The sequence below is a fragment of the Dermacentor andersoni genome, chromosome 4 (genome assembly GCF_023375885.2).
Source record: "Dermacentor andersoni chromosome 4, qqDerAnde1_hic_scaffold, whole genome shotgun sequence".
Lineage (NCBI taxonomy): Eukaryota > Metazoa > Arthropoda > Arachnida > Ixodida > Ixodidae > Dermacentor > Dermacentor andersoni.
The window spans coordinates 202,716,088-203,292,803 of NC_092817.1; the positions used below are offsets into that span (position 1 = coordinate 202,716,088).

Below are 576,716 nucleotides of genomic sequence, written 5' to 3' on the forward strand. Positions count from 1 at the left end.
GCAGATAAAACTACTATCCTTACTTCGTATAGCTGTCGGCACATTTGCTATCGGGCGAAATTCTGACTTTCTCTATTAATGAATTTATTATATTAGCCTTTTAATTCATTTAGACCTACTGCAGGTTCATTTCATAGCCCTGGCAGGAGAGACACATAGATATTAAGAAAACTATACAGTCTCAAACAAATGAGCATAAGTGGGAAAAGGTCAACTGAAATGTAAAAAAAAGTCCAACTGAAATCTCATGTGACAGCAACGAAATAATTTATATAAATTAAAAATTAAAAGTGTTTGGTAATAATGATGCTGCTCTAATTATGTAATAAAAATTGTATACCCCGCAAATGCCGTCTAAAAATATAGAAACAGTTGGTAAATTAAAAGTACAATTACTCTATATGGAAGTACATGCTTAGTGAACATAGCAGGGAAATCGAAATAGATGTGGGAATTCTTTGGTTGACAGAGCCTGGCTCCCCACGCTTGAGAACTTGTGGCCTAATAACTTATCAGCACTTTGACAAGCGTATTTACATATAATACATGCGGAAATTAGCAGAAAAGGCGAAGAAAAGTCTGAGCTTCTTCGTCTACCACGCATGGTCTGGTTGATTTCGCTGTCCCTATTTTTGATCTTGTGTTCACATTTGTCTTCTGCGACCAGAATCTATTTCGTGGCCTTATCATCAAATCAGAGTAACGATGCTCGTCGTGCGCGCGCACATTGTGCCGTTCGTATAGTAGACCCCGCTTATTACGTACGTGCGACCCTGCCTATATGAATCGCTGGGGGATTGACATGCTTCGGTAGCATGACTGCAACTTTCAGAATGGCTTGTGCACATTTTTACAAAGGTCATGGAACATCTTTTGAACATGGTGTAGCAGGGTGCATAAATGTCCCCATTCACTAGAACTACTTCTGCGAACAAACTGCCAATTATTGCTTCACTATATTGACAGCACTGAATTTAGAACCCCAACTTTCCTGGCGATTTAAATTATCCCCACTCTCCTGAAGGACCTTTAAAAAAGTTTATCCAATCCAATCCTTGATGTGCTCCTGTGACATCACGCGACCAGACAGCGGCTGAAAACCACGTGATACGTATTCTCTCAGCAACCGCCGCAGTCGCCCAGTGGTTACAGCGTTGTGCTACTCAGGTCGGGGCCGTCTTCAGATCGATCGGCGGCCGTGGTTCGATGGGGGAGAAATGCAAAATGCCTGTGTACTTCGATTAAGGTGCACGTTAAAGAACCTCGGGTGGTCAAAATTATTCCGGAATGGCTCCACTTGGGCGTACCTCATGATATGATATCGTGTTTTTGGCTTGTAAGGCCCGGGGACTTATTTTAAGTGCGTAATCATTTCTATGCCTATTCAGTGAGGAAACACGTCCGTCCTTCCGTCCATCACGTAAGACGAGATCGCATTCAAGATAGAGCCCGCAGCAGCGAGAGAATTCACCTTCGTGCTGCCTTTCGCTTCAGTGCGAACTCAGCGGCGGGAACACAGCACACACGAAGCTATTATCACTCGGCGCACTCTGTCCCCATCGCAGATCGCTTTCGAGAAAGGGCGCTCTCGGCCGTGCCATACGCAGCCGATGCCGGAGTACGGTTCATCACGGTTAATTCTTTACTGTAGTTTTGTCGAATCATGTGTCATATTATATTTCAGTTTATGGACTTACGTATCCTACATTACAGTCTACTAAGGCAGCTCAACATACAGTTCTGTGAATAATCCGTTTCGTGCAATGTACTGAGTCTATATCATTTGCTTATCCTCTATTAAATATTTTAACGTTGCATTATCACGTTCTTTTCCGCATTGCAGTTCTTACGTACAAATTTCCCCAAAAATATATTTTATAAAGTCCGTCAGTTCAATTTCATCAACACGTAACACAGCACCCAACACAATCCTCATTATTAACGTTGTTAAAAGTTTCACGTTCACGCAAAAATTATGAAACAGTCTTATTCGCAAATACTGCAGCCAGTCTTTGGAATACCCTTCCTCAAGACATAACTTCGTCAAGATTCATTCAGTGTTTCTCAAACTCACTGCGCCAGTACTTCATGTAGAATTCCTAAATTCACAAAATGCTTGTGTCCTTTTTGTGTATTGTATAAGGTATAGCATTTTTTACCGTTTACACCCGTATGTATGATCTTGTTAGTGGGATATAAAAATAGCACTTCTTGTTCTGAAAAATTTTTAGAGAGCACCAACATTTTGGGAAAATATTAAGTTTCAAATGATCCTAATACGCTACACGAGTAACATAAATGTTGTTCTTGGTTCAAAATTAATGTATGCGGTGATCGCAACTTTTACGCAATATGTATAGTTCTGTTCTGTACTTGCAGTGTATTACATGTGTTGTCTGTTTTGGTTGTTAAAAATATCTGACTTTATATGTGCATACGTGTACTGAACTCACGCACAAAACTTTGCGATTCATGTACTGTTGGACTGCATATTTTTTATTCATCCAGTGTTCTACTGAGTGTCATGTTTTGTGCCGCTATTCTACCTTTCCTTCGCAAATGTTTTTCCGTTGCCAAGTGGCAAGGAGTAGCCGGCGCTTAGCGGCGGGAACATATACATATATATGTATATATATACATACATATATATATATATATATATATATATATATATATATATATATATATATATATATAAGAAATATTCCTACTACAACTCACTTCGACTTCTGGGGTCCCAACTGTATAAATACGATGCACTGTATTCTATTTTGTTGTAAATAACAAACTGACCGACCGACCGACCGATTGATTGATTGATTGATTGATTGATTGATTGATTGATTGATAACGTATCCCATGGCGAGGAGGCAGCGTCATCGACCACGTCTATGTACGAGGTCTACAAAACGTTCCAGTGTTCAATTACGTCACGTCATACAGCACGCATCGGCGAGTGCTCACCTTCCACGAGGTAGCGGCATCATCCAAACGAACCATGCTATAACATGAGGGAACATTGCTACTAGTCACCTCTTCTTCGTCATCTCATGCTGCTCTCAGTTGACATTTCAGTGTTGCAACCACGCTTCTTCATTTCACGATTATTTCTCGCAATTTCTCGCAAATACACCAAACACAGCAGCACACGATGACGAAACAGCACGTGATTAGTAGCGAGTACTTGCGCATCAGTAAGATAAGTTGCACAGGAGATTCTGCGCGTAATTTTTTATTATTTATTATTTCAGTGGAGCGCCATGACAAATCAGCGTATGTATTCTAGCTCTAGAGTGGCGTAACACTTGCAGCGAGCAAAATATGCGCACTGAAGATGACGCCAAAGTATGTGTGTTTCAGGAAGAAGCAAGAAAACAATAAAAACGACGATAAAAACGTGGTATATTTATTGCTATGAATCAGACGGTGCAACTTGAAAAGAAAGTCATGCGACTTACGCACGATATTTAGCAGCGCACGACCACTAATTAGGAAATACACTGATTGTCATTGAAGGGGGGGGGGAATCTGTTATACGCTTCTTACCTATTTCATTTATTATTTGGGACAATATCATCGCGGGATCGCTTCTGGAAAAAATACAGTCAGAATGTGGGCAAAAGCACAGTCATAGCTCAATCAGAATGCGTGCAAGAAAGTAGTAAGGATGCATAAAGAGCGAATGGAAGACATTAGGTTAGTAAAACACAACCTATGTATCCCCGGTGTTCAAGCTGAAGGGAAACGATGCTAGTAGTATGTGCAAACGCGCTGTACTGCGGATAAACGTAAGCGACCGCGATCTAGGCGCAGTTCTGTTACAGGAGCTCGAAGGCGCCCTTTGTCCCGTGCAAGTCATGCAAGCTTAGTCCTGCATAGAGCGCATTACTTTGTCAGACAGCGAGAGTGCCTTGCAATTAATTTCGCGTTAAAAAATCATGTTTATCTTAACGGCAATTCTTTCCAGATCCAGACAGATCACATGGCTTCAACATTGCTCCCGCACTAGCAGAACCCTGAAGGTCATCTGGCCCGGTGGGTAGTCACGCTTCACAGCTACCATTTTACAATTTAGCGCAGGAGTGGTTCGCCGAACAAGGTCGCTGATGAGCTGTGTAGTCCATCGTTGCTGGCTTCTCCAGCAGATGGCATGCACACCTTTATATGCGTATGTGTGTGTGTGCGTGTGCGTGTGCGTGTGCGTGCGTGTGCGTGTGCGTGTGCGTGTGCGTGTGTGTGTGTGTGTGTGTGTGTGTGTGTGTGTGTGTGTGTGTGTGTGTGTGTGTGTGTGTGTACTATCGGTGTACTAACGCTCGTAAGCCGGGACGACCTTAAGTAGGCGCAACGTGAGAATGGACTGCGCCAGCGTGTGATTTGAGTGCCTAAGTGAATCAAGCACAGCCGAAGCCGGAAGCTGCGGTGAGTTCGATTCTTCGCCTAGGACGCTTTATTGGTGCGATGTATGTATGAAGCAGATTAAAACAATGAAATAGGTGCTTCAGTGTTCCGTGTCATTGGGCCAAGCATACTCACAAAAAATATTCATCTACAACTTCTACGGCTCGGCACTGGCTGGACTGGTTGCATAATAACCTCTCTTGCAGTCGCGCTAGACTCTACAAATGAATTGAAACTGTATTCAAGGCACCTCAACGGCGTGCTAAAGCATATAAACCGAGTGATTGCCTGCCACTCGGTTGTTGCTCTGTGTTTTACACGGCCCGAAGGTCAATTCCGTAGGTTCAATAACGCCATGCCAAGTATGGTTCCTCCAGGCATCAGTGACCCTGACATCGGTGCGCGAGTGCGTTCATGCAAGAATTCGAGGGACTGTGGCGTCCTGACCTCTCTGTGGCTGACCGCTGGCACGCAGCTCCTCACGCCATCGGTCCCGGAGGGTCCGAGTGGTCGTTCGCTCGAGATCCTCGCCGACCACCGGAGGGGCGAGCCGCGATGCGAAAAAGAAATTTTCTCATTAACCAGCCGTCACCGCCTTAGTGCGGCATATGCGGACGAGCAGGCGCCGAATGACCGCTCTCCTGATTAACGCTTCCCTTCTTTGAACCCAGGGGGAAAAAAGGGGGGGAGGGAATGGGGAGGTGAATGGGGGTTGAGAGGAAGTCACTGAATTTCCTTCCCGCCCTCGAAGCGGAACTAGAGTTCTTGAGCGCTTAGCGAATGCTTCATTAACGGAGCACTGCATGCATAACCAGAATGACGTCCGCAAGCAAAACAGGTTATAGATTACAGGTTACACCTCGTATACTGCCAAAAGCAATGTGAAAAGGCGCGTGCTATAGTCACTGCATCTATGCGCATTCGGTATGAGGTCCGAGGCGAATGTACTCGAGATTAGAGGGACGCTTTCCTCCCGATCTAATTTACCAGCCGCAATGCGGACTGTCGAAGGACGACGAGCGCAGACCCCTCTAGTGCGCTGAAAACGCTCTCAGTACGGAACTCGTGCTTTTATGCTGCTCGTAATTGTTGACAAGCCGCACTCAGCCTCACTTTTATCTCGCGGCAAGAACACAGTCTCTCATGCTTCCGGCATGCCCGGCAGTATTCACTCGCACGTAGATCACGGGCATATCAGTAAGAAGTTTAAAGAAACTCTTCTATCTGATTTCTCAATAAGAATAGTGTATACCCTACGCACTGTGGAAATTTATGTCATACGAAACATTTTACTGGTACCTGGCTTTCGAGCATTTTTTGAGGTTCCGCAAAACACTGCCAGAAGTGTTCGTGTGAATTGAGCAGAAGCGTGTGAGGGTAGCGAGTGCTCGTGTATGAGACTATAACAGCATGGAGACGACAAAGTTGACGACAATCATCATCAGCAGCGGCAGCACCAGAAGCAGCAGTCAACTCTTATGTTAGCTGCAGGACCCTTCCTCTCTCTTAACTTTACGCTTAACATTTTTCGTTTCATTTATTTTTCGGGCTCCTATACTTGTTCTCGAGCTTCATTGTTAACCTCCAAGTTTCTGCCCCATTTCTTAGCACCAGTAGAATACAATGATTGTAGACGTACTTTCCCTTTCAACGATAGTGGTAAGCTCCCAGACAAGCTTTCATAATGCCTGCTGTATGCACTCCACCCAATTTTTATTCTTCTGTAAATTTCCTTCTCAACATCAGAGCCCATTGTGAGTCATTGACCTAGGTACACTTACTCCTGTACAGGCTGACTGGTGATCATGAATTTTGCTCCCTTGCCAACCTACTGATCAATATCTTTGTCTTCTGCATATTAATTTTCAACACATCTCTTATACTTTCTCCGTTAAGGTCCACGGTCATTTGTTACCATTCATCCCTAGCGCTGCTGAACAGGACAATGTCATTTGCAAACCTAAGTTTGTTGAGATATTCCACATTGATCCTCACTCCTAAGCCTCCCCACTCTAATAGCTTGAATACTTCTAAGCATGCAGTGAATAGCATTCGAGAGGTTATGTCTCCTTGCTGGACCTATTTATTGATATGTAATTTTTCTATATTTCTTGTGGAGAACCACGGTAGCTCTAGAATCTTTGTAGATTTTCGAAAAATACTGACATGTGCCTACGATACACCTTGATTATGCAATGCATCCATGACTGCTGGTATCTCTACTTAATCAAATGCATTTTTGTAATCTATGAAAGCCATATAGAGAGGTTGATTGTACTCTGAGGATTCCTCAATTAGCTGTTTGATGGCGTGGACGTCATTTACTGTAGAATATCTCTTCCTGGAGCCAGCCTGTTCTCTTGGTTGTGAAGTAGAGTGTTGTCCTGATTCTATTAGAAATTATCTTGGTGAATATTTTATACAATATTGGAAGCAAGCTGATCGGCCTGTAATTATTCAATTATTTATTGTCTCCCTTCTTATGGATCAGTATAATCTTGGCATTCTTCCAGCTCTCTCGTACACTTGAAGTCGTAAGACATTGCGTATATGTGGCCGCAAGCTTTTCAAGCACGAAATTGCCGCCATCTTTGAATAAATCAGCTGTTATTTCATCTTCTCCTGCCGCTTTTCCCCGGCACATGTCTTGCAAACCTCTTCTATTTTCATCACTAGGTACAGAAGGAGTCTCCGTATCCTGTTCATCAGTACTTCTAGTGAAAATTGCGGGGCAGCTCTGGGTACTGTACTGGTCATTATAGAATTATTTTGCTGCTTTTACTATATAATCGAAATTGTGGATGACATTACTCTGCTTATCTTTGGCTGCATACATCTTGCCCTGGCCTAGGCGAAGTTTTCTTCTCACTGATTTCATGCTGCGGTCATTTTTGCTGCTTCGTCACTTTTTCCGACGTTCAAACTTTGAACATCGCTTGCTTTCTTCTTGTTTAACAGCTCTGACAGTTCAACGAATTCTACCCAAATCTCTTATGTTAGACACTTTCATGTATTGTCGCTTCTTTATAAGGCACTATGTTACTTGAGGGCGCCTACCTAGTCCTTGCCTTGGTGCTTCCCCTCGCACTTCAATTCCTGCCTCTAAAATCAGTATAGAATGGTTTCATTTATTATCTCTATGTTATCTTCATCTTCCTCTTCTAAAGCTATATCATAAGAAGCCAACAAACACTGACGCCAAGGACATCTAAAGCTGCGTATTTGTTTACGAGTACCAGCCTGAATACGTCTCCTTTTACCCTTATTCCGTCTAGGTTGGCCTGTTTCTTTTGTAGGCTTTGAATAGAACTAATTGCTTGTCGTATGGTTTACATTCTCCTTCTGTCGTCATCATCACCCATCATTCTCCTCTTTCTTCCCTATTTCCTAACTAGAGGAGCGCACCTCCCGCTGACCTCTCCGTCTTTTGTATCATTAAAGGGGCACCCGCTGTGGTTGCTGAGTGGCTAAGGTGTTGGGATGCTAAGCACGAGGTCGAGGGATCGAATCCCGTCCACGGTGGCCGCATTTCGATGGGGGCAAAATGCCAAAGCACCCGTGTACTTAGATTTAGGTGCACGTTAAAGAACCACAGGTGGTCCAAATTTCCGGAGTCCCCCACTACGGTGTACCGCATGATCCGATCATGGTTTTGGCGCGTGAAACGCCATAACTTTTTTTTTAATCGTTAAAGTGGCCTTGAACCACGTCTATCGAAGTGGAGACATGCATTTCACCGTATCGTTACGAAATACCGGCCCAGAAAAAAAGTGAGAAACAGGTTTCTGTCGAAGAGAAGATGTTTGTGGGGAAAACTGACTTCGCGCTGCGCTTGCGAGGTCCACGAGCTGCGTACGATTGCAAAACTTGCCTGAGATGTTCGTGGCAGCGTATGCTCGGCGCAGACTATGTCTCTTCACTAAGCCCGAGGTGTGTTTCAGGACCCCTTTAAGCAATTCTCTCTCTCTCTCTCTCTCTCTTTCTGTTTCTTCTTGGCTGTTCTTTGTCTATTCTAGTTGGGAGCAATCCTGTACCTCACTAACTTATCATCACTACCCTTTACCCTATCTAACAATTCTACATCCTGCACACTGCTGGGATCGGCAGATAGCATGAAAACTATTTCATTTCGTGTTTCTCTATTAGGGGTTTTCCAGGTCCACTTTTTGTTGCAACGCTTCCTGAAGAAGGTGTTCATTATTCGCAGCTTTTTCCTTTCCATGAATTCTACTAACATCTCTCCTGAAGTTTTCCTAGAATGCACGTTCTATTTGCCAACTGCTTGTTAACCAGCCTGCCCTTTCCCCACTTTCTCATTGAAGTCGCCCATGACTATAGTATACTGAGTTTGCACTTTTCGCATCGCTAATTCAGCACCTTCATCAAACTGATCTGCTTCATCATCATCGTGACAGGATGTCGGAGCTCAGGCTTGTGTCCGCGATTTCTATGAACACCTCGCCTCTACTATTCCTTTAATTGAGGCAGTAGTTGTCAATCGCTTGTTCCCTAGCCTGCTTTTCCCCATTTTTGCATTTAAGTGTCCCAAGGCTACACTACACTGAGTTTGCACCTATCTCATTGATAATTCAACATCTTTATGAAAGTAGTATATTACTTTACCATCAGGACTTGAGGTTGGAGCAGAGGCTTGTATTAGTTTTAATCTATATCACCTATATTTAGCGTTATTACGATGACTGCTACCCTCTAATTAATAGTGTAGAATTTATCAGTGTTGCCCGGTATGTCCTTGTGAATTAGAAATCCTACCCCGTATTCTAGCTTATCTGAAGCCCTCTGTAGCACAAGGCGTCGCCGTTATGAAGCACTATATAAGCCTCACAAGTTCTAACTTCACTAAGGCCAATAATATCCCAGGAATGCCTGATAGTTGCTTAAAGAGCCCTGCTAAGCTAGCCTCATTCGAGGAGGTTCGCATATGGTATACATTGCAAGGTTGTTTCCAGTGGCGACCTTTCCATATTCAAAAGCTCTTAGCACCCTCTGCCATGCTGCCGGTTTGATCTCCGCCTTCGTCAAGTGCTCCGCAGCTGCTGGGGAATGAGGGCCTAGGGTTAATTGCAAGAGCCATGAGCTAGGCAGTTGCCAAATACTCCATCAGAGGGGCCGATTCCTTCTCTTCTGAGGGAGCATCTTTGTTGAAGCTCAGTGGGCCTTCCTAATTTGGTAGCACCTGAACTAGTATAGCCCCACTGGCTCTCGGCATTTTTTTTTTTGCCGGTGTCAGGTGCCACTTCTAGAAGGCACCAGCTTACAATGTGACGATTGTTGGGCTCTGCATGGGTTGTTGACGACCGTTAGCAAGAGAAATACGCATTGTGACATCATCAGTTACTACGTGTTATACAATCGCAGGGACCTATACGGGGCCAGGTCCCGTATATTAAACAGACAATGGAATTTGTACTCCAGTGAAGAAGTCTTCAAACATAATTAGCTTGGGCGATCACGAAGCCGGTACAACGTCCCACAATTTCTTCCTTGCGTGTTGCGGGGAAAGCTGTCGCAACGAAAGAAGACGAGAAAGTGGTACGTGGCTCACGCGCCCAGTGTTTCAAAGAGCTTGCTGGGTTTGATATGGGAGAGCTATGCGTACATGAGGTCTGGCGTAGTGTGTTGGCATACAGACACTGTGATGTTAAAGGCCGATTTGTGCATGAATACTTTGTGTAAATGATAGGGAAAGTACGTGATGTGTATAAGACATTTGACTGCCATGAAGATGTGGTGCCAATGTTGGATGTTTCAACACGTATAAAACCAGTGTGACCTGTGGTCACAAACACCTATTTAGGCTTGTATCCGAGCTGGAAATAAAGGAAGAAAATGATCGTGGCCTAGTGGTGAGAGCACCGGGCTGCTGTGCTCCACGCAGAGGTTCCATTACAACATAGGTCATCCATTATTTCCTTTTCATAAAGAGAGACAAGAACATAATTAGCTATCTACCTACCGCGAAGTGCCAAGAATGAGGCAACCCCTTCTTCACATTGAAAACTTGTTGGTGGAATTGGTTTATAATGCTTAAAAAAAGATGTCTCGCCAAACACGGACACTCACGGAAGAGTATCCACACGCATACATGGTGCCGATACACTTTCGTGATTGTTTGTTTTTGGTGTGTTATCCTTTCTCAAGTATCAGATTTCGCCTGCTATTGAATGGATTAAGATTGCGGCAGTAACAGACGTCTAGGTGCATCCGCGCAGTAAGGTACTAAACTCTGGTGGTCTCAAGAAAACTGTGGTTATGCCTCGCTAATATGAACAATTTGGTTGCCGACTGATACCTTCCATGAAATAAGTCGTACATAACATAAGGAAAATTGGTGAAACACTAAGGACATTTATTGAGATAAAAAAACTTCTATAAAGATTATTTCTGATCAGGGAACTGCGCACTGGAATTTAAGTTTGACAAACTATGAGCGAGTTAGAATTTCTTGTACTGAACGCCGCTATATTAAAAAAATGCACGCTTCTCTTTGATGGAATTCCCGAAAAACGGGATTTTCACTCAAAGAAAGTGCATCCAGGAGAGACGAAGTGCAGTAGAAATAGGATAGTACAGAGCTACATTCTTGTTTTATGTCCTTTGCACGTGACATCACGGACTCAGCTTTTGATGGTGCTGCGCCTCCAACATGACAGCTAGGATGAAGTATCATATTCCCCGTCCCGGGTAAGCTGCACAATGTCTTCGAAACGCAGTGGGAACGCTGCTTGTGTTTGTGCCACAGCTACGGCAGAACCGGCAGAACCACGGCTCAAGAGGCCAACAGAAAGCCGCTTTTCACCATGCTAGTCCTTCAACATGGCGGATAGGATTATGTCAGCGCAAGCCATCTATACAGCTTGCTGACGAAACTGGCGTGTCAAAGAAAACGCCGGAAGACGTAGAAGGCCAGACCTTCGTGTCACTGAGCACATACGTGCGGAAGTTACCACGTGAGTGTCGACGAGCACTGGCTATAAACTCGCAGACAACTTTCTGGGCGCGATGAACGGAAAGCTGGAGGGTCGGAGGTTCTGCACTGTATTAATACGCTAAGGAGTGAGACAGCAGCTGACAGCGGTTTTGGTTTCTTGGAGCACGGTTCTGAATCAATGTAGCTTTCACGTGCGTCGCTTTCGCATTAGCTAAAATGCGCGAAGCAAAAGCAGCAAAATAAGTTAAATTTAACAGGTAGGAGTGTGCTATGTCTTATTTTGCTGATACAGTCGCTGTGAATGAGACTGTGGCCATTTTTCAAGAGCGTTCTTATTTGCGCAAACTTTGCCTGCGTAGCTTTTTATTCAATGCCATAGAAAGTTCTCCGCAAGTATATAATGCCCATGTGCTAATAGCCGCGTGTATCGCTGCCGAAGATATGAAGCACCCGTTTCACCCTTTTCGCCCACTTTCATTACGAGGAGGTCCACGCCGCACGCATAAACCTACACTGTTTGTATTGTTACGTAGGAAGACGTAGACGAAAAGCTATGTACAAGTATATTTACAAGAAAATACGCTGCGCTTGGCCAAGAGGCAACAGCCCGCGCTAGCTTCTCATCGTCGTCGTCGTCTTCGCACTGCTCGCCTTTTCGTGATCGGACATATTGTTCCGTAGCATTACCCCCGGCTGCAAAAGCGCCGTCCCGGAGCGACTAAAGATCGGACTCGGAAGCAGTGTAGTAGACCTTGAGCCTACTGACATGCACGACATCACTTGATGCCAGAAGAGAGGACGAGGTTGAACCCACAGGAGCAATTTCGTAAGTCACAGGCGTCACCTGGCGCAGCGCGCGGTAGGGCCCTGTGTATCGCGAAAGGAGCTTCTCTGAAAGTCCGACGTGACGGGAGGGCGACCACAGGAGCACGAGCGCACCAGGCGAAAACTGTACGTCATGATGGCGGGCGTTGTAATGACACTGCTGAGTGGCTTGTGAGGCCGTCAGTCGAGCACGGGCAAGCTGGCGTGCATGGTCGGCGAGGGCGATGGCGTCGCGCGCATACTCGCTTGTTGAGATCGCAGCAGGAGGAAGTGCCGTGTCTAGGGGCAAGGTAGGTTCGCGACCGTACAGTAGATAAAATGGAGAAAATCCGGCGGTGTCGTGCCGGGAAGAATTGTACTCAAATGTTACGTAAGGAAGGGCAATGTCCCAGTCGTGGTGGTCTTTGGAAACGTACTTGGACAGCATATCGGTAAGAGTACGGTTTAACCGCTCTGTCAGGCCATTGGTTTGAGGATGGTATGAGGTAGTCAGTTTGTGTTGAGTGGAGCAGGAACGCACAATGTCAGCGATAACTTTCGAGAGAAAGTTTCGACCACGGTCAGTAAGCAGCTGTCGCGGGGCGCCATGAAGCAAGATAATGTCACGCAAGAGAAAGTCCGCGACGTCAGTGGCGCAACTGGTAGGGAGAGCCCGAGTGATAGCGTATCGGGTGGCGTAATCGGTCGCGACGGCTACCCATTTGTTCCCAGAGAATGACGTGGGAAAGGGACCGAGAAAGTCTAATCCAACACGAAAGAACGGTTTACAGGGACGATGATCGGCTGGAGATGACCGGCAGGTAGCACCTGAGGTGTTTTCCGACGCTGGCAGGGATCACAGGCAGCAACATAGCGTCGAACGGAGCGAGCGAGACCAGGCCAATAGAAGCGGCGGCGGACGCGGTCGTACGTGCGGGTTACCCCAAGATGTCCTGCAGTGGGTGCGTCATGCATCTCAAAGAGCACAGTCTGTCATAGCTGTTTTGGCACGACAAGAAGAAGATCAGAGCCGTCAGGGAGGAAATTCCTTCTATACAGAATGCCGCCCTGGAGTACATATCGGAGAACGGATGCGTCGGTAGGTGTTGAGCGCAGACGCTCGATAAGTGCTCGCAGCGATAGGTCTCGGTACTGCTCATCGGCGATGTTAGCGAAGGCAGACACAGAGAAAATGCCGTTGGCGCTACTACTGTCGGCGTCGTCAGGCTCGTCGACCGGGTAGCGAGGCAGGCAGTCAGCGTCCTTGTGTAGACGGCCAGATTTATAGGTGGCAGTATACGAATATTCTTGGAGGCGTAAGGCCCAGCGACCAAGTCTTCCTGTAGGATCTTTCAGTGAGCATAACCAGCAAAGCGCGTGATGGTCTGTGACAACGGATAAGGGTCGGCCATATAAGTACGGGCGGAATTTCGCAACCGCCCAAACTAGAGCCAGACACTCACGCTCAGTGATGGAATAGTTGCGCTCCGCGGGTGAGAGGAGCCTGCTGGCGTAAGCGATAACACGGTCGTGGCCATGCTGGCGTTGTGCCAGTACTGCGCCAATTCCGTGACCGCTGGCATCAGTACGGACTTCGGTAGGCGCAGAAGGATCGAAATTGGCCAGAACGGGAGGCGTTGTGAGAATGTCGATTAGATGTGAGAATGCAGAGGCCTCGTTATCGCCCCACTGGAAAGGGGCGTCTTTTTTCAAAATCTCGGTTAGTGGTCGTGCTATGGCGGCGAAATTTCTCACGAAACGGCGGAAGTACGAACAAAGGCCGATGAAGCTGCGCACATCCTTGACACACTTCGGAACAGGGAAGTGCGCAACAGCATGAATCTTGCATGGGTCCGGTTGCACTCCGTTCGCGTCAACGAGATGTCCAAGGACGGTAATCTGGCGACGGCCGAATTGACACTTCGATGCGTTGAGTTGCAGACCGGCTCGACGAAAAACGTCCAGGACTGCTGAGAGGCGCTCGAGGTGCGTAGCGAACGTTGGGGAGAATATGATAACGTCATCCAAGTAGCACAGTCACGTGGACCATTTGAAACCGTGAAGAAGGGAGTCCATCATGCGTTCAAAAGTGGCAGGGGCGTTACATAGACCGAACGGCATCACTTCGAATTGATAAAGACCTTCGGGTGTTACAAAAGCAGTCTTCTCGCGGTTGAGATCGTCCACGGCAATCTGGCAGCAGCCCGAGCGAAGGTCAATAGAGGAGAAATAGCGAGCACCGTGGAGGCAGTCAAGGGCGTCATCAATCCGAGGTAGGGGATACACGTCCTTTTTGGTAACCCTGTTAAGGTGCCGATAGGCCACGCAAAAGCGCCGTGAGCCATCCTTCTTTTTGACCAGTACAACAGGTGACGCCCATGGACTATATGATGGTTCAATAATGTTCTTGGCAAGCATTTTGCGAACTTCTGCGTGAATAACTTGACGCTCAGCTGGTGACACTCGATACGGGCGGCGATGAATAGGAGGGGCATCGCCGGTATTAATGCGATGTTTGACAGCTGTAGTTTGGGCCAAAGGACGATCGTTAAAGCCAAAATATCGTGGTAGGAAAAGAGAACGCGGTAGAGTTCACGAGCGTGCTCGGACGGCAAGTCGGGCGCAATCATTTTCTGTAAGTCAGCGATGGTACAATTTGCCGACTGCGATGGTAGAGGAGCATCGGATGAAGTGTCGTCTACTGCAATGGATGCTACTGAGTGATCGGTGAATGAGCAAAGCTGAGCCAGAGACATCCCGCGTTGCAGCATTTGTGTCGTCAAGCCAAAGTTGACCACTGGCAGGCAGACGCAATTCGCCGTAATAGATAAAACTGTATGAGGTACTGTGATCCCGTGTGTAAGGAGGACGTCTTGCATAGGAGCCGCGATGTAGTGACCGTCGGGGACTGGTGGGGAAGACACTAGGTCAACGTAGGTCAGTGCCGAAGGTGGCAAGCGAACGAAGTCGACGGAACTGAGGCGACTGGGGTGTGATTGAGCAGGATCCAGAACAGGCAGGTCAAGGCGGAGAGTACTGGCGGAACAATCGATGAGAGCAGAATGTGCGGAGAGGAAGTCTAAGCCGAGGATGATGTCGTGGGGACAGTGGGCGATGACTGCTAATAGCACGATAGTGGAGCAATCAGCGAAGGAGACGCGGGCGGCACACATACCAATTACGGGGGCTGTTCCGCCATCGGCGACACGGACAACAGGCGTCGTGGCGGGCGTGATAATTTTCTTGAGCCGGTTACGAAGGTCAGCGCTCATTACGGACAAATGCGCCCTAGCGTCTATGAGTGCAGACACAGAAACACCGTCGACTGGCACGTCAAGAAGGTTCAGATGAGTGGGCAACGTCAGTAGAGGATTTGGCGGCGTAGGAAGCAATGCAGCGTCACCTCGAGGCGCTGCATCGTCTAGTTTTCCGGCTAGGGAGTCGGCGAATAGGAGCGACGGGGCTGGGGAGAGCGAGATTGTCGTTGTTGGGGCGAAGGTGAACGAGAATAGGAGCGGTTCGGTGCATGAGAATCAGCGGCGGCGTTATCGGAGCGTGCGGCATAGGGACGAGAAGGGCCACCTGGGGGGCGAGAGTAGGCGGTATAAGTAGACCGGGTCGGGGAACTTCAGCGACTGCGACAGTGCCGAGAAATGTGCCCGATTCGATGGCAGTGGAAACAAATTGGCTTGTCGTCAGCAGTGCGCCATTCAGATGGGTTGCGGAAACGTGGTTGGTAAGAAGGTGCGGGACGGGGCGGAATCGAAGAAGCCGGGCGGGTATCAGGACGATGGGCTGAGCAGATGGTATGAAGACCCATGTTTTCGAACTCTTGGCGGACAACTGCCTGGATAAGTGAGACCGTGACTGCAGATGTGTTGGTGGGACTGGAGTCGAAGGCAGCCGGACAGGTGGCCTCGATCTCACGCCGGACGATCCTGGTAACATCGGCAGTGTTGTTGGGACGAGGAGTGTCGGCACAGGAAGATGTCGCTGGGGTGTTGGGCAGACGGGCAAACTGCTGGTCAATACGTCAGCTTTTAGCGAGTTCCAGGCGGCGGCACTCTTTTATAACAGCATCCACCATCGCTACGTTGTTGCAGACGAGCAAGTTGAAGGCGTCATCGGCAACGCCTTTGAGGATGTGGGCAACCTTGTCTGACTCAGTCATGTGGGTGTCAACTTTGCGGCACAGAGCCAAGACGTCCTGAATGTACGTGACGTAGGGCTCTGTTGACGTCTGCACACGGCCGGAAAGCGCCTTCTGCGCGGCAAGTTGGTGACCGTAGGGGCTGTCGAACAAGTCCCGAAGCTGTGTCTTAAGTGAATCCCATCTGGTGAGCTCATCTTCGTGCGTGCGATACCAAACTCTAGGTGTGCCACCGAGGTAAAAGACTACGTTGGCGAGCATAATAGTAGGGTCCCACCGGTTATTGCGGCTGACGTGTTCATACAGGCTGATCCAGTCATCGACGTCTTCCCCATCTTTGCCCGAGAATACGCCAGGATCACGGGGAGCGGGGAGAGTGATGTAGGTCGTCGAAGTGGCAGCCGGTGTCGGAGCCGGGGGAGTCCGGTTGTCGTCGCCGGGAGCCATGAAGGAAGGCTCGACGTACCGTCCACTGCGAAGCTCCGTGACGAGGTACAGGGAACGTCCACCTCCGCCAGATATGTTACGTAGGAAGACGCAGACGAAAAGCTATGTACAAGTATATTTACAAGAAAATACGCTGCGCTTGGCCAAGAGGCAACAGCCCGCGCTAGCTTCTCATCGTCGTCGTCGTCTTCGCACTGCTCGCCTTTTCGTGATCGGACATATTGTTCCGTATCAGTATTAATGTGACAGAGCTACACAATCTTCCACGCAGGATGTGTTTTTCTGTCCGGTGCGGAAAGCGAGTTTCCACATTAACGCCGCTCAAATGCATTTGGAGATCGCAAAGGTTGCCCGTGCATATCCATAATATCGAGGATCATCTTAACGAGGTACGACTGTATCCCCAAAACAAGATACACTCGCATCACAAAATTAGAACGATGCAAGCTAACTGCTTTGTATCAGGTATTCGCCTAGTAACAGAAATGAGAACCACTGTAATATTCTAGAAGTTTCCTTTTCTTACACAAAGAAAAAGTGCACATTAACCAAAACTAGTGTCACCCGCCACGGTAGCTTAGTGCATATGGCGTTGCGCTGATAAGCCTGAGGCTGCGATTTCGATCCCTGTCGCAGCCGCCGCATTTCGATATGGGCGAAATGCAAAAACTCTGCTGTGCCTAGTGTTGAATATACGCTCAACCACCCCAGGCGAACAAAATTTATTCGTAGACCCACTCCTCCCACTCATGGCGTCCCACATATTCAGATCGCGGTTTCAGTAAGTAAAACACCAGCCTTTCATTGATTATTTTAAAACTATTGGCGATGCTCCTGTTCGAACTCATAGCAGCCAACGTGAGCCACCTAAGTGTACCATGTCGGCATCGCTTCTGCAGGCCACACGGCGGCTAAAGCGGACCGGATGACAAAAACAAAATTATCGGCGAGTTTTGCAAATCTAGTTTCTTTCATCGTCCTTTCGTATGCTTTCTTTTCATCCTCGTCCTCAGCGCTGTTTTGTGAATACTGTCGAAATTAAGCAACTTCTGCAAATCAAGGTATTGTTGTTATCTGCTCCAAAGTCATCCACTCATCGTCACCTTTATCCACCTTTCTGATTACTTCTGAACAGTAATGATATTTTAGTTTCCCCGAAATCGCAGCTGTCTATAAGCTCGGCCTCGCTCAGCGATCAGCTAAGCCTACTGGTAACATTGGGTGGTACAGCGACCGCCGCGAAAAGGTGCTGGTTACAGATTCGATCCCAAATCGGGTCAAATTTTCTCCAGACGTGAAGCTTTCTTTTCGAAAAGCTCGCATGGATTTCATTTGTAGCTTCGTCCTACTCTAGGCTTGATGACTACTTATTTCATTCATGAAACTTGAATTCTTGCGTTTTACGTGCGAAAACCACCTCTTGACTATGAGGCACGCTGTAGTGGTGCACTCCAGATTGATCTTGACCAGCAGGGGATCTTTAACGTGCCCCCAATGCACGGAACACGGGCGTTTTCTCATTTCGCCCTCATCGAAATGCGGCCGCTGCGGTCGGCATTTGACACCGCGATCTCGTGCTTAGCAGCGTGGCTTCCAGAAAGTTCTACACAATTCGCATGGCGCATACAATCAGGCTACAAAAAAATCGCAAACCATGACAATCGATACAAGTGCGAACGAGACCAAACCAAGCTAACCAAACAAGCGCGAGCGAGTGCTGACGCGACTAGACGACGTACTAAACGAGCGGTCCGGCGTAGACCACATGACACGAGTTTCACGCGCGCACGCACTGAACGGGCTGCTCTCATTGGTCTCCGCCGTTCGCGGCTCGCGTCTTTCTCCCGCTCCGCGTTTGCCCTTTCATTGTGCTCGTTCACTCGGTTACGCCGCCGACGCCGCGAGCGTCGACGCCGACGCTCGTCGCAGGAACAGGCGCCTAAGAGCTGCGCTCTAAAAGGGAAAGAAAGGCGACAACGCTGAGGGCGGCGCTTCATCCGAAGCTGCGCATCGACACCACATGCGTCACTCAGCTTGAGGCGCTGGTGCTTGATATGGGGAAATCCTGTGAAGTGAGTGCCGATATGCATGAACACTTTGCTGTGCTCGCCACACGTTGAAGGGTTGACGAATTGGCAGCCAGATAGCATAACCGAACTTGATGAGTTAGGTTAGAGGCAGATTCGTGAAAACATATCGATGTAAGGATGAAATACGAGACATCCCTGTGAACCAAGGACGTCTCTTCAACGTCTATTATTGATCCAAACGTCAACGTCTTGAAGTCACGTACATGTTACGTCTCGCGTACGCGCCGTTTTTATAAGAAGCTTAGTTGTGTATAGGATGTATTATCGACATGATTGTTAGGCTACCAAACAACGTATTTTACCTGACAACGTATATATTGGTGCACACTGTTTCAACAGAGAGAGAGAGAGAGCAACAGAACTGCTTGTTGGCCTAGTTGGTGCTTGCTAAAGGACATGTTTTTTTGCCGCAATTGAACACTCCCAAAAAGAAGACACATAAAGACCACACGGGCGGCACTTCCAACAGATTTATTTTGGGCTGTGACCCAAGATTATATATATACATACACGCATGCGCTGGCTGTTCATCGATCTACGTAACCCAGCGGTCAAACAATCTAGTTTCCGATTTATTGAGCACGATAGATGTATCACTAAAGCAATTTGCACCTTTCTTGTTTATATAGTAGGGTTCCATCAGCTCACGTGCTGTTTGAAATCTACTTCTGCCAAGAATCCCATTGTCAGAGAACCGTGGTTTGCACATGCCGGCCTTGCAGTGCGCAGACAAATGTGCCACGCCATCTTTCATTAGATTTAGTTCGTGTTCCCTGGCTCGTTCATTTATGCACCGTCCAGTCTGTCCTATTTCAGTCTGTCCTAAATTCCCCTTGAGTGCGGCAAGTCCTATATAGGACAGACTGGACGCTGCATAAATGAACGAGCCAGGGAACACGAATTAAATCTACTGAAAGATGGCGTGGCACATTTGCCTACGCACTGCAAGGCCTGCATGTGCAAACCACGGTTTTCTGAGATTAGGATTCTTGGCAGAAGTAGATTTCAAACAGCACTTGAGCTGATGGAAGCCTATTATATAAAAAGGAAAGGTACAAATTGCATTAGTGATACATCTATCGTGCTCTACAAATCGGAAACTAGATTGTTTGACCACTGGGTTACGTAGATCGGTGAACAGCCAGCGCATGCGCGTATGTATATATATATTGTTGGGTCACAGCCCAAAATAAATCGGTTGGAAGTGCCGCCCGTATTTTCGTTATCTGTCTTCCTTTTGTGAGTGTTCAATTGCGGCAAAAAACATGTCTTTTAGAGAGAGAGAGAGAGAGAGAGAGAGGGAGGGAGATAAAAAATAAGTATTTATTGCAACTGGTAAAGTGGAAGAAATTTACTTTTGGTAAAGGCCGGTCTTCGGCCGACCATAACATCTAACACAAATTTGTATTTAATTATTAACGATTAATTACTGTATTTATCTGTATAGTGCAAAGATTTACTCATATATATATATATATACATATATATATATATATATATATATATATATATATATATATATATAAAGTCACATATGACATCCTTGTAAGGACCTGACAAAGCTTTTTCGACCACACATGAAGAGCTGTCCTCCCAGAGGCGTTTCTTTTTTCAGTTTCCTTATGACAAACATATTTTTTCCATTTGTTCAAATTATAGTTCATGACTATCCCGTGTGCATGTCGTATGTTTGCATCTACCCTCCTATTTCCGTGTTCAGTTCGCTCTTAAAATGTGAGCTAATGTTTTGATATACTTGTACCAGGTGTGAAGTCCTGAAGAATAGGGACTCTGCATGCCCGCATGGCTGGCGCGTGTGAACACTTATGCGCGCAAGTGAAGTATCTGATCTTGCTGTGTGGCCCTCTCCCCCTTGTACCTGTCACCTAGTACCTACTGAGGACATAGCATGGCGCAATATAAATTCATTAAAAATCAATACAACCAAAACTAAAGCAATCCTTCTTACTCCTAAACAGCCGCCGGTAGTTCTCACAGAAAATCTTATGCTTGACCAAATACCTTTAGATGTTGTTGACTCCTTTAAAACACTCCGTGTATACTGCCACAGGCATATGTCGTGGAACACGCATATTAAACACATTATTACAAAACTTTCGAGGAATGTCGGCATTTTGGATAGATAACGTTTTTTTCTACCACCTAATATTAAATTACTGATTTACAACGCGTTATTTTTGCCGAACTTAAACTAATGCTTTCCTGTATGGGGCAAAACTACGCCATCCAATTTACAACATTTGTGTGTACTTCAGAAAAAAAGCCCTTTGGCACATAGCTGGCGTGCCCTTCAATGCACATACAGAGCAATTTTTCAGGCGGTTTAATGTACTACCTGTTCGTAATCCTTATTCATATACTATGGCCATACAATGTAAACATAGCATGAATAATAGGGAAGACATCATAACATCGTTATCGCACTTGAAGATTAGGACACCTATATACAACACACGTATTAAAGAGCATTGGAAAGTCCGGCTTTGTTGAACGAAATAGGGAGAACAAATGCTTCAACACCGCGTACCTGTACTTCTAAATTTTTTTTTATTGAACGAGAGATCGATATCACAACTGCCATCAAAAACACACTGCGCTTGATCTTTGTGACACATTCATGATACCAGCTGTTCTACGTGGATGTGCTTGTTTGAAAACTAATATGCATGCTATTATATATATTACATGTATATAACCCTAAATCAAGAAAGGGGCTGGCAGATGGAATAGCACACTGTGGTATAAAGTTTGAAAACAGGGATAAGGTGCCTCAGAAAGGCTAGCGAACGTTTCGATAGGAGGACCTATCTTCGTCAAAGATGGCCTCGTCATCCTCGGCATGTTAGTTTTAAAGGGTTAGTGCAGTGACGTCACATGCAGTTGTTTTCGGTGGTGGTTGGTTATTTCATTTATTTCATTTATTTTACCCTCAAGGTACACAGTACATTATAGAGGGGGAGGGCTAAGAGAATACAAAATAAACATCAGTAAAAGTAACTCAAACAAAATAAATAACAACAGTAATTATTCCAAATTTCGAGTTGACGTCCGGTGATAACAAACAGGGGTACAAAAGATACAAATACAAATGCGATGTACACGATGGTAAAGAGGTTTGAAAAACATATTATGTACAGTAGACTTACAAAATGCATTCTTAACTTTTTTAATCATGATGCTGATGAAAATGCTGCAATAGAGAAAGGTACATACACATAGGCAAGACAAATGGTAAGTATATTACAAAAGTTCGTTTTCAAGTGCGTTTCTAAGCATAAGTGGATTAATTATACCTGTTAATGAAGGGGTAAGCTGTTGCAGTCTTTGCTAGTCATTGGTAAGAATGAATTGGCGCCTATGATAGTGTTGAAATGTGATATGCTAACTTTCTGATTATGATCACGGTGAGAACTGAAAGGTGCTGGCCTGATCCAAAGAGTTTGTAAAAAGGTGTTATGATAATAGATTTTGTGAAAAAGAGAAATACGTGAGTGTTTTCGGCGGTCGGATAAGAGAGGCAGGTTTAATAAACATTTAATGTGTGTTACGCTTGCTGTCCGATTAAAGTTATTTAATATGAAACGGGCTGAGCGGTTTTGCATAGCCTCCAGCGTGTGTATTAGTGTTGAATGCCAGGCATCCCATATTGATGAAGCATACTCAAGTTGCGAGCGAATGTGAGTGGTATACAGTATTTGTTTTAATGATGATGGTGCATGAGAAAAATTTCGGCCCAGGTACCCTAAAGTGCGGTTAGCTTTGGACACTATAATATCAATATGCGATTTCCAAGACAAATTGTTGGTTATGGTCACTCCTAAATAACGATACGAGGTCACACATTCGAGTGATATGTTAGTGAGAGAATAATTAGGAGAACTAGAGTTAGTACGAGAAACCCTCATAGTTTTGCACTTCTTAATCTTAAGTAGCGTTTTCCACGTGCTGCACCAATCATTTACTTTATTGAAGTCAGTTTACGTAGCTGTTACATCACAGTCATTGGAAATGTTGCGGTATATCACACAATCATCTGCAAATAAACATCTTTTATGAAATATTAGTAGGTAAGTCATTAATGTATATAAGAAACAAAAGTGGGCCCAGGACAGATCCTTGAGGGACGCCTGAGCTGCCAGGGGCTAAAGAGGAATTAGATTCATTAGCGGAAACAAACTGAACGCGCGATGTAAGAAAGCTACAGATCCACTTAAGTAGTGTAGGGTCCATGTTTAAAATGCTTAGTTTGTGTAAGAGTAGAGCATGACACACCTTGTCAAATGCCTTAGCGAAGTCCAAAAAAATACAGTCCGTCGTGAAGCCTGCGTCAAGGTTAGATTGTAAATCGTTTGTAAATGTGAGAAGCGGTGTTTCGCAAGAGAAGTTTTTTCTAAACCCATGCTGGTGAGGAGTAAAGAAATTATTGTCGTCAAGGAAGTTAATGAGATGCGTGTAGATTACATGTTCCATAATTTTACAAGGTACTGAGGTAAGAGAAATTGGTCTATAATTAAAGGGATTATGAGTGTCACCTGATTTGTGTATGGGAATGATTTTTCCTGTTTTCCAATCTAGCGGAAGCATGCCAGAGTTATATGATTGCGAGAATAGATATTGCAATATGATAGACGAATATGCAACTGTGCTAATTAAAAATTTGGTGGTGATTTCATCGACACCGCAGGAGGAAGTAATTTTCAAATTTTCGATTATTTTTTAAATTCCTGTTGCATCAAATATAATAGGGTCCATAGGAGGAAAGTTACAGCCCTGTAGGATGGGACGTTCGTTGTTAGGTGCGGGAGACAAAAATGATTGCACAAGCGCGCTGTTCAACACGTCTGCGCAAAGATAGCTGGAAACCTCACTACCAGACTGTGATAATGGAATCTTATTTTCACGTTTGCATTTTACTACGCTCCAAAAGCGCTTCGGATTGGTTTTTAGTAGTAATGGAAGAGTTTTGCTAAAAAATGTGGTCTTAGTATTTTTAGCCGTAATTGAATAGTTAGTGGCAGTGTTATTATATTCAAGCCAATGTGTAGGCTTGAACCTGTTATACCAAGAGGCTTGATTATGAGAATAAGCGCGCTGGAGTGGAACATGCTGACGGATTAATTCCAAAATTTTATTCTTGAACATACACCAATTTCTTTCAACTGATCTTTCAAAATACTGCGGTAAGAAGTCGTCAAGAAATTAACATAGGCTTGTGTTTATGGTAAAAAAATTGGCCCTTCTGAAGTTTCGGATTGTCTTTAGTTATTTGCATTGATACTGCTGGGGGAATGTAAGCGTGAAGTGCAAAATGTCATGGTCACTGAGACCAGGTAAGTGAGTTATCAATGAGAATATGTGAGCGCCAGATCAAAAAGTGAGGTTGAGTGCCGAGTTATTCGCGTTGGTGGCATGACCATTTGTGAGAAACCGAACTCAGAACAAAGTGTAATGAACTCCTTACATTCAGTAGATCAGTGGTCAGAAAACGGACTGATGTGGGACCATACGATGTTTGGAAAATTAAAGTCACCCATTAGATATATTGCCACTCCAGGATAACGTATTGTTATCTGGTTCAAATTGACATACAGGTCATTGCAAAAAGACGAAGGACTTGAGGGCGATCGATAACAAACTCGTATTAGTTTTTTATACTTTATTGTAAGGCAGCACCGGATGATTTCTAAATCTGAAACAACCGGCACACAAAAGCCCTCAAATCGGTCACTGATTGCAAGAAGCATACCACCGCCTACTTTCCCGGTGCGATCGCTCCGAAAAACAGCCAATCTTTTTTCCAAGAAAACAAGTCAGAGTTGGCTATTTTAGATTACAGACAAGTTTCAGTTAACGCAATAATGTCAGTGTCACAGTCATCAATAATGGCACACACTTCGTCCTTTTTTGGCAGAAGACTACGCATGTTCGAGAAAAGCACCGAGCAAGAACACAGCTGAGAACCGCCTGCCCGTTCGTTCCCCTATATTCTTTCAATGGGAATTCGCGTCCAGAGCGAAGAGTACGAGGGCTGAGGTCGTTTTGTGTGCTATCGAAAGCTTCTATTTCAGTTACAGTATTATGAACTTTGTTGTCAGCATAAGTTTTTCCACCGATGATCAATTTTTTGTAATGCAACTTGAATGACTTCTTCGTGCTTTTTCCAAATTCGATCAACTTTTTGCGGCAGTGTCTTGTTGACGGGCAGTAATCTTCGCTTACGGATACTTTTCTTTTTTCATCCTTTAGCACTTGGCGCTTGGAAAGGACTAAGTGCTTACATTTTTATGTCTCAAATTTTACTATTAGTGTCCGTGCTTCCCTGTGCAGGGCTTATCGCTCGATTCTGAGCGCTCTGGCTATGTTGTTACTTGAAATATCCATTTTTAGAGTATCAGCGAAAATTTCCAGCATATTTTTTCTTACTTGGAATACGTTCCATCAGCGGAGTCGGGCACATCGTAAAACTTATTCCGGCGTCGGCGTCGTTTGGTCTTGAGCGGAGTGTGCGCGTGTGCTCTTCGACGCAGACTACGGAATCCCGCTCGTCGTCGAGATCTGTCTGATTTTGCTCAAGTGCAGAAGTTTGCTGTTCAACTTTTTCTAATCTGGCTTTTATATCTGATATCCCCTGACAAACTGATTCCTGTTCTTTTAGGTCTGATATTGATGTAGCCATACATTTCTGTAAGGTTTTCATTTTTACAGATCACTCGTCTAGATCTTTAACGGTTTTCAAAATTTCGTCCACAGCATTGATTACTGCTCGTAATCATGAACCAACCAGCCCAAATGCGTACTTTTCAGCATTCGAAGATTGCGCTTTTTTGCGAACCTGTACGGGGACCGGGATTGCTCTCAACGTCACCACATAACAACAAAAGCGAAGAATAGAAATGATCAACCAAGGCTTTTGGGCATGTAAGCACGATAAGGAACAGGTCATCAGATTTAAAAGGAGCGTGAGGTAATTCTGGGAACCTACTAACCTGCACAATTAAGGAAAGCGTGCGTAAGCCCATCGTTGTTTTCCCGAGACGCAAGCGCAGCGAAGGTGCTTATGATGCGCCAGAAGTAAGAAGCAAGTCCGAGAAAACTGCGTAAGTCCTTTTGACTAAGCGGATGGCGAAGTTCGAGGACGGCGGCAACTTTTTCAGGGTCTGATCGAATACCTTCTTTGCTGACTAAGTGACTAACTGCATTTATTGGGTTGAGCTGTAGGCCAGCGTTTTCAAGACACGCAAGGTTTTCATGAAAACGTTGAAATGTCTTGTAAACATGGTTGGAAACACTACAATGTCGTAGAGACAGCGCAGTCGACGGGTTTTTCCTTTGAAACCACGCAGGACATTATCGATCATGAGGCAGGCGCCTCGCACAGTCGAAAAGGCATCACAATAAACTCATAGAGCCCATCTGGTGTGGCCAACGCCGATTTTTTTTGTCGGTATCGGACATCGGTATTTGCCCGTAGTCTGATCTAAGGTCAAGGCTACGAAAATATTCAGCGCCGGGTAGGGAAATCTAGCGCATCGTCGATCTGTGGCAGGGGGTAAACATCTTCGCGTGTGATTGTGTTCAGCGCACGGTAATCGATGCAAAAATGCACTGAACCAACTTTCTTCAGCACTAGAACAACTGGGGAGGACCAGAGACTCGAGGAAGGACGTATGATATTTCGTCGAAGCATGCCTGATAAGTTTCCCTCGAGGATTTTACGCTCTGCAAGAGACACGCTATACGGGCGCCGGTGAAAAATGCGGGAGCCGTCAGTCTGTATGCAGTGAGTAGCAGCGGTTGTCATACTAAGGACATGCGAATCGACGTCGAACAAGGAACGGTGTTTGTTAAATAGGGCGAGAAGATCTTGACTCTGGGCAAGCGCCAGGTTCAGGGCTTATGGTGGGCGACAGTAGTGTGGAACAGGAATTAATTGGCGGCGATCTTTACTTTGGTAGCACTGTTGAAACGGCGACAATTTCAACGGGATGAGTGTCGACAGCGCAAGTGGCAGTTGATCCACGAGGTAACAGTTGGGGTTCAATGAGGTAAGCAATGCAGTCCCCTCAGAGAAGTGAATAGAGCCAAGAGTAATCAGAACCTCTCGAAATAGGGTTTAGCCGTAGGGTAGAATGAGTACGACGCCATCCACAATGTTGTTGGAGGGGGCAACAGAAGTCGGTTCGAATAATCAAAATTACGGCGCACTTTCTGCAAACAATGACAAGTTCGACGGTCGTTGTGGAGGAATTGTAGATGTTCCAGTGGATATAGTTTCCGCTCCTAAAACTGCATCGGGGAGTTTTCCCGAGTTGGAGTTTGTGACATGAGAAGCGGGCCGGAGAGGCGACACTGAACTACGACGTGGAGAAGGTGACCTGCAGCAACATTCACGAGAATTCATAGGCATATCGGTAGCGTAGGGAGGAGCAGGTGACCGGTGATAGGAAAAGCGGTAGGATGTGCGCGGATAGCCCATTGCTCGACGCACGCCTGTGCGTTCCCCCGTAGCATAGTCCCGTTGCACAACCTGTTGACGCCTTTGACAACATTCGGACGTGTGCCCTCGATAGCCCCAGTAATAGCAAATCGATCTGGCATGACGCGGAACGGAGTACTAACGCTGTACATGCACTGACTGTGACAACGAAGTCACTGGAGCATGAGTCTGCTGTTGTAGGCAGAGGAGTGGCAATTGCTGCAGAGAGCGCCGCAACGTCACCATACGTTGGTACTTGACTAGTGAAAGGTCCGTCGGAACACGGTAGACGCGAAGCGGACGTGATCTCTTGCCAAATGATGTCGCGCAAGCCGGTCGGTGAAGAAGGGAAAGTATTTTCCGGAGCGCAAGAGGAGCATCGCGCATGAAGCTCTTCACGAACGATGTCGCGGATCAGCGTGCGCAAGTTCAAGGCCGAAGGGTGACGAATGTGCGAGTTATCGGTGCATAGTCGAAGAGACTGGAGTTCCTCAAGTTGCTGGCGCGCCGTGATCACTTCCTGGATGGTGGCGAGATTTCGCGTAGCAAGGACATTGAAGGCGGCGATGTGTATGCTTTTAATAATGTGACGGAGCTGCGTTGCTCTGGGACATGATGGCGTTTACACGCTTGCACAATGCAAGCACATCCTCATTATATGAGGTGTATAATTCCCAGGGGCATTGGATGCGCTCTTCGAGCTTCTTCGCTACTTCAGCAGGAACAGCGGGAGCGCCCAAAATCAGCCGAAGCCGTTGCGTGAACGTCGCCCAGTCAGCCAGATGTCGCTCATGGTTGCAAAAGCAGGCTTTCGCGACAGCGGACAGGTAGAACGGGACGTTCCGCGGCTTGTGTCAACTGTCCCGCTTGTTGACGTTACATGTAAGGTCGTTGTTTTGGAGCCAATTCTCGACGTCATCGCCTCGTAGATCAGCGAATGCTGATCGCGCTGGCAGCTATTGATGGTCACGATCGATGTTGAAGGCTGCAGCAGAGCGGTGGCGTTGGACGTGCCTGCATTCACTGGAGCGAGCATGGCAGGTGGTATGATGTGGCAGCCTGAGCGGAGCTCCAGTGAGAACGTGCGAGAAGTCTTTGGGAACAAAAAGCACCTCCACCACTTATAGAGAACCGCCTTATTTCAGCCTAGCTCGCGTTGCCTCAATAAACATCAAGCTGTGCAGCTAATTATGACATATAAAGATGAGGAAGATGTAAAATTGAAGCTGATACGTAGAGATGATGAAAACGAAAGTCAGGTATGTGTTGCGCTCACAGTATATGTATCGCCGGCTAGTTTTCTCGCAAGCTATTTCAGATGTATAACTTGCTAAACAAGTATTCCAACTCGAGCTTTTTTCATCTCTCCAATTTTCGTGATAAGAATGTATCTTGTTTCAAAATAGTATGCTGTTTTCCGCAGCAGTCATTTAATTTTAGTTCAATATTATGTTGATCTTTACACATCAAAGCGGCGTTAACAGCACTGCTCACATAGATGACACTTGTGGCTGTTAATGCACGTAAGTGTTTTGCCGCGTAATACTTCTTTATGAAGGCGTAAGATTTATTCCGTTATTTCTTTTTGTATTGCTGAGAATGCATCAAGGCTGCTTAAATAGCTTCAAGCCTACCTAGGCATATTTAGTGACTGATCGATATAACAGTAGGTATGCTATGTGGGGGCTCAAATGTGCTCTTGGGACAAAGGAACGACAACACATTAGTGAAAACAAAGGGGCGTTTATTACGCCTCTTATAGAATGAGGCCAGCTAGCCAAATTACTACAAATAGAACATACCGATGGGCGCTCACAAATCAAGGAAGTCCAACTCACCACGACATGATATCCAGCAAATATGTTTGGCCCCATGCTGGACACCAACACTTAATCTTTCGCGTGTACGCTCACACGAACGGTGGCGTGTTCGAACGGCCGCGTTCGTCAGTCGCGATGCCCCGCTCCGAAGCGTTTCTCAAGACGGTGCCCCGAAGAATGCCGGCGGGCACGCTAAACGTCCGCGCACCCAGCCCTCCCCAAGCCGCAGAGGAAGAGGCTACTTCTTTGTTCGCCTGAATAACCCCGCCTTGAGGCGGCGTTCGCAGTGCAGCATTCGCGTCACCTCTCGTAATATTCAGTAACCACACCAACCGCTGGCGGCTCTTAGCTACTTGTTGAAGGCTGAGTACAGGAGGTGCGAAAGGGGGCGTAAGGGAGTTGAGCGTGCCCACAGCTAACAGCTTTCGATGTGGAAGCATGAACGCAGGGGGCGCGAACCAATTGACGAAGAATGCTTACTTATTTTCACGTTGCACAACAGAGCAGCAACCTTAGTATGTCACTGGGCACTATCTAACTAACGGCACTATTGAAATTTCTACGCTCAAGTGACCTGCTTGTGAGAATGTAGTTCTAAAGGACGTTTACCACCTTCCCTATACCTTTTCTTGTTTCTTTGCTTTTTCTCTCCGCTTTTCTTTCCGTCTTTCGTTTCCCCTTCACCCAGTGCAGGGTAGCAAGCCAGATTCTTATCCGGTTAACCTCACTGCCTTTCGCACCTCCTTTCGCTCTCTGTCTGTCTCTCTCTCTCTAATTCATGGCACACCTCGCTTAATGCCAAGACACGCGAACTATTCGCAAACTTTTGGAAAAGCAGCGTACTCTGTTGATATAATTCGCAAAGCCATGATCCTTGTTCAATGAACCAAAGAGTTAAATGAACCCTTTGGTTGGCAACACAAGCCTTCAACCAACTACGTCAGCCATTTCAGCGTGGCTACCTAGAAACCACAGACAATGTCTGTAATGAGTGCTGCGGGTTTCAAAGTTAGTTGTGCTTAGGAATGTGTGTGACGCAAACAGATGGGAAAGCCCTGCCGGGAGCTTTGTCCTTGAACGAGTGACACCCCGCGTGGATGTGAACCAAAGAAAGATAAAGGCACGCGTTGAAACACCGCGCAACAAATCAAGGCTGCGCCGCTCCTCGGCGCAGTTCAACTGCACATCTTCTGGCAGAGAGCCGCGTGCGAAGACGCGCGAGCGGCGGCCTGTTGACGCTCCGAGTGTAGCCGCAGCGACTGGCTGGAGAGGCACCGCCCGCCCTGGACGCGTGCCAGGGTCCCGCAGGCCCCGAGCACGCAACTCGCCGACTCGGTGGCGCGCTCGGGCCCTCCGACGGCACGGCAGTTGTGAGCGTCAGAGCGCCGCGGTGTACGCGGCATCGATTGGCCTCGTCGGCAGCGCTCTCTCGGGGCGGCCGGCGTTTTCTCGGTCGTATCGATCGGGCCTTTGCATGCGCGCGCGTGTCGTGCCCCTTGCCATCCATTCCCGCCAGCGGGCTAGCTGGTCTCGGGAATTCGGCGCCAGAGGTGCCAGTGAGTCCTGCGTGCGGCAGAGGACCTAAGCACGTACGCGCCCACTGCCACGTACTGGCAGCCTGCCTGCCGGTACGGGCCGTTTCTTCGAGTCGCACGTGCACGTCTTGGCGCCTGTCAGTTCACGCGCGGCTCTCGGTGAGCGGCAGCGAGACGTGCACCTGAGAGGCGTTCTTCGCTAGCACCGCTCAGGTTCTGCTCCGCATGGTGGTGCCGGCGCCGCTCAGCTGACGGCATGGCAGCGGCGGCAAAGAAGGCCTGCGACGGCAATGGGACAGGCGGCCGGCTGTCCCGGCCGCTGCTCAAGCGCACCGACACCGAGCTCAGCATCGACCAGAGCGGCCTGCAGCGACTGCTTCCCCGCCGCCTACGGTTCCTGTTTGCGGACGCGCAGGCTGAGAGCCTCTACCTGGACTACTACCGCCACCAGAAGTGGCTCGACTTCAAGGCCTGGATGGCCACCGCGTTCCTCTGCTGTATGGTCCTCGTCGTGGTAGCCGTGGGCCAGTGGTACGTGAGCATCGACGGTCCCGCGGCCGGCCCGCCCTGGTGGTTCTCGCCGTTGCTGGTTGGCCTCCAGTCCCTGTCCTTGATTATACTGCTGGCGCTGTTCGTGTGGCCGCGTTCTTCGTATGCCGGCGCATGGGCCGCTCTGCCCGCGGTTCTAGTGCAGCTGCTGCAAGTCGTCTGCGCCGCATTCATTGAATCCGACTCCACGGTGAGTGTATCTATCGCCCTGAATGTTAACGTGGCCGGCCAGAAGTCTGTGTCGAGTGCTAAGAGACAGTCAAGCCCGCTTTTTACCGCTGCTGCAAGCTTGGAGAATAAAAGTGAATGCAGCAAGTGCCTACGACGCAGAGTTTCGGGGCCGGGAATACAAGTTGCTATTCATGCTAGGAGCGGGTCCAGAGCTTTGAATATCGTGTTTCCCATGGTGCGCCCCTTCATACTCAGCGTTCTTGCGTGCGTATGGCTTTGTGACTCCAGCCTTATTCTCGTACTAAGCCCGCGCTTAGTTTTCAACTGCGCAAGCTTGCTCAATACCAAAGTTGGCAGGAGTCAGTTTTTCTCGCATGTTTGTCTGGGACAATAAATGAGAAACACAACATACGAGCCAATTAGGCGACAGAAGCTCTTTTCGTGTAGGTAAAAGGCATAGGCAGCTCTTCTCTGCCAAGAAAATGCGAATTTAGGCAAGTATGTTTGGGAGTGTTGCCAAACAGAAGCTTAACGGGACGGAGCGGGATGCGTCACAAAGCAGAAGCAAATATTAGGTTGATTACCTTTTCTAAACTGCTGGGTTTATGCAATACTTTTAAACTGCGGTGCCTAAAAATGAAAAGGCGAAGAACCGGAGGAGACTTTAGTGTGGCTATGCATTATCTCACACTAATAGTGGCGAAAAATTCCCGCTGATAACACACAAGCACAACGAGCTCAAGAGTACCATGCGAAATAACATTTCTGCATCTTTCGAAGCTATTTACTTGAAATTCATGATCCGATTTGGTTTTGCTCTGGCGAAGGGCTGCTTACATGATATTCTGTCTGCATTAAGGCACGAGAATAGTCTGGCAAACAAACAGAACCTGCAAACTATGACACGCGAAGCAACCGCTCGGGAGCGAGCAGAAATTGATGCGTCTGAAACAAAGGCATGAGTACTCTGCTGTGAGACCTATTTTCGAGCGATCTCGTGCGGCCTGTCGAATTTCTCCTTTCATGTTTAGCGGTGTCTTCAGTTTTGTTTTGCCTGTTGACTGCAGGGTTCGCACTAATTTCGCATTTGGCGTGCGCATTGACGTTCTGTTAAAGTAAGGCGCGTCAAAGCAATGGAAGAATTACAATATCGCCGCAGCTTCCCTTATGCTAACTGCACCTATATGTCTAGAGCGAAACCTACAAGTTGAAAAATCTAGCCTCACATTGCAAGCGCAGCCAGGTAAGTGACCATCGTCAACACAGCTGCTACTCAACGAAATCAACGAGATGGAATAGAGCTAGAAATACGTACACATGTGCGCGTATGTGTAGCGTTAATTCACCTCAGCTATTCCCTGTGTTAGGCGCATGGCCAGTCACGAAAGCGTAACTACTTTCTCTTAGACCAGATGGGGTGACTCAGTGTTGATGACGTTCTGTAATGAGCGAAAGGTGACGGGTTTGACTCCCGGCCACGGCGGTCGCACTTCGAGGGGGAGGGGGGGCGAAGTACCAAAAGAAAGTACGATCGTTTGCCTAGATTTAGGTGCACGTTACAAAGTCTGATGTCGTCAAAGTTATTCGGGCTGTGTTTTCTGAAAACCAACTGAGCAGCCTTGGTACGTTAAAGCCTGCAATGTAAACATCTGTCTGCTGGGAAACCCTGAATGCAAACTTGCGCTCTGCCATTTTATCGTCGGCTAAGCTCGTTTTCAAAGCAGCCCCGCTCAACCTATTAGGCCCTAAGCGCCGCGGCTGTCGTATTTCATCCACCTTCGCTGCTATGTGCCGCAAAAGACAGCCTTGAGAAATCTGTGAGTTAATAATCTCAAAATAAGTACCTGGTCAGGCCCCCGATTTTTCAAAAGAGCTCATTAACGGATTAAAATACGTGACAGACTATAGTACCATCAAACTGCGACAGGAAATTCCGGGTTCTAGTGCCAGTCTTTAGATAAAGCTAGCACCGCTGCACGCAGTTTAAGAAAGACCCGGAAATTGATGAGGAAACGCAGGAATGTTAGCGCATTACCGGCGCACATACCTTGATGTTTTCTTTCATGCTACGGCAGCAAGTGAGTTATCTCCAATACAATAATGATGCACTGAGCACTACGCTGAAATCGAGAACTGCAGTTTCTTTTATACAGCTCTTACATCCATTATCTTCGCACATTGAAGTGTAGCATGAATTACAGCTTTATTGTTATATGAATAAAAGTAGACATCATAATTATAGGGTGACTCAATTTCTTTCTTTTATTTTCATTTCAATAAAACAAGATAAGCTTACTACCTTGGACGAGTGAGATGATGAAATACCATTCAAACCATAACAAATTCGGGGCCGAGCGCAAACGGCGTTCTTATAACCGATTATGCAGTTCCGCGGCGTTACACTCCTCAATTTAGTTCAATTGAACCAGTTCAAATTGAACTGGTTCAATTCAGTTCAATTGAACCGGTTTCAACCGGCATCAGGTGATAACGTTACCTTCAGGGTCCGCGCACATTTTTATTCAGTGGAGCGTAATACCTCCCAAGTGGATGCAGTCCACCTATAGTGCTTCTACGTTAAAAGGAGAGAAAGAGGACGGGCACCCCGTATCACAGCCATCTACGGAAGGTAACGCCCCTAAGTACTGCTGCACATGTCTCCTAACAATGGCATTGCGGAAACAGTTGGCGACATTGGCATTCTTAAGTTGTCCTTTCCGAAGGTTGTCTCTCATCAACGCTATAGAAGGCCCGGTCACGAGCGATCATCTATGTTAAATGTGTAAATGACAGATAAAGAAACGCGTTCAATTGTCTATTTGATACGTCAGTCATCGGACGTATCATTGTCGGCCAATACAGATGGAATCTGTATTGGAATACAATTCCAATACAGATGGAATATGACTTCGCAACGGCTATTTCTAGCCATAGTCGACATATCAGGACTGTCTTGCTTCAAGAGAGCGCAGATAGGATTCGAAGGGGGGGGGGGGGGGGGGGGGCAGCAATAGAAGAAGTGCAGTGTGTTGGGTCGTAAGCCTTGCATGTCGCAAACGGACCAAGTAATGTGTCATGCAAACACGAAGTTTTTCAGCTTTATCTGATCTAGACAAGGGAATGAATTCCTGCGTGTAATATTCATCACCTGGCCGAGCAACACCATGCACATGCTCACTACCTATGAAGCCGCAGGGGAATAGAAGCCACGCAAAAAGCAGCGTCGTGTCGTTCATCGGTCAAACTATGAATAAGCTTTCTAATCTCTAACACCGGTTGTTCGGGGGATGATCGCTGCAGCGCTGTAGTAATTTCGAAAAGGACCATTTCCGATGTTATTCTTGGCTGCTGAAGCAAACACCTTGCCAGAGTCAGTTCTCACCATCTGGCATCGCTAATTGCACCGCAGACTGGCAACAGGCTTCCCCCCCCCCCCCTCCCCCGCATAGAAACTGTCGCTTACTCCTTGGTGTCTGGTTTGACAGGAAGTACCATACCAGGAATTGGAAGAAAATCCTGAACCATCATCTGCTGCTCCGAAACAGTTATCGCTATTCTTTTTGTACCGGAGACACGCTGACCATGCTAATATTTAGGCCGATGGCTCATATATTCTCAGCAACTCTGACAGCGCGGTCGTTTTTCCGGCGACTGCCACTACCGTCCGTTTCAAGACGCCCCAGCGGACCACATCGAAAACTGCGGGTCTTGGAGCTTGTGGTTTTAGAGTTTTAACTGCTTTTGTGAAGCCATGAAGGTATGTTCATCGAAATGCTGCTGATGAACACAGCTTCATACAATACGTGTGATAGAAATGCGGCTGGTGGTGGGAGTAACTAGTTCTATAACTTTTAAGGCATATCGAGAACAATTCTGGGCACTTTCTTGACCTTCACTTGGTCAAGCTGCTTCAATACTTGGAGAGCCTGCTTTTTGTTGACACACGTGTTTGAGAATGCATTTATTGCCAGGATGCTCTCATATCACCGAAATTTATCACCATTTATTCAATAAACCACTGTGTTTAGTTTTGATAAATAAAGAACAAAAGGAACACATCATTCACCGTGTAACATTCACTGAACCATAATAAAAAGGAGCAGAAAAACAGAAAAAAACATTTAGGCTCGGCTTCAATTGAACTAGGATTCGCTTGCGATGGTCAGTAACAATCGATAGAAGAAAGCAAATTGGGAGCGTGAAACTTAAATCATCAATAAATGATCAATAAAATCATCAAAGGAACGTGACTAGTAAGTTAGCTTGAAAGAGACAGGAAGTATTTGCATTTTCGCGCTAAACATTATCTTTGCCTTTCTTCATAATATTTACAGATTAAAATCAGAGCGAACAGCTACGTCACTTGTAGTTACAACCAACAACATATATGCCTTTTTTTACCAAAGACGGAGCCAAATAACGGCACACGCTTCAAACACTCTATGAGGTGCACCTTGAGGGCAGCAGTATCTGGTTTGGTTGCGGAGCCTTGGTCTTGCAAACTTCTTGTTCGGTTTGTTGCTGAATACACGAAAGCTTTGCGAATCTTCAACAGGTCTGTAAGGGCCTAAACAATTTTAATACCACTAAACACTAGAATTTTGTGGTTTGCAAATACCTTAAATTTTATTCGAATGGTTTTCTTGGAGATAAATTCTGTGTTTTATGCATGTGCTAATTATGTACGAGGGTTTGGGCGATCAGAAGGACGAGAAGTTGGGAGGAGACTGTGACCGGTGAATCTTCCGGTTATGTCTTGTTTAAAGCTAGCATAAATATTTTGGAATACTGAACACACGCAGTCTATGACGGGAAGACATTAAGATATTAACCCATCAGGTTTCGAAGACACATGTTTTCAGTAGAACAGGACCCACGCTGTGACAATACGGTGACTTTTTCTACTTGTTTCGGTTGCGCCAAAACACTGGCAGCTGTGGGCATATAACGGACGAAATTCTTTTGGCCGGTCAACCAACAAGTGCTACTTCACGAGCTCAATACTACAGTATGTTTTCCCATCTTTGCCTTGAGCTTTTACCGACCAAGGGAAGGCTTTGGTCAACGCTTTGCTCTGTGCGTAGCGATGGCGTTCATGCAGTCGCTCTCCTACCGTAATCATAAATGCTGGACTGCGCCGGTTATTCGCATTGCTAATGTTGTTGCTAGCTGACACTGATGTGTGAAGAAGTACAAGCATATATACATAGATATATAGTCATATCATAAGAAGCCAATGAACAACGACACCAAGGACCGCATAGGAGGGTCACAGGAAGGTCATGACAGGAGGGTCATCCCACGCTAAATCAAACAGCGTTTTTTTTAACATCACATGCAGAGATGAAAAAAAATTGATGTGTTTTAGAAGTTCCAAACTCGTTCTCAAGGTTTGCTTTTCTGCCAAAAATTTTCGTGCATGTTGGCGGCAATTTATTTTTCCTGCCCAGCTGAGCTAAAGGCATCAATCAACGAATCAAAAGCTTTGCGAGGCTCATTCAGTCGTTCAAATGGTGCGCATGGCAAGACAATGAGGTAATGGGGCTGCCAAAATACAAAATACCCAATTTTCTAATATTTCAACATTTCCAGTGCTTTTTAATCCATCAAAAGCGAGTAAAGTTGCAGGGAGACCTGTTCAGTTGGAAGGTACGCTTCATGCACTTTACGAATCAAAATATTTGCACTTATGTAGCCAGAAAATCCTCAAAGAGCGCTGATATCATTCACGCAAAGCATCTTAAAAGATAAATGGCAAGTAATGTCCGTCTGTTTGAGAAATCCAGCTCATAGATTAGAAGTGTGCTATCTGCCACAGGTAGTTTTCCAAAATTAGTGAATGTCTTCGCAGAGAAAGCCACTATATTTATGCTGTCTGCTCGAGCCATGAACGAACATTTCAAAAAATAATTTTTCGCGTTTATAAATTAACAGCTTCTTGTAACTTTTCACATTCATAGCAGAGACGTAGGACTATGTAATAATGCATAAGGTATCTTTAGGCTGACCACCAAAACATTTTTTTGACATTGATCAAGATTTTTTTGTTTGAAAAATGTCAACTATACCGTTCACGGCGATCTGCTAAACCTTCAAAGCTTCAAGTATTCTTCAATTATACTATGTGTACGGGGCTACCATTCTATATTCAATTCGTGCCTTCGGAAGTTTCCTGCTTCTTGAGAAAAAAAATTCAAGCTGCAATTTCACTCGCTTTTTCCATGGTCAAAAACACTCGAAGTATTCACATATATGAAAAAGTGGCAACACGACTTCACTTTGTTGCCATACACACCATCTGCATATGTAGATCGCACAACACGCCTTTGAAAAAAGGATTGTTGATTGATGCCTCCTAGGTCAGTGGGGCGATAACACTACATTTTCGCCAAGACGCAATAAATTTTTTGGTAAAAAAAAAAAAACATGGAGAATGAGACGAACTCCAACAGGCAAGTGGAAATTTTTTTCAACTATAACAGTCACGATCGAAAAAAGAAACACGGGCTGATTTGGCGTCGAATGACCCAGTAATTAAGGTAGCATTGGCAGGACCTGATACATCTACCCAAGTCACGTGGATGCTCACAGGTGTCGGTAGCTACCAATCCCGCAAAGAAGTCATATGCTATGGGCCCTTATCGTGGTCAGTCCTTTAGATAAGGGACGCTAATATTGACATTATCACTGTGGTTTTTTTTTCGGTTTATTGGTGACGCTGAGCGAAGTCAGTTTTTATACGTAACTACTCATGACAATTTGAATAGCGTTGATGCCTTATCGATAAACGGTACTTAAGATGGTTTAAGCGCAGTGACCGCGCTAGGATAGCGCTTGTGCGTGTCCACTTGTTTCTTTCTGTTTTTCACGAGTTGCGTTCAAACAATCCTTAGCCCTCAAACAACGCCCACACAAAAATGCGATAACGTGCTCCTTTAAGGTGCCATTTTCACGGGCCTCGTTTTCATATTTTAAAGCAGCTTGTAATGAAAAGTTGCATGTCAAAACTTACTTCGCTTGATTGTTAAACTAAAGAAAAACAGTGATAGCGTAAAAAAGAAAAGGTCACTAAGTCAGCGCACGAAAATGTGAAACTCCACGCGTTCGTGTTGGTTACCGTGTACAGTTTCATCCTTGTGTCATTCTCCGTTCTTTGATCGAGGTGCAGAAAAGTGCAGAAGCATTCGCTCTGCACATAGATTCTACCTGCCTTGACGAAAAGACTCGCGAGATATCCATGTTGGTCTTATTGGTAGTAAGGCTGAAAGTTAGGCAAGTTAGTTTACGTTCATAGCGAAAAGCAGCATAAATTGAACAAGAACGGACAGAATAAACATACGGATAAGTGCTCGTCCGTCAGTTCGTCTATTTGCACTGCTTTTCCCCATGCTCTTTGGTAATATATTGCTATCGTGAGAGTATTAAGTAAAAAAGAAGGAAGGAAAACGAAAAGAGCAAAACACACACCATGTAGTGTTGTTTGTTTGTGTCTTTCGATATTGTCCTTGTTAGTTTTCTCATTGCGACCACGAAGGAAAGGTGCATATGCTTGAGGTCTAAAAAAATTGGTTTTTGCCCACCGCAGCGGCAGTAACAAAACGTGGCTTAGTTTTCCTACTCAAATCAGGAAAGGTAGGCAGGCCCGACCTGGGGGACCAGCCAGTGGGAACAGAGAGCTCTGTGATGGAGTTCTGGTATTGCATTAAGAAAATACAGCCTCTTATTGCTTACAATGAGGTACTAGATAGCTGTGAAGATGTAATTTCCTCGAAGCAAACAGAGAGGTGTCAATCTGGGCACGATGTTTGCTCTAGATAAGATAGTGTTTTTCAGCATTCATCACCGCTATTCGATCGATGGCACTAGACGGTGGCTAGACGTGGATCAGAGGCTCTCACAAGCTGAATCCAGTTGTCTGACAAGCAGTTCAGCTTCTCTTAGCCTCCATTACTGTAGATCGCAAAGAACATTTCGTAAAATACTCACCGGGGACAGTAAGAAAAGCAGCAATCTGTAGGCGAACAGAACCGCGGCGTTTAACTGCTTCACTGAAACCGCATAAAACTGCCGGTTATGAGACAGTATTACTCAAAGCAATCACCTATACTCCGGTTACCAAGGATTTGATGCTTTTCTTTTATTAATTCATTCATATGTTCGTTCCTGCACTTACTTTCAGCTCAAATTCCTTAAACTCGCCACGGTAGCCTATCAGCTGTGGTACTGCGCTGCTGATTTCGTGGTCGCGGGTTCGATTCGAAATCACAGCGGCCACATTTCGATGCGGGTGAAATGCAAAAACGCTTGATCGTTCGGATTTAGAAGCGCGTTAAAGAACCTCCGGTGGTCAGAGTTCTTTCGGGGTCTTCTAGTACGGCGTGCCTCGTAATCAGATCATGGCATCGGCACGTAAAACGCCAGGATTTAATTTTTTTTAAATGCCTTAAATGAACGTCTTACTAAAAGGTGGGCATCATCACCTTCTAGAACTATAGATGCTTCGGTATAAGCAATATCGAAGTAGCCCACGGCATCTGTCAGAATATCCTTCCAGTGTGTCTTATCTGAATAAAATGGGAGGTCTACGTTTGGCCTCTTGTATAAGGTCGATGACATCACTGCACGGTTGAGCGCTTGCTAAACAAACATAATGCACAACCGTTGTGCTTCAGCACCGCTTCTTTGTACTCTAAAGCAGTATCACTAAAATTCCTCAAATGGCAAAGAATTCCATGCCTATTTGTGATAACACAATTTCCGCAAAACCGATGAGCACCTCGTGGAACAAAGGCTTAACAAGACTGAAAAAAGGGGCTTTTATAACCTTGTGGCTTCTGCGACATAGTAATATTAGAGCGCAGCTCTTAGCCTGTTCTTGTGGCCAGCGTTGGCGTCCCTCGTAACCGAGTGAACGAGGACAGCGAAGGGTGAAACAGCGAACGCGAAGCCCAGCGGAGGGATGACAGAAGGCGATAGAGAACAGATTGCGAGGTGTAAAGAGGAGGAACCTTGCGGCGGAAATCGGAGGAGGATGGAGGGTATGGCAAAAGCGTGAGAAGAAAAGCGTAGTGACGGGGAAGACGGCTTCTGCGGCGACGACCGCGACGAGATAGCGGCAGAAAAACGTACGTAGCGATTTCTACAGAGGAATCTTGGGAGCTTGAAAATAGTTGATCCTTTCCGGATAGCCAATTCGGATAATGTGTGCAAGTACCTGGAAGACAGTTCGATGAACACTCGGTGTGCCTTCAGCGTAGACGTGGAAAATCTATATTACTCCATTCCACATAACCAGGTTATGAAATGTCTTAAAGACTGCATAGTGCGTGACCATGACGAACAAGTCTTCATCAATGGTTGCGGTATCTCAGTAGAAGCCTTTCTTGAACTCCTTTCCTTTTACTTGAGGTCTACCTCTGTTTCATGGAAAGCGGGGCTGTATATACAAAAATCGGAGGTATGCATTGGCTCGTGCGTAGCTCCTATCATTAGTGACATTTTTCTAGGTTATATTGATAGGCAATTAGAGGGCCACCTTGCTAAACTTTCCAGTAGGGTTTTTCGCTATGTTGATGATTTCGTTATATTTTTTACCAGTGACATTCACGCCGACGGTGTTCACGAAATGTTAACGTTATTCAGGCAGCACGGCATGGGCCTTCATTTTACTTCCGAAGTCCCTAAGTACCATGAACTGCAGTTTCTTGACCTGAGAATAATCTTTGGTAAAAGTCATGGTTTGCGGCGTCAAGAGCATACATGACCAAGTAATCAAACCAAATTAGAAGAAAAAAGAAAAAAAACGCAGTTGTACCATATGTACACAAGATAGCGCACGGGCTTAAGAACGTTGGTTCAAGGTACAACATTGATGTTCGTTTTTCTGCGAAACATAAGATAGGGCGCATATGCCCGTTACTTGATAATTTGCTGAAGGAAAAGCAAGTGAAGGGAAAATGCACTGTCAAACATGTGAACAGGTACATCACTTGTGCTAAGCAGGTTGTGTGTGCCATTCCATTATCTTGTGGTCGAGAGAACGTGGGATAAACGAAGCGATGTGTGAATGTTCGACTTCGGGAGCATGAGCTATCTTTTCAAGGGGTTGCGCCACTTCATCTCCCGGAGCATTGCAAGTCGTGCGGTTGTCGCCCTGAATTGAAAAAAAAAGACTAGTGTCATTTTTAAACACGTAAGCCAATTGACAAGGGGTATCGCCGAAGCTCACAATATAAAGATTAGGGACAAAGCGTGTATCAGTGAACCATCTATCACTCTTCATGATAAGGAACTGCGTTACCTACCTCAATTTTGATTAGGTGTCAGTTGGTCACAGTTACCTCGAGGCATATCTGTATCTTGTGCATGTCATGGTTATCAAATGGCACCTATGTATTTGTTAGACATATCTTCAACAAAATATCAGTTGAGAGTCAGCGCCGTGTCGTCGTTTTATTCCTTCTGTTGTCCTCGTCTTGGCTGCGCTGCTACAAACCTTGCCATGAATCCCAAGCAACTGGCCCAACTTGCCGTTCTGATGTAGATGTTCACGGCAGCGTATGCTATCCGCGGAATGTGTTTTTTCACCAAGCCCTCTGCGCCTCTCTCTGCGCCTCTCTCTGCGGGCAACTTTACGCCGACTGGACTCGAGACCGTTCCCCGAGTCAAAGATACTCGGACCGTGGCCAAACCCGTCGCTGGCTCGAAAAGCGATTCGTGCACTAGTGCAGTACTTCAAGTGCACGGGCTTAAAAGACCGTTTATAGAGTCCTTGTGTATGGTGCCCCTCCCACACGTACTCAGTGCTTACTCTTTCCCTTTCTTCCTCTTTCTATTCCCCTTTCCCCCACCCCCAGTGTAGGGTAGCAAACCGGATGCTGTTCAGGTTGACCTCCCTGCCTTTCCTATCCTTGTTTTCTCTCTCTCTCTCACCAAGCCCGAAGGGTGGTTCAGTTTATCTTTAACGATTGTTAACGTGCTTTACACGAGCAACTAAATAGAGTACGATAGGCGACTTCAGTATTTGCTTTGTGTGCTCTCTGGAGTAACAAATTATCATAGGGGCGTAGCACCAGCGCAAAAATTTAATCGGAGATATGGCATGATTAAACTGGACAGTTCACCAAAAGATTCTGCGATGATTCCAGAGCGGTACGAATGTCCTGCTAGAGTGGTAGTTGTGATGACCTTAAGCACGCAAACTCTGTGGTGCACTCTGCAGCTTAAAATGCACCATAGCTTGGTAAGAACGCCACAAAGTGGGCACCTGCAGGCGAAAGATTGGAATCGGACGGGTGGCGACAGTCGCAACAAAGGAATCCTGCTTAAATCGTTTCGACTGTTTTCGCACCCGTCGACTTTGTGCCCATGGATCAATATCTCGTGAAACCGTCTGCACAGCAGAAATGTTTTTGTGTCTAGGGTAAAAACAAAGGAAATAGACAAGATTTGTTACTATAGCACGCTCAGGAACGGCGCCGGAGAAGTGCAATTTTGTGAAGGAGATCTCAGTAGCGTCGCTTATCGTTCAGCAACGACAGAAATCAAGTTCATACACGTCCTTTCTTTTTCTTCCTTTCACCGTGTGAAGCGAGTGGATGCCTCCTTCGTTCTAGAGACCTCGCGTCTAGTTTCTGTGATGTTGTATTTATTTTCTTGCCTGTATGCAGAAAAAAATACAGAACAGTCGAAGAGAAGAACAAAAACGCTCGAATATATGCGAGTGCAGGGAATGGCGCGTGCCAAGCGAGTCTAAAAAGATAGCGGCGAGTCAAAAGCTCTTTCGCCGAGTGTCGGCCAAGCCGACGAAGAGGCGGGGGAAAGGAAACACTGACCGGCCGTTGGCAGTAGGCTTAGCCCCGAGGAGATGTTCTTCTTCGAGGTGGAATGTGACAGGTGAACAATGCGAAGGCTGTGCGTGGGTGAGCGAGAAAGAGGGAGAGAGAGAGGTTTCGAGTCCTCCTGCCTTTCAAGCGCGCACTCCAGCTACGCGCACTCCAGCTACAGAGCGAGGAGACGCGACGGCCGGAGGTCGTTGCGAGATGCGGGCTCGAGTTAAAGCGTACGCGTCGCAGTTCTATGGTGTGCCCTTGGGAAGACGGAGACAAGAGTTGGGAAATTGCGAGAACAAGAAAACTGGGGGTTTGTACCGAGTTAACAAAACGAAAGAAATGCCGTAAGGCACGCAAACTCATATGCGCATATACGCCGAGAGGTGAAGAGTTACCCGAACACTGATGAGTAGAACAAATTGTGAGTTCTTTCTTGCTATGCGTGAAGCTGTGCACCAGTGCAGGGAGCAACCCAGGTAGCAACCCAGCCAATGCTATTGCTGGACAAAGCGGCCATCCAATCTGAAAAAGCGCTTACGGAAAAGAAGCTTTGTGAGTTCTGCCTTTAAAGCTTTACATGCCAAAACCACGATCTGATTACGAGGCATGCCGTAGTGGGGGACTGCAGAATTATTTTAACCAACTGGGGCTCCCTGACATGCTCCCAAGTTCAAGTACTCGAGCGTTTTTGCATGTCGCCGTGGCGAGATTGAGCCAGCGACCGTTAGGGCTTGACGACACACAATTGCTGAAGTTCGTGGGGCAGAAACAAAAGGACGGAGAACAAAAAACTTTAAGCGCTAATTATAGTTCTTTATGGCATATCGACTACGCGACAAGTGGGAATGCAGAGACGTGTTGAGGAAAACTAAATATTCTTTTTTTTTCCACCTAGGATAATTGTTTAGCTAATAAGGTGGCCACGGCGGCAGCCGAAGAAAATGCGCTCGATGAAAGATGGTTCACAGCAGCATGATTTGCAGGAGAAACCAGTTTCACCCGATGGAAGAACCTTTGCACCAAAGCACGTCTAATAACCGTACATATGCAAGGCTGGTCAGTCTACATGATGTCCGAGTACTCTTAAGCTGTTGCTGCTAGCTCATAATATCGCCTCATGTTACGCTGTCCGTGAAGACACGAGAACACGAAGCGCGAAGTTGCCACAAAAAGCGTGCCATTCCTCAGAGCTATCAAACTTGCCCTATCGTATCCCTGTCGCCTGCTCCAAGCAGCACTTAATACAAATTGTGCCTTTAATTATCGACCGATAAAAGCAACAGTGCAGGCACGAGAGAGATGCACACCACGTTCAGTTATCACCTAATTGGAAACGTGTGGTGGGTGCACTTTATCAGTAGAACCTCGCTAGAGATGTAATAAAAGCAGAGACGGGTCTCAGTTCTTGTTGCGTCACCATCTCTATTCCAATAAAGACTCTGGATTAGCACATGTTGCGCATTCTGTAACTACGATGTGTAAATACGGTGATTTGTTTTATTTATTGATTTATTAATACTGTCAACCCTAATAGAGGGCGATAACAAATTTAGTTTTGTCATTGCTTAGCAGCTGTTAGCAGTCGTCCTTTCTGCCTGTCCGTATGTTTACGTAGTCGGGATCCTTGAAAGCAAGCATCGGCCTTTCCTCGAATTCGGAACTAGATGACGCAACTTGTGCTTTATTTGTCGCTGACCTATACTTCCGTAACATTTTTTTTTTCATTATCAAGTGACACTTAATTCATTGACCTCATTTGCACAGTCATAGTCTGTGCTGTTCATCACGTTGGCAATCAACCACTGGTCCAGAGAGTAGCACGGACTATTTGTTTTGAACACATATACACATATATACAGTTAAGAGGAAAGGGAAAGCGAGGAGCAGGCTGGCGACTGCCCCCGGAAGGGGCACAACGCCTGCCTACTCGTCTGAAGGGAGGTGATAGCAACACAGAAATGGAAGATAGGAAGAAGGGGAGGAAAGAGGAAAGGAAGAGGAACAGGACAAATCTGAAGATTAAAATAGAACACAGTACACTACACACGTTGTTCTGCCGAGTTTCGACTCTGCAGCCGAAATTAAAGTGACGCCGCGTCGAACAGCCTCCACAATTATCAACCACATCCATGGCCAGTTCGCTATGCGGCTAATTGTGCTCTCCATGATGAGACTCCAAATACAGCTGCACGCAATCACCGTTTCACCGGTAGCCTGTTCACAATATACACTACAAGGTGTTTGAACCCCCCACCTCCCATCTTCGAAGGAAGAAGCGTTAGGACACAGTACAGATCACACACAGTAGGGCCGGTCACTGAAGGTAACGCTACTACAGAATATTGAATGTTCACGCTACAAACGTGAACCTACGTTAGTTAACTCTAGAAAGGTTAGTAGGGCGCGATGGGCTTGATCACGTTTAGATACACAACCACTGGGGTATAAACATTCCTCGAGTGTCGCACACCGCAGGCCAAGGAGATGATAGTTTCTCACTAGCGACATGCGCTGCGCACTGAAAGCGGGACACTCAAATATAAGGTGCTGAAGTGTATCGTAGCAGCCACAAGACGTACACAATGGACTTGCCACACGCCCTTGTCTGTATAAACGTTCGTGCACGTTCACGTAACCAACCCTCAGCTTCAGCAGTTGTGCTCTAGCGCGACGAGGCAAGCCTCGACCACGAACACGGGGCGGGAACGTTCCATTTGCGACGCACTGATCTGGATGCTGCGTGAGTAGGTGGCGACGAATCAGCAGACGAGCGTCATCAAGCTTGCACAAAATTTCTGGGCAGTCACAGTTGTTATGAGCGCAACTTGAAGCGAGCCGATCAGCCTCTTCGTTTCCGGTAATTCCTACGTGTGAAGGTATCCATTGAGCAAGGAGAGACACCCCACGTGATGTAATTTTGCTCGCAAAGTCAGTAATGCTGCGCACAAGTGGACAATCAAGCTCACTGCGTTGTAACCTGCTAAGGGCAGCACGGGAGTCCGTAAAGATGACAACCTTCGATGTAGTTAACTCCTCTTGCACGTATTTCAGTGCAACATTAATCGCTGCTAGCTCCGCAGTTGTTGACGAAGTTGGATGAGGTATTTGAAAGATACGTCGTACTTGAGTTGAAGGGCAGAAAAAAAGCTGCAGAGGCGCCTTGACCGTCGTTGTGTACAGATGCATCTGTGAAAACTTGAAGATAATCTGGAAACTTTTCGAACATGTGAGACTGAGCCAATTGGAATATTTCCTAAACAGCCATATCAGACTTTTTGTGCATGTCAGTGATTGTGAGGTAAATGGGGAATACGTGTTTCGTGATACCTTTTGGAGGCGGAGACGTATCTGAAACTGCATGTTCATGCATGTGAAATGGTAGCGATATCCATTAATAATGCCGCCATTTTTCCCATGCGAGATGATGGGCGGTGATTGAGACGATCAAGGAGCGATTGACCATTCGATGCGTGGTGCAGACGCTCCATGTGATACAGAGCTCTCTGATCTGCTTGCAGCCTCAGGGGTAACTGATGCGCTCGATTGCGCCTCACGAGGTAATCCAAGCATTAGTCGAAGGGCAAACGCGATGATCTCGCTCCAGTTCGGCCATCAAACTAGGTGGTATGTTCAAAATTGGTAATGCGTACAGCATGCCTGAGAGTACAGATGACTGGTACACCTGAAGAGCCGTTGTTTGATCGCAGCCAGCACCTCGTGCAGTCAGGGCGGCCACATACTTAAGGAGGGAGTGCGCTTTGCGGCGTGCAGATTTAACGGCAGGACGCTAAGAGATGCACGGACTCTTGAACAGACTTTAGACGCATTCGCAAAAGGGTGACCTTGCATTGCAGCGAATCTGACCGAAAGCTTTAACAAAAGAACTCGCACTCCCCATAGTCGTCCTAATAATCTTGTTACATTTGTCTTCTGTTATCACTCTGCCTACACAAATGGCGAGGAGTTGCCAAGTAATTTATGATTCAGGCCTGCCTCTCAGCGTTTTCATCATAATGAACCTATCTCGTTCTTTCTCAGTTGAATATAAATCGTAATAGCCCCTAGTACACAATTCTGCAAATCAGGTACGTAGCTTCTCGAAGTATGACTATTTACACCATAGATGGTGAGCCCGTAGCCGAAACGTGTCTGAACAGTGAAAAAAGTCCACAACAACGTATTCCCGCTTACTACTTATGGCGACACCAACGTACTAGGTCGCGAACATGTTCAAGACGCAGACATAATATCAACGTGAAGACTGTTCACTGTCATCAGCGGCGAAATGCACTTTATTGTTTATCATAAGTGGGTGCGCAATTGCAAGTGTGTTTTTTCGTTGTACGTCAGCGGGTCGATAGTGCGTCGCTTACAGTCGATACGAATGTCTACAAGAACGTATTTACGTCGAAATATCTTAATGTGAATTAGGTATTCTACTTCGTTTGCAATGTTTTGTTCGTTTTGAACTAAGTGGGTGAGTCATTGCCTGCTTCGTGCCATGGAAAGGAAGCATTGCGCATGCTTGTGAAAGGGTTGTCTAAACGCGCTCTTTGTGAGATGGCATGCCTTCGCAGGGGCGGTGGAAAACAACGCCATCTAGATCCATCACAACGATACCGACTCACCAGTTGTTTCATGCTGAAGGTGTTCAGGAAATAATGATCTGCAGGTGATAGACTGCTCTCCTGAAGCTCATTAGGAGCTTTCAGATGTGTTGTAGTGCGTGGTTACATGCACAAACCCGCCGTGGTTGCTCAGTGGCTATGGTGTTAGGCTGCTGAGCACAAGGTCGCGGGATCGAATCCCGGCCACGGCGGCCGCATTTCGATGGAAGCGAAATGCGAAAACACCCATGTACTTAGATTTAGGTGCACGTTAAAGAACACCAGGTTGTGTAAATTTCCGCAGTCCTCCACTACGGCGTGCCTCATAATCAGAAAGTGGTTTTGGCACGTAAAACCCAATAATTTGGTTACGTGCACATTCGGCGATACTTAGCGACGTAAATCAGTTTGTCGACAGTCTAGCCTCCTTGTTAGATTCCCACCCTTAGGGAAGGGTGTTTAGCCCAACTAAGATCACAATGTAAGAAAAATCATGTCCTTAATCGTGTATTTTCCACTGCTAGTGACTTCTTTATAAACATATTACTGTACGAACGGAATCAAACGACAAGCAATTTTTCCGTAAATAGGCTTTGAAATAAATGCACGAAGTGGATTTGAACCCAGGAACTTCAAATAGCCGCAATATATTCTGTTCACGGTGCCAGATGGCAGCCCCGTTGCAGTTCTTCAAATATATAGCTATAATTCGTTTGTTCTGAACCCTGAAGTCTTCTACTCTGCTGGGAGATCCTCCCCGCGGAGCTTGCCATGGAAGATATGGTCTTGGACGCGTCTGGCGGTCAGCATAGATCGCCCGCGGCTCGGAAGCGGCTCAGTTCGGCAGTAGGATCCGACGCTACTGATTCCGAGCTTTGTGACTCTAGATTGGAAGACTCGGATGCTTTCATACCTGTCAAGCACCGCCGCCCACGACGGACGTCTCCGGCATCGTCCTCAAGTGAGGGGACTATCATATACAGCACCATCAAGACTACGACAGTAGCTTTCATTCTCGTCGACGCGATGGTAAACTATCTCTCGACATGCTATCTCTCGACAGAAACTTAATGATTTCTTCTTCAAACTTGCCCCTGGACTAATCCAAGAGGTTCGCGTGAACCCCTGGAAAAATGTCACTGCTGTTGACACAACTGATGACAAGATGGCGCAAACTCTACTTGGTTTGTCTGAAATCTGTGGCGTCCACAGGCGTCCCTACATACCACAGGGTACAAATATAGCAGCTGGTGTCGCGAATCTGATGTGGACTTGGATCTCAAAGACGACGTTTTAAGAACATGATCGTTTGCACGCCACCATGCAAAATAATTAGCGTTGCAAGGCTGGGCTCGTCAAAAGTGTATGAATATACTTTTCGCATATGGAAAGCTGCCTAGTGATATAAAGGCTGGACTTGTGTGCTATCCTGTTCGACCTTTCGTACCAGGGCCTTTGCAATGCCATAAATGTTTTAAGATTGGTCATGTTCAGGGCTTTTGCACCAGAGACCTGGTCTGTGCCAAATGCGGCGGGAATCACCATGTAGATTCCTGTGAAAGTCAGGCATATAGGTGTCCTAACTGTAATGGTGAACATTTGGCAACGGATAAAGGATGTTCCTCATTGAAGAATGAACAAAACGCACTAAAGAGAAAGCCAAAAAGAAGGCAGCAGGAGATGAAAGCTCCCGTGCCGTAGTGCTGCCCCAGCGACTGGAAAAGGAGCGCGTTCAAAGAGTGACAAAGACAACGCGTCGGAAAGTAGGGGGGCGGGCCTTCTGCCTCTCAGACACATCGTGGCCAGCGCTTTCATTGAAACCGTCGGAACAAGTATCTACAAAGACTTCGACCACAGTGGAAAGCACTGCAAACACAGTACCTAAAACGGCATCAGCCAACGACGATGTGCAACTTGTCAATCTTCTAAAGATGCTTGTCAACGTCATCAGATCTCTAATCGCCGGTCGACAGACACCAGCAGCGTCAGCAGCAGAGAAAGTTTTGGAGGCACTCGTTCCTGTCCTCGACGGCCTTCGATAGACGTTTTACCGGAAAGAATTCTAACAGTTGTCAGCAGCCTCGCCCCTTTGTGCTGCAATGGAATGTCAGGTCATGCGACCGCGGCACGCTGATCTAGTCCTTCGACTCATCGCTATGAAGACTCCACCAGACGTTATAGCGCTTCAGGAAACTAGCGTAAGGAAAGACGAATATCGATTACCATGCTTCGTGGGGGTCCACAGTAACACTCGATGCGCGGAACCAGCTTGTGGCTCTTTCCAGTGTGCGGAGGTGGCGCATACGCGCAATGCTTCAAAAGCATCAGTGTACGTTCGTGCTGACTTGGACTTCTCGGTTATTGACACAGACGGCATCTGTGACGGTGAGTTTGAGTGTGCAGCTGTTACTGTGAGCCTCAGAGGTGTGTGTACGACGGTGGCAAGTATATACAACAGGCCTACACGTTCTTCCGATACCGCGCTACTTGAGTGCTTAGTGTCTCGGTGTGGTGCACCGTTTGTGTTATGCGGAGATTTTAATGCCCACCATCCACGATGGTGTAGCCGTCCCCAAGACAATCTTGGGGCAGAGATTAACGAGATCATTATCAAGAACGATCTCCGGATACTGAATGATGGTTCACCTACATTTATAGGTAGAGGAAAGGAGCATTCCACTATAGACCTCGCAATATCCACGAGAGATGTGTGCTTAGCCTGGTCATGTGAACCCGACCCGTGGGGCTCAGATCACCTACCCATTTGGTTAAAACCAACACATACTGCGGGCTTCCAGGATGTCGTTTATACAGTGTCTAACTGGGACAAGTTCCGACAGCTGATCTCGGAGGCACCATCTCAAGACAGCCTATTTAAACTTATGAGTGAGTGCTTACGAAAAGCTACAGTACAACGACGACGGAGTATCGGCAAACCAAATCCCGATCTAAAACTTTTGCAGCTCCGCGCATGTCGACGGCGCGCTTATAGACGGGCACAGCGCTCTAAACGACGCACCGACTGGACTATATACAATCGCATTGATGCGGCCATACGGCGGCATACAAAACAGCTTCGTCGCAAGAGTTGGGAAGCTTTGCTTAGTTCGTTGCATACTGAAAGTGGTTTTGGAAATGAATGGCGCATACTGAAGGCTCTCCGCACTCCTGAAATCTGCAAGAATCCTACGGCTGCATTGAGCATAGTGACTGGCCAGTCACGAAAAGTAATAACGGCAGCATTTGCAGACATTTTCGTCTCTCCTGCATCCAGTGACACCACAATTAGCGACCTTACTTCTCTGACAAGTCACAGCACCATAACCGCTTCCTACGGTCCAGCCTGCGAGATGGACGAGGCAGATTTCACTTGAGGAGCTGCGACACGCGCTGAGCCTCTCCAAACGCCGCACTGCTCCAGGCGCAGAAGGCGTGACGTACCAAGCATTGCGGAACGTTGATAAGAGTTTCAATGATCGTATATTGGACGAGTATAATGAAGTATGGAGAACAGGTGTAATCCCTGCTAAGTGGAAATCGTCCGTGGTAATACCAATTTTAAAGCCCGGGCGTGTTGCAAGGCACCTCAAGTCCTACCGACCAATATCCCTAACTTCAAATGCCATCAAGTTAAAGGAGCGAATGGTCTTTTTTCTGCCCTTCAACTCAAGTACGACGTGTCTTTCAAATACCTCATCCAACTTCGTCAACAACTGCGGAGCTAGCAGCGATTAATCTTGCACTGAAATACGTGCAAGAGGAGTTAACTACATCGAAGGTTGTCATCGTTACGGACTCCCGTGCTGCCCTTAGCAGGTTACAACGCAGTGAGCTTGATTGTCCACTTGTGCGCAGCATTACTGACTCTGCGAGCAAAATTACATCACGTGGGGTGTCTCTCCTTGCTCAATGGATACCTTCACACGTAGGAATTGCCGGAAACGAAGAGGCTGATTGGCTCGCTTCAAGTTGCGCTCATAATAACTTTGACTGCCCAGAAATTTTGTGCAAGCTTGATGACGCTCGTCTGCTGATTCGTTGCCACCTACTCAAGCAGCATCCAGATCAGCGCGTCGCAAATGGAACGTTCCCGCCCCGTGTTCGTGGTCGAGGCTCGCCTCGTAGCGCTAGACCACAACTGCTCAAGCTGAGGGTGGGTTGCGTGAACGTGCACGAACGGTTATACAGACAAGGGCGTGTGGCAAGTCCATTGTCTACGTCTTGTGGCTGCTACGAGACACTTCAGCACCTTATATTTGAGTGTCCCGCTTTCAGTGCGCAGCGCATGTCGCTAGTGAGAAACTATCATCTCCTTGGCCTGCGGTGTGCGACACTCGCGGAATGTTTATACGCCAGTGGTTGTGTATCTAAACGTGATCAGGCCCATCGCGCCGTACTAACCTTTCTAGAGTTAACTAACGTAGGTTCACGTTTGTAGCGTGAACATTCAATATTCTGTAGTAGCGTTACCTTCAGTGACCGGCCCTACTGTGTGTGATCTGTACTGTGTCCTAACGCTTCTTCCTTCGAAGATGGGAGGTGGGGGGTTCAAACACCTTGTAGTGTATATTGTGAACCGACTACCGGTGAAACGGTGATTGCGTGCAGCTGTATTTGGCGTCTCATCATGGAGAGCACAATTAGCCGCATAGCGAACTGGCCATGGATGTGGTTGATAATTGTGGAGGCTGTTCGACGCGGCGTCACTTTAATTCCGGCTGCAGAGTCGAAACTCGGCAGAACAACGTGCGTAGTGTACTGTGTTCTACTTTAATCTTCAGATTTGTCCTGCTCCTCTTCCTTTCCTCTTTCCTCCCCTCCTTCCTATCTTCCATTTCCGTGTTGCTGTCACCTCCTCCAGAAGAGTAGGCAGGCGTTGTTCCCCTTCCGGTGGCAGTTGCCAGCCTGCTCCTCGCTTTCCCGTTCCTGTTAACTGTGTATATGTGTATATGTGTTCAAAACAAATAATAATAATAATAAACCCATGGCACCATACCCTGTTTTTCACAATGATCAGGCTATCACATACCAGAAGTCTCACCGCTTCTTAGGCATGATTATTGACAGAGGCCTTTCATGGAGCCCCCACTGCATCTACCCGAAGCGGAGACTAACTTCGATTGTACATATAATGACATTCCTACGCGGAAAAGCCTGGGGCATGTCAGTACGGTTCATGTTGCAGCTGTACAGAGCACTGTTCCTGGGCATTTTACGGTACATTTTGCCCGTTCTGGTGAACACATGTAAAATAAATATACGTACTCTCGAAAGGTTGCAAGGCCAGGCTCTACGGACATGTCTTGGACTACCAAGATGCGCCTCGGCTCATGCAACAATCATGATTGCTGGAGACTACTTGGTTCCGACATGTATAACAATTGAGAACCTTAAAGCACACATTCGACTTCGGTGTCGCGTCACTATGTTGCTGATTTGTCTGCACGAATACTTCAAGCCACATTTTCCAAACCTGTTGCAACATATGAAGGCTGCCTTCCGTCGAGTTGTTCACCAGCCGCAAGACGACTGTTACCGCTGTGGTGCCTGCGACAACCACAAGTACGCCTCACAATTCCGGGAATTACGAAGTCCCGTCATTCAGCAGTTGCTCTACGTCTGTTCACGCTATCGTTACTGAACGAGGCACATGAACAAAGAACGCACATTTAGACTGATGGGTCTGCCTTAGAGACTAGTTCCACAGACGCCGTTAACATCCCGGCCTTTCAAGTCACAATTAGATTCAAAGTGTCCCATATAATGACCTCTACGGCAGCAGAACTTGCCGCTCTACGTGCTGCTGGTAACTTTACCGCACAGGCAAAACATCGAAAATGGGTCGTTTTTTGTGTCTTCGAGCCAGCCCTTCATAGTCTGCAGTCAGCCTTACGGCACAAGGCCCATGAACAACTGGTGTTTGAGACCAGAGAGGTTCCCCATCAAGACCTCATAAACGGGCATGACATCATGTTCCAATGGCTTCCGTGGCACTGTGACGTCGTCGCAAATGACCTTGCTGATGATCCCACCAAGTAAACCCATAAAGAAACGCGAACACTTCCCATACCCTTATCAAGGACAGACACCGCGAGGCGCCTTCATTTGCTTGCTCAAGAAAAGACTGAAACTTCATGGAACACCCCTATTTTCTCCAACTGCCGTCTCCACTGCATGGATATAACATAGAAGCTGCAGATTGCAAAGAACTTCTCCCGCCGTGATGCAACTATACTAAGCCGCCTCTGGTTAGAGTTGGCTTTTACGAAAGCTTACTCTTTCCTTACTGGAATGTCCGACTCATTGATCTGTGACCCATGCAACTGTGAATAGACGTCGAGCACGTGTGGTATTTTTCTAATCTCTGTGACATCGTACGCGACGTTGTTCGAAGGGTGTTAAACCAGTTACACAACAGACCATTTTCAGAGACAAGATTCTCGGACCATGGTCTTACGCATCGCAGGATTATAAGGCGACGCGGGCACTGCTACAATTCATAAATCGACGGGCCTCGGTGACCGATTGCAGGCATGAAGTGATGGAGAACCGATCGTGTTCACACTGAGAGTACTTTCGCCCTTCCCTCTCCTTTTTTTTCTTTTCATCTCTTGAACCCCTTCCCCGTGTAGGGCAGCAAACCGAACGCGTGTCTTGTTTATTTCCCTACTTTTCCTTCCTTCTTTTGCTCTTTCACGTTTACTTAATGACTACAATAAAAAAAAACAAATCGATATTCGTGAAGTAAAACTATGTGACTTGTTCGCGTTTTCTTGCCTAAGATTGAAATCTAGAACTCTCCTTGATTTGTATTCAATTATATTCTTAAATGCCACTATTATATTACCTAAGTTACAACGAAGAGTTGTGCTGATGTGAAGTGATGTATGGTAATGCATGACGCTCCGTGTAGGGCAGCAACTAGTGATGTGTTTAATTTGATGGTTTCGTCAAAGTGTATGACAATGTTGTGTTTAATTTGATGGGTTTAAAAAGTATACGAAAAGTCGCAGTTTCGCTCGAAAGGCGAAGCATCGATTGTGTTAGCAAAATTAGTATACAGCTATACAAAGTAGTATAGTAGTTTTATCCGCCTCATAAACTTGGAAACATTCGCTTACTAACTCAATTAACAAGCGAGGTGTCAGCGCAAACAAACAAACACGAACACATCACACTCGATGACCACGGATACTCGCTGCAAATAGATGAACGCTGGTGTGAGCAACCGTGGCAGCAGCAGCGAGCGAACTGAGCTTCGCGCGGTCTATTGCTCCAACGCACGAGGCAACACTCTAGGCGCGTTTCTGCTATCGGCGTCGCCGTCGCCGTCGCCGTGAGGTTCCGTTTGAAGTCCAAGGGTGATAAAATCGTTGCCGTGTTCTGCATGCTGTATGTGCGAGTGAAAGCTTGTGAGCGTGAGCTGGCTAACGCGGCGCAATCCGCATGCGCAAGCGAGGAAGGCGGGCCAGACTGGGCCGGACGGGCGCCCTCTCCTTTCGCGCGCGCGAGGCACGGGGGTGAGGCTAGGGAGGGGGAGGGAAGGGGCGTTCTTCTCCGGCGGCTGCTCTCTACGGTGTGGCCGTGCGGGTGCCGTATCTTGAAAACGATCTGCGACGTGGCCAAAGTGCGCGTCCACGCGGGCCTTATCTTTAAAGCGATCTGAGATGTTTCCAGGGTGCGCGCAGTGCCGGTAGCTTCGCATGCGCTGTGATTTCGACGTTTCGTTCGCGCTCAAGCGAGAAATAGACGCAGGTCGATTCGCGCGCTGCTTCCGCGATTCCTCACTCTAAGCGTTTTAACAGCGAGTTTCTTCTGTCTTGGGGCAAGATGTGTTCATTTTTACTTGTGCGCGCGTGACACCATGCTTGTTAATTTAGTAAGCGAATGTTTACAAGCTTCTATAAAACTTATATAAACTTATGTAAAAGTTTATAAAATTACTATCTTTACTTCTTAATCTATCTACTAATATGCTATTGCAATCGGTGCTCCGCCCTTCGGGCGAAAGTGCGACTTTTTTCTTTTCACCCCTCCATTATCAGTGACACATGAATTATTTTATTTATTTATTTATTTATTTAATATATGCTAGACAACATCTTGAGACCCTCAATAGATTTAGCAATAGCAATAAAATAATTGTCATTACAGCCATTTACGTATGTGAATGCGAGAAATATTGCGATGAAGTGTTGTCGCACAACGAACATTACCATGAAAAAAAGAAACTGTTTCAAGAGGGTTCAATATTGTGCGAGATCTTTATAGGCTGTCGATATTTTGATTTTTTTAGATGAAGTCTACAAGTAAATCAACCCATGTACTGATTATCTTCGCATAGTATATCAGCTGTGATATACAAGCCAGACGGTGGACAAAGGCACTAGAGGCATATTTCCTCTTAGTTGCCTAAGTAGGGAATATTACAGATTATTAGACGAAATCGCCCGCTTCTAACATCAAACATAACGTACGACGCATAACTTTCCAATTGATACGCTTATCGCAGTTAGCGCAGTTCAGTGTTTAGCATAGAGGAGTGGACAACGGTGTCATTCATGAAGCGCAGCTCACACAAACGTGTGCAGTTGCAAGAAAATATCTAATCAGACTGCAAAAGCACTCTCGCCACATGGAGGTAAAAACAGATGAGTTGCTTTAAAAATTATTGTGCACTCACCATATGCTGCCCATGCAACAGATTGGACAGGAGTCTGGTGAACACCAGCGAACAAAAAATCGCGAATACGCTGGTCCACAGTATCCGAGACAGAAAGGGGTTATCTCTGACGCAGAATTTTCGCTGTCGGCACTTTTGGTGAGAAGTAATAAGTTCGAATTAAAACAATTTTTTCAGCATTTTTAGATGGCCAATAAGATATTTCCACTCCGCGAAATGATTGCTCTTTCTTTCTCGTACGCCTGGGGAGTAGACTTTGGCATCTCAGTCGATGCGGGTGACTCCTTATATTGTGTTTTTTAGAGGTCATTGATTAGTAATGAAAGAAGCAAATAACAATAAGAGATATTTTGAGGATGAGCACACGTATGGACGCACGCACGAACATGCACACACCATTTTTCTACGTAAAAGAAAAGAAAGACATGCTACTGACAAAGAGGCTGTGGTAGATCATGTACCCCGAATGCGATTCTGATTGCTGTGTGTTTAGAAAATGTGACTGACAGCCAGGAAACGATGAGTTAATTTCGTGGGATGTATGTATAACATAAATTCGCTCTCCATGTCCTAATATAGATTGCAGAACTGACACTAAAATGATGGCTACGCCTGCATCGCGGCGTTGACCACTTACCGCATGACTGGGCATGTTTGTGATCGAGAGCAGAAGCGCGAACAGTGACCTCGAGGTTGGTCAAGCTCGCTGCGTCACACCCAGACGAGCGACGGAGCCAGGGTAGCCGTCCTGTCGCCTGGAATGTCGTCTCATTTTCTTCGCATCCTTAGTGTCGCGACGCTGGGGTGACAAATGACAGTCTCTGGGCGTCCTCGGGCCGCTGCGCGTTGCCCCTCGCTGCACCCAATTTCTGCCCACAAACTGGCTGCCACGGTGAACGAGTTGCGCTGTGGTGGAGCAGAGAAACGGGAGGAATGCCACCCGGCGGACGCCGGTGGAGGCGACCGGAGGAAATTCCTGTTGTGGGGAGACTTGCTCGAAGCATAGCAGCGCATGATTTGGCTTGCCTATTCCTCCGTTATTACTAGCGTCATTTAGTAGACAGATCAATTTTCTGGTTATAGCCTTACGGCTGTCGACGCGGTCTCACACAAAACTGTTAAAACCCAGCTATACGCAGGTCATGAAAGAGGCTTTCAGCGTTGTGCACCGCCACTGCATGGTCAATGACAAATCCTGTAGTGCCATCCTATGGCCAGAAGTGTCGCGCCAGGCCGCGTCTTTTGGTAGGCCGAAGAGCTTCAGAACTGTTATTACCAAAACATATTTGGGCGCACGTTAAGATTAAGCGAAAGCACGATGCGAACACTACACAGAGCGAGCGGTGAGGGCGAACTGAAATCGAAGCGAGTGACCTAAGCACTGCCACGTCGTCACGTATTCCAATATGTGCCACGGCCGGCGAAGTTGTTCATCCCGTTCTGCGCATGCGCAGTGCTGAGCCGGTTATTATTAGCGGAACCTGAGCCGTGCCTTGCGGCTTGATTTGACAAATAGCGCTGACACAATAATAATAATAATAATAATAATAATAATAATAATAATAATAATAATAATAATAATAAGCCTATTTTATGTGTTCTGCAATCGCCTCTGTCCTGCGCCAAACGATTCCATTAGCGCCCGCGAATTTCCTCATTTCGTCGCCCCACCTAGTCTTCTGCAGTCCTCGACTACGCTTCCCTTCTTTTGGTACCCATTCTGTTATCCTAATAGTCCAACAGTTATCTAACAAGTCCATTACATGACCTGCCCAGCTCCATTTTTTCTCTTGATGTCAATTAGAATATCGGCTATACTCTTTTGCTCTCTGGTCCAAACCGCTTTCTGTCTCTTAACGTTACGCCTAACATCCTTCGCTCTTTGCGCGGTCCTTAATTTGTTCTCAAGCTTCTTTGTCAGTCTCCAAGTCTCTGCCCCATATGTCAGCGCCTGTAAAATGCACTGATTGTACACTTTCCTTTTCGATGATAGTGATAAGCTTCCAGTTAGGAGCTGACAACGTCTGCCGTATGCGATCCAACCCACATTCTTTCTTCTGGGAATTTTCTTTTCATGATAAGAGTGCCCTCTCATTAATTGACCTAGGTCTCCTAGATAAGAAGCAATACGGAGTAGGATTCCCAATCTATAAGTACATATCGGGCAACATTGACGGTTTCTAGAGCATTAATGAGAGGGTAGCAGTAGTCATAATCAAACTTAATAAGAGGTATAGATTAAAGGTATTACAAGCCTACGCTCCAACATCCAGTCACGATAACGATGAAGTAGATCAGTTTTCTGAAGATGTTGCATTAGCGATGAGAAAAGTACAAACTCAGTATACTGTAGTAATGGGTGACTTCCACGCAAAAGGGGAGAAAAAGCAGGCTGGTGAACAAGCAATTGGCAACCACGGTGTCGATTCTAGGAACGCCATAGAAGATGGATGCTGGTAGAATTCGCAGAAAGGAATAAGCATGCAAATAATGAACACCTTTTCAGGAAGCGTAGCAACAGAAAGTGGACCTGGAAAGACCCTAATGGTGTAACAAGAAATGAAATTGATTTCGTACTTTCTGCCGATCCCAGCATAGCGCAGAATGTAAAAGTGATAGGGAGGGTAAAGTGCAGGGATCATAGGTTAGTGAGGGCTAGGATTCACCTCATTTTGAAGAGAGAAAGAGTAAAATTGGTCAAGAAGGAACAGGTCAACCTAGAGGCAGTAAGGGTAAAAGCAGACAAATTCAGGCTGGAACTTGCAAACAAATATGCAGCCTTAGGACAGAGAGATGAAGATTACATAGAGGTAATGAATGAATCCGTAACTAGGCTGGTTTAAGAGGCAGCAATTTAAGTGGGAGGCCAGGCACCAAAGCAACCAGTAGGCAAGCTCTCTCAAGTAACAAAGAACTTAATAAAGAAACGACAAAGAATAAAAGTGCCCAACTCAAGAGATAAGATCAACAAGGCGAAAATAAGTGATATTCGAAATTATAACGTGAGAAAGACTGAAGAAGCCGTCAGAAATGGACGCATCCTGAAATCAGTGAGAAGGAAACTCGGCATAGGAGAAACCAAGATGTATGCACTGAAAAAAGAGCAGGGTAATATCAGCAATCTCAAAGGTATAGAAAAATCAGCGGAAGAATTTTATACTGGCCTCTACAGTACCCAGAGTAGTCAGGATACCTCCATTACACACAGTAATGAACAGGATACAGAAACTCCTTCTGTAACTAGCTGTGGGGTCAGAAGGGCCTTGCAAGACATCAAACGAGGAAGAGCGGCAGGAGAAGATGGAACAACAGTCGATTTAATCAAAGATGGAGGAGACATAATGCTAGAAAAACTCGCGGCTTTCTATATGAAGTGTCTATCGACTGCAAGGGTCCAAGATAACTGGAAGAATGCAAACATTATACTAATCCACAAAAAGGGAGACGTTAAAGAATTGAAAAATTATTGGCCCATTATCTTATATTATATAAAATATATACCGCATAAAATATATATTAAAATATATTATATATTAAATTATATAAAATATATACCAAAATAATCTCCAATAGAATAAGGGCAACACTGCACTTAAGTCAACCAAGGGAACAGGCCGGCTTCAGGAAGGGATACTCTACAATGGATCACATCCATGTCATCAATCAGGTTATCGAGATATCCGCAGAGTACAATAATCCTCTCTATGTGGTTTTCATAGATTACGAAAAGGCATGTCATTCAGTAGGGATACCAGTAGTCATAGAGGCATTACGTAATCAAGGAGTAGAGAACGCTTAAGTAAATACCTTGGAAAATATCTTCAGAGGTTCTATAGCTACCGTAATTCTTTACAATCAAAGCAGGAAGATACCTATAGAGAAAGGAGTCAAACAGGCAGACACAATCTCTCCAATGCTATTCACTGCGTGCTTCGAAGAAGCATTCAAGCTAATAAACTGGAAAGGCTTAGGAGTAAGGATCGACGGCGAATATCTCGGCAACCTTCGGTTTGCCGATGACATTGTTCTATTGAGCAACAATGCAGATGCGTTACAACAAATGATTGAGGACCTTAACAGAGAGAGTGTAAGAGTGGGGTTGAAGGTTAATATGCAGAAGACAAAGATAACGATGAATAGCCGGGCAAACGAACAAGAGTTCAGTATCGCCAGTCAGCATCTAGGTTCTGTGAAGGAGTACGTTTACCTAGGTCAATTAATCACAGGGAACCCTGATCATGAGAAGAAAATTCATAGAAGAATAAAAATGGGTTGGATCGCATACGGCAGACATTGTCAGATCCTGACTGGAAGCTTACCATTATCACTGAAAAGGAAGGTATAATCAGTGCATTTTACCAGTGCCGACATATGGGACAGAGACTTGGAGACTGACAAAGAAGCTTCAGAACAAGTGAAGGACCGCGCAAAGAGCGATGGAACGATGATTTCTAGGCGTAACGTTATGGGACATAAAGAGCGCGGTTTGCATCTGAGAGCAAACGGGTATCGACGGTATTCTAATTGACATCGAGAGGAAAAAAGGAGTTGGGCATGTTATGTAATGCGCCTGTTAGATAACCGTTGGACCATTAGGGTTACAGAGTGGGTACCAAGAGAAGGGAAACGCAATCGAGGACGGCAGAAGACTAGTTGGAACGATGAAATTAGGAAATTCGCGGGCGCTAGTTGGAATCGGTTGACGCAGGACAGGGGTAATCGGAGATCACAGGGAGAGGCCTTCGTCCTGCAGTGGACATAAAACCGGCTGATGATGATGATGATGATGATGATGGTGGTGGTGGTGGTGGTGGTTGTGCTGATGATGGTATGATGATGATGATGATGACGACGACGACGACGATGATGATGATCATGATGATGGCGGTTAGTCAGCACTGTATAAGCTTTCAGTTCTTCTAATCTCGCTAAGGCCAATGATATCCCAAACAATATCTGATAGTTCCTCAAAGAGTCCTGCTAAGCTAGCCTCACTCGACAGAGTTCGACTGTTAAAGGTTGCCAGGGTCACTTTCCATTGGCAGCCTATCCGGGTCTAGAGATTCTTAGCACCCTCCGCTGCGTTACAGGTCTGAGCGCCGCCTTAGTCAGGTGCTCCGCAGCTGCTGGGGACTGAGTGCCATGGGTTAATTGTAGGAATCATTATGTAGGGAGCTACCGAATATTGCACCAGGGAGGCCAATTCCTGTTCTGGCGAGGGAGTGTCTGTGTTGAAGCTTAGTGGATCTTCCTAATTTGGTTGTATCTGGATTAGTTAGCCCCACTTGCTCTCGGCAATTTTGCCGTTGTCAGGCGTCACTCCCAAACCTGCAGATGTAGTGCACTGGAGGAGGTCGCAGCCTGCGGCACCATCGTTAGATGTTAAAAAAAGGGGGATTCGAACTTTTGACTGTCGCAATCGAGCATTCGACATAGCTCAGTCGGATAATCCCGCAGGCGGCGAGGCTACCTTTTCGCCGAAATGTGCAGCCCAGAGAGCCCTACATGCCTAAGAGATCCGTTGATTTATCCGCCCTCTGCTGGTTTTGTAGATCGTCATAGGTTGCACGATATTCAACCTATGACGCATGCAATCACAAAGGAACGAGGACGAGACACAAGCGCTTGTGTCTCGTCCTTGTTCCTTTGTGGTTGCATGTGTTAGTGCTGTTATATTTGTCAAATCAAGTATGCACCAACTCACCCAGAAGGAAGTTTTAATGAAGTGCCTTGCGGCTACCAGTGTGCACTTCGGCTACACCAGGCCCTCTTTAAAGCATGACGCACACGCGAGGAAATTCAAAATGAGAATCAATGTAAGATCAGACAGCGTGAGGAGGGCAATGGCGTGCCGTGGAAGAAATGAACAGAGTGTATTAAGAAGCTTTCAGTAGTGTCACGCTAGGGAAGTTTCAAATCGAAACTATATTTTTTTTAGTGCGAGTTTAAGCTCTTGCATGAGGGGAATATTGAGAACAAAATTAAAAAAAAGAATTCGTGCCGCTGCATTGGATTAGAAAAGACAGAAATGGTATATCGAAATATTTTAAAGGTTGTTAGCTGTTTTATTTTACTTGTGTGCTTGTTTGGAGGGCTTCGAAAAGGAATCGAAAGGACGGCGATTCCGAAGAACAGTCTCACGAACAGACTAGCCGCTGAGATTATTTAGCTTTGTAATCATCTCGCGCGAGATAATAAAAGTCCAGAAATGTGCTTTTTAGAAAGTTCCTTGCAAGATCACTGCAAGATCATTGAAGGCGAAGCCCTCTAGAAAAGTGAACCCGCGAAAAAGAGAAAAAAAAAAGGAATACAGCGTGGCTTAAATGACGCATCATCTCACTGGAATACATTAAGGAGGATCAAGCTTGCCATTCGGTCTTTTACTGTGGATACGATAAAACGAGGCCTGGCGGCTAAAAACCAAGGAAACTACAAGCACGGCAATACCAAGAAAAATGTACTTGTAAAGCGAGGCAGTACGAAAAAAAAATTTATATATGAGCATTGCTCGGCATAAGGGAAGAATGACAAGTGTGTTCTGTGCCAGAGGGCGGAGTGAGCTTGTTAGCGAAAACTAACTTACAGAAAACGAAAAACATGACATTGTTCTAACGCAACTAAGCAAAAAAAGGAAAACAAAGATAATGCTAAGAAACACCGGTCATTACTCCGGATAAAAAAGAACACGCACCGATATTCAATAGTGTCTGCAAAAGATAGCGCTTGCGCCGACGACGCGGAAAGAAAACCCGGGTGGAAACGGAGCCGTAGCTCCCGCACCTGATGACCTTCGTATATTCGCCTTGGCCCTCGTCGCGGTCATTAGGGACGCAAGAATAATCAGCTCTTCCCCAACATTGCCTGCTTTCCACTTTTTTTTTCGTTTACGCTTCCTTTTTTTGTTCGCAGGCCGTCTCCTGCCAGCCCCACTGGCAGCAGAGCACTTCCCCCCTTTCCCTCTCCCCTCCCGCTTAACCAGCACACGGCGGCCTTGTTTGGTTATACACCTCTATGTGGGCCCGTGCGCTTGTTCGTCCTTCGGCGGAGCTTTGTTCGCTTTCGTCGCTCGCTTCTTTTTCTCTTATCGGACTCGCCACGCGCTCCGGTAATTTGTTTCTCGCTGGACCGGCCCAGCCATGTGTATCTGGAAGTGCAGCCGTTACCCGACGTTTTCCGGCTCAACGGCCGCCTCTTCTGCCTTCGCTCAGAGGGAAAGACGCGAGGGTCGTCGCTCGCAAAAAAGTGCGCCTGCCGGCCTGCGCCCCCTTCCGTCCTACGCACGTTTTCCGATAACATCAACACGATAATAAGGTTAAGCGGGCACTCTGCGTGGCCCGCTGAAGAAACTAAAAGTCACCGACGAGCCCGTCCGCACTTCTCGAGCGCTATGGTGCCGATAACTGGACGAGCGCTTCTGAACGCTTTCACGTCGTGGAGAATTTCCTGTTGGACATTCGTGTACTATGATTACCCTATCGCCATAATGAAGCTGCGTAGAGGGTAGGTACTAGCGACACCTGATGAATGTTCTCTGAACGGAGCTTACGAAAGACTCAAGACTATGCATGTACCGCTGTGCGCTAGTAATTTCTGACAAAATAAGCCACAAACCTTTGCCAGCTAAATAATTGTCACATGACGAAAGCAAATGAGATCAGCAACGAGTGGAATGGGTGTGCGCAACAGCTCACGCAGTCAATGAATATACAAACGTTTTATTCGTACGTTCAGCAATAACAAAGGCAACATTAAAATACGTCCTGCAGTAATTTAAAATAGTACTGCCTGTTCGCCTTCCACCTGTCGTGGTACAATTTGCTGCAGAATTCCTTTTTGCCTACGGAGGCCGAGGAAGTGGGCAACCAATTATTGGATTATTATTATTATTATTGTTATTATTATTATTATTATTATTATTATTATTATTATTATTATTATTTGATAGCATAGTTTAACGTAAAATACAGTTCAAGCACTGTGCAAACGCTTTCTGCTCGAGTTGCTCCATCTCCTAAGATCTTCACAACTGCGATATATTTGCTGCATACAAGTATTCTGCGAGGGTTGTGGGCCTGCTGTTTTTGTGGAACGGTCTTGATGTGCAGCGAAGTTTGTCGTGAACAAATTAATTATCTCTAGCGCATTATACGACTAACACTTCACCGCCTGGTGACATCCATGACTCCAGAGGTTTTCTAGGATACGTTGAAACGAGTTTACGTGAATGACCGAGACTTCCGCGATGATAGTGTAACTGAATTAGGTGTGTTTTTGACCAAAACGTCGGAGCCAACAGACGCCCCGGAAAAGTCTGTTCACTGGTACACGCCGCGGAATATGGCGCACGTAGATCTTCTCTTTGTTCGCAGCGATTCTTCAGAAAACTACGAATTCCCGAAAAGCTTCTCTATTTATTGGTACGAGGAAATACCGGACGTGGCCTCGGGCTCTGTATGTAGCTCTCCCAAAATTTCTTTTTTGTGTGTATGTATCTGTTATCAGAAAACGTTAACTAAAATAATTACCGCAAGGTTATTGAGTCCTAATGACTGAATGAAACGAGAAGTCATTTGGAAAAGTGTGAAAGCATCAAAGAGCATCATGATCCCACAAGCACTAATATCGGCACTGCGCGAAGATCCAAGAAGATACGCCGTGCTCTCGCCTGTTCGCGCTGTCCACTCTTTCTCTGAAAAGCAGCAATTTGTCTGTCTTACGACGTAGCGCGCTCTATTGTCTTTAGCGAAAATATTGATTCTGAGTTACGCGTACATAAGCCATATTGTTTCCCGCCAGTATTTTTTTAACCTAGGCAACCACGAACACGCTTAACGGTCCAGGGCACATGGCAACAGCTTGCAGTTCTTAAATAAATAGTTGAAACCTCCCCCCTGGCGACCGAACATTTCGCGCCGTCCACTAAGTTGCCTGTAGAGGACAGAAATAAATACAGTGGACCACTGCTCGGTAAGGTGTCTCCGCAGTTGACGCGCGTGAGCGAAGATGGCACTAAATTGTTTATGTAGCATGCTTACATACACGACAGCACAATCAAGTCATGCTTACGAAACGATACAGAAAGCAATACTTCACGGTAAAGAGGTTGAGGGCCAGTCGTGGGCTATCAGAACACAAAACTAAACTGTATTTGAATGAAAGTGTCACTGAAAACAATGGCGATTGCAAGTGCAGGCTTTCCTTTGCGCAGGTTGCCGCTCATGACTATACGTGCGCTTGCATATCAATCGCCGCTTCCGGCCGACTCCGACGAACCGGCTGCCCAGATGCAGTTTATGTTACGCGCTCCCTAGAGAAGGCTCCGAGATTGATAGGGCGTGATATCGGAACTCTATCGCCCGGCCAATAATGGTTGTTGTCTCTGAGACGACGGCGCATGCCTTTCGCGTCTTTTCCTGCCTTCTGTTCTTCTTTTTACGTCATTGAACACCCGACACACCAGAAACGTACCTAAGGCAAAATGACCCGAACCAATGCAAGGGCTACGCATAATTTGATGGCAGATACAGAATGCTGCGTAATTGCATGCCTTGGAGGCTCATATGACAAAAAATAGACTTCAGGCACGAGAGTTCCGGAACCAATGCAAATATAAGCGTTCACTAACTAACGCGAACAAACATACTGTCCACAAGGCTTACGACAACAGTTGGTTCCGTGACGTGCATGTATAGTGGGCCTACATTTTACAGAGGCCTCTCATCCGTAGTGGTTGCTATGGTGTTAAGCTGCTAAGCACGAGGTCGTGGGATCGAATACCGGCCACGGCGGTCCCATTTCGATGGGGGCGAAATGCGAGAAGACCTGTGTAGTTAGACTTAGGCGTACCTGGTGGTCCAAAATATTCCGTGGTCCCTCACTACGGCGTGCCTCATAATCAAATCGTGGTTTTGGCACGTGAAAGCCCATTATTTATAGTCAGTTTTTAACAGCGGGATCTCGAAAAGGATGGAGAGCGAGGAACAATCTCCTTCGCTCCCATCGCGCTGTCGAACATATACTCACGCTCATAGGAGGCCTACGAGATTTGTACCTGATAGGGATAGCCTAATAAATAGCGTAGGCGTGGATATACCAAATGGAAAGAGCGAAGATGCTTTTGAGGCCACTATACACAAGCACACCGTTTACATGTAAAAAATGACGCTTGTTGGTACAATGCAGGGAAGACCCATTGATGGCAGTCGCAATTAACTCTCTCTCTCTCTATTGGTGGATGCAAATAATTATTCTGTACCCTGCATGTTATTAAATAGTTTAATCGTTAAACGAGAAGGCAATCAAGTCAGCATGAGGAGTAACAACAGCGCTATTTATTGTAGACATTGTTGACTTCGTAATTTTCGTTATTGCAATCAAGAGTTTGAAGAAAACTAGTCTGGTCAGCATTGCTCTCACTGCCCTATTATTGTTTTAGTCCGTTGTTTTCGTATAGCCGGAAGTCTGGTTAATGTGTGTGCGACACTATGCTTACCTGAGAAATAGCTTAACGAAGCTGTAGTTACGCTTAGGTCACTGCAGCGACATCTACGCTAGGCTAATTACGCGATCTGGCGACACTCTCGATGAACGTACATCCACCAGGGGTCCTTAATGACGCACTTCTCCGAACTGTTTAAGGACATGGTAGCAGTAATAATCTCTGCACAAAACTTTTGCAAGAACCCTGCAGGGCACCAAACAGCGCCTGCAATAGCTTCTATACGTGCGCGCTTTCTGGTCGTGCTTGCATCTTCATTCTTTTCTTGCCGTGCGAAATACTAAAAAAAAAAAATATGGGGTTTTACGTGCCAAAAGCGCTTTCTGATTATGAGGCACGCTGTAGTGGAGGACTCCGGAAATTTCGAGGACCTCGGGTTCTTTAACGTGCACCTAAAGCTAAGTACACGGGTGTTTTCGCCCCCATCTAAATGCGCCCGCCGTGGCCGGGATTCGTTCCCGCGACCCCGTGCTCAGCAGGCCAACAACAAAGCCACTGAGCAACCACGGCGGGTTCGTGCAAAATATTGTGACGAACATTATTTCATCTACAAACCTAGTTATTAACCCTTTCGCTACCCAGCGTCCTCTGCGAAACGGCCCAAATATACTGATTGTTTCTTTTCGTTTAAAGGGACACTAAAGGTTAATATTAAGTCAGCGTGGACTGTTGAAATACCATCCCAGAAACTTCGAAACGTTTTGTGCGAAGAGACTTATTTTAAGAGCAAATGCGTTCTGAAGCGTCCGCGTACCTCTAGCGCCGTTCAAATCACCCACCCTCCGATCGAGGAGTGTTGACGTCATGGTCTCAAAGTGACGTTGCGCCATCGATGAGTAAAAGGGCTCCCGCATACGGCACTACGGCTTTTCTGCACAAAACGCAAACGCGCGGCCAGAAACAGAGCCAAGACAGAGCCGACAGCAGCGTGAAAGCGCAACTATGGTGGCTAGCGGAAGGGAAAGCGCGCGACGATAAGCTGGTTCTTTATTTTATGACACCAACTTCGACGCTCGTTGCAATGGACGACCCTGACAACGACATATTGGCTCACGATGCTAGGCTCGATTTCAGCGATTTAAGCACTGATGAACGTGAGCTGCTGCTGAGGGCTCGCGCTGCCGGCGTCGTTGCGTACTGCTACGACAGCGGCCTGCTTTGAAAGGCACACCACACGACTTCAGTAAGTCGGCGTTGAACTCGTAACCCTCTGGACGAAAGTGCAGCGAGCACGCTACGTGATTTTTCGGCTCTTTGCCAACGCGCTTTGGTAGAGGTACGGCACTTAACCACTTCGAACGGAGAGGTTCACTCGTTGGCACACAGTGATTAAGTAACGTTGAATTCGCCGCTGCAACTGCCCTTCGCCAAGTTCCGCGGACCGTTCGCGCATCCCACGACATCACATGCACGTGGCATTCTCGCTGCTTGTTCCAAATGCAAGTTTCGCGAGCCAGCAGGACCACCGTAGCACGACGCGATAAAGAACAGCTGAAACTCCAAAGCGCGCGCGGCGCAAAGTCGAGCGCGCAGAGTCGAGCGAAAACAAAACCTTTCGATCACCCATACTTAAGGGTAACGTCAAAATGTTATTTTTGTCTTACAATCGAATAGAGGTAGAAAAGTAGCATTTTCTTCCGTTTTATAATCTAATGAAATTATCTTTTTAATACGGGTAGTTGAGTACTAGTGACATAAATTATGATGAGGAGTGCCTTCGTCATCGGGCTAGTACCGGAACGTCACTGGGGAGTCTCAAATCGTGGCGTGCACTTACCTCAATTTCTCGGTTACTAAAGCTCTGTTCGCGATTATATTGACGCCTTAGACGTTCTAGAGCATTGCTTTATCACTTTAACTTCACTTTATGGTAACCTTTAATGTCCCTTTAAAGAAACATACACTTAAAAATAGCCAGAAATTCTTTCCGAATATCTCCGTTTCAGAGCAGAACCTTAAAAACACATTTCGAAAAGAAAAAATGAACTGAGGGGTTATTTAACCCCAGTACCAATAAAAACTTCACTGCCAAGCTTCAAAATTATTTGGATACCTGAGAAAGGGGTATTATTTGCACTAATATAAAGGGGTACTATCATTTTGATTAACGCCTGGATAACTAATGGTCGAACTATGCTGCTTATGCCCGGTTTCACCGCACATAAGGCACAAGCACAAAAGCTGTGCTTGTGTATTTTCCCATGGACGAGCCCAGCTTGTCGTTGTTAGGAGCGGTGTAAATTTAAACCACTATAGCTTGCCGCGTCCTCGATAGGGAAAGGGTTAACGCTCTTGGCGAACTAAACCCATCGCTGCAAACCCTACATATGCGCTGTTGATTCCTGTCATACTAAAGAATTTTTTTTTAAAAGGACAGAAACATGCCACATTGTACACCCGGCCGCAAAAGTTTACGGACGACGGGATCTCATAAAACCTTCAATTACCGACCAGCCTGTAGCAGTAGCCAGTAAAACTGTATACAATAATGTTGTTAGGGTATTCTAGTCTAGACCCGAAATGCAAATACCAGGCTTTGTTGTGAGGTTGCGGATATATTCATCTTTTTCTCGGATTTCATGGTTCGTAATATTTTGTGGCCGGGTGTACATAGGTCCAGAATTGGTTACGAAAATACTTCCTTAAATACATTTTACAAGAAAAGGCAAGAAACCTCAATGGACGCGCAGTGGGTCATTGCCGTATGCTTGAAACAAAGAAAAAAAAGTATCTGTGTCGCCCGAAAGGCGAAGCATCGATTGCAATAGCGCCAAGAGAGAGAAAGGCAAAGGAAAGACAGGGAGGTTAACCAGAGATTATCTCCGGTTGGCTACCCTGTACTGGGGGAGGGGAAAGGGGATGCAATAGGTGAGAAAGAAAGAAGGATAAAAAAACGGAAAAAAAAACCTAAGCACACACACAATTGCAATAGCGAATGACTAGACAGCTATACGAAGTAAGGATAGCAGTTTTATTGACCCTATAACCTCGTAAACATTCGCTTACTAACTAAATTAACAGGCATGATGTCACACGTGCACGATCAAACATGAACACATCTCATTCGATGACCGCGCAACCTCGCTGTCCAAGCGAGCGAATTCGTGCTGCCTCTCACTTCAACGCGAACTGAACGGCGAGAACACAGCGCACACGAAGCTATCAGCAGTGCTCTGTCTCCATCGCAGATCGCTTTTAAGATGGAGCCCACGTGGCCGCGCCATACGCGGGAGCCGCCATCGTCTGCTCACCGTCGCACGCTTTCACTCGCACATACAGCGCACGGCGACGATGTTATCGCCCATGGACTTTATACGGAACATCGCGGCGACGCCGAGGGTGATGGCAGAAATGTGCCTGGAGTGTCAATATAATTGTTATCGCAATAATATGATGCTAGAAGATTTATCTGCACTGTAACAAAAGCCCATGTTTTATAGCTCGTTTCTTTGCGTGGTTTTTGTTCTTACATACCTGTATACGTTTCGCGCAATTGAACGTGAATCGCAGCCATGCTCTTTATCGCAACATTGTATAAGCTAGCGTACTACTTAGTTCGTGTCGTAATAATTAAGTGACGGCTTTTTATTTCTGTGGGCCTCCTCATTACTTCTTACTTGTTTGTGGGCTGTTAAAATTTGTCGCTCAAACGTACAGAGGTGAGTACTCGTCCAGCTGCCTAATCAGTAGATTTCTTTCACCGCTCCATGTACTGTGACACACTAATTGTTTCAATCATTGATTGATTGATTGATTGATTGATTGATTGATTGATTGATTGATTGATTATACGCTAGGCGATGTCTTGCGAGCCTAAATAAATAGAGCAACAGCAATAAAATAATTGGCCATCCCAGCCAGTTACGTATGTGAATGCGAGAAATATTGCTATCTGGTGTTGCCAAACGACGAACATTTCAATGAAAACAAAAAGTCGTGCCTTCAAAAGGGGAAAACAATCCGCAAGGTTTTTCGAGGCTACATAGGATGAAGTCGTTAAGCAAACCGATGTACGGCTGATCATGCGCAGCACATCATTCCATCTACAGAAATAAAAAAAAAAGAAAGGAAAGGAAATGAAGCGATACAAATGGCGCAACGCTGCTCTCTTTGTACAGCTAAATTTGAGCTTCACTACCTAGATTTTTGGCATATAAAGTCCCTCTCTGCACTGGCCAGCGTCGCATTAAAGCGTATGTGCTGCCCCTTTCTGGAGGGCTTATGAGCGGGCGGTCACGTCGACTCACAATGTTATTTAAATATTAAGCCATAGTATAGATATTTGGACCAAGGTGAATTATACAATTGCTGTATCATTATTTCGAATAAAGGAACGTAAATTGTAAAAAAAAATAAACGAGAAACGAAACGCGTAATGCGGAGGTCGTGGGGTTTGCTTCGACTGTGACAATGTCGTTTTTTATGTTTGGTTGAGTTCACCAGCACCAATTATAGCAGTTTGATTTGAATGGGCTATGTGCTTGTTAATAAGAAGTTCTACGCCTCCCTCGCAATAGACGTAGTAAAATCTTGTCTCATTTCTGAGGTGTTGACCAGTAGCCGTCATTATGCAAGATCACCATTACGCAATATGTGGCGAATTAAGGTCTGCACTCATTCGCTGCAACGTAGTGTTGAGTCTGCCGCAATAGCGCAGGGGCGTTGCTCTGCTGAGCATGAGGTCGCGGGTTCGATCTTCATTCCGATGTGGGTGTAGGGCAAATGCGCTCGTTTACCGTGCTTTGGGTGTACGCTAAAGAACCCTAACATAGCACAAATGTATGCCTCTCCGCGGGGTCCCTCAACCCCTGAATACAATATAGTGTTCTAGAACCTATGGATTTATTTTTCAATACTGTTAAGCCCAAGCAAGAGCGGAACGTCAAGGAAAACATTAGGGCAAATTCGCGTTCAGAAAAAGGAGTTCGAATATAGTTCAAACTTGGGGAAAAAAATTCAACAAACAAAGAAACTAAAGCAACAAGATCTGATCCTGCGCATTTTGAAAATCGGTGCCTTCAAAAATGTATTTAGGAAGAGTGCTCCAGTCAGAAGCGGTCTGTGGAAAAAAATTGTGTAAATGCCTTTGCTTTGGCAAATATTGGTTTTTATGATCGCAAGTTTGTAGCCTTTCGGGTATTTAGGTGTTGAACATATGAAAGTATGGACGTGTCTAATTTATCTTTCAATATTTTATGCGAGAACACTATACGAGCATATTTCCAAGCAAACGCCATTTTCTATCAAAAGCTTAGTAGGGGAGTTGCACTTTTTGTATACACCAAAAAATGAGTCCAACAGCTTTCCTTTGTATCATCTCTAGCTTATGTATATCCTGCTTAGTCTGGGAATGCTAAATCATGGAAGCCTGTTCTATTTTGGGCCTTATGCATTATAAGCAAATAACCCGAGATTTACTGGAGCCTTGCTTAATTTCCTCGTTAAGAAACACAACTTTTGAAAGACACAAATGTCCGGAACATGACCCAACCTGGACAAGATTGAAGTAAGTGTAACACCTAAATATTTGTGATCGGCAACATGTACTATTTCTTGATTGTAAAGTATGTGAGAACGAAACTAGGCTGCACTTTTTGTGGGCTTCTTAGTAAGAGTATTTTCTCGACATTAACTTCCTTTTTCCATGTGCAAAACCACTGATCTGTCTTCAACAACTAGTCCCGTAAAACAACTCACACCCGCAAGTCAGTTGCTAAGCTCCTCTTCTTTTGAGTCGTTTCATCCATCGCGTGGGGAAACCACCGAGATTTTGTCGGAAGCACGGCACAAAAATATTCGGCTCTAAAGTTTCACTTCCCTGAGCTATTTAGGCGTTGATAAATGAACAAAATATAATAAAAGAGTTTCAAATCGATAACACACAAAAGGTAAGGTGATGTGAGACCGAGTAGCATTTTTACCAGGAAAAAAAGTCGCACTTATGAAGTCGGTTGCTCGCTGAACGCTGGCCCTTATCGCACACTTCACCTAACGTGAAACGGCGCCTGCTTCTGACGCCGGGGGAGGATTATGGGCCTGCTGGGTTAGTGTAAGCTGGGCACAATGTGGGATCGCTGGCCGCCACGCGGATGGGACACCGTCGATCGCCGATGCAGCCCGACAAGAACAACAGACGCGCTCGAAAGGGAACGAAGAAACTGCAGCCACGCGTACATCGACACAGCGGCCTTCTTTCGTGAGTCAGGTTGGCTCGGCAACGATCGAGCCTTGTCGCCGCCGATGAGGACGGGCCACTCGCTCGCAATCGCGCCGTCGTCTACGCACGCCTGGGCGGGCATAACAGGTGCGAGCATTTGCGTATGGCTACGGCGAAGCTATAGCGCGCACGTGCGATACAGAGTCCTGCTGCGGAGCTGCGCCTTGTGCGACGATCGGGCTGCGCAGGAAATGCTGTGCCCGGCTCCAGCTTGACCTCACGAAGTCGCGAGGAAATGCTACCACGATGTTGCAGGCTCGCGACCCACCAAGTTGCATAGGAAAAATGAAATTTGACGATGCCGCTCTCCAACCTTTAAATTCTTTTAATGTTCTCGGGGAAAATGTAACTATACGTATCGGTTCTCACAAAAAAAAAAAAAAAAAATGCGGCTTAGCGTGATTGGTCTGACAGCAAGTTTGTCAGTTGGGAGTAAATATAAGAAATGAATCCGCTGAGATTTCCTGCGTAAGTAGGGTGCATCGATAGCATCATCTTTCATTAATCGGAGGCGATACCTTGCCAGGTGTATACTCTGAATAATTTATTAAACGACTTTTCTCTGCATCTCTAAATCATTGTGAATGCTGTGGTCAGACAACTACCCTAGCTGATGCGCAAGGCAACTGTGTTCCTGTGTTACTCGTGTGTCGGTCTTCGCGCTGACAGCTATCGCGATGTTAGTGCACGGATTCGCGCCACCTCTGAACTGCAACTTGGCGGCTGATGGCATCTATGCTACACCTCACGGATATCTTCGTGGGTAAAAACAGGCGAAATCTCGGGAAGCATAATACAAAGCCGGATTGAGCGATCCCCTGGGCAGGTGGATTCGTTGTGACTGAAGCAGATTTACAAAATATTCAAGTATATTCCGCATCCGACGATCATTTTTCTGAAGCCAGAATGCATTGTGGCTTGAAAATGGCAGATGCGTAAGGTTGAAATGACAAGAAGATAGTTGACAGTTGACAGACTTTTCACAAACTCAGCTGTAACCGTAATCTTAGCGCCACTTATTTCTTTCTTGTTGTCATTCTGGAGCCGAAAATGTTCGACGCGCCAATTGAAAGCCGCATCAGACGTGGGAGGCAGACCCGCACACGCCAGCACGGGTTGCGCACCTGCTCGGTCCGTTTACGACAATGCGGACGTCCACTTCGTCCTCCGAGGCTTTGATATCAGCACGCGCATCGCGTCAGAGGTGCGCGTCCGCTTGGCCGAGCCGTACCGAAGACGCTGCACGAGGCTCGTAACGCGCGTGCGTCCCATTCGTTGCTGTGGTCGATGTCGTAGTTCGTGGCGTTATTGTTGCCAAGGCCTCAAATGCCTCTTTGAGCGAAAAATCCGGCGTACCGTGACGCATTGTCTGCAGCATCACCTAAATTCCCATTGGCTGCGACGCCACGCAACGAGCGCACCTCGGCGGAGGGCGGGCGAAAGCGCGCTAGCTTTGGTGTGACGGGAGAGGGCATCGCCGCGACGCCACGTCACTCTCGCTCTCCGAGGCGCGCGTTGTCCGCGCGTTCCTCGTCCACGCAGTCGTGCACCTCGTGAATGCGCCGCCTGCCTATCGCCGACAGCGGGGGCCTCGACCTTCCCTGCCTTCTTTATATCCCCCTCCCCTTCTCCCCCAAAGCGTTGAGTCGCCCTCGCTAAAGGGCTGCGGACAATAGCGCTTCTTCCTGTACACAATCACTTCTCTCTTGTCCGCGCAAATGCTCGCCTGCATTGTAAGTTCGCCTCGTTAAGGCGACATCGTTGTCGTTGTGTGAAATGTTTTCTAATCGGATTACTTCCCTTCATTTCCTGATGTTTCTCAGTGGTGATATTCAAACTAATCCGGAGCCGACGGTCGACGAGCTAACAAAGCAATTAAAATCAATCGTAGAAGACACAGGGGAAATTAAGAGGGAAAGCTTATCACCAACCAAAGACTATCTGCAAGCGATAAGAAACTTGAAAAGAATTACTTGACTTGAAAAGCAGGTTTCCGATAGCGTAAAGCGAATAGGAGGACTGGAAAATAGCGTGAAAGATATGAACAAAAAATTGACGATCTAGAAAACAGAAGTCGGAGGTCGAATCTCATCGTTTATGGAGTCCAAGATCAGCAGAACGAGTCAATTGAAAGACTTTATGATACAGTGTGAAAGGCAATTCTTAAGGATACTCTGGAGGTAGAAATATCGGGAATTGAGCCTATTCACCGCCCTGATAGAACCAAAGAAGGCGCACCTAGAATCAGGCCAATGATCCTGAAGTTACTTGACTACCGCGGCAAAGTGAAAATACTCGAGTCTTGCTCGAAACTGAAAGGCTGCGGACACTTCATAGGCGAAGATTACTCGTTCGTGAAATAAGAAAAGAAATCTGGAATATAACCAAGCAACCTAGAGGGGAAAAGGATAGAGTGATTTACGACAAAGTTCAGATAAATGGTTGCCTAAAATTATGTTTGCCCTCAGAATATTGTCGCATTTAAAAAAGCAACAACGAACTGCCAACTGTCCGCCATTCCCGGTGGCAACGTCCGTAATGCTGCTCAGTGCGCGAAGTGTTGAGGCGGATCAGCTGTTTCGTTGGCCTTAAAACCTGTCACCGAAACGTGGTTGAATGCAGCTGTATACGCACTCGTTGTCAAAGATACCAGATGGGGGCGGCGTTGCGATGCTCTTGCGTAAGGGAGTTGATTGTTTCGTCATGTCGGACGTACCTGGTGTTGAGGCAATCTGGTGTAAGCTTTATCTTAATGACGCTGTCATACACGTAGGCGCCGCTTATAGGCCGACGAACGCTGTAGCTATGTACCCGCGCCCTCTTTTTGGCTACCTGAATTCGCACGTGCTCGGTGACAGCATAATTGTGGCGGGTGACTTTAACCTACCCGACGTGAAGTGGCTCTCGCTGAGTCAGGGGCACGTGTACAGCGATATTGTAATAGAACATGTTTACATTTAATCTCACCCAACTTGTTGTTCAACCTACACGGATGCAAGGAGCATCCTGTTCTTTGTCAGACCTAGTATTTGTGAGGGATTACTTGTCAGCTGACAGCGCACGTGCTCAAACAGTAGATGGAATATCAGATAAAAAAATTGTTTTGTGCACCTTGCCTTTATCAGCTCCCCTTCGTCAACGAGGCTCCGTTTAAGTTCGTACCATCTTTCAATGAAAAGCAGATGATGCCGCAATAACGACCTACCTTTCACATGCATATTCGTATTTCTCAGATCTTTGTTCAGATAGCAACGCAACGCATTTTATATCTAACTTTATTCCAACACGAAAAAGACTACCAGAAAGCACAATCTATGGATTAGTCGCGAAATATTTCACTTAACCCGCAAAATCAAACGAGTAAGAGAGTCCAGAAAAGTACAAGGAAGCATTAGCTCTCAGATAGCTTCGCTCACGTCGGTCTTCAAAGGCAAGATATGGAACGCGAAACACCACTGTTTTTCGGACACACCATCACACAACTTTATCAGAAACTCGCCTGATAAATTTTGGCGCTACATGCGCACTAATCGCGCCACCCGAACCATTTCACCGACGGCGGAAGATAAGGGCAAATCCTTTCAATTCTTGCTTCCGCTCAGTCTTTAGCGCTGACAAGAGCGTGATGACTGAGGCGGGCTCTGATTACAGACACTAATTTATAACACTGCCGTCTTTAGAAATCGGTACATCTGGCATTCATTCACTGCTTTTAAATCTTGAAAAGAAAAGCAATGGCCCGGGCGAAGTATCGAACAGTTTCTTAAAACGCTATTCTGAACCGGTTAGCAGATAGCTCCATCCCATATTTATGAAATTAATGCACGATCACCGCCTACCCGAGGACTGGAAAGTAATATCGGTGCACAAGTCCGGCGACATGTCAGTCCCGTCCAACTACTGACCAATTTCTCTCACTTGTACTAATTGTAAATTCATGAGCACGTTTGTCTTAATATTGATAACGAAATATATGGAAGAAAATAACGTGATCTCCCTTTCTCAGCATGGTTTCAGAAGCGGGTTATATACACTCACCCAACATGTCGAGGCAACACGTGGCTTTGCGCTGGCCATTATTAACTACCCACAAATTGATATCACCTTTTTAGACTTCTCAGAGGCATAACCGTGTGTCAGATGCTAAACTTATCTCTAAACTTGCAGGTAATCTTGGAAATGGCCCGACAGTGAACTGGATTAGAAATTACCTTTCAGATCGCTACCGGTTCGTGCTACACAATGATAGATGCTATTGATGCTATTACAGAAACTGTCGATGTTAAAATTAGGTAATTCATGGACACGCACTACAGTGAAGGGACCGTAACGATCAAGTGTCCCTCAATAATGCTCTGAACAAAATTAGCTCAGAGGTGTAGAGACTGGCAGATGGTAGCTAACACTCGAAAACGATCACAATGACTATAACAAATAATAAACGTAAACTTTTATTCCTATACACAGATAACGGCCTAACCCTTCGAGCGGTAACTCAGTACAAATACTTAGGGGTTGCAATAACATGTGACCTTGACCAGACAGCGCAAGTGCAAAACACGTCAAAAAAAAAAAAAAGAAAGCAATCAATGAGTTATTTTTGCTCAAACGAACTCTCCGCAATGCAACACGACAAACGAAGCCTTTTTCATACTTCACGTTTATCAGACTAATCCTAGAGTATGCGAACATTAGGTGGGTTAAAAGTACAAACGATGCTGCACTTGAGAGCGTACAGCGCAAGGGGGTAAGACTCACCTACTGAGCTTCTGCAGTGTGCAGGGGAAATATACATCACCTGAAGTCTTTTTTTTTTTTTTGGTCAATTGCTCAATTGTCACTCCAAAACTGACGTCGTAACTTCCGTTAACATAAAGTAAAAAGGCAAGGTGCGCCAAAGGCATGACTCAATGTACAAAGAATATTTCTGTAGTAACAATGCGTTTCGTTCCTTTTTTTCTCCCTCAAGTAATCAGGGAATGGAACGCACTTGAGCAATCTCCCGTAGAGCAGCCATCACTAGAAAGGCTTGCAGTGCAAATTGAGAAGTGTGTACTGTCTGTGCTCCCGACAAAGTGACAAACTGTTAGTGTGCCGTTGATTTTCGCATGCTTCTTTTTAATTTTTTCTTGCTATATCGAGCACGATGCTTGTGCCTGTATATTATCTGTATTGTACACCCACTCCCGTAATAATCCCGCCCATGGGAATGACGGTATTCCGAAATAAAAACGCGCCAAGCGTCTCAACGTGCTCGCTTGCCCCCGACGATTTCATAACTCGAAGGACTGCTCAGCGGCGTTCAATTGGACAATAATAATTTCGCATTCACAACTCGTAAGAAATGGTTAAGTGTTCTGGGACGTTTGTTTAGGATAAGTGAAGTTCAACAACGTTCTCTTGGATAGGGCGCCAAGGAACGGCGTCGAATTAAGGTAAATTAAGACAAGAAACGCAAATAAGCATCCCGTGCATTTCCCCACCTATCACGCAGCCTGCGTATCATGCAGTTGTTTACCCTAAACCTTGCTTATCAGACATTTCTTCGGCCACACTTTCATATGTGCATCCTGCACCTGCTTCCTTCACAGACACTGCGTAGTTCAATATTTTGAATCAGTTCTGTCGCTTAGAACCCGCCTTGGCTTGTTTCATACAATAATTTCCAGCCCACGTATTCCCCATATCGTCTGACCTCCCCGCACCACGCGTCGTAAAAGTAGAACGCTTTTCTGGCCACAAATCTTGAATTTATTTCCTGCCACTATAACGGAATTGTCTTCTCGATGACGTCTTTATATGCGACGCCGAAAAAGTTACTGTGTTATTACCTGATCCATATTCCTAGCTGCGCTTTGGCATTAGGGAACATGCATTTGTGCTCGAGCGATTTCTCAATAGCAGGCGTATAAAATTAATCGTTAGTTTCGAAGTTTGCAAACGCTACGAAAGGTAATTATTCTTCACAAGGGCAAATGATTTTGCTTGCTCCCTCTAAACGCGCAAGGTGCTGTAAAACCACGGTGACCCTCGGGAGTGAGTATAAAGCAGAAAGGAAAAGCACGTTCACTTCTGCAAACGAAACTACAGCATCGCAAAAACACAGGACACAGTATAAGAGACACACTCGCTTTGTCCCGTGTGATGGGATCCTTTCTTTGCTTTCTTTTCCCGTCAGCCCAAGTCCCAAGTTTATTTCATGCGCGCTCGTTCCGAGCAACCATGTTTGAGCGATACTCGCGTGGAACATCACCCCTTCCCAGAGAAAATTATTCCCTGCGTCAGTGCGACGTCAGGCGGCGTGACGTCAGAGCCCGAGTTTGCAAACATGCGCACCGTCTGTGTATGCAAGCGCATGGGAAATGTTGCCGAGGGAAGCGTTGTCGCAATGCTCGCGCCTGAATGGCGGCAAGTCGTGTCGCTTTGAGAGGTTTTCTTTTCGTTGTTGTTGTTTTAATGCGGAGCTCGTGCACAGGGCTTTCAATTAGCGGCTTCCAAGCGCGAATCCTAAGGCGAGTATTTTTACCTCATGAAGAGCAAGTGTGCGTTTTGAGTGAGTAACCCTCACACTCGGCAACTTTGCGCTGTGTTCCGGCTGGGAGCTGCAAAGGGCGCTAACCCAAAGTTTCGCCGCATGGGGCTTTCCTGTTTACAGAAGACCAGTGAACGGCAGAAGTGACCCGAAAAGAAAAAAAACGACAACAAAGCAATATGCATGTTCGCATGCAGTCGCAGAGGCGCCCCGTCGTGACATCCTTTCGCAGCAGCTGCTGCGCGTGATGCACGGGCGTGTGCCAGCCGCAGTGGCGAGATGCGCGAGTGCTTTGTTTCGTCAACATCCGAGAACTTCTGTCACCAGCCCATTGTCTGCCACTACTTTTTTGTTTTGTTCTCTTTTGGCTTGGATGCGAGGAGCAGCATCCCGAAGACGTAGGTGAGACCGATCATATTGACGTGCTGAAGTTGTCCGCGTGAAAAGCAAGGTCTTCGCATCGCGGATTACTGAGGCACGTTATGTCGCGGGCGCAGACTGTGAGCACGTGTGTAACACTCGCAGAATACGCAGTGCGCGTAACAGCAGAGAAGACGAAATAACAAGATCACCAGGAAACAAGTTCCTGTTACTTTTCCAGGCACACCTGAACTGAATGAAATCAAAGGGTGATAATTCATGTAGCGGGTTTAGTCGCTAGCCGCAACACGTTGTCTCCGCAATGGCTACGAGCTTGCTGAGTATAGTAACAGCCCTACAAAGCCACAAGTGTTACAAATTTCAGAGGTTACTGAGCAAACGAGCAGCTCACGACGCGAAGCTCGTGGTGCGGTTGCAAAATGATCTCGCGGGTCTCTGCTGGTGCATCAATTGGCCAGTTTTATACTAGTCCGCTTCTTATGTAATAGCTGCAACAGTAGAAGGGGCAATGAAAAAGGCTATAGAAAACCTCTCGTGGAGCCTCCGGAAGTCGTTTGCACAAACACTGCATAGACGGATGACTAAAATCCATGAGGTCGTGGTCCGTACGACTGCGGCTTCTACGTTTTTATTGCCTGTACATGCAACTGATGCGGGCACGTTGAAAACTGGCACTTCTCACACTCGGCTAATGGACACTCTTCCTGCGTGTGGGGGCGAACAAGAATCGTATGGGAGCTCTGACAGCGCTTAACAAGTCGCACACATGGCGCTTGACTCCCGTGTCCACAAAGCACCTTCTGTAGAGAACAGGGATGTCGCACGCTACGCGGGATAAGAAGTGCCAGCTGCTACTGACGGTCTTTCCTCTACATAGTAATGCTAAAAACATTACAGTATGATTTACGCTCCTTCTTTTTCCCACTGCGATTGATGTTTCTTACCTGTTTTCTCGACACTTCCCCAATGGTAATGTACTCCAGCTAACTTTAACGGCAATAAAGTCATTTCATATTAAAAATTGCCGCACATTTCTCTTCCGCCCCACTTGTGATGGAGACCTAGATGTTTTTATTTCTTCAAGAACTGCTCATCGGCCTGAATTCTCCCACCAACTTTTGTCATCAGGCAGCCAGATTCTAGCTTGGGGCATTCCTCATCCAACTACCTTCCACTCTTAATAGCCAACGTTGATTTTCCTAAATGTATTCAGAATACTAGTGCGATTCACTCGGTATGCGTCTTGCAGGAAAGAATTAATATCTGCTGGGGGTGGAAGTGGAGGGGGAGATTTAACTTATCATAATTCATCGGGCTTCAGTATTCACCAGAGTGGTGAACGTCTGCTGGAATGGGCATGGGATATTCATTTAAGGACGTGACTCCCGATGGGGACGCTGTTATTGCGTCCTCAAACATTCGAACGAGACGTTTGCCGCGCACAATGTCCTGCATAATTATTTTTATAGAGCATTCTTCGCCGTACCTCCATCTTCCTACCCTATCTTAGTCGTGCCCCTAAACCCCTCCCCCAGCGTGCAGCAGCAGGCTATACAGCCACATCACTCAGTATAACCTCTCCACCATTCTCTCCTTACAGTTTCCCTCTTTGTTCTCCGCTCATCACTCGTAGCGCGCGAAATGTGTCGTGAGATTAGGTGCACCGTGACGCCGATGTTCTCAAGCGCGATTCGACGCACGAAACTCCGCCGATGCTGCAACCGTCCGGCCATGGCGTAGGCTGCGGTCGTTGCGCGCAACACGCCCGTCGCGATGTGGGAAAGCCAACGCTGACAGCTTGCCACTCCCAGACGGTCGCCCAGTCAGCGGATTTGCTGGCGTCAAATCGCGCTTGGCAACACCGGTTTCACCGAGCGTGGGCGCATAATCTCGCGACACTTTTTGTATTTTGCACGCGAAGAGTAAAACGCAGAAAAAAATATAATTACGCGAGGTATAGCGTGCTGAGAACGTTTTAATGGGATGTCTTCACACGCAGAACCAGCTTTGCTATCCAAAGTCACGCCCTTAATTGCGAAATTATTAACTCGTTTCCTTATTGGTTTTTAATCATCCAGGTAATTACCACAGACACGATCCTGGCGGCTGAATAGGACTGATGGCCGTGTAAATGAATAGAAGTGCTTATTTCTGTACGGTCATCAGCCGTCTTCCACAGCTTACAAGTTTATTTCCTGCTGCTTCCTATCTGAATATATTTGGCAACCTCGCAGATCCTTTTCTGATTAAAATTTATTCCGTGCCGTTCTGTGGCTTTCTCATCTCATGTGGAGAACATTGTGTTCATTATCTGCTTGACTGTGTTCAGCGTTTCCCTGTACATCTTGTGATTTCATCTTCGTTGCCAAGCAAAGAGAAGTAGCCAGTGCCACCCAAACGCGCCAACGTCTCTAAAGCGGTGTCAAAAAAAGTAAAAAAAAAACTGATGACAGAGAATCATACCTATATTTGTATAACCGTATATTCTATCAGTTTTTGAGGTAGATTTTACTTTTTTCATAATAGTTTCGCTAAGTTTAGCTGTGACGCCGTGTATACCGTGTCCCCCAGCTAACGATAGCCAAGCTTCTCACCGAAAAAATAAAAATAACAACACACGGTGCAAGTTACAATTATAAAGCCTATGATGTTTGGTTGCCACAAGTCTGATGACCAAAGGCTGTAAGTCTTAAAACTGCATATTGCACCGTGTTCTTAAATATCTTTTTTTTTTCGTTCAAGAGCACGGTTTACGTTAGCTGGGACACCCTATATGCGGGGTGTCCCAGCTAATTTTAGCCAGAGTTTAAAAATATGCGAACGCCATTACGGGATAGCGAATGCCATTTTAGGCGGGAGCTATTCGGCGAGATAAGAGTAGCAGGACCCCGTAGCGACCGCGGTAGCAAAGTTCTGGAGGGTGCAACTACAAAGCTTCGCTTCAGAATAGTTCCTTTCTACACGCCTAGGAAAAAAGCGTCGTAACACCCGCTGCTTGTTTCGCGGCGCACCGCAGGGGCGCTTCAGCCAGATTCACTTATGCGGAACGACGGAAGGCGTGAAGCATCTTTGAAACCACGGACTCCGTTACCAATAACAGTGACAACAAGCGGACGCACTGAGACACCAGCCTCTAAAGATTCATGATTTGGCTCGCTCTACGTCATCGATGGTGCACAGAGCGCTCGTCTCGTCCTATTGCACCCCGCCTGACCAAACACTTATGTGTTTGTATGTGTGCTCCTAGCCGTGTGAGTCTAATGCATACGCGCGTGAAGCACAGCTCAGGCAGGCAAGCTCCTAACCACGACGCCGTTCGTCCTCGGGACTCCAGCCCCCGCGAGCAGGAAGCGCGGCCTCGCTAAGTGCTCTCCCGTGTCGACACGGTCGTTAACGCCGGCACCGCCGTCCGAGGCGCTCTTTTGCGCGCTTTCCTGTAGGCGCTGGCGCAGACCGTGGTCGCTGCGAGTCACAATGGTGTGGCCTGATTGAGCGTGGCCCGAGACCTCGAGCCGCTGCGCTCGCCGTGTTCCTTCGGCGGTAGAGAGGTAATCACAAAGCGAGAGGCCTGAATCTCTCTACGCGTGACACCGTCATCCGGGTGTGTATACACGAGAGTCTCGCGCCGGCGTGGCAGCAGGCCTTCGAATTACCCGCTTCGTATGACTCGCCACTCACGCTGATTACATGCGAAGGAGTTCCGCGAACACAATCCGCCGCTCGGTCCTTCCGAATCCACGCCAGACAACGCGCGGCATTTGACACGCTGCTCCAGGCGTGCACGCAAGTGGTCGCGAACAGCGTAGAAAGTTTCGCGCGGTGCCCGTGACGCTATCCTGCTCGCATTGAAGAGTGAAACGCCTCTGAAATGCGCGACGCCAACTGAGCAGCGGTTTCGTTGAGTCGGTGTACGTGGTTGGAGGCAAGCACGAAGACGCTGTGCGCAATGTGACCACACACCTGCACAGGTTCGAACCCTCGATTGTAACATTTTAATATAGCCGTCGACACAGGCAAAATCTTCCCTTCGGTGAGCAGTTATTAAACAACAGCAAAAGTCAGACGCCGAACGGTACGGAAATTCGGTTTGTTTTCGTGAAGAGCAAGCGATGTTGCCCTCCGTCCAACCATTTTTATTCCCAGTCTCCTCGTATACTTCCTTACTCCCACAGAGTTATGCACAAGAAAATATGGCACTCAGCTTGTTCGGAAGTGGTGATCATCATTATCAGCACATGTATTTTCGATTTGTCGTGAATACCTTGAGAAAGTGCGCTTGGAAACGTTTCATTCTGGTTGCATCATATAGCCTCACAAGGCTTGTTGAACGAGTCAAATAGTTCGCAATAGAATTAATTAATTTTATTGCGTTATTGATATATCAATAATCGATATCAAAACTAAATTTGGAGGCACTCATATTGATAGTCGCCATGATTTATGCACACAATATATTGCGTACATAAATCATGGCAACTATCAATACGAGTGCTTCGAAATTTTGATGATGTTTCGCAAGTACCCAATTGTGCGTAATTATTTTTGTCTGCATTGATCTGGAAAACATTTTACACTAGTATATTAGTGGATACATGAGGCCGACTTACGAAATACAGCAAATCTAAAACAAAAATCCAGCTGTACCAACTTAAAATCCACAAAGTCGCTCGAAGCCAGTAGGGTAATATTGAATTAGTGCTACTTGAAGAAGATGATGTTAACCTTTAGAGTTAGTGGCCGCTGTCTGATCGGCCGCTGCCTGATCTGATGACGACGACGTGCCTTGCTTAATGTTGGCTGTCTCCCATCCCCCAGAGTGGCTACGTGCCAGTAGATCACAATTATCTACATCTACACATATGTAGATGCACGTATTTATATCTACATCTACACATATCACATCTACTTTTGCAAATTCACCCTGTAGATACTTTGACTACTGAATGTGCTTTCCCATAACATTTATTTGGTGGAGGTGCGAGGTACTTTTTCCGACGGCGGAGCTTTGCAATGGACGCCAACTCCAATCTACTTCCATGCCGCCAGGCGGTGACACATCGTCGCCAGCTACGCCTACGACCGCTACCCAGTTCATCATCCTCGCACAAGTACCCGCGATCACGGGACCTTTTCTGGGGTATACAGCGTTCACATGGATGAGTGGCGGGTCAGGAAACACAATGGCTGGGATCCAACAATAATGCTGGCCAACGGCACATTTTACCTCTGCAGGCGGAACCCCTCGCGTCTGGTTTCGGGCCTGTGAGGATGATCTCACCAGCTGGGACACGTTCAAAGAGCAGCTCCGCGACCTTTTCGGCAACCTGTTTTCAACCGCCGAGAAACAACTCGCGGTACTCACCCAGATATCAACTGAGCCTTGCTTGTTGTACAGTTGCGATCAAAAGTTTGGGGACCATGGCGCCCGCAAAAAAATTGAAATATATTGAAGCGCTGCTCCGGGGCCTGGAATTGGTTTAATACCTTGTAACGGTCAAACACGCGTGCGTACGCGTTCGCTCTTGATTTCATCCGGAATGCTCAGGCTGCATCAAAAAAAAAAAAAAAAAAAAAAAAAAAGAAAAGAAAAAGAAAGAAATCTCGGCACCTTTGGTCTCCAAACTTTTGGTTGCGACTGTACATACAGGATGTGCTGGCTTTATGTCTGCAAGCTGACCAGAAGATGTCCGAGGCTGACGAGCTCGCCCACATTTTTGAAGGGCAGCACAGACGACGCGTTCTTCAACTGTCATTTGTGTTGGAGAACAGCACTACGTTCAGGGAAGCGGAGTGCGCATCTGCTCACGAGTCGCACCGTACTTGTGCGGCCTTTTCCTCGCAGCAGAATAATTGAGGATGCCTTAAAAGACAACCAGCTTCTAGCAATATTTCGCTGCGTGGATGATTTTCTCGTGTTTTGCAATACAGCGGACGAGCTAGACCTGAAGAAACGTAGGGAACGTATCCTGACCACTTTCCATGAACCATGTCCGAATTTAAACTTCAGCTTTGAAATGCCAGAAAGAAAAAGAATTAAGTTTCTCGATTTGGTAATTACCTTCAAACAGCAGCAATCATGCTGGAACTACGAAACCAGCTCTTGCAACGGGTTGCTACCATACGTTTCCGACCATTCCAAGAATGTAAAACGAGCCATCGTGACCACAGTGCTACAGGTCGCCCTAAAAAAGTCGTGTCACCACGTAATGGAAGAAAGCTTCATGCACCAGGTAACCAGGATCAACAACGCTGGCTATCCCAAAGGCCTGCTTACAGCGGTCGCCGAAGTGTTGCTAAAGAATACGAGACTATTCAACAGCAAGGTTCAACAACAAGCATACATTCTACAGAAAAGGAAGAGGGTCGCCGCTGTGCCTTATGTACACGGCCTAACCCGCAAGCTAAAGAAGCTTGCCGGAGAGGAAGGAATCACGGTTGTATGTTCCGCACCAAACAAGGCGTATTCAATGTGCGCACGAATTAATAATGGCCAGAAAAATAAGCAGTGTACAATAAACGACAAGAAGCACACTACCTGCAAAACAGGGGTGATGTATGATATACCCTTATCATGTGGCCGACGATATATAGGACAAAGAGGCAGATGTATCAATGACAGCACAAGAGAGCATGCAGCATCCTTGGAAGGAATCTGCGCTTTTCATGATACCCAGCGTCATTGCACCGTTCAACTTCACGACATCAAAGTTTTAGGAAAAACTAGAGACAAGCTGACGCACGAAATTTCAGAAGCCACGGCAATTGACCGAAGCGGGAAATCTTGCATCAGTACACCATCAATACTACTAACAGACAAACAAAAGGACTACTTGCGTAAAGACGATATTTGAACCAAGGAGTCGGATAATTGGCATGACAAAAAAAAAAGAAGCATTGGCTACATTTTGCTAAAAGAAGAGTGTAGGAAATCAATACTAAACATTCAGTTGCTAGTCCAGCGTGTGTCGTCGTCTCTTCCTGTCCGCGTCGGAACGTTTTGCTGGAAACCAATTGTGCTATGCTGCGTTCAGTCTGCGCGTCTTCACCAACGTGACCACCGAGAACAGTGGGATCAGAGAGTGCCGTCGTCAAAATCAAGCCAGATGCCGGCGAATGTCGCCTCAGTTGGAGCGTCCGCTGAATACCGCTGCGGCGGCGTCCCGCGAGGCAGCGCCTTGTCAGTCTTCCACGACATGACGCACATCGAGCCCTGAAAACTCAACGCCGCATATCCAGCTTCCCCCGGTATCTGGCACGTCGACACCGGAGGTTTCATTGATCCAGGCCGTTGTTCGCCAGGAATTTTCGAACCTTGGCCTCTTCTCTACTATTTACGCCATGAACACTCCCGACGTCGCCCTAGCCTCCGCGGATAGGCCTCGTCGGGAACCGTACGCCCTTCATCCTTCTATAAACTCATCGGAATCAACAGCCGATGGTACACCTATCTGTTTCCGTTTTGGCCGTCACGGAATTACGATCCTTGGCCACATTGTGGACGCGGCCATCGTACAACGTGACCCAGAGAAAACTCGAGCCGTGAAACAGTTCCCTGTGCCCAAGTCTGCCGAAGGTGTTCGCAGTTTTGTCGTGCTCTGCTCCTACACTCGCCGGTTCGTGAAGAACATTGCAGTGATTGCGAAACCACTGACAGATCTTCAACGAGACGCCCCTTTTTCCGGGGGCCTGCACAAGCAGCGGCTTTCATAGATAAATTCACGCACTCGAAATAGTCCCGAGGATGGCTCAAGAGGCAGCCTGCGCGGCATACGTGGGCTTCTGATTTCCTAATAGTATTATCGGCACGAAACTACACCTATGCCAAATTATTTGCTTCCAGATGATGATATATGTGAGATACACTGATATGTTCAAGTATTTTGTCGCAAATACTTGTCAATGATATTCGACGATTGTTTTCTGGGAAATTCTTGCTGCCACTTTTGTGTACTGGTATAACTTTTGCAATTTTCCAGTCTAAGTGAAGCTGGCCCGATGATAACGACTGGAGTAAAATAAGACATAAAAGTTTGCTAGGTAGTGTGACTGTCTTCTTTAAAATTTTTGAGTTAAAATTATCGACACCTGAAGAACTAGCCAACTTAACGGTACTTATGAGACCTGAGATATCGTTCTCTGTTACATCAACGAATTGCACGTACTGGTAATCTAGATCAGTGACTGGCGGCAAATTCGAATGGTCTTCTATTGTGAACATGGGAAAAAAATGCATTAAAGACGACTGGGCATTCCTTGTCACTTAATGGAGCTTGATTACCATCACTTAGTGAAATGGGGTGCGAGCCACTATTAGGTCAAATCGCCTGCCAGAATTTTCGGGGTTTGTTTTTGACTAGTGAAGGTCAATCTTGCGAGTAGTATTTTTCTTTAGCCTCTCTTAAGGACGAGCAGTAATCTTTCAAAATAAGCTATCTTGATCCCATACCGCGGGCGAGTTTGAACGCTTTGCATTTGGGTATAGCCTTTTCTTCTTGTTTCTTAGCCTTCGAAGGTACTTGGTCAACCAAGGGTTCTCTCTATCGCCTGTTATTCTGACTAGAGCAATATACGTTTCCACTAAAGCACATGGCTTTTCTTTAAAGAGAAGCCAGTTTTCGTTGACTGACCGAGCAGAACACGAATCTAAAAAGGTGTCAGAAAGAAATGTCTCAAGTTCTTTGTTAATTTTGTCATAGTCTGCTCTGTCATAATCACGGTTGGTTTTGATTGAGACGCCTGCAAATTGCAAGGGGATCTTAAGAGTAAGTTGTAGTAGCTTGTGATCGCTGAAACCTTCTAAGAAAACGACTTCACCAACTGTTTCAGGGGCATTGCTGAAAACTAAATCTAAAGTGTTAGTGCCACGGGCGGACTCGGTAATCATTCGGAATAAATTGCAGCCTAACATTAAATAAATGAACTCAATTGATGCATGACAAGAGGTTGATGGGTTATTGCATTCGTTCTAAGAAAAATTAATCACCAAAAAGATAGACGGTATCAGCTTGTCAGAGCTCAAGAGCTTTAGAAACACTGTTGCGCAGTTCGACAAGAAAGTACTGGTTTGTATCGGGAGGATGATAACAACATCCTATCAGTAGCTTGTTCCTGTAAGTTTGACATTCAGCCCATACTATCTCAATACTGGAATATACATCGATAAATTGGGGGGTAACTGTTCTTTTGAAAGCAAGGAGCACGCCGCCACCTCTCTTTTCAGTGCGATCACACCTTAACATGTGAAATGTGCTTTCATGTGGAAATAATTTGCTATCGGTTATTTCAGGGTGTAGCTATGTTTCAGTAAGAACAAGAATATATGAACTGCAGTCATCAAGAAATGAGGCAATAGCGTCGCGTTTAGGTAACAGACCTCGGATATTTGTGAAAGATATCGATAATGATGGTACGATTACAGGTGGCTTTGACTTTCTACGGTTCACATCATGCAGTGTAGTTTGCTGCTATTTCCCCCAAGGAACAACAATTTTGCGAGCGCTATCAAAAATATACATGGCGTCCCCAATGTGTAGTCGATCGGTTGATAACGCAAAAGTCTTAGCTTCTGTTTTCTTTCCTGCCGGGTATAGCTGGTGAAAAACATTCACGAATTGAAAAACGAGACTTCTTTAGTTTACGTGCAGAAGACAAGATACGGCTTTTGTCTTTGAAAAATGTCATTTTTGCAATAATAGGCCTCACCCTGCCTTCCGTAAGCTTCCCTAATCGGTGTACCCTTTCAAACTGCGCAGTCGTGAATTCTGTGTCCAATCTTTCGGAGAAAAATTGCATCAATTTTCTTTCTGCAGCAGCAGCCCAGTTTTCTTTAGTCTCATCTGCTATTCCAAAGGAGAGCAGGTTGGATCGCCGCATACGGTTTTCCGCATTTTCAAATCTAGAAAATATTTTATACAGCTGATTGGAAACATTGCGTGACGTTTCCAAACATGTTCCAGAATCCCCAGCAATTAAGATGAAGGTATATAGCCGTATGTAATTAAAATAGAGTTATGCAATGCCTCAATGATGGTTCGGATGCTTGTTCTCATTGTTTTTTATTGAAACGTATGCTGTTCTGTGCGTTGTATGGCTAGTTTCAATGAATGCATTCACTGTTCGCTTCACCTTGCTGAGCGCTTGTAGCCTCTGTCTTACGTGGGTATTAGCCATTGCATTTCTTTCTCGCTTAGGAGGGTACATGCTGTGGGCATGTACCGGTAGCCAGCAGCAGGAGTCCCCGACTAACGGGATAGAAATGGCAGTCTCGAACCGAGGGGCGCGTTGGGAGGCGGCCCTGCTCAGCCACGACCTCGCCGATCAACTGTGGGCCGTCCGGCACGCCGAGGAAGCCGCCCGAGTCCAAGGACTCGAGGCCGTCACCTAGGCTGGGGTGCTTATGGCCCCACCCCGCCCACATCGCCGGACATTTGCAATAAGGAAGGAAGGAAAAAGTGGAGAAGGAAAGGTAGGGAGGTTAACCAGTTTAGCTTAACCGGTTTGCTACCCTACACATGGGAGAAGGATGGGGGAGATTAAAGATGGGGAAGGGGGAGAGGGAGAGAGAGCACATAGCATAGCAGACACACATCGTCCGTTGGAGTCCATCAATACGTGACATCACTCTCACAGCCGCTTGTCCAATCCAGTCTCTTTCAAAAACCGAAGTAGTCCCTTTGTCGCCTTCACCTGTGATGTCTTCTGTCGGCGGCATGTGAAAATCGTGTCGACGGACAATGGTCTGCTGTCAAGGTGCGCTAGAACAGATGCCAGGGACTGTCGCTGAACATTATATTCAGGACAGTCGCACAGAATATGTTCCAGCGTCTCCTCGCAAAGACAGGCATTACAGAGAGCGTTGTCAGCCATTCCAATGCGGAAGGAGTAAGATTTCGTGAAAGCCACCCCTAGCCATAAGCGATAAAGCATAGTCGCCTCTCTTCGGCGGAGTCCAGTTGGCATATAGAGATGCATCAACGAGGGCAGATGGTATTGACGGTTGCTCTGGTTGGTCTGGCTGTTTGGTGTGCACCATAGAGATAGCGTGATCTCCTGTGCAAGAACTCGAAGTCTGCTAGCTGCGTCGGATCGTGAAAGCGGTATGGCCTCTTCTTGTGCGTCTTCAAGAGCTGCCCGAGCGGCATTATCGGCATCTTCGTTTCCAGTGACGCCGCAGTGACTTGGCAGCCACTGAAACGTCACGTGGTGTCCTTTCTCCTGTGATGTATGGAGTAGGCATCTAATATCGAATACGAGCTGTTCGAATGGCCCGCGACGCAGAGCTGATAGTACAGATTGTAGGGCTGCCCTTGAGTCGCTGAAGATTGACCATTGTCGAGGTGGCTCCCGATTGACGAAACGAAGTGCAGCGCGAAGAGCAGCTAGTTCAGCAGATGTCGATGATGTTGGGTGGTCAGTCCTAAAGCTGATGGTAATAGCTTTTGCTGGGACAACCACAGCACCGGACGAACACTGCATGTTTGTGGAACCATCAGTATAAATGTGTTCACTGTCCGCGTACCTCTCGTGCAGAAGAAGCAGAGACAGTTGTTTCAGCACAGGCGACGACAGTTCAGACTTTTTCCCGATTCCTGGTACACTGAGATGGACTGTGGGGCTGATAAGACACCAAGGGGGTATCGATGGTTTAGATGCAGCGGTGAAGCCCGATGGAAGTTTGTCGTTGTATTTGATGATAGTTTTAGAGAATGATGATTGGTGCCTGTCTGAAGGTAGTGCTGCAAGGTGGTGATAGGTGGCACGTGCAAAATGTCTGATGTGCGTTCTCAGGGCTTCCACCGTAATGTGAGTTCGCATTGGGTGGTCCCGAGCAATCGCAAGCGTTGCCTCTGTTGACGTGCATCTGGGCAAACCAAGGCAGACTCTGAGTGCTTGAGCTTGTGTTGCCTACAGAACACGAATATTTGTCTTGTAGGTGTTGGTCAGTACAGGTAGACTATATCTTAGAAAATCGAGAAAGAGAGCTCTGTAGAGTTTAAGCATTGCGTCTACTGACATCCCCCACGTCTTTCCTGTCAAGTATTTAAACACCTGGGAAGTTGCTGTCAGGCGCCGTTTCATGTAGGCCACGTGCGGGCTCCAACAGAGGTCTCGGTCAATAATTACGCCAAGGAATCTGTGGGTTCGGACATAGGAAATGGTCCGCCCATTGATTGAGATGATATAAGGCGTCATCGGTTTGCGAGTAAATGCTACTAGTGCGCATTTTTCTGGTGATATGCTGAGACCCTGTTTACACAAGTAGTTCGCTGTCACTCCTCCTCCTTAGGAGGGTGTATGAGCCATTCCTTGAGGGGGTATGGGCCATTCGTTGTCTTACGTGACGATCAAATTTCTCATTGGGCAGGCATTGAAATGCTTACGCATTTAAAAAGGCATGACGGCAGTCGTCCGCGAGCCTCGGGACCCTCGTCAAGCTGTGTATGACTGCGCAACCCATGGGTGTTTAGCTCTCCTTCTTCTGCAATATTCGCCACCAGGTCGTGACAACAGAAGCGGGGCGCAGCTCGAGAGTAGTAGGGAATACAGCATGCGATGGTCGATGGAGCTAGCTGGTGACGCCACCCACAGTTAAGCAACATTCGAACCGCTGATGTGGCTACCAGCTTGCAAAGCTGTGTAGGCTACAGGAACGGCTTGTCTGTGTGGTTGTAAGATATACGCTGCTCGACTGATTCATTAAGTCATTGCAGCACTATCAAAACAGGCAGCCACTGGGCTGACCAACGTAACCGTTTTCAGAAGAAATAACAATGTAACAGTAGCTTCTTGCATTCTAGAAAGGGCCATCGATTGTGATATTGCCGCTAGATGAACTGGGGCCTAATTCACAAAGCTTTTTGTTTGCAAGTGCTCTTCGCGATTAGTTCATTGCTTTCGCTAATAACGCGTACAGTGCCAGGATTGGCTCCAATTTTCTTTATGAAGAACCGTTCTAGCGCGAGTACAAGGCTTTCTTCGATTAAGCCATATCTTTCAGGCAACCGTTATTCGTTCTTTTCGCTTCGTGTACGTGTTTTCGCGCTAAGGTATTTCTTCGTCAATGCGGAGCAGTGATAGATAAAGCGCACACTTGACGCGTGTCTTACTGTCTATAGCGCTGCATGGAATTGCAGCAACCAAGAGACGGTGTCGCAAGATTGCTGCCCCTCGTTTCTGCCCCAAGAGTGTCAGCCGCAGGCCGACATCAGGCACCTTCCCTCGGGCAATTCCTTTCACTCGGAACGGGACAAACAAGTCACGACCTTTGCGCTCTCACTGTGAGCAGCTGGATAGCTTCCCGGTTCAGCATTGCTTGCACGTATTTATTCTTCTTGCCAGAAAAGTTCCAGCACGATACTACGAGAAACAAGATGTACAACTCACCAACTAAGCACGAGGTCGCGGGATCGAATCCCGGCAACGACGGCGGCATTTCAATGGGGACGAAATGCAAAGACACCCGTATACTTAGATTTAGGTGCATGTTAAAGAAGTTCAGGTGGTCCAAATTTCCGGAGTCCTCCACTACGGCTTGCCTCATAATCAGAAAGCGGTTTTGGCACGTAAAGCACCATGATTATTTTTAACTCGCCAATTAACTAAACGCGCCGTCCCTGAATTCTCCCTCCCCTGATATGGTGCTCCTAGAGGTCCTTAAGGTAAGCTTAGTGAAGTCTTTTCAGGAATATGGTTCTGTTTCACCTAAGTAGGTATGCCACAAGCAGAAGGTTCCTCGGCTTTCGATCAAACCGTTTTCTTGTTCTCAATTTTTTTTTTCGTTCGAGCAAGGCACTTTTCATGCCGGAAGGTCATGGTTTGTTTGTCGTATCAAGTTCATACAGGCAGATAATGTCCAGCCCCAGAAAATTCTGTCCGGCCACCGGCAAGTTAGCCCATCAAGTGAATGAAAAAATAAAGAAGAAAAAGAGATTGCGAGAACTGGTCTCACGATGAACGTCGAAACCCTTGTGCGCCTGTCCGTGTTCTTTATTCTGCTCTCCGGGTCCTATTTCATTTTTGCGCCGAAAAACATTTCTAAAAGCCATGTACCAACTAGACCGGCAGCAGACATTACTAAACGTTCATTCACTTGGCATTGAATCAATGAAACGACACACCGTACCGCGCGAGTTTTTACTTCTATGCAGCCGACTTCTTCAATTTGCGTTACCGACATACTCGGTTTTTGTGTAGCTCAATGCATCTTGTTCAGTGTAAACGCATATGTACAGTACATCCTACCTTACCGGAGGGCCGCGCCGAGTGTCATTAAAATTATTTATTTAGAACAATTACACGAGATAATAGCAAGACTAACCATGCCGCAAAAGTCTTCTGGGTCACATTGCAGACAGCCGTTTTTTTTTTTAATTTGGCATACCCCGACTTTGCGCACGCGACTATGAACCAACAAGAGCTTGTATTTAACGTAAGCGTACGTAGTCAATACGTAGAATTTTACTCGTAGCAGCTTATTTTTACACCATCATGGGCATAATGGAGCAGCAGTCCTTTAGCGCAAAAAAATAGATAATGCCGAGCAGTGTACCATCACTTAGGGACCGCCACGCCCTGTTGAGTTGAGCTTGCCAAGACTAGACGGCGCTCTGGTCTCGGAAGCACGAAGCCGACGCCCATTGGCTGTGTGGTTGTAGCTGTGCGGCGTGTCGTCATAACGAGCATCTCGCGTGACTACGCGGCCGGTGATGGCGAAAGCATTTTAGGCACAGACCTTTTTGAGGGGCAGCCGAAGAGAAGACAACTGCACTGGCTGTTACGGGAAGAGCGACCCTTTGAACACGGCGCGACCTTAGAAAGCTTCTAGGGGACCTTCTCCACTTCTCCGGGGGGCCAGGACAGACGATTGTATTCCGGGGGCCCCGGATTGCGAGTCGTAAAGAGTGGTGTGGCTACCGAGCTTCGTTGCCCCGCTCTCGCAAGCGAGAGGCCACGCGGTTCAGTCACAAATAGGAAGTTTCAGTTTAGGGGACGCAAGCGGCTTGCGTACGCAAGAACTAGGGGCGACGGTACTGCGCATGCGCAGACATCAGACGTAGAGGTCTGCGCATGCGCAGTACCGTGGCCCCTAGCTCCTGCGTACGCAAGCCGCTTGCGTCCCCTAAACTAAAACTCTCTAATATCGAAATCCGAAGCGACGCGGCAACTCTGAGAAGCAACGCAGTTGCTCTCTCGCTTACTGGCCTCTAGGCAGCATGTTGTCGTCCTTCGTGACTGCACGTCGTGCACGCATAATTCTTTTGTCGCTGAATTATTTTTTTTTTCTGCAAGAAAAGGAAACATTGCGTGCACATGCGACGAGGCACACAGTTTGCACGTATTTAGGTCCTGAGAACCGAGAGAGCCCGGCGCTTTCGCTCAAAGCGGGGCGGAAGAAGAGCAAACTTCGGCGCTCGGCGAGCGAAAGCTGCGGATGGCACGATGACGTCACCCTTCCCAGGCCTCTCCGGGCGCGAGCGCTTTCCGTCCCCTTAGGGACACTTTCGTATAGCGAGCACGCACTACGTGACCTCGGAGAAAACTTGCTCGCGTTGTTTCGTCGGATCCTCCGACAACGCTCGCACAAACGGACCAAATTGCGAGGTAAGTGGCCATCCGCGTCGGCTGAAGGTCGAAGGATTTCGAGGCCACCTTGGAAGTTAGGGGTAGCCTCGCTGGCATGTCGCTGTTTAGCTGTACCAGTAGATGAGTCGTAGTAGGAGCTGAGCCATAAAACACAACCAATGCAGAAGTACTCGAAAGGGCACACGCGACGCTGGAGGCGTGGGAGGAATGACAACGCAAGGAGCTTCGCCGTGAAGCAGGGACAGTGCGCCGAAGCAAAGGCGCAAGAAATTTGTGTTTAACCTAGCGGGTGTTCAAACTATTTGGGTCTGTCTTTGTTTCACCAAGAAAGTGGAATGTCATGCGTTTCTCACGGGTAAACGGCGTCGCAATAGTGACGTCTGCACAACCGCGATGCTCGCACCGCACGTGCCGTCGCTGCACTGCGTCGCGTACGATGAACAGGAAGGACCGCACACGCAGCAGCTTTGCGGGTGCGAGTTGGCCCAACATAAACTGGGCCACGAAAGCCTGTTAGGCTAGAATTGTTCAAAAAAGAAAATTATAGCCAACCCCGATGCTGCACGTATCATAAACGAAGGCGGATCAACAAATGCAGGGATCGCTTAAAATGGAGATCCTTGTTAACATGGGGTCCCGTATTTCTTTTAAATATTCATTAGACTCTGTGTTACAATATTTTGTCTCTTTCCTGAAGTTATAGTGCTGTACGTCTCACACTTCTCTGTACTGATCTTCAAGCGAAGCTTACCGTCTTTCTTACCCGTCATTTGGAGTGGGTCCTCGTTCTGTCGCCGGATGTAATTGTGGATGGAATCACGTAGCTTGTATGTATGTGCCTCGAGTGCAAGTACCAGCAAACGGGGCTCATATAAGCGTTGTATGCGAAGCGCCAAAGTAGTACAAGCGCACCTCTTTTCTGGGTAATAAAAAAAATTATTCATAAAACCAGAACGCATATCATAGGCATCGGAAAGGCATAACGCGTCCTTCGTCATAATCGAATTAGTATAGGCAAGGCGCAGAAGACCAGGACTCAAGAAGAACACAATCCACAGTAATTCTTTCGATAACTATATATTTATACGATCATTCAAAAATCAAAAATATAATCATCAGCAGTGGCTCACACCCCCGTAAGGCAGAAGCTACAAGCGCTCAGCAAAGTGAAGCGAACAGTGCATATATTCATTGAAATCACCCATGCGAAACACAGAACAGCATCCGTTTCAATAAAAAACAAGCCCAAAACAAGCATCCTCACCACAAGTAAAGCATCGCATATGCTCCTCGGAAGTACGCTACGGCCGAGCATGCTCGACGGGCGGTAAACGAGGTGTGACGCGCGATGCGGCAGGAGCAAGGCGTTCGACCGCGAGCGCTGCTTTCACCTGCTGAGAGGATGCGACGTGCGGTCGAAGCGAAACGCCGCTGATGCGAGTCTGACCCCGCTGTACGAGTGCACGAAGCCGCAGCTAAGCATCGAAAACGAGCCGAAGTCGAGCGGCGAAGGCAGCAACGCGACGATGCGAGACATTGCGCCACACGTCATTTTGCCGCGAGACATTTTGCCATACTGCGGCTCGTTGTGTCTTGCAAGCAGCGTGACTCCTCCGATCGTGTATCGTAATGCATTGCCAAGTGTGCAGCAGGCTTTCGCCTTCATGTGTTACAGGAGTGCAACATGCTGCCCAACTTATTTGATAATTAGTCGATTATACATTTCAATATGTTGTGTAAGTAATCTCCGCATGTTCGATTAGACCAGCTCCTAAACTAGAATTGTGCTATTTACCATAGGCGATTTGAAAAACAAAATTGAAAGTGTTCGCTGAAACACCCGGCATATACAAGGTGTCACCGCTAACTTTAGCCAAACTATAAAAATATGCAAATACCACATAGTTGGAAAAAACACAGGTAATGTTGTTTCCCGTCGCTTAGAGATACTCAATGAGAAAATTGTAGAGCGACATGAAGAATTCTCGATACAGCTTTCTGCTGCTCAATAAGTGCTACATAAGTGTTTTTCCGAGCCTGAAAGAAGTCTGCTAATGCAAGCAAAATTGCCGCGCGACTGGCCGCTCGAGGCAGTTTGCGTGTATTCGCGGGGCTTCTTTCACGCTCAGAAAAACTTTCATGTAGCCCGTATTGAGTAGCAGAAAGCTGTATCGGGAGTATTTCATGTCGCTCTACAATTTTCTCATTGACACTTTTGAGAAAGTGTCAATGAGAAGTGTCAATATTTGAGAAAGTGAATAATTTGTTAATTAACACTAATTGGCCAATAATGCGGAATGAAAAAAATAATTTGAGCATTTACAAGCGACGGCAAACAACGTTACCTTTTGTCTGTCGAGCTACGTGGCGTTTGCATATCTTTAATGTCTGGCTAAAGTTGGCTGGGGCGCCTTGTATGCCGCGGCCACATAAAGGCGACTGATTCATTGTCTGTAGGATTTATGCGGTTATGATAAAAAAAGAAGATCGAGCCCCTCGGTTTCCCTTCTTTTGTATATGTGTATGCGTATGTATGCACAAGAAATTCGAAGACGCATCTCCTCTCCCCTTGCTCCGCACCCTCCTCTGCACGGTCTAATACCAGCGTCCAATCCTGTCGTAAGCCAAAAGAAAGCATCGAACATCTGCAGTAACGCAGTCCTACCATCGACTGCAGCACCTAAGTCCACCCGACTTCACAAAGAAAGCTTTGCTATAAATATAACCCTCGATATAGTTAGAAAGAAAGGAACAAATTCGGCATGAAATGCTCGACCTTTCTAGAAGCAAATTTCTTAGCCTCTACCTCGAATGCGTTTAACTTGTCTTGGAACACGTTTTGTTGCTCCAATCAATACCGCCAGTGATCTGAAGTGCGTGAAAATTCGGGAAGAAGTTGTCCACGATGACTGTCCAAGTACGGGAATGGCATTTCTTCATACGAAAATAAATTCGGATAAATTTTAGAGGCTTTTTTTTTTCTTTTACCTTTCTTCTATTGAGCATTTCATTCAGCAATGTCAAGCAGTTTGTTCCCTGTGTGGCAGGCGTCGTTTACAAATGACCCTTGCCGTGCGATAAAGTTTACATCGGACAGACTGGCAGATGCATTAACACGAGATTAAGGGAACATTTGGCATTGTTGCGACTCGGGGTTCGAAGACGTGCGATCTTCTTTCCTCGTGTAGGAGTGAGGTGAACATGAGGCTGGGTCCGGTGTTCAGAACATTGGACAATCACGTATATATTTACATAAGTACAAGAAAATGCAAAGAAATACAGAAAAGCTGATAAAGTAGTAGTCGCTCAGCACTCCCGCTGTCCGTAGCTCCTTTTGTGCCATGTGTGATCTTTGTTTAGTCACTTCTCCTAATCTGGTGCCAGGGGGTCGATGACATCAGCTCCCACCAATCTGGAGGTAGGTCGCCCTTTTGGCCGACGCTGATCATACACTGAGAGGGTCATACTGAGCGCATCTCTGGCTTGGACGCACCAGTTTGTGCTGCTTACAGGTGACAGCCGTATCATTGCTAATCGCTGAAGCCTCTCATGAACGAGGCACTCGCGCGCTGGCCGTAACTCATCCGTGTCGAGAACCATTCCGACGAAGCCGTCGGTCCTTTCACCCCAATCGTGCGAGCCGTGAGTGAGGGGTGTCGCGGGGCGAACGGCCGATCACAACAGTATCTTTAAAAAGCACTTCTAATTTCCCTGTCGCTTCGCATTGCAACAAATGCAGATGCACACCAAAATTCAGCAGCTGCTTGAGAGAGAGAGAGAGAAAACAAGGATAGGAAAGGCAGGGATTTCGTATAAAAGCAAGGACCAGACAACACGTGAACTAATACAGGCGTTTTTCATTAGGAAACACAAATATACATGCGTCTGCCAGGAATCACTAATCTTACGTGACATGGAATATTGCAACATCTATAAGTAGTTTTAGGCTGCTCGTGCCGATCGAGAGTGCGTCATGCCTGCTGTTTCTGCAACTTCGTAGGATGCTGCGTAGTGGTCTCGTATTGCCTTTCTTTTTTTTTTTTTTTGCGGCCTTTGGCTTGTTTTCTTTACTTCCTTTTATGTGTGTTTATATTCAGGGTAGATCCGAATAAAAATTCAATTCCGAGACAGCGCTCGTGTCGTGCTTTTCCTTGTTTGTCCCTTGTGTTAGCGATGAATTTTCGTAATCGTGAATGATAAATGCATAACACCAACATAGTACTCCAAACAAACACTAAAGGAAGGATTTAAAAAAACAATGCACGTTAGAGAAACAACACTTTCTTCCAAACCCCCCACGCGCGCGCACACACACACGCGCGCGCACGCACGCGCACACGCACGCACACGCACACAAAATAATATCAGCAACAACCACAATATTTCTCTATTCGTGGGACGAATCGAACCCGCGTTAACCCCAACCAGACGATCTCGTCTCAATTTACGTTCCCACAGCCGCCACGCGCAGTCTTCGCGGCAGCGCCAGAGCTAATAAAATCACTGAGTCCATCAAAGTACTGCAGCCTTTTTCTCTTCGCCGCCGCGCCGCCGATTGGTCAGTTGCTGTCAGGTGATCACTTGCCGCCATTGATTTTTCATGCCGCGCCGGTGCGGACAAGCCATGGAGGAATGAAACCCAGGAGAGGCCCTGACGTCACTCTTTGTGAAGCTAAAGTGAAGCCGGAAGTTGGCGTTGCTCATGGCGTTGCTCCGCCTCTCGGGCCAGCTCTCCTCTCTTGTTTACATTTCTCGCGAAAGCACGCCGCGCTGCGCGCAACCGGGCTGCACGGGCGCGCGCGCCCCGCAGCAATACTAAATCGCGATTTCTCATTGCCGTTGCCGTAGTCATGTTTAAAAAATTTCATAAGGAACTTCGCAAATTTAGCCGTGAGCTCGAATCGGCTGGTTTTACCAGCTTTTATGAAAATAAGCATGCCTTATAAGGCCAGCAAACTGAACTGTTCTTATCAGCTGCAGGTACCGGCCGCTGCCCAGTTCTTGCGCAATTTTTAAAAAAGTCACCTTTATCGCTGCCTTCTACTTCCTTTTCTCTGCTTGGACTTCCTGGGGCTGTCAGATGGTCTTGCGAGCTAGACGTCTGGCGATACGAAAAAAATGTACGCATTCTCACTGCACTGCAAGAACGCACTGGAGACACGTACGACACACCGACCCATTTGCGATCCACTTGGAGTTTATGAGCACAAACACATTCTCGCTTGAGGAATCCTCGTGCTTTATTGAACAAAATTCGGGTGGCCGCGCATCACTACGATAGCGCGCCGGCGAGGAGGCAGAATGTCATTTTTGACTCCGCGTTTAGATTCATTGACTGCGGCCGGAGGTGCCTTCTTACCACGGTAAGGGAAGCATCACGGAACCAGTTTTGCGATAGCCGGCGCAAGCTGCAGCACAATACGCGCGTAGAACTGGCCGACGTGCGACCAGGGAACAGCCGTTTGATATGTTCGCAGGCGTACGTTCTGTGGAGCCTTGCAGACTCTTGCAGCGCATCCGCTAACCTTAACTTCCTTGCGCTTCTCGCGCGCACAGATAACATACGCCTGCGGTAGGGATGATTCGTTCCTTAAGTCAAAGCAGCCGCTTCTTTCCCTTCTTCAAGGATGACGCGTCGGCTGGCAGGCGAACGTTGCCGAGGGCAGCAAAATGCACATATTCTATGTTACGCTCTATCAGCACGTGTACAGGTACACCTGTGCCGGTGTGCATGAACCTCGAACGCGCTCTGCTGAAAACACTTCGTGCTGTCGCGAGTACTGCGAGGAACAAGCAACAGTTAAGCAACATGTCTTCTAATATGCACAAAAGCAAGTTGTTACTGAACACGAAGTATACATTCATAACTTACGTTCTATGTGCGGCAAATGCACCATATGCGCTGTCAAAAGCAGGAATCACGGACCTGGAAGACGTTCATTGTACAGATTCTGAAACGCATCGGTTTCGGCCTGCGATGGCACGTTAGCATGATTCCGCCAAAGAGGGCAAAATTTCCCACGGATATTCCTTCGTCCGTTGCCATTGCCGTGGCGCGGTACATTGCGTACAGCGTTGCATGCGCGTTCATTTCACGCATTTTAGTTCCTCCTGTCCCACCTGGCCACAGCAACATCCGGGAGAGCACGGTACAGATAACTCAGCGCAATAAAACACGGAGACCAACGCAAACCTGCCCGCACGGCGCCTTTGCCACGTTACGAAACCTACGGAGCAACACGTGTGAGCGCACAGAACCATAACAAAGCAACCATTGTGGCCCGAAAGGCATGGCCGCGAGAGCAAAGAAATAAAAAAACAGCAAAAAAAGGCAGAACCTACTACGTCATTTCCTGCACACTTTTCTCCTAGCACGCGAAGGGGGTAGGGCCTCTCCTGCGTTTCCTTGCTCCATGGGACGAGCAGACGAAAGCATGGCTTGCGCATGCGCCGCGCGCTGTATGAGCCATCGATGAGGTCGGATTTTGCATTTTGCGCAATTTGGTACGTATGTAACTTTCGCAGAGTTAAAACAAAACGAAAGGAAATGTCCTGATACTGCGCTTTCGGGTGCAGCAACCGCCGATAGTCCCGGAAAGCGTATTTCGCGATACCAAGCCGAAAGAGCGACAACAAGCGCCGTGCTATCTGGCTGCACCGGACAGCGCGCCAGGGGTTCGCTCCACGAGGTGAATTTGATAATATGGGAAAACTGACGAGCTTTGCGGTATCAACGAACTGGCTAAGGGCCATAATGTGATCGAGAAGCTTCTTCGCGAGTTTTGCTTTGGAGGCTGCGGTTCGCCTCGCGCAAGGAAAAGGATGAGGTGTTCAGAGATAAGCAGAACCGAGCGTAATGTGGCTCGAAGAGCGTCGGAATGCGGGCGGCCGAGTAAAGAAAGAAAGTCGAGAGGCACTTTATCATGCGCTAACTAGGATCAAGCCCTGCGCACTCACGAGAGGTTAATAAAATTACCTTGACATTCGACTGCGCTGTTACTTCCTATTACTTACTTTCTTCTTAGTTGTTTCATTTTCATTTCATTTATTTACTCTCAAGGCCGTACAGGCATTACAGAGAGGAGTGGCAATAGAAAAAAAAATGGCTAATGAGGCAGCACATAGTCACAGATAGCCGACTTGAACACATCATGATCTGTGATAGTGACGATGAATGCGGGAAGGCGATTCCAGTCTTTGCTTGTTTTCGGGATGAAGGCTTCGAGGTATACATTGCTTTTACACTGAGGCACCCCAACCTTCATTCCATGATCATTACGGAATGACAAATGTCTCACACGCCATTCTCCTGTTCTCTTTTTCGGCCGTTTAGACATCAACACTGGTTGTGCGTGCTTAATGGCATGTTAGAACAGTCGTGGAATGTCTAGAAGACCGTTAAGATACATGCGCATGTTCAATGAATGAAATTTTTTAAATCTTAATTTAATGGACAAGGGTAGCTACATGAGCTTGTACTTCATGTGCATTCTACTTTCTTGCCGCGCAGGCAGAATGAGAGGGACATGGGAAGGCAAATTAGACAAACACAGAGCGATAACTTTCAACAAAAGATTTATTTCCAGTTCCCGCAGCAGTACTTTATACTCCTCAAAACGTCATAACACACTTGTACATGGTTCAGCAAGTATGATCAAAACCTGCAAAACCACACGCTGACACTATTGGGACCACATAGATTATATAGAAGGGTATCCATTCAACGCAAACCGACATAACCGAGCTTTTTCATTGATAAAGAAATTGATGGCTTACTGGCGCAAGCTTTTGAATTTTGGTGCCATTACGCCGGATGGTCTTTTTGACCCATTTGCCATCTAAGGCTTTCGCCTCAACAACATAATGTAGTGAGAAAACCACTGCAGTAAATATCTATCAAACTGTCAATATGTCCAATTATAAAGTGCACATTTTCTCTTGTGTTTGTTACTGCGTAAAGAAGGCGAACGTAGCCTGGATAACTCTGTTTCAGAATCCATGTTCTTGTACTGTGTACTCAGAGACCGTCTATATTCGTCGAAAGTCGATCGGTAACACCCGTTTTGAGCATGGGTATAAATCAGTAGCCAAGTTAGAAAGCGATCAGATCCACGCTTATAAACCGTGCGTGTCACCGCTTGATATTTAGTCAACCTACGGTCAGTCAGCGGGTGATGCAGAGTTGAATGCTTCCATTTCCGAGTAGAAGTAATTTAGATCGCATCTAGCTAAGCGAAATGCGGTTCCATTTTTGCATTTAACAGCACCCACTGCGAACAAACATCGTGCCGTTCTTTGCTACTGCAAGCCTATAAAAACGGAGGAAGAGCTGCTGGCGTTTCTTTCGCAACGCATCGAATAGTTATACTTCAACGTGCGTCGAATAGATACGAGCTATCTACGAGAGTAAAACAATCAACGTAAACAAAACCGAGATTCACTTACGCCTGCGACATATGAAATGCTTAAAACACGAGTAGCGTTGCTTAATTATGCACGTTGCTGAGCAACTAAGTAAACTTCTTGGAGAGCTTCCCAACAAGCTCAACATTCATCCCGAATGAGAAAGGACGGGCGCTCGAACGGCCGTCGTTTCGTTTCTGTCGCTGAAGCTGGCATCGTGCAATTTGGCGCCCGTAAATATCTTCCGATCGTGCTTACCTGTACTGCTTTGCACGCATAGTAGATTGACCATCTGATCTTTTATCTAAAGGACGATGAAATCTGTCCATGTGGGGTAGTATAAATCGCTGAAAGGGCGAAGCTGGACAGCTGATCTGCTGCCACCCGAGAGACGCGTTGGACCAAATCTGTCAGCAGCACAGTGTTCACTACACGCGCTCCAGCGGTTGCGGTACTTTCGACGTTTACGAAGGAAGAGCGAGATGGGAGCCTGGCAGCGTACCCGCCTCACAGATGAGGCGTTCCGGCGTGTCGCCACATTGCTTCAGTGATAATCGCACTAAGGTGGACATGGCGCGAGCAGATATGCCCGAAGCATTCCTTTCTATCCTTGCGGCAGCGATAGGAATTCGTGTCGATGGCCCTATACATTGCACGTTGATTCGTTTCGGTTTCGTCAGCGACCCGTAATAATCAGCGGCTCTTTCACTGAACCTTTCCTCACGGGGTCATTTATTGCGGCTAGATGCAAGCGACCAACTTTAGAAATGTTGAACTGGGGCGTTCACCGAGCGAGAAAGCGATGCACGGTGGACGTTACGAGCGAAAGCGCGCTTCCGCCGCCCTATCGAGCCTCGCCCGTGGCGGGAATCTGCATATTGACAGAATCGATCAAGAAAATCGACCAACCTGGACGCGTTCCGCTGGAGAGTTAGAAATGTACTCTCCGCCCTTGCCCCCCCCCCCCCCCCCCCCCCTACCGCCACCGTGCCAGTTTTAGGGCCGAAAGACCACGTCTTTGCTATAACGCCGGCTAATTTTGGCTCGCCTCCGGCTTGCCACCCCGCCTCCCCCCCCCCGCCCCCCTTTTCCCAATAACGGCGTCCCATCCGCCGCGCGAATTATACGACGGGTCCCTGTAAATTTGCCTCGTCGGACGCCCGACGTATATGTGCCGCGCCAATTTCAACAAAGCAATACCTGGCGTGGCTACACAAGATCCACTTGGGAAGAAAAAGTAAATAAAAAAGAACAGTAGGTATTGAAAGACCGCAGCGAAGCATTAGCTCGAAGCCAATATCGATTTCACTTTACGAGTAGACGTGAAATACAGAAATCCTCTCATTAGGGAATCTGAACCGATTTGAATAGAACAATTTGTTTCAATAGAATAGCCTAAAGTAAACCGACTTTCGCAAGTAGAATTTCGATTTACACATCAAGGTTTTTTGTTTAGTGGCGGAAATCAGTAAATAAAAAAATGCGAGCACAATGTTTGGTAACTCTCCGTCAAAATCCCAAGTCGGAATTCCGTTAACTGTATCTCTTAGACATTTCGCAGCCGAGAAATATGATGCAGCAGCTTACAGCTTACTCCAGAACATTACATTTTTGCACGTGTTCTGCAGATAAACGCCATATCTAGCAGTATACTCAGCTAAGAGCGCAGTTTAATATATTGTTATCTTTCGATATCTTAATTAAGGAGCTCGACTAATGTTATATTGTATTTATTGCTGAGTTAAAAATTTGCAAAGATGGCAATTAATTTTTTTTTTACTTTAAAATTTATTCTATTTCCGGCACTTTCCGAAAAAAGGCTGGCAGAAGGAAGAAATCAGTGCCAAACCAGTCAGCAGACCTTAACTGCTTCTTTTCTATGCAGCAAACCTCATCAAATTATATTCAATTCCAGGTGCTGAAACAGTTATTTACCGTATATTTAAACAGGAACTGCCGAGGGAACGCTTTTCCTTAAAGAAATCATGGAAGTTTCGCATAGCAGTTTGGCAAAACGTTCGTAGTAACCTCTTCAGGTAATTAATGAAATGTCGAACAGCTTTTGCTAGAATTTACTTTGATAGTGTCATTTCGCCAAGGTCGCAGCACTTTCTTCTGAGCTGCATACGGTAATTGGCTGCGACATCATCCTAACGCTGAGATTTTCGCCAAAATGTAAGACCCAAGTCAATCGAAACACCAATGGATGGATGGATGGATGCAAAACTTTAATGAAGGTCCTGAGGTACGCGACTCAGCGCGCTGCGGGCCGCTCCCACGTTGGGACAGTCAGGCCATGCCCGACCGCCGCATCGTGGGCCCTCTAGACAGCCCATAGTTGCGCCCCGGCATCGGAGTCTTGATAGCGGCCATCCACTTGTCCTCATTGATTTGTTCCGTGCCTCGCAACGAGGGGCAACGCCAGAGCATATGGTCTAGGCTAGCGATGTCATTGCAGTGCCTGCAAGAACTAGTGGCATAGATGTCGGGATAGAGCTTGTGGAAGAAAGCCGGGCTGGGATACGAGCCTGTTTGCAATAATCTGAGGGTCAATGCCTGCGCTCTATTTAACTTCTTGTGTGGAAGGGGAAAGTCTCTCCTGCCGAGATAAAAGTGCTGCACAATTTCACTGTATGTGGTCGGTTGATCTCTGTTCTCCACCACTGCGGGCCGGCGTTGGAGTTCTCCATGGTCGCGGAAAGCGAGACCTCGCGCCTTGGAGTGGGCCAGCTCGTTGAGGTTTGTGGGGCCTCCCATGATAGATCCCATGTGAGCGGGGAACCACGTGAGAGTGTGGGTGGCGATGCTTTTGCCGTCGAGGATGCGACAGGCTTCCTTACACACAGCGCCAACGCTGAAGGCGCGGATGGCTGCCGTGGAGTCGCTGAAGATATTGGCATGTTTGTCGTCCAGGAGGGCCAAGGCAATGGCCACTTGCTCGGCCGCACGCGACGACATGCTTCGTACCGAAGCGACGTTAACGGTCGAACGCCTGTGGTTGATCGACACTACCGTGAAATTGTTGCTGTTGCCATACTTGGCCGCGTCAACGAAGCAGCTGCCGCCAGGGAGTTCTGTCGCGCGACGTGGGAGCGCCACCGCCCTGGCCTTCCTTCTGTCTACGTTGCGCTGGGGATGCATATTGCGCGGGGCGGGCGATATATTTTGATGATGCTATCTTTCTGCTCTTTCGGAAGGCTTTGGTAGGCGTCTTCGACAGTGGCCGGTGGGACGCCCATCTCTGTTAGGAGTCGTCTGCCTGCCCTGGTGCCGGAGAGCCTGAGAATCTGTGCCCTTTCTTGTGCTTCTAGAATTTCTTCCAGGGTATTATGAATACCCAACTGCAGGAGTCGGTCGGTGCGTGTGTAGTTTGGTAGTCCGAGCGCGCTCTTGATCCCCCTCCTTATCATGGCATTTAGCTTGTCTCGCTCGGCCCTCTTCTAGACGTGCATGGCCGCTACGTACGTGAAATGGCATAACAAGAAAGCGTGGACTAGCCTTATCAGATTCTCTTCGCTCAGGCCTCTCCTTCTGTTAGCTACCCGCCTGATTAGACCGATAGCGCTATCCGTCTTCTTTGCTAGTTTGTGAATGATGATGCTATTCGTACCCGCCCCTTCGAGTGTCATTCCCAAGATTCGAATGGACGCGACTTCGGGAATGGGATCTCCGCACTTGGTGTAGAGATTAATGTCGATTTCAGTGGGGGGTTTCCAGTTCTGTGGCTTGCGGCCCTTTCTAGTTGGGCTGTAGAGAAAGAGCTCCGATTTCTTTGGGGAGCACCGGAGTCCCGTGTCGGTTGGAAAGCGCTCTGTAGTGTCGACAGCTTCCTGGAGAGCGGCTTCGACTTGTCCGTCACTGCCACCCGCGCACCAGACAGTGATGTCGTCCGCGTAGATCGTGTGACCGATGCCCTGGACCTTGCCTAGGTATCTTGAGAGGTCGACCATTGCGATGTTAAAGAGCAGCGGTGAGATGACTGACCCCTGAGGGATGTCTCTTCTGCTCAGCTCCATTTTCTCCGATTCCAAATCTCCAGCCTTGAGGATGGCGCATCGTTTGCTCAAGAAAGATCTGACGAAGGTATGGAAGGACGAACCTAGGCCGAGTTTGGAGATGGCGTCGAGAACGAACTCTTGACGGATGTTATCAAAGGCCTTCTCCAGGTCCAAACCAAGGATGGCTCTCGTGTCCCGAGTGCAGCGTTGCAGGATTTGGATCTTGATAAGCTTCATGGCGTCCTGGGTGGAGAGGCCTGGGCTGAAACCTATCATGTTGTGAGGGAAAAGGTCGTTGGTCTCGATATACTCGGCAATTCTGTTATGGATGGCGTGCTCGGCCACCTTCCCTACACATGACGTCAGTGAGATGGGGTGGAGGTTGTCCAAGCTCGGTGGTTTACCGGGCTTTGGGATTAGTATGACCTTCGCCAACTTCCATTCTTCCGGTACAATTCCCTCCTCCCAAATCCGATGTTTTTTCACAAATATGCTTTTTTATATAGGAGTACTTTCTTAGTCTTATTGCTTTGTCTAACACTTATTTAATTGTTTTCTTTTTGCTTCATAATTATTTACTCCAGGTTGCGTTTGTGTCATTGCATGTTCGCACTGTTTGTGTATGCTGCTGTGACATCATTACCTGTGCAACGATATCAGGAGGTCCCCCTGATAGTTGTTGGTTTGCGGCTCCCTGATGCGTCGTAAAATATGTACGCCCGTTTATGTACGCGCGATGAATAACTGTAAAATGTACCTCGAACCTGCTTGCTGTGAGACGCAGTGTGGTCACGAGAAGGAAGACGCTGTTTGACACTTGTCGGGTAAATATCGCCGAGGAGAAGTGCACGAAGATATTCAAACACACTTATGAGCATTCTATAAATCACGGTAATAAACGCCCGTTCCCGAGGATAGGGCCAAATATGAGAAACCCAAATATGAGAAAGGTAAACAAATCAAAGAAGCCTCTTGAATATCGTCCGCTGTTCCATTTAGAGATGCGCGTGCTTGAGCGGTTCACGTGAGCCGACATTGTATGACGGCGGTTATGTTGCGATTTATGGGTTTGTTAAGAAGAGCACAGATCCACTCAATGGTTCTACGAATGAGTCAAACGTGCGCTACATAAGCCTGTTTTTGGCAGTTAAAGTTTCGATTTATGAACGAAGATGTATTCGTGAACTATAACCGAGTGATTTTTAATAATTATCTGTAGTGCCGCTTTATCTAAAGCAAAATGCTTCTTCCTTTTTTTAGTTATCGTGGTTAGCAGTCGGCTAGGCTTTCCCAGTGTCCACACGAACCAAGTGTGGCGCCGCGCACCGACTCGTTGCGTCACTCGGGGCGCATCCGTGACGAGCACTGGTGGCAGCCTCGGCGAGCTCGAGGCGTTTGCACGCAACGCGAATCTCGGGCCGCTCGGTGCTTTCCGGCTTCGAGCGGACGCCGCTGCTGCCGCCCGTTTCCTGACGACGGGCTCCGAACTCGGGATATTTCCGCGTTCAAGTCCTCAGACCGGCAAGAGAGCTTCTTAGAAAAAAAGAAGCAAAAGAAAGAGAGAAAAGACGTGGCGCGCGCGCTGTTCCCTGTATGCTTCTCGTACAACGCGCTGCGCCAGAGAGCAAGTGAGGAAAACAGAGCTACGAAACGAGCCAAAGCAATTGCGCGCATTTTATGCCACACTGGCGCGGTGAATTTGATTTTGCATCCTTTCTTTATTTCGCCTCAACTCGTATACAAAACCGATTTCCTCGCCGCTTCAAAGGCTAGCGTCTTTCTTTTTCTCTTTTTTTTTCCCGTCTTGTAGTGTTTTTTTTCCGCTTGTTCCGAGCAATTCCCGACACCTTCCTCGATTCGCTGTTCCATTCGAAGGGATTCTGGGTGATGATTCACTCGGAATCGACGCCCCTCTGCTATACGCGCCTCGCCGTTTCTTCGACGCCGACGTGAAAACAACAACGTCCGCGCCGACGACGAAAACAAAGAGCGAGAAAGATGGGATGGACATCGGGGCAGAACAGAAAACGGGAGGAGGGGGGGGGGGGGGGTCACCATCGTCCCAATGCTCGCAGTCATCTGTCACTGTCACAGCGCGACCCAAACACAGCGGGGACCTCCTTAAAGGCGCGCTCCATCCACCGACTGCGGGGCCCTGGTTCTGTTGGGGCCGAGTTCTCTCTGTGAACGCTTCGGTGCCGAGAAAACGGATTTGAGCGCAGCGCTCCGCCGGCCCAATTACTTGTTCTCTCACACTCTGATGGTCTTTAACGCTGTAGAGAACGCCCTTCGAGAGTTGTGACGGCAAAACATGCGCATCTTGAGATTCTAAACGATGCTTGTCGACATTCTAGGGCACTCCAAGACTCTTGGAACTAGTTCCGGGACTCCTAAAAGAAAACATTCTGCCACACACCATCTCGGGGTGACTGTCGACGTCAGTGCGATTAGCATTCAAGTGGTGGTGCTTATGTAATTTCTTAATCGGAAATCCATTATATTAGGGGATATCTTCCTTATTATGTTTATGTTATGTAATTACGCCGTATTCTCTACGGCCACACACCCAGTGACTTAAGTTGCCTATATACTAGGCCAGACAGCAGCCTGCGGCAGGTCGTCTGTTCGGGGAACGCATTGCCAGCGGCCCTTGTCTGCTCGGCGAGACGATGCATACCGTGGCCAGCGCATACACGGCGGGGCCAGCTAGAGGACCACTTGCGCCGCTGGAAAGAGCGGCGTGGAGAGATGGACACAAAGTTGCTGAAGTAGGCTGACGATGTAAATAGCAATAAAAAAATCTGGGCCCGTATTCACAAAATGTTCTCACTTTAAAATCGTTCGTGCCAGCCAATAGTGATGTAAGACATATTGTTAGTGAAGACGATCAGCCAATGTAAAACGGCACTTACGATCGAAAAGGTTTGTGAATTCGTCCCCTGGGGCCGAATCCCCTGGAGGCTCGCGCAACCATCGTCTGCGGGAGGGCAGTCTACGCATCGTGGACCCACCTTGCAATTTCTCGCTTCCTTCTATGGCAGTGTGGCTAGCTGCCTTGCATTGAGCTTTTCTTTATTTCAGTAAAAATTTTCTTCGTTTTGATATTGAGTAGAATTAGCATATATATATATATATATATATATATATATATATATATATATATATATATATATATATCTATATTGAAAATGTCAAAAAGAAGGTTTACTTATGCGTTTATTAGACCTTAGAAATTATGCAATGATCACTCATCGATTACATTGATAAACTTATTCCTACGGATAGATTTTCCGGCAGGACAATCTTTGATGGAACTTTCAGTTGACAGAATGTTGTTTCGAGTACATGACCAAAATGGCCATTTGCAAATCCCAAGGGAAGGGAAGCGTAGCAGGGGGCGGCAGAAAGTTAGGTGGGCGGATGAGATTAAGAAGTTTGCAGGGACGGCATGGCCACAATTAGTGCATGACCGGGGTTGTTGGAGAAGTATGGGAGAGGCCTTTGCCCTGCAGTGGGCGTAACCAGGCTGATGATGATGATGCACACTCATAGCTGTGTGACGTTTCGGCAACGTCATCTTAAAGTACATACTTGATCAATGCCCTCGAATGCATTATTTGGGCTGGTCAGCGTGCGCTTGCCGCTGGTGACGTCAGCATGGGAGCAGAAGCACCGCTGCCGATATGTTCCTCAGCTGTTTTTGTACAACATATGAAGGACTTATGCCATGAGCGACTGCATCGACATATTTAACGGCAGAGTTGTTTCAGAGGCCCCGTGCATTGAGCCCGAAATTATAGCACATGTACGCTGTTTTTTTTTGGCGCTCTAATAAACAATTCAGTTCAAGCACTGTCAATTGTAAACAAGCTGCTTGATTAGTCAGGAATCAGCACAACAGCGCTTAGAATTCAATGTAGTTGAACGCACGACACGTTACTGCTGTGGCCCCTGCTCAGGGTGCGTGCTTGCTCAACGTTATATCAGCCTCCTGCTGGTCGAGAAGGCTGCTCGAGCCAAGAAGCCACGTGGCTATCTGGAATATAAGCACCCGCCGCGCATATTAAACTGCTCAACAATATATCTTGTTTGTGCCTCAACATCGCATCTGCTGTATGCACCAGTGCCATCTCTGATGTTTACCGTGACAGATTTTTCGAGTGAATGCCTCAAACTGGAGGCATCTTGAGGATGGCTGCTTAGTAGGCTCACTTAGAGCAGTGACCCGCTTCTATATCATAATTCTAACTTGTAAGTGACTGCAAGTTTAACCACTGCATTGTGGCAAGGATTTATTCTAGGGCCACCACGCAGTTTTCATTTTCTTTTTTTTTTTAAGACTGTTGGTGTGAAAAACGTTCCGTCCATAAAATTGTTTACTTATGTCTACTGGTCCGTTCTTCTTATTTACTTATTCATCGTTGTAACACTTCACATAGTTGCGCCTAAGATATAGAGGATGCCTGAGGTAAAATTCGTTGCCTGAATGGTTTGTAATAGGACCAATGCATTCAGGTTTGTTTTTGCTACGATATGCAAACATGCGGAGCCGTAGCGGAGATACGAAGCTGTCGATTTTTATGAAATTTGCGCGAACTGCCTGAATTGCTTACAAACATATTCACAGAGACAGACTGTCGAAGATAGGTCTTCAACCTGTGCTTACCGTCACAGTTGTTAATCGAAAGCGACGCCAAGAAATTTGAGTCCAGGCTGGTATAACACTGCCAGTAAGGATTTGAACGTGTTGTTCCTTCAGTTCTCATGTTTCAAATAAAAGCATATATATTTTGCCTTATATGAATATCCCTACTAATTTATTCGCATCCATTTATATTACGCATTCTTTTATTCACGAACAAAAATATTCAATAATAATTTTGCATTGCATCCATTAAGAAACATTTGCGCATGATACGCTGACAAAATGAATATACAAGTTACAGAGAGTGTTAAGTTTGTTCTAATATACGGCAGACTCAACAATTTGAGGAATAATTGTGCAGTGATCCCGATTCCCGCGCATCTACGCGTATATGCGAACTCGTTGCGGAAAAACGCTTAGCGCTCGTGTTGTCTTGCGTCCTCTGTATCAAATTTGATACAGATATGGAGCTCCAGATATGGAGCTCCATATCCAGATCCAGAAATCCAGATATGGAGCTCGTGAATAGAACGTCACTTAGAGTAATAAACTGCAGTCGGTGATGTGTTGTTTATGCATGTCTTTTTAAGATACTCGCATTAGCGTGCTATCCCGAGACGCCCAGGCGAAGCACCGAATAGTGTCAGGTACAATCATTTGAGATGCGCGTTGTAGCGGCACGGAATTAATGGTGCACCCGTGTACACGTGGCCTAAAAATCGCAGGTACGCACAAGGACGTATTCAAGACGAACTCGATAGTTCTCGCGCCAGACACTGCGACCTTCGAGCTATATTTATGCTCGGAAACACTCTGCGAAACACTTGCTGCCAAGGAACACTCTGGATGCAGAACGTGCAGCTGAGAAATCCGTACAATGAAGCATTGAACTTGCGTAATCTTAATAAAAATACGCGTAAGCATTATTTTTCATTGCAGTCATCGGGCAAACCTCAGAGTACCCTTCCTATTAAAACTGTTCGAACTGATCTGTTCGCCATTACTAACCTGATCGCATTTTTTTTACGGCATCGGCTGGCGTACGGCATCATCACCGCGCTCGTAATCTTTAGCGCGATCAGATTTCTGCGCTCTGCTTTATCAGGACCGCCCGCCGGCGTTATTTATTTTCTCCCCTTTCTTTCAGCGCACGAAGCAAAAGCTTTTACAGCCGATAGCGCTGGTCGCGTATTTTTATTTATCTTTATTCTCTTTTTTTTTTCAGTCTTTACTGCGTCGCCTCCCACAGTACACCTATCGGCGGGAGCGACTCGCTCGTAAAATCCGCCCCAACCGGCAGGCTTCCGCGATGAAGCCTTGCGCGTTGCTCTCCTCGGCAGCCGTGCTCTGCAGAGGAAGTGCGCCTACGTCGTCGGTACGGGGCGGCAGGTGCGTCGAAAGGAGACGAGCGGGATGGAGGGACAGGAAATAGGGATGGAAGAAGACGGGAGGGCCGGGGCTGTAGCGATGTCAAACGCTGCAGTCTGGGCGCGCGGATGCCATTAGAAGCCGGCGGGAATTCCCTCCGCGCACACCACGATGTCTCTAGGAGCTCCGGTGGGTGCGGACAAGGAGACTTAGGCGATCACATCATCCAACGCTGGCTCGAAGAACGGCAAAGTGAGAACGTAAACTAATAGAAAAAAAGGAGGGGGGAGTGGGCACAGGGAGTAACGAGAAAAGTGAATAGCTAGAAAGAGAGCACCCGACGTGCGTTATCTATTTTTTTTTTCTCTTCACGCCGGTTTTTCCTTTCTTTCTTTTTTTTTTAGCACCGCGGTGTCAACACGCCGGCGCCCCCGACTCTTCCGTTAAGGCGAAGGAACAACGGACTGTCGGGAAAATGAGAAAACGAAAATGGCGGCAGCACACTTCGACCGTGTCCGCGAGCGAAGGAAAATGGAGACAGAGATTAGACGTAAAGACGTAAATGAAGCGGCTTTAGACGAAACAAAGGAACGTGCGAACACTTGCGATGCACAAAGAAACAAGAAAACCGCGGAGCAAAAGAAAAAAAGGAGAGAGTTTGTCGTACCCTGCATACACTCCCAATGCAGGAAAGCGCGGGGGCAAATCTGCAATCTTTGCTAAACGAAGGGCCATTAAGCGCGGCGAGCGCATTGAAGAGCACGGCAGACGGGCTTGGGGAAAATGAAGTTTGCAGGGCAGGCCAACCGCGGATAAAAGCGAGAAATAACCTTCCAAATTAGGGTCTCAAAAGAGATAAACAAATCTGTGCACTCAAAGGACGGAGCTGTGCCAATACCACTGGATGCACCAGCCGTTTTATTGAGCACTTTATTCCTATCCGATGCCGAAACGAATTAGAGCCGCACATATAAAGGCTGCTGCCTATCTCAAATAGCTATTAAAATCACTAGGAAAGCTAAAGAAGCGATCAAAAGAGGCACAGGACAGGCGAGTGAAGCCGAAAAAGAAGTTATGCAGATCCAACGCGCACTATGAAATTTATTTTAAGCGAAGCTTCCCTCACAGGGTTAATTAAATATTATACGACTAACTGCAATGCGCACACCTGTATTTACTTTCATCCCATGCAACGTGGGTAGGAAAAGAAAGCTTCGCTTTAAAAGAATGGCATTGAATGTTGTTTTTCTTTGGTGAATTTAATTTGATGGGCACAGACGAAAATTGCGACATTCGTGGCTACAAACGTGCGTTATGCCAAATTATTATTATGTGTTTTGAACACATATGCACACATACACAGGTATCAGGAAAGGGAAAGCGAGGAGCAGGCTGGCAACTGCCACCGGAAGGGGCACAACGCCTGCCTACTCTTCTGAAGGGAGGTGACAGCAACACAAACCCAGTGCAATGTAAATACCCCAACAACAGGACTATTTCAGACGCACTAATAGTCTGAACTAAGATGCAGACAGCAATGCCGGACACAAAGGAAGCACACGGAAGAAGAAGATCGTGTCGGGCACCGTAGATGTTTTCTTAAGTATATCTCTTCGGGATATCCAACGTAGCCGTCGGTTTTTCCAATTGCAGTTTTCATGTCCATTGCACGACATTAGTAATGCTTGCGTCACGCCAATGTAAAGTACCTTCCGCATGTCAAGCGTTGAACTCCTTTGGCAATAAAGAGCGTATGTGACCTAAGTCCTGCTAAGCACGGGATTAACTTTGCAGTAACTACTACGTCATAAAAACATGTTTGTGTATTTCAAGCAGATATGAAAGTGATGTTGGATAAAAATGTTCCCGTTGAGATTTCTAACTCGATTGAAAGATGGTGCTCTAAAGATGGCACACACGTACAGCACTGTTCTTGAAACGAAATTCACAGAAAATAACAAATTTAGCGATTTTCCCATAAACTGCCGCACCTAGTGGCCAAGCTTTGGTTCGCAGAACGTGGCGCTTGCCGCGGCTCCAGCGATGCTTGCGTGCCGCCCGCGACAGCGGCACGCATGGCGACGAACGACGCTCCACGCGCGTTCGTGCCTCGGGAGAGGCGTGCGAGCGCGTACTCTCGCACCCCGGCGGCTACCGATCGCGCCATTGGTTTGCAGGACGGGCACAATTACTGCGCGACTTTATTCTGTCGGTTACTGTTTCGTGTCAGAAACAATGCGTAGCCGATTTTCGCGCCGCTGCGAGCGGAATTAGGTGCGAACGGGGCCTCGGCATCGGATTGGCGAGGGGCAGGTCCGCCGAAGGCGCCTCGATCCTACGGGGCAAGAAGAGCTTCGGCCGATGCGCGACCGGCTACTGGGGCCGCTGTGTTATGAGGACAGAAAAAGTGCCACATTACTAGACCGAAAACCGACGCTAGTGTCTAGGGAGGTTGGAAATGTGGCAGTTTAGCCAGCATAGGTGAATGACTAACACGCCTAAAGTTCGTCCTTTTGCTTTTGAACCGTTTTCTCCGTGTATTGCCGAATTGATGATTTCACGGAAGAATTTAATCTGTGAATACATCCACCCTTCTTCCTTCCCGTGACAGCAATGCATTATAAAGGAAACAATTTGCAGTGATATTTCGTATCTGTAGACACTTATTGCATATAGATGTTCAGCAAAATATGATTGCTTGGAATTTAAGCAATGAAACACATTGTGTAATAATAACGCCACAAGCATTTCTGAAGCCATAACCACGAAGGTTAGGCAAATCTATACGGTAGCTGAAGGATCATAGCGGAAGACTTCCGCCTTCTAATTTTAGCAGGAAACTTTCGCGTGAGAAAATAGCTCCAAGATCTGAAGGCGCACGTCGCATAATCCCGGAGTACATGGCAAGAACCACGTTTCACAGCGGACACTCAGCAGCGGTTGTAAAAAGCGTAACAAGCGAACTACTCTTTTCTGTTGCGTTCGGAGACGGGGGCGACGAGGGTCAAGGGTAATAATAGCACCGCGAACACTCGAAACTGAAGCACGGAAGCTAGCGGAGCAGAACTCTCCTGTTCGAGGGCGGAGTCTCTGCCGGAAGGAGTGATGGACGCTATGGGACACACTCGACAGGCATCGCGCGCCACTCGACCAAGGGTGAGAGCTCGAGTGCCGCAGCTCCAAGTGAAGACAGGAGCTCGGAACAAAAAAAAAAACAAAGGAGTGATATGCTTGCAACATAAAAAAAGAAAAAAGAACGATGCAGAGCACATTGACTTCACTATACTCTGTGACAATACTGCTAACGACACAGCTGTCTTGACAGACACATTGGCTAGTGCAGCACAGAAACTATTGAGTAAAAATAGACTGAAGGCCAAATGCAGGTTAAGGTATGTTACTTATACAAATTCTTTAAAATAAATTATGTGCATTCAAGGAAACCGTACACGCAAAAGTAATTTAAAATTAACCATGATTGACGGATAGCTTTTTTTCACATTTCACACAGGAACATTCAAAAGAGTTGCATCGCACAATATTTCTTAACCTGAAATTTCAAGTTTCGTTTCGTTAATGTGTAAAGATGATAAATTCCTTGCGTCAAGATAGCCGCGCCCGTCTGATTTTCTAAGGACTTTAAATGTTCACTTTTTATGAAATGTTGCATATGTATGCTTATGAGCTGCTGAGGATTATGCTTTACTCCCTTGTGACTTCCCTTGAAGTAGCGTCACGAATTACTCCCTTTAGCGGCATCACTCAATCAAAGAGGTCGCAGCTGTAGGCGGCCGTTACCACAGGTGACCGCATTCGTTTGCTCCCTGCCAGGTATTATTCGCATTCCCTTCAGGCCTAATAATGGAGGGGACACACTTTCATGAGCTGAGTGTGGGGCCATTAGTTTTTTCCAGATTTTCAAGGTCTACGAACCTTGTTGAGGTGACTTTCGTGCGAAATGTTCGTGGTTTCGCTTACTGTTCGTCTGCAATCGCAGCCTGCGAGTGTTATTTATGCCATCATGTTTTAATGCAGTGCAGTGATGAATAATAGCTTCGAAACTGTTTAACGTAAGGGCATGGCTGGTGGTCAGCCACCGTATATAGAATCAGTAACGGAATTACACAGCGCCCGTCGTAGCCTCAAATCCAGTACCATACTCACGTTGCAAAGACTCAAAAGAAAAAAAAATGCTGCTAACAAACCCAAAACAGAACTTCCAATCTGCAACAGGCTGCTTTAATAATTGCATGAACACAACAAGCCAAAACGTTAACTGACGTTCGTGCCGTTGAAATCGTGCTACATGATTTCCAGCAAAATAGGAACCCCGCAATCACATCACAAGATCACCTGCAGAACCGAAATGAGGCGGTGTTGTTGCTTCTATTTTTGCAAACACGAGCCGAAGTTCTAAGCTTGAAAACTCATACATGTTCGAGCAAGCGAACAGCACGAACAAAACGCGGCCACCGCTGCTCAAAGTTTCAAATTCGGCAAAATGTAAGCTCGCCACGAGGCGCTGCTGCATGTGGCGCCACTACCGGCACTGCGGTGGAATAGTGCTACTTATAATCTTTTTTCACACGACAGGTTTTCCATTTTTTTTAATTATAATGTACAGCATATACGTCATTATTACTTGTTCTTTCTGTACGCTTCCTAATTGCACGTCCCAGTTGCGGGCTGCAAGTCTCAGCGTACCATCAGTGTGACGTCATCAGGTTGGAACCACTGCACGTGCACGCTTCAGAACATGCCTAGGAAATCTATGAAGAATCGGTTTCCGGGCGCTACAAGGGAGAGCTGTATGCCCTATCATATGCCCATCAACGGAACTATGTATGCTCTAACATTTTCCGAAGCATGCCGACAACTTCCGCGTTTACAGAATCTATATATCTCTCTACCTGCCAGTTCATTCAGGCTGCTTTTGATCCTCCCTGGCAGTGCCTCCGAAATGTTGACATTTTTTTCCAATTTACTAGCAGTAATCGAAACATTCAAGAGACTGGTGACATCTCCTCCAATGACAGTTGCTTCTTGCATTACAATCCTGTCGTATGATTCCTAGGTGCCATTTTCTTTAGATTTTTCTGTCATTTCAAGAGGTGGGGTCTACGTCTGGTTCATCAATCTGGGTTGCCCTATACTTTTATTGCATAACTCATCTCGATTGGCATAGGAATATACATGGTCTTTGTTGTCTTCTGTTCCCTCCCACTCATTTTCCAATTTGTAATAAACAATGCACGAATTATCTTTCTTTTTAGGTATTCTTCGTATAATATTTAACTGGTTTCCATTTGTCTAAGTTTAACACGGCTTGCTATATTATTGACTAAGACAAGAGCATCATCATCTTCGTGAGCAGCAATAAAGGAAACAGAAGGAATAATAGGAATGTTCATGTAATTGTAAATACATTCCTTTCCAGCAACAGTCTCTGAAGTTCTTGTAGCCAGAAAAAAATGCATCGTGTGTGCTTCGAAATCAAGCACACCCCTGTAGCATACATATAAGCCCAGCGCACTTTACAAAGTACACCGGCATTCATTTTATTGCGATGGTATAAATATGTATTGTATATGGAATGCCATGAGTTCATCGTTTACATCCTTCATTTCTAAAACTTACCCAAAAACTTCAGCTTCGTGAAGTGTATGCTATATTTGACAAAAAATAATGAAGCTGCGTGTAGAGCAGCACCTACTGTGTTCAGCACTTTTCCAAGTTTGGCGATGAATAGACCAAACACAACATGCAGCTGACAAAAAACTACAATGCGGTCGCCTTCGCAGGACCCTTCTTTAGCAAAACGGCGTGCCAAGGAACACTGTCTGTTTTGTCTTTAATTACTTACGATTGAAAATGGTACTGTACTTTTAAAGCACTCTGGGCGCTATAGGGCTAAAACCCAGAAACAAAATAATAATAACAATAATAACAATAATAATAATAATAATAATAATAAAGTAGCATTGTAATTAATTATATGAAAGTCCTCAGAAATCCGGGTCGTGCAAGAGGGCGTACCTTTAACGCGTACTGCCATGTTCGCAGTCCACTTAGTGAAACGGTAACGTTACGTCAGTTTAAGAAGTTCGTTCCATTTGCCATTCATTTACGTTTTGCGGACCCCGAGGCTTAATGCAGTGCTTTCCGCGCATTTAATTAGACTCGCTTACCGAAAGGACGACAACCGGAAAGCGGCGTAAGTTCAGGGTTCGCTTCATACGCCTACCGATAGGTACGCGAGCGAATTTGCGCGTCAGCCCTCGTTTGGTTTTCATAGACGTGCTTTCGGAAAGACGAACCATCTATGGCCGCGAGTTGGGATACGTCCGTACGAGGCGTTCTGCGTTCGGAGTCGACGGCCGGGGGTGAGACACCGCGGTTTAGAACGGTGGGCGCTCTCCGCGGGGCTTCCGGATCGAGACGGGATGGGTGGCCACCTTCTGTGGATTCTCCGCGTACTTTGAGAGGACTGCAGCCATCCGGCTCGCTGAGATCGACCGGCGCGCCGGATACTTTAAATCCGGTGCGTGAGTCGTCCGGAGGGAGTTAAGTTCTATTGAAATTGATATAAAATGCAGTGGGAAAGATAAAGCCAAGGAAGCGAGGGTGTTTCAGTGAGAGAAAGCGAGAGCAACGGGGACGTGAAATGCCGGGTCTTTCCATTACAATACAGGCTACTGTGAGGTAGTGATTCAGAAGTATTTCTGGCGGGAGTCAAGTCATTGGAACAGGGGGCGCTGATTGACGCGCGAGCAGTACCGACGAGACTTCTCGCTTGTCCTTTTCTGTGGGTGCGTGACAATGTGCGATCTCTTCTGAGAGCTATAGTCGAGAAGCATTACTTTTCTCGCACGGTACGAACACTCTTCTATCAAACGAAGACCGCACCATTCAAATTTTGTAAGGGCGAGCTTCGAGCCTCCCGTAGACTCCGGAGAAGAACTGTCGTGCCATCTACCTTGTCCCGGCGTATCTGCAGCTGTTGAGAACAGAGCGAGCGAGAACGAAAAGAGCGATAAATGCCAAGCCGCGCGACACGCTTCGTCTCTGTCCCGTCGGGCTCCTTTCTGTCGTCGCCCAGCACGTCGCTCGGCGAAGGTGTGGCGGCGGGTGCGCGCGCGTGACATTCCGGCGACCCGGGTTTCCGAGACTCAAAGACCCTGGGCGCCATTGAGTGCCCCTCCCAGTCTTGATATAAATATCCGCCGCCGCTGGTCGATATGGTGGCCCTTGCTGGTTTTTCTTTTCCCCTTTTTGGTTCGGGCAGGGCAGCCTCGACGTGTCCCGAAGGCACATCCCGCGGTGACTGCCTCTCTCTCTCTCTCTTTTTTATTCTCTCTCTGAGATTTCCTTCTGCCGCATGGTTTCACCGCGTGCACGCACAGGAACCACAAAGGGGGGGGGGGGCGGCAGCGATGCCCTCTTTTATGTCGGCCACTGCTGGCCACCTCCTGGCCAAGTTACGACCTGTGCACTGCGTCCCCAATTTCGCGCCTCCTTGGCGGTCGCGAGACCTTCCCGCCCTCCTTTTTCTTCCCCTTTCTTGCACCTTGTGGAGCGCTATCTGTTCCCGATATTTTTTTTTTATTTCAGTGTATTAGCGCGTCACTATCACGCGAGTAGACGATAAATATGTCGAGACAGCGAAGGACTTCCCTTTTTTAGTCACACTTTGATTTGTCAAGGTTGACGACTGGGCGTGTTGGTATAGCGTATTAGAGGTTGGACTGCGCAACATTTCGACGAGACACACAGAAGAGAAACACACCACAGAGCGCTCTGCGGTGTGTGTTTCTCTTCTGTGTGTCTCGTCAAAATGTTGCGCAATCCAACCTCTAATTTGATTTGTCGATATTATATGCCCCCTGAAAACTATTATCTTTAGCACGCTATCGATTTGATGAAGATATAACAAAGCAAAGGCCTATGTCTCCTAAATGACCCGCCCCTATGTGCAGAAAAAATTTCCTTTTTCACAAATGCCGGCGGCCAGCTTCCTTTTTTTTTTTCCTATGAGGTGCGTCGAGAGATCTCTAACAATGCTTAGTCATTTGTTCGGTGTTCAGCTACTATTTGCGCTTCTTACCACCACGCAGGCAATTTGCGGCAAATTGACCGGCGTAAAACTCACGTTCCAACCGTTCATTTATCATTTGTTTGGCCAGTCTCCTCGTGGTAAAGGAATCGTGCACAAAGCAACGCTTCCACGTGTCGCAAAAACGGCACGTGATTATTCTCAGTGCGTACGCGTGAATTTCGCATAAGACAGGACGTACTTCCAAGTACGATGATTTGCTAGTTTTCTAAGGGAGGGGAGAAGGTGGCGTAAGGCCCGCTACATTCCATTTTTCGTTCGAAGTCCTGACCAATCTAATGGGCGTATGGGGATCAGCAATATTCCTTTCTGTTCGACCGGCTCACCAAAATCACCGCTGTGCTTCCCACGCTTCTTTAACACGCTACCGACCACAGCATGTGCGGGGGATATCCAATAAGCATAAAAAGCTGTGACAAGCTTTTTTTTTTCTGTTTTCTATTTTGCGATTGTACAAACATTCTTGTTATTCTATGTACTACGCCCACCCTGCTTGGAGTTCGAGTTCACAGTGTTTTATAAATAAATAGGAAATAAATAAGGAGCGAAGCCTGGCTTTCAATGTTGCTCTCGACAGCATGAGAACGAAATTTCACAGGGGCGCTTTTTCTTCTAAACACGGGCTCTTGATGCCTCCTGTCACTGGTTCAAAATGAGATTCGCCTTTCGCTGAGAAGAACGACATCACGGACTCAAATCCCGGCCGCGGCAACCACATTTTTCAAAGGGATGAACTGCAATAACGCCCGTGTACCATGCATAGCGTGCACGTTAAGCAATCTCAGGGGGTCAAAATTAATCCGGAGACACCTCCGCACCCCATGGTAGACCTCATATCCAGATCGTGATTTTGGCATGCCAAACACCAAAATTAAAAAAAAAATCCTCACTACGTGCATGAGGCGGGATTGGGGAAAAACGGGCTTTTTTCTCTTGACTCGTAACAGCAGCGCATGCATCTGTTCTAAAGTTCAAGGAACATCATGAGTGAGCGTCCCATATCTTCTTTCTCCCAAAAGTACATCAATAAGGTATGTTTTTTCAGGCATTTTTTTTTCGCCATACTGGCCTTGAATAACTATAGAATATTGGCCGTGCTTGCGGAGTGCTGCTATTCATGCACAGCATTAATTGCCGTTTTTGTTGTGGCATCCTATGTACATCGTATACGAGCAATAAACCATGAATCGTTAGAAACGCGATTTTTTTTATATATAACTTAATTATTGCCATTTTGCGTACATGTCTTTGCACCATACAGCGCATAATGCATTATCAGCTAGCCCGTTCGTTTAATTATATGCCTGCAACACAAACCTTTCGTTCCTTCGTGCAGCGTGTATTTGCATCCGTATCTGCCGTAGCATTGACGATGTGGTCGGACTTCGCCGCACTGGGCAGCTGGTTATAATGACAAGTCTACAATGAGCAAGGAACATCGCAAAGACTGAGAACGATACCCGCCCGTCTGTTTATTTCCTTCACTCTCTTCTTTCTGTTCTGTCCTTTAAAAGGGCACGCGCACTTTGAGACATCTGCTGCGCTTCTTTTATTCATGCACTAATAAGCGGCTGCTCGAAGGAAATTCAAACAGCGGTAAAATTGAAGCATATTTGAGCAGTGTTTACTCTCTTTATTTTTAGTCGTGCGTTTGCAGGTTCGAGGAAAATCATTTTCCCTCAGCGCACAGTCATCAGTATGGAGTCTGTAGGGGTAACTAATGTTAAGAGGACGCTTTAGCTCGAGCCCAACAGTGGTGCCGCCTATTTATATAGACGTTAGGCGCAGAAATGCTCTTCTGGGATAAACCGTGGACTAATTTTACTGAGATATGTTGCATTTGTGAGAGAAAGTTTAATTGTAGGGACTGTTGGGAACGGAATTTTGATTTAGGGCCTCAAGTATTTAAAAGGAATTTTCAAAAATAGGTAGGTCTGAAAAAATCGATCCACGAAGTTTACGAATTTGTAGCTCTGCATCAAGAACGGATATCGCAGTTGCATAAACTGGATCTGTTAGAGCATCCAAAGCGGATAAATTTGATATGTCAGTTTATGTCTTACGTCAATTTCTTACATCGTTTATAATGATTTTTCAAAAGTTCTGCTCTCATAACAGTGGCTTTCTTGAGAACCATCTATAATATATCAATTTCGTCCGCTCTAGATGTACTATTAGATGAAAGTTAGAGTATTGTGAAAGCACTTGTTATTGTTGAGTTACAGTGTTGTAAACCTGATAATTTCGTTTTCTAGAAAACTGCAATTTTGGCCAATTTATATTTTAACATCGGGGACATAAACCGAAAATTCGCAACCAACAATCACTATATTTAACATTTCTTTTTAAATGTAACAAAACTCACGAAACTTGGTTGCCGAAAAAAAGAAACGATTTCTCTTTTCCCGTGTATTTAGATAGGAGCCTCCGAGCTAAAGCTTCCTCTTAAGGCAATGATTATAGACTCAATATTTGCATCATTTTAACATTTATACCACCCAGGGTCTACACAGGGATTGATTGATTGGTTCATTCATTCATACGGTTTAATGTCCCAATTACAGCAACACGGGGGCGACGCCGTAATTGAAGGCAGAATAATTTTGACGACCTGGGCATGCGTTGCATTTCGCCCGCGTCTAAAGGCGGCCCGGATTCGAACCCACGACCTCATGCTCAGCAACACTGCGCCCTCCCGGCGTGTGGCTCGATGTGGAAGTAGAGCAAACCTGCAGAATGCGCGCCAGGCCCTTGATGCATAGACAGGGAGTGGGCGGTCGTGAACACTTTGCGCCACATTTGGTTACAAGTTTTGTGATATCTTTCTCGACGACGTGATGATGAGTAGCCTAAAGGTGCCGACCTCTCCTAATAGAGATAATAAAGAAAACTCACTTAATCAGGAATGCGATGCAGCTTACGTTCAAGCTTTATTCTATTCACGCCTGCCAGCATGAGCAGATGTTCAGAAGATGTAAAAACAGCACCTGCCACAAGCTACGGCTAAAGCACTGCAGCGCCTTCTTATTTCTGTTATCAACTTCTTTTGTTTACGTGTACGTTCACGCAAGTAATGGAAAACTTGTCGAGAGAATCAATTCTGTGCTCTTGGTCACGCACCGCATCGCATCGATATTTTGGACATTTCTGCCAAATTTTTACATTTTTGAAACGTTTGTGAAAGCACAACTTGCAATATAAACTACCGCACTAAGTGGAACGTAGATCGATACGGTATTTCGTGCATAGGCACCGAGTTTCCATTCTGCCAGGGAGTGGGGCTGAGGCCCGTTTTGCACCCTCTCTTTTTTCATTCGCTCCCCCTCCCACCCCCCCGTCCCCCGCGCGTGCTTCTTGGCAAGACACAGGCGGAGAGGCGATATATGTAAAAATCTCTTTATTTTGCTTCTAAAGACGTGCTAATATGCTTAAAACAATGATCGCATGCCTCTTAAGATGCTAAATAAAAGAAAAGGAAACTGAAAGACACTATAACTCTTCGTAGGCATTCATAACGCGCTTAGTCAAAGCGCGGGAAAACAGTGGGCAGCACGAACATTTCCTCAACAAGCTAACAATTCAAATATTACAAACTCATTACAAGCCCTTCTTCGTTTGTAAGAACCACTGGACAACACAAACGTTCCCGCTATAAGCAAACAATTGAAAAATTAAGATGTTGAACTCTTCGTGTCTAAGAAACTTTTGACAGTAAAAGCCTTCCCTCAATAAGCTAACAATATAATATACAATGACCGATCATAAACTGTTGGCCTTTCGAAAATTTTAACGAACTACCAAACTCGATACAAAGCAAAAGGCAAGGACAGTACTCAAAGGGTAGAGGTTGTAATAACGAAGCGGAAAAATGCAGATTTTATGAAAGGGGATAAATTAAAGGGACATTGCACAAGCGCGTAAAGAAGGACATGGAAAGGAACACGAAAAAGACACACCGAACGCTAGTTCATGTAGCACGCGTCTTTTTGCCTATATATTTGTGTCCACCTGAGAATAAAGCCAGTTGATGCTAGCGTTCGGTGTTTCTTTTTCATGTTCCTGTCTGTGTTCTTTTTTTACGCGCTAGTCCAATGTCCCCTTATACGAATAACCACCAACTAGCCCAGTTTTCTGCCTTAAAAGATAATTAAGGCCAGAGGCTGTGACAACATGAATAAAACTTGTGCATTATATTGCGATGAAGTTCACTGTCTTTTATACAAAGGCTACCGCACAATCGAGAATGTGTTTCTTCGCAGAGTTGATATCTGAACAAACTCGTCCGCGACGCCACTGACATTTACTTTGCGGGCGAGCTCTTTGTGCCCATCGAGAAGAGCTATGTAATTTAAGCACGCTTGTCCCATTGTTGACCTCAGGTACGTCTTGACGGGACGGAGGCATGGAAGCGATATCTCAGATGTGCACGACCAGACTGGGATAGTCAAAGGAATTTTCACAAGCTTAGCCACCTCGGGAAAAATAACCCGCAGCTGGTCACAGTTATCGGCCAAAAGCATCTCCACAACATCCTGAAACCTTTTCAAGGGTGTATTGCACTGCCTTTCTATATCTATGAGCATACTATGGTGAACGTTGAGCCGTTCAGGCTCAAGACCTTGCCCGTAGAACTTCAAGAGGTATGTGCTGACACCCTTCCCACTCAAAAACTACTTAATCTGTGTCACATGCTGCCACATTTTAGGTAGATACCTGTCGTCCAGCGAGGAGCCTAGTGCGTCCAATAACTCGTAGAACCGTTCCCAGTATCTGGCACTCCGTCATTTGCTCGAGATGGGTTTTATGCTGTGGAGTTTATTATGCAGCTTATAGTCCCATTCATTTTGTAATACAAATTTTATTTATATTTGCAATGATGATCTGTAGTCTCTGCCAAGCTTATTTTCCAAGGTAAGTTCATAGTACATGTTTGGAGTAAAGAGTTTGTTTGGGTGCTTGGGAAGGGATCAAGTGGCCGTTCATTTGATTCCTCAGGAAGGCTTGTTACAGTAGACGTTCGGAGAGCCGCCGTTGCCAGTCGGAATCCCTGATGGTGAACTAGTTCTAAAACACTCGGTGTTGCCATTCTTCTCCTTTGTTGGTACGAGACAAATCTATGTGGCCGCGGCAATTTAAGGCTGTGCTGTTCTTTAAACTTTTAGGCAACTGTAGTTCTTCTGTGGATTTGTCCAAAACCGTGTAAAAGAAGACACGACGCTCCTTTACCCTATCGCTAATCTTTGGTGGGGGGCGGAGGAAGGGGCATAGCCCCGCGGATAAATTCCGGTGGGGAGGGGGGGGGTGCGAGGCTCGAGCCCTCCAGCCTCCTCCGTAGTCAGCATCTATGGTTTTGTGTACCTGCTTTAATTTACTTATAACCGATCGTCACTAAAGGACATATACTTGGATTTTCAGAACTAGAGTTTTTCAGACACACTCAGCAACCGTAGTGGACGAATGCATGCAGACGGACCTGGGCACGCCGCTTGTGCTAGTGGTAAGCGCTACTATATTTCGTATTTACCTCCGATCTATCATGGACCGCGGAAGAAAATCAACTCAGCAGCTCGTCGCGACATTCGTGGCTCTGGTGAAAAAGTCCACCCGGTTCGTTTGTTTGCCTCCCACACTGTGTTTTAATGACACTGCAAACGAACCCTAGGCTTTCAAGTGAATTTAGCGAAGAGGAATCGAGTTTGCTTGTCGGAGTCAAAGTTCCTGTCGGGCTCACGTAAGGAATAACGGTATGGTAAGGATGAAGAAAAAAAATACGTGAGCTCGGACTGAATACCGGTTGAGTTGGTGGTGCTCAACCGACAATCACCTTTAGAATAACGCTGAGCTCGCACATTGTTTTGTCTCGTTTCGAAGCCACGTACAATCTGGATCAACCAAAATAAAGCATCAAGTAAGCACTCGCTACCTAAATGTTTACGTTTACGTGGCCTTGCTACTGACAAGTCTGACAACGACGGCACACAGCGTCGAGCCGAGACAACAACGCGTTAGAACTGGGCTTCCCGCAGCCGTCTGCAATCGCTCTATTTCATGGGTCGATAAGGTTGCATTGTATCCTTGTCCATTGCCGCTGCCGGCGCATAATTGACGACGACACAGTGGTCCCGCGCAACTCTCAGCAACGGCTGGCCCGACTTGTCCGCGTTCTCACGCATTCTGCACACCGGTCGGGCATGGTGCAGTCGGGCCCGACTCGACACTCGTTCAGCTCGACCGGCTAGCGTTTACATGAACTAACAGCCCGACAGGACGGCCCGACGCGCTTCTGCCGCCTTTATACGAATCGCTTAACTGCCCCGTCGGGATTTCCCAGCTAGACTTCTAGCCTCAACGAAGTCGCATCCATGTAAGTGAGCCACCTGTCGCGTGGTCACATGATTGACGCGACGAGCGCTGTCGAGCAGCGGCGAACAACAGAAGTCTGCCTACCAAAGTACACTTGCCTTTGATGATTATGATCATTATGATCATGCTTTAAAGAAAAAATGATACGCGCCCACAATGGGGGATAGGGCCGGCATCGCTTGGATGGGGACACTGGCTAGAAAAAAGAAACTAAAAAGACAAACTGCGAGTAAAGGAGAAGCAGAGAAGTAAGACCAGATGAATGTACGAATATATTTTAAAACAAACAAAGAAACACTAGGTGAACAACTTATAGTGGAATGAATTTAGAAAAGGAATATATTACGAATAGTAAGAAAAGTAAGAATTAGCATAATATATGTTTTGTTTCTTGAATAAAATCACACGTGCACAGCGTAAAACACGTGGCTCCGGCTAAAACCAAGTACCGAGGCCTTGAAACACAGTAATACTCAAGCACTCATATTGAAGTCATGTTAACATAGCAGTGCTTCAAGATGTGCTTTTATATGTATTATAAGCCAGCCAACAGCTGAAAAAGTAATGATCAATAGATTCTCATTCCCTGCAGAACTGGCATAGGGGTGGTTTCGCCAGATAAAACGTGCGCGAAAATATGTTTAGCCGGGATTACGGCAACGTAGTTTAGTAACTATGAGCCAGATAACGTTAAACTATTCCAATATTTTTATATTCCAATCCCCTAACGTCAACTTTACGTAATCGCCGACGCAATCATCGGGGGGTGACCCGCAGCGGTGTTTGAACAGGCCAGTGAAACGCTCGCCTCATATATAGTAGGTCACTTATGTTTGGTTTCAAAGCGCATAACATTGCCTACCTTTTCAGTTTGTCCTTACGTAATAGGTTGACCTCAGGCGAGGAGCACGGAGAAGTGGTGAGGGTGTCGGTAGGGCCGAGCCCGCGCAGTGAACGTATAGTTAACTGGATGAGGAGGGCGGTGCCCATGTCTGCGATTGGTCTGCTTTTCCTCGCTAAGCTTGCGGTGGCTGCTGGAAAATCGCGGCGGCGAGCAACGGAAGGCTCAGTATGCCGCTCAAACGGATCCTCAGTGAAGATTAGTTAGCAGAGCGACGTCGTATACGTGGCCGAAAGGATCGACACATTATACTGCCAAGCAATTTTATTTATTATACGACAATAAATTACTTATTCCTGCAGCTCTCAGTAGCCAGTGACAGAACGATCGGCGGGCAGCCTCTTCTATTAATCTCAGAACGATGAAGCCTTCGACTATCAAAAAAACAAATCTATTTTGTTCGGCACATTCTTCTATCAGTAATGCGTACGCGTTACATTGACGCGGTCAGTTTTCGCTGTCTTGTGGCGTCGCGTCACAGACAGGCGAGGTGGGCGCCGCGCGAAAACGTTTCACCCATAGCGGATGAGTGATGGCGAAAAAGGCGCAGAATCATAAGTAATTAGTTATGCATTGTTCGGTCTAATCATGCATAATCAGTGTGGTCACGCCATATCAGATGAGGAGCAATCGCGGTTTTCCTGACGTCGCATGACAGACAAAGGAAAAGTACTGACCCAAAAAATGTTTGCACAATCATGGAGGGCTTATTGCAAAAATGGAATAGAAGGTTTGAAATAGTTTTCCGTTATAGCGCCCTATAATTCAATTTGTATTGGGGGGCACAAATTATTTTTCCAGGGAAACTTGAAATGTTGGAATCTGGTCAAGGAGTTTATTCAAGATTCGATGAAATTCTACGCGTTGAAAATTTCCGGTGTCTGTGCTGTGTGCACGCCGATGTTGAGAGAATAGAGATCATTTGTCTATTCTGGGATGCTCGCGCTAGCAAACCGGCCATTTCGTTCAAATGAAATCCAAGCTGACTCTTTACCCATTGATAACAGTCTAATATGATTTAGCTGTGTGGGATTTAACGACAGGAACGCTTTTGAGTCTGGTGAATTTCTTGAAGCTTTAAGTGAAGAACCAAAGGAAAGACAGTTGGCGATAATCCCAAGTGTGAATGCTTTCACAAGGAGTTTGCGCAGCGCGAGAATCATCGCCGGAAGCGCAGTTTCCAAAACGGGAGTGAAATCCGGAAGTCTTCCAGAAAGCGACCAGACGAAAGAAGGGGAGAAGGCGCACACCCCAGTTGTCTGCTCGCACACTCAAGCATCATGTAGGTATTAAATTGTTAGTATGTGCATCCGCAAGGTAATCTTGCAACCAGCTGTTTCAAGACTCCTTATCAGGCTCCATCGCAAACTTTGTAAACAGGAACTTGTAAAACGCCGTCTAGGAAGCGTTCTGTCCAAATATTTTTACAGCGAAGCTGTATACTTCTACCGTCCGAGGAAATTTTCGCGTCGTTGGCACGTGGTAAGCAAAAAACTCCCCATACGTAGGCCGATCCCGGAGATACTGCAATACCGGCCCGACCCGAGGAGGTAAAGCAGGCGTTAAGCACTCCCCATACGTGGGCCAATGCCGAAGATAGTGCAATACCGGGCCGAACCGCGGCGGAGGTGCAGTTCGCCACTAAGGGGCCCACACACAAACAGCTTCGCTGGTCATCCTCCATCACAGAGCGGAAGGGCACTGAGTTTTTTTTTTATATCGGTTCGTGATTGGAGGAAACACAAGAAATTCAATTGTACCGTTTCCGTACCGTGAGGAGGCAAGCGCAACTGCCAAAAGAGACAGTCTCCCGCTTTTCCTCGACTGGCATCCGCAAGCGGCGTTCCTTTCCTGCTTTCGCCAATACCAGAGCCAAAGGACTGCGTCCCGTTCACGTGTTAAGCCTCGCCTCCTCACTTTTTCTTCTCTTCCCTTCTTCCTGCGCGCCGCACTTCCAGTGGCGACATTGCGCGTCCCGCATTGGATGATTAATCAAATTCCCATGCCATGGTCGGTGATGTTTCAAGCAGTGCGTCTGACGTAGAGGCGTTTGTGGGTGAGACCTTGACTCGAAACTCGGCTCCCTAGAAAAAAAGGACGGGTTGTTGCCTTCTTCATTCTCCCCGGGTGGTAACTACCAAGAGTGGTACAGTGTAAAGGAATTAAACCATCACTTCGAAAGGATGGCTGCGCGGCCTTGTGTGCGAAATTTCAACAATTTACGCGCCACGCAGCCGATAGAGTTTCACGCAATAATTACTAGAGGGAACTCCGGCGGTAGTGTGTACCGGAGCTGCTATGGGAAAATGGGAGGGGTTAATGGGAAATGTGGGAAGCACGTTAATTTGCCTAAACTTCGTCCTTCTAACTTCAAATGGCTTGGTGACTTCTCAAACTCATAATCTTCAACAACGTACTGTGTAGTAAACAATAAAGAAGCATTGTTAAAATTTCCCAACGGCAGGATGGGAACACAGGGCCTCCAGCACAAAGGCCCGATATTGAATCCATTACGCCACGGATGCATGCACCAACGAGAGCCATAGAACGGCCTCATGAATTCCTCGCGGGAGAGTCAGCACGTTGAGACACTTGGTGCGTTTCGATTTGACCACCTCGACAGGCTGAACCACTGCAATTAGTAGCGATAGTGTGTGTTCGCAGAGCCTTCAGCACTAAAATATCGTTGATCTTTCTGAAATTTAGGACAATGAAGGCAGACTAAGCGTAATAAACCAAGTCGCAAGAACGTTTGAAGCCACAAGCACGAAGATCAGACAAATCCATGTACTTCCCATCTACCCATGGCGGCTGAACAATCGCAGCGCCAGAGTTCCGTTTAGTTTTACTGTAGAAAACTCTACGACGCAGCCGTTCCATACTTTACAGGCACGATCGCCACGGCGTGATCTACGCACCACGCTTGTTCATTTGCAATGGGCTCTCGTACAGTGCACTCTCGTTAAACGGAACCAGAGGCGACCAGGCAAAATAGTTTTGTTTATCAGGCGTTCCATTTACCGATATATTGAGCTCAAGGGCCCACAAGGTTACCTTTTGAAAGGGTCGGATACTTTATGGATAACATAGATAATCGGTGTACCACATATGAACACAGCGTTCCTATTTAAAAAGAGTATGCTTCCACGCAGTGGCTGACTAGAGCTAGCAGCACAATACCTAACTGTACAAAGGAAAAAAAAACAGTCATTAAGTAAAAGAAAATAGCCGTTTTAGGGAAGCAATCACTATCGACGTTATCGATTACTTTCATCATCGTCTCCGGCGTCAGCGCATTGTGTGAGCGTTTCTGTGGCGCCATAGGAAACGAAATGCCAACTCACAGCTTACCAACATTGCCAACACAAAGGAGCCACAACAAGCCACAACCACAGTAGCGCCACACTAAGCATGGTACGGTGCCTAACCACGGCACCAACAAAAGCTGGCAAAAGTCGCCTTGGCAGTAATGGGGTCAACTGGCGAGAAAATCCGAAGAGGAAAAGTCAAAGGCGCGAAGAGTGATGCCTGTGGCGATGCCGCTGAGATTGGCTACGCAGCTTCATTGTCCTTATATTAACGCGATAGCATTAAGGGCCCCGTATCGCAGAAAATCCCGCGTCGTCGTCGGACGTCGTTTCGGCAAAAATATTTTCGCGGGCTCTCATGTGGCGCAAGGAAGCTAAGGAATTAATTGAATTTATCAAGCTGGTAAAATACGTAGAAAAATCGTAGATTACGACTTGCACACAACCTACAGACATGATAGCGTCGGATTATAATTTGCTATATGAGAAAACATAGTTCTGTTACGCGCGGACTATGAGAAACCGTTACGAGAAAGCCTTTGATTCTGTCGAAACCTCAGCAGTCATGGAGGCATTACGGAACCAGGGTGTAGACGAGCCTTATGTAAAAATACTGAAAGATATCTATAGCGGCTCCACAGCCACCATAGTCCTCCATAAAGAAAGCAACAAAATCCGAATAAAGAAAGGCGTCAGGCAGGGAGATACGATCTCTCCAATACTATTCACAGCGTGTTTACAGGAGGTATTCAGACCTGATTGGGAAGAATTGGGGATAAAAGTTAATGGAGAATACCTTAGTAACTTGCGATTCGCTGATGATATTGCCTTGCTTAGTAACTCAGGGGACCAATTGCAATGCATGCTCACTGACCTGGAGAGGCAAAGCAGAAGAGTGGGTCTAAAGATTAATCTGCAGAAAAATAAAGTAATGTTTAACAGTCTCGGAAGAGAACAGCAATTTACAATAGGTAGCGAGGCACTGGAAGTGGTAAGGGAATACATCTACTTAGGGCAGGTAGTGACTGCGGATCCGGATCATGAGACGGAAATAATCAGAAGAATAAGAATGGGCTTGGGTGCGTTTGGCAGGCATTCTCAGATCATGAACAGCAGGTTGCCATTATCCCTCAAGAGAAAAGTGTATGACTGCTGTGTCTTACTAGTACTCATGTACGGTGCAGAAACCTGGAGGCTTGCGAAAACGGTTCTACTTATATTGAGGACGACGCAACGAGCTATGGAAAGAAGAATGATAGGTGTAACGTTAAGGGATAAGAAAAGAGCAGATTGGGTGAGGGAACAAACGCCAGTTAATGACATCTTAGTTGAAATCAAGAAAAAGAAATGGGCATGGGCAGGACATGTAATGAGGAGGGAAGATAACCGATGGTCATTAAGGGTTACGTACTAGATTCCAAGGGAAGGGAAGCGTAGCAGGGGGCGGCAGAAAGTTAGGTGGGCGGATGAGATTAAGAAGTTTGCAGGGACGACATGGCCACAATTAGTACATGACCGGGGTTGTTGGAGAAGTATGGGAGATGCCTTTGCCCTGCAGTGGGCGTAACCAGGCTGACGGTGATAATGATGATGAGAAACCCCTTTTTTAACGTTTCTACCATACATACACCGGCCAAGGCGTCCGCCATTCGCACGCGCCAGCGCGTGAGTATATTGAAGGCCACGTAGCGGCGCGCCCAGTTTCTTGCAACAACGTCATCAAGATGATGCTCCCCTCCACCACATCGCGGCCCACGCAAGAGGCCGCGTTTCCAGCAGAAATCCCGCCTTCGTGCATAGTGTTCCCGGCCAGCGTTTCCCGGTAAACATTACGGTTACATACGCTCCAGTTGCTGGGAAGCGTGAGAAGCAGTCAGGGATCTTTGAATGCTAGGGCGTTCCACTCTTAAAGGCGAAGCTTCAGCTTCCTCCATCTTTCTTTAGTTCCATTTACGTGGAGTGGTTCCGTACAGCGAACTTCTTTTCATGCGGCTGAATCAAATGGTCAATTGAGCGAAAAAGCCGGCGTTTGTAGTAGCGAAACGGCGCCTATATTCACATGGGCTGCGACGCCACGTCACGAACGCGCCTCTACGGAGCACGGTGGGGCGAAGCGGAACAGCTACAGCTTCGCGCTAGTTCTCCCCTAGCGCATTATCGCGCTAGGGGAGAGGGCATCATCGCGCGCGCCTCTCTCTCACCCCCACTGGGCTTAGCTGCTGCTCGCGCCTGCCGTCCCTGCTGCTTTCTCGGCCTCTCCGCGCGCAGGGCGTCGGTGCCATGCGGCGTCGCCACCGCAGGCCACCTGCTGCTTGCTGGCTCAGGGAACACGTACGTGCCGCTATGGGGTCTGAAGCATCTGCGTAGTCGGTGGCCGCAACCTCGGCAGTGGTGAAACGCAGCCATCCGCGCCGGTACACCGCAGACGAAGTAAGGGAGCGAAGAGGCAGGGACACATCGCGGCGATGCCCTCGAGGAACTGTAATGCCCTCGCGCAACTTCTGGCGGGCAATCGCAGTAGCAGGGAGTGTGTTTCGCTCGGTCGGCTCCGTCTAGGCTTGCGCATGCGAGCCGAGTTCTTCATCATGCGCCGCATTCGGCCACAGCAGGACGTGTGCTTGAGCACTGAGTTGGAATTCAATGCGCTCAAAGTATTCGACCACGTAGTACGGTGGGAACGTAGAAACTAAATTATACATAAAGAAAATAACCCGCACCGATTTAATCGCAAAACTCGAAAACATTACTCGCACTGCAAGACTCGAAGGAAGGCTCAGCGACGTTCAGTTGGACATTTATGCTTTCGCATTCACAAATCATAAAGAAGTGCTAAGGATTCCTAGGACTTCTTTATATTACCAATGCATAACGAACCAACCATAAAGCTGTTGTTACGTTTAAGCTCTAATGGCGTTCAAGCAATTTCCGTTGAGATTCTAGTCTACTCGAATAAGTAAAATTTCGGGTTTCAGTAGTGAAATGCGACTTGCCCCAAAAGTCGTTCCCCACAAAAGGTTCGTTCGAGAATGCAGTCTCGGTTAAAGGGCAACTCCGGCGATTTTTCGAGGTCAATGGAGCTGAATGAAATTTGCCGAGTGCGTTCTTCTGCACGTTTCCGTAATTTCTTGAAAACATCAGGCTTGAGAGTTGCGCAGGTTTCTCAAAAATGAATTTCGTTCATTCCCTCGAAACACCTGCCTTGTCTGCTCCTCAGCTACTAGCCACATTGCGTTATGACGGAGAAGGACGAATACACACAGAGTATGCGGGGAGCAAATGACAGACGACAGAGTAGAGGAGTAAGCTAGCGATCGACAGTCGGTTAGTATTTGGCGCGAAATGTTGCTGTCGTGGAAAGTTATGTTCTGTGTGAACGACACGTGGCGTTGCGCTGTTGGCTGTGCGAAACTGCAGCCGTCGCCAGACGCGCACACAGTTTGAGACGATGTCGGTTGCGTTCAGCCGAGTTTAAGCTTGTCGGAGTCTCCGCGAGTTCGTGTATCTGCTGCTGGCGGAGCTGAACGACTGACCTGAAGCTGATCAAGCCATTACGACGAGAAAAAAAAAACAGCATCTATAATTCAGGTTTCACCATACGGCTTTGAAATAAACCCTTCCTCGTTTGGTACAGTGCACACACAAAAAGCTAGAAGCGACGGCGCGGCGCACAATCAACATTGGTGCGCTGCCGTTCTCGAAGGAGGTGACTCCCATTCGCCGGCATGCACTTCCCTAAATTAAATGTGACTACGTACATGGGTGAATTTTTACGGATTGCTACGCTGACTCGTTATTTAGTTTCTGAGGTGCGCTGTTTGCCTCGTATCCCAAATGTGCAGCAAGCGGAGGCCCTTTCGATACAGCAGCGTAAACGACCACCTCGTTCAGCTGCCAACGGTGTGAATAAGGGCGTCGGCGTTTTCGCGAGGAAACTGCGCGTTCTCTAAATGAACGATCATACCTGAAATGTACTAATCTGTGTCTTCTTTTACGGAACACATTGATTGTGTGCATGAAAAGAACACGAAGAATGATAAGTGTGCAGCATAACAACGCTCCCGTACTACGGTCTCCCGCTCGCCTCTTTTCGAAAGTGTGTGGTCGCTCATATCACAGCAACTCAGAGTGCTTCAAAGATGCTTACCTGCACGAAACCTGCTTGTTTGGAGATGTCCTGACATTAATTGGTGCTAGTGATGGGCGGCTAGTATAGTATCTCAAGCGGACGACGAGCGGTCGTTGTGTAGCTGTAAGCAAGTGCACCGGACTGTCACGCGGCGACGCTCTTGCGGGATGCAAATGCGGAAAGTCTCGCGCCACATCTTACATTCAGCATGCGAAGCGCTTCCTCGAGAAGGGGTAAAACACCTAAAATAGCAAGCAGGTCATATCACATCAGTGCTTAGGGCCACCTTCCTGTTGCAGCGCGCGATATGTTGCGCATGGGCGCGAACTCCCGTGGTGGCGGGTAGAATGGAAACGGCGATTCGTGGATATTCACTTTGTTGGAGTCGTAGCTGTCACTACTGAACAAGGCCGAAGAGTTGGCGAAGCTTACGTCGTCACCCAGAGATCCGGCGCGGTCACGAATCAGCTGAGCGTCTGATCGCAGGTTTCGTTCGCTCCGCGGGCGAGACCGGCATGCCTTGCGCGCGTTGCCCGCTTGCGCCTTTTGTGACGTCACACGAAGAGGTTTTCCCGGCTCCTCAGTCAGGTTCCGATTTCGTTCTTGCGCTTTTCTGCTTATATAAAATTATTTTCTAATTTGCGGGACAATTCTACTACCGGACGCGCGACAGGGAGAACCTAAATATTCCACTATCTTGACATGGTCGAAAGATCGCCGGAGTTGCCCATTAATGGTCGCGAGCTGCACCTGCGCAGAACAGGTGGAATCAATGCCACCTAAATATTCAAAATGCGGATAAAGCCCACAATACCACCGTAAATCAGACATGAGGACACGAACATTAGTATATTGTAAATTGTGATTTGTCAGTGATTATTGACTCTTCTTTTAGTTTTGTCGTATCTTCGCTGTTTTATTTGAAAAGCTGCCTTCTTTGCACACACGTGATCACATCACGAAGCCACGTAAACTGGTCTGCAATATCTGAAGCAAAATTTGGAGGACGCTTAAGCTCCGCCTTTAAGAGTGGAACGCGATAGCAATCGAAGATCCCCGAGCGCTTCTCACGCTTCCCACCAACAGCAGCTTATGTAACCGTATTGTTTACCGGTAAACGATGGCGCCGAACACTGTGCATGAAGGCGAGCTTTCTGCTTCTTTTTGCAGTAGAGCTGTTAGAAGCGCGCTGGGTTTCTCTTGACGTTCACAGAGTATAAAAAGTAGCATCGCGCGCATGAAAAAACAAAAAAAGAAACAAAGCCGACCTGGGGAGAGAAAGCTGAGAGAGAGTGAACGCAGAATATAACAATAGCATCGCCCAGCATAGCGAGGCGGCGAGGATGGGTGGAGCCTAGCGGGGGAGTAGGACCGGCGCGGCGGGGACACAGGTGGTGTGACGTCATTACTCTCCGATGATGATGATGATGACAAGATGCATTTATTAAGGGATGGCTCGAAGGCCTATAATCGGCAGTAGGAAGAGAAGGGGGGAGGCGTATTCAGAGCCGTCCTAGGAGCTGCGCGTCCTTGGCGAAAGTCAAGAGCGAGTCCAGAATGACCCTGTCGAAATCCATCCAGCCAGTTCCGGTCTAATCCACTCCTCGTAGGACGACACTCGCACCGCCCTTAGATGGTGGTCCCGCTGCTGAGCGTGTCGCTGGCACTCTAAAAACAGATTGGCTGCGGATGGCCGCGTGGCCTTGTCACAGTCAGGGCACCTGTGTTGCACCTGTGGTGCTTCTTGGTCCGCGGAGGCTGCGAGAGGGCCGGGTTCCTGCGATGGAAGGGAGTTGGGAGATGGAGATGGAGGGTGTCTTTCCCGGCGTGGCCGGTACTGCCGCCACCGCTCCAGCACATCCAGTGTAAGGACAAAGCCGGAACGGAGCCTATGCAGCAGCACCTGCCCCGACCTGGGAAGACCCGCTGGAAGTGCGTCTGGGTCTGAGGGCACACTCGCACGGAGTTCCCCCTTGCGCCGGTTGGCTGCTGCTCTCAGAGCTCTGTCTGGGTCATACGGGGCTCCATTTGTCGTGCTGGTTGTGACGGTTTCTAAAGGATCCCGGGAGACGACGCGGTTGGAAAGAAGGGCACGTGCTGCCTCGTGGGCTCTCTCATTTCCCTCGATGCCCTGGTGACCAGGGGTCCAATGAAGTGTTGCAGTGACCCCATGGGCCTCCGCACGCCTGAAGGCTTGCTTGACTAGGAGTACTTCCGATGATGCTGTGTGGCGCGACTTGCAGGCATGCAGCGCATACTGAGAGTCGGTGTATATATCGATGTATTTGGTTGCGTGCTGCTTGAAACTCTATCTAATGCCCAGACTATTGCGCGGAGTTCAAGTTCCGTTGGGTCATCGGCATCAGCAGTTGTAAAGGTAGAATGTGTCGCACACGAACCCACTCCGTGGTAGGCGACTGCTCCCTCGCTGGTGCGTGGGTCGAAAGCTGCGTCAGTTTACATTTGTTCATAGCTTGGCGGTGCGTCTGCCACTGTCTGCGCATGACGCGCAGCGAATGCTGCCCGGCGGTGAGCACATTGGGTGCCCATGTTTCGGGGCGTTCGTGTAGTGTTGATGACAGCGATGTCATCCCATGGTGAAATGTCGGATGGCAGTTGTGGCAAAGTTGATATATCCTTTCCCATGTAGGCCAGTAGAGCCCTGCCTTGTCTGGTGTGCTTCAGGCATTCCTCGTGTCCTGCCTTTGATTCTTCGATGGTTGCACGGAGGGTAGGCAACTTCGCATAGCGATGTAGCTCCTCGACACGTGTATGTTTCGGAAGCCCTGTGATAACACGGAGAGCTGATCTGTGGAGTACCTCTAGCTGTGTCCAGTGCCGAGCAAGCATGTCATAACAGCGGGCTCCGTATATCGCTCGGGATGTCAGCAAAGCACTAACAAGCTTTCGGCGTACATCGGTACCAGCACCGCCCATGCGGAAACAGATTCGTTTTATGAGGTGCATAGTGTTGTGCCATGTCCGAGGAAGGTCTGCGAGCCACGCATCCACTGTACCTGTGCGGTCAATAGGTATCCCGAGAACGCGCACTGATTTTTCCGCGCGCTGCAGCGTTTCGCCTGCGAGAGTGAGCGTGAGGGCTGCTTCGTCCTGTGTTGAACCTCGGATCACCACATTGGTTGTCTTCTTTGGAGATGGCCGCATGCCAGTTTGTGGCAGGTAGTGGCCAATGACGTCAAGTGCCGCCTGCAGGGTCTCCTGCTGCTCGCCAATTGGTCGTGATGCAATCCATAACGTGATGTCAGCTACGTAAATTGTGAAGCCCAGTTCGGAAATAGCCTCCAGTCGCTCAGCCAGGCCTATCATAGTCAACTTAAAGAGGAGGGGTGAGAATACGGAGTCTTGTGGGACTCCCACTATGTTTGAGTAAACCTTCCCGATGTCTCCGTCTACCCGTATGGAAAAAGTGCGATCTTGAAGGAAGGAACGCACGAGGTTGAGGGGGCGGCCCGTGATTCCGTGCCTCTCAGCTGCCTCGATGATTGCCTCGTGCGTCACAGTGTCAAAAGCTTTACGGAGGTCCACCGCCACGAAGATGCTCGGGTGTCGCTTTGCGCGACCGACTGTCTTGCGACGCAGTACACCTTCCCTCACAAGTAGGAGGCTGTCATGAGTGCGAAGGTTTGGTTTAAACCCTGTCTGTGCTGGATGAAAGTGACCCTCTGTTTCTAGAAAATGAGATATGCGTGTCAGGGCTATTCGCTCCGCCAGCTTACACGTAGTAAGTGTGAGAGATACAGAGCACATGTTCGACAGTACATCTGGCTGTCCGATAAAAACCCGCGCGCTCGCTTCGCAGATTTCAAGAAGCTACCAGGTACTACACGGCGTCGGAGCTAGCATGCATCAGAGCTAAGGCTCGGCGACGGCCGCCGCGTCGCGTCGGTGCAGCGTCTGGCACACAAGACCGACGCATATGGCGTCTCAACAAATCGCTTCTGTTGAAGCGAGGGCCTCAAATGGCACTTCGTCCCAACCGACCCCCCCCCCCTCCATTCCCCCCTTAGAGGAAGACGGCATGGCTTTTTCTGAAGCCTTAACTTCTCGTAACTCCACTGGTCTCTGGTGCTTGCAATAGCAGAGCCGCGCATACATTTTTTGATGGTGTGCAAGGAACCAAGGGAGCCGCGCTGCTTCTACTAACGCAGACCTCAAATGGCAGCTCTAAAGGGGGCTTGCGTTTGAGTTTCCGCGTAACAGATTATGCTTTCTTGTATATTAAAATTACAATCCGACGCTATTATGTCTGTATAGTTGTGTGTAAGTCCTACCTTACAAATTTTCTGACGCATTTTACTTTGAGAAAATCAGTTAGTTCATTAACCTATTTGCGCTACACGGAGGGCTCGCGTGGTTGAGTATACGTGGTTGGGTTAGCTTGGTTTGGAGCATGGTTTAGAGTCACTATTGCCGACACTACGGTCGACGCTGGACACGGGACGCCAACGCAGAATTTTCTGCGACACGCTCCCGCCCCCCCTCCCTAACGCTATTGCTTTAAAATACCAAATTGGCAGTCAACAGTTACTAGCGACATAACATCTACACGAAATATGACTCCAATTCGGACTAGTTAAAACATACATCTCTGGTCTTTTTAATGCTGAGAGAGAGAGAATTTGGTCTAAGCAGACAAACAACAACCGTCCTTTTTTTCTTGTTCTGCGTTGGGCACGTGATCTCTATTTTCTGCCTTTGAAAAGAGGAAGACGAAGAAGTGGCTCTTGTGTGGAACCCCGTTTTCTACTGCTCTCATTTTGCGAGTATTCTTGCGTGTTTTCGGGAGGCGCCGCTTCCGAGACCTTCGGCGATGGAAGCGGAGTCAGCTAGACGTCCGGAGGAGACCGACGTCACAGCGTCGAGCGCTCCAAGGAAGCGCAATCACCTGATGAGCGACACAGGCAGCGAGGACACCTTGCTGTACTACTCTGCTTCAGAAGAAGATCTGTCGGATGACGGTGACTACTTGACAGTTGTGAGGCAGAAAGGAAAGAGGAGAATCGTCACTGCATCCTCGTCTTCAACAAGGACGACGGCGGCAGCAAAGGCCCATGACACGGCTCATACCATCCTCTTCTTGTCCGAGACGCCGACCGACAACCTGAATCGGTTAAACAGGCAAGCCATATCTGTAACACCAGAGGCTCTGGTTCCAAATGAGATCACGAATATGAGAATTAACACCCGTAAGAACATTCTCGCAGTTGATGTCAAGAACAGAGCAGCATTGGATATCTTGAGAACAGTGAAAATGCTGGGCAAGATAAATGTTCGCACCATAATACCACAGGATAGCAATACTATATCAGGTGTGATTTATGATGTCGATGAGTCAATCGACGACAACGATCTGCCTATTTTGGTCAAACCCGCCACTGCACGTGTAACTATTATTGAAATCCGTCGCCTAGGAGATTCACGCTGCGTGAGGATAACTTTCAAGGGAGGTAGCTTGCCGTCCCACGTGAAAGTTGGATTTTTTCGTCATCCAGTGCGACCGTTCGTTCCAAGACCGCTTCAGTGCCGTAATTGTTTGAAGATCGGGCATGTCAGCGGCATATGCACAAATTCGACCTTGTGCGCAAGATGTTCTGAGCAGCACAGCGCTGATGCCTGCCGTGCGACTCATTTCAAGCGTGCCAATTGCTCCGGTCCCCATGAAGCATCGTCGAGAGACTGCCCGAGACACAAGACAGAGCGGAAAGTCCTAAAACAAATGGTGAGGGACAACTCAACTCACAGAGAGGCCGCCGCCAAAGTGCGACGGCGTAGTGTCCGCCGTCACCGTAGACGATCGTCATTTACTAGAAATACTGATACCGTCGCAAGACAGACGATACTTCCTGAGGCTGGTGCTCCCAAGGCGCTCACCCACACTAACAACACGGTGTCTGATGACGCAGTGAATACCTCTACTGCAAACGACTGGCCTGCACTTCCGACATTAAGTCCTCCAGCCCAACAAAGGTCGACGGTGGACTACCGACGAACCAATGAGGGCACAGATCGCGTGCGAGGTCAAGACAAGCAAGTAATCGCCATAATAAGATCTCTAATGAAAGTCATTCGCGTATTGATAAATGACATGCAGACGCCATCTGCTCGAGGTGCACTACAAGTGCTGGACGGCCTGGATCCGGTTCTTGCGAGCCTCGAGTAGCAAGCGCAATGGCTCTACCGCGTCAGCCGTTCTTCAGACAAGCCAAGGAAGCATCTCTTATGCAATGGAATGCCCGTGGCCTGAAATCCCGCAGTGATTTTCGCCATTACGTTTTCACCAATCGATTCCCCATTGTTGTAGTCTGTGAACCGAAGCTACAGAAACCCGTCCGGATCCCAGGCTATGAACCTCATGTGTCATCGACTTGTACTGACATTAGCAAAGTGATCATCTACATACGGTGTGAACTGACCTACGTTGTTCATCCAGTGCCGCCACATGACACTAATCAGTACGTGTGTTTGACCGTGAAAAAACAAAAACTTGCGTTTACTTTAGTGGGCGCTTACCTTTCTCCATCAAGTCGTTTCGATAGGCAGAGACTGAGTGACATTATAGATGCGACACCTGGTCCATGGATTGTTGTTGGGGACTTCAACGCGCATCATTCACTTTGGGGAAGCAACAAGATAAATTCCAAAGGAAGAAACCTCGTGTCCTTTGCTTGCGATCATGAACTTTCTTGCCTAAATGATGGCAGTCCCACGTTTCTGCGCGGCCGGACGTACAGTAGTTCTTTAGACTTAGCATTTGTTTCGCGATGCCTCACTCGCTCCGTCCATTGGTTCGCAGATATAGAAACCCACGGAAGCGACCACATTCCTACCTACCTCAAGATAAAAGGCCTCACCAAATCCGTTCCATCAAATTTTAAACAAACAATAGATTGGCCCGTGTTTAAATCACTTATGGAAGACGCATGCCACGAAGGCATTTCGTCCACACTAGACTTTGAGATCGCCAAGGCTATGCAGGATGCTATGCGCTCATTTCGGCCATTAGAGAAATACACAGATTTTGATTCGGAAATACAGAGCCTCCGCGCAATCCGGCGGCGAGCGGAGCGAGGGTACAGAAGGACTAAATCATTCTACTACCTTAGAGAGGCCAGACGCATTCAAAAGAAAATTCAGCGTCGCCTTGCTGTACTGCAAAATCAACGCTGGAAATCGTTTTGTGAGTCTCTCGACCCGCGTAAACCTCTGTCCGTTGTCTGGAGTACAATCCGTGGACTTCGAACAGCTCCTCAACAGCGTCGTCCATTGAAGTCTCTAGCCCTACAGCAAGGACGCCGGGAAGTCGAGGTAGCCGAAGATTACTGCGCAAGGATCGCGGGTCCGGCGCTCACGTATTCACCTTGCGCACCTACTCCCATTGTGCCCCCTTGCTCCCGAGATCCTCGTATGGACGCTGCTTTCTCCATCGAAGAACTGGAGGCCGCTCTTGCTGGGTGCAGGCGATCTTCGTCACCAGGACACGATGGCATCACGTACTCTGCGCTTGCAAACCTTGGTCAAGAGGCCAGAGATGCCCTTCTTGGCCTATACAACGCATCATAGCGTGACGGCCTGGTCCCTACAACGTGGAAATCCAGTCGGCTTGTTCCACTCCTCAAGGCTGGCAAATCTCCGTTGGAATTGTCATCTTACCGTCCAATAGCACTGGCCAGCTGTGTCGGCAAGGTAATGGAGCGAATGATCCTTACACGGTTAGAATGGTACTTGGAATTTTACAACGTCTATCCAGAGGTAATGGCTGGTTTTCGACGTGGCCGCTCGTCAATAGATAGCGTTATCGACCTGGTAACATACGTACAACACCAGAAACATCTGAAACGAATCACTGCGGCCCTATTCCTTGATGTTAAAGGTGCCTACGACAATGTAGATCATCATGCAATTCTGGACGCCTTAGAAGCTGTAGGGATTGGTGGACGCACCTTTCGCTGGATATGGAACTATTTGAATGGAAGATCTTTCTTTATTTTGACTGAAGACGGACCAACGCCACCTAGGTATACCAGTCGTAGTGTACCGCAAGGCGGAGTTCTCAGCCCTACCCTTTTCAACCTGGTGCTCGTTGGTCTCGCTGATTCGTTGCCGCAAACCGTTCAGCTCTCCGTATATGCAGACGACATTTGCATATGGGCTTCAGGCGTGACACGTGTACAAGTCCGCGCACGACTTCAGAAAGCCTTAACGGCTGTGGCAACATACCTAAGAAGACAAGGCCTGGAGCTTTCCGCTGAGAAATGTGCAGTCGTTGCTTTTACTCGCAAATCGATGGCCCCGTATGCTTTGCGGATAAATGACCAAATTATACCATATAGACGAACGCACCGATTTCTTGGCGTCATCATTGATAGAGACTTGTCTTGGAGCCCTCACATCTCGTACATGACGAAGCGTTTGGCCGCCATTGTGGACCTTCTTGCATTTCTCGGCGGGAAGTCCTGGGGCGCAACAGTACCGTCAATGTTGCAACTACATAAAGCACTGTTTTTGGGCTCCCTGCGGTACAGCTTACCTGTACTAGGAAATACTTGCACTACGAATATTCGCAAACCCCAGAGCGTGCAAGCCCAAGCACTCAGGACTTGTCTCGGTCTTCCCAAAACTTCGTAATCGATTGCGACAGTAGCCATAGCCAGAGACGCTCCTTTGACAGTCTACATTGATACAGATGTCCTGAGAGCGCACATCCGACACCTGACTCGGATTCCCTCACACCATCTTGCTTGCTTGCCAGCAAAAAGGCCACTTTCAACTTTTGCCAAAACTATTGTAAGACATCAGTCCTACTTGCCATCAGAATTTACGCCCGCTACACTATTATCAGATCTATTGTGCGGTCTGCACCGGCCAGAAGTGCAACTGACAATTACAGGAATCAGAAAGAAAGCTGGAGCGCCATTGCAAGCTTTGAAACAAGCAACCTTGGAGCACATCCACAACGTGCACAGTTTGCGGCAACATGTATACACAGATGGTTCTGTAAAACTCAACAGCTCTGCTGCTGCAGTCATCATCCCGGGAAAATCTGAGGAGATCAAATTAAGAACTTCATGTGTGACCACATCGACGGGTGCAGAACTCGCGGCGCTCCGTGCTGCACTTGATTTCATTAAGCAGAAGCCACCGCAACAATGGACAGTCTTTAGTGACTCCAAGGCAGCCCTTCAGTGCATACGAAGCCCAATGCGCCACGGACCCAATGACCAACTGGCCTCAGAAATTCGGCACATATATCATCAAAGCTATGACAAGGGACATAACATAATCTTTCAGTGGCTTCCAGGACATTGTAACATCAGCGGGAATGACCACGCCGACGAAGCCACCCGATCTGCACACGAAAGTGGTCAATGAGTCTTCATTCCGCTTTCGCGAACAGACACTGCGGCTGAGCTGCGATTGATGTCCCATGAGTGTACTTTGCCACTGTGGGACTCAAATGTTTTCACCATGTGTCGGTTGCGTTCGTTGTCTCCGGACATACGGATGCACCTCCCACCTGGATTACCACGACGTGAACAAACCATGCTCTACCGTCTGTGGCTAGGCGTTGCCTTTACAAACTCATATGCTTTCCTCATAGGAATGGCCAACAGCCCCACGTGCGACACATGTAACATCGACGAGACGCTCGCACACATTATCTGTGTCTGCCCGCGATACAGTGCTGAGAGACAAGTGATGTGCAGAGTACTGGACCAGTTGGACAATCGCCCACTTTCAGAACTGAAAGCTTTAGGCCAATGCTACCAAAGAACATCCGCGTTGAAGGCCTTACTCGCGCTATTAAGGTTCTTGCGGCCTACGGGGCTTCGCGACAGACTCTAAGAATGCCGCCCCCTACCCCTCTGTAGTGTACGCGCTTTGTTCGTGCTTGTCTCCCTTTCTTTCTATCTCCCCTTTCCACTCTGTTTCTCTTTTTATCCCCCTTAACCCTTCCCCCTGCGCAGGGTAGCCAACCGGAACTACCTCTGGTTAACCTCCCTGCCTTTGTCTGCATTATTCTCTCTCTCTCTCTGCCTTTGAAAGTACGAGAATATCAACTTTAGCCGCTTGGTCCGCCTGCCATATTCAAATTCAGACACGAGGAATTGGTCTTTGAAAACGAGTATCATGTTTCGTTTTATATCGGTCACTAGCATGCTACTAAACCTTTTTCCTTCCATTTTTTTTTCTCGTATGAAAGGCTGGCAGGAGCGCGCTGTACCGCAGAGCCAAAGCAGCGAACGATACGCAAGAGCTGCCAACGGCGTCGTCTCAGCCTTTGGAAAGCCGGTATCTCGACTGTCATCCTCCCGGCCAATTCGACTCTGAGACCGGCGGGAGGGGGGGGGGGGGGGGGGTCTGGCCATTCGAGACAGCCGCCCTCGACGGTCGATCGAGGGACCTTCTAGATGCCCAATTTTGCTGCACAAGGAACACCGCTCACCAGCAAAAGTGAAAGCGAGCAAATACCGCTGGAAAGGAGACACTGGCTGACGTAACAAAAGGGAGAGAACAAAAAAAGAGGAACTAAAGTGGTCGTGGAAGTGGCTACACAGGTTGGCATTCGAGACCGCACGACCTTCCAGTGGCTCGATGAGACCGGTGCCTTCTTTCCGTTGCAGTCTGAGAGAAGCGAGAGGCTCGCTCATAGCTTTCTCGTCCTCTATTTTGGGTTGTTCGCGCACGGAAAAACGTCGCGCAGAGAGGAACCCGGGTTCATTCTGCGACAAAAAGGAAGGAAAGATAAAAAGAAAAAAAGAGCAAGTGCTCTGCTTCGCGTGCCTCGTCTTTTGGGGTTCCTGCTTCGTTACACTCATCGGCTGCTGCTCCGTTCGCCTTTGTCTCCGGGTCCTGTTTGTTGTCTCTCGGCAGCGCAGCCGCCAACGTTTATTATTCTTTGTTTCCCCCGCCAACGGGGACACCCATTTCGTTCGGTTTCTTCTTGATCGAGTTCTTTTTCATCCGCTTTCTAATTGCAATCTTATTGGCTTCCTACTTCTCCTGTCTTCCGCGTTATCTGGCCTTCGTTTTGCTGGCCTTTCTCCGGTTTTGCTGCCTATCTCCGGTTCTTTCGGCATCTTCTCCGATTCTATTGGCCCGCGCCCCCTCGTATGTCTCCCATTTCGTGGCATTCCCGCCGCGTGCTCCTGTCACCTGCTCATGTGTAGGTTGATCTTGTATTTTGTTCAATTTGTTGACTGTACGTTCTGTTTTATTTTGGCGGCTCCCTTGCTTTGTTTCTATAGGGAGCGTCAACTTATCCCCTGTTTAAATTTGTTTGCCTCTTTTTCTACTAAGTTCTACTTCCTGCAGCTGATCATGATTTTCCCGCAACCTGATGATATTTCGTTGCAAAGAACTTTGTTGTGAAGCCAAACTTTGTACACCTATATTAATTCGAATGATTGATTTACTAGTAGGAGCTGCACTCTAAGCCTTCACTTGTTACTGTCCTTTACGAAGAGTTGAGTCGATGCGGAAATAATTGAAGGGCGCTCCATCTACTATTCTAAGATATAAAGGTGCTTCGCTCGCCCCTTTCCTCCCTCCCCCCTCTTTTCTTTTCAAGCACTAAATATAATCGTTATTCATTCCGCCCCTTCTCAAAATACTCCGGGGCCAAAGTAGACGGGTGCATAAAACCTCTCTCCATTATTGCCATCATGTATTTATAGAGCGGTGCTTTAAAACAGAAGCGGCCACGTCGGAGATTTCGTGGGCTATGATGTTACTGGATTTTATTTTGTAAGAGCTATAATTAGTTCAACCTACTTCTTGCTGTGGGAGTTAGCCTACAAGCTCTTGTGTGTAAATGCGTCTTCAGGGGAGGCATTCGCTGCTCCCAATCGTGTGATTAAGAAAGCGCAGCAGGCGGCCGTTGATGCGTTCCCAATATCGGCGTAGGCCCTTACCATATCCAATCATGACGTAGACGTGAAAGAAGGCGGCTTATAGGAGGCTGCAGGGATGTAATAAGCGAACACTTGAATGAATTCTATTACCGAAAGGATAGTACTTCGGCCTAAATACACCGATGAGGACTGTAGTACGGCGAAGTAAAATAAAATGAAAGAAAGGAAAATAGCTTCGGCCATTCGCGATTGCCCTGCCAGGCCGGCTTCTATGGGGCGAAGACCAACAGAGATTGTAGGACTCGTCTGACGTCGGTCTGCCGTGGAATCGCCCACTCCTCGAGAGAAGATGCTTGTCCGCGGCAGTCCCAGTCTCCTGCAGTTCCGTTCTTTTCTTCGCCAAGACTTTTCAGGACGACTCATAGTGCCGCCACGCCGAAGTCCGCGGGGAGGGGCTCGCGTGCCCTGTTGTTGACAACGCGACCGACGAGATCCTCACTGTTCGTAAATGCAATCAAAAGCTTCGCCTAGGCCTCACTCATGCCTCTTTCCACGCCTCATTCCGTACTCCCTGCTGCGACACAAAGCCTTCTAAATGTCACCCCTCTTCCGCGACGCATGCATCCCAACAGGTCGTTTTGCCCCTTGCAGGCCGCGTTTTATATTGCAGCGCTATCTGTGCATTCATTCTTCGCATCCCTGTTTCTTCACCGACGCCAAGACATATCTCTACGCAGTTCAGCGGTCGTCGTACTTTCACAGACCCTAGCTATAGCTCAGCGCGAATTGCTTCCTGATACTGATCCTATTGGATAGCAGCGTTGCATGGCCTGGCTGCCGCTTCACGTCATCTACCTCCGAAATTTTTTTTTTCAACCTCCAATCATATTTACTGATTCTTTGGATACTTGTCGCAAACTTCTGCAAGGAACGCTCCCCCCCCCCCCCCCCCCCCATTTGCCTCTCTCATAACACATTCTTTTCGAGCACCGGCCGAGGTTGTGTGGATTCCTGGGCATGCGGGATTTTTGGAGAATGAATGAGCTAACCAGCGCGCCTGTGAAATTTTACGCAAGGCTCCCCAACATCCCCGAACAAACTCCGCGCACTTCACGCTTCACATCGTACGGCCTAGAACCCTAGCGTCTCCTGCGGCTTGTATTTCCCATTCCCCACCGAGCGCTCCCGCGTGCTCATGGCGTTCTACTAGGGCTGGCGTAGTCGAACTCTTTGCTCTCTCCAATCTGCATACACCTCCTCCGTGCTTTCGCAGATGAACCTCCATCGGTTCGCCCTTCTTGTGGAGGTTGCCCCAACTTCGAACATTTTCTGTGCAGTGTACCCCACCTCTATCTCTCCCCTAGCCTTAATTGTCCCTCCACTCCTCTACCTCATCGGCTACATGACTGATGTAGGCCACCTCCTTATCGGCGTACCTGGTGAAATTCATCAGCGCTGCACTGAAAGATTGCACCAGTGAGGCCTTGGACTGAGGGCCTTCACCAGCCCCATTACTGATTTTAATTAAAATGTTACCTCTCTCTCTCTCGAGTAATGTCTCTCGTCGTTCTCTGTTTTACCTATTTCTTGAGTTGTTCCAGCTGTCCTTCATGATCCTCGTTCGGGGTCGCTCGAACACAGTGTGAGGGGACGTTCTTGAGCAGTTGTAAAGCACTATACCATTCGACAGCGCATGGGCCGCCAAGGCTGCCTGCGTGTCCCAAGGTTTAATCCCCACTGCGAGCTCCGAGATGGGCTCAAATGAGCGCTGTTAACAAGACTTTAGTTTGTCCCCCGATATGCTTGATGCATCAAACCTTAAACGGGAGGGCCGTTTCACAATGAACGCGACTCCTTAAGGTGCAGATGTATGGTGTTTGATGTGCACAGATCAAGTTACCTCCCAAGCTAAAGTACAATGCGAGCGAAGCAAGTAACCTTGAGTGGGGGCCAGTCGTTGCACAGGTTACATGGGCGCTCGCCTTATGACACAACATCTCCTTGCAAGAACAAGACGTCTCAGTACCTTTATGCGCAAAAATCCATTCGAAAATTGCGTCGTATTATACGTCAGGGCATATTTTAACATATATAGCAGCATTTAAACACAGTAAGGCATTTATAACAGCGTAATTTATTGTATTTGAAATGCATTTATTTCTCATCTCACAAGCCCCAACTGACGTAGTCACTTTCTTTAAATATTTTTACCTGCGCTTACGTATACAATGAACAGTTCGTTAAGCAAACTCACCTCCGAAGGTAACCAAGTACAACTACAGGAGAACCTTCGTTTGCCAGCCAGGTGTCCTGCATCTCGGCAATACCGCACAAGTGGCAGATTATGTAGTTGATCCTGGGAGGGAGTTCCAGCGGCCGAACTACAGGCTTTCACTAAGGAACGATGGTGGCATGCTCCAAAAATCGCAACGTAAAATTCGAGATTAGAAAGTCCTCGGAGCGCTATAGAGATCAGCGGAGGGCGTCGGGCATGTATTAGCTAGTCGCACAGTTAATACCCTTGCAGCGTCATCTGTTAACATTCGACGATATTTCGCGCTACCTAATTGTGCAACCGGACTTGAGGATTTCGTCAGATATTGTCAGGCATCGCGTCCTTCTCGAAACCGTTTGAGTGAATAGTTGGTGTGCAACATGCCGCTTTCTCGTGTCAGAACATTACGTATCATGGCACCGCATCAGCACCGAGTGGCACGGTCACTAAAACTCGTTCATGATGGTGTGCATAAGGAGTCGCGCTCTCCGTTTCCCACAAGATTTTTTCGTCTCCTATTTTTCCATGAAAGTTACCGCGGCCACGAAAGACTGGGCGTTCGCACGTGGACGACGTCAATGCACGTTCGTGTTTCGACGCGCAGAAAGAAAGCCACTTTCTACGAGGTCAAGTTCGACCTAACTGCTTGCTAGAAAGAATCGAATCACAACCAGTTCAAGAACAGTTGGCTTTTCGGTCCTTCTTCCTCGTGGTCACTTAGTTACTCACTTTTCGGCAGCCGTTTATATTGCGAAGTGCATTAAGAGGCATGCGCCTTATTATTTTTGATTCGCATTTTTCTCTCGATACTGTAATATTTATTAATATTTCGTCTGATTAAATGTTTAATTTAGAGTTTATGATTTCATATCTTGAATAGTACTTAAGAATGAGCTGATTCTAAACCACTGAGCATGTTTGCGTGTCTTGGTTTTATTTTTTCAATTTTTTTGTTTTCATTACTTAATTTTTATTATTATCTGAAGTATGGAGTTCGGCACATAGCAGGGCTCACATTGACAGCTTTTAACAATTTCTCTCTTCCTCCTACTGTCTCTATATGGATTCTTAAATATTAATTTATCGCACTGAACCGAGCTCTTCGTGTTGTTAGATCACAAGGAAGCTTTATAATAGGAAAACCTAAAGCTGGTACAATAACTTGCAGGTTCGCAACCGCATACTCTGCTACTTTTCTGCGTATTGATTTCTTAATTGCATGAATGATTTATTAAGCACATTTTCACGAGAAGTTGAATTTATACCGATGATATTTTTGCCTCTATCTCGCAGCTACGCATCCGAGAAAATTGGTGCAGAAACGGTAATCTAGTATAAAATATAAAAGGGCGGTAACGTACGTAAACAATCCTCGCACTAAAACTAGCACTGGAAAGAGACGTATGTGGTCAGGAACGCGCACGACAAATGCCCAATGCTTTTTATTAGAGTGCACTGTTGCCCCTTTAGAATTTTCGCATATGAGGACCAAGTGGAAACGCACAAATACTTTGAAATTAAGAAAAACAAAATGAGAAGGTAACAGTGCACAAGCGCCATTCTTTGGTTGGTGTGCGAGGCAAAGACACAGCGGAAATTGAGTCTGGAAGGAGCCACTGCGCCTCTCTTTGCCTTCCGCTTCCTGTAGGAAATGCATCCGGAATACCGCTCGCATTCCGTTCGTCACCGGATGCTCGCCGCGTCGGTCTGAGAATAAAAGGCCACAGTGAAATGGAATGCCTCCTTACGGCGTTACACTTGGCTGCGTCATACGGGCTCTGTTTGGTACCCATTGAACTATGGGGACCTGCGTTTTCATTCCAACAACTTTAAAAGAAGGTTTTTGCGCATAGCTCTGCAATGTTCTTGCTAAAAAATCTGCTGCAAGGGTGGCGATGTTCAGAAGACTGGGTCTCTCAACGAAACATCCGACATCCTTGCTCTTGTAGTTTGCTTGTTTTTGTTTTTTTTTAGAGAAAGAGAGAGAGAGTGGAGTGGTAAATATACATGCCGCGTCATTGGAGAAGCGAGATACTTCCAAGGCGTGGGCTGGTTTCGCTGTTTGGACAAGCCACACGCACAATGAATACCAGTTGTTGTATTAAACGACGCAGACCAAACATGGTTGTCTTGCAAAGAAATATGAGCGAAAGGGATTTAGTAGTAAGTACAAAATGTTGCTTTACCGATGCTACAGAGTGGCACTTAGTAGTAGCCGCAGTGCGGCACATTCATTCAGCTGGCATCGTCGACCGTCGTATGTGCTACGCAGCGTTCACAGGCATCTGGAGGTTCTCGTTCGGCGGCACGACCTGCAGTGTGCTGCTCCAGCGCTAAGTCAAACTAAACTTGCTTGCGCACCTGTGCTTGCATCTTCAAGCGTCTATCTATCTATATCTGTCTATCGTCACCTGGCCCGCATGCCAGAAGTACACATGCACTTGATTAGCGCGGAAACAAGGTACTCGGCTTCCCTGCAACAATTTCCCGCTGTTCAATCTCCATGTATAACAGGTCAACTAGCCCGAACTGCTGGTCAAATTTTTGCAGTGCGTTTTTTTTTCAGTTCGCGTGCGAGCTCTTTGGCCTATTGAGCTGAAGCATCTCTTGGCGATGTCTACAGGAGAAGACCACACACACACAATAAAAAAGGGAGAAAAGAAATCTTTTCATGGCAATGGAAGGGCGGCGCGTGGAGCCAATCCGACAAAGTTACGTGAGGTAACACTGGATCACTTGAGCGGCTAAAGTGGTGAGAAGCTAATAGTCATTTTTTTGTGGAAATCCGGTAATGGCCACCGAATTCCACTAAAAGCACGTGGATGCACCCTTAATTGAAGGGTAGTAAACCGGAAGTGCATGGTCGTTAACCTCCCTGGCTTTCCTTTCTCGCTCTCTCTTTCTCATAAGACAAGGTAGATAATTGTGGAATATGTATAAAGAAAGCACAATGTCTGGATAAGACAGAAAGGTGTTGAAGCAAGTCAAAAGATATGAAAAGCGAGTCGAAAGCTATGTTATAAATCATGTCGCAGCAATCAAAAGTAGCGCATGGCCGCAAGGTTCTGAAAGGTGCACGATGTAGCAAAGTACACAGAATCAGTTGACTGACGGTCCTAGAATCTCCGCATTTCAGGCCACGTGATTTACTTTCGCCATGAATTTTCTACCTCTTTATTCTGAGCTGTCGACAATGTTTGCATGGAAAGCGAACGCAAATGTATATCATCCACAGAGACATCCATAAACAAAGAAACACAAATTGCTGTAGAGGCATTCTGGGTAGACCACTTTCGGGACTATCGCATTCACTGGACACTGATTGGCTGACGCAGCGAATAGAACACCCGTGGCTCCACTTAGTAACCGCGCCAGACGTCAAGTCACGCAAAAGCGACAGTATCCCCGAAATGGTGTCGATGCATGCTTCGCTTTTACGCTAGCATATCGACGTTTCGGAAGAGTTTCGTTCATTCATCACAGCAGCGAATGCGAATGCCATGTGCCCCGTCTACTGACCTCTTTTGATCATGGATTCCACCGCTTCTTTTGTGCCTTACTGCAATCTCCTCTTTCGTGCACAGATTTCTCAGCGGAAATACCCGAGTAGTCGATAACGAGCAAGGTTAGCGGAGCCAATGTTCCCAGTAGTACCAACTTTCCCGCCGCGCCAGCCGGCCGGAGCAGATGCATGTCACGAACGTCTGCTAGTCAACGAGTACAAATGATGAACGACAAACAAGTAGGAGACGGAATCGAACCCACAGAGCAGTCCTTCAGTTTAAAGCTAGCGCCGACAGGCGTCGGAGGCACAGATGATGAACCGTGGGTGTGCGTGGGCGACGTGGAATTCAATATTTTGCATCACAGGGTATTTCTCGGAAACAAATACGATGCGCGCCTTCGTCGCGCACAATGCGTGGCACCACGTCTGTACGCTCCTATCCCTTCTGGACGCCTCGTTGTCAGCATGGGTGAGAAGAAGTGACGCCTGCTTGCACTGCCCGGTTCCGCTTCTTCCCGACCGCCTCTGTGCGCCGATAATTCAACGAGACACTGTGCAGGCACTCCGGAATCTGTTTCATGCGTTTTAGTTTTCTTCTTTCCTGTCCTTGCCCTTCTTCAGCATATGCCGCGCACTCGATCTTTCCTTGAGCGACATGCTGGGACAGCAGCAACCGAGATGCGCACCCCGCGGAGCCGGCTTTTGCGGTTGCCGTGAAACTTGGCGTCTATCGGGCCACTCAGCTGTCGTTTTGCCCTTGCCGTGGCTGCTGTTGTTTTTGCGGTTCTATTTGGCGCAAGGGAAAACACTCGTGCAGCTCGGTGCGTCGCCACCTCTCCTTCGGTGCTCGTTTCTCGTGCGCTTTGTGCGCCGAGTCATCGATTACCTTCTCGCCCAAACCGCTACGCTTGTTCTGTTGCTTTTGCGACAGAACAAGCTGCTCTCCGTTCGCGTAAGTTCTAGCGCTGCTATACATATGTGGTGGGCCTTTATCATATTTGTGTTTTCTTTTTCGTTTGGTGTCGTCTCCAATGTATGGCAACACGGTTACCCCTAAACGAATCGACAGCTTCAGCGTCCGTTATAATACGGCGAATGCCGCCCTCGCGTCGGCGCTGTTCCAGACACCTTTTGCCCACCCCGTGGTCTTCGGGGGCTTCAGAGTGCAGCGAAAGGTTATCGCAATAAATAAGGGAAGAAAATGTGAAGCCGCACTTCAGTGTCTGCGAAATGAGAAGCGCAGCTAATGCTTCCAGAAAAATGAGATTGTAATAGTGCCTAGAGCGTGCAAATAACTAACGCAGCTATAACTTGAGCGTTAGACAACCGGTACTCGCTGTGACTAGTATACAGCTACAACCTGCACTGAAATAGAGTTTCATGTCGCGCAGTACAACTGCAAACGGAGCGATCGGGCTTGACAATGGAAAGAAGAGGACCGCGGTGGCCGGGAAACCTACGCGTAGAGATTTAAAGAAAACGTTACTTAAGTGCAGCCGCGTGCACAGCAAACGAAAAAAAAAAACTGACTTTTGTAATGTCAGATCATCGAGTTCGAACTAAGCTGTTCCATCTCGCTTCTATGGTATGACGGTCGGCCAATCTCGCCAGCCAGCGCCATTCTATCTCGTCTCAGCTTCGTGAAAGCCATTGCGTCATAGGCGAAGCGCTTGCATCAACGGGTGCAAACTGCATCGGCCACGTCGTCCACGCCAGCGCTATTTACTTACCACGGATATGGTCACCCTGCTCTTGAAGAAAAATTTGCCTGCACGAGAAGAGAGGAGCAGCGAATCTATTAGCTTCAAAATAACATGATGCAAGTTTGGCAGCTCCCATAGCTCTAGTTCAACTTTCGATGTACCCTCTTCTGAGAACAGCACGCAAGCTGTGCGTGTATTTAGGGCTCAATAGGCATGGCTCTCGCCTTTACGTAGAACGAACGGTCAAAAAGACTGCAGGCTTATTGAGTTCATCAAAGAACAGAGTGTTTGTTGCTAAGACAAGACGACACAAAGGTTTGCTGTGTCTGGTTTCACGTTCCTTTTCTTTATTTGAAATCTAACTTTAGGGAAGACTTTAAAGGCGTCCTGAGCCTCTGCCTTCACGAATCTGTGTATATTTAAAGGAAATATTTCTGCTTATTTTAGGTACTGACACTAAGAAAAAAATCACACAGAAAAGCGCTGCTTATGTGCGTCGTCGTTTGCTTACGAGAACCAATACCACAGGGCATATAATTGCGGGGAATGGTAAGAATAAGCAGCATTGCTTCAAAAGAGACTTTACCACGTTTAATAGGAAATTCCTCGCGCTGCTTTGTATTAGCGCTGCGAACAAGTGATTATGCCATAAGGTTCCCAACACATCACAAACTGGCGCCACCTACATGTAGGTGTGACGAACATTCCAGTCTTGTTTTCGTGAAACAGTGAGTTATTTTTTCGTTGCGCAATCATTGTTTTTTTTTTATTGGCATGATAGAAGAAGATGTTGGAGCAAAATAATAGCACCGGCTACTCTAACTGTTTAATAGGTGGGACAGCTATATATATATATATATATATATATATATATATATATATATATATATCGTCATGAGCATTATCTAAAGGTGATAATTAGCTATAGCAGCGGCGAACAGCCCGAGCTCTTTTGAAATCACAGCCCAGACTTCGAGTTGGTACCGAAAACACAAGGCAAGGCTTCTTCACGGGTGTGGAACAGAGCCATCCTGGCGACTCGGGGGGCACACAAGATGAGGGGGTAGTAATATGCCTCGAGGCGGCTAACATGCACTGTCTCGCGACCCTGACAACGAAGGTCCGGCGTTGGTGTGGAGGGCTCAACGATATAGTTCGCAGGTGAGGTGGCGTCGATGACACGGTACGGACCATGGTACCGCGCAAGTAGTTGAGAAGAAAAGCCAAGGGTGCAAGGTGGTATCCATAGGCAAACAAGCAAACCGACAGGGAAGGCGGGCGTGACTCGACGACTGTCACGTCTTGTCTCCTGATGGCCCGAACCTCGCCTGTCAGCGAACGAGCCAGCCGGCGGAAAATTTCCAGCGTATCGGGCGACTTCGGAAATTGGCTGCATATAAATATACAAATACCTTTCTGTACATTTTTCCATAGTTTCATTAAAGCAAAGACAATCAAATTACACCAGAGTTCAACGCATTCGCACCGAGGCCGACCATTCGGTCTTTCGGAAGCTTACCCATCAACATAACGTCGCCGCGTCATCTTCTCATATTTTTCCATTGACAAACTAAAACGATTTTCAGATAATCCCATTGTACAAGCAATACATCTTAACGCACGAAGCCTTATAAAATTATCATGACTATAACGCTTTCCTACTCTTTCTGAATAATTCAATTTTTCTGGTCTGCATGCCAGAAACACGGCTTTCGGCAGACGATAAAACATATTCGGCCTTCCCGGATACGTGCCAGTATACTGTTATCGTTCAATAAGGAGTCACGGTGGCGCCGTCATCTTCACTTCGCCCACCATATCTTACAAACACAGATCTAACCTTAATATTACTCTAGACTACTGCAATATGTAATCTAGTTATAGCTAGAGGAGCCATCATCGCCTCCTAATGTTAACGAACTTATTCTTGGTTGTGTCTACCATTCGCCATCATCGCCAATTCGCGAGTTAGAGTTTCAAGCCACTTCTCGAGAACTTGTCATTAGAGCACGAGAATGTAATTACAATGATTGAACTGAATATTAAGATGCTTGACGATACCCATTCTAGTTGCACTGAGAATGCCAATTGTTTTTCGGGTTTTGGTCATGAAACTTTAACCACGCTCCCTACTGGATTTATTCCTGGGCGCAGTATCACACTCATTGATAGTGTCCTTTCGAATTTCCTGTTGCCTGACCCCTGTGGCATACTTGAAGAGAATATCACTCATCATTATCCCGTTTACTTATAGAAATTTTACGCATAATCGTGCTGTAAGGTTTACAAAATCCTTCCTAAAGAAGGATGACGTATAACTGACATTCACTAGCCTTTTGTTCAAGCGTACACCGACGCTAACGTAGCATCTCATGAATTTTCTTCGCTTATTAGAAAATGCCTTTCGATTCTTCTAAAATTGTGAAATGTCAGAAAAGTCATCCAGCTTCCCACAACCCGTGATTAACAAGCAGCCTTTTACAGTGCTTGAACAAAACCTTTATAACAAAGTCAAGCAGCGTCCTCATAACATTATACTTAAATCCCGTTACATTCTTTACTCTAACACAAGTAATAGACTATTGAAAGGAGCTAAAAGGAATTATTGTGAAGTGAAGATAACTTGTGTCGATAATAACTTAGAAATGGAAAATAATTAACTCCTTTTGAAACAATAATGCGTCCGAAGTCACTGTCACTGAAATCTAATCCTTAGGCCGAATTTTCTCTCGGCCTTTTGCCGCTGCAAACGAGTTCAATTCATCCTCTTGCAGTCAGACCCCTAGTCCTCCCGTGATGTTGAACAATCTCTCGAGCGTTCTTCACAGTCCTTCCACCTCTTTTCCACAGGCCCTAGTGAAATTATAGATATTATAAATAAACTAAAAGTCACTAGTGCTAGGCTTGATCAAATTCATTAGAGCAACATTAAATTAATTGCTTACCGCATTGTTGTCCCCCCTTCGTGCATTGTCAATTTAGATTTAAGGCTGGGTCATTTCAAATACAACCAAAGAAGGCTAAAGTTATAGCTGTGTTTAAGAAACGCGAAAGAACAATAATGTTAAATTATCGTTCAATTGCTATTTTCTCATTTTTAGGTAAAATAATTGAAAAGTGTATCGAGAAACGCCTAATTGAATACTTCTATTTTTGACTCCCCATCAGTTTGGGTTTCGACCAACTTTTTCTACTGATCTTGCTTTGCTCACTTTTACCGATAAGATTAAAAAAGTTATTGATGCTGCTAAATTTGCTGGAGCCTTATCCATTGATCTAACAAAAACTTTTGATTGTATTAATCACAACGTTATCAGTGCCAAACTTCAACATATGGAAGTTGTTCGACAAGCTTTAAGACTAATTAATTAGCTACCTTTCTAATTGGCAACCCGCTATATACTTTCGTCGCGCAATTTCAAATTTTTTGACTACTCATAAAGGCTTTCCTCAAGAAAGCCCACCTTTATTTTTGATTTAGATAAACGACCTTCCTGAGACTGTTAATAACTCTGAACTTTTTCTCTGTGCAGATGATATATCTATACTTGCTTCAGACGAATCCATCCACTCTTTGACTCTAAAACTAAACAAATACCTAAATAACATTTTAACCTGGTGCCGATGTAACTCTCTCCGCATTATACCTTCAAAGACTAAGTACACAATTTTCCATACAAACCACAAGGTTTCTTTACAATACCCTACGATCAAACTTGATGAAATGTTCTTTGCTCCCGTTAGCTAATGATCCTTCCTGGGTGTTATTCCTGATGTCACTTTAAAATGCGCTAACCACGTTGCGCACTTACGAGGAAAACTAGCTCATGGCATCAGAATCTGAATGAGAGCACGTCATCATTTTAACACTCCGTCCTTAATTACACTATACAACGCCTTTGTTCACAGTCACATTAACTATTGCATCGCGACATGGGGCAATACTTCCCTAACTCATTTATTCCCTAAACAGCACGTACAAAACGGAGCCATTAGAATAACAACGTTCAGTTTATACCTCAGAAGTGCCTTTTCGTTGTTTTCAATTTTCTTATACTCTTAATTTCTAGTCTATTTAAATGTCACCTCGCTATTTCCTGTTTAGGTCATTGAATCATCTTATACTAACAAGCATTTCGATAGGGGCGAAATGCGAAAACACCCGTGTGCTTAGATTTAGGTGCACATTAAAGAACCCCAGGTGGTCGAAATTTCTGGAGTCCTCCACTACCGTGTGCCTCATAATCAGAAAGTGGTTTTGGCACGTAAAACCCCATAATTTAATTAAATGCTAACAAGCGCATTTCGTACTCCTGATCTTAACACTAATGCTAGTAGATTTCCGTCAGACGGAAATTTTCGCTACCTGAAATACGGACTAATTGTGTTAGACATACCGCACATTTTTCTGCTTGATCCATTTGGAACGTTCTACCAGCCTATCTCAAACATTGTTCATCACTTGGTACTCTTAAAACTAGAATTGTTTTCTCACTTATTGAATCGCTAGGTTTATTTTCATCTCTTCAGAATAGCCTTGTTTTGATTTACTGTTTTAATTTAATTATGGGGTTTAACGTGCCAAAACCACTTTCTGATTATGAGGCACGCCGTAGGGGAGGACTCCGGAAATTTCGACTAGCTGGGGTTCTTTAACGTGCACCTAAATCTAAGTACACGGTTGTTTTCGCATTTCGCCCCCATCGAAATGCGGCTGCCATGGCCGGGATTCGATCCCGCGACCTCGTGCTCAGCAGCCTAACACCATAGCCACTGAGCAACCACGGCGGGTGAGTTATTATTTCGTATTTGTTATATTCATCTGCGTTTGTTTTCCTGTTCTAATTCAACTACGTTTACTACTGTTATAATGCTGTTTTACTTCCGCCACTACAATTGTTCGTAACCTTGGACAGGAGGTCTCCCTACAGCCTAGTGCTCTCTGACCTGCGTCTGTATCTGTGCGTTGTCTTTTGCTATGAACTTTATGAACTTGATTCTGATTCTGAGAGTGCAGAAGGGCAGCTTGAACATCCACAATAGCGTATATAATCACATACAAATTCACAGTAGATGAGATTTTTCGTTGTGAAGCTTCCGCCGGAATCGCAGGATAAAATTCGACGTGTACAACAGGCAGTTATAATTCGTGACTGAGAGGATATAACTCAGTAAAATTCCGAGAAAATTCTTCGGATTTCCGTGCAACGCAGACGTTAATGCATCACCTATGATTTTTCTCCACTGCCCATGGTTGCCATGGTAAGTCATTAGCCAATGTCTGCGCGTCTACTTTTGACGAGGATGTGGGGTGTCCTGAGCAACTGCATCGGTGTCCTTCCTCAGCGGCCTACGGAAGGCTGACAACTAAACACAGCACTACGGCTGCCGAACGCGCGAAAATTAGACTTCAAAAAGGGCCAAATTCGCTACTAAGCTCTTTTCTCGAGCAGAGCGGCCTTATGCATTTAATAGTTGGCGGCAACTTGTCGCGGTGAGCTGGTGTGCTTCGATTATTTGATGTCGTCGCCTTAAAGCCACACCTGCGCTGTATTAAACTCCGAAGTCTGGCAGGCTTCGAACGAACTTTCTGTGAAAGAAAGTTAGATCGAAGGGCGTTATTAAGCACGCGTCTACAGCTTCGCAAAGGGACATTTATTCACAGACTTCCTTTAATATACTTGCAAAGAATTCTATAAACTCGCAAAAAAGAAATTATGAGCTGCCGACCCTACAAGATGTGCCCCTGTTACTGCTAAGGAGGCCAAAGTTTTATAGGCCAAGCATTACAGCGCGGTTAAATGAAAGAAAAATAAATGGATATTTTAACACAACGAATGCCTCTACAAAACGTGCGATTCCTTCATCTGATCAAACATTTTCCTTTCACTGTAGCGTATTTCATTGCAGTATATCCGTCGAGTGAATTTGCGGCTACGATGAAAACCATCGTGGCGTAACAGTTATTAGCATTCGGCTGCTGTGCAGGGGACAGACGCTCGATCCTACCATCGGTCACGGTTTACTTGTTTATTGAAGAGGGCTGAAACAAGGCGAGACAGGAACCTAGCTACCCAGCTGCCTGGAATGAGGCAAAAAATGCTTAGCACTAAATGAACATAAGGACTGCACTGGATAATGTGATCTGCCGCGTTAGAGGGCTTCGGAACAGTGTTGATTGTCACGCGCACCGAAGTGAGAGTACACGGGCGCCTTTTTGCATTCCTCCTCAACGAGAAAGCGAACGCGACTTCCTGCAAATTTCCCAACATCGTGATACCAACAAATCCTCTGCCGCCTATGGCTGTCTCTCGATACCTTTTCTTGCAATCCTCTCCATTACGCTAATAGACCACATGTTATCTGGTCTACGTGGCCTGCCCGACTGCACTTCTGCCACGTAATCCCATCTATTGTATCAGCTCCGGCCCGGTCACTCTGCATCTCCGCGCCGCGTTTTTGTCTCCGAACGATACGCTTGTCGTCTTCCCTTCCATTGCTCGATGCGCAATCCTTAGCTTCCTCTCAAGCTTCTGTGACATCGTACAGTTTTTTGTCAATTGGTTTGGCACTGGAGCAATGCGTTAATTGTATAGCTCTGTTTTCGAGGATAACGATAAATTGCCGGTCATGACACGTGGGTATGACATGCGCTACACCCCGCCGACCCCTTCCTTGTTTGTTTTTGTTTATTAGTTTAGCAGCTCATTTCTCAGAATTAGGTTCACGTGCCGCTATTCGCCGTAGATAACACGAATCCTACGCTGCTTCGTGAGGCTGAGTTTCAGGATTCGTCCTCATGCTTCCAGCAGTCCCAGTAGCTAGGCCCTCCACCGGTGGCGCAGTCTTCCCCTGTGACGCCCGAGATGTCGCCTTCCGAAAGAGAGCTGACAGGCGCGCTGAATATTAAAGGAACCAAGCGGTGCCGATACTCAGAAGCACGCTGGCCTCTGATTCAGCGTGACGGTTTCGTGCATTCTCATGTCGAGCGGGCCACTTCTGGGGACAGACGGTTGCGCGCGCGGACCCGGCTGCCGCATCGCGATGCAGCCGCCACCCGGCGGCGCTCGTCGCCTGCAGGGAGTCGAGACTTTCCTGTGGGCTGCACCTTCCCGACTCTGGTGTGGTGACGCAGATTGCGAATGCGTGTGTTCTACGTGTGTCTTTTCGCCTCCTTCGGCGAAGCCCCGCCGGGTTCATGCGCGAGGACGTTGCGAATGTCGTTAGCACAGCGTCTGCCTGCGGCGGCGCAAAAATGTATGCATGGCCGCATGTCGCTGTGACGACCGGCTGCTTTTGGAGACAAGAGAGGCTTCCGCATATCAAACTGTGTGTCGGAGAAGTTGTGTGCGACTACTTGGAGTGCCTTGCGTCTTTTTCGTTCTGTTCTTTTCTTCCGTTGCCCATAAAGCGCGACTTCTTGCTTTCGCTCTTTGTTTTATAATTTCGTCGTACTGCCTCGTGAATACATGCATGCGATGACGGCGTTTGCTGCTCTAAGGAATGTCATTTGCAGACGTTGAGGACGTGATGCGCTGAGATCCGAGCTTGCAACACGCGTTCGTATGTCGTGAACACTTTCTTTTTTACCTCCTTTGTGCCTAGTGAGCTGTTCTGCGCACATTAGAAGGTCATTTCATATTATTCCAGAGAAGAAATTGGACTTATAGTTATTTTTATTTTGTTTCGAAATGAGTCTTGCTACAAGTACGCGTAGTCAAAATAAATGAGGGTGGATGAATAGGCAGAGATTGAAGGCAGGCAGCTGGACGCATGCAGACACGCAAGGAACAAGAGAATGACAGCTGCAGCGCCAAATGCATGTGTAGCACAGCCATGCGTCTTCACGAAATGCAGAACAAGATTTTACGTTACGTTCTCTTACGTTTCGCATCGACTGGCGCGGCTGGTACTCCAGGATCATCTACTCCGATAGCGGCCGATCGGCGGGGTGATTCAGTGCTGTCGCGAGTGATCGGCTCCTTGCGCTACCGGGAAGGTACTACAACAAAAGCGGCCAAGACAACGCGCCCATCAGCTTGATACGATCGACGCCCGTCAAGTGCCATCGGATGCAACCAGTCGCAGTGGGTTCTAAGCGCCCTCGGCGCCGGGACAGGGTGCGCGAATAAACGTTGTCCCTCTGTCCCCGCACTTATTTTTACTTTTTCTTATTTCCTCGATGTTACCGCTGGACGAGTTCCAACAGCATGCACTGTGACAAGGTGTTTCAGCTATAGGCCTTCTTCCGAGTAGCCTCACTCAACCGATCTTCTTTTCCGCGCGGCGACTGTGGGAACATCTGCTACTCGCATAGAAATCGGAAGCTTTTCATGCGCTTGACCTCCCTCTATTGTGGCTACTAGGGAGAGACAGTAAACAAAACGCTATTGTCACGTATATCTTGTGAATAAATATGCACTGAAACGCACTGCTGGAACCTGGGTATATGTCACTGGATGCAAACCCGATGTGTTATTGCTTCAGACAAAATCATGACTACGTAGAACGTCGCAAAAGCTTTGGGAGCATGGAATGCTGGAGCAACCTATCCAGCTGCATGCCATCGTCACTCTGGCGTCCTCGCACAAATGAGTTCTTTACTGCTGCTCGTGACATCGCTGAATAAAGCAGCTCAGTCTATTCAACAAAATGATCGCCAGCATGACAAGAAAAATTGTTGCGCTTCGCCCAGCTGCTATGTATGTGCTCCGTCTTTCTTGTCACGCGAAGCTTGATTGTCGCACTCGTGTCGGTGTTGGCGCACGAAAAAACTTAAGCGGCGTGAAAATAAAGATTTCTTGTCGGGCTGCGCATTCGAACCACCGACCAACGAGTTGCGGAACCACCACGCTGACCGATTCAACCACTCTTGGTTCATCTTACGCGACCTTTAAAGCGGGGTTTTCTATGCGTGTACGAGTAGACGCAGCGCAAGGCGCGAGCCAGTCACAGGCGTCCCCTCCCTTCGGAGGAGGGAAAGGGTGAGATAGCGTGTTCGCTCACCTCGCGCCCGCCGTTTCCCGCCAGTGCAGGCCCGGCAGACAGATGGGGAGGCCGCGTTCGGCTCGTTCTGCCGAAGAGCAGGCTGCGTTGACGGAACGGCAGTGGGAGAGGGTCGTACCTTTGACCGAAGAACAGGCGGCGTTTGATGAACGCTGCCGGGAAATCACTCGATAGAGGGTTCATCGTCGACGTGCCGTGAGAGAGCGTGAAGCCGAGGCGTTACGACAACGAAGATTCGCGGATCCCGAGCTTCGCTTGCACCCCTCTTCACAGTAGTGGAAGGGCGGTCGTTTATTTTTCGTCCTTTTGACTTATTGACGGCGTAGGGTAGCAAACCAGACCTTTTGTTTCCTTTCTTTCTGACCTCTCTCTCTCCCATCAGGCATTTTGTTCTGTTTCTTTTTTACCACAGAATCATCACACACGGTAGACATTACCGATGGTTTACAGGGCTGCGATTTCGTGGCGATGCCTTGCGCTCGATTCTACGGCACTTTTATCATCCATCGTTAATGGCCGGCTCATCCCGCGAGTACCGCTGGCGACTGACGAAGCGCGAAAAGGCATCGCTACAAAATTGTCGTCCAGAGGACGTAGACCGTCTACCAATAATTGACCGCTGTTCGCGGTTACACGGCGGCGGGAAATTCATCGTGACGCGGAAAGAGTCAATGCCTCTCGGCAGCTTGTGTACCATGCCAACGTATTTGCTGTAGGTGACGCCGATAATGGTGCCACACGTGCATTCTCGTATAGTGACATGGCAGTTCTCTTTCGGCTTGACTCCGCCGAAGAGTGCGCCGCACCGCCCTTCGAGTTAGGTGATCGCCACCCTTAATTAAGGCTCCTCGGTAGTTCCTAGGCTATAATTTTGCAATGACGCGCATTCAGCGTCTATGTGAAGGCAGGGCAGCAGAGGCGTGTTTCAGAGGACCAGCGGAGAAGCTTTTAGTGCGATAGCGCCGAAGATCTCGAAACAGGGTTGGCTCTGTCCGTCTACCCGCGCCTATATACGCTGCAGCGTGTGCTCTCCTGCCATAATACACGCATGGCCTAATCAGTACAGGATACGGATACCACGTGAAGCATTGCACGGCAACCGCACTTACAAAACAGCGCTTTCTCTGTCCGTTCTATAATGCCGCGGAGTCTGGCGTCGTGCCGAAGTCGTTGCTTACGGTTTCGGAAGTTCGCGCAAGACGGCAGCAGTCTTTCAGCGAACTGCATCATAATGGAAAACTGGGCGAGTTTAATGCATGGCGGCAGTGCTGCTAAGACAAAGAGAAAAGGAAGGTGAAGGAGGACATGCGCCCTAACGTTTCTGCTTCCTTCTATCTTTGTCCCAAGAGCGCAGCCGCCATGCAGTGTAGTGAGTGTTGCTCAGTGTTGGAGGCCGCTTGCTGGAATAACGGCGGTAACTGTAAGTGAGTTCGAAGCCGGAATCACCGCTCAAGTCGGTTATATTTCTTTTTTTCCGTCTCAGTGACTGCGTCAGTCCAGTCCCGGCGTTGCTTTCTCTGCGTGGTCGAGCGCTTGTGAACAAAAGGGTGGGAGGGGAGGACGAAACACACTCTCTCTCGTTTTTACCGGCAAGCTGTCATTTGGGAGACCCTGTCTTTCTTTGTTTTTCAACTTCACGGTTCGATGAGCTAGCGCGTATTTCCTACCTACAATAGATAGAAGGAAATGTGACCATCCGTGACACTTCTTTCTCTTTTTTTTTCTTTACGGGCTCTATGCCACAATGGAAATGCCGTGTAATATGGAGGGACGTCAATGGTGGTTCGGTATGATTTGAATGTAGCTTGGCATAAAACGTGGCTATGACTGCAGAAATTAAGCTTTTTTTGCAGAGTGAGCGCTGAGACTTTCGTCTTTACGCCAACTGTATTTATTTATTCACTTATTTACCCTCACGGCCTTTCGACATTAGAGAGGGGAGTGGGTTGTACAACAAATAAGAAGGAAATAAATCATGAGCTTATACACAATAATTGCTAATTATACAATGTTAGCTGAAAGTATGATAAATGCAGTAATAGAACATGACATATAAAAGTAACATTAAACAAGAAAAAGGAAAACACCAAGAGCAGTTCGTACAAATGTTTGCTATTGTACATTGTTAGCTAGTGCTTTTCGAAAATGATCATTGTTATTAATGGAAACAATGTCAGAAGGAAGTTCATTCCAATCTTTCGACGTACGTGGCAGAAACGAGTGTAAAAAATGCGTCGTGTTTCATGCACCAATTCTAACTTTATGATGATGATCAGTACGGTGAGATAAGTAATATGGTAGCGACATGAATTTCAGATGATTTGTAGGGTGGTGATACAGCTTATGAAAAAATGAAAGGCGGGAAATCTTTCGACGTGTTGCTAGCGGTTGAAGACCCAGATTCGATTTCATTGAAGAAACGCTCGCACCACGGTAGTAATTCCAAAGAATAAAACGAGTGGCGTTGTTTCGGATTAGTTATAGCAGTCCTCCGGTATGCATACGACGTTTGACATGGGTGTAGAACACCGCATGAGTGCATATGTTTTGGTAAAAACCCTTCTTACATAATATTTCGCAAAGCTTGCATTTGACGCTTTGTTTTAGTAGACACTGAAGCGTTGTCACATAAGGAATGCCGTTGAATAGACGCGGCTTTGACGGCTCTCCAAGAAACATGCCAGTCCCAAGCGCCCACATCCCAGCATTCCCACGAATAAGAAAGCGTTAAAGCGCAGCGTTTTTTTTTTATGTCTGGGTAACTGTAAGAAACTCTACTCTTCCATACGTCTCCTTCTTCACGTCACCATTATTCTTCGCAGGAAGCGGGAAGGCGAGAGTCGTTGCAGTTTGCGATAAAACGCTCTTCATCTTTAGCATTACATTTTTGACAGATAACGTTCTCAACGCGCTGGCTATCTGCATACATCGCAGAATCACATGCTCCAAGTAACATTTTATCACGATCATTTCGTGTACTAACGATATGTGAAAGCGAAGAGTCCGAATAATGAACAGGTATTGGAATCGTACTGTCCAGGTACGTATTCACTTAAGAACAGCGCCACGCATCACCTTCCGTCGTCGGCTAGGCTGGGAATTTTGCGAGGTGAAAAGTATTACCGCTCGTTTTCATATCTTTCCTAAGCTTTAGCTGGCGAGCGACACAGAGCGACCAGTCTTTTCCACAGCTTCAGTGGCACATTTGCCACGCTCGCTAACAATGCAGCGGTCTAACACCAACTGCGCGCGCGCGCGCACGCATCAATACTGTACATACGTGAAAGTTTGGTTGTTTTATTGCAGTACATGCAAGATTAACCTTTCGCTGAAACCTCAACGTATTTCATTACTAACACATATAAATACTAGCACTTGATTCTAGCGAGCCTCACTTGTGTGCGCGTGTGCATGTAGTGTGTGTGTGTGTCTGTGTCTGTGTGTGCGTGCGTGTGTTCGTTTTTTTTTTTTCTTTTTTCATTGCGCGCGCTTGAGAATTGAGATCGGGTTCTTTGGCCAAATCCCTCTGTGTAAGTAGTGCTTTTATTTTTCTCACAGCTCTTAGTGACCAGTGTACACAGTACCGACGACACAGTGCTGCATTACGTGTGGGCAAAGCACGGCGCCAGCACAGTAACGACTCGACAGCGTCCCGCCGTTAATCAAAGTTATCTTCGCCAACACGTTCCCAGATGCCGGCGGCGGCGCCAGTATTGAGCTGCTGCCTTAATCAAGCCTCGTTCATTCGCCCGGTCGGCACCCGTATCCCCACCGCGTCCCACAGGAGCACCGTGTATCAGAGCTCTTCCCGCTGCTTTTCGCGTTTCGTCTGCTGCCGACGGCACGAAGCAGACGAGCCGCTCTCGCCCCGAAATTCGCCCAAACTTCCGTCGATTTCCGCCACGGCGCCTCTGCTCAATTAAAAAGACTGCACCGACACACTGCTTCGCTTCGCACGCCGTTCGTTCTCACGCACATGAGAGAAAGCGGCGAATGCCTTCATCTCTTCGCGTTTGTTGAAAATCTAATCGAACGATTTCTTTAGCGGTAAGTACGCGCATTGAAAAGGTCCTTCAGCCGGGATTGCCTGGATGCGCTCAAGCGCGTGAGGGAGGCACATGTCTTTCGTGCATTTATTCTTCTTTCTTGATTTGATCTGGTTGCTCTTCCTTTCCTCTTTCCTCCCCTCCTTCCTATCTTCCATTTCTGGGTTGCTGTGACCTCCCTTCAGAAGAGTAGGCAGGCGTCGTGCCCCTTCCGGTGGCAGTTGCCAGCCTGCTCCTCGCTTTCCCTTTCCTGTTAACTGTGTATATGTGTTCAAAACAAGTAACAATAATAATAATAATAATAATAATAATAATAATAACAATTTTATCGGAGTGGGAACTTCACTCGTATATAATACCAAGTACGCGTGCCAACTTTGCTGAGTTTTATGCGTTCGCGAGTTCTCATTGTTGCTACTACAACAGTCATCCGCAATATTTTTGTTTTTTTTGGCAAAGCAGCTTTCCTCTCGTATGCCCTGCTGTGCGTCCAAGATTCGCACATGCACTTGCGGATGCTCTGCACGTGGATTCTTTCCACGGTGCGAAATTTCGCAATATTTCCCTTTCTGACGAGCGTACGTAGGTCAAGTAAGCTGTATCATCACGCTGTGCTGTGCTCCCTTGGTACTGCGCTTTCATCGATATTACCATAATGTTTAGAAGTGCTTACTCTTGAATTTGTCTTTTTGCATTTCCAGAAAAGAAAGAAACTCGCCGTAATACAGGCAAATACATACACAATAAACATGACGGGACGTCGGCTAGACCTAGTGCACTTCCTTAATTGTGTATGTAGTCAAAAGCTGACGATGGTGTGAAATGATTGGTCGTACTAAAAGTTGCGCCTGATATTGGGTTGTGATCAAGTGCGCATAGCTATGCTTTTCATTCTCTTGTTTTTAAACTTCACAACCCCGTTTGTGTGCCGAGCTTCTTTCACCAGCGCGCATTCCTACGGTCAAAGGTAAACACTCGGCAGATATCCGTTTCGTTGGGGTCAATTGAATGAAAGAGCAAAAAAATAAATAAAATACGCTCGAACCAAAATTTATTTTAATTTCGAAACCTGACTTTTCATAGCCCAACCGGCTCCTTCTTCAGGAGTGAGATGGTGCGAGGCGTATGCCAGTGCTTATCTATATATATATTAACGCTTTGACAGGCGCGCGGGCTTGAGAGTAAATGGCGGTAAGTGTTCCTGACGAACGATTGACGTTAGCTGACGTCTTTTGGATATGCCAGGATTTGCAAAGGAGTCGCCACCGGGGGTAGTTTTCTCTCTTCAAGACGGCGATGCCGTCAGGGCTAATCTGGTGATCAATAAGCTCGCAGTGTTCTGCCGCCGCACTGCATTCTCTGCTTAGGTGGCGAAGGTTATTCTTGCGCTGACTAATTATTTCCGGGAAGTTTTTAGTCACACCAATATACGGCGTGGGGCATTCTGTGTATAGCTAATCTCGTGCACAGTGCTCTGCGCCTTTTCGACAGGACAGTGGTCTTTTGGACGAGGAGGCTACCGACCGACGAAAGAAGCTCGTGAGCGACGTCAATGCCTGCCCGCCCCGCAGCAAACAGGCTAATGTCCCGCTGACGACTCCAACGTATGGTACGGAGACAGGACGCCGTTGCCCGAGTGGGCAGCCACCGTCTTCCTTTCATTCTCGTTCCGTCAGTAGAGGGCGCAGTGAACGAATGCCTTTGTCGGTGTTCAATGAAAACAGTGAACAGACAGTGGAGATACAGGGCCAGCAAATACCTCGGGTAACAGAATATAAATACCTTGGTATATGGATAAACGAAGGCAATTAATATATGGAAACACAGGAAGAAACCATAACAGTCAAGGGGAAGAGAAATGCAGCCATAATGAAGCACAGAGCGCTATGGGGATACAATAGGTACGAGGTCCTCCGAGGTATGTGGAAAGGTGTAATGGTTCCAGGACTTACTTTTGGAAATGCGGTTGTTTGCTATAAATCAGGGGTACAATTAGAACTCGACGGGAACCAAAGGTCAGTGGGTCGTCTTCCATTGGGCGCTCACGGGACGACTACAAATGAAGCTGTGCAGGGTGATATGGGCTGGGCTAGTTTTGAAGTGAGGGAAGCTCGCAGTAAAATTTAGTATCAAGAACGACTGAGGAATAGGGAAGAAAGTGAATGGGCTGGGAGAGTGTTGAGGTATTTTTACAGAAAAAATATTAATTCACATTGTAGGAAAAGAACTAGGAAGCTTACAAGCAAGTATGCTGCCTGTAGAGGGACCAGCCCAGCAACAAAGAACGTCAAGCGGAAAGTTAGAGAGGTTCAAATAATCTCGTGGGTGGCGGCAATGGAAAAGAAACCTACGTAGGAGGAAAAAACGAAATCAGGAAAAGAACAATTTATGATAACTCAAAGGGAAACTCATTACTTCTCGAAGCGAGATCGGGATGCCCTAGAACACGCACCTATAAAGCAAGATATAAGAAGGTAGAAGAAGCATGTGATTGCTGCGGTAAAGCTAGGGAAACGATGGAGTATGTTTTATTAGAATATGAAGATACCTGCCCAGCGGTCGATTTAGGCACCACTGGCCTCCTTGAAGCCTTTGGGTTCAGCGAGAGCTGGGGAAAAGTGAACATGTACGCAGTAGAGATTAGTAAGAGGCGATTGGAAGATTGGTGGATGAAAAGTAGGGAAACGACAAAAGACGGGGGCATACAAAAGCAAAGTTCACAATAGGGGGTCCGGAAATTTGGTTGTGGGAGTTCATCGTGTTTTTCTTTTCTTTTTCTTTTTTTAACCTAGATAGGGCATTACGCAGTATAATAACAAGAGCTTGGTGGCGCAACCGACGGTCCCGTTCCAAAAGGGACGCTTATAACATCCATCCATCCATCCATCCATCCATCCATCCATCCATCCATCCATCCATCCATCCATCCATCCATCCATCCATCCATCCGTCCATCCATCCATCCATCCATCCATCCGTCCATCCATCCATCCATCCATCCATCCATCCATCCATCCATCCATCCATCCATCCATCCATCCATCCATCCATCCATCCATCCATCCATTGTACAACCACGCTTCCAAAGTTCGCAGATTACTGTGTTCTTTTTTTCCTTCTGAAGGTGCGGGGACGAGCAAATTATTTTAGCTCCCTTGAAGAGGCCTCGGACTGCGGAAAACTTTTGGCATGTGGGATGATAGGAATTTCAATGAAGATATCGTCCCAAATGGGTCGGTTTTCTGAATACGGAAAAGGGCAGATTCGGTTGCTCGCTTTTCGTGAGGACATCTAAGAAAGCGAGAGAAATATAATTTTCGTGTTCGAATGTAAACTGTATAGCAGGCTCAATGCAGTTCAAGTGCACGAGTAAATTGTCCACCTCGGATGCCTTCACCACGCAAGAACAATTGTCCACGTAGCGCGCAAACATTTTTGGCTTGTGGGTGAACGTGCAAAGCGCCCGCTTTTCGATGTCCTTCATGGCGAGTGCGGATACTGTGACGGAGGTTGCGGCACCCGTAGCAGTTCCAGTAGTACGTCTGTAGAATTGGTTGTTCAAAGAAAAGTAATTGGTCACTCAATAAATACTTCAACTAATTTGCACTACACTGTAAATCGCATGCGGTCAAGCCTCCTTGTCCACGGGCCTTATACGTTAGTCATTTGTAGCTTTTCGGCGAATAAGGTGTGAATTTAGGACTGCTTACAGAAGTTCGCTTGCCCGTACAGTTCAGTATAGTAGGTTATGTTGTCAATCCAGCTTTTCTTGCTTTAAGTCCAAGGAATGCCCAGAGCAAAGTCTTATGTTGGGGCTCCGCGGTACAGGAACATATCGTAGACACACTTCTCGGGGATAAAATAGTGGTATTTAGCTTCGAACGGAGGACGTGCACACGTTTTCTCTTTTATGCTTGCCCCAAGCGACGTGCAGCTCTAACTGATGTGCCGACATCAGCGGCTATGTTAGCCGACCGGAAAAGTTTGAAGAACACGGAAGTAAAAAAATAAAAGAAAATAACGCTACTGCGTGACTTCGCGACTCAGGCCTTAATATATATGTGTGTGACGGAGAAGTAGACACCAATTAACATTTTTGGGAACTTCCTCCAGTTTGCAGCATGTCTGTCTGTCCTCTTTAAGGCCAACGTTGGTGACTGGGCAGTTAATTCATAGTCTAGAGTATTGGGCTGCTGTGGAGAGGGACCAGAGTTTGAAAGCACCCCTTCAAAAAAATTGGGTCACCGGGAATATGCCATTCTTTAACGAAAAAAAATCTTTATTTTTTAAATTCTTTAACAAATAGACATTTCCTTTCGATGTGTGTGTTCATGTTTGTGTATACATGTAATCTATATATAGAAATGTATCTGCAACGAAAATGTATATAGAGAAAATGTATACGCAGAGCTCTCTTGGTTGCACATATGGCAACTGTCTCTCTCTCGATACTATAGTAAGAAAGAAAGCATATAATCGCCAATAGCACATTCATCATATAAAAGAGTGCTAATCGCATTGACGTCGGCAATAATCTTGAATGGACAAATGCATCGGCGATTTTTTTTATTATTATATACCGAACTTTGCTTCTGGAGAATTCACTTTTTTCTTGTATCCCCTCATGCATACACAGGCCACACGAACAGTCGACAAGACGATTGAAACAAACGCATTTGGATAGACGCGCACTTCCGTTCCGTAGCTCAGCAATGGTCTGGCGAAACCGGTCGCCACCTAATTGAATTATATGAGCTACCTTGACGTTGCCACCCGAGGCAATAACTGGAACAGCACCGCTGCTTGACGCAGCCGAGCAGTTGCGCGATTCCCGAGCCTGCCGCAGTGTGGCCACGTGAGATTGCCGGGTGACGCAAGCAGCACCGCACAGCGGCGTTTCTGTTTCGATCCTATCTCGTGCCGTCACGTAAGATCAGCGCCCCACTTCGGGCCGAGGCGAGAATACGGGCGCTGCTTACGCCGAAGCTCATTCGTTTAATTGTGGTTCCGCTCCGTGACGCCACCCGATCACTCTAGGTCCGCTCAGGGTCAGGCGGTTCAGCAGCGGGAAACGGAAAAAAACGGAGAAGTGCAAAAAAGGCGAAAGGAGCGAGAGAAGGGTGGAAGGGAAGGAGAAACGAGTCATCACGGCGGCAATGAACGGTGTTTCTTTCCTGCGCCCGCTTCTTGCTCGCGCGAGGCTGCGGAGCTCTTTCGCCTCGCAAGCCCGTTCGTACGCGGCTTTCAGAAACGCTGCCGCAAATGCGCGCAGCGCCATCTGCCGTCTTCCCAAGAGGAGAGCATTGATGGCGCAGGCATTAGGCATGCGAACGTCCGCGTGGCTGGGAGCGGTGCACGAAGGCAGAACCAACACTAGCAAAGCAGAGAGAGAGAGAAACAAAGTTTAGTGAAAGTAGGCGCAACATCGATGGTTTAGTGGCGCGGACGTCACGATCTCTTCCATCGCGATTCCCTCCTTTCGGAACCCGGGATCTGCCGCGCCGCGCCGTATTCTATGCGCATCCAGGGCTTCAACTCCCATTATGGAAATGCTGCTTTCTTTCTGGCGTAGCTGCAGCGAGTTTGAGTGCGTTCGCTGATGTACGAGAACTGCGCCCGGGTAGGCTAGAAGCGCTCAGTTCTGAGGAAGATGGTAAATCTCCCGACGCACGAGGGCAGCAAGAAATCAAGGTACATTCTGTGGTAGCCTAGGTCGATTTCGTTTTTATTGCGAAAGCAATACTGCTCGCACTTTCGGCCCATCGGTGGTCGTGGCGCCTCCTTACACAGCTGCGCGTCACGTGACCATGTGACTTCACGCCAGACCGAGAGACGGGGCCCCAGCTCGCGGCATCGATGGTGGAAGCGAAGCCTTGCGCGCCGCTGCTGCGGCGCTACCGAGAGAGGGCGCACACTGGTGTGACGTCACGCTAGGAGGATAAATGGGGCTACAGCTCTGCTCCTCGCAGTGGTCGGCGCGCTGCCTTGCGCTATGTCGGATGATGTATAGCCATAAGTTTAACAAAGGGCAACCATGTCCACACCATCAGCCGAACCAAGGCGCAGCCAAGGGTATTGCTTTCGCAATCTTCCAGGCTTAACCAAGCTAAGCCTTCAGCCAATTTTTTTGTCTACGTGTCCACCTTGTTTTGTAATCCTCTCTACTACCTGTATTGATATATATGTCCCATGTGACAGCCTATCCGCATATCGTGCTTATTGCCCCTTACGGCTTCGTATTGATGAATTAATTGCAGATTACGGCTTCATATGTCACCTTGAGGCTACCCTTGACACCTGTCTTGGAGCGAATATATATTGAATGTCTTTTCAGATTTTTTGTTACATTTCCTTTCCATTTCTACAATTCTGGTCCATGACAATCAGTCCATTTACGTTTGCATTTTACAATTCTAGTCCATGAGCTGGTCTACTTGAAAAGGCGGACATCACTTGCACAAAGAATTACAATGCATAATCGACCAAATAAGAAAAATTCTCTAATTAAGCTTGTAGCTAATTACCTCATGGTAGATATTGCAATTCACAAATTCTAGTCGGGGAGTTAGCAAAGCAGATTCGCTTGGAGTGAATTTTCAGCATGACATCATTTCGCAGACATCATTTCCCGAACTTTGCGGAGAATGCACTTGGCTGGTGTTTTTTTCTTTACCTTCATATTGTTAGTAGATCGTATGTGCTTACTTGATTCTATGCCCCCCTTACTCAATGCCCCATGTAGGGGCCTTGTAAGGTATTATAGAAATAATAAAAAAAAGAAAATGCGTTGACGTTCCAGTTAGTTAGTTTAAAACGACCTTTTCTTAAAGGCCAACTGCAACGAAATTTCACTTGGGTTAAAATTGCTATAAATGCCTAGCGTATTCTCTCAAAGCAATCGTGGCAAAGCCGCTGGACTGACATCTGCCTAATTTTGTTATTAGCAGCTATTAAACAGCGCCTATGCAAACGACGCGTGCAACTGGCGGCAGAGCGGCAGCGATGCGGATATGGCGAATATTGAAGAACCGTACGCAAGGGGTTATAACTCAGTTGCACCCAGGCAGCCAGCAACAATGCTCGCTCATCATTCGCGACTAGACGGGTGTCCCTGTCGGCGTCCGCTCTCCTTGTTGTGCTCCTGGAGCACCTCCTCTGGGCCTGCCCATCCTTGGCGCAGGAACGCTCCACAGTGATCAACACCTACAGACGCCACGGCCTTCCAGCGGCCACAGATACTGACCTGCTGTTCCCGGTGTGTCCCCAGCTCCCTGCGCTGCGAAGCCTGCTCGAGTTTATAAGTTCCACGGGAATAGACACCCTATAAGCACCCGCTACAACGCTGGCAACTTTACTAAGGACTGCCACTTGTGGCGCATAGTGGAGTCTATTAGGCCACCATCCTCCCTCTTTCTCCATCATCTTTCACTTCCCACTCCCTCTCCCCTGACGACGCTTCAGCGTGCTCCCTCATGGGTTGCAGAATCAAGCGTCCTTCCTTTCTTTAGATCACTATCAGATCACTATCATCATTTGAGCAAGAATTCCAGTGCGTTGCGTGGGCGCCGGGCGCTCGAATACGTACTCGAACGCGAGCGATGGCCGTGCAGTGCACAACGCTGAGTAGACGAAGGCCGCACACATCTTTCTCCGCCCAGCTTTCAGAGCGCAAGCGTGCACCGCGGCGCAGCCGGCAAGTGCCACGCGGACCAGCCAACGCGCACAAAGCATGTAAACTGCAGTTGACGAAACTGCAAGCTACGTTTCAACCACACGGTCACTTGCCCATCAAGATCTGCTTAGCAAAAGCTTTTTCGCGGTTACTATAAGTACTCTAAGCCACGATTGCGGCCGAAAACCAAAGGTAAGTAGAATTCAGGAGCCATATTCTCGAGCGATCATTTCCGTTAGTGCATTATCTTCAGGACATTTCGCGCGTGTCTACATCGGACGCCTTGGAGTAGATGAACGAAAGCCTTTCTGACGAAGCGCCAGAAACGAGCAGGAACCGCATGCTGCATTTGCAACGAAGCCATGCAAAAATGCAACGTCGCCAGAGTGAAATCGACGAGGCGCTATCACGGGCGTAGCATCTCTTGCCAGGAGTTTACGCGTCCCTGAGCCCATCTAGCCGGGCCGTCCCGAACCTCAGCTACTGATCGTCGTTTACTACAGATGGCGGTAGTTGTCTGATCGGTCGACGAGTCCAGCGTTTCCAGCGTGGCAGGCAGTGGTCTGCTTAATCAGAGACGTTATGCCGGAGGTTCTAAGACAGGTAAAATTTTACCCTGGGCTTGAAGCGTGACCTACAGCAGCGCGGCGATCAGTTGTTGCCGTAGCACTAGCGGACAAGTACGTGGTGAGCGAGCGCTTCTTTGTTTGTCGAAGGCGCAAACGCCACACGCACGCTTCAGTGAATTTGAACTGTATTGGGGGCCAGGAATTTGGAGTCGCCATATGTCAGAAGTGCCTCCCTTGCGTAGTATGAGGGATCACGCGGCGAGCTCCTCATAGGTTTGGCTTACGACGCTCAATAAGAACACCACGCGGCAGCCCTCCTGTACATTTCTGTAAGCACTCTCAAAACGGAGAAACTTTATTACTGCCGAAATAATAATCTTGGGCAGAGTGAAAGCACAGAATCGTTTACAGACGCTATCTGTTTACCGAATACGTACAGTGAAAGCCAGTGCGCGCGGTCGCCGCGATGGAGTCTACCGAACCGGCTTCTTGCGTGAAAGGTCGGCAATCGCTGAGCGCAAACTATGCGAAGTATGTTCTTATAGTGGGCGGTCTGTATAACCAAATGGCGCATAAACGAACGAAGCCTCACTGCATGCAGCGATCGCACGAGTTCGCGGCGACCAACGGTCGCCGCAAAGCCCCGCGGATGTGTACGCGTCTGCATGCATGTCCGCGCACCGTGCTGTGAGCTTTAGGCCGCAGCATATGAGCATTTGACAGTCTACAAGCAACCACTGTTGCGGCGACGTTATCAGAGCTGTTCAAAGACAATTTTGTTTTAACAAGGGCCTTCGACGCCTACGGCGACTGTGATGTGCCATCGTGATGATTCAATATTTCTTTAATTCTAAATTGTTGGACATTTCAATATTATTTCTAAACACTGCGTCACATGCACTGTATGCAGTCAGCAGGTGATTTCGCGCTGCTTCTTTTTCGTAATCTAGTGCGTTAATTCATAACACAAACATGGCCATATGCCATGCCTTTATTTAATGTGCTTCTTACCACTCCCTTTTCATTCCAGTGAACTTGCCTGTGTCTAGCATCAACAAGTTCATAGACCAAACCGTTGTGACATTAGCCGGGCACCGAGCGCGGCCGAACGTCTCAGTGCGCGTTTTCTGCTACTCACCGGACATCACAGTCCCGGCGCCGTAGCAGAAATATCCCTCGCGTCTGTGCTTGCTCCATACCGGAGTTGTAGCCGATGGCCGTTTGCCAGTCCTAAGTTTCGCGAGCCAAGCTTCACGCAGCTTCTTGTCCTGCGTCTACGTGTGAATAACGCTCACACCGGGATCCGTTGCGTACGTCCACCACTGCGGCACCGAGCAGTAGCCTACCATACTGCACGCCTCCAAAGGCAGCCACCACCTATTATAGTGATTTCAAATGTTGTCAAGCAGACACCCAAGGCGGGAAAGCTTCACCACTTAATCAGAACCGCAGCGCAGGTGGGACTTTAAATTTTCGTTTTCAGCCCACTTCGGCGCTTCCGAAGCAGCCGACGCGGCTGCTGTGTCCAAGTGATCCCTCATGCCACATCACGCCGACGGTGGCGCCAGCTTTTCCAGTGGTCGAGCTCGCCCCCAATATAGGCCAGCATGCTGCTGGTTAGTCATGGAGGAAGAACAAAGTTAGGAAAGAACATTACGTCAAGCCAGTGTTGCTATGGGTCGGACAAGGCGACGTAACCCAAAGCTAGCGAAATTGTAGCCCAAATGTAGCCAAACGCAAAAAAGAGCAGAAAAAATTTATAGCCAATATAGTCCTTTTTATTACAGCGTAGCTGTATACCTCAACCGTCCAAGGAAATTGTGGTAAGCAAAAAAAAAAAAAAAACTCCCCATACGTGGGCCGATCCCGGAGATAGCGCAATGCCCGGCCGACCCGCGGCGGGTGAAGCAGGCGTTAAGCACTCCCCATAGCTGGGCCTATCCCGAAGATATTGCGATGCCGGGCTTACCCACGGCGGAGGGGAAGCAGGCGTTAAGCTTTCCCCATAGCTGGGCCGATCCCGGAGATAGTGAAATGCCCGGCCGACCCGCGGCGGAGGTGAAGCAAGCGTTAAGCACTCCCCATAGCTGGTCCTATCCCGAAGATATTGCAATGCCGGGCCGACCCGTGGCGGAGGGGATGCAGGCGTCAAGCACTGCCCATAGCTGGGTCGATCCCGGAGATATTGCAATGCGGACTGTGTTAGTCCGCGTCTTCCTAGCGCTCTTTTCTTCAAGTATGCAAAACCAACTCGCCTAACATCAAGCTTCTGCTGCCTTTAAGAGTGGAACGCGATAGCATTAAAAGGTCCCTGACTGCTTCTCACACTTCCCGGAAACTGCAGCTTTGTAACCGTTATGTTTACCGGCAAACGCTGGCGGCGAAAGTTATGCACGAAGGCGAGATTTCTGGCTCTTCTTTTTTTTCGTTCCCCCCACACGGCTGGCGCCGCCGCGTATGCGAGTGCCGTCTGGATGGTGTTGCAAGGAACCGAGCGGGGCGCGCCGCTCCCGCTAAGACAGAGCTCAAACGGCAGCATGCTAAAGGGGTTTGAGTTTCGCGTAACAGAATTATGTTTTCTCGTATATACAAACTACAGTCCGACGCTATCATGTCTATAAGTTGTGTTGTACTTTACCAATTTTCTGAAGCATTCTACTTCGAGAAATTCCATTACTTCGGTAACGCCTATGCGCCAGCCGAACACCTGCGTGGTTCGGGATCGTTTTTCTCATACGGAAAACGGCACCGAGACCGGATTTTGTGCGACACGGGACCCTTAACGAATGCATCTCGCACGCAAAAGAAAATGCCGGTGAAGCTTACCGTGAGAAAGGCGGAGTAGGTCGAAATCTGTGCACGGCGCGATACTTCAACCAGAAGCCTTGGTCATGAACACACTGGAGCGTGTCATCTATCCGTGCTTCCCTTCTTTCATGCCGGCGCCACGATCGCCCGACCCTATTTTATTGCTCTCCGTTTCTGAGCATAACCATGTTAGTACAGTGTACTGTGAAATATCCTCTACTCCCGGGCTCGTTGATGCCCGGTGATCGGGTGTCGAGATAAGACCAAGATGAGACGACGTTGCTGATGCAAACGTAAGCACGGTGAAGTGCGCTGTAAGTTTAAGTGCATGAAAGATCAAAGCCATCGGCTCAGAATGGCGCACTGAGGGAAGGGAAGGGGGCGATTTCGCGCAGGCACACATGCACAGCCGCGCTGCCGAATCAGCCAGCTAAAACATAGCCTTCGAGATTTGTTTCTACTCGATGAGAGCCACCTCTGGAGCGGGGATAAGGGCGCCCCTTATAGCCCAAACATAGCCAAGTCGCAGATTTTCGGTAGCCCAAACATAGCCACATAGCCAACTCGTCCAAGTCGACGCTAAAATTTTATTTCTGTAACCCAATTTGGCTATATATAGCCAAACCTGGCAACACTGCGTCACGCAGCCAGCCTTGACAAGCGAACGCTCCGTGAAACCCATACATTTGCTCAGTGACGGCCCAAAACGTGACCGCTTGCGTCCAGATCACGGAGCAGGAATCGCGATTTGCCGAAACGTTTAGTTCCCAGTAGCTATGCCAGCAGTTGTTATTCAGTGCGTCCTTGTTCGGCTGGCCTAACGTGGCACTGCCTGCAGAGCGTGAACACTAAAACGAACGGCGCACTTTGACGTGCGATCACCAGGCCACCAGGGTTGACTTCAATCGCGGTGCGCGATGTCCCTCCTAAAGGTTTCCTTCCTCCGTGTGGTCAGCCAAGCTAGCGCGCGGCGTGCAATAGGAACTGTTCTGAACCCGCGCCAGCCACAGTAGAGCATCCAATTTTCGCCAATGTAGCGTAACTGCGCCACGCGTGAATCGCGTCCGCGTTAAGCCGGACCACGCCTTTAGCTCGGCCACCCCAACGCGCTCTTCTTCGAGCGGAGGCAGAGCGCGTCGAGGCTCTGCTCTTGAAGGTAGATAAGCGCCTCGACGGTAGATAGAGCAAAGCGGCTGCACTGGGAGAATTAAAAGAACATGGCGGGCGAGAAACGGCGTTGGCAGAGCGCACGAAGTATGCTAACCCTGGGGCTGGCAGACATGCGGGACATGTTCGCTGATACTCGGAAACGACGTACAAGCAAAGGAAGCAGACCACCCGGGCGCTGGTTCTCTACAGTCTTCATTGCAAGTCACTTAGGGCAATTGGTAATGGCAGGGTTTTAGAGCAAAAGCTCTGCTCTATCTCTTCTCATCGTAGTACAACTCCCAAGGTGAATCTGGGTGCGCGTTTGACCTTCAGCTGCCGGCGCACAAGTGTGAAGGTGTGACGACACATCACGTAATCCACTGCGCAGAGGCGTCGCAGTTGCGCTCGCCGCTGTGTACCACCTGACTAGGCGAGGGTTTAACAGCTGCTTTGGCCATAGAGAAACATATTGGTAAAGAGCAGACGCTCACGTAGGGCACTGCGGCCGAGCTACAGCACTGCCGCCAGCGCCCCCATCGGCTGGTCAGATCGCTCATTTTGTCTTCCCAAGATTTTAGACGTGTGGTTGAGCTCTGCTTCGGTTTCGATAGCAATGCTTTCGATTCTGGTTTACCTTTGGCTACAAAAATGTTCAATACGTCGTCTCTAGCAGAGCGCAAGAGCTTTAATGTTTCGTTTAAAGCATGCCATACAAATGGACGTAATGAAATCCCTGATCGCAAATATTTTACTGTAAAAGCCGCCAAGCTTCCCGAAGAACCAACAAGGCTGGATCAGCTCATGCAGATTCGAAATAGAATGCGATCAGGGCTCTCTTTATTGTGCTTCTTTTGTCGTTTCTGGGGCGCGTTTCTCAAGAAATATCACAAATAGCGAGACCATCGACAACCAGCGCGGGAAGATCAATCCTAGACAACATCACGATCAACCCCATTACGGATCCAGAGCAGTACACTAAAGTTCAAGAATTTGCAGACAACATAGCTGTTGCACTATCCGATGGTTGGTTTCGAACCCGACTCCTCCAGCCCAGAAGCTATGTACTCTAACCATCAGGACATGGTGGCACGCCGGCGGGAACAACAAAAAAAAAAAAAGCATTAAGAATTTCCCCCGTGCACTCCGGTGTTTTGAGAGACTTTGCATGTTCGCAGCAGTGCGCAGCAAATCTGCTCCTAAAGAGTGAGCGCGCGCGTCTTCTGGCTGACGACGAGGGCCAGGATACGCGTTCGTCGCCGAAATTTCCCTCTCCTCTCTCATCGTACTGTAGCACCTTTCTACAAGGTCAAGCGCGTCGCGTCTTGTGATTCAACAAGTTTTAATGATGAGTAAGCTTGCTGTGGAAGGTCCACCAGGGTGACTGAGGGACGTGTCCGTCACGGAAATCTGTAGCGAGTTTCTTCTAATGCTCAAGCTATCGCTTACAAAAGCTATAAACCAAAATTAGTTTTGCTAAGATTTAAAAAAAGAACAGAGAGTAATAATAATAATAATAATAATGTTTATTACCACCAAAAATGCAAAGCAATACAAACAGTCCGCTCTAAGTCTCAGTTGGCTTGTAGGACCGTGCCTATGAATATGATACTACTACTACTACTACTACTACTACTACTACTACTACTACTACTGCTACTACTACTGCTACTACTACTACTACTACTACTACTACTACTACTACTACTAATAATAATAATAATAATTATTATTATTATTATTATCACGTTTATTTCCTATCAATACAAAAATAATTATTACTTAAGGGGTGGGAATAAAAGCGGCGTTACTCTTGATGGAGTTCCCACGCCCATTACAACACGAAGCACCAGTGCGGCATACAGTGCGGAAGCAATTGGGTGCACATACGTACTAATGTTGTTTCTGCAGTTGAACCAACAAAGAAAAGGAGGAAAGGAAAAAAGAACAGACGCATTTGTTCATGATGGCAACAACAAAAAGAAATAGGAAAGAAAATATATGTATTTGCATATGTTTACCTTGCCTATTAGGCTGTTTTTTTTACTTATTATTTTTACTTATTTTTTTTTATCCCCTTGATGAAAAAGTTTGAAATCACGTGATGTTTGTACCACTCCTGCCTGGGCTTCCAAATGGAAGCCGGCAGTATTCTGAAATAAATAAATAAATATGCATATATATATCTACATGAACGCGCATATACATTCACACACACACACACCGACATATATATATATATATATATATATATATATATATATATATATATATATATATATATATATATATATATATATATATATATAAGAGAGAAGAAAGGGAACAAAGGTACCCAATTTTTATTATTCATATCATGCGAAGCTAATTACCAAAAAAACTAAGGACAACATAGCAACATAGGGGAAATAATTTGTACTTTCTAAATCAGTTCAAGAAATGACAAATTATTCGAAATGAAAGTGGATGAAAAAACAACTGACGGCAAGTCGGCTGCGGACTCACGTCTTCGCATTACGCGTGCGATGCTCTTACCAAGTGAGCTACCGCGACGCTGTTTTCACATCCTCTTTCTGGGGCATTTATCTTTCACTAATAGAACTAACCCTGGGAGTGGCAGCCAGCGGCTTGGCGCGTCGTCCTTTTTTGGCTTCTTGTGATATGACTATATATATATATATATATATATATATATATATATATATATATATATATATATATATATATATATATATATATAATGAGAAATCTTTACAGAAAGCCCACTGACCGACAGCGATATCTGCATTTCAAAAGCAGCCATGCCAAACATTGCAAAACGAGCATTCCCCACAGCCAAGTTGTCCGGTTCAAAAGAATTCGTTCGGACGACAGTGAATTCACTCGCAACTGTAACCAGCTTCGTAACGCACTAATCGTACAGAAATACCTTTCCCAAATAATTGGCGATGCCCTTAAACGGGCCGACTGTCTCGACCGGAAAGAACTGATCTGCACGGACAAGCGATCGGCGCCTATTTCACGAACTAATCTTATCCTAACACACTCTGCATCTATTCCTAACGTGTCGCACATTCTTAGGAAGCGCTATAACTTACTGACACAGAGCGACCGTCTTAAAAATATTTTCACGGAATCACCAAGAGTGGTCTATCGTCGCTCTAGGAACCTGCGTGACCTAGTAACCTCTTCCAAGACTAAAGCGATTGCTCCTGCTGGTTGTCATCCCTGTAATAAGCCCCGTTGTAAAGTTTGTGCACATATGACCACGTCAAAGACTGCTAGAAGCACAGCATCCAATATTTCTATTAAAATCAACGGCGACTTCACTTGCGACAATACTAACATCATCTACCTTCTTGAATGTTCAGTATGTCAGATGCAGTATATCGGTCAGACCGAAACATCTTTTCGTATCAGATTCAATAACCAGAAAGCACACGTTAACAGCTTTGCGCACCTTCCATTATCTAAACATGTTCGACTGCAAGGCCATACGTTTGAAAACATCAAAGTAACAGTAATACAATCAGGTTTCAAATCGCACCATAAATCGAGAAGTACGGGAATCCTTTCTCATTCATAAATTTAACACTGTTTCATCTGGTATCAACGAAAGCGTAGGAAAAGCGTCGTGCCTTTCTGCCATATCTTGATGTGTTTGTTCGAGTACAGCATTGACAAATCATGCCAAATCAATTTGTTGCTAGTTTTGCCATGTCGCACTTGATGTCATTCTGTAACTTCATGTATAATCATCGCGATATCATAATGATATTTCATACATATCATCTGTCGTGCTTGAGTTATACATACTGCTGCACTTTTTCTGTTATTTGAAAGTGTACACGTGCATGCACTGCTGATTATGCCCACGTGCGCATGCCCATAAAAGCGGGTGCGTACTTGTATCTGTGTTTATTCTGACGAAGGCCGTGCCCCGGCCGAAACGTTAAACCACTAAACATGCAATTTTCGTAAGTGTGCTCCGTTTCTTCAACTATATAACTATATATATATATATATATATATATATATATATATATATATATATCCTGATTTCCTTGCCCTTAAGGACCTTTTACAGGGCATTACATAAGAGGGGGGTGGACAGTATCGAAATTACATGTAATGGGGCGAATGCTTTTTTAACAAGGAACCAATTCAGTTACAAGTTCAGAGCTCGCAAGGGACAACGAAATTTCTGTTATTATGTTCACCAATAAATGTGTACCGTAATTGATGTAGTGGGAAACACAAGGAAGAAAAGGTCGAACACGAGGATTTGACGGAGCGAATAATTGGGAAAGATATAACAAACGAAGAGATACCTTATAATAAGAGGTTTACACTTAACTGGACATTGAAACACAATGAAAATTGGTGCACACAGCATAATTTAAGACAATATTTTCAACTGTACAACGCCAAAATCATCAAAAAGGTGCAAGAAAACCAAAAACGTGTTGTTCAAGTTATTTAACAAAGAGCGTAGTTAAAGACTGCCTGAATTTATCTGGATCTCTCTCACGAGTAACTGGTTTGGGAAGGCAATTCCACTCTTCAATGGCAGCGGAAATAAATGCTTTATTAAATGCAAGAGTAGAACCATGAAGGTGTTGGAGTTGAACAGGCGGCGAGAAGTTCGAGTGGGTGGCAGTAACAGTGTGTGATGTAATTCATGCAACAGACCGAGTCATGAGATTCTGCGTCTAACTGCTAAAGGTGGCAGTTCAAGAGATGATTTAATGTGTTTTACGCTGGCTCCTGTATTGTAGCTGGATGAAATAAATCGGGCAGCACGATTGTGGACCGACTTCACTGAGGTAATTAAATTTTCTTCGTTGGGAAGCACATTGGAGTTGGGTTACGAAGGTTTCGTATGCTATTTTCCTCATTTTCGGATGGGACAGACGTAGTGTTCTTATTGAGTATCCTAGCGTCCTTGAGGTATTAGTTACAATATTCGAGATATGCTCCGACTATGTCAGTTTACTGTTAATGAGGACGCCTAGGTATCAGTAAGAACTAGCATGTGATAAAGCTGTAGAATTAAGCGAATACTGAAAGCTCAGATTAGTTTTTTCACACGAAACAACCATGCTTTTGCACTTTGAGGCATAGGCTCCATCAACCGGCGTGTGCCCCACGTGTTGTTAGGGTTGGCGTCTGATACCACGTGTTGAAAGGAATTTCAACCGACCATCTCACCCTGCCTCGTCGAAATGAGGCGTGACTTCGCCTGCTAGTGTGGGCGTCCCGCTCCACGTGAAGGAAGAACTTTCTCTCACCGGACCTTTTACCAGGCCTCGTCGAAATGAAGCGTGACTTTCTAATTCGCCATGACCGTTTCGAGTGTGCCTGTCTGCCGGAAGCCCCGCAGTGTACAGCCTCTTTTGTGTGTGTGTGTGTGTGTGTGTGTGTGGGTGTGCCAGTTTAGAGAGGCCCTTTCATCGAATTGGACCTAGAAGATAACTTCCACGAACCGGCAAAGCGCAGAGGAGGCGGACAGCTGTCTACAATTCCGGGAGGCGGGACGACTTCCTTTCAGCAGGCTCGGTATAACCAGAACAGGAGGGGCCCTCTTTCCGTGCCGGTCACGTGACATCGACGGAAGCAAGATCCCGCCCACGATTGTAGAGAGCCTATTTAAGGGGCTCCGAAATGTACTTTTATTCACTTCATGCTCTTCTCATTTTCTTTCATCTACCTTTGAATAAACCGTGCAAGTTTCGCACTAGGAAATTGTCTCGCCCTTGCTTGGTCGCCATGGTCTACCGGATGCCTGGAGCCCGCCGACAACGCCACGCTACCCAATGAGTAACGTCGGCCGAGCTTCGATAGGCAGGCGCCGCTACTTCTCGGCAGCAATACGATACGCTACCCTGGAGTACGCAACAGTGTCGACTAGGTTCAACTGTAGTGATGATTGATCACTGCTGTTGGAGATTCGACGGCAGAAAACGCAGTCGTCTGCAAACAGGTGGATAGATGACGTTACTGAAGATGGCAAGTTGTTTATGAAGATAACGAACAGAAGCGGGCCTAGAACTGATCCCTGAGGGACATCGGATATTACTTGCGTTGCGGTTGAAAGCTTACCGCCGATGACTGTGAACCGAGATCGTGCAGTTAAAAAGCTTTCTATCCTTGATAAAGTAAGCGAGTCAAGATTAGGACAACTGAGTTTAGCCGGGAGGCGACGATGAGCTACACGATCGAATGCCTTTGAAAATTCAATGTAAATGACATCGGTCTGAAAAATAAAAGTATTCAAGTTCAAGTTAAGGTCGGTAGTCAATACGAATAATTGTTTCGCATGATAAACCGGAGCGAAAGCCGTGCTGCTTGTGGAAAAAGAAATAATTATAATCGAGATGACTAGCGACGTGGGAATACATGTTATTACTATTTGTTCGCATGAAAAGCATGTCAGTGAAATAGGCCTGTAATCTGACGGGTCAGAACGGTTACCTTTTCTGAAAACCGGGTTTACTTTCGCAGCCTTCCAGTCATGCGGCAATGCTCCTTCAGAAAGGGAGCGCGCAAAAATTACTTGCACGTCCTTAGTATTTTAAGGAACTTTGCAGGAATATTGTCAGGGCCTGGAGCACTCAAAATTTTTAATTTGTTAAGGCGGCACAAGATGCCTTCAGCTGTGATGACGATGGGTGGCATTACACTAGAAATTTGTCTAAACAATGTCGGTACACTGTGAACAAGGCGAAGGCAGACGAGAAGGAGGAATTCATGACATTAGCCCTCTGATCAAATGGAACGTCAACACAGACACACACACCCGCATTATATATATATATATATATATATATATATATATATACATATACGGTAATAGAGTACATATCTTCTCTCTTAAAAAGAAACGACATAATCAGCTGCATTAGGAGAAAGTGGATAAAAGGAAGCTGTTCACGTTGCTGATTTCTTTTTAACGCGAAATGTGCGTGTGCCTGAATTATTGATGCGCGGAAAACTAACTTGTGCGCCGGTTAATTAATATGAAGGGCAAGTGGTAGTGCAGCACTTGCCACCCGTAGTCAGTCCGTGAAGTCGTTAAAACCCAGTGAATTTTGTGACGGTGTGAATACGGGGATTGGAATAAGCTTAACAACAAAAGACCAGAAAAGCTGTCTGGACGCTTTTTTTTTACTCTGTTAAAAAATCAACAGTGCATAGGCTAATTATTTTTGAATTTTTGAACAGTGACTAGGCCAATGATGGTACATGAGAGTGCGCTGCTTCCACTGCCGCCGTCATCGTCGTGTTTGTTGTTGCTAAATATTACGTTATTTATTTATTTATTTATTTATTTATTTATTTATTTATTTATTTATTTATTCATTTATCCAGTTCCAGAGTTTGTTTGTTTGTTGATAGCTAGTTTCTGGTTACTCTATCTTGCATGCGGAACTAGTGCTTTTGAAGTAGTGGTCCATCTGTTGTGGTGTCAGTGCCGAAGTACTTGAATTCAAATTATGCATACGTACGGGAGCGTGCGAAGTACCTTTGCCGTGCTGTAATTGGGGCAGTTAGAGCGGTGCTTGCCGTCCTCGCGCTTTCGCATTCCAATCCATCAACAAGGTGTGACCATAACAGCGCTTACGCTCTGCTCTGCATGGTCAAGATCGGGCAACTCATTTCACTGTTGTGGAGCAAGTGCGAACGCGCCGCTGGCAGCAAGGACTTTGCTTGGTGCACGTGGGCGAATGTGGGCCCGTCGTTTATTTGGGGCTGCGGCGGACGTTCGAATGGCGACCTCGGGATCATTTCCGGCACCGTTCCCGAGCTAAACTGGAAGCGTCCCACCATAGCCTGCAGTCCCGATAAATCCAATCTTGCAATCAAGCCTTACCCAAGCGGTGTTTCGACCATTCGCAGCAGTTACGAATACTGTTGAGAGATGTTCTGGTCTGCGTGAACTGTGCACGACAATGGTGTACGAATTTTTTTCTGCGAACCTCGCCGTTGTCACTGCTGACTGCAGGTAATAACGAGAAGGTTAACCATCAATCCACTGAAAAATCTGCGAGAATTAATTACAGCAGTGAACACAAGTTAGGCAAATGCAATGGCAACAAGAGCAACGACTACGGAATTGACCCCCGAGGCTTTGGCATCCACAACGTCTTGATCAGGATTCCGGCACCCTTGACGTCACGGTAATGATGGGAGAAGCAGGACGCTGCTCCAAGTCGATCCGGCGATGATCGAGGCAGCAGACGTGGAGTTCGTAACTCAACGCCGCTGCTCGCCGACCAACCGTACGTGACGTCGTAACTTTAGGCTTGCGGCTTCGAAGCACGGTAGCCGCCACTCTGGCATTCGATGGCACTCGCTCGTCGCAGACCGGCGGCGTCTCATGCGTGCGGAACACACATCGGGAACGCCGTTTCGCAATCTGCTCTCGGAAGGGCGGTGCGGGGAGCAGTTTGATTCCGCGGGGGAACGGCTTCTCTCTCGAATGCGTGCGGAGCCTGCATTATCGCAGAAACAAGATAAGGCGCTGTATCGCGTTCGCTGTGAAGCAGGAATGAGGCGGGGCATCGTTCGCAATGGTTTAGCCACTTCTCGTATCACATGAAATCTTCCATGTTGAACCAGTCGTGCATGCAAGCAGCCGAGCGCTTACAGCGACTGATCCATTTACCTGCCCCTTGAAAGAATGGGAGAGTCGGGGTGGTTCGAGGACTATGTGGGAAAGTAGACAAGAAAAAGTAGGAGTCGCGATAAGTATGGCTCTCTATGGAAGTTTCACATGCGAAGTTCCGTGGTAAACCAAATGACTCTATAATGTTATACTGTGAGCAGACCACGTCTTCGAATGACGCATCCACCTTAAGCCGGTATTTGTCCGGGAATGTTTTCAGCCCTTCGCATTGCCACAGGGTGCACATATGGAGTATAAGACACCTTGTTGAGGATTAACGCACTGGTTGATTCCGTGGGACACCTATCTATGTGGCGATGACAAATAAAATGATAGCCGGATGAATGAATGTGAAAGTCTGGTACAGTTGCTGTTATATTGGTTTATGTCGTCTTTTGCCAAAGGGACTGGGGGGCAAAGGCAAACGCTGGTCTAGACGCTGTGGCAGGAGAAAACAACAAACCGATCCCCCCTATACCTGAAAATTTTCGTATTATACATACAAATAGAAACATATTCATTTGCAAGAAGAATAAAACATTTCATTGCGGGAGGCAATAACTAGAGGCAGCATCTAAATGCCCCCCCTATCCTCCAAGCAATTTCTTTCCTTTGGCGCACAGCTTGTATCCGACTATTGGCTCCACACATCGCATACAAACTGAAATTGCATATCTTCTTAATCTTGACAAAATAAGCATTTTATCTGCATACCGTTTTTGTAGCGAAACATGGATCTCACTGTCAAAAGGGCTGAAAATCAATATCGTTGTATATGTCACCTAATTTATTTATTTATTTAGTTATTTATTTATTTATTTATTTATTTATTTATTTATTTATTTATAAGGTCGTTTTCTGATGACAGACAGCGTTTTCAGCTGCACATAAATACTTCCGAAGGAAAGTCAAGGATTAGATGATGATTGCAATGGGAAGCGCTCTTCTCCGCATTAACAACCGTACTGCAGAAAAACCAGCTTCGAGGAAGGCGATTCAATAATTTGCGACTGCAGGTACGCATGGAAAGCTAGATCTTCGGTGACACCGCTATTTCCGTACGCAGGCTACCACGACTAAAATGTTCGTAGTTTCGTCAGGAGTGTGAAGTAAGGATGTGCTATTGCCTCATTTACCTGGGCTACTAGGCGTAATAATGTTCCGGCGCCGCCTTCGTCCAACTTGCTGCTGGTTCCTTGCTGTCTCGTACGCGCACCGTAGTGCAAGTTACATTCTTCGTGACGGGGCTTGTCGTGCATCTCATCTTACTGACGACATGACGATGGCCATTATCGTGGAGCCACGACTTACGGTGACGCTCCTTATACAATAGGAACGTCTGCGGAAGAGCTGTCACTGTAAGTGCGCTACTTACGTGTTAAAGCGAAGTTACAAAGAAACAGAGTGCGAGGGCCTGCCTCCGCGGTCACTTGTCCAGCGACTGTTTCTGATGGACTATAGTTGTGTCCTCCTAAATACGTCCCGTTAAATTTTTTCTCTTCTTGTTCTTATGCGAATTTGCGTGCTTGCGGTTACGGACGGCGGAAACTGTATTTGTATTATTATTCCTAGGCTTCGCGAGCCGTACAAATTAAGTTACCACTACACGCACGGATCCAGAAGTATGTATTCGCTACTTTCTTACACTTTGTACTAAATCTCACTCGAGTGCTTCTCCAGTCGCGCTAATTGCGCATGACTACCTCCTCCCGCGTTGCTAGGCGAGGTTGCACACGCTGGTCCATTGCAGCACCGTGAACGCGTGAAAGCGAGCACTCGTTCCCCTCTCGGTTCGTGTAGAGAAGTGTGCTAGGACTAACGGACGGCGGCGGCGGAAAGCAGCCGCCATCGGTTTGAAGCGATACACAACCATGCGGAAATGCCCCCCCCCCCCCCCCTTTCCCATCGGGCGGCGGCTTCGCGCGCGCGATTGGCTTCCAATGAGGCGCGAGAGAGGCGGCTCGCTCTTCCGTCGCGCACATCCTGCAATTCGGGGGTCGTGGACGAAGCTCTAGCGCGGCACCCGCCCGGAGGAACCCACCGGCGGCCCGCGACCTAAAACGGCGACTGTTGGTTGCGGTATTGTGGTGAGAAAGGAGCCGCGTAATTAGCGCCGGCGCTCCTCATCTCGGGAGGACAACAAATACGTCCCGTTGAAGGAAAGCAATCGTGATAAACGCTCACCAAAAAGGATGGGATTAAGTGATTCGCCGTCCGTGTTCACAGACGCCCCGAGCTACGCTGCAAACGGGGCCACCGCCTCGAGAAGGCTCGTCTCGAGGATTTGCGCGACAGGGAGCAACGAGCGACGGCAGGCTGCACGGCAGTACGCGTCGCGCACACCCGCGCCGCACCCGCGTGCGCACACTGCGCGTCGACCATCGCGGCCGACGGGCTTTTCTCGGAGGAAGGCGAGCGCGACGCAATCATCAGCAACAAAGAACGCGCCCACTCGGCCTCCATTCGTGCGGGATTCGGCGAAAAGCGTAGAATAAGCGCCTGGGCAGCTGTAGCGTGCTTGTCAAAGCGCCGTAATGGCGGCAAAGGGAAGTCCCCGCGCTCGCCCAAAGCGCGGTCGCCCGCTCTGTCTGCCGCCACGCGGCCGCGGTCGGCAGCTGTGGGCGCCCGAAGCGCAGCGGGTCAAGCTTTGTTTTCTTCTCGCATTCAGATTCATCGGTTGCAATCAGTAGTTACAACATCACAAATACACAGACGATGGTCAAAGTGGAAATACTGTAGTGGGACCATCGCTTAATAATAACAACATTAATGATGATACCTATAGACAGAAAATGAGTTATTATCAAGAAACATCGACAGATCAAACACATTGTTATACATTTCATTTAAAATCAAACAAACGCGAAAAAACACGGTATAGAAGAAAGTCGGGATGACACACAAGAAATGACACGTGAGACAGAACTGAAATATACACCGCCAGCTCGTAGTACATTTATCGCAGGAAATGATGCTTTAGGTAATTTTTAAAGGTTTCTATAGAAGTACAGAGTTTTATGGTTGATGGTAATTCATTCCAAAGAGAAATTGCAGCGAACACAAATGTTTCTTTTTTGCCGTAATTGGTATGAGCCACAGGTAACAAGAAACTGTTGTTAGCCGCAAATCTCGTTATATTATTATTCTGCAGAAGGTCAACTGCAATGAACGGAAACTTAAGGTTATTATGAAGCAACTTGTGCAATAAGACGAGTATGTTAAAGGGACACTAAAGGTTACCAGAAACTCAAGTTAAAGTGGTAGAGCAATGTTCTAGAACGTCTAAGGCGTCAATTTAATCGCGAACAGAGCTTTAGTAACCGAGAAATTGAGGTAAATGCATGACACGATTTGAGACCCCCCAGCGACATTCCGGTACTAAGCCGATGACGAAAGGACTCCTCATAATTTGTGTTACTAATACTCAACTACTCGTATTAAAGATATCATTTCATTCGATTATAAGACGGAAAAAAATGCTACTTGTCTACGTCTATTCGACTCTACGAAAAAATAACATTTTGACGTTACCCTTCAGTAATATGGGTGTTCGAAAGGTTTCGTTTTCGCTCGACTCTGCGCCGCGCACGCTTTGGAGTTTCAGTACTTTCGTTATCGCGTCGTGCTGTGAGGGTTCTGCTGGTTCGCGACACTTTCATTTGGAACAAGCAGCGAGAATTCCACGTCCATGTGATGTCGTGGGAAGCCCTCGTTGCTTTCCCGCTCCGGAGAGCCGGTGTCGAGGCCGCCGTCGTAGTACGCAACGACGCCGGCAGTGCGAGCCCTCAGCAGTAGGTCGCGCTCGCCGGTGCTCAAATCGCTGAAATTGAGCCCACCATCGCGAGCCAATCTGTCGGTGTCAGGGTCCATTGCGACGAGCGTCGAAGTTTGCGCCATAGAATGAAGTACCAGCTTATGGGCGTCTTGCGCTGGAGTTTGAGGTATAGTAGCGGCGCCTGGTGGCGGTGCGGGAAACGACATCTGGGTCGCGCCAGCTTGGGTCGTATTGAGCCCTGGCTGTGGCGAAGCACGTTTCTAGGCCGAGTTTTGCGTCGATTCGCACTTTTTTATGCGCTGTTGCGAGTGCGAAAAGGCTCGTCACTTCTCACAGATCACGCCGACCAAGCTGCGAGCTCGCCGCAGCCTATAGTTTAACGAAAACGGACTCTCCGTGTGCCGTGGGACGTTATGTGGGACGTAATTCGTTTCTCCTTCCGCTAGCTACCATACTCCCGCTTTCGCTCTGCTGTCGGCTCTGTCTTGGCTCTGTTTCTGGCCGCGCGTTTGCGTTTTGCGCAGAAAAGCCGTAGCGCCGTCTGCGGACGCCGTTCTACTCACCGTTGGCGCAACGTCACTATGAGACCATGATGTCAGTACTCCTCGATCGGAGGGCGGGCGATTTGAACTGCGCTAGCGGTACGCGGACGCTTCAGAACGCATTTTCTCTTAAAATAAGTCTCTCCTTGGCACGAAACAAGCGTTTCGAGGTTTCTGTGATGGTATTTCAACAGTCCACGTTGACTTAATAGTAACCTTTAGTGTCCCTTTAAACTGGAACAAATTATTAACAGGCAACATATTGTACGCGCGAAGTAACACAGAGGCATTGGATTGCATGGAGCTAGAACTGATAATGCGTACTGACTGATTTCGGTTATGTTGAATTGATGATAAGTGACAAGCGTACTTGTTATCCCATGAAACAATGCCGTAATGAACGTGGCTATGAATGAAAGCATAATACAACGCTAGCAGAGCCTCGCGAGAGAAAAAAAAGGCGAGCTCTGTTTATTGCATGGATACCAAACACAGTCTTCACCTTGAGATGTTGAAAGTGACAGCGAAAATTAAGGTTAGGGTCAAGATGTATGCCAAGAAAGGTAACATCGTTGTAAGTAGGAACTGAATGAATTCCAAGCTTCAGTTCAGGAATAGAAGTCAAGGGCCTCTGATATCACCGTAGAAATCCGAGCGCAAGGATGGCGTTCCGCGTTATGTGTTTGTTATGTACTTCAAAAGCTTTTTGGCAATGTAAAGGCCAAGATAATTTCATCGCAGCTAACTCAGGCGCCATCAAAAAAAAAAAAAAAACGATAAGGTGTGTTAGAAATGTATCTGTTATTTAAGGCTGCGATTAAGTTTGGCTAATTGGATTGAATCACCTTTCCCTGAACTCCACATGGGTGCAGAATTTTTGCTTTCTGTACCATGAAGTCTACACGACGATACGTACCCAGAGTTTTTAAATTGTTGGTGTTGAATTTCATGCGCCACTGATAGCGTCTGGTGAGAATAGTTTCATTTTTTTCCCTAAAGTGCTCAAGAACAGCTTTACGCCTTAATATTGGTGCACTTGTGTCACATAAAGTACATAAACCGAAAAACAAAACAGAACATCTTAAACAACAGTAATACAAAGTGCAACAAAAAAAAAATTTAATTATTCAGAGGCAGAAGTCAGATAATGGGCAAATAGTAGAACTGAATATATAAACATCATCGCACAAGTAGTTTGTAGGTTATTTTGTAGTTTATGCGTATAATGAGGACCAGTGAGATCACGATAGGATAGGCAATTGCCGGTAAATATTGTGATAAAAGAAAAGCCAACTCTATTAGCTAAGCTATAATTATAAGTATAAGCACAAATAGGAAAAAATAACACAGGCCCCTGAACGAACGCCTGTAGTGCCCCAGATGTTGCAGGCGCAGAAGCAGAAGAATTGTTAGCTCCGATATTTTTGTACGGTCGTGAACAATGGGGTTAATTGACGATTTAATATGTGGTCAAGATCTGGTAAGTTGGAGTCACTTTTCTACGCTTTACTTTTTCTTTTTGTGGAGTGGGAGGAGCGCTTCTTGGGTGCACATAGAACAGAAGGAGGTGTTCTGATAGCGGTGGCCGACCATCTGCAGTCTTCACGCGTGCCACTTGTCTCATCTCTTGAAATCGTATGCGCACGTACGCGCATATATATAAATCATCGAGACACTATTTTATGCGCACGTTATCACCCTCCGAATGCCCCATCGTCATTTTGTAGCGATTTTCATGACGTGATAAACTAAATTTTGGGTAGAGTTCCTTCTTCGCCATTGTTTTTAGTTGGCGACTTCAACTTGCCAAAAATAAATTGGTCCGGTGCATTGTCCTCCACTCTGAATTCGTCATCTGACACGATTGGCTTCATAAATCTGTGCGCAGACTTCAGCTTCTCTCAGCTAATTACCCAGCCGACCCGTACCACACCTACATTCGCTAGTATCCTCGATCTTGTTCTAACTACGTCTCCCGATCTAGTTATTTCACTGACATTTCCGCCGGGCCTTAGTGACCACTTATTCATCGAGTTCGAGCTTAAAAGCATTAATAGGCGCATGCGATCTGATCCCAAATATATAAGAAATTACTCGAAAGCGGATTTTTCTTCGATAAATGCAGAACTAGGGACTTTTTTAGTTCAGCACGTGCCAAACTTTGCTAACCGTACTGTGGAAGTGAAGTGGCGGATTTTTAAGGAGAAATTTCACCATCTTGTGCATAAATACATACCTTTACGCGTCATATCAAACAAGCATCGTTCCCCATGGCCCACGATGCGGCCAGGGAGTGAAACCTCCCGGTCCCAACGTGGGACCATCCATCCATCCATCCATCCATCCATCCATCCATCCATCCATCCATCCGTCCGTCCATCCATCCATCCATCCATCCATCCATCCATCCATCCATCCATCCATCCATCCGTCCATCCATCCATCCATCCATCCGTCCGTCCGTCCGTCCGTCCGTCCGTCCATCCATCCATCCATCCATCCATCCATCCATCCATCCATCCATCCATCCATCCATCCACCCACTGCGGCATTAAAACGTCTTTTAAATAAAAAGAAACGAATTTCTCGCAGAGCCAAAACAAGCAGTTGTCTTTATCACTGGAATGCATATCGAGCCATCGATTCATAATATAAGAAAACATTGACAGACGCCAAGCATGTATTTTGCCATAGCACGCTTCCGTCTTTGTTGATTGACAACTCCGAAAAAATTTGGAACATCATTGCTGGTCCCAAGCATAAAACATTAGCTCTTAACGACAGCAGTGGCGCTGCCATTCCTTCATCGCAGTGCCCTCGAGTGCTTAATGACGCAAGACTCTTCTTCAGCAATCATATCTGTTCCCATCCCCTGTTTTCGCCCTGCGCAGAATCCTCTAATGGACCCAATTGTATTTGATAGTCTTGGTGCACAAAGCTTAATTAGTAATCTAAAGGTTTCCTCATCTTCAAGAATTGACATCAATTTCAAATTAAAAAGAATACAAGTGTTTATTCTTCCATTTACTTGTGTGAACTGTTTACGCAGTCGTTGGACTGGGGACAGTTGACCAGGGACTGGTAGGTAGGCAAGGTTGTACCAATATTGAAGTCTGGTGATACTCAATGAGAGCTGCATTCCGGGCAAGTTGGTAATCCATTACTTAAATGATATTGCGCGACAAAAAAAAACTACACGGACGTGAGAGAAGACGACACACCAAGCGCAGAGCCAAATTACTTGGTGTGTCGTCTTGGTGTGTCGCTTGGTATGTCTTGGTGTGTCGTCTTCTCTCACGTCCGTGCCGTTTTTTTTTTTTTTTTTTTTTGTCGCGCAATATCATTTAAGTAATGGTGATACTCATCGCGCCACCAACTACAGACCGATATCGTTAACAAGTATGCCATGCAAAATGCTTGAACGTATCATATATTGTAATTTGGTTAAATTTCTCGAAAATCAGTCTTTTTTCTCCTTCTCATCAGCATGGTTTCCGTAAATCATTTTCGTGTGATACGCCGCTCATCTCGTTCACCCATGACGTATTTGACGCATTAGACAAGCGATTACTCATTGATTGCATATTCCTAGATTTCCGGAAAGCATTTGACCTTGTTAACCACCAACTACTTTGTTTAAAGCTCAGCAAACCGAACATTGACCCTAAGGTTCTTTCATCGATCGAGAGTTTTTCGCTTAACAGAACTCAATTATTCACTGCTAATAACACTGATTCTTCACCATGTTCTGTAACCTCAGGAGTGCCTCAAGGTGCGATGCTGGGGCCGTTATTGTTCCTAATATATATTAATGATCTACCAAAACCTATTAACAATCAGACTTTTTGCAGATGACTGCGTTATTTACCGAGTAAACTCTTCCGTTTCAGACCTGTCCATACTACAATGTGACTTATATAAAGTGTGTAATTGGTGTAACACTTTGCCGATGAAACTGAATTCTAACAAATGTAAACTTATGCGCGTTTCACACAGGTCTGCTAACGTGAATCCTAGTGTGTACCACATTTGAGGCTTTATACTTGAACAAGTAACGACGTATAAATATTTAAGGGTTCAAATAACTGATAATCTTTCATGGCAACTTCACGTCGATCATATTGTTAACAATGCTAACCGCATGCTTGGTTACTTGCGCCGTAACTTTTCTATGGCTCTATCTTCGTTAAAGATACTACTTTACGAAACCCTAGTGCGATTAAATTAGAATGCGCAAGCTCGGTATGGGACCCGGGCCTCGAAATCCTTACTAATCAATTAGAATCGGTACAGAATCGCAGCGCCCGTTTGATATTGTCTAACTTCACTCGCACTGCTAGCGTAACTACCATGAAAAGTTCCTTGAACCTTCCTAGTCTTTCCCTTCTTCGAAAACAGTCCCGAGTGCTACTTTTTCGCAATATTTATCACTATAATTACCAACTAAAATGCTATCTTCTTTCTGAGCCATAATTCACATCACCTCGCACAGATCACCGCCTAAGTTACGCTATCCATACGGCCGGACGAATGCGTCCTTTATGTCGAAGACGGTCTGCGGATGGAACCACCTGCCCACCTGTGTTGTCGATATTTCTGACACTTGCTTGTTTAAAACCACCATTAAAAACTATGTATTTGAATAAACTGCCTGGTTACCTGTTGTGTTGTTGCGTTTCGCGTAAACTTATGTTTTTTTTTTTGCTGTTTTTCATAATGTCTTCTTTTTGCTGCATTATGACTAAAACGCTTTTTTCCCACTCCCTTCTGTAACGTCGCGCTGGGGCCTTGATATGTATAGAAATAAATAAATAAGTATGAATGTTTAATTGACATTTTTTAATAGTTCGCAACAGCCAGCCCAGTCAGGAGTGTTTGGCTTCATTGTTTCGAAAACTTAATCAAGCACAGGTAACGCAAAGCTTTGTTTTCTGAAGAAAAAGAAAAAAGAACTGTCAACACAACATCTAGAACTCTGCAATGCTATTTAGGAGAAATACAAGCGACGCCTGACGTGTGGCACACTCGTCATTTATTGCACGATGAAAGTAAATGGTGAGTATCGCGTAGCCACGGTGCAGAGCTCGGCGGAGCGGGGCCCGGAGAGAGGGATGCGCGGTCGAAGTGGCCAACTAAGACCGTCTGCCCGAGACTGCGCGGCGCCGCTGTGCATTGCTCGGGCCTTTTTCAACCACGGGCACCGTGTTGTAAGTTACATTCAACGCGACCGTATGCGTAAACCGCTCCACTGCCTGGTTTTCGGCGCATCTTGAACAACTGAGACTCATACACTAGCTGTGTGCGAGGCTCCAACTAAAAACTGATGTTAAGCGATTGTTAGGAGTCATTTGGCAATCCTCTAATTTAACCTTATAATATGCGACGCAAGCGTGAGACAAAAAAAAAAAAAAATAGAATGGCACTTTACCGGAGAGTCAAATTTCGAGCCATAAAAAAAGACAAAGCAGGGAACCGGGTTACCTGCTCGGTCCTCGTCGCTGTTGCCAAGCGTCTTCTCGCTTCTGCCCTTCGTCGTGAAAATGCGCCGTGAGCGTGTCGGAGGAAGAAAGCGCGCCGGTGCATTGTACGCGCGAAAATGCGGAAGCACTCGAGCTCGCGTGCCACCTCTCACGGTGTGCGCGTGCTGTAGTCGCAGACTTGATTTATCTCCGCAATTAGCGACAGCGCTGTGCGTTAATGCCAGCACTGCTTCGTAGTACGCCTATAGATGCAGATGAGGAACAAATGACGCGTGTTCGATTGGACTCATTTGCTCGCCGATTACTGCGGGCCTGCGTATAGCAGTCAGTGCGGGAGCCAAGTGCTCGCCTGTTGCAGGAGATCGACGTGGCGCACAGCAGGTGCCTATAGGGCCAGGGACACCCGCAAACGCTGCCGCCATTTTACGCGTCTCTGAAAACATATTGGTTTAAGGAAAGCGCCTTTTCTCATAGCACGTAATGTTCAACCACTTGTTTCGGCCGTACGCTTTATGTTGCGCGTAGCCAGCGTCAATACTGAGAGATCACTACTCCTGATTACCTGCTCCAGAAATATTTTTCTCATGTGCGGCACAACGGAAAAAGAAAAAAAAAATAAGGTAGAGCTCCGCGACTCTTCCTAAGAAATTGCAATCACTTTATCAACGTCTGCTGCTTCGTTTGAGAGACGAGGCCGGTAGGGCTCTGATCCAAACTCCATTAACTCGTCTGTATAATATAGCTTAAAACACAACTCCTCGGTGAGGATCCTGCCATCTATAGCAAATTGATTGTTTGGCTAGCGTTCTTTCCGCAATGTGTTGCGCACTGCCGAATCTCTACTAGGGCGGTTTCTACAGGAAACCGCCGTTTTTCACGAGTAAGTAATCACATAGGCCATCACACAGGGACGTCCGCAGAAAATAGAGTTTTCCGAGCAAACCACATTTTTGGTACTGGGAAAATAGTAAAAGAGAAAGATGTTTATTGAAAAGCAGGTTGGTTATCCGGCGTATGTTCGCCTGCATGGCTCCATCAATATTGGCTACCTGCTTCGCCATCGCCGGCATTACCTCAGCAGGGTACAATTCAAGAAAGAAAACATACGCAAAATTACTTTCCTAATGCATGGGAAAAATCATCATTAAGAATGATACGTACAATACGGGGTGGCAGAACGTTCCACTCTCTTATGGATGGTACATATGAAACATATCGAAAGGCGTCAGCCCTAAAAGGAACTTCCCTTGCTTTCAACTCTCGATCCCGTCATTGAGAGACAGAAGTTGGCGGATTAAGATAAAGCTGCATTTCGGTGCCTCTTTTAGAATAACATACTGTATGAAAAGAAATTTAGTCGAAGACCTTTATTAATTGAAAGTAGGAATGCAAAACAAGTCGAAATATTTTACGCAGACAATTATATACTGCCATCTCGAGAACGACGTCTACGCGATGCACTGAATGTCCTCCTCGTCCGCAAAATAGTGCCTCTCGTAGCCTCGCATGCAAATGTGCCACAGCTTTTAAAGTGCGCGCTGCGAAAGCGCGCAGGTACTACTATCGACTAGTATTATTTATTCACCGTTTCAGAGCGCAGCTCTTAGGCGCCCATTCCCGCGGCGAGCGTCGGCCCTCGTCACAGAGCGAATGAACACAGCGAAGGATGAAAGCGAACGCGGAGCGCCGCGGCACTTGGGAAACGCAATAGCGAAGAGAGCGCGAGGAGGAAAGCGTAGGGCCGCGCCACACGACTTTGTGGCGACAGCGGCTGCGAGATGCCGCCAGAATAGCGCGCGTCGTCTGTATGAGAACAAAGCGCTGCGTGAGCGTAGGTCTGTCTGCGGCGGCTGCTGTGAATCGCGCCCACGCGTCACCCACGCGCCACGCATCGCTCCGTTTGCAATGTGCCGCACGAGACAGATTGTGCGCACCAGCCAATATATTGCGAAATGAAAACACGTACACAGCTGCACTCAAATTTTACACTAGGGGGTATCGTAATTGACGGAGATTTCTCTTTGTGTGTATTTCACTTTTTGTGCCTGTGCTGCCTAAATTGGCGTGCAACAACGCCTTAAGGACGAGACTGGAGCAAAAAATTACGCGGATTCCTGGCACTGTAGGAATCGACCTTATGCGAAGCATTGGCAGGTAGCTAGCTACAGAGCATCGCATGGGTTTCCGAATTGCATAACAAGGGGTACCAATGGGCTAGTGTAAATCGAGCAGTTGCCTCTGTGTGACCACAGCAGCAAAACGGCTACGGTGGTGACGACGATCCTTTGACGGCATGATTTCTACTCCGGCTGTCGACGCGAGTTCACGACATGCCGATTGTTGGGTTCTACGTACTTGTAGGTACTGGACGGGCGTACGCGATAGAAACACGGATTGTGACGTCATCTGAGACTAAATGTTATGCGGTAACTTTGTTATCTTTGCACGTTTGTTCATATTTGTGAGTGGAAGGGACTAGCGCATAAATACGAGCACAATTAAGAACACGACAGGACTTGTATGCAATGGCAGACTGGTTTTCTGGGTTTCTTTCTTTCTTTCTGAGTTTTTTGCTTTATTTCCGGGTCACATGGCGGGAGTTGACGTGTGCCCTGCTGGTTCGATGTCGGGGGCTACCATTTCAATAAATTTCAGTTGTAAGTCCAGCGCTTGTCCTGTCCAGGTCTTCCACTTGTGCTCACGTTATTTGATGGTCTTTCAAACCACCCAAGTCCTGTACAATCGTACGTATCTTATGTCATGTGGCCTATGCCAAAAGGACAATGGCATTTGTACTGCGTCGTAGAAACTCTAAAGCCTACCTGGACCGTCCACGAAGGCGGCGCACTGCATGCCGCTTCTACGTAGCGTTAACTGCTACGACGAAAAGACGGGGGAAACGATCACGAAGTTGGGGTGCAGTCTAACACGGTGCATCGAAACGCTAGCTGCCATGCGGCAATAATGTGAGAAACTGACACTGACGCACCTGCCAAACGTCTAACGGAATTTCACACCGAAAGCGGAGCGTCTAAGCGGACAAGCAGATTTTCAAAGCGGCGAGGCGGCAAGCGCCCGCGCCTGTTCACACCAGCCGGGTTGGCTGGCTGCTCGCGCCGCCGGGAAGGCGGAGCATCTCGCAATTTCTTTAGTAATTTCTAGTGTTCCTGTATATGCTCCCGCAGGGAGCAAAGTTGCGCATAGGTCCGCCGCCGTGATCCAGCTCTGCAGCGAAGCCACTCCTCGCGCGCGCAGGAGCCAAATGCCGCGCGGTGTTCCGCCTTTTTCTCTAGTGGTCGCGAGCTACAAGCGCCAGTTGTTCGCAAGCGCTTAGCAAAGGGCACTTCTTAATACAGGCTACGCTCGAACGAGTCATTCGTGCAGCCGGAGGGGGTGGGCTTCCAACCAACCAAAACTTTGTATGTACCTATGTAAACACGCATATACAAACACACACACGAACGTACAAATAGGGGGTAGGACCGCCTTCGATTCCCCAAAATAAAGTATTCCCGTGGCTCGAACAGCTCCAAAGTTCGCTCGCAAACGCGCAGTACGTTGCCACAAAAAGCGGTGCAATGATTTTCAGCATGCATATGAAGTTGTCTTATCATGGTCAGAAAGCAAGAAATGTTTTAAAGAGTGTTTAGAACTTCACACACGTAAGGTGGACACTTAGCGCATTCTGGCTGCCGAAACCAGCCGATTAATGACCGTCGCCAAGAGAGCTATCGTGCCTGCAGTTATGTCAGTGACCGTTAACAGAGCGCCATTTATCACTAACCATCGTTCACAACAGCTGCACGTTTTCGATACATGCGGTGCAGACACAGATTTAAGCGCATTTCAAATGTTGACATGCGCACATTTTAAGCAAAGCTTACTTTTATTTACTATTACTATTTAGTAATACTTACTATTTAGTAGTGCTTACTATTTAGTAGCAGCACATCTGCAAGTAGAAAGAGATTCAAGATGCAAGAGCTTCTAGCTGCTCCTCTGAACGCACGATCGACGGTCCACTGATTGCAATGGCGATGGTACTGACGGAAACGACGAGTTCGCATGAGTTGGCGATGCGCCCGTAAAGTTGGCTTCGCAGCGGCGCGGATCATTTGACGTCATTTTTCGCGCTCGGCCAATAGCGGTGCGAGCGGCGCCGGAAAAGTCATGCGCAACTCTGCTCCCTGCGGGAGCATATACAGGAACACTAGTAATTTCAGGAACGTGCCGCCATCTCGCGGCACTTTGGGTTTGTACGCGCACTTTCTATATTTTTTTCGTCGTGTGTTGGCGCGCTCCCGTCCGCGATCTACTTCTGCAAAATGATGAGCTCAGACGAAGAAGACGAGATCGTTGGCATTTTATTCGCCACGCAGTCGCGACGTTATATGCCCAGAAAGAAAGACTTTGTTCTTCAACTCAGGGCAGGGAAGTATTGGCGAGGTTAGGCTTTCCCCTGAGACCCCAGTATTGCGGAGAGGAAACGGCACAGATAGACCGCAATGTTCGATCGCACATCGCGGTGGCCCCAATTCCCAAAAACATGCACCCCAAGTACCATCCCGGACGACGCAGAGCAAGGGCAAAGACCCTTCACAAACGTTTCGGCATGGGACCGGGGGTGTATTATACGGATGCCAGTCGAGCCAGCTCAGACACTTTCAGCATAGTCTCTACATGCAACAACAACATAACAACGGCATCCTTCAAAACCTCCTCGGCATGCGTGGCAGAGGCTGCAGCCATCGCCTTGGCCATTCAGGACGCCGAACGCCAAACCAATTCGGCTGTCATATTAACCGATTCACAAGCGGCCTGCCGCCTGTTTTTACAAGGAACGGCACCCAAATCAATAATCAAAATTTTAGGCACTCAACTAGAGGGGCACCACACTATCGTCTGGTGTCCGGCACACGAGCGACTGGCAGGAAACGCTAGGGCAGACCGTATTGCTCGAGGTTTGAACGTCCGAGCAACGGCATGGCCTAGCGACGTCCTTCCACCGAATTCTCGTGACATCCTCCTACAGCAAAGGCAGGAGCGGAGACGTTTTGGACATCCTCACTCCGATTTAAACAGCGAACAGGAGAGGGACTGGCGTCGTATTCAGACGAATACATACCCCAACCTGCACCACCTACACAGAATACACCCCACGAGGTTCACTGACGAGTGCCCGTGGTGCACAGACACACCCACACTAAAACACATCACATGGGAGTGCCCCAGGAGGCCTCCGCACATAGACAGTCCCATATTACACCAACATCCACTAATGAGGAATAGGCAGCGGGAGGCATGGCTTGCGGACGAGGGTCGGGAGAGCCAGTTGGCTCTTCTGGACCAAGCCCAGCGAGCCGCTCGTGCCAGTGGGGCCCTGGAATAGGGGCTCCAACCATCGTGCCTTATTTTATTTACACTGAATAAAGTTTTACTCTCTCTCTCTGTCTAGTCGCTTTGCAAGATTTTTTACACGCAACACAAGACAAGGACAAAAGAAGGTATACAGCTTGTCTTGTCCTTGTCTTGTGTTGCGTTGTAACAAACCTTACTATGAATCCCAACCAACTCGCTCAACTTGCCGTTTTGATGCTTTTCAAGAACAGAAGTGAAAAGCCCAGAGAAACACATTCGTTTACATTCGTTCACCAGCGCTTCCGCAGTATCGGGTTCTGATTGGCTGCGGCCAAAGCGGCCAACTTGTCCGCGCGGAAAAAATCGGTCCGGGCGCGATCCGGCCGAGCGGCCGCGTATTTTCCGCAAAGCGGAAAATCCGCGGCCGCTTGGCCGGATCCGCTTGTCTGCTTGTCCGCTCCGCCTTCGGTGTGAACGTGCCTTTAGTTGGCATTGGTGCGAGAGAAGTGCACGACAGAGTAGCCTCATACGAAAGGCCTCGGATGTGTCTGCGTCGATGTTCAAGGAGGCTTATTAGCTTGCCTGCCCGTCTGATTCTCGCAAGAATCACTTGTGCGCTGAAATAAATACCGCGAAAGAAAGAAATGGTTAGAACATCGGGCTGCGGCATTGGGACACATAGGTGGGATCTCACCTTCGGACACTTGAATTTTTTTTTATTGTAGAGGCCCGAAGCAAGGCGAGAAATTAACCTACCTATGGCAAAGTGCCTGGTATGAGCCGAGAATGATTCACATGAATACACAAACACAGGACAAGTAGAGCACAGTATCAGCTGTTTATTTTTTAAAATTGGGAATACAAGTACACCCACATCACATGCGTGAAGACGCCCTCCGGCGTCTACCGACGCCGCCGATTGGCACCGATCAGGCCAATCTTTTTTCTGTTATTGTATGTCGGGATGAATACAGAGAAGGTGAAAAAAAAATGCAAGGACAAGAATGACAAGAGAAGGGACCGTCACTCACAGTTGAATTTATTAAGAACGTCGTGTCATACATACACACGTGCCAGAATAAATACAGAATGGAACAACAACCACATCATGGCTAGTTAGATGCCCTTCATGTTGAACCGCGTCCAAGAAAATGTCGCACGTAGAACGCAGCGATCGCCTTTTGCTGCCGGCGCTTCTCTATAGCAGCTGTTCCATCGCCATGGGCACGGGGTCTGTTTCTTTCAAAATTGGAAGTGACAGTCCTGTCATTGCAGTGAAGGTTGCGCGGGGACGGCATTGTACAATACGTACGTATGCTGCGACACGGAGCATCGTCAGTCACTTCTTCGCATAATACGTGCCTTGCACTTCGTTGATTTATGCGCAGTGGGCCAAATGCGACGGCTGGAAGGAACACGTGCATCATATCGACATAGCAGTTGCATTCGTAAGTTTGTTTCAGTGAATGAAAGAAAATAATTATGGGGTTTTATGCACGAAAACAATGCCCTGATTATGAGGCACGCCGTAATGGAGGACTCCGGAAATTTGGACCACCTGGGGTTCTTTAACGGGCACCTGAATCTAAGTACACCGGTGCTTTTCGTCCCCATCGAAATGCGGCCGCCGGGGCCGGGATTCGATTCCGTGACCTCGTGCTTAGCAGCCCAACACCATAGGCACTAAACAACCGCGCTGGGTGTTTCCGTGAATATTCAAAAGAGAAAACGTGACTAAAAGGAATATGCAAACAACGAACGTATTTGCTCAATGAGAGAGTGCTTTGAAAACTGTCTTCAGACGCTGTCTTGCAAACGGCTAATAAAAATTGAGCGGCAGCAATGGCGCTTCAATCTTGGTTGCCGGGCAGCTGTCGGAAATCAGTTTGCATTAGCCTTCTTTAACGCGCCATCGGAATTTTTCTTTTTCACATTGCTCGCTTTCTGTTGGTAAGGAAAACTGTGCAGCGCATTGAGATTAGCAATAATTGATTGCTTTATTGATTGATTGATCACTTGATTGATTGATTTGTTTTCGGACGCCACATGAGCGTCACGTGAGACTCTGTAGTTCCCGTATTCTGCATGAACGGGATGCCGCGGTGGGGAGTCTAACTCGCGACCTCACTCTCAACAGCAGAACGCAACGACGACCAGAGGCGGAGGGGGTTTACCGGGCACCTGTTCCCTCTAGATAGATCCCACACGTTTCAAAGGAAAACTCCAGGATGGCCGCCGATTATTATTTCTATGGCGGGCCGGTGCCGTACCTGGCCAGTGCTGTCGGCCAGCGCGTCACCGAATAGGGAGCTCGGCGAGCGCAGCCGCGCTCACATCGCGGCGGGATGGAAACCGGCGATGGCGGGGCGCGTTCTAATTACAGCCGTGTTGGCGCAGCCACAGCCAGCGCGTATATACAGGACGGGTTATTTTCGGTGCCCACCCATGGCCGCGTAATTGCGGCCGACAGCGCGGCTGTTTGCTCCGCCGAGACCCCAGGTGGCGCGCACGGGGCGTCGCCCACGCAACTAACCACGATCAAAGACCAAATCCCGCCTCTCGTGCGCACGGAAATTCGTGTGTCCCTCTCTGGTAGCGGCGCCAAACAGAGCGACGCAGCAGTTCTTCCCGTCAGCCCGCGCACGTACTATTCACGAATTAGCACGGTCAAAGATTAATATTTAACTAGGGCTGAGACGCCTGCGGCAAGCCACGGAACTGGAACGCAGAAAAAAATTGAGCAGAGCTGTCGCGAGGCTCGGCGGGCGAACGTCACGAACTGCGTCAGCTGCATACCGCGAAGCGCTGAACGCCTGCAACTGTTTCAAAAAGCTATTTGGGGTTGAGTAAGGCGGCGAGTTAGTATTATATATATGAATAAATTCCGCACTTCAAGAAAACGTAGAATAGGAAACAAGATGCACAGAAAGCAGTGACGCTGATGGTGAACTGTTTACAGGAGATCACTGAAATGTGTAGGTGCTTTAAATGAAGACCATTACAATAGGAAACTACCAGGCCACCCACCCCCGCTTCTGAAGTTGATAGCAACTTTAATTAGTTATGAAGAGTTTCGACATTTTAGCACACGCCCTTCAGGCATTTCACAAGCACCTAAGCATCGCCCATTGAGATTCTGCAGAATTGCGTTGATGCATCTGCTTTTCACGCGTGCAGAGAATGGTGGAAGGAGTCCGCGCGCACACGATCTTAGGCAAACCCATGCTGACATCCACATGCCTTCATTCGCTCTTAGCAGCTCACGTTGCCACGTGCACGTGTCACGTGGCAGCGTGCCCCGCGACGACTTGTCACGACCACGTGTGCGTTGTTTTTATTCTTAAGATAAGGTTATAAATTCAGTAGATATCATTTGCGCTTTCTTGCAAGAGTGTGACCAACGTAAGTATACCTGGTAGAGAAGCTTCGATAGAAGCCCATACGTTCAAAACATGGCAGTTCATCGGTGGTTCATGGGGCTTAGCGCCATCTGTGTGAAGAGGGAACACTTCCGGCGGAAGAAAAAAACATTGTGACGCCATATCCGTTAAAAACAGAAGTGGCGTCATTTTGTTCTCAAATGCGCGAAGTGTGCTTTAGTGGCCTGCCATTAGGGCTGTATATTCAGATTCCGCACCATTCGACTTCATGGGCGTCCCGAGCTTTCAGCGTGGAAAGCGATGTAGTAATACCCCCCGAGCCTTGCGCGCGACCTAAGACGGCGCGCTTCCTCACCGCTGTCCTGTGTTGCTTGCGTGAGATTGAGCCGCGATCGCGAGTTCACCCAATAAGCTTTCACTCGCACATACAGCATATGGTGCGCAACGACGGCAGAAATGTGCCTGGAGTGCCCATGTAATTGCTATCGCAATAAAACGCAATTCAGCAATCCTCTCTCCTATCAACCAGCTAAAGCAGAAAAAGAGAAATAGCGCTATTTTAAGGGTTTACAAAAATAAATTTTACGGTAAAGATATTTTATATTTCAAGTAAGTTAGCCAATTTGTTGACGTTTAAAATATTTGTGACATCTCGAATAAACCTTTTTATGTAGTGCGTGTAAGCTTAAGGCCTGCCTTTCTTCCCTTCATCTTTCCTTCGAGAGATTTCTCTAAAATACGGAGCGTTTTAAAACAAAGCAGGCAGTTTAAGCAAATTTCATCTGGTTGGCTAGCTGGCACAGGAACATGGACATGGTAAAAGGAAAAGTGATAGAAGCCCATAAGTGCGCCTGCACTCAATCGCTGCTCGTTCAGGAGTGATGCCACAGTCCAGTTTTCTTTTAACAGCACAGCAAGGCTCTTGGGGCTTTCTGGACCAATACCCATATAAAGCAGACGCTAAAGCCAAGGAAAGCTTAAGGAAATTAAAATACTTTTCATTATATCGAGCAATAAGCTTGCGATTTAATAGACATTACACATCCGCCACCACGACCTTGAATGGTGCTGGCTAACACTCTTGCTGCTAGGCTATAAATTCCTATGCGTAAATAAAAAAAAACAATAAAAAATAAAACCGAATGGAGGTACATCCATCGCCGTAAGTCTTTGCCAGAGTGCTGCACACTTAATGTGGAATTATGGGTGCAGCTTCCACTGGGCAGCAACGCTTTATTTTATTTTATTTTATTTTATTTTGTATTATTGCGAACATGAAGTTTGCCTAAAGCTTAACCCACATATTTAATGAATTCTACACCTTGGTTTCAGTTAATTTGCTCTTCACTTTTCAGTTGTGCAATATCAAAAAAGAAAGAGCAGAAAGTGCTAGACCAATGTTCCCAAAGTAACTCTGCGAAAAGGTGATACTGGCGCTGCTTTAGCTGCGGGGCTCTACAGTCCTAAACAACACAACTGAAAGTTAGGCCACTTGTTGATGATTTATTGTTGAACTGAAGCGCCCACAAAAAACAAAGGAGACGGGATAAGCTAACGCGCTTTTTTGCTAGCTCTGCCTGTGTCATTCGTCTTTTGTGCGCTCTGCAGTTCAACAGTGAACTTAAATGTTACATTTTGTGAATGCTGCCTGCTACCCCCAAGATACTGCACACGTCCTTGTTACTTTGTGGATGCGTGTGTTTGCGCTGTTACACTTTTTAAGTCAAGTATGCACCAACTCGCCCAGAAAGAAGTTTTAATAAAATACTGTACACGCTTTGCTGTGCTGCTTAGTGCTCCTCTGTCTTACTCATTCTATCCTTTTACCCCTTCCGCGTGCAAGGTAGCCAATCAGAGCTATACCTCTGGATAACCTCCCTGTCTTTCTACGCACCCTTTCTCTCTCATGGATTAATTATCTGTAACATTGGTTTTATATGCCTAATACTAATAACGTTGCCAGTTGGAACCTTCGGTGCAATATAAACATATTCTATCAATAAATAATTGATGACCTGTTTATTTATTCATAAATATCTAAAACAATTTATTAATATTTACTCTGCATGCAGTGAATCTTCTTGGCTATCGAAAGTAGGGGAGTGACAGCTACAAGTAGTGCATTCGATGGACTAGTTGTAACTGCAAAAGTTGCATTGCTCATCGTGGTAACACAGTGGACGTTTGAAAGCGTGACACTAAGCCAGAAACGACATGTATAGGGAAGATGTCTCGCAACACGGACAGACCAGGCGGCTTTCAAAAGCGCGAACGAAGGGACCAAGGAGGGCTGATTGGAATTCGTAAAATTCGCTGAATTCCAACTTTCTAATGCAGTGTGATGAGCAAGCAGCCCAAGATGCTGCGCTGCATGGTCTTGACGAATGCATGCACACATGCTGGATTTGTCGGAAGGCAGAGCCTGGCTGTTAGCCTTAACTGTCATTGCCTATTATGCCACAATAACTTGGTGGCCAATTGTAGAAAGTTTCACGCATGGTGTGCACATTTTCAACAGTGTGGTGGTAAGACCGTATGATTAGCTCTTTCGGATACCATTTGTTCGGGAGGACCGTCATGAATCCCTGTTTGTTATATTTGGAGGGTCGCCTTGGAATCCCAAAATATTGTCTGCTAGTTCCGTGGATGTTTATGGATGAAATGAACAGGGCCTCTTAGACAACAACTGTGCGGAGAGAAAAGTTGATTGTTGATAAAGAATTAAGAGAACAAGAAACGAACACTGTGCAGGTCTCGTCCGCAACCGAAGCAAAGTTCATAATCGGAATGGTAAAAGCGTCGCGGACGCAGGGGCAGCGAGAAGGACCATTCTTGTATCTTTCTCGGTCCCCCTGTCTGCGCCTGTCTTCACGCTGTTTTTAACAGTCCTGCCACGAATAGGCACCACGGAAACACTGTTTTAAAGTAAGCACATTGATGGTCTTAAAAATGCGCATCCATATACAGCATGCGAAGGATAATTGAAGCACTCGCGTTCAGAACGCAAGAAGCACTCAGGCGGGACAACTGCCTGCTAAGCACGCCGGCTAACCCACCTGGTGCAATGCCGTCATGACACACCCACCATCTAATACGAATATTTACCTCGTAAGTTGCTTCTGGTGGAGCTTTTCCGTTCGCAGACTGCATACGTATCGCTAAAAATACGTTGTTTGGCTGCCTGAAATGTTCGTGAGGAAGAGAGCAGTTGTTGCCCCCAGAGTTGTTCAGCCCACCCGCAATCGTCTTCCCATCTGCGCAACGTTTCTTTAGACAAATACGACAGCTGCTGTTTACATGGCAGAGAAGTAGAGCGTACCTCTTTTGTTTCATTCACCTCGCGTCTGTCGTTATGCGCGCACAAGACACTTCAGTCGACGAACGCGCGCAGGTGCAGGGGGACAGGTCGGGAGCGGATATTCCGGAGAGGTTCGACAGAACGCGCCGGGGTCCCGAGCCTGCATCGAGAGCGCCGGGCACGAGAGTGCTCGGCTATCATACATCTTGCCGGCATGTCCGTCTGGCTGTCCGCGGCGCCTAATGGTGCGTCTCACGAACCGTCATCGATCTCCGCCAACCGGCCAGCGAACGCATCGATAACGCTCTTGTCCATGTATCGGAACAGCAACAGCACAGATAATCGGGCATCGTGTTGGTGGGAAACCAGCGAAGAATTGTTGCCCAGCCTTCTCGTCGAGGCCGTCTTGGGGCATCTTCCGTTTTCTCCTTTCGGAGCCTTAAATAAATGTAGGTTGCTTCATTGGCGGTATACTGAAGAGTCCGCCATTAAGAGAAACAGCCCCCCTCTACATTCAATTTGAACGAGAGTAACTTTATTATTATTATTATTATTATTATTATTATTATTATTATTATTATTATTATTATTATTACTACGAGACTTATGAACCCTTCGGTTTTTTTTTACGCGTTCAGCTTATCGGCTAAAGCTTCGTTGCCTAGGATTGAGCACAGGTGATGTGATTCATCGTTAGGATACTGTGTGTTGGAGCGACTGATAAAAAAAGAAAAACGTTCTGTTCGGCGATCGCAAGAAATGTTCGGGGCACTGAAGGTGTCATTGGTTGATGGGTGCAGCGTTAGACTGCAAGGGAAAACTCAGCGCATTTTTCGGTCCAAGAGTCCTTGCAGCACATTTGGTAGACTGGGCTGCGCTGATGTGCGCGAACTCGCCATGGTCCAATCATTGAGGGCAGTTGCGAGTTTACAGCGCCGCGCGAGCTTTGACTGCAATGAAGGCGACGAAGTAACGCGCGGGTTTGGTGCGAGCGCGCCGAGCGTCGCAAGAAGAACAAAACGGGAAGAAAATCTCCTATCGAAGAATTGGACGGTCGACTAGAAAAAGGAGGCAGAGAAGGACACGGCGGTGGTTCGCAGCAGGAGCACAGCTAGGGCGCAGAGGTGGGAGCTCGTCGGGTGCTTGGATGGCGAGGCATCTGCCGGTTCTGCTCGTCTCAATGGCCTGTCGCCTACCGACAACGACGCAACGCTATCCGTGCGAAGAAGGTGGCTGGTGCACGGGGGCCGCGGGCTTGACGCGCTCCTGGACCCGGACTCACACAGGCCTTCACCCAGAGCAACGTGTCTTCCCGACGGCCTTCGGCATCTGTTCCACTGTGAAAAGATGCGGGAGGCCTTTCGATATCGGCACAGCTGCGGTACTTAGCCATCCTTGAGAGCCTTCGAACTTCGCTGCTCTCTCTACATCGTCCGAATCTGTTACAGAAGAAAGTAACACCCGGTAGACATTTTTTTTCTTCCAATGTTTTTGTTCACAACGATTCTGGCATTTGTCATTGACACTTTAAATTAATCGCAGCTGCGTTGATCCCTACTGATTTACGCCCGTATAATTTGTTGCATGCTCCATCTTCCTGCTTCAAGTCTGTTACCCCTTCAGTGAACTGAGGTTGAGGTTTTGTCTCAGCACTGTTTGATGGCTGTTAACATAAAGTGTGGTTTTTGTGTTTTTTAATTTGCAGCTGGCTTCGTTCACTCCTGGCACCGAGGCAAGATCTCGGGTGTAAAATGATACACGAACCACTTCATTGCATGGTCACAGTGTTGCCCTCTGGAATTATTTACATGGTCGGCCCTGTCATGAACACTTTTCTGCGGTGGTATTTTCTTATCTAAAGGTGTGCCCAATGCGCACGTCATTGAACACGTCATGTGGCAGCAACACGATATATACATTTATTGTGATAGCAATTCTGTGGAGACCCCAAGCGAATTCTTGCCGTCGTCGTTGGCGTTTGCGTCGCCGTGAGGTTCCGTATATATTTAGGTAGATGCACATTGTATGCCATATGCTATGTTTTGCTGTATGAAATGCGGTACATGCTTATTATAGTGCCACACCATTCTATCACTAACGTCGCTCCTACCAGGTCTTACATTCTTGACAACATTATTCCTCGGAATTTTGAGAATGGCAGCCCACAAACAAATGTCATGAAAGAAAACACCGACAGCGCATGCATTATATCCTAAACCTTCTCAGACTTAAATATTTATTAGAAGTGCGAAAGAATAATAGGCTTAAAAGCTTAAAACGTTGTAAATTGATTGGTGTGGCTTTGCCTTACCTCCGAAATTGGCCCAGGAAAGATGTTTCAAGCATACCCGATTCGGAAAAGTGGTGGTAAAGTGGCTAAGAAAGACGTTGGTTTTAATAAACATAAATGAAATTGTCCTATGGCAGTATTCAAACAGAGAACCCCTAGCACTGCAGCTCATTCTTAATTAGTCAGCTAACGTTTACTTCAGTTAATACTGCCGATACAGCTACGAGTCTTGCACTTCATGTACTATTCTGGCATGTTGCTATGGCACTCAGTGCATCGCCCTAATGGCAAAACTGTTATATTTTTTTTCACACACCTTGATGTTGCTAGAACAATTTTTGTATTTCCACTGACGTTCCACTGTACGAACCGACTGTACTAGTGGATTGCACCATTTAACAGAGGAACAACTAACCAAGCAATCAGCGGCGTTAGCCCTGCATCACAAGCAACGCTGACGCAAACGCAACTGTTTCTCTTTAAAGAGAATAGCTTTCTTTAGCTCTTTCTCGCGCTTTACTGGTGGTCGTCGGTCCTCTGACTTCCTTAGGTTTCGGAAAACGGTGCCTTAAAATACAACACATGGTATGTACAATGCGCAGGTTTCTCTGATGCTAGTTCTTTTCCTAATGTTTCGAACTGGTTCCTGAGGATTCTGGGACCCCGGAGAAACCAATCAAGGTCAATGCCGGTCGTTCCAGGAAAGCACACGAGACGTTTACTATAATAATATAATATATAATATAATATAATATAATATAATATAATATAATATAATATAATATAATATTATAAGCCAGATACAATTACAATTCTAGTTCGAATGTCACCAGCACACTATGTTATGACATGACACGAGTGCACGCTTGCGGTAAATTCAGCGCAATAACAGTTGGACGTTCACAAGCGGCGGGCTAGGCGATGAGACAAGCGGCGCTGTCCTTGTCAAGCCGGTGGACGAGTTGATGATTGAAACACGGCGGTTCCAGCTGGCCAAAAGGGCACAGGCCCCTCAGCGGAACTTTCGGGTGGAAGGAGACTGGGACATTGTACGCCAACTCGGGCTCGTAGCACAAGCGTTCACATTCCGCCTGCGGGCAAAGACGCCTCGGATGGAAGTCGGCGGTCTGGCTAAGTTCTGAAGCACAGGAGCAGGTCGGTAGGATGCCCCGGGTGGGTGAAGTCCTGGTGGCTTGGGTCCGGAACCCGGCGGCCCGTCTACACCTCCCGGTCTGGTGGCCGACCCCCTTACTGGGTCACTTCCTGGAATTCCACCGCGTTCTGCCAACGCGCCTCGCTCTTCTTCTTCTCTGGCCCTTGTGTCCCTTTAGGATTGGTGGATTTCGGAGCTCCGCGTTTGCGAAGGATTGGTTCTTCGGAGCTCTGTGGGTTATTCCAGATCGGATCATTTCCCCTCTGTTTTCTTTGCTCGCGCCGCGTGTCCTCGCACTTGCCGCTGTTCGACGTCTTTTAAAAGACATTGGGCTGACGCCTGTGCTCGCCCTGTTTGTCTTCACCTTTGTATCTCACAGTCTCACGCGCCACGCTAGTCATAGATACTTTATTTCTAGATTACGACGTGTCCGTGGATTCAGGTAGTTTATGTTCCACACCTGTATAGATCATCCTAGTGGGCGCCATTCACAAACGGGAGAAAAGGCCTTCTGCACTCTCTCTTTCCTGTATGTCTGTTGATGTCAGTTGCATCTTTCCGATTGGTTCGACGTTCAGAATTAGCTTTTCCTGTTATTTACGAAACGCTATTGCTTTTGATGCTACCGAAGAAACCCTACGCTGATGATTTCCGCGCTTTTAAATCGCTCGCTACAGGGAACATGCATCATAAGTCATGCGAGTGAACTAAGAACACATGTAGCACACAATCTTTAGTCAGATGACTGGTGGACTTGGTGAACATCAAAATTTGCGCCGAATTTGGACGTAGGTATCTCTCCGGCTAACACGGGCGAGCAGCTGCAAAACTCAGCTCCTTTGGCCGAACGACACCGTGCTGACGATTTCCGCGCCCGCATGACTCTTGCTACTGCACTCGTGCGTCACACATCATGCGAGGGAAGTAACAACACAGGTAGCACACAACCTTTTGTTAGAGGCCCCAGTCGACGGGGGCTGATTACGTATTCGTGAAAGAAAATGGTGCGGAAAGGGTGTGTGGCCCGCGCGGAATGCGCTCGACGCGTGGAAGAATATAAAGAAATTACCCGAATGCAACGCGTTATTCCGCTTCTATTCTATCCACGGGAAGTTCTAGCATACGTAGACCGCTACTGAGAGACCCAGCTACTGCTCGGCGTGTTATCCCCAGCAGCTATTTATTGCACTATTACGCCGACGCGATACTTCGAATCGAATTCTTCGTGCGTAGAAAATGCTACCTGGTACTTTTGTGGAGAAACTAAAAATACTATAGTGGGTGACAACCAAGAAGGTTTGTGACAACCTATGAATTCAAAGCATGCGGTAATGTTCTCACACACACGTTTCGAGTAAAATAAGTGCTTAATGGGTGTAATAAAGAGTTCAAAGTGGAAAACACACCATTGAAACCTTTAATTTGAGCAAGCGCTATAGGCTGGCGCGGGTATATACACAATTTACCTTCCCGTCGGAAAGCGGTGAATTTCGAATGATTACGTTGTCATCGACTGTTTTTCAATCTATTCATACTGCGAATTAAAAGCCGCAGATACGATGCAGAGTGACCGTGATTGTGTGCTTCTAACTTTCTCGCTCTGTGTGTGTGTGTGTGCGTGCGTGCGGCCCACGTGTGTTGTGACTTATTTGCTCGGTTGCAGGTAGCGCATGCATCAGTGGGTAAGCAGCAACAAAGCACGAAGCACGGGTGCCGCATTAAAGCTTCTTTCTAGGCGAGTTCGTGCATACTTGACATAAAAATTGTAACAGCGCGAACACATGCAACCACAAAGTAACAAGGACGAGACACAAGCGCTGACTGTCAACTAAATTTTCAATAAATCAAGTGTTCCACAGGAGTGGTATACGCCAGTCCCTGAAGTGTGGAAAGGCTTATGTCGGCCAAACCGGTCGCTCCATTAATGAACGCTTGGGGGAACATGCCCGAAATTTAGGTACCTTAAAGGACAAGTACGCACATTTGGTCGCGCACGTAATTGAATGCACAGGTTGCAAGGCTCGATTGGGAGAGACGAAGATTCTCGGTAAGAGTGTCGACACGACGGCGCGCGTTATTTTGGAAGCGTTCCACATACAGAAATATGGCAGCAAGTGCATAAGTGCCCCCTCTGTATCGCTTTTTGCTGCACAGCTTCAATTTTTGGAAGCGACCGCTTACTGATTTGATTGTATGTTAGTATCCCTCGCCCTTTTTTCTTTTTCGTTTTTCTAGTTTTTTTCTAGTTCTTTCTAGTTTTCTTGTTTTTCTGCGCCTGATTCCGTTGACTGCCGGCACATTCGTTCATCGATGCGCAATGTCATTTTCCCCGATTGTATCACTCCCTTCCACCTTCACTTCTGCCTTTCCCCTTACATAAGGTATCCGCCTTCCGTCAATAAAATTTAGTTGACAGTCAGCGCTTGTGTCTCGCCCTTGTTACTTTGTGGTTGCATGTGTTTGCGCTGTTACAATCTTTATGTAAAAAAAAAAACGGGTGCCGCCATGGATTCGTAGCGACTATAGCCCGATCATGTTGCCTGTCATTTGCGCGTTTGATGTTTTCTTTCCTTTTTTTTATGTTGGCTCCCATAAGAACGCCTAGTCAAGCTTCTGGCGACAATAAACCTCGCTCGCGCTTCGTTGGGGAGCAGTCGATGACAGCCGAAAGACGAATGACGAAGGCGTGCCACGGCTCGGCGCGTTGCTGGAAGTCGCCGCTGTGGCCGGAGTTAATGGATGCACGAGACCGTTGCTTATGTGGCCCGTGTGCCAACGACGCAGATGCCTGCTCATGGGCTGCTAGTGGTGTGCGTGATGACCTCAATCCGGCGCACTCGGCCGCAGCCCTACCTTCTTGTGCGAGAACGCGAACATCGAACGCTGTGTTGCGTTCTACTTACCGATTCGCGTTTCTCCCCGGCAATAACGTGAAACATATCCTGTCTTCTTTTTATATTCATTTCCGGCGATGAGGGGCTCACTCTATGATACAATCCCACTTATTCTAAGCAAATCCTGTCATGTGACTGCCTGGCGCCCGTGTCCACTGTATTCCGCTCTATTCGTATTGATGAATCGCCTTCAGGTTTAGTCAACGAGCGTAACCTCGTTCTTTGTACGCAGCAGCCTCGATGCACTCTCTCGAAACTTGGAGTACCCTTAGCTCTAACCCATCGACTACGCATTTGTAATGCAAATCCACTGTATTCCCTTCGTCGTCCTTCTGCGCGCCAGTCTAGCGCACTGGTACTTCAGCGAGGCTTGATGGTGCTCAAATAAGATGAACTTTCAAATTTTGTACAAGCAGTAAAGTTTCATAAACATAAGAGGAGCACGAACAGAAAAGGAAGATAGCCGTAAATGTATGTTAAAGACCGCAGTCTGCTGCGCAGTCTTGAATATAACATCCGGATGCTACGGCTGAAAGACGCTTATTCGGAACCCACCATTCCAGACGTAGTCTTATTATGTTACCAAAAATACTCTCAAAAGACAAGTGAAAGGACATAGACTTGGGATTGTTTCCATTTCGTCTCCCTTGTCATGTCTCTCGCGCTTTTCTTTTTTTTTTCGTGATGATCGGTCCCCAACTGGCCCACCTTCGTATGCTCCTTTTTTATTGTTACTGAGGTTATCCTTAAGATTACTCTGTTGGGTGCACGAAGAAAATCATGCAATCGATCCTAATAATGCTTCGCATAAAAACTGCAGCTTCGTGCTTCGGATCCGTTAAGAGGTGTGTGTCCTCAGCAAATTACCCTGGCACTATGTCCGACACAGTGCTGGGAGGCTAGCGCTGCCTTGTATCTAGTGCGCTCAGTTAAATGCAGACCAAGCTGGGCAGGATTTAACCTGTCTTAATTACGGGGTCTTAGATTAGATAGTAATGGTAATGATAATTAATTTCTTTACCATCACAGTTAATGGGCGAGAAAGAAAAAGCTAGGCTATCCTGGTAAAGTCTTTTTGGTCGTTATCCGCCCTCAGAAATACCTTCTTTTTTTCACTAGCACGTGACATTCTAAGCATGCAGCACACTAGTGTAGAACTAAATATAATCATTATCATTAAAAAGTTAGATATAGAATAAAAATAAAAGCTTAGAAAAATAAATTAAGCGAGTGGAACAGCTGTATAAAAATATGATGACATAGTACGATAATGCACCATCATCGGAGGCTAACAACTGTTCAATACAGAGAGCCTATATGCAGTGTGCAAAGTATGCGCCATAGAATTTAGTACATTTTCAATGCAGATGAAAATATTCATGACTGCAAACAAGGTAACTGGCAAATCGGCGGGTAATTCTCACTCCTTGCATGAATAACATGATTACTCGTCTACAATATAAAAATAAAAAGTTCCAAGCTGCCTGGAACAATAACTCAAGTTACATGGTTCAAACAGCAAACTGAGACGTCATTTCTTTATCGAGTTTTTCTCTGATGCAAAGATAGTCGGACCGTTGCCACATCCGTCACAGGCACAAAAAGCTATTCGTGTAGCAGTACAGTACTTGAAGCGCACCGGTTTGAGAGACCGCTTTTCGTACTCCTGTGCCCCCTCCCACGAGCACTCAGTGCACACTTTCGTCCTCTTTCTACTCCCCCTTTCCCTTAGCCCAAGTGTAGGATAGCAAACAGGACGCTCGTCTAGTTGACCTCCCTGCTTTTCTCCTCCTTGTATTCTTTCTCTCTCTCTCCAAATCCTACTCTACGACTTTCTAAACGTAAAGATTTAGCAAAAATTGGATACACTTCTACTCCTCGTTTCTTATTTATGTATATTTTGCAAGGCGTTTGAAAGAGACTACTTTCAGCTGCCTCTACTGTGACACCTGAGACACTCTTGTTCAGCTCTTCCACATGAGCTCGCCACAATATTATCCCCCAAAAGTCCACTAGCGCGATAAGCTAGAGGACTTAAATAAACGCGTTTTTTCTGTAACCAAAATCCTTGGTCCATGGTCATGCTTACTGAAACAGAGATGTGCCTTCATAGTCCGGATGAATTTGTTTTTGGATAGCAACCTAATGAATTTGTTTTAATTTCTAGATTCCTGTAAACTGTTCTTGCATTCTATGTTTCTCTTCATGGCTACTAGAACAATATGACATTCGCGTGTGCGCGTATAGTAGTGTTTTTATGGCGCAGTGTGCATGAATAGGCATTAATTAGCGCGAACCACCTAGGACACTTCTGGTCAGGAATTTCTTGTTGACCTCGCTACTTTTGTCTTCTACTTGTGTTGTTTGGTCTTTGAGATAAATCCTAACTTTTCTAAGAAATGTATTGGTGGTGAAGTTACTTGTATGTTTTATTGCATAAAACAGCGTTTTGTGGAAAAGGTAACTGGAACAACATTGCATTCTCACCGCAAAATTGACGGCACACATTTCGAAAACGGTGTCATCCGCAGAATTATATTCGAAAGAATGAGCCTCGTGAACTTCCCGACTACAATTAGCAAATTGCATTATCTGCCGTGACGTAATCGGTTAACAACTGTATTACAAAATTTTCGTTGATTAGTCGATTATGCATTTCGATTTCCCGTGCGACCAGTGTCCACCCCATCGAGTAGGCAAGCTCAACGAGTCAAAATTGGTGCCATTTGCCACAGTCGAATTCCCAAAAAATTTCTTTGAAGTCTTCGCAGAAGCGCCTCGCGGTGCAGTCTTGGATAGCGTTGTCTGAAGCACACCTTGCCTTGCGCGCAGCTGTGGGAGGACGCCCTGCCGTGGATGGTGGTGTACTCGTTCGCGGCGCACGTGCTGCTCCCGTGGCGTGTGGTGTCGGCGCTGGCCGCCTCGGGCACCCTGGTGGCCGCGCAGGTGGCGCTGAGCAGGGGGCGCCCCCCGGCGGCGGCGCTGCTCCTGCTGGCGTGCGCCAACCTGCTTGGGCTGATGGCCTTCCTCTGGGTGGAGCGCATGCAGCGCAGGGCTTTCCTCGAAACGAGGCAGTCACTCGAGGCCAAGCTGGTCGTCGAGGAGGAGTCACAAGTGAGCCACTGCTGTTTTTTTTTTTTTTTGCATGCAACAACGTCTTTGTAAAGCAAAGCTTTCTTCCTCCCGTTGTGCGGGAGCTGGCTGCTGTCTTGCCGAATATACGACACAATGTGACACTGAGTGTGATTAAGAGAAGACAAAATCCATTGTTGATGTCGCCGACGTAGTGAAAGTTATCCGCTTTATATCATATACAGTCACTCAGTCTGGTACGTTTCAGCAATCACATCAGCGCTTTTGTGGCCTTTTGCTGCTGTGACATTCGAGGCCATGGCCCCAAGATCTTGTCCAACTAGAAACGTCTTCCGTCTAGCTGGTTGAGAGCTGTACAGAGGTCAAGCCTTTCATTTTCAAAGTACGGGCAGTAGCACTGGATGTGTTTTATAGTCTCGTAGACAACACAAGCATTGCACACGTTGCTATCTGTCATTCCAATCGAGAATGAATAGGCATTGGTAAATGCAACGCAAAAGCGTAAGCAACCCAGCGCTGGTTCTTCACACCGGGGAAATGCGTGGGGGAAGACGGGGAAGCACTGTTCTTTCACTTCGAATGGACTTAATAAAACTTCGAAGGGCAATGTAACGGGGGGAGAAATGTGATCTCGCTTCTTCACCCGCAGGCGAGTAGATACCTCATTCCAAAAGCTCAGCGGCAGCCACTGCTCATCGCCCTCACCCCTCCAGCCATAGCTGGCCTTGCTAGCACAAGCTGTACAGTGCTGCTTCTCCATCGTCTAAAGTAGGATTAGGAAGGAGTGATAGGTTGGGAGCATTGTGGCATGTCCACATCATGCGGGATAATGAGGCGCATTCACTGCAGTGTGGGCATTCGCATGCGTAGGTATGTATTGCGTGTGGCACACATTAAGGTGTGGATAGCTGTTTGTCTGAAGGCGACGCCAAGTTACCGCCTCATCGCGAGAGTTTTTCTACGACATTTTCTAGCAGCCCTCCCCCCCCCCCCCCTTTATCCCTATGCAACTAGGCTTGTGGCGTAGGGTAATACCCTTGGTCAATCCCTCAGAATGTATCAGTGCCACTTAGTAGGTCCCCGAATAGACAAGCAGAACGTGAGTAAAAAATTAAGAAGCCGGCAACAGGAAATTTAATGTCAACTAACAAGAATTGACGAAGTAGACAACAAAAGTAACCGAGTGGGGAGAAATAATTACTGCGTACATAATCAAACCAAAGAGTGCATTTAGCGAAGAGCATTAAGCTGCGGAAAAATGAAGACGTAATGAAGTAACGAAAACTTGAAAAAGTCCGCTGCAGTGAAGTGAGAAAGTCGGCAACGGTGGAAGTGGAAGTCGGCAACAGAAGGAGCCAAATGTGGTGAAAAGATTTCAACCAAGTGGACCAGAGCATGCACTGAGCGAAAAACGTTAAAGAAGTAAAAAAGGTCAAATGAATATATTTACTCAAACTTCAAGAAAGCATCGCTTATCAACGATTCTTACGCATGTGCGCTGTCCGATTATTTCGTGAACTGCCATTTGCTCTGCTATTCCATTATTTGTTTCGTTTAACTTCCCAGTGCATCACTACAGCTATGAGGCATACTGTAGTCGAGGGCTCCGGGGCTATTTTGACTGCCAGGGGTTTCTTAACGGCCACCTGAACGTTTTTTTTCTTTCTTTACATTCCTGCAAAACAATATATCTGCTTTTCCCTCACAAGCTTCTACCTCTCGGAGCCGCACCTTTCTTTTTTATGAACTGTTCGTGGAAAGCAACGCATTTCCGCCTTTTTCAACATCGTCACTTGAACAAGCAGCGTTCTCTAGTTTTAGAAATAGCATTGCCCAGATAACTAGTTGAGAAAATATCAGCAGTGCTTTAATAATTGCTCTAGGGAAAAATACGCAACTGTGAAACCAAATCGAGCCATTGTTCTGACCATGGCCATTCTTTTCATTTTATTCATATTGCTGCGCTGTAATCGGGCTATGGCAGGAATGGCAAAAAGTTTGGGAATAACGGTAAGATTAGCAAAAAAAGGAAAACAAGCAAAGTGTAATATGGGTACAGAAACACACATAGTTGAAAATTAGTTACTTATTGCGACTAAAAGCCCATAGAATTTCAAAATATCAATAGTACCAAGACTCTATCGTATCTTGAAAGAACGTATTCGAATGCGCTAGTACGAAGCACTAAGAAAAGGTCAGTCTGTTGAAACCGTGAAAACTTAGACTACAACTTTCGTTAGCAAGTGTGGTATGGCTACGGTCGTTCGAACCAGGGACGGATTTAATTTATTCCAAATTACTACAGCAGTCCCTAAACCTGCCCTATTGTTCCAAATGTTCACTTTCGTATTTGCGGTAAAATAATTTTATCTTAAGTAGATGCGGTTTAATGATCAGTGGGAAGGGGGGGGGGGAGTAGAAGGCTTCAATGAGGACGTTGAATTAGCAATGCTAAAGGTTCCAATTCAACACGAAAGTAAGGAAAACGCACGCTAATGAGCAGGCAGCAGGTGACTATGCAGCAGAGGGCATATGTAAGTTGAGTTCGCGAAAAGGTACAGGTTACGAATAATGAGTGTCTTCGTTTGGAAGCACAACTGAAACCAGAACAGGGGGATAAGAAATTGATCATATATTTCGTACTTTGTGCCTACCCTAGCATTGAGGCGGAGGAGGTGGAAGAGGAGGAGCAAGAGGGAGGAAAGGTATATGGAGGTCAACCAGACGTGCGTCCGGTTTGCTACCCTACGCAAGGGGAACGGGATTAAGTGACGAAAAGAACGGAAGAAGGAGGGAATAAGAAGGGAGGAAGCACTACGAAAACACGGGGCTGCCCATCACGTCTGTGATGGTCACTGAGGTCACTCGGTTTGCTCAAGTGAAGCAACGTTCGCGTTGCTTTGGAAACCTGCGAAGCATGGCGCCGTGGTCCAGGAATCTTTGTCTCGGAAAGTTGCATGCGATCAGGCCCCTCTAACACTGTCCAAGGACTGTTCGTCGTTTTAATGATGACAAAAGCACAGGGATTGCGCGGGATATGCAAATGTTGGGTAGGGCAAAGAGCAGCGATGATCGCTTAGTGATGATGTGGAACATTGCCTTCAGCTTGAATAGAGAAAGAAAAAAATAGTCTGAAAAAAAAACAAGCCAGGCCAGAAGAACTCAGCAAGAAATCCAAGGAATCCAGGCTAGTGCTTACAAAAATTTCCTAGTTTTGTTAAACACAAAATTGAAAACACTCTTTTGTTGCAATGATTCTGACTTAGCGTGTAATATATTATTGCGCTAGCAATTGTATGGACACACCAGAAAGATTCGTGCCGTTAGCGCGGGCCTCATCGTGATGTTCAGTACAAAGTTCAAGGGCGACAGCATCGTCACCGCGCGCCGTATGCTGTATTTGCGAGGTAAAGCGTGCCAGGGTGAGCCGACGATGGTGGTTCAATCTTGCACGCGCAAGGAAGGAAAGCGGTGAGGAAGCGCGTCGTCTTCCGTCAAGGGTGGGGAGGGTTGGGGGGGGGGGAGGCGTTCTATTCCTGCGGCGGCTGCGTATGACGTGGCTGCGTGGACCCTACTTGAAAGCGATCTCGTGTGCGCTGTGTTCTCGCCGCTTAGTTCGAGCTGAAGTGAGAGCACGCACGGAGGTCAATTCGCTTCCCGCTGCTGCCGACCTTTCTCACTCCAGCGTTCTGACAGCGAGTGTGCGCGGCCATCGAGTGAGATGTGTTCAGGTTCGCTTGTGCAGACGTTGCACAATGCTTGGTAATTTAGTTAGTAAGCGAATGTTTACAAGTTTAAAGGCCGATAAATCTAATATCTTTACTTCATACAGCTGTCTAGTAATTTGCTATCGCAATCGATGCTTCACCTTTCGGCATAACTGCGACTTATTTATGGGCACATTCCGAGCCGCGGGGGACGAATCGTTTCCATATAAAGCTATAGAACACTCGCGCAAAGCTCCCAAGCCATGGATCACTACTGAATGTTCAAAAGCCGTGTGAAGGAAACACGTTACAAACAATTATAAAAAAATTTGGCCGCAACCATGTCAGCTCGACTGTTGATGATAATGCGATTAGCATTGAAGTAATGTAGTGATACACTGTATTTGCCCCGCTGAAACACATCATGGAAGAGGCATGCACTGCAGACGGGCTCCTCACTCGCGCTTATCTCTGGACACGCTGCGTCATTTACAGGCGCCGCCGTGAAGTCAGTGCGTGGCGCGTGTCTTAATATATATTGCTACGAAGAGGAAACCCGACGCACAAGCGTGTGTATAACTATTTACACAGAAAAAAGTTAGCTTTAAACGCTCAGGCTAGTACAATGATGGCAGTTCCAGCAGACAGTCTACAACTTCTTCTTCGTCCCCCTCTTGCGTGCATGGTCCTGTCCAAATGCACCGTAACATAACCCTAGGAGGATGAAGCGCTGTCCCGGCACTTGTTAGAATTATAGCGAACTAGTTGAACAGTATGGCTTTAAGCGACACAGCTGGACGACGTCAGTTCGTAGCTGGGATGACGATGGCGTGTCTTGAATAGGCGCGATTTCGCAATTTATGTCACTTAATCGTCGTGATACTGGTACGACTCGGTATAGCGTGACAGCAATTTTTCGGACAGGCCTTCGCGGCGAATCGGAGTCCACAGAAGAGCTAAATTTCAGGGGAAAAGGTTAAAACTCCGGTGGCGACTGTTGTAGTGAGTCCTTTGTGACGCATGAGCCGCTGTAAGTCGATCATAGGCAATCCGGCGAGTCATGCGAGCCACGGCGTCATGAGCATATTCCGTGGTGTGTTGTGCCACCGAAGGTGGCAAGGTGTCAGCAGGCAGGGCTGCTGAAACGTGCATAGACATAATCTCTGTATAGGTGCGATTTAGTCGTTCAATCAGTCCGTTCCTTCGTGGGTGAAATGCAGTTGAGAGCTTGTGTTCGGTGGAGCAGGAACGGAGTATGTCTTTGACAACTTCGCACAGGAAGTAGCGGTCACGATCTGTCAGCAGCTGCCTTGGCGTGCGATGGTGAAGAATCACGTCCTAAAGTAAAAAGTCTCCTACATCTGTAGCACAGCTAGCGGGCACGTGCAATAGCAAAGCGGGTCGCATAGTCTGTTTAACGGCTATCCATTTGTTCCCGTTTATCGATGGGGGGAAGGTGCCAAGAAAGTATATGCCAATATGGCAGAAAACCTTCTTGGGAATATCGATTGGATGAAGGTGGCCAGCAGGTAGCACACATAGCCTCTTTCGCTGCTGGCAGAGGTCACAAGCCAGAGTGGTCGCACAGAGCGGTACAGGCCTGGCCAGAAAAAGCGACGTCGGCCACTGTCGTAAGTGCGGGCGGTGCCAAGGTGTCCTACAGTAGGTGCGTCGTGGAGCTCAGCAAGAACAGTAGAACAGTTATGACGAAGGAGAACAAGTAGTAAATCTGGTCTATCGGAGCTGATGTTACGTCGATAAATTTCCTGTTATTGTGACTATGTATTTTTATTCTTGCCACCCCCTATGTAACGCTCCATTTATTGGGGCCTTTAAGGTAACAAGAACAAGTGATCGGAAATAAAGAATGGTGCCATGGAGCACAAGCATTCTTATTGACCGATCTGATTGCCTAAATGTAAGGCGCCCGATTATCGACCATAAAGAACCATCCCTTCGCTGCTCAGTAACTATGTCGCGAAAGTCAGAAATGTCCAGAAAGGAAGTCGGAATCCAGTTAATCGTTGCCGGGAGGATCGACGGGGGGACGAGAGAAGCAGTCGGCGTCCAGATGTAAGCGGCCGGACTTGCACATCGCAACGAAATTGGATTGGATTGGCAAAACGTTTCTTTGAGGCTGCAGTAAAACGTGCGCTAGCGTGCGCGCTCCGCCGGGGCCTACGTCGTCTTCTGGGTGCCGGCCGCGCGGCCTGGGTCCCCGCTCGCCGTTGTCGGCTCACTGGGTCCGTGCCGGGCCAGTGCCTCGATGACCTGCTGGACTGCCCATAGTCCAACGACAACGAAAGAACACTCCTGAAGTCTGAGTGTCCACTGACTAAGGCAGCCAGTCAGGTTTTCCAGTGACGGAAAGCCAGCACAGGGCATGGTCGTCCGTGATGACAGAAAATGGCCTGCCAAACGAGTAAGGGCGAAATTTAGTCACTGCTCCCACTAGAGCGAGGCACTCGCGCACAGTGATAGAAAAATTGCTCTCTGAAGGGGACAGGAGGCGACTGGTGTAGGAAAAGACGCGCTGGTATCGGTTTTGCTGTTAGGCGGAGACAGCACCTATACCATGGCCACTGACGTCTATCTAGTGTGCAGATGGATCAAGGTGGCCTAATATCCGAGGCATTGTCAATAAGCGCCTGAGGGTGTTGAAAACGTCGGCTTGTTCGCGGTCACAAAAGAACGCAGTGTCCTTGTTTAGAAGGTCGGTCAGTGGCCGGGTGATATCCGCAAAATTGTCAACGGAATGCCGAAAATAGGAGCATAAGCTCACCAAGCCCTGCACATCTGTTGCTGAGCAGGGTAGAAGAAAGTTCTTGACTGCGTGAATCTTATCAGGATCAGGATGTCGATGGATCAGATACATTGCTACCCGGTTTATTGATGGTTAGAGAGTTAGTAGGTCCAGTGCAGAGAGCAGCCGAGCATTCCCGGTCAAACGACAGCGCGAGACAAAGCAGTGACATCGACCCTTTGGTCTTTATCTTCCTCACTTCAGGAGCCATGCGGCCGCAATAACGTTTGTACGATCTTCGTCATTACAATGGCCCCACGAAAGAAGAGTAGCCACCCTGGCGACTAACGGTGACGACACGATAAGGGAATCGTAGTAGGGTTTAAGCCGGCTGACGTGCACTGTCTCACGACCGCGGCGCCACAGGTCGTCAGATGGAGTCAGAGGTTCGACCACATAGTTGACAGCAGATGTACAGGCGACAATTTGATATGGTCCATGGTATTGAGCCAGAAGCTTAGACAAAGGAGCGGGAACGTGAGGCGTAATCCATAGCCAAACGAGGGAGCCGACAGGGAAAGTGGTAGTGCTCAGGCCGTTGTCATGCTGATTCCGATGGTGAGCTTGACCCTCCGTCGTGAAGGTGCGGGCAAGTTGGCGGCATTCTTCAGCGTACTTGGCTACATCTGACATGGGCCTAAATTCGGAGGCGTCGGATAGGTATCGCAATACTGTATCGAGCGTGCACAAGTATTCTGGGCCATACAACAAAAATAACAGCAAAGACCTGTGGCCCCTTGAGTCGCGGTATTGCAGCGTAGGGTACAAACGGGAGAACCATGTCCCAGTTGGAGTGGTCCGACGTGACGTATTTAGTGAGCATGTCGTCAAGAGTGCGATTGAAGCGCGCAGGTAATCCATTGGTATGAGGATGGTAAGCAGTATATGTGAGGTGGATGACGTCGCACTCAGCAAGCAGAGCTTCAACCACTTGGGAAAGAAGAGCACGCCCTCTGTCAGTGAGGAGTTCACGAGGAGCGCCATGTCGAAGCACGAAATTGCGCAAGAGGAAGAAAGCGCCCTCGCGTGCTGTAGGGGCAGGAAGGGCGGCTGTGTCAGCATATCTCGTGAGCTGATCAACAATAACGATTATTCATCGGTTTCCAGACGTAGGCAAAATATGTAGAAAAAAACCTAGCAACCAACGAGAACACGGTATACACGGACGCCGCGGTATATCCTCGAGAACGAAGGGAAACAGAACAAAGAGTCGTCACAGCAGTAATAGACTCGGACCATAGGGAAATCGCTTGCGCGTCGGCACGGGATTGTACGGTAACCGAGGGAGAGGAAATGGCTGTTGGTCTAGCAGCTGTGGAGGGCTACCGGACAAATAGATCCCTTATAATCCTAACAGATTCCAAGGAAGCATGCCGAAACTACATTAACGGCAGAATCGGTCAAAAAGCGCTCCAAATCTTCCTCTGCGCTAGCCACAGAATAAACGCATTAGACATACCATCTTTGGGTACCGGGGCACACTGAGATGGAGGGCAACCAAAGGGTTGATAGGGTCGCTCGCGAGCATACAAACCAAGCGGACCTAAACAGAGATCCTGAGGATTTTATGACAGTGATGCCAACGTACTCCGACATACTAAATTACCATAGAGGGACGAGGATCAGGTATCCCCCGCCCCACAATACAGTCACTCAACAACAGGCAGTTTACTGGCGAAAGCTGCAGACAGGAACTTTCCCAAATCTATATACACTAAGCAAAATGTTTCTAAGTCAATACAGGGACACATACCCGTGGTGTGGTGCAATACCCACACTTTATCACATCACATGGGAGTGCAAAACGAATAAGGCATTCCACAAAATAGAAAATCCGAGTGCGGAGCAGTGGGAGAGCATGCTCTCCAGCGACAACCCTAGCCTCAAACAGAGGCTGGTGGATCATGTCCGACGAGCAGCCACGCTCAGTGGTGCCCTGGAATAGGGGCGCCCACCATGCATGCCGGAGATTGTCATCCACCAATAGAAGACGAAGACATCCGGCCTGATCACTGAATTACTCTTTGTAGAGCAATAAAGTTTACTTCCTCCTCCTCCTCCTCCAGACGTAGTGCTCGGGTGTGGACCGTAAAGGTCAATGCCGACGCGAGCGAAAGGCCGCGCAGGGCCAGGCAGGGGCTGAACAGCGCCGTCGAGCGTTGCGGAGCAACCTTGCGTTGTTGGCAGGCTTCGCAAGCACGGATATAATTCAGGACAAAGCTGTACATACCGCACCAGTAGAAGCGTCGGCGCAACTAGCGTAAGCTTTCAGCTCGCCTGCGGGAGTACACGGGGAGTCGGCATGAAAAGGAGCGCAGATGTCGGAGCGCATGTCACGTGGTATTACGAAAAGCCACTTGCGACCCTCCGGCATATAGTTGCGTCGATAGAGCAAGTTGTCTCGCACGGTTAAATGAGAGACTTGACGGCGGAGCACCCGGGAGGGCGTGATGGTGGTAGAATCCGACAGAAGGTCAAGCACGGTACTAATCCTCGGGTTCATTCATCGCTCAGAATGCATGGACTCGACGTTGAGCGCCGAGAGAGCCGCGTACTGCGCCGGGAGAGACGCTGTATTATGGGGTAGAGGAGAGTGAGAAAGAGCATCCGCGTCGGAGTGCTTGTGGCCAGACCTGTACACCACTTGTATATCATACTCTTGTAGCGTTGGGCTATCATGTTGGGCTATCACAGATTCACAGATCACAGAAGCCTACGGGGCGGCCCCCCTCCTCCCTCCACTCCCCCCTATGTATCGCGCGTGGCGGAAGGCGGCGCGCTTCCTCCCCGCTTTTCTCCCTTGCGCACAGAAGACTTTTCTCTTTTCGAGCGTTAAAAATGCATTCTAGACAAAATCCAGAATGATTTCCGGCGCCGGGGTTTGTTTTGGTCGGCGGTGCAGGACAGCACGAAAAAGGTTCGGGGAGGGGGGTGGGGGCTAGCCACTACGGCCACAATTGATTAGCCAGATGATGGCAAAAAAAAAACAATTGAAATTTTGTTGCTCGCCCCCTTTGCGGGCAACACGTCGGCGTCTTTCATTGAAAAGAAATCTGGGAGGGCTGCACTCCAACGATGCAGGAGAGTATGGACGTCTTTTTTTTTTTCATATTTCCCGGTCAACATCAGGGCCCGCGTAAATAAGTCAGGGGTGCTCCTGAGCTGCATGGAAAGACCGAAATAAAAAATCAGGTAGAACCAATGACACATTAATGCTGTTAGCATTAAACAATCTAGCGACCCACCGTATTGCTGAAGACACTTTTAAGAATTTGCAGCGGCTATTCTACGATATCCATTGCGTCGACTATACCCGCCGTGGTGGTGTATGGGCGTTGGCGTTGCACTGCTAAGCACGCTGGTGCGGTATCAAAGCCCTGCCCCGGCAGCCGCATTTCGATGGGGGCGAAATGAAAAAAAAAAACGTAACGCATGCATTGGGGGCACGTTTAGGATACCCAGGTGGTCGAAAGTAGTCCGCTACTACAACGTGCCTCAGAGCATATCGTGGTTTTGAAACCACCATATTGAATCGTTTAAATTGCTCCGGCTTTTTGCGACGTACACTCCCTGCAGCATCGGCCCACATTGTATGACGCTCGCTCGCCAGGGTCGACCATGGCCATGGCGGCTGACGACGACGCAATAAAGAGAAGGGAATGGCGCAAAAGCAATGACGTCGACGAAATGACGAAGGTGGTACGACGATGATGGCATGACGACAAGAGGACAATGATTCTAATCAGATGAAGATGGTGTAAAGATGACAACTTGACGATGACGACATGATTACAATGAGATGACGACGGTGGCGCGACGACGACGGTATGGCATACTTAGCGGCACATACCTAATGACTCAAGTTTGTGCAATGGTTGGTTTCAAACACGTTTCCCTCAGCGCAGCAGCCCGATGTTCTGCCATGAGCTACCCAGTTGACGTGAAAGAGCTGAGGATATAGATATACACCAGAAAAGTTAGGAAGTATACTTAGATTGCTTTACTCACAATAAAAATAATGCCGACGAGCACGAAAGTTTTGATAATCAATTGTAACACTGCACAGAACCGGACCAAGGATCCACACCAGTTCATACTTATGAAGGGGGAGGGGTCCAAGTGCCCGCCCGCTGATATTCCCGATCCCCACCAACGATCGGCGAGCACGGAGCCACGGAGCGTAAGACGCTTTGTTCCACCACTGAGCTCGATTAGCGTCGTCACTCGTTTGCTCTCCTCTGATCCACGCTGCATTGCCGGTGATTCGCTGCATAAAACAGCCTCTTCGTGCAGGCCCGCTTTTTTACCGGGATCTCGCTGAATGATTGAGGCGTCGAACAAAGGCGATCCCCTCCGGAAATCCGGCCGGATCAGCGGCGCTTCCTCTCTCTGCGTGTGTGCGTGCGTGAGGCGCTTCATTCTTATGCAGTGGCCAAGATTAGCGGCAAAGTGCGCTGCCTGTGGATCGCTTTCCCGCTCGTTTAGGCCTAGACTGACGGGAGCAATGGATCATCCGCGATAACCACAATGTTTGTTTGCGGGTCGCTACTGTCGACAAATTAGCAGCGCTCTTGGTTCTTGGAAGTCGTCTTTAGCAGTGAGAAACAGAGCTTCTTTTTTATCGAGGTCGATGACAAAGGGAACTAGGATATTATTGTTTCTTACTTGGTTGCATTTAAACGTGTCTTGCTCCTTCAGCAAGACTAAAAGCTGGGCATGTTGGTATGGATAGGATAGGAATAAACTTTATTTGTCCAACGGTTATTGATGTTGGTGCCCGGGGCTAGGCTGCCAGGGGTCCATCGCCCGAGGAAAATCTTTCGAGATCCTCGGCAACGGCCCTGGTACGAATTCATGCTTAAGAATGAAACAGAACAGAAAACACGGGGACATAGTAAGTACATAAGAATCAAGCGGTTTTTCTCGGCAGCTGATGCAATGACCTTGATTATATTTGCCGTGCTCAAAAGGATCAGTTAAATCTAGTAGCTGCGAGATGTGTATTTTTCAAGTCATGCCAACAACGTTTTCATAAAGTTTCTTAAAAATTGTAAAACCTATAAAAAATATCAAGTCTACAACTCGGTATTCAGCACTAAAGAAACAATACCGCAGTTCTGTAAAGTACACTTGTTAGTATGTCTAAAGCGGAGAAGAGCGATGTGATGTATTATACGCCGTCCTGAAGTACACCGTGCGCCAATTTGTCAGTAGGACTGCTGTAAAACCCTCGTAAATATTGAAATAGTTTCACGTAATCTGCAAATTCATACATCACATCTGTCTGCTTGAGAAGCTCTAACAGGCACATTTTACAAAACTGCGACATCGTTTTCTTTATTTTTCTACGGAGTTGCAGAATTATTAGTTCCGTAATTAATTATCAAGTTACCATAATTACTGAAATTACTGAGTGACGGTTATTTTTGTCCACCACTCGAGGCTCTAAACCAAATCTCGCTTTAATTCATAGAATTTTACTTTCTCTCTCAATTGCAACAAAGTTTATTCAAATCGGTTCAGTGGTTGTCTGTAATGAGAACCTTTTTCTTCGTTTTACGCGTATTTGAGAACCGAAATCGCAAATGACCTCAACTAAAGCTTCCCCTTGACCCTGCTTGTCCCCAGGTTAATCCTTATCCGCCGTGGTTGCTCAGTGGCTATGGTGTTAGGCTGCTGAGCACGAGGTCGCGGGATCGAATCCCGGCCACTGCGGCCGCATTTCAATGGGAGCGAAATGCGGAAACACCCGTGTGCTTAGATTTTAAGTGCACTTTAAAAAAATCCAGGTGGTCGAAATTTCCGGAGCCCTCGACTACAGCGTGCCTCATAATCAGAAAGGGTGTTTTGCACGTACAACTCCATATTTTTTTTAAGGTTAATGCTTCTTATGTTTCATTGGTGAAACATTTCCCGATTGAGAATAAACTAGAGCCCCGTGATTGAAGTCGGACTACTGCGGTTTTAAATGCCCCGCTTCATCGGACCGAAAGAACAGTCTCTAAATTGACGCTTTCTGAAACGACACCGGCGTTGCTACGCGCAGTGCTCCTAGAAAAGAAATATTGTGATACAAACGCTGTAGGGCACGATACCACACAATACGATTGGCCATATTGCTGGCCATTGGCCAGCAATGTGGCCAATTTACACATTGCTGACAATTGGCCAGCAATGTGTAAATTGTGCCAGTGCAAAAAAAAAGTGCATAAAGGCTATGATGGTCTATGTTGGACATACATATTACAGGAAGGATCGACGTTGGAGTAGTTGGCGTTCCATATGGAAGGGCGAATTCCGCGTAAGGCAAAGACAAAAGAAAATCTACAACACGTGCGCTGGCTTGTCGTTGTCTTTATTGCAACAGGGCAATATATAGAACAAGAATCGACCCCACATGCGTCGAGCACATCGTCAAAGATAAAAAACATTGAGGAAGCTTTATGCAAAAGAACGGCGAATCATCAATATTTAAAAAGGTGGTTTTCCCTTAGGAACGGTCTATGGTGCACTGTCTGAGAATCAGCTTATTTTTTATTTTTTTATTTTGTTTTGCTTAGAGCTATCGAAGCATGGCTCATACGTGAATTGCCTCCTTTATGTTTCGGCTATTAAAGGCGCGTTCGGTGTCTGCCCATCACCCGACATGCGCGAAAGTGCGGTGTGCATCCACAATTGCCACAAAGTAGTGCCAAGTTGTTCCCTTGCTTCTGGCGAAGATTGTTTTCGTGTTCTACGAGGTGAACGTTGAGGCATCGTCCGGTTTGGCCTACGTATATACATTTTCTTGCAGGACAGTGCGATTTCGTACACGACTCCGTCGGTACAGTTTACGCACAGTCTTGTGTGCTTGATATGCATTCATTTTTTAGGGTCCTTCATGGTTCCCGCGTCTGCACAGCCGATCTAACTTGTTCGGGGCTGAAAAAAGTGACAGGAATTCCTAGTCGCTGAGCGACGTTTTTGATCTCGTGAGATACGAGATTGATGTAAGGAATTAGGCACGCGTTTTGACCAGTCGCGGTCATCCCTCCCCGATGCGTGCTCTTGCGGAATGATTTCAGAATCATTTACACTAGCTCTTGTAGTAGCGGGAACGGAAATCCCGTGTTGGTTAATCTTCTTATTTGAGTTTTGAAGTTGGAATCAACCGTGTGGAAGCACGACCTTGAAAGGACACTTATAAGTATGACGGTCCCTATTGCTCGCTTGATAAGTTTCGAGTGGGCACAGTTGATGGCAAGTAGGACTTTTTCTGAGCGTTCTGCATATTGCCGAAATACATGGTCATTGAGGGAAGCTAAGCTTGTGTCCAGAAACCTCAGGTGTCGATGCTTCAGAAGCCCAATTGTGAGGGTAAAATCGCACAGCACTCGGGCAAAGAGGGAGAAACTGGCCTTGACAAGGGAAGCATGGCCACAAGCTGTCTTATTGAACAGTATTAAAGAGTCGTCTATATATCGGAAAGCAACACGCACCTTGACAGCGGATAGTTTAGCTATGGGTTGTTAGACAAGAAAAGATGCAAATTTTCTTTTTCCGCGCAAGCACTTTACTGTGGAAAGCGATCACAGTGAACTGCAGGTAGCAGACCAACAACTCTATGAAGTTGCCGATGACCCAGAATGAATCCTGGAAGTTCACCGTTATTGCGTAGCATGTTAGCCAGCACGTATGCTGCGTATCTTTCTACCTACCTGAAGATAAAAGGCCTCACCAAATGCGTTCCATCAAATTTTAAACAAACAATAGATTGGCCCGTGTTCAAATCACTTATGGAAGACACATGCCACGAAGGCATTTCGTCCACACTAGAATTTCAGATCGCCAAGGCTATGCGGGATGCTATGCGTTCATTTCGGCCATTAGAGAAATACACAGATTTTGATTCGGAAATACAGAGCCTCCGTGCAATCCGCCGGCGAGCTAAGCGACGGTACAGACGGACTAAATTAGTCTACGACCTTAGAGAGGCCAGACGCATTCAAAAGAAAATTCAGCGTCACCTTGCTGTACTGCAAAATCAACGCTGGAAATCGTTATGTGATTCTCTCGACCCACGCAAACCTCTGTCGCTTGTCGGGAGAACAATCCGTGGACTTCGAACAGCTCCTCAACAGCGTCGCCCATTTAAGTCTCTAGCCCTACATCAAGGACGCCGAGAAGTCGAGGTAGCCGAAGATTACTGCGCGAGGATCGCGGGTCCGGTGCTCGCGTATTCACCTTGCGCACCTATTCCCGTTGTCCCCCTTGCTCCAGAGATCCTCGTATGGACGCTCCTTTCTTCATCGAAGAACTGGAGGCCGTACTTGCTGGGTGCAGGCGATCTTTGTCACCAGGACACGATGGCATCACATACTCTGCGCTTGCAAACCTTGGTCAAGAGGCCAGTGATGCCCTTCTTGGCCTATACAACGCATCATGGCGTGACGGCCTGGTCCCTACAACGTGGAAATCCAGTCGGCTTGTTCCACTCCTCAAAGGCTGGCAAATCTCCGTTGGAATTGTCATCTTACCGTTCAATAGCACTGGCCAGCTGTATCGGCAAGGTAATGGAGTGAATGATTCTTACAAGGTTAGAATGGTACTTGGAATTTTACAACGTCTATCCAGAGATAATGGCTGGTTTTCGACGCGGCCGCTCGTCTATAGATAGCGTTATCGACCTGGTAACATACGTACAACACCAGAAACATCTAAAACGAATCACCGCGGCCCTATTCCTTGATGTTAAAGGTGCGTACGACAATGTAGACCATCATGCCATTCTGGGCGCCTCAGAAGCTGTAGGGATTGCTGGACACACCTTTCGCTTTATTTTGATTGAAGACGGACCAATGCCGCCTAGCTATACCAGTCGTGGTGTACCGCAAGGCGGGATACTCAGCCCTACCCTTTTCAACCTGGTACTCGATGGTCTCGCTGATTCGTTACCGCAAACCGTTCAGCTCTCCGTATATGCAGACGACATTTGCATATGGGCTTCAGGCGTGACACGTGTACAAGTCCGCGCACGACTTCAGAAAGCCTCAACAGCTGTGTCAACATACCTAAGAAGACAAGGCCTGGAGCTTTCCGCTGAGAAATGTGCACTCGTTGCTTTTACTCGCAAAGCGATGGCGCCGTATGCTTTGCGGATTAATGACCAAATTATACGATATAGACGAATGCACCGATTTCTTGGCGTCATCATTGATAGAGACTTGTCTTGGAGCCCTGACATCTCGTACATTACAAAGCGTTTGGCCGCCATTTTGGACCTTCTTGCGTTTCTCGGCGGGAAGTCCTGGGGCGCAACAGTACCGTCAATGTCGCAACTATATCAAGCACTGTTTTTGGGCTTCCTGCGGTACAGCTTACCTGTACTAGGAAATACTTGCACTACGAATATCCGCCAGCTCCAGAACGTGCAAGCCCAAGCACTCAGGACTTGTCTCGGTCTCCCCAAAACTACGTCATCGATTGCGACAGTGGCCATAGCCAGAGACGCTCCTTTGAGAGTCTACATTGATACAGATGTCCTGAGAGCACACATCCAGCACCTGACTCGGATTTCCTCCCACCATCTTGCTTGCTTGCCAGCGAAAAGGCCACTTTCAACTTTTGCCAAAACTATTGTAAGACATCAGTCCTACTTGCCATCAGAATTTACGCCCGCTACACTATTATCAGATCTATTGTGCTGTCTGCACCGGCCAGAAGTGCAACTGACAATTCCAGGAATCAGAAAGAAAGCTGGAGCGCCATTGCAAGCTTTGAAGCAAGCAACTTTGGAGCACATCCACAACGTGCACAGATTCCGGAAACATGTATACACAGATGGTTCAGTAAAACTCAACAGCTCTGCTGCTGCAGTCATCATCCCGGGAAAATCTGAGGAGATCAAATTAAGAACTTTATGTGTGACCACATCGACGGGTGCAGAACTCGCGGCGCTCCGTGCTGCACTTCATTTCATTAAGCAGAAGCCACCGCAACAATGGACAGTCTTTAGTGACTCCAAGGCAGCCCTTCAGTGCATACGAAGCCCAATGCACCACGGACCCAATGACCAACTGGCCTGAGAAATTCGGCGCATATTTCATCAAAGTCATGAGAAGGGACACAACATAATCTTTCAGTGGCTTCCAGGACATTGTAGCATCAGCTGGAATGACCACGCCGACGAAGCCGCCCGATCTGCGCATGAAAGTGGTCAACGAGTCCATCCCGCTTTCGCGAACAGACGCTGCGGCTGGGCTGCGATTGATCTCCCGTGATTGTACTTTGCTCCTGTGGGACTCAAATGTCTTCACCATGTGTCGGCTGCGTTCGTTGTCTCCAGACATACGGATGCACCTCCCACCTGGGTTACCACGACGTGAACAGACCATGCTCTACCGTCTGTGGCTAGGTGTTGCCTTTACGAACTCGTATGCTTTCCTCATCGGAATGGTCAACAGCCCCACGTGCGACACATGTAACATCGACGAGACGCTCGCACACATTATCTGTGTCTGCCCGCGATACAGTGCTGAGAGACAAGTGATGTGCAGAGTATTGGACCAGTTGGACAACCGTCCACTATCAGGACTTAAAGCTTTAGGACAATGCTCCGAAAGAACATCCACGTTGAAGGCCTTACTCGCGTTATTAAAGTTCCTGCTGTCTACGGGGCTTCACGACAGACTCTAAGAATGCCGCCCCCTACCGCAATGTAGTGTACGCGCTCTGTTCGTGCTTGTCTCTTTCTTTCTATCTCCCCCTTCCACTCTGTTTCTCTTTCTATCCCCCTTAACCCTTCCCCCTGCGCAGGGTAGCCAACCGGAACTACCTCTGGTTAACCTCCCTGCCTTTCTCTGCATTATCTTATCTCTCTTAGTCATCGTCTTACGTATTGTTCCCCTTTCCAAATACACATTGCGCTGGTGCTTTAGTTCATCGAAATTGTTTGCCTCCTGGAGGAACGTATTCTGTCAAGAATGAACACGGGAGCGATGTATATTGCGCTTCCGTGACAGTTTGTTGCAACTTCCTTTAAAACTTCATCAGTCGCCACGCATTACTATATTTGCGCCACCGTGTAGTACATTGCTGTGCGAGCCGTTCACTGCTTTATTGCCGCGACGTCGTTGTCAACTATAGGTCGATCGCGCAGCGAATTGCAGACTGATGATAGGGTTGGCTATGTGTCTAATTCAAAGATATATAACTGAACTGCACAAAATATGTACAAAAAGAATAAGTTATACACACCAACAATGGCACACCGACGGGGTGGTTGGGAAGGGAGGATGTTTTGGGATGTAACTACGGCGTACGATGTAACGGCAGTTTCCGATTCGCCGACTAAAAACTGCCCTCTATAGTTTTTACCAGAAAGCTATTTAGTGAAAATTTGTTACTCTATCAGTGTGCTGATTACCGTTGCAGAAATTCTGACGCTAGTCACTACTGTGAGCATTTGCCGGAAATGAAAAATAATCACTTTGTCGTGAATACGTACCTCTGCTTCGCCCCCTGATAAAGCCACACAATTGTCAATGCTGTACTTATGGGCAACTCCAGGAATTTGATTCTGAGCATATGCGTAGGAGCAAGAGCGCCTGTTGCTGTCCGTGCTCCCGAAGCACGTGGCGGCCGAGCTGAAGCAGGACCTGGACGCCGTGGTGCAGGGACCCTTCAAGAAGATCTACATGAGCCGCCACGAAAACGTGAGCATCCTGTTCGCCGACATCGTGGGATTCACCGCTTTCTCGTCCACCTGTCCGGCGGCGCAGCTGGTGCGCACGCTCAACGAGCTCTTCGCGCGCTTCGACAAGCTGTCCGACGTGAGTGCCGCGCTGCTCTCTTTCTCTCTTTCTCTCGGCCATGCGGCGCCCTCCTCTGGGCAGGGAACTGCTTGAGTGAGAACGCTCCTGCATCTGCACACCATTACGTCGAAAATTCCGACAGCTTCCACTCGGGTCCAGTTAACCGTTAAAAGTGGTACAACAATGCATTCGAAAAAAAAAACCGAGCACTCAAACTTCTTGCCTTCATTTTCTACACTAGTAATCAATCTTGTTTCGCCAACACAATAATGCTTTAACTGCGATAAGTTCAGAATCCGGCTCATAACTTACGTAACATCGCACTCCAACCGCATCTACAACGTAGAAAAAAAAAGAATAATCTCGTCATTTGCCAGGTTTCTGAAAATAGAACTGTAGGACTCCGATACTGGCCTTCCCGCGTTAGTCAGTAACTCACTCCCGATTTAACTCACTCATGCTCAGACTGCCTTGTTAATCTCAGTCAGAATGACCTTGAGCTAATTCTACAGGGTATAAGACGGTAGTTGAAGTGAGCCTAAGTGGGCGTGAGCCTGAGCGAGTGCCAGTGAACTGCAGCTTGCGTGAGTCTGAGCGCGTTTAAATGCGGCTGAGTGACACGTAATGAAGCGTGTTTTTCGAGCGCACGAAATTACAAGCGAGGAAGACTGCGAACTATACGAGTGAATCTATGTATTTACGAGCGGCGTCCGTGCAACCTGAGGGGATACCAACAATGAACGCTGGACCAATAAATCAAACTGTACAAGTGTAAGTGTCACTGGACATACAGCGTACACTGTAAACGTAATTTTGTGAAATATGAGATTTAGCTTGTGCGTACAGCTTCTAACCTAGTTGCAATTCAGTGCGCTCACTACACCTTCCGCGTTCACATTTGTGGCTTCAACCGAGCCCCTGGTCGGCCGTGCGCAGAAGTTCCACCAGCTGCGCATCAAGATCCTGGGCGACTGCTACTACTGCGTGAGCGGGGCGCCCGAGGAACGGCCGGACCACGCGGTGCTGTGCGTCCACATGGGGCTCAGCATGGTGGAGGCGATCCGGTCGGTGCGCGACCAGACCCGCAGCGGCGTGGACATGCGCGTCGGCATACACACCGGGGCCGTGCTCGCGGGAGTGCTGGGCCAGAGGCAGTGGCAGTACGACGTCTACAGCAAGGACGTCGTGCTCGCCAACAAGATGGAGAGCGGCGGGATGCCCGGGTACGTGCCCGCAGCTTTCGGACGGGCCACCAGGTTTCTTAACTTCTATGAATGCATGTAGAGAGGCGCCTCGTAGACGCGCCGGCTACTCCTCCGATGTTCATTAAAAAGGTGAGCACGCACTCTCGTAATAACAAAGGAATGACAACGCGAAATCACTCGAAAACGAGTTCCCGCGAGTAGTTCACAAGTATTGACACAAGGAATACTAGTTCGCCATCCAGATTCATCAGCTTGAACACGAGTGTAAAGCTATCTGCGATAAAGAAAATCGTGGAAATTATGTGAATATGCCATGCGCCAAATTATAAGAACGTACAAGGAACAATGTGTACGTACAAGGTGACATATCTGAGATCTATGTTGTCACAAGTCTCGCAAACTTCGATGCATATGTCTGAATTAATGTTCGTATATACAAGCCTCTGAAGAGGTGCTACATCTTCCAAACTGTTTTAAAAATCTAATAATTTACCACCATTCCCGTTTTATCAGGAAACTCTACAAATGCACGTACTGCCTTTATTTGGGATGTTTCTTTTTACCACGCACCAGAAGTGTTCTACAATGATAGTGGTCTCCTATCAATAAGACGTAATTTTCTTGACTTTTAGCGTAGGTTGAGTATTTGGTACAGTGTAAACGAAGGTGCTCCACATTCTCATAGGAATCTTCACAGGAACAAATTGGGCTAACGCTTTTCCGATCCTGTTTAAGAAGCACGTCTTGTACGTTGCCCCTACTACTAATGTATGTATTATTGTTTCTATAGCGCGATTGACATTTATCGGTATGAAGAACTTTATAAATGGGTCTATCCTGTTTAGTACTGAACACTGTGCCCAAGTCTTTCTTGTAATTCGGGCGCCGATATTGTTAATAACACAAGAGGCGTCCCGTTTCGCAAATGATGAAACTGAATTTCATCTGATTTCTAAGCCTTGCGAAAAAAGAAAGGACCTGTACCATAATTCTTTACAATGCCACAATGGCTAAGAACCCACCGGAGTACTATATCATGCTCTGGCTCTATCCAAAAATCGTAAGCCTCTTGTACCACATTTACTAAAGCATCAGTTGCTAAGCAAAAGCTTATATGTTTACGGAGAGTAGTGATGCTTGAGGATCCCTTAAAGGTACACATTGCCGTGGTTGTCCTTGTACATATATAAATTTCAATGCAGAGAGAATTAAGTAAGGTTAGGCAGTGGTTGATGGAGTATACTGTAAAACAATTTGCAAGCTGCTTGTTCACCATAAACTGGAATCAAGAGCGTTGAAGTAAAGCTTTGATCAATTTACATTCCTTCTGTATATACCGAAAATGCGGTCTGCGTAAATATGTGACAAGGTTAAATATTTCAATTCTATAATCTGCAGCTTAGATTTACACGCAATTCGTAGTATTTAAGGGGAAATATTTGCAACGTGGAGACACCAAGCAGGACGGGAGAGGTCTACTTTGGAGAGGGAGAGACATAGATAACATACTTCAAAGAAGGCACAGAGATTGGCCTGAGCTAACACGCTTTTGCCTGCTACTCTGAGCCCGGTAGGCTACCCTTCACTGGGGAAGCGGGAAAGGGGATTGAAAGAGGTGAAGGAGGAAAGGAGGTCACAGGCCCCGCTGTTACGCACACAAACGTGCACCACTGAGTCAGTCACAGGCGGTCATACAGGCAGGTGTTGGTCTACTTGCGAATACTGCTGTAAGAATAGGAGGTTTCTGCATTGTTCTATAATTTCGTGCACCTCCGCCCCGTTTCGGCTGCTAAGCGCTTGGTAAAGGGGCTGCTTGGCCTTTTGAGTGGTTATACGGAAATAGTGACGGCACGGTCTCCGTAAATCGCAGTGCCTGGAAAGAGGGCTGGCGAGACTCGAGAATAACTACGGAACTAGCGGATGCCACGGGAACGCCTAAGCACATACGTAGGCTTCTGGCTAAGAGTCGCTGAATGTTTTTTTTGAACTGTATGACAGGCCATGTAGGGCTGAAGCGGAGTATACAACCCTTGGCCTAAAGAGTGCGCAGTGTACACGCATTAATGATGATATCGGGTCTCCCCATTTAATGCTCGCGATTCTACGGGGGGTGTTAATGAGAGAATTGACTTGTTCTTCAATCGCTTTGATTTGCGGACTCCCTGACAACCGTGAGTCAAGCACCGCACCTAAAGATGGGTGCTGTGGAATCAGTTGTACACACTTAGGATGTAATAAAACTCGAAGCGTTTCACGCATTTCATGGTAAATGGGAGGACAGCAGATTTTTCCGGGGACAGGTGCTATACCTTTGGTTTTCGATAACGTATTGATGGCGTTTAGTCCTTATTGAAGGCTTTGCTGAATCCCTTGTACGCTATTTCGTGATGACCACGCGCACAAGTAATCTGCGTTTAAGTGAACAGCAGAGAGAGTCAGATAAAATACGGGGCAGCTGAGCCGTTGCACTATTAAACAGGAATGAACTAAGCCCGCTCCCATGTGGAACGCCTTGATTAACTTGGCGTTCTGCGCTTCTGCCATCAGCAGTGTTTATAAATATTCTATACTTCGTCGAGAACTCCGCAATCCATCTCAAGTTATAACACACATGCCTAATTGAAGCAACCCAGTGATTATAGACTGGTTCTGTGGAACGGCCACTCAATGATCAGGAATACATTAATGGTTATTCTACCGCAGCTACGTTCATCTTCCACTTACGTTCCGAGATGAATAATCGCATCCATAGTATACACTTGCGCTTGTGGAAGCAAGCCATTTTGGGGAAACTGACTGTATTCCGATCACCATTGCAGTCTAACATCGGTCATCTTTTCTATTAGTTTGCAAAGGCCTCTCGTAAGGCTCACAGCGCGAAACGGGTCTAAAGAAAGTGATGTCCCGTTCTACAAGCCACTGGGCAGGACACATGGCTTTAGGGATACCACAACGTTGTGAACTTGTATATACGCACCTCCTCCTCACATCACCACCATCATCATTAATCAGCCCTTTTCCTCCCCGTCCCTTTTCCCCAGTGTAGAATAACGGGTCAGAACAAGTTAAAGCTGAGACCAACTTCCCTGCCTTTCTCCAAATAAATTTCGTTCTCTCGTGCCAGATTTAAGCACGGTAACTACTCTTGCGAATTCCCAGAATGTCGGGAGACATTCTGATATCTATACATCATTAAGTACTTACAACAAAGCGTTAGTCTCTGCAGCGCCGAGGTTTCTCAAAGCCCAATAAGTTATTCTGCTTGTCCTGTATTTATCTTTAGGCGGTACAAAGCGAAGGCATTCTTTAGTTCCATGAGAGAAAATGGTGGATCAGGATGCGGATGGTTCTGAGTGATAGCGGAGTATATTATTATTTTAATTTCTTGAAGAGAGTTTTGGAACTCTTAGGTGATCAATGCCGTACCAGGTCGTCTAATCGAAATGCAAAACTCGTGTGCAAAGGTTATCTCCGACACATTCTGTGGCAGCACTAGAGCCTTGAATGGCTGCTGCTGAGCCACCTGTCCACTTAAAGAGCGCATAATGGTCCGAAATGTGGGCTGTGGCGAAAGGGGCGATAGTGAGGATCAAAACTCACGCTAGTGCTTTCTGCCTAGTTTTTCTAGTTACTCAGTCTCAATTTTTTGTATGTGTCTCGGGAGCCGGCTATAATGAAGCGAAAAATCTTGTCTTCCCATTCTTCCACAGTTATTAAACTGTTGTTAGCGGGTGTGATCAAATGATCAATGCTTTTGTTTGGCTTCTTCGCTTTAGCGTGATCTACTCGAATGGACGCGCAATGTGCAAAAGCGCTACTGAATTCGCTGCACACTGCCAGTAAATGTTCCTTTCTGGTGCATTGTATAATATTCTACACCCCTCCGAGCGTCTTTGGTTCACGATTCACGTACCTATTGGTTTTGATGCTGTGCCCGAGGCTCGTCTTGATATCTACCACAACTTCTAGACTCGCCCTCTACACTCCGTACCGTGCCTACGATACGGCTCATTAGACCCACGCCGACATCGGAAGCTGCGCCAAGCGTCATTAGGCGCTTTATCGTGTGTGAGTAGCCGACGTCGTGACGGAACGATTGTGCGAGCTGAGATTCGTGAATGTCCAGACTCGATGCTGGCTCATGTGCCTTTCGAAATGCTGATAACAACGACGCTTGATATGGTCATGCAAATATACTCGATTCGAAGTACAAAAATATTTCCGGTGCACAAGTAAGCCTGCAATACCATAAAAGCAGTCTTGGGCTCACCAGACACCAATTAGCGGGGAGAGTCACGCTTAAGCTTGCTACCGAGCTCCACCGGTGCGGACAGCGTTTGATATGTGCAGTTATACCATATGCACACACGGGCTCCCAGACTTGTAAATGTCTGACCGAAGTTCAGTAACATGTAGCATTGGACACATTTTTGACAATACCTGATTCACACTTCAAAGATTATTCCCAGTTTATCACTCGGAATGGGAAGTGGTTTCGCTAAGGTAATGAATGATGCGGTTCCATTTGTCCGTGCTTCTATGTGCATGATTTTAACAGTAGACTTTATGCCGCCTGTGCAGACACGGTCGCACGCGTTTCCATCTTTATTTCTGTCTTTTTTGCGTTCCTTTAATTTTACTAGTGAACACACGAAACAATCTTTCCGGCTCCGCATATAAGTGAAGCTTCTTTTGCGGGCAGGCATGGGTTAAAGGAGAGATGACAGACGGGTAGGCTGATCAGAGTACAATCAAACCAGTCAATCAAATCAGTCTTATTGCCACCAGTGAGGATACTTTGTTAAAAATGGCGACTAGAGAAATAAAATTGTTTTTATGTGTATTGATGAGGTCCCGGACGCCTCAGACAAGAGTGAAAATCAGGTGCTACTAAGCAGAAAAAGAAGGCAGTACATTGCATGCAGCAATGCAATACTTTTGTGGCTGGTTGCCCTGTACTTGACGAAGTCGAAAGGATAGAAAAAACAACGAGAAGGGTCACGAAGACGCGTAGCAATGAAATATACTTGCACACATGTTGAGGCTACTCACACTGTTCACACTCAGTGTGACCGCTTAAAAATAACCAAATATCAACATTAAATTAGCTTAAGCAGGTAGACCATGCTTTCAAAACCATGTTGTCGTGTATGTTGCAGAAAGTGGTTCCATTACTAGAAGAGAACATTATTGCCAAAGTTTCCCTTCTTGAATTTCACGCGCTAACTGCGCAACCAGTACCACGGGGTCCCGCAATAGATTTCAAAGCATCTACGTGTGTTTTGACTGTTTCTGCTCTGAGAAAATGTCGCTATTGTGTGAAGATAACTATGTTGTTGTTGTTGTTGTTTATTATTATATGGTATTTAAGAGATGTCGCCTTTAATTGGCGCCGGCTACTCCTTTTTACATAGGGATTAGAAAAAGAATAAATCATAGCAAGAACAGTGAAATCATAACAACAAATATTCCGGTAGCATAAGTGCACTAATGTCGCACTATACCTGAAATACAACTCCAAATCATAAAAACACAACGTCCAGCCACGTAAGTAGACTAATGCCACACTAAAACTGAAAGTCAGCTCAGTAACACAGCAACACAAACTCCAGTCACATATGTGCACTAAAGTAAACACAAAGGCCGGTCACTTAGCTAGACTAAAATAAGGGCACATAAGAAATCACGAATTAACTTCTTATGAAGTTACAAAAAGCCAGGCATTGGATTGGCCAAAGTCGGGTAAAAAAAGACCATACAAAGCGCTATCACATTTAAACACTCTACTCAATACTTTCCGGGAATATTGCTTCCTTCTAGAAATATTTGAAGGGCCAGTAACGCTCGTCTTTGCAATGAGTATGTTGACCAAGGACCGAAGATTTTCCCGAGGCTGAAGGGCCTGCGATCTACTGTCACTAAATCAAGTGCTAAGCGTTGTCTGTGTGTGTTGTGTCGCGGAGATTCTAGCAGAAGATGATGTACATCATCAGCGTGGCCACAAGTGCGTTAAGCATTATCAGCTCTTGAAATTTTATGTAGAAAGTGTTTTGTGTACGTGGTACCGAGCCGCAGATGGTGAATCAGCGTTTCAAAGGCTCCGGCAGTATTTAATGTGGATGGGATTTTAAATTTAAGTGATGGGTCAATGTGAAATAAATGTGAAGATTTCGAGTTCTGATCAAACCACATGACTTTCCAACCCCGGGCTGATATCTGTCTTAGTATGCAGCGCAATCCGCCTTCTGTTAGGAGACCATGTGTGGCGTTATTAACATGCGGTTATCCAGCTGCCTTATCTGCTGCAACATTCGCCAGTGGCCAGGTATCTATTCCAACGTTAGTGCGCGATTTTCTTCACTTGCTTTTGTGAGTTCCTCAAGTATCTCGTTATATAATACAATTTATTACGAATTGTTGATGTCACCATGAAGTGAAGACAAAGCCGCCTGCGAGTCACGAAGGATGACCCATTGTGCCCCTATTTGCATTGAATTTACGTAGCGTACCAAGTACAATATTGCATAAAGCTCTGCTGTTGTTGATGACGTCGTGTGAGGTAGTTTTAACGTTTGTATTTGGTTCCATTCTAGAATGACAAAGGCAGCTGTAGAAGGATTTGTGTGGCAAGAACCATCTGTACACGCTTGAATATAACCAGGGTATCAAAAATGTATTTGGTATAACACGAGTTTATGTGCTGCTGGCACAAACATATTTCGTTTGCGAGTAATTCCCTCAACCGAAAGTTGACTTTTTGGAGCTATGAGTCGCCATGAAGTCGCATGTTGCTTTACCGGCACCACGTGATCCCCTGCCATTCCCGACTGCTTTTCTTCCATTGGCACCCATTTTCATGAATCATTAATGAATATTGAAACGAACCAGCTGAATATAATCATTCAGTTCAGAACACGTCATAGCAGGATCCCAAAACTTTACCATCGTCCACGTGTTCCTATGCACTGACCATGGCACGCGTCCCTTCAGCGCGTTGAATGATAGCATCAAGCAACACACAGACGCACAGCATCATCTATATCACAGAAAAGATGTAATCGGCTCACGTATGAATGAAATATTACAATCGTGATGTAGTGTATGCAGTGCATTCCCGGTCACGCTACTTAAATCAGAAATTATTGAGCAATTTTAATTACTTTCGTTATGAATTGTAGCAGCAGGCGTAACTTGCGGTCTTGCAATGGTGTGGTGTTAGTGAGTGGGAATACGTTTTTCTGGGGTTATAAAACGAAGACAATCATCTCTTTCTTTAAACTTATTTCTGGGTTATTCTTTGTCTCACGTCGGTCTCTGTGCGCGTGCTTTTGTGTATGCGCGTCGTTGTGTCCGTAGTGTGCAGTGCGCATAAATATGTGTAGTACGCATGTGCGTGTGGAGTGCGTGTGTGTGCATGGGTGTGTGTTTGTGTGTTTGCGTTTGTGCGTTTGTGCATGTGTGTGTGTGTGTGCGCGCGCGCGTGTGTGTGTGTGTGTGCATAAGCGCATGTGTATGTTTATGTGTGCGTCTAGTGTGTGTATGTGTATATATGAGCACACACTACACGCATCTATGTTTGTACGTGTAGTGTGTGTGTGTGTGTGGGTTTGTGCTTGTATGTGAGTGTAGTGTCTATGCCTGCACATGGGTGTGTGTTTGTGTGTGGTTTTGCGTGTGTATGTAATTGTACGTGCGTGTATTGTGTGTGCCTGTGTGTTTGTGCGTGCGTACGGGTATATGTGCTCGTGTTCATGTGTACGTATAGTATGTTTACGTCTGTATTTGCGCGTGTTTGTTTGTGCATTTGCGTTTGTATGTATTGTGGGTGCGTCCGCATGTGTGTATGTTTGTGTATGCGTGTAGTGTGCGTGCGTGTGTATGTACGTGTGTGCGTACGCGTGTGTGTGCACGCGCGCGTGTGTATTTCTTTGTGCGGGCGTATGCTTTTCTGTGTAGGTGTGTGTGTGTGCACTCGTTCGTCCGTGAGCCCTTTGGATAGATTTTGCTTGGCGTGAATACATGTATGAACATACATCGTGGCGTTGCGACTGTCATCTCTATACAGCTGTAGTTACTTATTCATGTTGACGGCATAGTAATGCAATGGAATTAGGAGAGGTTTGATGTTCGCCATATGTATGCCTTGGCAATGAGCCTCAAGGAAACAAGCACTTGCGCTAAGGGCGCTACCACTGTCAAGGCAGATAATGATATTGTGCGAACAGTACAACTACAGAGAGAGAGAGAGAGAGAGCACGCGCATATGGTGCTGTGTGCCATGTATGTTATATCGTGTTTCTCGCACGGTTGATTCTACCACCCGTGAGCAAGGTAGCAAGCATTCACTCAATCGCTTTACGCAGTTCACGCAGTAAACCGTAAACGTCAATATCATGAGCCAATAATTTTTTTCGCTCTCTCTCCCTCTCTCTCTCATGAAACACTGGTCGTACGGTGATTTATTTATTTATTGCACACTGCAGACGCGAGGTCCAAGCAGGGAAGGCATAAAAATGAAAGAACACATTAACACAAAATTACTACAGGAATACAACCAAGGTGACATGCCATATTGCGTAGTCTAGACAACTCCAATCAACAATGGCGGTTGCGAAAGAGCCGTAATTGAATGTGTCAATTTTGGCAAAATACAAAGATAGGCTGTGCTGACGAGGGTGTCGAGCTTTCCAGGTTACAAAGGACGCTACGTACAGTGAAGGGTCGAGGGCTGGCTTATTGTTAATTCTTCGGTGGGAGTAGTCAAAGCGGAATATTTTTCTCCCTATACTTCAAATAAAGGAAGCAACATATATGACGAAAGAGCTTTTTATCTAAATTATCTCCTTTTTTGCGTTGGTTCTACGAAGTTTGTGCTTCACTTATTAACCATGTGCTTGGCTAACACCCGCAGGCGCGTGCACATCTCGGAGCGCACGCTGAGCTTCCTGAACGGAGAGTTTGCCGTGGCACCGGGAGACGGAGGCTCCCGAGAGGAGGCGCTGCGGCTCGCAGGGCTGCAGACATACTTCATCACCGAGGTCCTCAAGCCGGTCAGTGAGAGCCGCCCACCCTTGGCCCGCACGAGCTGTGCCGAGCGCGCACTGTTGGAGTTTTATTGTTTTTATTGCCAGATTGAGAGAGTGCGGACGGCACAGCCTTCGAGCTTATTTTTTAACAGGCGAAAGACATTCGTCCTTATGTTATCGCAAGATTCAAATTTCACATTCAAATTTTATTTCCTTGAGAGGAGAAGCCGGAACAAAAAGCTCCCATGAGTGAGCTTGACAAGTGACCCGGCCCCTTTGGTATGCCAACAGTTCATCCCACGTACAAAAAAATAAAATAAATCATAAAACATACATAATTCTAAACAAAGATGCATATCGGCATATATATAGCTATGCATTTTTGTTTAGAACCGAGCTGGTTTTCTTCTAATGTATGTACAGTCAACCGCAAAAGATTACGGGACGCAGGATCTGCCAAGAAGCTGTATTCTCGCGAAGCGCGGTCACACAGCCTCGAATTATATGTTCCAGCATGTAGTAGCCTTCGCCACCTGCACAGTTTCAGTTTCAGTTTCAGTTTCACAGTTTCACACAGTATTGCACAGTTTGCACAGTTTCAGTGATTCATTAAATACGAAGTGTCATGCCTTAACAGTGAAGGAATTCACATTTGAACGGGAAACCACATCCCGTAAACTTTTGCGGTTGACTGTACATATACAGGGTGTTTCAGCTAAGTTTAGCCAGAGTTTAAAAAGATGCCGATGCACTAAAACGACGCGACCAAATGCATGTTGCTCACTTTTGGATGCAGTGTGTCACCCTATTATTTGTATATTGCTTAATTAGATAATTAGTCAAGACTAATTAACCAACTTCTGAAGCAACCAAGCTAGGAAAGAAATTCCAATTAGAAAGTTGCAGAGCGGTTTGTAAAACGTCCGAATAAACTGTTTCTCTCTTTCTATCTATTAAGTGTTAGTGTTGTTTAGCTTACTGCGGATGCCTGCGAAATACAAAAAAACACCACGTGACATGCCCGCTTGCACGTCATGATTGCACTGCTCCAAGCGTTCCGCGCACAAACGAACAAGCGCAAACTTTTGACGTAGCATTTTCTCGGTTATTTACAATCCTTCCTTGATATCGATGTCGCAAGGTGCTGTGTTTTGCGGTTGGCTGCGCGCACGTACTTTAATATCGATTTTAAAAATGTTCTGAGCTATATTCGCCATTGACATTTTGCAGACGATGTGTGTGCGTCCACATAAATCGATCTCACAGGTTAAGTCGACTTCAAAATTTTATGTCAGTACTCGATTCATAGCCCCCCCCCCCCCCCCCCCCTGTACATTAATTCTTGTTGGCAATACAGCCTAATTTGAGAGTTTCAGTTGAAAGATACTTCGAAATTTTCAGAAATAAGTTTACAAGTTTGTTCCAGGTGTTGGTATAAACCACTTTGTGTCTCGTTTCTGGGATTTCAGTGTTTTGTGAAGCTTAGATAATGAGAATATTGCACTATTATCTTGCTTTACATAAGACTGATAGCTTGTAAGTAACCGATAACTATATAACGCTAACAAAGGTAGGACATCATACTACTGAAACGTTTGCTAGTGTGGGAAAAAAGGACGTCGCATTCGCAATGCAACCAGCGGCTCTTTTTCTTTTCTTGAGCAAATGCAGATTCTCTAGTTTGAACATGCCTCTGTGCACCAGATAATGCTACAATATTGAATTTTTTAAGAAAACTAATGAATTACTTCTTATTACTAATTAATGAATGAGCAGTTTAACTTTAGAAGGAAGCATATGCTTCATACCCGCGTAAACGCCTATTGACGAAGATCATTTTTGGACTGTATTACTTTGGACTTTGTGTCTTTATTGTTTTGTTATTGTTGGCTGCGTCCATCGCTCGCGCGCGGCGCGAGTCTGGCTCTCCCCTTGTCCTCCAAAGCCGAGTCACGTGTCCTCGCCTATCCTCTCATCCCCTTCTTTCGCGCAGCGCCGTTGCGGTGACTCTGGTCGCCGCCTACCACGCCGCCCTCGCCGTCCCTTCTCCCGCTGTCGCGGCACTGCCGCGTTGCCGGCGGCGGGCGCTCCTTGTCGCCTCGCGCGTGACCCACGGCTCTCCGCTTCTCCGTCTCCGCGTCGCGTGGCTGTACGGCTCTCGCTTCCCCGTTTGCAGGGCGCGTTCCTCGGTGGCATTTGTCGCTTCTGGCAGTGCTTGAGCCTAGCTGTCCTTCTCCCGCCTCCACTCTTGCAATATACCTCCCCTTGACCGGCGCAGTGCCGCTGTGGTTACTCGAAAGACATGGTGTTTCATCCCCTACTTCTACTTCCCACATGAACGTTGCGCGGCCACATTGAGGCCTGTCTGTGAGTGAATGAATGTGTGACCTGCAGTCGATAGCCCTGTCCTCCACCCGTTTCCTCACCCCACCTCAGAAGAAACATTAAATGATAATTGCTAATCCCCCTCTCCCTCTCCGCCGCGGTGACCTATTATAATATGGCGCGTCACCGGAGCGCCCGCTCGACAGCGGCGGATCGCGCTGTGTGCTGCCCAATCCAAAACGCAGAACCACCTCCGTTGGGCACAGCGTGTTCTGTATGCGGTTGCCTCTTGTTGAAATAAGGCAGCAGCTGCGCTCAAAGATCGCATTACCAAGAAGCGTAATCGTGGCCAATTTTCTTTCGATACCTTTTGAAAAAATAGGCGGTATCGAAACAGGGTACAACTATTTTGCGTGTTTTTTTATCACCCTGTTCGAAATTATGGGTGTTACTTGCAAGCCTTCAGGGAAGACGCTTGAACTTAGATGCCGCTGATATGTTGTCTCCGCGCTGAATTCGAGTTCGCGAATTTCGGTAGCGATTTTAAACACAGCAGTGACGTTACGATGACGCAATAACTTGGGGGTCTCTTGCGCAGCTCAACGTGCACGCAAGTGGCACCGCCACTAGGTTTCATCGCAGGACCGGCCCCTGCACATTTCAAGCACTGCAGCGCCATGCGCTTCAGTATAGGCGTATATTTGTTTGTGCGAGCATGTAGGTCTCCTATGTGATTATTCCTGAGTGAAAGTTTTAGATTACACGACGATTATTAGTTCCAAAAACGCACGCACGAGATGGAATGTATTTGCAAAAATCAGTATTGCTGCTTTGGAGCTGATTAACCGAAAACCTGTGTGATTCATGTTTTTCTCGAAAGTACGCTGCCTTAACGGAAAACCACGGCATGCCAACACTCACAGCATACCATCACAGCACACAACAAAAACTGTTATCCTTACCGGAATGAGTACTTTAGAATATGTTGAGCGCTGTCCCGGGTTCCAACCTCCACAGCCACGCCGGCACACACTCTTGCGCTTTCTTACTTTCTACAAATCTGGACATGCGTTCTCAAAAATACATACGTGGAGGCCGAGCATTCAACTCGCAATAAAACTCCGCCATACGGGAGCGCCATAAACAGTGGAAAAATCCGAGGACACCTGGGCACTTCTTACGATTTGTGAATGCGAAACCATTATAGTCCAACTAGTTCCGCGCTGCAGCGAATGTTTTCGAGTTTTGTTGGGGGGCATGTTATCGAGGCGCACCGTTTCCACCTGGCGCTTCCGAATGGCTTCGTGCTGTCTGCTAGCGCCTTGCGCAGCTGTTTGTTCCACCCGCCGTGTACCGGGAAAGTTGACGACGATGGTGTACTTCGCTGCCTGCCTCTTCGCTCATTTTGCTGCATCCTTCCGCCCCCTTACTTCGTCCGATGTGTACTCGTGGGGGCGGCCACGTTTCGCTGCTGCCGAGGTTGCGGCCGCCGACGGTGTAAACGCTTCAGGCTCCATAGCGGTACGTGCATGCTGCCCAAAAAAGCAAGTAGTAGCAGCCTGTGGTGCCACGGCCGCATGCCACCGACGTTCTGCGCAAAGAGACTGAGGAAGCAGCAGTGGCCACCAAGGCCGGCAGGCGCGCGCATCAGCTAAGCCTAGTGGGAGCGAGAGAGAGAGACGGACCACGCACCGACTCACGACTGCGAGACTGTCACATCTAGGGGCGCACTGGTGATGACCTTTCCCCACATGCTACGCCAGGCGCGCTAGCGCGGCAGCACGTGTTCGGTTTCGCCCGCTGTGCTCCGTTGAGGCGCGCTCATGACGTGGCGTCGCAGCCACTGGGAATTTAGGTGCCGTTTCGCTGCTACAGATGCCGGATTTTCACTTAATGGGCAATTACAAAATAATTATGTTGAACGCTAATCCAGATTCGTTTTTTATAGGCAGCAATGCGCTGTGGATCCAGTGGAATATCTTTTGTGATGGTCCTCTGAAGCACATAACCAGGCCATCACTTAGGCGAACAACGAGTTTATTGTGGCTGAGCAAGTTACATATACAGAAAAGCAACGTGATGTACCAGATCACGTGATTACGGATGCTTGGTGACGACTGCAGGTTCAGGCGTGCTACAGCTCCCCTTTATTGGGAAACAAATTAATTATGCCTTTCAGGTTGCGGGTCTCAACAGGGCTCGTAGCGAGTTCTCGTTATTCTGCGTAACTCTTGACAGGGGTGGCATTCTCTGGAGCCTTCTTCAGGAGCCTTTGCTGGACTATTTTCGCAATGGGTCGTTAAGTCACGCAGGTGTTCCTTTGTGCGTCTGATTTCTCGACAATCTTCAGTTGTCAGGATGGCTGAACGCCCCGCTTAGTTCAGTTCAGTGTGTTGGTTGTCCTCAGGATAATGTAAGGGAATCAGGTTCGCCGGAGGGCGTCGCATGTAGCGGCAGGCTGACTTGGGGGGAGTGGCGCTAGGTGCGTCATTGCACGGTTATAGTATACCTTCTGGCGTTGACCGATCACCTGGAGTCAAGGGTCTGACGGAATCCCGTCTGGTCGGGGTGGTACATGCCGAAAATTAGAACGCACCAACCAAAAAAGGAAAGATGGAATGACTTTTCATTGTGAACAAGTCATTGTGAACAAGGCTCCCGTGGGGGAGCCGAGACGTAATTCCATCTTTCCTTTTTTGGTCGGTGCCTTCTAATTTTCGTCATCACCCGGAGCCTGCTGTAAAATGCTTTGCTTGGTACTGCCTCTGGTACTACGTGCCTGATGGGCACAGTCAGCAGGGTCCTGTTTTGTCATTCCATGAGTCTCTGCAGAGGGGACTTTAGAACATCATCTCGGGGGGTGTTGCGTCATTCTAGCAACGCCATATGAAAGACAAATCGGTTAAGTGAGCATTTTTTAAAAGATTTTTCCTCTCTTGTGCGGCCAACGCCTAGCTGCTGCTGGAAATGTTTGAAAAGCCGGTTGCTGAGTGGTGGGCCATTATCCCTCCAGAGCTAAGCGGTTCGTGGAGAAGGGTTCTCTGTGCCATGACGACAGAGCGCTAGCAGTGCTCTGACGGAGTTCCTGGATCTCAAAAGAAAGATAGAATAAAAGTCCATAATTACGGCAAATTCACGGCCCTCGTGAAAGAACAGGTCCATGCCAACGAATTCCCAAGGCAGCTTTGGCATGTTGTGGAAATGATGAGGCATTTTCGCGTTCCGCGGCTGATATTTCTGGCAGACAGCGCAATTTTTGCAACACCGCTCTATCTCACGTGATATGTTTGGCCAGTACATCACGTCTCTTGAGCATGCCTAATTTCTTGCGTCTTTGAGGATGGTATAATTACCTTGTTGCTGCAAAAAACAATACCCTCTTGCGTGTGCTACTCTTCTTTTCTAGAACTAGTACGGACGTGCATTTTCGGGTAGCTCGCTTTTTTCTGGTCAGCTTCTTTCGGCATAACCTCGAAGCTTGACGAGAGCGGGATATTCATCGGTGGCCACAAGAAGATCCCCAGGCGCTGTTGTGATGCTGAAATATACTCAAACACATTTACTTGAAATCGCTCTGATTTTTTTTTTTTTTTTTCGTATGAGCTGCTTGCTAGGGAATCTATATAAGGCGTCAGCCACTAAGAGGTACTTCCCTGGCTTGTACATTAACTTAATAGTACCTTGTCCACACAGGATAAAGACAAAGTCCTTAATAGGACCTTGTCCTTCTTATCAACTGTGCTCATATGGCTAGACCACTCGGTAGGCTCAGTTACCTTTGTTGTGACACCTTGTGCTTCCATAAGCTGTAGCTGAGCCGTGACCTTGTCCTGAAGAGCCACAGGAACTCTTCACGCTGGAACGACGACGCCTACTGAGTCTGGCTTGAGTTTCATATCGTACTCAAAGTTTTTTTAGTTTATTGCGGTTAAGCAAGTTACTTAAGAAGAGAATCAACATGACGTAACAGATCAAGTGATTACGGGTGCTTGCTGACGACTACAGATTCAGCTGTGCTAAAGTGGCTTAATGGTTAGAGTATCGGAGTGCTGTGCTCGGAGACTTTGGTTCGATGCTACCCTCGTGCACGTAATTCCCAATGTTTTATCTGTCTTTTCGTTTTTCTTTTTTTTAGTGTGAAATATTCGGTCAGAAAACAGTAGCGTCCAGCAGCGAAGGTAAGGGAAGTCCGGGAGTGTTCGCGAAGACAGCTTTGGTAAAAAAGAAAGAAAGAAAGAAAGCGACAAACAAACAAATGAAAGCGAGTGGGGTCAGATAGAGCACTGGGCTGTTAAGCTGGAAAATCGAGGTTCAGTTCCACCATGGAGCATACATGCTTTTTATTATTGTTGAATAGGCCAGAAATGAGGTGAGATAGGAACCTACCTAACTCCGCAAAGTGCCAGCAATGTGGCAATTAATTACTTGCGTTATTATGTAATCAAACCTATAATGATTGTTTAAAGGAATGCCAATAAACTACAAATCTCTACACATCGTAAAATGCTGTGAACACATTGTAAATTACATATAGTGTTTTGAAGCGCCTGTGCAAACTCACTTATGAGAGGACGCGTTGGTTTTCTACGGCTATAATCATTGCATATCGTTCGCTATATAATGCAGATATGTTCTCTACACATCGTAAAATGCTGTCGACACATTGTAAATTACATAAAGTGATTTTGAAGCGGCTGTGCAAACTCACTTATGAGAGGACGCGTTGGTTTTCCACGGCTATAATCATTGCATATCGTTCGCTATATAACGCAAATATGTTCGTTGTTTTTGTGCTTGAAATGCCTTCATAAAACCAAACATGTCGACTACAACGCCTGATACGAACCCTCCCTTGACGCTAAAATGAAAAAATGTTTGACAGTGTGTAGCAAAATCAACTTAGGAAACGATGGCCAGTAGTGCACCAAGGGTTTTAGATAAGAAAATAGCGAAAATATATTTTTTCCTGATTTTCAGACACTCGTGTTTCCGTAATCACTTTTGCTATCGTGTTCCCTTGCGTTCACTTGCGCTGTGTTTTTCACCAACAAGGTTCGTCATTTGTACTTCAACATAAACATTCGAATTTTGTGAACTGCTCAGAAACATTTCTTTTTGTTGCGTGCATGTGAACTTGCTACCAGTGTTTATTTTTCTCATTTATTTTTTTGGAACTTTTTTCAACAACATATATAGATGTAGAGAAGACGAGCGTCCAGTGCCGTCTAACAGGCACCAACACCTGCTTGAATGCAGTTAATAAAAAAACGCCCATTGTACAGTAGGAAGAGAGCTTAATGGCAGGAATCGTTAGCTATTAAATGGGTAGTATTTCATATGCTTCAGAAGAACTTCAGTTTGGTCTAGTTGGTGTTTACTGCATATCGTACTGATCGCTAATTAATGCAAAGCATATACCAGGGATAGCAAGAAACATAGATACGAAAATGGAGGTGTTTCAACCAACAGTCTGGAAATATAAGGAACTGGTAGACGTTATGCAGCAGGAGATAAGACACGGCAAAGATATTGTTGTATTGGAAAGAGGGAACCATGTAAATGCAAGCAAGCGTCTAGGGATCATCAAGAAACCAAAAGGTTGAGATTATACGAAGAAGAGCTCCTTAGATGCAACAAATACTGACAAAAGAAAAGTATGGCGAGTAAGCTCGTGCAAGAGAAAATGAAATGCGCAAGTGAATGTTGGGCGCATAACATTTGCAATAGAAACATAGGCGCACCAAAAAGATTCTGGCACCCCGAAAGAGCACTCGGAGCTGCAACAAAAAAAAAAATATTCAACGTCTATTACGATACGCGCTAATGCTAAATTTGGTCGCAGCTCTATACGTGTTTTCATTTCGTTATATATTAGCTGGCGCGAACAATCTGTCTCCTGTAGCATGTTGAAAACGGAGCGAAGTTACCTTTATGTATCAATGTCTATGTTTTTTTTCGTTTACATTGTCTCTGTTTGTATTGCGGGTGACTAGTACTTTCATTGCTTCCTTGTATGCTCTATATATGTGTGTCATTCCTGCTAGAGCCAAAATGCTGGCATGACGTGTATTGAAATAAGTAAATATTAAGTGTGGCGTCACTGCCTCGCTAACCTGGAGATTGCGAGAGCCAGCATGCGGGTGGCGCGTGGGCACTATTCACAGCAGCAGCCGCCAACAGTCCTTCCAGACGAGGCGCGCTAGTCTCGCGCCCTCTCGTAGCCACAGCCACCGCACTACGCTTTTCCACTCACCCTTTCGCCATACCCTCCTCCTCCGCTTTCCGCCTCATGGTACCGCTGGACCTCCTCCTTCGCTCTCCTCCTCGCGTCTTTCATCTCCCACTACGCTCCGTGCTCGTTTTCATATTTCCCTGTGCTCTCTCGCTAGGTTACGAGGGACAACGCCGACGCTTGCTGCAAGAACGGGCGCCTAAGAACTGCGTTCTAAAATTCGCAAATGTCTATAAGGGACGAAGACGGTAACATAGTCGAAGCAGACGACGCACTTCAATACATCAGATACGTTATTATGGATAACTTTGGCATAAAACAAGGCTGAAAAGGATCCAGTAACAACAGAGAAGCTTGAGAGATCAAAATTTAGCTTAACAACTATTACCGGGAAAAAGCAGAAACAAATGTCCCTAATAACACGAGCATGGGACCCGATGAAATCCCAATTCCACTTTTCGAAAACCTCGGTCCAGAGAGCAAGGTATTGCGGAGCAGACTAATGCCATAGAGCAAATGATCAAAACGAAGAAATTTCCGATTGGATCTACAAAGGCAAAGATGATAAGAATGAAACGAGCTCGCCCAGGCCAGTTGCAGTAACGACCGGATATACACAGAAAGGCGATGCATGCCATGAAATTAGAACTGTCGTAGTGGGAGGAGAAAAAGGACATACTCGGGGAGCTACTCAATTGGTTCAGATCAGGCAGAGGATTAGAGGATATGCTTGTACTAATTCAGTGCACAGACGAAGAAGTGGCTCTTGTGTGGAACCCCGTTTTCTACTGTTCTCATTTTGCGAGTATTTTTGCGTGTTTTCGGGAGGCGCCGCTTCCGAGACCTTCGGCGATGGAAGCGGAGTCAGCTAGACGTCCGGAGGAGACCGACGTCACAGCGTCGAGCGCTCCGAGGAAGCGCAATCACCTGATGAGCGACACAGGCAGCGAGGACACCTTGCTGTACTACTCTGCTTCAGAAGAAGATCTGTCGGATGACGGCGACTACTTGACAGTTGTGAGGCAAAAAGGAAAGATGAGAATCGTCACTGCCTCCTCGTCTTCAACAAGGACGACGGCGGCAGCAAAGGCCCATGACACGGCTCATACCATCCTCTTCTTGCCCGAGACACCGACCGACAACCTGAATCGGCTAAACAGGCAAGCCGTATCTGTAACACTAGAGGCTGTTGTTCCAAATGAGATCACGGATATGAGAGTTAACACCCGTAAGAACATTCTCGCGGTTGATGTCAAGAACAGAGCAGCATTGGATATCTTGAGTACAGTGAAAATTCTGGGCAAGATAAATGTTCGCACCATAATACCACAGGACAGCAATACTATATCAGGTGTGATTTATGATGTCGATGAGTCAATCGACGACAACGATCTGCCTATTTTGGTCAAACCTGCCACAGCAGATGTTCCTATTATTGAAATCCGTCGCCTAGGAGATTCACGCTGTGTGAGGATAACTTTCAAGGGAGGTAGCTTGCCGTCCCACGTGAAAGTTGGATTTTTTCGTCATCCAGTGCGACCGTTCGTTCCAAGACCACTTCAGTGTCGTAATTGTTTGAAGATCGGGCATGTCAGCGGGATATGCAAAAATTCGACCGTGTGCGCGAGATGTTCAGAGCAGCACAGTGCAGATGCTTGCCGTGCGACTCACTTCAAATGTGCCAATTGCTCCGGTCCCCATGAAGCATCGTCGAAAGACTGCCCGAGACACAAGACAGAGCGGAAAGTCCTCAAACAAATGGTGAGAGACAACTCAACTCACAGAGCGGCCGCCGGCAAAGTACGACGGCGTAGTGTCCGCCGTCACCGTAGACGATCCTCGTCTACTAGAAATACTGATACCGTCGCAAGACAGCCGATACTTCCTGAGGCTGGTGCTCCCAAGGCGCTCACCCACAATGACAACACGGTGTCTGATGACGCAGTGAATAACTCTACTGCAAACGACTGGCCTGCACTTCCGACATTAAGTCCTCCAGCCCAACAAAGGTCGACGGTGGACTGCCGACGAACCAATGAGGGCACAGATCACGTGCGAGGACAAGACAAGCAAGTAATCGCCATAATAAGATCTCTCATGTCCAGGAATTCTGGACATTCTCCTTCGGAACTTCACAGCAACGCACAAGTGTGACTCAATGGGAATTTTTTTTTCTAATTTATATTTCAGAATATAGGGCGAGGGTCAAAAAGTTTCAAACGACGACAACAAGAGGGTAGTCCCTTCTAGCAACATATGCATTTTGGCACTTAGTCGGAACATTGGTGGTACGTTAAAGCAGTTAAAGAAAGTCAGACAGGGGCGGTGAAGTCCAACGACAGGAGAAAATCGTTTTGCACCCTCCCGCCAGAGGGCACATTGGCTTAAAAAAGCGCCAAATTTAAACCTTAAGGCGATTTATTAGAGCTGACATTGAAAAGGTATTGGTAGAGGGAGTGTTATGCAGCCTGTTTGCACGTGCAGGCTTTTGAGAAGCAGCCGAGATGGTACAGAGTGGTTATGCATGTGCATGTCTTGAGCGTGCCTGGGTATGGTTCTATGCGCATGTTCGCTCTGTGTATGAGTGTGCGGGCGTGTGCCTCCGTATTTGCGTTTGCATGCGCGCGAGTGCGTGTATGCGTGTGTCAGCGTTCGCGACGTGTGTGAGCGTTCGCAGCGTATGTGCGTGCCTGCGTGTGTGCGCGCTTGTGCGCGCCCTTGCGGTGCCTGCGTGGGCGTGTGTGTACGTGTACGCGTGCCAACGTGTGCTTTTCGAGTTTCAGCATGCAGGATTGCGAAAAAATGTGTGCGTGTTTGTGTGCGCATGGATATCTGTGCGTGCGTATTGTGTGTGTGTGTGTGCGCGCGTGTGTGTGTGTATGCGTATGACGGATGGAGAGAGAGTACGTGCGTGTGAGGGAGAGTGCGTTTGCGTGCGAGGGATACAGAGTGTGTGTGTGTGCGCGCGCGCGTGTGTGTGTGTGTGTGTGTGCGTGTGTGTGTGTGTATGTGTGTGTGTGTGTGTGTGTGTTTGTGTTTGTGTGAGAAGAAAGAGAGAGACGCTGTTTAGAGACAAGACAAAGCGGACGTTGCGTACTACGCTGCGATGTTTTCCTTTGTTAAACTGTACTGCATGACCAGAATATAAGTTCTTTTAAAGTTTTTTTTTTCCTTTAAACTAAGTTCTGTGTTATCAATCTCGCACAGCCGGCGTATAATCACTGTCGCGCTCACCTATCACTGTTTCCAGCATGTGTGTGCGCGCGAGGGAAAGAGAGCGTGTGTATACGCGAGGGAGAGAGATAGTGTGCGTGAGTGTGCGTGCCAGCGGAGAGTGTGTGCGCGTGCTAGTGCCTCCGTATGTACATATGCTTGCACGCGAGTGCGCGTATGTGTGTGTGAGCGTTCGCGGCATGTGTGCATGCCTGCATCTGCGTGTTAGTGCATGTGTGTGTGCGCTTGCGTGCTTTCGGCGCATGCATGGCGGCGCGTGAATGTACACATGTGCGACCGTGCTTGTTCGTGTTTCAGCATGCATGCCTGCGGACATAACTGTGCGTGTTTGTGTGCGCATGGATATCTGTGCGTACGATGGGCACGATGAAGAGGGCGTGTGAATGCGTTTGAGGAAGAGAGTGTGTGCTCGTGCCAGGGAGAGAGAGTGCGTGTGTGTGTGTGCGAGGATATTTGCGTGTTTGCGGGTGTGAGCGAACATTTTCCTGCTTACACCTACTCTTGGAAACAAACGCGATGTGGAGACCATTAAAGCCCGTGTTTAAATCCACGAGACAACTACGAATGACACTGCAAAAAGAAAGCGCCTGCGATGTCAGTAATGCCGCCCTTGCCTACCACGGCCCGTAATAGGCTGCCAAGCAGTTCAACTTCGTTATCTTGCTTCCGTCGGTGGCAGCGCAATGTCTTGAAGGCAATGACGCGCAAAATCTGCACTATCATTCGATCGTGTATCGTTTCGGTGACCAAGCGAGCTTTCGGCAGCGCACGTTTGTTGCTATATTGACATTTCAACTTTAAACGGCTTGCGTTCGGAAAAAACAATGTGAATAAAAATCGACAGTCGTCTGGCCGCAAGAAACATGCTCACGGAGCCGTGTCATTCATGACAATATCTCAAAAGGCTGGAAGCGGTCAGGTCGACGTTACCCTCGACCTTTTTCCGCGTCAGCGAGGCTTTCAGAGAGCGCTTAATTGCAAGATATTTGTTCTTACTCTTACAGGATCATGTTTCATAAGCATATATTCGCTCAACTATACAATGTCGAAGGCAGGCTCCAAACTACTCATTCGCTTTAGCCACCCAAGATCAATTATTTAAAAGATAATCAACATACATTCGTGAATTACGCACACAACTGTTCAACTTGCTCCGTATCCGGAGGTTACCGTCTGAACACTCTAATGATAATAATGTCAGGAAGATTTACATTGATCTATTTCTTAAAATTTGGTGCCGTTAAAAAAGACCACCTGTATAATGATAGTGCAGTAGGCATCTAATAAAGCAGGTGCGAATGCTCGGACAGGTTTTCTTGGTGCAATTCAAGTTGATGAACTTAGAACACACGCATCCATGGATGCACCTCTGTCTTTACAATGTATTCTCCTACATTGTTCAAGAAATGCCTCAGTGCCACGGTACATCACAAAAGGTGTGTGGTAGCATTATTTGCTCTCCCTAATAGATTTCTGAGCGTTCGCGGCATCAGGCTTGGTTTTCTGGCGTCATCAGGAATCAGAACAGTGAATTAGGGTCTGATTTATCTTGCATGAGTAATTGACAAATCGCGCAACAGAAGGTTCCCGGAATGATGTGTGATGACGACATTCTGCCACTATCGAGAATGAATGTGATTTATACACGAGCGAATGTTTGTGGCTACGCAGCGAAAAGCCTAGGCCTTAAGTTTAGCAGAGAGAAATCGGGAATTATGATGTTTAATGAAAAGACGAATAATTACATGGTGTCAATTCAACAGCAAGTCATACGCATAGTCAAACAATGTATATGCATATTCAGCCATTGCATATTTGCTTGCTTACGAGGGTATGGGCCATTCCTGATTATGTCGTTTTTGTTTCGGGTATGAGCCCCCATTGCAACGAGCCACTTTAGATTTTTTCGCCCTAATCAACCAATATATCGTTTGCCAATGTAGCCGTGCGGTTTGGGGCTGCCTCCACCACGGGCACTAGGTCGGAACTCATGTTTCCATTGACTGCATACGTATATCAGCAATAATTCTAGAAAAAAAGCGGTATTTTTTTCTTTATGTGTTAACAATAGCCAGTTAAAATATATTCCGCAAAGCACTCATCCCAATACTTCAGTACTTTTTGTTCTAACACACACGTGCGCGCTACTGTATTTGATATAATGTACGATAATAATTTTGCATTGATTTCCGCCAGGCAGCTGTTTTTATTTTTAATGACGCCAGGAAACCCAGCCTGATGTCAGCAACGCTCATATATGTAATCGGGAGCGCGCACAATGTTCTCGCACACCTTGTGTGATATACCGTAGCGCTGAGGTGCTTCTTGTATAACGTAGGAGAGTCCGTAGTAAAAGCAGAAGTGTACTGTTGAGCGCATGTGCTTAAGTTGATGAACTTGAATTGCGACAAGAGAACCCGTTGGAGCATTTGCACCTGCTTTAACAGAAGCGTACTGCACCATGAATATCCAGGCAGTTACTTTTTAACGGCGCCAAATTTTAATAGAGCAATGTAAATCTTGCTGACATTATTGCTATCATTCCAGAGTTGAAATTGGTAGCCTCTACATACGGAGTAAGCTGAGCAGTTGTTTTCGTAATAAACGAAGGTACGATAATTAAATTGTCAATAATTGATCTTAGGTGGGTAACGGACATGTGTAGCTTGGAGCCAGTCCGCGAGACTACCTAGCTGAGCGAATAATTAATAAACATGCTTCTATTTTACAAATCCTTTACAGATAAACTCTGAAAGCATAACTGACGCTGAAAAAGACCATCTTTAAGGGCGACCTGACAGAGCCCAGCCTTTTGTGATAATGTGATCAATAGCATCACTCCGTGAGTACGTTCCCTGCGGCCAGTGCACTTTTGATGTACATTTGTTTTGTTTTTTTTCTAAATCAAGCAGTTTAAACCTTTGATGTCAATACAAAAGCGAACGTGTGCCGCCGAAAGCTGGCTTGGGCGAAGTAGGGGTGCACGACGCAATGATAGTGCAGATTTAGCGCGTCATCGCCGTCAAGACGCAAGGAAGATAACGAACGCGAACCGCTAGTAGCTCCTAGCGGGACCGTGCCGATGGTGATGGTGCCATCGAGACAAAATACAGGGTGGCAATACTGACTGTACAGGCGCTTTCACAGCGAAGCTGTGTACCTCTGCCCCGAAATGCATTTGTCGTGTCAGGGAGCAAGAATTTTGGCCGATCCTGGAGGTTGCGAAGTACCGGGCTGTCACGCGGCGGAGGTGAAGCAGGCTTCAAGTGCTCCGCCAATACTACTACTACTACTACTACTACTACTACTACTACTACTACTACTAATAATAATAATAATAATAATAATAATAAAGATGCATTGTTTCCCGTCGATGGGCATGCTGGAATCATTTGTGAACCGCACATGGTCTCACGCGCAGAAGGCATTGCCGCATATGCATAGGCGGAAATGTATGTACAACCATACAACATGACTCGTAAGAGGAGAGAGGCACCGACTGTGGAGTGCAGTGTCTGCCGTACAAACGAAAGACGAAATTATGATATCCACTGTCTATATATGTATATTCAGGCACACCCAAGTGTGGTACTGGGAAGTTCATTACCACGCACTTTGCATTGGTTAGCTGCGATGACACTACCTTTGTGATCATCATTGAAGACTTCACTGTGGGCACTTGAAAACCAGAAAATAAATGGTTCACTGAGTTTGTGCATGAAGAATTTGGTTTGGAGTGCTACACCACTCGAAGTAACTCAATTAACCAACAATGGTTGTGCATAGATTCTACTTTGGCCAAGACATCTGTCTAAGGTTGTAACCGGACCAACCCGTATATATCACAGTAATCACAGTAAGGCTATCGTCACTACCATTACCAAGTGGTGACAGTGACAAGAACTTTATTAGAGTGTCCTGAGGAACTTGATTAGGGGGCACCCGAAGGCTCCCCGATCAAGTTGGTGGCTCCACCCACTACGGGACAGGGAGATGGTGACTCTCCGCGACGTCGCGGGCCCTCTGGAAGGCCTGTAGTTGGCTTGTGAAATCCGAGCTCTTCAGCAAGGCGTCCCACTTGGACTCGTTATGAAAGTCGGAGCCCGCGTTGTACGGGCACAGCCAGAGCATGTGGTCAAAGGAGCAGCACGCGTGACCGCATTTGGAGCACGATTGCGGAAAGTTCGGGTCTATCCAACTAAGCGCTCTCGGGGTGAGGTACGATCTCGTCTGTAAAAGCCTGAAAGTAACAGCCTGAGCCCTGTTCAGTTTCGGACTGGGGGGAGGGAATTTTTTCCTGCTTTGTCTGTAATGTGACGTAATTTCGTGAAAGGTTGTAGGTTTATCTTTGAAGGGACAATCCTGCGGGAGAGCCGGACTGCTAGCTCTGGCGCGGTTCGTGAATTCACGCGCCAGGCAGTTGGCCCGCTCGTTAGGGTTGCAACCCGCTCGGTTAGTTGCATCGTCCATGTGTGCCGGGAACCATGCTATGTTGATATGACCTGCAGTATCTTCTCGCGTATTAATACGAAAGCATCTGTTAACGATGTTGGCTGCGTGTTTACAAACTAGAGCGGACGAGAAAGCCCTGACCGCCGTGCGCGAGTCAGAGAAAATGGACGCCGGGCCTTTTGCGGCTTGAAGAGCCAAGGCTATCGCGGTTTCCTCCACCTCGTTCGCGTGTTTGGCGTAGATTGATGCGGCGCTGATAAGCGTTCCGCGCGCGTCAACGACCGTGATTGCAAACCTGTCTTCGCTGCCATATTTGGAGGCGTCAACGAAGAATGCATCTGCCCCGTAAGGATCTATTCGTCGAAGGATGGCTCTAGCCCGCGCTCTTCTGCGACCTTCGTTATATATTGGGTGGATGTTCCTCGGCACGGGCTCGACCTTTATACCTTCACGGGCTAATTTAGACAGGGGGTGTCGGTTGAGCGGAGCCTGCATAGGGAGTTGACCAGCTTCATCAAGAATTTTGATTCCCGGCTTAGTTGACGAAAGCCTGGAGATCTGTGCAATAAACTGTGCTTCAATTAATTCGTCTGTGGTATTGTGAATTCCAAGTTCAAGTAGTTTTAATGTGCTAGCGGATTGTGGAATACCGAGTATTCTTTTGACGCCGGACCTGATGAGTGTGTCGAGTTTGTTCTTTTCAATTTTGCTCCACTTGAGGTACGGTGCCGTGTAAGTAATGTGACTGATAAAGAAAGCTTGGAAGACCCTGAGTAGGTTGTCCTCCTTGAGTCCCCCCCTTTTGCTTGCGATTCTAGTTATGAGTCTTGGTATGTTTTTCGCCGGCGCGCTCAGCTTGTTTAGAGCTTCTGCATTACAGCCTTTGGCGTTGATTAGAAGTCCTAAAATTTTGATGGAGTTCACCCTCGGAATGGGGTGCCCTTCTCGTGTTGTAATTTCGACTGGCAGCGTTTCCAGAGTGGTGAAAATAAATACAAGACCGCTTGTGTAATCCTGTGTGATGTGCTAGAGCTTAGCTGGTCATCCATCTTCACAGAGTGGAATGGCTTCTAATATTTTTTTTTCCTTTTTGCGTCGGTTTCGCTTTCAGAAAGTGATAATATTGTCACAGTCGGTAATGTGGAAAGAAGACGACGCTGATGGTGGTCTGGGAGACGACGAAGAAGTGTTTAGCAATATCGATGCTCTACGCTTGCTGGCTCAGCCATTAAAAGCTACCTGTAAATAGACGGACGCTTCTTCCTTCCCATAACATCATTGGTGGACGTGCGGGGTAATCACTTGAGCAAGACGGAGCTCCGCAGCGGACGTAACCTGGCCGCCATGTCTTCCGAAGGAGACAGTTCAACCGCGGCCCCGTCGTTGCCACCGACGGTCATCCTGGCCCAGCCTCGCGACCCTGGCATGTTTTCCGGGATTGACAACGTTGACGTCGATGACTGGTTACAGAATTATGAACGGGTCAGCGCACACAACAGGTGGGATAACACGCTTATGCTGGCTAATGTAATATTCTACCTCAAGAAAACAGCACGGGTCTGGTTCGAAACACATGAAGAAGAGATTACGAGTTGGGACCAGTGTAAACAGAAGCTTAGAGATTTGTTCGGCAAACCCGTCGGCCGCCAACGTGCTGTAAAGAAGGACCTTGGGACCCGTGTACAGACGTCCACTGAATCTTACGTGGCGTATATCCAGGACGTCCTCGCTCTTTGCCGCAAAGTAGATAACAATATGGCAGAGGCAGACAAGGTCAGCCACGTCTTAAAGGGCATCGCGGACGACGCGTTTAACCTGCTTGTTTATAAGAACATCACAACGGTCAATGAGATCATTAATGAATGTCGCCGCTTTGAAGACGCGAAGAGTCGCCGCATAGTTCAACAGTTTACGCGTCTACCTAATACCGCAGCTTCATCGACGTGCGAAGACATTTGTCCACCACGTGAGCCCACCTCCTCTGAGAACGTCGTCCGTATCGTTCGGCGAGAAATCGAAGCAGCGTCTCCTGCCACGCCAGTCACGCAGTGCTTTGACGATTCCCGGCCGCTTGTGTCCCTCATTCAGTCGGTCATTCGCCAAGAACTTGCCAATGTAGGTCTTCCGTCCATCTGCTCCGCCAGCCGTCCTGACTTTGCTTCGTCTGCTGCCACTGCCCCTGTTCACCGGAGCCAATGCGGTCCATATCCGAGCTATCGCAACCCGGCCGAATGGCGCACCCATGACGATAGACCAATCTGTTTTTACTGTGGACGTGTGGGCCACATCTCTCGCCACTGTCGAAGTTCCTGGCCAGCCCACTCTCGACCAAGCTTTCGCTCCTACCGCCGCCCGCCACTGAATCCTCGCCCGCCATCCCTCCCCACCGAGGTTGAAGACGCACCTGACAACGCTCGAGCCACCGCGACCAGCCGATCGCCATCACCACATAGTCGCCGCTCCCGTTCGCCCCAGCTGCGTCGCTCTCCATCCCCAGCTTACCGTCGCCGCTCTCCGACGGGAAACTAACTGGGGCAGCTCCTGGAGGTGACGCTGCTCTAGAACACCGGCCTGAAATTCCTCTGCTGACCCTGCCTACTAATCGGAACCTTCTGGACGTGGACGTGGATGGTTTGCCCGTTACAGCACTCATCGACACTGGAGCCCAAATTTCCATCATGAGTGCGGAGCTTCGAACGCGATTGAAAAAGGTACTTACTCCTGCTCCGACTCGACTGCTCCAGGTCGCCGATGGTGGAACTCCGGCTGTGCTTGGAATGTGTACTGCTCGTGTCAGTGTCGCCGGTCGCCACACGTCCGTTTTGTTTAGTGTGCTTGAACGTTGCCCTCACAATGTGATCCTCGGACTCGACTTTTTGTCCGCCCATTCTGCTCTGATTGACTGTTCCGCCGGTGTTGTGCAACTTGACTTACCCCTGCCTGTTCCCATTGACCTTCCTGCTCAAGCTCCAGCTCAGCTTTGTTCCGCGGATTTTATACGCCTGCCATCTCTTGCAGCAACCTTCATCCCTGTTTTAGCCAGCCCATGCACCTGTACCTGATGGAGACTATGTCCTTACTCCCGCAACGTCAGTCCTGCTTTCTCACAATGTCTCCTTCCCACACACCATCGTTTCTGTTGCGGACAATCAGACATGTCTTCCGATCCTAAATTTCGGACAGTGCCCGCAAGTAGTTCCTCGAGGCATGTCTCTTGCCACGTTGTCACCAACGCACGAGTGCCACATTTCTGCCCTATCTGTTGCGCCGTCTTCGACCACTGCTCATTCTGCGCCTTCTGCATCAGCCCCGACCGAGGACTTTACAAAGATGATTGCACCGGACCTCTCCACCCAACAAGCCGCACAGCTCCGTGGCCTCCTCGAGTCCTACTCCGACATTTTCGATCTGAACGATCGCCCTTTGCGTCAAACTACGGTCGTGACGCATCGGATAAATACCGGCGATGCAGCACCTGTTCGCAGACGCCCATACCGGGTGTCGCCCTCTGAACGACAAGTTATCCAGAGCGAGGTTGACAAGATGCTTGCCAAAGGGATTATTGAACACTCTTCCAGTCCGTGGGCGTCCCCTGTTGTTCTCGTCAAAAAGAAGGATAACAGCTGGCGATTCTGCGTTGACTATCGTCATCTAAACACGATCACCAAGAAAGATGTATATCCACTTCCCCGCATTGACGATGCTCTGGATTGTCTCCACGGTGCCACTTATTTTTCATCTATAGACCTTCGCTCTGGATATTGGCAAATCGCCGTGGATGAAATGGACCGTGAAAAGACCGCATTCGTCACACCAGACGGCCTATATCAGTTCCGAGTAATGCCATTTGGCTTGTGCAATGCCCCGGCGACCTTTGAACGGATGATGGACATGCTCTTGCGTGGTTTGAAATGGTCCATCTGTTTGTGCTACTTGAATGACGTCATCGTATTCTCGTCAACTTTTGCGACTCATCTTGAAAGACTTTCATCTGTTCTTTCTGTTTTTCGCAGTGCTGGCTTACAGCTCAACTCGTCCAAGTGCCACTTCGGTCACCGCCAAATAACTATGCTCGGACACCTTGTCGATTCGTCAGGCATTCGCCCCGACCCCGCTAAAGTTCATGCTGTGCAGAATTTCCCTGTACCAACTTGTGCAAAGATGTTCGCAGCTTTATGGGCCTTTGCTCTTACTTCCGCAGGTTTGTGGAAAATTTCGCCCATGTTGCCCGTCCCCTGACTGACCTCCTGAAGAAAGACGTTCCTTTGTATTGGGGCTCTGAACAAGCGTCTGCTTTCTCGCAAGTCATCACGCTGCTTACCACACCTCCTGTTCTCGCCCATTTTGACCCCTCCGCTTCGACAGAAATCCGCACTGACGCCAGTGGCTACGGAATCGGCGCAGTTTTAGCTCAATGCCAATGTGGGCACGACCGCGTTATCGCCTACGCCAGTCGCCTCCTCTCTCCCGCCGAGCGCAATTACTCGATTACTGAGCGCGAGTGCCTCGCCCTCATTTGGGCGGTGGGCAAGTTCCGACCCTACATATATGGACGACCATTTACAGTTACAACCGACCACCACGCCCTTTGTTGGCTTTCCTCCCTCAAGGATCCCACCGGCCGCCTCGGTCGCTGGGCCCTACGGCTGCAAGAATACACATACACTGTGGTCTACAAGTCGGGTCGTCTACATCAGGACGCCGACTGCCTGTCTCGTCATCCCGTCGATGTACCGGACGGTTTAGTGGATGTCGCACCGATCTGCGTTCTTTCGCTCTCAGCCTTGCAAGACATTGGCGCTGAACAACGACGCGACGAGTCGTTACGCCTCATTATCGAATGCCTGCTCTCTGCTCCGTCTGACCCATCCCTTCACATGTTCGTACTACAAAATGGCATCCTGTATCGCCGCAACATGCACACCGACGGGCCCGAGCTCCTAACCGTCATTCCGTCTCATCTGCAAAAGATTGTACTGCAGCAACTGCAAGACGTTCCCACCGCTGGACACCTTGGCGTCACGCGGACCTATGACCGAATTCGGCGACGGATTTTCTGGCCGCGTCTCAACCGCTCCGTCCGGCGCTATGTTGCCGCGTGTGAGTCGTGTCAACGCCGAAAAAGACCAGCTGTGCCTCCTGCCGGACTGCTGCAGCCTTTGGATATACCGGCCGATCCTTTTTTCGCGTTGGCCTTGATCTCCTCGGACCATTCCCTATATCCAAGGACGGAAATAGGTGGATTGCCGTCGCTACGGACTATGCACTCGCTATGCCATTACTAGAGCCCTACCGACCAGCTGCGCTACAGACGTCGCTGATTTCTTGCTTCACGACGTTATCTTGCACCACGGTGCACCTCGTCAACTTCTCACCGATCGTGGCAGATACTTTCTTGCCAAAGTCATAGACGACCTACTTCGATCATGTGCTACTAAACATAAACTTACTACCGCTTACCATCCTCAAACTAACGGTCTTATCGAACGCCTGAACCGCACATTAACGGACATGCTCGCAATGTATGTTTCCTCCGATCATCGCGACTGGGACATTGCTCTGCCATTTGTCACGTTCGCCTACAATTCCTCGCGCCACGACACTATAGGTTACTCGCCATTTTATTCCTTGTACGGCCGAGATCCAGTATTGCCTTTTTACAATACTGCCTACTACTCAAGAGCCCGTGTTTCAATATACCCGCCATGTAATTGCTCGAGCCCAAGAAACATGCCTAGTTGCTCACCGTCGCCTATGTGCTTCTTAGAAAACGCAGAAAAGCATTTGTGACATTAGTCACCGGGACGCCGATTATGTTCCCAGGGATCTTGTCCTTCGGCGATCTCCCAGCCGCCGCTTCGGCCGCTCGAAAAAACTAATGTCCCGCTATTCCGGCCTTACCGGGTCCTTTGTCAGGTAAGCGACGTAACCTATGAGATCTCTCCGACCGCACCTACTACTCGCTCCATCCAGGCATCCCATGACGCCGTACTTGTCGGCTGCCTAAAACGCTACTAGTCCGTTTCAGCATAAAAATCAGCGGAATGGCGCTTCCATGCCAGGTGGAAATACGTTACACAGTTCTGCACAACGCTGAGGAAGATGAGCAGGAGCTTGGGACTGAAGAAGACAATGCTTCAGAAACTAGACTGCAGTAATTTTCTTTGCCAATTACTGTAAATTACTCCTGATTCTGTAACTTACAAAAAATTAAATTATGGAGCTTTACCTGCCAAAACCACCATCTGATTATGAGGCACGCCATAGTGGAGGACTCAGGAAAATTTCGACCACCTGGGATTCTTCAACGTACACCAAAATCTAAGTACAAGGGTGTTTTCGCATTTTCACCCCCATCGAATTGCGGCCCCCATACTGTAAATACGCTACCCGTCTTGCTTCTTCTTTCAGCAATAATATTCTAAATCGAACCTAACCGGAAGCTTTAGCTCCTACATGGGAAATGAACAATGGTTTCTTCTCACAATCACTGCACCGAAATTAATTAGTTATGTTGAACTCACAAGAGACCGTTAAAATGAGATTGCAGAAACCACGAATTTTTATTTAACTTCCACTTTTTTAAATTCTGAAAATATGCGAAATTTAAAGAAACGCTACCTGAAGTATACAACCCCGCACCTCACCAACAAAAAATAATGTCGCAATTCTCTAAGCTGCACCTAATATTTCATTTATTGCGGACGAAAATGATATAACATATGCCACCCTTAAGTACACCACTAATTCCTGAATGTGGCATTCGCAAAACCTTGACAAGCATTGTAACAACCTCACATACATCATAAATTCATACGTCAAACTTGCCCGATTGAGCTGCTCCAATATAGAGATGTGATACCAGTTTTTGATGCTAACAAGCGGATTTGTAAACTTCGTACTTCTATTCTTTTTTCAGATTTACTGATTTCCGACGTCTTGTCAATACTTCTATATGGCCTAAATCAAAATTATTTCTGCTGCAATCACTGATTTAACGTTCTCTCTTAAATGCTACACGTTCTCTCTTAAACGCCACAATTCTCATTCAGGTCATTGAGCTGTTTTCGCACAAAATCATGCCTTTTACATGTATTTGAGCGGCCGGCATCGAAGATAGGCCCTAGCTAAAGCTTCCTCTTAATCAATCATTCCGGTTCTACCGGAAACCCACGCAACACAAAGCTGACTATATGGAAGCCCACGGCTGCAGTGGTGTACAAATAATAGGAAAATACAACGAAGGAAACCAAAGGGAAGCTTTGCGGGAGCCATTATCTCGGCCAGACATCTCACACGGAATGCCAACGAGCTGTCTGGCAAGGTGTCTAACAAAATCGTCGATTCATTGCCAGTCGGGCAAGTAGCAGATAAGGCCGATACTTGAGCGCGCTCGTTTTCAAGTACCGAGGTGAAGCAACAGTCTCAGGGTGCGCTTCTTTTTATTATGTTTTCTTTTGTTGTGCGTCATGGCATACGTCACGGCGCGAATTTCAAATCATTAAGGTGGATACGCCACGTGGTGGCGAAAAAGGAAACCAAACGCTTGTCCAGAATTCCTGGGTATGAATGAATGTCATTCGCGTGTTGATAAACGACATGCAGACGCCATCTGCTCGAGGTGCACTACAAGTGCTGGACGGCCTGGATCCGGTTCTTGCGAGCCTCGAGTAGCAAGCACAATGGCTCTACCGCGTCAGCCGTTCTTCAGACAAGTCAAGGAAGCATCTATTATGCAATGGAATGCCCGTGGCCTGAAATCCCGCAGTGATTTTCGCCATTACGTTTTCACCAATCGATTCGCCATTGTTGTCGTCTGTGAACCGAAGCTACAGACACCCGTCCGGATCTCAGGCTATGAACCTCATGTGTCATCGACTTGTACTGACATTAGCAAAGTGACCATCTACATACGGTGTGAATTGACTTATGTTGTTCATCCAGTGCGGCCACATGACACTAATCAGTATGTGTGTTTGACCGTGAAACAACAAAACCTTGCGTTTACTTTAGTGGGCGCTTACCTTTCTCCATCAAGTCGTTTTGATAGGCAGAGACTGAGTGACATTATAGATGCGACACCTGGTCCATGGACTGTTGTTGGGGACTTCAACGCGCATCATTCACTTTGGGGAAGCAACAAGATAAATTCGAAAGGAAGAAACCTCGTGTCCTTTGCTTGCGACCATGAACTTTGTTGTCTAAATGATGGCAGTCCCACGTTTCTGCGCGGCCGGACATACAGTAGTTGTTTAGACTTAGCATTTGTTTCGCGATGCCTCACTCGCTGCGTCCATTGGTTCGCAGATATAGAGACCCACGGAAGCGACCACATTCCTACCTACCTGAAGATAAAAGGCCTCACCAAATCCGTTCCATCAAATTTTAAACAAACAATAGATTGGCCCGTGTTTAAATCCCTTATGGAAGACGCATGCCACGAAAGCATTTCGTCCACACTAGAATTTGAGATCGCCAAGGCTATGCAGGATGCTATGCGCTCATTTCGGCCATTAGAGAAATACACAGATTTTGATTCGGAAATACAGAGCCTTCGTGCAATCCGCCGGCGAGCGGAGCGACGGTACCGACGGACTAAATCACTCTACGACCTTAGAGAGGCCAGACGCATTCAAAAGAAAATTCAGCGTCGCCTTGCTGTACTGCACAATCAACGCTGGAAGTCGTTTTGTGAGTCTCTCGACCCACGTAAACCCACGGTTGTCTGGAGAACAATCCGTGGTCTTCCAACAGCTCCTCAACAGCGTCGTCCATTTAAGTCTCTAGCCCTACATCAAGGACGCCGAGAAGTCGAGGTAGCCGAAGATTACTGCGCAAGGATCGCGGGTCCGGCACTCACGTATTCACCTTGCGCACCTATTCCCATGGTGCCCCCTTGCTCCCGGGATCCTCGCATGGACGCTGCTTTCTCCATCGAAGAACTGGAGGCCGCACTTGCTGGTTGCAGGCGATCTTCGTCACCAGGACACGATGGCATCACATACTCTGCGCTTGTAAACCTTGGTCAAGAGGCCAGAGATGCCCTTCTTGGTCTGTATATACAACGCATCATGGCGTGACGGCTTGGTCCCTACAACGTGGAAATCCAGCCGGCTTGTTCCACTCCTCAAGGCTGGCAAATCCCCGTTGGAATTGTCATCTTACCGTCCAATAGCACTGGCCAGCTGTGTCGGCAAGGTAATGGAAAGAATGATACTTGCACGGCTAGAATGGTACTTGGAATTCTACAACGTCTATCCAGAGGTAATGGCTGGTTTTCGACGTGGCCGCTCGTCAATAGATAGCGTTATCGACCTGGTAACATACGTACAACACCAGAAACATCTGAGACGAATCACTGCGGCCCTATTCCTTGATGTTAAAGGTGCGTACGACAATGTAGATCATCAGGCAATTCTGGACGCCTTAGAAGCTGTAGGGATTGGTGGACGCACCTTTCGCTGGATATGCAACTATTTGCATGGAAGATCTTTCTTTATTTTGACTGAAGACGGACCAACGTCATCTAGCCATACCAGTCGTGGTGTACCGCAAGGCGGAGTACTCAGCCCTACCCTTTTCAACTTGGTGCTCGTTGGTCTCGCTGATTCTTTACCGCAAACCGTACATCTCTCCGTATATGCAGACGACATTTGCATATGGGCTTCAGGCGTGACACGTGTGCAAGTCCGCGCACGAATTCAGAAAGCCTCAACGGCTGTGTCAAGATACCTAAGAAGACAAGGCCTGGAGCTTTCTGCTGAGAAATGTGCAGTCGTTGCTTTTACTCGCAAATCGATGTCCCCGTATGCTTTGCGGATTAATGACCAAATCATACGATATAGACGAACGCACCGATTTCTTGGCGTCATCATTGATAGAGACTTGTCTTGGAGCCCTCACATCTCGTACATGACAAAGCGTTTGGCCGCCATTGTGGACCTTCTTGCGTTTCTCGGCGGGAAGTCCTGGGGCGCAACAGTACCGTCAATGTTGCAACTATATCAAGCACTGTTTTTGGGCTTCCTGCGGTACAGCTTACCTGTAATAGGTAATACTTGTACTACGAATATTCGCAAACTCCAGAGCGTGCAAGCCCAAGCACTCAGGACTTGTCTCGGTCTTCCCAAAACAACGTCATCGATTGCGACAGTGGCCATAGCCAGAGACGCGCCTTTGACAGTCTACATTGATACAGATGTCCTGAGAGCGCACATCCGACACCTGACTCGGATTCCCTCACACCATCTTGCTTGCTTGCCAGCAAAAAGGCCACTTTCAACTTTTGCTAAAACTATTGTAAGGCATCAGTCGTACTTGCCATCAGAATTTACGCCCACTTCACGATTGTCAGATCCATTGTGGTGTCTGCACCGGCCGCAAGTGCAACTGACAATTCCAGGAGTCAGAAAGAAAGCTGGAGCGCCATTGCAAGCTTTGAAGCAAGCAACCTTGGAGCACATTCACAACGTGCACAGATTCCGGAAACATGTATACACAGATGGCTCAGTAAAACTCAACAGCGCTGCTGCTGCAGTCATCATCCCGGCACAATCTGAGGAAATCAAATTAAGAACTTCATGTGTGACCACATCGACGGGTGCAGAACTCGCGGCGCTCCGTGCTGCACTTGATTTCATTAAGCAGAAACCACCGCAACAATGGACAGTCTTCAGTGACTCCAAGGCAGCCCTTCAGTGCATACGAAGCCCAATGCGCCCCTGACCCAATGAACAACTGGCCTCAGAAATTCGGCACATATATAATCAAAGCTATGATAAGGGACACAACATAATCTTTCAGTGGCTTCCAGGACATTGTAACATGAGCGGGAATGACCAAGCCGACGAAGCCGCCCGATCTGCACATGAAAATGGTCAACGAGTCCATCCCGCTTTCGCGAACAGACGCTGCGGCTGGGCTGCGATTGATCTCCCGTGATTGTACTTTGCTCCTGTGGGACTCAAATGTCTTCACCATGTGTCGGCTGCGTTCGTTGTCTCCAGGCATACGGATGCACCTCCCACCTGGGTTACCACGACGTGAACAGACCATGCTCTACCGTCTGTGGCTAGGTGTTGCCTTTACGAACTCGTATGCTTTCCTCATCGGAATGGTCAACAGCCCCACGTGCGACACATGTAACATCGACGAGACGCTCGCACACATTATCTGTGTCTGCCCGCGATACAGTGCTGAGAGACAAGTGGTGTGCAGGGTACTGGACCAGCTGGACAATCGTCCACTTTCAGAACTAAAGGCTTTAGGCCAATGCTCCGAAAGAACATCCGCGTTGAAGGCCTTACTCGCGCTAGTAACGTTCTTGCGGTCTACGGGGCTTCACGACAGACTCTAAGAATGCCGCCCCCTACCGTTCTGTAGTGTACGTACGCGCTTTGTTCGTGCTTGTCTCCCTTTCTTTCTATCTCCCCCTTCCACTCGGTTTCTCTTTTTATCCCTCTTAACCCTTTCCCCTGCGCAGGGTAGCCAACCGGAACTACCTCTGGTTAACCTCCCTGCCTTTCTCTGCATTATTTTCTCTCTCTCTCAGTGCACAGAGATTTCAGTTGCTCAGAATAGACCTTAATGAATCGAATTTCTATATATAAAAGGAGCCTACGGCTACGTAAACAGTGAATTGTGGGACACATAGGTGACGATTTCGTGGAGCGGCTGAGAGCGATATATAGAGACAACAGAGTGCAAATTGTATCGTAATGTAGAAAATGTAGTGAAGTGGTGGAAATTCACCAAGGACTAAATTAAGAGTTCCTTCTGTCTCCATTGCTATTCACGCTTCATGTTAAGGGCACAGAATGACTACGGGAAAACAATGAATTAGAGATTGATTTATCGTACATACATAATGGACAAATGGTGCAACAGAAGGTCCCCGGACTGATGTATGCGGACGACATAGTGCTACTAGCGGACAATACAAGCGATGTCTTAGAAAAAATACTTGTTATAAATTCAACAGCAACTTATACCTACAGTCGAGCAATATACATACCTGGGCGTATACATAAACGAACGAAAAACTTACTCAAGCACCCACCAAGACAGCGTGAAAATAAAGAGGGAGCGGAATGCTGCAATAATAAGAGATAGAGCACTTTCGTGCTACAATAAATCTGAGGTGGTGCGTGGAATCTGGAACGGAGTAATGGTGCAAGCGCTAACGTTCGTAAATACCGTTCAGTGCTAAAAATTGGATATCTTGACGGGGCTGGAAGTTAACCAACGATCGGTAGGCGGGTTGGCTTTGGGAGACCACGGTAAAAGCGCGAATGGCAAATGAGGCAGTGCAGGGTGACATGGGTGGGGCCTATATTGAAGTCAGAGAAATGCAGAGCAAAATTAGTGTTGAAGAAAGTCCCGGGAAACGGATAGAAATAAGTGGGCGGCTAAAGTGCACAAATATATGTACACGAAGAAGTGGACACAGAATGGAGGAAGAGGTAAAGCAAGTTGTAAATCAAGTACAGGGTTATTGAAAGTGTAAATAGACAACCAGCAGTCCTCAGAAAGAAAGTAAGAGAAACAGAGGCAGCGAATTGTATGCAAAGAATGGAATCAAAAAACACAATGGTGATTTGCAAGAACGAGAAGAAAAAAAAATTTGAAGGGAGAATGTGTACAATAACACAAAGGGCAGTGCCTTGCTATTTGAGGCTCGAATCGGTTGCCTACGGACAAAAACATACCAGAGCAAATATTCGCAACAAGATGAGGTCTGCGTATGCTGCAGCGAAAATCAGGTGAATACTCAGCACATCCTAATAAAATGTGAAGGAATTCACCCAGTGAGACCCGTAGGCACCCGTGCCCCTTCCAGAAGCGCTTGGATATAAATGGACGTAAGCATCAACCGGTCAACAGTAGAAATAAGGAAGATACAATTATATTACTCATAAAAAAAGGCAGGTAGAATACTGATACGGCCGGATCCGTTACAGTCATGGGTAGCGGTACAAGGTTGAAGGAGAAGTTCTGAGGAAGAAAAAAAAAGTTAAGATGTATACAGAAACAGCCGCAGTTTCGCCCGAAAGGCGAAGCATCGATTTCAACAGCAAATTAGTGGACAGCTATACTAAGCAAGCATAGTAGTCTTACCAGCCGCAAAAATTTTTAAACACAGGCATCTTAACGAAATGAACAAGCGTGGTGCTACGCGCGCACAAGCCAACATGAGCACATCTCACTCAATTACCGCGGAAACTCGCCGTAAGATGCTGGAGTGAGTAAGCGCGGCAGCTGCATTGAGCGAATCGACTTTCGTGCTGCCACTCGCATCAACGCAAAATAAGCGAAAACACAGCGCGCGACCGATTGCGCACGTCGCAGATAGCTTTGAGGACATGTATAACGACCCGGGGAGGTGCGCGCGGCGGACCGCGCCGCTCCGAGTAGAACGCCCCCCTCCCACTCCCTAGCCACGGCGGGCCTTGTCCACGCTGCAAATGGCAGCGGCCCAGGCCTGGCGCGCGCGCGCCGCTCAGAGTAGAACGCCCCTTCCCTTCCATAGCCTCCCCCCGTGAGCCTTGCGCGTGACGGAAGACGGCACGCTTCCTCGTGTGCGAGATCGAGCCGCGATCGCCAGCTCACTCTCGCACACTTTTACTCGCTCACGCAGCATACGGCGCGCGGTGACCATTTTGGCGTCCTTGGACTTTATACGGAACCTCACGGCGACGCCGACGGCAGAAATGCTCTTGGAGTGTCCATATATTGGCTATCGCAATAAAATGCTAGAATGAAAGAAAGACTTGTATAGCGTGCCTGATTAATCGAGCAGGCTAGGTGACCATTTGTCCCCGCCACGTTTCAAAGGGGATGTCAGTTATCATCATCATCATCATCATCATCATCTACATCTGCCCGCCAAGCTGGGCAGTCGCATCGTCCTCGATTGTGCCACTCATCCTGTAGCTTATTTTATTCCGTCCTGAGTTTCCTGTCGATAGGTTACAGTACCGAACTGAATGCCCATGAAAGAGAACCGCCGAAATGCTCGCCGGTCCGCTGTTGATTCCCGCAGGCTGCGTTTCCCATGTCACCGCCAGATTCAATAGACAGCTTGGGGAATGGTGGCGCCAGCAGAGGACTAGGAGATCTTGCAAATGTCATTTGTGTCGTAAATCTTTGCTCCCTTGCCGGTTATTCGCATCGTGGGCTGCGACTTCTTGGCTTTTTGCGGAGTATATGTTCAGTATGCGATGCATTCTGCTTGTAGCTCCTGCCGACTAATCGACTTCTTCCATCTTACAACTGCTTAAACACACACACAGAAAAAACGTTACCGCGCTATTAACGGTGCACTTCGATGTACGTCGACAAGATTAGAGAACTTCTATAATGTGGGTTTGCGACAACTTCAGCAGCGGTGACGCCTCGATCCCGATTATGGCATATTGCGGGCTACAGTCTGCTTTTTAATTTTCTCTTTTCTTCGCTACTTATTTCCCAGCCTCCTTATTTCCTTCATTGTTTTCTTTTGTTTTCTCTTCCACTTCCACGCACTCCTGAGTCTTGCGCAATCGAGCTGACCATGATGATGGTGATGGTGAAGATGCCTTTAACAATGGGCAAAAACCCACAAGGCTTGACAAGCCGCTATTCGGGTGGAAGTGTGATGGCAAAGAACATAAACAAAAATATGAAATAAATCGATTGTAAATTAGGCAAATTAGTGTGTTAATATAATAAAATAGTCAGTCTTGCATAAACAAGAAGAAATATTTAAAAAAGCTTTAAAGGGACCCTGAAACGATTTTGACGATTTTCTACAAACGTACTGAGTCGTTAGAGTAGGTCCTTCTGATCATTAATTGACACATCTAAGTGCCCCACGTAAAGCGTGTAATTTATCATAAGGTTTTAAAAATGCACATCGCTGCCGATCGCAGCGCACTGCTCGGCGGAATTTTAAGCCGCCCCTACCCATATGACCGAAATCACCCATACGACGTCATTGGGGCGAGCTATCCGATTGGCTGACCAGGGCGCGTGATCGATAATTTTTCCAACTTTATGGTAAACAAATGATCTTCGTAATAGTTGGAATGTTAGTTAATTTGTTTTTATGAAAAAAAAAGTAACATAAAGTGAATGCACAAGAAAATATTTCAGTACACTTAAGCACTGCCGGCACACAGCAAGTGTCGTCTGCTTGTGTTACAACGTACTCCATTTTGATGAGAGCTCCGCGGTCAGAGTCGGTCTTAGTCTTTTCGCGAGCACTATGATTCGACTTTGTTGCCTTGTGGACTGCAAACGTAGAGACTGGCAATATGTCAAGCTGCGACATCGTGTCCCTCTGCAAGACAGCGTACGAGCGAACTGGCTGCTGCGTATCGGACTGCCGCTATCCGATCGGCGCCAGGATTTGCGCGTTTGTGGCCGTCACTTTGCACCGGAAGATTACTAACGCAATAGCGTTTCGCGAGTCCGGTATTAGGGCAAACGCAAGCGCAAGGGGACAGAGTCTGGCCGCTTGACTGTGCCGTAACGGGATGAGCCATGAAATAAGGGCAAATGTGAATGGTCTGCACGGTGCAGCCACCTGGTGGCACAGAGCTCGACCATACACAGTAGCAGCAACGAAATGTATTTTCTTTGCTGCTGGTGTGTATTTTTCGCAGGAGTGTAATCATCAACACATTGTTTTTTATAAACGTTTAAAATGTTTTACACTTGGTTAGAGCAATATTAGCGCTTTGTTTGGCTGGTTAGGCGCCGCGCCAACAAGTGTATGGACCGTGCAGACCGATCAGGCCGCTCACGTACGTCTACGCTAAAGTTCCTTCATCAGCTTGAGTTTATGCCTCCAGTCATTTGCCGAAATGACCAGCTTGCCTGTGGTTACCGGAATACAAGATACGTTCGGCGTTACGACAGAATGCTCGCAACGCACGCTGCTTCGATAGCTCTCGCTTGGGGTCGACGGCCAAGCGGCTAGCGGCGAGGTCTCGCGCGGGCGGGGGCGAGCTCCAAAACAACCGGAAGTAGACGATGTGACGTCGCATCGTGACGCAAGCCAGTGAAGGCGGAGCTTAGCACCGCTCACTCGGCGAACGAGTTGAGGAGGAAAAGCATGGCTAGGGAGGAGGGTAACTTCTAATCGCTTGTAGCTCCGTTAATACGTAACGCTTCACTTAAATTGTGGTGCGAATATTCTACTTAAGCTGTACCCTACTCGTCTACAAAATTTGTCCGAACCGTTTCAGGGGCCCTTTAATATGATAAAACTACTTAAGATGAAGGAATGGGTTGGGGTAAAGGATAACTTAAGTTTTTAACAATATGATCCACTACAAATAACTGCACCCTCCGCCGCTCCCTTCCAATTTTTCTCTTTTTCTTTCTCTTCGCTTTGTTCTCGGCTTCCTTACCGCCACAACATAGTTAAGGTGTACCCCATCAATATGAGCCAGCCACAGCGGTTTTCATCCTCCAATAACGGCCCCTCACCACTCACCATGAGCATGAGTAATAAGAATATCATCGATGAGCCTGCACACAGCGCGTGCCCCCCATTATATTCAAATTCCAAAGCTCGTCCTACAACAGGTACCGCAGTAGAAGAATGTGTCACAGGCTCTGCAACGGCGTTTACAAGCCTTCTTTCTTTCTCGCAGTACCCGGAGGGCACACTGGACTACGGCAAGCAGCTGGAGGACGGACAGGTGCCCAACGCGGTGAGCTGACTAAAACAGTTATTCTCATTCATTCATTCATTCATTTGCTGGTTCGTTCGTTTGTTCGTTCAATATTTCAATAAAATAACGCTCAAGAAGACGCAAATTATGCTCGTGTGGTACGAAAACGACCAGTATTGCCGTTAGATGAGGCTTGGTAAAGCATAGAAGGTGCAAGAACAATATCTGTGGGGTCAGGCCGTTCTTAACTTCAAGACCCAGTTTGCCGTGACATGCTGAATTTCGACAGAGTAGGCTCGAATTTAGATAATTGTTCATCGATCAGGAAGAGCTTTCTTGCACGCTGAAGGAACGAATGACTCAACCTAGCAAGTTTCAAGTACATTTCGTGACCAAAAGGACCCATGCACGAAAAAGTACTTTGAAATACGTGACGACACATGGAAAAGACGGGGAATGCGCGAGATGGAAATTCAAGACGATGAGCAAAACGTGAACAAGGTGAATGCAGGAGCCTGACGACACATGGGCATATGAGCCCTGAGATTTTATCAAGAAATTCAAGAACGGGAACAGTGGAATTCATATAAACCAGTAATCATCAAAAACTTTCTTTATCGCCAAATTAATTTAAAAAATGATTTTAATAGAACACCTTAGCAGCTAAAACTGATTCAATGTATGGTTTTTATTATACGTCCTTGCTTTTTCTTTCAAGTGTGCTTAATGGAGAATTTCTAGATTGTCAGAATGGTGCACCTGTCTCGGTAGACCATAGACTTTGGCACTGCGCTGCTGAGCTCAAGGTTGCCAGAGAGAGAGAGAAGAGGAAAGGCAGAGAGGTTAACCAGACGCGCGTCCGGTTTGCTACCCTACACACGGCGGAAGGGAAAGGGGGTGGCGGATTCTGTCACGGCCGCGGTCATTGCATTTCAGTGGGGGCGAGATCCAGAAACGCTGGTTTCCTTAGATTTAGGTCACGTTACAAAAACAACAGGTGGTCGAAATTGGTCCGTAGACTCCCACGACGTCGTGCTTCATAACCAGATCGTGGTCTAGCACTCTTCGCTCCACCTCTGCATCCCACCAGGACTAAGCAGACGCGATGTTACCTTGCTTTACTGGGTGTATCTAGGAGTAGCCTTTGCAAAATCGTTTCCATTCCGCATTGAAAAGGCTGACAACGCTGCCTGTGATGAGTGTGGTCTCGAGGAGACATATAGGCACATCTTGCGCGACTGTCCTCGATACAATGTGTAGAGAAAAACGCTAGCGACTGCGCTAGCTTGTATCGACGGCAGGCCATTGTCAGAACAAATCAATTTAGAATCATCGAGTGAGATGTGTTTGTGTTTTTCTGTGTGCACGTGCCACCATGCGAGTTGATTTAATCAGTAAGTGACTGTTGATGAATTTGTACAGATGATAAAAACTACTATCCTTACTTCGGATAGCTGTCCAATACTTAGCTATCGCAATCGATGACTCGCATTACGGTCGAAAATGCTGTTTTTTTTTCTAAACAAATGTATATTGATGCATACGAGCATCACTGCATGATGTCTTTAGATACGACACTCGACTTTTTTTTCTTCTCATATTGCACGAGCACCAAGTAACTTCCGGGACAATTTGCCTCGGCCAGCTAACATTCCGGCGAGTCGATATCTCGTCTTTATTTTAGCGTAAAGCAAAGAAAAGCCACACCCGCGCAGACTTTAATCTGCGGTCCACCAGGCAGCAGTTTATTTCAATATGTGCAAAAAAAAAGAAAACAAGAACAGCGATAACAAAAGAAGGTGCGTACTGATTTATTGATTGCGCACACAGCGGCCTTGCATTTGCGCCTTATTCCCGCCGGGCATTTGCTTAAGCAAGACGGATGCGCGCGCCATCTCTTGCCGGCCCGCGTCGAGGGATTTGAAAACGCCCGAAGTGCTTTCGGCTCCGCTTACGAAAGCCTCAGTCCAGGATGAAAGAGCCGCACTTGCGGGCAGAGTCGCCGCGCTCTTCGAACGCGTTCTATACGAGAGTGGCGTCCCACGAAGTGGGAACTCTGCGGATAAGGCGCACAATCCACAGGTGTTCTCTTTTATGTGGTTGGAAGCGTTGCTTATATTCTTCTTCATTGTGGCTATGTTGCTAAGCAAAAAAAAAAAGAAATAATATGGTCTGTTTTGGCACATTGAGCTAGAGCCAAGTTCAGGCTATGAAAGGCCCGTAAACCGACGTGAGACTGTCTTACCGGAAAATTGGTGGAAAGCGAGGCACTTACGTAACTCTCGATCGCAATGGACCCTGTGCCTGCATACATTGTCATCGCGATCTTTCAGAAAGTCCAAGCATAAGATGCCTGTACATCGACCCGGAAAGAAAAGAAAGTATGGCAGAAACTCCTCTGCACGTTGTCTAAGCATGCGCAAGCACTGTGCCACTTGCTTGTCTCCACGCAGCCGCGCGTTAATGTTACGAAACTTGATCCGACCAGTGTAAACAACAGCGCTGGGATAATACGAACTGGTGTCAACGGCGGCGCGAAGTGCATGATGACGCAAGCAAAGTACTTCAGGTGGCGGCGCCAGGTGCGCTGATGATCTTCCGATCATTATAAGCCGTCATTAGCGCGCTATCCATCCGCGTTGGACCATTATGAGCCGTGACCAAACGGACTCTGCCGGCGTATGATACGGCCGCGCGGACCGTATTTTCCAAGCGATCTGCGATGCAGACCGGGAGTGCCGACTGCTGATAGCTTCGCGCGCTGTGTTCTCGCCACTTACTCAGCGCTGAAGAGAGACGCGCGGGCCCGTATCTTGAATGCAGTCTGCGAAAGGGATGATTGCGGCATGTGCTTCGTTGATGTTGACGCGAAAGGCAGAGCCAAGGTGAACTCGCTCGCTGCTGCGGGTGCCATCTTGAAAGCGATCGTCTTACAGGACGCACGCACGGATGGGCTTTCGCGTTGGGTAAGCATAGAAATGCTTAACAATTAGAAAATATCTGTTACGAACAGCCTTTTCTGGTGTGATTTATGACAAGCGCAGTTGAACAGTACTTGCCTGCGTCCTTGCTTTCTGTTGGCGTTGACACAAGGGCGCATTCCTCATCATGAGCTTTTCCACATACCGAAGAAAAAAAGCTTTGCTCGACGTTGACACTGGAGATCGCACTCATGTCGTCGTACCAATATGAAGTTGTGCATGCTAAACACCAAGCCAACGTTATCAGACTAGCTTCAGTTGTCAAATTAACTGCCCGTGCGCTTACCGCCGCTGTCAGCTTTCCTTTCACAGCAGCCAGATGGCCGCGCCATTCCATCGAGCTGCACTGCAGACGCCTCGCCGCAGGCTTGAGTTCGTGCGGACAGGCAGCTTGTGCGTGTTTCACGCTCGGTGGCGTTCTCCCTTGTCCGAATTAGTGATACCATGTGAAAGCGGTATCCACCTACAACAATAACATTTATAGGGGTAGCTGGTTCGTACTGAAAGAAGGGTAAACTGTACGAAAGGAAGAAACGCATACGACGAAGCACACAAGCTGCGTATCTAGGTGTCGTGTGTTTCTTACTGTCGTCTTAACCTTTCGCGCTTAACCTAGATCAGCTTCGCACATTTCTTCGATACTTTTGCTTGCTTAATTATCACTTTGGTCTGAGGCAATTCTAGGCCGGCTGGCGAGACGAAATTTATTATCCGCAAAAATGTCAGCCCAACTTTCTTGTGAACTAATCAATGCCTTATTAAATTGAATGAAGTCAAAAACAACTGTATGACTCACGTATACATCTAAGATCTAAACTGTCACAAAAAAAATAGACAAACGCTTTGCGCCCACGTGGAAACAAACTCCACCTACAGCTGTTTGGCACGTTATGTCGCTGCCTTTACTTCAAACCCCGCCGCTGTTTCAGCAACCTTACATATGCATGCTCGTGACTAAATAAAATTTAATGATACGTACGCTCAGTTCCGTAAGGTGCAAGGGACACCCAACACGACTCAACGTATTCTCTTACAGCTCTTCTAACACGGCCGAGAACAGGTCATCAAACACCTTGTTTGACTTTATTTGCCGTTCTGTAACACTTTCAGTGGCTGACAGCATAGATGCTAGGACTCCAGACATAATCTAAGGACCTAAGTTTGGTGAGAATGGCTGCAGCTGGAACGTCTGATGCAGCTTCCAAAGTCGCATGGCCGTCACTGCAGTCAGTCAACTTGGAAGCCTTCTTAACAACGTAGCCACCAAGATAGCGGAAAATAGCTGTAGGTGCAGAAGGGCGACTGTAGATTCGTGCCTCTTGTGCAGCCAGGAACGCAGCACGTCGGCTTCGTCTGCCGATATCCTTAACAAACGCGAAGAAGGCTACAGTTTCACGGATGACATTTGTTGAAATCCGCCGTCAACAACCGACCACAGTATACACGAAAAGCGCACCGCGTGCTTCATCCGGCTCGTCCGCGTAGCCCGCTAGTGAGGAAGCGAAGCTGGGTGCGACTGCAGCGCTACGAAGGCGCTGGCGGGTGGCGGTTTCAGGCAGCGCCACCAAGTTCGACAACTGAAACTAGTCTAGTAACGTTGCACCGAGCTATGGCACAACGTTAGCGCTTTCCAGTTTGTGCGAGCTTATTTCAGACTCACGCCCTCTGCGAGTAGTGGCGTCCGTGTACGAATTCCTGATTCCACAAAAGGAATACTCTAACGCTAGAAGACGATCGTGTGCTCATTGAACAGACAGTGATGAGGTCGCTTTTGAGCCAACAAACGAGTTCGGAGCCGCAGGAATAGACAAAATATCCTAGGCCCGTATTCACAAAACGTTCTTTCGCTAAAAGCGTTCGTGCCAGCCAATAGAGCATATTAGTATATGTAGCACATATTATTAGCGAAGGCGATCAGCGAATAAGACACAGCACGTACGAATGAAAACCTTTCTGTATTCGGCCCCTGGTTCTTTGTTTATTAACGCGAAAGCCTTAGACGGCTCATGAGACGAAAAATATTATGTGCGGCGCTATAGTACCAAAATTCATAGGGAGTTGTACCCTCGACCTTTGTTGCCGGTCGATCCGCTACCTATGTTGTTAAATAACGAGAATTTACTTAAAAGGAAGCTTTAGCTCGGGTGCTCCTATCTAAATACAGGTAAAAGGAGAATTCGTTTTTCTCGGCAACCACTGCACTGAATATTACGTGGTTTGCTGCATTTAAAAGAATAACTTAAAATCTAGTGACTGTTGGTTTCGAATTTTCGAGTTAGATCGTAAATGTTTTGTTAAATATTGGCCAAAATCACAAATGTTGAAAAAACGAAACTGTCAAGTTTACAACTCTTTAACTCAACAACGAAAAATGATAATACAATTCTGTGAATTGTATCTAATAGTACATCTAAAGCGGACAAAATTGATATGTCATACATGAATATAAAGAGACGTTAGTAATATGGAAATACAGCTTTTGCAAAACCATTGTAACCAAAGTAACAAATTCACGTAAGCTTTAATATGACATATCGAATTTGTCCGCTTTGAATGATCTAATGGATGCCGTTTACACAACCGCGATATCTGTTCTTGATGCTGAGCTATGAATTTGTAAACTTCGTGCTTCTATTTTTTTCAAACGGGGGAATATTTGAAAATATTTTAAAGAAAATTGAAGCCCTAAATCAAAATTCCGCTTGCAACAGTCACTAGAATTTAACTTTCTCTCTCAAATGCAACACATTTCATTAAAATCGATCCAGGGGTTATCTCAGAAAAACGTTTTTGCGTTTTACATGCATTTGAATAGGCCGCGTCGGTGTTGGGCCCGAGCTAAAGCTTCCTCTTAAGACCCACGACCTTTGGTGGGAGTCTAACCCACTTCGACATATGAGCGAACCACCCATATCTCCAAGTTGGATTCCAATTAACATTATCATGGTCGAGAGCGGAACCCACCACCTTTGATGGGAGTCGAAACCTCGACCTTGGTGAGAGTCGAACCCGCTTGGAGACATGGACAAAGTGGCCATATTTCCAAGTTGGATTCCAGTCGACATCGCGAAGGACCAGAGTCAAACCCATTAGCTTTGGCGTAAATTAAGGCAAAGTTAGTAAGGCATATTTAATTAAGATAGAGTTAATTAATGCACCGAACCCACGATCCTTGGTGTTAATTAGGGTGAAGTAAATTAAGACACAGTTTATTAAGGCAGAGTTAAGGCACGCGAACCCACGGCCTTTGGTGGGAGAAAACAAGTAATAGGAAGTAACCGGGCAATAGAAGGAAAATGTAGTGCAATGAATGTCTCACGAGCGAGCATGCTATCGCCTTCATTCTCTTTAGCGTATGCTAAAGTGACTGTCAACTTTTCTTCTTTTTCTTAACCCGTCGATAAAGACACCTGGACGCGCCTTTCTTCCTGGTAATGAACGCGTTAATGCGGTAGCCCGAGGTCTGACTGGCCGGGCACCATTGGAAGAGCTGCCCAACCCAGACAACGCACCGCCAGAGCTCCTACGCTATACACCGCGACGCTCGAGTACTACCGATAAGGCCGCCATAACTATCCCCCTCCTCATCCTTCGCTTAATAGGGCAGATGCGGCTGCCTGGCGGCAACTGCAGACCAGTTCCTTTCCTTGTCTCCACATGCTACATATCTTTCATCCCACCACATACCCTTCCTATTGTCCCTACTATGGGGCCAAACGCACGGTGTACCACTCCACATGGGAATGCCGTAACCCTTCGGGTGTTCCTCCTATACCCAACCCTACCCTTTCCTCTCGGGAGTCTGCGCTGCTCAGTACAAGCCGGCACGAACAGCAACGGCGGATCCAGTGGGCTCACGAAATCGCGCATGGCAATGGAGCTCTGGTCTGAGGGCCCCACTCATTGAGGAAAATTTCCTACTTGTTTGCCAAATAAAAGTTTATTGTCTCTCTCTCTCGACACGAACAGAAACATTAACCTGATGGTGCAACTCGGTGTCGGTTGCTTGCACTATTTTCTAGGACCGCGGTCATACATTCTTCTCGGACACCAGTACTCAGAATGCCAAAGTGAGTTCATGCGACGTAATCTAACTTCCCATAACCAGATGGTTGCGCGCCCCGCCGTAAAGCAGCAACTTTATGATTTCTCTCTTAAGCTGTGTTCCATGACAGAAAAAAAAATGTAGTATGAAGAACTAATGGGCAGGTACAGGAAGGCAGTCATAACCCCCTTAAGTACTAAACCAGTGAGACCAGAAATTATCAATGTATATTTTTTTTATTTGGACCGTCCAAACAATAATGAAGCACTTTTCAAAAAATATATTTTGATAGCTCGTATGTGTTATTCCCTCGGACATGTGTGTGCCTATGTGCCTTAAGGGAGCCGAACATTTATGTGGGCTTCTTAGCTGCTTCCACCGCAACGCTCCATGAAGCAATTTATTGCGGTAGGGAAGCACAAGTCAACATTGCAAATGTTGTAATGGGTATATATGCGATGTTCGAGCTTTTAGTGGGAACAATCCATGCATCTCTTTCGAGCGGGAGTTTTTGCAATTTGGTATGGAGGAGTTTCTTGTCTTGCGCACATTCTTCTGTATCTGCATATCTGTTCTTGACTTTTGCTCCACTCTCAGCTAAAAGAAAATCGATAAGAGCCTGTGCGACTGCTTGGCAGAACTGCAGGGATTCCATAGCGGGCATAGTGTGTTCTTCAGCTTGCACTTTGACAAACATGATCTGGACACTGTTTACTCCAATGTCCAGTAACTCAAAGAACATTGGAGGTAGTATTTTATTTTCGACTTTCAGTCTACTTCGTAAGTTATCTTTTTGAGATGACAGGTGATAGCTCATCAGTAGGTTGACAGCTAGAAAGGCCTTGATTTCTTGTGCCGATGTTATGAAGACGTTCCCCTTTTGCTCAGCATACTGAATTCGTTATTTTCCAAGCATTTTTACGAAGCTCTCCAACTCCATAACAACAGAAAATATTTTTAGTGTTTTAAGATCTGTCGGTTGTTTGTACTGAGGAATGCACTGTATTTCGCTGCGTTGCACACGAGGATGAGTTTTTATTCGCTTTTGTGACGTCTTCTTCCGTTAGATGACCCTTCGACGGCACAGGTAGTTTTTGGGAGCACAAAACCCGCCGTGGTTTCCCAGTAGTTATGGTGTTGGGCTGCCGGCCACGGCGGCCGCATTTCGATGGGGGCGAAATGCGAAAACACCCGTGCACTTAGATTTAGGCGCACGTTAAAGAACCCCAGGTGGTCAAAATTTCCGGAGTCCTCCACTACGGCGTGCCTCATAATCAGAAAGTGGTTTTGGCACGTTAAACCCCATAATTTTTGGGGGGAGCATAAATGCAAGATGTTTGGCTGGCACACCTTCTCTCTTTCACGTTTTCGGTTGCTTTGAACATTCTGACATCTGTGGGTGTTCTACGACACTTTCTTCACCAACGTTGTCAAAATCTTCCTTGTCAAGCTGTAAAGCAGACTCGTCATCAAACAAAATCTTATAGAACCGTTTCTTCCAACACGAGCAATTTGCGTTGTTGTGGTTGTTGTTTTTTTTTTTCATTTATTTTCACCTTAAAGGCCCGGAGACATTACATAAGGGAGGGCTTTATTCATTGCGACAATGTTAGAACAAATGTACAGAGCACTAAAGAAACCACAATAAACAAAAACAAGCCAGGAACAATCGTGAAAAAGGGGAACATTGTGTTGGAGTGAGGGTGAGTAGGATCGGTAATTAAGCAGTGTAGTTAGTTAATATTTGTCGGAACGATTTACGGTGAGTGCATGAGGCGATATCTTCCGGGAGACAGTTCCAATGGGTTATTGCGTCACGGAAGAATGAAGTGTTTATGGCAGATGATCGGGTGATAACGTGTGCTATGGGATGACTGTGGCTGTTCCTTGCCGAATTTTTGAAGAATGAAAGCTTTTATCTAAATTAAACCAGGTCAGACGCAAACGTAGAAAAGTATGCAAATTTATTCATTTCAAGCTGCTATAACATAAATGTACCCCCCCCCCCCCCCCCCCTCCAAGCGAACATTTCCAATTGACATTCTGCGTTCCATCACGTTACATTGGGACAGCTATGTCCCTATGCCTCTTTCTCTGTAAAAAAAAGTATTTTGTTGCAGAATAAATTCAAGGATCTTGCTTTATTAAGGACCATTTATCATTGCGCTTTACATTCCACACATTATCTTCCTTCATTGATTACAAAACTCTGCAAAACAAGTACTGAATTCGACAACGGAAAAGCGCCCCGTTGTGGCGCGACTCCAGCAACGTTTTATCGGTGTTTTGTCATAGGGTTATCAATTGAAATAAAATATTTCGGTAGCGGAAGCTAACTTCCGCAGTAGCGGAAGTTAGCCCTCAGTAGGTCTGTAGGGGCAAAACATGTCTATTGAGATGTGTTTCGAATTCGGCGAAACATGCGTCCCATGTACGTCAAGGGGTTAATAAATGGTGCTATACGACAGGTTTGAAATCGAGGTGCTTCCGCCTACCGCATGTCGCTTTTCTATAGAAAAAAATGTCACAGTTTCGCCCTAAAGGCGAATCATCGATTGTGATTGCAAATTAGCAGACAGCCATAAGAAGTAAGGATAGTAGTTTATCCGTCCGTATCAACTTGTAGACATTCGCTTGCTAACTAAATTAGGAAACATGTCAGCGCGCACAGCAAATATGAACACATCACACTCGATGACCGCGGACCCTGACTGTCAAAATACTAGCAGGAAGAAGCACGGCAGCAGCAGCAAGCGAATTGACCTTCGTGCTGTATATCGCTCCAATGCAAAGTGAGCGCCTAGAACAAACAGCACGCATAAAGGTATGAGCTGTCGATGCACCTAGACTTTGCCCCCAGCGCAGATCGCTCTCAAGATACGACCACGCGACCGCACGTAGACGCAACATAAGCAGTTGCAGCTGGAGTCGAACACTACCCCTCCTCCTCCTCCCCACGTTGGGCGCCTCGCGCGCCATGGAAGACGGCGCGCTTCCTCCCCACTTTCCTCCGTTTCGCGCTGGCGAGATTGAACCGCGATCGTCTGCTCTGCTCGAGCCTTTTCACTCGCACATAGTGCGTAAGGCGCGCGGCGGCGGTGCTATCGCCCTTGGAATTTGTACGGAACATCACGGCGATGGAGGCGGCATAAATGCACCTGGAGTGTCCATATATTTGCTATCGCAATCAAATAATATATGAATAAAGTTATTACACATTAACATTAGTTCATAAACTTAATAATAAAGCATGGGGCATTATAACGTAAAACTATTCCAACCTTTTTCGATTCCAATTCTGGAATCAGCCCTGCGCGATTGCTCAAAAACTTTTTTGGACCACCCCCACTTCACCTGTCTGTCACGCGACGTCACGAAAACCGCGATAGCTCCCCATCTGATATGACGTTTACGCACTGATTATGCATGATTTGATCCGAAACAAAATAGTTATTTCTGATTCGACACCTTTTCGCTATTAGCCCTCGGCTATTGGTCAAAAGTTTTCGGGCTGCACCCACTTCACATGCCTCTCACACGGCGTCACAAAACCGCAAGAACTCACCGCGTCAAAGTGATCTGTACGAGTTAAAGATGCATTAATATGCTGAACAAAACTGAATTTTCTTCTGAATAGCCGCAGGCTGCCCCGTTCCGAAAGGAATGAATAAATGGCTGCCGCCTTTCGCTCAATCACTGGCTACTCGCAGCTGCCGGAGAGCTTGGGTTTATTTGCGTGTAATAAACTTTTTGCGTGGCCGTGTAACGTTTTCGAGCACTTTCGGCACGTCTACAACGTCGTTCTGCCAACTCTTCTTTGCTGAGGATCCGTTTTAGCGTCATTCTTAAGCTTCCGTTGCATGCCGCCGCGATTGTCGACGAGCCACCGCAAGCTAAGTAAGGGAAAGCGGACCAATCGCAGACGCCGGCACCACCTTCTTCATCCAGTTATCGATTTTCAGTGCACTGGCTCGGCCACATGGACTCCCTCTCCACTTGAGCGTGCTCCTCGTCTCTTGTGAGCCAATTAGATAAGACAAGCCGCTCAGTGTAGGCAATGTTATTCGTTTCTAAAGACAACAAAATAACTTCCTATAAACGAGGAGAGCGTTTGATTGTTCTGTTCAGACAACCCTGCTGGTCACCGCCTGAAGCTTGCGTCGGCGGTTACGCAAATTTGACGCCAGTAGATTCGCTTGAAATATATTGGAATAGTTTTACGTTATAGTGCCCCTGAAATCCCGAAAACATAGCATGCGCAAGTCAGCGGGATATTTGGTTCACCTGTTTTACTGCGCTGTACATTTATTTATTTGTTTATATATGTTGTTTACTTACTTTTACTTTTCCACAGTGCAGCCCGTTAGCAAAGCTATCGCGTGAGTAGGTGTATACGCGGAGTTCTAGGAAACAGTGTCATAGCAATTAAACAGGTAAAAGGCATCGCAGTTGAAGGTTCAAGTATAGATCAGAATATTCCGGGTCATTAAGGATATTGCCGAGTATTTGATCCCGTAGTTGTATTGTCCTAGGCAAAAGTGTATCTATATTAGTCCGAGAATGAAAGCAGATATGTGTAGTTCCTGACGGTTCCTAGTGGATGACATTTAGCACGTGTTAAGTAGCTGTTCGGCAAGGTGTTTCTAGATCAGTTGCAGAAACAGCAGTGTGTCATTTAGAAAGAGGATTGAGATCACCTAGATGAGAAGACGGTGAATAGTTCTTATCGTATTTTCGGTACAACGAGTGAATACTTACAAACGATCACCAGTTGACATGTACTAATTTTATGATCGCATCAAAACCAATCGAGAAATCGCGTTCTCTCTTTTGGCTCTAACATGGTACGAGTTTATTTGTGACCAAGGTTATTTACGAGACCTCTGATGGCGGTCATGACAAAAAACCAATGCTTTGGTACACGCAGGGCGGCGCAGGCACCGAGGCATCAACGAGTGACGAAAAGGAGTACCGGCGTCGCTTGCACAGGGAACTGCTCGAGAGGGACACCGAAAAGTGAGTCCCACGTCGTTGCTCCTCTCGAGCCGGCAAGGAGCTAAGACGGAGCTTGTTTCCTATAGCACGAACGCAAGCAACTGGCGGGTCGCTCCTGCGAGGCACATGATCCAAAGCACGCGCTCTCTTCTGCGTTCGCGTTTTGCCCAATATTCAGGAAGCAGCACCAACTGCATAGACTCAAAAGTTTGCAGATTCGACGGCCGCTAGTGTTTCGTCAAGTTTGCTGCCGTTCTTGCACAGCGCGTTGCTGTTTTGCTTTCATGTCTGCACTTGGCGACAAAACTGGAGCGTCGTTAGGCCTTTTTTATTGCGCAATTACAGAAACATCCGAAGCGCGTTCACGCCATCGTGGTATCGAAGGCGGATCGGGGCTCGCGCGCGGGGGCTTGCTTCGGTCTGAGCGGAACGTGAAGCGGACCTCGACGCTTTCGCTGGGCGCTGCGTCGAATGACTGTGCTTGGGCGCCTCGCGCGAAACAGTGAGCGAAAATTTCGAAATGCACGCGCTTTGTTTGGTCTCGTGGGCAAGCTAAGTCAAAATGCTCGTAACGCGCATGATCGACGCGATGATTATTAGAAACCGAAAGAGCATAACACGTCTACTGTGAACAAGAATAAAGAGCTCGCAGCCAGTGCTACTACGGACGACGACGAAACGGCATCTTTTTAATCTCTCGGCAATGAAACAAACCTAAATGAAAGCGAGGGAAACTCGCACCACCAGAAGTGTGGTAAGTCAAAATCAATAAAAATAAAATGGTTGGAAGCTCAAAAGTAAGCTTGGAATAAAATCCAATTAAAAAAAATGATCGAACGAGGCGAATTGCAAGTCGTTATTACGAGCTGAGGGGGACTTGATAAAGAAATGATTTGGTTCTACAGGTTACCATAGCGCACGGAGCAAGAAACATTTAGGAGTGGAAACTCCGCTGTTTGCGGCGACCAGAAAAAGTCACATGCCCGCGGAGCCGTTATCGTGGTGGCGGCGCCTGGCGGCCTGGAAAGAAATTACCGCCGTTGAGAGCGCGCCGGAGCCGCCTGCCCGGCCGCTGCATTTTTTTTTTTTTTTCGCTGCGGCTTCTACGACGCGCCGCATGGCGCCGCCACTGTATACGGCCCCGTCGGCGCATACAACGATTGTGACCTTATCTGGTCGCCCGCGCTCGCTCGCGCTGACGGGAGTTTCACCTCCTAAATGTCTTACTCCGTGCCATAGCGTAAGTGAGGTCACAGGGATGTGATGTGATCTGATGTACGTGTGTATTCCCTGTTCCAAAAAACCAGCGTCTTCCAGTGTCTTCCTGTGGGAAACCAGCGCGTTTTAAAGCGAAAGCTTTACTGGCCGCGAACTTTTGATTTCGCCGTGGCCGCGCTCCGAGGAGGCACATGACGTCACACCACGTTCCACGTCACACCGCGTTCTTCGTCATTACGTTCGCCTCCGCTCGCTTCGCCAGCTGCGTCGCATGCCTGATAACATGTCGGAGGATTAAAAAGGAGAGCTCGCGTGCGCCGCAACCACAGTTGAGGCGGCAGTATGGACGGCGACAATTCTGATAAGCAGGAGGAGGCCTGGAATCGACATCGGAATGAGATGAAGAGGAAACGAATCGCCCAGGAAACAGACGAACAGCGCGCCGAACGACTGGCTAAACGCCGCAACATAGCTAGACAACCAGACTAACCTGGACTTGCAATGAAGCTTAACCAAGGCTAACCATGCCTTAGCTTTCGCTACGTATATCCTGGCATAGCCGAGCTAAGCCACTGCTAATTTTTTGACACTGGATTGCGCTGGAGACCGTGGCGCTCGCTGGGAGGCATTGGGACACTGTTGAGAACGCTGGATAAGAGCTGGATCGCACTGAACTATACGCTGGTTTCATTTCTATGACGCAGGGCGCGCACTGGCTTGTGCTGAACACGCGCTGCATGGTTCACGCTGCATATCGGTCGCTCGCACTGGAAACTGCGCTGGTTGCGTTTGTGCCGCACTGGTGCCAGTACGCACTGACTATAGGCGCGGTTGAATATTCAATGCTTTATACAACTTCATTGCTAGATACTGGTCTCCTGTCCTAAATAACGCTATGTCTTGGGGTTATAAACGTCTATTTCGTGTGGCAACTTGGAATAAAGGTGCGTGAGCTGCCTTATTTATGCATGCATATATATTTGACCGTGAGGATCACGTTTATTTTTTGCATACCCGATTGACTGGGCGGATAGCTATATTCTTGAATCGAAATCAGGAAAACGCAGATGACGCCTTGTTTTTTAGTGTGTTGTACGCAACCGATGACTGCGAGTGGTCGCCGTTGTCGCAGTGTTGTGGAGTCGACACGAAAACCAGAAGTCGCCCAGACGCGTTCGAACGTACGGACCCCCAGGAATCCCGCTGCTGATTGATATTGTCACACCGATAACAAAGCTGAGGCAATTCATGCCCTTCCACTTTCCCCAGTGGACTAAAACATAATCTATAAAAGGTCCTGAGACTCAAATACACACAGTTTAGCATTCGCCGGGTGCCCGCGCCAAGATTGTTCCCTTCCACCTGGGTTTAGGTCTAGCGTACCAGCCGAGCCTTTTTACACGCTATTGACCCATCCGGGCTCAGGAATCAACAAGTCTAACAAAAATAAATCACTCTATTTCAGCTTTCGCATCGGTGTTCCTAAATAAACTATATTTTTGTATCTGCTTTGTGAGCACAAGAAGCGATGAGCGCCGATGTGACGCGTTATAAACATACGTATATGTGCTGTCGCTGAAGGGTGCGACTAGACAGAAGTGTAGATTGAAATGCATCGTTGAACTAAGAAATTGTTAGATTTCCCTTGCGCGTAGAACAACAAACGGCAATCAAAATCGCAGTAACAGTTCATACAGCGACCAGGGTCGGCGTTTCATTTAGTGCTTTTTCGATGCTAAAATACCAATCGAAAACGAAAATCAGTGTTATTGCACTTCCTTGCATACTATTGAATAGGGAAAACAACTGTTTCTATCTTATACAGACGTAAGATTTAGTTGCGGGGCGATAGCGCGTCTACCATGTCTGTGCGAGACGTGTCTCTGCGAAATTAAACCTGCGCGTGGGTATTGATAGGGTCAATTATTATGGACGCGCCATGTGCCGGCGCCGTGTAGTGGTAAAGTGCCGGGCTTTAGATCGAATCCTGGTAGAGCCATTTTTATTTCTAATTCTCTTTCTCATTATTTTATTGCACTATACCGCTGACTATTGCTTTCACACGCACAAACACACACACACACACACACACACACATATATATATATATATATATATATTTCACGCTCTAGAGCGCATTTTCGCACCAGCGCCTCCCAGTCTGCCGCGTCCGCCCAGAGCCCCAGCATTCAGCGCGCGACACTGCGCCGATAATCCGACATGGCACTGAACATTGGATACTGGCTTTTGTAATAGGGCTATTTGCCCTTCAATGTTTCCTTACCTTGTGAGCTTTAATTTATTGTTTGGTTTAGTGTAACTTACACAAGAATAAAAAGAGTGTCGCAATTTTTTAAACATTTTTCTAGGGCCACTTTCTTAGCCTACCACACAAAGCTTTCGCCTCTGTCGGTTGGTCTGTCTGTCAGTCGGGCAGTATTTCACGGAATACATTTTGTTGAGTTCAGCGTTGTCACCGTTTCAAGCGAAGCTTGTAGTGGCTCACAAGTTTCGGTGGCAGTCTGCTCACGAAAAAGTTGCTCTCAGCAGAGAAGCTGCCGGAAAGGGCGGTTTGATGCGATGGCAGCTGCGCCGGTGCCGGAACGTGAGTCATTAGCGAAGATTCCAGCTGTGTGGGCGCGCATTCACGCCATGCGCGCAACCAGTCGGAGCCGTTTCGCTTCCGCCGGGGAAGGAAAGGACAGGAAAGGGTATCGCGCGCGCGGCGGCTTTGCTTCTGCTCTGTTCATTCTCGGAAAATGGATGACACCGCCAAGCATTTTGTGTTCCCCCGAGTAACGAGCAGCATTCGACGAGGAGCGTCGAAAACTCGCCGGTGAAAGGGCTCTCCGTCAGCAGACCAATCCTGCCGTTACGGCCTAAATATAGTCCGATGTAGCGTGAACGCGCGCACCCGTTACGTCACGTTGGCGGGAACAACAGCGTCTACAGTTCTACCCATGGTTCGACGCACTTGCGCCGCGAACGTAACCGGATGCCGCCAACGCGCTCCGACGCGCCCGGCACCTAACAACGCTCGCCTGCGCGCCGATAATGTCGGACTACTGGGGGCGAGATCCACCATTGCAAAAGCCGGCGCCACCGTCGGCGTCACGTGGGATGAGGGATCACGTGGCTTCGGAAGCGCCGAAGCGAGCTGAAAACGAAAGTTTAAAGTCCCAGCTGCGTTGCGGTTCTGATTAAGTGGTGAGGCTTTACCGCCTTGGGTGTCTGCTTAACAACATTTGAACGTACTAAATAGGTAGTGGCTGCCTTTGGAGGCGTGCAGCATGGTAGGCTACTTCTCGGCGCCGCAGTGCCCGACGTACGCAACAGAGTCCGGTGTCAGCCTTATTCACACGTGGCCGCAGGACAAGGAGCTGCGTGAAGCTTGGCTCGCGAAACTTAGAACCGGCAGACAGCCAACGGCCAGAGCTCGGGTATGCAGCAAACACAGACGCGAGGAATATTTCTGCTACGGCTCCGGGACTGCGCTGTTCGGTGAGTAGCAGAAAACGTGCACTGAGACGCTCGCCCGCGCCCGCTGCCCGGCGAATGTCATGATGGTTTGGTCTATGAACTTGTTGATGCTAGATACTGACAAGTTCACTGGAACGGAAAGGGAGAGGTAAGACGCACATTAAAAAAAGGCACGGCATATGGTCATGTTTGTGTTATGACTTAATGCACTGGATTACGAAAAAGAAGCAGAGAGGAAATCGCACGCTGAGAAGAACGATAAACATACAGTGCGACGCAACTTGAGAAATAATATTGAAATGTCCAAGAATTTAGAAGACAAAAAAAGATTGAATTGTCGCGAAGGCACATCACAGTCGCCGTAGGCGTGGAAATTTCTATATACAACAAAATCATTTTTGAACAGTTCTGATAGCATCCACGCAACAAATTAATGGTTGCTAGTGTGCTGTCAAATGATCATATGCTGCTGCCTAAATGCGAAAACGCGCTCACAGCGAAAACAAAACATTGTGCACGGACATGCATGCAGACGCGCAGTCGGTGGCTGCGTTGCATTGAGGCTTCATTCTGTTATGCTCCATTTGGTTATACAGACAGCTTCATTCTGTTATGCTCCATTTGGTTATACAGACAGCTTCATTCTGTTATGCTCCATTTGGTTATACAGACAGCCCACTATAAGAACATATTTCACATAGTTTACTCTCAGCGTTCGCCTACCTTTCACGCAAGAATCCAGTTCCGGAGACTCCATCGCGGCGACCGCGCGTAGTGGCGTTCACTGTACGTATTCTGTAAAGAGAGAGTGTCTGTAAACGATTCTGTGTTTTCAGTTTGCCCAAGATTATTATATCGACAGTCAAAAACTTCCCTCGTTTTGAGAGTACTTACATAATTGTTCGGGAGAGCTGCCGCGTGGTGTGTTTATTGAGCGCCGTAAGCGAAACCTATGAGGCTTGCTTGCTTGAAAGCCTTTATTGAAAACAAAAAGAGAGGTGGAGCCCTTAAGGGGCTCCGCAAGGGGTGGAGTCCCTATTCCGGGACCCCATTGGTACGAGCCGCCAGCTTAGCCCCCTGGACCAAGGCCTTCTGGGCCTGAAGGTCCGAGCAACCGAGCAGCGTCGCCTCCCACTCCTCTCGGGTTAGGTTAGGGTTGAGGGAAAGAGCTGAATTTAGCCGACAAGCCCGAACCATGTGGTAGGTGTCAGCCACTTCCCCACAGTATTGGCACTTGCCACTGAAGGAACAATCGAAATGTTTCAAGAGTGCCGGGCACAATAAAGTGTTAGTGAAAAGTCGGATCAAAATTCTTTCATTAGCCTTGCCAAGCCCTTTTGCAGGAGTTGAGTATTGGCGATGCCTATCTTTGTAAAAGGTCGTGATATCGTTGAATGTAACAAGATAGCTGCCTTCGGATTCCAGGTACTCATGGTCTAACTGGGACGCCCGGTAGATGAGTGCTCGCGCCGCGGTGTTCGCGGCTTCATTCCCTGCTAGGCCCTGGTGGCTCGGAGACCAGACCAGGCAATGGGGGGTAGGATCAATTCTCCCGTTGCTATAGTTCGCCAATATTCTTTCCGCTAGTGGGGTGACCCAATCAGCTTCATAATTTCGACAAGCCCCGCGCGAGTCGGTTATGATATATTGAGACCGGGGGTCAGAGGCAGCTAGGGCAATAGCTACTTCTTCCGCATGTGTTGAGCCCGAGGCTTTGAAAGTGAGCCCATCTACTTGCTTTTCCTCGTGGATGACCACTACCGTGTACCACCCACCGCGGCGTGGACCGGCCACATCCACGTAGAAGACTCCGCGTTTGTTGCCATAGTGGCGTTGCAAGGCGTCCGCCCTCGCCTGGCGACGACCACTGTGGTCTTCCCTATCCATCTTTGTGGGGAAGGGGCAAACTCTGATGGCGCGTCTCCAGAGTTCGGGCACTCGGACCCGCTCCTGAATGTAAAAGCTGTGTTTCAAGTGGAGCCGGTCCAGTAAATGCCGTCCTGACTTTGTCTGAGCTAGACGTGTGTTGTGGCTGGTAAGGTGGGCTTCCTTGAGCTCCTGAAAGGTTTTTACTACTCCCAAGGCGAGAAGTCTCGAGTTCGAAGTAGGAGCGCTCCGCGTGATCCCTCATACTACCCAGGGGAGGCGCTTCCGACAGATGGCGACTGCATAAGTCCTCGCCCCCAATAAACGCGCCTTTAGAGCCGCCCGAGCCAACGCCACCTAGAAAAAATATTTGAAAGCCACTTAAGGGTCATAAACAAACTTGATCTTGCCCAAACGATCAACCGGACGACTGCAAGGACTCGGGCCCGTGCTTCCCCTCCAGCCCCTCCCCTCACGGCCTACCCTTGCTCGATGTTTATTTTATTGCGATAGCAATTATACCAACGGTCGAGGCGGTTTCGTTCCGGCACCGCCGCCGTCATGCTGTCGCTGTGTCCACGTGCATGCGTTTGCTTGCTTCCCCGCTGAAACGGTCCATGCTCTCTGAGAGCCGGTGCGGGGACGTATGTGCATCACGTCACCAGATTGTTTACCGTCTCGCTGCGATTATCACGCAAGCTTAGTTTCCCAGCCGCCGTTCCTGACGCACCCTGAAGCAAAACAACAGAAGCACAACCAAAATATAAGGGATATGTTGCGTTTACGTCACGTGACTTCCTTCTCGCGCGGGAGGCAGCTCGATCAGCTCTCGACTGGCCGTCGCCAAACTACCCACAATCCACCTTTGGATCGCTGTGCCCCTTCCTCTTCGGATGCGCCATCACGAGGCCTCGAGAAACACGCAGTGGCTCGAAAGGCGACGAAGCCCCTTCCTCGGACACATCCGCTCAATCTGCGGGGGCTTCCCCTGCTGGCGGGAGCGACACGCATCGGCACTCCTGCAGTTGTGTGCATGAGCGGCACAGACAGTAAACGCCAAGCTAAATCACGCCTGCGTTCGGGTGCGCTTGTGGATAAATTCACGTAACCATTTCTTTGGGCGCTGGAAAATGCCGATGGTTTCCCTTCTGTCTCATCTCGTGCACCATCAAGATACTGCATGCAACGCCGCTGGTAGGCTTCATCCCGCTAGCTTCGTGAGACGCGGCGCTAAACAGTGCTGTCGCTTTCAATGCCTAGCCTACGAGCGAAAATTTGGAGGGCGGTTAAGCTTAAGAGTGGAACACGATAGCATTTACAGATACCGGACTGCTTCTCACACTTTCCGGCATCCGCAGGGGGGCGAGCACGAAGGCGAGTTTTCTGGTAGAAACGCGGCCACTTGCGTGGGCCGATCCCGGAGGTAGTCCACAGCCGCGCCAAAAAAAAAAATAATCATTTTTAGGTTTTCGTTATCGTTTCGCACTTTTAACATTCACGTCTGAGAAGATTTACGTGTCATAAAAGGTAAGCACTGTCAGTGTTCTTTTTCATGACATTTGTTTGTGGGCCACAACTTTCGCGAAATGCGAAGGTTGTGGGTTCGGTTCCCACCTGCAGTAAGTTGTTTTTTCATCCACTTTAATTTCCATTAAGTTATCGTTTCTTTATTTCATTTATTAAGCACAAGTAATTTCCCCTATGTTGTCCTTGGTGCCAGTGTTTGTTGAGTTCTTATGATATGTGTAATAAACATCGGGCCCCTCGGTTAACCCCCTTTCTTCTCGTTTATTACATAGCGAGGGTCTCGAATCCGGCAACATTGATTCCTTCAGGTAGCATGCGTGGGGTTATTGACCAGTTGCCTTCACCCAAAAAGATCACGTTCTTGTGACGCCTGCGGCAAAAAGGACGTTCCGCGTACGCCGCCAAGGTCTGTGAGTGGTGGCGCTGGCTAACACTCCCAGGGTTCTACTAGGACACATAAATACCGAAGAAAGTGTATGAGGGAAACCACGCCGCGGTAGCTCAATTGATAGAGCATCGCACGCGAAATGCGAAGGTTGTGGGTTCGGTTCCCACCTGCGGTAAGTTGTTTTTTCATCCACTTTAACTTCCATTGATTTATCGTTTCTTTATTTCATTTATTAAGCACAAGTAATTTCCCCTATATTGTCCTTGGTGTCAGCGTTTGTTGGCTTCTTATGATATGACTGATAAACATCGGGCCCCTTGGTTAACCCCCTTACTTTTTGTTTGTGGGCTGTCATTCTCAATTTCCATGAGGAAGAACTTTGTCAAGAATGTAAGACAAGGTATGCGAAACTTTAGTGATAGAATGGCGTGGCAATATAACATGCATATACCGCATGCACGTCATGTAGCAAGGCCGTTCATGTACGTACACCTAAGTATATGCGGATCCCACGCACTCGGGGAATCGATGTAAGCGAAGCTTTGTATGCTGTTTGGTTTGATTGAGGATAATTAGCTGTGATGTTGACGGCGAATGAGAAATTTCTTCAGCGTTTAGTTCATACGAGAGCGGTGAGTAGATGTTAAACGTTACCTGGCGTGCACCACTGCTGTTCGTCCACGTAGGCCACAGTACTCACGGGTAGACGTGTTTTCTTGAGGCGTTGTGCGTTCATTCTACAATCTCTGAGAGTTGAGCATCATGATTGCCTCGCATGGCACATCGCATAGTAGCAGACGTGTTAAAATTTGACTCATGGGACTCTACGTAATTCAATTAGCTGTTATAAAATTGCATATATGCATTGTATAGATACATTCGTGGTCTCAACCACGTCTCGCTGCGTAGCGAAGATGCTCCTGTTCCGCGCGATGCTTCTTTCGGGCCTGTGTGTCCTCAACGCTGAGAGCACACTTTGGGGCTATTTTGCTGGCGCGTGTTTACGTTCTCCATCTGCATACGTGGCCAGAACGCTGTTGAGACGCCAACTACAAGCGCTCTCTTCAGGCTGTGAAGGATTGTAATGTTTACACTATCACACCCCAGCACTTGCATTTTTGTCGCATAGGAAAGCAAGCCATGACATGCCATACGCACAAACTAGGCATCCCGGCCCGTTGCAGCGCCAGCCGGGTGATGATGATGATGATGGATGATCTTTAGTGGCATCCCTTTCAAAAGGACGCGGCGACAAATAGTCGCCTAGGCTGCTTGAGCTAATAAGCATTATCTACATGCAATTGTGCATACGTTCAAGATATGGTCCGCGCGGCACATGATGGTTCGACGCGGATGGAAAAAGCGCTAAAGAGCGATGTCAGTTTATATTGACCGGAAAGACACCAACGCACGTGGCGCCGCCACCTGCAGTAGTTTGCTTGCTTCATCAATTCGCATTGTGCCGCCGTCCGCAGCAGTTCGTGTTGCCGCAGCGTTGTCGTTTATACCGGTCGTATCAAGTTTCATAACACTGATAAGGACGCCGGGCTGCGTAGAGATGAGCAAGTGGTACAATGCTTGCGCATACTTACACAACTCCCAGCGGAGTTTCCGCGTGAATTTTTTCTACACGTCTCGAATCAGCCATGAAACACGGGATTTCGGTATCCCGTTGGCGGTGCGTAGCAGTTATGGCGCCAATTGCTCAGTGTTCGTGCACCCCGTATCACTACTTATGTCAAAAATATCAGCGCACTGCGAAATGCCCAATCCTCACTTTCTAAGGCGACTGTTCCATAGAGAAAGAAATTTCGACAAGAGCGGACACTCCCATAGAGCCCAGCGGCCGAATTAACTGTAGCGCACCAAGTGGGTGGGTGGTATTAACACCTTCCGGTTTCGGTTTTGGGCGCGCGCGTTTCGAACCCCAGTTGGTACACGCCAGGCCGGCTCCACTGATCAGCACGGCATTTTTTTTTTTTCGCTTCTACTGCTCAACTACGCACGGCCGGAGCGCGGAATCGTTTGATTATTTAGTAAAATGATTCCGAACGATCTTTACAAGCGTCCACCGAACCTGTGTCACGTGCAAGTGCATAAAGAAAACGCAAGACGTCTTCTGAAATTATGAAATGCTTATTTTGCTCTATATAAATGCTTTTTCCGGGCTTTTTGTGCATTCATCCAAAGCTGTGGCACCAGGTAAGCAGCAGTCGTCGCCGTACGAAACTCCACCATATGCCATCAGCTGAAAAAAAGTAAATTACAAGCATGTATCATTTTGGTATATTGAACTAACAGGAATATTGCGTGTAGAGGCGAAACGTGCGTAAGTGGTGAATTAGCAGCATTACAGATAAATTCACTTTTACATACCTTTCGTAGCAAATAGACTCCTCCAAAACAATGCCATAAAATCTGAAAAAACAGCCGATTTTCAAGCATCGCTCCCTTCCCAGGCATTATTTCCTGCACTTTAAGAGCACAAATGCACGGGTGACTGCGCATTTCCAAAACAACTTGGCATCAGTCGACGCGCTGGTACGCCAAGTACACGAAGGCGGCTGCAACACAGGCTCTCAGCCAGACCATGTTGCACGCTCGCAGAATGCCTTCTAGTCGCACTCAACACAGATTCGTGGGTGCAAAGCCTGTTTTCAGTCGCTCAGAAGTCAGAATTTTCAAGTTCTTGGGCTCCTCGGCGTTATCTTTTACCGGTCCTGACGGCGCAAGCAACACACTCCCGTGTTATCACTCTCGGCAATCGCTCATCGCGTTTTCGACAAACGTGAGTACCGAAATAAGGTACATGTTGTTGCAGGGCCATAAAAGGCGTCACAAGCTTGTCCCACTAAAATACAGTACACGCATAACTAACTCACCACGGCCGGCTTGCTTTTTTACTAACGGCTTCACAACCCCAGGCGCAGAGAGCATGCCTCAAAAGTGTCCCAATGAGTTCCGAAATGAATTACAATAATTTCTGGGGAAAGAGAATGCGTCACGAACTTCTTCCAGTAAGATTCAGTGCACGCGAAACTAACTGTGGCCCACAGCCGAGCTGCTTTTCGCTAACTGCGCCACTACGCCGAGCGCGGTCGCTGTGCTTGAAAAGTACCCCAAAAAGTAGCGAAATTAGTTAAAATAATGTCTGGGGTCAGAGAAGGCGCCAAAACTTGTCCCGGTAAGATTCAGTAGACGCGAAACTGCGTCACACGGCCGAGGTGCTTTTCGTCACAAAGCCAGGTGCGGCAAGCGTGCCCAAAAACTACCGAAATAAGTTATAATAATGCTTGGGCTCATAGAAAGCGTCGCAAACATCTCCCAGTACGAGTAATTTACTCAAATTAACTATGCTTGGACAGCGGAGCTGTTTTTCGATAACTGTGTCACGACACGGGTTCAGTTTTGTGCATTATAAGCCTAAATGTGCTTGAAGTGCGTCGCAGACTGTCAAACAAAATTCCTCACCTTGCTGTAGTCCAGTAGTGCAGCGGTGCCGTGTCGAAATGCAGACGGAACACAAGGGAACCCCGAGAGCCCCCCAAAGAAACGGACTACATCCAAAACAGACGGGTCGTCGAGCACGCGAGCTTCACATGCGCGCGCGTCTGGCGTGCCGCTAGCTTCTTGCTATAGGCAACGCAAGAAAAATAAGTCGCAAAGTATAGGTTTATTTACACGCAAAACTTTTTCAGTTTTAGTGGGAAAGAAGAAAAGATATAAAACGTTGTCTGTAAGTTAATTTTGCATTCTTTTTTTCTGATGGTCGCGTCAACTAACGGATGGAGTTGACACCAGGCCTGACGTGTTTCCTGTTGCCAGTTTTTGCCGAGTGTCCGCTCTTCAAAAGCGTTGCGTTTTGGGCGAGTTGGTTGTACGTGGTTCTTATTAGACTTTTGCGCGCACAAAGACAGGACGTTTGAACGAAGAAAGGACACAACATGCGCGTGCATATCCTGTCTTTGTGCGCGCAAAAGTCTAATAAGAACCATGTCCCCTCTTGCTGAATTTATTTCTCTATGACTCCGCTGAAGGCATCACCTCGACTAACGGTGCTGCCGCCTCTCGACTGGAGCAATTTCAACGTTTCGCGTGTGCTTATCCGCATTCCTAACGGGGACGAGCTGTTAGGGCAACCCGCTGCGCGACAGCGACCAAGCGTGTAGCACAGTAAGCGCCCAGCAACAAAACTGTAACGAACTACTAACACAAGCGTTCGGAAGCCGACATTGTTTCCTCCACTTCAAATGTGCAGCTATGAAGCAAAAGTTCCACAAATACTGAGCCTTCTGTGACGAGAGCGAGCTTTATTACGATAGCAATTATACGTACACTCCAGGCGCATTTCTGCCGTCGCCGTGAGGTTCCGTATGAGTGAAAGCGTGTGAGGGTGATCCGGCGGACGCGGTTCAATCTCGCGTGCGCGAGCGAGGGGCGCGGCTCGCAAGCCTGCCCTCTCCCGTGGACGCGGCAGTGGGTGAGGCGAGGGAGGAGGGGCGTTCTTCTGCGGCGGCTCCTAACGATGCCTCGCTGTCCTTCTCGCCCGCCACTCCGTTCGGAGTGGAGACAAGCGCGGCGTCTACTACGGCGTTGGCCTCGCGAATCGCGGACGCCGTAGTACATAATTATTGAGGGACTTTAGTTGTACAGGCCTTTGGCGGACGCCGTAAGGAGGCGTTTCCGGCGCTAGTATGTCTTGAAAGCGGTCTGCGACGTGGCTAAAGTGCGCGCCCGCGCGGGCCTCTTCTTCAAAGCCATCTGCGATGTTTGCGGAGTGCGCGTAGTGCCGGTAGCTTCGTATGCGCGGTGCTTTCGACGTTTCGTACTCGTTGATGCGGCAGATGCACGGAGGTCAATTGGCTCGCGGCTGTTGCCGCGATTGCTAACTCCAGCGTTTTCTTTCGCAGAGAGTTTCCGCTGTTATGAAGCGATGTGTGTTTGTGTTTACTTGTGCGCGCGTGACACCGGGCTGGTTAACTTAATTAAAACACGTTAACAGGCTAGTTGGTTTGAATCAATGATAGAATGTCTAAGCGCGATTGAACAAAGACGATCAAAGAAGCAGACACACAATGACAGCGCTGTCCCCTGTCTGTCTGTTTCTTTCTATGTCCTCTTTGAGTCGCGCTTACACATCCTATCGTTGGTAATTTAGTTAGTAAACGAATTGCACAACTTTTTACGGCCGATAAAACTACCATGCTTACTTCGTACAGCTATCTACTAATTTGTTATCGCAATCGGTGCCTCGCCTTTCGGGAGGAATTGCGAATTATTTTTAATGCTCCTAATTTACACATATATTATGGGGTTTTACGCGCCAAAACCCCTTTCTGATTTCCACTTTCTTAGCCGTAGTGGAGGACTCCGGAAATTTAGACCACCTGGGGTTCTTCAACTTGCACCTAAATCGAAGTACACGGGTGTTTTCGCATTTCGCCCCCATCGAAATGCGGCCGCCGTGGCCGGGATTCGATCCGGCGACCTCGTGCTCCGCGGGCGCTTCTAATTTCACACAGCGTTTCGGAATCTGAAACGGTGCCGCATCCGGTTCACGCAGTACTTGAGGAGAGGGTCCGCATAGCGTTTGCTAAATCTTGATACTCTGGAGAACAATTCTTAGTACATGCTCGACTCGATCACAATCACGAATCAAGGGTAGTTGTCACAATGGTGAAAACTAAGCACTAAGGATATTTGGAGGGGAGTTCTCTTGTCACGGAGCATTCGTGAATATGAACGTGGGTATAGCGGCTATGATGAGAAGGCACGGTGAGATCGATAGAAATAATGAGGAGCAAGTCTGGTGCACCCAAAAATAAGCTCGCAGCGGATTAGAACATAATTTGTCGGTTTGAAACAAACCACTTCCGTCTTACGTGCACTTTCTCATCAGGCCTGACAATCTTCTCTTCATTGCTGCTTTTATTTCTCGTTACACAAAGGGTACATCTGGAAGAGCCACGATTCTGCGTCCCCGCTTCCCAGCTAGCAAAGCAAGCTCCCGTAGTATTTCTTGAGACCTATGATAAAAGGCTACTGCTGCTGACGCAACGGCGCTGGTGACGACTTCATCTGTGGAAATGAATAAGGTAATCGTTGTTGCCATGGGAAAGCGTGCCCATAGTTTCGTTTGAGTTTGTAGGCTTTTAATAAAACCTTCTGTAAGAGCGAATCGGATTCTGCGCGACTCCTCCAACAACCACCTATGTCAGCGGGAAATCGGTGATCCCCAGGTGAGAGTAAAAGTTTGGTTAGGGCAAGCTGATTCATTCCGCAACTATACACATGCTACGCGTACAACGAGGACAGCGCACCTTGCCTTGTGCGCCCCCCTTCGTCGACCACTTTCTTGCGTGCACTCTCGACCGTAGTGTCACGTGAGCGCGTGCTCGAGTAGTGTCGCGACCCCCGTGCAGGGAGCTTCGTGACCACGCCCACCCGGTGAGCCTGTCCTTCCGCGACTCGGAGCTGGAGCGCCAGTTCGCCGGCACCAGCGACAGCTGCAGCTGCGTCTCGCTCGCCGCCTGGCCACTGGTGGCGCTGGCATCGGCCGCCGCTTACCCGCTCGCGTCGTCGGGACCCGCGTGCGGTGCCTACCTCGCTGGACTGGTGGCGCTGTGCGCGTTACTCGCACTGTGTGTGCTGCCCTTCTTCGCAAAGGTATGTTGGCCGTTTTGCTTAGCACGCTGTGGCTGCAGTGTCCCGGGGCAGCAAGGCAACTTCCCAGCCGCATGTTTTGGGCTCTTGCATTTGTCAGCGAAATGTGTTTTGCGATCCCGCTGCATCGGCGGAGAGGCCAGGTCAGGTTTGTTTACTTCCTTCAAGTCCCCTTGATCAGGGGTGTTACATTGTACAAGTAATGAACACCTTAACACAGGCACCTTGGGTCATCTGAAAAATACAGTAGGCATACTTTCACGAATAAAAAGTAACAGTAAAAGAAATCGAATACAGGTGTTAAGTGACACATTCGAACAAGAATGCACTATATTCAATTTGGTAGTACTGAAAATACAGAAGTAACGAACATAGGGGGCTAGTAGTAGCACCAACGCGGTGGGAAGGGTGTTTGAACGTGATGCTGCTCGGGAGAAAAAAAAATCAGCAGAAGAGGTACGGGTGGTGTGAGCATGATCTTAAAACTTGAAGTTGATGAGCAGTACCTAGTGGTATTCTGGTGGGGGGGGGGGGGGGGGGGGGTGATGTTTGCACACGAGTGAGTGTACTAAAAATACTTATGAAAAGAATTGGCTATAGCACGCCGGTGCGAAATCTACTCTAAGTCATTTTCTTTTTAGAAATGATACACTTACGTCCTACGCAGTACACGATAAGAAAAAAAAAACGGAAAATTTGCATTTCTACTACAGCAAAATTGTTTAAAAAACATATTGATTCATCTAGATTTTTTTTTCCTGTTTATGCTAAAAGACAAAGTTTTCTTGATTTTAACAGAGTTCGTTGCTACATGGGAAAGTGAGAAACTCGTCATCAATACTGTGAGCGAAATTAAATTTGTTCCTCTCTTTGCTGTAATTAATTGATATTTGTGCACAGCTTCAACCATCCCGCCAGTATAGGCAGATAGATCTCGTATGTACAATTAATTGGTCTACGTTTCTGAACAACACAGCTGCAATAAGAGCAAGTCATGTCTCTCAAATAGTGGCTATAAATACCGGTAGAGTTCAATAGGTCGCTTAGTGCGGTGCTCTGTCACCGGTTGTCCTGTCCCGTCTCGTGTGTTCTGTGCAGCCGGCTTATTTGTTCTTATGTGATCTGTTGCAATCGTATCCCAGCATTTAAGTCTTTCGTATTACAGGAAAGCTGCATTCATGAGGGGAGCAAATGTGGGAGCAAATGTGGAGCAAACAGTAAACTGTTTAACAATCGGTTTCTGTGGAGTAAACCACGTACGTCATCAAGAGAAAATATTAGTAAAACTAAAGAAATAGTCATAGACGGAAGACTAAAGGTATAATAATAATAAAATATAATTGCCATACTTTTTCGTTTCTTGTTATTCTTGTAGTTTCTTGCTTTTTCTCTCTCTGTGGGTGTGTTTACAAAAAAAAATTTGCGTGAATCCATCTGGTAGCACGATTTTGAAGGGAATTGATCAAGCGCGTCATTAAGACCATTCTGATACGGGTCTCAGGTAAGTTTTAGGCCTGATTTATATGCCGCATGCCAGCTTTGTATGCTGCGGACCATAACGCAAATGGCCCCTCACGAAACCGCTGGTGTTTCTCAGGTGAGGTCAGCGGCATTCTGCTGCTGAGCACAAGGTCGCGCGTTCGATCCCCGGCCGCGGCAGCTGCATTTTGATGGAGGCCGTTAAGTGTAAATACTCTCGTGCACTCAGATTTAGGTGCACATAAAGAACGCCGGTTGATCAGAGTTAATCCAGAGCCCTCCACTATGGTCTGTCTCGCAGCCACAGTGTCGCTTTGGCGCTGAGACACCGTGAATCAATGAATGCGTTCGTTACGATAATTTCTGATATTAATGTTTTATGATTCTCTAGTGTCTAGTCTAGCAATAATTTGCGTACATTTAATAAATTGTGGGTGTTAATGTACGAGAAAGGGAGAGAATATGAAAAGAATAAATTGAAATGCTGTTTTCACAATCATTATCATCTGGCATTATTTTTCATGACTGGCGAATAGCCAATGTAATACCAGTTTTTTAATCGGGTGATTGCTCTGTTCCACTTAACTATCGTTCTATCTCATTAACTAGCAACATATGTAAACTTCTCGAGCACGTCATACATCCACAAGTCATCAACTACCTAGAAGACCATGATAGCATCTTCAAGTACCAGCCCGGTTTTCGCAGGGGTTATTCATTCCACACTCAACTCGCTGGTTTTACTAACGATATATTTTCCGCATTGAACGAAGGATTCCAAGTTGACGCAGTGTTTCTTGACTTCTCTAAATCTTTTGATCGCATTCCTCATCACAGGCTTCTCATCAAATTAACACACTTAAATATTCCCCCAAACGTTCTTACACGGATTAAAGATTTCCTCTCCAACAGACAACAATTCACCTGTGCTAATGGCTGAAACTCTTCTTGTGTTTCCTTAACATCTGGAGTCCCCCAGGGCAGCGTACTCGGTCCCCTACTTTTCTTAATTTTTATTAATGATCTACCCAAATGTGTCTCATGTCGAATTCGATTATTCGCAGATGATTGCGTTATATATCGAAGTATTAGTAATGACGCTGACAGACTTTCCTTACAAACTGATCTTGACGTGGTGACCGCTTGGTGCTCCTCTTGGTTAATGTCTTTAAATACGTCTAAAACCAAGCTAATGTCATTTACTAACCATTCCACTCGACTTCCTACCACCTACTTTCTCAATAATGCTAGAGTAGAACTTGAGCCAACTTACAAGTATCTTGGGTTTCATCTTCAGTCTGACTTAATTTGGCATTACCGTTCAAACACCGTCTTAGCATCGGCTAACTGAGCACTCGGTCTTCTTAAGCGTAACCTCAAGCACGCACCTTCACACTTTAAAAAACTTGCCTATTATTACGCTGATCCGCCCAGAAAATGAATATGCTTCTGCCATATGGGATCCCGATCAAGCATACATAATCAACAACATTGAATCTCTGCAAAACCGTGCTGTTCGCTTCATCTTTTCCGATTATTCACGCTTCACCAGCGTCACATCGTTAAAACAACGTGCCGACTTGGAATCCTTATCACGTCGACGCCAGTTTGCTCGCCTAACCTTATTTCATAAACTTTATCACTATTCCACGCTTCTCGATTACTTCCTTTCACCACCCCGTGCAGTCTACCCGCGCCGTGACGACGCTAACAAAGTAAAACGCATAACGGGCCGCTCATCGCTCTACGCAAGATCATTTATTCCTCGCACAATAATAGAATAGAATAACCTACCATCACGCATAGCTACTGAAGTTAACTTACCATCTTTCCAAACCTTGTTGCAAGAAAATGGTTAGCGGTAGCATATTAGTTATTACTTATTCTTATATGTACATACATATTAACATATTATGTAAAAAAGTTTTGTGTTTTCATGACTTAGTGCATATTCCCCTGGTTCATATTTAGTTATTTTATGTGCCTTGTGTGTTGTGTTTATTTCATGTAGTTTTATTTCTTGCGTATATTTCATGTTTGTCCCCCCCCCCCTATGTAATACCATCGTATGAGGGCCCTTAGGGGTAATGTAAAAAAACAATGTCCTGTTGGCTAAAGTACACCGAGGAAGAGGAAAGGATAAGATGTGAGTGTCGCACAGATTCCTCAGTGCATGCGTCTACACAGCGCTTGTTTATTTATTTATTTATTTATTTATTTATTTATTTATTTATTTATTTTCACTACTGCCAGTCTCGAACGAGACCATAACAGGTGGGCATTCATACAATTCCAGCAGGAGAACAGCAATGAACAGCCTAACACTTGCCAAGAAAACAAAGCAAAAGGAAAACTGTACAACAGAAAGGGGCCGTACATTTGCATATCACATGCAGTTCCGTTAAATTCACTGCACACAAAACAGCGTTATCAGTTTATTGTGTTGATTACAGAAATGCCAGCACTAAATGTGTTTAAGGTTCGCCAATATGATTAGTTTGCGCATTATCTAGAAGTTTACAGAAAGTTGAAAAACAAACTGTTTTAGTTATCGTTTGGTTCAGTTTATTCCATACCCGCCGTGGTTGCTCAGTGGCTATGGTGTTGGGCTGCTGAGCACGAGGTCGCGGGATCGAATCCCGGCCACGGCGGCCGCATTTCGATGGGGGCGAAATGCGAAAACACCCATGTACTTAGATTTAGGTGCACGTTAAAGAACCCCAGGTGGTCGAAATTTCCGGAGTCCTCCACTACGGCGTGCCTCATAATCAAAAAGTGGTTTTGGCACGTTAAACCCCATAATTTAAAAAAAAAAGTTTATTCCATGCTTTCACTGCAAGCAGAAAAAGAGAGTATTGAAATGTGTTGTTATGGAACGAATACTCTGTTAGTGTGTACGAGTGTTTGTGACGTGAGAGCTGCGATTTGGAAAGTGATAAGTACCTGGAAGAATCTATATTCAGCCGATTGTGTAGTACCTGGTGTAGGAATTTCAAGGGCGCTAGTTTTGCTCTGGCAAATAGTGTTGGAAGGTCCGCTAGAACTAACAAGTTAGATGGGCGAGTCGTGACAGGTGCTACACTCCTCACGACTTATTCTGCTAACGTTAGTTTATGAGGAACACCGTAGTTGGCTCTAGAGTAATTCTTACTCCCTAGAGTTACTTAAGCTGCAGGGAAATTCCAGCGCAATTGGAATAGCGCTGCCGCCAACGGGAATCGAATTACTGGTCTGGCACTTAGCAGTACAACAAAATTCGTATACGTTCAATGACGTTTGCTTGTTTCTCAAACATGCACCGTCTTTCGGCTTGGTATACCATAAAGGTAGCATACAGGGACGAATATGAGCGAGAAAGAAAGGGCAACGCCTCGCTTCTTGCACAAGCTTTTGCTGGCATTAGTAGTTTTCGCCAGTTATTCCCTTATAATGAAACTGCAGAACACGGTACAAGCGCGCAAACTGAAGCGAAGATGAGCTGCAGTTTTGATTTGCTTGATCAGAATTTTGGGATTCAACGTCCAGGAACTGTTTACGAGGGGCGCAGATGGACGAAATAATATTGAAGTTCACCGACGTGCACCCGGAGCACGGCACACGAGGGTCTTTGTATTCCGCCTCCATTCTTTAATGACGTCACCGATGAACTAGTGCTCATCAGCAGAACTCCATAGCCACGGAGCCATCGCGGCGCGTGGATATTTAAACGCCTTAGCATACATAGGGTACTTGACGCACTTTCCGGGAGCTGCGTGTCTGTCTGTCTGTCTATGCGTGCTTGTACCTTTGCATCAGACCGCCTTCCCACCTGTCTGGGTGAGCGGGCAGACCATGGTCGAATGGTTGGGGCGCCGGCCTGCAGCTCGCACTGTTCGAAATCAACCATCGCGCCAGCTTGGGTCGCTGTGTGAGTACGTGCCGCTCCACAACGAACCTCTCCCACGCTGAATCGGGTCAGTGTGGGACTGGGTAGGTACAGCTGCTCAATGCTAAACGCGTTACCATCAACAGTCATCGAGAGTTGGGTTCGGCAAAATTTTTGTTAGCATGGACGTCCCACGACAACGTATTTTCGGAAAAGCCTCCTTCAAGCGCACCGTGATGAAACTAAACTGAACTCCAAACTATTGCAGGACACGTTTTGGGACAGTCTTTCACGTCATACTGAAATCAGGGTGACTGACGAGTGCTCGTGGATACGTAAACACTGTCTGCTTAGAGCCGTGTTCCGCGCATAGTACTCTTTTCTCTACCGAGCATCTAAAACTGTAATGCACCTGCTCATCAAATCGCTGCCGTCACCTGCTCGCCAAAATTTGTTCAAGATGTAACAACGTTTTATTTTAACGATTTGAAACTGTTGCAACACTTGTTTGTGTATGTTTTATACCCACCCCATATAATAAATAAATAAATAAATATGTAATGCCCTTATAGCGGGGTGCTTAAGGAAATAAGATGAAATTAAATTAAATTGGGTGCAGCGGTGGCGTAGAGGTGGAGCATCCACCTCGCGTGCAGGAGGACCGTGGTTCGAATCCCGGTGCGGCGCAATTTTCCACCTTATTAAAAAAAACAATCCGCGCGTTCATAACATTGCATAAACAGGCCTGGGGTGCGACCTGATCACAGTGACAAGAACCGATAACGCACTCCCTCACCAGAGCAGGATTGGCCACCCCGGTGCAGTACTTGGCCACAACCTTCTATATGACTACAACAATCAAACCACTGCCCTCAGTCCCCAGCAGCTACGAAGCAACTGACCACGGCGGCGCTCAGACCTGCGACCTGAGAATCCCTGAATCCGGACAGGCCGTCATTGGAATCTGAACCTGGCAACGTTTAACGCTAGAACGTTATCTAGTGAGGCGAGTCTAGCAGTGCTATCGGAGGAATTAGAGGGCAGTAAATGGAATATAATAGGGCTCAGTGAAGTTAGGAGGACAAATGAAGCATATACAGTGCTAAAAAGCGGGCACATCCTGTGCTACCGGGGCTTAGTGGAGAGACGAGAACTAGGAGTCGGATTCCTGATTAATAAGAATATAGCTGGTACTATACAGGAATTCTATAGCATTAACGAGAGGAGGGCAGGTGTTGTTGTGAAACTTAATAAGAAATACAAGTTGAAGGTCGTGCAGGTGTACGCCCCTACATCTAGTCATGATGACCAAGAAGTCAAAAACTTGTATGAAGACGTCGAATCGGCGATGGGTAAAGTCAAAACAAAATACACTGTACTGATGGGCGACTTCAATGCCAAGGTAGGCAAGAAGCCGGCTGGAGACAAGGCAGTGGGGGAATATGGCATAGGTTATAGGAATAGCAGGGGAGAGTTATTAGTAGACTTTGCAGAACAGAATAATATGCGGATAATGAATACCTTCTCCCGCAAGCGGGATAGCCGAAAGTGGACGTGGAGGAGCCCGAATGGAGAGACTAAAAATGAAATAGACCTTATACTCTGCGCTAACCCTGGCATAATACAAGATGTGGACGTGCTCAGCAAAGTGCGCTGCAGTGACCATAGGATGGTAAGAACTCGAATTAACCTAGACTCGAGGAGGGAACGGAAGAAACTGGTACATAAGAAGGCGATCAATGAGTTAGCGGTAAGAGGGAAAATAGAATTCCGGATCAAACTACAGAACAGGTATACGGCTTTAACACAGGAAGAGGACCTTAGTGTTGGAGATATGAACGGCAATCTTATGGGCATCATTAAGGAGTGTGCATTAGAAGTCGGTGGTAACTCCGTTAGACAGGATGCCAGTAAGCTAACGCAGGAGACGAAACATCTGATCAAGAAACGCCAATGTATGAAAGCCTCTAACCCTACAGCTAGAATAGAACTGGCTGAAATTTCTAAGTTAATCAACAAGCGTAAGACAGCTGACATAAGGAAGTATAATATACATAGAATTGAACATTCTCTCAGGAATGGAGGAAGCCTAAAAGCAGTGAAGAAACTAGGAATAGACAAGAATCAGATGTATGGGTTAAGAGACAAAGCCGGCAATATCATTACTAATATGGATGAGATAGTTCAAGTGGCTGAGGAGTTCTATAGAGTTTTATACAGTACCAGTGGCACCCACGACGATAATGGAAGAAAGAATAGTCTAGAGGAACTGGAAATCCCACAAGTAACGCCGGAAGAAGTAAAGAAAGCCTTGGGAGCTATGCAAAGGGGGAAGGCTGCTGGGGAGGATCAGGTAACAGCAGATTTGTTGAAGGATGGTGGACAGATTGTTGTAGAAAAACTGGCCACGCTGTATACGCAATGTCTCATGACTTCGAGCGTACCGGAATCTTGGAAGAACGCTTACATAATCCTAATCCATAAGAAAGGGGACGCCAAAGACTTGAAAAATTATAGACCGATCAGCTTACTGTCCGTTGCCTACAAAGTATTTACTAAGGTAATCGCAAATCGAATCAGGAACACCTTAGACTTCTGTCAACCAAAGGACCAGGCTGGATTCCGTAAAGGCTACTCAACAATAGACCATATTCACACTATCAATCAGGGGATAGAGAAATGTGCGGAATATAACCAACCCTTATATATAGCTTTCATTGATTACGAAAAAGCATTTCATTCAGTCGAAACCTCAGCAGTCATGGAGGCATTGCGGAATCAGGGTGTAGACGAGCCCTATGTATATATACTGAAAGATATCTATAGCGGCTCCACAGCCACCGTAGTTCTCCATAAAGAAAGCAACAAAATCTCAATAAAGAAAGGCGTCAGGCAGGGAGATACGATCTCTCCAATGCTATTCACAGCGTGTTTACAGGAGATATTCAGAGACCTAGATTGGGAACAATTGGGGATAAGAGTTAATGGGGAATACCTTAGTAACTTGTGATTCGCTGATGATATTGCCTTGCTTAGCAACTCAGGGGACCAATTGCAATGCATGCTCACTGACCTGGAGAGGCGAAGCAGAAGGGTGGGTCTAAAAATTAATCTGCAGAAAACAAAAGTAATGTTTAACAGTCTCGGAAGAGAACAGCAGTTTACGATAGGTAGCGAGGCACTGGGACAGACAGACAGACAAAGAACTTTAATGACAAGGTCCTGAGAAGCTTTGCCCTAGGGCAGAGCTGCGGGCCGCTCCCACGTGGGGACTGGTTGGCCGAGCCTAACCGCCGCATCGTGGGCTCTCTGGACAACCCAAGTTTGACGTGCATATTCTGAGCTCCGGATGGCAGAGCTCCATTCTTGTTCTGTGATGCGATTGGGTCCCTGTAACGAGGGGCATCGCCAGAGCATGTGTTCGAGATTGCTAACAGCCCCACAGTCGGGGCAAGTAGAGCTGAAAGCCTCTGGAGTGATCGTGTGGAAAAGGGCCAGGTTTGGATAACACTTCGTCTGAAGCATGCGTAAAGTGGACGCCAGAGGTCTAGCCAGTTTGCTGTGAAGGGGAGGATAAGTCCTCCTACCAAGGCGATAGTGCTTAGTAATTTCGCTGAAAGTAGTGAGAGTGTCCCGAAACTCGAGAACCCCGGAGTCTCAGCTCGATCCTGCTCCCGCGCGGTGGGTTAGTGCGCGCGCTTGGGAGTGGGCGACGTCATTGAGATTGGGAAAGGAGTCAAGCTGGGGGTCGAGGTGAGCCGGAAACTACGTGATGGTGTGCGTGAGATTATCTTGTTCTTGAGAATCTTGTGAGCCTCCTCAGCGATGGATCCTGAAGCGAAAGCCCTGACCGCCGATCTCGAATCAGTGAAGATTTGTGATCTGCTGCTGTCTGGGAGTGCTGTAGCAACTGCGACCTGCTCCGCTCTGGTTGGTGTTGAGCACTTCAGGGAAGCCGCATTCACTATCTATCCGTTGTGATCAACGAGGGCAATGGCGATGTTAGATGACTGTCCATATTGGGCTGCGTCGACAAAATATGCCGAGTAGGGATCGTCCTTGGTACGCTTGAGGAGGGCGAGGGCTCTTGCCCTGCGTCTGCCTACGTTGTGTTGAGGACAAACATTACGGGGAAACGGCGCAAGTAGTATGTTGTTCCTTTGATTTTCTGAAATTTCATATTTCCGCTCTTCCATGAGGATAGGGTTGATCCCAAGAACTGCCAGGATCTTCTTTCCAGCCGGGGTACAGGATAGACGGGCCAGTTGGGCTGACTCCTGGGCCTCGATTACCTCGTCCAATGTGGTGTGCACTCCTAGTTGCATAAGGAGGTCCGCGCTCGCCCGTAACGGAATGCCTAGTACTTTTTTATACTTTTCCTGATGAGCCTGTTTAATCGTTTCTTCTCGGAGTTATACCAGTTGTGCATGGCTGCCACATAAACTATATGACTCATGAGGAAGGCGTGGAACAACCTGAGGAAGTTGTCTTCCTTTAAGCCTCCACGCCTATTCGAGACACTGTTGATGAGCCTCATCATGTTCTCAGTCTTGGCTGTGAGCTTGTTGAGCGTCGTATTTTTACTGCGATTGGATTCGATGAACATGCCAAGGACCCGAATGGTGTCTACTCTGGGCATGGTGCAGCCGCTTTTAGTGTGGAGTTTCATGTTTATTTCAGGCAACGGTTTCCAGCCTTTAGGTTTGCGACCTCTCCTGACTGGCCTGTAGAGGAGGAGCTCAGACTTGCTCGGGGAGCATCTAAGCCCCGTATTTTCCAGGTACATCTCTGTTTGATCTACAGCCTTCTGTAAGCCTAATTCAACAGCGCCTTCGCTTCCTCCGGTGGACCAGATTGTGCTGTCATCAGCGTAGAGCGTATGATTGATCCCTTCTATGTTGGAGAGCCTTTGCGATAATTTCCTTATGGCGATGTTAAAAAGCAGTGGTGAGACTACCGCTCCTTGTGGCGTGCCTCTGGGGCCCAAATTGAAATTGTCGGACTTGAGATCACCGATTTTGAGCGTGGTCTTGCGATCCCGTAGGAACGAGCTCATGTATCTGTGGAAGGCGTCTCCCAAATTGAGCTCTGAGATGGAGTTCAGAATGTGAGCATGGGATACATTGTCAAAGGCTTTCTCCAGGTATAAGCCTAGGATGCCTCTTATATCTCTTGTGGTGTTGTCAATGATTTGACATTTGATGAGTTTAATCACGTCTTGCGTTGACAGGGCCGGACGAAAGCCGGTCATGTTGTACGGAAACAATCCTTGTTTCTCGATGTGCTTAGAAATTCGATTGTGTATGACATGTTCCGCTACTTTCCCCACGCAGGACGTGAGGGAAATGGGTCTGAGGTTTGAGAGACTCGGGGGCCTTCCAGGCTTTGGAATAAGGATGACCGAGGCCATATTCCAGGACTCCGGGACAACCACTCGTTCCCATATTCCATTAATCACCTCTGTCAACCATTCTATAGAGCAGTCTTCCAGGTTTCTGAGGGCGTGGTTGGGGATGCCATCAGGACCAGGGGCAGACCTGCCCTTTAGATTCTGGAGAGCTTCCCTTGCTTCGCATGCCTTGAAGTGGTTATCTAGCTCGGGGCAAGATGAGCCTTTGTAGGGTGGATAGTCTTCGTCACTCGAGTTGCCCTGTGGCAGATACTTGCGAGCGAGTCTCTCGAGTACGGTCTGCAATGTCTCTGATTGTGATGCCTGGTGCAGAACCTTCGCTATCACTTGTCTTTGGTTTGTCTTGGTATTGGTATCATCGAGCAGATGCTTGAGTAGGTTCCGTTTAGCTCCAACTCTCATCTGGCCATCCACGGAATTGCAGACCTCATCCCACTGTTGTCTGCTGAAGGTTTGGCAGTGATCTTCTATAGTTTTGTTGAGCTCCGCAATGTTTTTTTTTTTTGAGCCTTCGGTTGAGTTTCTGCCCTTTCCATCGTTTCAACAGTGACGTGCGAAGATGAGTGAGGCGGCTATCCATCCTGTCCACCTCCAGTTCAGTCTGGATTTTCTTTGTCACCACGCTGATATCCTCCTTTAATTGTTCAGCCCACTGCTCCAGGCTAAGTGCTGAGTCATGTGTTTGTGCTCGCTCTTCCCGAATCTTGCGAAAGTAATCCCAATCTGTAATAGTGAACTCTTTGAGGTCCCCGCTTCTCATGTTGACGGAGGTGGCCAGGATGTTGTGATCACGGCCAAGGTCCACTTGGAGGTTGGACCAAGATGCCGCTTCCACATTCCGTATGAAAAAGAGATCTGGTAAGGTATCCCTAGAGCAGGAGTGGCTGATCCTGGTCGGAAAAGCCGGATCTGTTATAAGCGTGAGGTTATTATTGACTGTAGTTTCCCATAGGTCAACGCCCTTGCGGTTAGCTTGTTGGTAACCCCATGCTTGATGCGGAGCGTTGAAGTCTCCGGCCACCAGGAGTGGAAATGTCTTGGCCTTGCTTGTGGGTCTGTTAATTGCCGCGAACCTTTGCCTGAGGTCCTTGGGTGCACTGTATATGTTAAGTATAAATATACTTGTCTTGAATGGCCCGCTGGGGATGATTTCAACAACCGAGTGTTCAACCTTATTGGATTCAAGATTCAGATCGTGGGCTATGAACGCACATTTGTTGATGACTAATGTACTGATTGCCCTCTTCCCATCAGCATATTGGGTATGCGATTTATAGCCTGGTAAGGTGACCGTACCAGTGAGCGTTTCTTGTAATAGGATTACATGTGGCTTTTCCGGGTGGGTCCGAATGAACTGTTGGAGCACATTCCTTTTACGATGGAATCCCCTACAGTTCACTGCCAGATATTAATTACCCTCTGATGTGCCGCCATGGTGGGACGTAGCAGATAGCTTGTATTATAGAATGCTGCGGAGCACAGCCGCTGCCGACCTTTCAGTGTCGGTGTTATTCACTTTTTCCAACGGTGTAATTGAAGCCATTGTAGAAACGTGGCGTTCCAGATTATCGCATCTGATTCCTAGTGCTCTGACCGCCTCCACGTGTTTGTCAATAACAATTTGAACTTTTTCGAGGGATTCATCAATTTTATCTATCGTTTTTTTTTTCAATTTTTGAACACTGGCGCTCTTGTCTGAGGCATGAACTGCCAGCGCCCTCTTTTTGGGTAGACAATTGGCAGTCGGTTCCGCTACGGGGATCTCCATGGGCGTTTCTACTGCAGGGGCCTGACTAGGTTGAACTGTCTCTCGCTTGCTGGATCTTTTTTTAGTTCTGCAATTTATGCTGTGAGCTGCTCCATTGCGTATTTTAACGAAGCGTTTTCTCTTTCCAATTGTGCAATCCTGTTGTGCTCTGGCGATTGACCCCCTGTTACCTTTTTCGGTGATTCCTTAACCCGGTCAGCCCATGTGGTACCACGATGAGCAGGCTCCTGGATCTGAACTGTAGGCCCCCTGGAACGAGAGTGGCCTCTGGAGCGGGAGTGGGTCCCGGGGGCCTTGCGGCCCCTGGAAGACGAGCGTTCAGTCGAGCGACCCCTAGAAGGGGCACGGTAGCCGCTATTCTCGCCGCCAGGGTCTCGGGATCGGCTCCTGGATCTGTGCGAGCTTCTGAGGGCCGGCTTGAAAGGGGTTGGCGACCCAGTTGGTTGTTCGGATTGTTCGCGGTTGCGCCGTTCTCTTCTCCGTTGTCTAACTACAAACGGAATTTGGAACCTTTGCCTGCAGGTTCTCTCAGCCGTGGGATGAGGGCTTCCGCAGAGGGTGCACTTCAGTGTACATTCGTGCTTATCGTCCGGGTTGCTCGCACCACAGCCGCGGCAGATTGCATTTTCAGGAGCTGGGCAAACGTCAGCTCTATGGCCAAGCTTTCCACATGCATAGCAAACGTCAGTTTGTCTGCGATACAGTGAGCATTTGACCAAACTGGAACCGCATTTTACGTAGTCCGGTACTTTGAGTCCATCAAACAGGATGACTACCGTGCTTGTGTTCTTGATTCGTCTAACCTCGAGGGCGCTTGGGTTCTTAGGTTGAATGATGAGGCGTTTGAGCTCCTCTCGATTGATGGTGGGATCAATGTCACGAATAACTCCCTTGCATGAGTTTTCGGGGGCTGCGATATATGCACTAACTTCGTAGCTTGCTTGTCCAATAAGTATAGCTTTCACATCGGCGTAGACCATGGCATTGCGCTTTGATAGTGCCCTTGCCACTAATATGTTTTGCACCATGTTCAGACATATAATATCCTCCGCCGTATCCGCCTCCGTAAGACTAGCAGCGGTAGTGAGGGCTTAGGCAATTCTGAAGTGGCTCAGCTTCTTTATGTCCAGTCCTCCACGAGGACGGATTATGATTCGAACATGCTCTTTCGGTAGGCGAGGCAATCTCGAAGCAGTCGTTAGCCGTGTCTTAACACTCGCCGTAGCCTGGCTTTTATTCCCGCCACGTAGCATGTCGGTGACTCGGCCGCCCAGCCCGAGCGGGTCCTGGATGATGGGTTTTTGCTTGTGGAATACCGTGGCCCACCCAGCGCTTTCATTGACTTCGTCGGGAGAGATATCCTCACCCTCAACGGTGATTTGCATAGCCGTAGACATCGTGGCTTGAGCGTGCGGAACCGCGCTGAGCTGGCCCGCCGAGCCTCTGCCGGGCAGAGGTCACACAGGAAAGTCCTCGAGCGATTGGGAAAATGTCCACCCACCGTTATGTATTCCTTTACCACTGGAAGTGGTAAAGGAATACATCTACTTAGGACAGGTAGTGACCGCAATTCCGGATCATGAGACTGAAATAATCAGAAGAATAAGAATGGGCTGGGGTGCGTTTGGCAGGCATTCTCAGGTCATGAACAGGAGGTTGCCATTATCCCTCAAGAGAAAAGTGTATAACAGCTGCGTCTTACCAGTGCTCACGTATGGGGCAGAAACCTGGAGGCTTAATAAGAGGGTTCTACTTAAATTGAGGACGACGCAACGAGCTATGGAACAAAAAATGATAGGTGTGACGTTAAGGGATAAGAAAAAAGCAGACTGGGTGAGGGAACAAACGCGAGTTAATGACATCCTATTTGAAATCAAGAAAAAGAAATAGGCATGGGCAGGCCATATAATTAGGAGGGAAGATAACCGATGGTCATTAAGGGTTACGAACTGGATTCCAAGGGAAGGGAAGCGTAGCAGGGGACGGCAGAAAGTGAGGGGGGCGAATGAGATTAAGAAGTTTGCAGGGACAACATGGCCACAATTAGTACACGACCTGGATAGTTGGAGAAGTATGGGAGTGGCCTTTGCCCTGCAGTGGGCGTAACCAGGCTGATGATGATGATAATGAAATTAAATTACGAGATCGGCTTTCACACCTTTATTAAATTGTAGCTTAGTTCGTTCGATTCTTTCGGATCAATGGGAAACGTAAAGAGTTAATTGACGCGCAGTCTTGTCACCAGGCGTTCTGCTGTCAACACTGTTGTTTATATTTTATGCACACAAACACGGGCACGCGATTAGACCAAGTATTTGGGCCAAATGTCCTGGAGAACATTCTTAATACGAAATGCCCAGCCTGTTTTCTTAATGGCATTAGAAGCTGCACTGTGTTTCAGATAAAAAATGATAGCGCACTTTTAGGTTTCTTCGCATGTATGGCATTTCTCGCTTTTGAAATATAGCAGCTTTTGCGCATCTAAAAAAGATATTTTGAAGAATATGTTAGAAACTGTTGCCTACAGGCTGCAGCACAAAAGTTTATAGTCATTGCATGCAGTTGAAAGTGCCATATTTAAGCCACTGCTGTTATCTGTTGCCTTGCCCTGACACTTGGACTTTCTGGAGCGGGTGAAAATGTCAATCGCAGCGTTTAAACTTTCCTAGGCGTAGTTCGTCTGACAACATCATATATGAAATAGAACACACCACAATAAATATTTGTTTTTTATGCTAGCTCCCTTTTGCACTTGGACTAAATTTTCGCTTCAAAGGAAATTTCTTTCAGAAATGTTCCATAACTTTCGTAACCCTGTGTAGTTAAGCTTTATTACGATAGCAATTATATTGACACTCCAGGCGCATTTCTTGCCTTCGCCATCGCCGTCGGTGTCGCCATGATGTTTCGTATAAATTCCAAGGGTCATAACACCGTCGCCGGACGCCGTACGCTGTATGAGCGAATTATAGTGCAGTGCGAATGAAAGTGCGCGAGGGGAGCCGACGATCGCGGCTCCGTCTGGAGCGCGGGACGGACGGCCGAACGGACGGACGGGTGAACGGATGGATGGATGGATGGATGGATGGACGGACGGACGGACGGACGGACGGACGGACGGACGGACGGACGGACGGACGGACGGAGGGACGGACGGACGGGTGGATGGATGGATGGATGGATGGATGGATGGATGGATGGATGGATGGATGGATGGATGGATGGATGGATGGATGGATGGATGGATGTTATGAGCGTACCCTTTGGAACGGGGCGGTGGGTTGCGTTACCAAGCTCTTGCTATTATACTGACTAATGTCCTACCTAGGTTAAACAATTAAAAAAGAAGAAAAAGAAACACTATGAACTCCCACACCAAAATTTTCTGATCCCCTATTGCGAACTGTGCTTTTGTACGTCTCCGTCTTTTGTCGTTTCCCTACTTTTATTCCACCAATCCTCCAATCGCCTCTTATTAATCCCTATTGCGGACATGTTTACTTTTCCACTGTTCTCGCTGAACCCAAGGGCTTCAAGGAGGCCAGTGGTGCATAAATGGACCGCTGGGTAGACGTCTTCGCATTCTAATAAAACATGCTCCATAATTTTCCTAGCTTTACCGCAGCAAGCACATGCTTCTTCCTTCTTATATCTCGTTTTATAGGTGCGTGTTCTAGGGCATACCGATCTCGCTTCGAAAAGTAATGAGCTTCCCTTTGAGTTATCATAAATTGTTTCTTTCCTGATTTCGTTTTTTTCCTCTTAAGTAGTTACTCATGGCAGGTTTATTTTCCATTGCCGCCACCCATGAGATTATTTCGGCCCCTCTGACTTTCCACTTGACGTTCTTTGTTGCTGTGCTGCCCACCTTACAGGCCGCATACTTGTTGGTAAGCTTCCTAGTTCTCTTCCTCCACTGTGAATCAATGTTTTTCCTGTACAGATACCTCAGCCCTCTCCCAGCCCATTTACTTTCTTCCATATTCCTCAGTCGTTCTTCATACTCAATTTTACTGCGAGCTTCCCTCACTTCAAAACTAGTCCAGCCCATATCCCCCTGCACAGCTTCATTTGTAGTCGTCCCGTGAGCGCCCAATGCGAGGCGACCCACTGATCTTTGGTTCACATAGAGTCCTGATTGTACCCCTGATTTAAAGAAAAGAACCGCATTTCCAAAAGTAAGTCCTGGAACCATTACACCTTTCCACATACCTCGGTGCACCTCGTACCTATTGTATCCCTATAGTGCTCTGTGCTTCATTATGGCTGAATTTCTCTTCCCCTTCACTGTTATTTTTTCCTGTGTTTCCATACATCTATTGCCTGCGTTTATCCATATACCAAGGTATTTATATCCTGATACTAGAGGTATTTCCTGGCCCTGTATCGCCACTGTCTATTCACTGTTTTCATTGAATACCATGACACCTGATTTTCTAACACTAAATTTCAAACCTAAATTGTTTCCTTCCTGTCCACAGATATTAGCCAGACATTGCAAAGCACTTTACTTGTTAGCCAGCAACAAAATATCGTCCGCATAAAAAAACCTGGAAGCTGCTGCTCTACTACTGTACCCGCCTGTTTGTATGAGAAATTAAAACCGATATTACTTCCTTCTAGCGCCCTCTTCATCCTCACCATGTCCATCATAAACAGCAGTGGGGATAAAGGGCACCCCTGCCTCAGTCCCTTGTTGATATGAACTTTCTCCTCGCTCCTCATCCCGTCTCATTCAACACAAACGGTATTTTCTAGGTAAATCTCTCTCAAAAGCTGTAGACAGTCGTCACCTAAGCCTTCCCCTTCAAGAATACCCCACAAAATGTTGCGGTCTACCTTGTCATAGGCTGCTGTAATGTCTAAAAAGGCCACATATAACGGTCTGCTTTCTACTTTTGATACTTCAATACACTGAGTAAGAACAAATAAGTTATCATCTAAGCGCCTACCTATTCTGAAGCCATTCTGGTTCTTCCAAAAATGCCATTATTCTCTGCCCGTGCTTGAAGCTTTAATTTGAATGTCTGCATTGCTAGCCTGTATATTACCGATCAACGGTCTATACGAGTGAATTCTATCTTTCTCCCCCTTACCTTTATAAATTAAATTCATTCTACTTTGTCGCCAACTGTCTGGTATTCGTCTACCTTTAAAGTTTTTTTTTTCCATTGCTTCCACCAGTTTCCTGACTTTTTGCCCCTAGTTCATTAATCAGCCAAAGGGGAACCTCGTCTAGCCATGTGGCTGTGCGCTTAGGAATTTTCTCTTCGGCTTTCTTCCAGTTGAAATTTGTCAGTACCTGCTCCTTTTCCACTCGGGTCTCTTTTATGCTCTTTTTTTCTTCAAATACAACCTCGTCATTGGCTTGGAAAGATTCAGCTGTTATTTTTCGGGTGTAATTTATTGTCACTACTCCTTCCAGTCTGTTTTCCTCTTCCTCTAGGATATGTTGTTGTATTGTTCTTGACTTCCTGCCTAATAACTTTATGTGGTTCCAAAATAGTCTAGCTGCGGCTTTCTTTTTCCCGCGTATTTCTGACAACCAACGTTAACTTTCACCGTTTATCTTCGCTTGCACCAGTATCTGAACCACAGACTTTTTCTCCCGGTATATTTCCCAGTTACTGGTTACTTCATCCTGCAGCAACTGCGCCTTCTTTGCCTGCGTGTGCTCTCGGGTTGCTTTCTGTCGTTCGGCGATCGCTTCTCGTATCTACCTGTTCCACCAGCTTTTTGGTTTCCTTTTTCCTTTCCAACGAACATGTTGTTTCTCTTTCCGTATTTCTGTCGTTATTACACTTAGAAGCTCACTATATTCGCATTGTTTATTTGGCTATTTGCCAAGTTCGCGATGGAGAAAGGAGGAGCGCCCCCTTGCGGCCGGGGGCGGCTCCGGCAGCAACTGCGTGTTTCGCGACCGAGCGCAAGGGCAAATGACGATCGCGGCATACAGAAAGGGATTCAGCAAGAGCGGACGGCCTAATTGACTGCAGCGCACCAAGCGGATGGTATTAACACCTTGCGGTTTCGGTTCTGGGCGCGCGCGATTTGAACGCCAGCTGGTACACGCCACGCCGGCTACGCTAATCGGCACGGCATTTTTTGTTTTGTGTGTCTCTATGCTGAACCACGCGCGGCCTTGACGCGAAATCGCTTTATTATTTAGTAAAAATGATTTCGAACGATGTTTACAAGCATCCACCGAACCTGTGCCACCTGCAATTTCATACAGTCAAAGCAAGACGTCTTCTGAAATGATGAAATATTTACTTTGCTGCATTTAAATGCTCGTTCCGGGCTTTTTGTGCATTCATCCAAGGTTGTGGCACCAGTTAAGCAGCAGTCGTTGCCGTACGATGCTGCACCGGACGCCATCAGCTAACAAAAAAGTACATTACAAGCGTGTAACATTTTGGTATATCGACCTAACAGGAATACTGCGTGTAGAGGCCAAACGTGTTTATATGGTGAATGGGCGGCATTACAGATAAATTCACTTTGACATACATTTCGCAGCACATATACTTCTCCCAAACAATGCCATACAATATGAAGAAAACGTCTGATTTTCTGGCATCCCTACCTTCCCGGGCATTATTTCCTGCACTTTAAGACCACAAATATATGGGTGACTGCGCGTTTCAAAAGCAACTTGGCCTCAGTCGACGCCATGGTACGCCAAGTACATAGAGGGGGCCAAAACACAGGCTCTCATCCAGACCATGTTATACGCTCGCAGAATGTCTTATAGTCGCACTCAAGATAAATTCGTTGGTGGAAAGCCTGTTTTCAAACGCTCAGAAGACAGAGTTGTCAAGTTCTTGGTTTTTGAGCTCCTCAGCGTTATCTATTACGCGTCCTGACAGCGCAAGATACACACTCCCGTGCTATCACTCTTGGCAATCACTCGTCGAGTTTTCGACAAGGGTGAGTACCGAGAAAAGGCATATGTTGTTGCAGGGCCATAAAAAGCGTCACAAGCTTGTCCCACTAAAATTCAGTACATGCCAAACTAACTGTCACCACGGCCGGCTTGCTTTTTGCTAACTGCTTCACAACCCCAGGCGTGGCAAGCCTGCCTCAAAGTATCCCAGAATGTTACGAAATTAATTACAATAATTTTGGGGGTCAGAGAATGCGTCACGAGCTTCTCCCAGTAAGATTCAGCACACGCGAAACTGCGGCAGCCAGCTGAGCTAACAGCAAGCAAAACAAAAAAGAAAGAAAGAAGAACGACGCCACAACCGGAAATTGTAGTGACGTCAAGATCTCATGCTGCTTGGCACGAATGTTTGAATTTCTTTACCGTCCGGTATTTCGACCGCTACGCCTGCATTTATTATTTTTCGTGAAGCTGAGGCGAGCTTGCGACTCGCCTCAGATGAAACGCCAGCGTCAAGTTGAACTACAGGAGTTACTTACGTTTTAATGTGAACAAAATTAGTCTGTTATTGACGGCAATTGCTCCAGCAGGTTGCTTAGAAAGGCGAGCGAACAGAACGAAAATAAATTACAGTGCCACAGAGCTTTCAGAAGTAACGTCACTTTTATTGATCTAGAATAATGCAACTTATATATTTGACCAAACCTATGTTTCAGGGAATGAAATGTACTATGGGCAGCACACAGTCGTAATGTATGGCTACATAGCCAAACGTTTTCACTGAATCATTCGCAATTCCGTGAGATACCATGTATTCATATCCAACACTTATCAGACGACACGACATTGCCCCACATTATCATTTAGAAAGCATTCGACTTACTAACTTTGCTCCCCGTCGGACACTCAGAGCTTGTGCACGGAGAGTGAACGAACATAGCGCGACGTTTCTTCGCAGAGCAGCGCGCATTTATCATCACGACGACACAGCGCGTCGGATGCCGCAGCTTGAGCTTACGCGATAACGGAAAGCCGGCATCTTTCGCCAATGAATGCCGTGCGCTTGGTCACGCAACATGTAAAGTGAAGCGCACGCGACACCTTGAAAAAAAAACGCAAGGAAAAAAATAACTCGGAGGAAACCGCCGCGTTCTAGTGAACAACGCCATTCCGCACGACACAATGCTTGCTTTCACAGTCTTGCCAAGTCTTGCGCCAGAATCACTGGCTGGTATGGCTCACCAAGAACGAACTGATAAATTGTGAAACAGAAAGAATATACATTTATTTTACTACAACAAAATATTTTAAACGGGAATATTAAATCGTGAGACACTGTTCTGTTTAAAATTATCGAATTCTTTTTTTCACATAGGTTTTCTACTTTCAGAGTTTGTCCCCCCGTCACCGAGTCGTGCTTCAACTGTGCACCACTAACTGGTATCTCTGGCACTAGGTTTTGGTACGGCTTCTCGTTCCAAGCTACGCGACCTATTTGGATGGACTTTGGCTCATACCTTTGTGCGGTGCAATTTTCGCGCCGTTGTTTGCGCTAGAAGCGATAGACGTCACGAAGGCCACTTCGCTCGCTGCTGCACGCCGTGCTTGCTCACGCCAGCGTCTTGACAGCGAGTGCGTTCATGCTTGCCTCTGCTCGTTGACATCATGCTCGTTAATTCAGTTAGTAAACGAATGCTTCCAAGTTTATACGGCCGATAAAACTACTATCCTTACTTGGTATAGCTGTCTGCTAATTTTCAGTCGCACACTATGCTTCGCCGGTCGGGCGAAACTGCGACTTTTCTTGCAACAGCCGCTTATTATAAAAATGGTATGCGATAACATTTGTGTGTTTTTGTCTTCTTTTGTTCCTGTAGTATGTACTAATGTGTTGACGTTTAAGAAGTAATTTTACTTAAGTGCTTAACCTGTTGTAATAGGCTTGCCATTTACAGTAGTTTGGAGTCTTTTTAGCTTTCGGATATCGTTTCGCATTTCCTCTGAATTTTTGTTAGTGCTAGAGTGTAACTCGAAGCAGGCAATATAGGAGTGTGAAATTGTTAGGCTGTCGGGTTTTGCGCAGGCCCTCAAAAGGATTTAAACGGACAGTAAAGGGTAATATTAAGTCATCGTGAACTGTGGGAATACCATCCCAGAAACCTCGAAACGCTTGTTTCATACGAAGAATATATTTATTTTAAGAGAAAATGCGTTCTGAAGCGTCTGCGTACCTCTAGCGCAGTTCAAATCACCCGCCCTCCGATCGAGGAGCGGTGACGTCATGGTCTCATAGTGACGTTGCGCCGTCGGTGAGTAAAACCAGAGTAAAACGGCGCCCGCAGAGGGCGCTACGACTTTTCTGCGCAAAACGCCAACGTGCGGCCAGAAACAGAGCCAAGACAGAGCCGACAGCAGCGCGAAAGCGGAACTATGGTGGCTAGCGGAAGGGAAAGCGCGCGACGACAAGCTGGTTCTTTATTTTATGACGCAAACTTTGACGCTCGCTGCAATGAATGACCCTGACAACGACACATTGGCTCGCAATGCTGGGCTCGCCTTCAGCGATTTAAGCACTGATGAAATTGACCTGCTGCTGAGGGCTCGCGTTGCCGGCGTCGTTGCGTACTACTACGACGGCAACTGTATGTCATGGATGTACATATTCGCACATTGTAGCTTTTCCTTCGTGAAAACCAAATGCGGCACTCACCGCCCCGTCTCCGATCTGCAGTTGTTCTTGCGCTTCGGAGAATGCAGGCAAGATCGACGGAACAGCGCTACGGGAAAGCATTGCTTTGAAAGTCACTCCACAGGACTTCAGTAAGTCGGCGTTGAACTCGTCATCCTCTTAATGAAAGTGCAGCGAGCACACTGTGCTATTTTTCGGCTCTTTGCCAACGCACTGTGGCAGAGGTACAGCATTTAACCACTTCGAACGGAGAGGTTCACTTGTTGGCACACAGTGATAAGTAGCATCGGATTCGCCGTTGCAACTGCCTTTGGTCAATTTCCGCGGACCGTTCGCGCATCCCACGAAATCACATGGACGTGGCATTCTCGCTGCTTGTTCCAAATGCAAGTTTTGCGAGGCAGCAGAACCAGCGCAGCAGGACGCGATAACGAAACAACTGAAACTCCAAAGCGCGCGCGGCACTGAGTCGAACGCGTAGAGTCTAGCGAAAACGAAACCTTTCGACCCCTCATACTACTACTGAAGGGTAACGTCAAAATGCTATTTTTTCTTAGAATCGAACAGAAGTAAAACAAGTAGCATTTTCTTCCGTCTTATAACCTGATGAAATGATCTTTTTAATACGAGTAGTTGAGCACTAGTGACATAAATTATGATGAGGAGTGCCTTCGTCATCGGGCTAGTAGCGCATATCGCTGGGGGGTCTCAAATCGTGTCATGCGTTTACCACAATTTCTCGGTTACTAAAAGCTCTGTTCGCGACTATATTGACGCCTTAGACGTTCTAGAGCATTGCTTTATCACTTTAACTTGACTTCATAGTAACCTTTAGTGTCCCTTTAAGTTCATTTATTCCGGACAATGTCGTTGTTGTTGTTGTTGTTGTTGTTACTACCACTACTGCTTCTACTACTACTACTACATCATTCAGCACGTCACGTCCACAATTATCATCTTGCTAGCTTTCTTCAGAAGTCCTTCGCCAGTGTATTCAAGCAGCCTTTTTTATGTCTGTACGTGCGCATGTACAGGTGAATCTTTTTCAAATATTAAAAGGCAGAGTGCAAACAAAAATTGAAAGTGCGCCTTCCCAGATTCACAATGTATCCTCGTCAGTTTAACGAACCACGTATGCATAGCATTTGCGCAGGCTTATACCTCGCGACACATGAAACGCACGCGACATTGATAAGCGCACCACACAAAAACGTGCAGTCGACGACGGTCGAGAGAAAAGCCACTCTTGTCGTCCCCGCCGTGCAATCGATGGCCGGCTCGCGGGTCGTAATAAAATTTCGTCGCGACTCCCGTGGCTTTCTCGCTGCTTTCGTTATTTTTGGCTTCGGGTCGTTTGAGCGCGCCGATCGAATGTCAGTGAGCACCGACTGGGGCCGCGCAGTGCGCTCGGAACAGCACGACGGTTTTGAGGGAGCAGCGCGCGAGACGCAGCTATCCAACGAAGGTGAATATTTTTTTTTACAGCTTCGCTAAAATTATCATCATCAACAATGGCTCGAGCATCGTCGTCGTCTTGCACAGCTCATCATTCCATTGTCGAATTTCTCTTCTGTCGTCGTAATGGGGAGGCCGCGTTTACGGGGGTATGAGCCATCGCTTAAGGGGGTACGAGCCATTCATTGTTTTACGTGACGGGCAGATTTAACTTTGAAACAATCTAATTCTGAAGAATCGCAAGCGGCAATGTCGGGCGGATGCTGCTAGCCACGCCACGGAGCAAACTCGAGACATCGAACGCAAGCGACAACGGCGAACTGCAATCATACCGTCACTGATGTCACCGAACGTGTGTGTAAGCTCACTGAGAAACACAGACGTCAATCGTGAAACCAATCCAAGCAATCGTCAAAACGATTGCACCGCCCGCATCTCCAGTGGTGGGCCTTGCGCCCAATATACGGAGATATGGAATAGTGCTTCCGCACATTCCATCCCAGCTGCAACTATGGGAACGCCACGACGTACTCTTGTGAAGCGCGCAAAAGCGAAATTGAGATGAAACAATGGGCAAACAAAACATTTACCATATAGACTGCTTACGAAGTTAGACTTACATGGTGTAAAGATGGAACCGCATGGCGCGTTTTTCGCGCGACGCGCGGCAAACGCCCGCGTTGTCTCGGACGCGCGAGCACCCGTACGAAAAAAAGGAGCGGCGCTCTCGCGCCGCGTTTTCCGGGTTGCCAGACAACATAACTCTCAACGACATGCATTGTCTCTGTTACCGCATGTATAATATGCCCTTAAACTTACAGAACACTACAATAAAAATAATCTTAGTGTAATTAGACAGCGACATTTTATCCCGAAGTGTATTTATCAAGCTTAATTTCAAGCAGCAATATCGTGTGCGAAACTGCGACTATGTACCTTCCGCATGCTGAGAGGCCGCTGCTTGTTTACAACTTCACATATAAAAAGGAGTGTCGGCCGCTTACTACCGAGCAGAAGAGGCGATTGCTGCTATTAAGGGGGATCCTGATACTGAAGGAAGAAAAAATGCGGGTCAGGAGGTATATGTGGGTGCGGCCTGCATGGTTGAGAAGAGAGCGAGTACCATACACTGGTAATATTATTAGCAAATTGTCTTGCCAGCATTAGCGATGAGACGCGACGCTTCTCCACTTCATTTATTAGGGCCTCGTTGAAGGTTGCTTTGTCCATTTTAGGTGAAAACGATTCGCTAACCAACACGATGCGCGAACGCAATCACGGTAGAACATATTTTATCTGACGCGCGCGCCAGTTCTGCCAAGAAAAAAAAATTGCTACAAGGAGGTTCCGTCGAGATGCGTAGTGTTCCTGTATATGCTCCCGCTGGGAGCAGAGTTGCGCATAGGTCCGCCGCCGTGATCCAGCTCTGCAGCGAAGCCACTCCTCGCGCGCGCAGGAGCCAAATGCCGCGCGGTGTTCCGCCTTTTTCTCTAGTGGTCGCGAGCTACAAGCGCCAATTGTTCGCAGGCGCTTAGCAAAGGGCACTTCTTAATACAGGCTACGCTCGAACGAGTCATTCGTGCAGCCGGAGGGGGTGGGCTTCCAACCAACCGAAACTTTGTATGTACCTGTGTAAACACGCATATACAAACACACACACGAACGTACAAATAGGGGGTAGGACCGCCTTCGATTCCCCAAAATAAAATACTCCCGTGGCTCGAACAGCTCCAAAGTTCGCTCGCAAACGCGCAGTACGTTGCCACAAAAAGCGGTGCAACGATTTTCAGCATGCATATGAAGTTGTCTTATCATGGTCAGAAAGCAAGAAATGTTTTAAAGAGTGTTTAGAACTTCACACACGTAAGGTGGACACTTAGCGCATTTTGGCTGCCGAAACCAGCCGATTAATGACCGTCGCCAAGAGAGCTATCGTGCCTGCAATTATGTCAGTGACCGTTAACAGAGCGCCATTTATCATTAACCATAGTTCACAACAGCTGCACGTTTTCGATACATGCGGTGCAGACACAGATTTAAGCGCATTTCAAATGTTGACATGCGCAAATTTTAATCAAAGCTTACTTTTATTTACTATTACTATTTAGTAGTACTTACTATTTAGTAGTGCTTACTATGTAGTAGCAGCAAATCTGCAAGTAGAAAAAGATTCAAGATGCAAGAGCTTCTAGCTGCTCCTCTGAACGCACGATCGACGGTCCACTGATTGCAATGGCGATGGTACTGACGGAAACGACGAGTTCGCATGAGTCGGCGATGCGCCGGATCATTTGACGTCATTTTTCGCGCTCGGCCAATAGCGGTGCGAGCGGCGCCGGAAAAGTTATGCGCAACTCTGCTCCCTGCGGGAGCATATACAGGAACACTAGAGATGCGCAGAGAGCAGGGCCATCTGGTGGCAAAAAAAACCAAAATGCCACGTGACCAAATGCCACGTGACTTACCTAAACTCTGATTGGTGCACGCGCCGCGCGGCGCGTTTTTTTTTTTTTTTTCTCTACTCCGAGCAGCAGCACGCGGCGGCGCGATTTCGTGACGGATCATGCTGGGCACGCGTCAAAATGACGCGCGCGTCCCACCATCCGCGCGTCAATCGCGCCTGAAATCGCGCCATGCGGTTCCGCCTAAACACTCCGTGTAAGTAACGCAGCTTCGCTGTTCGACTATTTCCACGGACTGGAAGGGGACGTGATATTTATCCTTTATTTTTCTTTCCTTTTTTTTCTTTTTCTGCTCATAAAATCTTCAAAACATAGTACGTCACAATTTCCGCGGGCTCAAGAACCCAACGCGTGTCAATTTCTAGAGGAAATCGGGGGGGGGATGGGGGTATTTTGTAAGAGTCCACCTAGGGGACTGTCCATTTCGGCCGCTGCTGATTTGATGCGACTGGATACGAGTGGGGAGGAGACGACCGGCCCTAGACAATCAGGAACGGCCGAAATGGACAGTCCACTAGGTGGACTCTTACAGAATACCTCCCCTGACCTAAACGACTTAATGAATATTCAAAAGCGCATTGTGTCTATGTAATTACATTTAGCATTCCTTTATGCTTTTTAGTGCCTTATTTAGCCTTAATGAATTGATTTATTATTTCTGTATTCATAGAAACTGCAAACGAGTCGGTTTGTTGCTGTTACCATATATATATATATATATATATATATATATATATATATATATATATATATATATATATACATTTATATATATTCTGACACGTGTACTTATATTTATCGGGTGACCACGTTTCGCCGCTTAACAAATCTTATCGCACACCGCGGGACGCGCCTGCATGTATCCGAAGTTTCTGGAAAGTTATGGATGCTTCTATCCGCTGTCTGTTGTCGCCGAACCTTGTGTTATCTGATTTCATCGCAAGACTCGAATGGTGTAGAACTTTGTGGAAGGCACGCCGGGTCCCAACGATTAGTCTGGAACATTCGATGACTGCTGTATAAAAGCCGACGCGCTGGACCCGCTGATCAGATTTTCAACGATCGCCGACTGTGTTCGCCGCTCTCGTTGTGCTTTAAGTGTAGCCTGTCTTTGAGGGCACAGGTTCGCCCAATAAAAGCTAGTTTTGTCGTTCACAGTATTGCTACTGTGTTCTTTGACGTCACTACCACGTGACATCTGGTGGAGGTGCTTATCGTCCATGTACCGGACGCCCCCAACAAGCCATGATCCAAGCCCGGACCGCAAAGAGATCACCAACGTAGTCCCGGACCATCGAGTAAGCCGTCGTCTACAAGAGCTGCCCCCGGAGCACGGACTTCTACCTGAGAAGACCAGGAAGATTGTGGCCAAGACAACCACAATGGCAGCCCCAGTGTCACCCGCCTACTTCAACAACCCAGAGAGCTCCCTACCTTCCGTGGAGCTACGTCGGAGGATCCGGAAACCTGGCACGAAACCTTCGAAAGGATCTTTACCTTTAACAACTGGACATCTGAGGATAAGCTACGACATGTGTACTTCTCCTTGGAAGATGCCGCGAGGACTTGGTTCGAGAACCGGGAGTTCACCCTTGCAACATGGGACCTGTTCCGCAGTAACTTCCTGAGGACGTTCACGAGCGTTGTCCGAAAAGAAAGGGCCGAAGTTCTGCTGGAAACCCGAAACTACCCAATGAGACCATCCCCATCTTCACAGAAGAGATGACCCGTCTTTTCCGGCACGCCGACCCGGAAATGTCCGAAGAGAAAAAAGCACGTTTCTTGATGCGAGGCGTAAAGCAAGAACTTTTCGCCGGACTAATCCGAAACCCACCGGAGACCGTAGCTGAGTTCCTGACAGAGGCTACGACGATTGAGGAAACTTTGGAAATGCGCACTAGGCAATATAACCGCCAAGTGCTCACGCCTCAGTGCGCCATCCAAGCGTTGGGCTCCGTTGATCTCCAAGAGACCATCAGGGCCATTGTGCGCGAAGAACTGCGCAAGGTCTTGCCTCCGTCTCAGCCTCAAGTAGCTTCGATCACTGACATCGTGAAAGATGAGGTTCAGCGATCGCTGGGAGTTCCTGAGGTGCAACCTCAATTACCGCATCCCCAGCCAGAAGCGATGAGCTACGCCGCCGTCGCACGCCGCCAAGGTCCCCCTCCGCGACCGCGCCAGGGACCTGTAACGCCGCAATTTCGTCGTCCGCCGCCACCGCCGCCAGCACGGCCACCCGTCGCCCAGCGCACCTACGCGAGGAAAACAGACATTTGGCGCACCCCCGACCACCGCCCGCTCTGCTACCACTGCAGCGAAGCCGGCCATGTGTACCGCCGATGCCCATACCGCGACCTAGGATCGCGAGGCTTCGCCGTCAACGCACAGCGCCCGAGAGAAGGTTAACGCCCTCGTGACATCGCCGACTACCTCGCCGTTACTCAGTGGAACCCTCGACGACCATCCCGTTCGCCGTCCCCAGGCCGCTACCTGTCGCCGCAGCGCCGTCCATACACTGGCCCAGCGCGGGGCCGGTCACCGAGCCCATATCCGGAAAACTAAAAGCAGCAACCGATGAAGGTGCGGTTGCTGTTCGTCCAACTGACGAAGATCCTCCGCCGCCGACGAAGTGTGGAAGCAAAGAATACGACGACGAAAGACGACCTGACGACGTCCCATACCAGCCACAGGTCAACGCGACACAGCCGTGATCCGACGCCAAGGCCTAACTGTAACGCAATACAAAGAACCACCGACCTCGACGTGCTTCTCGACAGCCACGCAGTCACCGCCTTAGTAGACACAGGAGCCGATTACTCAGTCATGATTGCACCCATCGCAGCCCAATTGAAGAAAGTTAAGACTGCATGGGAAGGCCCGTTAATTCGGACCGCTGGAGGACACCTCATCACGCCGAGTGGAATCTGCACGGCAAGAATTACCATTCATGACCGGACTTACCCTGACACCTTCGTTATCCTGCAACAGTGTTCACGAGACGTCATTCTCGGCATGGACTTCCTGAACCAACACGGCGCAATCATCGACCTGATGTCGAAGTCAATAACGCTGTCGGAAGATCAAGCGATACCGCCGGAGAGCCCTCGTAGTCACCACGCCTTGAGTGTGTTCGAAGATCAAGTGAGCATCCCGCCTCACTCCAGCATTATTTTGGTCGGCACCGAAACACCCGCTGACGTAGAAGGCGTCATCGAAGGCCACCAACGTCTACTGCTCGAAGGTGAAATTTGCGTCGCAAGAGGGATCGCTCGACTGCACGGAGGAAACACGAAAGTGTTGCTGACAAACATCAGCCAGGAGTTAAAGCACATCAACAAGGGCACGACGATCGCATACATCGAGGAAATTCAGGAAACCAGTGATGCGTTTGTCCTCTCGGATTCTTTCGCATCTACCCCGACGACCGTAGTTCCCGAGCCAGACTTCGACATAAATCCAAGTCTCCCCGTAATTAAGCAGCAACAGCTCAGAAGTCTGCTTCGACGATACAAAGACTGCTTTTCGACGTCGTCGAGCATTCAACAAACACCAGTCGCAAAGCATCGCATAATAACCGAAGAGTGCGCTCGACCACTCCGCCAGAGCCTTTACAAAGTTTCGACGCGAGAACGCGAAGCTAAAAGACAAGTCGACGAAATGCTGCGCGACGACATCATCCAGCCATCGAAAAGCCCGTGGGCGTCTCCAGTTGTTTTAGTGAAGAAAAAGGACGGAACCCTATGTTTCTGCGTCGGTTATCGTCGACTGAACAAAATCACGAAGAAAGACGTATACCCCTTCCCACGGATAGTCGACGCATTGGATCGGCTCGGCAATGCTAAATACTTCTCATCGACGGACCTCAAGTCTGGCTACTGGCAAATAGAAGTCGACGAAAGGGATCGCGAAAAGACCGCCTTCATCACGCCAGACGGCCTCTATGAGTTCAAGGTTATGCCATTTGGACTGTGCTCGGCGCCTGCAACGTTCCAGCGCGTGATGGACACGGTTTTAGCAGGATTGAAGTGGCAGACCTGTCCTGTTTACTTGGATGACGTCGTCATCTTCGCCGGAAATTTCGACGATCACCTTAAGCGGCTTGCGACAATATTAGAAGCCATCAAGTCATCAGGGCCGAAGCCGAAATTTCGCATTCACAGCGGCGCCGCGCACGATCTGAAGTGGTCCCCGTGGTGCACCTTAAACCCTTTTAAGGACGCTGACGAACTTCCTTATTTTGTTGTTTTCTTTGCTACGAGTGCTTTTCTTTATTACTTTCGTTTGTTTGCAGCATCGGGTCGATGCTTTTTAAGAGGGTGGTATTGACACGTGTACTTATATTTATCGGGCGACCACGTTTCGCCGCCTAACAAATCTTATCGCACAGCGCGGGACGCGCTTGCATGTATCCGAAGTTTCTGGAAAGTTATCGATGCTTCTATCCGCTGTCTGTTGTCGCCGTACCTTGTGTTATCTGATTTCATGGCGTGACGCGAATGGTGTAGAACTTTGTGGAAAGCACGCGGGTCCCAACGATTAGCCTGGAACATTCGATGACTGCTGTATAAAAGCCGACGCACTGGACCCGCTGATCAGATTTTCGACGATCGCCGACTGTGTTCGCCGCTATCGTTGTGCTTTAAGTGTAGCCTGTCTTTGTGGGCACAGGTTCGCCCAATAAAAGCTAGTTTTGTCTTTCACAGTATTGCTACTGTGTTTTTTAAGGTCCCTACCACGTGACAATATATATATATACATACATACACACTTTTTTTCGGACAATCATGTGCACGTTTTGCGTGGACGCTGGCGAAAAGGCAAATAAATGCCTGACAAAGCGCCAGCTACCCATAAGCACAAACACTCAGAGGGACTACACATATGAGACTCAGTGAGGTCATATATATATATATATATATATATGTAAACGTGTGTGTGAGTGTTTCATAAGAAGGCAACTAACAAAGACACCAAGGACGACGTCGGATAAATTACTTGTACTTACTAATTGAGTTCAAGTAATTATAAGTCAACGGAAATGAAAGTGGACGAAAAAATTACTGGCCGCAGGTGGGACCCACGTCTTCGCATTACGCGTGCAATGCTCTTACCAATTGCGGCAGCGTTGTCCTTGGTGTTTTTGTTTGTTGGCTTCTTATATGATTCATAATGATCGGGCCCCTCGGTTAACCGAGTGGACCGATTCTTCTCGTTCATTACATAACGAGGGTCTCGAATCCGGTAACATTGATGCCTTCAGGTAGCATGAGTGGGTTTATTGACCGGTTGCCTTCACCCAAAAGGATCATGTTCTCGTGACGCCTGCCGCAGAAAGGATGTGCCACATCCGCCGCCAAGGTCTGTGAGTGGTGGCGCTGGCTAACACTTCCAGGGTTACTTCTAGTAGTACAACATAAATAACCCAGAAAGTGGATGGGAACTCGGCGCCGCGCTAGCTCAATTGGTAAGAGCATCGCACGCGTAATGCGATGGCGTGGGTTCGTATCCAAGCCGTGGCCAGTTATTTTTTTCATCCACTTTCATTTCTAATAATTTATCATTTGTTTAACTTAATTAGTAAGTACAAGTAATTTCCCCTATGTTGTCCTTGGTGCCTTTGTGCATTGGCTTCTTATCATTAAACAAAAATCGGGCCCCTCAGTTCTCTTTCTTCTCGCTCATATATATGTATATATAGTCATATCACAAGAAGCCAACAAAGACACCAAGGACAGTATAGGGGAAACTACTTGTACTTAATATTGAATTGAAGAAATGATTAATTGATGGAAATGAAAGTAGATGAAGAAACAATTGGCCACAGGTGGGCCACAGACCCACATCTTATATGCACGGGGGCGAATCAAAGTATTTGCCCTTATTTTTATTAACCAGAATAAGGTACATACCGGTAAAACAAAAAATATACGTACTATTCTATGTACTTTACACTATTTTTCCCCAGAGTCCCCACACCGATTAAGACATCTGTCCCATCGCAGCAATAAATTAGAAATACCCATGTGGTATAATTCGTCCTGCTGACCGTGGAACCACCGTCAGACTGATGTCTTGGCTTCATCATTCTTGCAGTGAACATAAAGTTGTCTGATGATAATGGTGTTTTTATCATGGTGAAGACAACTCTACAAATGCAAAGTAAGTACAGATAAATTACCAACCGCCACTCGTTACTGCGAAATGACCAACAGATGTTCAATTTCGATAAGTTCCATTCCTTATTCATTGAGTACTCCGGCTGTTGCAGATTCTAGGGAAGCCAAGCACGCATACCTGTGTGCAAAACGCGTGTGCCGCATTTATTCGAACACATGTGGCCGACAAGTGTGCGTGGAAAGTGTTAGCGAGGGTCGGTTTCCACACATCCTCACTGCTTCCGTGATATATGTCTTATGTTCTTTTTTGTAAAAAATTGTTTCCTCTCTTGACTTGTGGTCCCTCAATCCAGGAAATATTTGTGGAAACAGTGTCACTAATTCGTCTGTGTCATAATTCGTAAAACTCCTTGTACTCGTAGGCACCACCTCGTCCCATGACCGTGGTGTCAACAGCGGTGCAGAGCAGGTCATGGGTTCGACTGCTGGTTTCTTTTATGGCAGTCGCGCTCTGGGCGTCACTCCACTTGGCTACCACGGTAAGCTTCATTATTTCTTTATTGCCCCCGTTTGAGCAGTTCATTTTGCGAAAGCTACACCTTCCTTAAGGAGGAAAGACAGCGTAACGTTATGGCTACTTTTTTCTTCGCTAGTCTATTCAGACTTGCCAGGGTGCACTAGGACGGGAAGCAATATGAAGCATAGAACAAGACAAGAAAGAGCGCCACCTTTATTTTACAGACCTATAGCTTCGTCCATATCCAAACCATGCAATTAGCTTTGACTGTGCTTGTTTCCGTAGTTTGTGCTACTGCGCATGAATTTCCTCCGCTTCTTCTGTGGTTGTGCAGATGTGTCTGCAAATGACGGCTAACCTTAACTCTGCAGCAACTAACTCTGCTCCTGTGTAATAAACTCTGCCCACCACACAGCTGTCTCTCGCACTTCAGCCGCTTTCCTACCGCATTTTGTATTCTTGTGTTTGCTTCACTTGGTGCGCCAGTGCGCGCAAGAAAGCTTGCCTATTGGATATACACTCACAGTGCTCATAGCCTTAAGACAAACGCATTAACTTTGTTGGCTGAACTACGTGAATTGACAAAAAACAAGTGGCCTCTCATCTGCGCAGCAAAGCGTTGTGAAAAGATGGCTTGCACATACGACAGCTGCTTTTCAAATCTCGGAAGTGAATGCTACGCGAATTTTCTCACCACGAAAACAGGCTATACTCAGTCAACACATAAAACAGGTCGTTCTTTGCGAGCAGTTTATGGTGCCTATTTCGGACGCTATGGTACCTAAAATGAGGCTGTATGTGCCCTTTTAGGCACCGAAATCGCACGTTATTAGTGCCTAAAAATCCACCCTCTAGTCATCAATGTTTCTTTGAAGCCCCAAAACGGCAAAGTAACTGACTTCAGCGATTCCTGTGGCTCTGAACCTAATTGCTACGACAAGCAGCAGGCTCTCACGCGGATATATCCCCAAGCACAGCTTCTTCTTTGCGATGCAGTAAAACCAAAACATCGTCCCCAACCATTGCAGTGTCGCCCGTTGCGGTCCCTGAAGTGCGTCCACAGGCGCCGCTGCCCTCTCAGATTTGGCGCGGGGAGCAGCTCCGAACTACACGTATAGCCGTGTATCTGAATTGCTGTGCCTGTAGTGGGCACTCAAGTATTGTGGCGAGGATGATTCAGAGCATTGTGATATGGCCTGACGACGACAACCTTACGGTAACGAAGTAGGCCGTCACCGTCGAATTCAACGAAACCGCGGGAGGTAACTCCGCATCAATTTTCAAGCTTTTAATTGCTGTCGAAGTAAAAGGTAAATTTAAAAAAGAAGCAGCAGTCGTTTGAAAACAAATTCAGTATGTTTTCAGTGAGTTAGTAATCATACATTTTTCATGCATCCACGATTTCATTGCCGGGGCAGGTTCACCTCAACGTACAAAAAATGGCTACAACAGTGTGCAAGTAAGACTTCTATAAATGTAGGATAATATCGACTTTGACGCTATTTTAGAATATCCAAAACCTTCATGTACATCAGATTATCGAAGTTTTGATGCCTATTTCTTCATTATATTCCTGCTTTATTTCGCCTCATATGTGTGCAAGCAATCTCGTTTTCAAAACAGTGGGCTTAAAGCCCGAGCTCCTCATGCGGTTTGGCAGTGATGTTTCGCGGAGCCTACCTGTTGCCTCCTCGGTCCATACTCTGAGCTCAATTATCCTTGTTTGCTAAATGCACGCCCAAATCTCCGGTACGTTACAGAAAGAAGTGGAAGGTAACAAAAGCTCCTGCTGTAAAAGTGTGACATAGCTAAGAAAAAGTGTGATTATTGGCAATCTCTAAGTTCTTGGTGTCAGTAATGGGGGGAACGAAGGAGGAGGGAGGGGCTGTTCCATTCAGTGCGGTGAACGATCACTGTTGGTGTTAATCCAGCATGATTACACGCTAACTTTGAACCTAAGGTCAGAAAGGCATGTAGCTTTAGGTAGAAAAAAATTATTTCAGAACAGGATTCTAATGATAAATTTCATGCTGCAATGCATATGCAGCACTTTCTACAGGACACTGGTAATTAACTCAGTCATCAAGGAAGGAATAGAAAGACATGATAGCAATTACGCGTCTCTGCGATAACCGCTAATCGTTGAAGATGTAATTAGAAGCATTCAGCAATTACATACACTTCTCAGGAAGTTTATAGAGGGTCTTTTGTGTTGTTATTATATGTGATAAATAATAGTTATGCTAGTTATAGGACTGTTCTACTATACATATTTCTAAATCGAACAGAACATGAATGTTGGAGAAACACGAACCTTGAATATCAAATCAAATATCTATATTCTCTCCTTTCTGAACAAGCTGCAGTACTAATACTGCGTGGGGTTCGCTTGGTAAAAAAAAAGCAAATTATATACAATACTTGATGCATGCATGTAACACCGTTCTCAACAGGTCGTTCGGTCAAGTTAGCAGCTAGCAAATTTCGCGCTATTGATTTCAGTTACGTGGTGCACCATGACAACGACAGCAATAAAACAATAGAACAGCACGTCATCACATGCTCGTAAGGAATGTCGTGTTTGATGAATGAGAGACGTGTGGTGCAGCACCGCACGTTCTCTTCACGAGATGCAAGCATAGCGAGACTAACCAGCTAATAAGTTCATCTTCTTGAGTCGAGAAGCCCATTTCGCACGTTCACTGTGCAAAAGCGACAAATTGTCATTGAGTGACTGGAAACTATTGACCAGAACACCGCGCGCTCGCTCACCACCTCGGGCCTCATAACGTGCGCGGCTCTCCTGCGCCGTAATTATCCTCAACAGTCCTCGCGTGCATCAGCCCCCCTCCATCAAGACTACAATAAGTGCTGTTATCCCTTGCACTCGAACAGAAACAAATATCGGGCATTTCCGCGTGCTGAATTCTTGAATCCAATACGAATTAAAAAGCAAAAATAAATATTTGATTCGTATTCCAGATTTTCAATTTACGCAGGCCAATGTGTAATGCTGAAATTCATATGTCTCGTGATACTGCGCAGTATTCTCCTAAACTGAAGGTATGACGGGAACGCTGTACATCAAGCACGAAGAAGAGAACCGAGCGTTGAGCCATCTTTTATTGTTGTAAAATTCACGCATTGGGGGGGAGGGGGGGGCTTGATTGTTTTTTGGGTGTAGCGTAAATTTCTTGTGTTGTTCTCTTCTGAAGCGACGAATATTTATGTTTAGTTTCGGGAATTCATTCCCATTTGCCACTAATTGAAACTGTTCAGTCGGCTTACGAACATGATCGCTTGCAGGCCCACGTTTTTTCTTTCAAGTTCAAAAAAAAGCGGCATCAGCAGCGCGGGTTGCAAGAACAAAACAGCGGAAAAAGAACAAGCAGACAGAGGGAAAAAATACAGAGAAACACTCCCGCATCAAGATATTCTGTTTCATAATGTATCCGCCGTTCCGCGGGGGCTTCATTTAAATTGCCAGAACCTGGAACCACATCCGGAAGTGGTCTCCGTGCAGACATGTCGCTGTGTAAAGGGTAAGCGAGCGCCACCGTGTACTTGCTTTTTAGAGAGTTGACACTAATGAGCGACCGCATGTTTACCGCGCTCGTCGGCATTTTCGTTTTCGAACATGACCTGGACCAGGACGCGCAGGCTCTGCTCTCACGATAGTCAGATCACCAGCACGCGTATCACCTTTCTACGCAAATGAGGAACGTTTTCTGCTGCTTCACGTCGTGACAGATGCTTCTTTTCTTACACTTCTCTTCTCAGGTTGTACTTAGCCATTTTAATTTTATCAGCTTGCAACCGTGGGTCATATTAAGCATCGAAGTACCTGCGTAGGTTTGTTCTAGACACATGCAAGGAGCTTTTCCTTTCGGTGATGGTGCACCGATTTCTCCTCGTACGTTGCCCGTAATTAACGAGGTCACTGATTTCGCTCTGAGAAAAACGAGTAGGCAAGCTTTTGTAACTAACATTTCGGGAGGGCATCGTTGTTAGCCAAGACCCAGTGTCCTCATTTTTAAAATCTTCCTTAGTGGCTCATTTTCCGCGCTTGTTTCTAATCATGATAGCCGTCTATGCAATCATAAACGTGGTTCCCCTGAGTGTAGACAGAGAATACATCGGTTTGTTTGCTATTAACGTACCGTTCAGCAGAAAATGCTCTCTCCCACCGACGTTATCCACTCTTGACTACCTGTTTGCCAGACAAGGCGTTCTGATCATGTATTGCACCACGTGAGCTCCGTTGAAAAATAGTGGGAGAATAGTGGTTGTGTAGCTCGACGTAATCCCTTTACCAAAGTATACAGATCAGAACCCGTGATAAAGCCGCTTTTCTTCTCGGCCTATGAATATATTTTGAAACTAAGGACTACAGTGCAATACCTGGCATTATGAAATTTCCAGTGCACCCGTAAATTTGAGTTCGCGCGCCTGAATCACGGATAAATTCACTATTTTTTTTTTTGTTGCGGGCCTCGCATTCGTATATTTTTGCTCATTGATGCAAGTGAGACGAGGCAGTCAAACACGCCACTTCCTTCAGAGGAAAGCTACAGTCTGCCGACGTAGGCACTGGAATAAAATGCGTGGCACTGAAAACCTAGACTTTTGCCTGAGCGCAAGCTCATATCTGATGAAAAATAATCTTGAAACAGTTGTTCGTAAATACGCAGCCTGTGTATATCGTAATATGTTGTCGAAACAGTCAGAGTTGCATGGAGACCTAATGTACCACTCATGTAAACATATTTATCAGAGGAAGTGCGGTTTCCTTGGACTATCGCCGTTACATCTCGTTTGCTTGCAAATTCTAAGTCGGTCTTAGTTTTTTTCAATCGCTTGTGACGCCATTATGCTGCCGTTTTGGTTCGTCATGTTCACAAATTAATTCATTCAATTATGGGGTTTAACGTGCCAAAACGACGATCCGAAGTGCCTGCATAGTGAGTGACTACGGTCTACTGTTCATCACTTTGTATGTCGATTTTTTTTACGTGCACCCAAATATATGTGCACGAGCATTTTCGCATTTCACCTGCATCAAAATTAGGACGCCGTGGCCGAGATGAAAGCCCGCAAGCTCGGGTTCATTAGCGCAACACCACAGCAACTGCGCTACCGCGGCAGGTTTTGTAATGTTCGCTTACTTGACAAGAATGTGTGGTAAGCGGCGGCCGCGTTCCGAAAGGTTGCTGTGCGAAAAAGCTTATGAACTGAGCTCTGAGTGCGCGTTATGAAGCGCAGCTGGTCAAATAATGTTAAAAAACCACCGCTCAAGCACTCCATACAGGTCGTTAGCCAGCGAAGCGCGTTCCCGGTTTTTTTTATCACTGGGTTAATGCCGACGGGTTATTAAACGACGGCTTGGTAGGCTTCCGGATCCTCGGTGCGCAGTAGCTTCTTGCACTCGGGTGGACGAGCCTGTTCTTGTGCCCGGGCTGCAGCATGGGCCCGGTGTATACGAGTTCGTTCCCGGTCCTACTCGCGGCGTTGCTGATCGAAAGATGCCTGCTCCTAAGGAGTACGTATGACGTGTGGCATACCCACTTCGGAGCCGGAGAGAAACGGCTGTGCGCGCACTCGGCTGCGACGGAGAGCAAACATGTCACTACTGGCGTAGCTAATACAAAACCACCTAGATAGCACGAGGCATTTTCACTCCGATCCATGATGTGTGTTTCTTTCTTGTGTCCTCGTTTTCTCGTGCAGTTATAAGAAAGGTCTAAACGTAGCCGGTGAACGAATTATTTTGGATCGGGGCCGTTTTCTAAGAGTTTTCCTTTCTTCGACCACCTGAGCTATTGCCTCGCATTTATTGTTTTTCATCTCATGCTCCTCCAAGCTCACACATTTCCTCGCCACATACGTAATGAATTCGTCGTCATATTATGAGTTTCACGGAAACAAATGCACAAGAACACAAACTGGGCAGTATTGAACTTGGACGCTTTGAAAGCCCCGAGGTCTCAGCGTCGGCTGTTGGACTGTTATTTTAGGCAGGCACGCATTGAGGACATTGGAACGATTTCCTCGTCAAGAATTCAACGTGAATCGGAGTCGACGGTAGCCAGTGCGGCCCAAGTATAGTGGCACGTGAACCCCAGTGCGAGTGCACAAAGTTTCCTGCTGCGGCTCTTGCCATGTAGGCTATATCATAAAAAAAAAAAACGCTGAGCAATTCGTATGCTACCGGCATGTAGACCAGAGCATGTTTACTGATTGCTGCGGTGCCGTTAGGTGACGCAAAGCTAGGCCTCGTAACACGCGCGAAGCTCCTCGTGCGGCGCTAGAACCCAGCCGCAATCTGACGCTACAAATATTTTTCGGAGAACTGCTGCAGCAATACAAAGTGTTCTACCAATCACTTTGGGCAATGTGAACACACGGGAAATAACGTAACTGTGTTTATTCCTCGAACATAAATAGAAGCTATATTAATCCTATGTCTCTGTTGTGATCTTGTCAATTTCCTCTTTAGAAACATACCACACGTTACATGTTGATCAAGGAAACAGTAATAAATCAAATAGAAACAGAGTAACAGAAAGGAAATCATTTTGCCTATCTTTGATTCATGTGACCATTACAAGACAAATACCACATTTGACACTGCTCTGTCTAGGTGTCTCTTAGTGCGTGTGCATGTGCGTGCGTGCGTGCGTGTGCGTTTGTGCGTGTGTGTCTGTGTATGTGTTACGTGCAAGCGGGCCTGCGTGCGTGCGCGCCTATTTCTTGCACACTTTTTGCCTCCTATACAACTCACAATGCTGTCTACATGGCGCGCTGGTATTCAAACACGAGTAGGCGTATTTCGCGTTTTTATGCGCTCTAGACAACGAGAGCTGTACCACGTGCAGTGAAGAAAGTAGAGCCTTCGGCATGGGTCAAATGACGCTGCTAACTCTTTCGCGGCGGCGCACCTTTGAACAGTAAGCTGGTTAGTATGTTGCTACAACCAGACAGGCGCGGGCCAGACTTCGCCTTGACGTCATTGGGACATGGTTGCGCCACATTTCCGAGAGGCTGGCTTGTCGCAGAGCTTCAGCCCTGAAATGCGCTCTCCGTTATGCTGGCTTCTGCGATTTGCGTCAGGTGGTGAGATTAGAAAGCTAAGCTTGCGCACTGACAAGCACAATAAAAAATAGCAAAATCTTCTAGCTAACTGAACGTGGCACAGAACTTGTTACAACAGCTCTCGATTCGCAGCCGTCACTCAATACAGACTGTTGCACAACCGAGGTGCGCTCTCGCAAAGCCTTTTATTCTGCCTATAATAGCCAATGAAAGAAAAAGAAAACAAGAACTGACGGAGGAACACAGTGCCATGCTGTGCGGTCCTGTGCTTTTACAGCGTGTTACTTGAGTGCCTTGATTCGTCGTAAGAAGTGCACACGAGTGACGCAAAAGGAAAAGCGACGTAACAAAGTCACATATTACTTCAAATAACACATCGGCAGTTGCATCCGTGCTGCTACCGTGAAACTACGCGTTTGGTAATCACGAAAGTTTAATTTTCTAGGCGCCCTTTTCCGAGTAATTTAATATAAGAGTAAATTATATGCGGTTACCACAATTCTCACACTACGTCCAAGTACACCAGGCGCACTACCAGAGATGTGTCAAAGCCGCGTCAGAATACGAATATTTGGCAAGGTGATTAGTGATTGCAAACAAGGACGTGTTCCAACGCGTAAGGATAAGCGGAAAAGGACACAAAGACAAAGAAGACGACAGGAACGGTACAACGCTGCTCTTCAACTGCATTAGCCTTTTGAAACGGATGACAGCAAGTCACGTGAACGACCCGTCGCTGTGGCTAAGCAGCCATGGTGTTGCGCTGCGAAGCAAGAGGTCGCGGGATCAAATCCCGGCAGCGCCGGCTGCATTTCGATGGGGGCAAACTGTGAAAACGCGCGTGTACATTTTCCTAGGTTCACGCTAAAGAACCCCAGGTGGCTAAATTCACCCACAACGGCGTGCCTCATGATCATATCGGGATTTCGGCGCGTGAAAGCCCAGAATTTGATTTGTTTAAAGTCACGTGGTGACAGGGAAAGACATATATTGGCGCATGCGAACAGAGGAGGACCAGAAACATGGCGCATTTGGCTAACACCACTATCAGTTACGCAAATTACCAAGTCATTTATCGACATAATTGACTTCGTCTTTCGCCAAAACGATAGGAGAGGATGGTCCAAACGGTTATTTGCTAGGTGGCCTGATCCACCGAGTTACTTTGGTAAAACAGAGAGGTGCCTTAATCAACGTCGGAAAGAGCACAACTATAAAGTTCAACGAGAAAGCATTGCTCATCTTGCCATTCGCTGCAGGGATTGCCTTTCCGAACCAAATTTAATCGCATATGCAGTCGTAGGCCGGATAGAAGAGTAATTCACTAAATAAATCACCGTAGCCATGGCGATAAGACCGCAACGTGCCGACTGCGTAAGCATACCTTCCCTCTCAGTATTCAACGAAGAAATTGCTTACCTGGAGAACAGTGCGCATGTCATGACATATCTGATATGCTACTGAATGTTCTGTTTCAAGATAAACCAGTTGTAAGTAGCGCTTCGTGTGTCCTGCATCCCCTTTCTTTGTCCGCATCTTCAAGCGCAAAAACAATTTCGCAACGAATAACCAGCTTACCCACTTTGATTGATCCCATCTAAGGCCTGCGCACGGTGCTGCCTCAACTTTCCGTTACCACATCTCCCTGTCTGGCCCACAGAACACTTTTCATGCGACAGGGGAATTTTGTAAACCACCCCCGTTTCAAAAGGAATGAAGCTTGTGGCGTAATTATTTTCGAGTAGCCCAACTTTCTGCTCATCGCACCTTTGGATGCGCCACGACTCTCGAGAGTGAGCGCCATCTTCCTTCGGCAAGATTGTTCGAGCCGAAGTGCAACGCTTGGTATTCGAGCATTGCTATACACACTGAATAATGATAGGCTGCGCATTTCAGAGGGAATGCAGCCAATGATAGAATCGCAGTTTGTTTACGCTTCTTTTAGTGGTGTAATTCTTTTGTTTCATCCTTTGGACGTCGCATAAGTATTTTAGCTCTCTGTGCTTTAAAAGTAATCCCGTTGTCTCAACCCACGTTAGCGTTGAACGCACATTCCAGTTAACGCCGGCTAAATAACACGACCGCAATGTTCTCACGGGCTTCGGTTTGCCGCGTTCAACGCTCACTGCCACTGTGATCGTGGAGCAAAAGAGCCGCCTATTCATATTTATCTAAATATGAATATTAAATCTAAATTAAATTAAATTTTGCGGTTTTACGTGCCAGAACAGCGATTTGAGTATAAGGCACGCCGCAGTGAGGGACTGTAGATTATTTTGGCCGCCTGGGGTTCTGTAACGTGCACTCAATGCACGGTACACGGGCGTTCTCGCATTTCACCCCCGTCGAAATGCGGCCGCCGCGACCGGAATTCGAACCAGCGCCCTCGGGCTTAGTAGGGCAACGCCTTAGCCAATACGTCACACATTCATTCGAAGAATCGAGCATAATGTCATAGCGTCATTATTTTATACGGCCAGATTTATACTATGCACCTCGGCAGCTCATCAAGCCTTCTGTGACACTGAACATTTCAGGAATTGAAAAGCAATATCTTGTACACTACTTAGAAGCTCATTTCACGCCAGAAAATGCACCACATCCAGGAGATTCGTCTTCACCAACTGTTCTACATCAAATAACAGCTCCGCTTCGGTTTTCTATATTCCGGTATCGAGTACGCAGGAGTTATCGGCTGTCTTACAAGACGTCGTCCACAGTGGAAGAGCTGTTCGGCCAATTACCGGCCGCTAGATTTATTGCAGAGAGGAACCGCTGTCGAAAATAGGATATATATGCCGACACTAAAGCAGCCTTGGCAGTACTAAATATTCCCTATCATGTGCACCTCTGTATCATATATGACATGTATTTATTTTATTTTTATTTACCTTCCGACCTTACGGCATTAGAGAGGGGAGTGAGTTATACAATAAATATTAAACCGTTGACTGTTCCTTTTATAGCTGGCGACAAGGTATATTTTAAAAATCTGCCGAGCAACATTGGCATTGCAGGGAACGAAGTAGTTGACAGACTGGGTATCGCAGCCCATGCGTTGTACACCCCCATTGCGTTTACACTATTAGACGCCGATACTTCGCACCCTCCAGCTCACACAGAAGGGGCACGCGGTTTGATACGCAGGCAAAGTCATCCGTCCTGCACAGAGTGGACCCATTCGAGTGGCGCGAACAAGCCGAAAAAAATGACCGCACGTTCGACACTCTCATCCGTCGCCTGCGCTTGGGCGTAGCTTGGCTCACTTCTTGTGCAGCATTAAAAAGAAGCCCTTTGTTATCGTAATGAATTTTATGAAGAGCGCATATGCGACAAATGCGACGTCGCTTGAGAGGTCAGCGAGATCTCATGTTGTCTTCACTTGTCAAAGACTAGTACAACTAGAGAAATCGGAAAGGATGAACCGCACAGAGCGCTCCTCAATGTAGTCAAGGCTCAATCTTAGGCATTAACCAGGAAGGTCCCACACTGAAGAGATAAATGCAAGCTCAGCACTCACCACAGCCTTATACATTACTAATTTTACCGAGGTAGGCGCAAGTGAGAAACTTGGACATAAGAAGCCAAGCGGGCGGCTGCCGTTTTTAGTAACATGGTCAATGTGCGCATCCTATTTAAGGTTGTCAGCAATGTCAATACAGATGTAATTGTTAGAGGTAACAGGAGCCAAAGGTAATCCATTCAACTAGTAAGTATTTGCAAAGGAAGTATCGGTCTTTTGCGTTATTCTCATTATTTACACTTGTTAACATTAGGTTCATTGCACCGTTACGTTTTGCATCCAGTAAATTTAGAGTTAGGAGCAGATTGAATCGTCGATTGATGCAGCAGACAAGCAAGTGATTTCCCTAGTAACAACGCAGTGTTGCGTAAAAAGTGTTATAGATAATGAAATTGAAGCCGACAAAACCATAATTGTCATGTGATGTCACGATAACGGCGCCATGACAGAAACATTAATGTACCACCAACTGAGTTTAGAGGAGGCTAGTTCAACAGACCGACCAGATTAGCGCGCCTTGTTTCTATGGAGTGTTCAGTGGCTTTTTCGCCACATGCAGAACGAAGAAACAAACAAAAACTCGTCGTTCTTTTTGTGTCCATGTTCCATAAGTTCTGCTGCTACAATCCTAAAACAAAAACTGGCACGCAAATTAGGGGCTGGCGTGATCGGATGAAACACAAGGCTCTGACAGACTGCTTGTATCCTGTGGGTTTTGTATTTATTTTGACAACTTCAAAAGGTTCGCTTCAGTTCACTACTACAATTTTAGGGCGAAGAATATGTTCAGAGACCGCATTTTGCGGTCCAAGTTGTATAGTGGCTCATTGTGCTCCGGCACTTTCCCATTTCCTCCGGCAGACACGAAAAACTGTCGGCTTTGTCAGCTGTGAACTGGGCCTTCAGAAAAAGGAAAACCCGCCTGCTGAGTTGAATGGCATCGTGATCTGCGGGCACACACTCCGGCGACCGATTTTCTTGCATTACTCCTTTGTTTTTGTGACTGGCGGACAAGCCACTTAGCAATCCGCGGGCGAGCGAATCTGGTCGGCCTGTCCGCGAAACCCGTTTAATAGCACACTCGCCGTCGCAATCATGCTATCACCTGACATTACCGTGCAGACCTGGTTGAGAAAGTGAGAGGGTGGATTTCTAGGTAGCGTCGCGTCATATCCTCATGAAACTACCATCCACGAATCCGAGCAGCATTATAAGCTGCATGTTGGACATAACCCGTAAGTGACTCGCATCTCAATAGGAATGCATCTGCACTCGGTGCGTTGGTTAGTGTGTCAAAGGCACACCTTCACCGAGCATCTCATTCCAGATCCGCTTAAAAGTTGCTGTTCAATTTTGAACTTTGAACTTTATTTGTATGAAGAAGTCATTTTACATAATGAGGTGCAACAGAAAAACTGCCATAACTGGCGGTACGTTCTCCCCTTTATTATTCGCACAAGGGCCGGCGCACACAAAAAATTCGCAGTTCCGCTGGAAAGGCGAAACACCGATTGCCATAGCAAATTAGTAGATAGCAGTACGAATTAAGGATACAGTCTTATCGGACGTATAAACTTGTAAACATTCGCTTACTAACTAAATTAACAATGATAGAATGTGTAAGCGTGACTCAATGAGGGCGTAGAAAGAAATAGACACACGGAGCCAGCACTGTCTTTGTGTGTCTGCTTCTTTCTACGTCCTTGTCCAGGCGCGCTTACACATTCTGGATTCAAACCAAGTAGCCCGTCAACGTGTTTTAACTAAATTAACCAGCACGGCGTCACGCACGCACAGGTAAACATGAACACGCATCGCTCGATGGGAACGGAAACTGTCTGTGAAAACGCTGGAACTAGGAATCGCGGCATGCCGCGAACCAATTGACCTCCTTGCATCTGCCGCTTCAATGCGTACGAATTGTCAAAAGCACAGCGCATACGAAACTACTGGCACTACGCGCACTCCGCAAGCATCGCAGATCGCTTTGAAGATGAGGTCCGCGTGGGCGCGCACTTCAGCCACGTATCAGACCGCTTTCAAGACACACGAGCGCCTGAAACGGGCCCCTACAGCGTACGCCAAAGGCGTCTGCTACGACGTCCGCGATTCGCAAGGCCAATGCCGTGGTAGACGCTGCGGTTGTCTCCAATCTGTACGGAGCGGCGTGCGAGCAGGACATCGAGGCACCGTAGCAGCCGCCGGAGAAGAACTCCCCTCCTCCCTCGCCACAACCCCTGCCGCGTCCACTGGAGAAGGCACGAATGCGAGCCGCGTTCCTCGCTCGCGCACGCGAGATTAAACCGCGTTCGCGGGAACACCCTCACGCGCTCTCACTCATACGGAACCTCACGGCGACGCCGACGGCGACGGTAGAAATGCGCCTGGAGTGTTCATATAATTTCTATCGCAATAAAACATCGCCGTCGTCGGCCTTGTTGTTGCGGCACTGAATGGCGTTCCACTGTGTCGCAGCTTCTGGGCGCGAGCAGCGGAGGCGTGCAGCCGACCACCGACGGGGGGGAGCCGGAGGAGGAGCGCCTCCCGTCGTTGAACACCGCTCGCCACTCCGTCAGCGTGGCAGCGCTGGCGCTGGTCGCCGTGGCGGTGCTGGTGCGGCTCAGCTACCTGACCAAGATGGCCTTCGTGGCGCTCCTGTGCGCACTCCAGTGCGCACTCTGCCTGCTGCCCCCGCTCAGCGAACACTTCAGGGTGGCGCCGCCAACGCCGTCATTCGGAGGCCAAGTCGTCGGGATGGTCGCCGAGACAACGGAAGTCCTGACCACTGCGCTGCCAGTCGACCAGCCGAAGCTGCAGCAGTGAGTAGGGATAACAACCGGTGAACCGCCCGCGACGTAACCCGAAGTGTTAATGTGCTGGCGTATTCGGTATTGTGCAAGATATTCTACTGTAATCTGCAGAAGCTTTGAATTCGTAAGTTTGTTTCCGTATGCAGTTCAAACGAAGGCGACTCAGGAGAAAATAAGCTTTAAATGCGTAAGCATTTCTTTGCTTAGCCAACGAGAAAAACGGTCCGTCCGTCCACCCATCTATCCGTCTGTCCCGTAAGACGATCGCATTTAAGATAGCGCCCGCGGCAGCAAGCGAATTCACCCTTGTGCTGCCTCTCGCTTAGGCGACGAGAACACAGCGCTCACGAAACTATCGGCACTCGCCGCACCCTGCCCACGTCGCAGATCACGTTCAAGACAGGGGCCCGCGCGCCTCTCTTCAACGCCAACTAAGCGGCGAGAACACAGCGCGCGAAGCTATCAGCGGTCGGCGCTCCCTGTCTTCATCGCTGATCGCTTTCAAGATACCGCTCCCGCGGCCGTGCCGTACGCAGCCCCAGCCGCAGTACGGTTGATCACGGTTGATGATGGTTCGACACGCATAGGTAAGGCGCTAAAGAGTGATAACGGCTTAAAATAATCGGAAGGTCATGAGCGAACCTGTCGCCGCCACCTGCAGTACTTTGCTTGCGTAATAAATTCACCTTGCAGCGCTGTGCGCAGCAGTTCGTGTGGCAACAGTGCATTCGCTTACACTGGCCGGATCAGGTTTCGTAACATTGGCAATGACACCGCGCTGCACGGACATGAGCAAGGGGCACAGTGCTTACGCACACTTAAAACAACTCCCACAGGAGCCCCTGCGTGATCTCTTTTTCTCTTTGGCAAGGGAATGAACAACATATTTATTGCTCTTGTTTTACTTTGTTGCGTTACATGCGAAAGTAGTAATACTAATTCCTTTGCAAGAATTCCCCGTCTATACATTATATGTAGGCATATGTTTACAAGTCTTCATAGTTTCGTATTCAGGCCGCAGTACTCAACGAAAAATAGCGGTAATTGTTTTACGCTTTTCATAAACCATAACAGATAATAAAGCGACGCGGCAAATTAACCAAGCCAGGCTGCCGATTACTGTAAGATTTGCCACAAGAACCTAGTTGTCAATAGTCTATTATTTTCAATTCTATATGTAGTTTATGGTATTTCGCCCTGTGCCTTTGCGCTGCGAGCTCTCTATAGGGACTGCCTGACATACTTTCATAATCAACTATATCGTAGCGCACTAGAAAACCAAATAAAGACTTCAAATAAATCAGTTGTAAGCTCAGCGCCGTGTTTGTCTCCTCTTTCTGGTCCTGTCGTCTAGCGCTGTTTGAACTTTATTGTTACCATGGAACACCAACTCGCCCGATCCGCTGCCCTTCACTAGAAAACCTACCGTTCAAAGTGTCTAAAAGTGCAGTGTCTCCATCTGAAAGCGGACATAAATCTTTAAAACATCTGCGTAGTCTCTTCTTAAAACTATGTGTACACATGCCCGCAGCACTTATTAGTGGACGCGATGGCAATTTCATGAGAATAAAAGAGAAGCTGGTATGCCGTAGGTCTTCCGCAGGAATTATTACTTCGTCGCTAAACACTAAATAAAATTATGACCTTAATAGCCGTACTCAGCACTAATTGTATAGGTCATTAGTTGGTATTTTTTCGCAGTCACTAATAATCTCACGAGTTTCGTACAAGCGCAGTCCGTGTAGTATGCGCTTTTCTGTTGGCGCTTGTGCCGAAATCCGAGCCTTTTGTGCTACAGTCCAGCAGCAGGCATAATGTGATAGGGAAGGCCTACAGTGATCTCGTGACAATGACGGCGCGCTTTCAAAGCGCAACTCATTTTCGGTATCCTGAGCGCCATAGCAACCCTTGCACCTCTTCCACAACGCGACTTGCACTGAGGTGCGTCACCATCATGACAAGAGGGCACACTATTGGACCCACGGACGCACCACACCGTTCCTCTGCACAAAGGCAGTGCCACTTTTCAACCCGCGCTAACTATAACTATGAAATGAATTACTCTATGCAGCCAGCAAAAGTAAGAATTCGCTAGTAAAATTAATTTTTAAGCAAGGCATCAATCTATTTAAGCAAAATGACTGTCTCTGCGTGGGTTTTAGGTCTCGTGATGGCACACTGCTTAGTTTGCACTGCTTCAGCGTCAAGCGACGCAATATGTCATTTTGCGCCCATTTTCGAAGCATAATTTAAGAAATCATTCCTTGTTTATGGACTAAAAGCAAGCTCGTTTCCGCCAATGCCATGCGCGATCTTCTCATTCCCATGACCATTCGGATACATGTTCTCAACAGTGCACAGCCCCTTTAACAATATCACCAACTGAGTGAACGCAGCGCCTTTAATGCAGAAGTTTGTTGCTCGCCCCGAATTAGAAATCCATAAGAATATGCCGGATCATCGGAATATGCTACGCCTTATACGTGCATTCTGAGTGCCAATAATCTGAGACGACTTTGGCGCAAACTTCAGAACCTGGTATCATGTGGTATCAACATGGTATGACGCCGTAGCACCACCTGCTTTTTGCACCATTTCAGGTGATGTAACAGTAGGTCACTCAGCACTGTATTAAGCACGATACAACTGAGGACAGCTGCAGTTATGGTGCCGTTTAGGCTGACGGAACAGTTAGCAGGCAACATGCGTCCATCACGTTTTTGGTATGGCTGCTGCAGAAGTGAAAATCATGGCCTTCTGTGGGCTAGTGACAGTAGCCACGAACCCGTGGCGAGACGAGGCTGCATGAAACAGGGGTCGGGCGCCTGTCTTGAGGTGTTTGCATGTGGGAGCGTGCGCGTGCATGTGAGCGTGTTGCGCTCTGGAGCAACTTACTAAGAGGGCAAAGTCAACGCGCATTTCTTGTTGTTTATTAATTTGGAGACTAAAGGAAGTTTGTCGACTGAGGAGCTCGCTATACCAAATTATTAGCATAGAAACAAGCTAAGAAAACCTTAAACGAGGGGAAAATACGGGTGAAAAAGGGACCAATAGTCAGGACGTTTAACGGCTGCTTAGCGTGCAGCAAACTCGCGCTGCTTGCATGCATACATAAAGGGCACCGGACATTCTGCCCCCATAGAAATGCAGCCACCGCAGAATAGCATCTCACCTCGTGCTGTGCAGCAGAACGCCATAGCTGCCGCAGCGGGCAATAAACTGCGACGGCATTAATGGGAACCCCAGGAGAGGAAACCACTTGTTCAATCCACGGCACTAAAAGTTGGTCAGCCACAATAAAAATGCGGCTGGATATTTTTAGCGAAGCCGGAAAAAGGGCATATGAATTTCTATTGAGAAGCCTGCTCAGCAATCTTGAAAGCGTAAAAATGCTAGAACAGAGACAATTTCAGAGAATGTGTCAGTAAGGCACACAAGAATGACGACAAATTCATCGGTCACAGAAATTACTGCAGAAAGAAGGGCTAGTTGAAAACAAAATTATTGAATATTTCCTGCGATTTTAGGAAAGCACTGGCAGAGCACAGAACAACATTCTTTCTCTCCTGTTCGTTTCCGGTTCTTACCTAAGTGGACGGGAACTATTTAATAGTATCAGTCGCAGAAAAATCTTGCGCCGCAGGGCTTGCGAGCAAACTTTCAACCATCCATTCAGGTAAGTCGTCAGTGTTTTGAATAGAGTGGCCGTTCACTCTATTTAAATCCCTTGTTCAATGCCTGTTGGAGCCTGATATTTGCCGGTGTAGTCAGTCCGCCAGATTAAAACAATGCGATCAATTGAAGCAAAAGACAGTTTTTCAGGGTAGTACATCTGTACAAATCACGGACATCAATGGGAACACATGTCACACGTGCCCGTCCGCACTTCGCCTGCCATCCATTCAACAGCGTGTAACGTCTGCTTCTGGCGACTCGCTCCGGCGGAGTGATCTCAAGTCACTCCTTCAAGAAAGCATTTGATTCTCCGCTAATTTAACTTCAAATACTAAAGTATGAGAGTTAAAAGTTGTAATAATTCTTCATCATGGAGTGCAGATCTTGAGGGGGGAGACAGGACGTGGCTGAAACGCAACGAGAGCCAAGTTCGTGGTGCTTGCTACAAACGCGCTTCAAAAGGGGTGCTCACATCATCCACCTATTCACCCAGACATGCGCTCAATATACAATTTAGTCTCGTTGCGAACTCAGTACGCCATAATATCTGTGGCACCGTTGAATCGGTGCACGTTGAACAACCGCGGGTGGTTGAAATTATTCCGGAGTCCCCCGCTGCAGCGTGCCTCATAATCAGATAGTGGTTCTGGCACGTAAGACCCAGAATTTATTTCTTAATAATGAATCTTGAACTCATCTGTGAAGACGTATTATGCTATTCTATTACGCTTGTTGAGACATTTATTACTCTAATTGATTAATTTATGAGACTCCTAACAGCGGATACCAAGTGCAGCTGGTTGTTTCGCTATGCAGCCCTTTCATGCTCTTGCCAAAAAAAAAAAAAGCCTCACTATGCATGAAGGCCACTGTTCCAGAGAGACTATACCTAGGCTGCCACAATATGTGACATTCTTCACTATTCAGAACAGCGCATTAGTGAATGCTTTCCTGGAGGCAGACTCGAATTTAGGATCGATAAGCTCCACGGAGTGCAATCTTGGAGACTTCTGAGGAGAGGAACATGCGGCTTGTTTTCGTTCTTGTTGTATTTTCTATAGAAGGCGCTGGCATCAAACTAAGTGAACGGGTGGGTACACCTGGCCCTGCGCTTGCATGAGGCTGAATTCCTTCATTGCGCAGGCGTCTGCTAAGCCATGCCGCCGTGCAGCTCATCTACCTCGTGGCCATAGGCTTGGCGTTGGCAGTCATCTCAAGACAGGTACGTGCTCACTCGCCAAGACTGACGGAAAAGTAGTGACGGCGTTAAATGTGAAAGTAAGTCGCTGAACTCGTGATTCATGCTACCAGCGCACAATGAAACCAGACACAAAGAGAATGCACGGACGCTATAAAACTACAACAAATGTCGTTCACTTGACACTGTGCCACGTCAGGCAGAAACGATGTCGGGCAGCATTATTAGCGCGCACGCGTGCGAAATCCTTTCAAACCAATTCAATTTATTCTTTCTTTTTACTCTCCAGTACGGCAATGAAGATGCTCTATTTATTTAGTTGGCAAGAGCAACTCCTACTAATGCAGTTATCTTCCTTTTTCATGCTAAATCCCTCAAAAGCCCCAAAGGAAAAGAAAATGGTGATAGCTTTATTAGCAGCTAAACGGAAATTGTTTATGTTAAGTCAGATGGCGAGTGGTATGCATACGCGGTAATAATGCTGGTTGGCATGCTGCCTGCCTAGTTTAGTCCAGTGTCAAGTGAATCAAGTTAAGCGACGGCGCCTTATCCCGTTTGATATTGCGCTGACAATATGAATCACGAGACTAGCGGATAAACAAGAAGAAATTGGGTTAACCGAGGGGCCCGATTTTACTGGCGTTCCCATCTTCTCGTATTAGCTGTATACTATAATTATTTTTCTTGTGCGTATGCGATGAGGGAAGAATACCGCATACTTAATTCAGCTAGAAAATGGGAGTCTATCCTGCAATCACAGCTAACGAAGTTCTGATGAATACAGAACAAGAATGCCTATACTTGGGTTAAAGCAGTGCTTCTCGCATGCGTTCCCTGTGCATAAAAATGTCGCCGCAACATTGATGGCAGCGTGGTGGTGCCGGCGCAGTTCGAGCTGACTTCGCGGCGGCTGTTCCTGTGGCGGAAGGACGTGGAGGAGCAGAAGGAGAAGGTGGCCGACATGCGGCGCAAGAACGAGGCGCTCGTCTACAACGTGCTGCCGCCCCACGTGGCGAAGGTGTTCCTCGGCCGTCGGAGGCTCGATGAGGTAAGCCATCGTAGCACGGGAGATGGAAATCTGCCACTTTTGGTGATATTTGGAAACCAATGCCGATGCACAGTACGCTCACGGCATGGCTAACCACTGCGTCTCTCTCTCTCTCTTTGATAGCGCTCGTTTTGTTCAGACATCATCATCATCATCATCAGCCTGGTTACGCCCACTGCATGGCAAAGGTCTCTCCCATACTTCTCCAACTACCCCGGTCATGTACTAATTGTGGCCGTGTTGTCCCTGCAAACTTCTTAATCTCATCCGTCCACCAATCTTTCTGCCGCCCCCTGCTACGCTTCCCTTTCCTTGGAATCCAGTCCGTAACCCTTAATGACCATCGGTTATCTTCCCTCCTCATTACATCTCCTCGCCATGCCCCCATTTCTCTTTCTTGCTTTCAACTAAGATGTCAAAAAGTCGCGTTTGTTCCCTGACCCAATCTGCTCTTTTCTGATCCCTTAGCGTTACACCCATCATTCTTTCCATAGCTCGTTGCGTCGTCCTCAAATAAAGTAGAACCCTTTTCGTAAGCCTCCTGGTTTCTGTCCCGTACGTGAGTACTGGTAAGACGCAGCTGTTATACGCTTTCCTCTTGAGGGATAGTGACAACCTGCTCTTCGTGATCTGAGAACGCCTACCAAACGCATCCCAGCCCATTCTTATTCTTCTCATTATTTCACTCTCATGATCCGGATCCGCGGTCACTACTGGCCCTAAGTAGATGTATTCCCTTACGACTTCCAATGCCTCGCTACCTATCGTAAACTGCTGTTCTCTTCCGAAACTGTTAAACATTACTTTAGTTTACTGCAGATTAACTTTTAGACCTACCCTTCTGCTTTGCCTCTCAAGGTCAGTGAGCATGCATTGCGATTGGTCTTCTGAGTTACTAAGCAAGAATATATCATGAGCGAATCGCAAGTTACTAAGGTATTCTCCATTAACTCTTATCCCCAATTCTTCCCCTTCCACGTCTCTGAATACCTCCGGTAAACACGCTGTGAATAGCATTGGAGAGATCGTGTCTCCCTGCCTGACGCCTTCCTTTATTGGGATTTTGTTGCTTTCTTTATCGAGGACTACGGTGGCTGTGGAGCCGCTATAGATATCTTTCAGTATTTTTACATACGTCTCTTCTACACCCCGATTCCGTAATGACCCCATGACTGCTGACGTTTCGACTGAATCAAGCACTATCTCGTAATCAATGAAAGCTAGATATGAGGGTTGGTTATATTCCGCACATTTCTCTATCACCTGATTGATAGTGTGAATATGGTCTATTGTTGAGTAGCCTTTACGAAATCCTGCCTGCTCCTTTGGTTGACAGAAATCTAAGGTGTTCCTGATTCAGTTTGTGATTACCTTAGTAAATACTTTGTAGGCAACGGACAGTAAGCTAATCGGTCTATAATTTTTCAAGCCTTTGGCGTTCCCTTTCTTATGGATTAGGATTATGTTAGCGTTCTTCCAAGATTCCGGTACGCTCGAAGTCATGAGGCATTGCGTATACAGGGTGGCCAGTTTTTCTGGAACAATCTGCCCACTATCCTTCAGCAAATCTGTTGTTACCTGATCCTCCCCAGCTGCCTTCCCCCTTTGCATAACTCCCAAGGCTTTCTTTACTTCTTCCGGCGTTACTTGTGGGATTTCAAATTCCTCTAGACTATTCTCTCTTCCATTATCGTCGTGGGTGCCACTTGTACTGTATAATTTTCTATAGAACTCGTCAGCCACTTGAACTATCTCATCCATATTAGTAACGATATTGCCGGCTTTATCTCTTAACGCATACATCTGATTCTTGCCTATTCCTAGTTTCTTCTTTACTGCTTTTAGGCTTCCTCCGTTTCTGAGAGCATGTTCAAATCTATCCATAATATACTTTCTTATGTCAGCTGTCTTACGCTTGTTGATTAACTTGGAAAGTTCTGCCAGTTCTATTCTAGCTGTACGGTTAGAGGCTTTCATACATTGGCGTTTCTTGATCAGATCTTTCATCTCCTGTGATAGCTTACTGGTATCCTGTCTAACGGAGTTACCACGGACTTCTATTGCAAAATCCTTAATGATGCCCATAAGATTGTCGTTCATTGCTTCAACACTATAGGTCCTCTTCCTGAGTTAAAGCCGAATACCTGTTCTGTAGCATCATCCGGACTTCCTCTATTTTCCCTCTTACCGCTAACTCATTGATCGGCTTCTTATGTACCAGTTTCATCCGTTCCCTCCTCAGGTCTAGGCTAATTTGAGTTCCTACCATCCTATGGTCACTGCTGCGCACCTTGTCGAGCACGTCCACATCTTACTCGCAGACATACGAATCATGAAATCAGCGGTCCGAACACGTTAAACATTGTTTGCAAGTTCCAACTTCCAACGTGCGTGCTATATCGGCAAAATTCGATAAATTTAAGAGAGGATGCTCCGAGAGAAAGGATATTTGAAATGGAGAAATTTAAACCAAGTTGCGTGCAGTTTATAAGTGCACTAAATCCATAAGTTCAGTTTCTAACATCCTCCTCCTCATCGTCTCATCAATCATAAGCTTGTTCTTGTTCACTGAAACAACGGTTCCGTAGCAATATTAAAGCTTTAGAAGAACTCTTAGTAATCTTTTCTTAGCATTACCTTTTTAAGCGCTCGCTCACACCGCCGACTCGCAAAGGTCACGCAGCCAAGTTGATCGCAAAGCGACTGCTCACAAATGGCCGCTTTGGTCGAAAAGCGATTACTTTAACTCATCGCTCACTGCTAGATTTTTCAGTCACACCACTTCAGTCGTAAAAGCTTCTGAACCAAACAGATGCTCAAGAACGGGCCCTCGTGGAAAGAGCTAGGGCGGCGACCTTAGCCAACGGAATTCCAGAATAAGAATCCGACAACTTTTCTCCTAACTACCCTCCCGTTTTCTTGGCAATAAAACATTTTCGTCATCATCATCAAGAATGGGCCGTCTGTACGCGTTGACACTTATTTTACGTGGCGATAGCGGTACGAGCAGACAGTATGAGTCGCGAGGCATGTTGGCGTGGTTACGGCGAGGTCGTGTTCCAGGTTTGAACACTTGAATCCTTGAATCGCTTCCTTGATCACTAGTTGCGCTCACTCGCACTACCTCTGTCAAGCGCTGGTGTGACTGAATCGTAATAGTCTTGCTGCACCATATCTACTCAAATTCAGTTCGTTACCTTGAGTTAGTCCTACAAGCACAACACTAACATATCTGCAATGAAGTCGCCGCGACTCAGTGCTGCTAAAACTTCGTGCGACGCCTACTACGCAGGAGCTGTATAGCAAGAGCCACGACTCCGTGGGCGTTCTGTTCGCGGCCATGCCCAATTTCTCTGATTTCTACACCGAGGAGTCAGTCAACAACCAAGGACTCGAGTGCCTTCGCTTCCTCAACGAAGTCATCTCCGACTTCGACGCTGTACGTACGCTGGTGCTGCACTCATACCCTCTGAAGCTCGCAACCGATTATCATGTATGCCTGTGACCAGCATTTTGATGCGTCAAATAGCCCATTGAGTTAAAAAGCTGGTGGCGTCTCTAGCAGCGCAACGGCACTTAGACTCACGTTGGTAGCGACGCCATGGCCCGAGCGCGTCTCGACCGAGCAGAGTGGGCGAAAGGGTGCAGCTGCTGCCGCAGTAGCGCACAGGGCAGAAGGCATCGCCGTGGTGCGTCTCCCTATGAGCATCGCCGCGGCGGTGGCATGCTGCGCTGGCATCGCACGCTGCTGCTCCTTGCAGGCGCGGCCAGCACGTACCGCTATGGTTTGCGTCTCCCTATGAGCATCGCCGCGGTGGTGGCATGCTGCGCTGGCATCGCACGCTGCTGCTCCTTGCAGGCGCGGCCAGCACGTACCGCTATGGTGCACTACTCGCAGCGCAAAACGCGAAAGACCGCTCAGTGGCGTTGAAGCGGTTGTTAACCCTACGCAACCACAACTCATAAGAAGGGGATAGATATTCCTTGATTTTGTTGTTGTTGTTGTTGTTGTTGTTGTTGTTGTTGTTGTTGTTGTTGTTGTTGTTGTTGTTGTTGTTGTTGTTGTTGTTGTAACCAGCACTTGAGCCAAATGTGACAAGGCTTTTTTAGGGTGAAAGCCTTGAGTGACTAATACACCCGATGGCCCTGAAAAAGAAAACGCGTCGTCCGGTTCAATGGTACAAAAACTGCCATCATCAGCAATGGCTAATACCCTCTAAGCAAAGAAAAAATGCAACAGCTCATCCCTCTCGTAATGCAGAGGCTGCAAGCACTCATCAAAGTGAAGCGTACAGTGCACACCTTAATCACGCATGCAACATACAGAAACGCGGCGTCTAGTCGAGTGGTACAAAAGAAACCATTTGATCTTCTCAATGGCTCATAACCCCGTAATACTGGGGCTACAATCGCTCAGCAGAGTGAAGCGAACAGCGTATGAATTCATTGAAATCACCCATACACCCCACAGAATAGCGTGCGTTTAAATCTCCTGCTGAGAGAATGCAACGTAATGCCGAAGAGAAACGTCGCTGGCGCGAGCCTGACCCGCTGTACGAGCGCGCAAAGCCGCAGCTAAGCGTCGAAAACGAGCCGAAAAAGCCGAACTGCTAAAGCAGCAACGAGATGATGCGAGACAACGCCTTACCAAGTGTGCAGCAGGCTTTCGCATCCACGTGTTACAGTAGTGTAACATGCTACCGAACTTTTAGAGTATTTCACCGTCCGTTCAACCGCTAGCGTTATGGCCCCCATCAGCTGCGGCTCCGAGCGCGTTAGTTAATCCGCACCGCGCATGGGGACCTTACACCAGCAAGATGGCGGTTCTGGCTAGTTTTTCGACGTTCATGCTGAATTTTCTTTGAAGCGCGTATTTATCTTTGAAGTAGATGAACTAGAAGATATAATTTATTGACAGGAAAGACAAACAGGTCGACCTGGGCTAGTGCGCTCTAGTCTGTTACTGTGCACTGGGAAGGGGTAAAGGGGCGTGAAAGTACTGGAATGAGTGATGATGATAAGAGAAGTGGTGAATGCTCATGTTTATTACACAGTGGCCGAAAAACTAGCAAGTAACAAGACAAGCTCTTTTCCTGATAGCACCGATGCTCATGTCGTGTCCCTTTCTCGTATTTAACCTGCCTTGTTCTTGCGCTTCAAACAAAGTCCACATAGACGTTACACCTTACTGCCCAGTAACGTTAATGCTAGAATATCGTCGCTGTACCGTAACCTTGTTCTAACAGTCCTAGCTTGAAGCCACTAAATACAACTTTAGTCACAGCAAGGCTCAATTTATTGCGTTTTATCGCGGATAATACACTGGCAACACAGGCAGAAATACAATTCTGTAATTTTCCGCGCCAAGGCTACGATTTGATCATGAAACACGCCGTGTTGGTGGACTTTGGTTCGACCACGGATCGACCAATTCTGTAATTTTCCGCGCCAAGGCTACGATCTGATCATGAAACACGCCGTGTTGGTGGACTATGGATCGACCACGTGGGGTTCTTTAACGAGCACCTCAATGTATGCGCCCCCAATCGAAATACGGCCGAAGTGGAAAGCGCGAGCTCGAGTTCAGTAGCATCAGTAGCTCCAAAGTCCAGTAGCGCCATCATTACTGCGGCAGGTAGTGACTATAGCAGGCAAATGCGAGGTTAGTGGAAGCTGTACAAAGTGTTATTCGTTTTCACCCGTAAAGAACGGTAAATTTTGCATTAATGTTCTAATAAATGACTCTCACTTGTTCCTTGCCTGAAGCAAGATATCAATATCTTTCGGTTCTCACTTCAAGTTCGCTTTTATCGACGGCAGTACGGGAAATACCCGTGTTTTGTGATGAATTGGAATGCTTAGAAATCACCGGCGCCTAAAAATTGTAGCTTCAACGTGGAGCGGTCATCGGGACTGCGTTTAAGAAAAATGCTGCTTCCTTCAAGCGGCGTGACTAATGAGCGCTGCAGTCAAGTGCAAGCATGGAGCAACCATTTACTTGCGCGCACTTGCATGCACTTTATTGCACTTGCTTCGCTTTGGGCTTTCCGTGCTTTTCAAGGCAGAGGACGAACTTGCCCTGTCTGTTAGACAAAATGGGTTGGATGGGTTAAGTAGGCTTGGTCGAGTTTGCTGCCGTATAGATGGGGAGAGGTGGACAGTTGTTTGAAGGAGAAATAGAAAAAAAAAGAGTTCCCCGGACTGGATAATACTGCATGCGACACGAAAATATGACGCTTTGAGGTTGTTACTTTCAGAGACTGGACAAGCGCTCGTCTGCTCTGTTACAGCTCCTAGAGCAAAATCGATTCCGGGACATCCTCAAGATCAAGACCATCGGCTCGAGCTACATGGCGGCCAGCGGACTCAGCAAGGAGGACGAACCTAAGGTGACAAGAAGGGGGGCGGGGGGGGGTGGGCTCAGACGGTCTGTCAACCTGTTTAAATTGTAACAATTTTTAACGCATTTCGTTATTTCTCTAGCTACGTTCATTTACAACCTGAAGTGAAAAGAGCAGCCGTCGGCAGAATCGTTCCTTGATTATTTTTCTTCCAATGCTTATTTTCCTTTCCACAAAGAATCATAACTTTAGCAAGTGCGATGCCGAGGAGGCGCATGCGGAGAACTTGTAGTCATTATCGAGCGTCTTTCACGCACTGCGATTCGACGCGATGCGACGAGCGTCGCCGCGTCACACACGCCGAATCGTGGACTCCCTCTCGCCGCACGCGAGCATGTCGCGCTTCCGTCGTCGGCAAAGCGCGGCCACTAGTTCGACCGCTTTAACATAGCGTCTGGTCATCTCGGGGTAAAGAGCAGCGTGAGAAATAAATTTTTGTCTGCTGAAATGGCACTAACATAAGATGTAATTTTGCCACAGCGACGACATGCGATACAGCAATAAAAAAGAAACGTACGACAACTGGCGTTGAAAAGTGACGGCCGCTAAAGAAAAAGTAGCACGTTCACTTCTGTAACCACGGCTGCAGTGCTGGCAAATGCTTCGCGCATTGAGAAGTGGCAGTTTTGCTTGAAACCTGAAAGTCTTGTAGCGCAGGTAGGTAGCACTGCAGATGAGTTTATCGGAATAAAATGATATATCAAATTTACGCTGCCTCAAATTACGGCAGGCTTGCGTGCAGCCCAGCTACCTGTCACGTGGCTGCACACTTGTCTGCTTGGTTGAAAGCACAAGTTGCCTAAAAACTGTGAGTCGCTTTATCCGGCACGTTTTGATAGATTCTTGTCGAAGGCTGCTTCTGAGGTCCTGGCCTTCCACTTTATATTTCAAGTACTTGTCACGGCTACGCGTAAAACCGACACGATTCCAGACATTTTTTCCTAAACTGACCTGTAAACAAGTAAAATGCAATTCGCGTCGCTATCGAGAAATGCAAAACTCAGTGAGCCTAAGGAAAGCATTGCGGAATAATGGCCGTCTTACTTGTGGCGGACATTAATGTCGCTCTGTTCGTCACAGTCGTACGAAGGACAAGCACTTCACACACTTCACTTCAGCGCCGTCTGTTTGTTTTTCACATCTCTCAACTTTAGGATCGCCGTGTTTACTCACCACCATGTATGGTGGCATGCGCCTCGCGCGGGGAGGTTCACGCAACAAATATTTGTGGCTATAAGAATGTCTGGCAGAGCACGTTATGCGTAGGCTGCCAGGTCTGATTTCACAAGTGATTCCTACGTTCATTTATTTGCCTTGAGAACAAGGTATTGAAAGCATCAGATTAGTGGTTTTCTACAAAAGTTAAACATAATAATATTGATGTTCCTTTATGTCAGTAGTTGATTTCTTAGGCTTCGTGAGGAAGAAACACCCACCTAACCCGTTTCATATTGCAAACCACTGATTATGTAGTAATGCATTTAACAAGAACACCAAGCCAAAATATTGATTCAATCACCTCTCGTCCTGAACAAACGTGGGATAATAAAAACAACATCAACGGTCAGTCAAATATGAAAAATTAGATTACATTTCGATTGCTGAAACGCGGCAGAAGTGTCTATAACGCTTATTTCCTCTTCAAGTGTTCAGTGTTGTAAGCGCAATAATTTTTCTCACACCGTATCACGAATACCAGCTGAGAGTGAATGGTGCGAACACAGCGGCCCATTGTAGCTTGCAGAGCTGCGCAGCAGTGCTCAGCTTGTGTGAATTGTGCAACCTAGTCCGCTGTTTCAGGCTGGTGCCAGCATACAGGAGAGGTGGGGCCATCTGGCGCAGCTCACAGATTTTGCGCTCGCCCTCAAGGACACGCTCAACAACATCAACCGCGAGAGCTTCAACAACTTTGTCCTCAAGATGGGTGAGTGCTGACGTGGCGTTGAATGACGATGCGCCAACAACGTGTGTCGTTTCCTGTACGTTCACGTAACTACTCGAGAATATCGAAGCAGTCACTGGTAGCGGGATATTTTTTTATCCGATTTTGTTATCGCCCATTCGGCTGCTTACTAAGAAGCGCTCTACTTGAGTGACGACGCTTTATCCAAAGGCACCTAACAAGTCCACCTAGCGAGGCAGTTCACTGCCAAAAATATTCCACTGCCATTTTTATGCGCCTTATAAAGCCACGAGTTGAACCCGCCGCGGCGGTTCAGCGGCCATCGTGTTACGCTGCTAAGCACGACGTCGCGCACCTAATCCCGGTCGCCGCGGACGCATCTCGATGGGGGCGAAATGCGGAAACGCCCATGTCCCCGAGTATTGGGGCCACGTTAAAGATCCTCTGGTGATCAAAATTAATCTGGAGTGGCCCACTACGGCGTGCCTTATAATGAAATCGTGGGTTTGACACGTACAACCTCAGAATTCAATTCTACGCCATGAGGTGATGAGGATCATAAGAAAAAAGTCGCAGTGTCGTCCTGAAAGACGAAGCATAGTGTGCGATAACACATTAGTAGATAGCTATATCAATAAGAATAGTAAATTTATTGGCCGTATAAACTTGGAAACATTCGCTTACTAACTGAATTAACAAGCATGGTCTAAGCATGCACAAGCAAACATATCAAACTCAATAAGCGCGGGCACTCGCTGTCGAAACGCTGGTGTGAGCAAGCGTGGCAGTAGCAGTGAGCGATGTGACCTTGGGGTCGCTTCAACGCAAAAGAGTGGCGAGAACGCGCACAAAGGCGTGAGCCATCTGCAGATCCCTTCGAAGATACAGCGCGCGCGACTGCGAGCGGCCGTGCAAAGTACGCGCTCCATCCCTCGCTGCCTGCCCGCTTTCCTGCATACCTGGCGCGCCAGATTTAGGCGCGATCGTCAGTTCCACTTCCGCCCGGTTGCGAAATGCGCAGTTGCTGCTGGAGCACGACGCCGCCCCCTCCCTCCCATCCCCCCCTAAGCCTTTCGCGCGACAGAAGACGGCGCGTTTGCTCTCCGCTTTCTTCTTTCGCGCGCACCAGATTGAGCCCCGATCGTCGGCTTCCCTCGCGTGCTCTCACTCCCAGATACAGCATAGGACGCGCGGCGGCGGTGTTATCGACCTTGGACTATATACTGTACATCACGGCGACGCCGATGGTAAAAATGGACATGGAGTGTCCGTATAATTGCTATTTCAATAAAAAAAAACTGTCTAAATGTCAAAGATACCTCGGAAGTTCTTAGTCACCATCGCCACAAAATTCTCACGTAACGACGCGACTTGAGGGAAGCCAGTCTTGCGCTTTCGCTGTAACACTGCGAATAATCCATATATTTTTTGCTTTTCGTGACCTTTAGATTACAGCTTCGCCTACAGGACATTTTAGCCTAACAGAGAAAGCGTTCCATACAGGGGCAGAGCTCGTACGGTGTCTCACAAACACAGTCGGTGGAAGGAGAAAACAGCGGCACTTTGTTTTGTAAAAGTGAATGAGAGCATAAAGCACTGATTCTGAGTTTTCAAGTCATCTTTAGGTTTTGTGTTACGCGAAACTGTCCCAGAGATATCACTGTATGTGTGGGTAGCAACGACTGCGTCTACTAAAATTAAGATTTCTTTGTTGTACTCTGCGATAAGAGAAATAAAATTGAAGTGTAACGATCAAACTGTCGTTTTTACGGCATTAAAATATTTTGAACTCTGACCTCATGACTGTACGGCGAGACCGTATTCTCCGACTGTGAGACACACCGCACCGGCTCAGGAATTCATAGCATTCATCGCAATCTAAATGCGTGTTCGGATTATTCCGAGACAAAATTTTAATACCCAATATTCACATCACTTATAACCGAGATTGAACTGCAATTCATAATTTAGGCAATTTTCGTTTTCTTTACTCATACTGCATGTTTACTGAAATCAAGAACTTCTAAGAAATGCATGCCTCTTTTTCCGTTATTTTCTTTTCCATTTCTGATCTGAGAGAGAGAACTGCTCTAGAGAGAGAGCTCCAAATGCTCGAGTAATTGCACTCTACCTTGCACAGGCATCAACCACGGACCCATCACTTCCGGTGTGATCGGTGCCCGAAAGCCGCACTTCGACATTTGGGGAAACACGGTCAATGTTGCCAGCCGCATGGAGAGTACCGGAAAGGCCGGAAACATCCAGGCAAGTTCGCGAGTGCTCACCGAAGCTTTAATGCTGGGGAAAAATTTCTCAACCTTGTGTCTACTTCTACAACTCGTGTCCCGTTCATTTGGGCTGATAACGTGCTTCGCATGTTTAGCAGCCACCTATCCGGTCTATAACGCTGCTTTTTCACTAGCTTTAACGACTGCCGCTATAGGGAGCCATAAACAAACCCTTCCCAATGGCGGCAAAAAAAGAGCCAACGAGCGGAGCAGCGGTTCCTTGTCGTGTATAGAGGGGCGGAATTTGGCATATGTTAGAGCTTTCAAACACCTGTCGTAGCAAACCTTTATGGCATATCAGGCGAAATTACTCGCACGCATCCACTGACGCATATAAACCATACGGTTGCCACGTCATCGCAACTGACAGTCTTGTTAAAATAGCACTATTGCAAATTCATGCAACCTGTTCCTGGATACACTTGAAAAAATATGCGGATCCAACGCACACTTTGGAGCCTATGTGAAGCGAAGCTTTCATGAAATGCATAAATAAATGACGTAAATGCGTTCATACAGCTACGACAAGTGGAGATTTGGGGAAGTGGATAAATAAATACTATGGACAATGTAACGCGTTCTGCAGCATAGCACTTACGTGCCTTCGTGGGAACTCGGCAACCCCCGCCACGTGACCGCCGATTACGTTGCCTCCGCGATCTTTTCGTCGGGCCATCTCGGGGATCAGTTACTGCTTCGCTCTCGCCAGGACCGGCGTACCTCACTCGTCAAGACTAAGTCGGCGCGTCCAACCTAGGGAAATAAGGCTCCACTTCCCTGAAGGAATCGCGCGCTTGAAGGCGTGCACTTACGGCAGCGACGATATTTGTTGATGCCGTTAGTTGTTCCACTGCGACATTCCGTAGAGAACAGAGCCGGCCATTGGCACACCTGTTAGTGCGTAAGCTGTGAGCCACTGTAAACAAAGTCCGGCAGGGTTCGCCTACCCCTTGAAAACAACGTCAGGTAAGATAGTTGCCCTGAAAGCCCGCAAAGACTTCTAAATAGGTGCTTAACTGATGCTGCAGTCCATAAAGGGTTTATTTATTTATTTATTTATTTATTTATTTATTTATTTATTTATTTATTTATTTATTATGTCCTTGCTGACCAAGGCATCAAAGAGGGGAGTGGTTACAATATGACAATAACATACGAAAGTAAGTGCCGTGAGTGAAAATGATAAAGTAGCTGCTACTTCTACAATGTTGCCTAAAATGTTTCGGAGACAATTATAATCATTAATATATAACTCTACATGCAATAATAAATATATAAATATATAACTCTACAAGCAGGGAAAAAAACGCACGAGGGGTCCCTTTTATGAATTGTGTACGCTTAGAAAATTTAGCGCGTTCTTTGGTCCAGGCCTGTGTCGCCTAATTGTAATTTGACACTTCTCAAAATGCGGGGCACAACCTCAACATTACCGGTTAGGGTTCTCCTGCGTCCTGTCTCCGGAGAGCGTGCACGTTCTCCAAGGCGTTCATTGAGACACTGTCCTGTCTGTCCTCCGTAGCTCCGGCCGCAGGACAGCAGGATTTCGTACACAGCATCAGGCGCTTAGCCGCGACTAACTGCGGCACGTGGTTCATGCCTCAAACTTCGCGTCTCGGCTCAGTCTGCTTGGCTTACTTCGCTTCTGCATAACGCGCATAGCGCGCAACCTGCATAATTACGCGCCAAGCTTGTTTCGCGTAAAACATAAAATGCGGACTGCCGCTCTTCCAGCTGGCAATGGTTGATCCTGGGTACATGACGGCGGTAGCCCTCGGCTTGCTTGAAGCTTGAGACTTCATGCGCGCACAGCTCGATTAAACCCTTGTCAGCGATGCCTACAAGAATCTGGAGCGCATATCTCTCTGAAAGTAAACGTTGGAGTTTAGTCTGAAATCTCCTTTCCACTTGGTGGTGACACGACCGGTTGACGGTGTTCTTCAGTGCTGTTATGGCAACACCACGCTTCATAGCCTTCGAGTGCGCTAATGAAAAAGGCAAGAGCCCTTTCTTGGAGCGTTGGGCAGAGCTGCAGCATGCATGACGCTCACCGAAGAAAACTTGAGTCTTAGAAAGCATGTGAAATCATAAGTCCAGGCCAGTGTGGCCTTGATATTATTTACGTTTAATATACCAAAGCCGAGCCATTTCCTCGTGCCACGGTTTGATGTACTGCCTCCGTGTTAAGAGTGCGGCATCGGATATGTCCTTGCTACAGCACTCAGGGCCATCCGCTCGATGGATGTTTCTATTCTGGTTAACGTCTCCGCCTTTCGTACTGCACTTGTTACGGTGCATTTGGACAGGACCGTGCGCGCATGAGGGAGACGAAGAGGAAGTGGTAGACTGTCTCCTGAAGCTGTGACCTTTGTACCATCCTGCGTGATTACCACAAGCTTTTCCCCATGTAAGTAGTTGTACATACATTTCTGCATCGAGCTTCCTCTTCGTAACATTTGGTGGAAGTGCAAGGTAAAGACTCAGAACGGAGCTTCGCAGTGGCCGCCGTATCTGTTCTTCACCGATGTCGCAGGAGACTGTGCCTCGTTCGGCAACGCCTGCGTCGACTGCATCGGCTGTCGTACTCACGCATTCGCGTGATCCAGGAAACTCCTGCGGCACCAATGGGGCCGACGCCAACGACTGGCTGCAGATGTACGAGCGGGTGAGCAGCCACAGCAGTTGGGATCCCACAGTGATGCTGACGAACATAATCTTTATTTGGTAGTAACTGTGCGAGTGTGGTTTCAAAATCACGAAGAACTCCGTGACTGGGAGACCTGCAGCCAGGAGCTGCGAGATCTCTTCGGGAAACTCCTGGGTAGGAAGGTCATCGCCAATGAAGAGTTGGTATCACGAATTCAGACGTCCACCGAGGGTTACGTCACTTATATGTAAGACGTGCTGGAGCTCTGCCGCAAGGGCGACACTGGAATGCGCGAGCCTGAAAACGTCGGGCATGTCTTAAAAGGTATCGCCGATGACACCTTCAATCTACTGATTTGTAAAAACCGTACTTCGATTAATGACGTAATCACGGAGTGCAAGCGGTTTGAGCAAGTGAAAAGCCGTCGTGTCTGGCTACCAGTCATTTTAACGGCTTGCCAATACGACTGCAACATCATTTTGTGAAGACCGACATGACTCTCCTACGCGGCGGCAGCAGCAGCCTTCAAAGCAGCAGACGAAGATTGTGTGCATGTATCGTTGACCCACGTCAACGATATATGCACTCCTATGGTTCCCCTTGTTCAGGCTATTGTGCGCCAAGAACTCGCCAATGTCGGCTTTCAATCAGTTTGCACCGTAGCCAGTTCCCGGCCGGCCAAGCATTATTCGTTCGTGGATACCCAAAATCAATGGGTCCCTCGAGGTTCTCGCAACATGGCAGAGTGGCGAACACCGGATGACCGACCTATTGCTTCAGTTGTCACCGCGTTGGTCATGTCGCCCGATACTGTCGTAATCGCTCATTTTCGATGCCGTTCTCGGACGGCCATCGTTCGGACGGCCACTTTTACCATATCTAGCCGCAAGCTGAGCCCAACTTGCACGCCACTGGCGGTACGACCGCATGGCGCCGTCGATCACCATCACCGAGCAGTCACCAGTCCCGTTCGCCGCAAAGCCGTCGCCCGTGTCCAGGTCACCCCAGCCCCGCGCCTGTCGCCATCATTCCGACCTGGCCGCATACCATGTAAAATTAAAAAAGAAATTAATTATGCGGTTTTGCGTGCCAAAACCACTTTCTTATTATGAGACACGCGGTAGTGAAGGATTCCGGAAATTTCAACCACCTGAGGTTCTTAGCGTGCACCTAAATCTAAGTACACGGGTGTTTTCGCCCCATCGAAATGCGGCCGCCATTGCCGAGATTGAATCCCGCGACCTCGTGCTGAGGAACCTAACACAATAGCTACTGAGCAACGACGGCGGGTACCTTGGACAACTAAAAGATGCAGCTCCCGGAGGTTATCCTGCATCTTTGAAGGAAAATAAATAACGATGTCTCCGCCAAAGCCTCTCAACCTGCCGACCAGACGCAATACAGTCGATGTCGAAGTTGGCGGTGTATTTGTCCAAGCGCCTGTTCATACGGAGCCGACATCTCGGTGATGAGCAACCGTCTTCGTTTCCGCCTAAAGAAAGTCCTTACACCTGCCGCATCTCGTACTATCTGGGTCGCTGATGGAGAAACGCTCATTATCTTTGGCTTGTTCACTGCCCGAACAACTATTGCTGGTTCCAACACTTCCGTTCTATTTGCTGTTCTGTAACGGTGTTCCCATGACTTGATCTTCGGGCTCGACTTTTTATCGGACCATTCAGCATTGACTGACTGCACTGCTGGCCTCCTCCAACTCGAGCTGCATATTCACAGGTGTCCTCCAAAATCAGCTGAGCCTTGTTTATGTTCCGTAGACTTCGTACGGTTGCTGCCTCAAGCCACAATCTCTATGCATTTGCCGTGCTTCCCGTCTGTTCCTGAAGGTGATTATGTGCTGACTGCTAATGTTAATGTTCTGCTACGCACAGTTTCTGTCCCTCGTACCATTGTGATTATCGCCGGTAATGGCGTGATTATTCGTGTTTTAAATTCTGGTTTAGGTACGCAAGTTATTCCGAAAGGTATGTCGCTCTGCAACGCTTCTCCCATCGGTGATACCGCCATCTCTGTATTAGATGTTCCGTGCTCGTCTGCAGCCACCTGCTATCCGATCAGTTCCGCAACATCCGATCCCGGCGTATTTTCTAAGATCGCTCAAGACCTGCTTCCCGAACAGGGTGCAGATGCTTGTCGCGTCCAGGTGTCTTATTGCGACGACTTTGACTTTGAGGATCGCCCACAGGGAGATATTTCCGTTTTGACCCATATGGTTGACACCGGTGATGCTATAGTCCTATTCGCCGCCGACCTCATCGTGTGTCTCACGTAGAACGCCATGCTATACAAGCTGAAATAGACAAGATGCTAACCAAAAGTGTAACTGAGCTCTCCGAGTCTTTTGGCATCGCCGGTTGTCTTGGTCAAAAAGAAGGATGGCAGCTGGCGACTCCCTGTGGGCTATCGTCAACTGAATCAGATCACAAAAAAGAGAAGTGTGTACCTTCTTTCGCGGATCGATGACGCTCTCGACTGCCTTCACGGATCGAAATACTTCTCTCCACTCGACTTCCGACCTGGTTATTGGCAGATTTCGATAGATGAACTCGACCGTGAGAAGACCGTTTTCGCTACACCGGACGGCCTTTACTATTTTAAGGTTATGCCTTTCAAACTTTGAAATGCCCCAGCAACTTTCAAAAGAATGATGGACTCTCTCCTTCGGTGCTATAGTTCACTTGCTTGTGTTATCTGGACAATGTCGTGTATGTCGACAGCCACCTCAGTCGCTTGGCCGCTATTCTTGAAGTTTCAAGGGAGGCTGACCTGAACTGTTTCAAGCGCTATTTTGGACACCGGGAACTGAAAGTTCTGGGCCACCTTCTCGGAGCTGCTGGTATACATGTTGATCCTGATAAGATTCACGCGGTCGAGTAGTTTCCTGTACCCTGCTCAGCGAAAGATGTGCGCAGCTTCGCGGGCTTATGGTCCTATTTTCGTTAGTTTGTTAAAAATTTTGCGGATATCGCCCGGCCTCTGACTGACCTTCTCAAGAAAGACACTGTGTTCTTTTGGGGCCACAAACAAGCCGACGACTTCTACACCCTGATCCACTTGTTGACAACGCCTCCGTTATTAGGTCACTTTGATCCATCTGCACCAACAGAAGTTCGCACAGACGCCAGTGGCCAGGGCATAAGTGCTGTCTTCACCCAACAGCAAGTGGAGTCGAGTGCTTCATTGTCTACGCCAGCCACCTCATGTCCCCTTCAGAGCGCAATTGTTGTATCACCAAGCGCGAGTGCCTCGCTCTGGTGTGGGAAGTGGCTAAATTTTGCCCTTTCTCTTTCGGCCGCCCATTTTCGGTCATCACGGACCACCATGCCCTACGCTGGTTATCGTCACTGAAAGACCCGACTCGCCGCCTTAGTCGCTGGGCACTCAGACTTCAAGGGTATTCTTTCGTTGTGATGTACAAATCCGTCCGCTTATAGCTGGACGCCGCCTGCTTGTCTCATCATCCCGTCGATAATCCTAACAACGACGAACAGGATACCGACACTTATCTTCTGACTGTTTCTAAGTTTCGCGACATCGTTACTGAGCTGTGAAAGGACGACTCTCCCTGGTCGATCACTGAGCGCTCGACTTCAGGACAATCAGATCGTTCAACCAGAAAAGTTTGTGCTCCATGACCACATTCTTTATCAATGCAACATCAGCTGTGATAGACCAACTTTACTGCTAGTTGTCCCTCACCATCTATGTTCTACTGTTCTTGCTGAGCTCCACAAGGCACCCACTGGCGGACACCTTGGTACCTCCCGCACTTACGAGTTCAACGTCGCTTCTTCTGGCCAGGCCTTTACTGACCTGTGGGACGTTACGTTGTGGCTTGCGACCTCTGCCTGCGTCGAAAGAGGCCACGTCCGCGACCTGCCGGCCACCTTCGTCTAATCGGTGTTCCCACGGAGCCTTTCTTCCGTGTCGGCATGGACCTTCTAGGCCCCTTCCCCACATTCACAAACAGGAACAAATGGACAGCCGTTGCCACGGACAATGCGACCCGCTATAGTATAACACGTGCCCTGCCCACCAGTTGTGCTACAGATGTAGCAGACTTCTTACTTTAAGACCTCACTCTTCACCATGGCGTGCCAAGGCGCCTGCTGACTCATCGTGGCTGTTATTTCTTGTCCCAAGTTGTCGACGACATACTTCGTCCCTGCTCCACCAAAGACAAGTTCGCAACCGCATATCACCGATAAACACTGACGACTGACTGAACGACTGACTCGCACCCTTACATAAATGTTGCCTATGTACGTTTCAGCAGACCATCGCGATCGGGACAGCACTTTGCCCTACATGACTGTTGCGCACAATTCGTCACATCATAATAGCACTGGTTTCTCGCCTTTCTACCTCTCGTTTGATCGCCATCGCACTCTGCCTTTTCACACCTTGCTACCTTCGGTGTCGTGACATATAACACGGAATACGCCCATGCCGCCGTTGGTCGGGCTCGTATGGCTCGCCAGATTGCCTATAATTGACTTACAGCGGCTCAAGCGTCGCATAAGACTCGCTACGATAGTCCCCACCGGAACCGTCAGTTATCTTCCCGAAATCTCGTTCTTCTGTGGACCTCAAGTCGCCATGTCGGCCTGCCCGAAAAACTGCTATACTGGGCCCTACCGGGTATCACTTAAATTACGAAATCGCCTTTGTTGCAGACACGTCGTCCTCGTCCCAGCTATGAACTGATGTCGTCCACGTGTGTGTCCCATTTAAAATCGTGCTGTTCATCTAGTTCGCTATCATTCTAACAAGCACCGGGATGGCTCTTCATCCCTCGGGGTTATGTTACGGTGCATTTGAACGGACCATGCGCGCAAGAGGAAGACTCTTAGTCTTCCTCTTGAGAAGTGGTACACTGCCCCATGGACTGTGACCTTTGTACCAGCCTACGCGATTACCACAACTTTTTCCCCATGTAAGTAGTCGTACATGCATTTCTGTATCGGGCTTCCTCTTCCAAACAATATCTACATGTGGCGCCAGTGCGCTTCCTTTAGTGTCGAATCGAAAATCTGCGACAACGTTTAATGATTATGAACATATTGGAGGAGTGCTCCACGTTCTCACAGCTGAGATCCTACACAGCTTTTCTTGAGATTTATCTTGGCGTCTTGTCAAACACTGTGCATATTTGTCTGGGGCAAGAACGCAAGCCTCGCGGATTGTGGTGACCACGTTGCTGCCTGTCGCAGGTGGTGAAAGAAACGGCCGACATTCTGGAGACCTTCGGCTTCGCTCTCGAGCAGCGCGGCCTGGTGTCCGTCAAGGGCAAAGGCATGCTCATGACCTTCTACCTGCTGGGAAGGAAGCCCCCCGCCCCGCAGCCCAGCGCCGCGGCGGCCGCCACACGCGTGCACACCAACCCGCTCGCCCAGCAAGACGACGACGCGACCGTCGTCACGGGTGCAGCAGAGCCCGCTGGGTCCCCGCAGGTGAGAGTGATTGCCGTTGTCGGAATCATTGTATACGCGGATGCATGGGATGGTACTGACACTCGCCAAAACAACCAGGTCACTTTTTGTTCAATTGGTTCAACTGTAAGATAGACTAGTACACCGTTTTCAACGTTCTAATCCATCGTGGTCTTTCATCGCTTCTACGATTATGTTACGTATCCTGCTCCGTTGGTAAAGATGAAAATTGAAACTAACCTATTCTTTCATTTCATTTCATTTTTTTTTTCATTTTATTACCTTAAAGACCCCTTGCTGGCTATTACATATCGGGTGGGTGTAGAAAAAATACAGCAGGCTGCCCACTATGTTATTTTACTGGCAGAACACTTGTTACTTCTTCCGCGAAGGTAGATGAAGTGGCGATGGCAGCGACGTGGTGGGGAAGGCCGTTCTAGTCTTTAGCTGTACGATGAAAAATGATGACGAGCAGGGGACAGTGCGTGCGCTAGGGCGAGCAACTTTTAGTGGGTGGCCTGTGAGCAGCGATATGCGTGAAGGTGGTGAAATGTAAGGTGCGTGGCGAAGCGAACTGGTGTGTAATTTATGGAATAATGATAAGCTCGCGATACGGCGACGGTGCGCTAGTGTGTCCAAACCAGACTCTACTTTTAATGGTGATACGCTGATATCATATCAGTATGACAAGTGAATGTATCTTACGTACAGCGCGGTTCTGTATGGATTCTAATGCGTTGCTGAGGTAAATCTGGTGAGGATGCCATATGGGTAATGCGTATTTGAGTTTTGGCCGAACCAGTGTTTTTTATGCTTGTAATTATACCTGTTTAGGAGCATTGCGGAGGTTACGTTTCAGAAATCCCAAGGTTTTGTTAGCAGATGATATGATGTTAGTTATATGCGAGCACCAGTTTAAATCATGCGGGATCGTAATACGTAGGTACTTAATTGAGTTTACAGTGTCGATTGAGATGTCATTAATTGTGTAGAGAAAGTCAAGCCGATTACGGCTGCTGGAAATTGGCATATATTTACATATATTAGTGTTTAGGACCATTAAGCATCACACCTGGCTGTAACGCTGCTCAGGTCATTTTGGAGATAAATGCAGTCATTGCTGTTAGTGATAGTTCGATAGACAACGCAATCATCAGCAAACATACGAATCTGAGTGGAAACATGCAATGGAAGATCGTTAATGTATATTAGGAACGGGAGGGGACCTAGAACTGAACTTTGGGGTACGCCTGATGTTACGGGAAGAAATTCTGAGGTAGTATTGTTAACACTGACGGACTGTGATCGGTTACTAAGAAATTATTTTATCCATGCTAGGATATTGGGGTGAAAGTTCAAGCGAGAAAGTTTTAATAATAAGTGTTGATGAGCTACTTTATCAAACGCCTTTGCAAAGTAAAGAAAAATTATATCGGTCACAGTGTTAGTTTCGAGATTTGAGTGTAGGTCATGAAGAAATGTAGCTAATTGAGTGTCACATGACATGCCTTTACGGAAGCCATGCTGCGACGGGTGGAAAAAGTTAATACTGTCTAGGAAATTCATTACGTGTGAGTATATGACGTGTTCCATTATTTTGCAAGGGATACTAGTTATGGATATTGGACGATAATTTAAGGGTGAATTACGGTTACCCGATTTGTAGACTGGAACGACCTTGCTCTTTTTCTACTCGTTAGGGAGCGTGCCTGATGATAGTGATTGGGAATACAGCAGGGTTAGATACATGGCAGAGATGCGCTTCGTGTTTTTTAAAAGCTTTGAGGGGATATCAGCAGCACCGGCTGACGAGGATAATTTATGATTATCAATGAGTGCGGATATTCCATCTGGTGAAAAAATATTATCCGGCATTGGAGACATGAGAGCAACATGGAAAACATGAAGAGGCACATGTGGTTCCGTAGTGAAAACAGATGAAAATGCATTATTCAACAGTTTGGCACCGTCAATATCAGGTAAAATTTCACCATGTTTCGAAATTCTGACAACTGGGGATTGATAACCTGCCAAAATTTTTTTTGGTTACTGCTGAGCATGAGGGGTAGTTCTGAATAAAAAGAATCAGTGCTTCTGCTGCCGGATAGCTATCAGGTAGGCGCGTTGAGATACGTACTATTTTTCCCAGGAGCTATGGCTTGGCCTCAGTTTAGCGCAGCGAAATAGATGTTTCTTTTTGTTTTCCAGTTTTTTAGTGCATTCATGAACCATGGTTTATTACGATCAGAGCGAAGTGAGAAAGTTGGTATAACGTGCGCAACGAGGTTAGTCATCTTATTTTGGAAGAGTAACCAGTTTCTTTCTTTTTTTTTATCGAGCGATTTTCAAAACCTAATTCAAATTATTGATAGAAAGCGGCTAGTTCGTTGTTTATCGTGGTATAGTTCCCTTTTTCATACAGGCGGATTGTTTTCTGATCCGAATAACGTACTATAGGTGAAAACGAGAAAACAGCATGGATTACTTTGTTATCACTTATTTCGCGTAGGTAGCTAATGGAGGACATGCTTTCGGGATGAGTGGTTAGTATGAGGTCTAGGATGTTAGCCGAGCCATGAGTTGTACGCGTTGGCTCTGTTATCATCTAGGAGAGGTTAAAATTAAGGCAAATATGTAAGAATTCTCTAGCTCCTGTCATGCTAGTAACTGTGCTAGAATAATTTGACCAATTGATATGTGGGTAATTGAAATCCCCAAAAAGCAAGATGCAATCATTCGGGAATGTTTTTGTTAAATGGTTCAAGGTGTTATTGAGATCGTGGGGGAAGTCAGGATTACTGTTGAGGGAACGATAACAGACACCAAGAAGTAGTAGCTGCGGATTAGCGCTAACGAAAAGCCATAGAATTCCTAGGTCAGTGGCCACATTGACTGTGAAGCACATTAGATTTTTTTTTTTTTTTACTGCGATAAGAACGCCACCGCCCCAGCACCTTGCCTATCTTTACGAAAAACATCGAAATTCGGTAGTTCACTCAGAACTTCACCGTCAGCGACATCATTGGTAAGCCATGTTTCAGTTAGTATAAGTAGGTCACTGCCAGACGAAGATACTAGATCTGATACTTGTCCTCTTTTCGGAAGAAAGCTTCTTATATTAGTAAAAATAACAGAAACTGAAAAAGATTATCGGGAGCAGGCTGAGCACGTCGAGACGAATGCTGTTGACAGCGTGGTAGCTATAGTTCTTTCACGGATTGTGATGCTCCATCAAAAATGTGACGTTTTGAACCTATGAATAATGTTATAAAGCGAAGAGAAAAAGGAACTGATTGGCTTCGTGCAAAAGCGACCAGATGTTTTCGCGCGTTCTGTACCGGCTTAGAAAAATCCTCACCCATGCTGTACGAAGTGCTTTTCAAGCTTGCGGCCATTCGGCAAGATGGCTTCTTTTGTTTTAAAGAAGGAGAACACGAGAGCATGGGCTTCTAGTTAAACTGGGCAGCACCGGTGGCAGGTCACGATATTATTGGCATCAACAGATGCCTTCTGCGTAGTGTACGATGAAGCGGTGAAATTAGACAATTCACGCTGTCATGCGCACTGGCGTACCTGTGCGTTTGCGCATTTCTGCCCCGACATGTTCCATTTGACATTCCTGTTGTTAGATACAAATGTGGGGACCACACCAAGAGAGTATTTTCCATCATTCGTGTCATTTTTATTTTGATTTCTGCACAACGACGTATAGACTGTTGTGTTCGTTTACTAATATCCAAGAAAATAACGCGACGCAGGAGGTTCGTCACCTTCGAAAAAGTGAGACAAAAAGGGTTAAGGCAAAATAAAATTCAGAAGACCCACTGGCCTACAAGAAGACACTCCTTCTCCAGACTAGGAATTGACTTCGCGGTGCATAATTTATCCACTACCTCCTTATTTCATCACATCGAGGTGGCGTGATGAAACGAGGAACATCGCAGGCATATGATGTGGTCAGTTGGCACGAGAAAGCGCTACCTGATAGCCGCGGAGCGAAGCCTTCCCACCTCCAGTGATGATAAGTAGGTTGTTGATATTGTTGTTGCTGTTGACGACGACGATGATGAGGATGAAAAGCAAAGTAAACAAAAGAAGCGAAATGATGAGATAGCCTAAGGGCGCAGTTGCGAGCCTACAGTGATGCATGGCGCTTCCTCCGACAGTAGGCTTCCAACTTTGTGGGCACATTGTTGTACCGCAGGACGCTAGGGCAACGACGCCATCCGTGGACGTCGCCGTGACTACAGCTAACGGCACGGAGGCAGTGAGCATGGCTGCAGCGGACACCCTGCCTCAGCAGCTTCCCAATGGCGCAGGACCCACAGCTGTGGCGGCGGCGAGCCCGAGCTGAGAGACGCTCTTCACGAGCCACCAAGCCCACAGGCATGTGATCTGAGCGTTCCGCGATAGCCTCTGTCCTAAGTTATGCCTATAAAGCCTTACCCAAAGGTAAAGATCACTTCTCAGAGAAATTTCCGTCGTCTTCGGCAAACACACAAAAAAGTCGCAGCTTCTCCCGAAACGCGATAACATTGATTGCGATAACAAATTAGTAGACGGCTATACGAAGCAAGGATAGTAGTGTTGTGGGCCGCATAAACTCCTAAACATGGGCATGCTAACTAAATTAACGAGCATAGCGCCACACGCGCACAAGCACACATGAACACATTTCGCTCGATGACTCGTCAAAGCGCTGGAGTGAGGAAGCGCGGCCACCGCAGCGAGCGCATTGACCTTCGAGGTGCCTCTCGTATCAACACGAACTAAGCCACGAAAACACAGCTCCCGGCTGACTCTGTCCCCGTCGCAGTTGGCTTTTAAGATAGCGCCATAGACAATTTTTCTCTATGATTTCTTTCTCGCGGCGCTCTACGTTTGTGCGCAGGTGCGAGTAAGAGCCGGTACGAGAGAGAAAATCTGGGGGCCTTCGCTTCTTGAGTATGTGGCTCTGCGTAGGCACTACGGTGGAGAAGTTTTGCGCGTGTAGCTTGTGTTTGTCCCTAGGCGTGCCGGCATGGGGGTCGAGTTTGTTTGCGCTCGGACGCTGGCTGCCGGTGCGGTGAAACAGGTGAACCAGCGCGCACTGACACCCCATTTGGTGGTCGCTGTGTCTAAAGGTACGACGGAGAGACTTCCTCGCGCGTACAGCGCTGGTGCTGAGTCAGCCATGCCGAATTATAACTTTGTCGCGCCTTATGGCACTCTACTTTAAAAAAAAAAAAGAAAACAATGATTTCCCCGGGGGGGCACTAGGGGCCGTAGTAGAGGCCGGGCCTGCTCTCCTGGATTTTTCAGGAGCATTTTTAGTGGTCCCCGTTGAATGAAATAACCGCATAGCGCCTTAGCAACCACGGTTGAACGCAGTTGCCCGATGTCTCGCTGTGAGGATTACTGGCTTTACGGCTCGTCCACGTTAAGTTAGGTTATGTTTAGGTTAGGTTTACGTTAGCTTAGGTTTTGTTAGGTTAGCGTAAAAAGCGTTATGGTTCCGCGGCGTTACAGCGGTTATGCCGTGCGGATTATTTATTGTCTTTGCGTCTTGGCCACGTGACGTTACGTTAGGTTAGGTTAACGTTACCTTAGGTTGGGTTACCTTAACGTTGCGTTACGCTAGGTAAGCGTAAAAGCAGGCGTGGCGCGGCGTGTTCTCACAACGGTTACGTCGTGAGCATGGTTGTCGTTCTGCCTCGGCCTCGTTAGGTTGGGCTAACGTTAGGCTAGGTTAACGTTTAGTTAGGTTAGCGTAAAATGCTTTAGGGGGCCTGGCGTATTCTTATAGCGGTTGCGGGGCCATCGAGTGTTCTCGGCGCTCTTTCAGCCACTCGCGTTCAACCTCGGTTGCTAAGGCGATGTGCCTTCTACATTTCAATATATGCTAATCGGCCTCTTCCACGGTCCCTACTGCTCCGACGGAAATACCTGCGATGTTATCACCTGTTTCACCGCGCCGGCAGCCAGCGTCCGAGCGTAAACAAACTCGAGCCCGTTCCGCAATGCCGGCACGCATAGGGACAAACGCATACAACACCCGCTAATAACTCCTCCGTAATGCCTAGGCACAGTCATACGTTTCAAGAAGTAAAAGCCCCCACATTTCCTCTCTCGAACCCGCTCTTATTAGCGCATGCGCGCAAACGTCCGGCACCTTCGCAAGTGCCACGCCCCGCTGTACCTACTACCAATAGTAAATACGCAGTTGGAGAACTGGGCCGCCCGAGCGGACGGTTCTAGCAGACCACATTTGCAGCAGACGACATCCGCTGCCAGTTTGCAATGTCTCGCGCTGTTCATCACTAAAGTTGTGCGGTGTCCACTTGTTTGGGATGCTGAACTGAAGATTTTCGCAACAAGGTGGAGGGTTCTTTGGGAAGAAATTATGGACTGAAGCCGAAGGTACATGTCGCAAGTGACGCGTGCTTCTATAAAGCAAATGTCGGCGTCGCTCGAATCGAACATGTCCGTTGGTGCCTCAGAATTGCCGCTTGTTTACATCTGTCATTTTCGAGTCCCATTCTTTGAAGCTGAATTTTGCCGACGTGCTGTTTTGTTCTTGCCTCTTCTTTCCCCGATGGTGACCGCATATGGGTCTGGACAGACGCGATGGCAGTCCACGCGTTTTTTTTTTTTTTTCGCAACGCATGTAGGGGCTTCTTTTTCCTTCTTTACAACTCCGAGCTAGCGTGTTCGTAGTTTGTTTGGTCATGGTCCTTCACTCAAAAGGTAAAGTACCCCGAGCTCTATCCAGCGGCCGTGGCTCTACAAGGGCCGCCGCCTTTGTACTGAAATGCCTACAGGCGAAAAAGGACGTGAGCTTCTTTGAAAGCCGTCTATAGGCGTCTTGCACGCGTTTGACCGAGCTGGCGCCCGAAGGCCTTGCGGTATTTGAAAACAAGAGCCGTTGGTAGACGGGCACGTGCTTTAAACCCATGTCGCGGAAATACGAACCAACCCATTCATTTGCTTCCATGTGGCTAATTATGCGTGCGTGTACTAAGCAAGACATTTAAGCTGTCACCTATAAAGAGCTAAAAGAGACATAAATGTGAATGAAAGAAGTTGTATTCACCGTTCCATACAAAGTGTTTTTATGTTTTGCAAGGTTTACAAGAACGAAAGTAGAGAACCAACTGAATACACCGATCAAACCCTCACCTCAAGCGCGCCAAAATATGGAAATGTGAGCAACGCGCAGTTCTTGAAGACTGCTGAAACCCGCGACTCACGGGAGCTTTCCGCAAGAAACACTGAGCATCACAGCGGCACTTGTCGCGCTGAAACGAAGCGTGTGAAACGAAGCTGCGCCTGGCGCGCTGCGCTGCCGCTATGCCACCGCGGCCACCCCCGTGACCGCGGTTATCGATTTCTCTCAACTAACGTGCGTAATGGAGCTTTATTCATTAGACGCCGCTGATTGCGAATTCAGTTGTCTACTTCACAGCTCGCAGCCCTAACACGGTTTGGCTGGTGAAGGCATGGAGGAAGGAAAATAATAGGAGGGAGCGTACGGCAACGTGATTGAAGCCAACCTGGTAACCTAACACGTGGTCGCACGTCAAAGTGCGCGGTTGCTTTTAGTCTTCCCTCTGTGCAGGGAGAGCCACGGCAGAGCAGAAGCGCGCACTGAATAAAAACCACTGGCAGCTACTGGGAATCAAACGTCTCAACAACTCTCGATTCTTCCTCCGCGATCTCGACGCAAGTGTTGAGCCACCACTGTGGCTTCACGGAGCATTCGCTTGCGAAGGCTGACTGCGTGATGTTTTGCTCCCTCTTATATTTTTCCTTCCTCCATGAGTGAGGGCATGTGAAGATGGTTACTCAAAACTAAGCGCAACAAATTGGTTGCTGCCAATAACCTGTAAATTCTTGTTAAACGCGAGAACACTAAAGCCAAAATTACCCTTGTTATCATAAAATGATATGTATCATTTGGATATTTATAATAGCTTTTCTTTGACGCAGTAGTGGCGCTGCAAGAGCAAGACACTATCCGCAAGCGCAATGCCATATCAAAACACTATTCTGAAACTCTTCACTCCTGCATGCCCCAACGCTCACACCCGCAAATATCTTTGGGGTCCCGAACTTCTGTGGCCCTATTCTAAAACTCTATTCCCCCCAACGAAGCTTTCTTTATCTTTTCCTTCGACTTAGGCCGCCGCCGCCACCGCCGCCGCCGCTGCTGCTTCTTCACTGTGCTACTTGTCACTGCGTTAAGCCCGCCCCACATTCAGCGTTTTCCCGGCGTTTTCTGGCGTTTTGTCACCCGGCGTCGCTCGGCGTCGACGCTGAGGCTGGCGCCAAGCCAAAACGTCGTGCTCAAGGGACACCAGATCTCGCCGCCGCCGTCGGAAGCGGCTCGACAGCGCCGACCAATCAGCGTGTGGCAGGGCGTGGCCGCGCTGCTGGCAACTCTTGCGAGAGACTTCCGCAGATTCGCAGTTCGCGCCGCCATTGCTGTTTGTTTGGTTGCTTCAATCATGCTACCGGCGAACATCGATAACGAGCTTCTTATAGCCATTGTAGAAGCAAGGCCGATATTGTGGCAGACCAAACACAAGGAACACAAGAATCGTGTTAAAAAAAACGTTTTGTGGATTGAAGTCGCCGCCATCGTCCTGCCGGGTGTACCAAATGCTGGTAAGATTTCTGCGTTTGAATTGCATGCCTTCCAGCTCTCTGAAATGTGTCTTAACGTTTACGAATGTAGGATCGTTTAACAATATTTTACGAATGTCGTATCAACCTAATATCGCAGTATACCATCGCGACCAGATATGCTAGTCTGCGGCGATGGCAGAGTGAAAAAAAAATTAGGGTTAGTGAAAAAAAAAAAAAACAGCACCAATCCACACTGTGACGGCTACAGTGCTGCTTCCCGGGAAACTCATGCAATGACCCCATGTGCTTTGCATTGTACGAACGCGCATGTAGTTTTGAGACCTCTTGCGTGTTTTTTATTTGAACGAACACTGGGGTGTGCATTTTTCGCTTCAATTCGCAGATTGATGTGTCGACGGAGACAATCCCGGGTGTCATGTACAGCTTCGCTGTAACAGAAAGCTGTTTTTTCTCTTTGAATTGTCACAGCTGATGCTACTACTATGGTATAAAGTATGCTGCGATGAGTGGACACAGGTGCTGAATTTGTAAACGGTGCCAAACTTTACCCATTGCTGAATTCCGCGATTAAACAATTTATTGCATGTGATAATGTTTAGCCGAGAAAGTGTGGCCAACTGAGCAATGCTTCGTGCTCCAGTGTGTTATGGCCATTGTGGATTGGATTAATATCGCATTTTTGCTTAACTGCAATGTTTCATCATGTACTGTCGGCCACAGAGTACTCGCAGCATTTTATTTCAAAATATGACTATTTGATTCGATGATTGATTGCAGTAGGACCATATTCTTCTCGTTATTGGAAAGCTTCCAATTTTTACACACTTCAAGAGACAAGTTCTTTAAGTAGGCAAAGTTGACAATGTTGAAGCCACTGAAACAGTAACTGCAAACTAAATACTGTTTCTTGTCAGTGGGTGCCGTGCAAATTTTATTTCCCAGCGTGTGCTGCATCCGAAGGTGAATGATCTTAAATAAAAGGTAAATATATGCGGCAAATAGTGTTCATGGCTAGAACACGCAGGTGTAGTGTCCGGGGCAGTTGAGGTTCATGGTTGCCAGGTGTGGAGTTGCGAAGCTAACAGGTGTTATGATTTTTGCAGAGAATATTGTGCAGACCCGATGGAAATCCCTGCGGGATAAGTTCCGCCGCTTGCTTATGGCAATGAAGAAAGAACAAAAGAGTGGAGCCGGTGCGGAGGAGACGGATGCAACAGAGCACGTGGCTTGGCCATATTTCGAACTGCTAATGTTCTTAAAAGACAGTGTTGAAGGAAGGCCGTAAGTTTTTTGGTGTAAATTTTGTGACCTTCTAGAACCAGTCATGTTTTCATTGGTGAACCTGTTTAGGCAGCAGTGCCCAGTTTGTAAAACCTGTATTGCAGAAAGAACACCCATAAATTGTGTTGAAATCAAGAAAAAAAAAAAACTTAAATTTCCAGATTTAGTGAAGGCTTAAAATAAACTTTAGCATTACAGCTCAGCTAAAGAAAAAAATAGCGGCACATTGCTGCTGCACACATTAGATGTAAGTTCACTTTTAACGAACCAATTATCGGTAGATCAATCTCGCTTCCTTCATGCTGTGTATAGTCGGACTGCAGTTCATTGCACTTCTAAAGTATTTTCAGAGTTTTATCTCGGCTTTGCATCACTGGGGGCCTTCATTTATACATGGTGTGGAATGGTGCAACTGGTTGTTGTGATAAACATTTAAAAATTCATTGCCAATTGTTATTACCAGTCACAGGCTCTCGTGCAAGAATGAGGGGCACAAGTAGATAGCAGATTCGGGATGGCTAGCATTCTAACCTGTCTTCAGTGCACACCCTGGGGTTTAATAAGCCAAGTGTTATTCTATTTCGGTCATAGTTCTGGTTTTTAATGCTTTGCACAGCTTTTTGTAAGAATGCATCTCAACTGATACCTTTTGCTACGTTTATTGGGTGTGCAGAACTTAGTTTTTGTTCCTGCACATGCATAATTTAGACGTAAACCACGGCTCACTTGCTGTTGAATTCTGTAGGGGGCTCGTGCCTTGTCAAGCTGCAATATGCAGATTTCTTTCCCCACTACCACACTATTTCTCATGGAGAAATAAAAGTACCTTTGACTCATTTACACTCAGGCAGGTAGGATAGCTTGTTCATAGTAGAAGCTACAGTGCTTTCAGCAGCTTTTTCTTTATGATAAACAGATTGGTCAGATGGCTGAGCAATTCTTGTAAACTCTGGAGAAAGGGCGTTGATCTTAAAATAGCTCCCTTAAAAAGGCTGGCAGCCCAACTTATCAAATGTCGCAAACATCATTTGGCAACTCGGAGAAATGTGGATGCTTGTTAGTCTTTTTTACTGGTGTTGAATGTGATGATATATACATTTTCAGAACATCTGGCAACATGAAAACGGCCGAACAACTGCTGCTTGACATCAGCAGCCAAGGCAGCTGCAGCGATATAGATGCTGTGTCAGTGACATCCGAGTGCACACAAGATGTGCCACTGACACCGGCATCCGGCACAGCAGAGGACACAATCTCGGACGAGAGCACACCGAACGAGCCAACCTGTGCACCCATCCAGCCACAACAAAAAAAAAAACGAAATAGGGACATGTATGAAAAGGAGCTACAGAATGTCGCTAACCAACTCAATAATTACAAACCAAGAGATATGGATGAACATTTCGCCCTCGCGTTGTTGGAACACATGCGAACTGTAAGGCCGGAAAACAAGATTGACCTGCAGCTGAAGCTGCTGCAGGTTGTAAAAGAATTTAAAGACTAGTGAAAATAAATGGAGATATGAAACTTGATTTTGTCTTCCAGAATAAATATCATTTGCATTGTAGGACTACATAAACAAAGAATTTTAAAGGTTCACTTCCATTCACCTAATCAGTTATGACTTTGCTGCCCTGTACTAGGAGGTAGTGGAAAAAGGCATTTACACAGGCCAATGAAAATCAAGAAGCACAGTAATGCTTGCATGGCCTTCTGATGTAATGTGATAATGTCGCAGAATTCTATTTTCTCGCAAAGGCCAGTACAGCTGGTTATTTTACACATACTGCAGCCCCTATGTGTGTGTGTGTAAAATAAATAACCAGCTGTACATGAAAACTGCGAGCAGAGAGTGAGGATCTGTGCACACAGTGCCACTATTGCTGGCATTGAGTATGACAAGTTTCGCAACACCTGTTGATGTTAGCTTAGTAAAAATGATGAGTACAGCCACTCTCTTCTGAACAAAATCGTGACAGAAAGTAGCAGTATATACCTAGTTAACTTTTCATGAAATTAGTGTTCATGTGTGTAACGTGGACAATGTAAATTACCTGCTGTGCTGAGATGTGCTACACCGATGACCCGAAAACAAACCAGACTCACCACAAATGAATTTTTTATTGTCACTCCATTTTGACAGAAACAGTACAGTTGATGCACATACAGGGGTTGGGAATGTGAAAAGTGATCCTGCAGTGATTTTTCAAGCAGGTAAAAATGATTCTGGAGCAGTCTTGTTTATGCAAGCCTGCAAAGTGGGGTTACAATTGTTACACCTTGCGTTCTGCACCTGCAGCATTAACACGTTCACTGCGTCTTGGCCCACCGGTGGGTCACGCAACGCAGTCCAGCCATGCTGGCGCAAACAACGAGGCGTTTCTTGCAGTGCGGCGATGATATGCTTCCACAAATGCATGAAAATGAGTTTTCACTATGATATCACAGATGGCGGTAGAGATATAAAGCGCGCCTATATTTATTGACATTGGCGCTTGCAAATGCGTCTGATGATAAAGCTGACGGCTCTCAAGAAGCGGCGCAGAAAATGTTCCAGCTACCCGCTCCAGCCTTTTATTCGGGCGCTTTTCATATGCGCAACATACTTTTGAAAAGAGCTCACAATGTGTTCAAGAGCTCAGCTGAAGAATTAGTCCGTCCTCTTCACAGTAACTTGGCTTACTCTCAGTGCCAAGCCTAGTGGTCTACATCCTTGTGCTTTCCATTTTTTACGAGCATTCAAAAATCGTGGACTGTCAAGAATTCGACGGAGGTACAGAAAACCAGAAGAAAAGACCCTGCGGTGGAAGCGGATCTGCCGGGACACACGGCAGCCCAAATACGCAGCCATCCACTTCGTGCGGCACAACTTCTGCTCTAGCGAACGTTGAGTGTTCAAACAGCGACGATGACAGCCTCGAGCAGTTATTGGAAAATTCTGAACTGTGGGATGGTGAGTCAAGCGTTTGCGGTGAAGCGGTATCTGAGGATTCGGAAAATAGTGATGTTCAGGCTGCATTACCTGCCGAAAGCTAGAATGCGATAACGACTAGAGTTGGAGCGATGTCGTATTCGAGCCCTCCTGTGCTAATCAGCCTCCCGACTAGCAACGATGCTCTCAGCTTGTTTTCTCTTTTTTTGACTGATGACATTTGGGACATGATCGACATGAGACAAACAGGTATGGGAAGCAGTACATAGACTCGAACGTCCTACAAGAGAAATTGCGCGTGAAGAAATGGACTGAGACAAACGTGCAAATAATGAGTGTTCATTGGTCTACTGATCTGCATGGGTCTAGTAAGGATTCCTAATCTGCAGCACTATTGGGCAAGAAGCGATCTGTACGGCATAAACTGCATTCGCCAGAACATGGCCCGCGACCGGTTTCTCCTGCTACTAAGGTTCTGGCATTTCACAGATAACGAGGAACCGAGCGCACAGCAGGGTCGTCTCTGTCGTATTCAACACTTGATGGAAAAAATGAATCGCAATTTATGCTCAGCGTTGGAGCCAGGCAAACAGATTGTCATTGACGAAACGATGATTCCGTTGCGTGGGCGCCTCGCCTTTAGGCAATACATCCCTGGTAAAACCCACAAATATGGAGTCAATCTATAGAAGGCCTGCACGAAGGAGGGTTATACATTGAAAATGCAAATATATGCCGGAAAATTAATGCCATAGCGGGCATGTGGCATGCCGAAGAAGTAGTAGTAAAAAAGGGGGAAGTCGTTGGTCTTGAATCCCACAACGGCGTATAGGTGCTGCAGTGGTTGGATAAACGGCCCGTTCTCCAGATGCCGTATGCTACAAAAATCCATTTTGTTTTTGTGGTCCGTTTGGTCCTTGACGTCAGGTCATTATTGTTTGATGACATAGCCGTGCCGTTCAAACGTCCGTGGGAAGTGACCTGACTAATGGCTGACTGGCGACCGGACCTCACTATTGGATGCACCTTGCAGCCCATATTGAACCACAGCCCGCAACGAATGGCAAATGCTATCGTCAACACAGGTGTCTGCTGCTTTTCATTTCTGTGATTGGTCGACTGCTGCTTTCGTCTGATGATTCCGTCAGGCTTACGTCATGCAAAATGGAGCGGAAAATGGACAATGGATTCTTATAAAATGCGGCCAAAGGGGAAGCAACTTCCTGGAAATGCATGGGCCAAGTGAACCACGTGATGATTTTCTGCGCTAGCATGCATGATTGAAGTAGCCCGCGCAAGCTGCGACCGAACATGCCAGTAGGGCCATCTTTTAGCAGGCGGAAAAAACAGCCTCGGAAGTGTGCCCCACCGGTGTGTCACGCCGCACCCGCGGAAAGCATCGGGTGGCCCACTGGTGGGCCACAACGCACAGAGATCAAAACTATGATAACGGGCTACGCAGTGAACGTGTTAAAAAAGTGTTGAGCAGCCTAAAGACATTTTCCATACTATTTTTGTATTAGGTGCTGGTGAAGTGACAAGAGGTGCTTCTCAACAAATGATGTGAAAAAGAAAACGAACACCATAGACATTTTTAAGTAATGCAACAGCATGGCATAGAAGCACCTCAAATACTTTATTATGATTAGATACCTGTCTCTTCATGTCTCGAAAGAACTGCAGTTGCATTTCCAATTGCAACCTCAAGGCTAAAGTTTCCCTTTGCCAGAAGTAGGTGGTCTCTCTGAACTTAGCCATATCTTTATTTGTTTGTAATATGCAAAAATCAGCCAGCACGACCAGTGTATGTGAAATGAGACTGTGTAGCCCGCAAGCTCAGATGTTGGAACTGTGAAAAAATGCAGAGTGAAATTTCTCCGCGCGAAACAATCTATAATAGTCACTGCTGAACGCATGCAGACAGCCATGAGGTGCACTGTGCAATTAAAACAGCATGCACATAACAGAACAAAACATAGAAAAAACATGCACACAAAGTAACAGCTCAGTTAATATCAAACTAGAAGTCCTCCAAAAAATTATTGACTGCACTTTGTCCAGCTTGCAGGAAGCACAATAAACAAACATGTACAATCTGCATCAACTTATAGCACACTAAAGGCATCATTAGAATAACACCAATAAGCTTTTTTGTCATGTTCTCCGTCACTGTAGGGTGGTCCATATGCATGATCAGTGAAAAACAAAACTGTTAGCAGGACTACATGAGAGGTGCCCTATGCGGGGAACAAATGCATCTTATATGGAGACGGTGCGAACAATGTGACAGCTGAACAGCTATAAAACCACACAGAAGGTGTATAAACTCACGTGACTGAATCAAAAAGCTCTGCAGCGCAAATAGATGTGAACAGAGAACACACAGGAATGGACGCCATATTGTACGTGTTCCCTGTCCACGTCTAGCTAGTGCCATGAAATTTCTGGGCTGTAACACTTCAGCTAGCTCAAAGCTCGCTTCTGCTCATGACTGACTTTGCTTTGCCTCTTACTAGACTCGCGATTGAGGCACTGCAACATCTGGAGTTCACACTAAGTGAATGTGTACACCTGTTCACACCCACTAGTGGCCAGAACATGAAAGTTACGGCCCACACTGCGCTGGCGAATTTTTGCCAATGCCTGGAGGAGCCACAGCTGATTTGGCACAGCATGGCACAATTTCCATTATTTTTTTCACTTTCAGTGCTATTTGTGAGCAGCATGTAGAACGACTGCGGGCTGTGATGAAAGCTATTAGATTAGTAGGTCTGACGATAAAACCGCAGAAATATAATTTCGGCTTTCGCGAGCTCCTTTTCCTCGGCCATGTCGTCAGTTCAGAAGGCATTCGCCCAGACCCTGAGAAGACTGCAGCAGTGGAGAAATTTCCAAAACCAACCGACAAAAAGGCTGTCAGGCGATTCTTAGGACTTTTGCACCTACTCCAGATGCTTCGTCAAAAATTTTTCAAGGATCGCTGAACCACTAACGCAGCTAACGAAGGAAGACATGCCTTTCGGCTGGTTCAATGAGCAGAAGAATGCTTTCAATGAGCTCCGAAAGCGTCTTCAGAACCACCCGGTGCTTGCTAATTTCCATGAGGAAGCCAAAACTCATATTCACACAGACGCAAGCAATTTAGGCCTCGGTGCCGTCCTCATTCAGTGGCAAAACAAAGAGGAACGAGTCATTGCGTATGCTAGTCCAACACTTTCCAAGGCTGAGGGGTACTACTCGGCAACAGAAAAAGAATGCCTTGCGGTGATATGGGCCATCAGCAAGCTTAGACCATACTAATATGGCTGACCATTCCGAGCTATCAGCGACCATCATTCATTGTGCTGGCTGGCGAATCTCAAAGACACATCTGGACGGCTGGCAAGATGGAATTTATGGCTGCAGGAATACGATATAACGGTCGTATACAAGTCCGGTCACAAGCACAGTGATGCTGATTGCTTGTCACGTGCACCGATTGAATACACGGAATCTACGCTTAGGGAAAATGGACAGGATTGTCCGTTCTTAGGAGCTGTGACAACATCGCAAATGGCTCAGCATCAGCAATCTGAACCGGACTTACGCCTGCTCATTGATTACCTAGAAGGACACCCTGTCGACAATCCACGAGCTTTTGTCCGCAGCTTGTTGTCATTCATCCTGAGAAATAATGTCCTGTTACCTTCCAAGTTACGACTCGAGATTTTTGAAGCATGCCACGACGACCCATCAGCAGGACATTTAGGAGTGAGCAGAACATTCGCACACATCCGCATGAAGTATTACTGGCCAAAGTTATTGACTTCTGTGCAACACTACGTAAGAACCTGCCGGGACTGCCAAAGACGTAAAATACCACCATTCAAGCCAGCAGGTCTCCTACAACCGATACAGCAACCGAAAACTCCATTCGCACAAGTGGGGATGGACTTACTTGGCCCCTATCCCACATCGTCATCAGAAAAGTGTTGGATTGTAGTTGCAACTGACTACCTAACTCGATATGCCGACAAAGGGTCTCTTGTCAAGGGAGTGGCCAGTGAAGTAGCCGATTTTTTTTGTCACTAACATACTACTACAGCATAGCGCTCCTAAAGTTCTCATCATGGATCGAGGAACCATATTTACTGCCCACTTGACACAGTCCATTATGAAACTGACGCACACCAGTCACCGAAAAACCACCTCATATCATCCCCAGACAAATTTACTGACTGAACGACTTGACAGAACGCTGACTGATATGTTGTCAGTATACATGGACACGGAGCACCGAACATGGGACAGGATACTACCATACGCAACGTTCGCGTACAATACCGCTGTGCAAAAGACGACTCAAATGACACCTTTCCAACTCGTTTTGGCCGGACCGTCACCACGACCTTAGATGCAATGCTACCAGTAGATATGACCTCCGAAATTGACAATGACGTCAGTGACTTCACACAAAGAGCTGAAGAAGCATGGCAGCTGGCGCAACACCGCATTCAGCAGCAACAGCAAACCGACGCGGAGCGATACAACTTGCGACGAAGAGACGTAAAGTATGCACCTGGACTCCCGTACGGATGCGCGGCCTATCCGAGAAGCTTCTTCATCGTTATTTTGGCCCGTATAGGATAATTCGCCGAATTAGTCCCTTGAACTACGAGGTTGCTCCAGAAGGTCAAGTAACCTCATCACAACAGCGGCATCGAATAGAAATCGGCCATGTCGTCCGAATGAAGCCGTACTACGACAGGCAATAACTGCTTCCGCCTACAAGCACTGCGAATTCATGACAGTCTAGAAAACGCCGCCCTCTGTATGAGCATCGGGACGATGCACTCTTGGAAGGGGGAAAATGACAAGATGATTTCAAATTACGCACGCCAGCCGCCTCCTGCATCCATCCAGTTGTTTACTACTACCTCCGAAAGATAGTGGCACAAGAGAAGAAGAGGTGTGGGTCTCTTGTGAAAAGACTGGACGTTCTAGTGAGGCTCTCGTGTCGCTGTTTTTCAGGCACAAGTTCGCCCAAGGTAAAGTGATTAAAGTACCGTCACTCAACTGTGCGTTACAATATGAAATTGCCCCAGCATTGATGTTTGCATGTGACGGTTCACGGGTGGATAGGGAATGAAGATGAGGATGGGTGCCGATTGTAAATAAACTGGTGTTCTGACTGACGCCATGACTGATTCATCGCATAAGTCGATAGGATCTACCTCAACAGCACCATGAGCACATCTAAGAAGATTGACCTGACCAAGTACACCAAAGATGATGCTTCTGTGGACAAGTGGTTGTGCCTGTTTGAGATGAAAGCAACCAATACTACATAGAGAACATCAGCTTCATCAGAGAGCATCTCAAAGGTGAGGAATCCTGCTGCTACCCGACAGATTTTGAACATCGAAAACTCATGGGAAGGCATGTGACCTATATTTGAATAAATACATTCAATGAAATTTACTTCCTTGCAAGTGGCAAAAGCTGTTGCTCCTGTAGATGCTTTAAAGCAACATCTTTTGACACGCCCGGCTGTTGCCACTGCCAAGCAACTTCCCCAAATGTGCTGCAGAAGTAGGCAGTGAAAATGTTTCGCGCATCTGCTGCCTGTGTGTGGAAGTTTCGAGCATGTGTAGAACCAAGCGAAAAATAATTTGGTTGTGATCCACCCTGAGCTTCTCCTCCCACACTTTGCCGCCAGTGGCCTGGTATAACATTTCCGAAGCTATCTTCTCTGTCCACGTATCCATGCCTCTGTGCATTTAACTTCATTATGAAGTTGTGCAGGATGCAGGCTGCTTTGACGATATAATCGACGTTAGTGGGATGGAGGTTTATTGTGCGTAGGAGCACTCTCCATCTTGCTGCTGTAATCCCAAAGGCATTCTCGGCACACCTTCTGCAAGGCAAACACGCAGGACACTGTCAGCAAATAAAAAATTATTGTTAAAGCACTCGGTGCATTAACCATCGGTACATTTAAACTTGCAGTAGATAAAATGAATAGCCTTTCTCTTCATTTTTTCAATTTTTCTGTTATGTTTAGTGTACGGGTCCCATATAGTAATAGCATATTCTAGCTTGCGTCTAATAAAAGTAACATTGCTAAGTAATTTAACACTGGCAGTTCAATTTCTGAGCTTGTGTCATTAAAACAAGTTTTTCGGAAAACACAAGGGAAAATATTGTTAAGATGTGATTTCCAAGAAGGGGTATTAGTGAATGTTACACCTAGGTATTTGTAGTTTTTAACTTCCTTTAGCGGGACAGAGGCCAGTGTGTACTCTTATTTTAGCAAGTTCTTATGTGTTTTGCAAAGACGGACCGTTCTGCCTTTGTTCAAAGCCGTGCCCCATTCATCACACTATATATTGTAGGTTTAAATCAAGTTCAGTTTGCTCATGCACTGAAAGATATTTCACAAAAAATGCAGGCATCTGCAAAGAGTCGAATTTTTGGATCAGGTGTACAATATCATTAATGTACAATAGAAACAGCAATGGCCATATACCGGATGTAACGGGGAGATAGCTAGAGTTGTTACCATCAATTGAAACAAACTGCATGACACCAGAAAGATAATCTGCTATCCATGCAACAAGAATATCAGATAAATTAATACTTCTGCACTTTTGAATAATTAATAAAAGCTCAGAGTGCTAAAAACACGAAGGACGTAGAAAAAGAAACATACCACATGCTGTGCATACACGTGCAGTATAGGCTTCTTCAACATCATCGCAGTGACCCACAATACTGAAAGTATTTCCCATGCTTTATCTTGCTCTGCTCAGCCTGTAATTGAAGACCCTCCTTTCATCAGTGAGCTGCTTTGCCGGGAAGGGTCTCATGAAATCCTTGCGTAATTGAAATGCCTCATCCCCAACAAAGGCATAGGGTGCAACAGTTCTTGTACCAGGAAGGCAGCTTGCAGAAGGTGTACCGAGAGTCCCACTGGCCAGTGCCTTCCCGAATTCCGAGCTTTTCAATATTCCTCCATCACTCTGCCGACCTTGAGCACCAACGTCAATTATGGTGTACTGATAATTGCTGTCGACGGCAGCCATCAGCACAATGGAAAAGGTGCCCTGAAATAGGTTATCAGTCACCATATTGGTACACCATCTTTGTAGATGTAATAGCACACATGAAAACCGCACTCAAATGACATTCTTTATGACCTTGGAAATATACATTAAGAACAAATGCATCAATTCTACAGAGTAGTGAGATGCCTCACATTTAAGCATGAAATACCTACATTTCAAATGAAACAGTTGTGACTGCTCCAAGTCACTCACGACTTGTGAAAAGCAGCATCTGTAGTAATTAATCAATTGCAATTTGCAGCAATCATCAGCATTTACCTAGAAACCACATGCACATCCGCCACCTTGTGCGAGCAACAATTTGATTTGGGCAAGTTGGTTTATCTTCATATATGCTGAAGCAGTGCAATAGGATGCTGACTGTCACCCGAACTTCACTCAAAGTAGCACCAGCCTTTTATTATTTATAGAATAACAAGAATCACCCGGATTGACAGCACGCACGGGAGAGGGGGGAGGGCGGCATCACACATACAGGTATTTAGCCAAAGAAATGTCTCTTCGAATGATAGCCACTTTTGCTATTGTTATGCAGTACACCTTCACAATTTTTCTTATATTGGTCTTTGCAAATTTCAGGAACCTGGTACTACCAAAGAGTGCAGTGCATGCATGTTTCTTACTATTGGCAGCTAGATGGCTACTATACCAATCTTTAACATTGTTATAGTGCTCTCTCGCTCTATCATAGACCATTGCCCATTCTGTACAATGTATACATTTCTGCAGCTTCAACGAATTTCATGGACGACATCAGAAGTGCACATGGTGAATTTGGTATTGCGACTAGCAGAACATTGCGGCCGTATTCGATGTTTACATTGGAGTCTACAATTTCGAAATTTCGCACTGAGCAGAGAACACTAGGTTTATTTGATGTCTGCTGGCTTAATGTCAACTCAGTATTCGAAGGGGACATAACACTGCCAAAGTAAGGTAAGGTAAGCAGACATTGCGAACTTAAGCAGATATTCTCTGCAGTGGAGAAGACAATAGCTGATAAACAGAGAGCATTAATGTGCACATAAAACTAAGTGAAACATAAAATATAGTGAATATGCATATACAACAAAAGAATGCCACAACCAAGAAAGTGATTTGCTGGAATAATTTCACATCTTGTGTAACTGATCAGATGTACGGTTTACTGATGTACTCTTTAATATGTGACAGATGGCAAAAATTGTGTGCTTAAATGTGCCTAGTGAGCAAGCTTACCTTGTAGTTGAAATATAGGCTGCCGGAATTTGGAGGTGCAGTGATGGCGACATGCTTTCCATCCACAGCTCCCAAACAGTTGGGAAACTGCCACTGGGAGGCAAAGCCTTGGGCAATTTCTGTCCAGTCTGTCTCAGAGGGCACCTGAATTTATTAAAATGTTTTTCAGAAGCCATTACACAGGCAGTGCATATGATTACAGTGCAGGGCTTAATACTACTAGATGGTTTTTATTGATGCAGTATATACTATGATCAACACTGACAAGACTCATAATATTATGGTGAAGTATAGGAGTATCCACTAAGTGTACTGGTGTAGATTGTTAAAGAATAGGTTTAGTATGCTAGGCTGTGCTAAAGAATCTTAAGTTAGGATGACAATATTGCAAATCATTTTGTACTCAGAACTGCACACTGATTTAAATGAAAGAATGGCTGTTTGGCCAGGACACCACTTAATGGCTTCAAAATAAGTGTACATGAGTGCATGTATCACAATTAACATCTCATGCACATTACTGCCACCCTATGCTGAAGAACAGCTGTTTCAAACAAGCAAGATGAATACATGTCACATGCCTCCTTTGCGCACTGCCATCACTGCTCAATGAATTAAGTAGAAAAGTGCCAGCAGTGGTAAAAGGCAGTTACATTATGTATGCCTGCATTTAACATGCAAAAAGCTATGTCAGCATATTGTGAAATATGCCGAACAGCATGGAATTAAAATAAGTGCATCCACACTAACACAATCATCAGCAGAATGATACTTTCAGAAAGGGAACAGCAAGGACTAATACAGTACATACATCAAGGTAAATAAGCTAATAATAATAACATAGGCACACAAATAAGGTCAGCTGAAAGCCATCCTGCATGTGTAAATGCCAAATAATGATTGGCAAATGAACTCAAAATCCTTTAATGTTATTATGTGCTCCCTACCTTCATGAAGTGATCTTTTAGTCGCGCCCAAATGCTTCGACAGCATAAATGAATGCATAGCCTAGCCGTCTCTATGCCCACTCTATAAGCCAGTGCCACGTCCTTAATTTCCTGGCCAGATGCAAGGTAGCTGAAACAAAAGATGGAAGGCCAGTAAATGTATGCATGGTTATCTATAGGTTTATTAGCAATACTATTACCATTATTTGACAGTAATGATAATGTCAGGGATGAAGTACTCGTTACACAGATGCTCCGACAGCTTGGGAGTTCCTGTTTATTACTCATAATCTTGAATAAGATACTAAGCACATGTTTCATTGCATTAATTGCTGTTGCATAAATAGGAAGTTATAGTACACAGACATCAGTTAACCACCAATAAACAAATGCAAATCTGACAGCTTACTGAAAGATGGTAATGATTTTTGCAACACCTTGGCTTGCTGTACAGGAAATCAAGTTGTACCAGTAGGTTATTTATAGGCAGTGATAGAGCCACTCAAATTACCAGAGCAGTAAACTACACACGTAGCTTGGCTCTTTACCTACAGCAAAATGTACTTGTAAAACTGACTTATACGTCCTATCACCAGCTTCCTTCTAACTGATTATTCTAGTGTTCCAAATTAAATACAAATAAACTGAACTTATACCAACCTTAAGGTTATTGCAAGCCGTTCACCGGGTTCAAGGGGCTCCCTCACAACATACTTGCGTTTGAGGTCCTCGACCACAAATGAAAGTAATGTGTCGAACATTTCTGGGCTCATTCTATAGAACTTAAAAAAAAAATCATGGTCCCCCTCTCTCATCCGACGCATCTGTAAGTAAAAAATATATGGTGATTAATGAAAGTTTACAAGCTATGGAAAACTGCCAGAAGTAGTTCATGCACATGCCCAATGCGAGTCGTTGACACAAAAATGTAATGAGGACAAAGACAATGCTTGATGTTTGTTGAGGGAAGAATGGTTGGGAGAGGTTACGAAAAGTGAAGCACATACCCTGTCGCACAGGAATGGGGTAGGTTAAATATAAAAGAAGCAAAGCAGGCAATGTAAAACATGCGCAACTAACTGTTTTGCTAGAAATATGCTCAATTCTGGTGCTTCTGTGTTGTGAAGTTTTATTTCAAAACATATACTTGCAACGTACAGTGTCAAATTAAATTTTATGCTGATCATTCATGCTTTGAATGGTAGTAAAGCAGAAATATTTGCTCAGATACCGTTTGACAATTGTTATGTAAAACTTCAAAGAAGCACCTCAATAAGCGTGAATGCAAGTAATAAATAGATATTTTCAGTATATGCACAAAAAGTAAAAATCTGAAATGCACAAAATATGCGCCTTGCTCCTAGTTCTCCACTTTTGCAAGTTAAACCATGGGGGAAAGAAAGTCGTATTAGGTGGTGCGAATATCAGCCATAGTGAACGAAGTACATGTTTTGCAGGAAAGCTGTTTCTTTGCAGGTATGAAAAGGGGCAAGCACCTCTGGTGCAGGGAGCATTTGCCTAGTCTCTCGAAGCAATGGTTCGCAGATTTGGGAGCTTGCACAAGCCTCCTCGTATTTGATTATTGTGTTCAATCAGCTTTTTTGTGCACAACTTGGTCTAATCATGCCCCAAGATCTAGTGCTGGAGCCTTCCCATTCTGTGTACAGCAATAGTACTGCACCGTACAGTTATGTACAAGGTTGCACAGTACTGTACAGTAATAAATTAGGGCATCTGCACGGCTAATTTTCTGAAACTAAGAAATTACACGGCTAGTAAAGCTGCCAAAGGTCGATCTGAAATGGACTCGGTGCTCTTGTGCGACGAAATACTTGACACAATGGGAAGGATTGCTCATACTAAGTTTAACATATGCTGTTGAAAGGTTGATGGTTAAAAGCAGTCCACAGGGGCAAAAATAAAATAGCACTTCATATTAGGCTAACACAATAATCAAAACAATGCACTGCTCAGCATGTACTGTTTGTGACACTGTTAAAAGTTGCATAAACATCTGCTCCGAAAAATTAGACAGCCTGACAGAAGCTTGTGTGTATTCCCTGCTGCTGTAATTAAAAAATTATGTTGCATAGCCGATTAAAGCGCTAATTTGGTGTTGGTTGTTTGTGGGAGTGCTAGGAGCAGTAAAAGGCTAGTTTTTACGATGCCCCCTGTCGAAGTTTTTTTTCTGACTCCTCAGTCTATTGAACGCTGTCAAATCTGATCAATAGTTAAAGCGCAGTCATCACTTCGTGCGTTGCATGACATTGCTCATGGAACATTTCTAATGGCAATGTTTAACAGCGTTTTGAAAAACTGTCAATCAAGTTGATCGATTTCTCTCTAATGAAAGAGATAAGATATCTGTGCACTTTAAAAATACGTATGAGCCGACGTTATACTTACATGTTTTATGTACAACTGTGTCTAGTTGCTTAGTCTTTGAAAACACAGAACACTACCCCCTTGGTCACTATTCAATGCTACAAAAACCAGAGCAACTAATTGCACAGCTTTTAAGAATGGAGTAACCCAAATTGTCGAAATCAAGTAAGTTGTTCAGCGTTAAGCCTTGTTCCAATTGGACGCCTGTATTTTACAGATGCTTTCGAGGCTATATTAAATGGAGAAGCATTATGTTGTGATACAGTGTTTACTACACACAACGGTGGTTTGCTCACTGGCGCTACATTACAGGTCAACATGCACTGGTATAAGATTCAGTGCGAAGATATAGATCCACAAATATGTCCTGCGAGATAAAGAGAAACCGAGCACAGAATTTTTTAGTTTTAAAAGGCGCGTACACAAACACGCACATGCTTTTAGCGGCACTCAGTGACAGTAAATACGCAAAGTCGCGAACATGAATGCACCAATCTTGAAGAAAGCCAGAAAAAGAATTACTTAACCTACAACAAGCGGCCCATTTCCGCACTTGGCATCGGGAACAATGCGCTTCTGTACAATATACATTTCCCACTTCGTATAGCTATTTCACTCGAACACTCTTGTGCCGAAAGCTGGGCCATAAACAAGATAAATTGAGCCCGACGAATAGACCTCAAACAGTATTTACAAGTGCGCAGGAGTTGGCACAACCATAGAATCGTTGAAAGACACGGTAGTAGCACGTTTTAGGGCAATTATTACGGGAAGAAAAACAGCAAATGGGACTCACCGCCGTGTAATAAAGCCCTTCTTCCTTTCGGTGCATGAACACGGGTCGCACCCACCAGCGCCGGCGTCGTCGCTCTTGCTTCCTCAAAATAATGAGAAGCAGGAGCTTCTTTTTTAGCAGCAAAAGCTGCTGCCTTCTTTCCATGATGTGGCGTATGGCGTCTAGCGATAAAAGGCGCCTACTTCCCCCTCTATCATAGAATAAAGAACCCTCGATGCTCAGCTTCGCACGCCGACGGGCCGACCGCTCGTGATGTTCACGCCGATGTTGCTGCCAGTTTTCTGAAGCTTAGCCTTGTGTAATTTTTCTACACTGCCCTGAATATTTTATTTAGCGTAAAACTATGCAAAAGGCATAAATATTGCATTGAAGAATACTTGTGACAGCTCTTTTCATTGACATTACACAATTAGCTTAGGAGATATCTGGTAAAATAAATCTGGTCACATTGTGCGACGCTGCGCTGGCGCTGGTCCGCGTGCCGCTCGTGTGGCTGGACGCCCTCTCTGGCGCCGTTCATGCGACCACGCCGGGAGACGCAGCGCCAAAAAACGCCGGTAGAAACGCTGAATGTGGGGCGGCCTTTAACGAGCGATACTTACCCTTGCTGAAATTCCGGGGCTGAAGCCCTCTCTTTGAACATTAGGGATACCACGCTGGCGGACGAGTCAATTTTTTTATCTTCCAGGAAAGCCGTACATGTCGAAGTGCCGACAATGGGGACAATTGTATCAGCTGTCCGTGGACTTGGCCACGCAGGTTCATTCCATTTCTTAATACATCAGTCAGTATTTTTGCAGTCAACCATTGCATGCGTCTTCTCTCTGCCGCTCCACATTTTGCACAATGAAAGGTGCACAGTGTGTTAGAAACACCCAGTTGCATTTCCAACTGCTGATGCAGCACAGCAGTGGCAGTGGTTTCGTATGTGTGCGGTTTCGCTGAGGCAACGTGCCGCACACCGCCGAAAGTGCCACGCCATTCCTGAGCAAACTGCTCTGCGAAAATGGTTCGTAGATAAACAATTTGTGCTTTTAGTACTTTGTGCTCTGTGATGAAGTTTATTCTACTTGCTTTATTGCTGCAGCAATTATATGGATACTCCAAGCGCATTTCTCCCGTCGGCGTGAGGTTCCGCATAAAAGGCAATAATACTGTCGCCCTACGCTGTATGCGCGAGTGAAAGCGTGCGTGGGTAGCCGATCTCGGCCGCACGAAATGGACGATTGCGGAGCGAGCCGTCTTCTCTCGCGCACGAGGCACCCAACGTTGCGAAGTGCCGGGGAGAAGGAGCGGCGTCCTCACCAGCTGCAAATACGTATGTGGCTGCTGCGCGGGGTCGCATGGCCGTATCTTGAGGGCGATCTGCGTTGGGGGCAGAGTCTACAGGTACGTCGGCGGCTCGTGGCTGTGTGCGTGTTGCGTGTCCTCGGCGCTCCCTTTGCGTTGAAGCGATAGGCAGCACGAGAAAGCGTTTCATGCAGTCGAAACCTCAGCAGTTATGGAGGCATTACGGAATCAGGGTGTAGACGAGACGTATGTAAAAATACTGAAAGATATCTATAGCGGCTCCACAGCCACGCTAGTCCTCCATAAAGAAAGCAACAAAATCCCAATAAAAAAAAGCGTCAGGCAGGGAGGTACGATCTCTCCAATGCTATTCACAGCGTGTTTACAGGAGGTATTCAGAGACCTGGATTGGGAAGAATTGGGGATAAGAGTTAATGGAGAATACCTTGGTAACTTGCGATTCGCTGATGATATTACCGTGCTTAGTAACTCAGGGGACCAATTGCAATGCATGCTCACTGACCTGGACAGGCAAATCAGAAGGGTGGGCCTAAGAATTTGTCTGCAGAAAACTAAAGTAATGTTTAAGTCTCAGAAGCGAACAACAGTTTAAGATAGGTAGCGAGGCACTGGAAGTGGTAAGGGAATACATCTACTTAGGGCAGGTAGTGACCGCGGGTCCGGTTCATGAGACTGAAATAATCAGAAGAAAAAAGGATGGGCTGGGGTGCGTTTGGCAGGCATTCTCAGATCATGAACAGCAGGTTGCCATTATCACTCAAGAGAAAACTGTATAACAGCTTTGTCTTACCAGTACTCACGTACGGGGCAGAAACCTGGAGGCTTACGAAAAGGGTTCTACTTAAGTTGAGGACGACGCAACGAGCTATGGAAAGAAGACTGATGAGTGTAACGTTGAGGGATAAGAAAAGAGCAGATTGGGCGAGGGAACAAACGCGAGTTAATGACATCTTAGTTGAAATGAAGAGAACGAAATGGGCATGGGCAGGACATGTAATGAGGAGGGAAGGTAACTGATGGTCATTAAGTGTTACGGACTGGATTCCAAGAGAAGGGAAGCTTAGCTGGGGGCGGCAGAAAGTTAGGTGGGCGGATGAGATTAAGAAGTTTGCAAGGACAACATGGACACAATTAGTACATGACCGGGGCAGTTGGAGAAATATGGCAGAGGCCTTTGCCCTGCAGTGGGCATAACCAGGATGATGATGATGATTATTATGATGATGATGATTATGATGATAGACTATACGAATGTCACTTCACTTGCTCCTGCTGCCGCGTTTCCTCACGCCAGCATTTTGACAGGGCCGATAAAAGTACTATTCCTACTTTGTATGGCTGTTTGCTTTATGTGCTATCACAATCGATGCTTCGCCTTTCGGGCGACACTGTGCATTTCTTATACTTCCTGCAGTGCTTTCTACCATGCCGTTGTTTGTGGTTTTATTGTTGAATTTTCTGTGGTTATTTCTACTTGCGATATCCTATCTTCTTTGGTGAGATATACTTTTCTATGAATTGTCGCATGCTGTTTCTTTCTTCAACATATGTTTGTATTACCCCCTATTATTCTACATTTGTACTACCCACTGCATATGTTTTGTAGTCTCAGACTACATGGGCGTGTAAGGAAGAAGAAGTGCGCCGTGCAGAGCTCCGCAGCCGCATCGCCAATGCTACTGAAGTGGGGCTCGGGCTAGACGCTGTTCCTGGTGTGACTGGCTAAGCCTACGCTGTTGCGTCTTCTTGTCCGTGTCCATCGTGCCGTCCACAGCCGTGTCGGACCTCTTTGCCATAGGCGCTATACCGTAAAGCTATTCCGAACTTTTCTGTTCCAATTCTGCAGTAAGCCTTCCACGATAGGTCAAAAGCTTCTTTGAGCCGCACCCACTCCGCCTGTCTGTCACGCGATGTCACGAAAACCGAGACAGCTCCACATCTGATATGATGTGTACACACTGATTATGCATAATTAGGCAAAAAATATTTCTGATTCAACGTCTTTTCGCCATTAGCCCTCTACTACTGCTCAAAAGTTCTCAGGCTGCGCCCACTTCGCCTGTCTATCACGCGACGTCACATAACCCCGAAGACTGACCGCGTGAAAGTGACGTGTACGCGTTAAAAATGTATGAGCCAAGCAAACTTGAATTTCTTTCTGAAGAGCCGGATTCTGCCCCGCTCCGAAAGGAATAGAAGATTGCTGCTGGCCGATTGCTCAGGCACTGGCTGCTCGCACCTGCCGGAAAGCATTGATTTATTTGAGTATAATAAAACATCTTACGTGGCCATGTAACGTTATCATGTCCTTTCGGCACGTTTATGACGACGCTCTGCCAGCTCTTCTTTACTGAAGATCCGTCTTAGCGGCATCCTTAACCTTCCGTTGCACGCCGCCGCGATTTTCGACCAGCCACCGCAAGCTGGTCGAAAAGTGCCGGGGGAAGCGTACCAATTGCAGACACCGAGACCAGCCTCTTCATCCGGTTACCTATTTTTAGTGCGCTGGCTCGGCCCCATGGAAGCCCTCTTCACTTTACCGTGCTCCTCGCCTTTTGTCAGCCAGTGAGATAAAAAAAAACGCTCAATGTAGGCAATCTTATTCATTTGGAAAGTGAACAAAAGCGACTTTCGTTAAATGAGAGCGTTTGACTGGGCTGTTGCCATAACGATCCGGGTAACCACCCCGTGCTTGCACCGGTGGTTATGTAAATATGACGTCAGGAAATTGCAACGAAAACACATTGGGATAGCTTTATGTTATAGGGCCACATGTGTCTCAGCTGTCTCATGCTGTTCTTTTTACATATTTCTGTATTACCGACTATTTTTGTACACTTGTACTCTGCCTAGAGTCTGATAATCGGGTTGGCAGTACGAAATAAAATTTATAAATAATCCCTCACAATGGCAGCTGAAAACCAGCGTCGCAGGACTGTAGCACAAGGTTTTCGGTTGTATACAAGTCGCCTGTAACTAGTGGAACAAACTTTCGAGAACTAAAGTTGATGTCTCATGGGGGAATAGCGCAACCTTCAGCACCAACAGAACAATCAGTGCATGATAGTTTTAAAGGTATGATGCATCCGTTGTGAAATCTCATGGTCACTTTGCTCTTGCAGGGGCCGTGATCCACATCATGACCATGGTGCTACCATCCCCAGCCTCACGGCCAGCTTCGTCTGCGCGTCCCGCCCTGCGGCAATCTGCCTGCTAGGCCTAAATGTGGCCCGGGCCTTCCAAGACGATGGAGGCGGCCTCAGCCAAACCTTTGAGGCACGCCTACCCGGTGCCGCCACCTAGCCACTGAGACACCCTATCCTTCTCGGAGGGGCGCTTCCGGATGGACACCGCACATCGCCGACCCTCTTTACTGAGGCCGTTCCTCTAAATAGTGGACTCGCGTGTCGGGCTTCCTTCGGGACGCTCGGTTGGATGCAAAGAGAACGCTACGACCTCCTCTCGCCTGTCCTAGCTACTCAACATGGCAGCCACCGGCAGCGGCGAATAAGTGCACAGTGTCCGCCTTCCGAAACCTGCCCAACCCTATAGCACGTCGTCGCCACCGACCGACCGACCGCAAGCGCAATGTGAACGTAAACGCTCGTTCCTAATCTTACCGTGGTTCATTGACATAGAGGGAAGGTGTCCTTTTTGTTATTCTTGTTGTCCTTCAGAAAACGCCATGGAGCGAAAGGTGGACAAGTGTTCTATGGAACAGGTTGGCAGTTACTGAATGCTGAGTTCAAAGGAGAGGTCTGACCTTTACGTGTTCTTGTAGTGTGCCGTGAGTGCTTTGGCTGTTCTTATTTAAAGTTGTGCGTGTTTCTGTCTTTGCCAGGTCTCTACGAGGTTGTTGAAGTTGATTGTTGCAATTGCTTTGTTTCTGTACATTGTTATCTTCTTCACGTTACATGTTCTCTACCCTTTCTTGCGAGGATGGTTTATGTTGACGTTGCCGGCCTCAGTCGTTAATGAGAGAAAACTAATGTGTTCAGTTTTCAGCCCGTAAACTATATCATCTCTGAATGGACGCACATTGGTGTAAGCACTTAACTGCTATCGGCTTGCGTACAGCCACTTTAGAGCGTCACTGCCTGACAGTGCCCCAGTTTAAGTACACCTCATGCTTCGCATTCACACCAATCGCGCACGCATCGAAGCTGAATCCTGCTGTTGTCGTAATGAGAAGTGGCATATTTATTTGAAGGTAAGCTTGCGTCTTTAGTAAAACCAACAATGACGGCAAATTCGTTTACAGTGGAAGATGACGAGCTTTCCGCCAAGTTCACCATTGGTCACTGCCTTGAACTATTCGCCTGGATGGCTCCGTTGTTCTTCTCCTCTGTTGACTGTTTTCAATGGACCGTTCAAATTGCGAAATTGCGCACCGTCAAAGAAACTGAATATCGTCGCTTCAAGTTCAAGTATGGAACGGTCACGGGCTGCCCTGGATGTTAGACAAGCACACGTCCCATGGATGTATAAGACACTGATACGCAGGTTCGGCATTCAGGTAACCGGACGACACAGCGGGTGTTCTTATAGCCAGGGAAGGGAAAAAGTTATCACCATTTTTGTTGGCTGTGCACACTTCCCACAGTTGCTAAAAAAGGTTAATTTCTATGGAATGGGAGGCCACAGAATCCTTATATTTCGCAGACACTGGGGCCGTTTGATCAGCGGGGACACTGTCACGGTGACGCTATTAAAAAATGTCGTTTGTTTCACGTTTAACAGCATCCCTCACTTAATGTCCAGAAAGATAATTTCATTAGAAGGAATGCATTCACGAGCACTCGTAAAAAAACTATGTCAGGCTTTGCCTGACTGACTTGGCATGGACGTGCCTTGCGATGAAATTAGTGGATGCCTCGCATGTGCGGTTTTATACCTAAAATTTAATAAAGCGCAAACGTCAGCCAGTCTAAGAAAAAGGAAAAATATTATTCAATGATCGAAGCGACAGACGATTACGGCATTGTTTGCAGAGGCAATTTAAATGGTCCACATCATTTTCACATAAATCATCCCACAGCTTAAAAAATTTTCTGTAGTGTAAACAGCGATCTCTCGCTCCCTTCGCTTTTGCATTTCAACCGCAAAAGCCGGTTGTGTCGCTGTGGTTGGCAGTCGGAACGTTGTCTACTACGTGAAGCATGGGCATTTTTTGTTGAGGGTATTTCACTCATCAAATCCTCAAGCCCCTTTTCATACAGGATGGATGAGTCGCCAACTCCATGCACTCCCGATAAGTGACAACGTGCAATCGTGACCCTTCGAAGTTCGGTAATCCAAAGAAACGTTTATTATTTCACCCCGTCTTTATATATTGTATTTTTGCAAGTTTGAAGCGCGCGTTATTTTGTATGCGTAGATGGACCGCTCAGCTTTTTATTTTTCTGAACTATGAATTGAGACATCGGACGAGAAGTCCGAGGTGACACTTAACCGTTCTCTGAGCATCGTGGAGTCAGCGTGTTTGAAAAAAATGCGAAAGCAGACCGTGTGCCACGTGCACCTTGCGCATATTTCACCTTTGACCCGAGTCATGAGCCGCACCACACAGACAACGGCGCCATACTTCGCTTTGCCTTGGAATGAGACAGACTGTGAGGCAATCTGCAAGTTCTACAATGTGGTGCATATTTTACGAGATGCGCGATGAGCGTAATCGTATGATGCTAACAATCGAGGTTCTTGGCTTTTTGGTTGAAGTTCTTGGTTCAGAATCTTAGGAGCAGAAACTGGGCCCTATTCCGGCAGCAGTGCGAAGCATTAAGAGGAAACGTGCACGCGGTTGACGTCGTAAGTGTCCACGCCAAGTCCTGACTTTAGAAAACTCGTGACATTGGTTGAAGTCCTGAAATGCCCATTCGAGCGCTGAGTGCGCTAAAGTCGCAGACTTCCTTGCCGCGTTATGGGGCCCTCATAGGAGCCTAACTGCAACAAACCTTTTGCATCTTTAGAGACCCATACACTCAACAAAACGTCTCGGTGCAGTGTCTACCCCCCGATTCACTTGTTACACTCAAATATATGGACGTTGAATATACAGCTGTAAGCTCTAAATATGTGTTTCCTCACTACATTGCTTCACGTAAGATGCCATATCTGGCTCTGAAGCTTCACAACCACAAAAACATTCAGAACTCGTCGGGAGGCATTGCCGGGAACACCACGTTGGCAATCGTGTCGACGTATAGAACGTTTCGTGGCGTGGGACGTGCTCTTGTCACATGGTCTAACAACGGCTACAATCTATAGAAGAAAAGAAGCTGAGCCCCATCGTGACAATTTGCAGCGGTGTGTGCGTGTTCCCTGAAAGTGTTTAAACGCGTGTTTATTTTTTTGTTATGTGCGTGACGAATGTGCTGCTGGGAAGTCCGTGATGAAACAGTGGCGCGGACCCCAGAAGCTCAAGAAAAAAAAATGTGTTCACCGTGCGGCGCGACGAGGGGTCACTACGTTGTGAAGGGGTTCAGATTTTAAAGCAAGGTGTCACGTTGAATTGAACTCTGTCTGAGGGGTTGGGTGTTTGCATACAGCAGGAGCATTGTGACGTCGAGCCCAGGTAAAAAGAACTGACGCGTACACTGGCTATCCGCCTCTTTAGTATAAGTCACTTTTATATCCATTTCACAGCAAATTGCTAAAAAGTGCCCAATAATGCTCATCTTGCCTTTCGTCCCAAGTAACACTAGCTGAGCTCTCCATAACCATGTTAATCAATCCCGCAAGCTCTTCCGCGTTCACCGCACATTGGTGAAACCATTGGTCGCCTAGCAAATTGGACGGCATCTCCTCCGCATTTTTGCGATGTTGCATAGTGTGGATCGTAATAGGCATCCCAACGCCTACTGTCACGTAGCCACAGCTGCCGATGTTCAAGCATGTAAAATGTTTGATAATTGAAATCGAATTCGTACTTACCAGATTCATAAACACTCGATTTTTTCACTAACTTAAAGCATATGTCAATCGAATCGTTTTATCAGGGGTGACGAATTGTGAGTGCCAAGATTCGTAGCTGCGAATTTCTGATGCGTCTTCGACGTGCTCGATGCCAGCTCGAGTAATGCGCGTTTCTCGTTTATTGCGCTGGTGCAAACTCTTGGAGCAGCAGAGGCTTGCGTGGCACCACTTCCGACTGCTGCGTCCGCCGCCATGAATTGGTCCATCCAACGTTTGAGCCGTACGGTGAATACATGTCAAAGTATGTACGGGGAACCGCTGCCAGACAGACTGTTCCTGTGAAGAAAGACACGTTTCGAGCGTGCCTTCTAGGAGGCCCCAGTCACGAAGCGGGAAACGGTTGTGGAGTGGACGTGACAGCGCATTTGTGGTTTGACTCTCACCACAGAGAAAAGCACCACGATACAGATTGTGTGAGCGTCTGTCATGGCAGCCGTGGCAAAATATCGCAAACGTTGCACAAACGGGTGGCGGGAGTGAAAATGCGTTTATTTTAAAAATCGGAGATGGGACAAAATGCTAATTGAACAGACGACACGGGGCGCTGTGTCACCCGTGTCATATGTTCCTTTAGTTTTTTGTCTCATTTATAGAATTATTGTCATATTCTGTTGTCGTACCAACAAATGTAGCCCGGCTACCACCCATTTAGCCATGGCACCTCTTCAACCAGCGCACGACGCAGGCTTGCCATAGGCTCCAAGCTGGTCCGGTTGGTTAGCGCAGTGACATAGTCCGTTCCCAAACGTTTCCCACCCCGTGGCCGTAAGCAGCCCAACAGACGACGACGCGGCAAGCGCCGTGCCCAAGAATGACGCGCGCTCTCCGGTAGTGTCCCACGTGGACAGTCGTGCGCGTCTGCACAGACTCACTATGCAACGTTGGCCCCGCGTCTGCTCCTCTCATCCGCTGTGAAAACGCCTCCCTTCCTCAACGTGGCCCGCCCTTGCTGTCTTCTGTGTAGCCACAGCGTAATACACTTCGTATTCAAGCTGCTCTGTGAATTGAGGAATAAAATTATGCCGCACTAGCGGCATCCCTGTTGACCAAAATTCACGTGACCGTGTGCTTTACTGTCTCCGTACTTTTTTCTTTTACAGGGGCAGAAAAATACACGTCCAAGGGAAAATCACTTGTTCAGTACAGTGCACGTAATGTACTAGAGCTCTAGCCATTTGTGCAGCCGAGCTCATATGCCTATCTCGGAATATGGCTCAGGTAGGAAGTATGTCTTCTCACTAACAGTTTGCTCTGCTGAATAAAAGATAACCAAGGTGAAGAACCAGAAAGTGTGCTCGTTGTTGAAGGCTACGATTTCTATTGCGCATCGCAAGGTAATAATAATGCGTTAGCATTAGGAGCGTGAAGGTTGAAAAAGTGTATGCGTGTGAAGTGCGGGAAGGGGGTAGATGTATAGAGGGGATGGAAGATCTAAGAAGAGCGTGTATATATATATATATATATATATATATATATATATATATATATATATATATATATATATATATATATATATATATATATATATATATATATATATATATATATATATAAATTGTAAAAGCGTGTATTATTCACACACGAGCGGCACTCGCAAGCAAAAGCGCCGAAAAGGACGACCCATTAGAAAGCGCTGGAGATGACGACCCACTATATCATTCCATCCTTCTCTACAGTTACCCCCGGGAACGAAAAGGGAGCCACCCGGAGACCTCGCAGCTTGTCACTATGAGTGGGTCTCCGCAGGCGTTTGGCGCGTTGCGACCCGATTACCAGAGCACATGAAGGTTGGACCCTCCCGCATGTAGCCGTGGGTGGCTTAGCCATGCCTGGTGAAAGGGGGATCCTGGGGGTTGGGCCGATGCCGAGTGCTCGGACATTTAAGGCACCCCGGCGGAGGCAATATATCTCTTTGGCCTTTGCTTCACATAGACGTCACCTCCACACTGACCCACCTTGAGGAAACCGGCAGTCGCCTTTTCCTGTAGCTTTTTCCTTAAATCTTCGTCTCCGTCTCCCACTTTTTGGCCTTACCTGTCTTCTCTCTCCTATTTACTTCCTTTCTCGCTAGCGGCAACGGTTAACCTTGTGTACCTATCCTACCTTGGGTACTACCTGGCGTGGTTACTCAGTGGCTATGGTGTTGGGCTGCTGAGCACGAGGTGGCGTGATCAAATACCGGCCACGGTGGCCGCATTTTGATGGGGGCGAAATGCGAAAACACCCGTATACTTAGATTTAGGTGCACGTTAAAGAACTCCAGGTGGTCGACGTTTCCGGAGGCCTCCACTACGGCGTGCCTCATAATCAGAAAGTGGTTTTGGCAAGTAAAACCCCATAATTTAATTTTTTTTTTTACCTTGGGTACACCATATTTGGTTATAGTAGCACCGTACGACTGGCGTCGTGCAGACTTGTATGCAGGCTCTGCCGTGACCCCTCGTTGGCCTCAGTGGGGGGCGGTCGGCGCCGTAACCGACCGCCCACTACATAATCGACATAAGCTACATAATGCACAGTGAAAACAACATACCAGTAAGAAAGCTCTCACCGTTTCTGGTGGCCAAGTGCCTGAAAGACAAAATCGGACCACATATAAAGCCTCAAAAATGTCTAGTGGGAACCTTCTCCTTCAACTAAATTACAAATATCAAGCACAAAAACTCTCTTAACTTACCAGTATTGGCGACGCGACAATGACGATTTCAGTTCACAGAACACTAAATAAAAGCAGAGGTGTGTGAGGAGGACTTGCTTGACCTGAGTGATTAGAAGCTGCTCGAAGATTTCCAGGAAAAGAATGTTACCAAACTACAAAGAATTGCGTCCGCAGAAATTACCAAGAAATCCCCACAAAACACGTTATACTAACCTTTGCAAAAAGCATAATGCCTACCTCCTTAGATGCAGGTTACGTGAGCGAGTCAAACAACATTATTTGGTCCACAATAGACGGGAGTAAACTCAACGTCACCTGGCTAGGACCACTCGAGGACTATCAGGTGAAACCTGACGGCCCTCTCACGAGCCCTCTTGACTGCCAGGATTTGAGAGGTCTGGTCCTGGGCCCTAATGAGCTTCATTATTTCCTCTTGGGTGAAAGGGGACCGGCAGAGGCGCAGCCCCACAGGACATGCTCGAAGTCCGCATAACCACCACACAGAGGGCAGTCCGGGCTTGGGAACGGTTCAGGGTACATTGTGTGCAGCGTCGCGGGGCTCGGGTAAGTGCTTGCTTGCAGAAGTCTGAGAGTGACTACCTGCGCCCTGCACAGCGAGGAATGCGACAAAGGCAGGAAACTTCTTCATAGATAAATATGTTTGCGGATCTCGTTGTACGAGCAGAGAGGCTCCGGTCGCAAAGGACAGGAAGCGTTATCCGGCGCACGGTCAGTCAAACCTCGTGCAGCCGAGTACGCCTCCTCGATGGGGTTGAGCGAGGCACCCTCAAAGGTTCCATGGTGCGCAGAGAACCAGTCCAATGAGTGATGTTTGGTGTCTTTAGCATTTCGGATGATACGTAGGGCCTGAGGAGCCGCCATTCCCATCTGAAAGGCCCTCACAGCGGCCTTGGAATCTTAATAAATCGTGTCATGTACACTGTCCGTCAATGCAAGAGCAATAGCAACCTGCTCTGCAACGCTGGAACTAGAAGTGCGGATGGTAGCGCAGCTGACGTCTTTGTGATCACAGTCGATGACCACTGAGGAGAAGGCTTCTTCTTGAACGTACGAAGCAGCGTCTACGAAGCATCTTCGATCCTTGTTCAAGCGGGCACTGGTGAGCAGAGCTTTACCCCTGGCTCGTCTTCGTCCTTCGTCTTACGTCGTTGGACAGCTTCACAGCGTCGGGACCGACGACCGTGGGGTTACGTCCCAGCTTGCGAAGTATGGCTCGGCCCGCTGGGGTAGCGGAGAGTCTGACAAACTGAGAAAACTCTTGGGCTTCGACAATTTTTTTTTTCGAACATGTTATGAATTCCCAAATTTAGGAAGTCTTTCTGTGCATTCGGACGGGAAGGCCGAGGGCAAGCTTGAAGATTCTTCTGATTAGGCATTGATCTTGTTGCGCTCCGAGACGAGCCAGTTGTGCATAGCTCCTGAATAAGTGAGGTGGCATAGCACGAAGGCGTGGATAATCCGGATCAGGTTGTCCTCCGTGATTACGCGGTTCCTGTTGGTGATTCTTCGGATCAGGCCGAGGTCACTTTCGGTCTTGGAACAAATGCGTTTGAGGGCTGCTCCATTGGCCCCGTTCGACTCGATAAACATTCCTAGGACCCTGATAGCGTCTACCCGCTGTACTGGGGAGCCCTCACCGGTGAATAACGTAATGTGGCTCTCCGTTGCTGGCTTCCAGGACCGGTGAGAACCACCTCTGGGCCTCTTCTTGTAGAGCAAGAGCTCGGATTTAGCGGGCGAGCACTTTAGCCCGGTGGGGATAAGATACCGCTCCGTCACATCGATGGCCTCTTGCAAAGCACCTTTGACCTGACCCTCACATCCGCTGGCGCACGAGATGGCGATGTTGTCCGCGCAGATCGTGTAGTTAATGTTTGGAATCTTGTTCAAGGCCCTCGACAGGTTGATCAGGGAGATGTTGAACAGCGTAGGCGAGATCACCGCCCCCTGAGGTGTTCCCTTTGGCCCAAGCTGAATTTCGTGGGTTAAACACTCATCAATCTTGAGTCTAGTTGATCTCGAGGAAAGGAAGGAGCGCACGAAATTGTGCACCCGCTTGCCGACGTTAAACTCTGTCAGGCTCTTGAGAATAAAGGCGTGCCATATGTTGTGAAAAGCGCTTTCCAGATCCAAGCCAAGAATTGCCTTAGTGTCGGCGGAGGTGAAGTCAATGATCTTGTGCTTGATCAGTCTCATGGCGTCCTGAGTCGAGAGCCCCGACCAAAAGCCAATCATGTTGTGTGTATAGTATTCGTTAGACTCAAGATGGTCAGTGAGGCGGTTAATCATGTCGTGCTCGGCCATCTTGCCAACACACGACGTCAGGGAGATGGGCCTTAGATTGTCGATGCTGTCCACCTTACCTGGCTTGGGTATGAGTACTGTGTAGGCTGCTTTCCAGCTCTTGGGAATGAGGCCGCTGCACCAGATTTCGTTCATCTTTTCTGTAAGAAACTCGATTGATTCGTCGTCGAGACTCTTGAGCATTTTGTTGGTGACCCCGTCGGGCCCAGGGGCAGATCTGCCGTTGAGGGATGCGAGAACCTCGGGCAGATGCCGCCGGCGTTTGGAGCAGTTATGACTGTCGGGGACAACTTCATAATTCACATCCCTGATGCGGCGCAGAACTGTGTACGGGCCGAAGTATCTTCGCAGGAGCTTCTCAGACAGCACCCGCCGACGAAGAGGAGTCCAGACCCACACCTTGTCACGACGTTGTATGTGACAGGTCTGTGTCAAAGCTTGTAGTGTCGGGCATCGTATTCCTGTTGTTCTTGGATTCGGAAACGCGCAAGCTGCCTGGCTTCCTCTGCGCGTTGCGTAAACTCCTCGGCACCAGTCTCGTCGTCACCGCACTCGTGTGGCAGCATTGCTTCCAACATTGTTGTCACTTCCCGGCCGTAAACGAGGTTGAAAGGTGCCACGCGTGTTGTCTTTTGGCGAGCCGTGTTATACGCAAATGTAACATATGGTAAAATCTTGTCCCAATTCCTGTGGTCGACGTCGATGTACATACTCATCATGTCTGCCAGAGTCTTATTAAAACGTTCTGTCAGCCCATTGGTTTGGGGATGATAAGCCGTGGCCTTTCGGTGAGTGGTACCACTTAGTCGCAGAACGGTATCCACCCGCCGTGGTTGCTCAGTGGCTATGGTGTTAGGCTGCTGAGCACGAGGTCGCGGGATCGAATCCCGGCCACGGCGGCCGCATTTCGATGGGGGCGAAATGCGAAAACACCCGTGTACTTAGATTTAGGTGCACGTTAAAGAACCCCAGGTGGTCGAAATTTCCGGAGTCCTCCACTACGGCGTGCCTCATAATCAGAAAGTGGTTTTGGCACGTAAAACCCCATAATAAAAATTAAAAACGGTATCCAGAAGCGCAGCCGTGAACGCAGCTCCTCTATCTGTTATGACCACTGCGGGAGCGCCATGCCTTAGGACGACGACTTCGATGAAAAATCGCGCTGCTTCGGCTGCTGTTCCACGCTGGATAGCACCTGTTTCGGCGTATCGAGTAAGGTAATCTGTGACGACGATTATCAATCTATTTCCGGCAGTAAACAGTGGAAACGGACCTAAAAGGTCCATGCCAGTTTGCTCGAACGGTGCTTGCGGTATCTGAACAGGATGGAGCAGTCCAGCTGGCTTGCCGGGTAGGGCTTTGCGGTGCTGGCAATCCAGGCATGTCTGTATGTAACGTTTCACGATCGACGCAAGTCTCAGCCAATAGTACTTTAGCCTAATTCTTGCCAATGTCCGAGTGTAGCCTAAGTGACCAGCAGTCGGCTCGTTGTGACAGGCATGTGGGACTTCGTCGCGAAGAGATGCGGGAATGACGAGTAGGTAGCTGCTGCCACTAGATGAAAAGTCCTTTTTATAGAGAACGTCGTGGTGTAAGCAGAATGAAGGCAGCCCTCTGGCGAATAACCTCGGCACGCTGCTTGCTCTTCCCTCTAAGTAATCGAAAAAAGGAACAAGTTCTACGTCCTCGCGTTGCTGGCGTGAAACAGCCACAGTATCTAGCACGCCTAGAAAAGCCGCGTCATCATCGTCGTGCACTGCAGTCTCAACAGGAGACCGAGAAAGGCAGTCGGCGTCGGTGTGTCGTTTCCCCGATTTGTATACAACAGTGAAGTCGAACTCTTGGAGCCGAAGACTCCAGCGCGCAAGCCGACCAGCTGGATCTTTTAAATTAGTCAGCCAGCAAAATGCATGATGATCACTGATAACGGTGAAACACCGACCAGACAAATATGGCCGAAATTTCAGGCCGGCCCACACCAGTGCGAGTCGTTCTTTTTCTGTAGTAGAGTAGTTAGCCTCCGTCCTTCATAGCGTCCTGCTGGCGTAAGCAATCACTCTTTCGGTGCCATCCTGGCGCTGTACAAGCACTGCACCAAGGCCGACATTACTAGCGTCGGTATGGAGAATCGTAGGGGCGTCTTCATCAAAGTGTGAGAGCACGGGAGGCGTCTGCAGCCGTTGCCGTAGGTTATCAAAAGCCCGTTGCTGGTCTTCACCCCACACGAAGGGGACATCTTCTCTGGTAAGATGTGTTAATGGCCATGCGATACGCGAAAATTCCGCGATAAACCGTCGCTAGTAGGGACAAAGGCCCACAAAACGTCGCACTGCCTTTTATCGGATGGCGTTGGGAAATTAGCGACGGCAGAGATTTTATCAGGATCAGGTCGGACACCTTCACGACTAACAACGTGACCAAGAAATTGAAGTTCTTCAAAACCAAAATGACACTTTTCACGTTTCAAAGTTAAACCAGCTGAGCGTATTGCTTCAAAGACCGTCTTTAGTCTCTGTAAGTGTTCCTCGAACGTGACAGAGAAAACAATCACGTCGTCGAGGTACGCCAGACAGGTTTGCCATTTGAGGCCTGAGAGTACCGTGTCCATTAGTCGTTGAAACGTTGCCGGCGCAGAACAGAAACCGAAGGGGAGCACCTGAAATTCATAAAGTCCGTCGGGCGTCACAAAAGCGGTCTTCTCACGGTCTCTTTCACCAACTTCTATTTGCCAGTAGCCGCTTTTCAAGTCCATCGACGAAAAGTAACGTGCGTTTCGTAGCCTGTCCAGGGAATCGTCGATACGCGGTAGCGGATAAACGTCTTTCTTTGTGATCTGGTTGAGTTTTCGATAGTCGACGCAGAAGCGCAGGCTGCCGTCCTTCTTTTTCACCAATACGACAGGCGATGCCCAAGGACTCTTAGAGTGTCCAATAACTACGTCTTCAAGCATGGTCTTCACTTTTGTTTGTATTGCCTCGCGCTCTTTAGGTGCTACACGATAAGGATTTTGCCGAATTGGTCTGGCGTCGGCTTCGGTGACAATACGGTGCTTAATGAGCGGCGTGTGGCTAACTCGTGATGTGGATGAGAAGCAGCTCTTAAACTCATCGATGAGCTCAAGAAGTCTGTTGCGTTCCACGGGCGATAAGGTGGGACTGATGTCAACCACAGGCGCAGGCATAGCCACGGTGGACGTCGCCTGCTCCACTGAGAGGCAGTCTTGTATTGAAGTTAATTCGTCGAAGTAAGCAACAGCCGTGCCTTTAACAATGTGTCGACGTTCCCTGGTAAAATTCGTCAGCAGGAGTTCAGTATGTCCGTCGTGTACGTTAATTATGGCCCTGGCGATGGAAACCCCTTGACTCAGTACCAGTGCGTCGATGTGTTCAGCGACGCCACTACCGGTGTTCAGGTTGTCGCAGATTACAGGTACGAGGGCACAGCTTCGCGGCGGGAGCGTGACGTCGTCGTCGGGGATACGTAAGCGGGGTCGCTGGTGTTCCGCGGGGTCGACGTCGTTTGAGCTCGTAGAAAATGTGACGACGAGGTCACGGACATTATTCACTGCACCGTGCTCTCTCAAGAAATCCATTTCCAATATAATTTCCTTACAACACTCAAAGAGAATGACGAGCGTGGCGACAAAGGTTGCACCGGCGATTACTATCCTGGCTGTACATTTTCCAATCGGCGTCATCAACTGGCCGCCGGCAGTTCTGATGTTGGGCCCGGTCCACGGCGTCTTCACTTTTCTCAGTCTATCGGCCAGCTTTTTACTTATTATCGAAAAATGCGAACCAGTATCGACCAGAGCGGCCACTTGGTGGCCGTCAATGCAAACGACAAGATCGGCGCTGACGGCGTCGGTTACAGGGGGTGCGGTTGGAGTCGTCGAAGTTTTAGAGTCGTCGGTCGTCGCTGATGGGGGCTCTTGCAAAGTTAGACGGTATGCAACCTCACCCCCGGAGGTCGCTGCATCTAGTTTCCCCAGCGCGGGCTAGGGGACCTGCCCCTAGCGGCGTCAGAAAAATCGCGCCAGGTCGGTGGGGTGTAACGGGCAGGAAAAGGGGAACGCGATCGAGGCGTCGTTGAGCCTTCTGGCCTTCTGGCCTACGTGCAGCATCAGACACAGGGTAATTGCAGTTGGGAAATCTTGGATACCCAGCCGCGCGGTAGTGGCACGCGCGGTAAACATGTCCTGCTTCGCCGCAATGAAAGCATAGCGGCCGGCGGTCAGCGGTGCGCCACAAATTGGTCTTTCGAAGCGGGTAGCCGGCAGGGGATTCACCGTAGAAACAAGGCACAGCAATCGACTGGCGGAGATACGGCATAGTTGGCGGCGGCAGTGACTGTCGAAAATAGGGCGTCGGGGGTGCTGGTGATGGCTGCGTCGTAGTGGTCGACGGTGTCAGCAGCATCGAAGTGGCGGGAGGTGGACGACAGACAGCTGCCGCGTAGGTTAATCGTCGCGGCACCGCCTGCCAGCCGGGCGACGAAAAGGCCTCTAGAACTTCGTCCCGAACGATATCAGCGACAGAAGCCACCGCTGGTGCCATGGGACAGATCCCGAGCTGCCGAATCTCCTCTCGCACAATCTCTCGGACGACTTCACGCAGAGAAGTGCTGCAACTCTCAGGTAGAATTGAAGCGTTCACCGGCGAGCTCTTGCGGTCATATTGGCGGTACCGTTGCTGTAGTGCCCGTTCTATAGCTGTAGCCTCCTTGGTAAATTCGGCCACTGTCGTGGGTGGATTCCTCACGAGCCCGGCAAACAGTTCCTCCTTCACTCCTCGCAAGAGATAGCGCAACTTCTTTTCTTCGGCCATCTCAGGGTCTGCTCTGCGGAAAAGGCGGGCCATATCTTCTGCAAACATGGCAACGCTATCGTTTGGTTTTTGAATACGGGATTCGAGAAGGCGCTGCGCGTTGTCTCTTCTGTCGCTACTAGTGAATATGTCTAGCAGCTGGGTGCAGAAAGCATCCCACGTGTTTCTCTCCCGGTTCACAAACCACGTACGCGCACTGTCTTGAAGCGCAAAATAGACAGACAACTTTTGCTGGGAGCCTCAGTCATAACTGGCGACACGCTCAAATTGGTCTAGCCAATCTTGGACATCTTCAAAAGCGTCACCATGGAAACTTTCTGGGATCTTGGGATTCTGCAGCGTCACCTGCGATGAAGTAGCAGTGGCCATGGCGGAAATCGGCAGATGCGTTCTTGCAGGGTCCTGCAAAGGGTTGAACTCGGGCGTCAGGCCTAGCAGGCGGCAACTGTATCGGTGAACAGGAGTTTCGACGAACGCAGGTGATTCCGTGTTCGATGTATGGCTCCGCGAAGGGGTGCTGATCATGAGGCAATCCTACCCCGCACCTCCACCAGTGTCACAGCCTAGTAGGAGACGGGAAGGCTGGTGTCGAGGACGTGAAAAAGCACTTTATTAGAGCAGTCGACGCGACGTCGTTGTCGTCTCTGTTTTTTCTACTCGCACGCTATTTCAGCGTCGTTCTCATCGGCTGGCACATACCCGCGGCGACCATATAAGATGTGGCAATATGTTTGACAAGGATCCCAGATAGCTGATGCATACTCGATTTTTGGGTCGCATTATTGTGATGTATGCTAGTCTGCGAAGTTTAGCTGGAGCATGCTTATGGTTACGTTTGAGGAGGCCTAAAGAGCGGTTAGCTGATACCAACGTCAGGCGGATGTGATGATGCCACGTTAGATCAGACTGTAAGTGAACACCAAGGTACTTACATAAAGTTGTAAGTTCAATTATGTTGTTATATATTACATACGATGTTGGAGTACGATGGTTGCGCCTAGTAAATGATAATAACTTCGTTTTAGCTGTATTAAGAGTCATCAACCATGTTGAACACCATGTGTTAATAGCGTTAAGATTGGTTTGAAGAATATCTTTGTCATTGTCGCATGAAATTAATCGATATATTACGCAGTCATCGGCGAAAAGCCTGATGTGGGAAGACACACAGTTAGGCAGGTCATTAATATAGATTAAGAAAAGTAAAGGGCCAAGAACGCTGCCCTGCGGAACACCGAAGGTTACTTTGGTAGAAGACGAATTACTGTTGTTAACAGACGTATATTGTACTCTGTATGAGAGGAAATCCTTAATCCATCCAATAATGGTTTGCTGTATGTTAAGGTTCATTAGCTTCAGTACTAGTCTATGGTGAGCAACGCGATCGAAAGCTTTAGAGAAATCCAGAAAGATAGCATCAACTTGAAACCCTAGGTCTAGGTATGAATGTAAGTCATGTGAAAAGCCGGCTAACTGTGTTTCGCATGAATAACCACGACGAAAGCCATGTTGGTAATCAACAATAATTTTGTGCTCTTCTAAGTAGTTAATGATTTCAGTATACAAGATGTGTTCAAGTAATTTACAAATAGTACTGGTTAAGGCGATGGGCCGGTAATTTAATGGGTGAGTTCGGTCTCCGGGCTTAAAAATCGGTATGACTTTTGCCACCTTCCAGTCGTGCGGAATAGTGTTAGTTGATAAAGACTGCGAGAAGAGTGCACACAATATAGGTGATAAACTAGGTGACAAATGTTTTAACACTTTATTATTAATGCCAGTTTGATCAGATGCGAAAGAAACTTTAGGTTTATTTAGTAAAGAAGAAATATCTGCTTCGCTAACAACTATTTCTGGCTTTGATATGTTAATGAGACTGTCAAGGGATGGTGATCATGTAGTGTCTTCCTGTGTAAATACAGATGAAAATGCGCTATTCAATAAATCGGCACATTCCGAGTGGTGGACTCGGAATGGACCGAGTGGTGGACTCACCGCACTCATCTACTAGTGCTAAATCGGGATAGCTCTTCGGGTTTATTACGCGCCAAAAACGTTGAGGATTGTTAGTGAGCATAGAATATAGGTCATGGGCAAATAAATATCGTTTAGATGATTTTAGCAGTGACTGATATTGCTATCGCAGGTCTTATAACGGTGCCAGGAATCTGAGTCGCGGGCGTTATCGGTTTTACGACATAAACGCTTTTTCCTATTATTAAGGCGCCGAAGCTTTACGGTAAACCACGGGGCTGTCGGGGTGCAGGCTATTTTTGTTAGAGGGACGAATCGATTAATTAGTTCAGTAAGAGCGGTTTTAAACTCAGCCCAGTTGTGTTCGATGGCTTGAAATTGGCATCTATTGAGGAAATGTAGAGAGAAGTCAGATAGCGCAGAGCTTATGCTGTCAAAATCCGCTCTATTGTAACATCGGATGTACTTATCAGAGCACGGACGTCTTGGAAGGGAAACTGCAAGACTACCGGTATTGATATCATGATCAGATAGCCCATCTTGATGAGTTAAGTCGAAGCACACGTCAGGATCATGGGTAATACTAGACCTAAGATATTAGCGGATGTAGCCGAAGATCGCGTAGGACGGGTGATAAGCTGTCTTAAAGAAGAGTCGAGACTTGACTGCGGGAAACTGTGGGCCTCAGATAGGTAGGTTGCTGTTGAAAGGTTAGCCCAATCAACTTCGGGAAATTAAAATCACCGAAAATTAGTACGAGAGATTTAGGAAAACGAACAGTAATGATTTCAAGGAGCCGTTGGAATTCACAAGAAAGCGTATTGCCCATGTCAGGAGGTCGATAAAAAGCACCAAGGATTACAAGGCCTGCTTTATGTTTTATTGAAACCCATACGCACTCTAAAAAAGTGTGAAGGTGAATACGTGTGGCAAAAAGATTTTTTTTTTTTCACTGCCACCAAAACGCCACCACCTATTCGATTTTTTCCTGTCACATCGAAAGTAGTTAAATGAAATCCAGCTTTCCAGATTGCAGATATCGGGGACAGTATCGATAACTCATGTTTCAGTTAGTATCACTATCGATGCCGAACATGAGTCAATGATGAATGATAGCTGTACTATTTTAGGCATGACACTTCTTATGTTCGTGTAAAGAAAAGGAATGCGGCCTCGGGCGTCATTCTTCCTCGATATCGGTCCAGTGGATTGATGGTTAGTGTGATCACATGGCACTCGTCATTCTGTAGCTTGTTCAGACACTCGCTTCGCGCGTTTCTGATCCCTATCCCAATTATAAACGTCATTATTAATAAACAACTTGTAGAACACGAGTCGCACACGATCGCCTTCCTTTCGTATTGTTTTGGAAAATAGCAGAAGACTGCGGCGTTTATTTCGCACTGTTTCAGAGTATTCACGGGAAATGCTAATAGCTTTATCTTTTAGTTTGTAACCATAGCCAAGTAGTGCATCAATTTATTTGTCATTGGAAATCTTTGCAATAATCGGTCGCTTTTTATCGTTAGAGAAACGACCTAATCTGTGCCCTCTTGCTATTGAAGACACTTTCATACCAAGATGATTGTCGCAAAATTTCAGAACCAGGCGCTCGGAAGTTTTCCGTGTCTCATTCTGTTCAGAGTCAGAAAGCCCGTAAAACAGCAAATTGCACCTGCGGGAGCGGTTTTCTAAATCGTCGACCTCATCTTCTATTTTGGAGATGCTCACTGCGTGGGTTGGAGGGGAGTGCGCATTAGCCTCCCCTGACAAAAGCCCTGAAGTTATCTTTGGCTCGAAATCATCAAGTTGATTCTGCATTTTAGAAAAGCGTTCTTCGCACTTAAGTGCTACTTTCTCAGAAACATTGGGCAGACTTTTAGTTTCAAGTTCAGAAACACGTCGACATAGTTGGTCTAGGTCACTTTTTATGCCGCTATGGACTTGCAGTACCTTATTAACTGATTCTAAAGTACCTACACTATTAGAATCTAGCCTGTGAACAGTGCTGAATTCAAAATCAAGTTTTTCTTCTTGTGGTTTAGTCATGGGACCCGGGTTTGCCTCTACGTCGTCCACAAGCAGCAAAAGGCGCCATAGATGCAAGACACAATCACGAAAACACTTCATTGAATCGGGTGGCCACGACACCGCTAATAAGAACAGATCGTTGTTAAGAAAAGAAAAAGCACCGTTTAGGCTCACCTGCACAAGCATGAAAAGTGAGCGTGGCATCACAGCTGCGGTGTCGTGGGTATGAATGTATGTATTTATGCATTACGTATGTTTATGTATGTCTATTGTGTTTATTATGTGTGTTATGTAATGTGTATGTATGTATGTATGTATGTATGTATGTATGTATGTATGTATGTATGTATGTATGTATGTATGTATTGAGTATGAAAATACTGTTTCCTCTTAGGCGGTGCATAGGGGGGTGGACAAGGGGTTCGGCCATGACGTACTCGACCCCATTGTCTGCGGGACCAAGGTCTCGCTAAAGGCACCTGAACTTTTTACTTACCATAGTAGCGACACCCCTTCCCCCTTCAGTGGAAGCCACCGTTAGGAAACCGGGGTTAGGTAAAAGTAAACATCCGGCCGTACATCCCAGACCACAGATGATGTTACAAATGCCAAAGGTTTCGACATGCATCTCATGCATGCCAAGGACAAGCAACCTGCGCTAAATGCAGCTGCAATGACCATAAATACGACAGTTGCACTTCCCCACATTGCAGTAACTGCAAAGGAGACCATCCAGCTTATTTATGGTCTTGCTTTTGCTGGAAAAACACAGTGCACATTGCACTAACTGGTGAAAGAAAAAATCCTGTTCTTTTAAGCAAGAAAATGACTATCACACCTTTCGAGAAGAAGTTACGCCGATGTGGCGCCGGTGGGGGCAGCGTCACAGAGGCCTCAGGAGTCCTCCGAGCCCACGCACAGTGGTCCCGCAGTAGCCCCTCCTACCCCCGTGCTAGAAGCAGCCAGTGCTTGTCCACGCTTTTCGAAGAGCCTGCAGACACCAGTCTTGCAGGGCCCTAAAATCCACCGAACCCCAAGGCCTGAGACACATGTCTCGGCGCCCAACTCCCGGTCCTCCAGCGTCTAGGACAGAGCGATGGAGGTCGACGCAAAAACCCCGGTATCGTCGACGCCGAGGGAACAGCGCTCTGTCGAGCACGGAAAGAACGAAGAAGTCTCAATAACCATGTTGAACAAGAAACCGATAACCTAAATGTTATCGCTCCTTTGCATCAGCGTTCTTTATATCTGTGCCACCTAACATCTTTCTTATTCTCCTTCATTCTTAATGCCATTTTTTACCTTTCACTTATAAAATGGCTCTTGTTATCCACTGAACTTGCAGAAGGCTCCTACGCATCTAAGGTGACATCAAAGACATGTTAAGTAACTTCTCTCCTGTGGCCGTGTGCTTACAATAAACAAACTTTGGCGAAAAACACACAAAAAATAAAAGGCTTCACTGTTTTACGGCGCGACCATACTCAGGCGAGCCGTCTTACCGGTGGTGCAGCCATTATTTTGCAGAGCTGTATTGAAGCTAGAGAAGTTGCCAATAACAGTCACATAGAAGCCGTTGATGTCACAGTTTTAGGACACAAAACCATCACCATTTGTCCAATATACATTCCACTGCATGAGGATTTCACTGTAAGAGATCTGGAGTTATTTTAAACCAGCTACGTGGACCTCCTTCATTAGCCGGTGATTTTAACGCACATGACACGTTATAGGGTAGCAAAACAACCGACACCAGGGGACAAACACTTGAAGATTTTATTCTAAGAATTAGTTTTATTTATGGGGTTTTACGTTCCAAAACCACTTTCCGAATATGAGGCGCGCCACAGTGGCGGACTCCAGAAATTTGCACCCCCTGGAGTTCTTTAACGTCCACATAAATCTAAGCACACGGGTGTTTCCGCATTTCGCTCCCAACGAAATGCGGCCGCCGTGGCCAGGATTCGATCCAGTGATCTCGCGCATAGCAGCCTATCCTAACAAATGACATATGCCTTTTAAACGTGCTGCTACCTACTGCTCCCGGTCACAGGAGCTATGAGCTGTCTAGATCTGGCACTGTGCTCTCCATCTCTCTTTATCGATTGTCAATGGAGTGTCCTAGGTAATCCCCATGGTAGTGACCATAGCCTGCTATCATTAAAAAATTATCTCGTTGCCAGACAATACCGTCGAGATCACCCCATTGCGAAATCCATCTGGCAGACTGGCCTCTCCAACGAAAAGGTCAATCGGGATGACATATCAGGCAATCTAACGATAGATGAAGTGAATGAAGAGATTACTGCCTCTATAATTGCTGAAGCAGAACAGAAAATTCCCCTCCTTAAGGAAAAAATAAAATCCGGTTGATCAATAAATGTACAAAAACTAAAAAATTACAAAACAAAGCGTGGGGTATCGTTAGTTGATACCCAACATAATATAACTTCCTCTCTGTCAAAGAAGCAAGAGCAATAGCCAGGTACCCACGCAGAAAGCCGAAAGGCCGTCCTGTAAAAACTATGTATCGTCCATAAATAGCTCGATAACCTTTAAAGGTGCAGGATCAGCTTCGTGAATTTAAAGGCGGCTACGCTCCTTAAACAATTCCCATACTCTCACCCCCAGGCACGCAAACAATTTTAGAAGAACAAGCAGATATATTAGGGCAGCATTTCTGTGGCATCAATCTCAGCAAACTATTGTCAGACATTTCAAAAATATAAGCAATAAGCAGAAAAACTAATGCTCCCGACCACAGGCAGTTCAGAGAGATTGTATAAATCCCTTTAATAGTACCGGAAGTCAACGAAGTACTCACTACGGCCACAAAAAACAGCACCTGGTCCGGCTAGAGGACATTACGCAATGCTCGCTCACCTATCCCCTAAAGCAGTTTAAAGCTTGCTTCGTTTCTTCAATATAATCTGGGAAACGGGAAAAATGCTGAATGAGTGGAACAAAGCCATTATAATCCCTTTCTTGAAAGCTGGAAAGCATCCTACAACAGCCACAAGCTGGACACCAATAGCACTCACAAGCTGTCTTGCAAAGACTTTGAAGCCATTATAAACATAACATTGACATACGTCCTTCAAACCGAGAACCTGCGGGATAGCCATGAGTGTGGGTAGAAGGTTGCTCTACAACAGATCATCTAGTTCGGCTAGAACAGGAGATACGTGCGGCCTTTGTACACAAGCAATACTCTCACAGTTTTCTTCTATGTAGAAAAAGCGTACGCCATAACATGGATGTTTGGTATTGTAAAGGACTTGGTGGATTTAGGATGATGATGATGATGATGACATGTGATTTTTGATGGCGCAAGGGCCAAGTGTGGCCAAAAAGCGCCAAGGCAGTAATGATGAGTACTCAATGGATTAATGGCTCATGTGACGCAGCTGCATAGAGGCATAAAACTGAGAGCTGTAAATTGCTCTAAATATATAGGAAATAAAAATATGAGAATGACTGAAGTGGGGTATGCTATCAGTATAAGATTTGTAACAAGGTGCGGTTTGTCGTGCGAAACGCAACTACTTGAATTTACGAGAGATTTACTTTTTAACATGGACTCAAACCTTCAACATCTTCTTTCTGGATTTTTCTAAAGCTTTTGACCGCGTAGCCCAATGTGGCCTTTCTTTAAATCATCATCATTCAAACTTGATTCACTAACTCTATCCTGGCTTGGAAATTTTCTTTCTAACAGGCAGCAGTTTACTTTCGCCAACAGCTTCTCCTCGCCCCTTTCAGATGTTCCATCCGGTGTACTACAAGGAAGCGTTCTGTGTCCCTTACTCTTTCTGATATACATTGATGACATACCCAATAACTTATCATGCATGCGCATTTTCGCTGACGACTGCATTATCTATCGTTCTATTACCAGCTCTGATGACCACCTGATCCTCCAGAATGATCTTAGCCAAATTGCTCATTCGTGTGACACGTGGCTAATGACTAAATTCATTAATATGTAAAGTGATGCCCTTCAGCCGCAAACGCACTAACTTGGACTATTCCTACTGCATCAAAAAGGTTCCATTATTTCGGACTTCATCATTGAAATGTGTAGGCGTAAATCTTTCAGGGAACCTCTCCTGGACTTCTCACACCACCACCATCTATGCCAGTGCTTCTCGATCACTGGGTTACCTGCGACGCAACCTTCGAAACTCACCTGCACTTATCCGCAAGCTGGCATTTCAAACATTTGTTCACCCTCGACTTGAGTTCGACTCAAGTTACTTAATTGACATGCTGGAATCAATCCAAAATAGAGCCGCACGTTTCATTTCCCGGAATTATGACTACTGTTCTAGCGTAGCTAAAATAAAGCTTCACCTTTCACTTCAGCTTCTTAGTAACCGTCCCGACATAGCCATTTTTTCATTTATCATTTATTAACCTTTAAGGGCCCCTGATGGAGCATTACATAAGGGGGGGGGGGGGGGGGAGGTAACAAACAGTAACCACGGGTCACAAAGATAAAACACAATAAAACAGATTGCATGAACTGGCAAACACAGTGAAGACAGGAAAATGAAAAAGCCAATAAAAGGGCTTACTACTGGGGCTGTGGACAAAACAGGTGTAATAATAACAGTTTCACTGACGATGACGTCAGCAAGTACATTCTAATCTGATATGACAGTCGGTAGAAATGATTTATTCAAAGTGTTAGTTGAACCATGAATGCGCTGAACATCGTGACAATTAAACAGGCGTCGTGATGATCTCATGGGCGGCAGAATTAGGCTCTCACGTAAATGAGGAAAATGATAATATAGCTTGCGAAAAAGGCAGAGACTTTCTATCTTACGACGGGATGCCAGGGGGGTTAGACCAATCGAAGAGTTGATGTTAGTAACGCTCAACCGAGAATAATATTTGGATGTTATAAAACTAGCAGCTCGATTTTGTATAGCCTCTAATGCCTGGATTGATGGGAGTTCCAGATGGGGGATGCGTATTCAAGTTTAATACGGATGAAAGTTTCGTATGCGATTAGTCTAAGCGTAGGCGAACCAAACGTGAGTGATCGTCTGATGAAACCTAGTGATTTGGAAACGCTTGCAGAGAGCGACGTGATGTGCTTTGCCTAGCTTAGATTACTTGTTATTTCTATGCCTAGATACACTACTGCCTAGATACACTACACTATGCCTAGATACACTACTGCGCTATCACAAGTGATAGCGCAGTAGTGTTTAGCGTGTATGAGAAGTGCAGATTAGGTCTTTTACGAGACACGTGCATAAACTTACATTTTGATACATTTAATAGCATGAGCCAGGTCGAACAACAATATTGGAATCATCCAGCAGCAATGACTGATCGTTAATAGTAGAGATACGTAGTACAGAACGCAATCATCCGCAAACAGACGAATGGATAATGAAATTTCAGCAGGAACGTCATTGATACAGATTAGGAACAGAAGCGAGCCAAGAATAGAGCCCTGAGGGACTCCGGAGATAACTTTAGTAGGGGCAGAAGGACGACTTTCGATGACGATGTACTGCGAACGATTAGTTAAAAAGCAGTGAATCCGTGAAAGTATCAGCGGGTCCAGCGAAAGGCAGGAAAGTTTAGTATGAGACGCTGGTGAGGAACACGTTGAAAAGCCTTAGAAAAATCAAAGTGAATGACGTCACTCTAAAAGAATTAGTCTAGGGTTAAGTGCAGGTCAGTCGTGAATTCAAAAAGTTCAAATTCGCACGAAAAGCGAGACCAAAATCCGTGTTAGCTTGAGAAGAAAGAGGAATTATTATCCAGGTGCTTTGCACGTGGGAGTAAATTATATGCTCAATAAGTTTGCATGCAATGCATGTTAGCGAGATAGGACGATAATTTGACGGGTCGGAGAGACTTCCTGCCTTAAAAACCGGTACCACTCTGCTTACCTTCACCTCGGACGGAATTTCGCCTCTGGAAATAGACTGCGTGAAAATTATTTGTAGTACCCGACTGGATATTACTTTTGTGCCTTTAGGTATTTTAGGAGATATGTTGTTAGGCCCAGGGGCACTGGATATCTTTAAATTCTCAATTATTTTACATATTCGTTCTGCCGAGGTACCAACTGGTGGCATTTAGGCGAAATTTGAGCTGAGATGTATGGGAATATTAGCAGCTGGTTCCTTGGTGAAAACGGACGTGAAGTACGCATTCAAAGAGTCAGAACGAAGGTCCTTCGGAGCGGCAGAACCACCTGATATATTAGAGAGATGTTATGCGAGCCACCACAGTTAGGAGTTAACAAAGTCCAAAACTTTTTTGGGTTATTTCGGAGGATGTCAAGTAAGTCCTTGTTGTAGAAGTGTCGTTTCGTGCTCCTCAGCAACTTCCTATAATTATGCAGACACTCTAAGTATTTTACCGTTTTAGTGCTGAATTGGAGCTCTTGGCTTCCCTGAACAACTGCTTTTTCTTGTTACATAATTTTCCTAATGAATTTGTAAACCATGGTTTCCTGGAATCACTGCGAATGTAAGTGAGGGGGATATCATGAGTGTAAGTCAGGGATAGAATCTCATGAAACTGACAATTATCGGGCGGTTCTTTCCTGGCTGGAAGCGGCCAAGTCTGTGGGCACGCTCAATATTATGACTACTAATGGTGATATCGACCTCCTGGGAGCACAATGAGATGATACGTGATTCAGACGGTGCTTGCTTATCGGTGATCCCGAAAAACAGTAAGTTTTAGCGGCGGAGACGATTCTCGGCGTCGTCCCATTTGTTCGAAAGTAGTTTAATATCTCAGGAAAGTTTAGCCATATCAGGATCGGCTACAGAGCTTGCGCAACTTAACTAATTTGTTTCTGCAATTTTTTCTAGGGCGTCGACTCGCGAGGGGAGGCTAGAAATTGAATTCTCCACCTTCGACTGAGAAGCGCGAATCAGCGCTAGTTCACTTAACACAGTATTCTGAGAGCATTCCATGCGGGATATGGCCATAGCGATGGATTCAAGAGATGGCTGAGGATTACTATTCCCATCGGGTCCTGGATTTATTTCGACGTCCCCAGCCAACACTAACAGAAGGCATACGACGTAGGCGTTGATACATTGTTGACAAGATATGAACAATGTTTTTCGAAAGCAATCAATGGCGTCAGCGGCGCACGAAACCGCAAGCAGAAATGCATTATCATAGCTAATGCAATTTGTATTCGGCAAGTAACCAACCTGCATGAAAACGGGCATTCTCGTGACCAGCATAGTTGCGGTGGCGTGCATCGAGTGAATGCAGCATGGTGGCGGTATTTGTAGTCCATCTGAAGCGGCTGCGCAGAGCGTAGCACTTGGTTCCCAGATGTGGAAAAGGTCCGGAGTTGGATACAGCGGGTACGGCCCGACGTCGCTTGCATTGACTGTGCTGTCGGTTTGTCGCCAAACGTCCCAGTAATAGTGCAGGTCGCAGCAGCTGCCTTGACAGCACAACGGCGTTGACGTGCCGATTCATAATAGTGCGGCCTGCATAAAAAACGGCATTCTCGTGACCAGCATAGTTGCGGTGGCGTGCCCCTTTTGTCATTATTTCAAAAGTACGCTCCCTACACCTCAACAAACGCTCCCTACACCTGGAAACGTCATCGCACACGTCGCACAGGCTACACAATCATCTTAGCTTCACGCGCACCTATAGTAAAACTGAAGTATTTAACTCGTCTGCAATCGCATGCATGCAAACCCTTATGCGTAAGATGCCACTGATCCAGTGACAATGCAGATCAATAACGCTCGCATAACAGGGCCAAGTACATACGGGCAAGGCCTCGGTCAAAAGTGGGACGAATACATATCGCTTATTATCGCTCACAACACACTGTTTGCTTCGGCTTAAGTATACCTGTAGCCTAAATGCGCTGACGTTGGATTATGAACCTCTCACAACTCGCCCAAAGTGCAGCACACACGCCTTGCAGTAAACGACCGAAGCTTAACAAGCATTTAGAGAAGTATGTGACCAGAGATACAGGCAGAGCAGAGCAGCAAAGGAGGCCTCCATGTGAGCAACTAGCAGCTGCCGGCCGAGCGTGCGCCGAATAAAAACTACCGGTAACCAAACGTCTCGACAAATCTCGAACTTACTCCGTGATTTCAACGTAAGGGGTCACATGTTGGGCCACCACTGTGTCTTCATGGAGCGTTCGTTTGCTAAGGCTGGCTGCGTGACTTAATTGCCCCTCCTATCTTTTTCCTTCCTCCATGTTTTTGGAAGTGGAATCGGCAGCGTCACTATACGCACAAGCCGTAGCGCGGGTGACAAGTTGGGTTTCCATATGTTGCTGGTTAGATGATCATGGTTAGACGACGCCACATTATAATTTTTGGCCTTGGTCCAACAATTTCCTGCTTTGTGGGACAGCAGCCGCGATGACTTCTTGAAGTGGCCGAAAAAACTTCTGTGGATGAACATGTGCATGCAAAAAGATGCCCCCCCCCCCCCCCCCCATCGCAGTATCCGGCACGTTAATCTCGAAAGCAGTGCACTGCAACGAGTTTGTGGAGCTGCGGGGTCAAGAGTATCCCTCCCGGGGCGTGCTGTCGTGTGCTCTTCACGCCCACCGTATGGGTGCTGTCGTGGGCAGAGCCAAGCATGGTCGACTCACGTGACCGGTCTGCGGCCCGGTCCGTGGTGGTCCCTACTCCGTCGTCTGAATACACCTGAACATTGCTGCTGTGCTGCAACTTTGATATTTCCGAAACGATGAAACTGGGTGATAGAAAAGTTTTGAAACCCACACAGCCTCAAGGATTTCCGTCACATGCCCTGCCACTAAGGAATAATAGCAAGGCATGGATGACATGTACACTTTTTGAGGAGTTCTCGGGATACGTGGACTCTAAGATGGGTTGTCAGAACAGAAAAGTCGTTCTTTCTCTTGACACCTGCTCCGCACTTCTTAACGATACTGTGCCGCTGCAGAATATTAAGGTAGTGTAGTGATATATACAAACACCAGCAAAAAACGAAACTGAACTGTTCTTGATGCTCGTGCTCGCCCTACTTCGCCATTGATCAGAGCGCTTTCGTTTTCCTTGATCCCTGCGATATATCACGACTACATCTAAACGTACGCTTGCATTTGGTGAAGTTGCTGATTTCCCTCTTCATCCTGGAACTCCATACCTGCACTCTAACTCTGGCCTCTACAATGCCTGACGATGCGTCACCACAAGATGCTAGCCCACCCATGGCTGTCATTTGTTCGGGGGATTCCCAGACAGCGTGAGCCCGTTACATTCAGCGGCACCGACGACTACAACTTAGAAGACTGGCTGTCCTCCTATGAACGAGTGAGTGCACAAGCAAGTAGGACGACGACGCAAACTAAACAACGTCATATTCTACTTCAGCAATGTGGCCCATCTATGGTTTCGTAACAGGAGGCTGACATGGCCAACTGGCCGTCTTTTAAGATTTTAAGACGAGCTTTGTGGAAGTATTCGGCCGACCCACTGTGCGCAAGCTCCGTGCAAAACAGCGCTTGCGTGGTCGCGCCCAGCAATCAGGCGAAAACTTTACCGCGTACATTAAAGATGTCACCAACCTCTGCCGCTGCATCAAGCCCATAATGTCGGAAGCTGACAAAATCAGGCACATAATGGAGGGGATTGAGGACGACGCCTTCCACATGCTCATTTCCAAAAAACGACCACACGGTCGCCGACGTCATTCAGCTCTGTCAAAGTTACGACGAGCTGCGGAAACAGAGCATTTCCATGCGGCACGCTATCTTTGATACAAGAATTTCGGTTCTCGCAATTAGTGATGTTTCTGCTGCCCATACTTCCTTACGGCAGCAAATACAACAGTTTGTTCGCGAGGAAGTGGTATGACAATTGTCCTTGGTGCCCGTTTTTCCGGAGCTCGTCCCAGTGCTTTCACAGGTAATCCAACAGCAAGTTTCCAAGGCGATGCCCAATCCCCAAGGTTTAATGCCTAATACTCAACAGTATCCGCCTGTCTCCGCCCCTCTGACTTGCGCTGAAACCGCTGCCAGGCCTAAAGATCCCGGGCAATCGCCAAGCGCCTTCTACATGGAGCGGCCACCCTCACGTGCGCCTCCGCTCTCTTTTCTGCGTCCCACCCCAATGCCTGCCAACCCTTGGCACACTGCAGACAACAGGCCAATATGTTATCTCTGCCATATCCCTGGCCATGTCGCATGCTTTTGCCATTGCCGCGACTTCCGCATCCGTAATGGTGCCCAAATTCAGGGCTGCGCTCATTCTGAACAACCACCACGCCCCGTTTCATCTAGTCCAGCGCCTGATTCTATCTAGTCAGGTCAACGCGCCTTTGGCCCACGCCAGTCGCCATACCCACGTCGTCATTCCTTTTCCCCTATGTCCGTCGACCTCAGCCCGCCCAAGTGGAAAACTGAGCGTCGCAGTTCCGGACGCAAGAACTGCACTCCTGTCGATGTGTATATTGAGGGTGTCGCTGTAAAATCGCTTGTTGATACCGGAGCTGCTTTTCCTGTGCTCAATGGTGAACTATATCGCAAGCTGAGAAAGATAATGACTCCTCCGTCTCCCTGCGTACAGCAACCGTGCACAACGTTCAGCTTTCTGTGTCGTGCATGGCTCAGCTTGTAATTGAGAATGTTTTGTTTGTCATTGAATTTGTCGTAATTCACCCTGCTCACATCATTCTGGGCTGAGACTTCCTTTCTACACATCATTCCGTTGTTGACTGTGCACATGCCAACATGCATTATCCTCGATGTGTCACACCCCAAGTCAGCCGTGTTTCTCTCCTTTTTCCTGAGTGGCCATCGCTGCAGATACTGACATACCTCCTTTCTCTTCCGCTCTCGTGCTTCTGTTGCTACTCTGCTGCCTATTCTACTGCTATGCTTGCACCCTCCCACGCCTTCGTATCTCGCAAAAACTTGCTCCTTCCTTTTGCTGTTACTACGATTGAGAACATTTGTGGAGTCATTCAAGTTATGAATTGGTTACCTTCATCAGCAACTTTATTCCATGGTGAATGTCTGGATCGACTTGCGGACATTGGCTCCATGTATCCTTGTCCACTGCCTGATGGCATAACTACCTACCTGCCGTCAGCATTACCACTGCTACTTCGTCATCTTCAGATGTCTTCAACCCGTTAATTGATTCACAACTCTCCAATAACTAGCACACCCAACTGTTGGAGCTGCTGAACCATTTTCAAACTTTTGACCATCAACAACCTTCTTTGGGTCGCACATCCACCAACGTTCACCACATCGATACCGGCACCTGTGCACCTCTGTGCCAGCACCCGTATAGAGTCTTGCACGCGGACGCCGTGTCATTGAAGACCAAGTGAACGATATGCTTCACCGTGGCATGATACAGCCCTCACACAGCCTTTTGGCCTCCCTAGTTGCACTGATGAAGAAAAAAGATGGTAGCATCAGCTTCTGTGTGAACTATCGGTGCCTAAATAAAATCACACGCAAAGATATTTTTTTTCTTCCTGGCCCGAATTGACGAGGCCCTCGACTGTTCTCGTCCTTCGATCATTGATCGGGGTACTGGTAAGTAGCTATGGCTGAAGCTGACCGACCCAAGACTGCGTTTGTAACTCCCGATGGGTTATACGAGTTTAACATGACACCATTCGAACTTTGTAATGCGCCTGCCACTTTCGAGCGCCTCATCGACAACATACTTGAAGACCTCAAATGGCACATGTCTTTGTTATCTGGATGACGTCGTAGTATTTTCCAGGGACTTTTACTCCCATTTCACCCACCTTCCAAGCGTCCTCACTTGCCTTACAAATGCTGGGCTACAGCCTAATTTAAAGAAGTGCCATTTTGCTTAGGCCATGTTGTGTGCAAGGATAGTGTTCTTCCCAACCCTGCAATACTTTGAGCCATCATCGAGTTTCCCAGGCCGACTACAATGAAGCAACTCCGCAGCTTTATCTGCTTTTGTTCGTATTTTCGCCAATTCGTCCACAACTTTGCCTCCATCATCGCCCCTTTGACACAGCTTCTCGCCGACAACCAAGACGTTTCGGCTTGGCGTTGCGCTTGCGACGACGCATTCGCCATTTTATGCCACCTCCTAACCTCCCCTCCTATTCTGCGCCATTTTGACCCGGACGCTCCCACAAAAATCCACACGGATACTAGCGGTGTCGGCCTTCGTGCTATTCTTGCCCAACGCAAGTCTAGCTTTGACAAGCACATCGTCTCTTGCGCAAGCTACACCCTCACCAAAGCAGAAGCAAACTATTCTCTAACGGAGAATGAATGTCTCGCCCTCGTTTGGGCGATCACAAAATTTCGACCTTATCTCTACGGCCGACCTTACATCGTGACTGATCACCATGCTCTGTACTAATCGTCTTCCTTGAAGGATCCATCTGGCCGCCTGGCTCAGTAGGCACTACATCTCCAAGGCTATGATATTCGTGTCTACAGGTCCGGACGCAAACATGCCAATGTCGACGCCCTTTCCCATTCTCCTCTTCCCCATAAGCCTAGTGTTGCACCTGTCGTCAGCTACGATTCCTTGCCCTTACCTATGCTGACATGCTATCCAAACAGCACCAGGATCCTTGGATAGCCTCTCTACTAGTGTACCTGTTGGACCCGTCACTGTGAACCACCAACCGCATGCTTCGACGCACTGCTCGTCACTTTACCATCCGCGATGGGCTTCTGTACCGCCGCAATTACTTATCTGGTGGCCGTGAACGGTTTCTGGTGGTTCCTTGTTGTCTACGTCCCGACATCTGTGCCTCCTTTCATGCAGACCCACAATGTGCCCTGCGGGAGTATTAAAGACCTACGCCTGCGGGTTCAGCAGTACTGGCGCGGAATGTACCGCTTTATCCGGCAGTACTTCCGCTCGTGCACCGAGTTCCAACGCCACAAGAACCCACCTTATGCGACCACAGGCCCACTCCAACCCCTGCCCTATCACACCCGGCCTTTTGATCTCATCAGAATCAATTTGCACGGACCCCTTCCGAATACGCCAAACGACAACCACGAGGTCATCATCGCTGTGGACCTCCTCACGCGCTACGCCAAAACTTCAGCACTTCCGTTTGCCACATCACGTGAAGTCGCCTTGTTCATCCTCCACAATCTTGTTCTTCGGCACGGTGCGCCTCGTGAACTACTGAGTGATCGTGGATGTTCCTTCCTTTCCGAAGTCGTAGAAGCCCTTCTACGTGAATCCAACATTGTCCATCACACTACTAGTACATATCATCCCCAAGCCAGCGAAATGACCATGTTATTTAATCGCAAACTAGGCAACATGCTTCCAATGTACATTTCCGCTGACCACACTAATTGGGACCAGGTAGCATCAGCTACCTGGTCCCTTCGTTACCTATGTTACCTATGCTTACAACAACGCCACTCAGTCTACCACAGGATTGTCCCCGTTCTTCCTTCTTTATGGCCGTGAACCTTCCTCCTTCATGGACATTGTCCTCCCATATCACCCTGATATCTCCGAAACCACTACACTATCTTAAGTAGCCGCCTATGCTAAGGAATGCCGTCAGCTTGCACGCTTAATTACTTCGCAAGTCCACGCCAGCCAGAAAGACTGTCACGACTGTAGCTCCTCTTCACTGCAATATTCGCCTGGTACATTCGTGTGGATCCGCGTTCCCTTCTCCGTTCCCGGCCTTTCCACAACGCTGCTGCCCGAGTATGACGGTCCTTACCGGGCTCTATGTCAGATGTCCCCTGTCAACTACGTCACTGAGCCAGCCATCTACAGACCAACAGCACCGCGGCCGAGAAACGGTTCACGTCGAACGGCTGAAACCGTACCACGACCCGGCAGTGTCACCGTTTCATTAGGTCACCAGGGTGGATCTTTTTTCACTTGGGGTGATTGTGGTGATATACACGAACACCAACAAAAAAACGAAAATGAAGACTGTTGTTGATTGATGCTCACACTCGCCCTGCTTCACCATTGGTCAGAGCGTTTCCCTCGATCCCTGCACTAAATCATGACTACATCTGTGCTTGCAGTTCCGATTACGCTTCTGTTGATGACACCATTGTCACCGCCGTGGTGTTATCCATCGACGACATCGTGGCTAAGTGTGCCGATGCGTGATCCAGTGACGACGAAGTTGAGGAGCAGGTAGAGCGAATGGCGGAGCCAACGTCCTATCGGCCGTAGTGGAACTAGATATATTGAGGAGATATGTGCGCACTAGTGATGATGCCGAGAGCCACATGGCACTGCATATGCTTGAAAAATGCCTTGCGCTTATCGGACGTGAGAAAATGCGCCAGACAACACCGCAGAATTCTTTAATGCAAGAATTAAAGTAAAATTGTGTGCAATTCACCTCTACTCTTATTTCTCAATTTTTCACATTTCTCAGCTCTTTCCTTTCCCCGCTCTTACGGGCTTATTTTACGGTCGCATGAAAAACATATCAGCGCGGTTCTACTGTAACTGGATTCTGCATACTTTTTTTACCGCAGATCAAATTTTTAATAATTTCCATGGTCTCTTGTAACGGGTGTGTACTTTGTGCATTTATGGGGGCTCCTGTGTTTCTCTATGTACACTGATGTGAAGCATACAATGCTATACTGTACACGATGGAGTGATTGCTCCTGCTGGAGTTTGCCTGTACTAACAAAATGTCCATTGAATATTTGAGGTTGGTGTTCTCACGATGGATATTAGTGTTTCCTTAGATAAGCGCTATTTATGGGTGACCAAAAGTGTGCACAAGTTACTACCAGTACACTTGTCGTCCTTTTTGCCTTATTATGCCCAATTATTCGCACTTGCTCCGTCATTAGTTATTTCTGAGATAGTGCTTCCTAAAATGCATGGTGAGGTTCATGCTAATGCTCGGTTATGTTTTTAATAATCGTTATTATGCACTGTATTGCAAAGGTGATTGGGTGCGCTCTTGAGTCGGGACTGTGACTAGAATTACGGTCCCCTTACATTTCCGGTCCATGACGGTTCCAATAGCGTCACTGCATGGAGCAACACTTCTCAGCACGATACACATACTGACATGTGTATGGCAACACTGCCTGCACTAATTGCAAATAGCTTTCGGCTCATTGGTTTCATTGATGTGAAGTCACAGCTGCTCTAGTCGTGAAAAGAGCGAAGAAAAGGACAAGCATTTTGAAAGAGTCCTGCCGTTCCGTTGCTGTGGCTTGCGACCCTGGCCGCGCACGCCGGTCGCGCGACCCCGGAGACAAGCGGGCGTTGGTTGCTTCGGAAGATATATTATTTGTCTTCGTCGTCTGCTTGGCGTTGCTCTTTCGGTGTCGACCACGGCTGGAAGTGCGATACGGGTTCGAAGAACTAACGGATAAGGAGTTGCACTGCCCTTGCCGGCTTTCTAAGTAGACCGTTGCAGGCTACGCTATCAAATGGAGGAGACTCGGTGAAAGCGTACCAGTGGTCATTCCACGCAGAGGAAGGAATATTACTCTCTGCGGCTCATCGCCACCGGCCTGCAGCTCCCAGAGGTCGGTTGGACGCGAAGCATTCATCGGAATGGTCTAGATCGCTGTTGCCGACGCTGTCCACAAAGTTGCTCTCGCAATTATTGTGTTGGGCGGTAGAAGGGCTGGGTCAGCTTTCCCGTGACCTCCGCTTCAAAGCCAATGCCAAGGAGATATTTGCATGGTGAGATCGAATTACCAGTGCTATCACCAGCGTGAATAGCTCGCAGATCGCCGTTCAGCAATCAGAAGGGTTCAACCTAGGCTGGTTCAGCGCTTCATTCGTTCGGCTGATAAAACTGCAAAGTCAGGATGGGAAGATATTCTGGAGATCTCCTATTTGTATGGCCTTTTTTCTCTGGTTCGGGAGTGCCACACTTTGTTCCCTCAATTTCACGGCACAGCGCGCACCGTCAGCACCACACTCTTCGATTTTACTTCGCGCAGGCAATGCAGAGCCCGTATATCGTAATGTTCGATTTCAAGTTCCATTGCTTCTATTACGCGACTCACCGTGGTGCAGATCGCCGGGATAGCGGCAGCACGGCGGCGAGCGAATCATGTCCGAGCCGATGACGAAGAGCGAAAAAAGAAGGAAAATTGATATAGTCGGCTAGTAAAGATGTCCCTAAGAACCGGTTCATGGTTTTGTCGCGCTCGCTACTTAAGGAGTGCTGGCAGTGCGTTCCTGTTGCGTGCATCGTGCGAGCTCCTGGTAGCAGACGACATAGCGCTGCGCTCTGCCAACTTATTTACGCTTGCGATACCGCCTGTCGGCTGAGAATGAAAAAGAACGACATTAATAAATTACTTCTGCATTCCGTAAACGCCTGGCACCACATTTTTATATTTCAGAACTTGGCGTATACTATTTAATTTACATTTTCAATTTCTTTAACAAGCAGAAACATTCTGCAATTCCTCGATTACCTCGTTATATAATGACGTACACTTCAGAGGTGGCACCCTCTAATCTATTGGTCGCGTCCTCCCCTTCTTCCGCCACCGGCTTAGGAGTGGCACATTTAGTGACGTAAGCGGCGAAGCGAATGGTTCGTATTCCGAACCGTTATAAGATTCGGCCCCTGAACAAGAGATGGCAGCGCCGGCGCTTGCGTCGCGCAAGCGGATACCTCTGGCGCGCGCAACGCTATCGATGATATTCGGCCATTTCTCAGCCAGCCGAGTCGGGCTGAGTCACTTTCGTTTCGAGGCCTAAAACGTGCACCATGGTTCTTTATTCTATGGTGCGCCCATCAACACTGGTAGGTCACGTATGTTGTCTCAAGGCAGAAAACAACATCGTTGGCGCCAACATACGATGACTCATTCAATTTCCTGGGGACACACATCCTAGCTAATGAAGCAGACGACGGAAGCGAGCAGCGATTTCGACGGAATAATCATGCGCTTTGAGCTAGCTGCTTTATTTTTACTCCGGAGGAAAACTGTTTTGCTTTACGAGGAAGCTTAAATACAGTGGCCCCATTTCAGTTTCTTAGGCAAAACGTCAAGTTTGCGTCACGCTACAAAAGCAAAATGGGGCCATCAGCGCCATTTTCTTCGCGTCGCGTCTACGTTATGGTGTACTGGAATAGGGTAGTGTGTCGTCCGGGGGCGAAAATGTGCCTCTTTCTGCGATGACGGCCGGGAGTGCTGGAGCACGGATGGATGGATGGATGGATGGATGGATGGATGGATGGATGGATGGATGGATGGATGGATGGATGGATGGATGGATGGATGGATGGATGGATGGATGGACGGATGGACGGACGGACGGACGGACGGACGGACGGACGGACGGACGGACGGACGGACGGGCGGACGGATGGATGGATGGATGGATGGATGGATGGATGGATGGATGGATGGATGTTATGAGCGTCCCCATTGGAACGGGGCGGTGGGTTGCGCCACCAATCTCTTGCTATTATACTGCCTAATGTCCGACCTAAGTTAAACAATAAAAAAATAAGAAATTAAGCACTATGAACTCCCACACCCAAATTTTCTGATCCCCTATTGCTTTTTTTGAGCATGTGGTGGGTTCAAACCCAAATTAGGCTAATAGCGTTTTTTTGCCATTGTATAAAAAGAAATGCTGCTATGTATTGTTTGAACTTGATATCTTATATCGTAGTGTTGAAATGCAATTACGTTTTACTCCTTCTGTTTCTGCAATACCGCTGTATTATGCTTTTTTGTTACTTCTCAGTGCATTCTATATTTGAATTTTTACTTTGTATTACATTAAGTTTAATTGTAATTCTGCATTGTGTATGGTTCCTTGATTCATGATGTATGTCAAATTGTACTTTTTTTCCCTTCACTGCTGCCATATTGTAAATGGGCCCCGGACCCCGTCAAGCTGCTTCAAGGCAGCGTTTTCTCCCCGGCCTTTTTCTCTTGGAGAAATAAATGAATCTTGAATCTTGAATCTAACTGTGCTTTTGTACGTCTCCGTTTTTTGTCGTTTCGCTACTTTTCGTCCACCAATCCTCCAATCGCCTCTTACTAATGCCTATTGCGGATATGTTTACTTTTCCACTGCTCCCGCTGAACCCAAGGGCTTCAAGGAGGCCAGTGGTGCCTAAATCGACCGCTGGCTCGATTTAGGCACCACTGGCCTCCTTGGTCCACTGACCTCCACTGGTCTTCACATTCTAATAAAACATGCTCCATAGATTTCCTAGCTTTACCACAGCAAGTACATGCTTCTTGTTCTCGCTTCTTATATCTCGCTTTATAGGTGCGTGTTCTAAGGCATCCCGATCTCGCTTCGAAAAGTAATGAGCTTCCCTTTGAGTTATCATAAATTGTTTCTTTCCTGATCTCGTTTTTTCCTCTTAAGTAGTTACTCAAGGCAGGTTTCCTTTCCATTGCCGCCACCCATGAGATTATTTCAGCCTCTCTGACTTTCCGCTTGACCTTCCTTGTTGCTGTGTTGCCCACCCCACAGGCCGCATACTTGCTGGTAAGCTTCCTAGTTCTTTTCCTCCACTGTGAATCAATGTTTTTCCTGTGCAGATACTTGAACACTCTACCAGGCCATTTACTTTCTTCCATATTCCTCAGGCGTTCTTCATACTCAAATTTACTGCGAGCTTCCATCACTTCAAAACTAGTCCAGCCCATATCACCCTGCACAGCTTCATTTGTAGTATTCCCGTGAGCGCCCAATGCGAGGCGACCCACTGACCTTTGCTTCCCATGGAGTGCCGATTTCACCCCTGATTTAAAGCAAACAACCGCATTTCCAAAAGTAAGTCCTGGAACCATTACACCTTTCCACACACCTCGGAGGACCTCGTACCTATTGTATCCCCATAGCGATCTGTGCTTCATTATGGCTGCATTTCTCATCCCCTTCACTGTTATTGTTTTTTCCTGTGTTTCCATATATCTATTGCCCTCGTTTATCCATATACCAAGGTATTTATATTCTGTTACCCGAGGTATTTCCTGGCCCTGTATCTCCCCTGTCTGTTCACTGTTTTCATTGAATACCATAACACCAGATTTTCTAACACTAAATTTCAAACCTAAATTGTTGCCTTCCTATCCACAGATATTAGCCAGACGTTGCAAATTACTTTGCTTGTTAGCTAGCAACACAGTGTCATCCGCATAAAACAAACCTGGGAGCTGCTGCTATACTACTGTACCCGCCTGTTTGTATGAGAGATTAAACCCGATATTACTTCCTTCTAGCGCCCTCTGCATCCTCACCATGTACATCGTTAACAGCAGCGGGGATAAAGGACACCCCAGTCTCAGTCCCTTGTTGATATCAACTTTCTCCTCGCTTCTCATCCCTTCCCATTCAACGTAAACGGTATTTTCTAGGTAAATCTCTCTCAAAAGCTGTAGACAATCGTAACATAAGTCTTCCCCTTACAGAATATCCCACAAAATGTTGTGGTCTACGTTGTCATAGGCTCCTCTAATGTCTAAAGAGGCCATATATAACGGTCTGCTTCCTACTTTTGATATTTCAATACACTGAGTAAGAACAAATAAGTTATCATCTAAACGCCTACCTATTCTGAAGTCATTCTGAAGTTCCCCCAAAATAGCCTTATTCTCTGCCCAAGCTCGAAGCTTTAATTTGATTGCCTGCATTACTAACCTGTATATTACCGATAAAATGGTCAGCGGTCTATACGAGTGAATTCTATCTTTCTCCCCCTTGCCTTTATAAATTAAGTTCATTCTACTTTTGGTCGCCAACTGTCTCGTATTCGTCTATCTTTTAAAGTTTGTTCCACTGCTTTCACCAGAGCTTCCTTACTTTTTTGGTCCTAGCACGATGGATGGATGGAAGGTAAGAGCGTCCCCTTTGAAATGGGGTGATGGCAGTTGCCACCGTGCTCTGATTTTTATTTTTATCTGTGTTGTGTGTTATTGAATTTCTCGATTTTCTTTAAATACGTTTTCCTACACTTTTAACCTTATGTCACCTCTCTGCTTTTGAGCCACCAATCCTCCAATCGCCTTTTGCTAATTTCCACCGCATATTTATTTACATGACTATTATTATCTCTGAACCCTAGGGCCTCAGGAAGCGTGACTGTGGCCGCATTGACATCGGGCTTGATACCATCACATTTTAGTATGAGGTGTTCCATTGTTTCTACATATTTACCACACACAATACATGTGTCTTCTTCGTTAAATTTCTTTTTATAGCTCCGCGTTCTAAGACATCCTGATCTAGCTTCAAAGAGTAGGGCACTGCCTCTTGAGTCATCACAAAACGCTTCCTTCCTGATCTGCTGTTTCCAGTATCGATATAGTTCCACACTATGTTTTTTTTTCATTGAATTTATCCAATTTTTACCTTCCGCGTTTTTAACCTGTCGTTTAATGCTCTGTCTTTCTTCGTCCTCGTGTCTAGCATACTTACTGGTTAGCTTCCTAGTTCTTTTCCGCCATTGTGAGTCAACGCTTTTTCTGTATAGGTATTTAAACACCTTAGCTGCCCACCTGTTATCGACCAATTTCCTCAGACGTTTTTCGTATAGGATTTTACTCTGAGCTTCCCGTGCTTCGAACGATGCCCAGCCCATATCCCCCTGTACTGCTTCGTTTGTGGTTTTCCCGTGGGCACCTAGTGCTAACCTTCCCACAGCTCTCTGATTTACTTCTAGTCTCGACTGAACCTCTGCCCTTAAACACATGACTGCATTCCCGAAAGTAAGCCCCGGCACCATTACTCCCTTCCAAATACCTCTCAGTACCTCATACCTGTTTACCCCCACAATTCCCTATGTTTCATTATCCCGGCATCTCTTCGCCCTTTTGCTATGAGAGACTGTTCGTGCTTTTCCGTGTACATCTGCCCTTTGTCTATCCATACCCCGAGTATTTGTATTTGGCCACTCGGGGTATTTCATGGCCTTGTATTGTAAGCTCCTGATCAGTTGTATCGTTGAAAAACATCCCACCGGACTTATCTGCACTAAAACTAAAACCTAAACTGTCTCCTTCGTCTACACAGTAATTAACCAGAGTTTGCAAATATTCCTGGCTATCGGCTAACAGTACAATATCGTCCGCATACATTAAACCCGGTAGTCGTTGCTCAACAACCTTATCGCCTAATCTGTACGACAGATTATACCCTAGATTATACCCTAGTCTATCCCCGCGGACGTGCATTTTGGAACATTTGCTTCCGCCTTTTTCCAGTTAAGATTGATCAATTCTAAGCTGTTTTCTATTATGCTATTCTGTGTTGCTCCCTCATTTGGGGCGATTACCCTATCGTCCTTCCTAAATGACTCTGCTATAACTGAACCAATGTAGTTCACAGCGTCATCTCCCTCTAAACAATTTCCTTCGGCATCGTGAATCTGTTCCTGTTTCGCCGCACGCCGATCTACTGCACGCCGATCTACTGCAGCGCCATCTGTCGCTGCAGCTTGGAGTCATTGCTGGCGAGAGGAAAACTAAAGGCGCAATGCAAGGCCTCTGGGATTGGCAGTTATGGCTGTCGCGGAGGTCATGCATGTACGTTTGGAGCACGCCGATTGCTTGCTGTAGTTTTTTCTGCTGCGTTCGCACATCCTTTATGCACACGGCAAGCGCTGGGTTTGTAAATGTACTTTGTGTGTTTATGTTTATGTGCGTGTGTGTGCGCGCGCGTGCATTTAATGTTCCTGCATAACCATCACAACTCCGGGCTGCTTTAGATCGGGCACATTGAGAGCGTTGGCTGTATTCTTTCCCTTCGGCGCCCTTTTACGGAGAGAAATATCTAAACCTCAGCGGCTGCATTCGTCACACAGCAGTTATTTGTTTCTTCAGTGAAACAATAACAGACAGCAATAACAACCGTGCGTGTACTTATATAAAAGTACTCATCAAGTATTTATGGAAATAAAAATGTTTTATTGTGAGAAAGTGTTGCGCCCTTGAGCGGAATGCTACAAGTGTCGTCTGCTACGACACCTGCTCGCAGCAAACGCGAGACTTTTCTCGCAGACGACAGGCACTTGCGAACTCTCTAGCTCTTTCGAAAGGCTGCGTCGGCTGTCACGATTGCTGAACGTCTTCCAAGTACTCCTAAGCACATCTGCTGCAGTGCTAGCTAGGACGCTTGTGGCCTCCTACGAGTATGCTTCATTTTATTTTATGTTGACGTACTGCTTGCGAAGCCTTACGGCGTGCCTTTGCACTAACCCATTTTGCGACACTGAACTACAGCCAGGAAGCAACAACCTTTGCTACCACAAGTAAGTTTGTGTTCTCAAAGTCCTAAAACACGCCGTCCAATGAGCACATAAACGAGCAATGCATAATGAAACCCTCAATAAAATTTGATTGTCAAGCCACTAGAAGTACAACTGTGTTGTATCAGTAGTGCCTTCTTTTTCCTATCCTGAAGTTTCATGAAGCACGTAACGCTACAGCGCCAGCCTAACACACTTGACAAACCGAGGTCCAAACGCTCAAAACATGTTCTTTCAATGTTTACGATGCCGTCACTTTCTCGTCAGGGCTTCGACACCACGCCGCGACACAAACATCGTCCCAGAGGCTGGCCCAGCGCGCTATCGTCACTTCGAGCAACATAACCAAGGCAGAGCGCTTTGCGCTGCACTGTGCCACTGGAGGTTATAGCAATTGCGCTTGGAGCGAAACCAAAATCAGGGGGGGGGGGAGGACTCCGCGTGGTTGCCATTGGCCGTTTTCGAGCAGGCGCTCTTTCGACGTTAGCGCCAAGGTCCCCTTCAGTTACGGCCCTAACCAATGGGCGACGCAGAAGCAAAATGGCGGCGCACACGATTGTTTACGTTGTCATGGCAACAGGAATAGCAGCCGCACGACGCTTCCTTTCCCCAATGTTTTTCTTTTCTTTTTGTTTTTATTATGCTGACCCGCTCCCCTCACTTTCACCCTTTCTCCCTAAAACCCCTTGATAATTTGAAAGTAGCGACACTCTACTCCTCACGGCGCTTTCCTCCTCGATTCTCCTCGCCCGCCGGCTGCGCACGGCCCGCTTTTCCTCCTGGGCTCCCGCGGACGGGCCGCAGGATTCTATGGAGGCCTGTTATTTTGGGCCAGTTGTGCGCCCCAGTGGGGTTGAAAATTTTGAGAAATGCTAATAACAGCATCGATAATGCTGGAGGCAACGTTTATGAGGAGGTCGGTTTTTTCTTAAAGCCGTATGAACGGGGTATACCGATGTAAAGGGAGCTTTGAGGCGAGTTCTATACTCCAGACACGTTTTCTGCCACATGATCAGATGCTTTACTTCGTGCGTCTGATCTAGTATTGCTTGTGACCCATCCCTTTGCGCGTGGCTATTAAGCGAAAGCCTTAGACCTCTGTTTCAAGGTCCCTTTGTGAGCTACAGAAAATATCACGTGACCGAAGGAAGGCGGGAAGCGAACCAAAGCATGTGCAGCCGCGTATAAGAGATGATTAATGATTAGCGAAGTAATGATTGATTAGTGATCGAATTATGATGAATTAGGTTGTATTAAGGAGGATTAAGGTGGATTAAAGTCGATGAAGGTGCATTAGGGTGAATGAAGGTGGATTAAGGTGCATAAAGGAGGACAAGGTTGGATTAAGGTAGATGAAGATGAGTTAGGCCGGATGAAGGTGCGTTGAGGTGCGTTAAGGACGATTATAGTGGATTAGGGTGGATTGAAGTGCATGAAGGAGGATAAGGGTGGAGTAAGGTGCATTAAGGAGGGTTATGGTGTGCTAGGGTGAATTAAAGTGAATGAAGGAGGATTAGGATGGACTAAGGTAGATGACTGGATTCGGATGGATTAAGGTGAATTAAGGACGATTATAGTTGATTAGGGTGGATTAAAGTGAATGAGGAAGCATTAGGGTTGATTAAGGAGGATTAAGGTGCGTTAAGGAGGGTTAGAGTAGATTAAGGTCAACGAAGGTGGATTAGGGTCATTAAGGAGGACTTTCGTGGATTATGGTGGATTAAAGGGAATGAAGGAGGATTAAGCTCGATGAATGTGGATTCGGTGGATTAATGTGCATTAGGAGGATCATGGTAGACTAATCGGTCTTAATACTCAATGAACCATAATTCACCTTAATCCAGCTTAATACTCCCAATCCACCTTAATACAACCTACATCGCCCCTAATGCACCTTAGCCTACCCTATACGGTCTTAATCCTCCTTTATCAACCCTAATGCATCATATCCCGCCTTAATCCTCCTTCATCTGCCTTAATCCTTATTCATGCACCTTAATCCAACTTAATCCTGCTTAATAGTCCCAATATACCTTAATAAACCCTAATCCACCTCTATGAAACCTAATCCAGCTCCATTGTCCCTAATCCATCCTAATCGGTCTTAATCCCCCTTTGTCATCTATAATTCACCTTAATCCACAATAATCGACCTTAATCATCCTTTATCAACTTTAATCCCCCTAATCCTTGTTCATGCACCCTAAACCACATTAATCGGTCTTAATACCCTTTCATCAACCCTTCACCTTAATCCACCATAATCCGCCTTAATCCTCCTCCACCCACCATAATCTTTATTCATGCATCTTAATCCTTATTAATGCACTCTAATCCTTCTTAATCTTCTTTATTACACTCTAATCAACCTTAATGCTTCCTAATCCACTTTATGTTAATCACTAATGATTCATTAATTAACTTGGGTAATCATTTTCTTATACAGGGGTGGACATGCTTTGGGTCACCTCTGGCCTTCCTTGGGTCACGTGATATTTCCAGTGTACAACGCGACCTTGAAACAGAGATCTGAAGGCTTTCGCCTTAAAACTTTAAAAAAAATTTATGTTGACTAGCTAACGCTCATCACCTGCAATGCCACGGGTATACTTGCGACAAATTTTTTCAGAGCGCAAAGCAAAATCTATAATGCTGCGTTTTCGACTGAATAGCAACAGTTAGCGACGTGCGAGGTGATGGAGCTGCCCAAGAATATTAAGCACACTGAGGACAACCGCAACAAAAACGCTGGTGAGCACGATAACAGAATGAAAAAAAAAATCTGCATTACGGAATGTTTTGCTACGAGCTATAAGGAAGACGCCTCAGCTCGCAAACAACGCTGTTCTTTGTCGGAACAAAGTTCTTTCGGCCAATGTCATGCAGCCCCTGCTTCCTGCGCAAGCCGTCACGCTTTCCTTGTGGTATCATAAAAACGGCATAAGCATCGTCAGGCTTCTTGCTGCAGTTATATGCGCAACAGCCCGGCATAGCGCTAGCACATAGAGCAGGAAACACAGAGTACAACGTTCGCTACGCCCAGCTAAAGCGCCGAGCCAGCCGTGCTCAGGAGGAAAATGGCGCGAACGAAAAAGAAAAACACAAGCAAAACTCAAGATCCCCGCGTTTCCAAGGGTAACGGCAGGGAGACCAATCGTCGTGCAGAAAAACGGGGGCAAAACTGGTTGCCGCGGGGGAACGCGCGACGGTCGAGGAGGTCGCGCGGTGGCGGCAGAGTTCAAAGAGTGTCGCTACTTTCAAATAATCAAGGGACATTATTTCTTCCATGCCGCGCGCGCCACTTACTTTTTTTTTTACCTGTACGCGGCGCGCTTTTTTTTTTTTATCGCGCGCGTGCTACGGCGCACCAGGCGCGAGCTCGCAAGCAATGCGCGCGCTACCCCGCGCATTGGCATTGCTTGCGAGCTGGCGCGTGATGCGCCGTAGGCTATGCGTTGGCACGCACGCAGGCTTCACCATACCTTTATTATACCAGCATGTGCCGGGAGATAAAAAAATTCCACTTCCAACACAACATATGTTTAGTCTCGCTTTATTGACTTCGTTTCCGGAAACAGATTTTCCTTATAACGTGGTGGTGACACACGCTCAAAAAATGAGCAAAAGTGAAATGTGCATGACATATACAAGAGTACTAAACACAAAAGTTCACAGACGGTGAAATAACAAAAGAAAGTGCTAGAAAACGCGAAGGCCGTTTCATGTACACACACATAAAAAAACACAAGATTTTTACATAGCGTCCTCAAGACTGAAATTTAGACGAGCTTCTGATATATGCACGAAGATATTGCACAAAACTGGACGACACGTATGACGTAGTCATGACAACTATAAAAAGGGAAGTCTCACTGGTAATGGCAAAAACAATGATACGCAAAGTACCTAAAGATAGAATAAAATGTCAATATTGTTTGATTGAGAGCCATACCAAAAGAAAGAGCTTACTTATAGATCTGAACGAAAGTATATGAAATGCGTGACATGTTCATTACTGCTGAACAAATTGAAAAAACATCGCAGAAAAAAAATAACATTGTACTAAAAACTGAAACACACATTATCACATTATTTTGCACTTGGCCACAACTTGAGTAACGGTGGCAAGGGAAACAGAAGGTAGTCGGCTTTTGCAGCAGCACATAGAAAACATTCGCAGAAAGGCTTATTCCTCAATCAAATACCAGGTAAAACAAGCCAACACGACTTTTCTTTCTACCCGAATGCAATGCTTAGCAATAAAATTACGTCACTTAAGGCACTAAGTAGTACCTACTGGGCTCTCCTTTGTATAATAAACACGAAATGCAAAAATCTGCATGTAGGAACTTGCAATGCTCATGCTTTCCAGAAGACAAAAAAGCGTATCATGCCTACACATGAAGGTTGTTCGCGCGGTTTTCCCATCGGGGGTTACTGAGATAGTACACAAACACTAACAGTAATTTTTCAGCTGTTAGTAGGTTTGTAGAACGTGATACACAGAAAAAGCACTGAGGGCAGTATGGAAAGCTGGGCAAGTTACTGAAGTTGCAGAATGAGACTTGGCACAGAAAAACACAAGTCACAGACCAGGTGACAATGAGGAGGAACATCTATTTGTCAGCTTTCTCTACCGGGAAGAGGCAAGTGTAGCACAATCAAGGCGCAACGACGTACGGAGCCTCATGGAGCACACAAATGGACAGGGCTGTGTTCGTGTACATGCGCCTTCTGATGTCCTTGGGTCTGAGCGCTCACCTGTTGTCTTTAGGCACCCGGAACAACCTTGCAGGACTTGTTTTTGAGGTATTTGTGCACCACTGCACGATGCACGAGCGGTACGAGTGGTGAAACGGGTGAAACATCGCGGAGCACAAGCACACAGCTACCGAGGGCCACAGAACTGACGAAACTAGCCACGTCGGTCAACGCACAGCAGCGCACGCATCTCGATGACAGTAGATAACAAAAATAAAGCGTTACGTAGCGGATTAAGCAGCAGCCGGGCCGGCGGGGACGGCAAGGCGGCGCGGGCGCGGAGACAGTCGAAGGTGAGGGCGTTGCGAGGGAGTTACGAGGGAGGGCGATTGGAGAGGAGTTGGGGAGGGCGAAGGGCTCGGCCACCTGGATCGGCGTGCGTGCGCGCGACGATCTACGAGGCCATGCAAGGGAAACGGATTTTTGCGTTCGCCCAATACAGAGATGGCGCCAATTACCTCTGCCACCGAAACCGGGGAGTTTCCCCCCACTGTCAAAATTGCCAAAAAAATATTTGTAGATTAGTTTGCCAGTCAACAGAATGCCAATCCGAAGCCTTACTTACCATCATTCCCACCTGAACATCGCCCCCGAGGGTTCCGTGGTCGCTGCGCATGCGTGAGCTGAGATAAGGTGAGAAAGGCATAGAGTTAGTAGAACAACTCTAGAGGAAAAGCTGAGCCGGAAAAGTGGGAACCTCTAGGGCGCCGCCCTGTTGCTACTGGTCAATGTGGCCAGCGCAGTTGCTATTGAAAGGGCTGAAAACAAGTACAAGTTACCTTATGCTTCGTCATTTAAAAACGCATATTTGATGGCTTTATGAAGGTGATACTTTCATATTAACTTACAGAAAGCGCTTGCTAAGTGCTTGACTTATGTAAATGATGATGTACGCATTCATGCAATAAAGGATGACGCGAGTGTTGGTTTCGAATCCCTTTTGTTTGTGTTTTCGTGTGCCTGGTAGTTTCGTTTGGTACAGTTTAGGTTTGACGTGCGATCGCGCAACATCGGTTGACGCGATGGCACCTTCGTGTCTTTTGTGCAAGACCAAAGCCCTGAAAGGCTCTGGCATCTCTCTTCACATGTAAGTAAACGAGTGTATCTTCTTGTTGAATACCACGCGAGTAGACAGCTCTCGTGATGTATCGCAATCGTTTATATTTGAGAAGCGTCGCAGTACAGCACTTTTTTTGTTACCTGTCGCTTTGTCTGCGAAGTACAAAGAAAAGACAATGAACGTGCTGAGCGACGTTTTTATTTGCAGGTTTCCTTTCAGTAATAGGGAATTGCTGAACAGGTGGATCACTGCAGCCGGAGTTGTACTTGCTAATCTAAAAGGAAGTCATCGAATCTGTTCATTGCACTTTGAAGCATCATGCTTCCATAAAGGCCACAGTAGAAAGACGTTGAAGCCTGATGCTGTGCCGAGTATTTCTGTGCCAGGAAGCAATCAACAGGCGAGTACCTAATACCGATGGGATCGAGTGCATGAACCCATGTATTAACGGCGTAGGCGTTTTATTAACTGTGCAATATTTTCAACTCTTTCTTGCATGACATTTCATGTGACATATGTTGTTCTGTCTCAAACGTGTGCAGCGAACGATTTGCTTTATCGACTCCGGGCCTGTGGCACCGTTGACTTGCAATTGATGCCGAGTCTGTTGTATGTGTATCCATAAACTGGCACATCATATATCACTACGAGCATCTTCAAATTTTATTTTTTAGACAACATGCACATATATAATACTGACAAACTAAAATACCACTAAATAAGCAGCTGGGACACAAATTTTGGATGGGTAGACTCGCAGGTAAAATAAATAGATAATGCAGGCAAATCCAGCTCCTTTCCCTTAGATCAGTCTACAAGGGGCATGAAAAAAGATTTTTCTCGCACACCAATTATTTTCCTGTAAAAGCAAGTGGACCCACCACATTAGTGTGTCAATGTATGTGTTTTACATCATACTAAAATTTGCTTTAATTTACCAAGTGGGATGAATTACCTTGTGGCTCATTCAGTCTAATCGCACTGCACGCTGCATTAATCAGTCTTCTGTTGGATCTTTGCAAATGTTGAATGAAATATATTTCCCTGTTGTTATGGGGTTGACATACAATGACAAGCCCTTCTGTGTGCGCCAAAGGTAAAATTTAAGCTCTAAATTAAAGACATTTGTAGTCAGAAACAATAAGCAAGAACGGTGAATGCACCGTATTGGAGGTGCATGGTACAGAAATTACGAGAAGTATCCAATGATTTTGTTTAAAGAAAGAATGGTATTTCAATTAAAATACAAGACTCTATAATGGAGGTCAAGCAAGTCATTTAGGTAGACTACAATGAGATTATGCGAGTAATGGGAATGTGCACAATGGGTCAGGAAATTTGTTTTTCTGCAAAATGAAAGTTGATGACTGTTGTGACATGGAGTCAATTTAGCATTATGGGAGCTGTGTGATAAATTCAGAAAGAAACCAAAAATAAGCCACGCATAAAAAGGAACAATTTAATGATGCTCTCTCCACACTAGGGTGAATAAAAATATAGATCACATCTGTATATATCAGACACCTTGTGAAACAATAAAGGAAGAATTCAATTTAAAGCTATGGTACGTGCCACATAGATGAGGGAGGCTTTGCACGAATAGTGATGCAGACAAGGATAATTGTTAATATTTTTCGCTACCACTTCAAGTACTTCCACCAAGTGTTACATGCTGCACACAGCCATACCAAGGAGCTCACAGCAGCACCTGCAGGTAAAAAGCAAAAATCAGTTAGAGTGCTGGTGTATTCTTCAAAACCTTTAGGCAAGAACAGTGCAAGCATACATAAAAACTGCATTTATTTCCACAGTTCCCCATTTTAATGCCCTTTTCTTCTCACTTAGACGATACCTACACCTCGCCACCACAGCTCCCTTGCGGAAAGTCCAACAAGGACGCCGCGCAGGCACATGCAGGTAAGATGCAAGAAGCAATGGCAGTGGTGCTGACATTCACCTAATTTCTTTCTTTTGCTTATGCTTAGGCAGCCAGCACGCCCCCAGCAACCACATTGGCTGCGGGTGTGTCACCCGTGTCACCAAGGAGGCATTTGAGGGTAAGCCACAGGCAATGAAAACAGTCACTTCTCCATGTAAGCAATGCTCTTTCTCTCAGATGACTCCTACGCCTCGTCGCAGCAGCTCCCTTGCGGACAGTCCATCAACAAGAACGCCACGCAGGCACATGCAGGTAAGATGCAAGAAGCAATGGCAGTGGTGCTGACATTCACCCAATTTATTTATTTTGCTTATGCTTAGGCAGCCAGCACGCCTCAAGCAAGCTCCTTGGCAGCGGGCTTGTCACCCATATCACCAAGGAAGCGTTTGAGGGTAAGCCACAGGCAATAAAAACAGCCACTTCTCCACTAAGCGATGCTCTTTCTCTCAGATGACTCCTACGCCTCATCGCGGCAGCTCCCTTGCGGACAGTCCATCAGCAAGAACGCCACGCAAGCACATGCAGGTAAGATGCAAGAAGCAATGGCACTGGGGCTGACAGTGCTCGCTTTTTTTAAAAATCTATTATGCTGCAACTATATGTGAAAATTTCACAGAACCTGCAGGTAGGCTGCCGTTGAAAATACTGTAGCTTTATGCAGTACTCTCATTACAACACATTCTCTGATGTGTAGTATTTATCCTTGCAACAGCAATTTAGCTTGTAATATTAGCTGTATAGTGCAAACACAATGATAGATGTCCTACATTCCAAATGTTGCACCTATACCTATACTGGTGAAACATCTTTCATTACAGACAGCAGCACCTTCCCAGCACCTCGAAGGGAGTGATGATCACATGTATACCACTTTGCAATCACCAAGGACAAAGCTTCTGGACACAAGCAAGACACTGTCTGAAACAAGACGAAAGCTGAAAAGAACAAGACATAACCTTAAAAAGAAGAGAGAGAAAATAGCAACCCTTAAGGGACTTATCAGTGAGATGAAAGAAAAGCAGCTGCTCTCTCCTGAAGGGGAGCTGGTACTGGAGTCATTTGGTGAGCTACCGAAGGAACTAATTAAGAATTGGAGCACCAACATCAGCCGAGCACGAGGTCGAAGGCGCTACAGTGAAAAACTTCGCAAGTTTGCAATAACGTTGTACTACCATTCACCCAGTGCCTACAATTACGTCTCAAGCATATTCTGCATGCCTAGCAAGCAGACAATCCGCACATGGCTGAAAGTAGTTGATGCTTGGCCAGGGTTTACCCACGAAGCCCTTGAACACTTGAAAATATCCTTCGAAGAAAAGAGTGGAAGGGAGAAACTCTGCTGTGTGATGGTAGATGGCATGAGCATAAGAAAAAAGTGTGATGTTGACACTGCAAGTGGCTGGCTGATAGGCTACGTTGACTTGGGCAATGGCCAGACCCCGATTGATACAGATGACACAAGCCTAGCTGGAGACGCACTTGTTTTGATGGCAGTGGGAGTTGCTTCCCCATGGAAAATGCCATTTGCTTACTTTCTTAATAACGGACTCAGTGGAGAAGTGCTAAAGAACATTATTATTGAGGCCATTGTTCAGCTCACCGAATGTTCACTCGATGTAGTTGCCATCGTTTGTGATGCCCTTGCTGCAAATGTTGCAATGGCAAAACTGCTGGGCTGCCGTGTCCATGAGACCAGCAGCAACTCCTTCAAGACATCCTTCACCCACCCTGTGGAGCCATCAAAAGAAGTGTCAATTGTATTTGATGCAGCACATGGCCTCAAACTGCTCAGAAATCTTCTTGGAGACAAGAAAGTTCTGCAAAGCGCCAAATACGGGGTATGCATAATGTATCTGGTGAACTATTGTGAAGTCTAACATATAAATTCTATTTTACAGAAAATTGAATGGGGCTACATTGAAAAATTTCAAGACCTTCAAGAAACTGAAGGCCTTCGAGCAGCCAACAAGCTCAGAAGGGCCCATATTGAATATTATCAGCAGATAATGAAAGTCCGGCTGGCTGCACAAACATTCAGTTGGTCGGTCAGCAGAAGCCTGGAGCTGGCACGGCAACTAAACTTGCAGCAGTTTAAGGGGTCTGAGGGAACATCAAAGTTTGTTGCTGATGTCGATCGGTGAGTCATAATGCAAGACTATGCTACATTCAACTAACAATCTGCCTTTTCTAGATTATTTGACATCCTGAACTCCCAGAGACTATGAGCATTGGGGTTCAAAGCTCCACTTCGAGCAACAACAATTCACCACCAGAAAAAAACTATGCTAGATCTTTCCACCCATCTGATGGCCTTGCGACTACCATCTGAAGACCTAGCCTGTACATCTGGGAGACGAATGTCAATAATCAGTTTGGCATTCACCTTAAAGAGTGTAGCTGAACTAGCAGACAGGCTTTTCAAGTCGGCACTGTGTAGGTAAGTCTGCAACTTCCACTTTTCCCTGAAGTAAATGGTCAGCGCACAATCAGACATATGTTAGGAAATGAAATGTCACAAATGTACACTATATATGCAGCAAGAATAAAGCACAGTTAACTAAATTTGGCTGCTCAAGTCATTGCACTTGGTGACGCCACACCTGCAACCATAGGATTGATATGGTGCACCTGTTACAGCAATTCGTTAGGGATGGACGATTGATCAAATGACCTTCTAATTAATGGATTAATACTTTATGGACAAAATTTTAATTGCAATTGATCAGTCAAGTGCACACAACCAAAATCAGGCAAGCGCTGGCATTGACGTCCTCTCACACAACAGCAAGGAAAGATGCTTGCCCCCATGACAGATTAATCATACAGCTAGCCCTTCATCACTGGCATCTGCTGCCTAGCACAACAGCATAAGAAAAAAATTGAATAGAATAGAACAGCTGTGAGATATAGCCCCTGTTGTTGCTACAACATAAGTTATAATTTCCAGGTTATATTCATCTCATAAAGCATAGGTCACGTATGTGAACTGTGACAATTAAGTACCCATGGAAATTAAATTACTTTCAATGTGCAATAAAATTGTGATATTCTCTTTCTTGCAGCTACATTTGCACATACCGCCTGAGCCAAGATCACCTGGAAATGTTTTTCAGTTGTGTGCGCCATCGAGGAGGATGGAACAACAATCCTTCTGCCATGCAGTTTCGATATGCTTATCGCAGCCTCCTCATTCATGCCGACGTAACGCCAGTGAAAACGGGAAATGTCGCTCCAGATTTTGAGGGCCTCATGACAGTGCCACATCAGAGGATGCAGCGGTGCCAGGATGAGGAGAGTGACGAATCCCTTTCACCAGAGGCATCTGTTATTCTTGAGGTAGCTGATCATGACTATGGAAACCTCAGCTATGGCCTTACAAATTTCAGTAGTGAGGTTGTGCAGTATGTTGGAGGCTTCATTGTCAGAGCAGTGGCAAAACGTGTAACATGCTCTACTTGTACTGATTTACTTGTCAAGGACAACATCACTAGTGTACTGATTTTCATTAGAAATAATGGGAGATTGATCATGCCGTCTGCTCTGGTGCACCATGTCCTTCACACTGCTGAACATGTCTTTCGTAATAATTTGGCCAATGTTAGAAAAATGACAATACAGCGGCTGGTCCTACTATCATTCCGCCAGTTTTGTGAGAGGCATGAAAGGACCTTATCAAGCGTTGAACATTACAGAGACAACCCTGAACATGTAATTGGATTGATTAAACTTATGCTTAGGACATACTGCATACTTCGCCTCAGAGAGCAGGCAAAAATGGTGACAGAACACTCAAGGGGCACTTATGTGCGAGCACTGCTCACAAAGCAAATACTGTTCCAGCACCAGTAGATGCTATGCTCAGATACTACTAATAGTAACTTCAATGCAAGTATAATCCGTTTTATACACAGCAGATAAAGTTCTGGAAGCTGCGCAGGTAGTGCAGCCATTGAAGTCTCGCTCTGCACGTTTCAAATTGCAGTAGCTCTGGATCTGCAATACCTTTCTAAAGAATATTCTTCTTCATATGTTACAATTGCAACTTGTAGACATAAATTCATGCCAAATTATGTATTATTTGTGAACCCTCTGTAGACATTTTCTAAGATATTTACGTAAGCGTCCTGTACTCCTTGATTACGCAATGCCTTGATGACTGCTGGTATCTCTACTGAATTAATTAAATGCCTTTTCGTGATCTATGAAAGCCACATAGAGAGGCTGATTGTACTCTACAGATTGCTCGATTACCTCATTGATGAGATGGATGTGATCCATTGTAGAATATCCCTTCCTGAAACCAGCCTGTTCTCTTGGTTCACTGAAGTCCAGTGTTGCCCTTATCCTATTGGAGATTTTCTTGGCGAATATTTTGTATAATACTGGAAGTAGGCTAATGGGCCTACTATTTTTCAATTCTTTAACTCCATTTCAGCTTATGACAACTGCAAATGCAGGGAGCCTGCGTCTGTCTCCTTATGATAATTATTTCATGCAAGAGATAACCCAGCAAGAGGAAAATAAAAACCAGCAAGAGGAAAATAAAAATTGAAGATGCCACAAATTTTTTGCGTAAATTAAAAAGTAACTTTTTATCACTACTGCCCCTTTTTAAAGCATTACAGTCCTCATTGAAACACTTGGCATATGACAATCTAATGGTTGCTGCTGGTTTTTCGAGTAAGTCAGACTGAGAAAAATAGGGAAAAAAACATTAAGGAGCAACTTGAAGGAACGTCTGTAAATGTGCATGTGAATAAAATCTATATATAATGAAAGTGTGAGAAAGCACCAGTGTAAAATTTTAAAATAATGTGCATTGACTTCATAACTTAGAACCTATAAATTTCACTTGGAAAAGGGGAAAAGAAAAACCTGCAGTTGTATTTGCTTGTGAAGAGTACTGCACTTGTAATATAAAAAAGTACAAAATGAGCATGCTATTTTTCAGACTTACTGATGTGTATTATATAATTTCATTGTGCCTGATTTTTTAACACTATATATGCTTTATGCAAGTGACCAGCACGCCTTCGACGTGATATTTAGAGCAAGATCGAAGCTCTTAGTATTTGCATTCACTATGCTTTTATTCAGCTTTTCTCAGCGGAATGGGGAAAAAAGAGCTTAGATTACAAATAAAGAAAGGATGGCTACTCGCTTCAATATCCCTTATCTACAAAATTATGCTGTCTGTGCCCTTTTAGGGAAGCACTAAACCTTGTGGAGGAAGAAAAACAGCAACCTAAACAGATAATATTATTGAAGAACTTTTAAGAAATCCATAGCGTCCATGCTGAAAGTTGAGCTTGTTGGTCCTGTAACATGGAAAGCACTTCAGTGCATAAGTCGCGAATGCAGAAGGAGACAAAGGATACCATCCAGCCATATACCAATAAAAAATATGTGGTTTTTATATGTCAATCATTTTTCTTCTCGCCTGGTTCATGCTTATTAGCTTATTAGGCTGTGCAAGTGTAACCTCTTTCAGCAGCAAGCTAATAGAGGGAACAGTGACATATGCAAATCCCGTTGTTGAGAAAAAGTGTACTCTAACTGTTTCCTACATTACTTTGTCAGTGTGGTATGAGAAAACTGTGAATCCAACAGATGTGAAGTGAGAACCATGGTGATGATTACAGAAAGTATGCCATTCCAATAGTAGCTGGCATTATTGTTGTGCTCTCAGAACGTAATGTATACACACCTGCTCATCAGCCAAAATGCACTTCTTTTGCAAGTTGGGGAACTCCAATAAAATACGCCCTCCGCAGAGGCAACAGGAAGCCCCTGTTCTCTCATACCAAAGACATAGGTGATGCAGCAAGCAACCGAATGAAAAGAAATAGGACAATGCGTCCCTTTTTGCCCACCTGTGCCTTGCCCTTATATTCTGCCATGGTTTCTATGTACAAGGCATACGACTTGCTTTTCTAGGCGGTATAATATATGCCATTCAAACTTCCCTCTGATGAAGCATTCTTGAAGCATTGAAATGGCATTGCTGGTCTGGGTGATGTATTGACTGCAGTCACACAAATTATACACTCCCATTTAGCTTGGTGCATATTGGTTCAACCGCTATACTCAACAAATATGGTCACAAAGATATTATGTAAAAGAAATATTTTAACTAAGCAAAAGTTTACATAATGTTAACACAAAACAGACTATGGTGAATGGAATGAGAAAAATTGTGTGCGACAGTTCTTTTTTACAGCGACTAATCTTGTTGATTATAAATATACTGTATTTCATATATCTTTACTTTTTCAACGAGATGTTGGCTAGGAACTACTTGGTATTATCATATGCTTAGTCATTCATTTTTCCATAATGTTATATAAAGCATGTTGCTTCTTTTATTTGTTCTACTTCTTATCTAGTATATTTATTTCGAACATACACTGAGCAATTTCGAATTATTATCATGTGTAGTGTTTCTGTAGTATATTTTCATATTGTTCTACAACATAAATGATACGATACAAGTTATTCTGCAGTTGTGCTATACTACGCGCCCAGCTGAAGTGCAAGCACCATATGTTTGGTTGGCTAACAGATTCTTGTTGTACATGTGCTGATAATAAACTTGATAATAATCCTGATGGTAATGGGACATTGATAGATTGCTTTTTTTAAGATATAAGGTACATATATAGAATATATGTTATACTTTGCAGCGCAGAGCATATTTTCGAGCTTCCCTCTGTTTTTCACCTTTAATTATGTACCTGTTGCATAGCCCTCCATGTCGCAATTTATGTTGTAACAGCTGCATTACGCACCGAATTAAGCTTGTGATATCCACATGTACAAAAGGCCAATGCTTTCCGGAGAAATAAAGAAATAATGTTTTACCTACATTTCTCAGTGTCACAGGAAAAAAAAAGTCGATCTCGTCATGGAATTGTGTTCATTATGGTAATGTGTATGGCAGTTATTTTTTATTGACAAGGTGACAATTTTAACAGTTCGATCCGTCATGGGAAGGGATTAAATGCACATATACATAAAAAAAAACAGGGTGGGGGGGGGGGGGGTTGGATAGACGCGGCATGAACAAACGTAACAAACGAAAACGTCCTTTTGACCCATTCGTTTAAGGTACCGCAAGAAACGCATTACGCGTACAGTTCATACATCTGACTGGCATTATTTGAGCAATATCAGGGTCGCTATATAACCAAGCAGCATGAACTACTCATACGCGGCCTGCTGACGCGAGCTATATATGCCATATCACTCGCATTCGCGACTGCACCCGATGCCCACCATCCTTCTGCTGGTTCATTGTGCTCATTGCACCGATACAAAAGAAAGATAATGGGCGCAGCTGTCTTTGAAGCACTTCGACCTTGCGAGACACCGCTGCGCGTGCCAAGGGGTTATGAGATCGGCTGTCCGCGCATACAGCCAATTATGTATGCGAACATTTCCTGGCACGCTTAGGCCTCGGTGGCCCCAACCCGCGGACCGCACTGCTTCAGCTTCGATCCACTCCACTGCCCCTGGGGGTGCCCTAGTGATTCTGCGTCGCCTGCTTTAATCGCAGGTGCTCTCCGTTTGTCGGTTACATGTGCCCCGGGGTCAGTACTTGCAAAGAAACCGATCTGTCGTCACGAGGGGAAAGGAACCCGTAACAAAAAAAGCGCTCCGCGACTTGTGCAATATACCGCGCCCGTGGGTACGGAACGCCAACGCGGAATCTGCCGACCGTGCACGGCTTCGAGCTCGTAACCCCGTCGAGTGAAACTTGCGACAGCGAACAGGGAAGCCTTAACAGCTATACGGCATTTTCACTGGTGCGTGATCATTGAAAGCCACATATCGCCGGAACCTTTAACAGGATCATCCTTTGGTTGCATAACCATGGCATAACTGCCAGTTGCAGGACCAACGTCAACCACACCACCACACCCACTCGCATTCTCTCTGCGCTGCAAGCCATCCGTTGCCAGATTAAAACTGACTACTGTCGCCAAGTCTAGCAAGCGTCTCAGGGGCTGGCAACCTCGGCGCGTAGCAACATGGCTGCGCTCTTGCGGTTCCCGATTTTAATGCATGGGCCCTATGGGTAGCTTGTCCTCTAGAGTCAGTATAGTAACTCTATGGAGAAAGGAGAACAACTCTTTTTCGCAGGATGTGACGTCACATTGTTGCTTGTTTTTACTTTTTTGAAAGAGCTACTCTCGAACGTAGATTAGCCATTGCCGTCGTGTCGGCTGCAAGACGTTCTGCGCGCGCTTGTGTGCGTATCGAAAGGGCTCAAACGTGCGCTATATTCGCGTGAGCGCAGTTTGACTTGTGCAGTCGTGAGCTTGGATTACTATATATAGCTTTCATTGATTACGAGAAAGCGTTTGATTCTGTCGCAACCTCATCAGTCATGGAGGCATTACGGAATCAGAGTGTAGACGAGCCGTATGTAAAACTGCTGAAAGATATCTATAGCGGCTCCACAGCCACCGTAGTGCTCCATAAAGAAAGCAACAAAATCCCAATAAAGAAGGGCATCAGGCAGGAAGACATGAACTCTCCAGTGCTATTCACAGCGTGTTTACAGGAGGTATTCATAGACCTGGATTGGGAAGAATTGGGGATAAAAGTTAATGGAGAATACCTTAGTAACTTGCGATTCGCTGATGATATTGCCTTGCTTAGTAAATCAGGGGACCAATCGCAATGCATGCTCACTGACCTGGAGAGGCAAAGCAGAATGGTGGGTCTGAAAATTAATCTGCAGAAAACTAAAGTAATGTTTAACAGTCTCGGAAGAGAACAGCAGTTTATGATAGGTAGCGATGCACTGGAAGTGGTAAAGGAATACATCTACTTAGGGCAGGTAGTGAACGTGGATCCGGATCATGAGACTGAAATAACCAGAAGAATAAGAATGCTGGGGTGCGTTTGGCAGGCATTCTCTGATCATGAACACCAGGTTGCCATTATCCCTCAAGAGAAAAGTGTATAACTGGTGTGTCGTACCAGCACTCACCTACGGGGCAGAAACCTGGAAGCTTACGAAAAGGGTTCTACTTAAACTGAGGACAATACAACGAGCTATGGAAAGAAGAATGATGGGTGTAACGTTAAGGGATAAGAAAAGAACAGATTGGGTGAGGGAACAAACGCGAGTTAATGAGATCTTAGTTGAAATCAAGAAAAAGAAATGGGCATGGGCAGGACATGTAAGGAGGAGGGAAGATAACCGATGGTCATTAAGGGTTACGGACTGGATTCCAAGGGAAGGGAAGCGTAACAGGGGGCGGCAGAAAGTTAGGTGGGCGGATGAGATTAAGAAGTTTGCAGGGACAACATGGCCACAATTAGTACATAACCGGGGTTGTTAGAGAAGTATGGGAGAGGCCTTTGCCCTGCAGTGGGCGTAACCAGGCTGATGATGATGATGATGAGCTTGTATTCCGTGACATTTGCTTTCATCATATGTGGATTAGCGGCTTGTCCACAGGCAAACCGCCGCTGTACTTGGGGGAGTACCTTGTTTTTCGTGGTCCTGAAATAAATGGCGCGTTGCTGCGATGGCGCTTCAATCGAGTGCGGTAATTGCTGCGCATTACGGGCGGTTTAATTGCACAATAGGTGCTGCATTATCGGTGTAGATAGAGAAAACTTATCCTGTGAGCCTTACTTCCGTCAGTCAGTCGGTTACATGTTTCGCTCTTATCCAGTGCACATTTCTTGATATCCACTAACGATCTGCTTCAAATATCGACGAAGTGTCTATTCATCGTGCAGATGTCTTTTTTCTCTTTATTCACACAACTGGCGATGGGCAGCAGGGTTACGGCCGTGAGTTTTACTTTCGAGCAAACATTTTCAAATTGAAGTTTTCGCTCATGTTCGCGAGATAGTAAATTTAAGTGTTACACTCGCCGCTGTATTTTTCGATTCCATGTGACCTAGATTTAAGCTGCCTCAGGTTGTATTAACGCGCACAGAGGCTTTTAGAAAAATAGTTGTCACCTGAGAAATCAATGCAGTGTACCAGTTCTTTTGGAATGGTGCTATTTGTGAAATTTATTATATTTCCCTAGTCATGCTCAACTACTTACTGGTCAGATGCTTGAACTTCTGAAGAAGTATTTGCAAAGTTTCCCTTCCAACTCAGCATTGTAACCGATGCTTCTCGGACGTATGAGTGTGGTATTTGCCCTTGCAGCACTGCCATGAGTTCAAGTTCAAGTTGTGCCCAACGACTGTCTATCCATGTGCCACTAGAAAGTACAAAGAATTCATTTCCCAATTGTCGCAACATTTCTTTTTCATTCCATCTTCAAGAAATTTGTTTATTTCTTTTTCTGGTCAGTGTGGACTTGCACACATTGAAGTTTTGGATAGTTTGGCAAAAGAATTGCATAGTGGGACTGTAGGGTTTTTTTTTTTGTACTTAGCACATTGCCCTTCTGGCTGGCCAAATTCTTTAGACACCAGCAGTAACTGCATTACAAATATTTCACTTCCTTGGGATGTCTGTTCCATGTGCCTCATAACAGTACACGGTTGAATTCGGCTCATGCACCTTGATATGACCAAGTGTAGGTTTGTATTGCAACGGAAATAAGAACATGGGTAGTTCTTCAATTGTCTTCATCACATTGCTGATGCCTTCTTCAATGTATGAAAATGGCTTGTAACAATATTGCTGTGTTTCATGTGAGGATATGGAATAGAATAACTTTCTTCTTTTATGCTGAAGGTATTCAGCCGAAAAAAAATTTTGACAGCTACCCGTTTTGCCTGTTGGGCTTCAAATATTGTAGAAAATGGTGTGAGCAGCCTGGGATGTGCCTGAAGAGTGATGCTAGTTTCTGCATGATCATATTGTTGCTGCTGGGAAGATGATATCTTAGGCACATTTTTTTTCATACAATTTACACAAATGTTTCCATCTTTCCCCTTGTGGCTCAATAGTAGTAGACCTGCTTGTTTTTCAGTTACTTTGTTGTTTATTTTTGTTACATATCAATATTATGTGCTATCAAGTTAGTGGGAATATAAAGCTATTCGATGTATTCATGGGGGAATCCTAGCCGATCCCTCGTCATGGGTATGTGCCATATGTCGCAAGCAACAGTCATTCTAGTCTCTTGTGGTAAAAGTATCCCAAAGCTTATTTTGTACGCTTGCACATGAGTTGAGATTTAGACATCAATGCCAGCTCACAAAGCATCTTATACGGCAATCAGCCAGCCACCTCCGCAGATGGAGAATTCTGCAGTTTGCAATCGTACTGTTTCTGTTGTCCTTGGCAGAGATATTGATTGTACACAGAGGGAATATATTGTAGGACAATAAAAATAACTTGGGATGACAAGGGCCATATATAATGGAAATTATAGTTCACTATGACCAACATTAGTGCAAGCCCTGTGGTATCTAAAAAATTAGTAAAGTGCTGGCTTTCACATGCTATAGCTGCTGTGTGCATTAAGCTCACAACTCCCTTCCTGGCAACATCACCCAGGAATGCCCACTCCAAACACTCTGTCACATGCACTTTGACAGCATCTGCATTGACCTACTTAAGTGCATATCAGTAAAGATGGGTCTAGTTCACTAAAGACTGACAATGCTGCATTCGAATGGAACCAAACCGTTCTCGAAAAGTTCTTGAAACCAGCCAAGCAGGTTTTCAATCTGGCAAAATGACAAAATGAAAGTTATTTGAAATAAGTGATGCAATGCTGATGAGGTTTGGGCATATATTTCAAGGTGCTTGGCATTCATTATCTCTAATAATAGTGAACCTACCAAATTGGCAAGGGTATCGAATGAATTCTTCACTAGGCCCAACTATTTTGTTGCTGCCCTATATTGTCTCTATAGTAAGAGGGCACAACAAAAAACTTGTGGTTTCCTGTTATCATAACACCCTATAACTTCCTTAGATGTAGGGCCATTTGATATTCACCAATAAATACTTACACAGGATTTAGATGATGCCTTTAAAGATGTGTCCCTCATGCTTACATGAAAAGGAGCACTGATATTAAACTTTCGGTCTGATTTTTTTTATATTATTCTGGTTCCACATGGCAGCTTTTATGACGCCACTATGCTACTGAAAGCTGCATGTGCTTTGAGCGATTCTTAATGTGTGCTAAGACTTGCTTCACTAAATAAATTTTCTTATGACTTTTCTCAAACATCTAAATTAAAAATAATTTAATTCTAGTGTTTTATAAGTCACAAGCACGGTACGATTACGAGGCACGCCATAGTTGCGGAATCCGGCTTAACTTTAATCGCCTGAGGTTTTTAACATGCACTCGCGCCACAGTGTGCACCAAGAAAGAAAGGAAAGACCAATCTTGTGCTGCATAGTGGTCCTAACATGTTCAGTTTTCAATGACATAATAACGGCATGGCTTACTCATGAACAGCTGCAGCATGCATCATTTGTTTGTGACCTACCATGCAATGTTGTCACCAAATTATGGGGCCACACTGCCTTTGGCACATGTTTAAATGTTTGCGTTAGGGATATATTTGTTGCGCATAGAAGGAACTTGAAGTTTCGTAGTGTAATAAACTGAATGACAGCTACACACGCATAAGAAAAAAATTGTGCCAGGACTACTTAAACTCTGCAGTGTTTAAGCTTGACCAATTCTTGCGGTTTTACACATTTCGGATGACTGCAGGTCTTTCATTACAGTTATACCAGCTTTTGTACTTTTTAGACATGCTGTTTGCCCCGGTTTTATACAGTGATTATATACAGCCACACCACACCATGTTGGTAAAAGAATTCAGAATTTTAGTAAAATGGGGTTGCTCCATGTTGAGGTGCACTAGCATGTCATAGGAAATGGAAGCCAGAAGCAGCAGCATTTTAAGGTATTGTGTCGCACCATGTAAAGTCAAATTATTGTGCCCCCCTCCACTCTCGATGGCAAAACCTGCTGGTGAAGCATTGTGAGAGGGCTTTCGAGGTACGTTGCACTCTTCCCAAAACAGCGTCAGAGGCGGCCATCTATTTTGCCTACAGGACGAAAAGTCCCTGGCCAGTAGTGCATCAAACATACGGAAATAGCTGTCAATTGCGCTGCTGAACGTCTAGATGTTTATAGTTTTGCCCTCAGGTTGTAGAATACTGCAATGCTATAGCAAGCAGCAGGGTGAAAGCTGTTTCAGGGCTCTACCACGACATAGCCAGCACTGCATGTGCATACTATACACAAACATGAGGTTTTAGCAGCAATAGTTAACAGCAAATTGTATTTGTACTTCACTCTGTCTAAGACTGCCAGGCTTTAAATACATAAGGTCACTCTCTTTCATTCGATGTGCTTATGCAAAAAAAGTGTGCATGCATGGAAGGGGTTAAGGCTCCTTTGTCAAGCCAAAAAATGCTTCCTGGCATGATAAAGTGAAGCCTTGTGCATTTCAGCCTGCAGTCGCTCACTGCACTTTCAGAAGCGCAATCAGCACAGAGAGCACAGGAAAACACACAAGCAATAGTTAAGCAAGTTATTTGAAACAAATGCAACCTTATTTTACAGAATGACCACATTTCAAAAAAGCAACCACATGTATGCAGACAATACAGCCAACTTATGTTAATTGGACAGCTGTTAACGTGTCCTGCCTTTATATGTGCAAATGTTTCAAGTCTCAAAGTGTGCCCCTACTTTGTAACTTATCCTCGGAACAATGGATGATTTGAACAAATGCTAAATGTAGCACCACTGCCACACTTATAGAAGAAAACTTCATAATAAAATATCAAGTCTTTGTAGAACAGAAAAGGGTGACAGTACACTTCCGATAATCTCACTCCAGTTAATTTAAATTTTCAGCTAATTTGATCCTGGCCGAAGGTCCTGGTAGGCGCCTATGCATTTCTATGAGCCTAAACATTCATTATTTCGATCCTAAAACTGGCATTAGCAGGATAATGCGAACTTGACCAGACCGCAATAGCGACCCCTTTTAGTGGCAGCGTCTGTCTCAGCAGAGCTTAGGGAAAAGTGAATGCGTTAAGCAAATGCCATCTCCTCTCTGAAATGCCTATTTTTGACCCACCCGAGAAAGATTTTCAAGCAGTAACGGTAGCTGACAATGTCCGATTGTAGTACGTATCTGATTCTAACGAACACTTTTTGTTTTCAAAGGACATTGAGTGGAAAATTACCTAGCTGTGCAATCGATTGTGAAACTAAAACCGTGGTTGTAGCATTCATATGCTTTACCACATATCATGGCTGTAATACGGCGAAGCTGACTTCAGAAAATCGGCTGCCATTCTAAAAAATCAGGTACCCGTAGGTTTCTACTTTGGTTTGGAGTTAAGTCATTTCTACTTTAGTTTTATACTTTGGACAAATAGAAAGTTGATGCAAGTTCGTTTCAGAGGCGTGTTACTCAAGCACATATTGCCAAATGAATCAAAGTGTTTCAGCAGGTTTTTCCATCGTAATTCGACCCATCAGTCTCGTGAGGGTAGAATTAATGGAAATTGACTGCAGAAATCGCGTGATGAAGCAACAAGAAAGTTACCTTGCTCGGGTAGTGAAAAAGCATGGAAAAAGTGCTTCACACTACATCCACCGATGTCCTGTTGCAGATGCAAAAGCTGCCTTCCTTACCTGGAACAGAATAAATTCCTTTCGAAGGCAAAATCAAAAACAGAAAGTCATCAAGGCATTCCACATCCATTTTATTCAGTCTTTACAGTGTTGCTACATCACCATTTGTTTAGCCTCCTATGCCAAAAAAGGTGGTTGTCAACAATAAAACGACCTGATTCCCATGTTTTTCACCATCCAAGCAGTGTTTACTGTCAATTATTACTGCTTTCTGTAACCTCACCTGTAAATACTGTATGTTAACCTGTATGTTAACACTGAGCTATATGATAAGCTTAGTAAAAGTTAAAAAAGAATACTGGATGTTTATTTCTGTTTCTTTTTAGACATAAGAAGGGGTGCTTAAAAGCGAGCCGCATTTGCAAAATGCTTCCATAAACAGCAACTACCCCGGTCATGTGCTAATTGAGGCCATGTTGTTCCTGCAAACTTCTCAATCTCATCCGCCTACCTAACTTTCTGCCGCCCCCTGCTACGCTTCCCCTCTCTTGGAATCCAGTCCATAACCCTTAATGACCATCGGTTATCTTCCCTCCTCATTACACGCCCTGCCCATGCCCATTTTTCTTGATTTCAACTAAGCTATCATTAACTCGCGTTTCTTCCCTAACCCAATCTGCTCTCATCTTATCCCCTTAACGTTACACCCATCATTCTTCTTTCCATAGCTCGTTGTATCGTCCTCAGTATAAGTAGAACCCTTTTCGTAAGCTTCCAGGTTTCTGCCCCGTAGGTGAGTGCTGGTACGACACACCAGTTATACACTTTTCTCTTGAGGGATAATGGCAACCTGGTGTTCATGATCAGAGAATGCCTGCCAAACGCACCCCAGCATTCTTATTCTTCTGGTTATTTCAGTCTCATGATCCGGATCCACGTTCACTACCTGCCCTAAGTAGATGTATTCCCTTACCACTTCCAGTGCATCGCTACCTATCGTAAACTGCTGTTCTCTTCCGAGACTGTTAAACATTACTTTAGTTTTCTGCAGATTAATTTTCAGACCCACCATTCTGCTTTGCCTCTCCAGGTCAGTGAGCATGCATTGCAATTGGTCCCCTGAGTTACTAAGCAAGGCAATATCATCAGCGAATCGCGTTACTAAGGTATGCTCCATGAACTCTTATCCCCAATTCTTCCCAATCCAGGTCTCTGAATACCTCCTGTAAACATGCTGTGAATAGCATTGGAGAGTTCATGTCTTCCTGCCTGATGCCCTTCTTTATTGTGATTTTGTTGCTTTTTTATGGAGGACTACGGCGGCTGTGGAGCCGCTGTAGATATCTTTCAGTATTTTTACATATCGCTCGTCTACACCCCGATTCCATAATGCCTGCATGACTGCCGAGCTTTTTGACTGAATCAAACGCTTTCTCGTAATCGATGAAAGCTATGCATAAGGGTTGATTTCTTAATCAGATCTTTCGTCTCCTGCGATAGCTTACCGGTATCCTGTCTAACGAAATTACAACCGAGTTCTATTGCACACTCTTTAATGATGCTCGTAAGATTTTCGTTCATTGCTTCAATACTAAGGTTCTCTTCCCGAGTTAAAGCCGAATACCTCTTCTGTAGCTTGATCCGAAATTCCTCTATTTTCCCTCTTACCGCTAACTCATTGATCGGCTTCTTATGTACCACTTTTTTCCATTCCCTCCTCAAGTCTAGGCTAATTCGAGATCTTACCATCCTATGGTCACTGCAGCGCACCTTGCCGAGCAGGTCCACATCTTGCATGATGCCAGGGTTAGCGCAGGGTATGAGGTCTCTTTCATTTCTAGACTCGCCATTCGGGCTCCTACATGTCCACTTTCGGTTATCCCGCTTGCGGAAGAAGGTATTCGTTGTCCGCAAATTATTCCGTTCTGCAAACTCTACTAATAACTCTCCCCTACTATTCCTAGAACCTATGCCATATTCCACCACTGACTTTTCTCCAGCCTGCTCAGTTCTTGCCTACCCTGGCGTATTTTTTTTTTCACTTTACTCATCGCCGATTTCACGTCTTCATAGAAGCTTTCGACTTGCTGGTCATCATGACTGGATGTAGGCAGCTAGACCTGTACAGCCTTCAATTTGTACCTCTTATTAAGTTTCACAACCAGACCTGCCACCCTCTCGTTAATGCTACAAAATTATCCTGTATGTTACCAGCTATATCCTTATTAATCATGAATCCGACTCCTAGTTCTCGTCTCTCCGCTAAGCCCCGGTAGCACAGGACGTGCGCGCTTTTCAGCACTGTATATGCTTCTTTTGTCCTGCTAACTTCACTGAGCCCTATTATATCCCATTTACTGCCCTCTAATTCCTCCAATAGCACTGCTAGACTCGCCTCATTAGATAACGTTCTAGCGTTAAACGTTGCCAGGTTCAGGTTCCAATTGTGGCCTGTCCGAATCCAGAGATTCTTAGCACCCTCTGCTGCATCCATAGGTCTGACCGCCGCCGTGGTCAGTTGCTTCGCAGCTGCTGGGGACTGAGGGCTGAGGTTTGATTGTTCTATTCATACAGGAGGTTGTGGCCAAGTACTGCACCAAGGTGGCCAATCCTGCTCTAGTGAGGGAGTGCAATACCGGTTCTGGTCACCAGGGTCAGGCCACCAGGCCTGTTTCTACAACTATATCAACATGTGGATTTTTTTTATACGGTGGAAAAATGCGTGGCACCGGGATTTGAACCACAGTCCTTTTGCACGTGAGGCGGATGCTCTACCTCTACGCTATCGCTGCATCGGGGCGCAAGTAATAAGTAATTATACAGGAAGCGTTTTATTTACTGTAGTTGGAGGATTGGAGTAGATTAGTTCAACCACTCAAAGAGTGGAATGGTCCAACCGTCAGAATTTCGACGAGTTAACAGGACTGGAATCACATAAACCACAACTCTGAATGAGTGGAGTGGGAATAGAATGGAGCGCCCCCACTCTGCAATTCTGCACCATGCCTATACATACTGTTCTTGGGCAATGCCAGCGCAGCTCTAGAACCACAAAGATGACTGCACTACCAGGGCGAAACGCATCGAAGGCCCGTCAGCTGCCACATGATCACGTGCTACCAACGAGCAATCCTGCACAACCTACATATATATATATATATATATATATATATATATATATATATATATATATATATATATATATATATATATATATATATATATATATATATATATATACACGCAGCGCACAGACTGGTACCCTAGGTAGGACTCGCAAAGACTATAGTGTTCTCCAGAACTGTGACGAGTACCAGGCCACCAAACTCCTTGCCCTGTGCACGTTGCTGTCTATCTTCATGAGCCTAGATCCTGACGCAACCACTGGTGCCCCACTGCTATTTTCAAAGGCCACCACTAGGTGAAACACCAGGGCCCGCCCAGGCCAGGGGACATCGACTTGGTCCGATACACAAACGACAGTAAGCTTCGAATTGACAGGACTACGAATTGGATTAGCAAATTTTTAACCAGTCGGTACCAATTTGTAACTACTAATGAACTTTCTTCTCCGTGATCGCTGGTAAGATGCGGTGCGCCAAAAAGCTCTGTATTGGGACCAATTTTATTCCACCACAAACATTGCTCCACACAATAGTTTTGATTGAAAACATATGTGAGTGCATATGCTTGTATCGGACAGCGAGAATAAGTAAGAGTCAGTAAGGAATGTAAAATACATGCAATCTGGCTTACAAAACAAAAGAAACTGGTCACTATTTAGTACTAGTTTTTTTTTGTGTGAAACAACTTCACCCTTGAAAAGTTCTTCATTCTACACAGGTTTATATAGTGAAATATAAAAATATTTGGATGCACTTGAGTTATCACCTGGCCCAAGGAACTTCTAGTGGCAGCCTGTCTCGATCTCGCAATTCCTGGCACTCCCCAATATACAGCATGCCTGACTGCTGCAGTGGTCAAGTGCTCTGCAGCTGCAGGAAACCGAAGGATAAGGGTTGATTGCACAGTTTATGGCATTTCCAGATCTTTAACTTAGTACCATCTCTATGCTATGTCGACACTATGCCACTAGACCACTGCTGTGCTGCAGTCATCATAACTTTAATTACTCATCGTATACACAAGCTGTACAGCTGGTTAGGCAAAATTTTAAACTCCGCGAGGAAGACGAGACGTGAACTGAAACATAGACGCACAGAAAGCACAGACTTCCAACTGGTTTTATTTCGTGAAAGCAGAGAATATATAAGGTAGTTCAATATAGCAAAACAAGGAGCAATTGAAAATAATTCGTGCATGAGGCAATGACGAAAAATATCAAGGCCATCTATGCATTAAGAGTGCAGGAGAGTCTTGATATGCCCATCTAAGACTTAAATTCTTTCCTTCAGAATCTCCTCTTGCAGTGCAGGAGCTGCGGCAGTAAAAGCTGCCTGTCTTATCTGGAACAGAATAAATTCCTTTCGAAGGCAAACTCAAAAACAGAAATAGAAGTCATCAAGGCATTCCACATCGCTAAAAGATGTGACAACTAAGTTAGCTCACCTTCTTGATCCCTATCAAGGAAAGAAATATAATTCTTAGATGGGCACATTGGGACTCTACTGCGCTCTTAATGCACAGGTGGCCTTGCTATTTTTCGTCGCTGCCTCGTGCACAATTTCTTTGCGAATGTTTTTTGCGAACCTTACAAACTCTCTACCTTCACCAAACAAAGCCAGTCCGTAGTCTACACTTTGTGCATGCATCTATGTTTCTGTTCATGTCATGTCTTCCTCGCACAGTTTAAAATTTTGCTGAAGCTACGAGCTGACTAGCCCAACAACATGCCTTACTTCAGTGTACAGCTGGGCTTGTTGGTAAAGCTACACAATGCCAGCTCAAGTGACCACCGTGTGTGTCTGCTCTTCTGTGTTCTCATGATGTGGTTCAGCCTTGAGTGCATGTGTAGTTTCAATACTGGCTACTATATTATAACTACTAATATAATTTCTATCTTCAACTTCCAGCCAGACAGAGTACCTCATACTACATTCTGAACATTGTTGCAGTCTAGCAGGATTTCTGTCTAATGCACTGGCCTCTACCAGCAAATGCCTGAGAAATTAAAAAAAATTATGTATATTCCAAACGCAGTGGGGATTTTCGTTACAGGAAGCATATTGCAGGTAAATGGCTACGTAGCGTTGGTTCGGGTTCTTCCAAACATTGCAGTGTTTACCACTGTGTTTGTGTATGGCGAGTGATTGCATATATGACACAAGCTTTGCGAGGAGAGTATGAATGCAAAGGCATGGTTTCTTTGCCTCTTTCCTAGCACTTTGCGGTGGCTGCTGTTTTGACGAGTGGAAAACTTGGCTTATGCAGTATGCGCAAATGGGCACGTGCCTTCTAGGCCCATCTCGTAGAACGGGTATGTGTCGCTGCGACACAAGTATACAAGTCTTACATGTAGTATGAAGATAAGTGTCATATGTCTCTGTGCATACACCTCTTTTCAACGTTCTTCACTAACATGTGAAGTTAGCACATGTCAACTAGCACATGTCACATTCATCCTCACTGCACAGAGAACAGCTACAGGTGATAAGGTGGCTTCCCTGCATAACATGCTTGTGACATCTGCTACTGCTAGCTTGCCAAGGCAAATACAATTTCCCTAATTTGGATTGCAACAATGCTTTAAATAATTATGTTTCATAGATTCTGATTAACCACTTTACATAGATTTTAACATGTACGTTGGATTTACATGATTCGTTTTTGTACTCCAGTGAAGAAACATTACAGCATAAAGGTAGTACTATGTTGCACAGTGTCCATGCCATGCTAGCTGCTAGAGTGAGGGGGACTTAGAAATGTGAGCGAATCCCAAATATGGTGCATTCTAACAAAGCACCTCGAAGTCCAGCCACAAAGGAAGAATGGGAGAGACTGACATGCTCTCAGTTTGATAAGCAACTTGTATATGCACACATGCTCTGACACGTATTATGCACTATAATACACGTGCCATTATCCCATGCACACAGCTATGCATTGGCGAGCAACAAGTATGTGCATGACAGTGGTCATATGGTTAGAACGTCAGGTTGTTATGCTGGGAGACAGCTTCGGGCTCGCTGTAACATGTTTTTGTTTTCAATGCAGAAGACCGAAACGAGTTGGGACGTGAAATTGCCTACTGCAACGTGCTTGGTATGAAGAAATATTTCTTTGCATTAAAAATGCCCAAATCTAGCACATGCAAGTGTGCATTCCCACATACCTCAAATGTTTTGAGGTGCAGCACATTGCAAGTGCAGTGGTTTTGCCACAAGGCTGACGTGTATAGCAGTAAAGAGCACAGCAACAATGGCAGCTTTTCCACATAAGCAAGGTGCATTGCGGTGCAGCACATTGCAACAGCTGTGGTTCCCACACAAAGGTAATGTGCATATTGCTGCAGCATGATGGAGCATGTTTTTACCAGACACAACATAGAGGCTCTTTACATGCACTTCAATGATTTTATGAGCAGCTAAAGTGGTTGTGAATGTTGCAACGATGTTTTTGTTTTCACTTTCCAGACTGCATAATGGCCATTTCTACATTATACTAGGGCAAATAAGTTGCTTTTTTATTCTCAATGCCTTTTAAACAGTGTGGTGTTATCGTGACCACAGTATATTAGAGAAAATATGAAAAATTAGTATAAAAATATAAATTATGGGGCTTTACGTGCCAAAACCACTTTCTGATTATGAGGCACGCCGAGGTGGAGGACTCCGGAAATTTTGACCACCTCGGGTTCTTTAACATGCACCTAAATCTAAGTACACTGGTGTTTTCGCATTTCGCCCCCATCGAAATGCGGCCGCCATGGCCGGGATTCGATCCCGCAACCTCGTGCTCAGCAGCACAACACCAGAAAACTTAGTATAATAGAACTCAATAATTCAACTCAATAAGTGTTGCTTCTAGTATCACTGAAAATCATGTCAAGAAGCTTGGAGAACTGTCTCCTACTGAGTGCATATAAAAGCATTTCGAAATAGTGAGCTCAAAACACTCAAACTTCAGTCCCAGGCTGCATTCTTAGTCGTCCCCAAAATATAGGTCATGACCCTGAGACAGCGTACATCAGATTCAGTTTGCAGTTGTGAAGTGGCTTGGGAAGTTCACAAATAGACATGAAATTATTTTAAAGTTCAGGATATAGTTTGTATGTGCAGTTGTGTCTGCTCATAGCACAACTGGCGCTGTATAGCATACTTGTGATAAAAACAGTTCCCCAACAGAAAGGCACTCCTTTTTGTGCAACTTCCGTGACTGTCTATTAGACAGTCACGAGAGCACAAAAAGGGTTTGAGATTTTGAAGACCAATTTCCTTGAGGCAAAGTTTAGCATGGAGCCAGTTTGGTCACAAGGAAGTTATTCCTACTCACACATGCCTGTTTTGTTTTTGTTTCTTTTTTCATTTAGTTTCCGGTCCACCTAATCTATTGCCGTCATGACAGTCGTCACATAATATGGTAGCATCAATGATGTATTAATCATTCGAGCATTGAAATCTAAAAGCTTGCAGCAGTGTAAAAGGACAGGAGGACAAGGGAAGAGAGGAGAAATATCACGTTTTAATATTAGTGGGTTGCAGTGTAACGGAAATACGCAAGCACTAATTGAGCGACAAGGCCACTGGACACAGGAAAAGCAGATTTAGTTGAAACACAGTAGCCTGTAAGGAAGAGACGGAACATTATTTCTTGGTGAAGCTTAGTCTGCATCACTGCTTTATATACCATCGGTGATCATGAGCATGCCAGAGGCGAAGCATACTGTTACGGGGATGTTGGGAGTATAGAAAGACTATTTACAATATATATACAAGATGAGTCAGAGTAGTTAAGATGGCTGACCACCAACAACACGCAGCAGCCAGCGTCCTGCGGCCTTCTTCCTCTCTTTTTTCATCCTTCCGTAACAGGACGCCGGGTGGTGAAGCGCCGTCTCGGCTCATGGTAGGCAAAGAATCGCAAGCGAAGTATGGCTTCAGCCGCAAAACATGCACGACCAACAGGCGTCGGACTTGAGGATGCATCACACTGAAGCGGCGAAATCTCGTAATTTACCTCGTTAACTTGACTTAGGACTTAATAAGGCCCTGTGTAGCGAGAGAGAAGCTTCTGAGAGAGGCCAACCCGACGACATGGTAACCAAAGGAGCATCCAAGAACCTGGCGCGAACTTAACATCGCCATGGCACCAGTCACAACTCTTTTTGTATATGCTGCGGGGCTAATAAACGAGATCGGGCGACTTGATGTGTCATGTGAGCGCGATCGATGACTTCACGAGCATACTCAGTTGCAACACGTGGCACAGAAGGGAGGATGGTGTCAAAGGGCAAAGTGGGGTCACGACCACAGATGCGGTGTTTCCACGGGAGCTTTTCTAGAAATTCTTTCAATGTACTTGAAGTCGACGCTGATTGGGTGGAGAGATGGCGTTTTTCTGCAGAAATCAGGCATTTGTATTGGCTCAAAGGTTGCCCCTATTCTTAGCAATATTTACCTGAGTAAGGTTGACAACTGCTTAGGTAATAGCGTTATCAAGATATTTCGTTACGTTGATGATTACCTGATTTTCTGCAATAGGAAAGAATTCGATTCCGCGGCTACCTTAGTAAGTGAGCAATTTAACCTTTATGGGGGAGGAATAAAGTTTACTAAGGAATTTCCTCAGCGACGCGTAATTCAGTTTCTTGACATTTCCTTGATCTTCAAACAAAATCATGTTTGTTGGCAGTACTCCCCAAGATATTCGAAGCCGTTGCTAAACTTTCAATCCAAGCATTCCAAAGTAGTAAAAAACGGAATTGCCATGTCGTGCCTTAAGTCTTCCCTCACCAGATCCTGCATGCACAAAATGAGCGCCAGTTTTAATGCGCAGGTCCGGCGCCTATTAAATGCAGGTTATCCTAGTGTAGCAGTGGCCACTGTGGCTGAGCGCCTAAAGAAGTCGATTTCGAGAGGGACGGACGTGATTACAGAAAGCAATAATAGCAAAAAAAAGAGTAGTGGCTATTCCGTATATTCATTCAGTGTCGCACAGGCTTAAAAAAGTTGCAAGTAGATATGATATTAATGTTGCTTTCACTGCTCCCAATAAGCTAGGTAAGTAAGATATGCGCTGCCGTACAGAGAAAAAAGGAGCGGGTAAAAGGCAAAAAACGAAGAGATATTTGTCCTGTGAAGCACAATAAGAACAACAGTTTTACCGACTGTCGTATGGGTGTGGTTTATCTCTTAGCTGTGGCCAGTTCTACGTAGGGCAAACGGGACGGTGTATAAATCAGAGGCTAATGGAACATAAAAGGTCGTTAACCGGTGGATCGCCTTCTAATCTTTCGCTGCATTGCCGAGATTGTAACTGCATGCCAGAGCTAGATGAATTGCGCGATATTGTACAGGCATAAGAATGAAGTTACGCGTCTTATGGTGGAGGCATGGCATATCTATAATGGTGGAAGTGCGTGCGTGAGTCAGCCTTCGATTACGTTACATAAGGAAGAGATTAAGTGCCTTAACAGTTATCTCTCACCCAGACCGGCACGTGTACCCGGCTGACACATGGTGTTACCATTCCTGAGCATGCGTAGATGAGTTTTGTATTGTGGGGATGCGCGACTCTCACGCATCCCCTGATATGTTGTTTTCCCGCACAGCTCGCGTGGCCTGGCGCCCGCGGCGGTCGGAGTGGTTGAGGCGCAGTACGAGAGATGGCGCGAGTGTTCCGCTGCTAATAAAGCCCCTTGATAATTTGAAAGTAGCGACACTCTCCTTCTCACGGCGCTTTCCTCCTCGATTCTCCTCACCTGCCGGCTGCGCACGGCGCGCTTTTCCCCCTGGGCTCCCGCGGACGGGCCGCAGGATTCTATGGAGGCGTGTTATTTTGGGCCAGTTGCGCGCCCCGGTGGGGTTGAAAATTTTGAGAAATGCGAATAACAGTATCAATAATGCTGGAGGCAACGTTTACGAGGAGGTTGGTTTTTTCTTAAAGCCGTATGAACGGGGTATACCGATGTAAAGGGAGCTTTGAGGCTAGTTCAATACTCCAGACGATTTTTCTGTCACATGGTCAGATCCCTTACTTCGTGCGCCTGATCTAGTATTGCTTGTGACACACCGCTTTGTTTCTGGCTTATTAAGCGAAAGCCTTAGACATCTGTTTCAAGGTCCCGTTGTGAGCTACAGAAAATATCACGTGACCGAAGGAAGGCGGAAAGCGAACCAAAGCATGTGCAGCAGCGTATAAGAGATGGTTAATGATTAGCAAATGAATGTTTGATTAGTGATTGGATTAAAATTACTTCGGGTGTATTAAGGAGGATTAAGGTGGATTAAAGTCGATGAAGGTGCATAAGGGTGAATGAAGGTGATTAAGGTGCATAAAGGAGGACTAGGTTGGATTAAGGTCGCAGAAGGTAGATTAGGGCGGATGAAGGTGCGTTGAGGTGCATTAAGGACAATTATAGTGGATTAGGGTGGATTGAAGTGCATGAAGAAGGATAAGGGTGGATTAAGGTGCATTAAGGAGGATTATGGTGGGCTACCGTGAATTAAAGTAAATGAAGGAGGATTAGGGTGGAATGAGGTAGATGAATGTGAATTCGGGTGGAATAATGGGAATGAGGAAGCATTAGGGTTGATTAAGTAGGATTAAAGTGCATTAAGGAGGGTTCGAGTAGATTAAGGTCGATGAGGGCGGATTAGGCTGCATTAAGGAGGACTTTCGTGGATTATGGTGGATTAAAGTGAATGAAGGAGGATTAAGGTCGATGAATGTGGATTCGGTGGATTAATGTGCAGTAGGAGGATTAGAGTAGACTAATCTGTTTTAATACTCAATGAACCCTAATTCACCTTAATCCACTTTAATGCGCCTTCATCCACCCTAATATTACCAACCCACCTTAATACAACCTAATCAACCTACATCGCCCCTAATGCACCTTAGCCTACACTATACGGTCTTAATCCTCCTTTATCAACCCTAATCCACCATAATCCTCCTTTATCTGCCTTAATCCTTATTCATGCACTTTAATCCAACGTAATCCTGCTTAATAGTCCCAATCTACCTTAATACACCCTAATCCACCTCTATCAAGCTTAATCCAGCTCCATGGTCCTTAATCCACCTTAATCTATCCTAATCGGTCTTAAGCCTCCTTTATCAACCCCAATTAACCTTAATCTATATTAATCGGCCTTAATCTCCCTTTATCCACCTTAATCCTCCCTAATCCTTGTCCGTGCCCCCTAATCCACCCTAATCGGTCTTAATACCCTTTCATCAACCCTTCACCTTAATGCACTCTAATCCACCTTAATCTTCTTTAATACACTCTAATCAACCTTAATCCTCCCTAATCCACCTTATGTCAATCACTAATGATTCATAAATTAACTTGGGTAATCATTCTCTTATACAGGGTTGGACATGCTTTGGGTCACCTCTGGCAGTCCTTGGGTCACGTGATACTTCCAGTTTACAACACGACCTTGCAACATAGAGATCTAAAGGCCTTTCGCCTTAAAACTTAAAAAAACACTAAATGTTGACTAGCTAACGCTCATCGCCTGCAATACCACGGGTATACTTGTCACTAATTTTTTCAGGGCGCAAAATAGAATCTATAATGCTGCACTTCCGACTGAATAACAATAGTTAGCGACGTGCGAGGTGATGGATCCGCCCCAGAATATTAAGCATACTGAGGACAACCACAGCAAAAACGCGGGTGAGCAAGCCGGAAGAATGAAAAAAAAATGCAGCATTACGGGATGCTTTGCTACGAGCTGTAAGAAAGACGCCTCACCTCGCAAACAACGCTGTTTTTTGTTGGCACAGTTATTTCGGCCAATGTCATGCAGCCACTGCTTCCTGCGCAAGCCGTCACGCTTTCGCTGTGGCATCATAAAAACGGCATAACCATGTTCAGGCTTCTTGCTGCAGTTATATGCGCAACAGCCCGGCATAGCGCTAGCACATAGAGCAGGAAACACTGCGTACAACGTTCGCTACGCCCAGCTAAAGCGCCGAGCCAGCCGTGCTCAGGAGGAAAATGGCGCGAACGAAAAAGAAAAACACAAGCAAAACTCAAGATTCCCGCGTTTCCAAGGGCAACGGCAGGGAGACCAATCGTCCTGCAGAAAAACGGGGGCAGAACTGGTTGCCGCGGGGGGGAGGTGCAAAGGGCGAGGAGGTCGCGCGGCGGCGGCAGAGTTCAAAGAGTGTCGTTACTTTCAAATTATCAAGGGACTTTAGCTGCTAACGCCGCCGAAAGACAAGGCGCTTCCTCTTTGGTTTGGGACAGCAAGCAGTGCGGTCGTGCCGTGCCGCGCGTGCGCCGATCCATGCTTCTGCGAGACCGTCTCGCGTGGCCGCCTTCGAACGCGCCACCGTTCGCGTGACCGTACACGCGAACGACCAGGCGTTGGGATCCAGCATGGGGCGAACATATTGGCTCGCTATCCGGTCGCGGTGAGTCGGACTTCTAGATTTGTCGTGCGCCCATCGACATGTTTTGTGGATAGCAACTCGGCTTGCAGGCATTGATCTATGAAAGGTGCAATAAATGCCCTTGTGATTGTTTGCACTACTGTGTTGTCGTTCCTTTGTCCCAAGAGTACAGACGGAGGAGAACCCTGCATCTGGCTGCCCAACATGGACCTCTTGGGGCATCGGACGATAGATTTAAGTTTTGCTTCTCGTTCGAGACCTTTGTTTGAACCGAAGCGTAGGGCTAGCGCGGATTTTGATCGCTAGCCTTGGCGGCGTGCTTTCTTGAGCGAAGCGACGGTGGCTGTAGTGTGTTTGAACATGTCAACATGCTAAGCCTTTTCGCAAGTGTTTTTTAATGGCGTTCGTCGGTACGAGAGCCACGTGGTCTGCATCCTGGGAGAGCGAGGCTTAGCGCCCGCGAAGCATTGCCAAGCCTGAAGCGAGTGAGTACGGAAGCCTCGTGGGTGGTCCGAATTTCTTATGTAAATAGCTTCTTCTATCTCTTTGACTCGGATGAAGTCGCGGCTCTGGGAGCCGGGTGGCCGCGGGCCACGGGTGCCACTACGGGCTGACTGGTACTGCGGCCTGGCACCGGGCGCTCCGACACCGTCTGGGACGGTGGGCACCGTCAACTCGGATGCTGCGTGCACCGAGCGGGGTAGGACCACCTAACAGAGCTGACGTCTCGCGGCTGCCTGTTTTGCGCCCATTCTGGGTGTTGTTTTTTTGGATGCCGGTTGTTGTCAGGGTAGCGACGCTTTAGGCCTAAGGCTTTACGAAGGTGCCTGTCGCACGTGGAGGGACACAACCTGGGGGACCGTGGCGTTGAGGTGTTGCAATTTGCTTCCCTCATTCTAGTTAGCCTCGCACGAATTGAAATTACTCGGTCGACTCAAGGAAGCGAGCTTCGTTCACGTGAACTTAGCATCTGAGTAGTTGCCCGATCTTTTGCTAGCCGAGTCGAACATCGCACCACGTGGGCGATGCGCATGCAGACTTCCTCTCCCTTGCACTACTTTAGTGTTTGCCGAGTGTGTTGAGTGTACGCAGCGTGATTGGAGTCACCCCTGGCTTGCTGTCACCTGCACATCGTCTGCGCTGCTGCCCCGGACTACGATCGAGTCACCCCGGGCGATGGTGATGCTGTGGCCAGCTCGGCGCAGCGACTTCGGCGGCCTCCTGCATCCAGCTCACAACCCTCGGCGGCGGACAAAAGAGCCGGGGGTCATTGACAGCTACGGCGGCTCTTGCCAGCAGGGCGCGTCGGCGCGAGCGACGCTTGCTCGTACCGACTACTGCGTCGTCGTTTCCGGAGTCCTGGCCTGGAATCGTGCCGTCGAGTCTGCAAAGCTGCCGCTGTGACCGGCGGACGCCAGCGGTGTACCCAGCGACAATGTCGGCTCGCATGTTATGGACAGCGTGTGGACATTTCCTCGGCGCGGCCACTGTTGCATGTACTATCTTGTTCGCGAAGCACGGGTTGATGTTAGACCGTGTCACATGTCTCGCCGGAATATGTAGTGATTTAAGGTTGGCGGGATGTGGGGATGCGCTAGTCTCACGCGTCCCCTGATATGTTGTTTTCCCGCACGGCTCGCGTGGACTGGCGCCCGCGGCGGTCGGAGTGGTTGAGGCGCAGTACGAGAGATGGCGCGAGTGTTGCGCTGCTAACGCCGCCGACAGGCGGGGTTACTTGGGCGCCGAAAGACAAGGCGCTTCCTCTTTGGTTCAGGACAGCAAGCAGTGCGGGCCGTGCCGCGCGTGCGCCGATCCATGCTTCTGCGAGACCGTCTCGCGTGGCCGCCTTCGAACACGCCACCGTTCACGTGACCGTACACGCGAACGACCAGGCGTTGGGATCCAGCAGGGGGCGAACATATTCGCTCGCTATCCGGTCGCGGTGAGTCGGACTTCTAGATTTGTCGCGCGCCCATCGGCATGTTTTGTGGATAGCAACTCGGCTAGCAGGCATTGATCTATGAAAGGCACAATAAATGCCCTTGTGATTGTTATCACTACTGTGTTGTTCCTTTGTCCCAAGAGCACGGGAGGAGAACCCCCCAGTGTCTTCTTTCTTTTTTCGCCTCAGTGCTCCTTCAGTTGATAGTTGGCGTTCGTGTTTCCACACTTCTCTACTCTTGTGTCCTGTCTGCACGCCTCACTTCTTGTCTGTCAACTTCTCTTTGCGTTGGTCCTAGCTGGTTAGTTTCTCTTCGTGGTTTTCCCACCACACCTTTGCCGTGCCTCTTAGGTAGAACAGGTTAACTAGCATAAGCGTGGGGTCCCATCTATTGATTCCACTGGCACGTTCGTACATAGCCACCCACTTTTCAAGATCGGCGCCATTGGTCCCGCAGAAAGTTCCAGGATCCTTGGGTTGCACAACCACAACCTTGGCTATGCCCGATGACAAGGGACAGCAAGACGCTACTTTACCCCCAGATGTCACCTCTTATGACATTTCAAGGCAGCGAGACTGAGACTGCACCGTATTCAGTGGCACTGACAAACATGATGTAGAGGATTGACCTTCCCCCTATGTACAACACATCAGCAGAATAAGAACAAGGAAATGCCCCACACAGGTGCATGGCACTAAACTGGATGCACTACCTGCTGTATGCAAGAGAGAATGAGGAAGAATGAGCTTCCCGTTACTCCTGAGCACCTACCTACAACTGTTTTTATGGGCACAGCATTGAAGCATTGAAGCTGCAATGGAGGTAATGTCTAACACCGCATGAAATACAAAGCACAATACGTAAACACAGAGAAACCAAAACAACTGCACACACAACTCACCGAAATAGACACAACATCTGCTTTATGTTGTGTCTGAGCTGAAACGGGTGAATCCCAAACTCTGTGTCAAATAACATCTGAAAGAATTCGCTGCTACGAGAAACCAGTGAGATTAATCTGGCGCTCTATGCATGCATCGGTAGCCTAATGGGTAAAGAATTGGGCTGCTGCACTAAGGACCCAGATTAACGACACACCATCAGGCACGTTATTAACAAATATTGAGCCTATCTGACTGGATGTACGAAGAAGCCAGGAGACAGATCATGATAATGCTTTGCACAAGAGACAACGAAGCTGAACCCACATTTTCTGCCTTGTACTTGCAATGCTCTAACAAGTGAGCTTCAATGGCAGTTGTCCCAATGTCAATTTTCTTGGATAGCTGCGCATGTGTACTAAGCATAGCCCCGGGAGTGCTAGGCAGCAGCACTCACATTCATGATGGCAGGTGTGAAGTATCCTTTAAAACACCCAAATAACAAAGCACATGATCTTAGAAGCTGGCAAGTGGCTAATAAACACTCGTTTTCTACCATGAGGCACCAAGGCAGCCGAAATCAATACATTTGTATCTTATTAGCGAGAAAAATTGGGAATCACGCAGCTAAATTTTTTGTTTATAACAACCATGTGATGGTAACATACAATGAAGCAGCAGTGACTATATAGAAGAATGGGTTAGAGCTGACGACAATAATTGGCAGCTCACACTATATGCTTTCTCTACAATTTATTGTCTCAAGACATCTGGCAGCAAATCTTCTGGATTCTTCTTCTACCATGTCTTTTGCAACTGAAATTTTAAATCTGTGTAATACTTCATGGCAACTTAGAACACTTAGAACTGAGCTTCGAACTGGGGAGTGCAGGCGCAACGTTATCCATCAGATACCGCTCAGCTGTGGAAAATCTTATATAGGGCAAACGGGACAGTGCTTCAATGAGAGAGCTCGTCAGCACAGCAACAACCTAAAGAATGGCTATGGGAGTCATTTAGCCGGACACTGTAACAAGTGTCACTGCACCCCCATATTTGAAAAGACAAAATTCATAGGTAAAGGAAAAGGTAAGAGGGAAAGGGAAATAGTAGAGGCTTTTCACATTACAAAGGAAGGAGATAAATGTGTAAGCACTCCCTCTCTTACTTTGTCGGGAAAAGAAATCACATTTTTGGAAGAAAGATTATAATGTTGTTGATTTGCAGATGTTTTGCGACTGATGTGCGCATGCCTATATATGCTGAAAAAGGTATAAATGTCCGGTGAATTTCAAATAAGCTTCCATTTGGCAGTCAGCGCTTGTCTGTGGTATTTGTTTCCTTGTGTCCTCGTCTTTTATCGCGCTGTTTAATCTCAGTTCTAAGTATGAACCAACTAGCCCTCATCAAGATCTTACTAATTAGAACGCTTATATGGTTAAGCATCTCCATCCCTTAAATTTGTGGACCAGCTTTGTCACCTTTCTAGAACAATAACTCTCTGGTGTCATACATTACTCAAACCACTACTAATTAAATCTACCTTTAGATGAGCAGTACCTGCATTAGACGCAGCAGCATACCCTTTTAGCAAATGGATATACATACCATGCTCAGACTGAGCAAACCAAACAAACCAACAGCGACCAGTACTTGTGTCCATTTGTCTTCAACGAGGCAGAGACAGGCCAGGTCTCGATAAACACAACAAATATAAGGTGCAGGCAGAGGAAATAAGCAGAAGCTGTAAAGACAGCAGCAAAGTGAAAGAAATTAGACAAATTTGCACACAGTCAGCGATCTGGGCCGAGGACAATTCACAACGTTATTGCCACAATTAGAAGCAAATGCTCCTCATGCAACAAGAAAAAACACGTTTTAGCTGTGACCCACGACGAACGCGAACTTCCGGCTTCAGTTTAGCTTCACAAAGAGTGACGTCAGGGCCTCTCCTTAGTTTCGTTCCTCCGTGGGTGGGAATGATAAACCTGAACATCACCAACTCTGGCCCTGGTCCGCCGCAGATAAACCACGCACGAGTGCGTGGAGTTGGTTGATATTCTAAAAACAGCACAGACAACAATTAAAGCAGACACTCTTGTGTCATCTGCCTTCTTGCTGTTTTTACAATATAGGTCACGGTTGCAAAGCTACGGACATGATCTATGAACGAAAGCAACGGACGTGCATATAAAGCTTGTTGGGCCGATTCATACTCGTATATGTTTAATTTCGAAACTTCCCGCAAAAGCGATAGTAGCAGCAGCAGTAAAGTGGGTTCGTTTACCAGCTCGCTCACAATGTTTTCATTGTATGATTAAACTCCACGGCTCGCAAAGGAGTTACTAAGAAACTTTAAGAGAAGGAAATACGCTTTCGTTATCTCACTGCAACGAATGAAAGCCTCTGACGCCCCCACCGCGGTCAGTGCGAGCAGTGAGAAAGGTAATTAAATGCAGCCATGCGCTGCATGGGTAAATAAAGGGGCATAGCGTACTCATCCTATAGAGATGGAGAAAAATAGACTTAAGAACGCGATAAATATCACAGGACGACATCCACCCTAGTTGAGTGGATGCAATGCTGGCGCGTGGAAGCTGTCGCTGTTCTTTTTTTTTTTTTTTTGACCTCGGTGCAACGCGTAGGAGCTGCAGCAGTAATTGTAGAAGGCCCGAACGAATAAATTATCCTGCGATCACTGCGGGACCTGCGACAGCCGTTTCGTGTTCCTTCGAATTTCGAGATCCCATCGACCACAGCTCGAATGCGCAACCGGTTTTTTACGTGTCAGCAAGAGAACGGGTAATCGGACGACACTTACCGTTGCTCCAAGTACGTCGCAGTAGCACCAGCAGCTGGACAACAAATGTCATCAAGCCCTGGCCCGCCGCAGTGTCCGCAACTTGAAGCTCCTAAGCATTCGCCAAAAACAAAAAGCGGGCCACATCATGCATACGGTACGCGCGCGAACGATACGTGAGCCATGCCATCTTAGTTCGAGAGTAGCTATTTCATAAAAGCAAAAACAAACAACAATGTGACGTCACATCCGGTGAAGCAAACGCGTCCTCCTTTCTCACCTTCCCTCAGCTAATGCATGCGCAGCGACCACAGAGCCCTCGGGGGCGATGTTCAGGTTTATCATTCCCACCCACGGAGGAAGGAAGCTGAGAGGCCCTGACGTCACTCTTTGTGAAGCTAAAGTGAAGCCGGAAGTTGGAGTTGCTCATGGCGTTGCTCCGCCTATCGGGCAAGCTCTCCTCTCTTGTTTACATTTCTCGCGAAACCACGCCGCGCTGCGCGCAACCGTGCTGCTCGGACCCGCGTGCTCCGCAGCAATACTAAACAACCGTTAGCACGTTAGCATGATTCCGCCAAAGAGGGCGAAATTTCCGGTGGATATTCATTCGTCCGTTGTCATTGCTGTGGCACGGTACATTGCGCACAGCGTTGCATGCGCGTTCATTTCACGTAGTTTAGTTCCTCCCGTTCCACCTGGCCACAGCAACATGCGGTAGAGCACGGTCCAGATAACGCAGCGCAACAAAACACGGAGACCAACACGAACCTGCCCACACTGCGCTTTTGCCACGGTACGAAACCTACAGAGCAACACGTGTGAGCGCACAGAACAATAACAAAGCCGCCATTGTGGCCCGAAAGGCGTGGCCACAGCACCAAAGAAATAAAGAAACAGCAAAAAAAAGAGAAGCTACCACGTCATTTCCTCCACACTTTTCTCCTAGCGCGCGGAGGGGGTAGGGTCTCTCCTCAGTTTCCTTCCTCCATGGCGTGCGTCTATTTGTCGTACAAAAATCCCTCACGTGACCTGATCTTAGGTGCCTAGGGACAGCATCGTTTAGGGATTTTTGAGAAGGCGCGATGCTGGCGCCGAGCCACGCCGTGGCGTGTTCGTCCTCGGCGTTATCGTTCTCTGGACCACGTGTTGTTCAACAATGCTCATGTGATTGTACGTGCGTTGCTTGTGTGTTGGTTGTAGGTTCTGTGTTACTTGGCGGAAAACCGTGAGTAGTGGCGGTGCGGCAGTGCGGCAGTGCGGCTTTGGCCTCGGTGAGCTCTGGCAGTCGAGAATCTGCGCTGTGTGACCCGTGCTTTCTTGAGGACCCGGCGGTGGTGACAATTGAAATATCGAAGTGGCCTAGCGCCTTGGCAGCGAACCGCGATGTGGCGTCGCCGTGTCCGACTTTGCTTAACGGACATCGAGGGATGTGCTGCGCGCTGCAAGTCATGTAAATGTAACTGCGTCGGCCGCCCACTGTTCAGCGCTGAATGTGTGTTTGGTGTGCTGTGCTTGAAACGAGTGGTGCAGCCGTGCAGCGGGGGTGGCTGAGAAACAGAGTGGCTTAGGGTTTGCGCGTTCACACACATGTGCTCCCGTCTTCATCTCATTAGCGGCTGTCGCGGGGTTGTGGTGTGCTAGCTCCTTGCCTTGTATGAAGTTAACGACGCTAACACCCAGCATGTTCACGTTTTTCCGTGCTTTATGTAATTTGCATGACGGCCGAGTTGAAAACGAGACATATGTCTATGTTCTTCGCGTTTGTGTGTGGTAAATTACTTTCTATTGTGGAAGTTCTGGGAGTCTTATTACGCTAGGAGTGCGAACGTAAACATAAACACAAATGTGTGTCTGAAATTTTGAATTACCCATAATACCCTTTACGACTGATAAGTGGGCTACACGGCCTGTGTGAATCAGCTACCGTATGTTGCGACGCTCTTCCGTGTGGTAGACTGATGCATGGTGCGCGTTTATTGCTGTACTGTTGTAAAAACCATTTGTTTATTCACTCAATACAAATGGACGGCTTCTTCGCCGCAGTACATTTTAGTTACACGGTGAAGCATACTAAAAGTGGGAGGGGGCCGCTATCAGCCAGCATTGTATATCCATTTAGGCGACCTGAGAGGCGGCGGGTGCGCGAGTGTATACTTAAAGAACTCTTATTATGTCCACTGACAGTGGCCCCTTTTCACTTTTAGTATGCTTCACCGCAGTACATTGGTTAGGCTTCACCGCGAAATAATAGTGTATTGCGAGAAAGATAATCGTAAAAAGCGTAATTATGCAACGTTTCTTTTGTAACTTGCTACACCGCAATACAGGAGTGTAAATAAGCATCGTGCAGTAAAGCATACTAAGAGTGGAAAGGGCACATAGGTTTACACTGTGCTCATTATTTTCAATTGTGACATAATTTGCAAGTGCATCTGTGCTCGTGGTAAGCTTCATTGACAATTCTTCGTACATTACAAATTAATATTGCAGGAAAGCTTACTAAAGCACATTCACCGTTATGGTACGTGTTATTCACCTTCAATGCAGAAGCACAATGCGAATTCTTGCCCCTGCTTTTGGCTGGACTGCACATGCTCTTTGAGAATTGATTCATTGTTCATAAGTGCGCTGGTACTTTAAACCGGAGGGCTCAAGTTGATATGAAAGCAAAATTTTTATTAAGGGGACAAGATGTTGGCGAGATGGTTGCATCAGAGCTTTTTTTTTTCTTCTAGGCACCTTTTCTACTTGAAGCTTCCATTGCAGTGTTTCGAGCCTCTTTGAACCAGCACATAGTGTATATAAAAATTGGACACTGATTGGGAACATCACCTAAGTTCATGCCTATCTATAGTAAAAAGATGTAGCACGACCAGACAAAATAAAAGAAGGGGTTGGGCTACAGCAATACTAAGTGTTAAATGGTGCTTTATCCTTTCCCTTGACTTTTCTGTTTTTGTGCTTTTTATGGATTCTCCGCAGTAACCACGCGAGTGCCGAACTTGAGCTTGTTGGTTTCAAGTCTCGTGATTGTTACTAACAGAACAGTGTGATAAACAAACAAGGGCTTGGAGGCATCCGTTCACCTTGCTTGCCTCATGGTGCTGCTTCATAAGCACCGTGAGCATCCAGGCCAACTAGGAGGGGAGGTTTGTTGCAATCGCTTCTGAACTGTATTGCCACCAAACCAGCAGTGCTCTCAATGACAGCTTTTGGACAGTAGAATGTTTGCACCCAGCAAAGTCGTAAGAAGGAAGCATTCAGGATGTGCAAAATAGGCTTTTGAAGCTGGCAGCATTACTGAAGGGGCTTTGCCCATCTGCCCTCTTTATGGATACACAAAGATGATTTCCTCTTTAAGAGGGATTGTTTCAGAGGTCGTTACATGGCAACAGTGTTGGGTGTTTAGTAGCTTGTCTTTGCCCACTGTTAATAATCTGTTCCTTCTCCAGTGCCCCTGTGAAGTGCCTACTTTTTGGACACAATGTGCTCGCCATGCATGCATGCATGTTTAGCGTGTAAAGACGTCTATTACTCTTTGCCTGAAGCTGGTCCTTGCTGATGTCACCCAAGAAGGCATTGGGGAGTATGGCAATGTACACTTACAAAACGCTGTTGATACCAGTGAAACCAAATTAATGGAGCTGCTTTTCTTTCTTTGTCCACTCCATCCTTGTTAGTTACAATGAGCAATGTCCGAACAGAAGGCATATGTAGTTGGTCGTGCATAGCCTGCGCACTAAGACGTGTTGGCATGTTATGACCTTAGCACAGTGTTTCTATGTAAAAACCTTCTGATGTGTTGATGACTTCCTTCTCTTTATCATACTTTGCCTGGTGGAGCCAGCAAGTGGGTCAACCAGATGTTCGACAGGCTTCCCACTAGTTTGGGACCAGAGTCTCCTTTACCAGGGTGCTGCTCATAGATATCTGTTTTCTTGACCTTGCATTTCACTTCAACCATGGCCACACCTGCTAAACCTATAGCATGCGATCAAAAAAGTGCTATACATCATGTTGCTCCAAACTCGTGACATGTGCTACAAGGCCTTGAGGAACACCCTCATTTATTTACGCCCTCATCATACTGTACGAAGCTTCGCATGATAATTGCGACAATTAACATCTGCTGGTTTTTCAGTGTTATTCCTGTCCAGCTTGTTGAAAGCTATCCTGAGTGTTTCAAAAGCAAACAACTGCTGCTTGGCAAGAAGTGCTTAAAACAAGGGTCGCTATAACCACATATGTCACACGAAATGAAGAAAGCCACTGAGTATACAGGCGGTTTACGTCATATCCAACAAGATTGGTTTTCCCTTTGATAGTGAGTAAACTCAACTTGCCCGAAATACATGGCCTGTGACGAACTATGTGCCAGATGCTGCGTCCCCTGCAAAGCTGAAGATGTATATGAGATCCTGACACCCTGCAGCGGCTTCCACACTGGGCAAACAGGCTACTATAAAAACGACTGCCTTTTCTAATATGCTAATAACATGAAAACGGGCAGAAATTTGGCTATTCATTGGACCCAACTGCAGATGCAAGCCACTCTTCCACCAGATGTGTGTTGTTCACAGAAACTGGAGCTATACAAATGCAGATAAAAACAATGATGTTTGAAAGTAGTAGAGTTGAACTATATTCTGCTCAAGCAGTGCTACCTGCAGCGCTGGTACCTTATAGTCACAATTCATGGCTGCACCACCATGCAAAGGCACTATTCTTGAATTATCAACTTCTATTATATTTATGGTGGCCATATATTGCAATTACATATCATCCACATTGTGTGCAATATGGTTCAATGTCAATTATGATAGCCATTCCTAATCTGAAATGCAACAAAAGAGCAAATATAGCCAACAAATGCAATTCAAAGAGACAAAAGACAACCAGTGCACAGGATAAATGACAGACTTCCTTTTATTGAAAAAGAAATGTCACATGTGTCATGCCACCAGCAGTGGGTAGCAACCTTTCAAGCTTGCGTGACAGAGGCAAAACTTAGCAAAATGCTACAATCGCGCTATAAAACGGCCTTGGATACAAAAAAACCGACATCATATTGTACAGAATGAAAGGGCAAGACTCGATCTAAGAACAGTCTATGGCACCACATACTTGAAATGGTGTAAAAAATGTTGACATGCCCTACCCATAAAGAAAAAGCAACAAACACAGAAAACACGCCTTAAATGCAATGTGCAGAGTCTGAAACCAAGAATAAACAACCCGAAAAAGGCTCCGCTAAGGCTTTTAACGATTAAAATTGTCAAACTGTCTCATCACTTCTTAATGAACTTGCACAGCTGAAAAGGAAGGAAGGAAAGCCCTATATCAGGGCTGCAGAAAATGTCACCGAATAAATATACTTTGCTTACCAACGATACCTGTGGCTTAGTTGTGGTCTGTGTATAAACTATTTGTGTATAAACTTTTCTTGTTTAGAATGGTTTAGCGGAGAGGGGTGAATGACCATGAGAACACCAGGTGTATGCATAGTCTACGCACGAAAAGCCGCGGCTTTCTTACTTTTTTTTCTCTCTACTACTATTCATGAGTATTTAAGTGCCTTAATAGCACTGCTAACGTCCTACTGCAAAACACAAAATTTGGCAAGTTGTGGCATAAAGAAAATTGCAGTTTCACTCATAATGCGAAACAATGATGCAGTAGCTGGTGAAATATGCGCAGGAAGCTTACTTCATGCAGTGTTTGTTGAACACTTACCAATGCAAGTCGGTAATCTCCTTAAAAAAGTAAATAAGTAAGAGTCGTATTTATTTGTGGGAGTTGTGCCTCCCAGTGTTGAAGTGGAAAGACTCGGCTTTTCTTCCTCCTTTTTCATATCTGGACTTGGCCACTGGTCTACACCGAAACAACCCTTTAGCTTCTTACTGCTAAATTCGTTTTGGTTTTCTCAAATCTATATTTGGGCTACCATTGCTAGGTCTCGCGCTTAATGAAAGAATGAATCAATGAAATGAATCACTTCTCAAAAAGCATGTGCAGTCCAGCCAAAAGCAGGGGCGAGAGTCCGCATTATGCTCCTGCATTGAAGGTGAATAACACGTACCATAATGGCGAATGTGCATTAGTAAGCTTTCCCGCAATATTAATTTGTAATGTACGAAGAATTGTCAATAAAGCTTACCACGAGCGCAGATGCACTTGCAAATTATGTCACAATTGAAAATAATGAGCACAGTGTAAACCTATGTCCCTTTCCACTCTTATTATGCTTTACTGCACGATGCTTATTTACACTCCTGTATTGCGGTGTAGCAAGCTACAAAAGAAACGTTGCATAATTACGCTTTTTACGATTATCTTTCTCGCAATACACTATTATTTCGCGGTGAAGCCTAAGCAATGTATTGCGGTGAAGCATACTAAAAGTGAAAACGGGCCACTGTCACTGGACATAATAAGAGTTCTTTAATTATACACTCGCGCACCCGCCGCCTCTCAGGTCGCCTGAATGGATATACTATGCTGGATGATAGCGGCCCCCTCCAGCGTTTAGTATGCTTCACCGCGTAACTAAAATGTACTGCGGCGAAGAAGCCGTACATTTGTATTGAGTGAATAAACAAATGGTTTTTACAACAGTACAGCAATAAACGCGCACCATGCATCAGTCTACCACACGGAAAGCGTCGCAACATACGGTAGCTGAATCACACAGGCAGTGTAGCCCACTTATCAGTCGTAAAGGGTATTATGGGTAATTCAAAATTTCAGACACACATATGTGTTTATGTTTACGCTCGCACTCCTAGCGTAATAAGACTCCCAGAACTTCCACAATAGAAAGTAATTTACAACACACAAACGCAAAGAACACAGACATACGTCTCGTTTTCAACTCAGCCGTCATGCAAATGACATATAGCGCGGAAAACCGTGAACATGCTGCGTGTTAGCGTCGTAAACTTCATACTGGGCAAGGAGCTAGCACACCACAATCCCGCGACAGCCGCTAATGAGACCACGATGGGAGCACATGTCTGTGAGCAGGCAAACGGAGCCCCTAAGCCACTCTGCTCCTCCGCCACCCCCGCTGCACGGCTGCACCACTCGTTTCAAGCACAGCACACCAAACACACATTTAGCACTGAACAGTGGGCGGCCGACGCAGTTACATTTGCATGACTTGCAGCGAGCAGCACATCCCTCGATGTCCGTTAAGCAAAGTCGGACACGGCGACACCGCATCGCGGTTCGCTGCCAAGGCGCTAGGCCACTTCGACATTTCAATTGTCACCACCGCCGGGTTCTCAAGAAAGCACGGGTCACACAACGCAGATTCTGTACTGCCAGAGCTCACCGAGGCCAAAGCCGCACTGCCGCACCGCTACTACTCACGGCTTTCCGCCAAGTAACACAGAACCTACAACCAACACACAAGCAACGCACGTACAATCACATGAGCAATGTTGAACAACGCGCGGTCCAGAGAACGATCACGCCGAGGACGAACACGCCACGGCGTCGCTCGGCGCCAGCATCGCGCCTTCTCAAAAATCCCTAAACGATACTGTCCCTAGGCACCTAGGATCAGGTCACGTGAGGGGTTTTCGTACGACAAATCATATGGCGTTTTTCACTGGTCGATTCGGAGCAGGATTTCTTGCTCCGCGGCAACGAATCCGAATTTCAGTGGTCAATCTGGAGCGGGTTTGCGCGTTCCACTGGTCGTTTCGGATCAACTCGCTCCGCACCGGATCGCTCTCACTTGCTCCGCCGCCGAGGCACGGATCCCGGTGGAAATAGCTCGCGTCACTTCCGTCTTCAAACGAAATCGGTACCCGGTTGGTACGCCCAACATAGCCCAACATTGTGTTGCTTCGCAAAATGGCAGCGGTCGGTGCTGCTGCAGAGCTCGCGTTTAGCGATGAGAGCTCGGGAGACAGCGATTACTAGGTGACGCAGGTGCTGTGCAAAGCCTTTTATGCACGTTGTCCATGCACAATCCTTGCTGGCGCGACATGGAAATGACAGACTCTGCGACTGCCGCGGTCAAATTACGCACGGGGGACGGCGACTTTGATTGCCTTGGAAACGTACAGAGCGGAAGTCGGGCATAGTTTCCGGAACGTGTTTGTGCGACGTGTACGCAGACTTCCTGTGTGATCCCCCACGGAGCGTTCTTGCGCTCCGCTGGCCGATTCGTATTTGTGAAACCCAAGCGCTTGATCGAGAATTTCGGCGGCCGCTCCAGATCGACCAGTGAAAAACGCCAATAGCGTTACTATACTGACTCTAGAGGACAAGCTACCCATAGGGCCCATGCATTGAAATCGGGAACCGCAAGAGCGCCGCCATGTTGCTACGCGCCGAGGTTGCCAGCTCCTGAGACGCTTGCTAGACTTGGCGACAGTAGTCAGTTTTAATCCGGCAACCGTACCAGCGTAGCAGCATGGCGTCTCGCTTGTAGTGTCGAGATGTGTGCGTGCAGCCGTGTGTTTGGGCTTTATAAGTTGGTTCTTTATTCTGTGTTGCGGGACGGTGTCGGTGTGGTCCATGTTGGCCGTACAGGTGGCAGTTAGGCAACCGAGGGATGATCCTGTTGAAGTTTTCGGCGGTATGCGGTCTTCAGCGGTCACGCCTGTTGCAGGAGTGTCACTCGACGAGGTTACGACCTCGAAGCTGTGGTCAGATTCCTCGTTGGCGTTCCGTAATTATCTTCGCATGGGCGCGGTATGTTGCAAAAGCCGCTTTCGCGATCTATCATCGCGACGATAGATCGGGTTTTTTTATTACTATAAGTACTGATCCAGCTGTAGGGCACATGTAACCGACAAACGGAAGTCTCAGGAGAGCACCTGAGATTATAATAAAGCAGGCGGCGCAGGAACTCCAGGGCACCCAAGGGACAGCGGGGGGGGGATCAAAGCTCGAAGCAGAACGGTACGTAGGTTGGGGCCGCCGAGGCAGGTGTGTGCCAGGGAGTGTTCACACGGACAGCTCCCCTGGCACGCGCAGCAGTGCCTCGCAAGGTCGAGATACCTTAAAGGCACATGCTCCCATGATCTTTTTTTTGCCTCGGTGCAGTGAGCACGATTAACGAGAATAATATGGAGGGCTTCCGGTGCAGTCACGAATGCGTCATGACAAATGTAGCTCGCGTCACCTGGCGTGTGTAGTAATATCAAAGTTGGTTGTATGAACTTAATGCATAATACGCTTTGTTACGGTACCTTAACGGAATGGGTCTAGAGGACGGTGTTGGTACATTTTTGCGTACCGCCCTAATCCTATACCCCCCACTACAAACACACACACATAGCCCCCCCTTTTTTTATGTATACATACAATTCCTTGCCATGACGGATCATAGCCTCCTTTATTTTTGAAAAGTAGAGGAGGCTATGGATGGATTGACCAGTTCAATTTGTCAACTTGTCAGTAACTGTTATAAGAATCACTGTAATAAACACAATTCAACGATCGGATTGTTTACTTTCATTTTTTGTTGTAACACTGAGGGCAACATAGAACTTTATTTTGCGGCCATGGCAGCCGCATTTCGATGGGGGCGAAATGCGAAAACACCCGTGTGCTTAGATTTAGGTACACGTTAAAGAACCCCAGGTGGTCGAAATTTCCGGAGCCCTCCACTACGGCGTGCCTCATAATCAGAAAGTGGTTTTGGCACGTAAAAACACATAATTTTTCATTTTTTCAGAACTTTATTTTGTATATGTGAGAGAAGTATGTGGATATCACGAGCTTAAGCCAATGTGCAATACACAGACAAAGCAGCTGCTACAACATGAACAACATTGAGGGCCACACAACACATACGTAATTAAAGGTGCAAAATATAGCGGGAAGCTTCAATATACGCTCTGTAGCACTGCAAAGTATAACATATATTGTATGTGTACAATAAATGTTCCAAAAAACAATGCATCAATGTCCCATTTGCCTTCAAGTTTAATATCAAGTTCAAGTTTACTGAGAGAGAGAGGGAATGAAGAGGAAAGGAAGGGAGGTTAACCAGATATAAGTCTCCGGTTTGCTACCCTACACTGGGGATGGGGGATAGGGGTTAGAAAGGTGACAGAGGGGAAAACGCTAAAAAAAGAAAAAAAAACACGCACACGTGGAGACACATACACAAAAGGCGTTCCAGTTAAAGTCGTTCACACAGGCCGGTAGATCGCAAAAAGCGCAATGGCGCTTGCACGGCCTTCTTCTGTGACGGTAGGTCCTTTCGATGTTGTAGAATGCTTGTTTCGGATAGCGGTTGGTCGTCCAGTTGGTCAAGTTCGTGTGTAAGGCATGCCCTCTGTGGACTGTACTGCGGGTAGGAGCACAGAATATGGCCAATTGATTCTTCATGGCCGCAGTGGTCACAGGTTGGGCTGTCGGTCATCCCTATGCGGAGTGCATAGGCTTTGGTAAAGGCAACGCCATACCAAAGTCGATATAAAAGCGTGGCGTCTCTACGGCGAAGCTGTGATGGCGCTCGAAGACTTAGTGTGGGATCAAGTGAGTACAGTCGCGTATTTCTTAAATGTGGCTCATTCCATTGCGACGCGGTGCACTGCCGAGCAAGTAGGCGGAGCTTCCGTGCTGCGTCAGTTCTAGAAAGGGGAACTGGGACGTGGCGCTCCTCAGTATGGGCTGAGCGGGCAGCGTGATCCGCCCGTTCATTGCCGATAATCCCGCAGTGACTTGGAAGCCACTGAAAGGTTATTTCATGACCTGCATCACTTATATGTTGTAACGTCTCTGTAATATGGAATATTAGTTGTTCGTGCGGTCCGCGTCGTAACGGTCACAGTAGAGACTGCAGCGCCGCCTTCGAATCGCAGAACATGGTTCACTTGTGTGGTGGTTCATCACCAATGTGATGAAGGGCAGTAAAGAGCGCTGCGAGCTCTGCTGCCGTCGATGTTGTCGCATGGGTCGCCTTAAATTTGATTGTTGTAGCTTTCGCTGGTATGACGATTGCTGCCGCGGAGCTGCTTGGAAGGACAGATCCATCAGTGTAAATATGCGTAGAGTCACGGTAGTTCTCCTACAAATATAGTAGCGTGAGCTGTCTAAGGGCTGGCGATGATAGATCAGCTTTTTTCGAGATACCAGGTATTGTGAGGTTGACTTTTGGCTGAGCGAGGCACCATGGAGGAATCGAAGGTCTCGCAGCCGGAGTGAAACATGCTGGCAAAGATTCATCATATGCGGTTATCGTTTGACTGAAAGATGTGTGTGGTCTGTAAGCTATTAGGGAGGCCAAGTGGTGACGAGGAGTCCTGGCCAGATGCCTTATATGGGTCATGAGTACTTCAATTTTAATGTGGGTCCTGACAAGGTGGTCTCCAGCGATTGTTATCGTAGCCACTGTAGAAGCACTTTGAGGCAGGTCTAGACAGACCCGGAGCACTTGACCCTGAAGACTTTGTATTGCGCGTAGATTTGTTTTACCTGTGTTGTTTATTGCTGGCAAACTGTATCGCAGAAATCCTACAAAGAGCACCCTGTACAGTTGCAACATGGCTCTTGGCGACATTCCCCAGGTCTTGCCAGCGAAAAACTTGAACAGGTGACAGATGCTTGTCAACCGTTTTTTCACGTATGATACGTGTGGGCTCCATGACAAGTCCCTGTCGATTATGACACCTAGAAACTTGTACGATCGCACCCGTCCTATTATTTGGCCATTTATCATTACACTGTAGTTTGCCATGGGTTTGCGCGTAAACGGCACTAGTGCGCATTTCTCGGAGGAAATTTCCAGCCCTCGATTACGGAGGTAGATAACAGTTTGTGTGGCGGCTCTCTGAATTCTCGCTCGCAACTGTGGGCGTGTTACTGCAGACGTCCATATGCAGATGTCATCCGCGTACATTGATAGCCTGACTGTAGTTGGCACGTGCTCATGGAGAGCAATTAGTATTAGATTAAATAACACAGGGCTAAGTACACCGCCCTGGGGGACGCCGCGGTAGCTATAATGTAGACAAGTATGGCCTTCCTCCGTGCTTACAAAAAAGGATCGCATGGATAGATAGCTCCGTATCCATTGAAACATCCGACCACCCACTCCTACCTCTGCGAGAGCTGAGAGGATGGCTTCATGCGTAACGTTGTCATACGCCCCTTTACCGTCGGGAAATAAAGAAGTGCAGAGACGCTTACGGCATTTCTCATGTTGAACGTAGATGACCAGGTCGACGACGTTATCAATCGATGATCGACCGCGTCGAAAGCCCGCCATGGCATCTGGGTAGGTGTTGTGGTACTCCAAGTACCACTCCAGGCGTCCTAGGACCATCCTCTCCATTACTTTGCCCACACAGCTCGCCAAAGCGATCGGGCGATATGATGAGAGTTCCAACGGCGACTTGCCAGGCTTCAGCAGTGGAACAAGGCGACTTGTCTTCCAGGTTGTTGGTAGTGTGCCATCCCTCCAAGATTCATTGTACGCCTCAAGGAGAACTCCTCTCGCTCGCTCCCCCAGGTGACACAGAGCTCGGTAGGAAATTCCGTCAGGTCCTGGCGCTGATGTGCGGCTACACAAAGCTAATGCTGCCTTAAGTTCATGGATTGAGAATGGTAGATCCATCCGGTGATCACGTGGTGGCGGACACCTACTCGAAGGCGATGGAATGTTGGTAGCTGTGAGTTGGCCGGATAATCTGGCGCAGAAATCCTCTGCCACGTCAATCCCCGATCTCTTTTGAGAGAGGGCAAGCGCCTTGAATGGGAATCGCTGTACGGGGAGTGCCCGGAGACCGCGCACCGTTCTTTATAGTTGCGATAAAGGCTTGCGTGGATCTAGCGACTCACAGAAGGCAGTTCAACGTTGCGATTCGAGCTTGTCTAACCGGCGCTGTATCTTCTTTTGCGTGCGCCTGGCGGTCCGTAAATCGTCCATTGTCATCGTACGTCGGTACCTTCGTTCAGCACGTCGTCGTGTTGCTCGAAGTCGTTCTAGTTCCACATCAAATTCATTCAGCTTCGAAGAGCATGTGAGAGTACGCATAGTGTCTTGCACCGCGCTCTTGATTGCCTCTTACAAGTCGAAAGATGGATTGGAGTCGCAGTGTTCTTCCATAATAGACTGAAATTTAGGCCAGTCCACTCTTTGGATCGTATCCCGTATTTTGGAAGGGGGCAATCCTCTGATCTTGATGTACGTGGGCATATGGTCGCTTCCGTGCGTCTCTATGTCCGCAAACCACCCTGCATGTCTGACAAGGCTTCGTGAGACGAAATCCAAGTCAAGACAACTGTTGTACGTGGAGCCACGTAAGAAGGTAGGACTTCCATCATTCAGCAGCCAAAGTTCATTACTGGAGGCGAAAGATACCAGAGCTCTGCCTCTTGCGTTGATCATCGGACTTCCCCAGAGTGTATGATGGGCGTTGAAATCTCCAATGATGACCCAGGGATTGGAAGTTGGGAAAGGATGTCTTGTAGTCTTTTGTAATCAAATCAACTTGACGGAGATAGGTAGGCGCCCACAAAAGTAAAAGCCAAATTCTTTTTCCTTACGTTTAGGCATATATGTTGATTATTGTCATTAGGTAGTACAGGCTGATGAGTGTAGGTGAGGTCACGGCGAATAAACACCAAAACCTTACTGTTTTCATAAACAGTTGACGACATAAATGATTCATATCCAGACAGCCTGATTGTGTTCGATAAGTTCGGCTCGCAAATAACGATAATGGGAAACATATTGGCGTACACCAAGCAAGCGACGGAAATCCGAAAGGCGCGCTCTGAGTCCGCCCGCATTCCACTGAAAAATAGCTGCTTGTCGGACCTCTTCCCTAAACGACCGTGGCTGTGGAGCCATGATCTATTCAAGGGTTGCAAGCACCGGACTCAGAGCGTCCAGTACTTGAAGCGCACTTCTGGCAGACGGTGTGTGCATGTTGCTTAGCAACACGCGAATGGCATTCATTAAAGGCCTAATAAGTGCTATCACTTGCTCATCTGTTTTCCGCGACTCCTCGGATACAGCACCTTGCTGTACTGGGGGCGGCTTCTTCAGCGGCTCTTCTGGCGGTCGTGTACGCGGAAGTGGCGGCCATTCCTTTGTGGAGAGAGATCTGGCAGTTTTATCCCTTCCAACATCGGTGTTCGGAGTGCTGGAAACTTCCGCTGATGATGCTGCTTGACGAGTTGACTTTTCCTGAAAGCTTGATGTTTTCCGTCGTGAAGACCTTCGACGGTGACGTCGTCTTCGCCGTACTTTCACAGCGGCCTCTTTGTGGGTAGAGTTGTCTTTAACCATTTGTTTAAGAATGGTGATCTCTTTCTTGATCTGGGGACAGTCGTTGGAAGAGGCGCAGTGATCACCTTGACAGTTAGGACACTTCAACGTGGTTGCGCTGCAGTTGTCTTCTGAGTGGGATTCGGCACATCGAGGGCACACGGCCGAATTTCTGCAGACACCCTTCACATGGCCAATCTTCTGACAATTGAAGCATTGCATTGGTCTTGGAATAAATGGTCGAACCTGGTGGCGAAAGTGGCCGACCGTCACGTAGGGTGGAAGGCAGTCGCCTTTCAACGTTAGCCTCACACAACGTGTGTTGCCGAGGCGACAAACATATACAATGACGTTGTGTTCACTTGCTGGTTTTATGAGAACTAGGAGGTCTGCATTAGGAATTTCATTGTCAATGTCGTAGATGACTCCTGTTATTGTGGCACCATTCGTTGGCACGATGGATCGGACCTTGATGTTTCCCAGAGGTTTATCATTTCCTGATCCAGCTAATGGGTCAGGAAATGCGTTGTCTTTCGGAAAAACTAAAGCTGATGACTCATATCATGAGCCACTTTAGCATCATGAGACTGCTGTTTGATAAATTCAGAAACAATCCAAAAAGCAAGCCATGCAAAAATTTAAAAAACTATTTAATGATGCTCTCTCCACACTGGGATAAATAATAAGAAACGGATCACGTCTAATGTGGACATATCAGACGCCTTGTGAACACTAAAGGAAAAATTCAGTTTTGAGCTATGGCACTTGCCACATAGATGTGGGGGGCATTGCGCTAATAGTGATAGTTACCACTGCATTTAGAAATTGAAAGCATTCATGCAGACAAGGATGATTCTTTATATTTTTGACTACCACTTCAAATGCCTCCACCAATGTTACAACGCTGCACGCAGCCATACTAAGGATCTCGCAGCAATACCTGCAGGTAAAAAGCAGAAGCAGTCAAAGTGCTGGTGTGTACAGGACACTATGTTTGAAAACTTTTAGGCAAGAAGAGTGCAAGAAGCAGACATAACAACTGCATCTATTTCCATAATTCCCCATTTGAATGGCCTTTTCTTTTTGCTTAGACAATACCTACGCCTAGCCACAGCAGCTCCCTCATACAGACTCCGCAAGCCAAGAGGCCGTGGAGGCAAATGCAGGTAAGAGGCAAGAAGCAATAGCACTGGTATCGACATTCATCTTATTTCATTCTTTTTCTTTCGTTTAGGCAGCCAGCACACCTCGAACCGCCACCTTGACTGCGGGTGTGTCACCCTAGTCGCCAAGGAAACATTTGACAGAAAGCGACAGGCAATGTGAACAGCCACTTCTCCATGTAAACAATACTCTTTCTCTCAGATGACTCCTACGCCTCGCCACGCCAGCACACTTGTGCACAAAGATGCCGCGGATGCACGTGCAGTTCAGAGGCAAGAAGCAGTGGCACTGGTGTCGACATTCACCCAATTTCTTTTTCTTACACTGAGGCAGCCAGCACACCTCGAACAGCCACCTTAACTGCGGGTGCGTCAGTAGATTCCTGTTGTATATATACTCATAATAAACTTCAGCAAACTTGAACTTAATAATAAACTTGAAGGCAAATGGGACATTGATGCATTGTTTTTTGGAACATTTATTGTACACATACAATATATGTTATACTTTGCAGTGCTACAGAGCGTATTTTGAAGCTTCCCGCTATATTTTGCACCTTTAATTACGTATCTGTTGTGTGGCCCTCAATGCAGTTCATGTTGTAGCAGCTGCTTTGTCTGTGTATCGCACATTGGCTTCAGCTCGTGATATCCACATACTTCTCTCACATATACAAAATAATGTTCTATGTAGTCCTCAGTGTTACAACAAAAAATGAAAGTAAACAATCCGATCATGCAATTGTGTTTACTATAGTGATTCCTATGACAGTTACTAACAAGTTGACAACTTGAACTGGTCAATCCGTCCATAGCCTCCTCTATTTTTCAAAAATTCGTCATGGCAAGGAATTGTTGTATCCATAAAAAAAAGTGGGGAGGGTATGTGTGTTTGTAGTGGGGGGAATAGGATTAGGGCGGTACGAAAAAATGTACCAACACCGTGCTCTAGACCCATTCCGTTAAGGTACCATAACAAAGCGTATTATGCATAAAGTTCATACAACCAACTCTGATATTACTGCACACGCCAGGTGACGCGAGCTACATTTGCCATGACGCATTCGCGAGTGCACCGGATGCCCTCCATATTATTCTCATTAATCGTGCTCACTGCACCGCGGCAAAAGAAAGATCATGGGCGCAGGTGCCTTTAAAGTATCTCGACCTTGCGAGGCACTGCTGCGCGTGCCAGGGGAGCTGTCCGTACGAACACTCCCTGGCACACACCTGCCTCGGCGGCCCCAACCTACGTACCGTTCTGCTTCGAGCTTTGATCCCCCCCCACTGTCCCTTGGGTGCCCTGGAGCTCCTGCGCCGCCTGCTTTATTATAATCTCAGGTGCTCTCCTGAGACTTCCGTTTGTCGGTTACATGTGCCCTACAGCTGGATCAGTACTTATAATAATAAAAAAACCCGACCTATCATCGCGGCGAAAGTTCGCGAAAGTGGCTTTTGCAACCTACCGCGCCCGTGCGAAGAGAATTACGGAACGCCAACGAGGAATCTGACCACAGCTTCGAGCTCGTAACCTCGTCGAGTGACACTCCTGCAACAGGCGTGACCGCTGAAAACCGCATACCGCCGGAAACTTCAACAGGATCGTCCCTCGGTTGCATAACTGCCACCTGTACGGCCAACATGGACCACACCCACACCGTCCCGCAACATAGAATAAAGAACCAACCTATAAAGCCCAAACACACGGCTGCACGCACACATCACGACACTACAAGCGAGACGCCATGCTGCTACGCTGGTACGGTTGCCGGATTAAAACTGACTACTGTCACCAAGTCTAGCAAGCGTCACAGGAGCTGGCAACCTCGGCGCGTAGCAACATGGCGGCGCTCTTGCGGTTCCCGATTTCAATGCATGGGCCCTATGGGTAGCTTGTCCTCTAGAGTCAGTATAGTAACTCTATGTTTCCGGCCCAGCTTTTCCTCTAGAGTTGGTCTACTAACTCTATGCGACAAATAGACGCACGCTCCTCCATGTTCTGTGCGCTCACACGTGTTGCTCCGTAGGTTTCGTACCGTGGCAAAGGCGCCGTGCGGGCAGGTTCGCGTTGGTCTCCGTGTTTTGTTGCGCTGCGTTAGCTGGGCCATGCTCTCCCGGATTTTGCTGTAGACAGGTGGGGCACGAGGAACTAAAGTTCGTGAAATGAACGCGCATGCAACGCTGTACGCAATGTACCGCACCACGGCAATGGCAACGGACGAAGGAATATCCGCGGGAAATATTGCCCTCTTTGGCGGAATCATGCTAACGTGCCATCGCAGGTTGAAACCGATGCGTTGCAGTATCTGTACAATGAACGCCTTGCAGGTCAGTGATTCTTGCTTTTGACAGCGCATATGGTGCATTTGCGGCACGTAGAACGTACGTCATGAATACATAGTTCGTGTTCAGTAACAGCTTGCTTTTGTGTATATGAAAACACATGTTTAACTGTTGCTTGTCTTTTAAGTCTTTTAAGCAAAGCGCGTTCGGGGTTCATGCACACCTGCACAGCTGTGTATACCTCAATGCATGTGCTGATTAGAGCGTTACGCAGAATATGTGCATTTTGCTGCCCTCGGCACCGTGCGCCTGCCAGGCGACGCTTCATCCTGGAAGATGGGAAAGAATCGGCTGCTTTAACTTAAGGAACGAATACTCCCTACGGCAGGCGTGTCTTATCTGTGCGCGCGAGAAGCGCGGGGAAGTGAAGATTAGCGGATGCGTTGCAAAAGTGAGCAAGGCTCCACAGAACGTACGCCTGCGAACACATCAAACGGCTGTTCCATGGTCGCACGTAGGCCAGTTCTACGCGAGTACTGTTCTGCACCGTGCGCTGGCTATCGCAAAACTTTGCTTACGTGATGCTTCACTTACCGTGGTAAGAAGGCACCTCAGGCTGCAGTCAATGAATCTAAACGCAGAGTCAGAAATGACATACTGCCTCCTCGCCGGCGCGCTGTCGCAGTGATGCGCGGCCACCCGGATTTTGTTCAATAAAGCACGACGATTCCTCAAGCGAGAATGTGTTTGTGCTCATAAACCCCAAATGGATCGCAAATGTATCGGTGTGTCGTACGTGTATCCAGTGCGTTCTTACAGTGCAGTGAGAATGCGTACATTTTTTTCGTATCGCCAGACGTCTAGCTCGCAAGACCGTCTGACAGCCCCAGGAAGTCCAAGCAGAGAAAAGCAAGTAGAAGGCAGCGATAAATGTGACTTTTTAAAAGATCACGCAAGAACTGGGCAGCGGCGGGTACCCACGGTTGATGAGAACAGCTCATTTGGCTGGCCTGATAAAGCACGTTTATTTTCATAAAAGCCGGTAAAAGCAGCCGATTCGACCCACGGCCCAATTTGCGAATTTCATTATGACTTCGGCAACGGTAATGCATTGAGACGTCGCGATTACATGATTTTGTTAAGTATTGCTGCGGAGCGCGTGCGTCGGAGCAGCCCGGTTGGGCGCAGCGCGGCGTGGTTTCGCGAGAAATGTAAACAAGAGAGGAGAGCTGGCCCGAGAGGCGGAGCAACGCCATGAGCAAAGCCAACTTCCGGCTTCACTTAAGCTTCACAAAGGGTGACGTCAGGGCCTCTCCTGAGTTTCCTTCCTCCATGATTATAGGTATCATTCCCATGATGGTTAAACGATCGCAGCGCCAGATATCCCTCTAGGTATACTAATATGAAACTCTATGATTCTAGGCACTATAGTTCCACTACGGTGGCTAGAGGGGAGTAGCGGTGAAAATTTAGCCCCCGCTAGGGGCACTGCTGTGTTCAAAGGTGCCACGCTTGCGACGGCCGGGCACTGACGCTTCGCTCTCGCCTCTGCCGTCGTCTGTGAAATTTGTCTGCACTGTTGGGTGGTCGCGTTGCCACACAAGGAATGGACTCTTCAGATTCAGGCTGCTAGGTTGTAATGAACCATGCCGTCAAGCCGCTCAAGTACGTACTTTGTACCTGCATGCAAACGCGGGCATCGATCTTGCTCGCAAAAGTTTTCTGCGTTTAAAGCTCCAACCGATGTCTTGCGAAGTGAGCAATGGGCCCGAAATATTAAACCGGCTGACAAAGAGCTTACCAACGACAGCGTGGTTTGTGAACGGCACTTCGACGAAAGATTCCTCGAAAGGACCTACCGCACACATTCAACGGTGAGGTTGTGGAATTGCCTCGCGATCGTCCCCGTCTGAAAGAAGACGCCGTGCCCAGGGCCGTAGCCAGTGGGGGGGCTTATGGGGCTTCAACCCCCCCCCCCCCCGATATTTTTTCGTGCTGTCCATGCACGGCCGACCAAAGCAACCTCCGGCGCCGGAAATCATTCTGGATTTTGTCTAGAATGTCCTTTTCACGCTCGAAAAGACATTTCACCGCGAACATTGCGAACGCGGGCTGGATTTCGCGGCAACGCCTATGCACCGGGAGTCACATAACGCAAGGAGCCCCATCCGAGCACCAAATTTCAAGGGCGTATTGATGGTGTACGGGTTTACCGCGGCATGTCGCGGAGGCCGCGGAATCTACGGAGCGCATGGATGTCAATTCCGAAACTTTATGGGTATAAAGTTCTCATAAACTTTTGATGCGAAAGGTGCATTGACATTTCCAAACTTGTGCTTCAGATTTTTAATTGCGGAACTTTGTGGGTTTAATGTAGTTATATACATTTGACGCCAAAGATGCATTGACTTTTCTAAACTCTTACATCGGAACATACACGACACAAGCCTAATCAACACACTATCAGGCAAGATAAACCAATAAAGAATCAATCAATAAACCAATCAATCAAGTTGACAAAGCGCGCAGCGAGGTCCGATGAGACAAAGCGTTGTGGTGGTTCATTCGTGCCGTCATGTCACGTAAAAAAAATATCAGCATTTTTTTTTTCACCTACGCCAAAGCATCCATGTCAAGACACTAAAGCCAGCCAAGGGAATTACGCTCCTATTTATTTTTTTCTACTTTGACTTTCAGGGGGGGGGGGGGGGTGGAATGGGTGAGCCGACGGTGGTGGCTAAGTCTTGTGTGCGCAAAAGAGAAAAGCAGGGGGCAAGCGCGCCGCCTTCCGTCGCGCGCGATACATCGGGGAGAGTAGATGGAACGGGGGCGGGATTTCTCTGAATCTGTGATTGCGCAACATGTTTATTTGCCTTGTCTGACGCATTATATACAGCGTCTTTTTCTTAGATAGGTAGATTTATTGGATACTTATGCGTATACTTAAATATCTTGTTACCAGGTTTTGTGTACACGTGTAGTGAACTTTGTTTCCAGTGGCACTTTTTGCCCTTTATCAAGCTGTATCTTCGCATTTGTACATTCAATTGTATCTTCGCATTTATAATGTACGAGGGCGAGTGAAATGAAAGTTAGCCTACCCACTCCGCGCAATAATGTTTCGGTTCATTATCTGCAAGGCATGCGCGTAGCACACAGGCATCTCTCATTTACAAAAGTGACACGCAGGTGTGAGGATAAATGTTCTTTAATGCTCTCATACACTGGGTTGAACATGGTTGCGTGACGTAATGGATGCTCCAGAAGTTGAGCAGCGTGGTGCCGTGAGGTTTTTGACAGCTGAAGGTGTCTCCCAAAAAGAAATTAGTCGCCGTATGGCTGCCGTGTTCGTTAAATATTTCATTTCATTGGCCACTGTGAAGCGTTGGAGTAAACGGTTCAAAGAAGGACGTGAAAGTTGCAAAGACGATCCAATACCGGGCCAATGCCATCGTGCAATCAGCCCCAACAAAATTCCAAAGGTTGATGATCTTATGAGACAAGAACGGAGGATAAGCATCAATGAACTGGTAGAGCGTGTGCACATCAGTCACGGTTCAGTTCACGCCATAATTCATGAACACCTCGGTTATCGGCTCTTGTGTCCGCAATGGATGCCCAATATTTTGAGCCGCAACAAGACGGAAAAGTTCGGTGCTGCCGTGGCTCATCTGATCTGGTATCATAATGAGGGTGACGACTTGTTGTCTGCAACTGTGATCGGGGACAAACCATGGTGCCACTACTACGATCCCGAAAGACGATGGCAAAGCTTACAGTGGAAACATTCGAATTCACTACCCGCAGAGAACGCAAAGGCCGTCATTACCGCCGGAAAGGTGTTGTTGAGTTCTTTTTTTTTTCGGTCGTCAGGGGCCATTACTGATAGAATTTGCTAAATCTTGAGAGACTATCAATTATTTCAGATATTGTGAAATAACGGATCGGCTCCGAGTCTCAATCAAGAACAAACGACGTGAAATATTGACGAATGGGGTCACCTTGTTCCAAGACAATGCCCGTCCTCACGTCGCTGATGTGTTTATTACAAAACTGGCAAAGTTCAACTGGGAAACGCTGCAACATCCGCCACACAGCTCAAACCTGTCGCCTTGCAACTTGCACATGTTGGGCCAGCAGAAAAAACAGCTCAAGAGAACCAGATTTGTGTCGGACTATGACGTGAAAGAGTCAGTTGCAGGCTTTTATTGCGAAAGCAATACTCGAGGTTTCCGCTCTTGGCCGTCGTCCCGGAGAATCTACCATGGACCTTTAGCGTGACCTATGTGTGACGTCATACCAGCTGTGGAAAATCGGGGCCCCATCTCGGCTTGTTGCGATCGTCCCAGCGAATCCTCCATGCTGCAGCTGCGCGCCGCTGCCGCGAGGGGCGCTCGCTGTACGTGACGTCATGCCAGCTGTGGAAAAGCGCCCCCCCCCCACCCCAACTCGGCTCGTCGCGATCGTCCCAGCGAATCCTCCACGCGCCGCTGCCGTGGGGGAGGCGCTCGCTCTACGTGACGTCATGCCACCTGTGGAAAAGCGGCCCCCCAACTCCGCTCGTCGCAGTCGTCCCAGCGAATCCTCCACGGTATGTTGGATGATGTGTATAAGGTGAAGCTGCAACGATGTGCTGCAGCTAAGAAGCGGCGGCGTGCGGAAGAAACGGATGAAGAGGGGGAACAACGTTTAGCTAAATGGCGTGCATATTATGCAGCCAGGCGAATGCGTTCAACATCTCTTGATCTGGGTGCATCTACAAGTATCATGCATGCTCTCAATGCTGACGCGACTTTGGCGACACCTGATCGTTCGACAGCAAGCCTTATGGATGCTTTAAATGGCGACGAGGCTGCATCTACACGTTCGATGAGCAGTATGGAACTCTACAACCTGAACAGAAGATTGCTTTCGCAATCCACTAGGCTTAGCCAAGCTAAGCCTCTGCCAATTTTTTGAAGCAGCAACCGAAGGAGCATTATGAGACTGGAATCACGCGACTCGCTAGTCAATGGGAGAAATGTCTAAATGCTCATGAAGACTACTTTTAAATAAAGTACCCTGTTTGTCATGTATTCCCACTGGCTCATTTTCATTTGACTCACCTTCGTATATTTTGCAGAACTCCCGCTTTTTATACACGCTCTCTGTTGCGACTATAATTTCGATGCAATTACTCACGACACACGACCATACACACAACTGTTCCTGTGTAATACATTCGAACAAATGACAGCGCCATTGAGATTTTTCACTGGCTGTTGCATATGTACAAGAATGTGAACAAAGTTATTGAATGACAAAGTTTCATTAACACATTTGCAATCAACTTGTTCATTTCATGGCCTTTGCATTTTTCATATCAGCGGTATGCACTGCTTTGCTGGTTTCAAACTGATATAGTTCTAAAGTTCGTGTGATATTTTCTTTGCTTATTAGATAGGCAAAAAACATGGAAGCGTTAACATCAGGTATTCTGGGCACAATTTTTAGCACATACGAATATATTATCTTATGAAAAACATATTTTACTTGTTTTGACAGTGTGTAGCATTCAAGAATTCGTTTGCAGCATCTTTGACAATGTCAATGCAGTTATTATTCATGTATTTGAAACCTCGACAAATTGTTGAAGAGGAAGCTTTAGCTCGGGCCTAACTCCGACGCGGCCTATTCAAGTACATGTAAAACGCAGAAACACTTTTCTGAGATAACTCCTCGATCGCTTTTCTTGAAATTTGTTGCACTTGAGAGAGAAAGTTAAATTCTAGTGTCTGTCGGGAGAGAGAGAGAGAAGAATACAGGAAGGCAGGGATGTTAACCAGTCAATAGTCTGGTTGGCTACCCTACACTGGGGGAACCAACCAGTGTCTGTCGGAAGCGGAATTACGATTTAGGGTCTGAATATTGTTCAAATATCTTGAAAAAATCGAAAGTTCGAAAAAAAATAGAAGCACGACGTTTAATAGCTAATAGCTCTGCATGAAGAACAGATATCGCGGTTCTGTAAACGGCATCTATTATAACAGTCAAAGCGGACAAATTTGATTGGTCAATTCGTATCTTACGTGAATTGGTTACGTTGTGTACAAGGGTTCTGCAAAAGCCGTATTTCCATAATACTAAATTTTTTGAGATTCATGTGTAACATATCAATTTTGTCCGCTGTAGATGTACTATGATATGTAATTCACAGAATTGCGACGTTATTTTTAATTGTTGAGTTACAGAGTGTTAAACTTGATAGTTTCGTTTTCTGAAAATTTGTGATTTCTTTCTAATTTTAATAAAGAACTGACAACCTAAATGAAAACAATCGAGACGAAAAGTCAGTAGAATTTAAGTTTTTATTTTAAGTGCAACAAACCTCGTCAAATTTGGTGTAGTGGTTGCCGAGAAAAACGCATTTACATGGATTTAGATGAGCACCCGAGCTAAAGCTTCTTAAAGGGACACTAAAGGTTAATATTAAGTCAACGTGGACTGTTGAACCCAGGTAGGGATTAACCAGGTTGAACCCAGGTAGGATTAAGGGATTCAATGTCTGAAACAGATTTTTGACCAAAATCGACGCATCAAAGACGTTCCAAGCAATACAGCTTAAAAACGAGGGGTGAATACGTTTTGATAACGTTGGAAGCCAGGTAGCTCAAAACGAGGGGTGAATACGTTTTGAAAACGACTTCAATGACTCGCACTATCTCTTTAGTTATCGAGCGTACCGGGTACATTTTCGGCAGCGCCGTTTTTGGCGGGAGAATTCGTCGCTTGTCAAACAGCACTCGTCGTGTCAATTGCTCCTCTATTCGACCTACATCAGCATGAGTGCGGCAAGAAAAAGAAATTCTTTAGTGGTGTTAACCTAACGTGAGAAGAGACGAAGGATTTCAGATGAAGTTGGCATCCCAACAGGAAGTGTTTTGGGCCAGGAGGAAATGGAGCGTGAGTACAGAAACATCGAAGCCGCCCTTACGGCAATGGTAGTCGGCCGACCCTCCAGCAGGAAGAAAGATCTGTATGACTACCCGGTTCCTTCCAGTGTGTTTGGCATATCAATGGTGTCATCACTAAACGTGACAATGAGCTCCTGGAAAATGAGCAGCGTCGCATGCAAATGCTTCAATATTATCGCTGGACAAGGCAGCTTTGCCGTGTTTCCTCTTATTCACAATGCAGTGATGTGAACGCCTTACCGCTGAACTAAATTTTTTTTTACTGCTGAGGCACGAGGGCTGCACAGCTTTCGTGCGTACCAAGCTAACATTTTGTGCCCAATCGTATGAATAGTGAAAACTGCGGTTTTATTATAAACAGCAGCTTCATTTTATTTCCTCCTTGTGTAATATAAAGAAGAGAACGCAGTAAACGTTTTCACTATTCTGGCATGTATAAGTTCGCAATGTTTTGCATAAGTACGTATGCAGTTAATCATTATATACATATATATAATGCGTGTATGTGTGTGTGTGCACATGTTTACCTCCATATGAAATTTTAGGTGATGTCTTATGCATATGCAATACAGTAAGTGTATATTATTCATCAAATACCGCGCTTCACCCTGGGACCCATGAACAACTTGGAGCTTGGCTCCGGAGTGCTAAATCATGAAAGTCACATGCAGCATAAATAAAAGTATCGAGTTAATAAGCGAACTTCACTTTTGGTGCCAACGGAGGGACACATCGGTACAGTCGTTTCTAGTAACGGTGCTTCGTAGGAAGTGTGGCAACGAATTCTATACTGTGAGCACAATGTACATAAAAAAATTTGCAGAAACCGTCGTCGATGATTGTTAATGCAAGCGATTAGTCTGAGCGAGCGAGCGAACAAAAGAACGCGAGTGAACGCGAGCGAGAGAGAGAGCGAAATATAGTTAGCGTGAGAGCGAACGAACGAACGCGCGAGCGTTTTCCTTGCAAATCAACACTCCGACGACCGACCACCGACGACTGAACAACTACGAAAACATCCGACGGAGATGAGATAGAAAGCTATTCGCTTTAATATTTCTGAAACTCGTCGTTATAGGCTCGCCACGCTTGGGCACAGAGCGTGGTGTGATCGCACTTATATAAAAGCGGCAATTGTTTTTTAACATGCTGGAACCACAATGACGCGGCACTGAAAGCGGAAAGCGTCCGAAATGAGAGAGGAAACTGAAAGGCCTTGCGGAACGCCCAGTGGCAACTTCCAGCTCGCCACTCTTGCTGCAGGTGGAATGGCGACAGAACAACGGAAGAGTGCGCGGCGTCTGGTTCTGCGCAACATGATTCACGGGTCGAGAACTACAAAAGCGCAATGCGCACGACACGCAAGACGCGCACACCAAGGCGCCACGCCACGCCACGGCGCGTCAGCCTCTTTAGCGGCTTCTACAATATTCAACAACCCATCAACGCGATCGAACCCTGCGCAAGCTGGAGATACAGTAACGTTGGGAGATACCGTCGTCACATCATGTGACCAAGGTGGCCGCGTGCCGCGTGATTAGTGTTGCCGGGCAGCAAGGCGAGGCTTGTCACACTCTCAAGTTTAACAAATGGCCACAGAGGGCGAAAAATCAATCGAGGCGCGTTTCAGCGTAAGCGCGCAAGTGGAGCTACTGTATTTTATTCACAAACTTTAATTGGTGCTTTCTCTGCTAGGGGCGCTGAACATGCTGAATTTTTTGCTTTACACAAACCATTGACATAAACAATGGAGGTGCCTAAGGATGTTTTTTACCTCAGGCAAATATGCAGCTGATTTTTTTTTTTTATTTGATTGTTGAAGCTGCTTTTTATTCATAGCATCAAGGTTTTTGTACTTGATTAACCACCGACAGCCAACAGCCTATTGGTATCGATGCGTTTCCTGGCCGTTGGCCATGCCGTTGGCGTTCGAATACTACGGCGGTTAAACATTTTCGAAAACCCGCCGTGGTTGCTCAGTGGCTATGGTGTTCGGCTGCTGAGCACGAGATAGCGGGATCGAATCCCGGCCACGGCGGCCGTATTTCGATGGAGGCGAAATGCGAAAACACCCGTGTACTTAGATTTAGGTGCACGTTAAAGAACCCCAGGTGGTCGAAATTTCCGGAGTCCTCCATTACGGCGTGCCTCATAATCAGAAAGTGGTTTTGGCACGTGAAACCCCATAATTTTTTATTTTCGAAAAGCATGCTGGTTTCGTCTGCGAGTCATGACATAGACTTGCTTTAAAGAGGTCTACTCTTGGCAAAATATAGTGCCTCATTTTGTTTAGGCGTTGACTATCATAATATATGCGGCGGAGGTTGAGGGAGTACGCTTGAGGGTACGTTTTTATGCCGTTGATCTCCATAACACCATAAGTACGCAAACCAATGTCACAGAACACCCGATGCATCATTGTGTGTTCTCCGTCATCGCTTGTTTGCTGTACGCCTACTAATTCTTCATTTATTCTTCAAGTGTTGTATCCTCCTTTTGTCCTTGTTCTCTTGTGCTTCACTTACAGTTTGTCGTTCCGTCAGCGGTAATGCGCATTTGCAAAACCAATACGTGTTTGATAAGACACAGTGGTTATCATAATTTCACTACTCATGTATTAAGCTGGCACATATGGTTCAGATACAGATACCTGTATGCGGACTTGCACGACGTTGATGCGGAGATTAGGATAATTATGACACCCATAAAGAAGAGGCAGCTGACGGCCGTAAGCTGTTGCGTTCTTTCCGCCAAACTACCCGTCCTGGTAGTGCTGTAAAGATGCTGTATAAAAGTGACGCGCGGTGACAGGGAAATTATTACACTTAGCAGCTGCCCGTACGTTTTGTAGCTTAGGTCTTCTTTCTTGTGCGCTTGTGCTACCCTTATTAATGAGCCATTTCTTGACTATGTTCTTGACTATGTAACCGCGTTTGTGTGGATGCGTAGACGTGTGCTTTTTGTTGTACTTGTAAAATGCAAATAAAATATTTTCAGGCTTACTCAATCTTTGGTGTCGTGTGCATTTATTCCAGTCGAGGCCATCGTGCCATCTGGAAACCGCATTCTGTCAGTAGCCCTACACGAAATGCAACAGCTGGAGCGCGGCGGCACTACTCGGGATGCCCTTAAAAGTCAGTTCAGAGTGTGCCTTAACTCGATATGACTCAGCGCTACATGTATTCTGCTGCGCCTCGATCGTGCTCCCGCCAGTTTGGTTGCTGTGTGGCAAACGTAGCGCCTACATAAATATGTAGGCGCTACGTTTGCTACACAGCAACTAAGCTCGAAGCAGAAGGGTACGTAGGTTGGGGCCGCCGAGGCAGGTGTGTGCCGGGGGGTGTTCGCACGGACAGCTCCCCTGGCACGCGCAGCAGTGCCTCGCAAGGTCGAGGTACTTTAAAGGCACCTGCGCCCATGATCTTTCTTTTCCATCGGTGCAGTGAGCACGATTAACGAGAATAACATGGAGGGCATCCGGTGCAGTCGCGAATGCGTCATGGCACATGTAGCTCGCGTCGCCTGGCGTGTGTAGTAATATCAGAGTTGGTTGTATAAACTTTATGCATAATACGCTTTGTTACGGTACCTTAACGGAATGGGTCTAGAGGACGGTGTTGGTACATTTTTTCGTACCGCCCTAATCCTATACCCCCCGCTACAAACACACACATACCCCCTTTTTTTATGTATACATACAATTCTTTGCCATGACGGATCATAGCCTCCTTTATTTTTGAAAAATAGAAGAGGCTATGGACGGATTTACCAGTTCAAGTTGTCAACTTGTCAGTAACTGTCATAGGAATCACTGTAATAAACACAATTCCACGATCGGATTGTTTACTTTCATTTTTTGTTGTAACACTGAGTACTACATAGAACTTTATTTTGTATATGTGCGAGAAGTATGTGGATATCACGAGGTTGAGCCAATGTGCGATACACAGACAAAGCAGCTGCTACAACATGAACTGCATTGAGGGCCACACAATACATACGTAATTAAAGGTGCAAAAATAGGGGGAAGCTTCAAAATACGCTCTGTAGCACTGCAAAGTATAACATCTATTGTATGTGTACAATAAATGTTCAAAAAACAATGCATCAATGTCCCATTTACCTTCAAGTTTATTATCAAGTTCAAGTTTACTGAAGTTTATTATGAGCATATGTATAACAGGAATCTACTGACACACCCGCAGTCAAGGTAGCTGTTCGAGGTGTGCTGGCTGCCTCAGTGTAAGAAAAATTTCTTTTTCTTGCATTGCAAGAAAAAGAAATTGGGTGAATGTCGACACCAGTGCCACTGCTGCTTGCCTCTGACCTGCACGTGCCGCCGCGGCATCTTGGCTTGCGGAGTCTGTATGAGGGAGCTGCTGTGGCTAGGCGTAGGCATTGTCTAAGCAAAAAGAAAAGGCCATTCAAATAAGGAATTATGGAAATAAATGCAGTTGTTATGTCTGCTTCTTGCACTCTTCTTGCCTAAATGTTTTCAAACATAGTGCCTAGTACACACCAGCACTTTGACTGCTTCTGCTTTTTACCTGCAGGTGTTGCTGCGAGATCCTTAGTATGGCTGCGTGCAGCATTGTAACACTTGGTGGAGGCATCTGAAGTGGTAGCCAAAAATATAAAGAATCATCCTTGTCTACGTGAATGCTTTCAATTTCTAAATGCAGTGGTAACTATCACTATTAGCGCAATGCCCCCCACATCTATGTGGCAAGTGCCATAGCTCAGAACTGAATTTTTCCTTTAGTGTTTCACAAGGCGTCTGATATGTCCACATTAGATGTGATGTGTTTGTTTTTACTTATCCCAGTGTGGAGAGAGCATCATTAAATAGTTTTTTATTTTTGCGTCTTGTTTTTTTGGTTTATTTCTGAATTTATCAAGCAGCAGTCTCATGATGCTAAAGTGACATGTAATGGCAATCAGCTTTTGTTTTGCAGAAAAACAATGCATTTCCTGACCCATTGTTTGACATCCCCTCACTCGCATAATTTTGCAGAGTATTCTACCTATATTGACTTGCTTGACCTCCACTAAAGAGTCTTGCATATTCAGATACGAGTCTTTCCTTAAAATCATTCGACACTTCTCATAATTTCTGTACCTTGGGCTTCTGATACTCTGCATTCACCATTTTTGCTTGTTTCTGACTAGGAATGTCTTCTTTAATTTAGAGCTTAAATTTTACCTTTGAACACATGGAAGGGCTTGCCATTGCATATCTGCATAAAAGGGAAACATGTTTCATTAAACATTTGCAAAATCCAATTGAAGATTGATGAATGCAGCTTGCAGTGTGATATGACTGAATGAGCCATAAAAGTAACTCATCTCACTTGGTAAATTAAAGCACATATTAGTGTGATGTACAAGATACGTTACACTAACGTGGTGGGTTCTCTTGCTTATACAGCAAAATAATTGGCGCACGAGAAAAAAAATATTTTTGCATACCCCTTGTACACACTGATCTAAGGAAAATGAGCTGGAGCTGTCCACATGATCTACTTATTTTACCTGCGAGTATGGTCAACAAAAATGTGTCCCAGCTGCTTAGTGGTATTTGAGATTATGTCAGTATTGCATATGTGCCTGTTGTCTAAAATAATTGAATTTTGAAAATGCTCGCATGGATCCGATGTGCATGTCTGCAGTTTATGGATACATGTAAAAGACTCAGCATCAAGTGCAAGTGAACGGTCCCACAGGCCCGGAGTCGATCATGCAAATAGATTCGCTGCACAAATTTGTGACCAGAAAAGATATTCCACATGAAATGGCATGCAAGTAAGTGTTGAAAATATTGCACAGTTAATAAAACGCCTACGCTATTAATATGTGGGTTGATGCACTCGTTATGCAAAACGGAGGTGAGGCGTGCAGACAGGACACAAGAGTAGAGTATTTACAAGCAAACAACACGAGTGCCGCCCACTTCTCTACTCTTTTGTCCTGTCTGCACGCCTCACCTCTGTTTTGCATAATGAATCCTTACCAACTAGCTCAGCTTTCTGTCGTTAGAAGTCTCGATGCACTCGATTTCGTCCGCATTAGGCACTCGCCTCTTGATTACTTCGTGGCACAGAAATCGGCATCAGGCTGTGTTTCTGCTGTGGCCTTTGTAGAAGCATGATTGTTCAAAGTGCAACAATTAAACAGATTCTTTGAGTTGCTTGTGGCTTCGTCAGTACAATTCCGGTGCGCTGGTCCGCCTGTCCAGCTATTTCCTACTGAAGGGAAACGTGCAAATAAAAACACCGCTCCGCATGTAGAAAAATGCTCTACTGTGACGCTCCTCAAACGATTGTGATGCACCACAAGAGCTGCCTACTCGCGTGATATTCTCAACAAGAAGATACATTCGTTTACTTACATGTGAAGGTATATGCCAGAGCACGTCGGGGCTTCGGTGGCACATAAGGCACGAGTGTGCCACAGCGTCCGATGTCGACGCGCGATCGCATGTCAAACCTAAACTGTACGAAACTACTACGCATCCAAAAAACAGATTCGAAACCGAAATTCGCGTCATTCTTTATTGCATAAATGCGTACATCGTGATTTACATAAGTCAAGGACTTAGCGATCGCTTTCTGTAAACTTACTATTAACGCACCACCTTCATAAAGCCATTAGGTATGCGTTTTTAGATGACAAAGCCCAAGGTGACCTGTACTGGTTTTCAGCTCTTTCAGTAGTAATTGCACTGGCCACATTGACCAGTAGCAACAGGGCGGCGCCCTAGAGGTTCCCACTTTTTCGGCCCAGCTTTTCCTCTAGAGTTGTTCTACTAACTCTATGCCTAGAGGTTCCCAGTTTTCCGGCCGAGCTTTTCCTCTAGAGTTGTTCTACTAACTCTATGCCGTTTCCTGTTGTACAGCGCCATCTGTGGTCGGATAGTTTAGTTCACGACGCCACCACTACGCTTATTTCCGTTGCACTGTGAAAGGTACAGTTTCCCTTCTCTAATTTTGTATAGGTGTTCTGTGGCCGGCATAGTCGCGTCCCCGCACTCGCATTGCGCTGTGGTGTGTTTGCGGCTGTTCTGAATATGCTGCCGCTGCCCTTTGCCATGTAAGTGTTGCAGTGTTTTGCTGTCAAGAAAACGATATTTTGTGATTAGTTTGGGTTGTGCGATCTGTTTGAGCCGGGCATAGTAGCGTTATCGCACTCGCATTGCGCCGTGGTATCTTTGCGGCTGCTCTGAATGTGCTGCAGCTGCCCTTTGTCATGTAAGTGTTGCAGTGTTTTGCTGTGAAGAAAACGATATTCTGTGATTGGTTTGGGTTGTGCGATCTGTTTGAGCTGGGCATAATAGCGTTATCGCACTCGCATTGCGCTGTGGTATGTTTGCGGCTGTTCTGAATGTGCTGCCGCTGCCCTTTGTCATGTAAGTGTTGCAGGGTTTTGCTGTGAAGAAAACGATATTCTGTGATTAGTTTGGGTTGTGCGATCTGTTTGAGCCGGGCATAATAGCGTTATCGCACTCGCATTGCGCCGTGGTATGTTTTCGGCTGTTCTGAGTGTGCTGCCGCTGCCCTTTGTCATGTAAGTGTTGCATGTTTTGCTGTGAAGAAAACGATATTCTTTGATTAGTTGGGGTTGTGCGATCTCTTTGAGCCGGGTATAATAGCGTTATCGCACTCGCATTGCGCCGTGGTATGTTTTCGGCTGTTCTGAATGTGCTGCCGCTGCCCTTTGTCATGTAAGTGTTGCACGTTTTGCTGTGAAGAAAACGATATTCTGTGATTAGTTTGGGTTGTGCGATCTGTTTGAGCCGGGCATAATAGCGTTATCGCACTCGCATTGCGCCGTGGTATGTTTTCGGCTGTTCTGAATGTGCTGCCGCTGCCCTTTGTCATGTAAGTGTTGCATGTTTTGCTGTGAAGAAAACGATATTCTTTGATTAGTTGGGGTTGTGCGATCTGTTTGAGCCGGGCATAATAGCGTTATCGCACTCGCATTGCGCCGTGGTATGTTTGCGGCTGTTCTGAATGTGCTGCCGCTGCCCTTTGTCATGTAAGTGTTGCATGTTTTGCTGTGAAGAAAACGATATTCTGTGATTAGTTTGGGTTGTGCGATCTGTTTGAGCCGGGCATAATAGCGTTATCGCACTCGCATTGCGCCGTGGTATGTTTTCGGCTGTTCTGAATGTGCTGCCGCTGCCCTTTGTCATGTAAGTGTTGCATGTTTTGCTGTGAAGAAAACGATATTCTTTGATTAGTTGGGGTTGTGCGATCTCTTTGAGCCGGGCATAATAGCGTTATCGCACTCGCATTGCGCCGTGGTATGTTTTCGGCTGTTCTGAATGTGCTGCCGCTGCCCTTTGTCATGTAAGTGTTGCACGTTTTGCTGTGAAGAAAACGATATTCTGTGATTAGTTTGGGTTGTGCGATCTGTTTGAGCCGGGCATAATAGCGTTATCGCACTCGCATTGCGCCGTGGTATGTTTTCGGCTGTTCTGAATGTGCTGCCGCTGCCCTTTGTCATGTAAGTGTTGCATGTTTTGCTGTGAAGAAAACGATATTCTTTGATTAGTTGGGGTTGTGCGATCTGTTTGAGCCGGGCATAATAGCGTTATCGCACTCGCATTGCGCCGTGGTATGTTTGCGGCTGTTCTGAATGTGCTGCCGCTGCCCTTTGTCATGTAAGTGTTGCAGTGTTTTGCTGTGAAGAAAACGATATTCTGTGATTAGTTTGGGTTGTGCGATCTGTTTGAGCCGGGCATAATAGTGTTATCGCACTCGCATTGCGCCGTGGTATGTTTGCGGCTGTTCTGAATGTGCTGCCGCTGCCCTTTGTCATGTAAGTGTTGCATGTTTTGCTGTGAAGAAAACGATATTCTGTGATTAATTTGGGTTGTGCGATATGTTTGAGCCGGGCATAATAGCGTTATCGCACTCGCATTGCGCCGTGGTATGTTTTCGGCTGTTCTGAATGTGCTGCCGCTGCCCTTTGTCATGTAAGTGTTGCATGTTTTGCTGTGAAGAAAACGATATTCTTTGATTAGTTGGGGTTGTGCGATCTGTTTGAGCCGGGCATAATAGCGTTATCGCACTCGCACTGCGCCGTGGTATGTTTTCGGCTGTTCTGAATGTGCTGCCGCTGCCCTTTGTCATGTAAGTGTTGCATGTTTTGCTGTGAAGAAAACGATATTCTGTGATTAGTTTGGGTTGTGCGATCTGTTTGAGCCGGGCATTATAGTGTTATCGCACTGGCATTGCGCCGTGGTATGTTTGCGGCTGTTCTGAATGTGCTGCCGCTGCCCTTTGTCATGTAAGTGTTGCAGTGTTTTGCTGTGAAGAAAACGATATTCTGTGATTAATTTGGGTTGTGCGATCTGTTTGAGCCGGGTATAATAGCGTTATCGCACTGGCATTGCGCCGTGGTATTTTTGCGGCTGTTCTGAATGTGCTGCCGCTGCCCTTTGTCATGTAAGTGTTGCAGTGTTTTGCTGTGAAGAAAACGATATTCTGTGATTAATTTGGGTTGTGCGATCTGTTTGAGCCGGGCATAATAGCGTTATCGCACTGGCATTGCGCCGTGGTATGTTTGCGGCTGTTCTGAATGTGCTGCCGCTGCCCTTTGTCATGTAAGTGTTGCGGTGTTTTGCTGTGAAGAAAACGATATTCTGTGATTAATTTGGGTTGTGCGATCTGTTTGAGCCGGGCATAATAGCGTTATCGCACTGGCATTGCGCCGTGGTATTTTTGCGGCTGTTCTGAATGTGCTGCCGCTGCCCTTTGTCATGTAAGTGTTGCAGTGTTTTGCTGTGAAGAAAACGATATTCTGTGATTAATTTGGGTTGTGCGATCTGTTTGAGCCGGGCATAATAGCGTTATCGCACTGGCATTGCGCCGTGGTATGTTTGCGGCTGTTCTGAATGTGCTGCCGCTGCCCTTTGTCATGTAAGTGTTGCAGTGTTTTGCTGTGAAGAAAACGATATACTGTGATTAATTTGGGTTGTGCGATCTGTTTGAGCCGGGCATAATAGCGTTATCGCACTGGCATTGCGCCGTGGTATGTTTGCGGCTGTTCTGAATGTGCTGCCGCTGCCCTTTGTCATGTAAGTGTTGCTGTGTTTTGCTGTGAAGAAAACGATATTCTGTGATTAATTTGGGTTGTGCGATCTGTTTGAGCCGGGCATAATAGCGTTATCGCACTGGCATTGCGCCGTGGTATGTTTGCGGCTGTTCTGAATGTGCTGCCGCTGCCCTTTGTCATGTAAGTGTTGCAGTGTTTTGCTGTGAAGAAAACGATATTCTGTGATTAATTTGGGTTGTGCGATCTGTTTGAGCCGGGCATAATAGCGTTATCGCACTGGCATTGCGCCGTGGTATGTTTGCGGCTGTTCTGAATGTGCTGCCGCTGCCCTTTGTCATGTAAGTGTTGCAGTGTTTTGCTGTGAAGAAAACGATATTCTGTGATTAATTTGGGTTGTGCGATCTGTTTGAGCCGGGCATAATAGCGTTATCGCACTGGCATTGCGCCGTGGTATTTTTGCGGCTGTTCTGAATGTGCTGCCGCTGCCCTTTGTCATGTAAGTGTTGCAGTGTTTTGCTGTGAAGAAAACGATATTCTGTGATTAATTTGGGTTGTGCGATCTGTTTGAGCCGGGCATAATAGCGTTATCGCACTGGCATTGCGCCGTGGTATGTTTGCGGCTGTTCTGAATGTGCTGCCGCTGCCCTTTGTCATGTAAGTGTTGCAGTGTTTTGCTGTGAAGAAAACGATATTCTGTGATTAATTTGGGTTGTGCGATCTGTTTGAGCCGGGCATAATAGCGTTATCGCACTGGCATTGCGCCGTGGTATTTTTGCGGCTGTTCTGAATGTGCTGCCGCTGCCCTTTGTCATGTAAGTGTTGCAGTGTTTTGCCGTCAAGAAAACGACATTCTGTGATTAGTTTGGGTTGTGCGATCTGTTTGTGTCTTTTTAATTTGGAAATCAGTAGTGTTTTCAATTGAAGGGCGCCGAGTGGAGGGCACTAATCAGCTCTTCAAGTTCATTGTCATGTTATGTGAGGCGCCTTTTCACTGACGCTATAATTAAGGCGTTAAGGGCTGTATAAGGATGAAAGTTAGAGGGACGAAATCGTGCCTGTGTGACCCTAGCGTCGGGATCGGCCTCTAGGCGTGATCCTAACAAGAAAGCATTTTGCAGAATGCGAAGAAAGGTGGCAAAATTGCTGTCTGTGCGCACCTTGCCGATCTCTGCAATAGAGCCGTCATCGTGGTATTTTAGTCTCCCGTTTAGCAAGAGTATTCCAGACAAGAGAACTGGTACAAACAGGCTTTTTTTTAATGATTCAGTACTAGTACGGTATCCCAAGAGGTGAGGTCAAGTGGCCGCCCTAATTTCTTCCCTCGCGCTACAGCGCACTGACAGAATTTTGCGTGCACCGTACCGTGCTTTTATCGTTTGCGCTTCAGGTTCTCGATTGTGTTTTCGCCCCCTTTACCCACGTGATAGGTATTTCATGGTCTTACGGGGAACCACGTGTGTCCATATATTGTGTCCAATATATGAAACGGCCAAATTCGATTTTATTTGACGCCTCAAATGATAGTACTGTATTGAGTCACTTGTAGCTTTGTGCTTATCAATTTTTCTACTTGGCGAATGGATACAGCATGTACGCTGCATAACTCGCTTGTGGATACTGCGTACGTGAGTCGAGTATGCCCTTGGTATAAAATAACTTGTATGATTTAGGTAGTACGATTGTTTGCAGTTTGGGACATGTGTCGGAATGTACGCTGTGCGCCCTTCGAGCTTTACTTAGTCGGCGGCCTGCCGAGTTCGTGCGGGTGCCATCTGTGCGCATGCAGTTTGCGAAGCGCTCGCGCGGTTTCTTTTATATGTGTTCTGTTCGCGCGCTTCGCACAACAAGGCATGCCGCAGTTCTTTGTCCTTGTGCAACACATTTTCCTAGCGTACGTCTGTGCATTATTTGATACCGGTTTCACACGGGGCCCTTTTAACCACTATCTAGTCCGTTACAAATCGAATTTCTCGGTCGTGATTGGCTCCTTTGCGCAAGCTACGAGAGTGAGCCAATCGCATCGATAATTTCGATCCGGATCGGGCTTGATCGCGATCGAGAGCGGTCGTGTGACACCGGTTTTACACATGGCTCCCACATAGGGAACACTTTAAGTTCAGTGCTACTGAGTGAAGAGCAAGTGCATGTATATGCCAGTGGTGGTATGTGGGCAAGTCTTTCTGGTGAAGCCAGTGCTTGTGCATTCAAAACATTTCAACTACCAGCGTAGTGCATCAATGTGTCTACTTCGACAAAATGGAGCACCAGTACAGATATCTGAGCATACCTGTCCAGGGCAGCGAGTTTGTCTACATTGAAACCACTACCAGCGTCTGCGGCAGTTCTATTTGCAGCGGGACTGCAGACTAATCAGTGGTGTGCTCTCAAGCTGTTTATCTATGAAGCTCTGCCTGGACTGTGTGCCTAATATTTTCGGACGTGAAAGTGGAGGTGAATTGGTAAACATCAGTGGAACTGTGCCTGGACTTTGTGGCAAATGTTTTTGGATGTGAAAGTGTGGGTGACCTGGCAAAGAATTTGCTCTGGGCTACATGTGTTAAACCTTTTTCTCATTCAGAGTGCCTTTTTTTTACTTTAGGAGACTGGAGATGTGCCCAAAGTGTGACATGTCAGTGTGCTAAATAATGTATTTGCTGGTTTGCAAATTATTCGTTGCAACTTTGTTTTTGCCAGAGAGGTACAACTTTGCCTCTTGTACAGGGCTTTTTAGATAAACCACTTACTATTTATTATGACCATTGCTTCCTTTGTTACACAAATGCAGCTTCCAGCGCATTCCAGTTTATTTTCATGTTTATGTAAATTTCTGATATGAGGCTTGCATATTCATTTCTCACGTTTTGGAGTGGCAAGATGCAGCATTACTGTCTCATCGTTCGCTGTACTACAGTAGTGTTCACTTGTTACACTGAATCCCCTGTTTAAGTATTCTGTGCTAATTTCACTTTATTGCTTTTTTGTTGTATGGTTATTTTTCTCGCCATTACCTTCTTTGATATATCCTAAAGGCAATATTTCCAATTTTGCATTGTTCCCATTTTTTATTTCTGTCACAGGATTGTTTTGTGATGGTGTGCGGTGGTATTTCTTTTTGGGCTATTTTCAAGCTTCTAGCTGATTGGTAACATTGCTTGGAGGCAGTTACCATCCGATTCATACTCTTGCATTTTTCAGTCTACTTCATCCATTCGTTCCGGTGTCGCTTCTGCGTAACTCTAGTCCATCTAATAGCACGTGCTCTTTACTATGATAAATGAGAAACTTTAGTCACTCCATGTTTTTCTGTTCATTTTTGTATGGGTACTTGGAATTTTGTTTATGTACTAGTGAATGTTAACTTTCGAGTTCATTACGAATCCTTTCTGCGACTTTTGTCATTGTTGATATACTTTTACTTCTATTTGCATTTCTCACACATTTTGTTCGAACCTTGCATAAGCATTACATTTTAATAAAGTGTGTTTGCTTCGTCACAATGTTCTCATTTCATGCACTCTTGGCATGAAGGGCTTCGTCTGGCCGCCTGCCAAGACGTGACCATTTACTCTTTGCAGGATGTCATTCCCATTTTGGTTTTAACCATCGTACCTTACTAAAGGCGGTATTAAGGATTCATTATTCCTAACAGGCTCATTTTCGTGCGACTTGGTAGAGGATGCGCCGGCCATGCGGGGAACAGTGCCTGGCACTGCGCCATGACTCTTACAGACAACACCGACGCTTCTACTCATCTGGGGCGCGATTGGAGATCGTTGTTCGAAACGCCCGATCAGTTTCACCTCACGTGATTGGCCTAGGCCGTGCCGACGGGTGCGGCTGACGACGTCTGCGCGGCATAGGCCAGTCCCGTGAAGCGAAACTAAACGCGTGTTTTGAACAACCATGTCTGATCGCGCCTCTGTCACAAGCGAAAATTCGCTTCAGATGATCGTAAACCTTTCAAGACCACTTCTAGACCAGCTTTTTGATAACGTCCTAAAAACGTTTAGAAATTGGTTTCGAATAGTTTTGGCAAAGGGATTACTTGTGTCTTTCCCAATCCTATTTCTAGACCAGCTTTTCGAATACGTCTTGCAGACCTGTTCTAGATCGTCTCAAGAAAGTAATTAAGCCGAACATTAGCAGACATATACGACGTTTTCCCACCGAAGTTCTCTCATTCATGTCTGCTTTAACCCGTTTTTATCGTCTTGGATAAACGCTACGAAAACGTTACGTATCTCTTTTGTGCTACCTGGGAAATACCATACCAGAAACCTCGAAACGCTTGTTCCGTGCGAAGAAGAGACTTATTTTAAGAGAAAATGCGTTCTGAAGCGTCCGCGTACCTCTAGCGCAGTTCAAATCACCCGCCCTCCGATCGAGGAGTATTGACGTCATGGTCTCATAGTGACGTTGCGCCGTCGGTGAGTAAAACGGCTCCCGCAGACGGCGCTACGGATTTTCTGCACAAAACGCAAACGCGCGGCCAGAAACAGCCAAGACAGAGCCGACAGCAGCGCGAAAGCGAAACTATGGTGGCTAGCGGAAGGGAAAGCGCACGACGATAAGCTGGTTCTTCATTTTATGACGCCAACTTCGACGCTCGTTGCAATGGATGACCCTGACAACGACACATTAGCTCGCGATGCTGGGCTCGAGTTCGGCGATTTAAGCACTGATGAACGTGACCTGCTGTTGAGGGCTCGCGCTGCCGGCGTCGTTGCGTACTACTACGACGACGGCCTGCTTTGAAAGGCACTTCACTTCACTTCACTTCAGTAAGTCGGCGTTGAACTCGTAATCCACTGGACGAAGGTGCAGCGAGCACACTACGTGATTTTTCGGCTCTTTGCCAGCGCGCTGTGGCAGAGGTACGGCACTTAACCACTTCGAACGGAGAGGTTCACTCGTTGGCACACAGTGATAAGTAACGTTGGATTCGCCGCTGCAACTGCCCTTGGCCAAGTTCCGCGGACCGTTCGCGCATCCTCGCTGCTTGTTCCAAATGTAAGTTTCGCGAGCCAGCAGGACCACCGCAGCACGACGCGATAAAGGAACAACTGAAACTCCAAAGCGCGCGCGGCGCAAAGTCGAGCGCGCAGAGTCTAACGAAAACGAAACCTTTCGATCACCCATACTACGCAAGGGTAACGTCAAAATGTTATTTTTTTTCTTAGAATCGAATAGAAGTAGACAAGTAGCATTTTCTTCCGTCTTATAATCTAATGAAATGATCTTTTTAATACGAGTAGTTGAGTACTAGTGACATAAATTATGAGGAGTGCTTTCGACATCGGGCTAGTACCGGAATGTCGCTGGGGGGTCTCAAATCGTGTCGTGCATTTACCTCAATTTCTCGGTTACTAAAGCTCTGTTCGCGATTATATTGACGCCTTAGACGTTCTAGAGCATTGCTTTATCACTTTAACTTGACTTTCTGGTAACCTTTAGTGTCCCTTTAAGGAGGAGGCCGAGCTGCAATGTGAGCCCCCCCCCCCCCTCCCTCCCGAACGAAATTTCTGGCTACGCCACTGCCCGTGCCTACTGTGTTCCCTGAGACACCTAACTATTTCACGAAGAAAGCTCCGATGAAAAGGAAAGGGAGAAATATATGTGAGCAGCGTGGACCTGCTGCAAAACGGCAAAAGCTGAATGCAATCAACAGGCAATACGCCCAGCAAGAAGACGCCGCAGCGCACACGCAGCTACGCCAGGAGCCAGATATACCAAATATCATTGCCTCGGACGCCGTTGAACTTGAGCGTGTGTGTCATAATGTCTTTCTACCTGATGCAACATGGAATAAGGTAACGTTTCCAAGTGAACGTTACAGTGTGTTTTTCGGAGTCTGTGAGCTCGAGGGCGAGCAGGTTGACTTCATCTTGCTGCCGAATTTAGTGAAATTCAGGTCAGGAAGCAACCGTCCGGAATCGTTGTGTTGTTCTGCATTCCTCAGGGGCCAATTGCGCTCACAGTGCACTGTTTCTTCGCCGGAGGAAGCGCAGTCAGTGCTCGACAGCACACATGCACCTATACTGTGTGGAGTCTGCGGAGTGAAACCAGAGAACAAGGAAGATATATATCGTTTGCTGGGTGTTACTACGTATGTGAAAGTAACGGCCCCTGCATTCATTGCAAATACTTGAGAAAACTGCTGCAGAATCAATTTTTCACGAAAGCTACGGAATGGGAGAGAAACCGTTAAAAAACTAATGACTGAAGAGGTTCAGTGCCAGGGCCCTGACTATAGCATTGCCATTTCTACTCTAAAAATATAAGCTCTCCAAGGAAAAGGGAAAGAGAAAATTTAATTTCATTGATTTGAAAACTGAACAAAACCTTTGAGAGCGAAAAATAAAGACGCGAACAATTGCTTCTTATAAGAGAAATTATTAAGCACTTTACACTCCAAACAAAGCCCATAAAGAAACAAACGCTCAAGACACAGTTTGACTGTGCGCTCACGTAAATGGATTAATTCAGATAAAGTTGGCGAAACATGTCAAATTTGGTCAATGCTGAGAAATATTTAATTATAAACTGAACGCCGCTTCCCAGTTGCGTCTATCAGAAACATTGTGGTTTTCGTTTATGTTAAGTAGCACCATTTAAAATTTCAAACGCATGCTTTTCAACGAACTAACAAAATGACTAGTTCATGTCCTGTTAACACGGAAGCGGCGTGTAATCATTGGAAACAAGGTGAAAGTAAAAACATGCGGCCCAACGCGAAACCGGTTAGCGCCGCTGGCACGGATGGATGGATGGATGGATGTTATGAGCATCCCCTTTTGAACAGGGCGGTGGGTTGCGCCACCAATCTCTTGCTACTATGCTGCCTAATATCCTGCCTAGGTTAACCAATGAAAAAAGAAAAAAAAACACTATGAACTACCGCGTCCAAACTTTCTGATCCCCTATTGCGAATTGTGCTTTTGTACGTCTCCGTCTTTTGTCGTTTCCCTACTTTTCTTCCACCAATCCTCCAATCGCCTCTTACTAACGTCTATTGCGGACCTGTTTGCTTTACCACTGCTCCCGCTGAACCCAAGGGCTTCAAGGAGGCCAGTGGTGCCTAAATCGACCGCTGGGTAGACGTCTTCACATTCTAATAAAATATGCTCCGTCGTTTCCCTAGCTTTACCGCAGCAAGCACATGCTTCTTCTTCCTTCTTATATCTCGCTTTATAGGTGCGTGTTCTAAGGCATCCCGATCTCGCTTCGAAAAGTAATGAGCTTCCCTTTGAGTTATCATAAATGGTTTCTTTCCTGATTTCGTCTTTTCCTCTTAAGTAGCTACTCATGGCAGGTTTCTTTTCCATTGCCGCAACCCATGAGATTAATTCAGCCTCTCTGACTTTCCGCTTGACCTTCCTTGTTGCTGTGTTGCCCACCCCACAGGCCGCATACTTGCTGGTAAGCTTCCTAGTTCTTTTCCTCCACTGTGAATCAATGTTTTGCCTGTACCTGAGATACCTGAACACTCTCCCGGCCCATTTACTTTCTTCCATATTCCTCAGCCGTTCTTCATACTCAATTTTACTGCGAGCTTCCCTCACTTCAAAACTAGTCCAGCCCATATCCCCCTGCACAGCTTCATTTGTAGTCTTCCCGTGAGCGCCCAATGCGAGGCGACCCACTGACCTTTGGTTCCCGTCGAGTCCTGATTGTACCCCTGATTTAAAGCAAACAACCGCATTTCCAAAAGTAAGCCCTGGAACCATTACCCCTTTCCACATACCTCGGAGGACCTCGTACCTATTGTATCCCCATAGGGCTCTGTGCTTCATTATGGCTGCATTTCTCTTCCCCTTGACTGTTATGGTTTTTTCCTGTGTTTCCATATATCCATTGCCTTCGTGTATCCATATACCAAGGTATTTATATTCTGTTACCCGAGGTATTTCTTGGCCCTGTATCTCCACTGTCTGTTCACTGTTTTCATTGAATAGCATAACACCTGATTTTCTAACACTAAATTTCAAACCTAAATTGTTGCCTTCCTGTCCACAGATATTAGCCAGACATTGCAAATCGCTTTGCTTGTTAGCGAGCAACACAATGTCGTCCGTATAAAATAAACCTGGGAGTTGCTGCTCTATTACTGTACCTGCCTGTTTGTATGAGAGCTTAAACCCGATATTACTTCCTTCCAGCGCCCTCTCCATCCTCACCATGTACATCATAAACAGCAGCGGGGATAAAGGTCACCCTTGCCTCAGTCCCTTGTTGATATGAACTTTCTCCGCGCTCCTCATCCCTTCCCATTCAATGCAAACGGTATTTTCTAGGTAAATCTCTCTCAAAAGCTGTATACAATCGTTACCTAAGCCTTCCCCTTCCAGAATATCCCACAAAATGTTGCTGTCTACGTTGTCGTAGGCTCCTGTAATGTCTAAAAAGGCCACATACAACGGTCTGCTTTCTGCTTTTGATATTTCAATACACTGAGTAAGAACAAACAAGTTATCGTCCAAACGCCTACCTATTCTGAAGCCATTCTGAAGCTCTCCCAAAATGCCATTATTCTCTGTCCATGCTTGAAGCTTTAATTTGATTGCCCGCATTGCTAGCCTGTATATTACCTATGTAATGGTCAACGGTTTATACGAGTGAATTCTGTCTTTCTCCCCCTTACCTTTATAAATTAAATTCCTTCTACTTTGTCGCCAACTGGCTGGTATCCGTCTATCTTTTAAAGTTTTTTCCACTGCTTTCACCAGAGCTTCCTTACTTTTCGGTCCTAGTTCATTTATCAGCTTAACGGGAACCTCGTCTAGCCCTGTGGCTGGGCGCTTAGGATTTTTCTCTTCCGCTTTCTTCCAGTTTAAATTTGTCAGAACCAGCTCCTTTTCCTGTGTCTCTTTCATGCTCTTTTTTTCCTCAAATACAACCTCGTCATTGCCTTGGAAAGATTCAGCCGTTATTTTTCGGATGTAATTTATTGCCGCTTCTCCTTCCAGTCTGCTTTCATCTTCGTCTAGGATATGTTGTTGTAATGTTGTTGACTTCCTGCCTAATAATTTTATGTGGTTCCAAAATATTCTAGGTGCGGCCTTCTTTTTCTCACGTATTTCTGAAAACCAACGTTCACTTTCACCTTTTAATTTTGCTTGCAGCAGTATTTGAACCATAGACTTTTTCTGTCGGAATATTTCCCATTTACTAGTTACTTCATCCTGTGACAACTGCGCCTTCTTTGCCTGCCTGTGCTCTCGAGATGCTTTCTGTCGTTCGGCGATCGCTTCTCGTATCTCCTTGTTCCACCAGCTTTTTGGTTTCTTTTTTCCTTTCCAACGAACATGTTGTTTCTCTTTCCGTATTTCTGTCGTTATTACACTTAGAAGCTCACCATATTCCCACTCTTTACTTGACCATTTGCCAAGTTCTTCATCAACTCTAGTGATTGTATTTGCTATTTGTTCAGCGTTCAAATTTGGACTGGCCATTTTGCTCTCCTTGCTCTCTTTCCCAACTACATATCCCATTTTCAATATGATGCGTTTATGGTCACTCCCTATGTTGTTAAACCCTTCCTCATCGATGACCATTTCTCTCAACTTATCATGAATTCCTTCTGTCATCAGACAGTAATCAATGGTTGATTGCCGGTTTCCCACTGCCCACGTGACCTGTCCTTCACACTTAGGCCCTGTATTCACGATCACGAGGTTATGTTGCTCACAAAGGTCCAGCATTGACTTCCCGTTATTGTCGGTATAGCCATCTAAATCCTGTATGTGGGCATTCATGTCACCTAATAGGACAATTTCAGCACCACTCCCGAAACCCTTAATATCAGCGCTTATGCATTCCACTAACTCTTTATTCTTCTCTGTGCAATTTTTTCCGGTCCACAAATACGTAACACCCAGCCAAGTTTCTTTCCCACTCATTGTACCTGATAACCAAAGATGCTCTTGACATTGTGAATTTACTCTTTTCCATTTGGCTCCCTGATGGATGAGCGTTCCGACTCCCCCTCCCTTTCTTTCCGACTTATTTCTGTTGCACCCTTCCCAAACATAATTCTCAATAACTGGCGGCTCTTCTGAGTCTCTAAGGTGCGTTTCTGTAACCGCATACACCCCTATTTGTTCTCTGTGTAACCGCTCCTCAATCTCTGCCCACTTTTCCTTTCTTCTGCCGCCCTGCATGTTTATGTAGCCTATTGCATGGCGAGCTCTTTTTCTTGTTTTCCTCCTTTTCCTATTATCGACGGCGATGCTCTTCTGATGTTCCCCTAGGGGACCTTCTTCATTACTATCTACTCTGACCTCCTGAGCGCCTGCGGGCCCCCTAAAAAAGCAACAGCGCGACCACCAAGTCACCAGCCCACTTCTCGTGCTAACCTGTAATTGAAGTGGATCCCGTCTCGTTTAAAACCACCACAACTTCTCACTTCCCTGTTTACTTCGACAACCTCGAAGCCTTTCTCTCGGCTCATTTTCCAGATTGCCTCATTAGCAGCCACTACGGCTCTTTGTACGTGACTGTCACGCACAGGCACCTCCGGTACCGTGCACACCACGATCTGCACCTGAGGGGATAGCTCACGCAAGTCGTCCACCCCCTTCGCCAAGCGCTGGGCAATACTGGCCCTTTCCTGTTTAGGACGTCATTTAGCCCACCTGCTACTATGACGAGGTTGCGCACGTGGGCATTTTCCGCGAGCTTTTCTTTTGCTCGCTCCATGATAGCACCAAGTGTGCGCCCTGGAAATGTCCCTACCGCCACTCTTCTGTCGCCTTTCACCCTCTCCACAATTGCTTTTGAGCACCCAGCCAGGTTTGAATCGCCAGCGATAATGACCATTTCACTTTCTCCTACCTCTCCCTGCTTCCCTTTGTCATTTTGCACGTGATTCGGACTCGACAAGGGGGATTGTCCCCTGGGCTCCTGCTTTTTCCGCGTAGCGGTCTCAAGGTAGGTGCTGCTCTTTCCAGCTAACCCTTCATTACCCTGCCTGCGTTCGACGTATTTCTCTGACCCTGCCTCGCGTGTCGCGTCGGGGGTCTGCGTTCCATTGTCACGCACATTGTCGTTCACAATGGCGGCCCTGTTCAGCTTTTCCTCGGCTGCTTCAAGCCTTTTTTCAACTACCTTCCGTGCCTCACGCTCACTGTTTAGCTCATTTTTGAGCTCTTGCACCTGTTTGAGAAGCTCTTCCTGGAAAGCCTCCATTTTCTGCAGCCTAGTATCGACATCACATTGTGTGCCGGTTGTTTCGACGCCCTCTCCATTCTCACCCGTATCCTCATCTGCCTTGAGGGACCCCCCCCCCCCCCCCCGTACTGCCTGCTTTACCGGCTTTCTCGCCATGTATTACACGGCTTTTTGCAAATACTATAATACTATATCAATGCAGAGCACGGGCCTTTTAGAAAAAAACGATACGCACAGGATCCAAATCCTCAAAATGCCACAAAGCAACTGTCACCACTGTTTCGAAAATAAACAATGTCGCGGAGACCGAAGGTATGACAAGCTCTCGCACGCGCTCAACCACGCGGCCACGCTCTCACTTTTCTACCAAACACGCACAGTAAAACCGCTAATAGCTATTTGTCTTGCCACTTCCAAGCTACTAGTTAAAGACTACAAACGCTCAACGTCCCACCCGGCTGCACGTGTTGGAACACGTGGCACGAAAGGACGCTCTAATCATCCTGCAAAACAAATTTACACGAAGCACACCCGCGCACCCGAAATAAGAGAGACAAAAAAGGGAAAGAAAAGGAAAACCCCCCAATTACTATTTAAATACAAAAAACCAGCAAATGAAAAACAGAAGCAAGCTCAAAGCATGCACAAAAACTTATGATTTCGTCGTCGCCACGGAGCCCCGAAAAGCACGTCCATCCGCCACAAAATCCGCAGCCAGCGCCATCTACTGGGGCCGCCATCTTTCATCACAAACTTCTGCACCCCTCCGCTCCCGCCCGTCACACTACCCCCACCTAGCCACCATACTTCCATTATAGTGCCTAGAATATACTGGCTAGTGTGTCGTGCACCCGCTCTTATCAATGGAGGAGCGTGGCGCCGCCTGCAATGAATGCCCACGGTGGTCGGCAGATGTCGCTGCCATACGGGTGGGTGCAGACTGCGCGTGTCGTCTGCTTCGCACATCAGTTTCGCAGCGATTGCATTGGTTTCTATGTTTGCGTTTTCTGTCTTATTACAGCGTTGTGTGTTTGTTCTTGGTGTTGTCAAAGAGTGAGCGCGTCGCTGCTGTGTTTGTGTGCTTGTCATTACGAGAACTATGCGCCGGTGGTGAAAAAATGCCGAAGCTAAAGAGAAAGTGCAAGGAGAGGACCTGCTTTTTGCCGTTGTGTAGAAGCGGCTACCGCTCGAACAAAGCGCGTGTATCCTTGTTCACTCCACCATCTGATACGAAGCGGTAGCAGAATGGGCAAGAATGACCCGGAGAATGGACAGAAGGCTGGTACCAACTGCTGTGATTTGTGAAAAAACATTTAGAAAACAGTTTAGTCCAGGGTGCGTTCTCTATCACCGTGGACGGCGTTGCCCGCGAGATTCCACGCGATAAAACACGCCATACCTACGCCTACGCCATACCAACGATATTTCCTGGGTATCCTAAGCATGAACCTCGTGAGTGCCAGGAAAAAGAGAAACAAGAAAAAATTAGCAGTAGTGCTTTGAACTACTATACACTAAAAAAAGTTTGCACCCTTTGGGGTGTATATCTGCCACACAACGATAATCGTAATCCGCCTTGATGCGTTTCCTTTCTTTAACGCTGCGAGACCGGTACTTTCCAGTAACGAACGGCATACGCGTTATCCGCATGACATAGCATTCTCGACAGCATGGAGGAAGGAAACTGAGGCGAGGCCCTACCCCCTCCGCGCGCTAAGAGAAAAGTGTGGAGGAAGTGACGTAGTACGTTCTCCTCTCTTTTGCAGATTTTTTATTGCTTTGCCGTAGCGGCCACGCCCTTCGGGCCACAATGGCGGCTTTGTTTTGGTTCTGTGCGCTCACACGTGTTGCTTCGTAGGTTTCGTACCGTGGCAAAGGCGCCGTGCGGGCATGTTTGCGTTGGTGTTCGTGTTTTGTTGCGCTGCGTTATCTGGACCGTGCTCTCCCGGATGTTGCTGTGGCCATGTGGGACAGGAGGAACTAAAATTCGTGAAATGAACGCGCATGTAACGCTGTACGCAATGTACCGCGCCACGGCAATGGCTACGCACGAAGGAATATCCGCGGGAAATTTTGCCCTTTTTCGCCGAATCATGCTAACGTGCTAACGATTGCTTAGTATTGCTACGGAGCGCGCGGGTCCGAGCAGCACGGTTGCGCGCAGCGCGGAGAGCTGGCCCGATAGGCGGAGCAACGCCATGAGCAACGCCAACTTCCGGCTTCACTTTAGCTTTACAAAGAGTCACGTCAGGGCCTCTCCTTAAGGTTTGTTCGATTCAGAAAAAGGTGCACGGCACCTTAAACGAAAAAGTGCAGGGGGTGCTGCACCTACCCGCTGCAAGGTTCAAGGGTGCAGTGCACCGCGGCGGCACCTTGCATTGTACCCCGTTCAATCGAGCACGGGGGTGCAGGGTGCACTGCTGCACCTTGGGGAATCGAGGGTCTAGGTGCAGTGCACCGTGAATAGGTGCAGAAGGTGCAGAGAAACTTGGCTGAATCGAATAGACCTTTAGTTTCCTTACTCCGTGCCCGACAGGAAAGTAGCGGGCGCGGCGTTTTCAAGGAAGGAAACGCATCGAGGCAGATGACGATTATCGTTGTGTGGCAGAGATACACTCCAAAGGGTGCAAACTTTTTTTAGAGTGTACTGCAGGTTATGTACGTTGCACGAAAGATCACTGCCAAAAATTATTGACCACAGTGTGCAGGCTTAATTCATTTGCGTAAGTAAAGCTGAAGCTAGTGCCAACGCTGCTTCATATTGCACTACCCATTTTGACAATGGAGGCCTTGTCTATCTTAGTCGGACCTTGTCAACCACTGTGAAGGCCATGGAAGATGCTTTTACTGTGTTCTTTAGCAAAAACAAGTTACATGTAGCGAGTCTAGCTGATTTTTCAGGTCAGCTCCAGACACTGGCGTTTCCACAACTAGGGTGCCCAGAGCATGAAAAACCAGCTTTGACAGCAGTTGTAAAGTTCTGTTTTCTTGAGGTTTGGGTTTTTTTAAAAGGCATCAACAAAGAGGGGGAAGCGCAAAGGCAACGGTAGAAGCTCCTTAAGCTGTGTCACTTCCACTAAATCCATCTTTTTCATGTATGTGTGCGTTCTCATATCTAGTGCTGTCTTAATTGTGCCTGCGTTTGACTGTTGTTACGCTTGAATAAAATCTTTGTCACGGTCAAATAAAAGATCTGTTTCCTTTTTTTTCCACGATATTAGAAATAAAAATATATCTGCACGTATTTACCTGGTATAAAAAATGTACAGTACGACGAACACCCCCCATCCTTGGTTTGGACCTGGAGAAGGCCTTTGATAAATCCGTCACAAGTTCGTTCTCGACGCCATCTCCAAACTCGACCTAGGCTCCTCCTTCCATGCCTTCGTCAGGTCTTTCTTGAGCAAACGATGTGCCATCCTCAAGGCTGGAGATTTCAAATCGGAGAAAATGGAGCTGAGCAGAAAATGCACCCCCCAGGGGTCAGTCATCTCACCGCTCCTCTTCAATATCGCAATGGTCGACCTCTCAAAATACCTAGGCAAGGTCCAGGGCATCGGTCACACGATCCACGCGGACGACGTCCCTGACTGGTGCACGGGTGGCAGCGACGGACAAGTCGAAGCCGCTCTCCAGGAAGCTGTCGATCGACACTACAGAGCGCTTTCTAACCGACACGGGACTCCGGTGCTCCCCAAAGAAATCTGAGCTCCTTCTCTACAGCCCAACTAGAAAGGGCCGCAAGCCACAGAACTGGAAACCCCCTACTGAAATTTACATTAATCTCTACATCAAGTGCGGAGATCCCATTCCCAAAGTCGCGTCCATTCGAATCTTGGGAATGACACTCGAAGGGGCGGGCTCGAATAGCATCACCATTCACAAACTAGCAAAGAAGACGGATAGACTCATCGGTCTAATCAGGCGGGTAGCTAACAGAAGGAGAGGCCTGAGCGAAGAGAATCTGATAAGGCTAGTCCACGCTTTCTTGTTACGCCATTTCACGTACGTAGCAGCCATGCACGTCTGAAAGAGGGCCGAGTGAGACATGCTAAATGCCATGATAAGGAGGGGGATCAAGAACGCGCGCGGACTACCAAACTACACACGCACCGACCGACTCCTGCAGCTGGGTATTCATAATACCCTGGAAGAAATTGCAGAAGCACAAGAAAGGGCACAGATTCTCAGGCTCTCCGGCACCAGGGCGGGCAGACGACTCCTAACTGAGATGGGCGTCCCCCCGGCCACTGTCGAAGACGCCTACCAGGGCCTTCCGAAAGAGCAGAAAGATAACATCATCATATCTCCCGCCCCGCGCAATATACATACCCAGCACAACGTAGAAAGAAGGAAGGCCAGAGCGGTGGCGCTCCTACGCCGCGCGACAGAACTCCATGGCGGCAGCTGCTTCGTTGACGCGGCCCAGTATGGCAACAGCAACAATTTCACGGTAGTATCAATCAACCACAGGGGTTCGACCGTTAACGCCGCTTCGGTACGAAGCACGTCGTCGCGTGCGGCCGAGCAAGTGGCCATTGCCTTGGCACTCCTGGACGACAAACATGCCAATATCTTCAGCGACTCCAGGGCAGCCACACTCTAAAAACTAGGAAGGGTATCGCAGGAGTGAAGCTGCCGGTTCACTCTTCAAAGCGTCGTTTTACTCTCGCAAAATGTCGAGGAGAGTGAAATGCATTGTTCACTCTGTCACCAAGGAGAGAGTGAAATGTGCTTTTTACTCTCCCCTTCAGAGAGAGAGAGTGAAAAGACTCTTGCGACAATAGAAAAGAGAGACTCTTGCGGCAATAGAAAACAAAACGTAGCGTAATCTTCTGCTTCAACTGTAGGTGGCTGGCCCCGAACGTGGCAATGTATCATTCATGCACGCTGAGCAAAGAACACATCGTTTTGCTTCTAAGAGAACAGGCCGCCGCAGTTCAAAGGAACGCGTAGCGAGCGCTCTACTTTTTCACTCGGAGTGGCTCCACCGCGCGCGCGCGCGCTCACGATCGCGGAACAACACAGCACCGGAGAAAGAAGATCCGTCCAGCGAGCAAAGGCCAGCCGAGGGAGGTCGTGTGTTAGCCATCTCGCGCCGCCACGAAAACACGACAGTCGTTCGTCATGCCTTGGATATAACAACAAATCCTCCACGGTAAGTGAATTCTAACTTAGGTGCACATTCTCCGTATATATCATGCTATCGCCAGGAAGTCGTCGCTGCGCTTAGCCGACGCGATTGACAAAGCACTAGGCGTACGCACTGTCTCTCGATGTCAATCGAAAAAGCCAGTCGTCGCGATAACTGCTTGTGATTTTATCACTTTGCCGTTGTCCGTAAGAGCTTTAAAAATCGCAAACGCTGCCAGAACTGTGGTATGTTCAATAAGACGCCAGGCGAGAGGAGGCTTAACATGGTTAGTTCACCAGCCCGTGATTCCGAGCCTATGCGGAGCGTGATTAGCGTGCGTTTTGTGTGTTTGAATTTATTCAGTTTGGCAGTCTACTGTGTACGGAACGCTGTTGAACTAAGGAATCACATAACAGAAGGCGTCATTTTGCTGGCAGCATGCTTTGTTTTTATAAATAAACCGCGCGCTTGACGGTGTCTCGCGCAGGGGGAATCTGCGACCACTGAAGTTACGTGCAGCACCAGTGCTAGTTAGAAACTGCCGCAGGCATTCAGCTGCATGCTGCAAGAGGTCAGTTGGGCGCGTTATCTTGAACTTAGTGAAAACGCATGAGGAATCCATGTTTTATGCTGAAAAAAGTATAAACCCCATATAAGCGATCTTGTGCGCGGCAGCTACAAGCGACGCGACGGAGATGGCTGTCGCGTTCGCTCGTCGCCTACAAGTCGTACTCCGTGCGAGCGACGATTTTGAGCGACGCCTCCCCGGTGTTGCCGGCATGAGGGCTGCAGTCACGCGTGACGCGTGCTTTAGTAATTTACGTTGATGTATTTTACTATAAAAAGTAGCATAAAATATTTCCGGTGGTCTTGCAGTACGTTCTTATCCTTGCACGTATAAAAATTGAATCATTTGCTCGTTCCGCGCGACAATCGGTAGTATTTGAGCGATGTATGTACATCCAGTTCCGGCTTCGCGCTATTGGCTAGTCGCTCATAGCACTTCTGGGCGACGAGCGACGATTTCTAGATTTCCAGAACCGAGCCATCTGTTCAAGCGACGGCCCGTTTTGTCGCTCGTCGCCGTCGCGCACTAAATCGCTCTCACAGTGTTTATCCCTAAGACCGAACTGTTTTTGCTCATGTTGAAATGGTGTGATTATAGGTCTGGTTTTGTCTCCTGTTGCGGTTTTCGTGCATGGTGCGAAACTGAAAGGATGCTTATGTCTACGAACTCGGTGAATTGTCGAGCAGCTAGTTACGCATCGGCATCGAATATAACGGCTGCTGTGTGGAATTACAATTGCAGGGGCGCTTTGCATACGCTTATTGTTTTGGACATGCCTGTGCATTTGCTAATATGAGTTGGCGTGTCAGAGTCATGTCATATGAACAGCTAAATCAGCCTTCCTCTGGGGGTTACAAGCGTAATGTGTGCATTTTGCTATAGCATGGCAGATTAAGATGTGTTTATCGCTTGAATATTTTTAGTAGAGAAATAGAATATCAAAATAAAATGTTGCTTTAATTCCGTGTTACCAGTCTGTCGTACACAGAACAATAGGTTGGTGTAATAAACTAATAACTGCGGTTTAACTGCAACTTTTACATGCCTACAAGAATGTAAAATGCTAGATTTCAAACTGCAGCAGTAGTCGGGTCTGTCAAAAATGAACTCCACTGCGCACCTCATGCATGAAAATAAGTTCATGCCTTTTAGTAAGCTTAGATGCAGGCCGCAGTGAACTTGTTAGTATTGAAATGTGGGTAAGCTTGCCATAACAAGCCTTGTTGCCCTTTTTTATAGGCGCATCCATATATCCATTGAGCTGAAGGACAATATTTTCATCCCTACTGAGCATCATGTTTGCAGCTATAATCCTCAAATTATGGCTTCAGCAGTGGCACAACCAGGGATGGTGCGGGGGGGGGGGGGGGGGGGCACACTGGGCACGTGCTTAGGATGTGTCACAAGTGGTGTTTGCGATACACCAGACTCATGACAGACCTATGACGTCTGAAAATGACCAATATTCTATTCATTAGCAGGAGTATTCTAACATTCATGAAAAACAAGGATGAACTGTGGTTTATTTGTTTTTTTGCTTAAATCTAAAAATTGAAGTTAGTTTAGCAGTTGACTGTTGCAGTCATTTGGATGTTTTGCATGCATTTCACTAGGAAGACTAAGAGCTAAGACTTTTTTATTGCCATGGCCTTGACTGTCTTGATGTTGTTTTGCACCATGCCCTTGTGTTGACTTTTGCATACGATATTTTTCAGGCACCCGCTTTATATAACGCAAGAAGGCAGCTGCAAGGACACGAGGATGTGAAAGAGCCAGTGCAGCGCGACTTCACGTAGTGCAGAGGAGCCAATGCCAAAAAATCAAAATGCATTGGCATGTTATTTGGACAAGAAAACTAGTATGTGGGTATATTGGGCGTACCATTTGACCAAATGTCCACAAAATCCAGATACAGTATGTTACACGAAGATGAAAATTCTCACGTGCTCCAGGCAGTCATCTTAACATGGTATATTTATGTAATGTCTCTGATTGGAAATTCAAATCAAGTATGCTCTCTGGAGACAAACACATAGCAGCAAGTGTCATTGAAAAGTTAAAAATGTGTTTTAAGAAAGCTGATTAGTTCTGAGAAGTGACTGCTTTTTGTCTTGCCTCTCAACAGATATATCCATGTGATAAAAAAATAGTGGTACAATGAAATTGCATATTTGCTTAGCGACATGATACATACTTGCAATGAGCATGGTGCCTGTGTTTACTATAAAAAGCAACAGCCCATGCTTGGTTAGGTTAGGCCCACTACAACATGCAGGCATGGGTGATTGGCGCTTTTTTTATTTCGGTGTCGTGAGGTTTATTGACGTGCGTATAGGTGCAGTGGCACGCAGTATGGCTAGTACAAAAAAAGGGGGGGGGGGGCCAGATATATGTAGCTCACTGTACACGACACAGGGCAAAGGAAATCCATGTTCAGCAACTATGTTAAATGCCATGTACGTAAATTTTACAACGCTACTCGTTCGAAGCGCGCACAGGTGCATATTGAAGAAAAGTTTCCAGGGTAGATAATTTAGTTCGTAATTTACACTAATTTTGCTCTAACCACGAGACATAATAATTTGAATATACTGCACGGAAAAACCTAGAGCGAATTAAATTGTGTGTCAGCTTCGTGTGTATACATATAGTCTTTCCTATGCATTAGGTTTTTTGCGTAATGCATTAACAGTTGACAGCCTATCTTATGATGTGTACTCTGTTTACATTACAGTTGTTTATTAGTTTACTCGTTTGTTTTGCGACTGATGAAATGCCGGCATATATATATTTTCAACATTTGACATAACCCTGTATGCCTTGCAGGGACAACCCAGCACGTGCATTTCTCAGCACCCAGTCAACTGCCAAAAGTGACTCAAACACAGGCCACCAGTAAGTGGACATCAGTTGCAATTTCACATTATGCAGTTGGCGGCTGCCTTGTACGGAGGCTTTTTTTTTTAATGAGATGGTGATGTCATTCTAATGTACATTTTGACCACAAAGGTGCGATCATGTCTCACAGAGGCATATATGGTTGCTATTCTCTGCGAGGGACGTGTTCTCGTGTTCGTGAAGCATTTGTGTTTGGCAGTATTGTCGCCCAATGAGTCGGATATAAACACTAACTCACCACTGCCGGCAAGTAGTTGCGAGAAACGCATTATGACGCTGTAAAGTTATTTCATTAATTCGAAGGAAAGTTTTGCAGCAGGAAAAAGGTTGCTATTCCAGGTAAACATGTCTTTTTCTCGCAGGTTATTTAGCCAAACTGTGGATGCATGAAATTCGTGACTTATGAATAGATTTTAATTTATTCTTTAGTAATGCTTCTAAAAGAGACTAGAAATAGCATGTGACTACCTCTGCAATCAGCAGACCATATATTTACAGTCATAAGTGGCAGTTCCATGCAGTCTCGCACTTTATATAACCTTTCCTTTCAGCAACATTGGAACTGGTGGCTGCGTTTTCAGAAGGAGAAGTGCACTTGACACTGTATATGTATGTGTGACTTTGGTTTTCTTTGTATGTGTCGGCTCACTGACAAACAGTGCAAAAATCTGTTGTACCATGAGCCTGACGACGCCTTCTGCTGCTAGAAATGCGGCACTTCGTATTTTATAGTACTGCATGACATTTAAATCAAAGCTACCTCATAAAATGATCAAGAAAACTAACCGCTGTTATAGCTGTTTTCCTCAAAGAACGCTTGTCCTTTATGGGCTGTGTTAATCTGAGCTCTCCACCGATGTTTCAGTAGTATTATCCCTTAGTGAGTGAGAGATTGGGGGCAATTAATCGCGTTAGTGTTTAAGTGGTGTCCTAATTATTTGCATTTGTTCCAACAAAGTTGTCTAGATTACTTTATTGTGTAGTGTAAAGCTTATGAAACCATCAGCAACTACTGAGTTGCTAACACGCATATGGATTTGTCACTATACAGGTGGAACTCGGCTGTACCACTGCAGTGCTGCGGAAATTGCCTTCACCAGCGGCTTTGCAACAGCTGTTTCGCAGCATGTCGGTATGTGTTAATTTATAATTATGTTGGGATGGGCTAGTATTATGGACCACTGCTACTCTGTATTGTGACAGATCCATATGATAAGGGATGTAATGGGCACAGCGAAAACCTTTGAATTTTTTACTATGGTACATAAACAGGCTCTCCTTTTCGTCACTGGAGCAGGAGAGAAGGGCATGCAGGCACTCCTGAATGTACATATATTTCAAAACATGAGAGAGACACACACACACACAAACTAAAGGCAGGGACGTTCCATCTTTCATCTTGAATTGAATTGTGCAGCGCAAAAATACAACACAGACCACAGAGAAGCACACATGTTAACAGGTTTGATACACACGTTAGTTCAACAGATTTGATACTTCAAGTGTGCTATTTTACACAAGGGGGAAGGGAAAGGGGAGAAAATCTGAAAAAAAAGTGGAGTGGAAAAAAAGGAATCGTGCCAAAAAGCATGAGAAGCATTGCGCAGCCAGGATCACCAGCAGGACATCTAAAAAGCACTCTGATAAAATTACATACAGGACAACCTTACGTATAGTTTGTTTCAATCAACTCAGATCACATGCAGCCATTACTGCTATCAAGTTGTTTCCTTATGTCATATGAGGGAATGACGTGGGCCCAAAAAACTGTTTAGAGCTGAAGGATTATGTTCCATTCTAGCCTCATTGCCTGCTTTTTTATCATATTGTTATCAGCTGCTTATGTTAGGGACAAAAAGTAAGAGTACGAACTGTTTCCCGATTCGCCATTCCACACAACATGTCTTTGTGACTATATGTACATGCAGATGATCCATAGTTGAAAAATATTCAGTACAGTAGAATCTCATTACAAGATGCACTTGGTTGTAAGAGACATCTGAAAATGGTTTGGTTGGTTTTCCGATGTTTGCCACGTTAACAATACTGTATACAAGAGACACCTTTGTTACTAAGGATGACTTTTTAAGTATTCACTACTTCGAAGGGACACAACCCAGACACATTCACTTTGTGCACCTTGTGTGCTCCGAAGGGCGTAAAGATCACACAATCCTTACACAAGTCAATCGCGCATGTCTCTTTTAGCATGAACCAGAAAAGGAGGGCAACGAGGACAGTGCAGGGCAGAAAGTGTCGGCAGTTGAAGCTGACGAGCGCCTAAGAGCACCTGAAAGGTACTGCGAGCAACAAGGCTTGTAAAGTGAAGTGTTTAAATTCCAGAAGTTGGGAAGGAAGCTAACACAATCTACAGTCACTAAAAAGCTGTGAATGTCTTCTTTAAAGGGCCCCTAAACCACCGAGGTTGAAATTTAGTTGCGGTGTTGCAGTTCTACACAATAAGGCAATGAACAGGTAGCCACGAGAATTTTTCGAAACGGTGCAGTAATAGTGGAGCTACGTGTGTTTGATTATCGAAAAGTAGTCCCCACTCATTTCACTCTTTCATCTGGTACACGCCATATGGACAGTATCGTCTTTTCCTTGCCTAGTACACCTCCAAATGTTACGGGACAGGCCAACACCAACGAGCTCTGTTGCTGCCGCGCTGGCCCGTCGTCCTGCGAGGGGTGGCGCTAATACAACGGAACTGTATGGTGACTCGTGTTGAAGAGCCTCATAGGGAGACCCTTCTGTTGGCGTTTGTTCTTTGCCCCCATTGGCTGCCCACAATGGCATCGCGCGCAACGCGACGAGGAAGAAGGAGTGTGTGTATTTGCTTGCAGGCCTTGCCGGCAGTCGTACACTTTCGTTCGACCAATCGACAGCACCGGAAACTGGTGACATCATCAGAGACAGCCAGGTGACGTCAGGACAAACTGGGGGTGCAGGATAGATCCAGAGAGGCTCACGGGGTCATATTCTTCATATTGTGGTTCTCCGGCAGTGCTACGCACTCTGGCATTTGGCTTCGTCGATCGTGACGGCATTCTGATTTCGATACGCGTGTTTACTTGAAATGTTCAAAAAATGTCGAGAAGTGGTTTAGGGGCCCTTTAAGCCACCCTGAGCATTTATTCCTTCAGATGTATCAAAACATACTTTAGTGATGATGCATAATAAAGTGATCTAGTCTGGCTCCTCAGTGTCTCAAAATTTTTGGTTTCGAGAGACATGTTTCCCGTGCCTCTTGAATATCTTCTGATGAGGCTTTACTGTAATATACACAAACAATTGTGTAACTCCTCCTGCAAGTATTATTCATTAAGCCCGGTCACTTATGTGCAAAGCTTGTGGTTAAGTCTTGGTGTCCGTACTTTTTAGAGCTATGTTTATTAATTCATGCTGTTCTTATTGGTTCTTCGATGCAGGAGACAATGCCTACGAAATTATTGGCCCTGATCATGAGAGCCCTCAAGGGGCAAACAACATCTCTGTTGCAGAAGTGAGCCCGATACCACTTGGAAGTTACCACGACAGATGACATGGCAGCAATAGATACAGAGACTGCCATGTCTACTGCAGCTGCAACAGTGTACGAGGCAAGCAGCAGCGCGTCAGCATCAGCAGCAGTGTCAGAAGGAACCACACCAGGCCTGGTAGAGCAACATGTGTGCTATCACTGACTTTTTTTGTAGTGGATACAACTCATTTGCTCAACATACAAAAGCTTTTCACCACGACTGTGAGCCAGTGTTATTGTGCAGCAAGTGCAAGACTAAGTTAGGTGTTATAACACAGTACAAGCATCACTTTAATATATGCAAATGCAAACATATTACAGTTGTTGCCTCCCCAGCCAGCCCACATAGTGACAACAATGTGGAACACATGGTGGGACACACCTCTCCCCCATTACAAGATAGTAGAGACTGTCAGTGTTGTTGCTAGATTGACTGGTCTTTGTAGGCAACTAGAAGGACAACACAGGTGTCATAAGATTGCTGTTGATGTTGTTGTTGAAGAGGTAAAAAAGAAGTTTGATGCAGCTGAATTGCCAACTGATATTGAGCAAATCAAAAGCAACCACCTGAGAAAGCAACACTATCGAAATTTGGGTATCTATGTGCCGCCAACTCTGGTAAGAATGGCATAGGACAGAAGTGTGATGAAAATCACACAGACACTGCTGTTGCATCACTGGCCACAGTGAGCAGCGACTTGTAGGGCAAGAGAGTCAACTGAAACTAACATTATGATATAGTGTCATGCTCCCATGTGACCACTTTTCAAGTTATTTTGCAAGATACAGCTCAACCTCCAGAAACGAGACTGCAACTTGTCTGTAAAAAAGCTTTCACAAAAAATTATTCATAACACTATTAACATAGCAGTATCTTTTTTTTTTGTGTCGGTTCGAGGTTCCCGGCTGTCCATTAATGCAAAAATTGAGGAAAAAAAGAACATGTGTCGTACTTACACCTTTTTAACAAGTACGAGGGGGACAGAACTTTTCTAGTCATGCATCTTCATCATACTATCAAGTTTTTAAATGCCTTTTATAATTATTATTACCAGTTATATCTGAGTGCATTGTATGCATGTCGCAGGTGTAAAATCAGGTCAGTTGGATCAGATGCCTTATCTGCAAGCGAGCCCTATATTCAAGAAATCTGAATTAAAATAGTTACGTTAGAGACGCAGTCTTTCAGCACTTTATTGCCTGTGGTTTAAGCATTGCTCAATACTTTTGTGGGTGGCAATTTCAACCGGCACAGCACTGCGCTTTGCCACAGTCACATTTGTCTTCAAAGCGGTGTTTACCATTTGTGTTGATCTGTTTGTGTATGCATAGAGCAAGTTTTTAATTTATATTTTTCTGCATTCTTGTGCTTGCACTAAGCTTGTATAAGGCAGTTACAAAATGTGCGTCACTATAACGAACTGTTCTGTGGAGCTTACACTTGCAAATAATCGTGTTCAGATGGCCGCACTTCTATGCGGGTGCACCGCTAGCTTTGTGTATGTTCTCATGTTTGTATAAAGCTTATATAAGCTAGTTAGAAAATGTATGTCACTAAGCATTGTGATATTCTTTAAAGAACTGCTTGGTTGGTTTTACACTTGTGAATTAGTATTGAGGCGGTGGTATTCCCATGTATGCCCACTGCTAGCTTTCTGTGTCCTCACGTGTTTGTATTAAGTTTCTACAAGGGAGTTACAGCATGTACGTCACTAAGCGCTGTGATATTTTTTAAAGAACTGCTTTGTTGGTTTTACACCTGTGAGTAATAGTACTCGGGTGGCACTAGTCATGTGTAGGTACACAGGGACCATTTGTATACATTATGCTCATGTAAAGCAGTTACAAAGTGTATGTCACTAATTACTGTGATATTTGTTGAATTGCTGTGATGGTTTTACACATGTGAATAATAGTGGTCAGGACACAGTACTTGCGGTGTATAGTTGAATTTATACACTGCCAAGACATGGGCTGTATACGTACCAAAAGAAATGTATGTCATTATATTGTTGTGATTATTACTGTTTGGATTTTATTAAACTGTAATAAAATTGTTTCTTGTATCTATTGAGGTATGGCAATTTGTCATGCAACCAAACTGAGGAGCTGAACTTGTGCATACAAATAAACAGCTAATTTAAGAGTATACTGCTCATATTCTGCTAAACCAGTTTAACAAATCTTGTACTACAATGCTGGAAAAATGACAGAGCTGACTCGGATGTACAGAAAAAGTTCTGCACTGGCTGAAGGACTGCCCCACACTGGAGTTCGTAATGTTGCGTTTATTGGAGTAGAACAGAAAGTGCACTTCTATTAAAAATGCGACAGTCGGTGCAGAAACATAAGGCAGACGAGCGGATGTGGCACATTTTTTTCAGGGCCCTCCATGCCTACTACTGCATTTCTAGTCTTCCTGTGCTCTGCGTATAAGCCCCTGTTCAGCCAAGGTTTTTACTCCATGACAGTTGTTCTACTGGGTTCGTAGCAATATTGAAGAAAAAAATTCAATGGTTTTCAAGGACTTTCGAGGCCCCGACACAGTAACTTCAAGGACCTCGTGCAATGTGTGTAGTAGTTTGGACAGGCAATAACTTGTTCAAGAACACCGTTAACTTTAATGCAAACAAAAGAAAACAAAACAAATCGCATTTCAGTGATTTCAAACATTTGAAAGACTGCTAATTTGCCTTTCACCGCCCACCACTAAACGCACACAAGGAAGCATTTCAAGAAAGCGCTCAAAGTTTTTCTGCAATAGCACAATTAACTACTTGGACCTGCAACATTTGCAGTTTTTGAATACTGTTTGGTTTGACAGTGTATGTGATGTCATCTGTTGCCTCAGCTTTTTTCACCATCAAATAAGCAATAGTCATTTCTAATTTCTTTTTATTGTGTCTGTCGCTCTCAATTTACTCTTCACGGCTTCTCTTCGAATGCCTCAACTGTTGAGCTTCCTGCTTCTGCTCCTCCAAGCACATTTGTCGCCGGTTCCATGTGCATAAAACTGGTATCTGCAGCTCCTTTGTAATTTCAACTTTAAGGATGTCGCTTTCCTTCTATTACCTCCAGAGACAATTTTCTGTGACATGCGAAAGAGTGTCACAGAAGGGAAAAAAAGCGCTTGGCAATGTCTGCTAAGTCTAGCCAAGTGTACAAGTTTAAGGACTTTCCAGTACTTCTAAAAATTCAAGGGTTTTCAATGCCTTGAAAATGGCATTTTACAAATGAAGGATTTTCAAGGATCGCTACAAACCCTGGATTCTAGCACTTAAATAATTTTACAAGCTTATTTTGGCATGGAGTTAGGAAATTCATGCTTTCTAGATAACGCTGCACTATCTCTGTACAGTGAAGCCACGAGAGCGCAACTATTTTGGAGTAAAGAAAAATACTGAAAGCTTTTAATACCACTCTTCTTTTTTTCTATGGAGCTTCGTATTGCCTAGTTAAGTTTACGAATGTGCCTGGTTTTGGCGGGCGTTTCTTCGACATTTTCTGGAAGAAGCAGATGTCTAGCCCCCGTATTCAGAAATGTATCTTAATACAAAGCTCATGCTTGACTTGATATAAACGACGCCTGGTGCGAACGTCCCCCAAGACGCTCACTGCCTTTCTTTTGGTGCGTTCACGACTTGCGTCGTTTAGATCAAGTCAAGCATGGGCTTCAAGTTATGATGCATTTCTGCATATGGGGGTAAGCGTGCACAATTCCGGGCAACGCACTGTGCCATTGACACCGAGAGAAAACGGGGAAAACAGAGTTAACCACTTATGCTCCTAAACTTTCGCGTACCTGTGGTGTGCGTGTATCGTGGAAGAAGAAACAGCGCAAACACAAGGACGAAAAAAAGCATCAACCACACCAGCGCTTCGTGGTGTGGCATGTTTTTGCGTCGTCCTTGTGTTGCGCTGTTTCTTCTAAAATGCTCAACCAACTAGCCGGCAAGTCCATCCTGTGCATATATAAATTGAACACACGCATGAGTGTAGATGGTCTTCGAAGCTTTTAGAACGAGCACTGCCACAGGATACGAGCAGTGCACGCGTAACAAGTGGACACATTAGTCATTTAAACATGCGTGCCAATGCATTTGACGCGGCTATCGGCATAAGCAGTCTCCAAATGCTGGAATGCATGCGCTTCAAAACGCTAACGATCCGCTGCTAATGCAGGACAACAGCTCACAGCGGACTGAACCAAACTCTAAACTAATGCACTTGAAAAGAACGCCTACACGGCAGCGTGAGGCACGTCGAAATGCCTGGTACTGGCGTCGCAGTTGCTCACCAGTATACGCGCGAATTAAATTCACATACGTGGATGGTTGGCGCAATACTTTGTATCCGCGTATTTTGGAGAACATGGACTGGAGAAGCACTCGATCATGAGCTGAACGGCACATTTGTTATTTTCCTGCGGTGACGACAAGCCGTGAATAGTTCTCACGTTGTCGTCTACGTTGTCTTCCTTCGTTAGTCGTAGCAAGGAATGGAAATGATGCAAACGCACACGTATTCCAGTACACAATAGCACAGCACACTGCAGAGAAACCCCACCCACCACAGCAGATTCATCAAATACGTTTGGTATATATATAACCTCTAAAAGAACACGACTGGGCGTGGCGGCACTGTGGTGTAATGGTTATGATGTGTGTTTTGAATTGTACAAATGCGAGTGTACGCGGGTTCGAATTCACATGATGTATAGAGCATTGTGATTCTTGATAAGTATGTGATTCCCTTGACAATTGTATTCTAATTAGATTGTGTGACTCCTGATTGTGGAATTTGCGGAGATATTTGCAGATTAAGTGTTAATTCGCTTTTTTTTCTCCTCAGTGGCGTTCGTGACGCATACGCATAGGCCGCTTCAGAGCAGTCACGCCTCACGGTAGGCAGCAAATAGCCAGGAAAAAATGACTTTAAAATCCTGCATAACTTTGCTCACGCCTATTCTGAAGGCCGCTTGGAATCGGGCCAGTGTCTCTGAGGAGCCGCCTAGGGAACAGTATATCAGCGGCCCTAATTTGATCTGATTTCCTGCCTGCATGCGTGACCAGGACTTGGCTAAGAGGGTATTGGGAAGAGCACTAGCACTCTGTTCTGAAGGAGTACAAGCACTCTGTTTGAGAGAGTAGAAGTACTCGGTCTGGTGGTGTACTATTAACCCTGCGGGGAGAGTATTAGCACTCTGCGGAAGAGTACTAGCACTCCCTGTGGGAAGAGTATTATCACTCTGCGGAAGAGTACTAGCAATCCCTTGCGGTGGAGTAACAAAACTCTGTCAGGAGGAGTTGACCTACTCTCTCTCAAAGAGGGTCGATCTACTCTCGAAAAGAGAGTGAAATATGGGACAAGCAGCTACTCCCTCAAAGAGAGTGCCCGGCACTCCCTTAGTTTTTAGAGTGCATCCACGCCTTCAGCGTTGGTGCCTTGTGTAAGGAAGCCTGTCGCATCCTCGACGGCAAAAGCATCGCCACCCACACTCTCACGTGGTTCCCCGCTCACATGGGATCCATCATAGGAGGCCCCACAAACCTCAACGAGCTTGCCCACTACAAGGCGCGAGGTCTCGCTTTCCGCGACGATGGAGAACTCCAACGCCGGCCCGCAGTGGTGGAGAACAGAGATCAATCCACCACATATAATGAAAGTGCGCAGCACTTTTATCTCAGCAGGAGAGACTTTCCCCTTCCACACAAGAAGTTAAATAGAGCGCAGGCGTTGACCCTCAGATTATTGCAAACAGGCTCGTATCCCAGCCCGGCTTTATTCCACAAACTTTATCCCGACACCTATGCCACTAGTTCTTGCAGGCACTGCAACGACATCGCTAGTCTAGACCATATGCTCTGGCGTTGCCCCTCGTTGCGAGGCACGGAACAAATCAATGAAGACAAGTGGCTGGCCGCTATCAAAAACCCCGATGCCGGGGCGCAACTATGGGCTGTCCAGAGGGCCCACGATGTGGCGGTCGGGCATGGCCTGACTGTCCCAACGTGGGAGCGGCCCGCAGCGCGCTGAGTCGCGTACCTCAGGACCTTCATTAAAGTTTTGCATCCATCCATCCATCCATTTACTCATTATCACACCCTCGGGGCCCAATGGCATTATGAGGGGGTAGTTACATGGTTTACAATCAAAAACATTCATACCTATGAGGACAACAGTAAGATAAATAAGCAGAAACAGCAGCAAAGAAAATAAAAAGAAAGAACTGCGAAATTCGAGTCATTTCAAAAGATGATCGGTTACAGCGGTCTTGAATGGTTATGCATTAATAGAAGAGTACCGTAATCTTAGAATTATTTTGCTTTATTAGAATAAAAAATGCAACTTAAAGCTTACCCTTAAAAAAATTACGCTGCCATCATCGCTAGAATAAAAAACAAGTGTCCTTACCTATCGCCTAAGAGACACGAAGGCGAACGCCTTGTAAAGACTACTGTAATCCACTCTAATCCTCCTTCATCCGCTCTAATCCACCTCAATCCTCCTTAATCCCCCTAATTCAACCTAATTCACCTTAATCCAATCGCTAATCAATAATTAAATTTGCTAATCATTAATCATCTCTTATACACGGCTGGACATGCTTTGGTTGGCTTCTGGCCTTCCTTGGATTGTGTGATACATTCTGTCCCTCACAACACGACCTTGAAACATGGAGATCTAAGGAATTCTCCCTTAAAAATTACGTTTTCTCTTCGCCAGCATAGAAACACATGAGGTTCCCCGCTCGAAGCCGAGCTGAGCTAGCACATGCTTTTCAAGCAAGCGACAAGCGCTAAAGAAGCCTGTTGTAATCAAAACAACCCCTAATCAGTAATCAGATGCCCACATTTTAACTGTGCTGCTGCTACGGCTTAATAAAAACAAAACATTGGAGGACGCTTAAGCTTTGCTTTAAGAGTGGAACGCGATAGCGTTATCGCACCCCGTTCGCACCGCCTACTCAAACGCGCTACGCCAGCCAAACATCGCGATCGGCACAGATAGCCGGGCCCCGACACGTCATGAAGGCGGAAGCGATCATGGGGCGAGTGGCGCGCCACGTGTCGGGGGAGCGCCGTACATTGCGAGGAGGGGGTCTTCTGTGTTTGCCGCAAGATGGCTCTGCGTGTGCGCAGAGCACAGAAGAAATGTAGCGGAAACGTACTTCGCTACTCGTGAAACTGCGACTTCTGTAAGTTACATGGTCATAATTACCGAAATACACCGCAGTAGAACTTTCTACAGCGCGTTTCTAAGGGAACACCGCATTCACTAGAGGCGATTTTGTACCACATCGAAGCATCGAGCTTGTGGCTGAGTGGTAGCGTCTCAGTCTCACACTCCGGAGACCCTGGTTCGATTCCTACGAACCCATCTTGCAAGATGTTTTTTTATTTATGAAGTGCCTTCTGGGATTTATCACTCACGGCCAACGCCGCTGACGCCGACGACACCGGCTTTTCTGCGACACGACCTCCTTAACGCTGTCGCGTGAAAAAGCGCAGCAGCTCGCTTGCCGATGAGGTGGAAGCAACGCAGGTTACGAAGACGGAATGGTGCCGCGGCACGGATGGATGGATGGATGGAAGGTAGGAGCGTCCCCTTTGAAACGGGGTGATGGCAGTTGCCACCATGCTCAGCTTTTTATTTTTATTTACCTGTGCTGCGTGTTAAAATTCTCGATTTTCCTTAAACACGTCTTCCTACCCTTTTAACCTTATGTCACCTCTCTGCTTTTGAGCCTCCAATCGCCTTTTGCTAATTTCCACCGCATATTTATTTACATGACTATTATTATCTCTGAACCCTAGGGCCTCAGGAAGCGTGGCTGTGGCCGCATCGACATCGGGATTGATACCATCACATTTTAGTATGAGGTGTTCTATTGTTTCTACAGATTTACCACACACAGTACATGTGTCTTCTTCGTTAAATTTCTGTTTATAGCTCCGCGTTCTAAGACATCCTGACCTAGCTTCAAAGAGAAAGGCACTGCCTCTTGAGTTATCATAAAACGCTTCCTTCCTGATCTGCTGTTTCCAGTCTCGATATAGTTCAACACTATGCTTCTTTTCCATTGAACTTATCCAATTTTTATCTTCCGCGTTTTTAACCTGTCGTTTAATGCTCTGTCTTTCTTCGTCTTCGTGTCTGGCATACTTACTGGTTAGCTTCCTAGTTCTTTTCCGCCATTCTGAGTCAACTCTCTTTCTGTATAGGTATTTAAATACCTTAGCTGCCCACCTGTTATCGTCCAATTTCCTCAGGCGTTTTTCGTATAGCATTTTACTCTGAGCTTCCCGTGCTTCGAACGATGCCCAGCCCATATCCCCCTGTACTGCTTCGTTTGTGGTTTTCCCGTGGTCACCTAGTGCTAACCTTCCCACAGCTCTCTGATTTACTTCTAGTCTCGACTGAACCTCTGCCCTTAAACACAGGACCGCATTCCCGAAGGTAAGCCCCGGCACCATTACTCCCTTCCAAATATCTCTCAGTACCTCATACCTGTTGTACCCCCACAATGCCCTATGCTTCATTATCCCGGCACCTCTTCGCCCCTTTGCTATGAGAGACTGTTCGTGCTTTTCCGTGTACATCTGCCCTTTGTTTATCCATAGGCCGAGATATCTGTATTCGGCCACACGGGGTATTTCATGGCCTTGTATTGTAAGCTCCTGATCAGTTGCATCGTTGAGAAACATCCCACCGGACTTAGCTGCACTAAAACTGAAACCTAAGCTGTCTCCTTCGTCTCCACAGTAATTAACCAGAGTTTGCAAATCTTCCTGGCTCTCTGCTAACAGTACAATATCGTCCGCATACATTAAACCCGGTAGTCGTTGCTCAACAACCTTTCCGCCTAATCTGTACGACAGATTATACCCTAGATTGCTTCGTTGTAACCTTCTTTCCATACTTGTCATATAAAGCATGAACAGCAGCGGTGATAGAGAATAACCTTGCCTTAATCCTTTGTGTACCTCGACAGTTGTCGTACTCTTAATTCTTTCCCATGTTATTTCAACATTATTTTCTCGATATATTTCCTGTAGAAAATCAATTACCTCATGACCGATACCTTCATCTTTTAATATGTTCCACAGGAGTTCCGTGTTCACTTTGTCGTATGCGCCGCTTATGTCCAGGAAGGCTAAATACAGAGGTCTATTTTCCGCCTTAGCTGTTTCTATGCACTGGGTAAGCACGAATAGGCTATCATCTAAGCGCCTACCACTTCTGAACCCGTTCTGAAGTTCTCCGAGTATTCTATTACTTTCTACCCATGACTGCATTTTTAATTTCACCGCCTGCATCGCCAGCCTATATATAACTGATGTTATCGTAATTGGTCGGAAGGATTTTATGTTCTTATCACCTTTCCCTTTATAAATCAAATTCATTTTACTCTGTTTCCAGCTGTGCGGAATTTGCTTATTTGTTATGACTGCCTCCAATGCTTTTATCAGCGTTTCCTTGCTTCTTGGGCCAAGTTCATTAATTAACTTGATCGAAATTTCGTCTATCCCCGTGGACGTGCATTTTGGAACATTTGCTTCCGCCTTTTTCCAGTTAAGATTGGTCAGTTCTAAGCTGTTTTCTATTATGCTATATTGTGTTGCTCCCTCCTTTGGGGCGATTACCCTATCGTCTTTCCTAAATGACTCTGCTATAACTGAACCGATGTAGGTCATAGCGTCAGCTCCCTCTAAACAATTTCCTTCGGCATCGTGAAACTGTTCCTGCTTTCTGTGATTAGCTTTACCCAGCCAGCTTATATGGTTCCAGAATTTTCTTGACCTCCCTTATTAGTTGCATTGCGAACTTCAGCCAGCCAGCGATCAGAGGACTGCTTTATTTTAGCCTGGACGAGCACCTGCACTTGTTGTTTCTTCTGTTTATAAGATGCCCATTTCTGGCCTATTTCCTCATCAGATAACCTCGCCCTCTTTGCTTCTCTGTGTTCCCGAGATGCCAACCGTCGTTGTTCGATGGCCTCCCTAATTTCCTTATTCCACCAACTTCGTGGCTTCCTCTTTCCTCTCCAGCGGTTTACTCCTTTTACTTCTTTTATTTTTGAACTAATGAGTAGTTCTAACTGATTATATTCCCACTTTTCCATGGGATGTTTTTCTATTGCTTCCTCTATGCCGGCCGCTATTTGCGCTATTTGTTCGTCATTTAATTTTCCGTACTCTTTTTGACTTCCCTGCAGTGCTCTTTTGAGCAGGGCTCCCAACTGTAGAACTAATACGCGATCACTTCCGAGGCTGTACTTCCCCTCTTCGTCTATTTCCATTATTGCGAGCTTGCTAAACAACCCCTGCGACATTAAGCAGTAATCAATGGTCGTTTGTCTGTTACGGGACTCCCACGTGATTTGTCCCTCACACTTAGTTTCTCTATTTACTATAACTAGGTTGTGTCGCTCACAGAAGTCTAGCATCAACCTCCCATTACAATCTGTGTATCCATCCAGGTCCTCGATGTGGCCATTCATGTCACCAAGCAGACAAATATCGGCACCTTCTCCAAACTGCTTTATATCGTCATCGACACACTTCACTAGATCCTTGTTCTCTTGCCTGCATTTGGCCCCTGTCCCTGAATAAACTACTCCTAGCCATGCCTTTTTACCGACAATTGTACCTGAAAACCAGACATGTTCTTTGCAAGTTAACTTTATTCTTTGCCAATTTGTTCCTTGGTGTATGAGCATACCTACTCCTCCCCCCTTCCTCTCCGTTGTTGTTCTATTGCTCCCTTCCCAGACGTAGCCTTCAATAAACGATGGGTCTTCTAGATCCCTGAGATGTGTTTCGCATAGCGCGTATACACCTACTTCTTCGTGCTTTAACTGCTGTTGTATTTTTCACCACTTCGCTTTCTTTCTACCGACTTGCATGTTTATGTACCTGATCCTGGTGTTAAATTTATTTTTTGTAGTTTTCTTCCTGGACCTCCTAGTGGCCATTTTATTGGCGTCAGCCTCTATTGTTGCACTTTCTACACTGTTTCTATCTACCCCTACGCCGTAATGCGCAATGGACCCCCTAAAAAAGCTACTGCCCGACCTGACAGCCGCCAGCTGATCCCGGCTCCTAGCCTTCCATTAAAGTGGATGCCATCGCGTGTAAAGCCTCCGCCAAAGCCTGCTTTATGAACTTCTCTGTTTATATCTGCCACTTCAAATCCTTTCTCCTGGCTTAGCTTTCTTATCTCACGATTAACAGCCACACCGTCCTTGGCAATTGCTCCGTTCCTTCCTTGCACCTCCGGCACTGCGCATACCACGATCTGGACTTGCTGTGCTATCGCCCTTAAATCGTCAACTCCCTCCGCTAATCTTTCCACTACTTTTGCGGCTTCCCCATTCAAGATATCGTTTAGCCCCGCCGCTACCACTACCAAATTGCGCTCTGCAACATTCTCAGAAAGCTAGCTTTTTGCTTCTCTCAGTACTGCGTCCATTGTCCTGCCTGGGAACGTCCCGACTCCTACCCGCTTATCACCCTTTGCACGCTCCATTATAGCTCTTTTGCACCTCCTCATATTTGAATCCCCACCGATAAGTACTAGGGCATTCCCTCCCTCCCTCCTAAATTCCAGATTATGCTGCCTCTTATCATTGGCTATGAGCTCATTCCTTGGGGTTAGCTTGGTCCCCTCCTCTCCTGGCGCTCGTAGGCGCCCCTGTGGCTGCAGCGTCGCCTCACTCGGGGCGTGTTGCGCTGCTTCACTATAACTACGCCGATTCACCGCCGGCGAGCTGACGCCCGCTTGATTTGGCTCCATGCCTCCCACTTCGCCTGTAGGGTCTACCCTGATTTCTGAGTTTTTGCCACCGCTTTGTTGTCCTGACCCGACATTCTCCGCTGCCCGCGTCCCAAGCGCTTCGAGCCGCCTTTCCAGATCGGCGCTCCTTTCTTTCTCTTCCTCAAGCTTGGCCACGGTCCTTACTAACTGCGCGGCCTGGGCCGCCTCCACCTTGACGAAATTGTCAACTTTCGCCTGCAGTGTTACCCGCTTCTCCTGCTCCTCCCTCAGGTCAGCCTTAAGCTCTTCGAATTTAGGCGCCCAATTCCCTTCCAGTTTTTGGACGGCTTCCCGGACACCCTCGCACGACCTGCACGTGAAGCTAGATCCCTCCGCGTCTGCTAAATTCTGGAATTTAGTCTCGTCGAGGAAGCACCATCGCAGACATTCGTCGAACTGCACTTGCTCGTTGTCCCCCGCGGCCTTGACATTCTTCGATTTCATCGCTAGGCCTACGTCCCTAAGCCCAACGAGCAAGTTCGCCAAATCCCTCAAGCAAAGCCGACTCAACCGCTATCCCCAACAAAAATAGAGAATTATCACTCCCTACCCCATGTAAGAATGCGAAGGGCTAGCTCAAAGAATTAAGTAAGTCTATCAAATAGGTCCCTCCTACCACCTAGGCCTAACGGGGGAGCCGCCAGACCTAGACAAAGCCGGTACGTTTACTACTCTTACCAAGAATTCAAAATTTGCACCCCTACTCCATGCAAAAGAAAACGCTTCAAAACACTATCTAATAAAGATAAAAGAGCACTTAGCTACGAACGAGGTCGCTGAAGCCTCGATCACAGGAGCGTTCGCGAGCAATCCAACCGCAACCGCCCTTCACCCACCTAAGGTGCCTTGATGTCCTCCTCGCCCACCAGGCGGGCGAGGAGAACATCGAAGCACCCTACACGGATGGATGTTATGAGCGTCCCCTTTGGAACGGGGCGATGGGTTGCGCCACCAAGCTCTTGCTACTATGCTGCCTAATATCCTACCTAGGTTAACCAATGAAAAAAGAAAAAAAAACAGTATGACCTACCACGTCCAAATTTTCTGATCCCCTATTGCGAACTGTGCTTTTGTACGTCTCCGTCTTTTGTCGTTTCCCTACTTTTCTTCCACCAATCCTCCAATCGCCTCTTACTAATGTCTATAGCGGACCTGTTTGCTTTACCACTGCTCCCGCTGAACCCAAGGGCTTCAAGGAGGCCAGTGGTGCCTAAATCGACCGCTGGCTAGACGTCTTCACATTCTAATAAAATATGCTCCGTCGTTTCCTTAGCTTTACCGCAGCAAGCACATGCTTCTTCTTCCTTCTTATATCTCGCTTTATAGGTGCGTGTTCTAAGGCACCCCGATCTCGCTTCGAAAAGTAATGAGCTTCTCTTTGAGTTATCATCAATGGTTTCTTTCCTGATTTCGTTTTTTCCTCTTAAGTAGTTACTCATGGCAGGTTTCTTTTCCATTTATTTCAGCCTCTCGGACTTTCCGCATGACCGTCCTTGTTGCTGTGTTGCCCACCCCGCCGGCCGCATACTTGCTGGTAAGCTTCCTAGTTCTTTTCCTCCACTGTGACTCAATGTTTTGCCTGTACAAATACCTCAACCCTCTCCCAGCCCATTCACTTTCTTCCATATTCCTCAGCCGTTCTTCATCTCAATTTTACTGCGAGCTACCCTCGCTTCAAAACTAGTCCAGCCCATATCCCCCTGCACAGCTTCATTTGTAGTCTTCCCGTGAGTGCCCAATGCGAGGCGACCCACTGACCTTTGGTTCCCGTCGAGTCCTGATTGTACCCCTGATTTAAAGCAAACAACCGCATTTCCAAAAGTAAGTCCTGGAACCATTACCCCTTTCCACATACCTCGGAGGACCTCGTACCTATTATTTCCCCATAGCGCTCTGTGCTTCATTATGGCTGCATTTCTCTTCCCCTTGACTGTTATGGTATTTTCCTGTGTTTCCATATATCCATTGCCTTCGTTTACCCATATACCAAGGTATTTATATTCTGTTACCCGAGGTATTTCTTGGCCCTGTATCTCCACTGTCTGTTCACTGTTTTCATTGAATACCATAACACCTGATTTTCTAACACTAAATTTCAAACCTAAATTGTTGCCTTCCTGTCTGCAGATATTAGCCAGACGTTGCAAATTGTTTGCTTGTTAGCGAGCAACACAATGTCGTCCGCATAAAATAAACCTGGGAGTTGCTGCTCCATTACTGTACCTGCCTGTTTGTATGAGAGATTAAACCCGATATTACTTCCTTCCAGCGCCCTCTCCATCCTCACCATGTACATTATAAACAGCAGCGGGGATAAAGGGCACCCTTGCCTCAGTCGCTTGTTGATATGATCTTTCTCCGCGCTCCTCATCCCTTCCCATTCAATGCAAACGGTATTTTCTAGGTAAATCTCTCTCAAAAGCTGTAGACAATCGTTACCTAAGCCTTCCCCTTCCAGAATATCCCACAAAATGTTGCTGTCTACGTTGTCGTAGGCTCCTGTAATGTCTAAAAAGGCCACATACAACGGTCTGCTTTCTGCTTTTGATATTTCAATACACTGAGTAAGAACAAACAAGTTATCGTCCAAACGCCTACCTATTCTTAAGCCATTCTGAAGCTCTCCCAAAATGCCATTATTCTCTGTCCATGCTTGAAGCTTTAATTTGATTGCCTGCATTGCTAGGCTGTATATTACCGATGTAATGGTCAACGGTCTATACGAGTGAATTCTGTCTTTCTCCCCCTTACCTTTATAAATTAAATTCATTCTACTTTGTCGCCAACTGTCTGGTATCCGTCTATCTTTTAAAGTTTTTACCACTGCTTTCACTAGAGCTTCCTTACTTTTTGGTCCTAGTTCATTTATCAGCTTAACGGGAACCTCGTCTAGCCCTGTGGCTGTGCGCTTAGGAATTTTCTCTTCCGCTTGCTTCCAGTTTAAATTTGTCAGAACCAGCTCCTTTTCCTGGGTCTCTTTCATGCTCTTTTTTTCCTCAAATACAACCTCGTCATTGCCTTGGAAAGATTCGGCTGTTATTTTTCGGATGTAATTTATTGGCGCTTCTCCTTCCAGTCTGCTTTCATCTTCGTCTAGGGTATGTTGTTGTATTGTTGTTGACTTCCTGCCTAATAATTTTATGTGGTTCCAAAATATTCTAGGTGCGGCCTTCTTTTTCTCACGTATTTCTGACAACCAACGTTCACTTTCACCTTTTAATTTTGCTTGCACCAGTATTTGAACCATAGTCTTTTTCTCCCGGTATATTTCCCATTTACTAGTTACTTCATCCTGTGACAACTGCGCCTTCTTTGCCTGCCTGTGCTCTCGAGATGCTTTCTGTCGTTCGGCGATCGCTTCTCGTATCTCCTTGTTCCACCAGCTTTTTGGTTTCTTTTTTCCTTTCCAACGAACATGTTGTTTCTCTTTCCGTATTTCTGTCGTTATTACACTTAGAAGCTCACCATATTCCCACTCTTTACTTGACCATTTGCCAAGTTCTTCCTCAACTCTAGTGATTGTATTTGCTATTTGTTCAGCGTTCAAATTTGGACTGGCCATTTCGCTCGCCTTGCTCTCTTTCCCAACTACATATCTCATTTTCAATATGATGCGTTTATGGTCACTCCCTATGCTCTTAAACCCTTCCTCATCGATGACCATTTCCCTCAACTTATCATGAATTCCTTCTGTCATCAGATAGTAATCAATGGTTGATTGCCGGTTTCCCACTGCACACGTGACCTGTCCTTCACACTTAGGCCCTGTATTCACGATCACGAGGTTATGTTGCTCACAAAGGTCCAGCATTGACTTCCCGTTATTGTCGGTATAGCCATCTAAATCCTGTATGTGGGCATTCATGTCACCTAATAGGACAATTTCAGCACCACTCCCGAAACCCTTAATATCAGCGCTTATGCGTTCCACTAACTCTTTATTCTTCTCTGTGCAATTTTTTCCGGTCCACAAATACGTAACACCCAGCCAAGTTTCTTTCCCACTCATTGTACCTGAGAACCAAAGATGCTCTTGACATTGTGAATTTACTCTTTTCCATTTGGCTCCCTGATGGATGAGCGTTCCGACTCCCCCTCCCTTTCTTTCCGACTTAGTTCTGTTGCACCCTTCCCAAACATAATTCTCAATAACTGGCGGCTCTTCTGAGTCTCTAAGGTGCGTTTCTGTAACCGCATACACCCCTATTTGTTCTCTGTGCAACTGCTCCTCAATCTCTGCCCACTTTTCCTTTCTTCTGCCGCCCTGCATGTTTATGTAGCCTATTGCATGGCGAGCTCTTTTTCTTGTTTTCCTCCTTTTTCTATTATCGACGGCGATGCTCTTCTGATGTTCCCCTAGGGGACCTTCTTCATTACTATCTACTCTAACCTCCTGAGCGCCTGCGGGCCCCCTAAAACAGCAACAGCGCGACCACCAAGTCGCCAGCCCACTTCTCGTGCTAACCTGTAATTGAAGTGGATCCCGTCTCGTTTAAAACCACCACAACTTCTCACTTCCCTGTTTACTTCGACAACCTCGAAGCCTTTCTCTCGGCTCATTTTCCAGATTGCCTCATTAGCAGCCACTACGGCTCTTTGTACGTGACTGTCACGCACAGGCACCTCCGGTACCGTGCACACCACGATCTGCACCTGAGGGGATAGCTCACGCAAGTCGTCCACCCCCTTCGCCAAGCGCTGGGCAATACTGGCCCTTTCCTGTTTAGGACGTCATTTAGCCCACCTGCTACTATGACGAGGTTGCGCACGTGGGCATTTTCCGCGAGCTTTTCTTTTGCTCGCTCCATGATAGAACCAAGTGTGCGCCCTGGAAATGTCCCTACCGCCACTCATCTGTCGCCTTTCACCCTCTCCACAATTGCTTTTGAGCACCCAGCCAGGCTCGAATCGCCAGCGATAATGACCATTTCACTTTCTCCTACCTCTCCCTGCTTCCCTTTGTCATTTTCCGCATGATTCGGACTCGACAAGGGGGATTGTCCCCTGGGCTCCTGCTTTTTCCGCGTAGCGGTCTCAAGGTAGGTGCTGCTCTTTCCAGCTAACCCTTCATTACCCTGCCTGCGTTCGACGTATTTCTCTGACCCTGCCTCGCGTGTCGCGTCGGGGGTCTGCGTTCCATTGTCACGCACATTGTCGTTCACAATGGCGGCCCTGTTCAGCTTTTCCTCGGCTGCTTCAAGATTTTTTCAACTACCTTCTGTGCCTCACGCTCACTGTTTAGCTCATTTTTGATTTCTTGCACCTGTTTGAGAAGCTCTTCCTGGAAAGCCTCCATTTTCTGCAGCCTAGTATGGACATCACATTGTGTGCCGGTTGTTTCGACGCCCTCTCCATTCTCACCCATCTCCTCATCTGCCTTGAGGGCCCCCCCCCCCCCGTACTGCCTGCTTTACCGGCTTTCTCGCCATGTATTGCACGGCTTTTTGCAAATACTATAATACTATATCAATGCAGAGCACGTGCCTTTTAGAAAGAAACGATACGCACAGGATCCAAATCCTCAAAATGCCGCAAAACAGCTGTCACCACTGTTTCAAAAATAAACAATGTCGCGGAGACCGAAGGTATGACACGCTCTCGCACGCGCTCAACCACGCGGTCACGCTCTCACTTTTCTACCAAACACGCACAGTAAAACCGCTAATAGCTATTTGTCTTGCCACTTCCAAGCTACTAGTTAAAGACTACAAACACTCAACGTCCCACCCGGCTGCACGTGTTGGAACACGTGGCACGAAAGGACGCTCTAATCATCCTGCAAAACAAATTTACACGAAGCACAGCCGCGCACCCGAAATACGAGAGACAAAAAAAGGGAAAGAAAAGGAAAACCCCCCAATTACTATTTAAATGCAAAAACACAGCAAATAAAAAACAGAAGCAAGCTCAAAGCATGCACAAAAACTTATGATTTCGTCGTCGCCACGGAGCCCCGAAAAGCACGTCCATCCACCAGCGCACACGATGGATGGATGGATGGATGTCATGAGCGTCCCCTTTGGAACGGGGCGGTGGCTTGCGCCACCAAGCTCTTGCTACTATGCTGCCTAATATCCTACCTAGGTTAACCAATGAAAAGAAAAAAAGAAAGCACTATGAACTACCACGTCCAAATTTTCTGATCCCCTATTGCGAACTGTGCTTTTGTACGTCTCCGTCTTTTGTCGTTTCCCTACTTTTCTTCCACCAATCCTCCAATCCCCTCTTACTAATGTCTATTGCGGACCTGTTTGCTTTACCACTGCTCCCCCCGAACCCAAGGGCTTCAAGGAGGCCAGTGGTGCCTAAATCGACCGCTGGGTAGACGTCTTCACATTCTAATAAAATATGCTCCGTCGTTTCCTTAGCTTTACCGCAGCAAGCACATCCTTCTTCTTCCTTCTGATATCGCGCTTTATAGGTGCGTGTTCTAAGGCATCCCGATCTCGCTTCGAAAAGTAATGAGCTTCCCTTTGAATTATCATAAATGGTTTCTTTCCTAATTTCGTTTTTTCCTCTTAAGTAGTTACTCATGGAAGGTTTCTTTTCCATTGCCGCCACCCATGAGATTAATTCAGCCTCTCTGACTTTCCGCTTGACCTTCTTTGTTGCTGTGTTGCCCACCCCACAGGCCGCATACTTGCTGGTAAGCTTCCTAGTTCTTTTCCTCCACTGTGAATCAATGTTTTGCCCGTACAGATACTTGAACACTCTCCCTGTTCATTCACTTTCCTCCATATTCCTCAGCCGTTCGTCATACTCAATTTTACTTCGAGCTTCCCTCGCTTCAAAACTAGTCCAGCCCATATCCCCTTGCACAGCTTCATTTGTAGTCTTCCCGTGAGCGCCCAATGCGAGGCGACCCACTGACCTTTGCTTCCCGTCGAGTCCTGATTGTACCCCTGATTTAAAGCAAACAACCGCATTTCCAAAAGTAAGTCCTGGAACCATTACCCCTTTCCACATACCTCGGAGGACCTCGTACCTATTGTATCCCCATAGCGCTCTGTGCTTCATTATGGCTGCATTTCTCTTTCCCTTGACTGTTATGGTTTTTTTCCTGTGTTTCCATATATCCATTGCCTTCGTTTATCCATATACCAAGGTATTTATATTCTGTTACCCGAGGTATTTCTTGGCCCTGTATCTCCACTGTCTGTTCACTGTTTTCATTGAATACCATAACACCTGATTTTCTAACACTAAATTTCAAACCTAAATTGTTGCCTTCCTGTCCACAGATATTAGCCAGACGTTGCAAATCGCTTTGCTTGTTAGCGAGCAACACAATGTCATCCGCATAAAATAAACCTGGGAGTTGCTGCTCTATTTCTGTACCTGCCTGTTTGTATGATAGATTAAACCCGATATTACTTCATTCTAGCGCCCTCTCCATCCTCACCATGTACATCATAAACAGCAGCGGGGATAAAGGGCACCCCTGCCTCAGTCCCTTGTTGATATGAACTTTCTCCGCGCTCCTCATCCCTTCCCATTCAACGCAAACAGTATTTTCTAGGTAAATCTCTCTCAAAAGCTGTAGACAATCGTTACCTAAGCCTTCCCCTTCCAGAATATCCCACAAAATGTTGCGGTCTACGTTGTCGTAGGCTCCTGTTATGTCCAAAAAGGCCACATACAACGGTCTGCTTTCTGCTTTTGATATTTCAATACACTGAGTAAGAACAAACAAGTTATCGTCCAAACGCCTACCTATTCTAAAGCCATTCTGAAGCTCTCCCAAAATGCCATTATTTTCTGCCCATGCTTGAAGCTTTAATTTGATTGCCTGCATTGCTAGCCTGTATATTACCGATGTAATGGTCAACGGTCTATACGAGTGAATTCTGTCTTTGTCCCCCTTACCTTTATAACTTAAATTCATTCTACTTTGTCGCCAACTGTCTGGTATTCGTCTATCTTTTAAAGTTTTTTCCACTGCTTTCACCAGAGCTTCCTTACTTTTTGGTCCCAGTTCATTTATCAGCCTAACGGGAACCTCGTCTAGCCCTGTGACTGTGCGCTTAGGAATTTTCTCTTCCGCTCTCTTCCAGTTTAAATTTGTAAGCACCAGTTCCTTTTCAACTTGGGTCTCTTTCATGCTCTTTTTTTCTTCAAATACAACCTCGTCCTTGCCTTGGAAAGATTCGGCTGTGACTTTTTGATGTAATTTATTGCTGCCTCTCCTTCCAGTCTGTTTTCATCTTCGTCTAGGATATGTTGTTGTATTGTTGTTGACTTCCTGGTTAATAATTTTATGTGATTCCAGAATATTCTAGGTGCGGCCTTCTTTTTCTCACGTATTTCTGACAGCCAACGTTCACTTTCACCTTTTAATTTTGCTTGCACCAGTATTTCAACCATAGACTTTTTCTCCCGGTATATTTCCCATTTACTAGTTACTTCATCCTGTGGCAACTGCGCCTTCTTTGCCTGCCTGTGCTCTCGAGATGCTTTCTGTCGTTCGGCGATCGCTTCTCGTATCTCCTTGTTCCACCAGCTTTTCGGTTTCTTTTTTCCTTTCCAACGTACATGTTGTTTCTCTTTCCGTATTTCCGTCGTTATTACACTTAGAAGCTCACCATATTCCCACTCTTTACTTGGCCATTTGCCAAGTTCTTCCTCGACTCTAGTGACTGTATTTGCTATTTGTTCAGCATTCAAATTTGGACTGGCCATTTTGCTCGCCTTGCTCTCTTTCCCAACTACATATCCCATCTTTAAAATGATGCGTTTATGGTCACTCCCTATGCTGCTAAGCCCTTCCTCATCAATAACCATTTCTCTCAACTTATCATGAATTCCTTCTGTCATCAGACAGTAATCAATGGTTGATTGCCGGTTTCCCACTTCCCAAGTGATCTGCCCTTCACACTTAGGCCCTGTATTCACGATCCCGAGGTTATGTTGTTCGCAAAGGTCTAGCATTGACTTCCCGTTATTGTCGGTATAGCCATCTAAATCCTGTATGTGGGCATTCATGTCACCTAATAGGACAACCTCAGCACCATTCCCGAAACCCTTAATATCAGCGCTTATGCATTCCACTAACTCTTTATTCTTCTCTGTGCAATTTTTTCCGGTCCACAAATACGTAACTCCCAGCCAAGTTTCTTTCCCACTCATTGTACCTGATAACCAAAGATGCTCTTGACATTGTGAATTTACTCTTTTCCATTTGGCTCCCTGATGGATGAGCATTCCGACTCCCCCTCCCTCTCTTTCCGACTTAGTTCTGTTGCACCCTTCCCATACATAATTCTCAATAACTGGCGGCTCTTCTGAGTCTCTAAGATGCGTTTCTGTAACCGCATACACCCCTATTTGTTCTCTATGTAACTGCTCCTCAATCTCTGCCCGCTTTTCCTTTCTTCTGCCGCCCTGCATGTTTATGTAGCCTATTGCATGGCGAGCTCTTGTTCTTGCTTTCCTCCATTTTCTGTTATTGACGGCGATGCTCTTCTGATGTTCCCCTAGAGGACCTTCTTTATTACTACCTACTCTGACCTCCTGAGCGCCCGCGGGCCCCCTAAAAAAGCAACAGCGCGACCCCCAAGTCGCCAGCCCACTTCTCGTGCTAGCCTGTAATTGAAGTGGATCCCATCTCGTTTAAAACCACCACAACTTCTCACTTCCCTGTTTACTTCGACAACCTCGAAGCCTTTCTCTCGGCTCATTTTCCATATTGCCTCATTGGCAGCCATTACGGCTCTTTGTACGTGACTGTCACGCACAGGCACCTCCGGCACCGTGCACACCACGATCTGCACCTGAGGGGATAGCTCGCGCAAGTCGTCCACCCCCTTCGCCAAGCGCTGGGCTAGTCCTGGCCCTTTCCTGTTCAGGACGTCATTTAGCCCACCTGCTACTACTACAAGGTTGCGCACGTGTGCATTTTCCGTGAGCTTTTCTTTTGCTCGCTCCATGACAGAACTCAGTGTCCGCCCTGGAAATGTCCCTACCGCCACTCTTTTGTCGCCTTTCACCCTCTCCACAATTGCTTTTGAGCACCTAGCCATGTTTGAGTCGCCAGCGATAATCACCCTTTCACTCTCTCCTACCTCTCCCTGCTTCCTGGTGTCCTTTTCCGCCTGATTCGGACTCGACAAAGGGCATTGTCCCCTGGGCTCCTGCTTTTCCCGCATGGTGGCCTCAAGGTAGGTGCCGCTCTTTCTAGCTTCCTCTGGCTGCAGCGTCGCCTCACTCGGAGCGTGTTGCGCTGCTTCACTATAGCTACGCTGATTCACCGGCGGCGAGCTAGCGACCGCTTGCTTTGGCTCCCTGCCTCCCACTTCGCCACCGCTTTGGCGTCCTGACCCGACATTATCCGCTGCCCGAGTCTCAAGAGCGTCGAGCCGCTTTTTCAGTTCGGCGCTCCTTTCTTTCGCTTCCTCAAGCTCGGCCACAGTCCTTACTAACTGTGCGGCCTGGGCCGCCTCCACCTTGACGAAATTTTCAACTTTCGCCTGCAGTGCTACCCGCTTCTCCTGCTCCTCCCTCAGGTTTGCCTTAAGATCTTCAAACTTAGCCGCCCAATTCCCTTCCAGTTTTTGGACGGCTTCCCTGACGCCCTCGCACGACCTGCACGTGAAGCTAGACCCCACCGCGTCTGCTAAATTCTGGAATTTAGTCTCGTCGAGGAAGCACCAGCGCAGGCACTCGTCGCACTGCACTTGCTCCCCGTCCACCGCGGCCTTCCCGTTCTTCGATTTCATCGCTAGGCCTACGTCCTTAGGCCCAATGAGCAAGTTCGCCAAATCACTCACGCAAACCCGACCGCGACCGCTATCCCAAACAAAAATAAAGAATTAGCACTCCCTACTCCATGTAATAACCCGAAGAGCTAGCTGAAAGAATTAAATAAGCCTATCAAATAGGTCCCTCCTAACCCCTAGGCCTAACGGGGGAGCCACCAGACCTAGACAAAGCCGGTACGTTTACCAGTCTTTTTCTTTCTCTATGCGTTTACTACTCCTACCAAGAATTCAAAATTTGCGCCCCTACTCCATGCAAAAAAAAACACTTCAAAACACTAGCTAATAAAGATAAAAGAGTACTTAGCTACGAACGAAGTCGCTGAAGCCTCGTCCACAGGAGCGTCCGCGAGCCACGACCAACCACGACCACGACACCGCGAAATTGCCAACCTACCTGCACTGCAGCGCACCTAGCGGCAGCCGCCGGCATTCATTGCATCCGGTGCCACCCGGGAGACCACGGACGGCACACTAGCCAGTATATTCTAGGCACTATAGTTCCACTTACGTGCTTCATGTTGGAACGCGGACAGAGTTTCTCACTATAACACCTAGAGGGAAATATGGCGCCACCATCTATGGGAGTTTCTTAAGGGGGCACCGTGCCGTCATGGGAATGACGGTATGTGTGTCTGCGAGGCTCGTGTTGGCTGGTGTTGTAAGAGGCTTCGTCTAAAACGTGGATGTGGCTACACAAATAACGCGTTCTCAAAGTAAAATCTTCATAAAATGTTTCCATTCACGCATATTACATCTTTACTCACCTACAATGCATGACTATGGCATGACCAAGCGAAGAAAAGCAAGAACAGACGACCAACTGTTTCAAAGCGAGTGCGAACCTTGTCGTCTGTCTTCCAACTTTAGCGGTTCGCTGATACTTTTTACGTAACATATAATCGTACACGCAATAACAAGTTTTTACAGTTAAACAACACATATTTTTGCGTAATAATAAAGCTGAAACAGCTTTTCACGTGCTGTTTTAGTATAAAATAAATCAATGTGACAGACGGAACGGTGCTTACCAAGTGCGTCTTCAAGGTGTCCTGTCTCTCCGAGAACGATGCCGATCCGAAGTCACAACATACCGGCATTCCCATGCATACCACAGCGCAGCAGCGCCAGATTTCCCTCTAGGTAACGTAATGAGAAACCATAGAGTTTCCCCTATTCTAGCACACTGTACAGCACAGAGTTTCCTACAAAATTACTAGAGGGAAATCTGGCGCTGCAGTCGTTGTCCTACCATGGGAATGATGAGAAGTACATGGATTTGTCTGATCTTCGTGCTTGTGGATTCAGACGTTCTTGTGGCTTTGTATATTACGCTATATAAATATTATTGTCGTATATTTCGGCGCAATCTATATTCTTCGAAGTGCAGAAGACGCCGGGAACGCGTACAATTGCTATTAATTGCAACGATTGAGCTTGTCCAGGTGGCCAAATCGAAACGCGCCAAGCGTCTCAAGGCACTGGCATGCCTGCGATAAATTCATAAGGGCGTTTCATTCGCTTGTCGATACGTGCGTCCGTGGCTTAATGGTTTCAATATCAGGCCTCTGTGCTAGAGTCCCTGTGTTCGAATCCTGCCGTCGGGCAATATTAATGATGTTTATTTAATTATTTATTCCGCAATATACTGTTGAAAACATAGAGTTTCTCACTACATTACCTAGAGGGAAATCTGGCGCTGCTGCCCTGTGGCATAGAGTTTGTTGAAAATGACGAGTTAACAAAGTCACAATGCCGTTTGAAGCCAAAAGGACAAAGTTTAGGCAAATCTATGTACTTCCCATAGTTCCCATGCTGGGACAACCACCGTTTATAAAGCTTTTCTTAGTTTCGAAACTGCTCCTCCCAAAGCGGGTGCGTTTTGCGCCTAGGCACTGAGATGGCGCTGCGGTCGAAGTTTGCGCTACACTAGCCACGCTGCCGTGCAAGCAACGCTGCTGCCGACGCTGCAGTAGACGTGAGCATATGCATCGCGTTTTCTTGTCGAGTGGTTCTGATTTTTTCCCTGTAAGTGTATGCCCATTATAGTGAGTAGTCCACAAGATGAGCTTCAGCAGCTTTCGGTGTATGGTATGGTGTGGGCGCTCATGTTGCCCTTAATTGGGACCTGCAAGTATGCAAGTAGCGCGGGCTGCCGCTCTTGAATGCCAGATTTTTAATTTTTAGCTGTCAGAAGGTAGGTGGTGCGTGTGATTTATTTTCGTCACATTGTGTTAGGACTGGGCAACCAAATGCCAATGTGTTTCGTACCGGGATATACCAGCGGGTACCGGCGCAACACAGAAGAGGCACTTCTCTCCGCCGACCGATCCGCTTCTTCTTGCAAAGTGGTAGAGAGCGATACCCCACGCAGACAAAGTGTTGGGGAAAACATCCAAAGTGTGCGACACCCACTTCCAAGCAGGGGACATTGTGAAGTCGTATAAACATATGTTCAACGGAAAAGTGATTGAAATCGAGCGCGGAATATGGTCTCTCAGGAGTGATGCAGTTCCTACCATATTTCCCAATCTCCCGCAGTACTTATCCTCAAATCGTAAACGGAGAAAAACTCCGAAAAAGAGTGCAGGTGTCGCAACAAGCGCAGGGGCAACTCAGAGCGACGCTGCAGAGGACACCGCACAAGAGCAACCGGAGCCCGTGCAAATCAGCTGTTTGAGTATTAATGAGTTGGTGGAAAAGAGCGCGTCTTAGCGGTTGCCTCGACAGTGGAGATCGGCAGCTCTTGAAGACTAAATGGACAGCGATCACAGATTGTTTTTTACGAGGCAGGAATGGAGGGAGAGGTATACCCAATATTGAACAGTGTCGTAGTTCTCAAGGACATGAGCTACGTAGTATCTGCCCGCGGAAAACCGGTGCCGACGTTCCCCACGGATATGGCTATCACTTAAAATAATATGACGATCTTGACCTCCTGCATTAAGTGCAAAAGGGATACAATGGCTTCACAAGACTTTCTACCTCCTGAAGCAATGCTTGTGATTGAACCCGAGTTTGTGACTGGCAGCCTTGTTTGTCCTTCAAGGGAACTGTTTAGCTGCGTGAAAAGCACAAAAGAGACCAATGTGCAAGCATGACAAAAATAAGCCTTTGGGACCTTTTACCCTAGTTACACGGGCAGCTAAATTATGCCCTTGCCAAGACAGGGACAAACTGTATCGGTTGCCCAGAGCATATCTGTGATTTTACAGCACAGATTGTACACTTCTATTTGGACACACGAGTGCACTTTTTTCCCGAAAAAAGAGCCAGGAGAACGACAGTGCCAATAGAGCTCGTAGGGAACGTAAAAAAGCAAAGCTCGTGTGAATAATAAATGGAGTGAAAAGGAAGGTCTCTGAAAGTCTGTGAAAAGTTTTAATAAACTATAATATGCTAATACAAGTCCACTAAAAACATCTCTGTAATGTTTTTTATTTTATAACTATTTAGCAGAGGTAGCAGAGCAATGTCAGCATGATATCCATTTATCAGGTAGCCCTCTATATGTGCTTTGAAAACTAAGGAGTCGCTTTATGGAACTTCTCCAGACGACCCTGGAGGGTGTATCTCGTCCTTAATAAAATCGGGGGAAATGTTCAAGCTTTGTTGTTTCAATTTTTGTAAATCCTGACTTGCGCGATTTCGCGGTCGGAAAACAGGAATAAAAATTATTCGCGATCAGTGTGATTGATACGGAGAGGTAGCATCACCTTTCAAGAGATAGGGCGAAGTGAACTCCTAATTTCGCCATACAAATGCGGAAGGTATGGAACGCCAGCGCCGAGATACACAGACGCTCAATTAGATTCACACGATTTATAACATTGTTTATAGATGTTTTCATCAATAAACTGATTCATACGCCATATATTCGACAACGTAGTTTTCTACAGCAGGTTTAAAGCGTTTGAACGGATTAAAAACCAAAAGCGCGAAATGTACACGCACGAAAGCGACGATTCTGCCGAAAACGAAATGTAATCGCCAATGCCCACCTTTTTCTAAATCACTGATCGTTTGTACGCATACGTGCGCTAACTCCTAAAGCTTGTACAGCGCAGATAATGACGCCGTGAAGCGTGAAGTTAAGCGCCGTGCGAAAGCACAACGGAGCATAGGCGCCTATAGCAGACGATACGCTTCCTTGGCGCAAGCTTCGACAGCAGCGCCGCGGTGGCGGGTGCAGAGGCGGGCCGCATACTCGCTGCATGCGCGGCGAGATGTGGAACTGAAAAGGATCTACGGTGGGGACAACCGCTCCCATTGCAGCTGCCGTAGACACTAGCTCCAGAGTTCCCTCTAGTAATTCTTGTAGGAAACTCTATGCAGGACACCTTGAAGACGCGCTTGGAAAGTACCGTTCCGTCTGGTCTGTCACAATGATTAATTTTCTACTAAAACAGCACGTGAAAAGCTGTTTTAGCTTTATTATTACGCAAAAACATGTTTTGTTTAACTATGAGAACTTGTTATTGCGTGTATAACTAAATGTTACGTAAAAAGTATCAGCGAGCCGCTAAAGTTGGAGGACAGACGACAAGGTTCGCGCTCTTTTTGAAACAGTTTGTCGTCTGTTCTTGCTATAGTGCTATAGTTCTTGCTTTTCTTCGTTTGGTCATGCATTATGGGGAACCAGCGCTGGATAGGCGGCGCGTCGAAAAGAGTGCGTTGCACGCCGCCCTGGCGACGAAACGCGGCATATCCCAGCCGCTCGACCAGACGACACACACGTGCGCGGCCGTATTATAGTTCGTATGTTCCGCTTTCGCGCCGCTTAAAGTGGACAGTTTTCGTAAAGAAGCTAGCGCCATCAAGTGAAGAAATGACGAAAGAAACTTTTTAAGCTTTATATGTTTTTCACAGTGTGTCGCGGCGAGCACGTGCGTTTCTTTAATGGTTGCGCGTGTGCCGTTGCCATGCGTGCGGGGCAGCCTGCCTCGCAAATCTAGCAGCTATGGCTCCGGTCGTGCTGCGCTATGGTTTCGGAAGTATTAGTTGGCCTGAAGACTTTCCATATTTCCCTGGCTAGACATAAGAAATTCAGATGTTACTTCGCCACAGCAGTTAATGGAGAAGAAAGCTTTATCGCATCAGCTAACTGGCGCAAGCAAAGGTTTGAGTGCTCCGCTGCTGGATCCGTAACAACGCTGGGTACATTTAGCACTAATTACATAAATTTACCGGATGCATCTCGGCGCCGAGTCCTCATCCGCATGCGCATTTTAAGAAACACATAGGCGGCTTAGTCGCGCGTGCGCCGGCAATATGCGC

The 576,716-nt window shown here is 46.9% G+C and overlaps 4 protein-coding genes across 4 annotated transcripts; 3 read left to right on the forward strand and 1 right to left on the reverse strand.

Annotated features, from left to right (window-relative positions):
- Positions 1 to 30,405: 30,405 nt before the first annotated feature.
- Positions 30,406 to 415,420, forward strand: LOC126538510 (adenylate cyclase type 3-like). The gene is made up of 19 exons (XM_050185368.2): positions 30,406 to 31,432; positions 221,243 to 221,524; positions 239,587 to 239,823; positions 240,742 to 241,028; positions 249,922 to 250,060; positions 282,920 to 282,979; positions 294,894 to 294,982; positions 309,863 to 310,106; positions 342,656 to 342,772; positions 355,841 to 356,184; positions 360,994 to 361,072; positions 361,938 to 362,096; positions 365,389 to 365,535; positions 368,387 to 368,485; positions 370,298 to 370,421; positions 372,541 to 372,665; positions 380,567 to 380,806; positions 384,990 to 385,171; positions 410,512 to 415,420. Exons 1-18 carry the CDS (start codon positions 30,950 to 30,952, stop codon positions 385,137 to 385,139), a joined length of 3,405 nt encoding a protein of 1,134 aa, XP_050041325.1. The 5' UTR covers positions 30,406 to 30,949; the 3' UTR covers positions 385,140 to 385,171; positions 410,512 to 415,420.
- LOC126538506 (uncharacterized) lies at positions 389,016 to 392,226 on the forward strand. The gene is made up of 4 exons (XM_072287695.1): positions 389,016 to 389,497; positions 389,882 to 389,898; positions 390,444 to 390,694; positions 391,799 to 392,226. Exons 1-4 carry the CDS (start codon positions 389,272 to 389,274, stop codon positions 392,196 to 392,198), a joined length of 894 nt encoding a protein of 297 aa, XP_072143796.1. The 5' UTR covers positions 389,016 to 389,271; the 3' UTR covers positions 392,199 to 392,226.
- Positions 399,756 to 406,313, reverse strand: LOC126538507 (uncharacterized). The gene is made up of 5 exons (XM_050185363.2): positions 406,079 to 406,313; positions 403,558 to 403,721; positions 402,898 to 403,027; positions 401,951 to 402,094; positions 399,756 to 400,711 (listed from the first exon to the last, which is right to left on the reverse strand). Exons 1-5 carry the CDS (start codon positions 406,220 to 406,222, stop codon positions 400,400 to 400,402), a joined length of 894 nt encoding a protein of 297 aa, XP_050041320.2. The 5' UTR covers positions 406,223 to 406,313; the 3' UTR covers positions 399,756 to 400,399.
- Positions 415,421 to 541,825: 126,405 nt separating the features above from the next.
- LOC129386691 (uncharacterized) lies at positions 541,826 to 550,937 on the forward strand. The gene is made up of 5 exons (XM_072287586.1): positions 541,826 to 541,900; positions 544,160 to 544,302; positions 545,271 to 545,339; positions 546,394 to 546,474; positions 548,774 to 550,937. The coding sequence occupies exons 2-5, from the start codon at positions 544,254 to 544,256 to the stop codon at positions 548,884 to 548,886; spliced, it is 312 nt and encodes a 103-aa protein (XP_072143687.1). The 5' UTR covers positions 541,826 to 541,900; positions 544,160 to 544,253; the 3' UTR covers positions 548,887 to 550,937.
- The last annotated feature ends 25,779 nt before the right edge of the window (positions 550,938 to 576,716 follow it).

Coding starts and splice junctions, on each gene's coding strand:
- LOC126538510 (XM_050185368.2), top strand. CDS start 30,950: ATGGCAGCGGCGGCAAAGAAGGCCTGCGACGGCAATGGGACAGGCGGC. Junction 294,983..309,862: donor CTCGAGAGGGACACCGAAAA/GTGAGTCCCACG, acceptor ACCCCCGTGCAG/GGAGCTTCGTGACCACGCCC. Junction 361,073..361,937: donor TGGCAGTCATCTCAAGACAG/GTACGTGCTCAC, acceptor GTGCCGGCGCAG/TTCGAGCTGACTTCGCGGCG.
- LOC126538506 (XM_072287695.1), top strand. CDS start 389,272: ATGCTACCGGCGAACATCGATAACGAGCTTCTTATAGCCATTGTAGAA. Junction 390,695..391,798: donor GACAGTGTTGAAGGAAGGCC/GTAAGTTTTTTG, acceptor ATACATTTTCAG/AACATCTGGCAACATGAAAA.
- LOC126538507 (XM_050185363.2), bottom strand. CDS start 406,222: ATGGAAAGAAGGCAGCAGCTTTTGCTGCTAAAAAAGAAGCTCCTGCTT. Junction 403,722..406,078: donor AAGGGCTTTATTACACGGCG/GTGAGTCCCATT, acceptor TTTTACTTACAG/ATGCGTCGGATGAGAGAGGG. Junction 403,028..403,557: donor CGGCTTGCAATAACCTTAAG/GTTGGTATAAGT, acceptor CTTTTGTTTCAG/CTACCTTGCATCTGGCCAGG.
- LOC129386691 (XM_072287586.1), top strand. CDS start 544,254: ATGCCAAAAAATCAAAATGCATTGGCATGTTATTTGGACAAGAAAACT. Junction 544,303..545,270: donor TTATTTGGACAAGAAAACTA/GTATGTGGGTAT, acceptor TATGCCTTGCAG/GGACAACCCAGCACGTGCAT. Junction 545,340..546,393: donor GACTCAAACACAGGCCACCA/GTAAGTGGACAT, acceptor GTCACTATACAG/GTGGAACTCGGCTGTACCAC.